Raw genomic sequence first — 470,498 nt, 5'->3', positions numbered from 1 at the left:
GCTAAATATGTGTGGTTCATTATGTTTTACACTCAAACATAAATACCCATACTACAGCAGTAGCGTTTTCTCATACACCCATGTTTGTGTTTTTTATCTGCCTGTTTGCTGAGTCATGTTCAGTGTTGACTTCAGGTACTTTAAATTTGTGGTTAAACCTGTTGCTTCTAGCACCTCAGGCAGAATTTCAGCTACTGTAATACTATGAGAGTGTCTTACCATATATTTAAACTCACAGTGCTTAAAGAAGTCTCTCAATGTGACGCTTTCCTTGAGCATTGTTCCTCCTTAGAGATATTAGCATGAAGCAGCAGATTTACAGTCCACTCATTTATTTGTTTTATTGAAAATGACACTTTGTTAAAAATAATGGTTATTTGTGCAATTCCTTTTTTTTTGGAAGCACCTCCTGAAGGGTTAAAGACGACAAGGATAATGAGGGAAGTAAAGAGAAGGAATAGTGAAAAAAGGTGTGAGGAAGAGAGGGAGGAGTGGTTGTCTTTTTTGCAAACGGAGGCTGGGGAGGGGCTGAGAGCGAAGATCACAGAAAACAGAAGGAACGAACGAGGGAGGGGAGGAAGGAAGGAGGGACGGGCTTACTCATATTTCAGCACCGTGGCCACTAAGGTTGGGTGTAATCCTAACTCTGAACTCACAACACACAAAGTCAAATCTTACACACACACTTGCACGCTCGAGGAGTTCAGGGAATCCTCGCCTGCACGTATATTTCTTATCAGCCTGTCTGTGCGTCACGTGTGAAGTAGGTGTGGGCTCGCCTTCCTGGATTTTTCTGCATGCAAATCAGCTGAGCTGAATGAAGATATAGATCCAGACAGAAGTTTTTTTCTGACTGGATCTGAACAGTCTTTGTGCACTTTTTCATCATGCACAAGTGGCGACGATGAAACACCTGTGGAGGCGTGAAATTTGAACACTGAGGGGAAACGAAGGTATTGACAAGAAGAAGTTGGTTGAAATTCTTTGGGAGCCCTGAGAAGCAGTGTCATCTTTCTCCTCTGGCATTTCTGCACTCACACAAACATAATAGAGGATCTCTATTTGGAACTTCTGGCGGGAGGATTTACACATGTGAGTGTGTTTGAGTAACTTCATCAGGCTGGGAATAGACCCAGTGAGCGCTGGATCCTGCTGCTCTGGCTTGGCGCTAAGAAGGTGTGTGTCAGCTGGTGTGTGCTAACAACTGGAGATAACGGCACTCAAGGGCATGCCTGTGCCGTAAACAACAACCGATGACTTGCTGTCATTCAAAAGTATCTAAGTGAGATTTGGAAACCTCTGTAATGCCTCACCAAGGAACATCACAGCCAGCAGTTGAGTGTGTGCCACAGCAGATGGCTGGTTTCAAGATTGCTTGATTGCATAATTAACTCTTTTTGGTTTGGGAATCATGCCCAGAGTCTTTAAACACAGAGGAAAAGAAAGGAAAAAAGAAACGTTATTTCAATCTGGATTCTGACACTGAGATAACTGACGGAGAACGAGGTTTGTTGCAGACTCCAACATCATGACTCTTACCTGGAAAGACTCCTCTTCCAATGTGAAGGAAAACTGGGCTTTGGCAGAACTTCTGAATTCTGAATAGTAATGAGCATTTTAGCATGTGTGCAGCTGGAGTTGGATTCTTCAATCAGATATCTTGGGAATTTGATCATCTGAACATAAGGTTTGTATCATCCATCCATCCGAAGAATCTACATCTGATCATTATATTTCCAGGTCAGAACCTGGGGTTTTTAAAGACATTTCAATCAAACATCTTCACGTGTTGGACCTTAATCTCCCTTGAATGAGGATGAGAGGAGACAGGAGGTCTGCTTCCTTTCGTAAGGAGAAACCTGCAGGTCTTTCCCGAGCTCTCAGCTGGCTAAGCGTGTCCAATCTCTCGCGCCAAAACAGTCGAATCTTCCACAGTCAAAGTGAGCTCCACACCGTCCACAATCGCCACACGTACTCACACACTCACCTTCATACCGCAGAAGGACACAAGGATGATGACGACGACTGGGTGTACAAGCCTCAACACAAAATAGGTGAGAGTCAGCAGAAGAATTGCATTTAAGCTGTTATAACATTTGCTCCCTGAACATTTTTAGAAAATTAAAGATAGCTTGCATCTGAAATCTCATTTCATTTCATTAAACAGAGTGTAAAACCAAATTTCCCCTCGCGGGATTAATAAAGTATGAATTATTGGTAATGTAAGTAGAATACATGTCATCACGCCTGCCCGCTCAAGATGAATTTTCCGGAATAATTTCTACTGTGTTCAAACATCAGGAAAAAGTCTGGGCAACGTAGGGATTACAGATTGAGTTGTTTCCTTTACATAATTATGCAGCTAAACCAAATATTTTGCAACATTTCTAGAAGTTTTGTGCAAAATTACTCTTAAATTATGTTGTATGTTTGGTTTGGCTGCATCCCAACTCGTCACAATGCTCTTGAATTGGATTTTTGTTCTCGCACTCAGTCAGGAAACCAGTGAATGACTTGTTCACATGCACAAGCAAAGCAAGAAGTGGGTCACTGTCTTTTTATGGCCCCTTGTTCTCTGGCTCCACGTCCCTGGCACTTCCTGGTTGCTATAGAGAGCGAGCGCGAGTTGTCCAGAATCAGTGGACAGCAAGACGTTCAAATAGCACTTTGTGTGTGCGATAGGTAAACAGAGATGCTTCAGGCCGGATGTTAGTGATGTCATGGGCTTGGTGATGTCACAGGCTGGTGGCGATGTCAGCTAAATGGTTTGGTGTGAGGGAAAGGGGTGGGGTGGGTGGGGGGGGGAGCTTGCATTTCTCAGTCAGACCAACCTTTTCTTTAATTAGACTTTTACTTTATGTTTGGACGTCATCTTGGCTGAGGTAGGAATGCCATTTATAGTTCTATCTGTGCATCAAGAGTATTGTGTTTCTAGATTAGGCTCATCATTTATTGAACATGTCATCAGTTGCGTGTGTGTGTGTTTGTGCGCATGCATGTGTGTGTAACTGGTCACTGATGTCAATAGGACTCTGGGGACAATGGTTGGAACTGTAGCCTGACCTTTACCTGAAATGGAAAAGACACGGCTGCTGCTTACTGTAGTCATGTCATTATCTTCATTAATGCTCACCCTTACCAGTAGTTGTTTCCAACTGCAGGTCTGTTTCAGTAGTAAGGACAGCAAGAGCGTATTTAAAAACAAAAATCATCATTCACTTTAAGCTGACTTATCAAAATGACTGTCAATACTCGTATATTGTTAGGGAGATGTCAGCTTATGAATACTTTTAGTTTTTTCTTATTGACAGTAGTGCAGTGCAAATGGATGCCACTGATGATGAGCTTTCTGATTCCACAAATGTTTCTGTGTTGAACGACTTCACAGTAGTTTGTGTTGTGTACAAATGGTAGTGTGGGCTACAGAGTAGAGTAGAAATTCAAAGCCTGAGCCTAGCAACCTACAGTTTTTTACTTCTCAGATTTGGTTGTAGTATCCAGAAGTATTTTGGTCTGCACTTGTTGATAAAGTTTCTTAGAAATCAAAAATAAGCCGAGAGGATTCAGACTTATTCACATTTGAAAGATTGGTCAAGTAATGCCAGCGTAATGATTGATTTGCAAAGGTAGACCTGAGTTCTCTTTCGTCCGTTTGAATCAAACTTGTTTGCTCTTTTTGTTATGTTTTTTGGATAAATAAACCAAATTGTACTTGTGTGTTAACCAATAGGCCATTTAGAGTCAAAGCCCATATTCACAATCAAATAATTACATTTTCAAGCATGTTCTATTGTGGGTGTTTTAGTTTAGGACATGACTGAAACACATTTTTAAATGCATCTTGAAGATGTTTTTAAAAGACATGTGGTTCTACCTCAGTGTCCATTTTCTCGCTCCTCTGGAATGCGGAGCTTGTTTCTGTTGTCATTTATGTCTCTGTCCGTCTCAGTCAGGCTGTCACCTCTGAACCTGCCCCCTTCCGAAAACAGCTCAGAGCTGCACATCGCTCGAATGTTTGACAGTCCTCACATGTTTCACAAAGTCGAAGGGTAGACGCTGCGCTCACCATTTTAGAAATGTCGTCATTAATACCGATAGACTTTAGATATTCATTTTTACAGCTATTTTATTTATCTCAAAACATGTGATGTAGAAGATATTTTTGAATACGCTTATACAACCATCATGAAGATTTAAAAATATAAGCACCAAATTACTAATGATTATGTTTCTTTGAATATTTTGTCTGCTAAATGCATCAGAATAGATATTATATAACAAGGAAACTAAAAAAAAAACAAGTCTTATTTCTTCAACTTGTGATTTTTACTATAATGACGTTGATACTTAAATGTGTATCTGTATGTTCAAGGAGGATTTCCATACGTTTCATAGGTAAATACAGTATGTATAATGCCACATCTCAATCAGAATGTGACTTTATTGATGTTGTTTCTATGTTTAGTTCTTGGTTCAACTTTTCTATCCAATGTGACTGAATAGCACATCTTCTCGATTATTGTTGACAAAGACGTTAATTTAATCTGATGAGTATGATTTTCTCCATTGATTATCTGTTAGGTAGAGTCAGGAAGCAGATCCAAATTAGTGGATACCAATCCATTTGAATTAACCATTAACATGTTTATTCTTAAAGGAAGTAAGGGGGAGTGTTTATTGATTTTGTTATGTTAGCTAACAGCAGGGCTTTGAGATCAAGAGAACACGCCAGAGCATGAATAAATACATTAAGCAACAACAAGGCATGCCAGTGTAAAACACATGACACATTAGATTTGCTTTTACACTCATTTTTATTCCTTTCTCTGTCACGCAAACAGTCTGAATCTTTTTATAGCTAATTCTAGTCCAGAGACGGTGTCATAGACAGGGCAATATAAAACGATTCCCTCCATAGCTCAGACACAATCATACCCTCACTGTATAGAGGCACACCACACAGAGGAAGCGTCTTTGGTTTGAACCTGAAGTATTTATAACATCTGGATATGTTTCCACACGCCTGCCAGGACCCATTACAAGACACATGGGCAGCCGCACGCCATGCATGTGTATAAATATAGCCCTTAAATGAGGGCCTGTGGCTCCAAAACCTGCAATTTTAGAGCAGCTTCCAGCTTGACTAGTTGGGTGTTTGCCTCAGTTGCTAAGGCAACCGCTGCCCATGTGAGTGTTTCCTGGTGTGGTTTGTTTAGCCGTCCTATTGGGACTGCTCTAAACCAATCATGTGTAAGATGCCCGTCTGTTAGACAAGCTGTGATTGGCTGTGCTGGTGAAGCTGGGACTAACTTGAAATGACTTGAGGTTTAAAAATACGGAGTTGTGATTGATTTCATGAAAAATACAGCAATACAACACAAGTTTCATAATACATCTTCTTCTATGTCTTTTAGTAGATCGTTACATGGAAGGAAAGGCAGAGAGGGGTGTGACATGCAACTAAGGTTCTTTCACAAGCTGAAACTGGCAACCTACTCACACAAGAATAAAGAAATGCTTTTTTGTTTATTTTTACTGTTCAGTCTTGAGCTTTTGTGTTTCTTTAAAGTCGCCTCCCACAGCTTGAAGTCACGTTGAAAAGAAATGATTGATCTTTTAGCCTTTCAGATTAATGCTTCCTTTTACTGTCTCTTTTCCTTTCTCTCTTCCTTGCTCTTTTAGTCATAGACACAGACTGACCTGATCAATCCCCTCCATCGAACCTATTGATCTCTATGTCTCAATCGATCTACTTTCACACATCATGGTTGTCACGGTGAAGTAAGACTGTACAGTTGGGCCTGGGGTCCTCTTTATGTCGACCAGGGATCTTATATGATTCCTTTACTGCTTCTTACAGTATACAGTTTGTTTTTGTACAGAGAACACTCCAAATGAACTCCACGACTCTGATTGTAAGCCATTCAGATTTCCGTTGTTGGCTCATCAGAGGGTACCGTGTTAACATGTGAACAGGAAGATTGAGGGATTTTAATATTTGGCAGAATTTGTGTGGTATTTGTTTTTCTATGTTTCCAGTGCATCACAGTGGTTTTACGTATGTTTTTGACCTTCATTTACACATTCCACAAAAAGCATTGACCTATACATTTTCCATAACTCAGCAAGTCCGGGTTGTTGAAACATTATTGAGCTATCTGTGAATTTTGACTGTAAAAAATGTTCTGTTATGGCATATTTTGACTTCCTGTGAGGTTGGATGCTTGCTTGCGTGCACATATTCCTTGTGCACATACAGTGATACACACTGGTCGTCATTCTGTAGTCCATGTGTAAACCCAGATTAGCAGATGATAATTCGCCGTAGGGGGGAGATGGGATGTATAAACCAGCAAATGCTCATTAAAGGACGGACTGGCAAATCTGCTGATGTGGCCCACAGCCCAGAGCGTATACACACACAAGCACGCACACAAACTTACTGTACACCTGAATACAAGTTTACACACAACATGCATGCACAAAAAAAAGATACATTTAACTGTTTCTAACCATCTGTTTTCTCTTTCTTTTCTCTTTCTATGTGCTGACAATGATCTGACGATTTTCAGGTAAGTCATTATCTACCTCTTTGACCCACATTACATCTTTTTTATGACTGTATGAGCTGATCCCAGATCAGACTTACTGTACACTGAAAACCCTACAGAGCCTGCCAAACGTCACAGTTGCGTTTAAGCCTGCATGAAATCGCATTATCTTCTATTTTCGGCCAAAACCCCCCAGAAATCTCTGATTTTCTGACTGTTTTTCTACAATATTGTATGTATCCTATTACCTTTATATTATGAGATGTAATCCATGCATGCCTGTACTTGAAGGTGATAGATGGATTACATTTGTGATCAGGACTTTACATTGTAAGGACATGGAGGTCTACAGTTTATGTTATAGTTCACACTCTTGTTATACCAAGGCAATCCGGAGGTGAGGGTTTGTAATCTGCCTCAGCACATATGGCACGCGATGGTGTCATCATGTGTAAGGAGATGATCTATTACATTCAAACCCCACTTGTCTTTGTCCCTCTGTGTCTTCTATTTGTTATCATAATGTTATAATGTGATTTAACTGAAAGGGCTATTAGGTCACATTTTTGACACTTCAGGTTCTTTCTCGTTGCGTGTCTAACTGCTGGTGTTACGTTTGCTACAAGAATCTTACATCTTATCTGCGTGCGTTATTTAGTTTTATCTCGCAATGACGCAGAGCTCAAAGCTGACAGTAACAACATGTTGTGTTTGGGTTGCACTGTGCAGAACACAGAGCTGCTGACTGTTTTAGATAATATGTTGCCTTATACCAGGTTGTTGCCGTGATTCAGCGCCTCCAAGGAGTGTCTTATTTGTAGACAAAAACTGTGTTTTGGACGTTGACACCAGTTGTTAGTTGAAATGCCTTTGAAGGCAATGTTTGTAACCTGCAGTTGCAAAACGAGAATACCACTTTACCTGAAGACGTCTGTAACCACAAAGATAGCTGAATAGAAACAGACAAATTTCCGAACAACTGGAACAAAGGGAAGGCATTTTAAATACATTTCAGAATCTGAATCAGTTTTATTGGCCAGGTTGGCTGACATGCACTAAGAATTTGACTTTGTCGAACTGTGCTCTCTATATGTACAAAAAGTTTAACATTAAATATCAAAATGAACACAAAATAAGTAAAGACTAACATGTAGAAGGCTAAATAAGACAACAGTGCAGTCGTGAGTAATGTTAACACGCTGAGATAACGATTTAATACATTTCATCTGTATTAAAAAAACAAACCAGCATCTAAACATAGCATCAATTCGAAAAGTTAGAAAAAAATATATAACACAATCCCTCCAAAACAAATGTTATAATTGCAGATGAATGAATAAGTAAATCAAAAAATGTGTTGGTTTATGCTTGAGACACTCTTGACCTTTTAATCTTTTTCCTGACTTAGAGAATGAATGAACAGAGATGCACCAATGGTTTAACATCAGTATTGGCTGATACGTGTTCTGGTGACAGACATTGGTCAGTCAGCATACACTGATGTCAGTAGCTGATGTGTATATGTTGTGTTGAATCTTTTGAATGCTGGCAAACTAGAAGACCCAAGTGTTGAAATAAAATGATTGGTTAAAATGGGGAGAAATTCCACCTCCCTGCTTTAAACAACTTTGCCAGAGCAGTTGTTTGGTTTACCTCAAGGTTGTTTTTTTTAGATACGGGGGTTTTATTGGGAAGGTTCAAGTTTAAGGTATTGTGGCCAACTCAGCGTCCAATTAAGGTGCAGGTTTGATAAGTCTGGTTTTATTGGTGGGGCTATTTGCACATTTTTGTGTGTGTTTTATTTGGCGATTTTTTTCAGGGCTGTATTTTTGTGGCATTTAGATTTTATCCCTCTCATAAAGGCGCTCCAAGTTTCTCTCTCTCTCTCTCTCTCTCACGCACTCTGTCTCTCACACACACACACACACACACACACACACACACACACACACACACACACACACACACACACACACACACACACACACACACACACACACACACACACACACTAATCAGCCCGTAATTGGTGACATCTGGTCGAGGCAGACGTGTCATAGCCTGCCAGCAGCACTGGGGTGGGATTATCATGTTCATAGCACACACACACACACACACACACAAACACACACACACACATATATGCACACAAGCACACTCATACTTGGACTGTACATCTTTTATAAACAGCTATAGATCTGCACTTCTGTTACGTTACTTTTACATAATTATGATCTTATTTGGACTAACTTTTCTTGGGGGGGGGGGGTGAAGTTTTAGAGTAAATATGATTTTGCTCTTCTTAAAACAGCTTAAAATACCAATTAGTATATTATGTTTCAAATAGAAATATTAATGTTTTTTATCCAGCGTCAGTAAACACTTCTTATGAATGTATGAAATAGCAATGATCATAATAATTGTCAAGGTTAACTGTCAGGATTACTGTAATTACTCTCACTCATTTGCTAAAAGGTTTAAGTGTTGTTAACGTAACAGTACTAAACCATAATGGATCGAGTGATATCAACTTCACAGCTCATTGCTTCATGTACAGGAGTACGTGGGATTTTACTGTTGTTGCAAAGGTGTCAGTCTGCCTTCAGAATACAGGGTAGAAAAGCGGTCTATTTTCTGTCACTTAACATGTATGAATTTAGATCAGGAGATGTTATCAGGTGCCCTGATACAGAGTTACATGCTAACCAGGATTATCAGTGTATGTTGTGTTTGAAACATGAAAAAAGCCAACTCAGAAATGTAACTTTAGCCCCGTTATAGATGAATATTCCACAACAGCACCTTAATCATGCTCCATCGTCATTACACCACCCTTGTGGCGTAATTACCGGCGTAATATTGATGTTCCAGTTTGTGAATTCATGTTGTGTTTGTGAAAACATGATGAGTAGAGAGGGCCCCGCTTTATACCTCTGTGACATTCAAAGTGAAGGCGAGATGTCACAGGGCACTAAATATCACGCCTTTTCAACCATGCAGTCTGAATAGGGCTTCTAATAGTCTTACTTTACAGCTCACTTATTGAGGCTTGCATGGCTTCTACCGTCGAGCTCCACCAACTCTCTTAACCAGCTGTGGTTTGTAGTGTAAGAGGAAGCATTACAGAGCGTCATTGGAAATCAATGACTTTTTGTGTCCACCCTTCTAGTCCAGTAAGACAAAACCTTATGTTGACACAATCTGTATCGTCATGTTGTTTGATTTTGGAATCCCATAGTCTACGTTAAGGACACTTATGCTGTAGAGCTAATTGTGTATTGATTTCTGATTGCTTAATTTTCCAAGTATATCCCCTGCTGTCAGGGATTGAAGAAGGAAGACTTTGGAAACCTGTATTTTTCAATACCCTACCTTTTTGTTAAGCTATAAGGATCTATGTAACCTTTTACCTGAACGTCCAGCGCAACACATCTATGATTTGAGCCTTTCGACTTAGTACTTCTGTCTCCCATCTGTGTGGGATGCACCGAGCTTGTAGTTGCTTCTGATAGCAAACAGTCGATTGGGGGGATTAAAGCGATTATATTTGATCAGTGAACAATGGTTCGGCCTCAAGCCGGGGCCCCCTGCCTCACTCTGAACTGCTGACTGCTCGGATTCTCTACGATCACAATCCTCCACGGGGCTCACACTCGGTGTGTGGGTGTCATTTTATGTTGTCAAGGCTAAGCCTAGAAAGAGCGTCATTGAGATTATTTTATATGCACAGTATATATAGTTGTGTTTACATATAGTTGTGTTTTCAAGTTTGCATCTGCATTAATGACACCAACCTTGTGCTAACAGCAGCTTAAACTTCAGTTTTAGATCTACTCTTGGCTTCTGCCTCTCTCAATTTCAACACTGATGGAGCGGAAAGATGAGGAGGTGTTGTCAGCCTGGTGGAGACACATTCAGAGATGCAGGGAGAGAGAGAGAGAGAGAGAGAGAGAGAGAGAGCGAGGGGAAGCAGAGTGAGCTGGGGGGGGGGGGGGGGGGGGATTTGCAGAGCAGTTTCCTGCGGTGTAGAAGTTGGCTAGCTGCCACTCAGAGCGTGTGTGCATGTGTTGGGGAGAGGGGAGAGACAGACAGGGAGAGAGATGGCAGCAGGAGAGAGGAGTGTGTGTGTCGGGATCTGTGTGTCCGTGTGTGAACGCTCGGACAGAGTGGTGTAGAGAGAGAAGAAAGGAGAGGAAGGAAAGAAGGTGGGAAGCCAGGAAACAAGAGAAAAGGAAGAAACAGAGGACAGAGCTGGTGTTTGTTTCTTATGGATCAATGGAGGAATAACTAAAGAGCCATGTTCTGTCTGAAAGGTAAGTGTGTGTCGGAGGGAGTTTCATCACCTCATTGTGAGTTCAGGACTTTTCTCACAGACTTTTTGAGACAAAGAGAAGTTAAACTCCATCTCTGTATTCGGTGTGGAAAGTAATCTGTGTCACAGCAGCTTCCTCCACACAATATCCTTCCTCATGTGTTTTTCTTTACAGAAAATCACCCTCCCTATTTTTTTCTCTTTAATCATTTCTCCCTCTGTTCTTTTTTCCCTGTCTGACTCGTTCAGGTTCACTGACTTTATTCCTATACCTCTCTTTTTTCCCCTCCATCTGTTTGCTTTTGATCACCCTGACTCCCTGTTACTCTTGTTTTTTTTTGTTTTTTTTTGGAAAAACATACAAAGGCACTGGGATATAATTGTTTTTGTAGCTCACTTAATGAGCTTTTTAATTTGATTAATTTAACTCTATTTCAATGGAGATGAATGATGGTAATGTTTCTGTGTCTGCATGTGTGTTTCCACATTAACAGCTGGCAAAGCAGCAGTTTGCAGCGCTGCTGTCCTGCAGAGTGACGCCATGTGTTGGCGGTTACTTGACTGACCAGTGAAACTAAGATAAGGGATAAACTGGCTTCTCTTTTACTGGCAGCCTCATTTAGATTTTTTTTTCTTTCTTCTCTTATCACCCACTTTGTTCCATTACTTAGCTATATTATGATCTACTTCATGTTCAGTTTGTCACTGCATGACTCAAGCTCTTCCCTCATTGTTTTACACATTAATCCTGACCTCACCATGAGCCGTGTATTAATGATGAAGGCATGAAGCTGCCCAGTGGGTTGTTAGATGTTGTTTAAACAAAGAAAAACAGCTGTACTGGTGTTTGAATCAAGGGTTCTGTGTCCAAAACTTTTGGTCTTGGTTCATAAATCAATTATTTTTAATTGATTCACAGATGTAAGAACATTATGTTTGCAGCTTTACCCATCATCTGACTGAAAAGCTAAGTCAAGCTTACAAACTTACCGGTGTGTGATTTTGAAAATTATCAAATGTAAAGCGGTTTGATTGAAAGTTTGAAAGTTACACTTTTTTTTTATTAAATACTTGAAAAAAGCAATGATGTCCCCTTTAATAAGTATAAACCTGTTCTTCATATGATTTGGCCTTGTTTTACACTTGTATATCCAAGCAAAAGTCTACTTACTTTTTATTGTACAGAAAGAACTTTGATTTGGAAAACATGTTCAGGTTGTAAAATATGTGGTCCAACAGATGCAGTAAAAGGAGAAACAAGATGGTGCTCAGCTCAGCCGTGTCTTACTGTATGGTCTGAACTGCTCTCATATCAAACAATGAGGAAATCTTCCCTTTCTTATGAAGACATTTCTGTTGGCTGGAGATTTCTGTCTTCCAGAAATGAGGTAATATGAATTGAACACTGCAGCCAGATGTAGCAATGTCCCAGTGCATCAGCTGTACACAGTAATTTATGTTGTTACACTTCATGACCCTGATCGGATCAGAAATATGGGGAGAACCAGATGTGGGAGTTTTGTTGGAGGAAGAAATTCAGTTTTGTGAGACAAAGTAAATGACCAATGACCACCCTAACCCTACCATTAAATGACCTAGTTCTACTTTTTTTAAAACTCTTTTTGGGGACTGTTGGAAGATCTTTTTCCAACATACATGTTATTTGTCATTAAAAATTGAAGCCTCAACATGTTTGAGGTTTACAAGTACACAAGCTGCAGTTAAAGTAAAAGCACCACAGCCATCTGACCCAAATAATGTGCATTACATGACATTAAATGCTGTGATCCCACCAGTAGATTACTCCGCATTGGTTGCCAGTTACTGAATGTCTGCTTATGTTATGATTTAAACAAGTCCTCGCCGTTGGAGTTGCCAGCTTCGGGGCAGACGTGACACATATTCAGCCCACGTTCCTCCACATCCAGCTGTGGCCACACTGGATTCTCATCTGTTCTGACAACACCCCCCCCCCCCCCCCCCCCCCCCCACCCCCACATGGCAGCTGTAAAGCCGTGCATTTCAGTGTAAGCCCTGTGCTCGCCAGTCAGACCACTTGGTGTGGCTTTTGGTAAGTTCGCGTAAGTTATTTCAGCTTTGGAGCTCCACTCCAGCAGAATATGTTAGCCCAGAAAGTAGACATTAGACGGGACTGAGATCGGATTAGCTGTCGTGATTTTGGAAAACTTGTTCTCTCTCAAATTGGAGGTTTCCTGCTGTGCGCTGCATGTAAAAATGCAGCAAACATTTTGTCGAGAATTCATTTGACCTCCTCATATGAGGTCAGTGAAGGGCTCTCAAACCATATCCAATCTGAAAAAAAAAACACGTCTTTGGCTGAGTTAAACTTGGTCAAGAGTTGTTGGTATTTATTCAACTCCTCTGATTGCAGTTTACTCGGATGTGTGAGCATTATAGCAGCTTCGGATGTTTGGATTGTGGACAGCACATCAGGGGAAATTGCTGATATTCAAGTCCAACCATACACAGATTTTTGTGGATGAAATGTGTACTTTGACTGTGTAAAGAAGTCTAAAAATTCATCCAACCATTATCTAAATAAGCTTACACGAGAAGTACACAAGAGTAATGTAAAACTGGAGTTAAATTCCTTGTGTGCTCAAAAAACTTGGCCAATAAAACTGATTCTGAATGTTAAACTGTGTTTGTCAGATATTGGCTGTGCTGCATATTCTTATATTTAACAAGTCAGTTTCAATCGATTTTATTTTTTTTTACATTTTAAGTGTAAATAGTTTCATAAACTGTGGCTAATAATGAAGGTTTACTACCTGAACGTCCAGCACAACACATCTATGATTTGAGCCTTAAGCATGTGCAAATGTGCGTGTTTGAGCTTTTAGATTTAGATGTTAATTTAACTGAAACAGGGAGATGATGTTTGTAGCATTCATTCAAACAAACAACCTGAAATGTGAATTGTATTCTTGGCCGAAGCAGGACTGTGTGTGGCAGCCAGGTTCAAAATGACCCGAAGGGCAGTGACCCACATATCTGATTCTATATTTAACCTCATTCATTGAAGTTCTCTATTATATTCTCACCAGGTTACATTTATTGTTTCCATGGGAGTGTATGTGCAGCCACATTAGTCTTGGCACTATCAATGAATTTATTGTTTATGTGTTTGCATTTTTAGTAGGGAATAAGTGATCCTATGAAACTCGATATGTTCAATACATTTCACCAAGTTGAAGTTACAAATCTAAAAATACTTTATTTTTAGGAATTCCAAGCTTATGTTGTGACAAACTTTTTTTTAGAGACCTCATTAAAATCCTCCCCCCCCTTGTTAACCTGAACTGTCCATCAATAAACAAAGCACCTGTGCTGTGTGTCTGGAGAGACTGTGACCCCTGTTAGCCCAGGCTGACCCTCTACCTTCCCTCTGACCTTGTGGGTAATGGTGTGGAGGGATGTTCTCACACTCGATGTGGAAAACTGCCTATCTTCAGTGGAGCGGAGAGGACTGGACAGGAGAGAGGTATTGAAGAGATTTCAGGATGGTGTTGCTACCACGTAAAGCCATTTCAAATGATGTCAGAAGCCTTGATGAAACTCTACAATAACAGACCTAAACAGGTGTGAAATACTACAATAAGGATAGACATGAGATATCTAGCTTTGATTTATAGATCATTGGACATGGACTTTATAAAACATGTTTTCAATGTATTTATATGGATATTCAACTATCTTTTGTACGTTCATATGTGTTTAAAATAGCCAAATAATACCGGTACTACTATTGTATTTTTAGACTACCTCAGATTCCAGCTCTAGAGTGGTAGATTTTAAACTATTCTTCTAAGACTCTTGCACGTTTACCTCTGTAAACAAGTCAGTTTCTTCCAAAACAAGATTCTAGTCTTGATAGTTAAACAATAGCGGTAAAGTTCCAATGGCCTGTGAATGCACTCAGTCAGGACTCCAGTGAATGTTTTGTCTCTTGAAAAGAGTTTAAGAAAACAATGGCCTTTTAGACAGTGTGAAAGTATAGGAACATGTTGAAGTCAAAAGGGAGCTTACTGTATTTTTAGCACAAAACAAAGTCTCTCAGGAGGAAAGTGTGAAGCTGTGGTGCTTCCAGAGACCACGCTGGAAAACTATTGTTGCAGGGCGAAGTTTGAAAAGACAATAGCTGACTCCCTGTGGATGACTTCCCCAGACACAGGACTAACCCAGCTTGCAGGTGCTCCTCTCACTCCATTCAGACCTATGGGTATCCATGGTTACCTTTGTCCATACCCCAAAGCCCTTCCGTTTGGCTTCCCCCCCCCACACACACACACACACACACACACACACACTCACACACTATGTGCATGTTTGAGTATTAGCAGGTACAAGAATTTATTTGCACACAAGGTTGCAAAAACATTTGCATTTATAAGTATACAAACACCAACCGAGCCTGTTGTCACACTGTCAAATAATCGGATGCACACAAGTCACACTCAAACACACACTTCTTAAATATCCTGACTGGTAATAATCCCCATTCATGGGCAGTGGGCTGTGTGAATCTGAGCGCCATGCATGCTGGGTCTGGAGAAGACCTCAACATTCACAGCCAACTAACACACATACCATTCATTCAGTGTGTGTGTAATAACTACTACAAACACACATACCTGCTTGTTTGATATTTGTTTATGCATCACAGTTGGAACACAACAACCTCTGTTGTGTTGTCACAATGCTGTTATGTGTGCAGGTCTGAATGACTGCACACCCCTGATTTTGTGTTGTGAGCTGTATGACCTAACGTGTCTACGTGTTTATGGATCTAGGGCAACGACAGTGTTAGGTGCAATTTAGGCCACAGTCAGAATCCTTTGGCTTGCCCTTTGGGCTACGTGTCCACCATTTCTTTTTATGTGTGTGTGTATTCAGTGGTTTGTCCATTATGTTCTCTATGTGTGTGCAGTGGTTTTTGGTTTTGTAATCAGCTTGTGTTTTGGCCGGCACACTATGCTGTGGAAACGATAACTATCGGTAATGGCTGTTTTAGCCTGTGGCTATCTGCTGAGGTTTTGGCATGACAACAAATACACACACACACACACACACACACACACACACACACACACACACACACACACACACACACACACACACACACACACACACACACACACACACACACACACACACACACACACACACACACACAAACACACAAACTGCTTGCCCTTTTTCACAAAATATGCACAGTGTGGGTTTATCAGTCTACTTGGGAAACAGCTACCTTTTTGTTTTGTATTCATGTTTTAGTTGATTACATATCAAACACATTGTGAACATTTTGTATTTATAGTTTCCTAGACTTCAGGTGACATCTTGAAACCTTTGAATTTAAGTTGTTGTGCGTGTATAAAGTTTCAAATGACAAACATCAAAGAAAGGCTGCAAATCTTCACATTGGAGAAGCTAAAACCAGACAGTTCTTGCCTTTACCCTTCACTTTATACTTGAAAAAGTACCAAAACTATTATGTAATTACCAAAAAAGTTGCTTATTATGTTTCTATGTATTGGCTTATTGATTTATAATATACTGATGGTTTCAGCTGTTGTGTACTTTTAAACTATCTGTGTCTGAGTTTTATGGCAACAGTTTTAGTCACCACTAGAGGGAGACAGTTGCCCTTCTATTCTGATGGTATTATTACCCCATGAGAAAATGTCCCTTTGTTTTCATTCATTTAAATATATTTGTTAACAGGTCCTCTCTCTAGCCTCTTTTTTCAGTTTTGTTGTGGATCATATCTGCTGGTCTTCATCCTGTAAATCTGGATATATCAGAATACTTAACCTGCCTCACAGCCAAGCTGATTAAGGATCCATACACACACATACACACCATCACCTGGCAGTTTAGGTTTAGTCTTTATCACTGCCCCTGTTTTTCAGTCTGATTTTCTTCTCTTCATTTGCAGTTTAATTTATTCATTTGTTTAAATGTTACCCCCTTGCCTCTCTCTGTTAGTTTATACTCACCAAACTTTTGACCTGCTGTCTGACATTTGGTCAGGTGAGGTTAAACCAGAGGCAGTATGTCGATATTTGCCCCACATTCTGCTTTCTTCTAATTTACTTAGCGTCATCTGAGTTAACCAGCTGACACTTAAACACGCCAAGTCTGCTTGGAACGCCGCGCGTTTGTGAACTGAAGGTGATGTAGTTAATTATCTACAGCCTGGTGTCCATCTGTGTTGTATGTGTTCCCTGACACAACCAGAGGCTAGGGCTGGAGGCTGGATAATCTGGGTTTACAGATTAGAACAGCAGCGTAGAGGAGAGAGAGAGAGAGAGAGAGAGAGAGAGAAGAGAGAGAGAGAGAGAGAGAGAGAGAGAGAGAGAGAGAGAGAGAGAGAGAGAGAGAGAGAGAGAGAGAGAGAGAGAGAAGAGAGAGAGAGAGAGAGAGAGAGAGATGAGAGAGAGAGAGAGAGAGAGAGAGAGGAGGCGGAGCTGAGAGAAAAGACCATGTGGATGCAACTGAACAATTCTGATGCTCTGTCCCAGACAGGAGGAAACAGAGAAAGGAAGATGCTCTAACACACTTGAAACTTTTCTGAACATTAATTTTTTTCATATCTACTTTGGCCATGAACTTTTTTCTTAACTTTTTTTTTTTTGGAGGAGGGGGGATTGTCTTTTGCTCATTTTGATGTAATGCTTCTGCGTCATAGCAAAGGATAGCACAGACTTTTAGAGGACAAACATGCTTTAAGCATAAGTTTTTCCAATAAGAAAGTTTGAAATGTCTATTCTGCTTCTGTGGGACTATTCTGGAAAGTTGTCATTTTAAGGGGGTCAGAATCCTGTTTTTGCAATCTACCAGGGTGTCTGCCAAACGTTTGATGGACAGTCATGCAGGATTTGTTAAAGCTTTACACTGCAATAGTTTTGTGAAATATTTGTTTTGGAGTTAAATCTTGTAATCTAACACTGCACAGCCTTCCTTTGTCAGGCAAATCAATGTTAGTCAATAGAAACCCCTGAGAGAGGGAGAGGGAGGACAAAAAACAATAGGAGGAGAGAGAGGAGGAGACAGAGGGGGGGATTTGGTCCCCTGTGGGTTGCAAAAACCTCCAAACCTTCATTCCATCTTCCCAGCAAGAGAAGGGGGGAGACCTTTTGAGGGTTTGGGAGCGAGGGGGGAGGTCTTGCACACAAAACCTTTGCAGGCACCCCTCCATCCCACCACCTCAAGCACTCGTCCTAAGACCGAGAGAGAGAGAGAGAGGGTCGTGCAAGAAAGAAGGAGGAGTTGGAGGGTTTGGTCCTAGAGAGAGCAAGGGAGGGTGGGTGTTGGGGGTGGGGGGGGGGGTTTAGCTGGGGATGATCACATACGTGCACTGCCTGTCCTCGGAGCGGGAGGTCAGCTGCTGGCACAGGGCCTGCTATGAGGACCCCACCAGCAAGAAGGGAATTCCAAGCTCTGTCCAGCCCGCCAACAAGATGGGGAACAGCTTCCAGCCTCCAGAGGCCTTTTCAAACCCCAGGCATGCCAGGCCAGAGGGCTGCCTGCGCAAACGCCTGCTTTCAATGTCAAAGGTCCATCAGAAGCCTGACTCTCTCTGGACCCCCAAACCACTGCTTGGACCAGTTGTAAAAGGCTCCCCCGGGGAAACACTTACCTTCCAGGATGGCAAAGGTACAGAACAGAGAGAAAGACGTATTTCCTGTCATGCTGTTTGTTGGGTTTGAACCAACAACTTCTAAGTGTTTTATTTTGAAAGTTTCTTTGTGTACGTATAGTCCAGACTGTTGACCACACTTAGCTGCAGCTCCATCCTCTCTCATTTGAACTGAAAAACAACATAGTTATAGGGGTTCTTGCCTTCAACTTTGAACCTGCACTGCCCAGATCTCAGCCTCTGCGAGCCTCTTAGTAAGACTTAGCTGACTTAACTTGACACTACATCGCTGTTTTTGCTGTAGTAATGATTTTGGTATTTGTTTTGCCTGAGAAACAAAGTCCTAATTCAAAGTGAACTTAATTAACCTGAACTGTTAGTGGGCCATGTTTACCCGGCTGTTTGTCACAGTGCTGGAAAGTCATGGCACACGATTTGGGTGCTTTTGCCAAGACAGGCTTTGTCTCTTCTAATCAGGTGACTTCCATCCTCTTTTAATGATCTGTGCCGTCTGTCCGCAACCTTATATGTGTGTGTTTGGCATGTCGTGAGGAATCAATGCAGATTGTGGCTTTGTGACCTTTGGCCTTTGGTGTGGTAGTGCAGGGGTCCTCCAGGCAAGAACTGGACACGCTTTGGAGAAAGCTTTCATTAATGATGTCACAAATGCAAAAAGCCATGTAGAATATCAGTTTTTGGTTGGGAAATCCGTTTAACATGATATTGATTTAGGATTATTATCATCATTATATAAATATTAAGTAACTTCCCTTCTTTGCTTTGAGACATGTTTCATTTTGTGTTTGCCTTATCGGGTCAAAGCCCATGTGCCGGTTTTTACCCAGAGCATGCTTCACTCTCATTTGGGACAGTAGGAAATCATATCACCCCTGGGTGTCCACCCCTGGGAAGAAGACACAATAGCTAGCAGCTGGAGGTGACGGGTTAGGCCTGCAGGGAACTGCAACAGAGCTGACAGTGCAGGGGTGATGGAGCTGAAGGGGTTATGGAGGTGACCCACTTTCACCTTAGCTACTACATAAAGAAGTCATCAGTGGGATAAGAGAGTGCTGAATGTGATATGGTCTGTTACATGATCGTGTTTAGTTGCAATGATACTCCAGGATATTTTATTATTTAAAAAGTGCTTATCATGCCAATGAGCAACCTAAAGTCTTGTGATCAGTTGGGAAAAAAAATAAAACAAGTTAGTTGCAAAAGTAGGGGAGAGAAAGACAGATTCTTTATTTTCCAAACTGCTTTTGAAAAGGGGGATCTTTTCTGTCCATTAACATTAATTACTACTCACCTTGAGTTTTTGCGTGTATTTAAACCAAATCTGTTGTTCCTGTGTGTTTAGTGTGACAATATGCAGCCGGACGAGTGCAGCCCATACTCACGTCTGCTCTGGCTAACTAGCCGTGACAGCTCAAGATGTCGCCACCATGGGTACAGTATTGTCTGGGCTCTTTAGGTTGAATCAACCTCCCAGTCACTCTGTATTCATGCTCTGCCGAACAGACCGTCCTTAAACACAAAAACACGCTCAAATTGGAGTTGTGCTATTTCTTTTGTTTTCCTTTTCCTGTATGCCTGCGTTTGTTCTTGTCTTTCTGCCTTGCATGCTGTGTATACTAGTTCCTATCTAACTTACTCTTCAATTTCTTCTTCAATTTCTTTATTCCACAATGCCTAACTCCCTCATCCGCCTATTTATTTAATACCATTTTAGCCGAGGAGCAGGTGTTGGTTTTACCAGATCCCCCATAATCCCTCAGTGGGACAGCAGGTTCAGCTATCGACCAATCAGTGCCAACAGCCCCTAAGGGACAACTACCTGAGGGAGTCCCGGCTTGTAGAGTATAAAGATGAGGCCAAATGAAATGGATTGGTTCCATTTATAAGGGGAAGCACTGCTGAAATTCAGTTAGGGTAATATGATTGTGGCAGTGGGATTTGGTCTCTGCCTCAGTGCTTTGTCATCGTGCTGCCCTCAGTGTTTTGTTCACAAACAAAACCACATCTCCAAGCTTTTCAAACTGGCAAAAAAACCTTGGCAGTTAACTCAGGATTGTGCATAGATTGCAGGTTCAACGCTCATCAGAGCCACCCTGAATTAAGACATATTTTAGTTATATCACTGCTGGTTGTATTATTGATTAAAGTTAGATTAAAGAAAACTGTATCAGATCTGTTGCAAAAGAGTAGAAACATAGCCTTCTTCAGTCTCCTTTCCATACACATTTTGAAGAATGTGTAAGAACTAGATAAAAGAAACAAACTCAAAGTTGAGCTTCTTTCTCGTCTCTTATTCTATCCTGCTCTTCTCTTAAACCAGTCCACTTATTTCTAAACAAGCTTCCTCAACCCTGGCTTAAGGTGACAAACTGGGCAGTTAGCATTTCTTGCTTAATGGCTCATCATGTTTCTCAGTATGTGCAGAAAACAAGCTAGTCAAAGCAGCTCTTATGCTGAGATTTAAGGGTTTGAGGTGAAACACATAAAAGTACAATGAGGTTTGTTGGGTGCTCTTCACCTACACTCAAACACACTCAAACATAGAGTAAAGACAAGTATACACTCAGTCCTGAATGTGCATGAAAACCCCCCCAATAGCAGGTTGGAGGTGGCAGAACAATGGAGCAGAGAGCATGACACACAGCTTAATGAGATGAAGAAAAGAAGGGGGTTCACACACCAAACACACACACACACACACACACACACACACACACACACACACACACACACAAACACACACAGTCGGGAATTGGGGGTCAGGGGTCGCACTGGGTCATTCAACTGTAAAATGGGTTAAGGCTCTGTTTTCCCTCAAAGCAACTCTGTCTCCTTCAATCTTTCTCTCTCTCTGGCATCTTTCTCTTTCACTGATCAAGTCTTTAAGGCTGTGTGTGTCAGTGTGAATGAGTGCATGTCGGCTTGTTTCTTTTTTTTTTTTTGCCCTGCGACAGTTATCCTCTCTGAATATAACCGCCATGCTCTTCCCTGCACACATCTTTTTAGTCAGTAGATAAAGGAGGTAAAGTGTGATTACTGGGTAATAGCTCGCCGTGTCTAACAGATGGAGACATCAACTTGTTAGTGGCTTAATAGGTAAAGGCTGGTTGCTGATTGGCTGAACAGTTGCTCCTCCATCATGTGTGACAAAGGACTAATGAAGTCATCACTGACAAATATTGGGAGGTAATCGAGTTTGTGGAGTTCTGTCTGTCTTTGTGTTTATCAGTAGGTCGGAGGTGTCCTTCATTTTTTCATCTTTGTCGCTCTGCTGTTGTCGCTGATTTTCCTTTCACAAACACCAACTCCGTTTGTGTGTTTTGGTGTTTTTCTTTCCTTTGTCTAGTGTTCTATATTTAGTTAATCATTTTCTCTAAAATCTGTCACTAAATTGTGTTGAATGCTTGTTATTAAAGTTCACACCCCAAAGTAAAGATGGTTGTTTTTGCGAGAGCTTAAACCACGATATGTTTGGAAATTGATGGAGAATGACGACCAAATAAGTTCTTGGTTCACTGGATGTAGATGAGATTATCTGACCATCAAACAATTATATCATCTCTACTAGTGACCGATTTCTTCTTCTTCTGTTTCACTTGTGAAATAAACCACATCACTCATGGTACATTGAGACATTTTCATAAGAAAATACTCTTCTGACTGCTCAGACTTAGAACAGACTTCTCCAATATGTCTTATTCAAAAGCTCTTTTGGGAGCTTCATTATACTTTAAGGCATGATAAATGATCTTTTCCAAGTATTTAATATCATGTTACTAGACTAATAGAGTATGAGATTTATCACAAAAAGATTCTGATCTGAAAGCAGAATAACAGGTTTTGTCATTGGATTCTAATCTCACAGGAAGCTAGCGTTTTTTTTTGGGTTGTCCTTCTTGTCTGATGTTGTGCATGAGTCATTTGCATGAAATGTAGTTGTCACAGATAATCTGGTTAGATAAATAGTATGGACTGGGATCAGCTGGCTTTCTTATTTGGGAGACTGGGAGCAGTGGAAGAGGATTGAAGGAGGGAGATCAGTGTTTGATTAAGGAGGGATCAGGTGTGAGGAAGCCGCAGAGCCCCATATGTTTAGAATAGAGTTTTATTTAACAACTTAATTATCACATCAGGAACATAAAAGCCATATAATCACTTGAATCTAAGAAGACATTTATCTGCTCATTGACCTAATGGATCAGAGGATGGATACACTGGGAGCTTTCAAAGAGCAGAGAGGATCTTATGACTATTAAGAGAATCGAAGAATTCTTCATTATCATACAGGGAATTAATATATAATATATATATAATATAATTTATTTTTCTTGTTTCTTTTTGTGTGGCTTAATTTCTGTCTTGCTTCGGTCCCTACGATAAACCTCCATTTACTTCAGTCTACTCAGTGCCTTGTTTTCCACTTTGACAAAGGGAGCCTCCTGGAGGTGTGTTTGATGTATTACACAATAAGGCAGCAAGAACCTGGAAGATCAGGATGACAAAGTGGAACGACAATATAACATATGCAGATCTTTACCTAGCTTCTCTTGTCTCCTTGCAGTTATCACAATGAAGTCAGTTTAAATAAGTATAGAGTCTCATGTGTTGCAAACACACAATGAGTGATGGGTTTGTGTGATGTCATGTTCTCTTTGGAGGACATGTGCAGTCAGTCGAGTCACAAACACCTGTCCCCCATTGAAAATATAAAGTTGATGTTTTCAGACAGAAATCATCTTATTCATCAATTGCATGAGAAAATTAGTCATGATTATTTAAAATTAGAAAAACAAAGTGTGTCATAATTGTAAGAGTTAGTCTTAACATTTGAATTACTACAACAGGCTTTGAATACAAATGCGATTTCAAGACGTAATCTGGCCAGCTTTTGCCTTCCTCTGTCGCCCCCGGTAAATTTAACAGTGGTCTTGGTGTTAGTAATTGAAAAATCTAATTGTGCCGTAGTGCAGGATAAGTACGTTTAAGCACTCCACTGGCCGCCCAGGCCTCACAGCTCATTTCTTTAATGAGAGCTGCAATAAGAGGGAGCTTTTTTTCCACCTCATGCTGCTCTCAGTCTGGTGCTTTGATGATTCTGGCCCTGTTTGGCCCGCTGACCTGTCTGCTCTCTTTAAGCACACAAAGTTACATTCCTGACTTTTGCTGTAATGTTCAGAAAAAGTACAAATCTTACTTCAGACTACAGAATGTCACACAAATGTATTTGTTTAGGTCATAAATATGACATTTATTTATATATATATATATATATATATATATATATATATATCCTCACAGGAGCTTTTATCTCATTAATTACATTACATTGAAATACTAATAACCACACCAAAATAATCTGATAGCCTCATTGAACCAGCCTCATGTTTTATCACTATAACTCTCATCAACCACAGCCCCCCTCACTTTACTTCAACGTGTGTACCCTTGCCCCTATGTCCATCTACTTGCCTCCTTCTCAGCCTGAGGCCCCTTTATGTCCCGATCAGCTGGATGTTTCCATTAAGCTTCAGAAAGCAAAGCCAAGCCGCTGAAAAGCTCATGTCCCCCCATAGAGCCTGATTATGAAAGGAGACAGAGAAGCTAGGCAGGGGAGAGAAAGTGATTTTAAGAGCCTCTTTAAATCTGTCTCGTTAATGAGTTGTTCTCACCATGGCAACGTCTCTTTCTGGAGGGTTTCCCTCTCCTCATGTGTATGTGGATTTGGGTTAAAGACAAAAATCAGAGGGGAAATGTAACAGTAAAAGCTACAGCCTTTTTTTTCATTTGCTTGTAAACCCATTGGGTAGAACAATTTTGCCCTAATTGTGTTTGTTTAAAGCAGCATACATTCCTCGACTGCTGTTAACTTTTGAAAGATATCTAGCAAAGATGACATTTGAAAACCAAATATATCTGGGTCAGTTGTTGCTACTTTTCACCACAAGGTGGCGTAATAACACTGACAAGGAGGCGGGCTCATTCAACAGACAAATGGTGCAGTCAGCCTTGAGTTCAATATTGATCACTCGTGATTTTTTTATTTATTTCAACGGCTATAGTAATGACTTAAAGCCACACAGAAAAACACTTTAAATGGTGAGACTATAGCAATGGGATTATGGGTAATTACCAAATGTAATTACCTTACTTTGGATTAATTGCTGATCACATTTAATTACCCAATTATCCCCACACGAAAGAGGCACATGAGGCGTTACCAGGAATTTAATTTGGTGTGATGGCGGTTCTAAATTTTGGTTGTATTTGATCAGGGAGCTGGTCTCGTTTCCTCCTGGGGCCCATTAGGAGGACGCACACATTGCATCCCAAGAGAGGTCTGCTCTCTCTAGTAATGCCTCCATCCCTCCATTATGTCTCAGATGGGACAGAAAGGGGAGGAACGGAGAGAGACTCAGGGAGGGAGTGGGGGTAGCAAAGGGGTAGTTAGAGGAGGGAGGGTTTAAGTGGATTTGGGGTTCAGTTTTTTCTTTTTTCCCCCAGACGAGATCTCAACACGAGATTATCAGTCCAGGAACCTAGATGCATGTGCACACACATACACATCTCTGCAAAGTGCATCCATGAGTCTATTTGATAAGAGAGATACAAACACCCATCACAGTGTCTCAGTGTTTGTGTGTGTACTGAATGAGCACAAAGCCTTGTTCTGAGACATATTTAACCCTATCTGCCTATACCCTGGATTACAACACACACTTCTAATTCTTTAGCATTAATGTATAGAACTTCTGATGATTATAATGAAACCACATCGAGAGCAATTGTACACACGTAGATATTAGCTGTGGTCTGACTGAGCATCTTTTGAGCTCGATTGTTGGCGAGCACCACCATCACTGTGACCTTTCATCTCCCTCAGTCTTTGAGGGTATCAATAAAATGTTCCATAACGATGATGGCAACTGATTGTTATTACTGTTCTTTGAATGAGGCTTTTGAAAAGTGGGTCAGTAGCATCTAGATGTTCTGTTGCAGTTGCCATTGTGTACATGAGGGCCCGCACTGCTGTCTGGTCAAACTGCTTGTGGGACTGTTGAAAAGCAGATTCAGCAAATGTCATGTTAACTGCAAAATTGTGTTGCAAAATGCTTTGAATACTTGATTATAAGGATTCATGAGAAGATTCAGGTTTTTAGATCACGAGTATTATTGATGTTATCGTGCCATAATTGTCCCATAAAAGGCTACCCTTTTATTTCCATTTCATCAAATGTGTTTACACAGAGTGTTCCCAAAGGGCTTCAACATTTGTAATTTAAGATTGCCACCGTTGGTAGTAGGGGAAGTTTTGTGCACACTTGTGAAAGCAATGTGAAATCACCTTAAACAGACAAATTGTCAGAGAGGAGATATAAATTGGATCAATGTTAGAGGCCTGTTGAACAGAGTCAAACTCAGTCATGCAGTTTGAATGTGTTGGTTACTAAGAGTAATCAATTCAAGCCACCAGAACTGACATCCAACTTCCAAATCTAACCTCCTGATTGAGCCTGCACCTCCAGGCTTATTGTCCTGCTCATTTCCTAAATTTGTGGTCATTGGTCAATTGCTGCATTTCTGACTGTCCATTGGATTGTTCTTGTTTCACCCACACCCTCCCCTCCCCTCCCCAAATGACCTACTGTTGCTGCTGATGAGAAGTGGGGTGCAATGTGGGAAGTGGGTCAACTCCGCATGCTGTCTATTTTGCTCCAGTGGTGGAAGAACTGTTGATAAACACAAATGCACACGTTTTAGATGATATGTCTCTTACCTGACTCCAATTGGTATCTCTGTGTCTACACACACACACACACACACACACACCGTCACACACTTATTATCCGGCTTTCCTCAGTGTGATGCGGGCTAGCCTCAGGTGGCTTGTTGCTTTGTGCCCTTGAGCTACTGGAGGCACTTAACCTAAATTAGCTCAGTCTGCCTCTGTGCCTCTGAGCTTAAATCAGACAAGACCTTCTCGACATCAAACCTGAGCTGGTAAGGGGTCATTGCAACAACAGCAGCGACGCACAGCTGTATACTCGAACCACATTGTGTGAGAGTATAAAAAAAAAGCAACATTTATCACATCTGTTTTCTTTTTTTTTCACCAGCGCTCATTCAGGGTGTCGTGGTTTTAAGTTGATTGGAAATCAAATTAACGCAAACCGTGTCATAAAAGCCGTCAGTGTAAAAATGTTCAGTGAAATATTAATGCTAATTAATTCATATTGTTAAAACAAATGTTATATTCCATCTGCTACCTACTGATAACTATCATTACACCAGATTGGACATTATTCACATTGCACTTTTAATTAAGCCCTTTAAAGTCTGGTACTGTAGAAACACACAAACTGTGTAGAGTAATTGGACAACTAATCTAGAAACACTCCACAGTGTATCATATCTATGTTTGTGTGTCAGATTTATGGCATTTTGTGTGTGAAGGTAATTATAAAATTGGATTAATGAATGTGTTTGGCTGTGGTGTACGTAGGAGGAAAGGACACACACAGACAAAAAGAGACACACACACACACACACACACACACACACACACACACACTCACAGGCCCTTAGGAGAGAAAAGTAGACAGCCCTGGTGTTGAAATGTAGGTCATATAACCAGCCGGGCAGCCCACATAATGTTGTGAGCACTGCTACATGGATGTATAATAAGTATACAAACTTGTGTGTGTGTTTATGTATTATAGTGTTTTTATGTATAGTATGTGACTACAGGCACATCCAGGTGTATTGTCTTATAACCTAAATGTGCATGTATGTGTCAGTAACACAAACAAAGACACAATCAAGATAAAAGGTTCAGAGATGCAGCGCAGTGATGTCGTTTTCCTTAAAGGTACTGGACGTGTGATTAGGTTTGTTGTTTAAATGCAATAGATCGTATATAAAAAACTGCTGCAGGCACACATATACGATAACATGTGCACACTTACATACAAAAGCATGCAGAATGATGTCAGCCTGCTTAATGTGATTATTACACACTGGACCAGTTAGACCCACAGCCACACTTAGGCACTGTAGATTATTGATGCTGCTGGTCCTCAGAGGGTCCACTGAAAAGTGAGAATGGCCAGGAGTCAATAAAAGAGGAGACCGTTTGACTGGATGGTAATGGCTCTTAATGTAGTCTCGGGGTTGCCAGGGTCTGTCTTTATGTTTCACTATCATTGACAGGATGGGGATTTCCACTGGATAATTATTTTATTATAGCATGTTAAACATGTGTTACTGCAGCATAAAGTCGAGTGGTTTGATTGAATAACTGAATGCTACAGAAAACTGCTGAATTGATTTTAAGCCAAGGTCAACTCTGAATGACTTACAAATCTTCTGTCATGCTACAATGCTGCTCAGTCAGCAAAAACTATAAACATAGGTGCAACTCTTGTAGACGTGGGATCTTTGACTGGATTAATCAAACAAAGTCAAATAATTCAAGAAAATAAAAATAAAATGTGAAGATCATTTAAACTAGTAAAAACCTTAAATAGCTTCTATGACTTGGATTGTTTTCAGGTAAATGTTTATGAAGTGTTTTTTTTTTTTGTTGAATTACACAAACATAAGTGTCTGCCTCATCAAAACAAACAGACCCGTTAATTAAACTGTCTAAAGAAAATGGCAGTCCAATCAGTAGTTGCGAGAAATTCCAGAGCAAAGTGATGTCATCATTATCTGTAATACCATGTTGAAGGTGTAGTTTAATACGTGCTGGACTTCTAATTTGAAAAAAAAAAAAGCCCCTTTAAACACCAAAAACACATCATGCATGAATTTATCTTAACAAGTAAAAAAAAAACAAAAAAAAAACTCCAGTTTCCAACCACCTCCTGTCTTCATGTTATGGTCCTGCTAACTTCAGAATGGTTGACAGGCTAGAGTTGGGTTAGATTTAAACCCCTGTTGCCGGGGGGTGAAAACGGACGTTTAGCCACAAATCCATCTTGACGGGGGACATAAAACGCTTCAGGTTAGCAACAAAACTGCCACCCTCCGTGAAGGCTCCAAAAAAACTCAGGCGTACAAATCAGCCTGCTCGTAAAGAAACAATGTTTTTACTCCCTGCTCAACAGGCGTGTTCGTCTTCAGAGTGATACGCCTCTTACTGTGCTGGAGCTAAACATTGGGCTATAAAGTTTGCTCGTTAAATGAATGTATAGAAAGGAGTTATTTAATGGTTGCATGCCTCCTTGTCAGTTTGTGCAGTTCTAGCCGTTAACGCTATTAGACGGCCTTTTTATGGGCCTTCTTCTTCGCTCTGCTTCCAGAAATCATGCACAATTTCTTTTTTTTTATTCTTCAGTAGACAAGTAGTCTTGTCTTCCCACATGTTCAGACAGAGGTACGTATATCCTCTATCTGATCTCTCCGTCATTCTATCTCTTTTATCCTGGATTGAATTTCAAAGGGGATCGGAAAGTAGCGCCCGGGTCAGACGCCAAGGGGGGAGAAAATTAGGCATGACCGCCAAGCCTGCTGGGCCTTTGTGTGTGTTTGTGTGTGTAATATCTGTTCTCCAACTGTGGATGTTTTCCGTTCACACTTCCTCTATCTCTCGCGAGTAGCTTCTTGCTTCATCTGCTTCCATGTCCTCCACCCCAAACTTTCCGTGCTCCCTGCAGCCTTTATCCTCCTCTCTTTTGTTTCCTCTGTCGCTCTAAATGCTGCCTTGTCTTTTCTATCCTGTCTCACATCGCTACTCGGCAAAATGAAAAATCCGCTTCTACCACATCAAGGAGTCTTTTCAAAACATTTTGTCAATGCAAACTCTGCTTCCCCATCTCTTTCTTCTTGCCCTTCTTTTTGTCAGTCTTTGTGCAAAGTTTTTGCTTTTGATACCATCTCCCACATTAGTATTGTGCTTCCCTTTTTTCAAAGATTGCGCTCTCTCACTCACACACTGTGTGAGGAAAGCTTGACGGTGTTTGAACAGAAAGAAAAAAACAAATACACGTGTGTCTGTGCATCAAAGCTTTAACATGCACATACGTATGCTTGTGAAACACAAAAGAGTCTGGTTATGTTAGTGATGGTGTGTTCATGCTCAGGGCGTAGTTTTGCAGGCTGCCACACAGACTCTGAGGTTTTTCTCATGGATCACAAAGGAGCAGCAGCCTATAGGAGGCCCCACTGCCTTTCATTGAAGAGAATAAGACAGCGTTCACACAAAATGCAGCGGTTATCATGTTAAACCTGAATCCACTTATAATCCCAACATTTTACCCTGTAGGTAGCTGGTGACAATTTTTGGCTTTTGTGTTAAAAAAAATGCACTCAGTCTCAGACACATTCAGTGGATTTTTTTTTTCTGAATTAAAATCCCCCTCTCCTATTTGCTCAAGTGGCAGGTGAAGTACGGTAGCTTGCTTATTCCGCACCGCACACATACACTAAATCTTTCCACTTAAATGATGTCACTCAGAGCCACTTCAGTTGCTTGAAGTACATCTGTCTCCATCAGTCAAGACTCTTCAAGCCTCGCGGTATCTGAATGTAATCATGCAAATTCACTGATGAAGGGACATCGACTTTCTGATGGTGAACAGAGGGACATCGCATCGACAGAAACTGCAGTGATTCAAAATGAGGCATAGAATCAACAAGAGTTTTCAGTATTTACATTTGTAAGGGTTATAGGATGGTGACATGTCTGCATTGATGGAAAGGTGTGTGTGTGTGTGTGTGTGTGTGTGTGTGTGTGTGTGTGTGTGTGTGTGTGTGTGTGTGAAGGAATGCCAGCTGCTTCAATGGAGTAGGTCAGACGGAAAACACCAGAAGAGAGGTGGGGGAGGAAGGAGGATTGGTGTTACCCAGTAACCTCTGTCTGCTGAACAGACAAGTGCAACTCAAGAAAGACAGAAGAGAGAGAGAGAGAGAGAGAGAGAGAGAGAGAGAGAGAGAGAGAGAGAGAGAGAGAGAGAGAGAGAGAGAGAGAGACACACATCAGGGTGAGAGAGAGAGAGAGAGGAAGACAGGAGGGGTGAGAGAGACAGCAGGAGGGTGGCGTCAGAGAAAGGTCATTCAGCAGTACAGTTTGTTGAACTACATGTTTATGTGTGCATGTGTCAGTGATGCGCGGGAACTTCACCCCATGCTAAAATCATTAGTGTGTGTGTGTGTGTGTGTGTGTGTGTGTGTGTGTGTGTGTGTGCGCACATCTGTTATTGTTGTGAGAGAGTTGTGTTTGTTCAGGAGTGAGTGAAGTTTTAACTTAAACACTTAAAAGTGTGTTTTTATGAGCACTGAAGAGAGTCTGTTTTCTTCTGTCTTTCTTTCTGTGTTTTCATTTTCCTGACTGGTTCTTCAGCATCAGCATCTACAAACTTTGTATTTGCTGCTTAATGTCAAAGCTGAAGACTCCAGATTTTTCAGTCTCTTTTTTTAGTTACACTAGTCAAGCACATCAACCAATTGCAGAGGTTTAATGTCCTGCCGCTTCAATATGGCAGCAGCAGCATATATTTGTGCAAACAGCTATTAAATGCTGAGAATTTAAACCGTTTGTTGACAAGGTATTGCATGTAATTAGAAGGTGGGATCCCCAACTTTGCTTCCTCTATCATGTGGTTTTACCTCCTCCCCTCTCTTTGCTGATAGATTATTCATGCCTCCCATCCTGTACATCTCCGAGAAGACCAAAGCCCTCGGGTTCCCATTCACCACCTCGGTGCCACGCTTTCATTCACAGAGATATGAAGGGATGAAGCGAGTGTGTTACTCTGCATGCTATAAATTATAGATTTTCATTCACAGAAAAAGAGAGGAGGAGGGGGATTAAGAGGATGCGGAGTGTAGTGTAATTATTTATGAAATTCTCATGGCTTTTTGATCCAGTTCCTGTTTGAGGTGTTTTTTATAATTGATACATTTTTGTAGACACGACGTGAAGTAGAAATATAAAACATTTCTTGCTAACGGGTTCGCAACCTCTTCCTTTCACTTTAATACATCAGTATGAATTAAATAATCAGGTTTTTAGTCATTTTATATTCTTCAGTTGGTCTGATGTTGTAATTTATATGCTGTATTTCCAACTGGGACATTGGCTTCAGGAGCTTATTTTCTTACAAGTTACCTCACAGGAACAATCCTTCCTTTGTTTCTATCCATTCACATGTTCGCTTTAGTGACTCAGTAACTACTTGTTTTGCCCCCTGTACGTTTCACCGCACCGCACACATACATGTGCAAAGTGGTTGCGTACGCCCACGTGTGAAACAAACACTCACATTTTCCTGCTTATCTCTACCTCGCAGGTTTCTCACCTACTAACGGGAACTCGTTTCATTCAAGGTCAGAGACCGAACAAGACTACACAAAACAAGAGGAAAGAGAGATGGGAGTCAAAACAACACAGGCTAGATTACATCCACCGCCATGAAAGAGTTATTGTCTCAAATAAAGACGGGGGAATAAGAGAAAGGAAGGAGTTTTGACTTTAGGGGATCAGGTAGATTTGAGGGGGTTTAAGGGGGTCAGCTTAGCTCTCCCTTCTGAAGTCCAATTAGAGAAATAAACTCTGAGACCTGTCAGATGAAGGGGGAATCTGTGTGTGTTTGTGTTGAGGCACTTTGGGATTTGAACGGATGTTTGACAGACTACAATATTGAACCAAAGAGGGAGGATGGGTGCATTTTGGGAATTGATTAAAAAAAAAAACAGAGCAAGTGCTGGAAAGATTTGAAGTTAAATTCAGCCATCAGGGCGATTTTTTTTTTTTAAACATATATAAAAGCCAGGGTTAGAGATTTTAAAGCTCTTGGTTGATTGGCTCCAAACTCTCCCACCCTGGCTTATATTTTTGAGGAGATCCAAACAAGGTGTTAAAAACGAGACAGGGCACACAAAGAAAGGAGGAGAGCAGCGACAGGAGGAAGAGTGGGAGCACCTCATCCATCTCTCTCCTTCATTATCTCTCTGCCAACTTCACCCTTGAGTCTTAATCACGTCTGGTGCAACAAGACTTGTTAATTATTCACACAGCCCCTCCTCCTAATTTCTCCTTCGTTTTCTGAGGGTCACCACCTTTTTTTCACGTGCTGCTGGTTGTACTACGAGAACAGATAATCATTGTCTTGCCGTGGGCCTTAAGATAACAAGGATGTGTCGAGATTTTGTGTTTGCATGCTAATAATTGCCTGATAGTGTCATTAGTGTGATCAATTATTTAAATAATGAATTGGCTGAAGGACTTAATAATGTGCGCTGTACGCTGGCTTCATGCTATTTTTTTAGGCACGGCTGAATCCCCACAGACCGATGTTTGAACTTGTGATTTTATTTGGTTTTAGCTTGTGTTGGACTTGCTTTATTTTCCTGCAAAGAAGCTCAAAGCCTAAAGATATATTTTTTTTGATCTGTTTATCGTTATTTTTTTTCACCTCTATCTCCGGATTTGGAGCTTCACTTCTGATACATTTAATCCACAAAGTATCTTAAATTGTGTTGTTTACAGGGCCAATTTAGAAGTTGTTGCTCATGATTTTTTTTTGTTTTTGATTTGATTGTGGAGTTAAATTAGATCTTCCTCAGAGCTCCAAAGTCTCATCCACTCAGTCTACACGCTCCCTACATATGCTGCTGAGTGTAAACAGATGAAAGATTGATATTGTTTGGGCTCAGGTCAGTGTGCTGGGGCTTCCCTCCGCGCTTGGAATGAGTGGACGGATGTACGGACGTATGGCTGGATGGATAGATAGCTTTAATCCTGGAGGTGGCCTAGATTACAAGCGGATAGAGCTGTTGAGCTGTCTGTCACTCTGTGTGTGCATGTGTGCGTGTACATGCATGTGTGCGTGTGTTGACGCTGTCCTGAGAACAATAGGCTCTTTAATGAGCGTTGCTGCTCGGGCTCATGTCTGCATAAATGATCCTAATACTGTACGCGTGCCAGACAGTGTGAGACACAAGCCAAACAGAGGCTGCTGACAGAACACGAGGACTCAGTAAAGAACTCTAATGAGACAAGTTTGACACATGGAGAGAGACTTTTATGAAACCTTTTCAGACTGACACCTGAGATAAATCTGTTCTTACTGTTGGTTCTATTCCTTCTAAGTTTTCTGAATCTGAATATTTGCTTGATAAATTACATATTGTTTTAATAGTTGTAGATTCATTCTTGACATATACAGTTAGGCTACTTGTTAATTGGCTGACAAAACTCCTTTTCAATATAAAGGTTTAAATGTGGTGGTTAATTTGATTACTCTACAGTTTTGGTTGTGTACAGTTTACTTTTAGGTTTTTAGCATTGACTCTGGAGGACACTTGTAGCCTTCAACTAAACATTTTAATTTAAAGACATACTTGTTGTTTATTGTTTATTGTAAGTGGGCTTTTAATAGAGTGACAAAAAAACTACATGAACAAGACATGAACAGATTTCTGGTTCAAACATTTCAATAGCCCATTTCAATATAATGTAAACATTGTCTAATGTAACTTTACTGTTTACCTTGTACTTATGTGTGGACCTGAGCTAGTGTGGCAGCTGTTTTATACACAAGTGGACATTTTTTTTTGCCAAAGGTAGAGCTTCATAACTCAAGAACAAGAAAAACAATTAATCCATCAAAAGATTCCCATTATAATCAACACAATGGTTCACATAGTAAAATACAAACTGTTGTGTACAACACTTCAGAGTTAGACTGAAAGGATCAGATGACCATGGTCTAGTGGGAGAGAAGGGGGGGGGGGGGGGGGGGGTAAACCCTTTTACCCACAAATTCAAGGATCATTTGCAGCCCAAATCAAGCTCTTGTTGCAGCCCCCTGCCTGCCTCCCCTCCCCTCCCCTCCCCTCCCCTCGCCCCTTCAACCAAGTGGGCTGAAAAGAAATACGCTTGCAGAAGGAGGGGCGGCCCTAGCCCTGAGGACTCTGTGTGTGTGTGTGTGTGTGTGTGTGTGTGTGTGTGTGTGTGTGTGTGTTGTGTGTGTTGTGTGTGTGTGTGTGTGTGTGTGTGTGTGTGTGTGTGTGTGTGTGTGTGTGTGTGTGTGTGTGTGTGTGTGTGTGTGTGTGTGTGATAGATTTGTGTGGGGATCGGACAATAGGAGGATTGTATGTGATCTATATTCATGTGGCACAGATTCAGTGGCAATGTGCACACACAGCAGGGTGGTAAGAAGCTGACAGAGGAAGAGGAGTTGATAGAACAACATCCAGCGAGATGACAGGAAGAGTTCATACTGAGAAAATTAGCACATTACTACTAAGGTCTTTTTTTTCCTGATTTGAGACACCTTAGAAAGCTGTATAGACATGATCTTTTGAGTCCTTTTCAACGTGACAGTCATTGTTTTACTAACCATAAGATGCTTCAGAAGAGATCAATGGGATAAATGTCAGTGCTTTAGTGTTTTGTTTTGATGTTTCCCGCTGGCATCGCATTTTGCATGCAGGTGGAAGCTTAATCCTCCTGAGAAAAAGAAGCTGAACATGTTATTTTAGGGATGTACAAGCCTCTCCTGTTGGGGTGACTTATAGTTTAATTAGATGCATGAATATTCCCATGATGGGTCTGTCATGGTGTTGAAGAGCTGCAACACACTGATTACTTTTGCAAGAGCAGGGCAGTGAGGAGAGGAAAATACATGGAAGAGTGATGGAATGAAATGAGAGCAAAATAGTACAAGCGTGCCTGTTCTTTCTAATAAAGTATGTTTAACTTTCGGCTATATTCTGAGTCCCGCTGAGAGAGAGAAGAAAGAGAGTGTGGAGGGGGAAAGACAGCGCGAGAGAACAACTGATGATGAGAAATAAAGGGAGAGGCAGCCAGAACTCCTTGGTAACCAAAGCACAGAGGAGCAGAGGGGCCGGTCCTTCACCCCTCCCGCTGTGTGTGTGTTTCTGCGAGTGTGTGTCTCGGAGGACTGGGCAGCCTGAGGGAGGAGTGTCAGGCTGTGTGTGTGTTTAGAGAGAGAGAGAGAGAGAGAGATAGGGGTAGAAGCTTATTGTCAGCGCAGTAGACGCTCACACACACTCTTAAACCAAGCCAAAGAGAAGTGAGAATGTGAGCAGAGGAGAGCTGACGGCAGCACTCCCTCGACCTGTCTTCTTCCTCCTTCATTCCTTGGATTTTATTTTGTAATTTGTGGTGCCTTTATAAGAGCACTTTCTTTTTGAAGAATACTCTCAAGCGGAATAATGGTGTTTATCGGGACCTCGTTAAAATCTGTGATTAAATACTTCAAAAGGAAGGGTAAGATATGTTTGTTTGTTTTATATTGAGTAAACACTGAATAAAATATCCACCAGTCTAAGGAATCTCCACTATTTTGCATCCTTTTTATTAGAATTTCATTTCCATGTAAGTTTCTGATTTTCCCAAATGTGTTCCAAGTGTTTCCACCGTTTTTAACGTCAATTGCTTAATTTAAGGTTTTTAAAAGTGGGCACATGCCGGCTTTAAAGAGTTTCCTATCATTCTATTAGAACGACTTCCTGTGGGCATATTTCTTATACTGTTGCCCCTGCTGAGCCCAGAGACAACCCTCTGTTGCACCCTGTTACCAGGTAACCACAGGAACAAGACTTCACAAGAGCCGACAACTAGTCGCACTAAATAACCTAACAGAGTTTCTCAGTGTGGCAGCTGGGAGCACTGAGAGCTCAGAAATAAATTCCCTTTTTTAAGCTCTTGAACAAACAATTTAGAGGTATTTTTGTGTTTATATGGATTTAAATGTGTCAGCTTATTTGAGCTTGATATGAAATCAGTCTGTACAGGTGTGTGTGCTATGCATGAACTGATTGGAGTATGATGAGAAAATGCTTCAAGGCTGTTCAGTCCAATGGTTATTAAGCATGTGGGGATATTTAACAAAGAGCTACTTGATGCAGAGCAAGCTGATAATCTCAGGTGTATTAATAGCTTGTATTAGTGTGTGAATGTGTGCATTGCAGTGAAGGTTGATGTGATATTATTAATCAATAGCCAGCAGTTGTATTACTCAGCTCATCTACACATATACCTGCATTTGGCTCCTCATCTGAGACATTCATACTAATTGTGGCTAATAAGCTGATATTTTGCATCGTAACTTTTTTTTCCCAGAAGAAGTTTTTATGGTTTAAAAATGATCAAATAGGGCAGGAGGGTACCCTAAAATAATTATTCCAAAAGTATGATTAAATGAAACAAAAAAAGTAAATACATTTTAAAAAATAAACTCTTTTTTTTTGCGTTTGTTACCCCTGGATGACCTAACTGTTTGCTATATCTCACTTGACCTGACCCAAGCCTAAAACTGACCCTTACTAAACAGGAAGTTGTATCAAGCGTGAAAGTCAATCGTGTATGTGCTGGTGGTCGATCAGGGACCCAGTTCAGGATTTACATTGTCAATACATCTTGATCACAGTTATTGATCATAGCAGCGTATCTTTGCTGTGTGTGCGTTTGTGCTTACGGTTACATTAAACAGGGATATCTGTGGGGAACTTTTGTGTTTTTCATCTCTGATGCTGTTTGTAGCCTGTTTGCTCTCAGTCTGCGTTTGTTATTGGGTGTAGGGGGGCCGGAATGTCAATGGACACAGGGATTAGCAGACTTCTGAAAGACTTTCGCGCCACAATCCAGTGTGTGTGAGCCTGTGTGTGAGGGGCTAGCGGTTATTGTGGCTCTGAAAGGCCTGATGTGGAGACTGATGCTGAGGGACAATACAGGCTTTTGTGCCCCACGTCCTTGGTCTCCTATAGCCTGACTGAGGTCTATTCAGACCCCAGGGTCAGAGAGGAGGGTGGGGGAGGGCTACCTGTGCTGTGTGTGTGGGTGAGAAAGAAATCTAAAGAACTGGATCAGATAAAACAATTATTCAGCCCCAGCTGTTTAAAAACAATAAAATATGAATACATATCTGGGGCCTTTCTCAGTTTGAGAAAGTTTTTGTAACTTTTGGAACCAAACAAAAAAGAAGCATGATTTTCTTAGCTTCACATTTCAAATAGTACCTTTTATTGACCTGTGTGTGTGCGTGTTTCAGTCTAGTGCAATGGTCCGGTCCAAACTTGTGGTCAGAGGAGTTTTGCCTCGTGATGCATTTGATCGATTATTCTGAACAGCGCAGGCACGCTGGAAGAGAACATGTGTGACAACACGGGCGGACAAACATAACTGATGATAACCAACTGTCCAGGTGTTTGGGACCAACAAATAATTGTAGACATTTTGCATCAAGAATAAGCCAATCTGGGGTTTGTTTTGGATGAAATTGCTATGGTCAAAGTGAACTCTGAACTTGGATTTTCCATGTGATTCCTTATTTCTTCACCTCCATGCATTGTCCTTTGTGTAAAATCTTTGATGATATTTTTTTAAGCTCAGTGATAACTAATTTCAAACCATGGCTTTCTGTCTATTCAAGACCTTTTAAAGAAAAGTCCTGCATTAAATCTGTAAAGGAGGCCCAACATTATGCTGTGTGATTTAAAAATACTTTTTAGTGTTGAAAGGTTAATTTCATCTGCGTTCTTACACATGCTTTTTTTTTTTTTTATCCTTTGTACAACTTGAAACAGTGCCTGGTTCATTTAAGTACACATCGTGTTGACTCATAAGACTCAAAACCAAGCCAAAGTCATAACACTCAAACAGTTGAGTGTGGACAACTTGGACACTTCTTAGTCTCAATGGATACCAGATAAGCTATATGACGGAAGGGGAAGATATGGCAAAAAACCAAATCTAATCGCTAACTTGCATGAAACTGTCCGTCTGGTTTCAATTGGCAAATACTGCAAAGGTCATGCATTATACAATGTACTTTATGGAGTGCACAAATAGGAGTATCTGAATCAAGATAAGGCTAATGTGTGATAGTTTTACTGTTCTATAAAACAAATCTGTAGGTTTAAAGGTAGCAGCAAAAAAAGGTTTTGTCACAGAGAAAGTGGGGACATGAATAAATAGAATGAGCCCTTAACTGTAGAAGTAGTCACTCCTGAATCAAACTAAACTATATTCAAGGTTCAGTTATAAACATTTTCTAGTCACTGGTCACAGAAGAGCTTTTGCCATGTAGTAGCATATCAGCAGATATGTGTGTATCAAAGTGGTTACACACTGTCTCACACTTTCTCTAACGACCTATTTGTAGTGATAGACCCCAGCCCTACCTCCACCTCAGAGGCCTTCTGTCCTCCCCCTGCTCGCTCATACATACACACTCACTTTGCATTCTACTACGGCTCATTAGCAGCTGTGAAAAAGCACTCAAACAAAAACAATCAACACTCCCAGCCTTTTTTTTTTTTTTTTTTTTTTTTTCACCCTTCCCCTTCCTCCCATTCCTCCAAACCCTCAGTCCCAGTCAGATGGACACGGTGTGCTGGTCAGGACAGGGGCACACTTAAAGCAGTCTTAACTAACATCTGGCTAAATGGAGATAGTCCTACATCCACGATCACCAACTTTAGCTTGGATACGCTCACTTGGTAAGCCTAACTTTTGAAAAGTGTGAATGTTGTTGATTAAGAGTCGCTAACGAATGCTGCTTAGGATTGAGCTTCAATTCCTGGATCATGCACATTTAAAGGAACTACCAGTTACTACGGAAACAAGGAAAAGCTTAACAGTGTTTTGTTGATATTTTGGATGTCTGGCTGAGAGAAGTGCTTTAAAAACAACAAAGGAAACGGTTTCATTATCTGTCTTGCAAACAGAAAAAATACTGAAATAGACATTCTCACCAAGCTTCACATGTTGATCGATTTTTTTTTTTAAATCTAGCTGATGTCAAACCCCCTGAATGAGAGCTTGTGTTGTTGTATTGTCTTATTGTTACTCAGACTGAAGGACAAGTATGCTAGCTAAAAATTGAGCTTTTAAAACTTTCTGTAGTCGTCTTGACTCCCTTACCTTAATATAATGTGGTTTGTTTTTCCCTCCGTCTGACTCCGACTCCTCCCCATGACTTGTGTGGCCCGCTCGTGTGATGTTGCAGATACGTGCCATGTTGTCGGTGTGTAGAGTGACACCTTCATGCAAAGCACCCAAAGCTACTTCCCCTTCCTTCCTCAATTAAATACAAACAAATTTCTCCAGTGGCCAATGCTGCTCACACAGGACTTTTTTTTTTTTTTTCTGCTCTTGAAATCAAAGCAAAGAAGAGAATCAGACCGATGTTGCTGTGAATTCTCTTTCAAGACATGTAGAATTTTCTAACTCACAAACTGAACCCTACAACTTGATCTTTGTTTCTGCAGCGGTGTCTAACCTCGATGAGGAGAGCAAGTGGACGGTTCATTACACGGCTCCGTGGCATCAGCAGGAGAACGTCTTTCTACCGGGCAGCAGGCCGCCCTGCGTAGAGGATCTGCACCGGCAGGCCAAAGTCAACCTCAAGACCGCCCTGCGAGGTAAGGATCTAAACCAACAAGATGTGTTTATTAGATATGATGTGGCTAATGAAACATTTTCAATAATTAGGACGCAGTTAGACGCATTTTGCCTTTTTGAATCTTCGAAAACCCAGAAAGATTGAATACAGGATGATATGATTATCTATGAGATCTTTGTATTGATCTTTCAAATCCATGTCAGCTGCAATATCAAAAGGATAAACACAGCCTTAGTGGGAAAATTTTCCTTTTAACTCACACATGTTGTAGCCTCATTGTAAAGATCAGCTGTGTTTGATGACAACACTGTAAAAATGTACAAAGCCGTCATTTGTGTTGAGTCGAAAGTTTAGCCAACAGCACAACAGTGTGTGATCCCCTTTCATCCTGTTTGTCCAGTACGAGTGGAGAAAAAAACGGACACGGCCGTTGTTGTCAAACAAACACAGAAGTCAAGTTACAACAGAGTGACAACTTTTTAATGCTCGTAGCAACTTTCCCAGAACAGGAAGTGTGAATACAAGTAAACAGTGTCACCAGTTTCTGTGAGAATCTCTGGGAAAGTTGTGTTTTTCACCCTGTTCTCAGATAACACTTTGACAGACAGGTGAGAGAGAGAGAGAGAGAGAGAGGGTTGTAAAGTGTGTAAATGTGTGTTTAAGCGTGTGTGCATGTTGGTGGATGTGTTATAGGAAAGGATAGTTTATACACTGAGCTGTCCTTGTGTCAGCAGATAAAAGACAGACTGATAAACAGGGAGAGGCCGGTTGTAATCTGATGCTTTCGGTGTAAAGCGTTAGTCACCTGATATAAAACACACCCACTTACACATACACACACACACACACACACACACCTTTATCTTCCCTATAGTTCGACCCCTGTACTGTTTATGCAACATACTACTTCCTGCAATATTCATGTATCTAGGTACACAAACAAGCAGACAACACCTGGGACGTTGTATTATTCAGTCCCCCACCTTTCATCCTGTCACCATCCTATCATCCTGTCACCACCACCCTGCCCCAGGGGTCCTAACTGAAAGGCGACAGGTGTCCAGTGAGAACACCTGTTCTGCCAGAGCCTTATGTGTGCTTAAGTTCTTATAAACCCCCAGGATACTGAATGGTTACGAGTTTAAAACATCTCAGTAAACCCCAGGCTAGAAGTTAAAAAACTATATATATATTTTTTTTTAACGTGATGAAAAATAACTGTTCTCACTATAACACCTTGGTATTATTTAAGTTTCCATAAGTCACATACTGTATATGTAATAGGGTGAAATTGTGAAGGCATCAAAATAAGAACACATTTGTTTGTTATTGGTATTCCATGTTTTGCAAAACAATCAAAAACCTGTTGCCTCTTCTTCAGGATTTGAAATACTTTTATTTTGTTTTATTTTAAAAACGCTTAATCTGTGTTTTAATTTTACTGTCATAATATTTATATTAGAGGACCGACATGGAGCTTGTCTATGACGCATTATTTCCTGAAAAAAATATCATGATAATATACCAAATCTCGCTCTCATACCCTGATGTGATATAGAAATAATCACATTTTTGCTCGGTTCTTAGAAGTTATTTCAGGAGGTTAAAACAGACTCATCTGCAGCTCCCATGCACATGTAAACAAGTTCCACCATCACAAGCATAGCAAGGTGTTTTGGCCCTGCAAAACCACATAATCAATAACCAATCAGATGGCAATGTGCATCCAGTCTGTGTTGCCTCACATACTCACATGGGTTTCAGCGCGTGTTGAGCATCGAGGCTTTGGCAGGCGGCTGGCGAGTTTTAGAAAACGTGCCGACAGGTCGAAACACATCAGAGAAGTTACATAAGAGTCATCTGATTATTGTCAATACCATCCTTAAAGATTATTAAAGAGTTAAGTCATGGCTGGCATTCAATGATTCCTTTGGTCACTATTAAGTTTGTAGGCTAAAGATGAAATAGGCTGGAATAAAATAAATGACTGTCAGGCTCCTGCTGGAGAGTGAAACAGCAAATCAGACAGTTTGTCCTCATCATTATATAATCATTATCCAATCTTATCCCCTTTAGCTTATCAATAACAATTAAGTTGACTGACTTTAAAATGTATGACACAGTTTTTTAACTACTGCTTATCTTAGTCATACAGCCCTTAATCTTGACTCTCCTTAAGTTTGACATTCACTTCTTTCTGCTTCCAAAAGTGGCCAAGGTCATCCCTTTTTTCATGTTCAGTGAAATGCTAGACACAAAATAGTTATATATGACGGTTTCTATACCAAGGAAGGGAGACACAGTGGAGGTCATTTGGTCACCACACAGTGGTAATGACATAACCAGGAGCAAATTATACAAGAACATGTATTTTTTTTATCTTTCCACATTGTATTATTCTGCCACTCAAGTAGGGATCTTATCTGTAGCATTAAAGAAACTTTAATTTGCACAAACCCAATTTGCTAATTGAATTATTATACCTCTTTAGAATATAAATTGATGCACCCTGTTAATATCATAATAGTATTTTGGTCCTTGATGTAATTCATTGTCTTTACTTTTCCTCTCTCGTGCCACTTACCGGTCCTCTTACCTTGATTTCTGCCTGGCAACAAGCAGCCCTGAGCTCATCAATGCTTATTTATCAACCCTAACCAATCACGCCGCACCAATCATCTCATCAGCTCAGCTCCCCGTCGTGATCCTCATTACCATCACACTTTCTGAATCCCTTCTTCCACACCGCTGCCACATCAGCCTGTTGTTACAGTAGCTGCCTCTGCCAACCCCATTAGGATCTCATTAACTGACAGTATTATACATGCACCAGTGTCTCACCACAGAGATGGGCTGTAATTAGCTACACAGATACATGGCACATTAAAGGATCAAAAGCAGCATCTCAGAGGTGCCTGACCGGGGGGGGGATGTACATGTGTGTGCTGGGATTTACATGTCGTTCACAAAATCACAACCTGAAAAAGCACTTAAAGGTGGAAGATAAAAGACCAGGGAGGTTTTTACATTAAAATAAATGAGGAATAAAACACAAAGACAAAAATGGTTTGATTAGTTCAAATTCAAGTCTAACAGAAATATCTCTATCGGTGAGGTTGCCTACACGAGCAAGCCACTCTACTATGTGCTTTAGTTTAAGCTGTAAAACTACAGGAATATAATTAGCTATCAAAGGATTAGACAAAGGATGCATCAGTAGATATCTGAAGAGTGAAAAACACAGAAACGATGTGCTGAATGCTCCCTGTGAGAGAGGCGGGGGGGGGGGGGACTGTCCTGCCATCTGTGTGTGACAGAATGAAACTGATACCCCCCTCCTTTTTAGACACACAAACACTCAGTTTTGTGTATACTCACATGGGCATACACACGTACATCACAGCCCCTTCACAGCAGGTGGTGGCGAGGGGAGGTGTGAGCAACGCTTGGCAGCATCCAACAGGGATGACAGTCACGTGAATGGCACACTGACAAGGATCAGAGCAATCCAAATCTTTCTTATGTGTGTTATTTTTGTCTGTATTTATCGTTTTTTCTTTTATCTCCTGCAGAATGTGACAAGCTGAGGAAAGATGGTTTCCGGAGCTCGCAGTACTACTCTCAGGGTCCCATCTTCAATGACCCCGCGGAGTCCACCATCAGCATGCAGGACGAGGAAGATGATGAAAATGATAAAAAGGTAAATGAACACAAACACTCCAAAGTAACTGGTTAAACAGTCACACAAAATGTTGTGTACAAACACAATCAGGAACTGTATGAAGAACAAATCTGGTGCTGATTCAGCTTCATGGCAGCTTGAACTGTGTCACACTGCCCTCTAGTGGTCAAATATAAAAATACACCCATTCCTTAGTTTAATCAGGTCTTTGTAAATGACTACAACATGTTTATTTTGTCAACATATAACACAAGAGTGCCTGGAAATAAGATTGTCCTCTCTGGTTTCATTGTGCTCACTGATATCATCAGATAATCAAATGCTGATAGTACAAGTACATAGAGCACCAGAGCGCTAAGCTAACACTTTACATTTTGAGACTCAGTATCAATTAGAAGAAAAACAAACAAGTTAGATTGAGAGTTCAAGTCAGTCTGTTTATATTTCGTATCTATCTCTTACCTTTCATGCATTTTCAGGCAGCGTTAAGTGTAAAGCGTGAATAAACACATGCTGGCTCTTGTTGGTTCTGCATTACACTTGTTTTTCCTCTACACTTGGTGGGGCTGTTGTTCCACCACTTCCACCGAAGTGTAATTTCATAGTAGGGTGACAAGAGGAGAGAAAGTCAAACAGCGAGAGAGAGAGAGAGAGAGAGAGAGGGAGTGAGGCAGAGATGAAGAAAACAAACACAGACTACATAGCTATCATTTGTTGCTCTTTTAGCTGGCAGACCATTAGTGTGAAGTGAAGCGTAAATGACAGCCAGATAGCCTCCTGTTTTCTCATTCTTTATAGTTTTCACACAAAATGTGATGTGAAGGGGTCCTGAAAGACTCTCTATAATTATCCAGGTCTCTTTCCCCCCCTTAAGCCCATTGATGCCAGCCTGGCTTGAGCCTTGAAGTATATTACGTGCTATTGTCTTTCTTAACTGTGCGCTCCTACATGTCCTCGGCTGTCTTTTAAAATTCTGCACACTCACCACTACTCCCTTCAACACCAGCCAATACCACCCGCCTTTGTTCCTTTCTGCCTTCCCTCCCCTTTCCTCTGTTAGTCCCCCATTCTCCTCTCTTCCCCATCAGCTCCTGTTGTCCAGAGACCAGTGAGTCTAACTTTACCTGACAGCAGCCTCAAAAGGAGAAACAAAGCTCCTTGTGGAGCCACAATGATGCAAAATATAAGGCCATGCTTGCCAACAAACTACTGCATAGATTCTGTCTTTGAATCCTCTTCTGTTGTCCCCCATATTCATCCATCTATCCATGGTTTGTGTCAAAGCACTTGTTATCACTTTTACCAGCCAGAGTGAAGTTTAAGAACTTTTAAATAGACAGTGGTGGACATGATGAGGAACTATTGCTGTATTGTTTTCTTTGGGCAGCTTTATTCTAGCAACTTTCAGTCTCTTCAAAATGATTAAACTGAGGATTTTCAGAAGGAGTTTTCCCATTTTGCAATGTTTCCTACCTGTTCTAGATCGAAGCATTCAAAGTGAAATCTGATGTCTATGCTCTTGGGATTTATTTGGGATTAGTTATGTCCACTCTGCTTTAAATCCCACTTGTGTTTACTCAGATGGGCATGGACATCAAATTTCAGATGGAAATTGAGAAAACTGGATTTTTCTTTTCTCTTGTACTGATGGCTAACAGCTGATTTTCAAACCTGAATGCGGCAGTAAAACCTTGTTTTCTGTTGTCTCTCTGCAGTAAATTCTCCTTCAGGATGAGAAACTGTTAGTGTGTGAATACAGTTTTAATGCATGAGTGATTCTCTCTCTCTTACCGCTGTTGCTGTCTTGCGTTTATCCTGCCATCTCCGAGCGGTCTGCCAGTGCACTCTGATAGCTGTTTGTGTGCGAGCCAGTGTTTCCATTTGGGTTTGATTGATCGTGAAACATGTTTATAGCACCACGAGCCTCTAAAGGTCACAGCAGTCTCATATATTGAAGTCTGTTTGTGCGTGTCAGTATAGCAAATGCAATCTGCCAGTTACAGTTTTGGACAATTAAGTTTTACTCGACTTAATCCCCCCTTATATTTACTTCTTTTGTGTTGACATTTTACCTAAACTTTTATATGCATGAGTTCTCTGCTCTGATTCAATTTGACTTCACGTTTGTTTTCCATTACCTTTCATCAACTCACATTGTGTTTCATCTATCTCACTGCTGTCATTCTCTTTCCCCTCCTGTGTCCTTTCTTGTCACTCTCATTTTCTTCCTTCTCTCCTTTTTTTCCTGTTACCTTTCTTATTCACTTCAGTCCTTTGTCCTCTTCTTTCATTTTGAACAAAGAGCTGGTGTGCTCAAATCAAAAAAAACTCTCCAATCACTGTCAACCAGTGTCAACCCAAAGTGATTACTGTATGCATGAAAATGTCAGCACCCGTTATGAAACATGAAACCTTTAATGAGGAAAATTGAAAGCATTTGAAAAAAGATGGATTTGGCTGAGTTCAACGCTTCAGTCAGCGTTTTACAGAAGAATGTGAGTGTGACGCCTCTGGAAAAGTCGCACCAGGTGACTTACCGGTGACAATTAAACAAAAATGGGAGAAGAAAATACCATTGAGATGAAAATTACGAAAGAATAATATCTCAAAGGAAACGAGAAATGTGGATTGAAAGGTAAAACAAGCTGCAAAACAAGTTATGTTCCTCTCTGTTGTCACTGTAGATATTTTTCATGTCAACCACTTAGATGAGCAGCACAAATGTGTATTTACACCAGAAAAACATATTCATCATAAAACACATCTAATATTGCAGGGAAAATCCAGCTCCTCATTCAAGCTCCTTGGAATCTCCAATTGAAGTTAATAAATCCAGTAGGCCTCTAAACAAGAGTCCTCACATAGTCACAAACCATATTACCACTTTTTTTTTTTTTACCATATGTCTTGTTACAGCACTCATCATGTTTTATTTTGTATTCAGTCCACAGCTTCATCAGCAGAAGACAACAAATCCCAGCTTTCCATGAGACCCCATACCCCGCTGGGAAGTAGTGAAGGAGGGGAGGGGTCAGAGGTTGACGGACAGGTGGGATGGAACAAGTCTGCGCCCCTCCCCACCCCAGAGGAGAAGATGAGGCAGACCGCCAAGGCCGTGCCCACAGACATAGTTGCCATCAACGTCACAGGTATGACCTCTTAGTAATCCATTTCTCCATCTCTCAATCATTAGTGTGTCAATCTGTCCCCATCAGTGTTAGTAGTGGAAAACAGATTTCCTGATCATCTAGATCCGTAGATACAACTCTAGTTAGAAGTACTTTGATTCTGCTCTGACTCGTCTCTGGTCATAATCTGAAAAACAAACCAACATTCACACATTTGTTTTGTTTGTCTAGTTTGTTGTTTATTTGTCTGGATTTTTCTGACATTTTTGGACCTTTTTTCTGGATTTATTTTTGCAATGTCGTAGCTTCATGTCCTGCTTAACCCTAGTTTAGGAAAGTGTTTAGCTTAGCATGTAAGCATGCTGTTATTTGCTAAGTCCGGCTAAACACAACGCACATCTGAAGCTGATGAGAATGTTGTTAATTGTTCAAGTCTAAGTGACGGGACAAATTGACATTTTGGCCTAATGGTGGCGCTATATTCACACTAAAGGGAACATGAATTTGTGTGACAAATTTCATGACAGTCCAACCTTTACTTCAGATATTTCAGTTGGGTGTACAATCCTGGTCGTGACTAGAGCCACGGGGTTAATTTGCTGATAAAAAAAAACAAAAACAAAACTACCGTCTTAACTTTTGAACATCTTGTGATTTTATTGGTCCTCTCATTCAATGCTCAACAACGCAGAGAAATGGGAAGTGACCCAACAAGCAAAATGTCAGACTGGTCCTTTAATCAACCCTCTGTGGCTGAGTGGGTATAGACTAATCAATTACTGTATCCACTCATCCACTGAGAAAAAAACTGCATGTGTCAGTCATGGATGTCTGACTCTCCTCCTCCACCACTGTGTGTATTCCCCCCCCCCTCCCTCCATGCTGCTCAGAGACTGACCTTCACCTTCCTTTCTGCGTGTGTGAGCGGCTGTTTGTGTGTGAAAACGGTTTGACAGCTTATCCAAGGGTCAAGGCTTTTTTCACTCACTTTATGTCAGATCACAGGGTGTATGACAGACGAACACAGCAAGACGTGTTCATGCAATTCCCTTGTTAGCATGTCACATTCTGCAGTGCTTTCTGCCACACAGAAGCCACACACATATATTAGGATTGAGCATCTTATTCTGAGAGTTCAGATCATTTATAGTTGACTATGCAGCTTGTCTGACTTCTCACTCATATGACTTTATATATACTCAAGCCAGATGTCCTATATAAGGTGTAAATAACAAATGAGCAACAGCACCAGACTAAAAAAAATCATAGTTCAGAAACTATATCTGAGTTTTACAGTTTTCAAATCCAATATAACTCCAGTCCCATCATCCTTTGGCACTAATGAGAGCTTAATGTGGTCCCACTCCACACAAATCACTGTAGACTTCATCTCCTGTCACTTTAGATTACTCAGCGAGACAGAGTTAAAAAAAAAGAAAAACACACACACACACACACACACACACACACACACACACACACACACACACACACACACACACACACACACACTCAGAAGGTCCCTGGTCTCCCCCTGTGTCTGTCACTGTAAGGGCAATGTGATAGACAATATCTGCTCCCATATCAATTTCTATTTCCCTAACGGCTGCAGGCTTTCACCAGCTAGCCAAACAGCGGAAAGAGGAGGGGATACGTGTATATCGTTATACCCTCAGGAAAACTGGACAGAGAGAGAGAGAGAGAGAGAGAGAGAGAGAGATACTGAGGAGACTTAAAGATAAGATGCAGTCGTCTTTGTGGGACACACTATTTATCGCTGGTGTGGGTGTTTTCTTTTTATAGCTGCAGAGAGCGACATTGCAGTTACAGTTTTCAAAACATTCTACGCAAGGGTTCAGTGAGATAAAGAGTATTCATTAATCTATCTTTTCTCACTAAATATTAGCCTAAGCTATTTTTAGATCTGCATAAACTTCTGGTTATGAACTTATTTTGTTATCAAATTTGAAGCACATAGTAGTGTGTGTGTGTGTGTGTGTGTGTGTGTGCGCGCGCACTTGCATGCTTCAACTCCTGTCTATTGCACGTGTGTATTTCTTTGATAAGAGCATGAAGCATGAACCATACATCTCACATGTATCATGTATGTTTACACCTGAGCTACCTGAGGGTTGAAAAAGTAACATTAACCATCAGCCAAAAAAAAAAGGTTTTCTTTGCCAAGCTCTTTTTAAAAAAATAATATTTTGAGTTGTAAGGCTAAAAACAGATGAATAGATATTTGTAGCTGGTGGATGAAGAGGTTAAAGGGTCACGTCCATCAAGTAGCAGTTTAACATTTGCTCTATTTCCTCCAATGTTCTAATGCAATGCAGTTGTTGTTGTTAAAGTATACGAGAGGAAATATTTTCCTCCACCCAATGAAATGGAGATGATTGGAAAGTTATCAAAGGCATTCTAAGCAGTAATCACTTACATAAAGATTCCACAGTAAGGTCTTAAATAATTTTAGGATCCACTTATAGATATTAATAGAGATTTGTTATGTTAAGAGTTCATGTTTAAAAAAATGTATCGGCTGATTTTGTATTTTCTTTAACTCTCAAAAATCCACATGGCTAACAACCTTAAAAATATCAGTAAGGGTTGAGCTGCAGTTTTTTTTTTTTTTAAACTACTGTTTTAGTTGCTATGAAAACTGCGGACGGTGTGTCCTATGTGAGGCCTCATGGAGACAGCTGCACTGTGTTTGGGTAGCACCTATAAAGATAAAAGATGATATTTTAAAACTGAAAAATTAAACTATAACTATAAGTAAACTATCTGCATATCTATAACTATCTCCATGGTTGTATGCCATTTGGGGGAAATTAGAAGATGTTTTGATAAAATTAGGTTGGACTGACCCGATATGTTTCTCTCCCTGGTTTTGCATGTTAAAAAAAAACAAAAAAAACTATTCTGCATGTTATTGAGTTTGTTCCTTCTGACTAACCCACTGCTGTTTGCCTGTGTGTCCGCCTGCCTTGCTCTCGCCCTCCCGGCTAACAGGGGCAGTGTTTGACCGACAGGCGAGCATCCGGCGCTCCCTCATTAACACTGACACCGTGTCCCGCCGGCCCAAGAAGGTCAAACGCAGAAAGACTGTATCAGGGCTGCCTGACAACTTCAACCTGGAGCTAGGTATGGATTGCTGCGGGGCAATATGTTGCCCTCTACTGTCCACAGACCTGTACCAACACTCTGGACAAGCATCCCTCCTTCTTTCCTTACACTGACTAATTCAGTTATTTAAACCTGTTTTAATACTGAGCAGAGAATCTACTCGCTCCAGCAGTATTGTTCCAAGTTAGTCATATTTAGGGGGGAGGAAACCACATATGCAGGTCCACAGTGTGGGATCAAGGCCAAGCAGCTGTTCAGTCTCTCCCTCTTTCAGCTCTACATACCAAGTGTCCTCATTTGCTCTCCTCCATCCTGTTTTACTGCTTCCACAGCAGTTATGGAATTCTTTTCACTAGTTTTTTTTTTAATATGCATAGTTTCTTCTTTTCTAGAAACGTTTGCCTTCAAAGAATCTCATATAAGACTTTGTTGGAAAATAAGGAAATGTAGAAGTAAAGAACAAGGGTTAGCCGCTCTTTATTACGGATGGTAACATAATCCTTCAGGGGTCAACTTTCTTTAGCCCTTTTCAGTAAACTGTGTGTGTTAATTGTGTCTGTGCTTTAATCCTGGAGCCATATTGATAATCTAAGCTTGTATCCCATGTGTGTCTTGCTTACCAATAGGCCCCCTGATCAAGGGAACCTAAATCATCCAATAACCCTCTTTTCTGCCTCCGAGTGGGGGAAAAATAACATACATGAAGGTTTAGACATCGCCTTCTCTGAGTTACTAAGCTGAGTTGGTGTTTAGTGAGCTCTAAGATCAGTAAGCTGACACTGTGTTGTGCTGACGGCACCGCATGGCTGCTGTTTATTTACACGCCTCTGAACTGAAGGATGGCAGACGTGTTTAAAGAGAATGTCGTATATATTTCTGTGCGGCAAGATCACATTCCTGATAGGAGAAGAGCTTAAAAGTCCAGTTAGTGCCCAGCTGACGACAGCCTCTGAATGTCATGATTACTGGGTCGGGGTAATTGTCCCAGTGCTTCATCCCTCCCTCTCCTCGCACTGCGAAGTAGACCTGCAGCTTAATCTATCGCAGCAGCAGCAGCAGCCAAGCTGTCACTCCAGCTTTTAGCAAAAGGAGGAAGAGAGTGTATGTGTGGTTAAGAGAGAGACGAGAAGGGAGAGAGAAGAAAGGACGCAAGTGTTAAGTGTTCCTTATTTGGGATACGAGCATCAACAGGGGAGCCACCACAGATGGGAGACAAACTAGACAGCCTCTCGTGTTTTACAATTCATTCTTCAAATTGTTTGTTTACGAGCCGGTATGTTCAGTGCTTTTTTGTCTTTGTGGTATCTGCATTTCTAAATGTCCTTGTCTCTCTCTCTCTCTCTATGCATTTCTCTGTATGTTCTGTCCTGCATGTCCTGTGCATGACTTTGTCAACCTTGTATACGTGTTCACCTATGTCTCTGTGTATGTTTCTGTCATGTATGTGTTGGTGTTTCTGGCTGCTTCATTTCTTACCAGCTGTCTGTCCTGGACCCGGCGATTAGCTTTTTTTTTTTATCAGACTGAGCCAAAGCTAGAAAAGAATGAGAAGCAGACCAGAGAGTCTCTGTCTGTCTTCGCATCCTTTCCTTCTTAATGAAAACCAGAAGTTATTAGCGTATATAACAGGGTTAAAGCAAATCTAATTAATTAGCTACCCTGTGACCACAGTTTGTTTAACAGTCCAGATTTGTGGCTGATGTAGCCTGACAGAGGAATGAGAAGGAAGCAGAGAAAATAACATATTTTGATCAATCCTAGGTTTATCTTATTTTCTTTATTTCTTCGACAGCTGCAAAGGGACATGGTGGAGAGCTCCGGCCGCATTCCATGTTCATCCCGGGTCAGTACTCCACCTTGGGCAGAGCTGTGAGCGTCAGCTCAACACTTCGACGTTCACAGACTAAAGACACCAGCTGCCAGACAGAAGAAATTAAGATCGTTCCCCCATCAATGAGGAGAATCCGGGCTCAGAGAGGCCAGGGAATCGCTGCTCAGATGGCTGGAATCTCTACTTCCTCTTCAACTGGAAGTATTTCGATCTCAAGCAGCGACAGCTCTGGAATCTTGATGCTGCAGAACCAGTTTAATGGAGACCCTTCCCGCTTTCACAGTCTGCCGCGCCAGGGCGCCAGGGTGTCCCTCAGCGCTGATCCCATCTACAGCAGCACCCCCATCAAGTCGGTGGAGCAACTGACTACCCAGAGGCAGATTGGGAAGCTTCAGGTTGATGAAACCGCTGTCCACATGAGACACGCCCCAAGGTCAGGCACCCTGCCCAGGCCGAAGTCTCAGGAGGTGAGGGGGACCCAAGCAAGTGATTGGGGTGGAGGTCCAGCTTGTGTAGTCTCCCCACATGCTGCTTACTCCACCTCGCTCATTCCAAATGCCACCATGTCTGGCTCCTCCGAGGTTATCACCCTGAACACATCTGCTCAGCTCCCCCACTCCCCTGCCTCGGCTTACCCCACAGCTCGGCCGCTCAGCTTGGCCTACTCCACCAACACGGACCACCTGGTCTCCAGTCCAGGAGCCTTCACTCACAGCTCTACCTGCCCAGCCCTTGCCACTTCGACACCCACTCACGCAGCCAACGATGGCCGCCTGATCGTCGCAGCCCCCGCTAGCGAGTCTGGGCAATCAGACAGCAGCATTCACAGCCACAGCACCCTGGCCCCAACGCCACCATCCTGCCTGCAGGAGGAGCATTGGATCTACGACACGCCAGAGAATGTGGTGGTTCAACACCGTACTCTCACCTCCAGCTGCTCCACTCCCATCAACCAGCTGTACAGCAGCCTGGACCATTCCTCCAGGACCACCACTGACTCCAGCTCCCTCTATTCCCAAGATAATGACGGGTACTACACCTCCATGCACATGGACTCAGGCCTGCGCTCTCGTAGCCATGGCAGCGGGCCCAGTGCAGCAGCCGGACGAGCCACGAGGCACAGCATGTACGAGTGCCGTGAGCTGGCAAATCAGGAGGACTCCGGGAGCTTGTACAGCGATCGCTCTCTTTCCCGAAGCATTTCCCTGCGCAAGTCCAAGAAGCCCCCACTGCCACCAGCTCGCACAGACTCTCTGAGACGCAAGCCTGGAGGGAAAAAGCCGCTCGGAGGTGTGAGCGCCATCAGCGGTACCAACGAGCCAGACGGAGCCATGCTGAACGAGACTCTGATCGCCAGCTTGCAGCAGAGCCTTCAACTTGGCCTGAGAGGAGGGAAAGGAAAAGGGGCTTCACCTTCGTCACCCTCTCACAGCCCCAGCAGCGACTACGACGACCCCTGGGTGCTGCGGCCGCGCAGTCAAAGTAGCATCAGCGCAGGGAGCTCTGCAGCATCATTTAGGGCTAACGCGAACGGTGGAGGCGTCTCAAACGTGTACTCATTGTGCCACATGACGCCTGCTCAGAGTGAGACCAGCAGCTTACGCTCGGACTACGCTGACTCCTGGGGCTACTACATGGACTACCCTCGTAACCATGGAGACCAGAGGGAACAGACTCCTCCAGAACACAACACTAATAACCTTTCCAATGGGGCTCAAATGGGAGACTTACAGAACGGAGGGGAGATTCACAAAAACAACCAGGCTGCAGGAGCTCCAGGACAGGAGGGGAGAGTAGCAGTAAAGCCCAAAATGTCCACCTCCTCCCCGGACAGAGTTCACAGACTGACCTCACCATCCAGCGGCTATTCCAGCCAGTCCAACACCCCCACAGCCGGAACCCCAGTGCCCTCGGTGGTCAGGTCCATGTCCCCCTCGGGAAGCCGACCAAGGCCCAAAGTCCCAGAGAGAAAGTCATCCCTTCTCTCCTCTGTGTCTATGTCCTCCTCTTCAACCTCCCTGTCCTCTAACACCTCTGACTCACTGAAAAGCTTTGGCCCCGCTCCTCCCCCTCCACCACCCCTTCCGCTTTCCTCCTCCTCCACTCCAAACACCCCTATGAGCCCACCTCCTCCTTTCCCTCCCCCTCTGCCACCAAGTTCCTGCGAAGGTACTCCTCCGTCATCTACTCAACAGGGTCCAACTCTGAGGCTGACCCCTGCCTGCTCCACCTCCCCAGAGTTCCCTCCTCCTCCAACCCCTGAAATGCTAATCTCCCCAAGTTCGTCCTTTAACGGGAGCTTTAGTCCTCCCCCTCCACCTCCCCCTCCAGTCCCCTCCATGGGTCCACCTCCACCTCCTCCACTGCCTGCTTTTGTCCCATCCTCCTCCCCATCTTTTGTGAAGGCAGCGAAGGATTCTCCTAAACCAGAACATTCAAGCAGCCCGAAAAAGTCACCTAAGCCCCTCATCACTCCGTTTGCGCTGCAGAGCGTTCAGCTTCGCTCTGTAAAATGCCCAGAGGAGAAGATTAATGGCAAATCAGAGCACACCAGAGCTCAGGAAACAGGCATGGACCTCCTTCAGGGTCTCAAACCCCAGAACCAAGAGAAGTCTTCTCCCCTGGAGCATCCCAACATATTATGCCTGTCAAACTGCTCCCAGGAGGTAGATTCACGTAACTCCTCACCATCGCCTGTCTCAAAGCTCTTAGAAGATTTCTCTTTTGACTGCAGTATCACAGACTACACACCAGAGAGTGCTCTCATAAATGGAAAAGGCGAGGATCAGAGTTACATTTTCTTAAATGGAAAGGAGCCGTGTCCCCAAGAGAGCTCCAAAAGCTCTCCTGCCAAACAGAAACCTCCGGCAGTCTCCAAGAAACCCAAAATCTCTTTTTTACCACCGTTTAACGCCCAAACGTTCAATGAACAGGCTCCATCTTCACAGGAAGACATACCCATCCTGTCACACACAGAAGACCAAGTAGATGGACCGAAAAGAGACACAAAGGAAGAGGAGAAAGAAATAAAAGTTGAGCAACGGGAGGTAGACGAGGAGGACATTTCCGAGAGTTCAGAGCTTCTTGTGGAGAGCAGCGAAACGTCCACAGTTAGCCCGGACGAGCTCCAACTCTCTGCTCCTTACGGCCAGGAGACAAGGTTTGAATATGAACTGTGCACTAATGGGGAGGCTCATGAAGAGGAAGAGGAGGAAGGAGATGGAACAAGTAGCACGACTGGATCCGTTAGCTCCAAGGACGACGACAATGGTGAGTTGATGTGTCCTTTTTTTTTCTTTTTTTTTTTATCCAAACGCAAGTTAGAAATTCTCAGAAACAGATGTAGGAAAAGTGTGGATAGTTTCAGTAAATACTCAAATGTGATGTTTAAACTCATTACCATAATCCTCTATGGTTAGTAGTGGTGCGGATGCCTGTTGGGTGTGCGGCCAGCTCCTCAAGCAGCTGTGAAATTGATTTTTGCCCTCCAAAAGAAAAGCATCCAAACTTCAAACCACAGGCTTTTAAAGGTTGAAAACTGTGAAAACAGCGCAAGATAGACGGCTTATCACAGAGAAAGCACTGCTGCAGCCGCTTGTATTCATCCTCTCTCACTCTCTTTTCTACCCATCCTTCTATATTTCATATGCAGAGATCTCATGTGTACTGTCCTTTCCCTTTTCCCGCATTGCTCTTTCTCTTTCCCCCTACCTCCTCCTTCTTTCACACACCTCAGCCTCTACTGTCTTTTCGCCTCCACTCCACCATCCATCTTTATTTCCAAATATCAATTTTTGCTTCTCTGCTTTTCCCTTTTCCTCACTGCTAATCTCTCGTTTTCAGTCAGCCCCCCCCCCCCTCTCTCTCTCTGTCCCACTCCCAATCTTTCCCCTCTTCCTTCTCTCTGAGGTAAGGGAGGGGGCAAGCGTCCCAGGGGTGATGCTTTTTTTTTTTTTTTTTTCTTCGTGGTTAGCGGAAGGGGGGGAGGGGCTGCATCGTATCAGAGGGGAGGGGAGGGGAATAGATCTGATGAAGGGGATGAAGGGGAGGATGGGGAGAGCGTAAAGTGAGACTGCCTGCAGCGGCTCAGGCAGTCGGAGCGCAGACGTGAGTGCAGAGGATGAGAGGAGGAGGAGAAGGGGGAGGACAAGAAAAGAGACTAAACTAGAGAAGAAGAAAAGAGAGGAGGGGAAATCCACAGACGATAAGAAAATGTAAGAAGACAGTCGGTTACATCCTCCGTACAACTTCAGCTTTTATAGGCAGACAGGTTAATGCGACAGGATGAGTGTGTAACACTGAAGCGTGCTCTTGTCCTCTCTTCTAACTGTGTGTGTGTGTGTGTGTAACTTGTTTGTTTCCTAGGTGAAGTGTTTGACTCCAGCACGGCTGAATCGTCTCCAGCCCCGTCGGCCAACGGCACCCCTGAGGGTAAAATGGTGACCCCTACTCCCTCAAGGACCCGAACCACGGAGGACCTCTTCGCTGCCATTCACAGGTACCAGGATGCATTTCTCTCTCTTTTTTTTTATACTCGTGTCAGTCCGTCATCGACTATTACTCCAACTTCTTTGCTCCAACTCCCCATGTATAATTTATCCCACTTTCTTTTCCTAGTTGTTTTTTCTCTCGTAAACCACAACATATCACTCTAGACTTCCTATCCATCATTTCTCCTGTTCTCCTGGTCTCATTTCCATTACCCCTTCTCTCCTCCTGCTCTTTCTGCCCTCTCAGTCGTAACTTTACCTCAGCATTGTCCCGTCTAGAGCGTACTTCTGATGACACATCTTTGGAGTCAGCTCCTCAGAAGAAGCAGCTTTTTCCATCCCTTGTCCGTTCGGGGATTACTTGGGACGGCAGAGTGACTCCGTCGTCACATGTTTATCGAGTCATCTGCGTTAGTGGAGTCACATTAACGTTGTTCGTTCTCAGCTGGAGAAGAAAGGCGGCTGCTTCATCCATTATTAAGCAACTGAACACCCTTCGGTCCAAATCTAGGTTAGAGGCCACCTTAGAGATTCCTCTGCAGTCTCTGACATATATTGCATACGTGATCCTGTGCTTCAAAGGCAGCTACACACATAAATTTCTCATGCAGCCCGCCAGTTTGTGTTTCATGGTTGTGCGGTGGCAGTTGGGAGTCCTCTTGTGCATCACAGGATTTCATTTCATGGGGTTTTAGTCCTGCTGCAGACAGATTGTAGATATCTTCATGGTGGGCATCACGTGTGCTAAGTGCGATTTATGGTGCCTTTTAATTAGACATGAGGATCGTGTGTGGAAAACCTCACAGCGGAATTGTGTTTGTTTTCCTCGCTTAACTGCACTCCTCCTCCTCTACACCTCCTGAGTCTGAACCGTACTGTATAGAATAACTTTACAGATTTTTACATGTGGGGGAAGTGTTAACACACTCCTGGTGTTGCTGTCACAGAGAGACACCAACAAGAACAGAATCACACTCAGAAACACTTGCACAATTGAAAGATGGATTTCAAGTAACAAACATTAACAACAAAAAAATAAATTCTATTTCACTTTTACATACAAGCCTACAAATGTATATTTTACCTCGCACTGGCGCTGTCTACACAACCTCTGCAACATTTCTTCTCCCCTTCTCACCTCTCCAACACCTTTTTGTTTTTGTTTTCTCTTTTCATTTCCCTTCTACTCTTTTCTGTAGATCTCTAGGGGAAAACAGAGAATGAGGAAAATCTTAAATGAAATGCCTTTACAGCTGCAGCAGAAACGTAAAGCCTGTCTGGTGGTACAGCCATTTAATAGGACAAAAAAATCGATCAAGTCTTTGGAGATATTTCCATAATTGCTGCCTTGTTTACCCCTGAGAGTTGGTTTCACTGCCTTTTCAATGCAGTCATTTGTTGTTTGGGAAATCCACGACCTCAGAGTTCGGTATGGAGCCGTCTTGGTTGTGTCTGAATTCAGGTGTGTGAGTGTCTGCACGTGGGAACATGTGTGAGAAAAGTCTTACATAATGCTGTTGTGCTAATGTGGCGAGGGAGCTCACAGGAGACGCTGGATAATGTGGTTGAATTTAGGGCACACACATTCTTTCCCTAAAACAGAAAGAAAATGTATACCTACCCACGCACAAGCCATCGTTTGACCTTCACGTTCTCTACGGGGTTTTTTTTTTGTCCCTTATGGAAGAATTTGTTTCTGTAGATCTAATCTGAGGATTAAGGATATTTTCTTACACGTCCATCTCTTCTCTCTTTACCTTCAGCATCATCTCCCTCATCAAAGATTCTGCATTTTTTTCATGTCTTTAATCATCTCTGTCTCCCATTCTGCTCCTCTCTCCCTCCACATCTAGTGGGGGCGTGCAGTTGGGGGGTGCATCCTTTCTAGACAGGTGCGGACTCGGAGCAGCAAGTAGCCCCTTCCCTTTAAATAGCAAGCCTTGTTTCAGCCACAACAGCAATGCTACCTTTGGATTAGTAACTCTAATCCCTCATTGCAACCCCCTGTACATCGGATTAATAAGGCTGTTTCCCTGCTAGCCCTAATTCCCTGTTTTCTGCCAGTCCCAGCCTTATGGCTCTGCTTTGGAGCAGGAGTTATCGACGGTGTAGGCTGACTGTAGATCAACCACTCTCATGCTCCCGCTGAGAGGAGGTTGAATCGTCGTTGTGTGATTAAAAACTGCTTTGGGCACTTTTCCCAGTTTGTGTTTTTGATTAATTTTCATTGTGCCGCGTCTGCGCTTTTCTGCTGAGTTGCAGCATTTGCAGCTTTTCCTGATAAAAACGAATGTCTTTAACACAAATGTATAACACTCTACTCATTGCTCTCCTTTGTTGTTTTTTTTTTTTTGCCACTCGGCGCTGCGTATTGTTTTACTTCTTTTAGAATCATGCTGTGACGCACGATTGCTGGGGGCAGTGCTGACATATGGCAAATTTGGGACAAGGATTTGAGGCGTGTGGGCCGAGTATTTTAAGTGCAGTCATTTTTTTTCTCTGTTTCTTTGTTGTCATTGACTAAAGACAAAAATCAAAAGGCCTGGTTGAGCATCTACCTCAGGCTTCGTTCTGTTCTTTTATATGAATTCCCATATGCTGCATCCTAATTTTAATTAGGGTATTTGGATTTGTTGCCAATCCATTGTTTGCTGACAAAACTGCCCCCAACTCCTGCAGTATTTATTCTTTCTCTTCCATCTGTTACGGTAAAATGCACTTCAGTTATTTTATTTGTGCACATTTAACCCGGCTTGCACTCACTCATTCTGCACAATTCACACAAACTATCACATCATTAATCTGATTTGAATGTCTTTCTTCAGGTCAAAGCGGAAGGTCCTGGGTCGAAGGGAATCTGACGAGGAAAAGTCTCGCACTGGGAGCCAACCCCAGTCTCCACCTGTCACCCCTACAATCACGCCCCCTGCATCCATATCCCCGTCTTCCCGACAGACCAGCTCCATCCAGCGAAACCTCCGCAAGTCCTCCACCAGCAGTGACACCTTCAAGGCCCTCCTCCTGAAAAAAGGCAGCCGCACAGAGACCAGCTTCAGGATGTCTGCCGCCGAGATGCTTCGCACGACCGACCCTCGCTCGCAGCGAACGCGCTCAGAGTCGGCATTAGACTCCCCCGCAGCTTCACCCTCCTCCCCTACACACAGCCCCCTTACCTCCCCTGGGCGTGGTAAACGGGCAACAGAGGAGTGGAGCCGCTACGAGGCCTTGTCTCTGTCTTCACCGACTTCGCCCTATTCGATTGGCGGGTTCAAGTACGGACGCTCACGCACGCCACCCTCTGCTGCCAGCAGCAAGTACAACGCACGCAACCGGATCCTCAGCAGCCCGATGACTGTAATCTGTGAGCGAGAGGGCGAGCTGGCTGAGAGCGAGTACGGAGACACTGCAGAAAGTCTGTCAGGTCCCAAGAATCAGACTCTCCCTGTGCTCCAAGACTCTAATGGCACTTTATCTGAAGAGAGCAGAAGTTAGAACGCAACAAAGTCCCTGAAACGCAGGGAGCTGAACATTCATCATATGCAGGTAGTGGGCAGGAAGAGGAGCCAATAAGAGGCCCTCTAGAGACACCTTCCTGAGCCCCACCCCTTCAGTGCTGCCCATGAGGGAGCGGACGTGTCGGGACCTGATGTGAGGTCAGAGATCACCCAAACATGGACCGGGTTGCACTGAGTCTGAAGTGGAGGACTGGTTCTGCTGCAGCTTTTTTGTTAATCCAATGATTCTCTCTCCCTCTTCTTTGTTTGCTGACTTTTATGTTGAGGATAGTGTTTCCTTCCTTTAAACCTGGTGTTCTAAGTTTGTTTTCCATTTGTTTTGCTGTTTTTTTTTTTTTTACATAATTGTCCTTAACATGCAGGAACATTTGGGGGTTTTTTGAACGACAAGTTTACGAGGGCAAACAAAGGTGAACTGAAGGACTTGAAAAGTCACAGGTTTTGTGATGAACTTTGCTACTGCAGTGCTCTGTAGCTAGGCAATGAGAAAGAGTGAACAGTAATGGTTTAGATGCTTCTTAGCTTCTGCATCTCTCTTGGTTCTGAAAGTGTTGGAGAGCACTTGGTTTGCAGGTGTTGGCCTAATGCAGCCCATCGAATGTTCTATAAAGAATAGGAAGTAGTGGGAAGCCACCGCTTTATGCTCGAACTTTGCTGCAGTTATCACCAAGTTTTGTTTTCTGCTTTTAGGTCAGCCTTTCAAGTTTGCAGAGCTGGTGTGTTCAGTGTTCCAGAGGAAGTGCAGAGGGCTCAGTGCTGCCACCTAGTGATGGACAATTGGGTGTACAACGTCTCACCCAGAAGAGCAGATTTTAACTAAAAAAAAAAAAGGCTCATAAAACCTCTATTAATGGAATTTTAGTTTTGAGATTTTTGCACCGTGCATAGGTCTTTTTTCTTTGTGAGTTAGAAACCTACGTTTTAAAGATTGTTTTAACAAACAAATGATGTCATGAGTTGTGATTTTAAGAATCTATAAATGTCAAGCCAGAAATGAGGATAGGAATAAAGCTTATTCTACCGTCGGGGGGGGGGGGGGTCTTTTAGCGATCATGTTTGTTACCAAAGAGCTGAAAAATGAAATGCTGGCTATAAAACTGGAAGTGAACACAATCTGAGAGTGTGACTGCTTAACTCGAGCATTAGGTTCAGCGTTTGTTTGCTTGGACCTGTTAGTAGCTTTTAGGCTTGAAATGATTCCTAAAATGCTGTTGACCTTTCATTTGCAGTTCTTTATTGTTTGGTATGTAAATAGATAGAGAAATGAGTTTTAAGTAACAATCTGGACTTATTTTCAAAGACTTTGTACATTTTTAGAGCCCTGTGTTTGTGGAGGGAGGTGGTTTCTTTTTGTAGATTATTTATTTTCTTTAGCAGGCCTGTGGTGCGCTGTCATCATCAACCAGCAAGCTGACAAGCAGGCACCAGGAGGTCAAGGGGCTACATTTACTCTGCTGATCCCATCAGGCCATTTCATCCATTTAAAGGTGCTTCAAAGCAACAACGAAAATGCAATAATGTCAATATTTATGCTTAAGCCTCCTACTGCCCTTACTCTTGAGTCATGCAAAGCCTCCATTGGTGCTCACAACCGAGTAAATGTGGCCTCTTTAGAGTCATAAACTGACCCTGTGGTTTAATCACCTGTGACCAAACTGTGTCTCCCAGCACCCGCCCGGCTGCGATGGAGCGCTTGAGAGGATCTCTGGTGACAGGAAACATCTCGATCTTAAAACAAGAGATCGTGAAAAGACCTGAGGATGGAGGTAGTGGTGCTGAAGGCAGGCTGCTAACGCTCTGTGTATGTCTGTGAAATAAAAAAAAAAAACAAGGTGATATTTAAAGAGTGGGTATCTGTGTCTTTATTTTATCAGTACTGTGCGACGGGAATACAAGGCCATCTGCCCAAATCGGCGCCTCATTAGCACTGTCACCATGGCACCCCAAACCCGTCCGTCACCGGGTGAGCTCCAGAGGCCGTTAATCACTCCCCCTTCCTCCCTGTGGGGTCGTCAGTTATGTCTCCTTCTCAGCCCATAATCAACCTTTACACTGACTTCAGATCAGAGTTGAACCAGTCTGTGTGCTGCCACCGCTAAACATTAACTACAAGTCTCCTCAACCTTTTAATCGCCTCAGCACGTCCAAGGGTTTGTTTGATCCCAAGGGCACCAAAACACGAACTACCCCTCTGTTTCTACAATGAAGCCCCTCCACCTCCCGTTCAGCAGAGTCACCTGCTGCCGGAGAGCTGCTTCCATCTGGCTGTCAGACACAGATCAATACAAACTCCTCCAGCCATAATCACACTATTGACACTTCACTTCTCTCCCTCTGCTCTTATATTTAGGACCCGCGGTTTAGTAAGACACCAATGTAGGAAGTGACAAATGGAACAAATCAACTGTATTGACTCGAGCACAGTGGAGGTGAATAGTTATCACCTGTGTTTATAGTGCGTCAGGAGGCTTTATGAATCACTGAGTCAACTGATGCTGCTTTACCTATTCACAAGTTAGAAAAGGACTGTTTGTTGATGTGCACGTTTCAGTCGCCTTACCAAGATAAACAAATATTTAACATAGCTCACGACACATTTCCAAAAATATTTTTATGAACATATGAGGTCAGGAGGACATTTGTTGTGACACTTAATTCATCTTGGTGTGACAAAGCATTTTAAAACATGTAAATGGTAAATTCTGCCTCGGAAAACATTAATGTAAATTACGTTCACATGCACAGAAAAGAAGCACTAACGCTCCGACAGTTTTGGCAAATATGGCTACCTAATTAGGATTATATGATGAAGGATCGTGAATATAATCGAATTTAAAAAAAACGTTATTACACTATGTCCTGTTCATCAATAACTGCTGACTCAAGGTCTCTCCTCTGAGAATCTGTTTTACATTCACTTACTCAACTTAGAATTAAACAGCGAGCCTCATTGTAAATGTCCCGTCCCCAGCAGCGTATCACCTCTCTGAGCACAGCCAATGAGATCCATCGACCTGTGTACACCAGACAAAGTGTTATTCTACGTGTGTGTGCCATTTATGCTGAGCGTCTGAACACGATATCGGGAACATTTCTGCCACAAATAAAAAAAAAAGAGTGACTCAGCAGACGTGAACCTGACGGCAGGAGGATGAAGGTGAGCGAGGATGAAGGGCGGCTGGAGCTGTGGCGAGGAATTCGTCCAACTGATAAAAGGTCATGACCGTCAAGAGTGTGGGGGACACTTTCAACTGTGTCCACTTCAGATCAGATAAAGAAAACAGTGAAGCTCCACTCGATTTGAACATTATACTCCAGTTAGTTCCATCCAAGTGATCTGATTGGATATGAGTGCTGAGAGTACAACAGCGCCGTGATTTAACTACAGGCATTAGTGAGGAAGGTGGTTCATATCACTGACTGGTTACACACCAAATTTAATTATATACAGATAAAGTATGTAACAAGTAGCTGGACTGTGGTAACATTTAGACACAAAGTTGCAAAAGTGCAGAGAAAAAGTTTGGGTTGCTTGGCAACAGTCCAGATCTGGTGAAGTCCTGAACCTAGCTGTTTAGGCAGAGCTAATGAAAAACAGATTACACAACAAGTAATCCGTTATTGCTGTTACAGATCATTCCTGAAAGCTGCTTGTGAAGCTGTTGTATGAAAACACTATCACTGTTCAGCTGTGAGTGTCTTCCTATCACAGAATCACTTCCATCCTGATAACGAGTACAATAGCACTCCCTCTCATATGACATTCCTTTATCTTAAAATCCCAACATGAAAAATGTATCACAAGAATACAATGATATGGTAAAGAAAGAGGCAAAAAAAAACATCACAGTGATCATCATTTAATGCAGAGTTATTTATTTTTGATAAAGACATCATTTAGATGTAAGTAATATCTCCCATGATTCATAGTGTAGTGTTATCATTCCCTCATGAAGTTCCTTGTAGTATCCCCTTATCCATGGTTTCAAAACATTTTTAAGAGCATTATGAGCTATACAGAAGTTGATTAAGATGAGTCAATGTATAAAAAGGAAGTAAACATTAAAATCACTAATGTTTGATATCTTCTGTCGCTCTATACCATCTCTCACCCACCAAGCACCAAAAAGATCGGTAAATCTGAGCTTAAAGCACCCAGCCAGGAGACTCTGTATTTATTAATTCAGCTGGGAATGTTTTTTTTATGCAGACATTTGAGTGATGCTGACTTTTCAGCTCTGGATTTACTATGACTCAGCTTTCATCGTAACGTGTGACAGTAAGTGAGGACTGAGATCAGACAAACTGAGGTTCACAAACATTTTGTCTGTCAGGCAGGCAGAGTCACCTTCACAGAGAGACTGCTGAGTGACAGGAGGGGGGGGGGAAAGCTGCTGTCAGATTCTGCAGGTGACCTACACAGGTAAAGGATTAGTTCACAATATACTGAATTCATTTTAGGAAGAAAAAAACCTCAAATATTTTTTATTTGAAAATTTTAAGTGATATTTGTCGTTCCTCCTGTGAATACTGGCTGCAAAGATACGCCTTCCTCAGGTGTTTCAAACATTTAAAGTGAATATAAACAGTCCTCATTCTGTGTGAAATTAATCAAAAAGTTTCTGGAGCCAATAAGAAGCTTGAGATGTGTTAGGTAAACATCATTATCTTCAAGAATTAATATTGAAAAGCTGTTTATGTACTTAAATAACACCTATTTTTTTAGCGTTGGATAAACTTTATAATCCTTTTTTTTTACAGGATGAGGAGTGCAAATGGACTTGATTTGGCTCCCTAAAGCAGGCGCCCCTTGACCTCGACACACTGGTTCCAGGACGCGGCCGTTTGCTGCATGTCATCCCCAACTCTTTCCCCCACATTTCCTGACTTTTTCTATCAATTAAAGGCCAAAAATGGCCAAAAAGAGTGAGGAGTGCAAATATTGTTCTTCATCAATTTAGATGGAACTAGATCAGGAATTCCTCACTCTGCTGCCAGCATAGACAGGAGAACCATGTACAGTCACTGATCATGCATGAATAGTTTAGTCATGTTTAACGTGTTTTTAACAGACCTGTAAATATGTGAAATAATCCTTTATTTCTTCATCCTGCGCTTAGTCTTATTATTGTGTGCCAACTGATAAAAAAAATTACTTATTTATCAAGAATCACTGAATAAATAATAATTAGCAATATATACACAAAAGCAGAACATCTGTGTATTTTCAAAAAGTCATTCCTAAAACAAAATGAAGAGGCACTTGTGGTTTTTGTCATTACAAATTGCATCAAATGAGAAATGTATTTCCTGGCTACTCAGCTCCACCTGCTGGACATATTGTGTCACTGCACCTTTATTTCTGAGAGCTTGTTCTCCATATAAAGACTTTCAGTCAGTCTATAATTCAGTAACTTGTAGTCAAAGGCAGTAAAGTAATCAGACAGGAGAAAGACTTTTTTTTAAATCCTGGTTGTTAGTATTACATTCAAAACTACTTCTTCGAGTAGTATTATTATATTTGATTTATTTGTAGTCCCTTTGTTTCATTATGAGCGCTGCAGCTGTCCAAATGTTACCAATCAATGTTATTAATTATTATGTAATATAAAAAAGGACTATGTTCGGGTTAGATTTGACCTTTAAACGTAGCCTATTCCGGCTCCTTCTTGAACACCCACACCTCGTTCCTGCGGTTGGTCAGTTTGAAGGGACTGTCGTACCCACATGCGTAGAACGGCTTGTCCACGTACGGCACTCCATCTCTCTGCAGGCTCTCCAGAAGTTTCAGGAGCTCTTGGCGCTTCAAGGTCTCGTTTGAGAAACCACCGTATGTCCTTGAAGAAAAGATCCAGAGATGTTTTATTTCTGCAAACTCAGAATTCTTGATTATATCTGATCAGCATTTTCAATCCAGCACCTGAAATCACTTGGGAACGTTTATCCCCAGGAATAGGGAATACAGTTTAAAATGAGTTGGTGTCTGTGATGCACTCTACCTGACGTAAGCCGTGAACTCCTTCCTGTGCTCAACAAACACCTCTGCGTCGCTGGGCTCTGGTGGATTTTCCTGATGCTCTTCTGGGATGTAGAAAGAGACAGTGAACTGAGATTCACATGCAGGGCCGGCTCCGGGGTCCACACGACACGAAACAGGAGCAGTCATCTCCACTTTCGCCTCTGAGGAACAAATCATTCAGACAAATGTAAAAAAAAAAAAACAAGGACAAAACACTTCAAACTGGCAAAAACCGTAAGAGCTTTTATGAGGTGCACAGATTTCAAATTTCCATGACAAACCCTCACTGCTGAGGTTTAATATAATGATACTGTGACAGATGGTGAACATATAAGCATAATTTGTATCAGATGAAGAGCATTTAAAAACCAGGTTTGCACATCACACTCTTACACTGCAGCAAAAACAATACATGCCCTCATAAATAATGCTGCTGTTAACTGCTGAGTAAGACAAAAACAGTGTCGCTGTTCCAAACTGCTGAGCAAGAACTGTAAGTGTTCTCCACTCTTGCATTTATTCATCAACTTTCTTTTCCACAAAATGTATCAATAATATCATCCTTTTACATTTGCACAATACAAACTTGTGTTTCCTTTTTTTTTTTTTTTTTAGGAGGTTTTTTATTTCAATGCCACAAAATAAAAGCATCAAAACCATGAAACCTAAGATGTATCAGACTTCACAGCCTTTCATTTCTCCCCTTTCACCTGAAAATAACAAGAATATGATGAAACTCACTGTTTTTGTTGTTGCCTTGAATGTAACTGAAAAGCCTGCGGAAACCAGTATTCATGGCTGGGTCCCACTGCATCCCACTCAGAGTGGTGCTCACCCACTTAGTGGCATGGTAGGTTCGGATCTCATAGTCCTCTCCCTACAGAATATAAGGAGATATAATCATCCTAGAGGCATCTCGAGAAAACACTTAAGAGTTGACGGTATACAAATAAAGATTGATTGACTGATCTCAGTTACTGGTTTAATCTGTGTAATTTAAGATGCTCAGCACACTGTTATAAAGACACATTTTTAGTAATGTATTTTAAAAGCTTTTACAAAAAATAGCACTACCACAGCATTAAAATGACAGAAGTCATGCATGTTTGTCTCAAACTCAAATAGTTTTCATCTGTTTTTAAGGTCTTATTATCAGTTTACTGTTTAACCCTAACAGCATACTGAGCTGCATTTACCTGTGTACAATGTCCTTTACTAATAAAGTTGTTATCAATGTATACGTAAAGCTTTTGAAGTAACAGTCATCACATTTTTTTCCAGGATACATTTTCAAATGTTGATTTTTGTCTAACCATCAGTCCAAAACAAAAAAAAAGGCATCACAAATGAATAATTCTCCCAGTGGAGCTTTAAACAAACAAACAACCAAAAAGAAAAAGAAAAAAAAGAATTGTGTTTAAGAACAATTCCATTTAGGCTATTATGAATTACATTCAAAACCCCCACAGAATATTCAACTTACAAACATTTTAAGAAGGAGGAATCACTGAATGTTTGCATTTCTGCCTTAATTAAAAATAAATACAGCATAATTAAAAATGACAGCTTATATGGCAGTGTGGAAAAACAACCAACATCAGAGCAAAGGCCGAACACTTAATTTTTTTTACGAGGTGGAAACATTTACCTGTTTCTCGGCTGCGGTGAATGGAGGGTTCTGTAGTCCGGAAGAAAACAGAACTTGTCCCATAGCTTTAAACATGATGACTGATATGAAGAAGATCCAGAGGGTATCTTTAAAGTAACATATGAACAAATACAGACGTTTCTGAAAAGTCCATATGCTACTATACAACATGTTACATCAGGTCACGTGAGCAGTCAAACGCATCTTAAAAATATTATCCCGTCAAAATGACTATTCGGCTGAATACAACATTACCGCATATCTTAAAATTTTTTAAAAACGATATTACCACCTTTAGAGTTATAGATATATAAATAAAGGTTAAAAAAAATAGACATTTTTACCTTTAAATTCACTTGTCGGCTCCTCACTGTCAGAGTGCAGCGCGTTTGTTTTTATAACATCGCTTCCTGTTACATAAAAATGAAATGTGATTGGGTAAGGGCGTGTACCTTCAAAATAAGAGTACTATTCAAAAACATGCACTGTTGGTTTTAGTTTTGCTGTATCAATGTCGTACTCTTTGTCCTCAAGGGCCATTTTAAGATTATATTCAACTACGTATGCTGCTGAATGTGGATGTGCTGGCAATAAACTTTTTAAAAGTATACAGTGTAGGCTTATTGTGAAATGCTGTCACCACACAAGCAGTGGAGGAAAGCTGCACCAGCCTATAGTTACTTTACCTCACCCTATGATCTAAACACAACCTTTTGTTGTATGTATATATAATTATGTATGTGTGTGTGTGTTACATCAGCAATATTTTATATATATATGCATGGTCAATAATTATGATAGCGGTAAGAGGGTGGCGTATGATGCTCTGATTGTAAACAGTGCAGTTCTCTGATTTGAGCAAGAGGTTTTTGAGAGTATTTCAAATCTCATGTTACTGTTAGGTGATCAGGTTTGTTTTTCTCAAATAGTCTTGACTGCTGTTAAACAGCTGAAGAAGGTACTAATCCATGTGGCCTCTACATACAATAAAATAAAGTTGCTAACCTTTTTGTGTTGTGTACTTGGCTGGTGAGAACAAGCTTTACCTGGCTTTAACATCACTCTGACCACAGTTTAAATCAAACTTTACAACTGTAAAAAACTTCTTTTTTTTCATTTATTTACTACATTATTAATATTTACATCAAAAGGGATCAAAACCTAACTTTACAAGAAAAAATAACTTGTATGCAATATTTAAGAAACACAGCCCAGGCAACATGAGGCACAAACAGAGTGGTGTTGGAGTAGGAACAATCAAAACCCAACAGGAAACATTTCAAATCTTTAACACACACACACAAACTCACATGATGTGAAGGACTGTTTATGAATGACAAAAGCGGCTGCTACATCTGTTACTGACTAAAATGTTGATGTGATGGTGAGGATCATTTCTACAGTTGATTAACATGTTTGTCTTATTTAAGTTGTAGATTTGAACACAGGCAGCCTGTTTTGTAAAGAGCCTGCAAACAGATCCTGGTTTCTTTGACGATGAAGCGAGGAGCAGTCATTCTTCTGGCAGGTGTAGAGCAAGGCAAGCAAGAGTGTTAAATGATGTGGATGCATAGTTCAACATTTGTAACTATCGGCTGTAGCATGACTCAAACCTCAGGAGCACCTTTTCTCTTTTCCTAGCCAACATTCACACAGTCACACACACACACACACACACACACAGGCATCGGATGGATGAGGGACCGTAAAAAAAATTAATCTACAGGGACATGCAATCCAAAGCAGAGACGGCAGCAGCTCTTCGTTTCATCACTGTCCTGTGAAGAGAATCTTCTTCATTACAGTGCTTCTAGCAAAGAGCAGTGGAAAAGGCAGAAAGTCAGAGTGGTTTGTCAAAAGTCTGTTGGATACATAGTCCAATTATCAGCGCTACAAACGGCAGCGAACACGTCATCCCCTGAGCACCAGAACTCCACTTCAAACCTGAATTTAATTTCTCTCTTCGGCGTAATTTGGAGGAAAAGTGTGCCTTTAAACTGACCATAAAGTAGTTTAATCATTGATATTTAACTGGACATTTTAAAAGGATTCACTGAGACATGTCTCCAGTTTGATTTATGTGATTTTATCTGGCTATACCGTCTTTATTAATCCCTCTTTCAAAATAAATATAAATTTAGACATGTTTTTTGATCATCCTTTCTAAGATTCTTTATCTTCCATATGTTAGTGCATTCTGTGATCAGGTTGAATCTGGTGAAGCTCTGAGGCTCTGTGAGTGTTTTAGGGCTGGTAGTTCTGGTGGACGAAGGACAGAACATCATCTTTGGAGAGTTTCTCAGGGTCCATTCGAGTCTGAGAATCGTGGACTATGACCCCGTCCACCCAGGCCCAGAAGAGCCGCTCCGAGTGACAAACTCTGAGGAGGGAAAAAAACAAAACAGATGGTTAGGCTTTTTTGCACTGAACTTCTTCCCCTCCAGCACAGAAGTTAGAATTTCTCAAACAAGTTTGTCAAATTAAGATTAATGAACTTAATATAGACAGAGGAGACGGATCATACTGGAACGGGGCGGCAGAGTTTGGTGGCATTTCATAGGTCGACTCCTTAGTGGTCTTATTGTAGAAAAACTTCATCTTGGAGTTTTTACTGTACGCCATCGTCCACGGCTCTGAAGGATGGAGCAGGAGGAGACACATTTATGCACATTCTTATAAGAACTATACAAAGAGCCACTCTACACACGCTGAACATGAGTTTCCCACAGGTTTGTTGTGTTTTTTTTGTGAGTGCAAACAAAACAAAGTTGCAAAAGTGTCATTTGTTTTGAACGCTGTACATACCATTGACAGTTTTAACGATGTAAAGTCCAGTGGGGAGGAAGTGTCGGTCATCTCTCCCGGTGTAGGACAGACGTGGGACTCCTCCTGAACTCTTTGTCACCTTCATCTCTAGTCTGGATGAAGAAGACAAAAGAGAAAGAATAAAATCCTGTAATTGTACATGAAAGATATTTTCATAGATCATGATGTGTACTGATATCATTAGTCCTGTCATACCTGACAAAGATCTTCTCCATTTCCTCCAGCCTGTAGACCTCTTTCACCCTGTTAGGAAAAAGACAGATCACTCATTTAATAGATGTCCTTGAGGATACAGAAAAATACTCTGACAATATCCCATAGAGAGCAGTATTTTTGGATTACTAACTAGTTGTGGTTTCATTAAACTGTTTTGGTATGTGGACTCAGATTCTCTTAGCCAGTATTTGTCCCCATTTTAAGTGTTGAAGTAAGTCCCAGATACTTAAAGTTCCAAAACATTACTTCTTGGTATGTGGGAGTTTCCACTTTGCAGAGTTTTCAGTAAAATCAGATCCCTGCAGACAAATTACAAAGCATCCTTCAAACGGTTTAATTCATCTGAAATAAAGACCTGATAGGGTTCATGTCTGGTCTGCTGGGTTTGGACACAGCCTTCACAAACTTCTCAGCCATCTGGATCCTGAACACAAAACAGAAATCATTTATTAAAGAATGAAAAACTTGTATAAAAAGAACATAATACGGCAACAGAGGAGAAAACTTGTTCATGCTTGATAAAGACTTGGTGCAAACTAAAAGAAAGAATGATGAAGGTGACACTGTCCTACCTTTGGTTGAAGTGTTTGTCTCTTACGTCGGTGCCGTTCAGAATCAGCGCATCCATCACGTGAACTGCGTTGATTCTTCGCTGAGCTTTGCCCTTCAGACAAAACAAAGTGCGTTTACACATCAACAACCATGAGCAGCAATGAACAGGCTAGTAAAGTTGTGTTTCTCTTTTTTTTGGCAAGGGATTAAAAAGACACAAACAATCTATGAATAAAAGTTTTATGACTGTTGGAACCAGAACCCTGTTTTATCATTAAAGCAGGACAGAAAGTCATAATTCTTCCAGCATTGACAGAAATGGGAGCCAAACCTAAACAGATTGGGAAACTGTGTCTCTTTATGAGTTTGGCCTCTTCTCTCACCTCGCCCTTCAGCTCTTGGACGATCTCCACACTCAGGAGTGTATCTCTTGGCAGCTCCAGCTTGAAGTTTTCCAGTTTCTTCCAGCGCAAAGGCATCTTCCCATCCCACGTGTAGATCTGAGACTTCTAAACAAGCCAAATGAAAATGAAGAGAAAACAAATTAGAAGAGTTTAATCACAGTAAACTCTATAAAAAAACTCTACAGCATAAGCAGCACAATTCATTGACACTGTCCTGAGTTTACACCTACTGGGTGTAATAATGCAAAGATTGAGCTGTTGTCTGATATCAAATTTACAAAATGTTGAGAAAGACTGATGATTCCTTCTTGATAGCAGAAGAGCATCATGCACGTGTGTTAAAACAACTACAGAGAAATATAAAAAAAAACACAAGTTCAAGACCTTCATGTTTGTGTTGTCTCTTAAGACCTACCCCAAGCGAAAGTAGGTAAATCTGCTCTCCTCCTCCCACAATGCACCTGTGGTCCAGTATATGACGCAGCTTCTCGAGCGTGGTGGAGTTCAGAGGAGTGACTTTACACTGGAACGACTCCACATCTGGATTCTGAGGTGCAGAGATGTAGACAAGTTTAATACAGTAAAAGCTTCAGCAGACATGAATGTATTCAATCCCCAAACTAAATACATTATTTTAGGTCTACAAAAATCTTTAGGTCAAATTTACAACATGTATATCAACTTCTATAAATCATGCTTAGAATTAACCGAGGTGAAAAGATGCTTTAATTGTTTTACTTTCCCTCATAAACAACACGAGTAAGAAGAACTGACCTTAAGCAGTTCGTAGAATTTAGACTTTGGGTCTGAGGAGGCCGGAGTGACTCTGGCCTTGTCTGGAACCTGACAATGAACAAAAGTAAAGTATTAACAGGTGGTATAACAGAGAGTTTAAACGCACTCTTCAGCATACTCTAATATTTTCTTCAGTTCATCTTCGTACATGTATCACAGTCCACTCACCCCCCAAAGTTTCAGACACTCTTTTCTTATGTCTGCTTGCCTCGTCTCTGAAAGGGTCCTAGAGAAACAAAATCAGAGTCACACACTCATTCCTGTATAAAAATAACTAAACACATAGCTTCTCCTGCAACAGAGTGAAAACATATGGTCAAAAATAAGACCGTTTACTCACGGGTCTACGACAAAGGCGTGGATCTTAGCCAGGGCTTTGATCTGGACCACACAGAGGCTGCGTAGAAAACGTCTTTTGTCAGAGTTTCAGTTTGAAATGAAAAGATGAAGACTCTTTTTGAGTAGAGTGTGTCTCTACCTCTCATTGGAGTTGATCATAAACTGGAAGAAGTCAGAGTCCTCTTTGATGATGCTGAGGGGGACCACGTCTGTGACGTCGCTCTCTGTGTTCTTCAGCTGGTTCAGTTTCAGGTTGATTCTGAACATGTACTCTCTGACGGCGTCTGACCCGGGCTTCAGATTGCGGCACACTATGTACCTGCAGGAAGAGATTCTCAGATATTCAGGGATATGTCACACTCTCAAATATTCTGCCCAAAGTCTCTCTTTCAGTCCAAAATTAGAATCAGATTCATAGCAAAGACACTGTTCAGAATCTTCACATTGTGATCCCGGAAGTCAAAAATTCCAGTCAGAGAGCAAATAGGAAGAATTCTTTCAGGCAGATGATTGTCGGAACTCACTGATGATTTGTAAACCTACATCTGGGACTTACATGTGGCCGACTACAGACTATTTTTCTGTATTTGATTTATTATTTTTTTGTCCGTACATTCATTTTGTGTGAGACATTACACTCCCACTGAGACTAAATGAACATTGGGTGGGCTCAGAGGAAAGTAAAATGGGATAAGGTGATGTGTAATTACCCCCTTACGTATCAGAGTGGAACTAATTGCTTATTTCTAGTGTTTTGTATCAACTAATCCAATGCGTAACCATGTTTAATTGGCTACATGGTTTAGAACAAATATAACAACAGAATACATTTGCACGCACGCACGCACGCACGCACGCACGCACACACACACACACACACACAAAGATAGAAAGAGAGACCCACCTCTCAGAGTTGGCTGGCCTGCTGGTGACAGGTTTGAAGAGACAGATCCTCTCAAAGGAAAGGTAGAGCAGGTACACCAACCCCACACTGAAGCGAGTGAAGAGGTCAAACGTCTTGCAGACAAAATGACCGCCTGGAGGAGACAAAAAAAAAAAAGTCACAATTATAAAGCCTGAACCCTGGCATGGAGATCATGTATTCACTGTGTTGAATAAAACTACCATCACTTTCCATAAGATGAAGGAAAATCAAGAATTTTGAGAATTGTTTTCACTGGTTTGACGAGACTTTTAAGGACATTTAAAAACAAACAAACATCAACTTTTACAGAGTTTAAAACAGGAGCTCTCAGTGTAAATGCAGGGGACTCATCGGATAAAGCACATGTGAACACAAACCTGTCCTTAGTGTGGAGAGGGCAGTGAGGAACTGACAGAGCAGCAGCTGTTTGCTCAGGATCTCCTGGATGTTTTCCTGTCCTTCCACAGAGAACCCCTGCAGGAAAGAGACCGGACCAATCACGAAGATGAAAATCTCACTTCAACCATAAACAGCTGGGATATGGGACCTTTTCTGTGATATGTAGATTTAAGAGTTTTAAACCAGCAGTTGCTCAAATATGTCTAAAGTAAAAAAACAACAACAACAACAACATTGGAAAAAGTCTCACCCCATCTGCCATGAGGAAGTGCAGCCCTCTTTTCTCTGTACTCTCCATGATAAAGTTTCTGAAGGCAGTCATGTTTTCTGGCCGAGTGATGTCTCCATCTCCGTCCACACCTCCCTCCCCTGGGTCACACAGAGGTCAAGCTTTCAATGAATCATTCATCACCTGAGACACAACCTGAGCTCCTCTCCTCCCCCTGAAGCGTAATATGCAGGCTTGCTGAGCGTACCGTAATAAGGCTCAAACAGCTCGCTCGGAGCTGCAAAAAAATCTTCCAGTTTGAAGTCACAGGGTCCTTTCAGCGTCATGCCGAACCCCTTAGCGTGCCAACGTCTCTTCCACAGGATGTACTCCGAAAAGCCTCCAGGCCCCGCGCAGACATCGCCGAAGTACAGAAGCTCGCCCTCGCGGTCCTTTGTCAGTGATTTCTGCACAAGAGAGAAAAAATGCTTCACCGTGTTCGCACTGGCCTGTGTGTCCTGATGTAGCAAACGTTCAGTGCAAAACATATCTGCACTTCCTTTAACTAAATATTCCATTTCTACTTTATCACACTCACCCCTTGTGAATCCTTTGGGTTGGTGAACATGTAGTCAAAGCAGTGGTCGATGTTTGCCATTTTCATAGCCGCTCTGAACAGTAAAAGCAAGTGATACAACTGGTCAACGTCTTAAAAGTCGTCTCAATACAGAGCACTCACTCAAACATTTGAAAATGAGTATTGCATATATCAATAGACGCATAATAACCTGAATGATATGCAATGTAATTAAAAATAATGCACTTTTATTTTCCTCATCTAGTTATCTGAAGTCTGACCTGTTGAGGAAGATCCCTCCTCTGATCGTCTCGTAGGGATTGGAGCGTGTCCGTGATCTCCTCATCTCCTCGCCCTCCAGGTTGTCAAACACTGACTGAACATTAAAGAAACGAAAAATGATTGAGTTGTCTTTCTAATGTCAAATATATCACTAATTGTGAATCTTAGCTGCAGAATATATTTTAAGAATAGTTCTTCTGGTTTGTCTCGTATGTCAACGGTTACAAATTCATCACAAGCTTAACTAAGAAAGTTACTTAGAAAGCAAAACACCAGGCTAATACCTTCTAGCTGGCTAACACCTCTGTTGTCTGGACAATGCATGTACATTATAAAAAAGTGGCACAACTTATTACTCACTTTGCACCTTAGAAGAGTGTGCAGGAGGTCTTCAGTGCAAAACTCGGTCTCATCCTCGATCTTAAGTTTTCTCTGCAAGCATACAAAAGTGAAACTATCTGAATAAAACGCAACAGACGATGCCAGCGTGATTACTCTAAGTCTAAAGTCTACTTACCCGTCCAATATTCATCCAATCTCTCAGCTCGTCTGCATCTGGATTCTCTGTGGTGCATTCTGGGAACCAGTCTACCTTCTCTACGGCACTCGGCTGGACAAGCAAACAAAAAATAATAATAGACAAAAAAAGAGGAAACAGATCACATCAACAGGTGATTAAGATGGAGACAATAAAATGACTTCTCAAGGGTGAACATTTCAGGACAACACAATTAATGGTAAAATAATAGAGAGAACAACAAACACTGGAAACATAGAAATGATTTACTGTTATATGTACCTCTGGTTCATCCCGCCAGTCAACATTAAGCTCCCCTTGAAATCCCTGCAGTGTGAGACCGAGACCCCTTCTCCCTCGCTGAGTGGAGGCCTCCACAATTTCCTTGCGTCCTTGGCCAAACTTTCCCAGACCTTCACCTTCTCGGAAGCCCATCTTAGCCTAAAGGTAAAACAAATCAAAAAGAATGATGGAGTTAGGGAAAGCTGATGGAGTACTCTGTCGCTTCTAAGTACAATGCAAATCAACTTCCATCCTCTAAGACAAACTCAACTGTTATTATCTACTGAGAGTACAGTTTCCAATACAGTACCATGAGTTTCTGGGACACACTGTTGTACATGGAGAAATCCGAGGAGGCCAGTGTGCCATCAGCGTCTTGTTCATCAAAGGACGATATGGAGGGCATGGAGAATCCCGGCCTGTGATCATCCTGGTCACTGAGGGAATCATTTTGGCTAGAATCTAGACAGGACAACACCAAAGATTTAGAGGTACAAACCATTCATGCCGAAGACGGAGACACCCAAGTAACACTTAACAGGCTTGCTCTAGAAATTCATTATACACACGTAATCTGAATGTAGTTATTTAAGATGATATATCCACAGCCTTAGGTTTTCTTGGATAAACCACGCTTGAAGAGGACCCCAAATAGAGGCAAAAATATATGGCAAATCGTATCTCTACTGATGACTTGAAAGATAATAAAAGTATTTAAAATCAACCATAATCCCATCTAGAGGAGCAAATTAAAAGATTTCCTGTGTCACATTAGTAAGATCACAACAACATAGTATACACTCTGTTTACAACAAGTGGCTTTTCAATTTAAAAAATCATCTAAACTCGTAGCAGACAAAGTTTCTTGGGGAAATAATCTATCTACCTTGTCTGGATAATTGTGACTCTTCATCTGAGCTGCTGTCCTCACGAGGCCTCTTTGCTTCGAGCTGTGGTGCCAGCACTTCGTTTCTTCTCTTCATTGTGGCTGAAACAGAAATAAGAACAATAAGAATACAATTCTGTCTTATGGGTAAAATGCAAAGCACACAGACAATAAATAAAAAAAACCCATTAGAACAGAAATAACCTACAAGGTAAGATAATTTAAACTTGATCAAATGGAAGAGAGTCAACGTTATTGTACAAGTCAGAAACAAAAGGAGCAGACTGAACTATACGGTCTGAAAGAATGACAAACGTTTGAGGAGAGGCCAAAGCATTATGATTTCTATTGCTGATTCATGTTATTTTCTTAACGCCACAGAGAAAGATGCACGCATGCTGTGCTGCTCATTTATTAAGAAACGTGAAACACTTTCTGACAATAACACCTTAGTTCTTTACATTTTCTAGACACATATTTCACATAAGGTTTGACCACTACTTAATAAACTTTATTTTTTTAGATAGCTGTGAAATAAAAACTAATAAAGTAGTTATTAGTTACATCTCTAATGGCTAACATGCACAAGGATATAAACAATATTTCAGTACTGCTCAACACATAAATGATATGTATGAAGACAAGAAAGAAAGCAGAGATCCAGGTTTCAACAGCCTTAACAACAAAGAATACTTCTGCTCTAAACTCACAAACTATACTAATGCACCCACTTTTAATTAATATCTTCAAACTTTATTTTAAACTGGTTTACAACATTTGTATTGTTGTACATGTATTTTAATGAATGTTGTAGATTTTAATCTGTGTGTTTACACAAAAGCCCAACTGAGGACACAAGTTGGAAATAAGCAATAGCTATAAATATTTATATTTATGCAGAACATCAGTTTAATGCTTTGTATTGAAATCATGTCAAATTGCATTATCCCTATTAAAATAAATAAGTTCAAAGTATTAACCTAAAGTGAGCAAAGTAGATTTAGTGTAATTATTGTTGTTGTTTTCTGTGGTCTAAAAAAGAAAGATGTAACAGGAAAACTAAATAAAAAGTGTGTTTAGGTGTTGGAAACTGTTTTAATGTTTGTGGGGGGAAAAGCAGTCCAGACATCGAAAAATGCAAATTATCAACAAGTCTTCACATAAACTAAAATATAAACAACAAACTCGATTATTTGACTTAAATCAGCGTCTGTGTGTGTTTACGTCTCATTCAAAACTGGGTGTGTATCTAGTCAACACCACTTGTCCATATCATGTCTTAAACCTTCGACGTTGTAAGATTGTGATGATTATATAATGAAAAAGAGACATAAATATAAACTTTAAAGTGTTTACCTCTATTGTTGTTGTTAGCACAAATCAGACATCAAAGTGAGGCCATGCCACTGTCTGAAACCCCCTTCACTAGCTAAAGTTAACAGGCTCGGCTGGTTGATGTCAGTGTGCGTGTTTTCTGTGTTTCTTGTGTTTTCTGTGAAACGAAACTGCGCAGCTGTAGCAGCTTTCAGAGGTTAGCTCGCTAAGTTAGCCAGCTAGTTTGTTGTTGTTGTTTTTTTTTACCAGCTCGGATGAAAAACCTTCACTCTTCAGTGACGAGACAGCCGCGACAGAAAGTTAATTCCGCATGTGTTACGAGTTGATTCAGTTTTTTTTATTAACGTGGAAACTTTCGTGATAAATACACAATTCTTTTTTTTTTTTTTGAAGTTTACATTAGCCCGCGTCCCGTTTCGACCGATGTTAGAGGTCCTTCTGTTTCTGACGGCGCGTCGTGATGATGACACACGTGACGTATGGCGTGTCTAAACATGTGCCTGTGTGATTTTGTTGTTGTTTTTATTTTAGTAAATTGTGTTACTCAGTGTATTAATTTTATTCATGATCATTTGTTAGACATTTGTATATACTATTTTTTCACGTTGCATAATAACCTTGTGACTCTAAAAAGCTTAACAGGCTGATTAGGAGGGCTGGCTCTGTGCTGGGGACTGCTGTGGAGCCCCTGGAGGTGGTGATGGGGAGAAGGGTGATACAGAAACTGGTGAACATTATGGACAATAACATGCATGCCTTACACAATCTCGTGTGTGAACAAAAGAGTGTTTTTAGTGGGAGGCTACGGCAGCTAAGCTGCAAAAAGGACAGATTTAAAAATACTTTTTTACCTACTGCAATTGCACTTTATAACGACTCCCCTTTAAGTAAGGACAGAAGACAAGAGAAGTTGTGTTGTGTGCTTGTATGTATGCTGGCTGCTGGAACACCTAAATTTCCCTGCTGGGATGAATAAAGTATATTTTATCTTAAGTTCAGGGATAGATGAAATGTTAAAACCATGGTTGCAGTTACTGAAGGCAAAAGTGGAAATAGCAGAAACTTTAAGGTCTACCTTTATTATCTGATATCAACAAATTAGTTTATGTTTACTACAATAATTTTGTAATTACTCAGTAACAACTCAGCTTCTCACACTGCATCTCGAAAAAGCATCAGCTGGAGCTAAATATATTTTAATTGCATTGTATTGTCTGGACCTGATTACATGATTAGATTGTCTTTTAATCAGTCGTGCAAGTCTGTTACATTGGGCTAATCTGTTCTTGGCATGTGAGTTAATTGATCCTGAGCTGTTTGTCAAAACAATCATTGAACTTTTGCCAATCATGCCTTCTAATAGTCTGTAAAGACAGGCTTCAATGCTTTTCCTTAGTGTATCCAAACTGTCTGAACACTAACCTCTAGAGTCTGCATGAATCATTTCTTAATGTATTTTCAAAATGTAAAATTTGAGCAAGATGTAGTACATTCTCTATAGAGACATAGTTTAAAGTCAATGCTCTGCTGTTCGTGATTCAGTTTAAACAAAGCTGACAGTGCATCGCATGCCTTCATAGATGAGTCTGTAAGATCCTTCTTAGAAACAGTGTTAATACTCTGTTTTCGTGACTCAGGAGAAACACAAGGGAGGAGGTGAGCTCTGCTTACTGACAGTAATTCTCCAATAGATTTCACATTACAAGCAAACATTTGGTTAACTTAATGAAATAGCTTCATTGACACATTGTTTTTATGCCTTCTTAATTGCAATAGTCTACAAATTGTACTGAAGCATAACTATTCATTATTAAACACTTTGGAAAGGGAATTTTAGTTTGCACAATTATTTCATGTTTATTTGATATTATTTGTTAAAGACTTTACTCCTACTTTTGTCTGAATTGTTAAATAATTGTACTTTGTCGTTTTGATCCATGTTTAAAATAATAGTTACTTGAACGGGTAAGGGATACTTAAATCTAATAAAGTCATCTGGTGATTAAAATAAACTACATAAAGTAGCTAATAAAAAATTAAAAAAAATAGCAGGATTTAGTACTTAAAAGCTGATTAAGTGCAATCCTGATTTGAATATTTGTATTTTTCTGCGTGTGCACTTCAGTGCTAGAACCTTACGTTGAATTTGATTTGGCATGTCAGTGTACCTAATTGTTAAAGTGGCTCTTAGTGAGCTCTGCAGACGTCATTATAGATTTTGTTATCCGTTGTTTGGCGTGTGTGTCTTCCCTTTCCAATTGGTGGCCAGTGAACTTGGATCATCTCCCTGCAGGTACATAACAGTCCACCATAACTCCAGTTGCTCTGCTAATCCTCCACTGACACAAATGCAGATACACACGTAAAGACACAAACACAGACCAGAACCATGTGACCAGCTGACGCAATGAAGCATGAGCTTTATAAATCACCTCTAGGGACTGCTCTCCCTGAAGGGGGATCATCATAGACCAGGTGTGTGTCTATGTCAGTGTAAAGAGGGGTGTGTTTGGACACAGGGGAGAGCTACTGCTGCTGCCTCAATCAGCCTGGTGGAGAAGACAGAGGCCAGAGAGACAGAGAGAGCGAGGGGGAAAGGGATTTAGAGTCTAAAGTTGCCTAGCAAACACGGCTGAGGGCTTTTTTTTATTTTGGTCTCAGCTGAGGAGCACTTGAAAAAACAACAACTATGTTTTTCCGCATCCCAAGACTGACCCCTGGATATATTAGATACCTCCAGGTGAGTAAAACACTTTGGTACAGTTTTCTACTTTACATCCTTGGTTTGGTGCTAATTCCATTAAAGCATTTAATAACTCTAACTGTTAAGTTGTTGATGCAGATTTCCTTCTCTTCATTGATTCTGGAAAAAGTTTGTTTTGTAAAAAGCAGAGTAGAAGAGTTGTAACCATGAGAGTCAGATTTGTGGTTGATTGCCAAACAGGTCCCGCATCAGGAAATATGTTTTGCCTTTATGGTGCAAAACAATGAACATAGTGACAGAAAAATAAATCGAAAAAACAGCATTGTACTGAATTGTCATTTCATTGCTCCGAAAGCTTGTTTTAACCCAATAAGTTCACACTGACTCGTCACTGCACACAAAGTGCCCATTTGTGTGTGTCATGGCAGGATTTAGAGCAGAGGATTACAGCCGACTGACTTTGAATGGATTTGAATCAGAGATGTACTTAGTTAACCAGGGTCAGGTAAATGCCCTCTAATTGGATCTTCAGAGGAAAGGCATGAGATCCATGTTCCAAATCACCCTGCTGGATTTTTCATAGACCTGCAGCTGGATTTAAGAGTCCACAGTTTGGATGAGCGTGTGCTTTAAAAATGGCCCAACTATCTTGGTCCCAGCTCATCAGATTTGGTGTTAAGATAATTCTCACGGGCAGGTTAATAACACACAGGTCAGGGTTATACAAATTACCTTTCCTTTAATGTCTTTGAAGGTCTTGTAACAACACAATGTCAACTTTTTCATTAGCTTTTCAGCTTTCTTAAAATGATCTCTGGGATCATCCAAAGGGATATCAAATCTAGAAAAGTATGACTTTTCGCAGTCTGTTTTCTTAATCTGCATGTTTATCTCAAAAACTCACCAAAATATTCACCAAATTTGCTGACACATGGTTTTCTTTTCAGCAGCTACTCATAGAGCTAGAATTCTTTTTGAAACTGATAGGCTATACTGCTTTTCTGTGTTTAACTTAACTATCTAAATGTTGTAGGTTATCAGATATCAGTGAGAATGCCAGTCAAAGCGCCAATCAACAAATTGTGTTACTTGTAGGTATAGACACATCTTTTAAGGCAATATGTTTTTAACTGGTACTGGAGGGGAGGTCAGTATCTGTCTATATCAATGTCTATGTATCAGTTTGGGCAGGGAGAAAATACTATCTTCACATCTTCAAGTATCAGAGTGATGAGCTAAGAAAATGATTGAATTTATAAGATAATGTAGCTTTAGTAATTTGCTTAAATTTCTGAGATGTCTCCAAATCTGCACAGGACTTTAACCCATTATGTCAGAGTAGGCTAGGCTATGTGTTTATCCCATTTGTATTGAAACTTCACAAAACAGAGATTCTAGTGTGGCTCTTCCCTTTGTGTTAAGACAAAGTTGGGATGAGACATGTGATGGTGGTCCACGCAGAGCAGCCGGAATCAGGACCAGAATCTATTTGGTCACGTTCATGGATCACATGTAGTGGTGGTGGAGGTCGTGCTTACGTGGGCAGTGACCACTCTTCTTTCTTTCAGACCCAGGCGGCCCAGACCGTGCTGCAAAACCGCGAAGCCCCTGTGATGCAGCGCATGGCCATGATGCTGGGGTTGATGGGGATTGGATTGTCGGGCTACAGCTCTCGCCAGCTCACACTGCACTGCAAGCCTGCGAGCAACCTCTTCAGATGAAATGAAAAAGGAAACACGTACTAACACGCAGACGCACACCCAGGAACACACCAACATACACGAGCCTCTTTCACTTGTAAAGCTGAAGTTTTTGGGAAGTGTGTTTAATCTTATTGTCCCCTGCCTCCAAGTGGTTGCCTGGCAACCCGGGGAGACTCCAGGAAGTTAGTATTTGCAGAGTCACAGAATTGCTCATAAAACAGAAAATGTGTCAATTTAAGCAAATGTTTGAAAAAGATAAACACACAAGATTTGGTGTGTTAAATATTGAGCTTTAGAGGGTTTTTTTTTTTTTTTTTTTCATTTGACAAAGCTGGTGTTTTCAGTGGTTATGCTAAGCTAAGGCCTACCAGCTCTCTAGCCAATTCGGTGAGAGTGCAAATAAACACATTTCCCAAAATGTCTATTTAAAATCAACAAGAAAAAGTTCAGTAAACTGAGCGATGTAATTATACCTAAGATAGAACACAGAAAATGTTCTGTGTTTTCTTTTTTTTAGCTGTGCATATTTGATAATAATCCCCTCCCTGTGGTTTAAGTTTAATGTCAACCTTGTTCTCGACTTAAGACGATTCAATTGTGTTCAACATGAAAAGAATCTTCAGAATGTACAAACCTACCTCTTCGTTAAGCACAGTGGAGTATTATTTCTTGTGACAGATATGCAGTGAAACAGAAAGGCAGCTATTGATTTTTTTGTTCAACTTGGTTGACATTAAACTTTCACCCTAATTCCTCCCTATGTCCCGTGCCTTACCATGGGAGACAAAATTGACCGTTTAGTTTTTCAAGCATACCAACGGTCTTTAATGACGCTTTTTTTTTTTTTTTTTAAATGCAGCTTGAGCTGAGCCCCAAGAAATCTCCTCCTTAAATCCCCAGAATTAATCATCAGCACTTGTCCTCTGGCATTTTGGCAATTTCCATGATGTAACTCAGACCGCACAGCCAAGTTTGTGACGTCTTGGCCTGTTTGCTCTTTATAGATGTGGAGGGATAGTGCGTGAGAAACTGCTTAAACTGAGAGAATCAAGGCATATTTATTTCAATCTCTCTTGATTCTGGTGTTGTACAGTGTTAGTTATGACATTTTTGACACCTCCTGAAAATGTTGAGAGAAAATGTTCTATCAACAGAAACATAAAAAAAAGTCTGACTTTTGATGCGTGAACAATGCTACTTTGCACTTTTATGCACATATCTTGTATATGTTCATGTATACATCACTTTTGATGCTGAATGAGATTAGTAGAACACAACACTGGGTGCTACCAGCTTTTGTTGTGAGCTGGACCGGGCGAGATCTAGCTGGATTGACACACGGCGTTGCTGTGTTTTTGTCAGGCAGAGGAACCAGGTCAGCCACCCTGGAAACCACCTGAACACCAACATGTGAATCCACCCGGATCTCTCCTGGTTGCACACCCGTGTCAGACATGACGTATGAATGACCTCAGTGGTCTCTTAACTTAGCTTCAATTTGTTTTCACATTGAATTTGAAAGAAAACAATACAACTTTTACAGCATATATCACCGACGAAGAATGAAAATGAGCAGTTATACTCTGTCCTGCTGTGGTTAAAAAAAGGCAGGTTAGTTGAATAATAGGAAGAGATCGGTGTGTAAGCAGGTCACCAGGTGTGTGCAGTGATACAGTGATCCTCTTAAAGAAACACATCTTTTTTAGACCAGCTTATTCTAATGTATAAGGAGGGTCAACGACCCTGAAACAGAGACACGTAATATCGTTACAGAAACAACTGTGTTTATTTATGTTCTTTGAAGCTGACTGGGACTCTTCTTGAACAAGGGATTTCACATAGGTGGACATAGTTGATGATGGATGGGGGATTTTGAAAATGATGGGGTCATTTATCATTTATTTTTGCTGTATGTTTATGTATGTTTTGCTTCTTTGTTCAGTTTATATTCTTTGACTAATAGTCTTCCTTATGGTATAAAAGCATGAGATGTCTTGAACGCCACCCATAAAACCAGCTCATTTGGATAAAATCTACATCTAATTGTCTATTTTTGCCCCAATATATGTATAAAATAAAACAGACTTGTCAGGGAGTGTGCTGGGAATTAATCAAACATAATCCCTCTTGTTTGGTTTTTATACACATTTCAAGGGTGCAGTATTTTTCAAATGGGTTAAATTGTGGGTTTAATGCACTTGTTGGGGTATTATAATCTTGTGTCAATCAGATCCACTGATACATTTTAAGTGTGTTTTGTTTTTAATAATGGACCTCGTGTTACAGATTTTGTCTGAAAATTTACTGCAACATTTTTTGGGGGAATTGTAATGAAGAGTATGACCCATAGTGATGTAAAGCATTATAAATGCAAAAGAAGCACCTTTGAGCATGCACTATTTTGTATGATTAAATCACCCTGTGGGCAAGAATGAATAAATACGGTTTTGAACAACTGCTCAGGTGTGGCATGTGTCTCGTTTGACTTTCTGAAGAGAATAGTGACATTGGAGAAGAAATACAATGATCATGCACTAGATGTCAGCATAGATTTCTGATCTCTGTTATTCATCAGTGTTAAAAAAAAGGATTAAGTGCAGTATGTGATCATTGGAAATGAACCACCTGACCCTTGACAAGTTCACCTGATTCGTGAACAAAGTATTTACTCCAAGATTGTCTGCCAACCATCGATTCCAATAAAAACAAATTAAAAATATGAGGAATGTTGCAAAAGGAAACTCATGTATTTCATACTGCAAATAGTTAATTTCACAATTTCATGATCTCACTTTTCTACAACCTCTTATCTTTAACAAATTAGTCTCTTGTTTTGGTAATCAAACAATTAAATTGCCGGGCGTGCATGTGCGGGTACTCCAGCTGCCTCCCACAGTCCAAAGACATGCTCTATAGGTCAATTGATGACTCTAAATTTGCTCGTAGATGGGAATGTGAGTGTGGCTGGTTGTCTGTCTATATGTCAGCTCTGTGATTGAGTAGTTAACAGTCACCCAATGACAGCTGGGATTGGCTCCAGCCTCCCATGACCCCAAATGGGAAAAGCAGGATAGATAATGGATGAATTGATGCAGCCAATAGCATCACATTATTGCCATGTTAATATTATTGCAATGATCTTAAGAAATAAAATCAGTTCAGTTTTGTTTTGTTCATTTCATTAAATTTGCTTATCTTGAATTAATCTATTAATGATTCCGGCACAAGAAAAGCTAAGAAAAGATGAGATGAACCTAAATGGTCCCACAATGAGGACATTCTCAGTTTGCCCAATCATATGAAAAATGTATCGTGAATAACACTATAATTTATGTCAATAAGAGGCATTACTTCTCATGCTATTGACGCAGCTTTACAGAGCTTATTTCAGTCTTTTTGTTGGCACATAGTTGATTATCAGAACGTCATTATTTTGTGTATAGGCTATTTAGCTTCATTATTACTTTTAAACTGCTGTTACTAAGTACAATACTGCATAGCAATTGAGATTAAGGAAGGTAAAAATAATAAGAATGGGTTAAAATCAACATTGTGTTGATTGACACAACAACCAACCAGGGATGTCTTTTAGTATAAACAAATTACACATTTATATTCATTAAGCTTTACAGGTCAAATGTAAATGTTTGAACTCTTGCTACGCCACTTATTTTCAAATGTCGCCGCTCTAAAAAGTAATTGAGAGAAAATCAAAAAAGCCTCTAGGAGATGCTCAAGTTTCTGGGGAACATTAACTTTTAATAGTCACTTGTGAGGTTTGTGGTTTGTTACTCTACACCTTGAAATCAATCTTGTTTTCCAAACAGCAGTTTCTTGCTGATTCACCAATCGCTCAACTCGGCCAAGTAGATCTGCCTGTCAGACAGTCACCTCCGGTGTTGTTAGTTAGTTCTGACCCAGTTATAGATCTAAGCTGCTTTGGAAACAAACCCAAATCTATCCCAGTAAGAGCCAGCCGGGGTTACAGTTGTGCTACTCTGGATTTAATGAGGGCTTTAAGAGTTGAGCTTTACAGAGAAAATGTGTGGAAATATACTGGGAGCTTCCAACACCTACAGGGAATTTACACAGGTTTGACCACTAGTTGGAAGAATTACAAACATCAGTATGGCTGTCAGAAGCCTTTTGTGCAAGAAAACCTGTCCGTTCATGTGGGGGGTTTATCATTTTCAGGAGTCAGACGGACACAATTTCTTACTCCCCCTGATTCTCTCTCTTCACACATACACACATAGACACAGACACACACACACACACACACACACACACACACACACACACACACTCACACACACACACACACACACACACACAAACAGAGGTCCTTTGTGTGTCTGTTTCAGTGGCTTCTCCTCAGGAGGCTCTTGTTACCGTCACTTACAGCCTGCAACAAAGAGCTGAATGTCTTTTCCACCCAAAAAATGGATAAGAGAGATGGAGGAGGGACATGTCCTCCATGTCTTTAAAAACTCCCAATATAATGTGTACGTCTATATGTGTGTGTGACCCTAAAGGAGTTTTGAGTGTAAAATATCTTAGTGTTATGTAACATATCAAATTAGTGCAAATACCAAGTTATGATGAATTAGGTCTTGCTTCACGCTCTCTAATGGCTGCCTCAGGTAATTTAGTTTGACAATGACTCATAAATATCAGCTAAAGGCAACTAAAGCGAGGGCAACAGGTCAGATAGCAATGTAGGCGAAGCATCTTTACAAAAAAATTATAATCCAATATACTCACACTCCTAAACAGATAGTCGGGTTGTCCTGTTTAACTTTAAATAAAACGATGTACATAACAAATAGCTACAGGAAGTTTACTGGTAACCAAGGTCATATGCGGAGACACTGTCAAGCAGTGTTCCCATGAGTTACAAGTTACACGCTCTGAGTTCTAGTCCTAAAAAGACTCAGATTAACTCCTCAGTAAAATGAATTTGAGCAAGAATCCCTATCCGCTTCGAGGGGGTTCCTCCGTGGCACATCTTCACCTTTGACCTCTTGAAAGAAGAACTTTCAAAAGCAGAAAGTTTACAGGGTGTGTTTTGTTCTGAAAGAGGTGGAAGAGAACCTCAACTGTTCAGCCCCAAAGTGTCATCAGACACAGTTTATAAGAGATGATAGAGTACACTACCAAAGTGCAAGATACCATCCCTCAGGAGTTGGTGGAAACAAAAGACAGAGCTCAAAGACAAGGCTTGTATTCGTTAGGTGATTCCAGTGATGCTCCATAAAAGTGTAAATGACCAGTTGTTTGCTTTTAGAATGATTTTTCAATTTAACTTAAAAAGATAAGAATGTAAGTACACTGATTAGTAGAACTCAGATTGAATTATCCTACTTATAAAGCAGTTATTTTAATTCCTTTAAAATGTCATTTTAATTTCACAAAAAATCAAAAAAAAAATTATTTAAAGATTTGGTTTCATTCCAAACAGTCTGAATATTGTCTGCAGTAATTCATGGTATAAAAAAAACACACTGCTACACTCAACGTCTGGCTGGCATGATAAAGCAAAAATCCTTTTTTAGCCTGTCGGATTACCTGTCGGTTGTGTGTACGTGTATGTGTGTGTGTGTGTGTGTGTGTGTGTGTGGGGGGGGGGGGGGGGGGGGGGGGGGTGTACTCAGTGACACAGCACATATATCCTCATTTTAATGGCTCTTCTTTAGCGGAAGAGCTTAGTCTAATTTAAATGTGTTCTCTTCCTTGAGCTCATTAAAACACCTCTTGTGTGCAGGAGCTTGTTATTTTTTTTCTGTCCCCAAACATGCAAACACAAGCACATGTCAAGCACGCAAACATATAAAACACACATGTAAGCAAATAAATGCATATAACCCTGAATGCATATAACTTAAAATGTAAAATAGCAACCAATGATGAGTGCTAATGTTTGTATTTAAACACATGAATATTGTGTTTTTGGCTAATTGACAGACTGATTGGGGCTGCGTGAATGCGTGATGCTACCTGGCGCCTTGTTACCAAACACAGGATGTGTGTTTGCCAGGACACATTCGATCTATTTCAGGTCTACTGTCAGAGTTGATGAGGTGTGAAAATTAACATGTTGTGACTGGACTTAAGTAGCTGATTATGAGTCTTTTATAATGCTGTTTGAAAAAGGATCTCTTACTGGTATAAAACTGAAATACAATAATGGAAAATTTGTCCCCAGATATGTTTATAAAAAAAACCATCCAAACTCAAATATGTTGAGAAATCAATGGAAGGAAAAGTCATACTTTAAAGCATGGCAGCATGAGTAAAAGAGCACGTACTTTCCTCTGCTTCCTGCACTAAAGCTGCTCTAATGACTCTGCACTTTACATGCACAGGTGCCTGACACCCAAACTACCTGCTCTGAAGCTTCAAGACCCCCCAAGATGTTTTTCACTTTTCCACCTCCTCTCCCCCAGCGTCTCTGTCTCCAACCTTTGACATCTTCTGGGAAAGTTTTTGAGTCTAGCACATTGTTTCTCTCAGTCCCTTTTCCTGACCGAAAGCTGCAAATAATGAATCAATCAAAGAGAGCTTTGATATTCTGACCTGTCGTGTCTGATCTTAAAGAAGATTTGCTAAATGTTCTTCAGTGGTCACAAATGAAACGCTTTAAGAAAATGAGCTCACACACTCCAGATTTGAGCAGTGATTTACACTCTTTTTTCCCCCCCAGTTTTATGTAATTCTTAAGGTAGCCAATGTTCATTAAAGCTGCACTCAGCAGAGAGTCTCTGAGGAACATCTTTGAGAGTTGGCCTGTGAACATAATTAAAGCTTTAATCTCTGTTCTTGGCAAACAAGTTGTGATGTGGTCCCGTGGGTTTTTACAGGACAACCCTATGACCTTTGAATCTCATCAGATAGATGTTGAGTCATGTTTAATCTCAACTGACTCCATCCAGCGTGACCATTTACAGACTGAATGGTTTGATGACAAAACGTTTATCTTTACATGGAGAATTCAAAATATTTCCTGAATGTATGACGTATTGTGTACATACTTATAGGACATGATAAGTCCTCATTGTTGCTTTCAGCTTGGATACAGCTACAGCTCTGCCTTATTATCGCCATAGGCTGATATGGTGATGCTGAGTAAACACTGGTTTGCATGTCCAGAAGAGCAACATTTTCTTTTCTTTTTTCCAACATATTTTTATGAAAGCAAGTTCAAAACATATAGTGCAATTGGGATGCAGTCAACATTTTTCTTTTTTCCTCAGAAACATTTAAAAACCCAATATCCCTTCGCCCTGTAAACAACCCTCCCAGACCAACAAATGGACCTCTAAATACAAGATAGGAAAACTTCACAGAAAAAATAAATAAAGAATAAATAAAATACAATAACCAAACAAATAAATAATAATAATGAAAATTGAAGAGACAAAGATAACAAATGGGCATACCACATAGGTAAATAGGAAAAACAGCATAACCTGTAAAAGAGACAGAATCACTCATGCACACTGCTCAACTTGATCAATAAAAGGGACGACAACAACAGCTGCTCACATCCAGGCTACCACCTAAGCGGCTGAAGAACCCGCGCACAGAAAGAAGTAAGGTCAGAACATAAAATTTGGTATTTAATTACGCAGGGGGGGGGGGGGGGGGGGGGGGGGGGGGGTTGCGGCTGGACAGGCACGAGAGGACAAGGTCAGTATCGGCAGGTGAAGGTGTACTACTACAATACCTCGTCAGGTGAGAGTTTCTCAAAATATTGAAGCAGAGGTCTAGAAGAGCAACATTTTCATCTATTTAAAGTCACTTTGACCTTTGACCTCTGTTTTTGGCACCACAAGCTTGGACATTTGGTGCTGTACACAAGGCTTTGAGATTATTTATTTTACAGCAAAAAGCAGCAGCTGTAAACTTTTAAGATGAAAGTGGTTAGAGAGAACCTAAATAGTAAAGTAGTTGTCCATAAAATCATAACAACGAGCTGAAAAGCCCTGTAACGCTCTGTAGACAGGGACGTTAACGAGTGTTGTTCATTTTCTGTGTGATTCCACTGAATACAAAATACTCATTATGGGTCTTACAAAATATTTAAAAGCTGTCATACTAAAGAAACAGTCAAACCACTAGTCTTAGTAGTTAATTTATCAAGAAGTTAAGCACACTGTCGTGGACATTCCTCAGGTCTGGGTCAGCAGAACAAGCTGTACAGTACATTAAATGTTCCCATGTAAGGTTAACAGGCTGGATTATCCCACCTGTGTCCCCACCATGACTGTGTGACCCTATCAGACCTGACCCCTTACACGACAGCTGACGCAAGAGTCACCTATAGACGTTCTTAAAAGTATACATAGTACATAACAACACACAGTACAGCATGGCGAGCTGTGATGATCCAAGTAATGGGGCCTCAGGGTAAAAATGACCCTAAAGGTAGTAATGCAAACACTTTATGGTATTAAAACACATACAGACTATAACTTTACAAAGTGATATATAACGTTAAAATATGGTTTGTGACACGTGCACATTGCAGCTGACAGCAGATATAAGTGTTTCTTTCTCCTGCTGTGAGCATACAAGAGCAAAAGCTGGTGAAAGGCTAAATAAAAGTGAGAATTACCCTTGTCATACATAAAAATATGCTCATAAAGGAATGTATAAATGTTGACAATACTGTTAAACACAATGATAGTATAATGTTTTGACTTTTGCTTAGGGATTTTTTGGACCACAAACTGTTCATTTTAAAGCAAAGGCAATCAAAAGGGTTAACAGGGGGACACACATCAGCAGCCTTCATCTGTAAATAACTACTGCAGAGATACTGTGGGAATACACCTCCTAGAGAAGAGTCTCTAATGGACATTTGACCCACTGATGAGCTCCAGGGTCAAAGGTCACTGGCCTTCCTCTTGAAAGGCGACGGACACGTCCTAACAGCCAGTCATGGCTCGTGTCAGCTGGCACTAATGAATTGCTGACACCGAATACATCGACATCCAGTCAAATCAAAACTGTTATGACACTGCCAGATCAGGATTTCACACTTTTCTTAACACCTTGACTGATGAAAGAAAACAGGTGTCTCCAGACTTTTCCAGGCAGAGCTCAAACTTTTTTTTACAGAGTCACAGTGTTTCTGTCATACTTTTCCCATAAGTTTGTACATGTCTGACAATCCACATTCCCGGCTGAACTTACTTGGACATGGAAACAGGAATATAAGGATCTTTGAATCAGGTGAGTGGTCTTAACCGCAGCTAAACTGTAGCTATTTTAAGGTCAGCCCAGAAGCATAATGTGTTATTTGTTTCCCTGGGCGTCAGAGGTCCGAGAGAGAGAGAGAGAGAGAGAGAGAGAGAGAGAGAGAGAGAGAGAGAGAGAGAGAGCGAGAGAGAGAGTGAGAGAGGAGGAGAGAGAGAGGTTTAATTTGAAGTTCAATCCATGACTTCTTGTATAACACATTGGAAACACATTACTGTAATTCATTCATTCTCCAAACAGGAAAGACTTGGTGGGAACTCACAGACATTACAATAACACAGGTCTTTGGATTTTAATTGATACAACAAACATCCTTTGTCTACAATAAACAACAGATCATCATCGAGATAAAAATCAAAACAAAACAATGATCCATTTGTTTGGATGTCACAGCTTTCTTAATACTGTTTTGACAAGTTTACCTGAAGAATGACCGAAAGACGAAAGACATAATGCAAGGTATCAAAGGAACCCAAATCCTCCCAGAAAACACAACAAGACAACTGAATAAAACAATTAATAAACTCAACCTAAGTTTGGATTGTTTTCCTGTCTTTTTTTTCTTCAAACAATATGTTTCAGAAAGAATGAAAATGATCGGTATGACAATCCATGATATACACCATACCCCCTAAAAGGTTTACAAGGTTTACTCTGTTCAGGAATACACTAAGGAGTAAAACTTTATGACATTCGTGAGAAAGTCGTTTATTTACTAAGGTATCCTATTTTTACACATGTGGTTTACGCTTTCCATTTTCTAAACATTACACCTCTCATAAAACTGGTGAAATTGTGAACTTTTGATGTTGCTCCATTTGCCTATTGATACTTTTTGTAAACTGAAATTATTACAGATTATATGAATGCTTTTAAAAAATAACATGATGAGCTGTTCAATGACATTTTGGTGGTTAAAATAAGACCAACCTTGAGCAGCAGCAATACTAACACTTGATTTACACTTTTCTTTTTTCCATTGGTAAGACATAATAATGCAACATAAAAGGCAACATTATTCAAACTCAGTCGAGGGAGATAACATAACGTTACATTATTTTGCATAAGTGTTCAGAGCTTTTATTGGCTGGAGGTGAGACGTATGACCCCTTCCTCCGTCTACCATGGCAACTTCAAGGACCCGGAGCTGAGGAGGGGTGTGTGGGCGGAGCTACTATTTGAGGTCCAGGTGGTCGAATCTGCGTTAAAAAAAAAAAAAAACGCACCAAACATTAGGAAGAAGTGAGCGACATTATTGAAACAGCTCGACCCTGAAGCTCCTGGTAAGCAACCTGTGTAAGTGAGAAATCTGTTTTCAAAGAAAGCAAGCCTCCGGGATCTGCAGCTTCGGTGGTGCGTCGGAGGAAAAACGGACCGAACAGGAGCGAGTATTTTTCCAGGGTTCACTTGTAGATTTATTTATTTTTTTAACCAAAGAAGCCAACTTTTTCCGAACAAGTGCAAGGCGGCTTGTTCCAGCGTCAAGTGGAGCTATGTTCAAGAAAAGCAAGAGTAAAGTGCTGGTGGATTATGCGTCAGAGGAAGACGACATGTCCTGGCACTATCATCACTCCTACAAGGTAAGAAGACGGATGGAGAGGAAACTCCAACAAGTCACTGATAATAATGAAAATCAAATCATGTCTGGTGTCTTTCCATAGACAGACGGATTTAAAAAAGGGCTAACGTGTAGTAAGGTTTCATGTGTAATATCCAACCAGCAGGTTTCACTTGTTTTCAAAAGTGTCAGAATAAAAGGCTAAAAAGCTCACAGCAAAATGAGACAATTTCCCCAACTATTTGAAGAAAAAACAATTAAAATAACTTGTTTTGGAATTTTCAAAAGTCCTAAAGTGTATAGGCAAAAATTTTAGACCGTTGATTAAATAAAAATAAACACTATATCCTATTAAATGATCATTTCTGCGAACTGTAAAACACACAATGTGAAACTAATCCAACTGTTTAAAAAAAAGAAATGTCTCTTGTGAAAACTGATAAACTTCCTGAAGGTGTCTCACACTGTCAAAACGAGATTGTGATGCAGAGGGAGGAGGAGGAGGAGGAGGAGGAGGAGGACAAGTGCTCAAACTCAAAATGTTATGTCAGCTGAGGAGGAGACTAAGGTCAAAGAAGAGACAGCCCGTTATCTCCCCAAAAGAAGCAAACACAACACATTGCAAAACAATACTTTGAAACTGATATCAAATATGCTTCTAAAATGGAAAAGGCTGTTTATTTTTTCGTGTAAAATTTAGGAATTTGGCTGTTTTACAATAAAGAAATGAATTTTTAAATTTGCAAAAGTCAAATGTCATTGAGCACTTTGCAAACAAAACCAATTTAAATCAATTTGTAGAAATAGATTACAACATGTAACCTAATCGTGTCCTGAAGTTTGGATAAACAGCACCTGGAGTTTTCTTTATTGGTGATACTGAGTATCATCTTCAGGGTTATTGGAAAATGATAGATTGGAAAACACTCATGACACAAACACACTCCCAAATGCACGAACGCTTACTCAGGTGAGCCGCGGTGTGTGAGGTCTATCTCTGTATTCTCCATAACAGCTTTTGCGAACAGCTGGACTCTGTCAAGATGTGAGAATCCAAGATAAGACATTCAACACACATACACAGGGTAAAGACATCCAGCAGTCCTGTCTCTGATGAAATAGGGAGCTGACATGTTTATTACTCCAGCTTCTTAATTCTCTTCAATGTGCTCTGATGTAACTTGTGAAGAGCAAAAAGAAACAACATCTGGCAACTGCAGTTTCTTAATTTTGCTTTGATTGACAGTAAAACCTGGCCATGTGATCTACTTCATGTTGGAGGCATCATGCTTTTGGCTTATGAAATGCTTCTTTAAAAAGTTTTAATAGAGTGTACAAAAACATGAATGCATTTAGAGGTTTACGAAATAAACTTAAATACTCCACAAAAAATGTTCATTTGTTTGATTTTAGGGCTTTTTATGTCTTTGTTAGAGAGACAGGACAGTGGACAGAGTCAGAAATTGTAAAGAGAGAGCGAGAGAGAGAGAGAGAGAGAGAGTGGGGAATGACATGCTGTAAGGTGCCATAGGTCGGATTCAAACCCAGCCCCCCCCCCTCCCCACCCCCTTTGAGGAGAACAGCCACTGTACATTTGGATGGGGGGTACAATACAGTGATACATAAAAAAGTTAATGTTTTTGTTTATAATACAATCTATATAGAAGTTACATTTTAAAAATCAGCATATATGTGTCAGAGAAGATCAACCAACAGCATTTCCCATCATTTTTCATCTGTTGTTGTTATAATGTTTTGATCTGTGACCTTTAGCTGGGATTTATTATCCTGTCTTCACATGCACCCTGGGAAGCAACGCATGTGGCCCTATCCCCTGAAGAGCTGCACAGAGTTGAGTTTTTTTTACTTCGGTTTTACTAGCCAGCAGAATTGCTTTGGCACTAAGAGCTGATCTGAGATCAGACTAGAAGGGTCTCCCCGGAATTCCTGGGAGAGTCATCAGGGAGGTCTCCTCCTGTTGCCGTGGCAATGAAGTACATCCAGGGGTCAGAGGTCGGATCATAAAATGTTAAACACAGAGGAGAGAGAGTCAGAGACGTACTTGCAGTGATACAGGATGAAACAAGGATCACAAAATCATGATTACACAGTCTGGACATGCAGGCTTTTCCTTCCCTCCAAATATTCTTATACTATCTACCCTGATCTACCTCTCACAGTGAGAGGAGAAGAGATAGATTATCAAAGACATCTTTTTTTGTGGTCATATTGCATGAACACCTCTTAGCCTTTTTTGTAGACTTTTGGAGGGGTCAAAACTAATAATAATAAAATCTGACTGAATGAGAAAACTGAGTAATGAACTTAAAAGCATCATTCATTTAGTTTAAGTTGAAAGATGTTAGGGTGAAGAATACAGATGACTTTAAATGTTCACTACTCTGCCAATTAATTTGCTGAGTAACCAATGAATAGTCCAATCCAGGTTGACATATTAAATCTTCTGTCTAACCAGCAATCAAACATTAAAATATATAGGCTACAATTTATTTTCTGAAATACAAATAAAAGCTGCAAATCTTTACAGTTTCGGAGCTGATAACAGTTTCTGTCCTCTTTGCTGAAAGACTGACTAATGCTATTAACCTGTCATCAAAAATAAGTGTCAGTTATGTTTCTTTATATTATTTGTAAATAAAAATAATCAAATGAATGTTTTTATGAGGGGGAAAGTATAGCACAGGAACACTGTGTAGGTAGTCAACTCACCGTAAGTAGAGATGTGCTGATACCATATTTCCGTCTGGATTCCAATTCCCTTACCTAAACTTGAGTATTGGCCAATAGTTTGATTTTCTTTTAATGTACATCATTTTGTGGAATCTGTTGAAATTTGCTAGCCTTGAACTACAATACACTTTTTTGCTCGGACCACACTGTTACTGTTACTGTTACTGTACTGTTGTGAAAATTGTACCTTAAGCCAGTTGATTTTTTTAGGGACTATGTGATTATAGTATCAGATGGTCAACCTTGACTTTCATACTTTTCAGGCAGTATTGGAGGCAGATGCAGATAATGATTTTGATATTTGGACAACTTGAACCAGGGCAAGGAAAAAGCAGAGACACATATAGCACATACAGAATATGTATATGTATAAATATTAGTTTTTACTTTTTTTGTCAGAAAGTGTTAATGTGACTCAGTGTGTTTCCTTTGTGGTGTTGATGCTTTACACTAAAATACTTATTTACCAAATCCTGTTTTCCTCCCTTTTTTTTAATTTTTTTTATCCGGGAGAGTTTTTGTGGTTTTCCTTAAAAAAACAGCTTCCTCACAAATTCATACCATACCTACACTCAGAACAAACACGTCTAGTGTTTTTACTGCTGGGCATGGGTACATGAGCAGTGAGGGTGGGGGCCTTGCTCATGGGTACTAATGTAACGTGAGGGTCCGATGTGTGCTGGATGGATCACTCTAGTTAAGAGAAACAGAAGGATGGAGACGGATAACTTTCTCAGCAGCACTTTACTGTCATCCACATTGTTTCCGCAACACAACACCAACACTTCCTTGTTCCTCATCACATGTCCCTTCATTAGCCAATCTTTTTTTTTGCATACAAATACAAAGTATGTTTTCTTGATGAAAATGTTATTTTTATAGTCTTTAAAAAACACTCAGTCCCTTTCTTTTCCACTTCCTGTTATCTCTGTTAATGTTTTATGGCAGAATAAACGATTTACATGTCGTGCCAGGCAAATTAATTCAAACTTTACCACTGGGTTACCCATAAAGACAGACTCAGACAAAGACCAGCAGGCAGACAGACAGAGACAGGACAGTTTAAAGGGATAAAACATTCATACGCACAAAGGGGGGGAAAGAGAGAGAGCATGAAATGCAGGATTTGATGTTAATATCTGCACCCCCTCGACAGTGCTTAGGGGCGACTACAGTGCAGGCCCTGTGCCGCAGCTTTCTCTCCCACCACTCTCTCTAAGTTCAACAGGCTGTAAAAGGCAGCTGTGAGCTAGCAGGAGGTTGCGTGTGTCTGTTTGTCTATGGTTTAAAGGGCTAACACACCTGAATACTTCAATAACAACATGGTAATCCTGCTGCCAGGACGCTCTTTCTGAAGTTGGATCACAAGAGTACAGATCAGGTCTGAGCACAACCTTCAGACGACCTCTCATCTAAATCATTAGTGGTGAGGAGAGGAAAGGTAAAGCTGAGCGGATCATCTGTTCAAGTGGGAAAGGGTAACATTTGGGAGCTTTGTCTTAAAAGTTCAAACCACATCATCATATTATCATATTTTTTTTATTTATTGTTGATTACTAATTATACGACTGTTTTTGAGCTGTTGTAACAAATACATTTCCCCCAATATGGGATCAATAAAGTTTATCTTTCTCTTTCTCTTTATTAGGCTGATAGTACTCATGTTTATTCATTTGAAACTGCAGCTATAGGAACAGTTAGCATAGCATAGCATAGCTTAGCATAAAGACAGACACAAACTATACTAGCATGACTTGGTCCAACTCATTGCAACTCAATGCTACTCTTGTAAAACCCTATTGGAATAAAATAAGTCAATGTAGGTAGTAAGTCAATCATCTGCTTACAAATGCTATGCTGCATGTCGACCATGACTGGCAAATGTTTCCTGTCTTTATACTAAACTCATGTAGCTAACGCCTAGCTCTGTAGCTTCATGTTTACTTTAGCAAAGAGATAAAAGAGCGCTTTCAATCTTATCATCTAACTTTCCACAAAAAGTCATGTTTCACAAAATGCCGAACTATTTAGAAAAAAAAAGAACGATCTAGGACTCATTTTTAGTAAAAAGTAAGGCAGCACTGCTGGGAAAAAATAGTTCCTGAGTCCTCTGGGCTTTTTGTTTTTGTTGGTGCGTTGGCTTTTGGAAACTACAACTGGTAATGTGGTGTTGAAATTCACGCTGCGTCTTTATTGCCTAGTAATCTGGCCTTTTTAAAGACAGCACTTAGCTACTAAAATTTACACACTAGCGCACAGGCTCAGCCAGAGAGAGAAAGAAAGACAGAGGAAAAAAAAAACCCACCCCCCGAGGTGTGAAAGCTCTACAGTACAGTCTCTTTCCCTGATTCCTCCCTCTCCTCTCCTCTCCTCTCCTCTCCTCTCCTCTCTCTTTCTTTGTTCCGAATGCTTTTACGTTCACACAGTAGTCAGCAAACTTGTGTGAGAGTGTGTTTGAGTGTGTCTTTGATCAGCTCAGGTGGCGGAGACTCAGCAGACTTTGCTCAGACATGTCCGACCACCTCCTCTCTCCCTCTCCCTCTCCCTCTCTCTCTCTCTCTCTCTCTCTCTCTCTCTCTCTCTCTCTCTCTCATGGAGTCGTTAGATGTGAGAAGTTCTTACAGCTTTGATAACTTTACAGTAAATCTGGCTCCACTTCTGTAGTCTCAGGTTCAGCTGAACATCTGATGGTTTCTCTCTCCCTTCTTCTTATGATTAAATGTTTTTAAGTCTTTTGGAGCTAGTCTAAAGCCAGCCATAAATCTTTATAGGTTAAGTGCATGTTACGAAAATGAATCCAGTCAATATTGTCAATACATTACTAATAAATGAGAATTCTCCTAACTAATTTCTTGCCAAAATATGTTCAATTTTAGGAGCATATAGCCTCAAGGATCTGTAATACTATAAGCTATGTGTATAAATATAGACAACCTCATATTGGGGTTCCAGTCTGTGAATTTCACATCAAGTTTCGGGGTTGCTGAAGCAAGGCACAGCAGGAGCTCCACATACAAACACAGTCAGACATGCACACACACACACACACACTCCCGCGCTCCCGCCAGCCCCGCTGGCTCTGCTGCTTACAGTTTCTACGCTGTAGACAGTACAGAGGGGGGGATCATTTTCGTCCCCCGACCCATTGCGCATTTTATTTGTAATGATGTCAATATACATTCTTCCGGGGCTATAAATAAAAGTTTAAAAAAGTCGTCAAAGTTTCTCAACTCTGTGTCTGTCTCTGACTATTAATTTCACAAAGAGAGAGACAAACTCCTCAAATTCAAGGTGTGTTGCTTTGAATGGCTTTACTTCTCGTCTTTGTTCAGGGATTTTATCAGGACAAGACTTGACACGATACTACTGCTTCAACTCTTGAGGCGAGTGCTTAGCAGAGTCAAATGATTGTAATTAAATTAGATTCAACTTTATTGTCATTACACTGTATACACTGTGTACAATAAAACAAAGGTGGTTTTAAAGAACAACGGGGCAGCTGCAATGTAGCGAATGTATGTGATGTGAGACGATGACAGTGTAGACTTGTGTGTCAGTGTATCATTGCAGGTGGGAATTTTTACCCAGCTGAGAAAAAAAGACTAAAATTAATACTGATACCTCTGTGTCACCTAAAACCAAACAAGATCATCAGCGACAAGGTTGATCATTTGTAGATGATTCATTTCAATGGCTCCGGCCCCTACCTCCGGGTTGGTGTCAAATGAAGTATCAGCACACTGCAGAAAAGCCTTTCTTTACATTTCCACAGCAAAGATTAACAGTGACTGGCATGATTGATTGTTAAAAGACAGCAGGATGAGCTTCTCATCAGGAAACACTACTTTCACATGAACAGGACAGGATCAGCAAGGAGTTAGGAGGTATCACTTTGTCCACAGGGGTCACCAAACTCAATGCAAACCAGAAGTTCCTCATGGTAGCTTTACGTCCAGTTAAAACCTATTCTTTAAGGGTGTTGATGATGGTCTAGCCATCGCGGCCCATGAACGGAGGCTATAAGCCTCCAATCAGGCAGCCCAGGTTCAAGTCTGACCTGCATCTCCCCTCCTGCATGTCATTCCCTACTCTCTCTCTCTAGATTTCCTATGTTATCAACCCTCCTATCTGTAATAAATACAATCAAAAGCCAAAAAAATAAATCTTTAAAAAATAAAATGTATTTGACCTTGGTCCAAAACTCAGACCTACATGTCTTGGTATTCATGAATCATTATGACTTTTATTATAAGAATTAGAGCACTTAAGAACAGCAACAAAGAGCTTTACATAAAATAATAGAAACAATGAATATAAAGTCATTTTTATACATGCTGAACGGAAGACAAAGCTTGAAAACGGACGCTTAGCAAAACAAAAATATTTCCTCTTGTATATACACATGGAGTCATGCTGTGTAATTGCAGCACTCCATCCACCCATCCGTCCATCCATCCTGCTGCAAGCTTACTCGACAGCAAGCTAACCTCTCTTCTACAGGAAGACCAGCACATACTCCTTACATACACATGCCTGCTGCAAAGTGTGGACGCTCTGTGTTTTGTTTGGGAGTTGCTATTTGTGTTAACTCACTGCTGCTCTGTGTGTCTGTGTGTGCGTTTCTGTGTCTCAGGATAAAGACATAGAAGGAGAGGAAGAGGAGGAGGAAGCTGGGAATGCAGTATCCAAGGTAAACAACACAACTTCAGAGCTAGTTGGACCCAACACAAACACACTATTTGTGAAGTTATGAGTCGCCTCTTGTGCCCTTATCTTCTCACACATCGACTGTATTCATTTCATACGCTCACAAAAACATGTTGTGTAAACCTAAACAAATCAATCCTGTTTCTCCAGAACTTTCTTCATCCTTTAACCAATGTTCCTGATAAACAAACATATAAAGTCTTTCATGGTCGGGCTGAGGTAAAGCAGGACGGTCAGACGACTGCAGTGTTTATCTGTAAACACAAGGCCCTCAACGGTCACCCCCTCAGTTATCTTTAACCTTATCACTGGATGACTGTCTTGTTTGCTGTTATGGGTGTTCTCATACTTTCACCCTTATCCCACAATGCACATTTTCAGGCTGTGTTGAAATTCACTAAAATCTATAGGTTAAATACTTAAAGGGTAATTTTGGTTTACTAACTGGTTTCAAACTGCTTTTGGCATTCATGTTAAAGCTTTGTATTCTACTTTCTGTCAACTCAGTTGATTGCTCATGACTGGCTTCATGTATACTGGCAACCAATTTTAACATGACACTCTTTACAATCTGAGAGATGATATAGTTTTAAAGTGTAACCTGGTTCAGATATTGTCTGATAATGATGTAACAATAGTAAATATCAAGCATTAAGTAGAAGAATTCAGACGGTGAACTGATACTAAATGATGGATTTACTGACGGGTTCTCCTAATCCAGCTTTTGGTAAACAACCTATAACTGACCTTTGATTGTTTCAGACTCAGTAAAAGCGAGTGATCCAAGGAGTTAAAGTACACTTTTTTTTTTTACGTTAAAGTTTTGCATAACAAAGGTTAAATTTGGCTGAAAGTCATATCGATTCTGGTTGTGAAAGATTCTTGTGGCCTTTGTGTTTGCAGCAGCTTTATCTGCTATTGTGCTCATTCCAAGCAACTTGTGTTTGAGATAAAGTGCTTTGTGTAATATGTAAAATCTCCCAATCTGTACCGACAACAAGTCTTTACTCAGAGGTCTGGTTGTGCCTGAACTCTTCTGACCATCTAAAGCTCGAGTATAACCTCAAACACTGTATTTGTCTCTGAACTGTGGCTGCTTTCCTCCTGTATGTAAAGCCCATGTAGGTGACTCAGTTCATAGGACGTATTTCACAACCTGTCCTGTTTGTGAGGATAAGAGTGGCTGGGCCTGAGAGAGGAAGGAAACGCAGCATTCTTTCGAGGAGCCGGCCTTTTGGATGGGAACAATCATCGTGAAAGAAAAACAAGGCTGAAAATAGCCACAGAACGCTCTGACACTGTGGAAGTCTACAATTCTTCCACTGTCGTCGTTATATGCTCATATTAGGACACACTAAGTACAGAGTCCTGGACATGGAGGTTACCTTTCAATGTAAAAGGCCAACTCCATTTCTAGATAGAATGAGATTTATTTTATGGTGCTGTAAAAAACTTATTTTAATATATAACTCAAAAAAACAGGCTTACTGAAACATGCCTGATATTTAATTTTAGTATTGAATAATAAGTCGGTAAGTAGTTGGACCCGTAAGCAGTCAGTTAGTGGCCGGATTGTGTCCGGGCCTAAGTGTATGAGAAGCATGTCTCTCAATAACTGAGTGTAATAACCGAATTTTCCCTCGGGGATTAATGAAGTAAGTAAAATAAAAAAGCTTGGCTTAGCCTAAAGACTGGGAATAGAGGCAAACAGCCTGCCCCGCTACTAGCAAATGCTCTGTGTAACCGAAAGATTTTTTTTGTAGTTTTCTTGGTACAAGCTGTTTTTTTATTGAACTGATTGATAGCTAACTCATGGCATAAAAGAAAAAACATTTTATTTAACTAGTTCCAGTCATTTATTAAGATGATTGTGATAACTGACAAGTTTCAAATTCTCAGGTTTGAAGTTGCTGTTTGTCTCTCTGGAAGTTCCTCTGGGAAAAAGATTAGATTTCTTTTGACTGGGGTAGCCCCAACGCGGGGAAGAATGGCACAATGTTTTTGTGCATACATATAGCAACCCCTTTGATCTACACTAGCATGTAATGGCACCATATAAATCATCTTAACTTAATTCTCTAAGGACTGAAAAAGATGATGTTTGGTCAATGTCAAAACTTCAAGTACTAACAAACGGGAATTTGCTGCAATGAAACGCAAAGAAAGCTATAGCATTCGGTTGCAACACAGTCAGAATAATAATCATTTTATCAGAGCTACATAGAGTTCGACATATTAATGATATCACGAAAAGAGCAGAGAAAAACACACTGCTAAACAGAAAAAATAATGAAGCAGTTTCATTACAACATGGAACACAAATCGTACACACAAATACAGTCTGTGGTTGTGTGCTGGTAGCAGGATATAAATGTCCTTATTCTCTGTCACTCACTCGCAGCGTTTGCGTTCACACATACAGCTCAGCCAGAAAATTTCTGGACGTTGTTGTGCATTTGTGAAAGCACCAAAAGGGGGGTGGCCATCTGGATTTCAAAGATTGTGAAGGCAACCCCTGGAATCTGCCCCTAGTCCTTCAAACACTTTCATGTTTGTTGTTTCTTGACTTGAACCAATCAACCAATGAAATTGCTCTTGCATTCTTTTGTTATGCTTTGCTGAGATTCAGGAGTTTGGACTGTCGGCATCTATACAACTGATGGCTACCCATACCAGCCCTCTCTTCAGCTAGTCCACAGAGATGGTTAAAGATTGTTCAAAGACTAAATGATCAACTTATTTATAAAAAAGAATGACATAATAAAGAGGAAGAAGCGAAAAGTCATGAAATGAGTAACTCCGCCCATTAAAGTACCGATATCCGAAGTTTGACCAGGTTTCTGTCTCAAAAAAAAACTGTCTATAACAAGTTATATTTCCAAACTCAAATGCCTCTTTAATCTCCCAGTTTCCATCAATGGGGCACAAATGGAAGAATTTGGTCCAATAATAGCTGTATTGTTCGGCCAGGCGTGGAGCTTCAGGTAAAGCTCCCCCACACAGCGGGCCTCTGTGAGCTGCTAGGTTTACCTACTTTTTGGCGGGAGAGATTAGCTGCCTCTGAGCTGCTTTGGATCTAGAGGCCCCCGAGGTTAAAGCTGAGGAGAATGGTGAATAGGCTGGCCTCTGTATGTGCAAACACGCATGCAGAGATACAGCTGGAATTTAGTAAACACATATATGCACTCAATCTGTTTTGGCATCTCTGGTTTCAAACTGCAGCAAATCTGATCCACGGTTTACACTTCACGGCACACAGGAAATAAGAAGCAGAGAGAGGAGGGAGAAAGAAACGGTAGAGACAGGGGGGTGAACTAGCATAGACTAACGTAAATGGAAATATTTTGGTGATAATAAACTCCATGAAACTGCCAGTGTTTTACCCTCGGGCATGTCCATGATGAGAGGCAAGGGGAGGATTGCATTTTTCCTTTATCAGCAGCACTGCCTGTCTCCTTTTGAGATACTGAAAATTGGCCGAGTTAACCAATCCATCAAATGTCACATAGTGTTAATGTGACAAGAGATCATGTGTGTTTATGAGTGTTGCATAAAGCATTTGTTCCCAACCTGGGGTCCGGGCTGCGCAAGGCTCTGTCTGCTTGGGAACCACTGGCATGAAGGACAAACCCTTTTGTTTGAGTTCATTTTATCTCAACTTGGCTTGTGAAGTGTAATCTCAGAACCGATGACATATCTTATTATACATGTTCCTGTTTAGTTTGAGAGATGACAGCTTTCATGTCAAGCTTTTTGTTCGCTTGTTTTAGCTGTTTTCACATTCTCTGATCTTGAACTCAGAGAAAACAACAGGGGAGATAAAGCACATGTGTTTGTGTTCTACATGCATGCTGTGCTTTGAATTGAACACATCCGCAATAGGTTAAATACATAAACAAAAGAGGCAGTGTACATGGGTTCACAAGGTCAGCTGCAGTCATCAAAAAATGGTCTGAGAATTTTTTGATACTGGTTCGGCCAAATCAGGCACGGGTGTGTAACAGTAAGCGGTATGACCTTGACAATTGACATTGAAATTCTTCCAAGGCATGGAGAGAAATGGAGCCAAAAGTTTGTTCCTCCATGTGGAGGGCGGTATCAAGCTGTGCGAGGGCAGGGAAGAATTCTGGTGTGACGGGGGAGACTGAGGGAGTTTCAGAGGGAGGATATGGGCTTTTGCTGGAATGTGCTTAATGTTTGTATCTATCTGTCTAATCTTTGGTTTTAAGGTGTTTTTTTTTGTAAGTAGCAAGACAAGCTGTTCATATAATTCCTTGCATTTATTTATCTGTAAGGAAAAATTTAAAATGTAATGACAATACACCTATAATTTTACTTGCCAAGAAATCGATGCACAGTTTTACCCAACTTTTCTTCTACAGTGTAGAAACTAAGCTAAAGCTAGTCGATGGTTATCATGAAATAAAACGTGCTTGCTTGTGAGCTGTGGTCTAAGCAGATGTGGTTACCTAGTAGACTAGCTGTCCTTTGTGTTTCGCTAAACTTCCCAGTATGCATGGTGATTAGGCAGCTAGAACCAAATGGTGCTTCATGTTTATGTGGTTAGGCTGGCAGGTTCCCCCTGTATTCACTCAGCTAAGCTAACCAGCTGCTAAGCTAACCGTACAGTCATAACAGTGGTGTCAAACTTATTTTTTAACTTTCCACAAACGTTTCATGTATACTTTAAACTATTCCTTTAAGGTTGATTGGGCTGCTGAAAACCCTCTTTCTACTGTACCTACCAATGAGATTCATATTTATTTTTGTTAACTTGAAAAGAGGGGTTTGGAACAGAACGTTTCATGCATAAGAATTAAAACGTAAGCTGTGCATGTTTCATTAGTTCAAAGCTACTGAAGCCCAAGATAGAATTAAAATAATGCACATTCATGAATATCAACCTGTGTTGATTTCAGGCTAATGTTTTTCTAAGTTCCAGTGAAGTTGATTTAATTAAACCAGATTTAACAAAGTTTTAAATCACTCACAAAATATGCACCAGATATGATAAGCCAACATGCAACAGATGAAGAGATTAGCTATGAGATAAAAAAAAAAAAAAAGCCATTCTGTCTTTTTTCTGTCAGGAAGCAAAGGTGAAGAAGATCATGTTGAAAAAAGAGAGGAGGGAGAAGAAGATGTTCTCCTCTAAAGATGATGAGCACTTCTTGTTGACTGGAATGAAGCTGCCTGACCGCAGAGGGTAAGATTACACAAGAACATGTTTGACCTTACATGTACAGTATACTCCTTGTTTTACATCCCAAGCATGTGAGGAAGATTATCTTAATCATATGTAGAAGGTATTATACTTTGAACCTTCTTTGAGTGTATAGTACGAACACTCAATGGGCCTCATTCACTAATATATGCGTATGAATGTTCTTACTCTGCGCATAAAAAGTGCATATGCAAAATCACTGTCTGATTCATGACACGTGCGTACTGGCCAATTTTGTTTTCACCACCATGCGTATGTTAGTGAATCAGAATCATCCCAAATCGCAAGACGTGTGCCCGCAACCTGCAGTCAGCATACTACCACGTCCCCATCTCCCCATGTAAGGACATCTGATTGGTGAATCAGGACATGAGCGGTGAGGTGGAGACATGTAGAGATGCAGAGTTGCAAGAGATGGCCCCCAAAAGGCAAAAAAGAGCGGTGTGTTCCCATTACAGGGAATTAGTTGCAGAAATTCCCTGCAGAATGCGTTTGCTGTCGGAATTAGCTGTGATAGGTCATTTGTCACACTCTTCAAACATGTTTTGATGGTCTGATGCGCTTAAAATGAATGAAAAGGCCAGTATACACACAATTAAAGTAATATGACCAAATATTAAACATCAATCAAAAAACAGCTGAGGTTCTCTGCTGTTAAAGCTTACCAAAAGATGAACTGCCAATGAACAGGTCACCATGGTAACCCAATTGAATTTGTCTGTGTGTATGAAATTAAATTCAAATACACTCAGTGGCTACTTCATTAGAAACACCTATCAAATGCTATCCAATTTAGTAGACCAACCATTAATTTAAACTTCTTAATTAACAATGTTCAGTTTTTTATTGACACTTCTGTAATTTGAGGTTGTAGTAAGTAGTTTTGAACTGGACTGTCTTTGTTAAGGAGGGGTTTCTAATGATTTGCAATCAGTTCTACAAACATACAGTAAGGTGGTCTATTATAATACATTTTAACATTATGCCGTGCAACAAAACCCAATCTGACCACAACCTCGGTCATAAGTGAAAAGTTGACATAACATCTTTAAGAAAGTTTTAGTACAAAATGGCCACTTCAGGCTTTGGGAAGTAATAAAATGTGGCAGTGCTGTTTATTGGATTGCATGAGGTTTTACAGATTTACCTTTAACTTCACTTTACTTAAAAGTATGTATCAGAGCATTCTCAGTTTCCCCTCGCCCTAAAAATAATAAAAGTGAAAATTGATCACAACTTTTCCACTAACTGAATTTAGATGTGTCAGATCTGCCCCGATCGTTTCTGTTTTACGTCGTGAATGGGAATATTGGCTAGTAATTGTCAAGTGTGAGAAGAAAAATGTGAATGAACTAGACTATTACTTAGTGGAGTCACGTACAACCACTGGTGGTTCTACTTCCTTGAGGAACATGTATGAAGAGGAAAACCTAAATGAATTTCCCCTCTGAAAAATGAGGGGGAATGCCTATAAAATGTCTTTTAGCTTGGGGAATGTTCTAATCTCTATAGTAAGTAAATGGCAAACAAACCCAGTGTTTTAGATGTGATCAGTTAACCCTTTCTCCTTTTCTACTCTTTTTCTTCTGAAGGTCCCACAAGAAAATGAAGGACGATGAGAAAGAGAAAGAAAAGAAGGACAAACAAGAGAAGGGCCATTGTTTCTGGGAGAGCGTTACAATGACCATGAGGCAGATCTCACCTGCAAAAAAACTGGAGAAGATGGAGGGCTGGGAGCCGCCACAACTGGCTAACCCAACTGAGACTGTGACCGACGAAGCCCAGAATGACAATAGCAAGAAGGTGGACTTGCCAGTGTCTTTCTCAGACTCTCTAAACCTCCCGTTAGAAATAGCTTCCTGGGGAGGGCAGGGTCTTGAGGAGGATTCATCCCGCTATGCTAACCTGACAGACTCCAAGGATTCAGCTGCTGCCATAACGTGGACATCCCGTGCCAAAGTCAAGCTGGCTGGCATCAGCAGGATGAGCAGAGGGATTGTGTCAGAGGGGGCGTGGGAGGGGTTCAAATAGTAGAGATGTTAACCTTAGAGACCCGTCCCTTTGTACCTGATAAACATCAGGAAAGAGGATGAAGACATGAACAAAATATCTGCTTGTGTCTGGACTGAACCGCTGTTGAAGTTGACTGGTTTTAGGATGCTCTGGTAAAAGCCTAAAAATGACACAAAGAGTTTGTCATTCTATTAGCTTTCAATTCCTTGAAGGCAACATTTGTCTGTTTTTCAATGGGCTTTATGCCAAATTCACAACACCGACATGAACTGTAAAGGACAACAAATGAAAGCCATAAACTACTGTACCCTTTAAACTGTGATATCCACTGGCCTGGCATTGAAATATGGTATATTTCCAATGAATGAGAAGCCTGATTTTCATTTTATCGCCTCATTATTCTAGAAAATAATTATGCAAATGTGCTACTGAAGACCTTTATGGTAGTTTTTCACTTACTGTCTGTCTATGCGGTCACATCTGGCCTGACGCCTTGATTTATACATCAGTAATGGACTTAAAATCTGTACAGTCATGAAACAAACAAACGCACCCTTTTGGATTCAAGCATATGTTTGTGATGAAAAGGAGGAACTGAAAAGAAAGTGAGTTCGTGTAGGACATGCACAATCCACATTTGGCTTTGCAAAGGGGATACAAAGTTCTGTTGTGCTTGGATTATGTGAGGGTAATAAAAAAAAAATCCAAGCCTTCCCTCAGTGTCATAGATTTGCCATTTGTAAATCTGATGCAGGACATTTATAAAATTTGTAGTAAAGAAAAGATAGAGGATGAACTCTTTTTTACTCCCACCCCACAAAGAAGCTGCTGAGTCCATGCTTGTACCTAAGAAGTGCCTTATATCAATAGAAACTTCATGTGTTTGTTGTATATTTCAATCAGACCAAATCATCCTGACTGCACACCTGCTGTTCTTATTACACTCTGTGAAGCTGCAGGCAGGTCAACCCAGCATGCATCTGTGCTGCATTCACTTCCTGGGTGAGGCAGTTCTTTGATGCTGTTTGCATATCTTTATATTGTATTAACTGAGACTACGTAGTCATTTCATTTCCACAATGATTAGATTTTTCCTTTAGGTGAATAGGAAAATGATAGTGTCTGCTTCCTTTTCTTTGTTTTAGATTCAAACTTTTTACTACATTATTTTTCCTATGGTTGCTTCACTACAAACAGAAGTGTACAGAGATGTACTGCAAAGCCAACTTCCTGGGACACATTTCTTAAAGTAGAATAAAGATTTAGTCTCAAAGTCTGACTCTTTTATTTCAACACTTTGCAGCCAGGAATGATTGTATGCCTACTGGGATTCTCTATCACCTACCTTCAGCATTTATAAATAAAAGTTATTTGTATTATTATTGTTATCTGTAGGGATTTACTACTGCTGAAAGTAAAGCTCAGGAAAGAACACTTTGCCTTACACTTCTATAACCTTCCTTTTATTTTTACACGTTTTTCCAAAAATGTAGACCTGTGAACATCATTTTACTTTCTTATTTAACTACATTTATAAAACATGAGACTGCTACATCAGAGCTGGAATATCTTGTGATATTAATCACATACCTTTGCTCCAATTTTCAAAGACAAACAAAAACATATCCTTGCTGTTTTTGGTGGACAGACATTTGTAGCCAAATCCAAGGAGTAGAAACTTCTGTATACGAAGGATAAGACTTCTCCCAAGATGCAACATGAAATGAAGACGAGACACAGGTTTATAGAAAGATTTAATTTTTGTATAAGTAGGTCACGTCCCGGTAAAGTCATTATAGTACCATCAAGAGTATCGGGACAGCATAAGAATATTACAAAAGTTGAAGGAAGGGTACAAAACTTTTTTTTCCCATCCCAAAGTTTACATTTCCCCTTTCTTTTTTTCTGTTATTTGACAGGTTGGACACCAGATGGCTGATAAAACTTGTACAGTTAAGGGAGTTCTACATTATTTTCTTGATGTCCATACTTCCATTGTATACAGAGCACAACAAGAGTACACAAAGGACAACATAAATCATGTAAACAGGGACTCAACAAAAACAGGACATGCATTCAGTTATTGCAGGAAATAAACACCGAAACAAAAAGAGCAGAATAGTTTTAACGCTATAAATAAACCTTCAACATAATTTTATAACTCCAAACTGTAATTTTTGACCTTATCTGTAAAAAACAACAACAACCCCTCTTACACCTTATGTAACATCACTTTCCTATCATAAACACTCTACAACATCTTTTACATTGAAATCCTTTCATATATTCATATAACATTAACATATTTTTTTCTGTCCCGTCAGAAATGAACTTTTTTTTTTTACTGCAAGAGGAAAAGCAGGAAAACAACGAAGTTCCTTTTACATTTCACCCATTAATAACATTCATAAAAGCAACAAACATGTACGGTAAATCTTGGAAACATTTGTGCGTAAGGAAATTAAAACATAGAAAAGTTATCTCTTTCATTTCAAGCCCTTTGTATTTGGGTAAAGGTGACATCAAGGTCTCGTACGCACTCTCGGACTCAAGAGCGGAGGTAAACGGCCACTTAGCTTGAAGAAAAAAATGACGAAGGTTTAGAACTTGAAGAGGTCGATAAAGTGCTGTGGAGAGATGGGCATGAGGCAGCTGTCGGGGTCGTTGGCTGTGCAGGGATGGCCACAGTCCTGAAACACAGCAAACAAATACATTGTTAAAAAGAGGTCGGGTCAGGAAACAGGTGGAGCAGTGACACATACAGTTCATAGACAGCTACTTGATGAAGGACACTGGAGCTGGTTGCATCAGCTGTTAGTCTGAACTTGAAGATGTTATGACGCAAAACATGATTTACGCAGAGTGAAATCAGATTGCTGAATTCAAAATCTTGCTTTGATGCAGATACTTTTTTCCCCTTTCCTCCCATCTGGAAAATAACCCCTTGATTTCTGTCACTTGTTTTCACCTTCACTCAACTTCAGCCAGCACCTACAAAAACTGCATGTGTAAAACATTATACCTTTTGTTATGTCATCACTTTATTACTGCTAAGTTGCTATCTCTGTATCCCAGCTGACTTTGGTATTCCAGGTTAAAAGAAGACAAAATAAAAACTGTGTATATACATGTGTTAAAAACAAGCTCTAACAATAATCTAGGTTCCCAGAGTTAGAACACATCCAGGAAAAAGAATGCAGGACACATACAGAAGGACCTCTAATCATCCAAGGTGAGTAAAATGGGGGAATTTGTGTTTATCTCAAAAGGATTGAGAAAATAGTACCCTTGTTTTTCTTTTCTTTTTTTCAGCTTTTGGATTTCTGTCCTATACCTAATACTGCATTTGAACAGGATACTGGGTTCACTATGATGTAATATTGACAGATGTATTTGTTTGAATTGGTTAGGTTTGTGATGTAAGAATTTTGATGCTACTCTCTGGCCTGGTCACGTTGAAACAGACATGGTAATCTTTAACCTTTAAAGAGGCTTTAACCTTATTAAATAAAAGGGCATATATGCCTTTAAACATTACAGCAGACCACTGCTGATTGTAAGCTCTTGAAACAAACAAGAGCACTAGAAACTTGAAGGATGTGTCAGAGGTCCTTTAAATTGCATCTTAAACTGACACATTGTACTTTTAAACGAAGAATCCGACTTACAATGTTTGACTAAAAAGAACCCAAGAACCCCGAGTGAAGGGCGGCTGTGGCTCAGTTGGTAGAGTCGTCGCCTCTAAGTAGGTCGAGGGTTCGATCCCCAGCTGAGCAACATGTCTGACGTGTCCTTGGGCAAGACACTTAACCCTGCATTGCTCCCGCCGCTTCGGTGTCGGTGTATGAATGGATTAGTGTTGTATTTACTCTCTGATTGATGTCTTTTTGGCTAAAAGCGTCTGCTAAGTGAATTGTAACATTGTAACATAATTGTAACAATATTACTACTCCACAATAAGGATGGTGTTGGTGGGTTGTCTATATATCCCTCTCAATTTTTGTTTTTTTGAAATACTACTTCCTCTACATATTTGAATGATTACATTTTACACAGAAATGTAATAAGCATCTATCTATCTATTTACTTATTTGGTAGAGAAAAATAAACATATTGACAGAGTGGTGGTCGAGAATTATTCTTTTATTGGCTTTCTTAAATTTTAAATTATTAATAGCCAAATTCAAAGTAAAAGCATGACTTACAGTAGATCTTTGCTTGCTAAGATGTAACATTGCCTCTAGCAAACCCTAATTTGGTACTGAAGAACTGAAGGACTTTGTACACATTACAGATGCACTTCAAAACAGCTGTTGCAACCTGGTTGTATAGATATACAGAGACAAAGATTTGTGTTAACCTAAATGACTTTAAAGACATGAATTAATCATTCAGTGGAATGTGTGAGCAGACAATAACCTTTTCTAAGAATGAGGTTAAACACCATTAAAAAGTCCGCAGAGCGTTTCACTGTTTCCTAAACACACTTCGAGCAACACATAGTGATCAGGTGAAACAGAGAACATTGAAAGGAAAGGCTTATCACAAGGAAAAAGACGAGTTATAGATCAGATAATCTGAGTAAATGGAGACGGACTGGCCACTGTAGTAACACAAAGGAATGGTGGGACAGAAAGTACCTTGAATAACAAAGCCAGGTGGCGATCCTTAAGGAATCAGGGAGGAACAGAACCAGGAGAGGAGGCAGGAAGAGGGGAGACAAGCGAAAGGAGGGATGCAGAGAGGGCAGAGGTTACAGAAGAATAGGGACCAAGAGCATGAGGATAACAAGATTGTGGGTGGTAAAGGATCGCAAGGAGCGGGATACTGTAGAAGCCGTGTGATTTATCAGCCTAGTGTAGTTAGTTTTTATAAATACAAGTGTTACCTGGAAGTTATAAACTCACACCCTTTAGAATTACATCTTACACATGGCGTAAGATCAGATTTAAGGTTCATTATTTGACCACTGATCCCTACATGTAAGAGAGTTTAAGTTAAAATCATGAATATATTCGGAATCAAAAGGATTAAGCACGTAATACCATCAGTGGTTATGGGCGTTGACAACTTTTACAGTGGATTGAAGTTTAAACAGGTATTTTATCTAATGTTACTGAGTTGGAAAAGTGAATTTGAGGCTTTTTTCTTTTTCAGCAGCCTCAATGTATTCATTTCAATTTTTTGGATTAGATCCTGATGACGCTATTTAACGCAGTGTTAACACAGAGAGTGTGAGAAAGAATGTGTGACTGAACAAGAGTGTCACTGAGACTTTTCTCATGTCTAACTAAAGATAACGGATGTTTTGTCTCGTTGGCCAAGGATACACAGCGTGTCCTTTTGCAAACTTGATACTTGATCTGATTTTCATTTCTGATCTCTGGACAGTTATCAGGACTGTTAAAAAAAAAAACATCTATTTCAAAGGCACAGGTTAATTTGACTTTGCACAAACGTTCTCCAAAAGGCTGAAGCATGTTGTTAGATGTGGGTTTTTTTTTTACCTTCCAGAAGAGGATGCTACAGTGTTTGCAAAAGTGCAAGGTGTCGCCGTACTGCTCCTTCATTGGATAATGTTTCTGCAGAGTGAAGTACATCAGCTTCCAGTCCACCACACCGCTCTTTGTAAGGACCAGATTCCTACAGTACTGCCAACAGATGGAAGGAAAAATAAGAGTTAAAACACAATTCAAACACAGGGGACATGAATGTAATTATAACTGGCACAAAGTGGTATTAGCTATAATTAAGGGCAATTACTCATTAACACCAATTCTGTGTGTGAATGTGTGTATGTTTGCCTGTGTGTGTGTGTGTGCGCATGTCTGCGTTTGAGAGAGAGCGAAGGAAATGGTGATTACTGTGAAAGATGATCAACTCGGGACGATGCTGCCATCTAGTGGTCAAAAGGTAAACTACTTAGCAGCCTGGTGGAACAGCAATCTCCTTAAATGCTTAACTAAAAATCAAGTTTTAAATACACTTGAAACATACATTTTAAAATAATTATTAAACCAAGACTTTGTCCTAATTTATGCCTAACATACTAAATCTGCTCTCTCTTACCTGTTTGTCTGAGAAGTGGAAGTGGCAGAGTTTCTTCCACAGCACCCTGTTCTCACTGAGGCAATGCAGAGTGGGCGTGGCCTGTCCGAGGTTAATGATGTCATAGGCATCAGATAACTTGCAGAGGATCTGGTTCTGCATGTATAGCGGTAAGTCATTGAATGACATGCCATCACAGATTTGCTGGGAAGAAAACAAAGAGACAATATTTTAAATGAAGCGCTTGTTAGTGAAAAATATATCTAATGGTAACAAAAGGTGAAATGTTGCAGTTTTCCACTGGGGATGTGGTTGTGATTCAAACACAGTAGATCATTAAATGATCAGTTTAAACTAAAAAAGGAATTTTTCCCCTTCCTTGTTTCATGTTTCTCTTATGAAAATTGGCTTACAAGCATGAGCAGTAAATGCATATCTACTGCACTTTTACACACATCAAACTGAACATGGACTGCAGGTGTTTTTAGGCTTGCACAAGCTGTAATAAGTTTTGGCTTAAGTTACATGCAATGAAAAATCACACAAACAAACACCCAGTCCAATAAAACTACACAAGCAAACAGCAGAACACGGTCTACCTTTGGGATCTGCAGGTTGTTGAGCTGTTGCTGCCACTTGAGAATGGTCTCCAGTCGACACAGCCAGATGTTGACGTTGCCCACGAGGACACACCTGCCTACATGGATGGTCAGACTGTGCAGGGTGGAGCTCAGGTCCTGCAGCAGCTGCTTGACAAGGCGTGGGTTGTACTGGTCCTCTAGAACTAGAAGTGACATTTAAAAAACAAACAGTTAATAATAACTTTATTTGTGTGTCACTTTAAAAAACAAGGGTTTACAAAGTGCTTTGACACGTTGGCAAGCAACAGTTAACGAACCCAAACACAACCCAGCCAACATCAGTAACCCAAACACTTTAAGAACCCAGGTAACATAATAATAACCCAGGTACCACAGGAACCCAGCTATATAAATTGTAAGACGATAAATAAGCAGTTCAAAGAAATACAACAATAGGAAATAAAGAGATGGAAACAATAAGGGGGGGATACAAACTATAAAATAAAATAAGAGAATTGTATAAAGATAGAAAAAATAAGAAATAAAAACAATTAGAAATAGAAACAATATGGTGGGGTAGAAGTTATAAAATGAGAAACAAAAAAAGCTAAAGCCTTAAATGGACACAAAGCAGTAAAATAAATTCAAACAATAGAAGCAGTAAAAGATTTAGATACAAATTCTGATGATAAAAAGAAAAAAAACATATGCTGCAATAAAACAAAACCAACATAATACAAACACATCTAACCACTTCCAAAATACCTGCTTATAGACTAATGAACCCCCTAACAGACCGGTTATGTTTCAGACCCAAAGATCACAAAAGGGAAAAATGATAGAAATTTAGAATAGATACAGTTGATGATTTAGAGGGAGTTTCACCTCATAAATGTGGCAGACTAGTTCTGCACCAGGCAAAACAACCCCATAATGACCGAACACACTGGTCCTACAGGTTTTGCGGTTGGACATTCATTGCAGTAACACTTATGTTTCTAAATAGTCTATAAACAAATTATCTGATTGCTCAGAATCTCCCAATCTAGCAATGAAACGTTCCTTCTGTTGAAAATTTGAACTTACACAACATGAGGCTTTATTAGAGTCCGAGTTAAAATGACAAGCTCAAAAATGTACACCTGGTCTATCTTTGTATTCTTACCCTTTCGTACAATCTTCTCCAGTATGTTGAAATAGTTTTTCTGGGCAGCTCCACTCAAAGAAGTCAGCTGGGACCTGGCTATTAGCTGAAAGAGCTTTTGGAAAGCAAGAGAGTAAGACATGTTAGAGGAGTCGTCGCTCAATAGTTTCAAAAGGATCCTCATTTGAAAAGTTATTGCTCACCTTTGCAACATAATTGAATCTTCTCAAGTCCTGAATGGCACTGGAAAAGTCTAAACGGTTGAGGGCTTCACCGAGCGTGCAGTATCCATGTCGCTGTGTTAACATTAAAAATAACAGAAAACAATTACATTAAAAAAAAAGGCCTCGTTTCATCAACTGCAATAACGTAAATCGTAATCTCCTGGAATACATCTAGTAACAGCTGCAGCACTCACCTCTTTTGTGCTTCCTTTCTGCACATAGATCCATTTATCCCTGAAAACAACTGAAGGAGAAAACAAACACATCGAAGAAGAAGTGTTAGGGGTGTTTGTGACCACAAGCAGGGTACAGCTCCATTCAAATTGTACTGAAGTGCTAAAATACAGATAATGTATTCACTTATATCGCACCAAAGAGTTCACTGCTTAGAGCCTATCTGTGGAGACGCAGAGCACTACTAAGCATTACATCCTGAACTGCTGAAATTGACCCTAAGTTTTCAATATGTGGCGGCCCCCGTCGGAAATTATGACTTTTTGCTACAAGTGTTTCTGCTTAGTTCATTTTTGAACAAAGCGCCTTTAATTTTTGAACCATAAGCTCTTCACAAAGCCAGAACAGGGATCATGTGTTAATGAAACTCACACTGAGATTTGGTGTTGTTGTTGTAGAAGTCCTTTTTCCTCTTTGTGGTGGCGAGCTCACACACATCCCCAACAAACAGATTCTCTTTGTTGTCACTGCAGAGCCTGTTTAGAGAGAAGAAGAAGAAGCATAGGTGGAATATGCTAATAACATTTCATGAAAGTGTTACTAATGCATCTGTGATACGTTTCATAACACACCACAGATTAAGCTCTGCTGAAGCGTCCTGTGACTTTATCTATATGTCCTGTATATATCACTTTGTAGAGGTACCTGCTGGGGTCTCAGCAGTTAATGTGGTGCAGTGTGTTTGGCTTTACAGGACCAGCAAATGTTTCACTTGAACATTAGAAGCATCTCTTAACGGCACAGAGAGTCAATAAGAAGATACATAATGTATTCCAGTTCATAAACTAGCTGCTGTATTTCTGGACCAATCAGGATCATAAGCAGGCAAAGAGAGATGTTATATTCAGAACAGACAACATTTTAACTGAAAATTATTTCAAGTGGCTTTATAATGTAAGAATGACCACAGATGGAACTAATACGATACTAGAGACAAAATAACTGACACTGTTTTCTCAGTAAACTTGCAAAACATTAACAGATTTAATCTGATCTCTGTTATTTCTGGCAGCATTTCTCTGGCCTGCATGTTTGACAAGTGATCTCCTCATAACTGATAAGATAGATCTTTATTTATGTAGATCTTTTTTGGCCTCGAGTTGACATATCTTGACATGGGAGGCTTAAATTGGCTCAACTGCAACAGAAACACAACTGAAAGCATTACATTTGTGAGCACATGTTAATATAATGGATAAATGTTAACTCCAGAATGTGTTTATGAGGGTCTGTGAATGTATGTTTTTTTTTCTCCCAAATAAACAAGCCAGTAAAATGATATTCCATGACAAGCTTCACTTGTTTCTCTACAGCTATCCATTCTCTTCTGACCTTTAACTGGCAGATCGAAGCGGTGGATGGCTGGTTATTGATTCTCCATGCATTCATAATCTCTTGGCTGACGTTCAGCAGCAGACTGGCAGAACTACCAACTCCAGGGGCAAAATATTTTGGTCAGATGATTATAGTGAAAAAGAATACCTTCAAAATATGTAACAAGCAGTGGGACTGATACCAAACTACTTCTATTAACACTATTCAATCTAATATTTGAGATGTGAAATATTATAAATATTTGTAAACATGCATTTGACTAATAGTTTTTTTAATGCAGATTATTTGTCAATATTTGCGGTTGTTGTGCTAAAGCTTAACAAGGAGTTTCACTGAGAGCACAGTTGTTTAATGCTTAAACAATCAGTCTATTTAACAGTAAACTGGGAACCATTGGGGTAATGTTTTTTTTTTATTTGAGTCAAAATGATCCAACATCTGAAGGATCCTGAATTCACAAGTGATGAAATGATGCTATTCTTTGCGTACATGGCAATACTTTAATACCTCAAGGCAAGGCAAGGCAAGTTTATTTATATAGCACATTTCAACAACAAGGCAATTCAAAGTGCTTCACCCAAGACATCAAAAGCATCATGACAGAGTGTTTTAATATGGGTCAGATAAAACAACACATTTCAGTTCCTTTCTTTTGACTCAAAGCCATTACAATGGGCATATTGGACTGATTTCTGACCTTTATATTAAAAAGACTTATCAGGAAAATGATCAGCACAGTAAATGATAATGATATTTTTTGTTGTTGATGATGAGGTAATAAAGCTATCAGCACATGGTGCCCAAACTATTTGCAGACTTCACTAGAAGGGCAACAATCCCTCAACAGCTTCCCACCTTCAAATGTGAGATTTAATCAGATAAAGAAAAGGTAGATACGGAAATCTGCTTTATGAGTATGCATACAACACAAAATGTATCCTAATGAAGAAGGGCTGTGTTTGTTTTATGAGCTTTCTGTGGCCAGATGAAGTATTTACATCAGCAAATGAATGTTACTCCAGCATAAGTGAATGCGCGTCTTTTCTTGTCTGACTGCGACGTCAACAGGGTGAATGTGCTAAACAGTAATCCCTGGTCTCTATCCGTTTATCCAATTGTTCGGGCATACACACAAACACACATGCAAGCCCAGCAATCTGCCACAGTGAATTACAAGGAGGAAGAGCAGTAGCCTGGCTCTTTTACACCCAGTGCATGTGTAGCATCAACCTCCACAGAGCCAATAAAAGACATCAAACAACAGCAGGGATGTTCACAGGGATTTGTGCATGTTTAAATCCTGAAATACATGAGCCAAAGAAGTTGTGTAGAAAGCTATGAACAAGGGAGAAAACAAATGTACCTGCCTGAAATGTAGCTATTTCACATCTCTTAATTATTGCGGGAAATTAATTGAAGTTCCATTCCTTACATACTTTTCAAGTGCAAGTCAGATGAACAATTTAGTCCCTTTTCGGACATTAAGAGATGAATCTAAACTTCTTTTGTTACACACTGTGTACTATGCCACTGGTACACTGACCATCATAAAGCTCTCCTTTCTTTCTGCCAAGTGTACCTCCATGGAATGATGTCACGGGCCTTTCTGAGTGAGCTTTGTTTGGAGAGCGGCCAATCCGAACAGATGATGTCACAAGTTATTGTCTGATGCCGTGTCCCGTACTTTTTAGAGAAAAAACTGCTGACAAGCTAATGTGGGGCTGTGAGTAATGTTTGCTGGCTGATCAATAGAAAGGGGGACTCAGTGACGTGAGGGAGATATCGCACGCTGGTGCAGAGATTCTACTGTTAACCCCGTGATGACCAGTGCAGGACACCAGCATGTCACTCACAGTGAAAGTCAGGCCTGCTCATCAACAGATGGCTATATCAGACAAACACTGCTGAGCACTTGTGCTTACACAAAGGTGTTGCTGCTTTCACTGGACACACACTCACAAGTTGACCTACTTCAATTACAAATCCTTTACTTACTGATATTTCTATTTCCAATTACAATTAGCCAGGAATGATCATTTTTGATTACTATAATTTGTATTTTATTTTTATAATGTCTGATGTACTCCAATGCTCTAGTCATTACAAACTAAATGAGCCACCCTGTTTTGCTGTTATTTCTGCTTACACTTTATTTCATGGTATAGCATCATGGGCACATTAACACTGATTGGATAGCTGCCTGCTTTTTCTTTTACGAGTCTTCTATCCTAATTTTTCATATTAAAAGGGTGACCCTTGAACCCTATGAAGTTAGAGAGGTTAGGCACATGGTTCAACTTGAGAATCTAAGTAAAAAGGACTCTGGCTGAATGTAGGTTGTAGCCCTTTAAAATATACCTTTGTCTATTAAATATATTTGTAATGATGCACTGTTAAGCTCTTGGTTACTAGCAGTAACACCAGATAACGTCATCTGTAAAGAACTGTCATATTTGATGTATTCAGAGACAAAATATCTAAAAAAAAAAATCTTTAGTCTAGCCCTGATTTCATGGAAAAGGGAAATTAGATTTTTAATCCAAACTTTGAAAGGTAGGAGGATAAATGCAAAGAGGACAGAATATGCTAAGAGAAGATATTCTTTCAGTGTACATAATAAACAAACAAACACAGTAAATGACACAAACCCCCAAAAAGCTACTACATAAAGTAAAAATAGAATGAGAGGGTCAATAAGAACGGGAACCTCCTTTTCTTTTGTGAGACTTCTAGATGGCATACTTCAAACAGGACATGTTTCCTGCTGATAACAGAGAGCTCTCCAGCTGGGAGGTACCCAGACTGCCCACAGTGGCATGTAATACAAAGCAGACAGACTGAAATAGCAGAACTTGTTTTTAGTTTGACTCTTTCAACAAACATAGGCCATTTAAGTCTCTAAAACAGCTAGACGCCTTTCAGAGGGACAGATGAACTGATGTTAACATTCAATTCACAACTTTAAGCAACAATACCCGTGATAGAGTCACATGTTTCATGTGTTGCAATCATCCAAGAGTAACTCCAGGAGATATATACTGTCCATGAACATCTAAATACTGAACAAAAGGTGTTTATTTATACAGAAACGAATACATGGAATTGCAGCTGTTGTATGTTGTGTTGTTATTTGTTTTCATGGAGTATGTTTGTTTTTTATTCACTGGGTTAAAATCTAATTTCCCTATAGAGACATTTGAGTCCTTAATGATGCTTTTTTTACATCAAAACTATGAATAGGCAAACTACTGTGTTTTTAAATTTTAGAGTTTGTGCCCTAATGCGCTCTTGTTTCCCCCCGACTCTCCTGTCGTGGGGAAATGGAACTATGGAGTGGAGCTTTGTTCATTAGAGACATCAGGTATAATTCTGTTTATCAAGGCTTTACCAAAACTTCTTTTTTACACTTTGTGTTAAAAACATATTAACGCCTTATCTGATATTGCCTCGAGGTAATGATTTGCAGAAGACGTTCACCTCAGTTCCCTCAAACAATACCTGACCTCAATACTTCAGACTCTTGTCTAGATCGGGTAAAACGTTAGACATTTCGAATCAAACACGTCTTTCACTGTGATACTGTTGACATGCTGAACAGGTTACACTGACAAGTAGGTCTCATGTAAAAATACCTTCTTAAAGTCTAAAACGGACCCTATACTCTGGCTGTCTGTTGCCACAACGCCCCTTTGGCAACAGCAGGCTGCAATTGTGGGATGCAAATCACCGCATCAAAGACTCTCTGCCTTGGTGGTGATAAGAGTCAGCTGAATAATTTTTCATTTGATGCTGAGACACAACGGCTTATTCATGCAATTTGGTTTAAGAAGTTTAAGATTGTTATTGTCACTGTCACTTGTTTGCCTGGATCTGTTAAGCATAGCAAAGGTCAGCCCTCAGATTCTGATGGTCTATTAGAATGGGTGTAGGGGTATCAGTAAGTGTGTTTGGTTTGCACCCAGGTATTAACACACATTCTAGCTCACCATATCCATTGTCAAAACATCTAACTTCTAGTCATCACTAGTCAGTGCTCACACACCAGGAGTTGTGATGTCCTGGTTGTGTTTGTTAACTATGGTAAGATCCTTAACAACCTCCAGCTGATTAGCTCAGATACCCATACAAAATATTGTTTTTAAGTTCCTTGAGAATATTATATGCACATTTTTTGTCTTTTTAGAGTAAGGAAAAATACTATGGGAGGGAAGTATAGATGTGCACAATGTTGTGACGCCACAATATTTTGGATTTTTAAGTCAAAAAATACAAGTGAGATTAAATGTAATTTAAAAAAAGTCTTAATCAGAATTAAAGTCAAAAGAATGCTGCATTGAATTGTTGTCCAGCCCTGGAATATATTTGACAAAGCATCTGATTAAGCTCCAGATAGAAACACAACTTAAGGGGGAAAAAAATGGTCTTGTACTTTTAGTACACTGAACTATGTAATTAAAATGATGCACGTATGGCCAAGTAAAACCAAATATTACTTGGAAAAGCACTGACTCATTACATTTATAGAGTTTGGCATGGGCAGTAACAGTGAAAAGAGCGATTAAAAAGGAAGCTAAACATGATAATGGGTGAAAAATGTTTCTTACTCTGTCAACTCTATTTCTCTGTTGTCATCATCCAACTCGTGTCCATAGAAGACAATCCTCTTCCAGCCATGTTCGGTCTTTGTCCAGCTCAATCCTGGTGACCTCCAGTCTTGGCCTAAGAAAGGCATTTTACCTGAGGAAGGGGACAAGATGCATGTTTTTATCTTTGAGCTGCTTGGAGAGGAAATTAGACAATTATGACATGCTGTATATTGTAGTGAGAGATGTAGCCATCAATTAATACTGAAACAGCGTATTTAGTTCAAACATGAACTAAAGGGTTACAAATTCAAATTAATATTCAAATTTTCAAAAACTAGATTCGACATGCTTGAATTAATTATCCCATCTTAAAAATGGGTTAAAGCTTCATCCAAGACACCACTTGAGTCCTGTGTCAGTTTGAGTGAACACTTTTATAGGCCTAAGTGAACAGGTTTTATGAAATTGCACCAGATGAAACATCGGTGCATTTAAATAACACGGGTTCAACAAAATATACTGACATTTTCTAAATACTACAATGCTTTAAATACAGTAAAATATCAAATTAAAACACAAGTGTTCATTCCTGTTTTACTTAAGACAAAAAAAAAACAACCTATGGTCTATGCTATGGCCTTAAGCAGTCAAGGACAAAACTACACAGGCTATAACATAACAGGTTATTGTCTGACAACAACTGCTCTTTACTCCTATTGTTGACATTGAGAAGTTAAAATAACATAGGAGGCCAAATTGCTCAAATAACACAACTGACATGATGACTAGGACGCATTTACATGATAAAAACAACAGCGTTAGAAAAAATAGTTGTTGTTTTTTTAGGTCCAAAATGGGAAACAGAAAAGATGTCACTTGGATCTACGAACAAAAATCACCATATGAAGAAAATAAACGACCGCATCTTAACATTAAACGAGTGCTAAATGTCTACAGCCTACCAAAAGCGACTCCCTTGTTGTATCCTCCGTCTTCGCTTCTTTTTCTTGTCTCTCCTGCCTGCTTTGATGGAAATATTGACGGAAGTAAACACACAGTGCGGACCCAAGCTTTCGCCCACGCCCCTGCTGTTTCTGATTGGACAAATCGCCAGTATTTATCTTGTTGCTACCCAGTGTTGCGTCGCTGATTGGCTGGCCGTGGCCGTCACTCATGTTCTTTTTTTCATCCCTTCTGTTTTGTTGGGGCTTTCTTGTACACGTGACAGTAGCCTGCGCACATGTACTTCTGTTTTGCTTTTGTGATGGAGGATGGGAACAAAACCACAGGACATCTGTGTGTGACTGATGATGATGCTGTGGCCGAAACGAACACAGATGTGATGATAGAGTTTAAGTGCTTTATAAGGATAATACATGAATGACATCTCTGTCATATTGTTTCTTAGTTCAATAGTCACATAAGCATTTTTGCCTTTCATGAATTCTCTGCCCATGTCAAAACATGAGCAAGTTCAAGCCAGGCTGAAATGTCTGAAGTGTTAACAGTATGTTTCACAAAGCTGAGAAGTAGGCTACCTCCAATGCTTATGGAGTTTGACATTATTTTGAAATCTTAAACTAGCCTATTTAAATTCTTTTTTTTTTACTACATATAGCCTATAAAAGATTGGCACTTTTAGTTCAGGACAATACATCCGTATTCCAGTATTTAACATTTACTTTAAAATGTATTTTCAGGGGTGCTGGTGGCGCAGTGGTTAGTGTGCGCCCCCCATGTATGGAGGCTTTGCTCCTCCAAGCGGGCGACCCAGGCTCGAATCCCACCTGTGGCTCCTTTCCTGCATGTCATACCCTACTGTCTCCCTGATTTCTCACTCTATCCACTGTCCTATCTCTCCATTAAAAGGCACAAAAAAAAGCATTTTCATATCATTACAATATATTTTTACATTATCAAGAAAATAGTAAAAGGAAATGTTCACAAGTTTAAAATTAGGCAATTTTATTTCACTTAAAACATACGGCCTATCGTGTGCATCTTCATAAAAGGTTCAGCATTACACTGCCAGAGTCTCTATACTCCATCTCAAGTGTGAATGTATGTACATCCTTGACAAAGTGGACAACAGCTGAGTAATATATTTAATAGGCAAAAACAATTGCATAATATTTATAATAAAGTATTTTAAAGCTTTAGGTGTCCTCAACAGTTATAGTATTCCCATGCCACTGGCCTCTTATTATGGGAACTTGATTTGTCAGCTTTCTGTGAAACTGACTAATCTGTGACTCATGTTTTATTTGCTCTGGCTTGGCTTGATGTGTGTACAGTATCACTTGAAACCTTTTGGGGGGGGGGTTGGCATTGTAAATAACTACAATACTATTAGTGTATGTGATTGCAGTCAGAGGATTAGTAGTGTTGGCCTGATAACAGATTCAAACTCAGTAGGTACATTATCATTGTTAGATACTGCCCCCTTTAGGCCCCATACTGTTGAATAAGAACATTTTTAAATCACTAACCTTGTAATACACTGTGCTTCTCTTGACATCTACTTAGGTGTTATTTATGGGCATATATAAATACTATTCATAATAGGTCCTGTTATATATCATGGCTGAATTATCTCTGATTTTAGCTCTCCTCTCATTTTAAAATAAAAAAAAATGATTTCATTTTTGAACATTGTTGATAATCAGAAGAGTATCTGCGTTCTGGAATCAGGAAACCAAAACTTTTATTCAACAACAAATTCTTTCAATCGTTGAGTCATCATAGGCTGTCTCTATTTTTTTTTTTGGACCTGCCTTAAATATATAACGAGATGTGCAACAGCTTTTCACCATGAGAACACTTAATAAACAATACTCTAAGAACAATTATCAACCACTTTATTTGTGTAGCATTTTTCGCAAATACTCCAGTATAAGATGATGCACATGTCAGCACCAAACCCATAGAACAGTGTTTCATTTACATCTGCCAAAGCTTTTACAGTAAAATCTGAGCGCACATCTTCCTACCAGATCCACAGGTTTATATGTTCAAAGTACAATAACGAAGGCACTTAAAAGCCTTCAGAATTGTAAGTTTCTGAAATTTTTAGCCAGTATTCACATGTCATGCAATTTCGATACATATCTGTAGATTGAAACGCATAGCCTACTATTATTCTACTGAAGAAAAGTGCAATTTAGATCCTTACTGAAACACAACCTGATAGCAACATCTGAGCAAGTTCTGGCAGCACATGTAGAGAAGGCAGGACATGACTTGCTTGGAATTGAATTAGGCAGTCAGGCCTCAGGAGAAATGGAATGTGTGTCTTCCACAGTGCTGCTGAGCGGTACAACTGCTCATATATATATATTGTTTATTGCTGCATGTGTGTGAGAGAAACAGAATGGGTTATAATTGGATCAGTCTGTCATTTGATTTTTCCCTCGCTCATGTTACAGCCTCACAGCTTTGATCTGTAAAGAAAGTTTGGCTAAAAGACAAAAGGGAGAGAGTGGAGAGGAGAAAACACAGACACAGATTGGGAGGGAAGTGGAGATACAGTTACACAGGTCACTGGATTTAAGCCTATCAGATTATTAAGTACATTCCTCTCACACAAAACTGTGCGAACATGATTCTTTGGCTGGAAAATAACCACAACTTATAAGTGTTTGTGTCTGGCTGTAGTTAAATCTGATTGCTTTAGAAATATTTTCTTTTACTCTTAATGCAAATCTTGGAACCACAATTTGGGAGGGCCAGATTCTTCTCACTTACACTTTTTCAGTAACAGTTAAAGTAACTGTGAATATTTGTTTGTGTGTGTGTGTGTCTATGATGGAATGTTTACCTTTCACGTGAAGAGAACTACACTCATTGGATTAAAAAGACAGGTCGCATATTTCATGTTTTTACTGGCCCCATTTCCTGCTGAATTTATTTTTCAGAATTAATTTTTATGTTATCGCACGTGCTGTAGACCTTCATCTAGAATTGCACTCTCTATTAATACTACCTTTTATGACTGTTTCATACATAGCAAGTCGTTTTTAAAGTGATGACAGATTATGTATACATGTTTCATAGGTCTGTTGTAAGACTAATTAACAACAAATCTTTTGGTTGCCAGTTTAAAAAAATATTTTTCACTAACTACCATGCAGGATCTGGACCAAAAAAACAAAACAGAAAAAATAATAATAAATGTACCATAAATTGAAAATGAATGTGTTTTTTTTATTTTTATTAGTTATCATTGTGGCTGTATTTTTTTGCCACTAACTCATGTTAGCTTAATATCACTCCTGCTATTGAAATGTATCCAAGTGTGCAAATACGCACATAGTTTTGACCTTCGACCTGCAGCTGTGTGACAAATCTGTGTGTCATTGCACGTGACAAGATAACACTATGAGAATAAAATGAAATTAATGTTTTTTTTTTTGCTGTATGTTTGACAGCTATTGAAGTTTGAACAAAAGCAAAGATGCTAAATCTGACTTTCTTCTAACAGGTGTGTGCTGATATTGGCGCTCACATACAAATAAAACAATGATATATGCCCATAGACACACAGACACATGCAACATTTTAAGCGTAAAATTGCATTAGCTTTTGTCATTCAGAAACAATAGTTTTTGCTTATGTGGCCTCTGTAGAAAAAAGATTGATAATCTCAATCCAGATCTCTTAACTTTTTCCCAGTCTCACTGGCATTTTTGCAGCTGTATAGCCACTTGATAATCCGTGCATTGCGCTCAATAACCGACGTCCCCTGATGTATCTTTTCTTGTAACTCATCCTTCTGCAGCCCGTCGCTGCCACCGCTGTGCCTGGAGAAAGTCCCGTCGTCCGTAGAGACACTGGCACTACGGATGGTTGTAGATATTTCGTCGGAGTGACAGGAGAAGTTCTTCTTACCCAAAGACTCGATGACCTCACCGTCCAGCCCGCAGTACTTGAAAAAAGCATCAAAGTCTGCAAAGTTTTTGGAGTACCTGGAGCTGATGTCGGAGTGTGATCGACTGACCCCTTTTCCAGGCCTCCTTTCAACCTCAGGAACCGCAAGCAGAACAGCAGATTTGTTCCCACCAGTCACCTTTGTCCAAGAATCACTGTTTCCTGAACATTGTTGTTCTCCTTCTCCGTTTCTCCTCCTCACATCTGTATGAGAGCTGCATTCCTTTGCTGTTCCCTCAGGTGTGGTGATTTTCACTGTGACCCCACCTTCAGTCTCTTTATCTGATGCCTCTGGTAAAGGAACATTTTTCTGCTGCAGCTTGAATGTTCTACGGTGTTTTCTATTGTTTGCTGACCCTCTCAGTAACTCACATTTCTGTCTGTAAATTAGAAGTGAGTCTGGTCGATTTTTGGAGCTCGACCGACGTACCTGCACCGGTGAGGAGTTAAGTGAACCACAAGTAGCTGCAATTGAGGCATTTGAGGTGTTAAAATTCCCGCTACGGTTGGAGCTCCGATTAGAAGACCCAGTGCTGCTCACAGAACCGGATCCAATGCTGATCACAGGCTCCTGAGTGGAGTTGACCACCTGTAGGCTTTTGACGTATTTCAGTTTGCTGGCAGCGAGCCTCTCCACAGCACTCATGTGTCCTTTCGTCTCACTCTCCAGCTCCATTTGCTTTCTTAGGTACTCAGGACCCTTCTCCAGGATTTTTGTTGTATCACTGGCTGTATCCATTGTGGTTTAATCAATTATATCCAAGAAGAGGATAATCCTTTGGCTTGTGTTGACTTCTTCGTTCGAAGAAAATATTCCATTCAAGCCTGTCCTTTGCCTGAGCATGTAACACTAATAGAAGACTTCACCTTGTCTCTTCAAGCACACATCACATTACCCCACCCATTTCTGCGTGAGGCTAGTTTTAACCAAACACAAGCCTGTTCAAAGTACACCTGATACTATCACAAGTGAGAACAGAGAAAGCTGACACTGCTGCACAGTTTTCCTCCTCGCCTACAGGTAGAAACTTAGGCCTTTATCCTTGTTGCCCAATACAGGAAAAAATCTTGCTTTAGCTCCCACAGAGGAAACTAGTTTCTGTCATTCCAAAGACTTCTCCAGTGTCTTTTATAGACTCATTCACCAGACTGACTCATCATCAAATGGGCTTGGTGCTTGTTGCAGTGTGAATGTTGTGAAAAAAGGTGTTTAAACAATGATATTCATCCTTGAATCATGGAATAGGATATCTCTTGCAGGGATTGTTTAAGTCAGGTAGATTGTAGTTATGAGTCAAAGCCATCAACAAAGCAGTGTTGTGCAATTCCAAAAGTCGACTGTCAAACTGTCAGTTGAGTACAGTTACTCAGTAACTGTACTCAACTGAATAACACACAGCAGTGTTTTTTTAGAATAAATGGTAACACAAGATCCCCACTTGTGGCCCCATTAATGCTCCTGAAACCAAACCGAAAAAATGTGTCTACAATGATTTAAAACAAACAGCTCAATCAGAGGACCTGTCCTACACAGAGCAAATCTTATGGGATGTGTTGGTGCAAAAGCTTAATGTTATTGAGTGCTTGAATGAGAGCGACAGAAACAAGCACAATCATGAATTTATGCAACTTATTATTTACCCTAATATTCACTTAACACACAAGTTTCAAGCCCAGCTCTGGCACCTTTTTAACATGTGTGTTGAAACCTTGTATGCTTACAGGCATCAAGATAAAGGTTTGATTGAAGTGTTTGGAAAGCAATAAGAGAGAAAATAATTCTTATCTAAGAATTATGGATATAACAACTGATTCCCCGTTTTCAAATTCCATGTATACTTGGATAGTCTCTTAACTAGAATCTGAAACATCTGTGTAGAAAGCGAACCATTAAGATACCAGATCCCCAGGTTTATATGTTCAAAAGGCAGAGGGCAGCACTAGAATGTATGAACGTCATTACACAAAGGCTTTCACTGACTTAATTACCCCACAATAGCTTCGACAGTCCAAGATGTAAGACTCTGTTTGTGATTGTTTGTTCACTTAGCGACCCTTTTTTTATTGATTTCTCTCAAATCATCTAAGCCTACTAACATTTTTGAGTGTGTTCGAACAGAAATGTTCATAACACATCTGTTTGTATGGGTTGATTGCATTTATTCAGCCATGTGATTTCTTTTGATTGACTTCCTTTAAAACAAAATGAACAGTTCACTTGGGATTCTGCAGTGTTTATTTCTACTTTATCCTCATTTGACCTTAACTTCAAACTAATGGTGACCTGCTTGATATTTATCCTCACATTTTAGTGCTGGTTCTAAAAAAAAGGTATGCAAGAGGCATCTGTGTGATTAATGACTCCTCAGGGGGAAAACAAAGTTAAAAGACTTATTATTTAATGTGTCAGGTGGGCATTGCACGTTCACAAATAAACATTTCTCAGGATATTTGGACAAGTTATCAATACTGTTCCATGAAGTACTGAAAGTCATTCTTATACAACAATGTTGAGTCTGGCGTTCATGAACAAGTCTGAACAAGATTACTTTTTAAAGGGCTACGTTCTCATGATAATAGATATTAAGCATACTAACATCCTGACACCTACAATGCTAACGTGCTTAAGTTTAGCAGTCATACAGAGGCCATATGAAGCTACCCTTAATGCTAAATGCTAACATCAGAATGCTTAATGTACTGTTCAATGCTAACTTGCCGATGTTTAGCATATACACACAAGTTGGATTATTGTGTTCCCTAAGTTGGGGATTCATTCAGTTCAAATTCTTCCAGCGAGCTCTGGGTTCTACCCCAAGTTCTCCTCACAGCTGGTCGTGCCCGGAAGACCTCCAAATGTCTAGTTAATTTAACTGACTACAGCTAAAGGTTAAACAAAATTGTGTTAATAGCTCTGCTCAGTTTTTGTAATTTTTTGATACTCTGATTTTGTCCAAGACTTCTTGCTTTAGCAGTGCATCCCATAAAAAACTAACTACTAAAACTGCTTGAATAGGCTCTTATTGCATGAATATATTTTTGAACCAAACTAGATCAATCTATGCGGAAAGCAACTTATAAAGCCTAAATGTCTATACATTACATGTGAGCAAATAATTGGTATAACAACGTTTTCGACCAAATTCTGAAGATGTTTCTGCAGGATATGATGTCAGTTTTGCAAGTTGTTTAGCAAGATTCTTGCAGACTTTCCAAATTGTTGTTCTGACTAGAGGCTGTGATACCAAAAATTGTTGCAGACTGGAACTAATTTTGTGTAACAACACAAGATGTAAGGGTTATATTCACTATGTTTATTATATTAATTTCGTATATCAGCAATCTTGGCTTTGGCTTTCCTAATAAACAAACACAAAGTACAGTTTGATTGGAATCTTATTCCAATTCAAATAAGATAAGACAGTATGTACCAAATTCCACAAAAATTACACCAATAGCTGTTGAAACATTTCACTCACATCCACAAATGAAAACATCATAGGAGAGGTTAAAGTCATGGGATCATCCGTGTGAGTCGGAATTATCCTCCAGGGACCGTGAACATCTGTGCATCTGTCCAACCTGTAGTTGTTGAATGAATTTCAAATAATAATTATGAGATACTATTTCTTCAGCCAAGCTTGCACAGCTGATGAAAACAGGCTATAGCAAGTAAGCATCAAGAGAATGGCATAACTAAACGTCTCCCTGTTTCACAATAATGACTTGTTGGTCTTGGCATTGAGTTCATCTGCAAAACAAATTGTTACATGCTGTAGTTTTGTGTGTGTTTTCTCTCTGCTGTGTGTGCTCCTCAGGTGTTGCTTCTCAGCCTCAGAGTGCCCAGCCACACCTGTGGCTAATTACTAATCAGGGGTAAACTATAAAGAGCAGGAAAGAGGAGGGTGCCAGTGCCAGTAGGTCGTTGGACTGCGTGTGTCTTTGACAAGAGATTTAGTGTGAGCCTTCTGTGGAAGGACTTTGTTCCGATTAAGGCCTTATTGTTTATCCTTTAAATTCACCACAAGCCCGACAGGTCCCAGGAGACAGTTTGGTGAGTTTGTGTTAGGCAGGTTCTGAGGAAGTTGTGTTTGTGTGTTGGCTAGTTGTGTTCTGTGATTTAGTTTGGCATCCTGCATCATCTTTACCTGGTTCATTAGAGAGGTGAGTGGACCGCAGCCGGTTCTCTTTGATTCGATTTGGTACATTTAGCTGTGGCTTAGTGATAAGGCATTGTTCGCTCCCAGTGTCTTGTAATTTCCGATAGTGTAGGAACGATGTATTCAGTTTTTTCTGGTTGTCCGTGCTCCTCTTTGGATTCTGAAATTCATTTTTATATAACAGAACATACTTCTCTTGTTCCTGTTTTTGAAGAGGCTGAAGTTGTGTTTGAGCGCATTGCCACATTTAAGAGAAAACTCTTGGATAAATGGTGCCGAGCTAGCAAAGCTACTCACTTGTGTGTGAACTTATGTTGTTGGAAGACTTTAAAAATTGTGTTTCAGAGCAAACTGTGTTGTACCTGGAATGACAAAAGGTAACGTCCTTACAGGAAGCTGCATTTCTGGCAGAGGAGATTGCCTTAACCAACAAGGTAGTCTTTGTGAGTGTAAATTGCCTTAACTTACACCTCAAAGCCTTAAGTCAGATAAGAAAAGTTTCTATGTCATAAAGTTGGTCACCTGATCGCTGATTGTTTTGCTCTGAAACGTAAACGTCAGTTTCGGAAATTAAAGTCCAAGGGTGTGAACAGGACCAAAAATGTTTCTCCTTGTGTTGAGTCCATGGCTCCTAATGTGTGCAAAATATGTTGTCTTAACCTGTGAAGTCTTTCCTACGGGAAATGAAGAGAGGTCATCACCTGCTGGTGACCTTGAGAACTGTGCTTCAGGTGAGCCTGAAGGTGTGTTGGAGCAGCCGATATCTGCTCCTAAAGTGCCACTGAATCAGGAGGATCTCGGTGGACAGGAAAGTGTTTCTCCTCCAACTGTGTGTTCAGGTCCAGCCACACCAAACCTGAAGAGGCGAAGGAGGAGAAACTCCCCAGGTGTTGCTCCTCAGCTTCAGAGTGCCCAGCCACACCTGTGGTAATTACTTTATCAGGAGCAAACTATGAAGAGCAGGAGAGAGGAGGCTGCCAGTTGCCAGTGGGTCGTTGGACTGCGTGTGTCTTTGACGTCGACAAATTCAGTGTGATCCTTCTGTGGAAGGATTGTGTTCTGATTAAGGCCTTATTGTTTATATCTGGATTGTTAGTTTTTGTGTTTGAGATAGCCTGGCTTCTCTCTTGTGTGGCACATTTTGTATTAGGTTTTTTTTTTTTAAGTCCATTCTAACTTTGCTTAGTTCCTATTTCTTTTCCTTGGATTATAATTTATTGTTACTCTCCTCATCCCCTAGCCATCTTGGGGAATGTAACACGAATGTATGAATGAGCAGTAACTCGCATACACACCAAGACTATACTGCTCTCCCCTGTGGATTCAAGGGCCGAGAGGGGGTGAATTGTTCATAATAAAAAAAAAAAACCCTCAAATGTCAAATCTTTTCAAGGCTAAAGTTTAAAATTAAGGGCACTGGAAGTATTTCTATCATTTCAATTTCCCTGTCTGACTGATTGATTAAACCTGTATCTGCTTAATTAGTAAAAACAAGCAGGGAGCAGACTCAAAGGGATGGAGGGGAAGTGAGTAAACAGAGCAAAGTAACCATTAGTCACTTTTCCCCTGAGCCCATTCATTGTTGTATAATGCTTAACTTAGCTGCCTGTTGGACAAACATTCAACACTCTAATGTGACACTGCATCATCTGCTACTTGTGTTTTAATTGAGTCATTCATAATAATTATAATCCATCCTTTAGACGTGTATGAGACTGAGATACTCAATTAAAAATGGCTTGCAAATTATGAGACATAATTGCTGCGGAGATCTTTTGCTTGCAATTATTGTCTTAGTGTTATGTAAAGTGACTAATAATTGGAAATTATGTATGCAGTGCAAATAACCAGGAATATAAGGTCACCTCACAGTTCATTAGTCAGTGTCTATTTATCACAAGCTCTTCTTACTGTATTTCAGGAAGTGCTGTGGTGTGTTCTCAACACAGGATTTAGTTTACTTTTACTTTATTTATTTTTTGTCGGCAGGAAGTCAGTAACAGTCTCCTTTTCTTTGAAACATTTGAATCATTATCAAGAGTTTTAAATTGTAAAGCCACTCTTATTAATGTTTTCACATAAATTCCAATCAATGGAAAGGCTCATTGAATTCCAGAGCCACAAAGAACCATAACTCAACTCTGCATTTACCCTCTGCTCTGTCGAGCTTTTCAGCTTTCTGAGCTCATAGGTTTTGTTTTATGGCCTAGAAGTTGTTTTGGTTGACTCTCTCTTTCCTCGTCACTTTTGTTTACAGCAGCTTACAGCTTTGTGAAAATGGTCTGATGAAATCCATGTACACTAACTTCCCATTGGTTATTGTAACTGAGCCTTTAGCAGCTAAATTGATAGGAATTTCCCTTGTGAGCATGGAGACAAAAAGAGAGCTTACCGGTAAGTGAAAGTTGATTCACAAGCATCCCATGGCTGGAGAAATTCTGTATAATGCAATCACACAAGCGTTTCCTCTTTTCTGTTTCAAATGCCCCTGATGCCTTTTTATTACATTTCTTAAAAAAATAAATAAAATTAAACCTGCTGATTTATGGACATCTCTATCATGATTCAGGCTCTATCTAATGTATTTCACAGAGACAGATTGCTTATGTAATGCTGACTGAAGGGAGTTATTTATCAGCTTAAAGAAGCTTGCATTACCTTTGGAATGTAACGTGCTAGCTGCGTGCTTGTCTAGATCTCCAGTTGGAGTGTGTAGCTGGGAAAGAACCCTCAAAATGAACAGGCTAACTAAAAGAACCAGTCTTCTAAACGTTGAAGCCCACAGTCCTTCCTGCAGGAAAAAGCCAACAACAAACATGAGAAAACCAAACAATTTTCAACCCATAGTACAGTCAGGAAATTACTTCTTGTCAATCAATCAATCTTTATTTGTATCGCACCAATTCACAACAAAAGAGTCAAAGAGAGATAATAGTTAATATTCATTCATTAAAATTAGGGCATAGACTTCTTTGGAAAAAAAGCCATAGTGTTTTGTTGTGTCCAATAGCTACAATTGAAATACTAGTGGTTAAGTTCAGTGACTTGAAAATGCCAAGGCAACCCTAACAGTATCACCTGCCACTCAAAGTGACCTGCCCCTAATAATGTATAACTTCAAGCTTATAAATATTTGGAATAGAAGAGTTGTATAAATAAATTGACCTGCATAATTTTTTTTATGAAATATAGAGATACTTGGCTATAGAAACAAAACCTTCAAACAAGTGTATTCTGGTGGAAAGTGAAGTATTTTAAAAAGTGGGTCTACTGGGGATTGACTTGGGTTTTAGAGCCGACCCCTAGTGGCCAGTAGAGGGACTGCAGTTTTTGACATTTTTGCTTGACCTAATTTTTAACTACAATGGGATACTACAATGTGTCATTTTTGTTCAAATCAGGAACACAACTTTGTGCTCACTTTGATGTTTCAGACTTGAGTGTTTAATGTGTTTGTGTGTGGCTGTGTCTGTTGTTGATGCACATACCAAACAAAGGGCATTCACCCTGGAGTTGAATGTAGTCTCATAGTCTGATGTAGTCAGCTCCGAATAATCCTTTTTTTAAACAAAAACAGGTCCAAACATCAATTAAATATCAAATCTGTAATCCCTCTTTAATTCAAATATTCAGGATAATGAACATAAACACAAGGTGGAGTCTCTGTGAAATACAGCCAAGCAAGTTCTGCTTGCCATGTCCATACTGAAGTGATTAAAATCTGTAAATTGTATTTATGACACACCAGGGATATAAACCGGTGATACGATGAGAAACAAACTTTAAAAGTAATGATTGCCAGACATGAACAAATAAATGTTTTGCAAATCTATTTTTTCTGACAAAATCTCTAGAGTTTGAACTTGATTCAGATTTTCTTGGATCAGCTGCACAAAGTATAGACTTGTAGTTCATAACTTCAAGCTGTTTTTTAAACCCCTCTATACGCTTCTGAAAAAAACACACTATTTATATTTAAACCTTATTAATAGCCATTCAGAAATAGGTGCTGCTAACTTTCCTGATCAGTCCTCCATATCTGCAAAACAAAGTAGACCCAAATGATCCTATTCTATTTCTTAGGAGCTGCAGTTTATTACCAGGAAACCAAAAGTCACACTTTTTCTGGACTTTTTTAGACTTCAGGAAAATAAGAAAGTATTATTACCATACAGACATATGTCCCATAGCCAGTTGGATGATTGCTATATAATTAATGGCGTGCATCCCTTAAACCCATCATAATGTGGAGCAGATGAATAGCAAACTGCAGGATTTCAGGTCCCATTAATAAATCCTGTAACATGGCTGTTTCACTTCCAAGAAGAGGACAAGAGTAAAATGAATCAGACAAGGATTTATAGAAGCCATATGAAGCCAAGGGTATTCTGACAGATACACTCCCTGCAGGGATTGTTGCTTCAACTTCACGATCGTTATGAAGGAACTACAATTTGTCCAAAGCAATGTACACATGTAAGTAAGAACAACAAAGGCAAGGATCTAAAGAGGAGGAAGAAACATCAGTAAGTGCTCACAAACAGCAGCGTCTGATCACAGGGGCTGACGGGCAGTGCACAGAGAGAGAGAGAGAGATGAACAGTAGAGTGACATGTGCTGTTTGGGGTAGGTTAAACATGACATGTGCTGTTTGGGGTAGGTAAAGCTGCGCTGCTGCATTTTGAGTCATATGCAGAGGTTTGATCGTGCATGCATGAAAGACCTGCCTGTGTACCTTAAATGTTATTTCTCATGATCCTTATGTTCCGGGCCGACTATGGCATGAGTCTGCCCGGAACCCCGGCATGAGTTTGGTTGGTCCAAGCTTAATATTGGTCTGTGGTTTAATTGAGGGACTGGCTGGAATGACAAGGGGCTCAGTCTTTGATAGGTTGAGTCGAAGGTAGCGTCCATTCACCCACTTAGAGATATCAGCAAGGCATGAAGTAATAAATAAAATGAATAAAAAGGTAAATGCGCTAACATATGTTCACTAGCTTTTAGTTCTGAGTTGCAGACACAAAGTCAGCATGGGCCCAACAGAAAGTTGACTGTTGTAAATTGCTGTATGCTTTTGCCAGCAGTATTTAAAAGCACTGAATGGGCTAAAAAGGGTGGAAAATATCTTGTTCTGACATTTGTAGAATTCAAGTTTATTGTGAAATGCTTCAGACAGCAGCTCAACACTAAAGCTGACAGGGAGATTCGCAGAAATGCCCGGCCCTCTACCACTGAGTTAAGATGAGTCATCAAATAGCATATAGCAAAAGAATGAAAAATTTAAATATTACATGCACAACGACTACAGTAATGAACTTGTTTTTTCTTCTTCCCATTAAGTAAGGAAAATTGAAATGTCTGTTCCACTGAAATTGACTAAGTGTGTACATATGTGAGGTTTTGATCATAATTTTAACAGCTTGGAAAATGGCATGCAGAGGTTTTTAGTGTGCTGTAGCTATTCACAATGAGCTGATAGATTCCAGTTGCTTTCATTAAAAGAAACAGATTGGCCCACATAGATTTGTTGTGCTAAATGCTCAAGAGGTTTTTAGGATTTGAACTCGGGTAATGAGAGTAAGTTGTGGCCAATAAAGAAAAGCGGCCATTTTCTGGTTTGATCAGAGAACATTCTTCCAAGATTATGTTAATGCAACGGGAACAGTAAAGACGTCCATAAAAAAAAGAGAAATTGAAACATGCTTATAACAAGACATCACAGCTTCTTTTTTATGATTTTGCTTTATTTTGAAATTCCATGTTTATAGAACTCAATTGTTGCTGTATTCACAGTCATTTCACAGCACTTTTCAATTTAATGGACTTTCCTTTCATCTATTTTCTATTCATTTTATACTATCTATCAACTGACATCACGTTCCGACATTCACAGAAAAATCCACAAATTGTTCAAAGAAAACAGAGAAAACGAAAAGCTTGTTTTTAAAGTTGCCTCATGAAAACAGAACTGCTCATTGATGACTTTTGAAGTCCATTTGACTTATCCATTAAAATATGATAGCATCCCACCCATGCCCATCAGACACAAACACGTCTGGCTTTACTGTTGGGCTCGTTGTGGTTCAGCCAATAGAATCACTCATCCAGAACCTTTCAAAGTTACTCGTTTAAAATGTAATTACATATTTCCTTTCACATGCATGGGTAGGTTTTGCTTGAGATAAGAGGATCTCATCAATGAATTTGATTTAAAAAAAAAAAAACATATTTAAATTCATCTGCTTTTTTCAGCAGCCGTTCAGAAAACAAACAAGCCCTGTTCACTTAGCACACATGACCGAGAGGGTTTCCTTTCATATCTCCCAGGCTCTTTGACATCTATTTAAGGACTCTAATGACTTATAGTCCCATTTACTTATTTAGAAAAGACAAAGGCTTAATACACCAGGGATAATGAGTAAAGTAGTAACAGGAATAAAACAAATACAAAAGATGTATAGCTGGTTACACAATCATTTCAACTTTGTAAGATCTTGGTCCGTCTATAAAACTGGGAATACATGCTATGTTTTTGGGAAAGTTGAGGCTTTTCTCTTGTACAGAACCCCTTAAGGGATGTGTATGGAAATGTGTTTATGTCAATCCCAAGAAACTTTTATAAGATCTTGCAATACTTTTGTGAGATTCCCAATACTTTTTGGGGACCTTACATAAAGTTTTAAATTGACATAGAGTAAGTCATCAGAGAGGAAAGTTGTAATATTATTAGATTAAAGCCATGATTTTACAAGATTAAAGTTGTAAAAACTGCTCAGTTATAATCCAAGCGTTCACTGCACGGGTGAAGACGGCCATTAATTGCCACCCATTTTCAGCATTTGAAAATGGCAATGGTTTTCATTGTTAATTTGCAAATTTCTTCATATAGCTTTATATACAACCTTTCCTGACCCTTATCACAACCTGTTGCTGATGTGTCAAAATATTAAGTAGTGCATGTCCTTATTTGTGAAATCTAGCCTAACATCCTCGGATTAGGCAGTAAAAAAAGCTTGTATCTTTCTCAAACTTGGCAAACTCATATACTTTGCCTGCTGTTTTCTCATGAGACAAGAGACAAGACAGTCTCCCATGACATTATAATTAGTAGAACATGTTCCACTGTTTAGCTGATTGGTAATGTGAACATTGTCCTGTCTGGTAGTTGTGGTGTTGAGTTAAGACTTTGGAGTTAAGGCCTGTATGGTCTATTCTCATCCAAGTGATGATATTTTCTTCTTTACGTTTACATCCCACCATTGTTCTGGCACCAACATGTTTTTGTATGTTATAAAAGTGTCTTCCGATTTGATTATTATTCCAGTACTCCTGCCATACTGACTGTGCATGTGTTCTAAAGAATGTTTTTGCTTCAGCTTTGCTTAACATAACTTGGAGATATGTATGCTTAATCCTTAGTGCTTGCTTAGCCAGAATGTCAGCATGTTCATTACCCTCCACCCAAACATGAGCAGGAACCCAGAGGAAGTGTGTTATGAATTTCTGAATTTCCTTTTTTGTACACGACATGAAATATTTCACTGATAATATCTTCTCTGAATGCTGACCTTCCAGATTCAATACTTGTTAGGGCTGAGAGGCTGTCAGATGCTACAACTTTGTTTTCATCAATCCATTGCAGGACCAATAATATTGCAATCAGTTCATGCTGTATCCTGATAAGTGCTCTGATAACATTATTTAAATATCTCACTCTCTGGAATGAATACAGCTGCACCTGTACATCCTATATTGGAATCTTTGGAGCCAGCTGTAAATACTGAGTTTGAAAATTGCTGATTAAAATATTTCTGTACAATGTGCCACAATGGAAGTTACTTTAACGGATGCTTAAATTTCTGCTAAAAATTCTATGGGGAAATAACTAGGGGGTAAGAATACATTGTAACTGAGGGGCTATAATGTAATTGAGAAAATCGGCTTCTTGCCTTTAAACTCCCAACCAGTCCAAAACGTAAACAAGTTATCTTGTTTTGCTGCCAGTTTTGCCAAACTTGTTGAGGGGTGTTAACTAACACATTTAACCATATATTATAAATACAACTTTATTCTTGTAAATTTACAATCTTGTAAAATTATTACTTTGATCCGTAAATCTTGTGGCCCTAATACACTGTTTTAGAATTGCAACAGAGAAGACAATGAAAAGTAAAAGATGAAGGGAAGATCAAATCATATTTCAAGGTGAAATAAAACATTATATAACCCATTAGCTGCCCTAAGTGGTTCCCAACCTTTTTTCCTTGGAGCCCCCCTACTTGTATCTAAGAAAAGCTGTGCCCTCCCACTCATTTTGACAGCCTCAGAGCAGACAAAGATTTATCTGACTTGAAAACCTTAAACAAAGCAGTACCAAATTGTAAGAGCATTTGAGCTTCCCAATGACTATTGTGTGAATTTGGTTGTGACTGTAGTACATTAAGTATGTTGTACAACACCCTGTAATCTGTTCTTATAAATGTCAGACTCTGTCTAGGGTGAGGATTTTCTCATGACCTGCATGTACTATAACACGGTAAAGCAGTACTTAGATTATGGAAACGCTCTAGCAGTCTATAAATAGGGAAATTGTTACTTCTTAAGGGGCCCTTAAGACTCATGCTGATTATTTAAAAGGATAAACATTGTTGATAATTTGATACTTTATTATGTAGGACATGTCAATCAGTTGATGATGGTCTGTTTTTTAAAAAAACTACCTCTGCCACTTTATACCTGTTTTAGTCACTTTATCTAATCAATTTAAATTGTTGTTTCTGGGTTAACTATTGTGTTGCATGTTATATTTCAAGAAATAATTTTAGTAGTCTCCTACTTAACAACACTAAAATCAGAAGCATCTTTCACCACCAATCTCGTGCGTAGCTATGGAAGCCAATTTCCACCAGTTAAAAAAATAAAAATGAAAATAATAAAGTCATAATAATGAGATAAAAAGTAATAATAATGAGATATAAAGTCATAATAATGAGATAAGTCAAAATTATGAGATAAAAAGTTGAAATTGAGATATAAAGTCGTAATAATGAGATAAGTCAAGATTATGAGATAAAAAGTCAAAATTATGAGATAAAAAGTTGAAATTATGAGATATAAAGTCATAATAATGAAAAAAAAGTCATAATAATGATATATAAAGTCATAATAATGAGATAAAAAGTAATAATAATGAGATATAAAGTCATAATAATGAGATAAGTCAAAATTATGAGATAAAAAGTCAAAATTATGAGATATAAAGTCATAATAATGAAAAAAAAGTCCTAATAATGAGATATAAAGTCATAATAATGAGATAAAAAGTCAAAATAATGAGATAAGTCATAATAATGAGATAAAAAGTTATAATAATGAGATATAAAGTCATAATAATGAGATATAAAGTCATAATAATGAGATATACAGTCATAATAATGAGATAAGTCAAAATTATGAGATAAAAAGTCCTAATAATGAGATATAAAGTCATAATAATGAGATATACAGTCATAATAATGAGATAAGTCAAAATTATGAGATAAAAAAATTGAAATTATGAGACTTTATTATTATTATTATTATTTTTTTACTGGCGGAAATGGGCTTCCATACATATCTGTAGTCCGAAAAGTAAAAAAAAAAAAAAAAAATGTGCGCAACAAAATATTAATTTGAGTTATTTAAGGTTATTTCTTGTTTGTTCACATTTTTTTTTCGGGACTTGTGGCTCCGCACATCTGCATGAATTTTACAAAAATGTAAAAAAAATAAAAATAAATAACGTTTAAAAGTTTGTTCAGGCACGTCATAGCCACCCACCTCTCACAGGACCCATCACAACAACATGGCGGAATCCGGGTCGAAGTCGGTTTTGTTCGTTTGCTTGGGTAAGAGACGTCTGTGAATCCTAAATAAACTCATACAAGCATCAGAAATAGTGACTGTGTGACAGAAATACCACGTACAAACAGTTTGTTGTTTATTTACATGTTGTATGATTCTCATAAGACAGCCGGCTAAAACAGTCTTTCTGTAAAATGTTGTATACCGGCATAAAGCCTTTATTTACCTCAACCCATCTTTACTATATTATGATTAGTTAGTGTGCAGTGACAACACTGAACATTTAAGTGTGGATACTAACTTCCGGGTTTTATGCAGTATGGATCTGATGCGTGCTTACAGGAAATGAATTGTTTACCACCCACAATCACTTCACGTCCGCCTCCAAATCAAAACAACGATTAATTTAATCAATTTTTAATCTAGAGTTAAAGTCCCGACTGAAATTGCTACTTTTAATTAACAACAGAAAATAAAACAAATATCTGCATTATTATAAAACCTTTCCCCCCGTCTATTTAAATAATGATTAACTATTTAAAAGCGTCTTTACTGGTTTATTTTATATTCTGTATATAACTGTCTTTCATTTGTACTTTTCTTTATGTACTGTATGTTATTTAGTTATTTAATCTGTCTTTTACTTGATTTACATTGTGATATTGTTTTTTTGTTTACCTGACTGTATATGAGCATTACTCTTTTTGAATAAAGCTAAAAAAAACAACAACAAAAAAAAAAACGGGTGGATGCGGCCGGTTCGGGGAAACGTAAATGACGTCACTTCCTTACTGAATGACTCAGAAGAAGTAGGAACAAATATCTGCCGACTGTGTGTGCATACTGAATAGTAGGTACTAACAGTATACAGCACGGATAGTAGGTACTGCCTCCTGCCTACTGACAGATTGAGTAGGTACTTGACAATTCGGATATGGCCCAGCTGCGTGTTATGGATTAAACTATGTAAATGTAAAATCTGATAATTAATAACAAATTAATGAATTAAGCTTGACAAGTTTTTCTGTCAAACACATCATAGTATAAGTTGGTCCACTTTGCTGATACCTTTGTACCTTTGTTTTTTTTTCTACCAGTTAACTTTGTAATTATGCTGTTCATCTTTTCCTAATAAAATTCAATTTATATTGAGTTTTGTACATTTAAACCTTGTTCTTCAGCCTTAGTTAAATACCTCAGGTGGTACAGTTGACGTTTAAACTGTTCACACTTCTAAATTTAAAGAAGATATTGCAATACCATTAATTATTGTGTTTGTTTTATTGAACAGGGAATATCTGCAGATCCCCCATAGCTGAAGCAGTCTTCAGGAAGATGGCAACCGATGCTGGCGTTGTTGATAAGGTAATATCATCATTAATTCATTGTAACATCGATCCAATATTATAGTACAATTTTGCATCTTTTCACCTCTTTCCTCTGCTGTTATCCTCTCTCAATTTCCCACAGTAAACGGAGTGACACTGATTTAACCAGACTTCTTTCTGTTGATTGATATGGTTCAAGTTAGTCTTCAAGGTCATGAAATTAGAGCTGCATCCTTAGCAACCATCTGATTTTCTTAGTAACGGTTTGCTCTTCTAGACGACGATGATCTGTCGAGGGATAGTAGACTGTTGCTATGCGTAATTGGCTAAACAGATTCACAGTATTTAAAACATCTGTGTAATATTTTTTGTTAAAAATGTCCTCTTTCTTACTGGATTTTTCATGTGATTCAAATCCCCTTTCTAGAAAGACCAGCCAAAAAATATGTGTGTTTTAACTGTACATGACATAATTTTATTAACTGTGTACAGAAATGTTTGCTCCATCAGTTTAATGTGTGAAGATGATTGACAAAAAAGACTAAATATATTTAAAGTAGGCCAAACTTGTTTTATTGCCTTTTAGTTTCTTAGGTTTTTAATGCCTCTTAGTGTTAACTTTATTGACCCTTCTGCGGCCTCAAAGTCTTTTTGTAATCCTTCATTAAGAGCACATCATCCCTCTAAAGATGCTAAACTACCTACTGCATTGATTGAATCTGTTTTGCTGTCTTGTTGTTCCCCGTGCTCTGCTTTGCCCAGTGGAGGATAGACAGTGCTGCCACCTCCACCTATGAGATAGGAAGCGCTCCCGACGACCGTGGCCAAGCCTGCATGAAGAAGCATGATGTGCCAATGGCGCATGTGGCCAGACGGGTACGACCATCTACACCTTAGTGATAGTTAGTGTTCCCTTTTTTGTTCTCTGTTGTTGCAGTGGGTGATAGACAGTGGTGCCACATCCGACTGGAATATAGGCAGCTCACCAGACGCCCGCGGTTTGGCCTGTCTAAGGAAGAATGGAATTGAGACGAGCCACAGGGCCCGGCAGGTATTACCAGCTGTCCCGTGGCCCCTCTCAGCTCACCGTTGTTTGTGTGTACCAGTGTGATATATATAACACAGGGTATTTACCATTACAAAAAGCATTGAAAATACAGACCTTTGTTTATTGGGGAAAATAAAATAACCTCTGGGTCTGCCACTGGATAATTATTTGATTAAGGGGATTTTCACACATGAACTGAATAAGCCTTTGTTTACATTTTCCCTGCCTTAGCTTAACAGAGTTGTACAGTTAAAAGAAGCAGGATGAGATATATTGCTAGAAAATACTACACACACATGCACAAGATGGGATCAGCAGAAAGGTACGATGTATCTCTTTGCCCACAGATGCGAAAATATCCATTCATATTACAATATAGTATTAGGCAGCTGCATATTACAATTTTTTGTGTATTTAGTTATTATTTTGTTTGTAAGTTTAGGACCCCAGGTTTAGTTGTAAGTTTGCTCCAATTTTCTGCAAGGTTTATTTTGATACATGAATTGATGTTACTCAGATAATTAATGTTGAACACTACAATGTATGACCCGATTGCTGTGCAAAACCTTGAGAGCTCACACTGTAGGATTGTAATCGGGATGGAGCATTCGCAACGGTCAATATAAAACTCCCTAAGACGGAGGTAGAAGTCAGATCTTTGTGTATTTCAGTTGTCTCATATGCACGGCTCGGAAACAACTGCTCAGGCCTCGATCTGCCGTCTTGCCTCAGTGTACACCTCAAGACTGACGACTTGTGTTCGGGCGGGAAATTCGGCCCGATTGGCCCGATTTTGAGTCTTACGACTTGTACGACTCGAATGGTGTTTAAATTGGGCTGAAATCTTACAGTGTACGTCCGGCTTAAATTTATTCTTAGCTCACCACCAATTTGTTTTTTCCTGAATATCAACATAGTTGTCATTTGTTTTTCCATTTAAGCAGTCAGGAAAAATGGCACTGACAGTTTTTTCATTCACTTGTAAAATACACCATTAGTGGCTTTATGTAACAATGGCATTCAAGGGTAAATAACTCTAAAATATGAACAGACATTTCCTTTTTCTCAGTTATTCAATATGCAGCATTTTTAGCCAGACATCAGTTAGCAGTTAGCTGTATTCTGCAGGACACAGTAGCTGGTTCAGCTTCTGATGACTGAGCAACATGCTATGTTTTAAAGGTCCCATATTATGCTTTTTCTGGTTTTATATGCTCTTTAGTGTGTTTTCCAAGTGTCCTGTACATGTTTAGGCACATCTATATGCAAAAATTCAAAGTCCGTGGAAATGCAGCCCCTCCTACGTCCTAACGCTCGGTTCTAGCCCCCCTCGAAAAACATTTGCCAGTGTGACGTCATTGTCAGTGTGAGATCACTGATCTAAGCCCATTGGCTCGTTGTGGCAAGCCCAGCAGCTCATGTTGCACGCCCGTTAACTTCTGAGGCACGCCCACGATATGCCGTAGCCTGCGGTAGCACAGTAGTGCTAAGGTGCTAATGTTTATGCTGTCCTCGGACGGAGATAGTGGCTGCATTCCCAATATGGTAAAAGGGGCGTGACATTTCCGAGAACCGTGCTGAGCGACTGACCAATTACGGCAGAGCGGACAGGCCGACCAATCAGATCAGACTTGGCACACGTAGGGACTCTGAACGTGGGCACTTCAGACCCTTAGAGAGAGAGTCAGAAGCGAGCCGGTGCACGGAGCGGTACATGAAAACGGACACTTTTTTCTAAGTTTAGCTATTGTGAACATACTTTAGTAGGTACATAGATTAAATATACAAACCCCAAAAAAGGCATAATATGACCTCTTTAAAATATAATCTGCAGCTGATCAATTCACAAAGAACCATCCCTAGGTGCTTTAGATTTACTTTATTTCTTTATTCCATTTTCTTTTAATATTTTTTCTTGTATCAAACCAAATAATTCCTAAATATTGGATTTCCTGTTACTGTAGCGTGTGTGAAATATTGTACAACCATTGAATAACTGATTCAATTACCTCCCAGCATGTGTTTCAAATAGTGAAACAGGCCTGAAATCATCCCAAGATGTTTGTCCATGTAGGGCTTTGAGGGCTGATGCTGTTCTGGCCCTATCCTCAGTGCAACTCCCACTCCCCTGTGCCCTTCACACACTTCATGTTTCCCTGAAAACACTCAGGGGGGTTTCACCTCATGCTACAGATCTGCTGTCTTGTTAGTTTGTCTCTCTGCAAACTATTCAGTCAGACCCTTTTCTAATCTCCTCAAAGCAGGGATGTGGAGGTAAAAAGACTTTGGCTTTAACCCAGCAAATTCATGCACTTTTCCTTTTTCACCCTTTCCATTGCTATCACTCCCACCCTCTTTTTTTTTTCCTTTATTTCCACCCCTTCCCAAGGTATTTATTTCTTTTTACTCCGTGAACTTTGCTGAACTGCTGCCGCTGCCAGTATTAAGGCAAGCTGGCCAAGTGGGAGACCACTGTATCTCCAGATAAACAAACGTGTTTGTTTAACTAAACAAACATGCTCTAGAGTGATCCGCTATAAATGAATGTGGAGTGTTTGATGCCTTATCGGAAAATGCCAGACATTAGATTTACTAGAGCTCACGTTTTGATTTCATCTTTATCAATCATTGAGTCAACATTAAGATAAAGGGTTGCTAACACTTAAACTATGACATAAAGCAGAGGCAGACTGAGGTTGTTTTGTGATAGTCATTCAAAAGGGCCATCAGATGCCAGGCAGGTTGTCATGACACACAGTAGAATGTGAAAGTCTGTATTTAAATATTTTTCAATTGCAACATGAAACACTTAATAATGTATTAGCTGTATATTTACTTTACAAGAATGGTTTTTAAAACACTGATAAATATAAAGGAACATTTTTAGTTTTGATTATTACATCATTAATATCATCACTCCTGAGTTTTCTTTTTAACAGCTACTTAAGTACCAGCCTTCATCTACTAATGGCTACAGGAGGATTTCTATTGGTTGACAAAAACAATAACAAACACTTATTTATACTCTTATTGGGAATAAATGGGTAAATACAAAATATTCCTAGTAATAGGCCATTTTTACATAGACATTCACACATTACAAAAACCCTGAAACAGAAGCACCTTGGTGTAGTTTACCTTTTGCCATTTGCTATTCATTTATTTAATTAAACTGCTGCTCTTCCAACTGTTACATGTCAAATGACTGATTACAAAAACAACTCCCTTTTTTTTTTGGAGGGGACTTTTAAAAAAGATTTATTTTGGGGCTTTTTGTGCCTTTAATGTAGAGATAGGACAGTGGATAGAGCTGGAAATCAGGGAGAGAGAGAGAGAGAGAGTGGGGAATGACATGCAGGAAAGAAGTCACAGGTTGGACTCGAACCTGGGCCGCCCGCTTGGAGGACCATAGCCTCCATACATGGCGCACTAACCACTGCGCCACCAGCGCCCCACAACAACTCCCTTTTTTAATGTTTTTTTTTCCCCAAACAATCGTAGAATCTTTCCTCATGTCTACTCAGGGTTTTTGCATCTTCTGAACTTGCCAAACTTGAAGGAAGATATGTGTCTCCCCACTCCTTCCTCATGTACAGTGAAAGCCTCCCAGTTCACTCTCCAGCCAGATGTTTGAGAAATTCAAACATGCCAAGTCTTGGCATCGCATGGAGAAGGCTCACATGAACTCTTTCGGGGGATTAGCAAAGATTCCGTTAAAGTGTGAGACTGTAAGGTCGACAGGAGCAGCGAGAGCGGCAGCCACTGTGATCAGCGCCTACTGTAACCATCCTGTGTGAATGAAAGGGCGTGAGAGTGTTCAAATGGAAAATAAAGACATTAGGTCCTGGTGGCTGCAACCAAACGGTCTTCCATTGAAAACTCAATGGAAGACCGCTCAATGCTGTCAATGCTTTTCTGCTGTTCCATGAATAACCGCAGCTGCCTCTGTGATTGAGTGTTTGTATCGTAACATCTGGAGCATGGCTGGAGATTTATTCACGCCTTGTTCGTTTGTTTCTTTCCTCTTATAATTGTCTCCTGCTGTCCTCGCCGCCTCTCTGGCATTCCTGAACTTTGACTCTCAAAACTCTTCAAATTCACTTTAGATACTGTTTTTTTTTAATTGATGCTGCTTGTTCCATTAAATCATCACCAAGCTCAGTAAGCATTTAGCACAACACCCCTCCATTTGGTTACAGATTCGAAACCCAGTTTTCTAACAGTTTAGTATGATTTGATATTGTAACACCAGGGGTAACAGCAAATGCAGTTCAATACCACACCAGTGACTTAAAGAGTAGTTACTTTATATGGTTGTGTATTTTGTTTTTAGTGCAGACATGACAAGTTTTAGGAGTCAGTCAGTCAAACATTATGCTTCCAGAGACTGCTTCACAATAAAAGCATCCGTGTGTTTTAAATTAAATAGCTATTCATTTAAAGCAACAGCAGTGATGCATTGCTTCACTGTTAAGATTTTATTATAAGAGGACCCCTGTTGTCTGGTCGACAAATTAAAGTTGTTTACAAGAACGAACCCATAGTGTTTATCTTTGAAGTCTGACAAACGAGTTGAATCAATTTCCATCCTCAAGTTTGCGAAGCCGTTTTTTCAAGTTTTAAATTTTTATTATTATTTTTTTTTTTAAATCCTCCATTGTTTACAGTCTCCCTAGCAGGACTGTCTTGACCACATTTAAGTGTTGAATCCAGGAGACAAACATAACAATGACCCACTAATGAACAGACTAGAACACACTGTTACAAGGGATCATACCCTTGCCAGGGAACCTAATAACAGCTTTGAGTGAAGTGTTAAGAGAGTGAGCAATAAACAGAGACTGCTGTCAATGAGATGCAGTTAAAAATATTAACTCTGGGTTACCTGTGGGCATCATATTCTGTTATTCCCTCATGCGTGTGAAGGGAAAAGGAGTCTAGCATGGGAATGGCCGACCCGGCTACAAACAACAGAAACTTTGTAGTTAGTAATTACAGCATGTGAAAATATGTTATAAAACATGCAGGCCATTAAAGCTATAAAAAAGAGGGATTTGGTTCTTCAAAAATACCGTCATAATTTTAGCTTCAGGTGTGTAGTTCTAAGAGCAGACTGTGTTAACTGTTGTACACTGATTAAGTTTGTAGGGACACTCTGCAGGCCACACTGTGTATCGACACGGAGCCAAAAGTAATGTTTGCTTTTTTCTCACTCCCAGGTGACGAACGACGACTTCATGGGCTTTGAGTACATTCTCTGCATGGACAACAGCAATATGACGTAAATTCATTTTTATTCAATGGCCGTTTTTGTTATTTCTGTACATGTGGATCACAGCAGTTGGACAGGCAGTCCCTAAAAACAAAGGTGTGCTAAGTGTTCCTTCTGTCGTGTTAATGGTTGCATTGGATCAAAAAGAAAAAAACTGTTTCCCTTGAAGAGGGTCAAACTAGGTAGTCCTGCTAGCTGTCTGGATACTGATCTGTGCTACGCCTTCACATACACATGAACATGGTGGTAACATTGAGCTAAGACTAATGTGTAGATGAAGGCCTCCCCTTAATGAGCAATATCCTTCCTTAAGCTCCTTCCAAAGGTCAGGGGGAGGGATATTTTTTGATACTTTGAACGTTTAGGGATCATTTTGAGATCACATGCCTGTGGCAGATCTGCTCTGTAAGCTGCTTACTGAGTTCTTTGGATGCCTTGTCTTTGCTCTTTGGGCAGTTTTTCTCCCCTTTCTCTCCCACTATTTTTTTTTCTCCGCTAATGTTAAGCTGATGAGACTGAGAAAATGAGGCCCTGTCCTAGACAAAAGGTACTCAGTCAATGTTTGGTTTTCTTTTTACAAAATCTGTCTAACTCTCGTTCGGTTTTTAGTGTAAATGTTAATGTTTTTTTCTTTAAAAGATATGCTTTAACACATTATTTTAATGTTCTGTACTTTAAAGCACACACATTTGCGTACTTCAATTTCATGCTATTGTTTGTTGTTATTTGGGAGGAAATTAATTTCATAGATGTTAGTATTATAGGCTCTTAAAATAGATCCTTTTTAAGTGGTCTTTTTAATGTGATAACATTAACGTTTTGATATGGTAAGTTAAATTTTCCCCCTCATACCTTAAATTCAGACAAAACATGCTGACTGAAATTTCAACCTGAGGAGAGTATGTTTTTCCTGTGTTAAACCTTTGAAGTGTTTCCACTTTTTCCCCTGGAGTTACACGGCTTCTCTATTCTTCACAGTGAGTTGGAGAGGAGGGCTAAACAGGTGAAAAACTACCAAGCAAAGATTGAGCTTCTTGGTTCATATGACCCTGAGAAGCAGAGGATCATCAAAGACCCGTATTATGTAAGTATTAAAGTAAATGTGAAGTATCTTCAAGCATAATTAAGATGATTCCTTAGTGTTTGATCTCAGTTTATCTCCATATTTGGTTAATATATGGAATGTTACTTGTAAAGCTGCGAGTTCTTAAAAAATGGCATCACATTAAAGAGGTTATTAACACCTTGATTAATTTTAATGTCTAAAAGTGAAGTGACTTTTGCAAAAGTATTATTATGTTAATCTTGTCGATAAGTTAGGGTTTCAAACATCTGTTATTTTGCATATTTTAAGCTGTGCTTAAAAAAATCTGTGCTGTAAATGTTCACAAAACCTCCAAATACATCATCTTGTACTGTCAGTTCTGGAGATAATATACTCTCCACAGGTTGTGATTGGATCATGCCCCGGTACGTTTCATGAAATAAACAGCACCAAACAAAACAGACTGCAATATATTAGTAACACAGCAGCACAGTATGCAGCAATACAACTCTATGCAACCTTTCAAGCCCAGTAAGAACCACAATAAATAACTTGATTCTTGATTACTTGGACATCACTTTAAAAGAAACCTTTTCACACTCCCCAACTCACCCATCCGTTTCATTCCCTACGTGCTCTCTCTGCAGTTGAAAGTTGCCAAATTATTTGGACATGTGTTGCCTTTGCCTCCTTTTTTGACTTGATGGTTATGAGAGAGAAAGGCAGGAGTGGGGAACTTGAGGGAGTAAAGGTTGGGAAAGGTTTGAGTAGTGATGACAGGTTGTCAGTATTTCTTTCAAAAAATCTTGAGAACATCAAACTTAAATAAGTCAGTTTTAAATAAATTAGTACCTGCTGTGGTGTTGTAGCTGAAACTCTGTCAACCTTATAATAAAGCATCTGTGCATTACTACAGTGCTGTTTACAATAAACTATCATTTAAATAGTCAGTGGTGATGAGACTGAAAAAAGGGCTGTGGATGACAAAAGCTGATGTGGCCTCAGTCAGTTATATTAAATTAATCTAAATTCTATTTTATTCAATATATTCAGAGTAGAAATAAGATATTTATTTTTTCATCTATGCTTACAAAAAGAAAGTTCCTCCTAAAATATACATCTGGTATCCATCCGGCTTACAGGTGTGGCATATCATGACACTGATTTTAGAGCATTACTACAACACAGGTGGATATTGGGCTTTCAAAATAAATTGGCAGTCATATTTGCAGACCATCCACAAGAGCCATGAATTGAAGTTGATACCACTACCACAATCTGTCTTCCATTTTGTTTAGGAGAATTCAGTCACAAACTCAGAGCATGTGCAACCATGCAACTAGCTCAATATTTGTATTTAACCTTTATTTAGCCAGTTTAACCCCATTGAGATCAGAGATCTCTTTTCAAGGGCGACCTGGCCAAGTATAAGGCAATTCATATATATATATATATATATATATATATATATATATATATATATATATATATAGTAAATAACAGTGGGCCCAGAACTGAACCGTGAGGTACTACCTTGTGGATTTGTAGTACATCAAAGGTAACACCTGCTAACTGAACAGCCTGGCTTCTACCAATCAGGTAGTTGGCAAACCCCCCCAACAGTATGGTCTAAAATCACATTAGCTTAGCTAAGACGATGTTAGAAGATGCTGTGATCAACAGTATAAAATGCCTTGTAAAAGTTTTTAAAAAGAGAAAGAAAACATTGCTTACTGTCCAAGGCTTCAAGAACATAATTTTTTACTTTCATGGTGGCAGTGGTAGTGCTATGTTTTTGGGGTTCTTTTCGGAATCCTAACTAGCAGCGTTATTCTTTTACTTGTTCACAGACCAAAGTTTCAAGCACTCCAGTTTTGAGATCAGTCTGTAATTGTTTAAGACCGTGGAATCCCCTCCTTTGAACAGAGGAATTACAAAGGCAGATTTCTAGTCCACAAGGACTTTACTTCACTCACGGTAAGATTAAAAATGTGACACAGTGGATCAGCTACAAAATCTGATGCAAGTTGGAAATAGAAAGGCTCTAAAGTGTCTAGATGAGCTGGTTTTCGAGGCTTGAGATTTTTTAGGACCATAGAGACATCAGACGTGGTAAAGGGACTGAAGTTAAAAGCTTATATGTCATTTTCAATAACTGGAGACACCACAGGGAATGTCTTTCCCTTAAATAAAAAGCCTGAGGATATAAACTGATTATTAAAATAGTTCAATTTATCTGTATTGTTTGTTACCCTATGACCATCAATGGGTACGCTAAATGGAAGATTATACAGCTGTTAGATAACGATTTGATTGTTCGCCAAAATGTATTTCGATTTTTTTGATTTTCTGTTTTAAAAGTCACATAAAATTGAGCTAATTTAGCTCCAATACAAGCTTATTAGTAACATCTGACAAGCATTATTTGATGGGCTTACAAAACCAGTTATTTACTTACAGACTCAGTAAGCTCTTGAACCCCAAAGTTGTACTTGACATAAATACCCCCCCACCACCTTTTCTTTGTCCTGTTTCTTTACCCAAAAGATTGTTTTAAAGGGTGCTGTGGTTGGTTTGTTTGTCTTCACTGGCTGTGCAAATGTTTTGGATTTTGGCAGTTATCAAAACATGCTGTAGTAACCACTTAAAATATTAAAATTAATAAAATGTATTGCATGTATAGCAATATAAAAGCCTTACTTGAATTAATTGGTGAATTATTATGCTTCAACATGAGATGATGGAGCTGGATTAATGGCAAAGTAATGGTTCATCTTTCAATTAAAATGTCTCCATGGGACTCGGTTCATAGTGTTGACATTAGCAAACCACCCAGACATCACACCAGATGTGGAGGTCCTTGGCCAACATTGCTACATTTGATTTGATTAGATTAATTTATTTTTGTGTCATGCACACAAAGTGCCCAACCCTCATGGGCTTATAAGACACCAAAGAATTCAGTTGCAGTGGTTCACATTTACAAATCATAACATGACAAAGTTGCCAGCTCCTGTCACAGTTCAGTCTTAAACAACGTGTTCTGTTTTTTTTCCCAGGCTTTACAAACAAAATCTGCTATAACAAAAGTTCCTTTTTCAAAACACAACTCAAGTTTTTCATAATCGTCTAGCCAAAAGAAATCAACATAATTTGAAGACATTCTTTTAAAAAGAACATCCCTGATGTCAGCATACATCAGGCAGTAAAACAAAAAGTGAATCTCGTTTTCAATTTCTCATAACTCACACAGCAAACAAACTCGGTCTTCCTCTGGAATGGAATTAAACCTGCCGGTCTCTAAAGCTAAAGGCATTGTTCCTGAACGAAGTTGAGCGCAGAGGGATCTTTGTCTTTTGGTTAAATTAAATTTAGCATAGGCTTTTACGCTGTAGCAATCCTTTATGAGACAATATGTTCTTAGTTTTGGTTTGCACCATATATCCACAGACCATTTCTCTTTGTACATTAGAAACATATAATTTTTTATCTCCTGAATATCACAAGTTAAGTTATTTAGAAAAATAAAGGACATATTATTCTAATGGAATACAGATTTTATCTCCTTGGCCCATGGGTGACAATGGCAGGTCCCAAATAAAAATCTTTTTTGTGAGTCTCTGATCCGACATCTTTACAAGTCTGTTCCAAAGCCGAAGCATTTCACATTTATGTCTGATGTTTGGAGGTTCCCATCCCATATCTCCATTCACAGCGAGGACTGGCGTTAATTTATGGACCCCCAAGAAGGACCTCAGAGCTCTCTGATGTACATAATTGCAAATTAGATGTTCCGGGAGCCCCCAGACACCAGCGGCATAACAAGACACTGGACACACACATGAATGATAGAGTTGTGTGTAAGACTGAAATCCCACAGTGTTTAACTTTGTTCAGTACAGCTCCCAGTGGTTAACCAGCTGACCGAGTCAAAACACTCACAGCTTCTTTAAAAGTCATGTGTTCATCCAATATGACGAGCAAAGATATTTATATTGATCAGCATATGATCGCACTGTTGTACGTCAATTAAAACTAACTGGACTTCTTACTAATGATTTTTGCCTGAAATGTACTACCTGTGTTTTGTCTTCATTTGCCATTGTGTCATTTGCTACACATGTTTTACAGTTGTGAGTTAAGTATGATTCACTGCCAAATTCCAGAAAGTGATGCAGAGATTCCTTATGGTAGTACAATTATTTTTTCTACAGTCAACATCCCAACGGCAAATTCCCTCATAACTTGCAGTCTGTTAAAACTGCACATTCAAGGGTTTTCCAGCCCTGAGCACACCTGTGTTATAATCATGCAGTTACATTTGGATCTTAATTTGCCACACCTGTCAGGTGGAATATATTGGCAAAGAAGAAGCGTTCTCTTAAACAGATTTAAATGAACATCTTAAAGATATTTAAGGTCAATGTGTGGTCAAATTCTTTGATATTATTTTCATCTCATGGAGAAATTATGTGGTAATGTTTTTGTTCAGTTTAGAACGTCTCAGATTTTGGCTTTGAACACTGCTTTTTTTGTGTGGGGATCAGCACAAGTGTCTTTCTAGTTGCTTTTTTTGTTTTGCCAAAAGTAAGGCTTAATGAATACTTCTTACAGTAAGTGGGGTTTGGACACATTACAGTATTTGATGGTGGTCCCCCTGCCAGCAACCGCATAGCATGCCGGAAAACAGAGCTGTTAGGAGCCAGACAGTAACTGTCAAAGTGTCTGAAGGAATGGAGACACAAGTTTTCTGGTCTGTTTGGATTGATTAAAATTACCAGCTCTCAGCACAACTGATACAACAAAAAACCTTCCTTTATTGAGACGTTTTACTATTACTGTGAAATTGCAGAATAAAGAAATGTATCTCTGAACTCAACAATTGTTTACTCAAAAGGAGATGTGAAAATATTTTATCGGTTGAGTAAAAAAACAGATATTTTCTCATCTATTTTTATAACCAAATCAGAATTTTGTCATGAGCTCATTTTAATTCTTTTTTTTTTTTTTTTTAGGGGAGTGACGAAGACTTTGAGAAGGTGTACCAACAATGTCTGCGTTGCTGCAAAGCATTCCTGGAAAATAACTCCTAACTTGATCCTAACATGATCTTTCCTTAAACTGTCATATAAACCAGAAAAATCAACAATATATTCTTCGGCTGTATCACACAACATCGTATCTGCATAATTGTCTTGTGGATGTTGGTAAAAGAACCAGAATACTTTGTTTCAATGTTTGTTATTTGGTACAAAGTACACAATGTGCACTTTTTGCAAGATGCTGCGTGGACATGTTCGTCAACTGTAAAATTCAGGAGATCAATAAAATAGAAAAGAAATGAGACAATCAGAGATTTACTTTTACACACCAATCATTCAACTAAACAAGCTGAATACATAGTTTTTTTAAATGAATAAAGGTATCCTGTAGTATGTATTGCATGACTGACTAGTCAAAATTAATGCTTGCTTAATTGCTTATTTTCTTGTATATTTTGAGGGACACTAGGTTATTTTCTTGGCAAGTTTTATTTTGCATTCAACTGTTAATGTCAAGGGTCAGTGCTTGGTCCCCTTCTCTTCTCCATATACACAAGCTCTCATGGCTTCTCATACCACTGCTATGCTGACGATACCCAGCTTTTCCTGTCATTCCCGCCAGACGATGTTACAGTCTCTGCAAGAATCTCATCATGCCTTGCTGATATCTCTAAATGGATGAATGAACGGCACCTTCAACTCAATCTTTCAAAGACTGAGTCCCTTCTCATCCCAGCCAGTCCCTCTATGCAACCACAGATCAAGATCCAGCTTGGAACAACCAAACTCATGCCCACAAAGTCTGCCTGGAACCTGGGTGTCATGATTGATGACCAGCTAACTTTTAAGTTTCAAGTAGCTTCAATTGCTCGGTCATGTCGATTTGCCCTGTACAACATCAGGAAGATCAGACCTTACCTGTCAGAACATGCTACACAGCTCCTGGTACAGGCTCTTCACTCATTGATTATTGCAACTCTCTACTGGCAGGTCTTCCTACATGCACTATCAAACCTCTGCAAATAATACAAAATGCAGCAGCACGACTGGTCTTCAACCTTCCTAAAAGAGCACATGTCACTCCGCTGTTCATCTCCTTACACTGGCTCCCAGTTACTGCTTGCATCAAATTTAAAACTCTGCTGCTCGCTTACAAAGCAGCGACGAAAACGGCTCCTCCTTACTTTAACTCTCTCATCCAGGTCTACACTCCCTCCCGCCCACTACGCTCTGCCAATGAAAGGCGTCTGATCCAACCTTCACAACAGGATCCTAAGTCTCTGACTAGACTCTTCTTCTCTGTCGCCCCCCGCTGGTGGAATGAACTTCCAAACTCCATTCGATCTGCAGAGTCCCTCTGCACCTTTAAGAAAAAGCTGAAGACCCAGCTCTTTCATGAATACCTACTAACTTAATGATGATGGTCTTGATATTATTGATGATGATGATGGTTGTGACGATTGTTTTTGTTTGATAAGATGGTTTCTATACTGATTAGAGCTCTCAAGAACTGCCGTCAATGTTGTGCTTTGCCTCTGTGCAATGCCTGTCAGCACCTGTGTGTCCAATCGGACTCAAAGCTGATCGTTTGCTCTTACTGACATTGTTCCCTTTTTTCTAGATCCTTGCTTGTGTTGTACTTACGCTCTGAAGTACGTCGCTTTGGATAAAAGCGTCTGCTAAGTGAATTGTAGAATTGTAGAATTAATGACACAAATAACACAAGATATTAAGTTATTCTTAGATGTTGAAAAAAACACATCTGTTTCATCCATTTCTCCTAGTTGTTTTATTTTATAATGTACCAATCACCACTAACTGCTTGAATGATATGAATCTCGTAAAGTTTAACATTCAAAGTGAATAATTTCCACTTGAAAGAGCTGAAATTGAGAACTTTGAAGGCATTTGGATGGGAGCTTACAGTACAGCTTAAGAAAAAGTTGGACTTTTTGTGAAAGGTGCTCAATAGGTTTGCTAAGTGTTAGATGAGAAGATAGATGCCACTCTCACATCTCAACACAAAAGATGAGGCTGTATTCCAGACAAGTTGGATTCATTTTGCCCTATGTAACTACTCAACCTCAAATTCAAATCATCAAATTCATTTAGATGGTAAATTGACTTGTAAGAATGTTAGCCCTAAACACTTGTTTTTCACCATGTATTTTGGGTTTAATGGTCTTAGCTTGGTATTCTCAGTATGAACAACATGGCAGATGAAAAGATGCTATGAATGGAAAAGAAGAAATTAGGGAGTTAATGAAATAAAAATGAAATAAAATCTCAGACTTGCTTTCAAGTTCTTGGCGAGAGTGTGAATTAGAACGAGCAAAACCTGATGGTAGCCAAATTGTTTAAAAATCCTACTCCTGCATTATGTTGTTTTAAAGACTAAAAGCAGGGTGAAAACCATTGGTCTCGCTTTGTCTGAGGTAACCAAATCTGTCTAAAACTCTGAGCATGTTAGACTAAAGCTATTACAAAGTTATATCTCCCTTGTTAATCCGATTAAACCCAGTTCTTGTTATTTAACCAAAACAGTTTTTGTTTCCAAACAAATACTTTCTTCTAAAAAAAGAACATTACTCAGCAGTTACATCAAGAGTAGTCAGGGTCAGCTGGCATACATAGGAGAATCCATTTCTGAGATTTCTGCCTTTCCCACAATATAGAGATGATTAATGATGGCACTTGCAGCCTAAAAGAATGGGGCAAACCATAACCAACAGAAATGCCAACACAGATACAAAATGGGCTCCTCCAATAAGTAAGAGTATGAACTGATCTCTTCAATCAAATTTAAAAAATAAGTACAGAGTAGTTCCAGTGAATTTTTATATAAGGAGAAATCTGGTCACTTGTTTCAGGAAAAGTTTATTAACTTTTGTTTTATTGGAGAAAAACCCCTATATTTTTGGCATTTTCACCCTAATTGATGCTATGATGGTAAGAAAACATATAAGAGATTAATACCTTGCAACAAATGTTCCCTTTCATAGTCAAACTGATGAGATATAATGTTACTGGCCAAGTATAAGGCAATTCATATATATATATATATATATATATATATATATATATATAGTAAATAACAGTGGGCCCAGAACTGAACCGTGAGGTACTACCTTGTGGATTTGTAGTACATCAGAGGTAACACCTGCTAACTGAACAGCCTGGCTTCTACCAATCAGGTAGTTGGCAAACCCCCCAACAGTATGGTCTAAAAACACATTAGCTTAGCTAAGACGATGTTAGAAGATGCTGTGATCAACAGTATAAAATGCCTTGTAAAAGTTTTTAAAAAGAGAAAGAAAACATTGCTTACTGTCCAAGGCTTCAAGAACATAATTTTTTACTTTCACGGTGGCAGTGGTAGTGCTATGTTTTTGGGGTTCTTTTCGGAATCCTAACTAGCAGCGTTATTCTTTTACTTGTTCACAGACCAAAGTTTCAAGCACTCCAGTTTTGAGATCAGTCTGTAATTGTTTAAGACCGTGGAATCCCCTCCTTTGAACAGAGGAATTACAAAGGCAGATTTCTAGTCCACAAGGACTTTACTTCACTCACGGTAAGATTAAAAATGTGACACAGTGGATCAGCTACAAAATCTGATGCAAGTTTGAAATAGAAAGGCTCTAAAGTGTCTAGATGAGCTGGTTTTTGATTTTTTAGGACCATAGAGACATCAGACGTGGTAAAGGGACTGAAGTTAAAAGCTTGTATGTCATTTTCAATAACTGGAGACACCACAGGGAATGTCTTTCCCTTAAATAGAAAGCCTGAGGATATAAACTGATTATTAAAATAGTTCAATTTATCTGTATTGTTTGTTACCCTATGACCATCAATGAGTACGCTAAATGGAAGATAAAAAGTTATACAGCTGTTAGATAACGATTTGATTGTTCGCCAAAATGTATTTTGATTTTTTTGATTTTTAGTAACATCTGACAAGCATTATTTGATGGGCTTACAAAACCAGTTATTTACTTAAAGACTCAGTAAGCACTTGAACCCCAAAGTTGCACTTGACATAAATACCCCCACCCCCCCACCTTTTCTTTGTCCTGTTTCTTTACCCAAAAGATTGTTTTAAAGGGTGCTGTGGTTGGTTTGTTTGTCTTCACTGGCTGTGCAAATGTTTTGGATTTTGGCAGTTATCAAAACATGCTGTAGTAACCACTTAAAATATTAAAATTAATAAAATGTATTGCATGTATAGCAATATAAAAGCCTTACTTGAATTAATTGGTGAATTATTATGCTTCAACATGAGATGATGGAGCTGGATTAATGGCAAAGTAATGGTTCATCTTTCAATTAAAATGTCTCCATGGGACTCGGTTCATAGTGTTGACATTAGCAAACCACCCAGACATCACACCAGATGTGGAGGTCCTTGGCCAACATTGCTACATTTGATTTGATTTGATAAGATTAATTTATTTTTGTGTCATGCACACAAAGTGCCCAACCCTCATGGTCTTATAAGACACCAAAGAATTCAGTTGCAGTGGTTCACATTTACAAATCATAACATTACAAAGTTGCCAGCTCCTGTCACAGTTCAGTCTTAAACAACGTGTTCTGTTTTTTTTCCCAGGCTTTACAAACAAAATCTGCTATAACAAAAGTTCCTTTTTCAAAACACAACTCAAGTTTTTCATAATCGTCTAGCCAAAAGAAATCAACATAATTTGAAGACATTCTTTTAAAAAGAACATCCCTGATGTCAGCATACATCAGGCAGTAAAACAAAAAGTGAATCTCGTTTTCAATTTCTCATAACTCACACAGCAAACAAACTCGGTCTTCCTCTGGAATGGAATTAAACCTGCCGGTCTCTAAAGCTAAAGGCATTGTTCCTGAACGAAGTTGAGCACAGAGGGATCTTTGTCTTTTGGTTAAATTAAATTTAGCATAGGCTTTTACGCTGTAGCAATCCTTTATGAGACAATATGTTCTTAGTTTTGGTTTGCACCATATATCCACAGACCATTTCTCTTTGTACATTAGAAACATATAATTTTTTATCTCCTGAATATCACAAGTTAAGTTATTTAGAAAAATAAAGGACATATTATTCTAATGGAATACAGATTTTATCTCCTTGGCCCATGGGTGACAATGGCAGGTCCTAAATATAAATCTTTTTTGTGAGTCTCTGATCCGACATCTTTACAAGTCTATTCCAAAGCCGAAGCATTTCACATTTATGGATAGGATAGTACTTTATTGATCCCCAGAGGGGAAAATCGGGAAAGAGTCTGATGTCTGATATTTTATGTCTGATGTTTGGAGGTTCCCATCCCATATCTCCATTCACAGCGAGGACTGGCGTTAATTTATGGACTCCCAAGAAGGACCTCTGAGCTCTCTGATGTACATAATTGCAAATTAGATGTTCCGGGAGCCCCCAGACACCAGCGGCATAATCAGACACTGGACACACACATGAATGATAGAGTTGTGTGTAAGACTGAAATCCCACAGTGTTTAACTTTGTTCAGTACAGCTCCCAGTGGTCAACCAGCTGACCGAGTCAAAACACTCACAGCTTCTTTAAAAGTCATGTGTTCATCCAATATGACGAGCAAAGATATTTATATTGATCAGCATATGATCGCACTGTTGTACGTCAATTAAAACTAACTGGACTTCTTACTAATGATTTTTGCCTGAAATGTACTACCTGTGTTTTGTCTTCATTTGCCATTGTGTCATTTGCTACACATGTTTTACAGTTGTGTGTAAAGTATGATTCACTGCCAAATTCCAGAAAGTGATGCAGAGATTGATTATGGTAGTACAATTATTTTTTCTACAGTCAACATCCCAACGGCAAATTCCCTCATAACTTGCAGTCCGTTAAAACTGCACATTCAAGGGTTTTCCAGCCCTGAGCACACCTGTGTTATAATCATGCAGTTACATTTGGATCTTAATTTGCCACACCTGTCAGGTGGAATATATTGGATTTAAATGAACATCTTAAAGATATTTAAGGTCAATGTGTGGTCAAATTCTTTGATATTATAAAAACCCCTATATTTTTGGCATTTTCACCCCAATTGATGCTATGATGGTAAGAAAACATATAAGAGATGAATACCTTGCAACAAATGTTCCCTTTCATAGTCAAACTGATGAGATATATGTTATTGTGATTTTCCAATATATATCCTAAAAAAAGCTAACCACTATATTGGACGTGAATACATGTTTTAATTTCTGTCAGCACTAGAAATGTTTCCAAAACGGCAGTGTAGGGGTGCCTTCAAACCGCCTACCTTCTCTGGTCAAAACAAAAACATTTCCGCAGCGGAATTGAAACTTAGAAGGAGGACATACTGGCTGCTGGATTGTTGTCAGAGTAGCCAGCACTTCAAAATAGTATGTCTCATTTATGTCTGATGATATGGTAAGGTCATTTTACGCTATACAAAAATAAACTGAATTGAATTGAATTGAATTTTATGTTTGAATCAGTAGATATCTTCACACACTTACGAAAAAACTCAAAAAAAAAATTTTGCACTCAACGTGCATTAACGCATCATCAAATTAATCACAGTGAGCGAAAACAATTGCTGTTAACAAATATTCGGCAACGCAGCTCTCCCTCTCTCTTCCACTATGGACACAAACAGGTGAACAGGTGAACCATGTGAACTATTATCCCCCTCTCGATATGGTCAAAGAATAAATTATATGATAATCAATAACCCAAAACACCAAAATATAACCCAACACATACCTTGACCTGAAAAATTACACTTTAGAGATACACTTGAATTCTTTCATGGCTCCTACACATCAGCCCATAATTATAAGGTTATTGCACATAATAATAACACATGATAACATTAATGGGAGACATGGAACAATTAAAGAATACATTTTCAGAGTTAATAACACATACGATGTCTTTCTTCTTTAGCCAAAGGTCAGTAAAGTCAAAAGTCACAAGATCCAGTTTCAGTCCAATGAAACTTGTCCATATCTTTCTATATCTTTCTCAAGTGAACGTCTTTGCTGTTCCACTTCCAAGTCGGACCTCGCAAGAGTCATGCTCAACTGTCCTCTCAAGGCAAGAGCCATTTCTTAGACCTCAGCATCCAAGCAGCAGATTCCCTGAGACCATTCCAAGATGAGAAATGACTTAACAGGCAAGTCACAGCAAAACATCTTGTCCAGCTTTACTCTCGGGTTGAAGAAGATAAGGCAGACCTAACAACCATGTTGCATCTTAGAGAAATGCATTCACTTTCAAACCCCTAGAAGCCATATCAGCCGGGTTACCTGGATTCTCTCAATTGATACCTCCATTGGGAGGATAATGTAGCAGTAAGGATTTCTGAGACTCTGCTGGCAACAAAGTCTTTGAGACTTAAAGTTTGAATCGTGATGTATTTCAGTACAGATGCACTGTCTGTCCAGACAACACAATCTTGAAAACCATGGTGCAACTCACTCCTCCCCAAGTGTGACTCACCAGGTTGACATCAATCTGTGCATTGGTGCCTCCTTACCAAATACAGCTGTACTTCCTTGGTTGAAGAAGGCATATGTTGTGATAATTTTGCTTCCCTTCAGTGACTTTACTTTTACAGTAACTATTGGAAGTATACAATCATTGCCAGCCACCCCAGTTATGCAAAGTGTATTTGGATGTTGGGGACCACATTTTGAACAGGAGATCTGTATCCTACAATCTTTGCTGATGTGACCAATACACAAAAAGCCAAAAGCAAAACTATTTTCCCATAAGAAGGCTTCTCCTTGTGTGTTCTCCTCTCCAACTGGGGTCACAAATTCATCATGTATCCTCCTCCACAGCAAAGACACATTCTCCTTGCAGTTAGAGTTTGTTCCTTACCTTTGCTTCCATGTTGAGTTTTGTTCTCAACAGGAGTCACATTGGTAGCAAACCTGGTTCCTTTCATTCCAGGAAGAGGCTCTGGTTTAATGTGTGTGATCTCCAATCACAGGATCAGTTCATATTTTTACTTGTCTTTCCATAAAGTTTGGGCTCTCACTGAATCTTCCTTTGTGATTGTGTCTCTCTTGCAGCTCAAAGGCTACAGTTATTCACTTATCTCTGTCTTTATAAGGCAGCTTCTTTAAAATGGTGAGCATATTTGCTGGTATGTCTACTGTAGCTCAAGCAAATACATGACCCCTTCCATAGCAGTAGAACAGGCTCTGAGGAAAAGGCTGTAGCCCTGGAGAGCTTTGACATCTTCTGTTTTGATTGGAGGCCATGAAAGAGCCTTTTCCATATATTCAGCAGCAAATTTCAGTTCATTTCAGATGTGTTCCTTTTATAAAGCTTTAGCCTTAATGTGTTCTAACCAGCCCCTTAGGGCGGCCCCTAGTGTACTGCTCCGAGAAATAGCCTGTCACTGTGGCTCTCAGTGTTTCTCCCCACACCATTTTCGAAAGCCTTCATAAATGTATGGTCATTTAATGGATCGCCCTCAAAGGTTGGGATCTCTCAGTGATGAGAAGCATTGCTGTTGTATTAAGAGCGTAGTTATTTCATTTTGCTGTGTCATAATTCCCAACATATTGTGTTGATTCTCCTTTTCTGACCCAAAACCTGCATTAACTGTATCCTTTTGGAGCCTGTGTTTTATCTGTAGCACTGAGACTTGCATGATAATAAGCTTTATTAATTGATACAGCCACTGAATGAATGAATTTAGGTGCAGTTTTCTTCTTGGGCCTTGATCATTGAAACAAGTAGTCATATTTGATTTCCTTTTGATTTTCTGATTTTAGTGGAATAAATGAACTTGCACCAGCATTGAGAGCTCTCAGTTGTTATTTTTGTTTTTAAACTTTTTCACATAGGAATCCATCCTACCAGAATGTTTTGAGAATTATTTTTTCTCACTTGAGATGCTTCGAGATTGCAGTTTAATGTGTGCTGCAATGTCCTCTTCAAATGTAAGCTGCTCCTTCTTTCTCCTCAGCCTCTCCTCCTGCTCTTCCAATTTATGCATCCTTTAATAATTTTTTGTTTTGCCATTAAAGCTGCCAAGTCAGCCTCTGCTCTAAGATGTACTGAAGAAGCTGTAGAAACAGCAGACCTTCCTCCTGTAGCAGGAGGGTTTGCTTCCCACATGTGACACACTGTCACTCGCGTTTATGTCATCTTGCAAATCCTTTGTAATGACCATTGATGCATCCTGATTTAATACCCGAGATCCAGCTCCTGTTAGACATTGAAGCACTCTTTCATTGGTTGCAGCAGGATCCAATTGCTTAAAATGTTATTTTACTGAGATTCCTCAGAGTCAACTCTTTAAATGTGTTGTTATGTGTAATGATGCTTGCAAACCATGTGTCGTGGTAGCCTCAGCACACAGTTGACCGACACAGCTCAGATGAGGTATTTTCTTTTTTTTTCACAAGTGCTATTATTTCAGGTATGAACCCTTCAATTGTTTTCACAGGGATTTATTCATGTTGAAGCTTTTTGATTTAATTTGCCAAACCCTTGGCTGAAAGTTTAGTTTCCCATTTACCACAATCCATTTCACCGCCAGCATTTATTTAACTCATTTCCTCCTTTAATCTCTCCTTTGATTTTATTCCAGTGTATTTAAAACACTTCCTTTTCAAAATTTGTGCCACATTTTCCACAGAATAAGATAACAAATTCATCCAGCAAACACAACTGATCATTCCACATTGCAGCAGAGAGACAAAGCGTATATTCAGAAAGGAGATTCAGGCTTTTTAATGCATGGTGATCAATTTGGCACCAAGACGATTTGCAGCACTGTTAAAACCGATGCATAGAGTGATACAAACCTCAGTCAACCATCTGTTACCATTGTACAAACAGCGGTCAATATGCCAGCTGATTCCTTCCATTAATATACAGCTTATTTCTGCACATCCACAGGTGGGCTTAGCAGGCTGCACTTCGCTCCGACAGCGTCTCCTTAAAAGTTGAACAGCCAGCACCTACCTCCATGATTGATCCAGTGACGGATTTGTCTGCTTCCTTTTTTTGTCCTCTTGATCTGTTCGATGTATAATGATGTTTACCTCATGCCGTTTTGGTTGACAAAGTGACTAGCCTGAACAATGAAGCCGCTGAGAGGCTGAGGTTGGGCATATAGAAATAAGTTACACTTTTTATTTGTGAAAAAAAATCTAGTCATGATAACGTGCATTAACTCATAATCAAAGTAACTACAGTGAGCAAAAGAAAAAAATTGCCACCAAAAAATCGTCGAACCAGAACAAAGAGTGAGCAGGTGAGTTAACATCCCTACCCATACCCATATGACCTACTATCCCCCTATCCAATGTAATCAAACAATAAATGATATCAAACAATAACGCAAAACACCAAATTATTACCCATATACAAAACACATTAAAGATACACTTAAATATGTTGAAAATCCACTCCTGTACTTTATCATGCCTATAAAAATCCTCTATTTTAGCCCTGCTCAGAACAGGCTGTTTTTGAGTCTATAGCTTTAAATGCACGTGACCTGTGTTTGATCAATTTCCTCTCGAAGGGTTTGTGAGGCTTGGGCTTTCTCGCTGCATGCCCGATTTTTTACTATGAGAAGGCGCAACAAACACCAAGCTGTGGTTGTGTCACCCACATGGGGGAGGGGTTACTGCCCTTTGTGATGTCACAATTGGGAAAATCCCTAAACGGCCTGTTTGTGCACAAATTTTCTTAGCAAAGTATAGCAGGCAAAAGACATAGAGGATGGACTTCTCTCATAACTGAGTGGTTTGAAGACAGGCTATAGGGACACATATTAGAATTCGAAAAATATGGTGAAGTGTATTTTTCATAATGTGACCTTTAATTTATGCTGACCCACAATTTGTTAATTGTTTACATAAATTAGATTTTACCCTCAAGTTTATTTCCAAAAAAACCCCACTTCACTCTGTCACTGCTGCTCCCATTCAACACTTTGAAAGCTGTTGCTCAAGAGCTCTGTCATTCATGTGCTTAGTCATGGAGGACTCCACATTTGAATCCAGGAATGTAAGAGGAAATTCAGCACGAGACAAAAAAGACCACTCATATTTGTACCAATCTTATAATTTATTTAAATATATTTCATTTTCATATATTTATATATATATATGTATTTACCAGCCATTTGATACATGTCGGTTGCTTTAATTTAAGGTAGACAGCTAGATTCCTCTTAAGCTTTGCTTTACAGTACACATGTACATATTTCTCTTGTTTAATGTGGTCATGGCATTTATTATGTACAGTAACAGTGGAACGTTTGTGACAACTCAAATATATAAATATAGACTGTACCACGCACTTCATCTACAGGAGGGCTGTGACTCGCAACCACTACTTCTTTTTGAACATGTCTCTGCAAAGGCACAGAGATATGTTCATGTTATCAATAATGGAAACACAGTTCTTTTTCAGTGTGAGCACTAGTGAATAAAACTACGCTGTGACTGCCAGCCAGGGGGGTCTGTGACAGCTTTTTGTCTGCGTTATGAGTAGTGCAGAAGAAGGGTTGGGCCTCCTTGTCATGCTAAAAACAGTAGCTACATTTGGATTTTGCTATTTTCTTAAAGAAATGAACAAAATGAAAATATGCAATCCCTTTTCTTTTACTTTTTGGATAGCAGCAGGGGAAATGCCTCCTTGTGTGTCGCTGTCAGTCAGTTAGTTCTTCTCCACTCTTAATTTCTGCCGTCTTTTTCTTGATCTGGTTCTTCTTTCTTGTGAAAGCTGACCATCAGGAACCAGCCAGAACAGGGGGATGGCAGTAATCCATGCCTCAGCAGAACAGACCTTACTGAAGGGCAAAATTGTGCCTGTCCTCGGTTGGGGCCACTCAGTGTGTCCCAGAGTCTCCCTCTTACTGTCAAAGGCATTTTTTTACCCAAGTTATTTTCTTCTAGAGAACTTGTGTTAGGCTTCAACCTGCATTGAAAAAAAGGAGAAAGAGAAACTTGGTACAGACTTCAAATTGGCATCACCAGACAAATTATTTCATTTACAAACATAATGACGCAAAGTAAGAATCAAGACACTTGATTTGCTATGGATCTGGTGCTCGTGGTGAGCCACTGCTAGGGGCCAGGGTGTTTCTGCACAGCATATCACCACTGTGAAAATGTGTCTCAGTGTCTTGAAAACATGAACTTTACACTGTGAATACCTCGATCCTGGTTTAAGCTTTCACTCTCTGTATGCTTTGCACTTAGAAACAAACACACAAATGTACTGAAGATGTGGAGTGGCCACTTCCTGGTAATTTTATTGTGGATAATATCACTAAAATATTATTTGTATAGACAGCATGTTACTGTATGATTTAGCCTTAATGTAGCTGATCAAGGTAATTCTATACTTCTGGGTGGTTTATTGTATCAAGAGAAAAAAGCATAATTGTCATATATTAATGTTTACTGTGGGAAATTGTAAACTGGAAGCAGAAATTGCAATACTTCCCTCTGAACTTCTGAATTGTGGAAGTATAATATGTGACATGTGCCATCTCACGGAGAACTACTGTAACAAGTTATATATTTGAGGTACTTGTTCTTAACTTGATTATTACACTTCTATGCTAATTTATATCGACACCATTCTATTTATGTTTGACCAACACTATGATCACATGTTGCTTTACCAGTTGAATTTTAATTCAGAGATCAATGATGAATCTATAAACCACAACACACACAAGACTGTAGATTAAATATCTCCAAATCAATCAGCTTTCAGATTTAATTTTAACAAATTAAGTTATGTAATATATTGATAGAAACATTTAGTAGCATCACCATGAAAGTGTCCATTTTTCTAAAATACTTTGACTTCAGTTAATATTAATATTTGGAAGTATACTGCCTTGGACAGTGACACCTTGTTAAAAAAAAATCATTACATTTAAATAATTTCCTGTGAAAATCTGTTTTTGAAATATTCTTTCCTTTTAAGATTCTATGACCATTATTTTACAAAAGTGCAAAACACCAGCACTTTAACCCTATATCCTGTGTACGCACATTTTCTCTAAGACCTTCATATTGCATGTGTGTTTCAATAAGAGTTGAATATATTAAGTACCTTGTGTGAGCAGCCCCTCAGTGCACTGCGGGCTCCCGGCAAGTCTTGTGAGGAGCCGTGCACATCTTCTGAAGTCTGAAAATAAGAAGATGGAACTAATGAGTTGAGAGTAGTTGACATTGGATTGACAAAAAGAGGAGTCCTTACAAATAGAGGAATTGCTTACATGCAGGTATGGTGCAGTCTCTGGTGTGGTGGTAGAGCCGGTACACGTGCTTCCTGCACTTTGGACTGAAATAAAGCGGACCTGAGGGACAAGAAAGGATGCTGTGAGAATATTTCATGCACTGCATGTAGGCAAGTGCACTTCTTTAATCTGTTTTTCTGTGCAAGGATATCGTTCAAATTGAATTTGTTCTTTGTTTGAACTATTGACAGACGTCTGCATTGAAACATACCTGTCATATGTTTTATCATACTCTCCTTTTTCCTGAGATCTCTGGGGTAAACAACTGAGGAGAGAAAGAAGGATGTCAGGTTAACCTTTTGAAATAATAACCTAAAGCCTCCATTTAAAAACTCTGGTATTAGCAGTTTCATTAAAGTCGCATATTCTTAGGAAAAAACTTGAGGGTTTGTACACCTAAACAGTAGCAAAAATAAAAACTAAGACAAACATATTTCTTATTTGCCCATGCGTATCCTGCCATACAGAGACGTTTGAATGAGTTATGACAGATTTTTAAACATAAAAAAATCAGATGTTGTTACCTTCAAACAAGTCTGTGCATGGCTAAGACACCTACACTATCAGGAAATGTTTTAGGGTACATTTTGAACGCAGCGACCCTTTAATTTCATCCGACGCTCGATCCATCGCTCCACAATCACTTTGAACTTTGAATGGATATCCCAGAAGACAACAGTATTCTCTTGAGGTGCAACATAAGGGTCACGCCCAGCACCAGGCGATAGGCCATCCATCACTCACCGACAACCTGATCCGCTCTGTGAGTTTTCAAGCTATGTAAATCCTTTGACTCCGTGGAATTCCTCGCACTTGATGTTAACGCTGCTTCCGTTTTGCCAAGTCGACCACGGCTCTCCTCCACGTGTTTCACGATCTCCACTATCCGCCTCGTATCCCGCCGTGTGTCCTTGCCGGCTGCCGTCGACACCGACGGGGCCACCGAGGGCGCGCTCTCGCTGCAGTGTTCGCTCAGCGTGCACATCAGTAGCACTAGTCCCATGCTGAAGTGCCTGCGCAGGCCGCTCATAGCTCCCACACAGTGTGAAAATAAGGGAAGTCTTTCTCCAACAACCGGTCACCTGCAAGAGAAGTCGAAAATAGAAGTCATATGTGTTCCTTTAATTTTTTAATGTTTATCAGTCAGCCATAACATGTTAAAAAACAAACAAACATTTATTTTACTTGGTGACAGAAATGTTGGCCACAAGGCTGTTCAATATCAATCATCTTATTTAAAAAAAAAAACTAGTGTAGTCTAAATATGCACATGGATCCAGAAATTTCGCCCTTTTGTGCAACAACTTTGAAGTTGTTCATTCTCTGAACTCACTTTTCCTGTCACACATCCCGCATTATAGCCTAGATAATCCATATTATAATTTAGCCAGATTCCCACACATTCTTTAAATGAAAGGGTCAGGTTTATCCCTGTTTAAGCCATTTTTTAAATTATAAGTACGTTACAACTGCAGCCCATAGGCCAGGGGTCTCCAACCTTTTTTTTTTTTCATCTGAGAGCTACTTTCAAAAAAATTTAAGTGGCCGAGGGCATCAAATCGCTTGCATTTATTGACATAACTCAGCTGAATTAAGCCACTGTTTGTAGACGTGTGAAATTGCAATAAGCCAATGCTTATCAATAATCGTAATTTCACATCAATGTCCAAGAAAACATTAGTACGTCATACTTGTTTTGATGGGCCAAATATATGAATAGTGGGGAAGAGGTGCATTTACCATCGTCAATTTTTTTATTTTTTTTAAATTGTATTTTTAACACAGTCAGTCAACCTATAGGCGAGCTACTGGTAGCTCCTGAGCTACCTGTTGGACACCCCTGCAATAGGCAGTATGACCAGTTACTTTTGTGACTTTAGCCTTGTATGCAAGACATGGCAGAGGGGGGGAAAAAAGACAGTTGAGAGTGAATCACATAATAGCCTATCACCAGAGCAAGGATGCTAGACATTAGTAGTGGGGGGGGGGGGGGGGGGGGGGGGAGGGGGGAGTTTTTCACACGGAAGAATGAGTAACGGGGGGGGATGAATAATTACCTGTAGGTCCGTGTAGCTTTCCCCCCCACCCCCAATGGGCTGCTGTATGATCAGGTCCCGTTCCCGTGCGTCCAACAATGATGAAAATGAAAGCAGAAGAAAAAAAAAAAAGAACCGTGTGAACTTTTTGTCCCTTAAAATGTAGGAACCATCAAAGCTTCAGAAGAAAGGATGGTGTTTTCTGAGCGTCATCCTCCGAACACCGACCGAAAGTAGTCAGAGTGTGTGCCTCAGGTCCCGTGTGCGTCCTCGCTGAAGTCTCAGATAAGTCGCCTTGAAGTGAAGCTCACTTTTTATTCTGTCTGGCGGACGCGGTCATCTGTCCCTCGTGGGTTACTCCGCCGTGCCTGGGATGATAATAGAACACACTATTAGCACCCCTGAGGCGGAAAGTCCACTGAACTTAACTGACCATCACTTGAACGCCGTTTTAAGTTGTCTGCGCCCCCTCCTTTCCGTTACTCCATGTATCTATGTACGCAGTTACAGGAAGCGTTTCCCCCACTAGCACTTCCACTGAAATTCCCAATAAGCCCGGTAAAGAGCGCAGATACCGGCATCCTAGTACAAATACTCCAGTATCCTTCTTAAGATTCTCAAGAGGTCATTCAGAGCCACTGCGCATTTTACATCCATCATGGGAGTCGAAATACGATCGCACCGTTTGGGGTCGACTGTTAATTAATGACTCACAGTTTGTAAAGTTAATGCACTTTAGTTTGTGGTCAAATAACAGACTACAGACAGCACAGTCGAGGCTACAGAAGGTTTTGTCGTCACTAGAGATTAGTTTTTCTAGCCTACTGTTGCTGCTACAGCATTCTTAAAGTCAGAGTGTGTAATTGGCTCCCATGCTCCCCCCCCCCCTCAAATCTGACTGATCAGTGAGGCTGGAGCAGTTTACTGTGAAAAACACAGAGGGGAAAAAAAGAACATCATGCTGCAGAACTATGAAAGAAAAAAAGACTGCAGCGCCACAAGTTTAGAAAAATAGTCTCATTAAAGTTGCAACTCAAAATACGACTTCAAACTTTGTTAAAACAACACATTAGCGGGTGAAGCGCTCTTATGTCTCACCTAAATGTCCTTACCACTTTATATCCCCTTTCTATGTTTTCGTGTTTTCATTGCAAAGGCAGCGCGGTGACTGTGCGTAAACGTTGGTGCTGAAAGGACAGCGCGCACTGTCAGAGCTCAACTCCAAACCTCTTCTTTGAAAAGGCAATGCTGCGTATTACCCCCAGAGGTAATTTGCTCTTAATGCATTCCAGTATACGCGCAAACAGGTTTTCTCTTTCTGAAAACTGTTGTATTAAAGGACTGACACTGATGCCAACATGCGATAGTTTCGTTTTATTGTTCATTCGTGTTACTTTATTTTTTTATAGATTTGAAAGTATTCATCTATCTTATTTTTTCCTAGTGATTTCAGATTTTGTGCTGATTTCTGACAAGTGGAAAGCAGGGCAGTGGTTATAAGCATTGTATATTATAGTTTGGGGAGGCAAAAGGCATGTGAGAATATGTCCCATAAATGGTCCCGGCTCTGCAGTGTGCTACAGAGAGAAAGACAGTCTTGAGAAGACTCCTGACATCTAACTTGCACAAGGATGTGAACACATTATTCTAAAACAAGACAGTAAATTTGATCTTAATTGCAAATGCTTGAGCTTGATTGCAACAATTAAACCAATAATAATAATGATACAACTTGTAGTCTATTATTCTTTTAATTAAATGCAGTTATTTGACCATTCAAGATGTTTGTATAAGATTTTCCCCTAAAAATGCAAACTTAGCTGAATCTAACATTTGTCAATAAAGTCCCATAGAGAATATTTATTATTCTTGGTTTCACTGCAGTATTTTGTCATGAGGAGTAGCACAGTCAGCAGGGGGTGCCATTCTGCAATAACTGCACATTCAAAGCCTCCAAATGTTGTTCATGTACAGCAACAATAACACTTAGCCAGAAATTTTCTGGATTAGAGGCTTGAAATCCTTCCATATGGACGGAAATAGAAAAAGCCTTCACTGTGCTACATTAACCAACATGCTCGATTTACACCACAAAATGCAGTTAAAGGGCCAGAAATGCATAAAAGATCATCCACATCAGATGTTGTAAGTATTGCAGCCATGCAATTATATGACACAACTGCTACAAATTCAGTTCAGAAAACACAGACAAGCAATAATTTAAGAATAGATTTAATTGATTAGTATAGATAATAAATGGTTGATGCTTCCACAATTGACTGTATTCTTTGAAAGTTCTCCAAAAGGGTTAGTAAAGACAGATCAATAGAAATTGAATTTTTGCACTTTTCTTAACCCTGTTGGCTTTCTTCCTGTGACCGCTGCTGCTGGAGAATTCTGCTGAACAACATGTTGTGTACACTCTAAAATGTAACTAAATTAAGTCAACCATAAACGTTATATTGCTTTGTAAAATCAATGTCTTGATATCCATATGACCTTGTTTAACCTTGTTTTTCACCCCCAGCATTTGTATGACCTCTCTAAAGTTGGATACAGTCACATGTGAAACTATGTTGTCCAGTGTAAGACTATGAGTAATGTTCATATGCTTTTTTAATAAACCACATGTGGTAAACCTCACAAGTGCCGTTGGTTTCAACACACGGTTTGTCTCATTCCCCTTTCCCTCCTGAACTCTTTGAGATGTTCTTTTTAAAGAAGTTTTAATTAGTTTTGAAGTTGAGAATGTGGTCACTTTTCCATGAACGTTCCTCTTTCTTCCTGGAATGCTTGTTTCACTTCCTCAAAGGCATTTTCTTAATTATGTCAAAGAGCAAATCCTTCTCAAATGTTGGCCACAGCAAAACAACTGTCAGCAATCAAAAAATGTTGTAGTTATTACTTGGTTAGGGTCATTAATACCTACACAGCCGGTGGCTGTATCTTTTAAACTGACTGAGAAAATTCCTGGCTACAAATCCAATACCCTATAATTTGTGTTAAAAAAGTAAACTTTTACTTGGATTGTCTGAAAGGACTTGGTGTTTCACATAAAATGAGCAGGATTAACATCTGCAGACAAGGCATAGTTTATAAACTGGTGCTATTGATTTTTAGTTTCCCACCCAACAGTCATGAAATGGAGTCTTTGTCAACCTTATTTTCCACCACAAAATATTTGTGTCCTGAAACTGGTACATGGAAGACCTTCTCTTCATGTGTTTCCATTTTTATCTTTCACTACTTCTTAATCTTTCCAGTCATTCTTTTCTTCAGATGGTTGGCTTTTAATTTGCAATGACTACTTAATTCTACTACTCTAAAACTACTCTATTCCCGTTTTGTGCCACATCCTCACTTTCCATGGCCCTTTTGGTGCTATTCCTTACCTGTCCACCAGATGCTCTCAGACTTTTCTGATGACATCTAGATCCTGCCAATCCCATCTGCCCTGTAAGAGCCTTATTATCTCCACTTAAACTTTCCCCCTATCCCAACAATTGTGCCTCACTGCCTCATTAACCACTCTCTATACACCAATCCATTTATTTTTTTTCTTTAATGAGTTTATACTTGTTACCTTGCTGTTTCACAGTGTTTTCCTTCCTTTACCCATAGTATTGCTTGTTTCTTTATGTTTTTCTTCCACAATTGGGCCACCTTCCTTCACTATGTACCTACCAGTAGGTTATTTGTTTACAATACATCAATGAACTGCACCAATCCACGTGTTCTCTGCATTAGAGTCGTTCTGGCTGCCAGAACTAAAAGCAATGAAAGAAGAGCTGGCCGGCAATGGACAAAGCAGATGTATTTGACTACTGGAGATGTTTCATAACCATTTGTGCCCTTGCAATGACTCCAGCATTGATGAGCAATAGGCACCTTTTTCACTGGCACCCTGAGAGAAAGATGAAAGCCTTGGTTGAAAAATGGTTTGACATCAGTATAGGAATTTGTAAATGATTGAAGGCCTCCATGCCTTCATACATCCCAATACAACACAACCACCAACATTTCTTCGGAGTTTCCTCATTTTTTGTTAATGACTGATGCAGAGAGATGAGGAGCATGCTTCAGAGCTCTACTGATCTTATTTTCTTCCAGCTCCACATTCACAGATTTTTGTCATCACTGAACTAAGTAACATCACCGCATAAACCTCCATCTGGATACAGAAAAAGGGTTTTTACAATTCCCCCCTCACATCTGCAGTAGCTCTCCCTTAGAATTAAGAACAGACTTTAATGGGCAAATTGTTGAAGGTCCTGCTGAACATAAAAACAAAGAGCAAATTTACTGAAACCAAACATTTTAATGAGACTTGATCCATGAAAAGCAGCGAGAATTTAATGGAGGGGGGTAACGTCCCGGATCAGCTTGACTTTTGGAGTAAGCAGACCAAAATAGCGCCTAGATGAATGATGGAAGAATTAAAAATCATGGCCATGAATGGTTCAAATTTAACTATGCATAAAAACTACTTCTGAGCATGCCCGGACTTCAAACAAAGCTCGTTTTTGATTCCATTGAACTTGAAGTCAGTCATCTGCTGAAAAGCAATGTAGGCTTTTCATTGTGAGCACAGGAAAAATAAGGTACGTATTTACAGTTACATGTTCATGATGTATGTACTTGGGGATCTGTTTTACTGAAATGAATGGGCCAACATGTATGTAGTGTATGCTTCATTTTGTACATCCATGGGGGTGAACAATACAGGGGTATTTAAAAAATGTAAGTTGATTTTTGACCAAGGAGCTACTGATATTGAGTTAAAATGCTATATATCAGGTTATTAAAATGTCTGTATACTGTATATAAAATAGTTTAGCAAAATTAACTTCCACACTGTCAGTACGAATTTTCATGAAATTCATTAATCTTGGTAACTTCGTGAAATGTATTATTCAAGTCTGTCTACCACGTGTTAACACTCCTACCTTTAGGTGTCTGAAGCTGTAACCTTATATGAGCGAAGCACCTCAGTAGTAGCAGATCTATATATGCAGAGGAGCCAACTATATGTTGTCAGCAACTGTTTGTTAGACAGAGAGTCTACATCTGATACGTATACAAATCAGTGTCATGTCATCTTTATTGTTTTATGGTGATGCACCCAAATAGAAAGGAATTTGTGGGTTGCACCTTTTTGACAGAATATAAGCAGCACTGTTACTTTGTCAGCACTTTGTCAGTCAAGTGATTTGGAAGCGTGCTTGTTTGATGAAGTTGTCTGACCTCGGCCGATTAAATGGTGTTATAATCTCCAGTCTGTTTCACGATTTCTTCATTGGATTTATACAAACAGAAACAACCCCCACCAAAACACACGAATGTTGCAATTATCTTTTGCTTTTTGACCTCTGCTCTACTCATGTGCAGTCATGAAAAGACCATGCTCGATTTTTGTTGATATTAATTGAATATGGAGTTAAATTTGGTTTTTGGATGATGCGTCAAATGTATCAATCTTTTTATATTGTCTTTATTTGAATACTGTAAATAGAGCTGCTCTTAGTCCAGTCATATTGCAATCATTTAATCAATAAAACAATTCACATAATTCTTTGCTTTCTGTGTACTGATACATCTGTGATTTTAATCTTAAAATCAACATACTTAAATACAACTGTGTTAATGAATGGGTACCACAATGACCTTTGTTTTTAGTTTGATAAAGCTGGTTTATAATGTCTGGTGATACTTAAAGTATCTTAAAGGAACTGAAACAACCAGCTTTAAAACCCCCGTCGTTCAAGTAAATCATTAAGATTTAAAATATTGTACTTGTGTATTGGTGATATATTGGCCAACGTTTTAACCTAGTTCCAAAATGAAGATGTGTCGAAAATTAATTACAAAATGCAGGTGTCATAGGGCACAACAATAATCATAAACCTCCACAAAAAAACTTTGGCTAACAGGAAACATGAAGGCAAATGGTTGCTCTTTTCTGAGTTGATACACATTAGGATTCATTAAGGCTCATGTTTCAGACCACCTGACATTTGTAAATTCAATGCTAGCTCTGTTTAAGATCTGTTTCTGCTATAACAATACTCCTGAGAAATATATCCAGCTACTTGGCCGCTAAATGCTCTGTATGTTCATCTGCTTGTGGCTCACAGCGTATGTCTGCTGTTTGGTGCTGAGGTTAATGGTAAGAGGGCTTTTGAAGCTTGTTGTCTGTTGAAACAAAAACTACATTATTGATAAGAGAAAAGTTAACCCCAAAAAAAGAGAAAGTTATGGGTAACTGCAGCTACAAACTAAATGTGGCTAAATGGTACTGTGGAGATGAAGGGAATCCTGCAAGTGTTGATCCCCTCTGGATTGGTAAAAAGTAAGCCCTCTTATATTAAACCTAGTTATTTGATCCATTATTATCAGATAAATATTATGCATGCTTTGACACAATCTCACCTTTAGAAAAGTTGTAGGATTTCAAGACAAGTGGCCTTTTTCTTTTAGAACGACTGTGAGCAGAGTACTATAATAAAACGTCTAGTTAAACGTTATATTGAACAGAGAGCAGAGCGGTAGGAGAGCTTCTTCTGCTTGTGGACACATTGAAATGACCCCATTAAACACTTTTGTGTCACAGGTTATTTGAGTTCCTGTCTGTTAGGGTAAGCTTGTAAAATCATTAAAAACAAACTGTTGTAAGTAGATTCAAACATACAGCTGCAAGAAAAGCACGTGCAAACTGTTGTTCACATGTTGCACAATAAAATATTTTTTGTGATTGGTCACCACCACCAAGACATACTGTAAATGTCATGCAGGGAACTAAAAAAAACACATACAAATTAATTACACTCAAATTAACTGCACATGCTCAAGCACTTATTAGCGGCAATAACTTTTATATTTTTTCTCCCCCCAATTGAGATTTATTATATAATTGCTTTCTAATAGGAAATCAAAACCACACCAACCTCCCCCCCTACTGATTGGAGGGAATCCATAAATGCAAAACATTTGCTCTGTGTAGGATACAGATGTTCTTTATTACATGTTGGGGCCAAGGAAAGTAAAGAGAGAGCGAAAATATTCTTCTATAACATTTGGAGTCTTCAGACAAACCCGTGTCCTCTGTTGCGTTATGGTTGAAGAAGTGTATAGAGTTTACAGGGCTGTGGTCAGCACAACTTATGCAATCTCTATCTTTCTACCAACCTTGTACCCCCTTACAAGCTGCAGCCTTTGCTCTGTGCTGTTTGAAGGACTTTTCAGGTCAAGTCTTGTAATCAGAACTGTCTCGTTTCAGTGTGTCCCACATCATCAGGGTCGAAAACGTACAAATCATGTTAGATAAGACAAACAACATTTGAATCCAGACACTTGACTCCAACATTGAACTAGCATGATGGATGAAATTTTCTGTTGCAACGCGGGAAGTATTATTTCCTTTGCATCATAGCAGATTAGCTCACCGCTCAGGAATGGAGTTGTAACTATCAGAGTTGCAAAAAATGTGTGCAGTTTTTGCAAAGGGAGACCTTCAGCAACCACTTACTGGGGACAACCCTGCTGCTCGATTTGACATTTTTACTGTTGACAAGGAGAAAGGGGTTTAGGTTGGCTCAGTCAACTAGTATGTTAGGCTCTTGCTGGAAATTTAAGAAGAGGCGGTTTTCTTTCTGCAAACTTGAGAAAGAAAACCGTGAAACAGTCCTCCTTGAAACATCTGCACAACAGGAGGATGTAGTTTGTCATCAGGGTCACACATGAACTGAAGGAAAAACCTGAACAAGGGAGTGAGAACCATAACAGACACAAAAGATTCCACATGTGATACTGACATGATTTATATTCAAGTAATCCTGGTGATATGTACAAATAAAATATTTTAAAGATAAGAGCACCTCTAGGAGGCTTTAAGGATCACTTTGAAAATGTTTGGCAACCTTTCATGACAAATCTGCTTGAGCAGCAGATTAGAGTGTTGCTGACATCTGCAACATCTGCAATGGAAATTGTTAACTGTAAATTGCACGCGCACATTTAGTTTAGTCGTCTGTCTGTACATTTTTTGTTTCTTTTCCAAAATATGCTGAGCCTTTTTTGTTGTGTGATTGTAAATGTCCTTTGCATTCATTCACTTCATAACATATTGGAAACCCTTTTTAAGTGTATCAGGGATGGACCTGATACCACTATTGAAACATGTAAATGGATCCAAGAAGCACTTAGGTGAAAAAAGCCAATCGTTCAAATAGCTTCAGGAGGTGAGCTGCATTCTCGCCAGTTGTTATATTTAAAAAGTGTAAATGCATCCATCAATTCTTCCACTAATAGGAAATGTTAATCTCCCACAGACTGTGGAAAAAGCCTTTACGAGACCTGTCCTCTGGGATAATGGCAGCTGAAGGTGAAATTACACTGAAATTAGCCATCGTTTGCCCTGTCTCGGTAAAGCCACAATTTCAGCCTTTTCAGCACACACTGTGCGATTTAGTTCAGTCTGTACGTGAGAGGGAGAGGCTTGAATGAGACGCTGAAACTTTGGTTCTCTCTTGGCGCTGCATGACTCATCCATGTGTTTATGTGTTTTCTTTATGAGAAGTGTAAACGGCGGCCTGTGAGTTCAGCAGTGCAAAAAACATATTTCTCTAAAGGGCTGTGGGAGAAACGTATTTGGTCAGATGAGTCATCCTAAAGCATACGCTAAACCATTAGTTGATACAAAGGTTCTCCTATTTCAAAGCGTATGAGCACTTTCACTTTGTACACATCTAGCACATCAATTCCTTTGTGGCTTTTGAGGAGTTTTTTTGTTCAAGTTTTGCGACCATAGTTGATCCTATTTTGTCCCAATCCAAATCCTGCTCTGTTACCACCCCTTTAAATCTTCAGTGAGTAACTTTTTTTGTCTATTATGTTGACCCCTGTGGATAAAACTTAACCTCCTTTCTCTTTTGTTAATCTTGTTCTTTATGTACTGTATGAGAAAAAAAAATCAAGCCCAATTAAGCCCCTAAACGTTAATCATAACAGCAATTATTTAAAAGGAAAGTGCCCATAGGTAAACAAAGACTGCAGAATTTAGAAGCAAAAAAGGCTTTTAAAAAAGGTCACAAAGGTCAGAGTAATAGATAAAAACCCACTCTAAACCTATGAAACATAGACAAATCTTTGGTCCTTGACAAGCCATTAAACTGGAAAAGAAAAGGAGGGTCTTAGGAGTGTTTCATTTTCAGATTGATTTAACTCTGATTGATGATGAGACACCAGTTTGGAATAAATCTTTTTAGGATGTTTCCAAACAGGGAATTGTCTCTCCCTCACTCTCTCATCTGTTTGTGTGATGTTTGAAGTGACTTTCATGTTTTGATATGTCACACCTCATAATTTACTCTGCCTTAGACATGGGCTGTTTTGATGTTCAAAAGGTTTGCTTGTTCAGAGCAGATATGAATTGCTTTCTCCTTAGCCAGATCGGCTCCATCATTTTATGGGTTCCTCTTTGGCCCAGCTTCACCCTGCCATAATGTTTTGTTAAACTCTGGCTAGAAGTTTATCCATAAAGCTGCAGACACGAAAAAATTGCACAGAAAGCATTTCATCCTTGCCAGAGGGCTTTATTGGGGTGAATGTGAAGGCTATTTACATTATCAGTGATAATTGAATATTAATCTTATAGAGCCAAGGGTGCTAAACTGCTTGGTTTCCTCACACAGTGCTTAACTGACCATTCTAATTTCAGACAAACAATCTACCACTATGCAAATAAAGATTGATTGATTGATTGATTGATTGATTGATTGATTGATTGATTGATTGATTGATTGATTGATTGATTGATTGATTGATACCAGCTCCACAACATCACTCAAACATAAGTTTGTTCTGAAGTAGTAAATTATATATTTTGGTATTAGTTCCCGAACTATTTTATATGTAAGGATCGTATCTGATATGATATGATCCAAGCTTAATTGCTTGGTCAAAATAGGTCAAATGGAAAAAAAATTGCGTCGCTTGATATTTTCTTTGGTGGCAGTCAAATGCCAAACCCAAGGCTTTGTGACACAGCTGAGAAACCAAAAGGTGAAATCATGGTGACTACGTCTACAATGGTCTTTGTCTGATCAATAATCAATACCTTTAATGTTCTTAAGGGTTAAGCTTGTACATTGCTAGCTCATTCAACAGAGAGCTACGTTTCTACTAGCTGTGTCCAGTGTACAAATAGTTCCTTGGAGCTTCCTTGGAAAAGATGCAACACCTGATAGCTACACAGGCCAACAACTCAAGCTGCACTGACTTCACACTTGACATGCATCATTATCAATCACGTGACAACACTACCTTCCAATTTGCCTTCTATTTAAGCTGCAAGATTTCCGGTCTCTCACTCTGCTCTCTCATTTCCAGCTCTAACCTGAATCAGTACTGTGCTCCTGCTTTCAGCCCCACCACCAGCATCCACCCATAGTTTTCAGACTGGGGGGGTTTAATATACGAACAGAGTTCGACAGGGGATTCTTGTAGTTAAAAGTCAGATCATCAGCTAAATACCTTGACCCAGGTGTAACCAGTGGGACCCATCCACAGATCTTGGTGGTCAAGTGGGTAATTACTAGCTCAATTAATCAGATATGTATTAAAATGCCAAGGCCATTCAAGGATTAAAAGCCAGCAATAAATGTTCAAGTTTAGAAATGGAAAAGAGATGGCTTGCTTTTAGACACCACTGTTCAGGTCAAGCTTGAGCTTCAAAACTATCCATAAAAATAAGTCAATTTGGAAGAAAAGATTCCCTGTGTTTAGGGCTGAGTGTGGCAAGGACTTAATGTTAAACAAAGTAGCAAATGCCTCAAATGATCATGGTCATGTTTATTGTTAGAAGAAGTAGAAATCCAGAACAATTTATCCTTGACTTATTTCTGTATACTCATGAGCTGGTTTGATGACAGAAAATCTCACTAAACAGTGTTCAAGGAAAGTGAAAATGTATAGTTTTTTGTGTCTAAAATGAACATTTGTTTTTGAGGTAAGTGGTGCATTTCATGAACTGTTTAATATTAAGTAAATAAGTTGATTCGAGCAGTCAATAGTCCAACATTAATAAATTTACCAGTCATTTTTTTGTTTTGTTTTACTTCTATTCTATTGATTTGAATTGTGTCAAGGTCTGGACCTCATGTTCTCCCAGGCATGCAGCTCAAAAACAAAATCATTAAGAACAAGGAATAATCTTTTCCTAAACGAGATCCTTGTGTTCCTAGACTTTTGGCTGACTCTGACTCTTTTGATCATCTGTTAATTACTCCTAGCCTCTTTATGCATGATAAATCTTTATGTGTATTTGCTTTTATCAGATTATTTACCTGCTGGGCGCACGTATGCGACCCCTGTGCCGGAACATCAGGTGTTGGAACTCTTCCTCGAGCCTGCAGAGATGATTGGGATCTTGTCTTTGGCTGACAGTGAGCACATGTTTGCTGCATGCTATTAATTGAAATGGCTGGATTCTTTTATGCCCAACCAACTTTGAAGTTTATCCCAAAGCTGAATAAAAAGGCAAAGAAGCAAGACAGTGAGGGTGTGATGACTTAGAGCTGCAATGAAGGTTTTGTTGGTTTAGTCTCGCTGACAAATGAGACAACACTGTGGAATTTGTTTGTTTGGCCAAGATGCTGCAGTGTCTCCCATTTTCCAATTTCCGCGACTGAAGATTTGCCTTGTTTACTTATTCAAGGAAGTAGAAGAGATGACAGAGGGACAAGAACACTTTGCTGAGGTAATTCCCCACACTAAAAGTGAAAATGGGAGCATCTGGATGGTATTTCTGATCTCATAGGTCTCGCTTTTCTTTGGGTATCCACACAGGATTAGTCATGCCACATCATCTGATCCATCATCTCCAGAAGGTAAGATAACTAGGTGGTCTTTGTACTCTGCAAAAAACTTAAAGGAAAAGTTCCGTATTGAAGTGGGGTAGTAAAAGTCAGTATGTTTAAAGTTTGATACAAAAGCACTTGTATGGGGGTATTACCTAACGTAGTGTATGTGGTCTAACAAAACGCCAACATCTCTTAAGCTTGTGTTAACCACAGACCTTATTTCAGGAGTCTAACCACAAACCCATTCAAAATCCGTTAGACCCCATGGCGCTCAAATGCTAACTTACTTCCGGGTTTTAGGACTCATTCCTGTGGCGTGGTATAGGGAGGTTGGATTTTCCCTGCACAGTTGTGTCTCCGGAGTAAACACCATTAGTTGGCTTTCTGTGTTTTGTTAATTAATGAAAAACTCAGTTGTGTGTGTGTTTTGAAAATTTATTTTGTGACTCCTTCTATTACCCCTCTGTTCATTGATTCCCACTTCTCGTTTGTTTTGGGCTCCAATTTATGTTTTGTCTATCACTTTGATAGAATCAGTGGGTGGTTTTGGGGGGGCTGTGTTCTGCCACTTTTAGGAAACCAAAGGCCCACTTATTTGGTACTATTTTACAACAAGTTGAGTGTTTTGTCAGTTCCCTGACACTCAACCCCAGTCATTCATATTTTTTTACTGGGGGAAAACATATATATATCACTGAGACAACTCCACGTCTGCACACATCATTGTCCTAGAGGAGATTCTGCAAAACCCTGCAAAATTATCCCAACACTATATTCTTGCTAAAGGGGAATACTTCACCCTTCTATCAGGAAAGCTAGCGCTAAATAAAATATAAATGGGTTAACCCTAACTAAACTTGCTAAGAGGTTTTATGTCTCCCTGTTGTCTGTCTCATCTGTTTGTCTTCTGTGTTCTCTTTTTCATAAAAGTATCCTCCTTGTTTTCACATTTGATTTTATGTGGTGTCTCTTCTTAAAACGGCTGACCTCACAAGCTGATCTTCTACCAAAGTAATGTTTTCAAAACATTTGGGACTAATGTGATGTTAAAACATTGTGCCAAAGGCTGGCTGAGGTTGTCAGTGTACTGTCAGAAGTTTGTGTCTGTATTTGGCATCTGTTTCCCCCTGCTGCTTATTCAAGAGTAGGCTATTTTATTTTTTAAGATTTATCTTTTTGTGCCTTTATTAGAGAGACAGGACTGTAGGTAGAGTCTGAAATCTTGGAGTTAGAAAAGGGAATAACATGTGGCAAATGAACCACAGTTCAGATTTGAATGATAGGATGCCTGCCAAGAGGACAGCAGCCTCCATACATGGGACACGCAAACTAACCTGGGCCACTGGCACCCAAGACTAGGCTATTTCAATGTTTTATTTGATTGTTGTTATGGTTTCTCATTAATCAGTATGTCATGTGACAAAGCCAAATACTTTAATCTGATAATTGCCTTTGTTATTGCCATGTGGTTAGCCTGCAACTCCAGCTACTTTTTTCTTTTCCTCCTTCATTGGTGCCTCTGAAAGCTTTGCTTGTACGTTTAGTTTCATTTGCAGCTCAGATAGGAGCATACATGTTATTTATTGTAATATGTTTGTTACGTTAAAATACAGACTTTATTTACTATCTGATATAAAAGTCAAAGTCATATTTGAGTCAGAGAATCACAGACACAAAACATTTCTCAGATCGTCATAGTATTGACTTATGCAACATAACCACAGTCAGATGAATACAAGCTCATAGACATCATGCATACAAACTCAGAGGAGTAGTTATCCCACAGTTTACTTTTACTTACTCTTAAATATAGCTCCACCACATCTACACATAACCAAGGATTGACTGCGCAGTTAGCAATGCTAATTGAAGCTGCATGATGCCAGTTTAACTCTCGGTCATGTCTTTAATTTCACAACCTCACAGAACCTAAACATTCTGTGATACAAAGAACTTCTGGTGAGTGAATACATTATCATCATACACCCAGGACAAGCACACAACATTAATGAGGAGCTTTGTGGCTGCCTTTACGTTGCTTACTTGCTCACACAACAGGCTAAAGTATGTTTTTTTTTCAGCCCTGTGTGACGCACGACAGAGTGTCCATGTAGGTACTCAGGTACTCACTATGTAATACGTTCACTGTTTATAGCTACCCCATACAGCCGCAGTTAAAAAAATCTGGAATATCCTTTTAAAAGCTGTGCTGCATTCTGTTTTATATCTCGGATACAGGGGAAGCTCAGTGTTTGAAAATGTTTAAGAAAGTGAGAGTTTTGTAAATGGATTCCTCCTGGGAGATTAGATGTTATTGTTTTTATTGGATTACATCAGAACGTGTGCTCCAGCATGAATCCATATGCTGAGCCTGGAAGAAGACAGTCAAATGTTCGAAAAAAAAACTTACAGTAACTATTCCTATAGAGAAATACAACTGAGTGAGATAATAGTTAAATTCTTTGAAAATTCTTGCTTGTCAAGAGTGTGTTCTCAAGAAATGACCTCGCCATTGCTGTACGGAAAAGGCACTTAGACATGGATCAGTTACTGCAGCTGGAGCCATCGAGAGGGAGACAATTCTTTGGAATAATGGTAGTGCATATGCCATTATCTATTACTGCATCATGAAATAATTTCTATATATGATCATAACATTTACTTTATCCTTTCCTTCATGCACTGGAGGGGCCAGACGTTATCCTCACCTGAACTATGGACTAATTACTGAAAAAATACAAAAGTATGCCAGAAATATTTGCCAGATCAGTGTGATGTAATAATCCTCTGACAGTCTATAGCTACAGTATGTTTCATGTGACCCTGTTGGAGGGATTATAGATAGCAGCAAAGCACGTTATTTCTAGCTGGCCCCTTCAGTTAAGGGATTTTTATTTTCTGAAACTCTCCTGGTCAGCCCATTGATCTTTGACCGATTTTCCAACTTTTTGTAGTCTTTTTGCATCTGTCTGCATGGTGTTTTATATGATTAATGGTCCAGTGGAGGTATTATTTACATGTGTTAAAAATAGTGCTTTAAAAAAAAACCTTGAAAATGATAACCCACCTAAATCCAAAAAAGGTATTTCGCCTCATAGCTTAAACATTGTTTTTGACAAATCTCATGAAAAGCCACAAATTAACAATGTCAGTCTAATTGTAATGTGTTACAACCCTTTCCAGAATTTTTCATAGATTATAGGATGGCAGAAATTATTTTTGACACAAAAGTGCAATTGGCAACAACATGAAGGATTAGAAAGGTTTAAAGCCAGTTAACCCAGTTTTATAAATTCATAGAAGGAATAAGACGCTGGACACACTTGACATTTCCAACATCGTTTTTTAAACAATGTAGTTTCAAGCAGGAAGATTGTTCAACTCGTTTCTTTCACGCAACCTTCTTCACCCTCTGACTAGCTCTCTTCCTTCTTCTCCAAGTACTAAACCAACCAGTTTTCGCCACAACATCTGTTGACCAATCATCTGTAATTCCTTTAAGGTTCTTTTCTCTTCCGCTGTCAGTTTGTCATTTCAGCTTGAGTGTTACGACCCTCCTACCCGCCAGTCACCTCCATTCATGTCCTTAGTGTTCACATCCAGCTCCTCAGCTCTTCCTGCATCATTTAGGGTTTGAGGCCCTAACACACAAGTCTAATTGTTGTTGCCTTATGATTATAATTTCTAGGGGTTAGAAATTGACCTTAGGAGTAGAGTTAGGCCTAAATCGAATGTTTGCATTCAGCAGTTTAAATGGTTGTTGGTGCTTTATAAACAAACTTGCCTTGCTGTAAAAATAATTGATTACAAATATGAACATAAATGAAATTTAAAGGTTAAGTGATAAACTTTGCTTGTTTAGCTATACTATTTTGACCATACCCGTAGTGATGTTTTATGAGTTTCATTAATATGCTTGTCATGTTAAGAAAATGGTCAGTCTGGCAGCAATGACAGGATTCTATCAAATGAAATGGCACTTTAATCAAAAAGGTGTATATTCATATGTTCCATCCTGTATTTATCTCTTAGCTGTGTAGCTCTTCTTCACAATAAACTGTCCTGTAAATAGCCAGACTACAAGTGATCCTCATTCTTTATTTCCAAAAGCCATCAAGAGTCCTCAGTCAAGACATTTCCCTTCAACCCTTTCCTGTCATGGATACCATTCTCCATAGTCACATGACCAGTGTCTGCAGTATTCCTGTTACATCTGCTCATCCTGATGACAAAGTGGGAAAACCTGATCTCGAGCCTGAAACATGATATTTTTTTGTGGCGGGATGCATCCACAGCAATGATATGCGCCCACAAGTACAGAAAACAAACACATTTATCTGGTTTGACAAATAAATGCAACATAAAATTGTTCCAATGGTATTTCTGTGTTTTTCCAACACGTTGCTCTGCTATCTATCAGCTCAGTTGGCCAAATCAAAACTGACTACTTAACATATTTGAAAAGAAAAATAAATACAGAAATAGCCAAGTGAAGCGAACAAAAATCTGAAGAGAGACGCTAAAAAAACAAATGGGAGAAGGAAAAAATGTTGAGAGGGAAGGCACAAAATAAGGAGCAGTGATAGAAAACAAGATAAGGGAAGAGGGGAATGAGGACAGACGGTTAAAGGGCATTATTGTGTTTAATCGAGGCATAACTCCATGTTTCAATGTAAAACACAAGCTATTGTAAAGATGGTTGGAAGTCATGAATCCTGACAGCTTGAAACTGATGTGTTTAGTGCAGTTAAAGTGCCTTTAAATAGGGCTTCACCAGTCATAAAACATAGGAAACTGACAGGAACAATATGATTAGGATTCACAAAGACAAAATACACACACGATTTGTTAATATTTTTCTGTGTATACTTATTTTAACCATCTCCTGTCAATGCAGTAATAGCTTCTCTTTTAGCAGGCCGCACATCCATCTAAAAACTCCCTATCTACCTATCTATATATGATATAATCCAGCACATTTTCAAGCCGTACATTTAGTTATCATAGTTTAATAAGATTGGAGAAGATTTAGTACCCGTATTTCAAAGACTACAACTTTCCTTTCCCTTCCAGTGGCCTCACCCTATTTGAACTTTGAAAGAGTTTCAAAAGAAATAATTGTCCTGTGGCATCTCTCAAGAAAATAAGTTAAAATCATTTTTAAAAAGGACAATAAATAAACAGCCCATAATGTGAACTTTCATTCAACTCACATAACTTAAGGAATATCACCAGTCCGCTTCCAGCCCCCAGCACCGCTGAGAAAACACTAATCAAATGAACAATTACTTTTTAAAGAAAGGTCTGTCCGTTTTTATTAATTGTTGTTTTTTTTTCCAGAAGATATACACTTTTATTATTCTATTCTTTACATACTACTTAAGACCTTTTTATGGAGATTTTTATCCATGCCTTGTGGTTGATGTTTTGGGATATTGTCATTGAGGGAAAACTGATCAAATATAATTTCAGGTTTACATGAAAAATAAAAACTTTGTGGCCCCTAACAACTCTAGAGTATTTTGGCATCCCTCAACGGTCTATTCTAAGTCCTCTTTTATTTTCGTTTTAATCTTTTTTTCTCAGTATGCAACCATGGTCCACTAGAATATAAAGAATTTAGATCGTGAAATAATGCAAAAATGCAAACTTAAAATATTGAACCGTGCAATGCTTTAAAATGTTTGCCTTATACTTTCATTTTATGCAAGATACAAGTTTTGTTATATGTTTCCATACAGGTAAATACATTCTGTTTAATTTTTTTCCCGCACTGCAGATTATCTATTTCAAAATGTTAGACTTTGAGCTTGACATAGAGGTCTATGTCAAGCTCAAAGTCTAAAATTTTGAAATTTGGCTTATTTTTTGTTTGCCACCTGTTGGTGAACATATTGCCTTACATAGAAGCGTCTTAAAGGACCACTACAGAGTGCAGAGATTTGGCGCTTTCTTCCCTCTCTTTAAAGAAAAATGAATGAGATGCAAGTCAACTTGTAAATTTCCCTCCTTGTGTCACAACCTTATCCACTCCTCAGTATCAAAGGATATCACTTTGGTGTATGTGTACCACTTTAAACTACAAAGGCTGAATTGAAACATAGGACACAATAATACAAGGGAGTAAACTTAAGACACTGAATCACATACAAGAATTTCAGGGAGTAACTTGTCATTATTTACTTTAGTTGGGTTATGTATTATCCATTGGAACAAAGGCGTATCGACCATGTGCAGCTAAGGTAACGATTTATCTGTACTAGTTTCACCTAATGATGTGCTTGTTTTGGATCGTAAATGCTACTTAAATGATTTGGGAAAGTTTGAGCAGAAGCTTGGTTATGCTCTGCCAGTTTTATTGATTTTTTTTGCTGCCATCAAAAGCATTCAATGATAATTGAAAATGACACACTATGTCTAGACTTTTTAAACCTCTGGCCACACAGTTATATCAGATGATGATTTTTGAAAAGCCATTGAGTTTAAATTCATTAAAGTGCTTTCCAGCCTGTCACCAAGACTGATTCAAGTTTAACAAGTGTCAGATTACACTTACACACATTTGTTATCTAAGATTTTATTTAAAATGAGTGCACTCAAAGAAAACGTGACCAGTTTAAGCGAAACATTAATGCAAGAGTATAAGTACATTTTAATATAAAATCAAAACAATTTTTATTTTTTTAAAATATTTTTTGGGGGGCTTTTTGTGCCTTTATTGGAGAGATAGAACAGTGGATAGAGTTAGAAATCAGGGAGAGAGAGGGGGGAATTACATGTGGGAAAAGAGCCACAGGTGGGATTTGAACCTGGGCCGCCCACTTGGAGGACTACAGCCTCCATACATGGAGCACGCATTAACTACTGTGCCACCAGCGCCTCCACATAAACAACCTTTCACTAAAAAACATCCAGAATGTTTTGTCTGAGTGATCAATGACGGTCCAAATTACTGATTCACCACCTCAGAGTCTCTAATGAGATCTTGTTTTGTTGTCACAATCATTGTGTGGGATGGTTTAGTTTTTATTATTTCATCTCATTCATTAACATCAATCCATTCACTGGTCCTCCGAGGTAATGGCTATCATTGCTGGTAGAAATATTTTGCATGTGTGAATGGCTTTGAATCTCTGAAAATGATCATGAATCATCCAGGCCTTAATTATCTACGCCTGTCTCTTAGAAGTACCCTTTTTATACTCCCAGTTTTCAACAGCTAATAAGGTATGAGAAAAATGTAGGTGGCTCCTATTCTTGTTAGAGGAATATGACTAATACTTACTCTCGCTGAAACCACTACTTTCTTTTATTCTTCCATAATTAATGCAGCACTAGATAAGAAACTAAAAGATGGTGTGGACACATCAGAGGTCGGACCTCTTCCGATGGGTTTTTTGTGTTGGACAGCCCTCAGTAACAATAAGTGATACTTTTCCCACAAGTTAATAGCCGAACTATATTCTGGCTTCTCTGTGTTTGCTCTTATTGTCTATTTTAATTTATTTGTCGAGAAGATATAAAAAACCTCCACAATGTGCACTGGAATCCCCACCAGTGCAAACCCAACTAAAACATCTTTATTTATTGATAAACAGGTCGAAAAAGGGAAGTACACAAACATTAAACTTCAGGAAGCTAGGTAAATACCAACTGTTATGAGAGGATGAATAATGCAATGCAACAAGAAAGAAATAAAAAATGTATTACCTCAGGCACAGATATATATCTGGTGTTATCTATACTGTTGCTTTTAGACTGATGGCTCATAAAGCCTGAATGGCGGGTAAATGATAGTTATTCTGTTTATTTCCTCTACCAACTCAGCGCCACTTTCAGTGTTTTGAAGATAATCTTTATTTTTAATTAACAAGGGGTTAGACATAAATATAAAACAACAGAGCATCTAAAATATGAAATAGTCCAGTTGTTAAAATGATTGTATGAAGGTATTTTTGATATACATTAACTCTTAATCCTCTGAGCAGCCGAGACAGATAAAGTTTGTCTCGACTGTTGGGGCAGCTGAGACCTCCACAGGTCCTCCCAGTTAGATGTTCTTAAATCGTTGCCAAAAGTAAAGACAGTCACATAGACAGTAATGTTAAAAGCAGAACATTGTTCACTTAGCTTGCATTTAAACTCACAGATGATGTGGGAAGATGCCACCACAGTTTTGGCGTCTCGTCAACTTCTAGTAATTTGTCAGACTAGCCAGTTTTCCACTGATTTAATCAAATAGGAAACTTTAGAGTTTCCTCCCTAATACATTTACATTTAATTTGGAAGGGGATGATTATGTTCTTTGGAGTTAAGGCTATCTTCACATATATTCACCTTTTTTTAAATCCCAAAGCTGAACCACTTACAGAAGTTTGTTGACCTGTTCATTTTAGTACTTAATGAATTAGCATCTTTCCTTTTTCTCAAAATGTCTTTTTCCAGTAGTCCATCCCTCATTTCTGTTTCCTCCCCTCCTGTTGTAGATATGTGGAGTCACTCTGTGCCCATAGATCAGGGGCCCACAAAGAGGAGACTTTTGTCTGGGAGGATTAAAGAAAGTGTCACGTCACACAGACAAACTGTCTATCCAACCGGGTCTGACAGTGTCTAAAAGTCAGAGAAATAAACATGTGAAGATTTAAAAGATGTATGCCCACCGTTTTTCAGGCATGGAAAGATAAAGGAAAGATATATGAAGTGAGAAGAGAGGTATTAAAGGACAGGAGCCGACGTCCAATGATGGAAGATTTACCTTACATGATTTATCACAAGAAAGTTCCTTAAAATCACATCCGTAATGTACATCTCTGTCATTTCGGTGATTTATATGGCACATTTATTCTAATGATCAATAAATAAGTCCGTTAAATAAGCTCATTAATGAAAGAGGCCTTTTGTTATTATCACTGCTTATGGTTGCTACACTATGGCAAAACTCATTCCATGTAGTTTTTGGAGCAAATAGCAATCAAATTCAGTGTTTTCAATATTTCATCATCATAATGATTCAAATTAAGATGTTGCCATTTTCTGAGCACTGAAAGTTCTTTACTCCATGTCACTATAAAAAAGGAACACACAACTTAGCAGGCTCCACTGAGGAAGATCATGTGATTTGTATTAAAAGGGTTTTTGCAGTGAAGAGGTGAAATGTTGCGCTGTTTCCAATGTCAAGGCCTGCTCAAAATAGCCCCATGTACAATTATTTTCATTTTTTAAAATACTTTTTCCTTTGTGGATGAAGGAAAACTAACACAACTCATGAAGTGACATCGCAATGGTGTCTTGTGATAGGATGATGGACTCATGGACTAATTTCTTTGTTTTTCATTTCAGATACACTCCAGTGCTTTGTTTCCACCAAACTGATCCAAACTTCTTGCCTGTCCCTGTCAGAAGCTACAATTCTTCTATGTCATTTAACAGCATCTCAGTTAGGTAGAGAGCAGTAGACAAGATGCTCTATGTTTTGTTTAACGGAACATTTTGTCATATGGACTGAGACCACATTATGTAAAGTCCTTTGCTGTTTGAACTCATAACACCAAAGTAAATAGTCCCTTTAGGTATCAATAATAGATACAGGTTAAAGCACAGGTTAACACAATGCATGCAGACAGAAATGCATACTGTAAAGGCTGTGGTATGGAGAATCATTAACTGAAATGCATCAATAATTCATGACTAGGGGTGATGTACGCCTTGGTTGTTGCGTGTCTGTCTCTACAATAATGTCTTTGTGTTTCATCTGAGTCATCACACGTCGTCACAGGCCTCATAGTATCAAGACAATGGCTTTGTTTTATCTAATTAGCGATGACATCATTCCTGCTGCCTTCATTCATCTACATTTTGATAGAAAGTTACGGTGACCGCTTTGCCACAAATTCTATTATCTTTGAAATTCTATTACAGCATCTGCGGGGGTAAAGCACACAACCAATATTTTTCTGACCAAGAACATTAGGTGCGATGTTGGATGTAAGAGCTTCAGGCAAGGACTCGTGCAATTTGTCAGCCTGCACTCTTTTTCTGTTTCTGTGTGCATAGAATGATGAATGTGTGAATATATTGTTTGAGGAAGGAGACAGTGTCTCGTCTTCTTTTTTAAGTTGTGACTATTTTTTCTTCTGTAGAAAAAAAGAAGAAAAGTGCATTTTCTATCCAGCCTTTAGAGTCCCAGCATCCCTTTCTCATCTCTCCTTTCATCTCCGCCTCAAGCAGAACAGCCTTTGTACTGTCGGGAGGTGTTGCAGGTTATGCAAACACCTATAAACTACAACACTCTGTCATGTAGATGGAAATTACCCCAGTGACAGAAATGTCCATGCAGGGGCAACATCAGGAAGAGACGGTCTCCTCATCTCAGACGGAAACCTCTGCAAACATGGTTGCTGACGCAAAACATGAGTCAGTGGTGGGGAAGACAGGTCTTCACAGTCATTTTCTGACCAAAGTTAAAATAGTTCAAAAATAATTGTTTGACAAAACTATTGCTGTGTAATAATTTCATACCAGAAATGTAAACAGAGCAGATTAGAACATTATGATTCACTGAAACAATGGAGGAGAAGAACTAAGGAAACATGGTGTCTCAGATATTACCATCACATCTCAGAGGCCTGAATTCAAGCTCTTCATGGCGATCCTCTCCGTGCCCAGACATTTCTCAGACCTGTGGGTGTAATCTTCGCCACAAGTGAGACATTTCTGTAATTTTCTTGGTAATGGGTTGGCAAACTTGACACAATCTAAGCCTGATGTGTTGTTGAATCTGGTATTGTCCTGCAAAGATAATAAACAGACACTGATTGTGAAAGACGGATTGAGATCAATTATGGGATAAAGTTTAGCCGATCTCCAGATGGATTTCAAATGTCTGTTTGTGTGAATTTAAGTCATGCCAATTGAAATTGTTTTCCAAAATTTTTTTACAACTTCTGAAATGAATAGTGACACGTTCAGAAAATAATCTGGATATAATTTAATTTTGACAAAACCAAACAAGGCCATTAGTGACAGATGATGTGCACGTTGTTGCCCTTATTTTAGTACATTTTTCACAGCAAAGATTTTCAGTGGGTGATACACTTACATATGTCCTGGACGAATTCAGCGAAGACATAATAATACATTTGATATTTTATCTAAAAAGTGCTTTTCAGGTACTCAAAGACACTGTACACAGTTGAAAGTTAAAAGATCAAAACAGCATAGTTTATGAACAAACAAACAGACAAACAGCACATTACACACAGGTCAAATAAAAAAAAAACGCAGCACAATCACAAGGTGAATCTTGAGTAGTGATTTGAATGTGGACGGGTCAGTGCAGAAATTATTATGTTTGGGGAGTGAGTTCCAGAGGAAGGGGGGCTCTGGCAAAAAGACACTTAAGAAGTTATGCTTCCTCCTCCACACAGTTGCTTAAACATGGTTCTAATAATTGATTTCTCTGTCTTTTAAACTCAGACATAAGACTTTAAAAAAGAAAACACCTACTGACAGAAATAGACAAAGCCAACAACAGTATTAACAAATGTATAGAAACAGACATGAACAACAACACTGACTTATACACACATATCATGATCTTGAATAATGTTTTACCATAAGGGGGGAGAAAGGGGAAAGCTTTCTGGGGCCCAGTTGCACGGGCAGTTAAATGTAGCCTTTTTCAAAATATAAACCCACTCTTCTTAAAATGATATGAACCTTTTTTTGTGTAATGTTTCCGACGTTAGCGGGCCGAGGGAACTGAACTGTTATGCCAGTTATGTCAGAATCAGTGCAGCCATTCCAGGTCCTGCACAGAGTTACAGTAGGATGCCAAAAGAGAAAGAAGAAGAAAATGAGGGAGCTTGCTCGGACAACAAACTTATTTCAGTCAAAGGCTGATGGGAACCTTTATATTTATATTGTGCAAAATGCTTTTTAGTGTTAAGTGGTTGTTTTGATTATGAATACAATTTTACATGTTTAAATCTGGATTAAACTATTGGCTTTAAATAGCGAACTCATCAAATGCAGGCTAAACTGACACAGTCTTTATAACTACTCCCAGTACCGTCACTGTAGTGTCTTTTCTGAGCAGTTTGCCCCCATACGCATGTGAGGGTCAAACATGGTGACAAGTTCCTGTGGGCCATGCCTGGTGGTCGGCGGGGGGCTTTCAGCTCTAATTCAGCAGATTTAGACCAACACTGACAGGAGGCTGGTTGAAAAATAGACTGTGCATTATTCTTTTATGTGCAGAAGAAGAGCAGGCATCCAGCAGTGCCTGCCTGCGGAGCGGAAGAGAAGTCCTCTTGAGGAGTAGCATCCTGCTTTGATCTTGTTTTCTGCAAACAGCCAATCATGGCGGGAGAACATGTTCTAAGATGGAGAAGAAAAAAGCAAAGTGACAACATGATGGAGAAAGAGAACAGGACAGAAGTTGTAGGAAACTGTTTTACGTCTAAATGTTTGTAAAATAAGTGCAACACATATTTCCATGCTGAAGAAATCAAGCTTTAAGTAAGATGTATTCGATTTATAAGAGTGGGGTCAACACAATAACTTTTTTTATATCCATGTTTAAATTCTTAAATCTTTGTGTTTATTAAATTGCGATTGAAACTTGGAATTTAAGTGTCATTGGTCCACTTTCAAAATGTGTAATACATTTATGTATCACTCCTTTATGAGTCCTTTCATGTAGACACAGAAGGTAGGTTTTCACAGTTTAAGTGTTCAGGATTAACTTTTTGAGGTTGAAAGCCTTCCCACCAGGGTCAGAATTAAAAACAAAATTCATCCCCTGCAAAGTTCGTCTGCACTGTCCCTTTCAATGACCAGTTCACAGGACAGGTCACCGTATGCACCTGAACCTTGGCTGACGACATTTAAATGGAAGCATATTTGAGCATTCTCCAGTGTCTTAACAACACAGGACTTATAGTGTGGCACTTAATAAAAGCTGACAACTTCTGTGAACACAACATTGTCAATTGCTGGTTTCCAGGTATTGACCAGAATTGTCCTAATGAGCCTGTGGATAGGGAGTATCTTCTTGTGTATTAATTAATAGAAAGGTAATATAATATAATAATATAATAAACTATGTGAACACTGGCCCTGGTCTTACAAATAAATGTTTCTGAACTAATTCTCAAATTTTCTCTGTTTTTAAAAATCAAGTATTAGAAAAAAATATAATTCTGTTAACTTAAGTGCACATGTATTGATAGCATCTAACAACTTTGATGATGGCCAGATCACTTTAAAACTTCCAATACGAACCCTGCTCATGATTCACAATCGTAGATTGGTGATTTATTTACAATTTGCAAGTTTAGACACCGTTTTTTAAAAGTGTATCTTCTGAAAAGAAAGAAGTACTTAACATAACTTTGCATGAAATGATAAGCCACAGAGTTAATTTTCTGGTGTGACACACGTGATTCCTGCTGTGTTATAGATGAGGATGATGACTCATTAGTCTAGACAGATTCAGGACACATTTCTTAGCGACAAAGTCATAGAACAAAGAAAATTCTATATTTTTAAAGAAAACCAGACACATTTTGACTCAAAAGCTTGAGCATTTCCAATCGTCCTCCGCTCCACCCCTCCCTTTCTTCATCCTAGACCCAGATCATCCTCAGCCAGATGCTATCTTAGTGAGAACTTTGTGTTTTCTTTGGCTTGACTTGGCGATAATTGTAATTTAATGTATTTGCGCAATGAAGGAACAACATTCACAAACAAAAACATAGACACATCCCTGTCAAATATTGGCTTTTCTTGCATAAAAACAATGAAAATTGTAGATTATTATATAAGTTGGAAGTAGAACCATCACTAGGATCTCCCAGTCCAGATTTTTTGGGCAAGAGTCTATTATAAAGCTATTCAAGTGTAAGAACACATTTCTAAGTCTAAGAGCAAATGTGTTTCAAAACATTTTGCATGCTGTTTTTATTTGTATTCATTGTGAGAATAATGTTGTTAATACAAACATTTCAGTGTGTGATAATAAAGGTTTGTCTTCAGCAGACATTCAGTGTAATTATGTTGAAACAGTTCAAATATGCTTCAAACTTGAATGTGAAATGCAACAAGGGAAGCATAACTTTTAGAGCTATGGATACCTAAATAGGTTTAAAATGAAAGCCTTCTGAAAACATTCTGAAGATATTATTAAAGAGACGAGAACTTGTTGCTCTTTATTTAATTGAGAGATGACTTTTTTTAATTCATAGAAATATCCAAGTTGTCATGAACTTGTAACAACGCCTAAGGAGCCTACGGTAGTAAGGCCAAAAAGAAGGTCAAATGTGGAGTGTGGAGCAATCCTGGTTCAATCCTGTCCATACTGGGACAGTCCATGAGACACATTCACTAATATGTGCTACAGAGGGCTGAACTAGTCTATGCTATGGTGAAATTCTTTAAGTTTTTTCACCATGTAAATATACCTTTGACATTGATTTCACATGGCTTTGGTTGCGTTTTGAGTTTTGTTGTAGTTGTGTTTTGATCTTTGTTTTTACTCTGGTGTCTGGCAAGCCCATTGTTTAGTGAATTCTGCTTCTGGCTTATTTCTTGAAGTGGTTCTGGTTTTTGCCCATTTGTTGCTATTTATTTCTTATGTGTTCTTGGTTGACATGTTCCTCAAGTGATTATGTTTTGATGCATGGTACAGACCTGAATTGATTTCCTGTGCCACGTCAAATGATTGTCCTGGATGGTAACTAGTGCAGGGTGTGTTTGCTGTAATGGTACACTTCGACTTTGTTGCTATGATTTTGGGCGAAAACTTGGCTGGTGTGTGGGCCAATATATCGTTTGTGGGACCAGGCATGCCATCTGACAGAGTCAGAGATGGTAGCCTAGGATGACTTCATCCAAAGAGACTTGCTGAAGTGTAAGATGGTGCCCACTTTTAGAGTCTGTTTGTGACATGGAGTTTTTCAAGTGGTTGTGTCATGTAACTTCTGCAGTGTTGTGTTGCAAAATGTTCATGACAGGTGAGGTTCTCTTTCTCATTTGGAGAGAGAGAGAACCTTTGCCCTGTCCCATTTCCTTCAACCTTGGATTTTATTGTTTTTTTCCAACTGTGTTAAATCCCGCCACATATGCCATGTCACTCCAAAACTAAGTCAGCTCGTTGGGCTTGCTTTGTTTTGTCTTAGTCAAGTCATTCGGCAGCCATGTGATGGTAAAGCAGCGCCAAAATTTGGAATTTGAAAAAGCAAATTAAAAAAACATGTGACAACAGCACTGAGCTCTGCTTGTTTAGAACCATTGGCCAAGTACTGGATCTAACTTGAAGTGCAAATCCTCATAAGATCGGGAATTGTGTGTTACTCTAGTGTTTTCTGCTGTTTCATGTTCCAACTGTGTATTTAAGTATTGTAAGGACCTTAAAGTTCCTGACCCTGGGTTTTCTGATAAATAGGGTATGAGTAGAAGACATAGAACTTTGTAGAGCCTCACACCCTTCAGGTATGGCTAAATCCATTTGAACCTGATACTGTGAGTTAATGAGCCTTCCCTATAGTGCTCTATCCAGAATCAAATAGTGCTCTGTTATCCATTTTATCTGAGCAATAGAGCAGACCTTGTGGTAACAAGCACTAGCCAAGTAAAAATAAACCTAAGGCAGGGTAATACATAGCTCGATTGAAGAGAGAAAAATTGTTCAAAAGAGTGGGCATGTAAATGGATGTAAATTATGCAATAATAGAATAACAAACCTGCTGTGTGTCTGTTAGCACTGCTAATTTAAATGTATTAAAGAAGGCATGAAGTCACTGTATGAACGTGTACATACAACCTAAGGGTCTTTTACATGACGCGCCACCTACAGTGCTACCAAAACCTCCCACGGGACTCCCAGTGACGTCCTGCATCAACCTCAAACATATCTCCTCTCTCGCCATAAGGAGAAATGAATCATAGCACAAACTGGGAGATGGTCATTAAGTCAAACTATGTATTCTGTACAAGCAAGGCATCAAGAATGTGTCTCTTCTTTCATAAATATATAAGCAAGTTTAAGGTTGGCTGCGTGGTTTGTAGAATGATGGATTCAAGCCGTGCTTTTATCTTTTTGTGGGTCTACTTGCGCACAAAGAAAATGATGCATCACACTCCGAGTGAGGAACTTCTAAAATTCATCACAATAATGGGCTATGATTCATGCATTTCAGATAGGAGCTCCAAATTGGCATAAGTGACAATAGAGACACAGTCCCTAGAGTGTACACGTTGTCCAGACAGACAGACATGTGTGAGAATGGACATTAATAAGCTTATTTTATTCAGAAGATTCTCCATCCATGGCTCCATCTTTATTCATTCAGCTATTCAGCCTCTCCTTGAGGACTGGGCAGGACTACGTGTAAAGTTGAATGTCTTCAGATATTTGACGCGTTTATGTAAGGATGTTTGTATATGTCAATCAATAGATTTATGACTTCATGATGGGAGTCTAACATACTTGGCAGAATCTCTTTGGCTAAGTATTGAACTACTGTTATCTTAAGTCAAATGGTCCAGTGTAGGTGTTCTGTGTATTTCAACATTTCACTCTTAAAAACATATTTTCTTCCATTTCCTCTACACCTCTGGTTCTTTTCTTTTGGCTGGCTCAAGTTTTCTACCTCGGCAACCGATAGGGTTTGGAGTTCAGCGTGTCCATCTGGGAGACTAAACCCCTTGTTCCAAATGGACTATTAAATCAAGTCTTCAAGTTGAAAAAAGAAAGCTTGGGTTCGGGATCTTTGGGAGTACAAAGGTCAAAAATCAGGTATGCAGAAGTTCATACAAAAATATTGGCCTGTACAGTAACTAGAAATTATCAGGAATGTCAAAAGATGTCTTTTGAGCAAAGTATGTTATATGGTGCCAAATATAACAATGAACAGACAACAATTATGTATTTCCCAAGTATGCCTCTGACTTGGGTAGTTTTCTTGCCTCAACTGGCGTACACAAATTAAGAGAACTTAAATGCATGACTCTGAAAAAAGGCTTGATGCAACATACTAGTTTTAATATACAGGTGAAAGGGAGGAATAAAGGCAAACAGTATTGACGTAGAGAAGGTTAATGTCCCAACTAATCTTACAACGCCATAGCTTTTGTTAAGATCAGGGCTTCTAAAAAGCCTTCCCTTTTCTGCGTTGTCAGTGTGTACAGTCCAAATAGCAACTTCTAAATCGAGATGGGTTTGACTTCATCTAGTAGCAGAATGGTAGCTACATTTGCCCCTACAGATGTCTATTTACAAAGAATAATCAAAGCTTAGTCGTTGTCATATGACCGCTGATGGGAGTTGGAATTGCATTACAACAGATTGCGCTCTAGGAAGAGACAATAGTGAGATCAAACAGGAAGAAATCAGGAATCAGGAATGAAAAGTGACACAAGGAAAAAAAGTGAAATGCTTTGACATAAACGCAAATATGATCTGGTACAGATGAACACTCTGCATTGTGTGTTTGGGAAAACATGGAACAATTAGATCCCAACTGGGAAAATTCACATGAAGGCCCCCATAGAAAGTCTGAAAATGTTTTTGGTATATGACTTGATTATTTGACAGATGTCTCAATCACATCTTCCAAGTCACCTGCTCTGTCTTCACCTTCTCTCCCTGAATCCTCAGGAGCCAATATGAAGTTGTCAGTTACTGTGTGTTTAGTCTTTTACTCTATTGTAATCTATCACTGTCTCCCATAGATCACGATATTTCAAACAGCCTCTTCCAAATGTGCCTGCTCTTTCTCCTCCTCCTCTACTCCCTCTGTCTCCCTCTTTGTCCAGAGCCCACCAGTTAAAGTAAGGATAGACAGGATACTTGTTTTATGGAGGCTGCCTTTTCTCACGGAAGATTCAGAGACAGCTGGAAGCTTGCAAGAGTTTGCTGACCGCTTTAAATACTAAAATGTGTTTTTAAAGATTGAGAAATCTATGCTTTGTTGTCTCAACAAAACTAGTATTCAGTCTCAGCTAGATCTCTACAAGTAATGATTACCTCTTGTTTGAAACTAGAAATGGAAAGTCAGTTTGTTCTCACTGGATACATTCAAGTTTCACACCACTGAAAGTCACAGCAACAATATGTGGGCCAGCAGGCCGAGGTCACCTAGCGAGAAGTGCATACAGCTTTACAACACTGGTTCACACAGCAGCCTTCCGATTTTTAAAAGAAGCAAGTTAGCACGTCTCTGTAAAGCTAGATACATTGGCTAAGACTCAAAGACAGAAGAACAGTGATGGTTGAAGCTTAATAGAGAAAAACAAGCGTGACCAGATCTTGACTGATGATATAGCTTTACTATACTATGCAAACAAAGAGCATTGCACAGAAGAGGAAGTCTTATTGGCTTGAATAACAATTGGCTGCACAAAAGCACTGAAATATCAGCTGTTGTCCCCTTAGGGTTAATACTCTTCAGACTCTGGCAAACTGGTTCTAGGGTTGAGGTTTGAATGATTTGGTGTCGGGGAAGGCAACCTTGGAACCAACAGAAAGAGCTGCCTGGACTTTGAAATATCCCACTATAGCTCTGCCAAAACTACTCTCCCAAACACACAAACATTCACCTAACACATGAATATTTGGTGGGTCTGAAGTAATGGATTGGACAGATTTATTCAAGACCTGCCCTGTCAGATCCACATACACTGGATTAAAAAAAATATGCAATCACATTTATTTTTTAGCATTTGGTTCATGGATTGACATTAAAATAACAATGCATTAACAAATATCACAAAAAGAATCCATGGAGAGTTGTCTACACTATCTTTAAATCATGTACCTTTATCACTCATGGGTTACTTGGAGTTTAGCAGTCTCAGAATATAAAATAAAAACAAACATGTTTCAGTGGGGTGGCTCAACCAGAGAGGGGATTCAGGGTTGTGCGGGTCCTTTCAGTGCACAGCATGTCAACATGCAAAAACATTAAATTTGTCAACAGGCAGACATTCAACAGAAATGGAGAGTAAAGTTTCCAATAATGAATGAATAATGAACTGCTATTCACTTGGGTGACAGAGCTTTTCATTCAAATAAATGACTATACTCTTCCAATTATGTGGTACTAACTTAAATTGGTAATTCCAGGAAACTTACTGGTAAATATGTTTGAAATCCCATGCACCCATCTGGCTGAAACAAACCCTAAGCTACATTTGCAGATGCTATCCATCCGTATTGTTACTGTATACATAAGGATGGCTGAAGGTCGACAGAGTAATGACACGGCTTGTTGTGATCTCATTGTTTTTACTGTCTGTAGTTTCACAGGAGCTCCCTGTATCGGAAAGGCTGCATGTCCTGGTGTTGTCCAAAGACCAAAGTGAAAGACCTGAGAAAGAGTTCCCGATATATGATCTGCAGCTTCCCGCAATCCCATTGGATATGGGTGACAGCAAGAAACTCATCACTGTGGGAATGCCAGTATGTGTACGAACGGGGAATGGTGAGTAAGTCCTGAAGAAACCCAGAGCATTTTGGGTGTTGGTAATGATCTCACCTGGCTCCCGAATCTGACAACATAAATGGATAGTTGATGACTGTTGTACTTTTTCTCTATCTGGACTTCTTGGGCAAAAAAAGACAGAACTGCAGCAAATGGGTGGTGTCCCAAACAAGTACACACATCTGTTTTGAGGACTATTAGTTGATTAAAGTTGCAAAACAGAAATTCTTGGAAAGACAAACTGACATTGACACTAGAAACATTTTATAATGTTGACTCTTAGACTGACAAGGAATAATTCTATATATCTCCTCATAAAATACTTTCCATTGAAAGTTTTACATCAAAGAGCTCAAAAGTTTGAAATACAGTAAGCACTTTGTTGTACCTCTACAAAATAAGGACACTGAATTTGCTGTTTCCCCATTGACAAATGTGCTTCTGCTTCCTTCAATCACACCTTTCTGTATTATTAATTCATTGTTTTTTTCTTTTTTAAACTGTTTTACTTCTTGTTGTTGAATACTGTATAACCTGTTAACCTATCACATGTTAAAGAAATCTTGCTTGAAAACCTAATTTATATCACACAATTAGCACTGTATCAAATATCTTACAAAAGGAAATTCAAAAAGTAAAACAGTGTGAATTTGTTTATTTATTGTTCATTTGTTTATTTGTTCGGATCCCCATTAGCTGTACCCAAGAGCTCAGCTATTCTTCCTGGGGTCCACATTTAAAAAAACATTAACATGAATATAAAATGTACATTTGAAAAACATAATTAAATAGTCCACACAAACCATCATATTTATTAGAGAGCATTACAAAATAGTTCACACATATCAATACATTTTAGAGAATACATTAAACTTTTCAATCAATCCTGTCGACCATAATAATGTCAAACACACCTCTGTGCATGTCTTTTGTGGTAACTGATGTATAATCCTTGTTGCCATGTTGCAATAAAAATGTTGAAATGTTTCAGTGGCTTCTGCAAAAGCAGAAAATAATGTAAGATTGGGATCATCGTCTATCTGGAGCATCCTGCAGTAATTGATACAGGTTGATCGATGACTCACTGAGTGAGACTGAGGGTGAGTCACTGAGTTCAGCCCTCTGTATCCTGGAGACATGCTGTATTTGATTAAGCATTCAATACATTGATGAATATCAAATTAATGTTGTGCAGTCACATTTTCTTCTTTATAAATAAAAAATGTATTCAACTGTAGTGATAGATTGTTTAACGCTAATCCATATCAGACATTGCGAGACTTAAACCTCTGTAGATTGCAGAATGTGTCTTATTAAATATATCTATGTAATCATGTATATCACAGTGAGTCATTCACAAGCACACACTGAGTGAGTCATCTGTCACTCTCACTTACTCCACTTTTCCATCTCCCCCCTCCCGTGTCTCTTATTGCATTACAGAGCATGCCCAGTCACACTGTGACTCAACAAGCTGAGACATGCCGCCATAAGAAACCACCACCAGGTGAATGTATGCTGTGTTTGATACTCACAGTGACAATGTGATAGTGTATTGGAAATTCCTTCCCTTCATTTAACATTCAGAAGTGCCAAAATCAAATACAATTATTAAATACCATATGTGGAAGATGGAGGGGGATGTCTTTAATCAGCTTTAAATCAAGTTAATCTCCTGTAATAAATATTTAGTTAATAGGGAAACAATTCCAATTTATGTCAAAACAATGTAACAAATGTTCAAGTAAAGTTTGCTTTTCAAAAACAGCTGCCTGGTGAGGCAAAAGGCTACGAGAGGAAACATTTTGGTAGATTTATTAAAAAAAAAAAAAAAAAAAATTGTAAGCATATATGATTCAAGCTGTTGTAGTCAATTATCAGTCATTTAATTTCATATTTGCATATGAGGAGTTGTTAAATGAAACCACTAAAATAGTATTCATGTTACTTTAAAAATATATCAAACTTTTTGGTCCAGCTCACAAAACCACTCATGTTGTTTTAAGTACCATTCATGACTGTAAAAATGAAACGCTACCAGATCCAGTACAGAATAAAGTGTAGTTAAGGGAAAAAAAAAAAAAAAAAAGCTTTAGGTTAATCTGTATTTAAACTCTGCTGCCATTAAGGAATGTAAACTCAGCTGCAGTACAAGATTAATGGAAGAGTGGTTAAAACTGCTCTTAATGAGCATAACATTGTAATAAACACAAGAGTCCCAGTCAAACGTCTTAACCAGTCAATTATACAACTGCAGATGTTGAAGCACGGCTGGAGCCAACATAAACTGTACAGTAACGGTGAGAGAGAACACGGTGACAGACGGCACAAACACTGTCATCATTTGAGCTCATTTCCTTTCTTTGCTCGAGATGTAAAATTCAATCACCCGTGGTTGAGTCTGGACCTGACCACAACATCTGCTTTTTCATATGATACCATAGGCATTAAAGATTACTTTTCAGGATTAGCCTGTTAGCCGGACTTTTAACACGATCAAAAACATCCTCTTAAAGTCCGTTAAAAGCCTGATGTCTTAACTATGTGGGCATTATCTGCATTTGAACCTGATGGAGAAGCTTCACTCCCGGTTGTTTGTGGAGCTATGGACACAAGCCAGACATTTATAAGCTGTGAGGGTGGACACAGGTGTTGGCCTGCAAAAACTTGAACAGCCTGTTTGAGTTGTAATGTTTGCATTAAAAAGTTTACAGTCTATGTAATGAGTGATGGAAAAAAAAACTTTGTATATACCTATACAGCACACATATTTATGAAAATATCCCCTGTCATCTCTTATAAAACTCATTTCAAAACCATAAAGAGATGCCTGAAATGTAAAATCTGATACAACATTAAAGTAGAAATGCCGGTTTAGTTATATAAGAAGCTAAGCTAGCAGGGAGGTTATATGAGCACAGACATAACACATGAAAATTAGCTGGAATAAAAAAAATAATACTAAAAAAATGTAACAGCACAGCTAGTCAAATATTTAAAAAATTAGAATCTGAAATGAAGCCTAGCACACAGCTAGCAGCACCCACCTGTCACTCAAAGTAGCCACACATTTAGACATGCATGACATAATTTAGGCTTCATCCCCTGTTAAGTTTCAGTGAATAAGCAATTTTCCAAAAACACCAAAATGTGTTGCACCAGGCTATTTATTTCTGCTGTATAAAGTGGGACATTTTAGTATGGGCCACTATGGGATTGACTCACTTTTGGAGCCAGCCCCAAGAGGCCTCTGTGGGAACTACAAATTTAGGATTCATCAGATGGTTTCCATTGCTTTTTTTGACATACTTAATGTGGAACCAAGTTTTACTCTCAAACACATGTTTACAGACTTCTGCAAAATGTTGCAACATCAATTAGTTATTTAGCAACACACTTGGCTGTCAAGGCACGGTTAAACTCTATTGAACATTATTTTAGGTTGAGTTCTTGACAGTTAGGCAATTGTATAAACTAAGTGTCTGAAAGTATAACTCCAATGCTTTGGTAATAACATCTGAGAGGTACTTATATGGAAATAAAAGGGGAGAATTAGTTGTGATGGGTTAGCTTTGTGCTTTATTGTTGTGCTATTATTAAAACATGCTACCATGATTGTTGTAGTATTTCTAACAATGTAGACACTTTACTTTACAAAACGACAATCATTTGGCATGCCTAAGTCCCTCAATGGTATATTTTTCTGCAAGAATCCTATGTGTTACATGTGTTGAGATGATTATCATTCTTTATAAACCTGTTTGTTAGTTTCTGTGCATACATTTCATATTATTTCACAACTCTCAATGGCATGAGTTGCCCTTTACAACAGTGTCTGATGATTTTAGTCCCATAAACTGTTTCCCTTTTTTTTTTTTAACCAAAGTGTTCCTACTCACAGGACTGCAGTTGGCTGGATGTTGTGCAACATATTGTTGTGTATGAGGAAAGCAGAAGTATCTGGGATAAATGAACTGGTGAATTTGGCTTCAATTCTCACACCAATCAGACCAGAAGATTTAAACAGATGATAGTGTCCAGACTGCAAACTTTGCACACTAAGCTTCTCTTATCTTACCATTAAATCTTTCATCTGGACATCACTGTGACCTGGAGAGGTTGCGATCTACCGAATGAATGTGTGTGCAACACCAATGCCTTGTTCACCAAAAAGAGGTCAGTTTCGCCTCTAATACTTCATCTCCCTCTGAGAACGCTTCACAGCTGTTTCCTTTCAGATAACTTGTGCTTATGTCTGCAATCCAGTCACTCATCATGCCAACACGTAATAGATCCTGACAGATGAATGCAGGCGAAGCTTACCCACATACATCACATGCATTTGGGAAAACAAATAAGGAGTGATATAAATACGGTCAACACAACAGATAGGACGAGCTAAGACATCCTGTCAGCTCTGCAGAGACATAAAGTGAGAAATGGAGTGTGAGCTGAGGAAAAGTCTGCAAAAGAATCTTCTGGACAGCAGGATTTATTTTATGTTGTTTAATCCAGACTGCCCTCTAGTGGGACAACAACATCCCGAGGACCTCATAGCTCTCATATAAAGTCAAGACTTTACAGCATTGACAGCTACATTTGATGTTGTGTTTCCACATGAAACTACATTTAAAAATAACTTGACTAAAAATATTGACTTTTAGTGTATATTGTCTAAAAGCAGATTTTGTTTCCGAGTGATTGTTTTGGTACCTCTTATCATTCTTTTTAACCATTATTTTACTTTGCGTCAATGTGTGTTTATGACATTTTCTACATCTATTTATGAAGAATAACAATTCAAATCAATTCAAGTTACAAAAGCAGCTAGTACTGTCAGGATTCTCACAGTGAAGTGTGCAAGACGTTTTAACAACAACAAAAAAAATCAATTGTTTTGTTGGGTGTATGTGTAATGTCCAAAATTAGCAAAAAAGTGTTGCTCAGTGTGTCGCAAAGCCCAAGAGAACTTAACATTAACCTTTTCCTGATACCAGAAGATTTTAAGTTTAATGTCCGAAGCCAGGAAGTATTCACATAATTGAAACAGGAATCAGAGAACTCTTGCTCTTTCTCCTTCTCCATTACATTGACAATTTAAGGCCAATCTAAAAGTAAATCAGTAATGGCTGAATCCCTGCAGCTCTAGTTGTAAGTTTAGAGGAGTACGTGGCTGAAAGCTGGATTGAAGGATGTGTTCTTTAATCTTAACTAAAAAGATACAACTTTCCTTCCTGAGCATTTACCTTGTATGGGATAAGTGTGAGTGCAACACTGTGGCTGAGAAGAGCCCTATAGAGACATTTCACTGTAGAAAAGTATAGGTGTGACTGACAATAATGGTGGTGGAATTCGGTTAAGCTGCTTCAGTTTGAGGGTTTTGGTAATGCTACTTCAATGTAGCAGTGCTGGGCTTACTGAGCAAACCTGCCACTTAGAGCCATTAAAAACAAACACTAAAAAAAAAAAAGTTAAAAGGTTGAGTGAAAAGGGCCTTCTCTTGAAGAGCGCAGTGGAATATCATGAATTAACCACCCCCGCCCCTCGTGCAGTCACACTGACAGGTCACAAGACCTTACACTCCCCCTGCAACCCCCCCACCCCCCAATCCAGTGTGGGGGAGCTGTCAGACAAGTTTGACTGATTCTATGATTCAAAGCCACCTCGGCTGGTATAGAAACCACTTCATTTGATGTGAGTCCGGCCCGCAGTAGCCTGTTGAATAGAGCTAATGCCTTGTGACTTTCCCCTACTTTACATCAACATTATTTATGTGAGCATGTCCTCCCATAGTCTGAGGGAATGGATTAATGAACAGGAAGAGAATTATGCTTAACCCAGAGTGGCCTTCCCTACATAAATAAGGAGAGAGACATAAAAACCGCCTGCGGTATAAAGGTTGTTTAAAATCAATTACACTTAACCCTTTAAAAAAGGTCAAACGAGTGCTCTTTAAACTCGTACATCTTACCAATGCAAAGAACCCTGAAATTAGCAGTCAAACACAGGTCGGTCAAAAACATTTTAATTTTTGTTGTGTCATTTCAAACACTTCAAAACATTATATACAAAACAGTAACTGTCCTTTGGTCCTTGTAAATCTCATAATGTACAGATTATTCAGCAGCCTCTTTCTTAACCAGTCCTGACCAACATCAATGATAAATCCTGTTACAGTCACAAGAAGGAATCTGTCTTCCTATTCCAAAATTCAGGATTAGCATGGCAGAGACGCTTCTTTTTCTTAATTCCTCCAAATGAGGCCCATGTTTGGATACAAGTCGGGAGATCAGTCAGTCTTCTCTCTCTTCTCTCTGCGGGCCTTTCGCTTGAGCTGGAGTGTTTTAAGTTCAGTCATAGTTGAAAAGGTCCTGTACACCCACACCATCTGTCAAAGTGCAACACAAGCATTCATGAGAACCGGTGTCTGGTGGTGATTCTAACACTGGATTTGCTTTGGCAATGATGAGGATTATCTTACCACAATAATGACTGTGTTTAGCAGAAGAGGAATAGAGTAGACCAAAGATATGAACATTCCCTTGGAATCAAAGTACTGGAAATTAGAAAAGGACCTGCAAAAAAAAAAAAAAAAAAAAAGTCTTGACAAGTTTCTGAACTACTGTATGTGTACTTTAAAAAACAAAGCCCCAACACACACACAAACACAATTTCAGACATAGAAGAAACAAAACAAAAACCTTCTGAGTATCGGTCTTACCTCCAGTTCATGGCAGCAAACTCATTTAGATATTCAGCACTATACACAAGGCCAGCTGTGAAAGAGGAAAAGCAGACTCATGATATGTATTCACATAAGAACCAAGTTTATATCCCCACTTTACTAACTTCACAACTTACTTTCAACATGTCATCATCAGGTTATTTGATCTGAATATCACTTAACATATCCGTGGAAGAGATATGAGATTTACTGACACTGTTGATGGTTATGAAGTAAGTATCTCTCAAAAGTCCGTTTTTACTGCCAACACAAAGGTAGGTGTGTTTACGTGAATTACAATAGAATAAAACTATTGAACCCAGGAGGATTTTATATATTATGGGAGAACTTTTGGATTATAAAACGGACACAAACGATAAAAAAGGAAAGTAAAAGTTGGGGAAAAAAATCAACTGAGTATGTTGGATTAATTTTGAATAAAAAAACCAATGTAGTGGCTTTTTGATTACCCAGATCAAAGCAACACATAGCAGATTATATAGAGAGTAGATAAATGTGTTTCATAGTATTAACTTAGCAACAAGTGACGCTTCTTCAGACACCTACTACGAGTCTGAGGAAGAGCACGTCAGCTCAAAACGTCACTTGTTTCTAAATAAATCCTTTAACGGGAGCTCCTTCTTTGTGCTTCTTTACAACATTTCTGGATCCAGCACCCACTAAAGGGACGTTTCTGTCTATATTAGGATTAACTTAAAACCACATGTACACCGCGTTTTAGCTCAATTGTGATAGTATATGCTTATCTAGTATATGAATATTCTAGGCCAGGGATGGGCAACTTTGGTCACGGCAAGGGCCACGTTCAATTAATTCTCCCTGCCAAAGGGCCAAATTGTAGTATACAAAAACGATCAATTATGAATCAATTCTAAAAAAAATAAAAACAATTATGTCTCAAATTTAACTCAACATATACCAGTGATCAAATATTATTATGGATGTGTTTCTGGTTTTCGTGATTTCATGGCAGATTTTGTCACGTTTTCAATTCATGGATATGAAAAAAATTGACCTGAGGGCCACATTGAGGGTTGATTGGGGGGGGGGGGGGGGGGTGCATGTGGCCCCTGGGCCGCCAGTTGCCCACCCCTGTTCTAGGCCCTGTTGTCATTAAATTCAGGGTAAAATTACAGAAATGCCTAAAAACACAGCAGTTCAAAGAGTTTTGACACAGTGCTGTACATCATTTATTTCAAAATGTGTGTTTAAGTATGACATGCTATTAAATCATTAGTTCTCCTTAAGGGACATAATAATAATAATAATAACAATAACAATAATAATAATAGTAGTTTTTCTGTCTTTAACTTACCCATGAGCATGAAGAGACATATCTGAGCTTTGTAATACCTGCAGGTCAACACAGTCAGGAACAAACACACAACATGAAACACCAACATCCCGATGAGCCAAGGCTCCGACCACTGCACCTGAGGACACACACACACACACACACACACACACACACACACACACACACACACACACACACACACACACACACACACACACACACACACACACACACACACACACACACACACACACACACACACACACACACACACACACACACACACACACACACACACACACACACACACACACACACACACACACAGTCTTTAAATAATGGTTCATTAAAGACAACGTGGGTCTATTATTCCGTGATAGCAACTGTTAGCTCACAGCTAGCACTTTGAGTCAGGAAGTACAATTGAACTTACAGACATGAGGAAAGTCCATATCGACGTAATTCTTAAATTGCTGAACTCATCGATGGGGATAGAGGTGATATTATCAGCTTTCTGGTCCGTCATATTCACAAAGCTCGTTTCGTCTAATGTTGTACTGTAAACAAGTCTACCCGGAAGAAACACAGAAAAACGTCACAGAGGCAACTTGTTATTCTTCTTCTCTTGACTTTTAAGGCGATTGATATCCAGAGTGGTTACATTGCCGCCACCCACTGGATTGTATCAGTTTTACACATAGAATACTTTTTTTTTTTTTGTACAGTCTATGGCAGGGGTGGGCAATTGGCGGCCCGGGGGCCACATGCGGCCCTCTCAACCCTCAATGTGGCCCTCAGATCAATTTTTATATATCAAAACATGAAGAAAACATGACAAAATCTGCCATGAAATCAGAAATATGTCCATAATGTGGCCGGCCGTAGCTCAGTCTGTAGGGACATGGGTTGGGAACCGGAGGGTTCCATCACCGGAGGGACATCCTGAGCACTGCCAAGGTGCCCTTGAGCAAGGCACCAAACCCCCTGCCGCCCACCAGCTCAGGAGCACCCACTGTGGGCCGCTCTGTCACTCTGTCCATAGGATCCTGTTTCTGCATGTGTGTATATTTCAGCCTAAGTGTGTGTTGCATGATAAAACAGAGTGTAAAAACTGAAATTTCCCCTTGCAGGGATCAATAAAAGTTAATCTTAATCTTAATAATATTTGATCACTGGTATACAATATATGTTGAGTTAAATTTCAGACATAATTGACTGTAGTCGTTTTTTGTATACTACAATTTGGCCCTCTGGCAGTGAGAATTAAATGAATGTGGCCCGTGCTGTGACCAAAGTTGCCCGTCCCTGGTCTATGGTTTGACAAAACAACAAGAACAATAACACCCTCTCAAAAAGATGATCTCAATAGTAAACAAAAATAGATTGAATATAGACCCTTCACTTATTGTACAGACTTTTTATCTGCTCTTATTAAGTTTTAATGAATTGGCAATGAATACGTGCTTTTATAAGCCTATGTGTCTTTATTGTATTCAAAATCATGTGTCATTATATTATTGCTTTCTTTGAAATTTTCCTGAAAACAATGTCCTATTATGACTACTTACACAAGAGCAGCAATAGCTCCTGATTATGTGCAACTCCTAAAAAAATCCAACGATTCCTCCATCATTCATGCATATCAAAACATTGAATCATCTTAATATTCAGTTCTTTATTTATCTTTTATAAATTGTTTACTATTTTGATATTACAATAACTTGTATCATTTGTTTATTTTAATTCAACACACATCCTTTACCACAGACTCTACATTTTAGCCTGTTGTATTATACCCTCAAACATTTCTTGCACTAATATCAGAATAAAGTTTAACAGAGTGTGGGCTTAAGCCAAGTATATCATACATAGGTAATATGTTATTGTGTCAGATTTCCTTGTGTTGATAGCTATTTCATATCTTTAGCAGTTATAACATTTAAGAATGGATGACATTTAAAGCACTTGGATCATTTACAAATCACTAAACTTCTTTCTCATTCAAGGTTTATCTCCATTCCTTTATTTAGGTATCATGTTATATTCTTTCTTACAACGGTCCTTTGAACAAACCCAGTCATATTTGTACTACTCGGCAATTTACACAGGATCCATTATTGTAGGAAATACATCAAACAAAAGAAATGACTAAGTTTTGGTGCAAAATTTATTCACAAATATCAAAATTTAACCTTCAAAACAAACTCTCTCTCACACACACACACACACACACACACAGGTTTTGGACTACCTTAACGTCACAGCATCATGTTCCAATCTGAGAGGCTCGGTTCCTTCTTCACTGTGAACGTGTTATTAATAACACCCATTGACCCATTAATCACTTATCTGTTCTGTCTCTTCATTAAAGAAGTACATCCTCTATAGGTTCACTTTGTAATTATCCCGTCCTTCTCCAGCTTCCACACTATCCCTCTGAACACATACAAACACCAGCTATACATTATTACCATTCAATGCATTATGTGACTAGAAAAGTAATTATAGTCATTCGTTTTGTGATCTTAACTGAGCATATCATGTAACATAAATTGGGATACAAAGCATACACTATGTCCAATCCATGGAAAATGAATTAATGAATAATCAGCAGAACATCAAAGTAAGAAAAGCGCACGTGTCAAAACGACTGTAGTGAAAAGGGTCTGATATAAAAAGGGATAAATTCAACACTTTGAATTTTTTTTTAAACACTTTTTTTTACAAGATAACAAAGATATTTTGACTTTTTGTGCAAAGTTTGTGTAAAAAAAAAAAAGTATTTCAAACATACTAACATTATAAACATATTAAAAACCTTTGGTCTGTGTCTGTGGGTTTAATGAAATGTCCAGTTCAGTTTGCAAAGAGATGAGAGGAGTTGCACGTGCCTCGGCTCAGTTTGTGCTCCTGCCCGGGTGAAAATCGGGGACAAACGTAGCAGCCACTGTGATTGGCGTGGAGTAGCCGAGGGCAAAATTGTACAGGCCGAGCATCAGACACTTCCAAGTGGCTCGCATTGCCTTGCCAACATTCTGGAAAAGAAATAAACAGCCCAAAGTTTGATCACTCATCCTGTAAATTAGAACAGAAACGGCAATCATGGTCAATTCATGTGAATCATATTATAGATTCAGACCTTAGAAGTCTTATTATAGAGTGTGTTTTGCCAAAAATGTGATTGTTGCTCTTCCACTCCCTCATGTCATAATCATTTTTTTGATGCCCACTTTATTCAGAGTGTAGGTTGTGCAAGAAAGTGATCTCTGTGATTTTGACATAATTAGGTTATACAAATGCAGGGATGAATCCTGGATATGAAATCAGCTAGAATCAATCAAAAGAAAAGCCTTCATGTGGAGTTTAAGAACAATAGCACCCCAGGAAGAGAGGTACAGTTTGTATTTAACCCTCAAACATAAACAAAAAGCCTCCTGAACACTATTGTCTGCCTTCCTCTTGGAACAGGAAAGGGCTGACCTGCTGAAGCGGATGCAGGGAGTTAGATGATGTGGAAAAATATAACAAAAACAATCCAACTTTCTGAAAGCGATGCAAAAAGAAAAAAAAAGGTTCTGCTGACTTATTACCAACCTTTAAATTTGTGAATAATTACTGAGCCATCCTCTTCATAAATGTTCCTTGTAGATTATAAATCATAATTATAGCTCAAGACTTAAAAATAGGTGTCGGTGATATTCCTCAGCGTGTTTTAAAAGATTTATGTTGGCCATAAAATACTGATAAGAGTCTCTACTGTACTGCTCAGAATAAACAGAGTAATAATAAGTCACCGATAAACTTGAATTATAATATCTGATGGGATCAGGTTCCGTAAAAACCAACTCCTTGTATCTCACACATAAAAAGCACTCAAACAGTTCAAGTCTCTCCAGTCTGTCTTTTCCTTCTCGTTGAAAAGACTGACTGTTGTGAAAGTGCTGTTGGCATGATTTAGAAGGTAAACATGATCACTCTCTAAACATTTCGACTTTAGTTTATACAAAGCTACAATTTCCACTAGTTGAAATGATTTACGTTAACTCATTTGTTAAAGATTAAGTAGCTTACTGGCTTTGATTTTTAAATGATCACAGATGAATTCAAATAATTTGTGTCAGGCTGATTGAGGACGATGAGTGAGTGAGGATCATCCAGTTAAGCCACCACTGATGCTGTCAAAGTAGATGACCTGGTCATGTTATCTCCACACAGACAAGTGTATTCCTCCATTAATAAAAGAATTGCAAAAGCTATATAGTCACTCACTGTGGAGGATAAGACCTCTAAACAACAAGTCCTGACCTCAGTTTGTCTTCTCACCCAGCATCAGAAGTAAGGACACATAAGTGACATATATGAAGCTTCAAAGCTCTTTAGTACGAGTAATCTCTGGCATAATCCTCAGTGGGTTCATTATATGGGCCAAGTCGTCCAGCTGTGATACTTTGTGATCTCTTCTGCATTTTGGGGTCTGAACTGTTATTGAATATTTGATTTCAGCTTATCAAATTGCAGTGATTTATGAATATTAAAGCTTTGCACAGTTCAGTTTGAAGTATTATTATTTTTTCACTTTTTTTCTCTCCATAATCACAAATCTTAGCCTTGATTTAAAGGGTCAAAGTGATTAGTAATGAATTAATGTAAAACTCTGCATTAACTTCTTTTATAGGTTGGATAATTTAGATCATTGAAGTGACATTTTTATTTGTCTGGATAAATACTGCTTACTATAGCACCAGTCAGACACTGCATCTGCAAAATCACTGGAGAAAATTACGAACACCAACCTTCTTCACTTTCTTGTACTTTTCTTTCTTCCTCTTCTTCTTCTCTTCTTTTGCCTTGGCGTGCGCGTCGTCGTCTATCAGTGCCTCATATCGCTCCGGCAGAAATGCAAAATGAATATCTCTGCGGCACTTCTCATTTTGTGTATGGTCATCTTCCACTGGCTGGCTGTCCCAGTGATCCACACAGTCCACATGTCGCTCATATTTTGCTGTTCGTATGTGTAGAGTCTCCACCGTTGCTGAATTCAAGCTGAACAACGTTGATGGAAGAGATTTGGGCTTCATGTTTTCAGCTTGTTGAGACGCTCTCGGGGATGTAAGAAAAAAAAAAAAAAAAAAAAAAACACAAAAAGTACCACTTTCCTAAGGAGGTCAGGTATGTTGTCAGCAGACGTTATGTGCATGAGTGGAAGTGCATTCCAGTGGTCCGCCTTGTGTGCAGGATTTGGCTTGGAGCCCTTAAAGGTGCAAATCCCTTCCTCCTCACAAGACTGACCTCAACACGTCTCAGGGATTCAGGTTGAATGTTTGAAAAGCAGCTTGTAGACTTTTATCTAATAAATAACAGATTTAAATGAGAACATAAAGGTTACATGTTTACTGTGTTCTTCACATTAAACCTGAAAAGATCCCAAGCATAAAAAAAACCCTGAAGCACTTTACTTTCACTTTTTAGTTTAATGAACAAGACATTTTACAAACATTTTAAACATGAATTGCTTGTATGTTCAAACCATTTAACATGTTTTTGCAGTGGATATAAAATCTCCCTAATATAACAGTGCCTGTAACTTTGTATTTGTACTTTTTTTCCCTGCTTTAAAAAAACGGAATCCTTCTCAAAGCAGAAAACCTTGATGAGTTAAGAACAATATGGCTGAACTTCCATGACATTCACAAGTGTTCCCCAAAGGACGAGGGTCTTGTTCTCATGCAGGCCGTCCTGGTGCCCGTCAAGAGTCGTGTTAGCTCACGTGATGTTAAATGAACCTGAAGCAACACTACTGGTCCTCCTCTTGCCCGTTTTGTGCGTCGTTATTGCCCCGATCAGGATCTTTGAGACGGAGGATGCGGATGATTTTACTCACAGGAAGAGAACTGGGGGGAAAAAAAGAGGCAACAAACATGAAAACAGGACTGTGCCTTTGAGGTTATGTGGCTAGAGCTCTTTCTCAGGAAAATAAGCAGCGTGCTAAAATCACAAACACTTTACTCCCAAACAGATTTCTTCATTACAGCTCATTTACTGAGATAATATACAGCAACTAAATCAATAAATCACATCTGGGTGGTCTCACTGCTCTGTAGAATAAACACACAAACAATGACAGATTGTACTGTGATTACCCCATGCTCTGCGGTGTGAGGAAAATGAACTGTCTGTAACGCTGACCAGCAGCAACCTTCAGCAGCATGTCCATCGATATCCTCCTGTTCACCATGTCCTGATAAAAGAAACAAAACATTCATATAAACTCTAGAAATAATAATTAAAAAAAAGGTTCAAACAGAGTGAGACAGTTTCCTTTTGACTTGTCATTTCAGCAACCTTGCATAACTTTCCCACTGCCTGTCAATGCCTGTTTTACGCTACAAAAAACAGGAGATCTCAGATTTGGACCTGCATGGGAGCATGAAACTAAACCGGGGGGAGAGGCCAAAAAAAAAAGGCGCCTGCATGTACAGAATAAACAGCGAGCGGACAAAGTTGATATCTGCTCGCACAAGTTGACCTGACATTTGAAATATTTTGGGTCGGGAAACCTTTGATGCAAATGACTGGTCACTTTCAAAGCCACATAACCGACCTCCTTCAACAAGAGTAATGTGTGAGAGTGGTAGTTAAAATGTGCATGCATGAAAAAATACAATACACTCGCGTGCTTGGTTTACTTCGCTCGGTCACTAATTACATAAATCTTAAGCAATAATCTGTGTTTAAAAGCAAGGTAGCATACACATCAAAAGAAGCATGTTCTTATTACCATGTAAACATCAAACTCGTCAAGGCAGCGGAAAGGCGCCTCTGTGATAGCCCACAGAGAGAGGACGAAGCAGACTGTGGAGAAGGAGCGCTCGCCTCCGGACAGCGTGCGCATGTCGCTCAAGTCAGCCTTGTTTCCCTGACCAGGCTGCACCTGCAGAGGAGGGGAAACAAGTCTGTTTAGTACAAGTTTCCTTTGAAGTCGGCGTATATCTTTATATCACCTGTATAAAAAGCTGTACCAGTCATGCACTAGAAAATTCCATGAAAGACCGACTTACCGAGATGGAGAGGGTTTCATTCTTGTGGTCAAAGGTCATACTTCCAGTGAAGCCTCTCTGGAGCAGTGTGCTGTTAAAGTAGTATTTACAGCGGGCAGAGAGGAATCTAAAATACAGAGAGACGCACAGAAGGATCAAGAGGGTGTGGAATACAGGATGAAAGAGCCGCAATACATGGAGCAATACAGAAAGAGCCACTAGGTGTCACCTTTTCTTATTTGTTGTAGCTTTGGGAGAAATAGTTCTGAGTTAAGAATTCCTTTACAACAAACTGCACTATAAAAGCCATTTATTCCAAAACTAACCTTCTGAGCTCAGAGTAAACCTGGAGTCTGTGGTTCATGACATTGTCCAGACATTTGATGAAGCTGTTCAGGTGTTTCATTTGCTGAGCCATCTTGTTGTAGTTATCCAAAGCCTCTTTATACTGCCTGGGTGTGGGAAAGATAGACCATTGGAATAAGGTAAAACAGAGAAAGATGCACATTTAATTAACTGTTAGCTTGTTTGCTGTACTTACTTTAATACTAAAAAATATGTATACAGGGACTTAAACCGGTGAAGAAAATGTTTGTGCCTACAGTATATGAAGTTGACAACCCATTCTAATGATTCCATTCTTGTCTGATTCAAGGGTCCTCGTACCTTATAACCTCCTCTCGGTCCCCCTGCTGCTCCTGCTGTGTTGCTATCTTAGCTTTGAGGCGGCTGATCTCACTGTCCAGACTCCTGGGTACCCGTCGTACTTCCAGACGCTCTGGAGAGATTTCGGTTGCCTTGGCAACAGATGTCTGAACAGCATGTAAAACAAAACAAAAAAGCAAACAACATATCAATTTCTGAGACACAATGCAGAAACACTACAACCCAAACAGTCTATAACCTTTAACATTTCATGGTAACTGAAACTTTCAAAATACCTGCACCTTGTTTTTGTTTGACTCACCTGAAGTTCCTGCTCCTTGCTCTCCAGGGTGGCCTCGAGGGCCTGGATGCTACGGAGATGGTCACTGCGTTTTTCATCATAATGTTTTTTGTGATGCTTGCACTTCATCACCGCCTGATCTGTTTTATTCAGCTCCTCCTGTAATGAAACAAAAAGACAAACACCACGAACTTCAGGGGAGGGTAGGCAACCTTTGAGGTAGATAGAGCTACTTAGGCCGTGTGCACACTTGACTTCTTTTTTCAACTGCAAGCGCCTTTTTTTTTTACATACAAGCCTATGGAAAATGGAAAAAATATGACGCCTTTTTCAGCTGAATTATTTCAACTTTTCAGAAAAGCGCTGAGTGACGTCAAGCGCCTTTCTGACAGCTGACCAATCAGGACGAGTAGTGACCTACGTCCATAGTTACCTGTGCCCAAAAACGGCTAACTTCCACCAGATATATGTGCATTGCGTGTCCACTCCGGTCTGTTACAGGTCCGTGCGTCCTCATCCGTCAACACCCACCGGCTGTGTTCTCAGTCTGCAGCACGGAGAGCACAGCCGGACAGCTGGAGTACGGAGACAAAGGAATTTCCGTGGTAATTTAACAGATTCACTCACGAGATAACACGATGTTTGTGGTATAAAACTCAATAAAAACCTTATAAACACATAAACAAACACACAAACGGTCGTTTTTCTGAACCATCAAAACGGAGGGTGTTAGTCTGAAAATAAACCGGATGTTTTAATGTTGTATCAGTGTCTGACTTCCCGTCCCGCTTATTCTTTTCTGTGCTAAATTGATGCGTTGTGCTCCGGCGCGGTTGCACCGCAGACTAGATCCCGTTGTTAAAGTTACAGAACACTCGCGCATAAGCGCTCAAAAGGCGTGGAAAGCAGCACTTTTTTCTGAAAAAAGAAGTCAAGTGTAAACACGGCCTAAGGGTTCATCATTTCAGTACCAGGAATCCAAATCTAAACAGAAACGGTGTATGGAACAAACACAGTGACGAATAAAAGACTCCTGGCCTGAAATCAGCAAGTATTTTAAATGTGAGCCGAACTAAAGCAGCAGATTGTGTTTCTAGATCAGAAAGACATTATTTATTTTTTTTAAATCATTTTAAAGTGCACCGATGTGAAATAATTTAGAATTCTTTCGTCCCCTATTAGCTGCAATAGGAGCCAAAAGGGTTGTTATGACACCAGGCATTTAAACTTGAATGCAATACCAGTAAAAAAAAAAAAAATCAAACATTATGGATACCGTTTTTTAAACCATGGCAACAAAAAAAGAAATCATTGGCAAAAATTGCCAACATTGGGCTATTTTTTGAAGGAACTTAAAAACAACTTAATGTGATGCTGGATCATAACAATATGTTGTTGTTTTCCAACCTGCAACAGAGAATTTGTCTTGTAGTTGTAAAAGTTCTGCAGGTGAAGGACGCAGAGCAGAGACACACACAGCAGATAAGATCAACTGTGACTTAGGCTGCTTAGACACACAATCCAGCTGCTTCCTGGATGTTTTTGTGGAGCTGTGGACACGTTTAAAAGTTCTGTAGAGTGTAACCTTCACAAAACATATTTAAAAAATAAAGTCAAATTTTTCTGTTTCACATCTTTGTTTTCTCTTCACTTCCTCTCTTTGTTACTCAACCATCTCTACACTTAGGGCTGCTTCGAGTTGAAAACATGACCTTAGATTTGTTGTTGTTGTTTTTAAAATGCTGGTAATTTTCATTATTCCTGAATGTAAAATCAAGAGCATTTAGAGGATATACAGCTATATTTAATACACTTTCATTCAAGTTCAAAGCCATGAGTATTAATTTAATGAATGAATACCAGGGGTGCCTATCAAAAACCTTGATTAAAGGGGGTTATATTACAGTTATTACCTTTATCGAGTCGGCCTCCTCAGCGACTGTGTTGATCTGTTCTTTGTGCTGCTTGTACTCCTGCTCTGCCTTCTCATAGGAGGCCTTGAACTCTGCCATCTGAGCCCGAGCTTCATCGTACTCCACACGCTTTGATGAGATCTTGGAAACAATCTCCTGAAGTTCTTCCTCCTGTAGCAGAGTGGTGACGGCAGCAAATCACACGGAGCACAAAGACTGAAAACATTATACTGACATCAACGTGAAATCGGTGAAGATTTCGCATTTATCCTAAGACATTTCTTCAGGCAATGCTCAAAAGTTTCTCTTAAACTTGTATCCACTGATTTTGAAAAAACGTCTCGCTGCTGTAATGCATTTGTGTTTTATACAAACCAAAGGCTTGAGGTCCTCTGACTGCGGCTCTTCCACATTTTCCAGGTCTGTCAGCTCCAGCTGTAGCTTTGTGGCCTTGTCCTAGAGGAATACACACATTCTCCATGGGCCAGTCTTTCACAGAATCAGGGTAAAACACTAGAAATCTGATATATATATATATATATATATATATATATATAAAAATATCAATCCAGCGGCATTATGTTCATCTCCTTTCCAACATTAAAAGTCATCATTCTATTGTATATTTCTGCATGTTTAAAATAACTGTTTTTTTTATGTTGAGGCAAACAGTAGAAACTTTAAACTGAAAGTTGAGAGGAAGCTACATCAGAGTTTATTTTATTGTTTTACTTTCCACTTTGAAGGCCTCATTATTATATCTGTGAGAATAAAAGTCAGAAGTCTTACTTTGGTTGACTTCTGCTCCAAGTGGGTCCTTTTCAGCAGCCCGTCGTTCTGTTTGATGTCCTCATCTAATCTTCTCATCTGCTGCTGGAAGCGGTTAGCCTGACCCATCTGGTTCTCTATCTCCCGCTGCAAGTGCCTGCAAGAGGGGACGAGAGACACGAGGGGGGAACTGAACAGGACAGTAGAACAGCCTACAACCACACCCTGTTACATTTACCCTGTATGTCTTCAAACATGTAAACATAATGTGATTTCTTTGACAACTTTCTCCATTTTCACAAGCTAAAACACACCAAAAAGTCTACTTTCTCACCCCGACTGGTTTGTCACCACACACCTGCACACTCATTGACAAACTCACCTGATCTCCTCCTCCACATCTCCAGACAGGTAGTTTGCTCTGGTTTGCTCAGCAGTGTAAGTGCGGTTAGTAAAGATCTGGTCTCCATCCTTAGAGAAGGCCTGGGAGCAGTTTTGAGGGGGGTTTCTGCCCTGCATCACTTTACGAGCTTCAGTACGATTCTACACAACCCCACATGCACACACAAACAAACACACAATAAAAATATAAAATTAAAAGTCACGTCAAATGCACCAATTTCTATTGAAGACAAGTTGGTACACAATTTGCAAAAAGTGCTAAATATGAACCGAAAATACAAGCAATTTGGTTGTCTTTATTTGATTATATGTTCAGTATAGAGCTGTCAATGTTAACACATTGTATTAGTTTATACATTGATTGGGACATTACTTAAAAACTGTCACTTGAAAAGGAAGTGAACACCTATGCTAGTATGAAAAAGAGGCACCTGTTGTTGCACTAGGTAAGCCATTTGTTGTCTTTTATATCTCATGTAGTGAACTTGGGGTAAAGATACTCAAGTTGGCATGTGTGGCAAAATCTGGCTTAAATTGTGCAAAGTATGAACATATTTGTCTGAATGATCCTGTGTTTGCATCAACTCACAATGTGATGTGCCACCTCAAATCCTAAATCAACTCTTTGGGATGTGTTGCAACATGTTACTAGCTGCTTTCTTTATGTTTCAATGTGGCACATTTTAAACATCTTACAAAGTCAATATGAACATTTTCAATTTGTGATTAATCATGATTAAGTTCATTGACACTCTTACAGTTCATTTCATTATTATAGGATGCTGCACAGTGTCATGTACAAAAGATCTACATATCTACAGAGGCTTTTGGATACTGAGCATCAGGTTCAAATACATGGTTACATGGCTTGTGTTACTGTTTTTGTACCTTAATGAGTAGAATACTCTCTATATTTCGCTGATCAATCAGGCAGTTGGCCACCACAGGGTCTTCCATTTCTAGAGCTTGAAGCACGGAGGGGTAGTCAGGGTGATTCACAGCCCTGACACAAAGACAAAATAGAACCATAGGAATAGAAGACCATTGTTGATCAAATTCAAACAGGTACCATTGATTGAAAAATGTCAGGCTTTTTAATACTGAGATGCAATACTAGTAAAATACATAATATATTTTTACTGAAACGTGTCCTTTCAGATTTAAATCATAGACTCCACTGTTTTTTTACTTTGATACATGTATTATAACATCAAGCTGTCACAACAGAATAAAGGAGAAAAGTAACCAAAACATTCTCACACCACTCTTGCAGCTTAATGAATTTCTGCACGCTGATGTGTGTTCCACAAACATGGCTGAAAACTATTTGTTGCTTTAATGGATCTATCGTCCTGATAAAGCAAGTAGCAGTGTTAGTTTAACCTTAGTGAAACATTTGATCGTTTCACTTGTAACTAAGTTAAGTATACATTTTTCAGCTATGCTTCAATCATATTTCCTTTTTCAAATCTAAAATTGACTATGAGACTGTAATGCATGTTTCTGTGTATGTTTTGCATGTCCTCACCTTCTTCTTGTATCGTGGAAGTTTTTGAGAAAGGTGCTGGTGATGATGGCAGGTCTACGGCCAGGTGGGAACACTTTGCTCATCAGGCCCTGCAGCACCTTCTCATCCTCGTGGTTGTCACAAGTGAAGGCCAACAGCTGGCTTTTAAGACAGACCTCTACAGCCAGAGCCAGCTCAGGGTCCTTCAGGCTGATAAGGAAACCTGCGAGGGGGGAGTAAGAAAAGCCTTTTGGTCACAGATGTCACTCTAGCTGGTAGGACATAAAAGATGCACAACTAGACATCAAGTCTTACCCAGAGGTCCCCGGGGCCTCTGCTTGAACTTGCCCCTTTTGTGAGCTTCCTCGATGGCGTTTAAGAGTGCAGGCACGTGCTCTCCAAAACGCCTCAGGCGATTAGATCGGCTGCTCTCCATAGTCTGCAGGTTCCTTTTGTTGACCTCGATGGACCTCTGGAGCACATCAAGCTCTCTCCTGAAAACAGAAGGAGGTCGATGTTTTATTATGTTAGAGGCTGTTTCACTTTTTCCACTGTAATTCCACTTTTATCCTAAAGCCCCATCAATGGTCTTTAGTGAGGTCGATTATTTTATTGAAGAATTGTCCACCTACAACTGGAGGACATCAAAAAAAGGTTTACACTAGTCTGAACTTAAAGTCGAGGGAATCCTGTGTTCTTTAATTTATTGAACAATGTGTTCACACGTTGTACCGTTACAAATGATTTCCTCTTCTTGTCCACTAACCCTCAAAATGTGTCGGCTTGTCTTCTGAACTTACTGCGAGGCACAGCAACACCTTGAACCAATTTGTGGATATGCATGTGTGATTGATATTGATTGTCATTGCCCAGTCTCTTTTGTTCTTACCTCATCTTTCCTTGTTCTTCCTTGGCACGGCTGCTGGCGTGACTGTATTGGTCAATCTGCTGGCCCAGTGTGGAGATGTGGTGTGTCAGGTTCTCCAGCTCAGCCTGGATCTTCTGCACACGCTCAGTCCTGGCCTGGCTCTCTGCTCCTGTCGTCTGACTGATACTATAGGTATGTAAAAAAGAATGACTGTACTACAAATATTTGAAGAAGTACTAAAAGCACAGGAGAGTCAAGAAAAAAAACGAATGGAGCTCATTAGATGTTATAATAAGATGACGACGCACCTTAGCTTTAGATCATTTAACCTTGAGGACAGTTGGACCTTGTCCTTTTCCAGGTCCCTCAGGTTAGCCTTACATCTGTGGACAGTGACCTAGCTCAGAGGAATTCAACATGAGAAACACGTGTTAGCATCATTTTAGAGAACAAGCATCCTAAAAAAGATCATCTTCAATTAAAAATACATAAAAGGTGAGTTGAGATGTATTCAATATATAATTAATTAATACAAATTATTGTCATTGTGTTAAATGATTATTATTTATGTATTGTAAACCCTCTTAAATGTTCAGAACCACAAATTTGTCCAATACATCTGATAACCCTTGTAGCTGTTGACACCATTCAGTAGTGTAAACAAAGCCTCATATGCCACTGGACATTGTATCAGAGTTAACTTATCTAAAAATGTCACATCTCTCCACTGAGTTCCCTTGGCCAACATTACTTAACTTAAAATCCCTTTTATGAAAGTTACAGTTAAAGTTTATGTCATTAATCACAGCCTGAGTAATGCATTGTCAGAAGTCTGACCTCGCTGCCGTTCAGGCGGGTGTTTTGTCGCTGGACCTCGGCCTTGAGCTCAGAACTTTTCGGCTGTAGCTCTTGGACTTGCTGAGTGATTCCCTCCAACTGTTCCTGGATCTGCTTGTGCTTCTCCTCAGCCTCCTTGACCTTTTTCTGCATTATAACATTCAAACAGAGCAGAGGAGTGCAGAGGTTTAAGGGAAGGGGCACAAAAGAGAGCTAATCATAGACAAATGCGAAGAGGTGGTGTGAGCAAACACTTGAATGCATTATTGAGTTTTATACTTTTGATTTCATGGTTAATATGCCACAGGTATCTTACCTTCCATTCATCCACCTTCTGGTCATATTTCTCTGTATCACGCCGGTCTGACTGCAGCTTCTCCTTCATGGGTTTTGTATCCTTCTCCAACTCAGCAACCTGCAATTTGTAAGAGCCACGGTTGATATCTGGAGTACTGATCTTCTAAGTAAGTGCGGCACAGCTCCAGTTAAATTGGGACATGAGGACATGGGTGAAAAAGGTTGGGACAAAACAAAGGCAGAACAAAAAGGGGGAAAGAAAGGTCCTTACCAAAGCCCACGCCATTTGCTTCTGCAGCTCCTCCAGCTTGGTTTGCATTTCATCTAGTGAAGCCAGGCTATTATAACGTTCCTCCTTCTCCAGGTACTTCCTCTTCAAGTCTTTCAAGCACTGAAACAGTCATACATTCAACACATTTGGTAGGATATATTCAGGTGATGATATTTATGTCACGCAACTCATGCCAACTGATGAGATTGATATTCATGTCATAATGCATCATGCGCTTCTCTGCTTCGCTACTCATTGGTTGATACCTTTAAAAAGTCTAATTACACAGAGCATTGACATATAGGCAAAAAACTGTCATTATCGTGTCAGACTCTGTCGCTTTGCCGGCTATTTTCGCATTCGCAAGACACCCTTACACACTGTAAGTGACATATGTGAACAAGCAACTCGGTTACATTTCAGGGCCAGGCTGTCCTGATTCTTATTTGTTACATTTCCAGTAGAGCATGTCAGAAAACGACATATGACACTGGTTTACACTGGTTCTCTAGATCCTTGCGTATGTTGTACTTAGTCCCAGGTGTGCGTGGCTTTAGAAGAAAGCGTCTGCTTATTGAGTTGTAGGTTTAAGTGAATCAAAACAGAAAATGTATGACCTGGAAGAAAATGAGTAAGAAAAAAACTGAATTTTGAGTCATGTAGAGGCGAGCAGAGATGTAAACTTCTCTTAATACTGAATTGATGAGCTCATTTAGCTCACACAATACTTTGCTGAACTACAGATGACGTTTATATTTCTAGCAAACCGATTCTTACTTCACTATGTTGCTGAACTTTTTCCTCTGTGACATGCTTGGTGGCTTTGATGTAGACATAGTCCTCTCGCATCTGCTCAAGTTGGGTAGCCTTCATAAAAAACTGCATGAGGAATGGAACAAAAAATCAGAGTGTGTAAGAAGAAGATCGGTTGTAATTCAAAATACACAAAGCAACATACAAATGTGAAAAAATATGAAGTCACATTTAATGACCTTATATTTATCGCCCTCTCCTTTGGAGTGCAGGAAGTATTTGCTCATCTCTTGTGTGAGAACAGACACAGGATTGTTGACCTTTAAGAGAAAACAGTGAAACAAACGTATCACACAGGATTACATTTTGTTACAGCACGGTTCAACCTTTGCTGTTGTTTGCAAGACTTGCATAGCCCATACCTGTATATTAAAATTGTCCAGGATGGACAGGAGCTCCTCCTTTTTGTTTGAGACAAGTTGACCTGAGTGAAAAAGAAACATGTTTATCAATCCTTTGCGTTTTTGTCCCGCTCGTCGGTTTCTATTTACTTCACAGTCTTTACCTGATTTGGCTCTGAGTTTATAAGTTCTCAATCCTTCTCGTGTTATCCTCAGGTCCAAAATGATGGCTGGACCGTACACTTCAGGTTTGTACGCATCCCTTCCTTTATTACGCAGGGTGATTGACACATCCGCCGAGCTGAGAAAACAGAGTAATATTTTGAACTTTTACCTTCTCGTGAGATACCTAAAAAGATCACAGCTTTGATTTCTTTAGAAGTAAAAAGACAAAAAAGATAAGAAGTAACCAAAAATATTAAATGAGTTATACCTAACTGACAGGCAATGGAAACCTATCCTGTATCAGAATGAGTATAAAACACAAGAACCTGCCATGATACGGTGCAGTGCTAACCTTTCTCCTTGCTTCACAAAACCCTTGAGGGATAATCCTCTGTTTGTGGCCTGTGCATTCCCGCCGAGGGCAACTATGAGAGCCGTCAGAACAGCACTCTTTCCACCTATCATAGAAGCACATAGCACAGGAAGGACGATCAAAATAAGCTAAACAAAAAAGATTACAGAGATCGGGTTACTCCATTCATGACGTAAACATATAGTAAAGACCCATCTTAGATTAACATCATCACATGGTAGAGGTCAAAGCCATTACAAATGATCATCTCAGAGTTTTAAAGGACTAGTTCTGCTAAATGTAAATGCAAAACTTAAAGCTAGTTTCTATCACTGATCGGTTTATTTTATTGCCATCCCCTTGACCTGTTTTCATTCAGTTTTGGATCCGTCACAAGTTCCTTTTTCTGTGTTTAAGTAAATGTTGTAACCCTTGATCAATCCGAAGGCCCTTACTTTTTCAAAATAAAAGCAGGGTTAAATTCAAACAAGTTGAGTACTCTCAGTTTAAGACAGACTTTACAAGCCTAACAATTTTTATTTTTAGATGCGAAATAATGGAATTTCAAACAAGCGATTAAAAACGTGATTAATCGTAATCAACTATTGAAAATTTAGTGATTAATCACAACAATTTACGTGATGTCACCGTTTGTAGTTAGGCTGTTGCATGAATGCTATTGATCAAAAATACTGCTGATCTTTGTGTTGACAAAGGCCATGTGACCTGTCTATTCTGCAGTGTTGCTACCTTTTAGTCTGGCCATTAGATTGTTACAGAGTTATTGGGGGCTCAAGATAGAAATAATTGTAAAAGTATCAGTTATAATAATAAGCACAAACTTTCAGTTCACCTAGTTTCTAAAGTAAGAAACATGTTTAAAAAGAGATACTTCAGTAATGCTCCAATCTCTCTCACACAGATGGTGAAGTAGCATTACTAACTTCCATTATTGCCCACAACAAAGTTGACATTGGGACCAAAGGTGAATGGTCCGAGGTTAGAGTGGCACATGAAGTTCTTCAGAGTGATGCTCTCCACGATCCCTGCATCGCTCACCACCTCACCAGCTTTTGGCATCTAAAGATAAGTTATATATAAGAATCAGGTGTTATTAATTGGGTCTTAAGAATAGGCTGTATTTAATTTTTTTTTTACATCGTACAAACCTGTTCGCTCAGTAGATCATCTTCCTCATCACTGTGATTTACATTACCATCTCCCTTCTCTTCTTCTTCTCCTTCTTCTTCTTCTTCATCTTCGTCCTTCTCCTTTTCCTCAGGTCTTAACCTTTTGTGGGGTTTGTCACTGGCGGAGCTACTTTTCCTTTTGGACATCTTTGCACCCAAACGACTTCTTGAACGAGGAAAATGAAACTGAAAGGAAATGCCGCGTAGCTTAAAAGCCTCAAACATGAGCTGACACCAGGTTTGTTTTTTTTTAGCAGACAAAATGACAGTCACAACTGGGTTTCGTTAAGTGTGTAAGTGCCATGGCTTTAGTGGAATAGTTTGCCGAGAAGAAACCAAAAGAAGTGGCAAAAGTTACGTTAGCTAGTTACGTCAAAACTTAGCCATATCCGGCTAACTAACGCTACATGCTAATCCTTAAAACAACAATTTAGCTGGACGTTTAGCTGCGTTCTGATTCACTTCGGCACCACATATTGCAAGAATTGGCATGTAAAGCTTGTGTGGTGTGACTGCTTACCTTCAGGAGTAAGCGGTAAACACTCACAGGGCTGCAGAACAGCAGTATGGGGAGGACAACAGGACCTCTTCTCGAATTCGCGCCCTGTTTCCTCCTGAAGTCTCGCGTGGATATGCGAGACTGTCATTCCACCGATGAGGGAATTTTAATAAGCTTTTTTAGGCGTTTTTTTTCTCAGTGCCAGCGTCTTTTTTTTCCAGATGTTTTCAACATGGATCGTGTCTTGTACCCACATCCTCTTTGCTCCGTGTCTATTGGGGTAAACAAACTATCTCAAATATAAAACATGCAGTAAAAAAGTAACGGAGCAGTGTCGGTCATATTGTCAACACACTGTTGTCATAGCAACAGGACGGACGTGCAGTGCTTTTATTCTGAGTGCACAAAATGTAGTATCCAACATAAATAAATAAGACATCCAAAAAGTAAGTAATAACCCAAAAAACCTGAAAAATATTTTATTACATGTAACTCTTGAAATAATAAACTCACACCATTTTCAAATTCTTTTTTTTGTTACACAATTCTCCACACAAAATAGTGAAAGTCAAAGTTTCAACACAACTACAGAACACTGTTGGCACCTGACATGTTTCCCAAGGCCAAAAAACGGTTAAGTTTGAACTCAAAGTCAATAGGATGTTCACGTAGGGGCTTGTAGTTCCTCCTCATTGTTGAGCTTAGGTAGGGAATAAGCTCGCAGTTCTCCTCAAACAAGGCCAGCTTCTTTTTGTACTTCTGGCGGGTGTAGGCTGTGCTCTTGTGATTGAAAGCTGTTAAAATATGAGAAACTACTGATAAGTGGGATAATATTTTATTTAAGTAAACATAAATAAAGCACTAAACATCCTAATAATCATCCTTATTAAGTTTTTCCAATTCAACATAATAGTTCTGTTTGATAATGACATCTTCCCTACCTTTCAGATAGAAGGCCACATATTGGAGGGCTGATCTTTGGATACTTAGGAAAGGATACTTTGGTTTTAGACACCCAACAGCTGTCATAGCCTTGATGACTGCAACCCCAAGACCCTGAAAAATACAAAAGCCTTACAGACCTGAAAAACCTATACGTGAATGATGATATTATGAAATATGCACACACAAGATTATCACTGACTACCATGATGTTCTCAGGTGTGTTTTAGTGTCTGACCTGCTCCAGGTAGCCCAGTGTGGGCAGGGAGGTGAGGGGTACAGGCTCACAAAGAGGAGGGACTTTACTTGGCAGCTTTTGGTCGCAGAAGGTTTCAGGAGTCCTTGAAAACAAACCACCTTTACACATTAGACTAGAACATATCATGGCAATATAATGCTGCTATCTTTAATTAAAAGCAGTGGATGTTTAAATACTTTTTATTTGCACAACTGAATACACTTTGCAGGAAAGCATAACTAAACATTACACATTTCTGAAGAATGAATTAAATAGCTCTTCACCTTACGAACTTTTCCTGTTTCTGCTTTGTTTCAAAAATGTAGATCCGTTCTTTGTATTCCACAGCAAACTCCATCTTACCACGAACCAGGGCTTCATACCTACAGAAAAAGAAATGAATATCTAATATGTTTGTTCTATTTGAGCTGGCAAGTAGTGTGTAATTCTTTGGATTCAGTACTGGAGTCGATGATGCCACTTTTTTCTCAGTCTTTGCTTTGAATTCTTAATTTCCTTCATTATTTTCTTGATGTTACCTAAGTGCTTTTAAATTGAGCTTTTAAAGGGCTCTATAATCTAGTGAAAAGGGCATGGTTGAGTGACCGAAATAGTTTTTCCCCCCATAAATGAAAAATAAATTAATATAGAACTAAAGTGAATGTATGCCAAACATGTATCCAAACCACACTGCCCCAGTAAAACACATTAGTTATAAAATGTGATTTGGTTTCTTTAAAATGATCAGATCATTTGAATAGTTCCCAGTCCTCATCATCTTATCTTAATAATATTATTATAAATACATATATATTTATAATAATATTATATATATATTTTAATCCCTTTGTTTTGGATCTTTATGGCTTAGAAAATGTAGTCCTAAGATTTGACTCCAAAAGTCCCCATCCCATCCCATCCCATTTTCTTCCGCTTATCCGAGGTCGGGTCGCGGTGGCAGCAGGCGCGATAAGTCAACCCAGACTTTCCTCTCCCCAGCAACGTTTTCCAGCTCCTCCTGGGGGATTCTGAGGCGTTCCCAGGCTAGACGGGATATTTAATCCCTCCAGCGCATTCTGGGTCTGCCCCGGGGTCTCCTCCCAGTTGGCCGTACCTGGAAAACCTCTAAAGGGAGGCGTCCAGGAGGCATCCTTAGCAGATGCTAGAACCACCTCAACTGGCTCCTTTCGGTGCGGAGGAGCAGCGGCTCTACTCCGAGCTCACCCCGAATGCCCAAGCTCCTCACCCTATCTCTAAGGCTGAGCCCAGCCACCCTCCGGAGGAAGCTCATTTCGGCTGCTTGATCGGCTGCGATCTTATTCTTTCGGTCACTACCCATAGCTCATGACCATAGGTGAGGGTTGAAACGTAGATCGACCAGTAAATCGAGAGCTTTGCCGACCCTAACCAAGCCTGAAAGGCCTCCTTTTTCAGCCTGACGGCTTCCTTCACCGCTGGTGTCCACCAGTGGGTTCTAAGGTTGCCGCCACGACAGGCACCGACGGTCTTCTGGCCGCAACTCCTAGCCGCAGCTTCAACAATGGAGGCTTTGAACATGGACCACTCGGACCCCATGTCCCCAACCTCCACCAGGATGAGGGAGAAGTTCTTCTGGAGGTGGGAGTTGAAGACCCCACGGACAGGGGCCTTTGCCAGATGTTCCCAGTTCACCCGCACTACACGTTTGGGTTTGCCAGGTCTGTCCGGCAGCCTTCCCCGCCATCTGGTCCAACTCACCACCAGTTCAAATCAGAATTCACTTTGGAAATTCAGGAGAACATCTAGTGGGATATAGCTATAGCTCTTTTTGAACTTTTACAGAGATTAATATTTACCTTTGCTTTCCTTCCAGATAAGTGACCGGACAGAAGCCCTTCATTTCAACTTGCTGTGGAAACCTGTTCTTCACCTGAGTCTCTGTTAGCTTTTGTGGCAGCAGGTGGGGTTGTGGGAGAGTGTGTGGGCAGCCAGGAGTCACAAATTGATCCGGACTGGTCAGGAATCTCTATCGAATTAGCACATTATAACATCATTTATATGATACATCCAAGTCAAAAATCGGGTTACCTCTGACCATCAATATATAATGTCTCCTCTAAAGTGCAGATGCAGTACACTGACCTGTAAATGGTCTTCGCCACACATTTTGTAATAGTGTTCCCTGTACTGCACCGCATGAGTTAAAGCTGCAATTTCTGAGCAGTCCACTAGGTGGAGATGTAGAGCCAGGCAGACAGGGCAGTACTGGCCAAACTCTCCAAGTCGATTCTGCAGCTCCGTGGGTGTGACACATAGTCTGTTGATACAAGCTGATTGTCCTGCAAAATTAAGAAAATAAGGGGTAGATATAGACTCTTTCATATCATCCTTTGCATGTTTCACAATTATTTGATTTATTACTCAAATTACCTGTTTTTAACAATACATTTATTTATTAATTATTTTTTTCCCTTTAAAAAAACATTATTTCTCTTCCATTTTTTTGTTTTGGTCATTGTCTTTCATTTCTGTGGATGCTTTTGTAATTTTGCATACTGATATTTAGGGATGGGATTTAATGCACTATAAAGATAAGATGCATCCTTTTAGATGACAGTCTTCAATGGATACAGGGCTTGAAATGTTATTTTTGCTGTGCTGAATACGGATTAAGCGTTCAGTACTTACCTCTTTGTATCCTCTCCAAGAAGTTGTGGATACATTTCATGTTGATGCTAGTCTCCTTTAAAATGTTGTTCCAGATCCACCATTGGCTCTTTGAACCATCCAGCAGGATCAGGTTCTGATATTGTTGCTGGAAGTGTTGCCTCACATGCTCCATCTCCTCCTTGTAACAGGAGTTACGAATGTGGAGGATCTCAGAGCTGTCATGCATAACATGAGGCCTTCATTTGGAGGAGAGAGGATACATTTTATTATAATTTCCTAAAGAAAACAGCTCTTTGACTTATCATTCCTGGAAAACTAAACAGAAGTTCATTTTGACGTTCTCTGACTTGTTAGGCTTCATCTTGTCCAAGAGGCCTCTCTTTAGCACCTCCACTGTGTCCAGCTCCAGCTCAACTGCTGTCATGGGAATGATGCTCTTTGACCTCATCAGCTCTGCCTGCTTTAATGTCTTTGGAAAGCCATCCAACACATACCTGGAATCACAACATAGAGACTATTGTCTTCAGAAGCGAGATAAAAGATCATAGTACTGTATGTACAGATTTCTTGGTAGTCATATATAAGAATGTTATCTTTGTTTTTAGACACAAAAATCACATGGAAGTTACTTACATTTTTTTGAATTATAAATGTATATCAAATACCACCAGCTTACCCTCTGGTGCTGCAGACTGAGCTCATGAGTGCCACCTCCAGACACTGAATGGCAAGTTCATCAGGCACAACAAGTCCCTGGGACAGATATCTTTTCATCTGGACAGCCAGATCAGTGTTCTCCTGTGTATTAAGCACCTCACGCATAACCCCACCAATGGACAGTCGGGCCAAACCATATTTCTTAGCAAACATCTGTGCCACTAGAGAGATAAAGCATGGTGAGAGAACGGAACGCCTCTGAGAAAATGTGAAAGAAAAAAATAAACTTTGTCTTACCAGTGGTTTTCCCAGATTTGGGTGGTCCAAGAATAGCTATTTTAACAGGGAGCAATGCGAAGGGCTTTGGCTGCCCGATATATTTCAAAGGGTTCAGCATAAAAATGCTGCGGTTTTCCTTCGTCGCAAAGAAGTAGATAAACTGATGGAAGATTAGAGGAAATGTCGTATTGAGAGGCCACTGCAGAGGCTGGATCAAGTCAGGCTCTTTAAATAGCTGTGAAAAGGGCAGATGAATGAATTGAAGAATATGTGACAACAACTATGTACAGCGAATCTGAGTTTTGATAAAATAACTAACTTCTTTTGACAAACTTCTTTTGACAAAAGAAGAATTAGAATAAGAGATGGAGTACTAGTATTTAAAATAACTTCCAAAATGTTATTACTGAAAAAGTTCCTATAAATTATTCCTACCTTGATGGGGTCCAAGCAGCCAAAGGCACTGTGGAGCTTGTAGGAAGTGAGCAGCAGCTTATGTGCCAGGCTATATGGGATGGGTTGGCATTTTTGGAAAAGAGACTCTCTATTGGTCAGCAGGGGCTGGATTTTCTTGAGCAGCTGATGCTGCACTATCCAGATTTTGCGGGTTGCACCTACAGACACTTTGGGTATGTTTTGTTCACTCAGGAGCTCCTGATGATGAAAAAGCACAAATCACAACATGATAGTTTAAGATAAGTAAAATATGTAAAGCATGATGGATTATCCACGATGTAATGTTATCTTACATTGTTAATATTATTATTATAATTATGTAAATTTCCCCGTTGTGGGATAAATAAAAGATTATCTTATCTCTTATTCAAGTAAAAATGTTATTTATGCAGCTTTTCAAACTTTCCAAACGTCCCATAAAGCTCCTGTGAGGAATTTTTTGTTTGCATTGATTTAGGCACCCACTTTTCGACAAAGTGGAACATCTTACCCCTCTGCTAATCTTGTCCTCTATGAGGGTATGTTGTGTTATTTTAAAAGTAACTTTTCTTCCTTCCTTTTTGCAGCACATCACTTTTAATCTTTGCTGTGGAATCTTTTTTTTTAAAGGGCTGTGCCTGCAGCATGCTGTTAATCCCTTCATCACACCTTCCCAGCAGCACGAACAGACATTAAAGGTAACTTTACATTTATGTATAATTTTAGTTTGTTTCATAACCTGACAAAAACTCCTCACAGGGGCTTTAAGTACATATCAAATAATAACAGAAGGGATGAAGGTAAAACAACCAAATATGCATGTTTGTTGAGGTTATTGCCTCCATGATGTTTGTGTCTTTGTACCGTCACAGTAATGAAGCCATTTTCATCTGTCAAAAAACGCTCTTCTATCTCAATTTCCAGCCTCTCGGATGCTGCCTCTTCAGTCTCCTCATTCTCTGTGTCTTCATTATCTTCTTCTAAAGGAAACTCTTCTTCCAGCATGGCCTTTATCTCGTCCTCTATGTTACCCCCAGCTTCATCCTCCCCATCATCTTCCTCATCGCTGGGATGTCTGGACTAGTGGGTTTGAGGATAAGAGATAGGATGGATGGTAGGTTAAGCAGTGATAAAAATGGTATGACTTAAAAGCTTTTTTTTTACCTTTGTTATTTCTGCATTGCCGCCTAACTCTTCCATGAGTTCAGCTCTTCTTTGGGCAATTTTTTCTGCCTGTAACAGCGATAACAATATATGTCCACTTACTCACACAGTCTGCAAGACACATAGCTGGAAAAATACTGAAAAATAACATTAGCAAAAAAAAAAATTCTACCAAGTTTAATATACTTACCCGATTCTTTGCACGTAGATCACGAAGGAGGACAAGCTGTGCTTCATTCCTGCGGCAGCGATCACGCCATTTATTTAGGTATGTCGGCAAGAGACGCTTCTGAACATCAGAGACATCCACCGCCATGACCACAACAACATCAGGGAAAAGCTGTTGCTGTACCATGTACTGAACCTCCTCAGGATTACGAGGGAAGCCCTCCAAAATAAAACCTGTTGACCTACAAGGATTAAGTTAGGTCGACAATTATGAGTTTAATGACTTTGAATCACACATGTGAGCAATTTTTATTAAAAAAAGATGACTATATAACAAACATATAATTAAGAACAGTGAAATCTATGTGTAAATAAGTCTAAACATGTTTGTATGTGAGCCTGGCATTTAAGAGGTGAAAGGGCAAAAAACCTGAGAGATTAAATATACTTGTTGGCTTTCTTACTGAGAGTAATACGAGAGGTTTGACACATGTCATGAGTCTGTAGGGCAAATGTAAAGTCATCACCGACAGCAGCTAACTTTAGTGTTGATTAAGTAAAAACATTCAACTTGTTCAGATTTGGAGCAGCTGTTATGCCCTTAAAACAGAGAAAGGCGAGTCAAGTCTTTATGCTAAGCTATCAAAGCTTAGCATAAAATACGTAGCTTCATGTACAGATATTAGAGTCACATTAGTCTTCTCATCTAAGTCTCAGCAAGACTGCATATCAGGATGGCTATCCAACATGATAGTCTTTAAAAGAGTAAAAAGAGGTGACAGACGTGTGCATTTTTTCTTGTGTGTTAAACTACCTGTATGGCTCATTTTTCCAAAACGGCTCTAAAACATTATCAAGGATCTCTGGAGGCAGAGGATGTCCATCAGACAGGTAAGCTTTGATGGCATGTTCCTCATCAGTCAGCTCTCCTTCTTGCTGTAGACAAACAAAAGAAAATTCACAATAATGCAGCACTAAAATGTAACAAGTCACCACATTTGAGGTGCTATAATAAATAAAATCCTGCTCCAAAAAGAACATTTACTGAGGCTGACCTCCATGTCATTGATGCTGGCAGAGGGATCCTCACTCTCTGTCTCCTCCTGCCCCGTCTCTTCCCTTATCAGAGCCTCCAAATCCTCAGAAGACCCGTCCATAGTGTCCACTTCATCAGCATAAGGTACTCTTGTCTTTGTCTTGGTCAAGATGAGCATTTGGAGTAGCTCCCTGAACTGAACGTGGAAGAGGCCAAGCTGCTTGGCCAGCCACTCACCCTGAGTGGTCTTACCTGACCCTCTGGCGCCAAGCAAAAATATCCGAAGGGCAGGAGGCTTGAGAAGAAGAAAATCATCAGGGACTTGTTAGGGATGTGTACTTTTCTCACTGTAAATTTGATTTTTTTCATGTCTGCTTGTACCTCAAGAGGCTCATTCTGTGCAACAAATTGTGCAGGGTTCTGCAGGAAAGACTCCCTCGCTTCTGGGCTGGAGAAGTAGAAGGTTTTCTCACGGTACTTGGCTGCAGTTTCTTCCGTACAGGGCCACAGGACATTTTGGTTTTTCAAAGCCACAGGGCAGAAATGATCAGTATCGCCTAATAATCTCTTGGCTGGTGAGTGTCCCTGAATTCCAAGTGAGGAAGGAGATGCCGTTTAACATTCGTTTGTATGATAATTATAAGCGAACAAAGCTGTTAAATGACCCTTCTCTTTAATGTCACATTTATAGTCAATATTTATATTATAAATAGTATTGTAACCTTGTAGTTTAGTCAAGATAAAAAAAACATACTGGGGCCTTAAAGTTAAGAGACACCCTTGTTTACTGACTTCGTCCTCGTCCTCTCCTTCAAAATTATCCATGCTGCCTTCCTCGGTTCTCTCTAGCTCTGCTAAGGCCTCGAAATCCTCAGCTTCTTCATCCACGTCCATCTCTGACAGCTCCCAGGACATGTACTGAAAGGGTTCTGAAGATTGGACATGTAAACAACAATGGATTGAGAGAATTTTTCTTGCCAAGCACAGAGACGTATTTAATGTCACATCATATCAGAAATAATTGAAATTGGACATTATATTATAATGTAGTGGTAAATCACTTTGATGTAGCTTCTCGTTATGAAGGATTTTCTAGTATCTTTGTTGAAGCTTAAAAAAGTGAATTTGCTATACAAATAGAAATATGGATACCTTTCCTTTGAATGAAATAATTAAAAAGATGTTGCCTAACTTTTCATCTTAAACAAAACAGAGCTTTGAGATTTGTGGTGTTGCAAAAATGTCTCGACCATGTTTTACACTCACTCTCGATCTGAAGGACCACCTCCTGAAGCAGGTCCTCAGGGCTTTTGTCACCAATCTCCAGTACTGAGTAGGACACATCTAAATTGGACTTCATTTTCTCCCATTCGGACACAAACTGTTTCAGCTGCAGTTTATAGTCATTCATCTCAGGGCCGTCTGGATAACCCAACTCCCAATGATCAGGTAATGCAACAGCTTGAGCAGAACAGAGGGGAGAGGAGAATATTGAGAGCATTGAAGGTGGAGAGAAAACACTTTCTTCTAGATAATGATGATTTGTTTAAAACAGGTACCAGTTGTAGCTTCAGTTTCCAAGTTCATAAAAATCAAGACTGACGTCAAACTCCGAGATGACTTAGAGAATAATCCAATCGTATCCTTCTCATCTCTAACCATTCATAGAATTGAGACAGAAATTTTGCATTTTTGATCAGGGAAACAAGAATATGCACTGAAATGTCTCACCTTCTTTTTCGTTTATGTCAGGATGTTCAGGATTGGTAGTTTCAGATTGTTCAGGGTTTTCTAAAGGAAAATGTTCATGATTTAAAACTATAACGGTGAAATACTACAGGATCAGTAAATATAGCGTTTTAAAAAATAAAGACTGATTGTACCTTCCATTTCTTCCACAACTGTCTCTAGATTTGTTTGCAGTTCTGCAGCTGTGGCCTTCCCCTCTGGTTCTTGCTCCTTCTGCTTTCTAAAATAAAGATGAATAACTCAAACAAATAAAAAATATATATTTTTAAAAAGTACAATCCATGCACTCTAATTGCATATACTTACAAATCCTGTTTTTGTTTCTGAGATTGTTTGTCCTGCAACCTCTTCCTTACAGCTTCATCCACGCTCTCCTTGTTCTTCTCATAGAATCTCCTCAAAACTGACCAACACATTGAAGTTCAGTGATACAAGATACAAAGACGTTCTAAAAGCAACTTGTGTGTGATGAATTGTTTCTGAGTGTCATACCCTGATTTCCATCACTGTCGCTCAGACAGATAAGGGTGTCAGGCAGGATTTCTGCTTTCTGTAAATCGTTGATTTGTGAATAGTTCTTGGGAAAGTTGTCCAGCACCCATCCAGTCCTGACATCTGAATCAGAGTCAGCCTCCTCAATCTGTAACATCAACAGCACTGCCTTGATGATTTAAAGAAGTTTAAAGTGAACTTAAAGTCAAAAAGTTTATTGTTCGGTTTAAACATAAAAATCTTACAGCAGTCACAATAATATGGATAAAAATGTATTAGGGACTGCATATTAGTTACATATTTATGTATAGTTTATGCAAATATGCTGATAGTTTGTAGGATGAATGAGGTTGGATAAATTCCACTGCAGTTTTCACATTTTGACATACCTCTTTAAAACGCTTCTCCAGTACCTCGGTATACAGGCTCATGGGACTTGTACTCATTTGTTTGGCTTCTTCCAACGCAGTCAGAACCATTGCTTGTACCTCTGGATGATCCTCTGTAACTGAGAACACATTTCATCACAGAGAAAAACATTCACATATACCTGCATATACACACCACATAAACTCTAACACTGATCTCTCAAACAGTTTGACAAAACATGAAAGAGAAAACCATTTGGGATTTGTGCAGTACAGGTAAAGTTTCTGATTTAAATGTTTATCTATCCATGTCAGTTTGTCTCAACGTAGGTTTGGTTCAGGGAGACATCAAGAGAGTAAAGAAAATATTTGAATATTAATGTCTGAAAGTCCTACCGTTGCAAGAACTGGTGTCATCTGATGAAATAAAAAAAATAAAAATATTATAAAAATTAATTCTGAGCATGCCATCTGAAGTTAGAATTTAAAAAAAGTACAAAAACATCCAGAAAGCTTAACTTTCCTGAATTATCTCTCTCCTGCTGCATCTTCTTCTTGATTTGCTCAATAGCGACCTGTGTTGTCTCGTCCTTGATTTGGTCAAGCCTGTCCTGCTCAACCTTTTCCAAAACCGGCAGAACCAGTTTCTCCAAATCAAGCACCAGTGCGTTGTAGTGCTGAGCCAGAAGCTGACATAGTGTGCTCTTCCCTGCCTGTGGAGGTCCAATGATGGCAACTCTGCAAGGAGGCCTGGGCATTGGAGGAAGAAGGTACTGCCGGGGGTTTGCGACAAACTTCTGGTAGGCCTCCTGAGATGACAGGATGTACAGTTTGTCCTGGAAGCTGCAAAGGAATTGAAATCAGTTGGTTGACATTATTTTTTTTACCAGTTTCTATTACTGTTACATAGATACCTACACTTGCTCATGGCCTTCAAAAGATGACTCACCCTACACATAATTCAGGTCGACCAGGAATTACTTTTCCTTCCTTTAGAGCAACAGGGCAAGTTTGGCCCCAGCGGCTTCTTCTCCATCTAAAACCAGGGGCCACTGTCCTGGATGAGGACATGAGTCTTAGCAGATCCTCCTGGAGAAGAGATGGATTCAGAATTTAATAACTTCAATTTTAAATGAGAAGTGGATTCATTGAAGAGGGTATTGCATTAGCATCAATTGTATATACAGCTGTTTGAAATACTGGTTTATATAGAAGTTAATATTGTCATTAAAGGCACACTGTGTCAATATGCTCTGGAAGTTCCTCTTCATCAGTCTGGTGCAGGGGGACTGGAACTGAGACGCACTTCAGCGTCATGGATCCAAGACGAGACATCACAGTCTAGAGTCAAAAGATTCAACAGACCAATAATCATCCTTCAGAACTCAAAACCGCTCATTTATGCTCAAACTAATTATTTCTCGCATTTAAGCAAGCAAAGGACTACTGCTGTTGAAAAATAAAAAGCATACTAAGGTAACAAAATCTTGCTGTGTGTTATATTGAGATTGTTTATAACTTCTGAGTGTTTTTACCGAGTGCAGCTCTCCAGGTGACATGTTTCCATCCAGCTCCAACAAGTAGAGGGGGTTGTGGTTTATCATGTAGTCCTTAAAAAACATGAATTAACTTACAAACAGCTGGCTTACAAAAAAAATAATATATATATATATATATATATATATATATTTACTTGATGGGAAAATGTTTTCAACCCTTAATATTTGAGTAACAGAAGTGAGTTGTCCAGATCAGGCTTTGTTTGTCTGTCTGATCATCTGTTGAAATGTGAACAATAATCTACTTCAGTGTCTCAGAAACACTGGCTGCTTTTTCGAGAAGTCAAAAGCTGGAAGTAAACATTTTTTGGAAAGAATAGCACAGCATTTGTTAAATACCCTTTCAATGTAAACATGCCAGTGGTTTTCTAGGTAAAGATCACGCTTAAACATAAGAGCAAAACCCCTGGCAACACTGATCCAAACAATGATGAAATTTAGCTATGCACTCTGGTTTGTAGTTATTTCAATCCCTCAGGAGAAGAATTTGACAAACTAATAGCACTATTTTACAATCTCAAAAAAAAAAAGAACTTCTAATTCACTGGAGCTCTTGGTAACTGACCTCAAGTGGTCTGAGCATTGTGTCTCTGTACATCTTAATTCTGGGAAAAGCATTTCTCGGCAGGTTCTCAGGTGTCCACACCATCTGGTCAATAATATCCTTTTGGATTTCCTCTTCCCCATTCTGCAAGCAATACAAGGTTTTGATAAGAATGAATCATTGAAAAACAAATGCTAGCTAGAAATAGAAATACATATTAAAAATAAAATACAACCAATCAGAAAGAGCAACTACTCACTGTGTCTTAATAAAACGATGTATCACATGGGTTTGCAGAAAATAACAATAGAAATCTTAAAAAATCCATAATAAAATTACTCGAGCCAAACCTGCTCCTCCTCCTCCTCCTCTTCTTCATCCTTGTTCTCTTTCTTCTTGTTAAAGACCTCCTTCTGCGTCCACTGATCCCTGTTGTACACTTGTCCTGTTTCTGGGTGCTGCTTCAGACCGGACAATCTATTGACCAGATCCTTATCTGGACACTAATAGAAGAATGAGGTGTTCAATTTCAATATAAAACTAATCTCAGACTTCTAAATTGTTTTTAGAAAATAATGTTGACTAATGAAAAATCTACATTAAAAGTAAAAGATAAAAAATATATATATTCTTATATATGTACAACTCTAGAGGTAAATAGAAGTGACCTTGATGTTGATGATGAAATCAGGTGATAGTTTGAGGTTTTTGATCAGCTCAATCTGCTCAGGAATCTTCAAAGATTCATCTGACATGAACGGTAGGCAGCTCAGAACATAACCTGTATCATAACACGTGTCATTATGTAGCCATATAGCCGAGTTATGAATGATAGAATTTTTTGCATACACGATCACCGTGCTGCAGTTGAATTACCATAATGCTCCACATCTGGTGAGTTAAGCCTGGCAAGAATCAGCTGGAGAATTAGGTCTTCTGGTATACTTCTACCCGCAAATAGGATATTTAAGAGCTAGAGAAAGAAAGAGAAAGAATGAAATGCATATTCTTGTAAAACACTTCATATAAAAATGGAAGGTTTAACTTCTTGGCTAAAAACTGAAATTTACCTCCAGGCCTTGCTCTGTTTTATTTTTGATGTGCGTGTTGAGCAGATCTGTATCTGAAATATTATAAATCAAATAGATTTAATAAATGACTCAAGACTCCAAAGTCGGTAACACAGGTGTTGTGCTTACCATCAATTAAAATACACTTCCAGGACTCTGCAAGTTTTTTGGCCAAGGTGGATTTTCCAACACCCTGCAAAAAAAATGATGATGGAAACTTAATATTTAGTAGGCCTACTTTTGTTCAAAATTAAAAAACGTTTGTATTTTTGATACTAATTGTATTCACAATTTTTTTAACAAAATAATGTCATGCTTATTTGCCACACAAACTCCAAGTCAACCCATCACTATGGCAACAGTTTTGGGCATACTGAAGGGAAATTGTAGAGCGAAGACTAAACAGCTGTGGTGCACCTACTCTGCATTGTTTATGGACGTATCTAAAGCTAAGCCCTTGGGAACCATTTCTGATGCTGTGTTTTGTTGTGTTGTGTAATTTACGTGTGTAAATGACAGAGGGGGGAATTACCGGTCTTCCAATGATGATGAAGCAGGTGGGTTTCTCAACAAGACTCTGTTTCTCAGCTTCATCTTCAATGACGTTATCAACTAAACGGTCTGTTGATTAGTAACGCAAAGAAAAGGAGTTAAACACGAACAAAATCAGAGAGCCATAATCCTACATACATTTTAATAGCTAACTTACCGTGGTTTGTCATCCTTATTTTGTCCCTTTTAAATTTTTAACACGGTGTGTTTACGCTACCTTGCCTCACGTATCGCAATCCTACGTTGGGTATGGTTACCATAGCAACTGAAAACTTTAGAAGGGACTTAGTAAAAACTACATTTTTACTTGACATAAACTGTCATGGCAGAACTGCTGTATTTTCTAAATTACAGACAACTTCAAGTACTTATTGAATTTCTTCGAGTGAAAGAGACACGGGTTATAAACGAGCACTGAAATAATATAATATCGCCTTTTCAAGTCAAGGGTTTTGTTTTGACTCTGTGAGCCACCGTATCAGATGACACAAGATCGCGGAAGACTTTCGTGACTGTCACATGACTAAAACAAATTCATGTTGCAGTCACTTTATGCTAGCTGTAATTATAAGGACGTATTGCAATTATATGTAATGTATTTATACGTTTGAAAAGGTTATTTTAACTGGCAAAGGAGATGCATATTATTAGCCTTGGTGGTGATTAGTGTCTGACGAGGATAGCAGGCTAACTCCATGGTGAGTAACATTCATTAGATCTGCTATTGGCCAAAACATGAAGCTTTTGTTGGTAGTATCAATGTGTTCTGTTATGTGTTTTAAGATGTGACGTAGTAAATTTGCTCTTTTCCTCGCAGCTCTCCTGTTATATCTTCTGGACTATTACAGGATTAGAGGGATAAACATGCCTCAAGCAGCTGATCTCATCAGTGGGATGCAGAAGATGGTTCTGTATGAAACCAGAGCCGTAAGTCTATCTGTTGTGTCACTGTGTCACCTTTGACCTTAAATGCGACTGTTCATTACCTCTAGCATCTGCAAGAAGGTGCATATATTTCTACATAACATCACATCTCCATCATGTTAAAGACTCCCATTTGACCCCCTGCTGCATAAACTAAGCCTATTTTTTTTTTTTGGTATCCTTTTTGGTTTCAGAAACAGCTATTTTTTCACACAGGATGGGAGTAGTCATCAGAAAACTATCCATCCTCTGTTGTTCATGCTTACCATTTCTTGTTTAATTTCAGCTGATATACAAAGAGGTGTACTTGCCAACTGCTCTGATAATAAAATAACAAGAAAGGAACAATGTTGAAGCTATTATTTAATTGTTTTGCCGTCCACAGACTTTAAAACAAAATGAGGAAGAGTAGAGAACTTGTGTAGGATGTGGATTTACTTCTGAGTTAACACTAGATGGCAGCAAAATACTACTTGTGATGATATTCTACTTAAGGTATATCCTAGTCTATTTATTTACCTAATTACTTCCATAATGCCAATTATAGGGATTTAAGTCATAAGAAAAGCTTCATTTCGTTGACAAAATAAGCTGTTAGTCTCTAGTTGTGTCTTGTTTATGTTTGGTTTGGTTTAGGTATCAATGTCTGCTCTGGACTGACACGTTCTTGTGCATCATGTTTTGAGTAGCCATAGTTTTTCATAGGTTTTCAATTACTAAGATCATGTGAATCTGTCACCTGTTGTCCAAGATCAATAGGGTAAGGAAGGAAATGTTGTGTCACATGTATTTATCATTATTTCTTATTGAACCTCTGTCTACCCATTTCACTGAGCAGCAGATAAACTGAAAATCTTCCTATTGTGGACAAAGCTAGCTTCCTATATACTTAGAAGTGTGGAACAGGACAAACTTTCTCTAATAGTTGCAGACTGTACTGATACTCAATGTTCCAGTTGTATGTTCCTTAGTGGACAGGAAATCTTTAGCCATTTCACACACCTAGTGTGAGAAAAATAATGACTTTGAAAGAAAGTCTTTTAAGGCTTGTTAAAGCTTAACAAGACACATAATTGAATGTTGCATTTCGATCAGATAAGTACTGGAGCCACATGTAATCTGGGCTGTAGTTACTTCAATTCCAGTGTATGTTCCTAATCAGTTGTATGAAACACACCTTCCTTTAGTTCCTTTTGTGTATAAATTGGCTTCTCTTCCTAATGTCTTCTTTGATGGCTCATTGTGGAGAGAAGAAGTTGCACATTATAGGAAATTTTTTTTCACTTGTAGCGTTCATGCTTTTTCTCTTTCCAGAGATATTTTCTGGTGGGGACCAATCAGGCACAGACCAAACACCGAGTCCTGAAAATTGACCGCACAGAACCCAAGGACCTGGTGATAATCGACGATAAGGCAAGTGCTAAGTTCTGACCAGAGTTAGTACAGTGCTAATGTAGTGTATGCTTATGTAATACAATACAGTACAGTACGCTTGGGGGGAAATTGTACAATCACTCAGCCTGTCCCGAGTGTATTGTGGATGACAGCTTAGCTGATGAGTGCTGCGGTGTGCACCCTCCTTTTCTTCCCCACTGCTCATTACCAGGATCTATGAGCAGGGAGTTGATTTGTTTGTTCATGTTGTGGATGATTATGATGTGTTTGTTATTATGAAGCACCCATGACTAAATATCCATCACCCCACGCTCTCGTTTGAGCAGATATTATACCGACCCTGGGATACCGTGTTGTTTTCTATCTGATTGGCATAGTAGAGTATTTTAAAAACAGGGCGACGAATGCTTGAAAATGGTGTGAAGAAGTGGAGGTGGGCAGATTGAAAGCTGGAAATGCAGCCTCATCTTTCATTGTCTCTCAGTTCATATAGAGAGAAACCTTGCCCACATAATGTTAATATAGGCTGCTATGAACCTCCTCATGTTTCTGGGATTAATAAAGATCGTTCCAGTGAGATGAAGGAGCCACATAATTGGCTATTTTATTCTCCCTCTCTCACTTATTGGATTTTGCAGGATAATGCGTTTCATCCAACAAAAGGGGAATTTCACACATTAAAACCACGGCATATTTAACACATAGTTATCTAATTTTATGTTGCCTCTGATGGGTCGATTTATAAACGCTATGAGAGGGAAGAAGAAGCTTCCCCCTCAGCATGCTAAGGTTGTTGATGTCTTAGCATTTTTTTCTTTTTTTAAATGCATAATACAAATAAAAAAAATCATTCATCTGACATGAACGGCAGTCAGCTCAGAACGTAACCTGAATCATTACGCAATTTGAATAACAATTTGACATTATTGCCTCACTGAGGATCAATGAATACTCTTCTGTTGGAAAATTAGGAAGCATTGATTGGACCTTATTATTAATGCAGAGAAAGGAATTGAGATTGTACAAGTTTTACCCGTTCTGAATTAAGTTTTTAATTAAATAAATCCCCCATTACCAGTAGCTTTTATGTAAGATGTTATTCATGTTGCTGCAAGGTAAAAAGAACCAGATGGGGACTATGCTCACAAATAAATAAACTGAAGCTTGTCACAGCTATATGTGTATGTGCTCTTCATGTGTGTTTGAATTTTTGTCTTTAGCATGTGTACAACCAGCAAGAGGTACGGGATTTACTTGGCCGTCTGGACCTGGGTAACCGCACCAAGATTGGCCAAAAGGGTTCATCAGGCCTGTCCAGAGCTGTGTCAGCGTTTGGCATCGTTGGTGAGTAAAGTTTCTTCACTGTCTTCCTCACTGCCATAGCAAACAACATAGCACATAGTGTTCAAGATATTTTGCCAATCTAATCTCTTCTTCAAAAATAAATCTGAAGATTTATTTGATACTATTAAATACATGGTGTTGAAGAGTGGTTAGATACTCTGTCAAACATGGGTAAAAACATCAGAGAGGGCAGGGGGAAACTTGTTCAATATCTAATATTACACAGATATATCACTGGGCGCCCTCTAGATTACACAGGATGGGTACTGCTGATAGCAATCAGTGTTGAAAGTGTAAGATCGACTTAGGCACATATTTTCATGTGATCTGCTCCCATACCAAGTTATCAAACTTCAGCACCTACAGACCTACATTCAACTAAAGGCATTCGTAGTGTTCGGTCTTCTGGCCTTTAGGATTCTTTAACATCCTCCACCTTAGTAAGCACTCAAGGAAAGTAATTGATGTGGCTGCAAGTCCTTACCTACATTTCTGCTATGCTCATTCTTTTACACAAAAAGAATATGCCCCAGTAACCTGTCTGAGTGATGCATGCAGTTATTGAACACAAATATTATCACACACTGTGCTTGCATCATGTGAGAGTAACCCTAACTACTACTACGTCGTCAACTATCTATCATAAACGATTCAATGGTAATGTGAGATATTCTCATTCTAATTCCCTCTCCTATATTAGATTTGGTCAAAGCACTGAATAACATTCTATCCTATTTGTTGATGTCGGAATTGGTCTCTTATCACACTGTATTTCGTGGGGGGGGAAAGTTGCTCTGTGAGAAAGAAAGTGTACATTTAATTTTAAAGTTAAATGCATTCATCTTGTGAACTTTGAGAGCAAAATATAGAGGCTGTATCTATGAAAACCTTTGGGGGCAACTGTAACCATTCAAGATCCCACCCTGATTTCTAATCTAATATATAGTTAACTATACTGTCAGAGCAACTGTTAATAGTGTTAACGTTAGCTATCTAAGTGGAGTCGGGCAATATTGTCTTAAGTCGGGATCATCGTTACATATAACGTTGGATATTTCATTTTATGTTAACAAACCAACTAAAGTTGCTGCTGTCCTTCAATGTTAATGATACAATTGTTTTTGACTTGTTGACAACCCTGGTGCATTCTGTATAAATCCCTCCGAGGTCTCTGGCCTTTTACCCTAATTTTTACACCTGGTCTCCTGAAAAATGCTTTCAGTAACTTATCAAAATGTTATGTAAGTTGGGCAAATTAGACTATAGCAGGCTGCCACTGTCTATGTAATTAATGGGAAACACTGAGTGTGTATGTTCAGGAAACAGCCAAAGATGTCTCCTCCAGTCACTTTCATCAGGATTGATCTTGAGCTATGAGAAAATATGTGCCACGCCCACTTTCATCAATCAATATAACACTTGAGATTTTGATTAATATTCACCCCCCGAGCATGCTCACCAAATTTTGGTGAAAATATGCCTGCCAATTTTGGGTTACACATGTTTTAGATTATTGGTGCCCCCTATGGGTCAGAGTCAAAATGCTTTGTTATCCCCTTTTCTAGACATGCCATGAACACCTGTACCAAAATCTATGAGGATTGGACGAATCTTGAATGAGTTTTGGCCATTTCTCTCACAAGCTCCGCCTCTGTCGAAGTTTATTGGTCATTATCTTGAAAACTAAATAAGATATCAACAATATTTTACAAAAAGCTTCATCCAATGAGCATCCATAGCATAATGGTACAAATTGGACCCACGGTTTATGAGGAGATGTCAAAAAATGTGATTTTCATAAAATTCGAAACGGCAGAAGATCCAACAATGGCAGACTTTGATGGTCCAAGAGGCCTTTTTTTTTGCAGGACACCATAAGGTGGACCTGTTTGTCAAATTTTAAGTTGATCTGATTCACGGTATGAGGGGCGTGGCCTTTCAATACTAAGGTTTTGTTAATATTTCTATGAAGCTTATACACATCATTTACAGCTATTGTGCCAAGTTTTGTGTATGTACCTTGTTCCATCTCATGGAAATTTGAGTAGCGGCACAAATAATATATGACTAATAATAATACTAATAATGACTTAGATTTATATAGCCTTGAAACCCAAGAAAGCTTTACAAAGTAGGGGGGGGGCGTAATGGGAGACAACAAGAGTCAAACAAATGAAGGAGAAAGGAAGTGGGTGATCAGCTGGGGTGAGTGTTAGATGAGGCTGAATGCTTTGGTGAACAGGTGGTGTTTGAGGAGGTTTTTAAAAATGACCAGAAATGCAGCAGTGCGGATTTTGGCGGGGAGAGAGCTCTGTCACCAAAAGATCGCAGTTTGGTGTTGGGGTGGAGAGCAGGCCTGTGGCTGAGGAGCGCAGCTGTCGGGGCGGGGTGTAGGGATGGAGGAGGTCGGTGAGGTACGGTGGTGCTAGACCATGGAGAGATTTGTAGGTGAGTAGGAGGAGTTTATATTGAATGCGAGACTTGATTGGGAGCCAGTGGAGGTGAATGAGGGTGGGGGTGATGTGCTGCCAGGGCAGCGGAGTTCTGGACATATTGGAGTCTGTTCAGGGCGGTGTTTGATTGCCCGAACAGAACCCCATTGCAGTAGTCCAGACGTGAAGTGATGAAGGCGTGAATGAGTGTCTCTGCGATGGGGTCGGGGAGTGAGGGCCGGAGTCGGGAGATGTTTTTGAGGTGGAAGAAGGCGGATTTGGTGATGGACTTGATGTGGGATTTAAAAGAGAGGGTGGAGTCCATGATGACGCCTAGGTTGCGGACCTCGGGTGAAGGGTGGATGGAGGAGTTGTCCACAGTGAGGAGGAGCTCTCCAACCTTCCTGAGCAGTGCCTTGGGGGCCACAACCATGAGCTCAGTCTTGCTGCTGTTAAGTTTGAGGAGGTTGGAAGACATCCAGGTTTTGATGTCCAAAGGCAGTTGACTAGCGACTGGGGGGGAGCTTAGTGGAAGGAAGGGTGCTAAGGTAGAGTTGTGTGTCATCGGCGTAGGAGTGGAAATTGAGACCATGCTGGCGGATTATCAGACCGAGGGGGAGCGTGTAGATAGTGAAGAGGGCCAAGCACATAACCTTGCGTTACTCCTTGGTTAACTGGGTCTAGGGAATAATACATTAACACACAAAAACAATAGTGTTCTACCCCTTGAGGGCTGGAACTCTAACGATTAAACGTGGAGAGCCATGCTAGCAGGACTGTAGGTATACACTTAAGCAAAGTAGTATTTTGTAGGGGTGAGAATCCCCACGAAACGATATTATTGCAATACTCGAGACACGATACGATTCTATTGCGATTTTGACAATCTTTGTGATATGCTGAGAATTGCGATACAATGTATTGTGCTTTTTAACTGCATATTATGTCCACTACACTAAACTAAATCAAAAACTGGTTTGTCAAATAAGAAAAAAATGTCAGTCTGTTCATCTCACTTCAGTCTTTTTATTTGTATTTCAGTCTAATTGAACTTTTACATGAATTCTTAACAATGCAACTTGTTTAAAATTAATTTTGCAACCCCTTCAGAAGTTAAAAGTAAAAAAAACATAAATATCCATGAGACGATATAACATTGCCACACAAAATATCAGTGATATGCAAATAAGAATTTGTAATGTTGGCTGTATTAGTTGGATTACTTGTAGTGGCTTTTTTGTCAGCTTATCTGGATCAGCTCAAAATGTTATTCCTTCTGCCTTGACCCATGCTTCACTCTTTCATCAAAGTTCATGAAGTTCATCTGGCAAGTAGATCTTTGGTAATATTGGTTTAACATCACTAAAGTCTTATGGATAATAATGATAATAATACATTTTATTTAAAGGCGCCTTTCAAAGCACTCAAGGTCACCTTTCAAATTATAGACAATAACTGCCAATAGAAAATGTAGTATCAAATCATTCCACTTGTTCTTGACATACTTCTTTCTGCTCCTAGGTTTCTGACTGACTGACTGACTGACTGACTGAGTTAGTAACAATGACATCTTTTAGGCCAAGCTGCCCATGTGGACAGTTGTTCTGGTGATTTGATCTACTTTCCCTTTCGTCCTGTTTGTGCCATTGTATTAATGTTCATCTCTTAAGAATAAGACATGTTAGCATTTGTTAACTTAAATTGCCTAGGCCCCTCTCAGGACGTAATATTAACTCAGCTAGGGTAATTCCCCTTTATTGTTGAGGCTGTAGCTGGGTCGGTCACACTGACACCAACAGGTTTTCCACTGATGGCGAGTGCCTGCTTTATTTACAAGCCGCTATTTGCCAAATTCACAATGTCATAAGGAATAAAGAGCGAGGCAGACGTGGGGTACAGTGTATCCTGAACGCCTCTTGCACATGAGAATGTAATTATTCCTCAGTAGATTTACTGATAGTTCAGAGGGCTTCCGAGATAGTGTAATTTTCTTGTCCCACTCTCTGAATTCAGATTGCGTATTGGTGTTGCTGAAGTATGGCACAGCGGGAGCTTCACATAGACACTCTGTTAGACATGCACAAACACACACTGCTGTAAGGGGGGGAGACTTCGTCCAACATTAGGATTAAAGGCAAAACATTACAGGGGTGTAAATATTGCGCCTTGAAACAACAGTTGGAATAGGGTTTAAGATTAAGATTGAGCTAGGGCTGGGAAATTAATCGAGTTTCAATCTCTAGCGTGATTTTGGCTTCCAACGATCATGAAATTGATCACATCTTCACTCTCCAGAGGCTGCTAACAGCGCACAGGTAGCAGGGCATCTGATTCTTAATGTTTGAATGTACAAAGACTTCTTATTTAGTAGGGAAATGCATCCCTGACTGGGGCTGGGCGATTAATCGAAAATTAATCGAAACCGATATTTGGAACCTCTAACCGACTTAATCTTGCCCATGTCGATTATTTTCCGGTTAGAGTCACGTAACGATACGTCCAATCTGCGACATGGAAGCAATGTCCGTCGTTTGGACACATTTTGTCTTGACCATGGAAAATGGTCAAGACACCACAAAAATGACACAGAACAAAAAGAGGTCAAATGTAAACACTGCGGAAAAACTGTTTGCAAGGAAAGTTATTTATTTTCTACTTTTTTAGAGAAGGGAATTTCTACTTTAAAACTGAAAGCTGCTGTATTACTTTCAAGAGATGCTTTGATTTCAGTTCAAAATATTCAATACATAACCACAAAATAGTTAATCAGATATGCACTCTTCCATTAGAAAACATATCCCAGCATTAATAGGTGAGCATATTTACAGTAGAGACCATGTCGGTGAACTATGAGGAAACAAAGGAAATAATCGTTCATTAATCGTCATCAAGGTAAAATGTTGGATTAATTGTGATATTGATTTGAGGTCATATTGCCCGGCCATATCCCTGACACGTTTTTGCCAACAGAATAGTTCAGTAAATATTGTATAGAAGATATATGTCACTATCAAGTACACTTACATAGGCCTCTGGAGCTACTGGCCTTGATCAGGCAGATATTTCTATCAGTATTCTGACCATTAAAAAAAAAAAAACCCATGCAGTCATACAAGAGTCTATTATATACTGAATGTCGCAGATGTGATCGTGTCTCACCAAGAGCTCAAATCATTTGATATGCTGCATGATGTTTTCTGGGTCAGACTGTGAAATTGTGAGCCTAAATAGAAGGGAATGTGTAGGTGATATAGTGAGTGACACACTAACACTAATGTTCCATCTCCACAATGAGCTGTTTAGACCATTGTGTCATCGTCATGGAGCTGATTTGCACAAACCATAAAGATTGACCTACTTATTAAAATCCTCAAGAGGCTCTATCAGCATTATTTGAATTACTCAGGTTATGCGAGACATAATTGGGGATATAACAAACCTGAATAACATGACATCTCGCTTTGGATAAAAGCGTCTGCTAAGGAAATTGTAGAATTAATAAGAAGCTAAACTGTATATGTTCACTCTGAAAAGTTTTTAAAAAATGTGTGTTTTTTACTTGATAGGGTTTGTACGTTTCCTGGAGGGGTACTACATTGTGTTGATCACCAAGCGTAGAAAGATGGCTGACATCGGAGGACACTCCATCTACAAAATAGAGGACACAAGCATGATCTACATCCCCAATGACTCGGTCAGGGTTACACACCCTGATGAAGCAAGGTACTGTTTTGTTTTCGTTCAAGAACTCTGCGGATCATTCGAAAAAATATTTTGAGACAAACAAGAAGAGGGGTATAGGGTCAGAACATAATGTAGGCTTATTGGACAAGAGACAAGGATATATTGGAGAGGAGTTAAAAAAATATCCATAGTTGTTAGTCTAATGGCAGTTTATCATGCCTAAAAAAACAGCAGAGAATAGTCAGAACTTTAATGACAGCAACAGCCAGTGACAATACAAACATTGAACAAAATGACAAAGTCTATTTTAAGTTGTTGAAGAGTTGTTGGTTTAAATGAGAAAAGCCATTACTTACAAAACTCCATGGGAAGTAATTAAGAAATAGAACTTGTAAGGTTACTTAAAATATGAAGTTTGAACTGTTTAGAAAACAAAGCAAACATGAAGTAAAGATGCATGAATAAATACACTTACAGATTGGTTTATAGGGGTTTATAACATTATTGCTAATCAAACAAGCACAATTTTTTCATCACTGACTCTATGTAGTCTACAGTAGAGACAAAGACTGACATATCTAACGGTTAATAATTAATGAATACTTTCCCTTCATAGATTACTTTTTTTTTTCCTGAGTGTTGGACTTATTAATTTTCTGCTCTTTTAGATATGTTCGCATCTTTCAGAATGTGGACCTGTCCAGCAACTTCTACTTCAGGTAAGATGAAGTCCATATTCTGTCACAAAATATAAATATAAAAAAATGTTTTTTTGGAAATGAAAAATATGCATTAGATTTATCTATATGAGCTGTGAAGATGTTTGCCCTCCAGTACTCTGGTATTGTGTAACTTAGAGTATATAAGTATATATATACTATTATTCTTTTCAACCAGTTTAAATAAATCTCAGAACCCCCAAAAACATGTCTTTGAAGTTTCTTGATCAAAATCCGCAATGATCCTCTATTTGATCATACTTATAAACCCCTCTATTTCAGCCTGGCTCAGAACAGGCTGTTTCTGTGTCTGTACCTTTAAATGCAAATGAGCTGTGTCTGACCATGCCCCTCTCTGGAAGGGCTTGGGTTGCTTGAGCTTTCTCGCTCCATGCCCTATTGTTTACGGTGAGAAGGCAGACTCAGAGGGCAGAACAAACACCTAGCTGTGGAAGTGTCATCCCCTGGTGGAGGGGTTACTTCCCTTTGTGATGTCATGAAGGGACAATCTCCAAACGGCCTGTTTGAGCACACATTTTCTGAAGAGTGAAGCAGACAAAAGACAGAGAGGATGGATTTATAATTGGGGGGGTTTGTAGACAGACTAGGGACACATATTAGTATTGAAAAAAAAAAGGTAAAGTGTATTTTGCATAATATGTGACCTTTAACTGTGGATATAATAAAATATCTCCTGTGCCCATGGCTGTTTTTCTATGGGTACAGTTAAATGCTCAGTGTTAGGCTGATGCAAATTAAGAAAAGAGGGGACTTTTTTTTTGAACAGTCATGTCAACAACATTTTAAATAGTTTGCATAAAGCGCTGCACTTTTTTGGTCACAACTCCAAGTCATGTCTGTATGATAAACACTTGAAACTTTCAATTTCACGTATATGCTGAAAGTGCTTATAATTCTATTGCTGCAGTTGTAGCCAAATTTGAAATGCATTATGGGAGAGTACGGGCTGTTCTCCTTTCAAATTTGACTTCTTGTGTGCCCTGCAGCTACAGCTATGACCTGAGCCATTCGCTGCAATACAACCTGACTCTGCTTCAGAGGCCTTATGAACTGTGGTCATCACCAGCGTCCTCTGCTGAGGAGGAGGAGGAGCAGGAGGAGGAGGTGCACAAGCAGAGCAAGCAGGACAGCTTTGACATCTTTGAAGAGGAGGGTTTGCCAACACAAGGTGAGCGCAGGTGAAAGGGAAGGGGCGGAGCATTGGTTAGGGTTGCTTCCTCCAAGAATAGCTAGAATGTAGCAATGAGCTTGAGTTGATCTTTAGGTGAATATTGCACAAACAGTGCAGTTTTATTTATAGCCCTAAGAAAATTAAAACCAGTTGACGAGATATCCAAAAGAGTTCCCTCATGATTTAACACTGGCTGTGGAACTACTTCAAATGAAGGTTGAAGTTCCTAAACTTCCATGTCTTTGTAAACTGATTATATTACTCTCAAATAATTGCCATAGAACCAATACAGTGTTAAAACACAGAAAAACAGAAACATTTCAACAGCCATTGGTGTGTTGTAATATCCTAGCAAATGCTTATTTCAAATGTTTCCAAGAATGCCTCTGTTCCACTTAGCCTACGTCACCTCAGCCCTTTTTTTTTTTTTTTTCCATTTCTTGTTAACCAACTGACAATTGGACCTGACACTGTGAAATAATCCAGAGGTTTAACGTGTTCCTTCCTCTCTGCCACAGTGGTTTATGGCCTCCAGAACGAGCCGTACTACAAGTACGTGTGGAACGGTAAGCTGCTGGAACGAGTCAAGGACACGGTGCATCACGACTGGCTTATGTATATCATCCATGGCTTTTGTGGCCAGTCCAGTATCCTTTGAGCATTGTCACATCAGTTATGTTTGTCTTGTTCTACAGAAATGTGTGGCTGTTCTGTTGTTTTAGTTTATGTTACTATTTGTGTTATTTCTAAAGCATTTTGTTTTTTTTGTTTTTCTTAAAGGGAAATAAAGGGCCATAAAATTTATAGACTTTCTTCAGTGGTGCCTTAAGAAGTGGAGTGGTCTTTTTTTATGTGGCAGAGGATATTCTTCCTCTGTTATAAACAGTGACATGTAAGACTCCTTTTGAATATTTAAGTGCGTAGGAGCCAATTGGAGACAAAGTAGGGACGAGGGAGCGTCCTCCCTTCACCATCCTTGGAAAAAAAGCTTACCAGCTGACCACAGATATTGTCATTCAATCATTGGTGTGAATCAGAGGGGATTTAGAAGTGGTTAGTCCCTATGGAGACTGAAAAACGAATGGATATACTCCGTATACCTGCGTATATCCTGCACTACACCACTTACTCTCTTGCCAGGAGGTAATGTGTGTCAACAACAATTGAATTGAATGTGCCAGTAAAAGACACCTTTTTTCTCTCTCACAATGACCTGCTGTTGGCACACCCCCTCATCTCTCAGCCTCAGCACCACTTGTTGAACTGTGCGCCGCCTCTAGCAAAGCACGTGGATTACACTGTGAGCCAGATTGTGTGATTAACCACCAAAGTACCGAAGCAATTTGTGTTTGTTGTTAGGGCTCTAGCGAAACAAGTATTACGGAAATGAAGCAGTGGTTATCAGGTATGTAAACACTGCCACTTCCATAATCTCTCCATCTGTTATCTGTAGAGAAAGGAAAAAAAAAAACTGTGCGCACATGGAATCAGATGAAGTACACGTTTTATTTTCTTTTGGGAATAAATACTGATACCTTGTTTGAATATGCACACACATTTTTTCGTTTGGTTTAATTTTTGTTTTGTTGTAACTTTGACTAGACACATACTGCATACCAGGGATTAGTTTTAGGCTCTACATGAATAATTCTCTTAGAAGACTTTGTAGTAATGATGCATGGGCTACCGCTGCAGAGGGACTCGACTAGCACTGAGTAAATAGTCTGATTAATAATGGGGAGAGTCTGCCTCAGGCTCATGTTTCAGATTTCAGTCTAGCTAGTCTCCTTTTCATACATAACATGAAGCCCTGTTCCTCCCTTTATTTTAAATCAGTATTCTTTTCATCAGCTGCAGGCTGTTTTAACTGAGGTGGACTTTACAGTCAGTGTTGCTATTAAGACTGGTGTCTCCCGTCAGCTGGCATGCTGCCACTGTGATATTGTTCGGTGCTTTGAGTTGGCCTTCTGTTTGGTTTTTCTGAGCACATGTTTGTCAAGTAGACAAATGGGTTCAATAAGAGGAGCATCAGGGAAGCGAGTAGATGAAGAGAGAAATGCTAAAGTGGACAAATTAAACACAGGGAATACACTTTGTAAGATTATTTGTTTTTTATTGGAACATTTATAATATTATATGACAACATTTAGATGTCATTTTACCATGTTTTAAACTGATGCTCACAAATCTCTTTATGGTCATTGGTGATGACATAAAATGTCAAGGAAAATACTACAATTCTAATACTTACTTTTTTTTTAAGTTTCCATAGTATTTGTCTGCCTAAACGGAGCATAATGTAGGGGTGTGCCTTACGTCTCATAGCTTCAGGCTCATATATAAAAGAATCAATCAATACATTCAATTTTATTTGTGTTGCATCAAATCAGAGCAAAAGCTACCTCATCTCATTTAACATACAGAGCAGGTCTAGACCATCCTTTTTGTTATATTATTGACAGAGACAAAACTCTAGTCTACTAATGAGCAACAGTGCAGACTTCCTTTTTAGAGGCAAAATCCTCCAGCTGAACCAGAGTCATGGTGAAAGCCTTCTGCCACTATCAGACGGATTGTCACTGAAGGAGAGAGGAAGAGAAAGTAAGAGAGAGGTGGATGAAAACAAACCGACAAAAAGGGCATACAAACAGGATCATAGAGCATTAGTAATGTAGCTTAAGTTTCAGGAAATCACAGATAACACTCAATTTGTAACATGAGTTACACCTCGGACTGCTTCACCTCTAATTTCCTGTAGTTTTAAATCAAATATACAACGTTTTTTTTTTTTACAGATATATACTTTCAAGTTGATTTTATTTTTATTTTTTATTGAACCTTTATTTAACCAGGTTGGTTCCATTTAGATTAAAAACCTTCTTTTTGAAGGGAGACATTGCCAAGACGGGCTGCAGCAAAAACACAAAGTTACAGATGGAAATACAAAGAGAGACACAGTCCAATTTACAAAACACTACATTTTGGATTAAAATAGAACCATCTATGAGTCAAATTTGGGAGTCAGTTGTTCAAACAGTCGAGCTAAAACATCGAAATCCTATAGAATTTGCTTCCATGTCTTTCATTTTAGATTTAAAAACATTTAAGGACACCAGCTTCTTGAGCTTTAAGTCATTCTGCAACAGATTCCAGGCTGAGGGTGCAGAATACCCAAAAGCCCTTTTCCCAATTACTGTTTGAGTGTTAGGGACAGAGAGCATAAAGAGTTCCTGAGGACGCAAAGAATACTGTCCGGTATGAAAACACATAGATAGAGAGGAAGCAGACCAAGAATTGCCAAGAATTAGAATAGTACAGTAATCATTGTGTTTTTCACATGCCGCATACTCCATTTAGTTTGAGAGCTACGTTACAGATCCTTATCTTAAAGGGGCTATATGTAACTTTTTACATGTATAATCGTTTTTTATCGGCCATTAATAAGCAAACGGTTAACTGATGTGAAAAAGTAGATGTTCACTGTCTATCTGTGTTGCGTGCATAAAAAGTTTCCCCGGGTCATATTTTCCGCGAAAGCTCCAGGAAGTGACATTTTATGCACGTTCTCACCGTCCTCCTCACTCCGCTCCGCTTACAGAGATCAACAGTACAAACTCATCACACACTCCCAGTCTTCACCTGCACAGCCAGAGGCCGCCTTCCACACACTTCTATCCACCCTAAGAGCTCTCAAAGGCGGACAAACTCATCACACACTCCTGCTCTCAGCCAGTGTCTGCCGAGACTGTCGTTTGTAGGATGGAGAATGAATACAGACACACAGACTCCTTCACAGACTTTCACATGTGTATGACCACTTACCTCCTCTGTAAACATTATGCCGGTAAATATCCAGTGTTTCGAGGCTGATTATGATGCTCGTTTGTGTACGTACGAGCACGTATGACGAGCACGCGTGGGAGAGCGAGCAACAGGTTACTGGTGCGGTTCACCTAACGGCCATGTGGTATCACTACAAACGCAGTATTTCTGAAAGTTACATATAGCTCCTTTAAATTCATGCCGGATACTCACTAAAATCTTGATTCTGCCGAGCTTTCTACTCAGATCCCCTGTTAGTTAATATCATTCAAGGGATTGGGTGAGGGCTTCACAGCAACATAACCTATGCGTGACCCGGAAGCCGACCAACCTAATTGTCATATCATTAAAATGAAAATGTGTTTATTAATAGTTCTTGATTATTTTCCACTAACTTAAAATGTCAAACAGTTTATGTTTTAAGAATGATGTCCTGTACAAGAGCATGGTTAGGGTTTAAAGTGACAGGGTACAAAATATTTATTACAAGTTAAGAACTCTGAGTGTCTGTGTTGACAAACAGTTGGGTGTGTCATATGTTTTATAGTTGTGATTATTCCTTCTTAACCCACCTTCTACAGAGCTTCTGATCTACGGCCGACCGGTTTACATGACCCTCATTGCCAGACGCTCCAGCAAATTTGCCGGGACCCGCTTCCTCAAAAGAGGAGCCAACTGTGAGGTAGCCTACAGGGGGTTGCCTGGGCAACAGTGAAGAATAGATAGTGGAGGCCAGGCTGAGGGCCAACGGGATGATTGAGATGACTCAGGTTGATCACAGGGGGTTAATTTGACCCGCTGCCTCCTCCATGAGTATGCATGAGTGGTCTGTGTGGGAGTGTGGTGGGTGGAGGTACAAACATGGATTTCTTCTTTCTTCTTGGACTGCTGTCCTGAGATTAGGCTGAAACACACATTTAATAGTTTCCTGCTATTTCGTTCAGTGTTCACAAGTAGAGCAGTCTTTGTTTTACAAATGGTTAAAGATATTTTTTCTTGTCAGCTTTTATCACATCAGTCAGGTTTGACTTTTCATAGCAGGACAATTAAATTATGAACATTTATAATGGCTGTGTATGAGCCTGCATGACAAATCTTCCTTCATAAAACAAGCTAAAAATGAATGCTAAACATTGGAGACTTCAGAAAACAATCATTTATTTATTTCCTTTGGAACTTTTTTGTTCAAATCAGATGATCCTTAACAGCAACTTGAATTTGCCCTGTTGTACAGAACCAGCAGGTCTTTCATTTTTTTCTGATTGCTTTCAGAATTTCTTGTGTTGGTTTATTTTGATCAAGTCAATCCGCTGAAAAATAGTGTGTTTTATGAAATTAGCTATAGAACAGGCCCTCTGTTTTTCTGAGTACTTACAGAGCATCAGCTCCTTATCCTTGCAATGAAACTGACTTCAAAGTTTGCTTTTACTTATGTATATTAGTAGTAGCTGTTGGGAAGTTTTTGATCGTATCAGTAGCACCTTATCTACATATGAGGTGCTGGGCGGATCTTAGGAAGCTACAGGCCAAAAGCTTAGTCCACTCACAATAATTCAAGGTAAAGTTATTTTCAGTATGCCACAGATTTTTTTTAATGTATTTTAGATGGTATGTTCCTGCAGCCATGTGCACATGAAACCATATAGGCTGTGAACAGGGTACCCTGTTGGCCATTTAGATGCACCTCTTCTACATATTGACATGAAACAGGTTCAGGTTTTACTAATATGAAGTCTTTGAGTGCCTTAATTTTTTTTTTTTAATTTTAACATCTAAAGTTTTATCCATCCATCGACTGATGACGATCATGTCAGCCAGTTAACTGATAACTCTAACCCTTATTTGTGCTTTTCTCTTTGTTTACCAGGGGGACGTGGCTAATGAGGTCGAGACAGAGCAAATCGTCCATGACGCCTCCGTCATGTCTTTCACCGCGGGAAGTTACTCGTCATACGTCCAGGTGCGAGGTTCTGTCCCACTCTACTGGTCCCAGGACATTTCAACTATGATGCCTAAACCCCCGATACGACGTAAGTTTTCTACTTTGTTGCAAGAATATTTACTTCAAACATACTGTTTTATATTGTAAACATTCAATCATAGAAACAAGGTACCTTAGCTTAGGTAAGTGATGGGCTAGTTCCTGCTTAAGGTACCCAACGCCTGCTGTTTATAATGAAAATCATACAGAGTTAGTAACACTGCTCAAGCTTTGATTGAATATCTTTGTCACATGCTTGCAGTCTCCATACATAGACAGAGTGCAGATGGAAGATACTCTTATATCCTCATTGAATGGTTAGCCAAGCAGTGCCCCAGTGGGGGGGTTTTCTATTTATGTGAATTCATTTGAGCCGCTGTGGGCAACCAGAATCCACCTTATAGGGACAGAAAATAATGTCATTGGAACACTGAATTATAATATAAGATTAGTATTATGTTAGGACATTTCTTCCCATTCACTACTACAGATAGAAAAAAACAAACATGATACAAAATAGGTGAATGCAGGACGACCCCCGTCTTGGTTCTGCGTTCTGTTTCCATTCTCCTGACTCGTTACGAGCTGGACAAAAGAACAAACCCTGAGCCAGAGGGATGTTGATGACGTCTCTTAAACTGATGACATTGGAGACTTCTGGTGTGTGTACACGCAGGATGACACTGTTGCTTTCATTCGTACAATGCCCGTATTCAATCCAAATCCTTTTTCACCCCAGTTTGCCCCTTCATTTATCCTCACATGACATGCCTTGTGTGAGAAAGACACACTGAGCATGTTCTGAAGATCCCTCCCTTGATCCACTCACCTCATCATCCTGCACTCACTTTGATCCTCATAGTCCTTATCTGACATTTAGCTAAATGTTGCCTGATTTGAGCTCCGTCGCTTTAACAACTGTGTGTTTACATGTGACTTGAAACAAATTTGCCGTTGGTATTGGCAAACTTTGTTCACGCTCCCTTTTTATTTACTTAAATTCTCAACTACTAATCTGAGCAGAGAAAACCAAAAAAAGGAACCAAGAAATGATTCATGTTTGGTTGGGAATAAAGTCTGTAATGTCTCTCATGTGCAGCGATTGATACTCCTCATATGTCTATACTGGAGGGCTGTCAAATGATAACAATAATAATTTTTTAATTGTGATTAGTCACTGAATTTCAATAGTGAACCTCGATTAATCACATTTTTAATAGCAAGTTTGTGGTTCCATAATTTAGCATTTAAAACAATTGTTGTGATGCTTTTATTTAGAATTATTGTACTGTCTTAAAGATGGAGGGTACTTTACTTCCTGTTTGAATAGAAACATTTTGAAATAACATAAGGAACTTCCGGTAGACCGAAGGTTAAGAAGTTAAATTAACGACAGAAAAGGGAACTTGTTACGGATCTATAACGGCTAAATAGAACGGTAAATAAAAGCGAAATATTCGATGTCATGAGGTTGATATTAATTTGACTCGTCATCTGAGCTGTCCAGGAGTTTTTTAAACTGAATTGAGACATTCAATGATGCAGCAAGGTCGATCTTTTCCATCACTGTGACTACAGGGAGACGTTATGAAGGCTCACCTACAGTGTGCCTAAAGGGACAAAATAGCATGCTATAAAGAAATAAAAAATAAAATAAGGCATTTATTTGGTACCTTAATTAATCGCTCTGAACTAGTTGATGCTGACATCCTGACAGTACTTAACTGATATCTAGTTTCTTATGTATAGATCTGCAAGAGAGCTAAAATATTTCTCAGAATGTAAAAATATTCTTTGAGATTAAAAGATATTTTTATCTTTTACTTAATATATTTTTTGCTACATAATATAACTAATCTGCTCTGTAAATCTAAACAGTGATTGTTTTTTTTGTAAAGACAGAATCTAAAGGCAGGAAATGAATGTTTAGATGAGTTGATTTTGTTTACATGTCTGTTGGTTTTCCATCGATGCTGATGGAGACCTTGTTTTCACACAGCTAGTTGAATCATTACTTTTTAAACTCTTTGCAACTTCTGGAAAAAACATCCTTGCAAATGTAATTTCTGCCATTTCTAATTTGGTTAGGTCATCACCTTTTTTTTTAAAAGGGTAATGCATACAAAACACCTGCCTGCCCCTTCAGTATTTAATACGTAACCTAATTTGTTTGTGTGCTTTTGCCCTCATCTGTGCTCTGCTGCCAACCAAACATGTACAGTGACACACTTACCCAGAAGTGAGTAAACATAGAAACTATTAAGAATTTCCCCAAAGACTATTTTCCCATCTGCCTAATAACGGAAAACCAATTTAAAAAACACATTAAAAAATGAATGTCGTGTTTACTTTTTGTCTACAACCATCTGGAGTATTGTGAATCTGACATAAAACCCTACTTCCGGTAAAGTTGTAATATTTATCTGATTGTTATTCGAGCTGCATGAATGACACCTATTATACAAATCTAGGTCAGCGACTCTAGGTCAGAGTCAGTTTGAGCTCAGTGTCTGAGTGTAGTGCACCAATTCAAACCATTAGCTCATCTCTACCGCTGCCATCCAGACTGGTTATTACATAAGTGATTACATGTCAGTTTATGACTGCCCTCAAGTGCTCAAATGTCTTTGTTGTGAAGGAAATGACCTTAATGGCTTATCCTACTTCTTTATCATCATCGTCATTATCAGCATCCCCTTCTTTGTGGTACAATGACAATGTTATTGCTCTTTAAGTTGATATAAACTCATACCTGTCCTGAAGCCTGCGGACAAAGTGATGCTGAAATGGTTGTAGAGAGAACGTGCATGAGCTCGTGTCACGTTTGTGTCGTTTTAAAGTGTGACCTGACCCGTTTCCTTTCATCTTTCTTCTGGACGCTTCACTGGGTCGATTTGCCAGCAGGCTGCAGGTGTTTGGCTCCACAGGAGAGGCAAATGGAGGCACTAAATATGATTTTGAGATAAAGAATGACTAGAAGAAAGAAAGAAAATTGGGCGTGAATGCAGGAAATGGGGGATCAATGAGCAGGGGGTCTTTGTTTGCTCAGTGTGTGGCTCAGAGAAGCAAACTGTTCCCATTAAGATAAGTTACCTCATCAACCTACTTTCATACTTTTTTATCTTAGGGAATAAACCAGAGTTTGGGAAAGGAGTTTTTAAGGATTTATTTTCGTTATTAAGAAATCGGTTACATATGTCAGCCTCCATGGGTTATAACGGGGCGCCAGTAGTTCAGTCTGTAGGGACTTGGGTTGGGAATCGTAGGGCCGCCGGTTCCGGCACGGACCAAGTCCGGAAATTGGTCTGGTAGCTGGAGAGGTGCCAGTCCACTTCCTGAGCACTGCAGAGGTGCCCTTGAGCAAGGCACCGAACCCCAAAACTGCTCTGGAGCGCTCACTGTGGGCAGCCCCCTCACTCTGAAACCTCTCCATTAGTGCATGTCCATAGGATCCTGTTTGTGCATGTGTGTGTATTTCGGCTTATGTTTGTGTAGCATGTTCATTAAACACAGAGTAAAACTGAATTTCCCCTCGCGGGATCAATAAAGGATGAATTATTAATTATAAATTAACCCTAATAGTCAGGTGGCTTAGGACCAGATTTGAGAAGAATGGATTAATTCATGTCCAACCGCCTAGGAACCACGGAAAATTATGTAATACATTGCCAAAATTAACATATGTATTTGATCTTGGCACAGATAATCATCTAGTGGTATTCTAATGCATTCCTTGACCCAGAAAATGTATATATTTACACCAAGATTGACTTTCTAAGTGGCTTGGAAGACATATACATATAAGACATATTGGCACTTTACATGGCCGCCATCTTGATGAAGCCATCTTGATGACAAAATCGAAAGCTATGGTGATGGAGAGTATGTGGAAAAAAATGTGGTGCTTTTGTCTGGCGTGTCCCCATAATTTTGCTACAGCTAAATTCTCTTTTCATGGAAGCGGGTACCAGGGATTGATTTTTTTAAACTTAACTTTTGAAATGATTTACCGTCTTTGCGGTTAACTGACAAATGAATCACTTTGAGAACACGTTCATATGGAATGCAATGATGAAATGTATTGGTTTTTACTACTTAAATGACATGTAAACAACCACTGGAACTTCTCTTTCAGTGGACCAAGCTGACCCATATGCTCATGTAGCTGCCCTTCATTTTGACCAGATGCTGCAGCGCTTTGGCTCTCCAATCATCATCCTCAACCTGGTCAAGGTAACACACACACACACACACAAAATAATAATAATTATTATTTTGCCTGTGGAAGCTGATCTATTTGTGTGACTTTTCTTTAAAAGTTCAGCAGCAAAGTAGAGTGACTCGATATGATATATTCGAAACTGAGTAACAGAGAACTTATCTTTATCATACAGCTGTTACACGAGTCATCCATATTCAAAACATGATTCACATTGAAGTTTTAAATCATAAGTTCACGTAAATATTCAGAGTCTGAAGATGAGGAGTGTTGGAGTATTGGACTCTTTAAGCAACACTTAAACCCAGAGTGAATTTATGGATGATTTAGGCTATAGACACACAGTAAGAGCCTTTTAAAGAATACATACATGACATATGGAGCTACAGTAGTGCTTAGATTTTGTTTTCCTGTAAATAGGTCAAAAATAACTACAGTCATTTAGGGTCCTGCTCTTGAAACTTCCATCAAGTTCTTAGAATTAGACGGGGACTGTTGCTGATAGCCTGCGCTATTTTTGGTCCGATTTTTCTTGGATTTGAGCGGTTTTATTTTTCACCTTTCTCGCCATGTCAAAACATTTGATTCAATATTCCGTTGGTTTTTGTTTTAAGTTCTATTTACAATAGATAACAACAAAAAATAAATGATGCAAAAACAGAAGAAATAAGCCGAAATGAATAAAATGTTTATTTTTATTTCTGGCAAATGTTATGATCAAGAAATGGACATAAGCACTGGACATAAGCACTGGAGAGGGTGGTAGCAAGAGATTGATACTGGAAAACTGCCTACCTTTATTTATATATCCTGTATAGAGAGAGGGGGGCGGAGTTGTATTGCCTTATGTACCATATAAAGAGGACGGGCCTCTTTGGGAAAGGGTTACGTAAGCCTCAGATGTGGATGGGTTTTTTTTGGACTGCTCAAGAAAAATAGTCTGTTTGAAGAGTCATTCAACAAGTTGTTATTTAATAGTGCGAGCAGTGGTTACGTAATTTGCGAAGGACTGGATAGATTTGGGAGGTTAGTTGTTTTGTGAAGACTTTTAAAATCACAGGAGACTTTCTCATTCACCGGTGATTACAATCAGTTGAAGTGCTAAATGGCTTATTGATCGTTCTATACATCGCTCTGAAAATACACACTCACACACACTCTCACACACATACACACACATACACACAAACAGAGCAATGATGAACAGGCACACACACTTATGGTTGCTTTTTTGACCTTTTATCCTTCACGTATTGTTGCTGTAAATTCAATACAAATTCAAGTATAAGAAATGGTGAAGATTACATTTTAAAAAGTAATAGAGGTGCTCCGTTCACTTATAAATAAATACACAAAGTGGTCAACAAAAGGTTGCGTGACTTCCTTTGAACATATATTTTTCCTCTTCATCCCTGTGTGCAACACTTTGTACATATTCTTATTAAAGCCAGAGCTTTGCTTTTGCCTTTTCGCTCACACACACACAGACACACTTGGGCACTCAGCCATATACTCTGTAGCTTCAGCTTCCAAGCTCACGTTGTCATTCCCATGGGGAGCCGTGAGGCGAGGGACCAATCGCAGACCTCGGAGGTCCGCACAAGCCGCGGCCATGTGATATGTTCAGACTGCGGGGAGTAAGGGAGGGGGCGCCCTGCTTATACGCTACACCCTCTCACTTATACCAGAAAGAGGAAGGAACTGGTAATTAAGCATGAAATCGTGACAGTCAGTCTCTGCATGGTGGTGCTGGGGTCTGCTTGGTGTTGTAACCCCCAGGACGGGTGTGTGGTTTTGTCATGGGTTGCCTCATTTTTCTTAGTGTTTATCGAAAAGGAAAAAGTAAGAGCGCACATGGCAAAGCATGTGAATCAATTTCTCATGCCAGCAAATAAGGGTACTCCCTAAATACTGTAGCTACTTTTTAATATATAGAATATGATTCATTTCTTTTTTTTTTAGGACAGGATTCACTCATGAAGAAAATCATGTCTTTAATATCAGTAACTAAAAAGCAAAACAAACAAAAGAAAGAGGTGTAAGGATGGAAAGAAAAGCTGAAAAGAATTAATTAAACACACCCATTTACTGTGCAAAATCACCCATCTGAATAATTGGAGCTCATTCCCTCCATTTAAACGTTCACGGCCAGCCCCCTCGTGTTTGTACATGTGCATGTGTGGCTGTTTGATTTCATGTTATAAATTGTGATCTGCAACAGCACCTTTGTACATTAGCAGTGATTATCACTCTGGGCATTGAACCTGTGAACAGAACATGTGCACTTCTCTGAATAAATGTGTTTCTAGTCTTTTATATATGTGCTTAGACAGTGTGAGTGTGTGCACTGTGTGAAAATGTGTTGATAATTTGATGCTGTGTTGCTCTGCTGAATGTTTGTATGGAGACGTGCAGTATCTGCTCAATGATGCATCCAAGCCGATTATCACTGTGGTTGATCAGTCCAAAAAAAAAAAGAAGAAGGCATAATTAGTGGCTGGCTGAATATGCGCATTGAGACATAACATGATGGAGTACAGGTCCAAGAGGCAGACAAAGAGTATGTAAATATGTTTTATTAATTTTCCTTGCAATGAATAATTTGACTCTATGGATTAGGTTTTGATAGCATGTGACAATTTAAGTTACATATTGCCTCTTTAACATTTTGCAAAAATTTACCCAATATCTCCAATGCCCTTCCCAAAGCATTCATTATTCCTAACATGTGCTCATACATTATGATGAAATATTAAACCTTTCCTCAGACAAGAGCATGAATGTATGGGCAGATTGGAACCAAGCCAAACTTCCCAATATCTCCTGAAATCTTACATGGAATGGATGCACCATGGTGCACTCCCAGAACATTTGTAAATCAAGTGACAACCTCTAGAGTTGAAAAATGAAACCAAGGCAGAAGTGCAAAAAATATCCAGCTTCTCTTGTGTCCATATGAGGCTGGCTGCAAAAGCCCCGGAAGTCACAAATAACACCCATATCAAAACTGCTCATTTTTACAGATGAAAGAAATGTGTTTACAGCCTGTTTCAAAAAATAAAATTTTCCTAAATAGTTCACACACTGTACAGGGGATGATTTAAAAAAAAAAAAAGGCTAAGAGTTATGCATAATTAGGGCAGTGGTTGATCTGACTGACAGGTAGTGTTGTAGCTGTTTACCAGGAGGTTTAAAGCCCACCTCAGCTCCATCTCTTTGCCTGTTGCTAGGTTGACTGAAACTTAATGTGGGATAGCATTTCCAAAATGGCGGCCGCCACCGTTGGGCTTCAAAGCTACCCTTCAGCCAATGGGTGTCATCACTGAGTCTACGTCCATGCTTTTTTTTTTTTTTAAATGGTTAATTAGTTTAGTTTGATCTAATTAACAGTCTCATTTTGTGTTCTCTCCTTTAAAAACACAAATCTTTTTTTTGATCGATGGAAAGATGCTTTATAATAATGAAAATAAGAACTTTTCTTGCTTGCTAACTTGCCAGTTTTACTTCAGCAGGGTAATGCTTTAATTTAGCAGTTAAACAATACAACAGTGACTTTGTGTGACATACAGTATGTAGAAAAATTGAAAAAGATTTCCCTCAACCATGCAGCAGTAAGGTCTGTCAGACTTTTTGACTGCAATAGGATTCTTAATGCAAAAGCTATTTTGTGCCTTAGTCCACCTCTTTGCACCTTACAATCTACACATTCCCTGCAGAGCTTCATCTCTTATTATATTTCCCCCATCTATTTCATGTACCCATTCTTATTCATGTTCTAATGCATATGGATCCACTTAATTGTCTCTTGAAGCTTTTATTCTTCTCTGAGGGCACTGTGGATAATACCTGAATGGATCATTGCAAATACATCAAAGAAAACTGCATGTGTCTCATGTATAACTACACAGTATGTGTTTGGATGTCTGTTATAACAGCACACAGAGGCATTAGAATAAGGTTTTGTTAGTTCATGGTCATGCGTTTGATATGCGTGTGTCTCTTCTTCAGAAACGAGAAAAGAGGAAACACGAGAAGATTCTTAGTGAAGAGCTTTACCCGGCTGTGACCAACCTGAATCAGTTCCTCCCTCCAGAAAACTGGATCGACTACATCGCCTGGGACATGGCACGCTACACTAAGAGGTTTGCCTGTGTAGTTAGCTCAGATTCAAAATGGGACATAATGCAGCATGTGCGGCACAAACAGCAGATTACCGTATATGTTAAGCGGTCAAACCACAGAACACTGACTAATGACACAAAAATTTTCTCTACAATAAATTGTAAATTCTATGTGCCACCCAGAAGACCAAAGCTGCTCTCTCTATTGGAAATAATGAGTTGGCTGTGTGAAATGTCTTATTGTACTTTGGCTTTTTGTGTGAAAGCTCTATAAGGTAACCCCAGAACTTGTCCTTAATATGTTTGTGTATGTGACACATTACAAAAGCCAAATATTGTATGTATTGTCAACAATTTAAACTCAGCTACAGATGCAAAAAACACAACATACTACTGCGTCTATTTCTTGAGCAAATACTTCTTTAATCCATTCTCTTTTCTGTATTTTAGTAAGCTGTGCAATGTTCTGGACCGTCTGAGCATGATAGCAGAAAACGTAGTGAAGCGGACAGGTTTCTTCATTAATCGGCCCGACTTCTACTGTCACACCCTCAGACCAGATGACAGGTGAGACACACTTTTAGCTATTGGAAGTGTTGAAATAAGAAGTTAATAAGAGAATGTGCAGCAGTGACGGAAGGAAAAGTGGGGGAAACCATGCAAACCATGCAAACCATGCGCTCGGCCACACCACCATCATCCCTGCATTTGCATATCAGACTTTTTGTCTACTTATGGAAGGCTACATTATAATTTTTTCTGATCATACATATTCAGAATCATACATTTATCGACACTGCCTAATTTCGAAAACCCTCCCGATATAAATTCTTAATGGAAATTATGCCCAATGGCTGCTGCCTCTGTGAGAGTTTCCTGCTAATGAGCTGAGTAGATTGCCGTCCATGCACTTAACGCTTGGCTCTTCCATTGTCGGCGTGTCTTAATCTCTTTCACCCAACATTATGTTTCTGTTACATAACCCAACGACCACACCATAGCCAGTATTCATCACCCTCCATTAGTTAGAACCAATGCATTCTTTGTTCTACACTCCTGCTTCTCACTCAGGCACATGTGCAGTGAAATGCACACAAAACAAAAGTCTCAATCAGCCTTCATGTTCAATAGATGTACTTCAGTGTATATAGTATCTCATATACCAGTCTCTTCTCTCCTAGGACATTTTCATGCTTTGATTATGATCACAGAGGTGTTTTAGTACAAACACCAATGAGATCCAGTTGTTTAAAATCAGCTTTTCCACAACTAGTGTGTTTTTCCTTCGAACCTTTACTCTTATGTTGCAGCTGCTTTTTTTTCAGATGCACTTTAAAATCAAAGTGAGTGATAAGTGAAAGTATCGGACTGAAATGGGAGTAAAGAACTAAAAAGAACAGAAGCTAAAGACAGACATGGACCATGCTCTGTATCTGATAGTTTGACCCGTCCACAAACATCAGAAACCTGAAACCAATGCCATGAAATGATTAGTTCAACATTTTGGCAAAAAAACACTGATTCCCCATTTTTTGCTTTGAGGTGGATGAGAATACCACGCGGTGCCAGTCTTTGACCTGTATGCTTTGTTAAAAACGTTAACCAACTGCCACTTAGCGTAGCATAGCTTTAATAAGAATGAGGTAAATAGCTAGCAGTGATCTGTTAAAAGATTACAAAATGTTGCCTTATCGGCAGCAATAACGCTTCGTCATGAAGGGGGTTTTGTGCAAGACCTAGTGTTGTAGTCAAGACCACACTAACCGAGACAGAGACATACCAGCTCCAAGACTGAGACAAGACCAAGACATTTCGGGATCGAGACCAAGACAAGACCAAGACATTTAGGGATCAAGACAAGACCAAGACATTTAGGGATCAAGACCAAGACATTTAGGGATCAAGACAAGACCAAGACATTTAGGGATCAAGACCAAGACATTTAGGGATCAAGACCAAGACATTTAGGGATCAAGACCAAGACAAGACCAAGACCAAGACCAAGACAAGACAAGACCAAGACATTTAGGAATCGAGACCAAGACAAGACCAAGACATTTAGGAATCGAGACCAAGACAAGACCAAGACATTTAGGGATCAAGACCAAGACATTTAGGGATCAAGACCAAGACATTTAGGGATCAAGACCAAGACATTTAGGGATCAAGACAAGACCAAGACATTTAGGAATCGAGACCAAGACAAGACCAAGACATTTAGGAATCGAGACCAAGACAAGACCAAGACATTTAGGAATCGAGACCAAGACAAGACCAACACATTTAGGGATCGAGACAGACTCAAGACCAAGGCAGGGCGAGACCAAGACAAGAGCAAGACCATAAATATAACTGAAAAATCCTTAACTTGCGTGCAAGGGGGGCGTGTCATTCACTTAGACCATGACACCAGGAAGTTTGCGGCCGTAACCAGGGGATAAAAAGCGAAATGCTAATGAATTTGAATGATTTGTTCTTTTATAAAGGGGCGTTTGCCTTCTCTGATGTACACCATATAAATCAGGATGGGAAATGTGATCTGTTTGGAAATTGTGAGCCGATGTATTTCACTGTACTTGTGGCTCTAATAGGCCTCACTATGTTTGACTGTCGGCACTATATATGGTACTATATATAAACAGCTCATATCACACCACATGATGCAGGAAAAAGTGAGAAAAAAAGGCCTGAACATTAGCAGGGTTTGCCATGTGCCACTTTAATGCTTTAGTCCGTTTAATGTGTGTTTTTCTCTCAGTTGAATTAAATGATTCATTTTTCTTTTCAGGTGGGGAGATTTAGGTGGACATGTCATAGCCAGTGGACACGTGCAGGTAAGCCTCAAGGCACACAGGTTTAGCTAACCTCTCGTTGTTATTTAGTTTTTTGGAAGGTATCAAATATTAATCTCAAATTAGAGACTCAATTGGAGGTTTTAACATAGGAAAAGGCAAAAAATATGAGTGACGTCTGTCATAAAGGGTACTTAAACCCAATCATTTCCGTTTGATAGGAAACGCCTTTTGTCCATAACGTTTATTGATAAGGAGCTCAGCATTCATAGCATTCTGAAACAACTAGGCATTCGGGTGATAATGAGAGGTTTTTCAGTGTTGTCATGAAAACCCTGAACATGTATACGATGATCTGTTTAGAGTTATCTAAGCTGTTTGCCCTCATTTAATTGCCACCACCTACAGAAGGTATATATACATGTTGTGATGCCACCAATTGCCTCTCAATGTAGGTTTTTTTCTCACTCTGGGAAACAAGTGGTTTCAGTGAGCTTATTGTGTCTTTTGTTGTTGTAGACCGGTGTGTTGCGGACAAACTGCGTGGACTGTCTCGATCGGACCAACACCGCCCAGTTCATGGTGGGAAAGTGTGCCCTGGCCTATCAGCTTTACGCACTGGGAATGATTGACAAGCCCAAACTCCAGTTTGACACTGATTGTGTGAGGTAAAGCAAAAATAAAAACAAAAAAACAAAAAAGGCAAAATTGACACTTTAGGGACATAATTCAACTGTGTGTGTGTGACAGGCTGTTTGAGGAGCTTTATGAGGACCATGGAGACACACTGTCGCTGCAGTACGGCGGCTCCCAGCTGGTCCACAGGGTCAAAACCTACCGCAAGATCGCTCCCTGGACACAACACTCCAAGGACATCATGCAGACACTGTCGCGATACTACAGCAATGCTTTCTCTGGTGAGTTACACAGACACTGACTGCAGAAATGCAGGACAGTATGTGTCGTTTATATCTTATCTTTCAAAACCTGCTTTCCTTTTTCAGTTTATGTCAATGCGGATAGAAAAAACTGTAACAATAGCAACCACGAAAAAGTCATGTAAACAAACAGATGACACACACATCAGCAACTATAACAAGTACTTGATCAAATTTTGCAACCTTAACAACCCATCCCATCCCCATTCCTGTATCCATGTTATAAACAAGTGCGTGCGTGCGTGCGTGCGTGCGTGCGTGCGTGCGTGCGTGCGTGCGTGCGTGCGTGTGTGTGGGGTCCAGTTTGTTATCCGGAAATAAATCTGATCTTTCCAGGTTTTATTCTTAAAATCCTAATTGTTGAAATGTTTTCAATTCCTGTCCTTTCAAAACCTGGTGGACAGAACTGAGGCTTAGATTTCTTCATCTTTTATATCCCATTGCATATATAACATTTTTTAGTTAAAGGGATTTCCATTTGCATTAATCTTTGTATCATTAGAAACCTGGTAGTATTTTTGAATGGTCGTGCATCTCGCCCTCATTCTCCCCCCAAGGCCAGCATGTCGGCGTCAGTGAGGACAAGGAGCCGGGGCGGACTGGTAGTGTCGGTGCTCTCACTGTTTGCCTATGAACACAGACATAGAGTCTGTTTTCTGCCAGGAATTTCCAAGATACCAATTCGCTCTGGAAGAGTTCTCAGAATCAGTTGAGGAAACGGCCTTATGTGTTGAAGTTGTAATATTTACAGTCTATGGTTGAAGTAAATATGTCTGTAAAACTGACCTTAGTGGGAGTGGCCTGCGGTTCTGTGCATTCTGGGATTTGGTGTCTTTCATCCACAAAGGCCAAAAAGACACTTTCTGCCTTTTCTCAGCCAAGAAGGCACCAGCATTTCTACTACATATATGACCCAATGTCAATACAGATTCATGTTTCAATGGCAAAGTATCCCTTTAAGCAATACTTGATCTTGTTGATATGTTACTAAGGAAAGAGTGTGTTTGGACCACCTAACAAGGGTCTCTTCCATGGTTTTATCCTCAGTAAAATGAATGTTTCCTCAGAGGAATTGACAACAGGTGAACTTCTCAATCTGAAGTCACCTTGTATCCACCCTGTCTGAAATCCTGATGGTCAGAGCCCTTCACTGAAAGGCTAACCATACAGTAAGTGCCTCAGAGTAGGGAGTTCCCACCATCCCAGTTGTTTAGACATCTGTAAAACTTTAATATCTGAAACATGGACATCTCCAAATGCTTTAGATAAGAGGATCTTAAATTGTAATACTATTTGTTGGTGGTATAAAAGGAAGAGTTTAAAAATAAAATAGGAGGATGGGGATCACAGTCCATCTTTTAAGATCAGCAGAAATTTTAAACATTATACTGTCATATTTTACCTCATAAGTAATCCAAAATATGTGATACAAAGGTGCCTGGAATAGGCTATTTTTTTTTAAAGATCCTAATAAGATATTGTTGTTAGAAGGAGCTTCAGCTGAGGTCTCATTTCTCAATGCTTGAAAAAGTTGCTGTCGTTTGAACTTCGTTTTGAATGACACCCTTGTAGGTATCTTAATAGGTGTACACAAGTTTTCAGAACACACAAGTACATGTGCCCCATCAAAGGGTAGCATTTGTAGAGCCAGAGATAAAGTAAATCTGGTGTAATAGTGCAGTTCTCTTTGACCTACTTTGTGTGCCTTAATCCCGTATAGTCCGTATATTGTAATGTAGGGCACACACACACAGATCAAATGGCCACAAGTACTAGATACCCCTCCAACTTCAATCTTGGTACCGCAATGACTCAACCCTGTTTCACGATCCGGAATGGTTGAGGAAGAAGTTGGTTCCCCAGTTGCTCACCTGTGCTCCTGTACTCTTACAAAGACATCAAGAGAATATATGAGGGCAAAGAAAAGTAAAAAGCTACAAGAAACTAGTGCCTGATGTCAGCCTGGTACACACAACCATTTTCATCTTCTTATCCATGACTGTATTTCCATGAAATATCTGAGACACAAGCTATTCATGAGCCTTCAGTCACATCTCTCTTGTCACATTGAAATTTATGTTTGGTGGTTTAAGATAAGATAAGATATACTTTATTCATCCCAGCAGGGAAATTTAGGTGTTCCAGCAGCCAGCATACATACAAACACACAACACAACACGTATATACATACATATCCCACCCATACAAAAAAACATGAGCCCACAATATAGTTTGATATATGATATATGCAACTCAGGCTTAAGTTTAAAAGTTTAAATGTCTTCTGTCCTTTCTTAAAGGGGAGTCGTTATAAAGTGCAATTGCAGTAGGTAAAAAAGTATTTATGTTAAAATTAATACGATTATTGCAATTTTAATTTGGCCGAAAACTTTGAATCGTGCCCAAACTATCTTAATCAACATGATCAGATTCAGCAGTACTTTATATTTAGCACTAATATAAAAACACATAGATGTGTAATATTGTTGTTATTTATATTAGATAGTTATTACAGTAAACTTAAACGTGAATGTTGGCATTTTATAATGATCTTGTTAGCATTAGCATTAGCTCAGAGCCTCACTGCCTTTAAGTACACTGTCTTTTTTTTTTAACCAGTGAAGTAATTCAACTAAATCAACATTCTACTAGCGATAGTGGAAAACAATACGTGACTTGAAAAAACGGTCTTTAAAAGTATCAGTTTTTATCTTCTGTATCAGATTTGATACCAATTCTTTTTTTAAACATTCCTAAACTCGTACATGCACCATGTAAGCCTTGCTTCTGTGGTTTTTCACCACCAAGGACTATCTGAAGAAAACACCAAGTCTGTTAAGTTTGTTTTCTTGATCTGAAAAAAATAACCTGGTTTTGCAAATGTCATTCAAGAAGTGTGATAGGCATTTGTTGTTTTCATTTAAACTCATAATCAACATTTTCAGTTTAATTTCTCTACTTAATCCATAGATACAATCCAATCATCCTTCCACAGGGAATTGTGTTAACTTTTGAATCTCTGACAGCTTCTCTCTGACTTACAAACATGAGACCATTGAAAGGAGGGCAAGTGGGATCAAACAAAACATACCTGTTGACAATTCTTCACTGCATGCATTTTATTTAAAAATCATAATAATGTTCACATAATATCCATAACTCTTCTCTCATCATGTATTGAATGAATCTCTGGCTGAAAATGACCAAAATAAAAGTCTTGGTTGCAGACTCTAATAGGAGCCTATTTAGTTTGTAATTATCCAACGTGACTATTGGAGCTGTACACACGGGGCCTCACAGTTGGGGGAAGGATTAAATGGCACCGAACTGGGCATCATGCAAAACACGTGCCACATGCTGAACACACAAACACTCACAGAGATTATCTGAGCATGCTCCCAAAGACAAACACGTTCCAGTGAGGTAGTTCAGAGAGTTGTTACTGGTCAGGTAAAGTGTTTCATGGACTTTCAAATGTAGGTTATAATCAAGAGGGGATTTGAGGGGAGTTTACTTCACTGGTTTTCAGTGGCAGGGACTCCAAGCTGATGAACTTGTAAGCTCACTTAGCCGGACAAAACACTTCCATTTTTCAAATTATATTCAACAGTTAAAATGACAGAGCACAATTTAAAGCACCTGCACATTGAGACACACCCACGTAATGTAGATAGAAATCAACCACAACACAAATAATAAATATTAAAGGCAAAAAATGTATATAACAATAAATACATATTAATCAGGGAAATGCGATGATTCCATGAGGGATTTTCAGATGCTGCAGGAAAACAAAGGGAGATTGGTGACAACAGGACGCATACAAATTTGGTTGATCAAGTGTATTAACATGTATGTATGGAATCTAGGGCTGTCAGCATTATTTAGTTAATCACAATTAATGAAGGTCATAAATGATTGAATCATTTTTTTTTGTGGCGATTAATCGCATGCCCTTTTTGTCCCTTTAGGCGCACCATAGATAAGCCTCCGCAGTGTCTCCCTGTAGTCACAGTGATGGAGTAGAATGTCTCATTTCACTTTAAAAACTTCTTGGCGGCTTATTCGACAAGTCAAAAGTGACATCCTCATGACATCAAACATTTCACACTTTTACCGTTCATTTTAGCTTTTCCTGTGGTTAAGTTAATGTCGTAACCTTCAATATACCAGAAGGGTCTTACTTTATTTCAAAATAAAAGCAGAATTCAAACAGCAAGTAAAGTGCTCTCAGCTCAAGACAGTACAAACATTCAAAATAAAAGCATTACAATTTCTATTTTTAAATACAAAATAATGGAATTTCAAACATGCGATTAATCTGGATTAAACATTTCAATTGTTTGACAGCCCTAATGGGAACATATGTGAACATCAGGAATCTGACTAAAGTCAAGAATTGTTTATCCATGCAGCTGAAGATGAATCATCTGTTGAGAGAGTAGAGGATTTATTGAATCATTGTTTCAACTTAAAGTATTTTTGTATTCTTTCTTGATGCAAAAATTACTCAGATAGACCCTTATGTGTTAAAGAAATCTAAAATGGACAAACCCCTCAACAAATTACTCCCCTCAACCTGCCCTTGGAGCCTAAGTTATGCCTTTAGAATTTCACTTTTTTTTTTTTAAATCTGTGTCCATCTTGCTCCTTTAGATGCTGACAGACAGGACGCCATCAACCTGTTTCTTCAGGTCTACCAGCCGTCTGAGTCCAAGCCGCACCTTTGGGAGCTGCCCACTGACTTCTATCTGCACCAGAGAAACTCCATGGCGCTCCCCCAAGACAGACGCAGGTAAACACACACACACACACAAACACACAAACACACAAACACACAAACACACAAACACACAAACACACAAACACACAAACACACAAACACACACACAAACACACACACAAACACACCGGCACCAAGAAATTGATGTGACTTTAAAACACACACACACACATTCAATACCTCTGTCAGTTGCTCTTGATGATTTGAATGTGTGTTGTGTGTTCGTTTTTGTGTTGATCGAATAGCTCCGTTGGAAGTCGCTCTCACCGATCAGCACTTGTTCTGCTGCCTATAAAGAGTTTCTTTTTTATCAGCTCAGGATGTACACGTCTCCAACTGGTGCTGAGGCTGTTCACGTGTGTATGGATGAACGCTTTCTCTAAATGCTTTTGTGTTCAAATGGCTGCTATTAAACCTCCTTTTTACCTGGGGAAGGGTCACAGATATGTGACCTTGAGGTGTAATTATGTGTTTGGCACTGCTCAGGTTTGTTTGCCACTTCCTGCCCAATACGAGGGCCACATTTCTGCAGCCACTTTTCTGTAAACAGTGGTTTTACGGGGGCATCCTTCGTGGTCCAACATGTCCTGCTATTCATTGCCTACCAATTCAAAGGAGATGGCCGATTTCCAAGCAGACGAGTTATAGTCTTTTAAATGTATGTTATTAAGACTCAGTCGAAAAAATAGAAATGTTTAAAAAAATAAATAAATGCTGTCAAAGATGTTTGGCACCCGGAACTGCCCTACGGTATGTAACAGAGATGTGAGGTCGGATAGAGCTAGTGATACAAACAGGAAATCCTCTGTAGACCAGACAATCTCACTTCAGTTAGGCCTGAGCAGTGTACTCAGAGTCTGGGTCCTTCGATGGATGATACCGCTGGATTGGAACATATTTTACGTGTATCACTCCACCTAAACCAGATTTTCTGAATACAGTCAATGAACCGTACAGCTGACAGTAAATGTCTCACCTAATTAAAGCTGGTACCTCTGAATTATATAACAGACTCTTACTATTTCTGGTTGCATAATGCATTCAAACATACAAATGCATGTCAAGTTGTGGAACTGTTTAAGTTGGAAGAGCATAGACAATAATCTGTTGTAGTTTACTACTTTCACTATTGTATGCTTTTTGTAGAACAGTTTAATATCACAGGCATGCTGATTATCAGTACATCACTCCTCCTGTGTGATATTGTGTAATTTACCTTAGACATGAATATGACATGCTGCTGACAATGGGTTATACAAATATAAGTCTAATTCACTCAACAACATTGTTCAATTTACTGTCAATGTATCATGCATATATGGGGACCAATGGATTGGATTGTTTGTCACATATGTGTGTCATAACGTATCTATCAGGATATCTATCTTTTCTCATTATTCTGACTTTTGTGTTCCATTCTTACTTTTCTCCGCTGTACTGTGTTTCTGCCCATTTGGGTACAAACGCGTGGGAGTTTACGTCTTTGCAAGTTGTTCACTCTTTTTTGTCCTCATGCTTACATAAAAAGTTGACCCAGTTATCTGCTACATGCCACTAGTTTATGTAGCCACAATGGGCAAAGGTAGGTCATCCATTATTCCAAAGAAATTAGCATGAAGTAAACTGAATTCAATTGAGAAAGCCACACACTGGGCTTTTTTTTCTAAAAGTCACCTTAGTAGTGCACCACATGCTGAGTAATTATCAGTGCCTTCACTCAAATGAGTTATATTGAATAAAAGGCTGATGTGTTCAGGAGGCTTACAGTAGGTGGTCCAAACAATCCATTTTCATATCTAGGTTATGTGAAATGATGAGAAATATGATGAAATATGAGAAAGTGTCGACTGCAGAACGTTGAAACAGTCAGTGAAAAGTTTCTGCAAGGTTTTAAAGGTCACATATTCTCCTCCTTTTTCACCCAGTTTAAATAGGTCTCTAAGGTCCCCAAAACATGTGTGACGTTTATCTTTATAAATCCACTCTGATCCTGTATTTTATAAAGCCTATAAACCCCAATATTTAAGCCCTGCTCAGAACAGGCTGTTTCTGTGTGTATAGCTTTAAATGCAAATGAGCTGTGTCTGACCACGCCCCTCTCTTGAAGGGTTTGGTTGGCTCGGGCTTTCTCGCTCCATGTCCTATTGTTTACAGTCAGAAGGCCGACACAGAGGACAGAACAAACACCTAGATGTGAGCGTGCCACCCACCTGGGGGAGGGGATACTGCCCTTTGTGATGTCGTGAAGGGGAAATCTCCAAACAGCCTGTTTGAGCACACATTTTCTGAAAAGTGGAGCAGACAAAAGATGGAGAGGATGGACTTTTAACATAATTGGCGGGTTTCTCGACAGGCTAGAGACACATGTTAGTGTTAGAAAAACATTGTAACGTGTATTTTTCATAATATGTGACAAATACGTTTGTGTCTCTCTGTTTCCAGCTACACTTTATGGTGGTCAAAAGGAATCCTGTCATACCTTCCTGTGCCCTATGATGAAGGTACCCACTCAATATATTCTTTAAAAAAAAAATGTCCTCAACTTGTAACAGGGACATAGAAAAGTGAACAGTGTATGCCTGTTTCTCAGAGATTTATAACTTCCATAACTTTGGTCTGTGGAGTCGTAGGTTTTATGTCAATGCTTAAGACAGTGATTCCAGCTAACTGCTAACATGTAGCATGTTTAGCAGGTATACTGTTGATCACATCATCATTATAGCCTTGCATATAAACAAACTATAATTTCTTGAGAAGAAAAAAAATACAGTTGGAGCTAATAGTAATGTCAGTAGTTTGCATGGATTTAGTCATTTCAAATTACATTTTGACATGGTGGTACAAATGTACTCGGTGGTTATGAAAAGGGACAACAGTTTAACTTTTGTTTACTTGAAAAAAGCCTAAACAGCTTGGCATTGTATTATTCAAACACAAGCAAATTGAACAGTCCTTTCAGCTGCAAACGATTAATTTGAGGCTTTCAGAATATTCCACAGTGGTCATTTTTTTGAATAGTGAAAAAGCATGGAACCCAATGTAAGGTTGTGGCTTATTGCTGTGATTTTAACTGTCTATGTACATTAATTTGAGCTTTATGACTTGGAGGACTATGCTTTATCAGGCAGTGGGTGCGAAGGGAATGCTTGATATCTTTAACCCTTACAGTTGGTCTTTTTTTTTAATGCGCTGACAACATGCGTCTTGTCTTATACTTGTTAAACGTGTAATAATGTCTTGTTAATATTTGGTTTTGCTCGTGACTTCTGTTCTCTTGTGTGGCTGCAGTCCCCTGTGAGGACACCATGAAGAAGGTCAAAGTGAAGAGGGTGAACCGCTTCGATGAGAGCATTGACATCTACACTGAATTCTTCAAACCATATGAACTCACCTCCTTTGATGACACATTCTGCATCGCCATGACTAACTCTGCAAGGTGAACACACAAACATATAAATCCCTGAAGACAATTGGATTCACAATCAAAGATTTTGTTCAAGTTCACTTTTTCTGCAGTGTTGACGTTGCTGAGTTGCCCCAGATTATGACGATTTGAAACACAATATACTGTACCAAAGTTTTTATTATGATGTTGTTATTGGGATGGTGCTGAAGGATCACAGCTAATGGATGTCCTTCTCTTTTTGTGGTCATGAAGGGAATTTATGCCCAAGACGGTCGGAGTGGATCCGAGCCCATTCACGGTCCGCAAACCGGAGGAAACGGGAAAATCAGTGCTTGGGTGAGATCATGTTAGCCTTTGTACATGTGCTTAATAGTGTTTTTTTTATTATCCTCTAATTAAACCAATGTCAGCATGCCCTTGTGCACATCTTTTTACAATATGTTCTCAGTTAACCAAAAACAAGCTTCTGTTCCTGTCTCTCTTGTCTCTGTTGTGTGTGTGTGTGTGTGTGTGTGTGTGTGTGTGTGTGTGTTCATATAATCCGTCGTAAGTGCATATTATTGCAGCACAGCATGACCTCTAATGCACCTCACACGGCCACTCTAATGTTCTGTTTGTATGTTTCAACGTTTTCCTTCAAAGATTGTTCTTTCCTTATGTGGGTCCACATTAACTTTCATGAACCGGTCCTTAGTTTTCTTTGGGTCCACTTCACCCTAATCAATCGACCATTGAGGGTTCATACAGTGTCAGTGCAACTAAAAAGGCGACAGCACACTATGAACATGAGACTGAAGTAGCTCCATTTACGATCTAAATTTACGATCATTTACGATTTAAAATCTAATCAATCCAAAAACCTTTTCCACAGGCATCGTTCTGTATCTATGAACTGCATCTTCATTATTATCCATGAACATCTGTAACATCAATTCTAACTATTACTTTTAGAGATTGCATAAACAACCATTACAAATAACTTGACTACTACCAAAGTACTTTTTGATGATTCTCTTATCAGCTCTTGAAATGGGTCTCCAGATGCTTAAGGCCATCTCTGGGTGAAGTGCAGTGTTCCAGTTGACATTTTGAATGAATCACACAACACAAGGTTTTAATTTAGCCTCCACAGAAAAAAACGTGATAATGGTTTGTGCACCTCCCAGTCACACACATTAGCCCTGAAAAAAACAAAAACATAAAGAGATAATCTGGCTGCCTTTTTTTGTGTGTTTAATTTGAGGTTATTTTTTTTCTTCTTGTTTCCCAGTAGCACTTTGCTAAATGACTGCACGCTGCTCCAGGTGTGATAGAACGACAGTCCAAAATAAATATATAAAAAAAAACCAGCACGTGGACACAAATGTGAACACACAGCACATCTCTACATTCAGTCATTCAAGTTCAATCATTCATCCTTCCTCTGAGTCACCTGCCATTGCCAGCTCACAATAGCAACATGGTGAGCAGAGAAATGCACACAGTCCTCTCTCTTCAGACGTCTTGAAGCTGGAGAATCGGCTGGTTCTCCCTGGTTTTTGTAAATTGTAGTTCTTTCAGATCTCCTTAATCATCTTGTCATGCTTGGTATCAACCCAAGAACAACAAGCCAGGTGTCTGTGATCTCATCAGCTCATAAAATCACTAGTGTCTCTTCACAGACAAAGAAATAAGATATTACTGTATATGTTATGGAACGTTCGGTAACACAGAACTTTAATATTCCAAAGAAAAAGTTTTGTTGCAAGATTGTTCTGACATTACAAAATAAGAGCACCATAAAAGCAACGAGCTGTGATTTGACTGAGAATACCCAGATTATTAGAAAAAGCCTTTTTTTCTTGCTTATAGTAGTTCCTCTTCTAGTATAACCCAGAACTATCATAAAATTACTATTAGGCATTACTTTGAGGTTCGGCTCTCCTCAATATTTCCTCATATAAAACATAATCTTATGGAATTATATCCATCAATCTTTGTTTGTATAGCGCCGCCGCCAATCCATAACTAATGTTATCTCAAAACACTTTACAAAAAGCAGGTAAATTACCTTATTCATTGTTATGTTAAAAAAAGACCCAACGTTAATCCATCAGGAGCACAAAGCTACATTTAGCAAAGTCAAATTGGCAAGAAAAAACTTCCTTATTACAGGTTAAAATGTTGGGCAAAAACAAGGTCCATAATGAACAACCATTTGCAGAAACTGTGCTCAGCTTGAAAATGGGATAGAGGGAGATTTAGAAGAAGGATAAGGACAAACAGAGGGAGCCCAAGAGAGCTCAGGAGCTCCATGGAAAATTGTTCCTGATTACATGAAAGGGAACCTGAGATCTCTGTAGGGACTGGACCCTGGGATTTTAAAGTGGATCTTAATCATGTCTGTGTGATTTAACTTGGTATTGACCTCCACTACAGTCTAAATTGTGGTATCATGTATCTAAGTACGCAACTCTCAGATCCAGTACTGTAATTTATTAGCCCCCAAATAATCACTTGGTTTTCGATTAATCATCATGTGACAAATAACAACATTCTGGTGCTAGTAGAGAATAATTGTTTTCCACCATTATGTGTATTTTTCAAATCAGTATCGAAGGGGTTCTAGGTTTTTGGACAACACTGAAGTCTAGATCCAGAACAAGTATTTGGGATGGAAAAACTTGTATCAGAGCATTTACAACTCTAACACCCTCAAATGAAAAGTAAGACAGCATCTAGCTTTCACAACAGCATTGGTAAGTGGGCACTTACTAGAGCTGTCTATTAAAAACCAAGCTGCAGGGACAATGAGGCACATTCTGGCTCCACTTGCAGAAGCCATCACATGGACTAGGGAGAAGTATGGACTGATGGAGAATATCATTTTATCTCCGGAACGTTCTCAACAGGCAGTGACTCAGCCAGCCTTTTCTTTGCCAGTGTACACTTGAGGAATAAAAAGAGGCACTTCAGTGTGTCCTACAGTTATCAGTCAGGTTTCTTAAGGGAGTAGCAGCCGAAGCATAAAAAGCGCTTTCCTTATCATGTGCTATCTAGTCTTTAAAACACTCTCAATCCCAATCTTATAATAAAAAAAAAAAATCTTATTAAAAATAATGCATGGTGGATGTGTTTGTGTTTTTCTATAGTTTTTTATTTATTGATTCTAGTGGCAGCACTTTTGAGTCCAAGACTAAATTCTCCAAGGGAACAATAAAGTGTATCGTGTTTTATCATGTCATATCGTACCATATTGTATCATGTTATATAGTATCATATCATATCGTATCATATTGCATCGTGTCGTATCGTATCCTATTGTATCGTATTGTGTTGTATCGTATCGCATCATATTGTACCGTATCATATTGTATCGTGTCATATTGCATCATATTGTGTCGTATTGTATCCTATCATCGTACTATATTGTATCGTGTTATATAGTATCATATCGTATCGTGTCGTATGGGATCATATTGTATTGTATCGTATTGCATCATATCGTGTCGTATCATATTGTGTCCTACTGTATCGTATCGCATCATATCGTGTCGTATCATATCGTAATCTTCAATCTACCTGAAGGTCTATACTTTAGTCAAAATAAAAGCAGACTTGAATTCAAACGGCAAGTAAAGTACTCTCATCTTAAGACAGTAAAATGGTAAATCGAACTTGAATAGCGCTTTTCCATCGTTCTGACTACTTAAAGCCCTTGTGCACCGCTGGTCACACCTACCCATGCACACACTGATGGTAGAGGCTGTTATGTAAAGTGTCCATCAGTATTAAATAATCCATTCATAGGCCGCCTAACTATTCTGATTTTTAGATGCGAAATAATGGAATTTCAAGCATGCGATTAAAAATGTGATTATTTGCGATTATCAATTTGATCATGTGACAGGCTTTTTAACTGATTGCATGCTAAGCTATCTGTCAGTGTTCATGTGTTAATTAGTACGTTTTATCATTTCTTTTGGAAGCAACAAGAGCAATAAGGAGGAGACGTTGCTGCAGAGGAAGACAGCAGCCAGCGCACCTCCTCCCCCGAGTGAGGAGGCCATCAGCAGCTCCTCAGAGGACGACTCCGAGGAGGACCGCGACGATGACGGCTCCGTGTCCCAGCGCTCCACCCCAATCAAACTGCTAACAGAGTCCGGGGACAGCAATCGCACACAAGAGGTATGGAAACACTCATGATGAATCCACATGTTAAAAGACAAATATTCAAACCAGGGAAACATGACAAAACTATAAAAAATGAGATTAGATTTGAAATACAAATACAATGTGTGAAGATTAAAATTAAAAACAAAATCTAAATTTGTCTTACTTCATAGCCCTGTTGTTTATTAATATGACACAAAACTGTCTAGATGAGCTCCTCTGAGTCAAGCTTGTGTAATCCCCTTAAGGTACTCTGGAAAATATCATTAAAGTGAATTGTGTCTTGATGTCACTGGCTTGTATTTTTAGGTAACAAAGTATTTCCCATTCCAATTTGAGTGTGTCATACTGATCTTCTGAGTCCCCAAGAAGGAAACAATGGTTTTTCTTGTACGTCAGAAAGAGGAGTCACTGTTTACTTATTTAGACTCACTGGCCCTCACTTATCAATCTGGTGTAGAAACCAGAGCAGATTTGGGTGTAGAAATCATCGTACGACAGAGTCCACGTGGGACCTATGGAACTTGCGTATCTGGCTGATCACGGCGTACGCAAGACCGGGTGTTGATAAGTGTGGCGGCTGGAAACGATCGTCATTTAAATACCACGCCCCTATATATACAGATATAGCCGTCCTCGCTCCCAGAGTTTATGGCATAGAGATACTTAATACGGCAAAGAAGAGAAACGAGATATGACCTGAGTGACACCATAACAGAGAAAAGTAAAGAGGAATAACATTATGTTGTTTGGCAGCCTGAAATGTAGGATTGAAGAGCTTCAGAAGAAATGCGCCTGCATGGAAATCTCAACAGCGTTGTTTTTAAATATAAAAAATATATAACATCCGTGATATGTAACGTACATAATATAGGCTATAATCTAATTTTTTAAAAATACTTTTAGTTTAAAAAACCTGGTCAGACCATACGATTTCTACAATGTAGCCTAGTGTTGTGTCTCCCGGAGCGGACCGGAGGACGCCAGTCGTACCCCACCTGAAATTATCCCAGATCGTGGAGCGAGTGGCTTCCTTCATCAGTCAGCCTCAATATCAGGCACAAGTGGTGCAGGCGAACCTGCATCTGTGTCGGATAACGTCGGCTGCACTAGCAGCTCACCATTTATGAGACTTTAAAAGAGAAGAGAAACCTGAAACGTCCTGCATCACATGAATAAAGTGTTTGATCAAATGCTGTGCAATGTGCACTTCTCATCCGATTAGCCTACTTTCCAAACATAAGAATTTAACACTTACATAAAAGAAGGTCCTTACTCCGTCTTACAGCCCCCTGATTTTTTTATTCGTTATTATGTCACATGTAGTATCTGGCCTCAGGGCGTCTGCTGTGCGCAATTACGCATGTGGCACATCAGCGTATTTATTATTTTAATCTCCGGACATACCGATTAGTTATGATAATGTTGATGTTCTGTATTCTTAAATATTTCATATTTCAGAGGCTAAAAGTTGTATTTAGTATCTCTGGAAGTTTGTCTGTCCTGCTAAAGTAACTGTTTTTAGTTTTTCTGTTTTAATTTGTCTCGGTATTTTCTGCAGTGATATTCCTGTGCGCATGAACGTTTAACATGTATTTACTGAAAGTAGCCTCTCTAATCTTTAATCTTAAAAGTAAATCGATTAAACAAACAAAAAATAATCAAATAAAACACACAACTAAAGAAATCACCTGACAGCTCGCGCTGCTCCACATTATTTAAAAAGCAAAGTAGCCTACAGAGATCGTTTGAGGTGGAGCGTAATATAAAATACATTTGAGATATCTTATCTAACAGTAAATCTGGGAACCTCTATCTGTCCGTCTTAACAAGCACTGTTATAGTATGATCTAATTATTCTCCGACACAGACAGATTCGCTGCAGCGCAAGTCCACACTGAGTTGAAAACGTGCGTACACGAACTGAGACCTGCTGTTGGATTTGAGCGTACCCTCCGCTCACGTCCAAATTGATAAGTGCCGAACTTTGCGTGGAAATGACCGTACACCCATTTTTCTGCCGTACGTACATTTAATAAGTGAGGGCCAGTGAGAGAGATTTCTTTGGCAAAGGTTCAAAATGGTAAGGAGATTGTGGCTGAAATATGACATTTAAGTCATTATTCCAAATGGTTTCTCAGTCTTGCTTTTGAGATAACGAACACTTCCTCTGAGAACTATCATCTCTTATGAAAACATTTGTGTCAGAGAAAGACATGCGGTTTCTTTTCATGCTGTTTGAACTGATCAACACTGACTGAATTCAAACTGTACACACTTAAAGTTTTATTCACATACAATATAGTGCATTTCTATTCTGCATGTATCCATTCATGACTTTCTTGCTCCATGCTGCCAACACAACAAAGACATACAGTTGCAATCAAAATTATTCAACCCCATTGCAAATTAGGTTTATTGGCTAAATTTACAAACTTTCAGCTGCTTGTAATGAACAAATCAAAAAAGCACAATTTACATAGCTCAACACAACTAATAATATCAGTGGTTTCTCTAAGTTCAACACAAAATGCCACTTTTAGTGCCTGCTGCAGTCTCAAAATTATTCAACCCCTTTATGACAAGCATCTTTAGTACTTCGTAGAGCACCCTTTTGCTGTTATGACCTGCTGCAAACGTGATGCGTAGCCAGACACCAGCCTTTTGGTCGCCGGTTGAAATCCCAGTGCGGACCAAAATATGGCAGTTGGTCTTGTAGGTGGAGAGGTGCCATATTCTACATTCAAAGGTACTGAAATGGGTCTCCTCGGTCCCAAAAACACTTATGATGTTCAAAAAGTGATGCAACAGAGGGGTAAATATGACCTTACCCAACTTTATTTTAAGTGTTGCTGGTGTTTTTTGAAGGGTTGAACATTTAGAATATTCGACCTTGATATGTTGTTTCTACTATTCCCAATACACTATTGGGTTGCAGTGTTTTGCAAATCATCCCTTTCTGTTTTTATTCACTGCTGGGGTTGTACTTAAAAATTAGACTTTGGACATCTTTTTTTAAGTCTTTAAAAGGGGAAATATATGCTTTTTATTTGTGCATTTGTGTTTGCACATACACCTCATCCCACCCTGCATATCTGCCCTTTGATTGCTAGCCGCATGCAGATGCTTGTTTGTAGACATTAATGAAAGCTTAATCTTGATCAGAATACTGCTGATGGGTTCAAGGATTGCATTATGTTGGCTTTGGTTTGTTCTGCCCCATTAGCTCTCCACCTAAACTGTTTTGCTGCCTACAGCAGATGCCCGCGGAAAAATACTACAAGACAATTATATACAGACTGCAAAGGGTAACCAATAAGCTCCCTTTACAAAAATTTGGTCCATCGGCCAATTTACAGATTTAAAAATGGATAGAAATTCAGAATCTGTAAATTGCGATTGTCTCCAAAAACCCCTAATTGAGAAATCTGTCTCCACGGCAGCCAAATGCTCCACTACATTCATCAACTAGTCATTAACGGGCGCTTACTGTGGCTAGACACAAGGTTGATGAGGACACTGTGAGAAAACAAACCAAGAGTATTTCTGTCTGCCAGAAAACCTAAAAAATATGCTTGTGTAAATCATTATGAGCAACACCTTCTACTTTACACTTTTTGCAGAGTTTAAGTTTGATCGCCCAACGGAACGAGGGAAACAAATCTAGACTAAATATCTTCTTTTTTTTTTGTTTGGCTATCCGACCTTTACCTTATACTATATAGTCTTAAAAACTATTGTATATAAAAAGAGAGTGTACAGCACAGGTTTAACAGATTCCCAGACTCTTATCATCCTCGATCTATTCCAAGCCCACGGTGTCACATGTTTACTGCTCTATTGACCCAGATTTTGCCAACAGCTTTGAATAAGAGCTCATTTAGCAGCACAGGTAGGTTAGTGTGTCAAAATGGAGAAACAAGTGCAGGAAATGACATCCAGTTAGGAATGCCTTTCATAATGCATTAAGAGGTACCGATGACGTTTTGACTGTTTCGATTACTACAACTACAACAACAACAAGGATTGTTTCAAGCTATCATGAGATCTTAAGTAGTGGGGTGACTTTATCTGCTTGTGCTTTTATTTTCTCTAGTAACACATGAATAATACTTATTGACTGATTCAATATCAAGTAGACGTACAAAAATAGTTCCAAGTAAGATTCTGGTCACAGTCAAAAGTCGTTTTTTTGGCTGGTTATTTCTCCAGTCAAGCTGCTCTATCACAGGAGTTTTATGTATTTCATTGTCAGATATCATGGTAAATGGACTAGAGCTTGTATTGCTCTTTTCTTTGTCTTCTGACTACTCAAAGCACTTTTACACCGCAGGTCACACCTTCCCATTCTCACACTGATGGCAGAGGTTGCTATGTAAAGTGACCATCAGAAGTACTCATACACTAACTTAGGGTTAAGTGTCTTGCCAGTGACACATCAGACATGTGGCTGCAGGAGCTAGGGATTGAACCCCTGACCATGAGAAATTAACGAATCTACTAACTGAGCCACAGCTGCCTCCTTTGGAATTTTTTTCCACTTCAGTCTCAAGTGTTTGCTTGACAATATTTGAAGGCTTAAGAAAGTCAGGCCACTTTATTAAGACACACCCCTCCATTGTTCAAATGAATTGTCCTTGTTCCCTTTAATGACGGCACTGTTGTAAGATGTCACACAAAACTAGGCAGAATTTAAAAGGAGTTGCAGCAAACATGGGAATCCAATCTTTTCAATTCATCTTTACAAGCAACATTGCTCTATGGATTGCAATGTTGATCCTGCTGCGTCAGACATTTGTGCGTCACCACTGTAGGCCTGATTAAAATGATCAGAAAATGAATCATTTTGGATGACTACATGAAATTTAATGTCATTCTTATTTAGCCTGTGAAATATCTGCATATCATACATGTATTCAGTACTACTGAAAGCTTGATTCCAATATCACAACAATGGATGTATGGATTGTCTCAAATTTCAATATGGCCCGAGACTGTCCATAATGTTCATTATCATTTTGTTTATTGGATCACACTTCATGCAGTTCATTACTTCCTGCCCTGTGGTGTTAGGGCAAACATGTGACATTTGAGGAACTTAAGATGAATAAAAATCATATTTTTGTGCATGAAGTACGACAATTGATTCGGGAGGGGCTTTTTTGGGGGTGAATTTTTGGTTTTACAGGTTGGTTAGTAGGACTTGGTGTTACAAACCCCCACGTTTCTACACAGCAACTGACAGATAACCATTATGTGACTTTGTTGACAGTGAGACACATACTCAGTTGTGTACCTGTGCTTCTCTGTATGTCTTCGGCCTTTTTTCACGGACACCCTCAGCGGAGGCAGCTTCACTGTAGGCTAATCAGACCTGGATGTGTGTCAGCTTTATATCTGATAAGCTATTACCTACCTAAGTAAATTTGTGAAAATGTGAAGCTACTCCTTTAAATGGAAACCATTACAAAACCTGTTTATGTATCTTAAAATAATTCATTTAAGAAAATACAATTTGGATTTCTCTTCTGCAAAACAAATTCAGTTTCAACCACAGATTTTTAAATTCATTTTCAATTTCTTATCCTATGATAACTGGCAGTTTTATCAGTCAAGACTGGCTCTTGAAGTGCAGCTCAGCACATGAAAGGACAATAAGGATGCTGCAAAATTAACTGAACAGAGACTCTGTAAAGAGAAATGTCAATGCCAGCACTATTGATCTTCAGAGTTGAGGCAAAGGCTTTTCCTTTTGTTCAGTCCATCACTCTCCACTTGTGATTTATGATGTATTTTGTACGTTTTCTCTGATATATCTTCTCAATGGCCTTGAGCAATGAGTCCTTCGTGAATATTTCTGGCTGGACAGCTCGCTCACGTGTTGGGCACACACACTCTCGCTCTCATGCGTCTCATGTGGCTCCCTCTTGAGCCTGTCTCTGAGGATGGATTGCCAGAGTGGCGGAACAACACAAAACTGATAAAATATTCAAGCATCAGATCATTACTACGTTTGCCATGTTATTACACATGCTCATTTTATGTTCCCCATCAAAATCAGCATGCATGTTCACGCATGAACATGGATGGCTTTGCTTTGTTTGTGGGTGTACACATAAACAAATATTTAAGTTGTGCTCTCACGCCACGTTTAAATGTGTAAATGTAGCAGCTGGTGTATTTTCACATGCACTTTCTCTGTGTTTTGGGAATTTGTGTGTGTGTGTGTGTGTGTGTGTGTGTGTGTGTGTGTGTGTGTGTGTGTGTGTGTGTGTGTGTTCACAGCTGCACTTTCTTGGCTCTGGTCCTGGAACTCCCTCATTTGTTCTCCCTTCTGTTCAGCACAGATCAATACAAATACAGTGAAATTGAATACATTATTTTCAGCATATTTCAATGTCAAAAACTGTCAAAGAGAAAATTGCTTTTCTGCCGATCCTGTGTGTAGTGTTACATAACAGGCTTCAACCGCTCAGTTAATTAAGAGGGTAAAACTCACACCTCAAGGATTCATAATTTGTTCAAGTAATAATCCTCTTAAGATCTCTGCAAGATGTCTTTGCATAATTAGGAGCGAATATAGTTGGTGTTTTTTTAAACTCTATTTCAAATACTGATTGTGGATTGGCTGTTAAGGTCTGCACCAAGAGAATAATATCCGATGTGCGAAAACAGTGTTTAATAAACAAAATTGTAAAAGTGCATATTAGCTGTATCTCATGTGTCCACCGTCTGTTGCAATATGTTTCTACTAAATCAAAACACTTAATTTTTTTACCACTAAATTGGCACCAACTAATCTGAGGGAAGCTAATAGCTAGCTTAAAGGTCCTATATTACGCAAAATACACTTTACCATGGTTTTCTAACACTAACGTGTGTCCCTAGCCTGTCTACAAACCCCCCCCAGTTATCCTCTCCGTCTTTTGCCTGCTCCACCTTTCCGAAAAATGTGTGCTCAAACAGGCTGTTTGGAGATTTTTCCTTTGTGACATCACAAAGGAGAGTAACCCCTCCCCCAGGTGAGTGACACTCCCACAGCTAGGTGTTTGTTCTGCTCTCTGAATCGGCCTTTCCACTGTAGACAATACGCCATAGTACAAGAAAGCCAGAGCCGCCCAAACCCCTCAAGAGAGGGGCGTGGTCAGACACACCTCACTTGCATTTAAAGCTATAGACACAAAAACAGCCTGTTCTGAGCAGGGCTGAAATACAGGAGTTGTTGAAAAGAAGTATAATATGTGACCTTTAAACTTGATTTAACGGCATCAAAATAGTGTGAAAGCATGGCCGTTATAGCCTTACCTCTATCTGATAGGTAACATTCAAGCATGCAGAGTGAGGCTAATTTTTCACATTTATTGCAAAAATTATTTATGTATTGTGAGACAAAAAAAGGATCCTACACCAAAGAAGAGTTTCTTTAACACTATAGCATTACTGTAACAGAAAAGATGCCGTACAACTCCTCACCAGCAAATTCTTATTCAACCGTAGCCTGGCACATTATCACACATACAAAGTATACAAAAAAAATGTTATCGCTAAATTAATTTAAAAAAGTTGCTAATTAAACAGATTAACCAAAAATGGGCATTCAAATGTAGTGTAATTTAACTGTTCTACCATATACAATCACATCAACCATCCTGTAGAATATACATGTTCTGTTCTTAAGAATATAATTTTTGTCTGTGTGTGTTCTGCCGCATTAAGATCATGCTCAGTTGCCAAGATATCTGCGATGAAAATACCCCAAACAGCAATCTAACACCGTCCCCACGATCTCACACTGTGACACAAGGCAAGATGGATTCATGCTGTTCACATGAAATTCATAGACACGCAGATTACTCAGACCAGAATTGTTTTCCCCCCGCTCCTTATTCGTCTTCTTTTGTAGAGCACGTGTACTTGGTCCATCTGTGAAGATAACTCACAGAGATGTACCCTTTTATATGATTGGACACGAGGGTTCAAGAAAAGATGTATTCATTACTAAAGGCCTTGAAGGTGCTCATGGATTAATGTGTGTGTATATCATCAAGAAAAGAATCCTGGGCTGTGTTCAAACAGTCCTTATGCCTTAGGAATGTGTCCGTACTGAGTGAAACTACCTGTAAGTGTTAAAGAATCAGCCACGGTGATGTTAAAACTCCAGTGAGGAGATCTTAGCTGGTTATGAAAAAATGATACTGATGCATCCAAATGACCGACAAAGGCAAGCCAGACTATCAGAGAACATTATACGCCTGTTACTCCCTTCTGCAGGGTAACTGTCAGAAGAGGCAACAGCTCCCTGCCAAACATCCCTTTTTGACATTTATTCTTTAGGATTTTTTGCCTTCATATGACAGGGCAGCTATAGAGAGATTGGGCATGTGGAGAGAAAGAGTGTGGGATGACATGCATCAAATAGCATCAGGACCTGCAGTCAATCCTTCGACCAAGTTGCATCTTATAGGCTTCTAAAAGAAAGCAGGATGAGGGGCGCTGGTGGCGCAGTGGTTAGTGCGCACGCCCCATGTATGGAGGCTGTGGTCCTCAAAGCCGGCGGCCCAGGTTCAAATCCGACCTCTGGCTCCTTTCCCGCATGTCATTCCCCACTCTCTCTCCCTGATTTCAGACTCTGTCCACTGTCCTATCTCTCGAATAAAGGCACAAAAAGCCAAAAAAAACTTATGCATGAATTACATAAGATCAGCTAAGAGACAGATCAACCCTCTATGTTTACAGAAGTCACAAAAATCTGCATTTAACAGGAGCTTTATGGAAAACCGCTTCAGTGCCTACTTTGTTGTCTCTTTAATACGGGACAATCCTTTGTGTACGGTGAGAGTAAAATAAAGACCCTCGATCCCTTGTGGCAGCAACGCACATATTATCGCACCTTTCCTCGGCCGGCTCAAGATTATGAAGGCTCATGTCGCTTACAATTGAGGTCTACAATTCTCCAATTCACTTAGCAGACGCTTTTATCCAAAGCGACGTACATCAGAGAGTAAGTACAACACAAGCAAGGATCTAGAAAAAAGGGAACCATGTCAGTAAAAGAAAACGATCAGCTTTGAGTCCGATTGGACACACAGGTGCTGACAGGAAGTGACCAGAGGCAAAGCACAACATTGACGGCAGTTCTTGAGAGCTCTAATCAGTAAAGAAACCATCTTATAAGTCATCGTTATCAAACAAAAACCATCGTCACAACCATCATCATCATCAATAATATCAAGACCATCATCATTAAGTTAGTAGGTATTCATGAAAGAGCTGGGTCTTTAGCTTTTTCTAAAAGGTGCAGAGGGACTCTGCAGATCGAATGGAGTTTGGAAGTTCATTCCACCAGCGGGGGGGAACCGAGGAGAAGAGTCTAGTCAGAGACTTAGGATCCTGTTGTGAAGGTTGGATCAGACGCCTTTCATTGGCGTAGTGGGCGGGAGGGAGTGTAGACCTGGATGAGAGAGTTAAAGTAAGGAGGAGCCGTTTTTGTCGCTGCTTTGTAAGCGAGCAGCAGAGTTTTAAATTTGATGCGAGCAGTAACTGGGAGCCAGTGTAAGGAGATGAACAGCGGAGTGACATGTGCTCTTTTAGGAAGGTTGAAGACCAGTCGTGCTGCTGCATTTTGTATCATCTGCAGATCAAAGTGATTAAGAAAGATATGGGTGGTAAATTTTGGGACTTTTTCCAAAGTACCTGTTTACCTTGATGTCTTTTCTGAACACCTACTTTACCCTGAGCTGTTATTGACTCATAACCCACCTTTAATACAAAGGCTTTATTTCATAACAGTGGTACTAAATATCATGCTGGTTCCATAATCTTGGTGAACCCTTATAAAAGGATCATTTATTTAGTAAATGGAGCCATTTGTGATTAAATAATCAGTTTTGTAAGAAACGCAGCTTGTCCTGAAGAAAGAGAGCCTTTGGATATTAAGATTTTATTGTTTTTCCTTTATATCACTGCTCTCATATCGCTGTGTAACCCTGAGTAATCCTCTTTTATAATTGTATTTCCTTTTGTGTAAAATAAGTCAAGTACTCTGGTCCTTTTGGTTAATCTCCTTTTGGACTGAAGTTCTTATGTCATGATGTTTATTACCTAAACTAAGCACAAACCTATGGTCAATGAACTTTGGTTATAAATTTGTGATCTTCAAACCTGATGATTTTCTTTTCTTGAACCGGTTTGACCTTTTTTAAAATTATCTCTTGTTTATTCCGATGATTATGTCTCTACAAACCCAAAGGACACTGAGTGCAAGAACCCCAGGAGGGCACTTTCCCCTGAACATGAAACCACCTCATTAGACACCGACAATCAAATTACATTCATACATTGCCTGGATTACAACTCTGTGGGTTATCCTAATCAATGAGTCATTAGTAGAGAGAAGCCGCTAAACCTGATGACCTTGTCTGTTTGATTGGATAATTTTAGTCGCACCTGCTTTAGAAGCTAGCTGTTAGCATGCAGCTTTATCTGCTCACATGCACCTTTCTGTTATAGCCTTTAAAAAAACTTTTAAATTCATGGTTGAACTTTTGTTTAAACTTTTTTCTCTCCCTGTCACATGCATCTGTCTGTTCTTACCTTTCCCTTCCCACCTCTTCAGGAGATCCAGCACCAGCAGCAGGCAGTGAAGGAGCCATACGGACTCAATCTGGCTGAGTCTCCGGCTGCGGAAGATCTGCACATTTATCAAAGGTGATAGACCCAAAGCTGAATCATATATTTTACATGGTTTGCCATACGGTATAGTTTTTTAAAATGTCATTTAAGTTATGACTTTCAAGTAACTTCAGCAAATGATGTGTTAGTAATAGACTTACTAAGGTGAAGCTAAACTATCTAGGGAAGGCAGTTCTTCTAGATATACTGTGATGCCATTTAATAAGTAATGAAAATCTGATGCAATCTAAATCAAAGCTTAACCTCACAAAGATGATTATCTTGGGTTTTGATTGACATGGTCAAAGACAACAACGTGTTTTGAATGTGTCGTCACAAAAACATGTTGTCCATATTCTTAATAATGACAATAGAGCTACTGTAATAAAGTACACTAAACAACATTTTGCCATTAAGTAAGGCACAAAGCCATGCTGACATGCCTCACACTGAAAATGCGAAGAGTTGTTAAACATGTATTATGTTTACTATTTAAATGTAACATTCAAGCCTTCTGTGTATCCAAATAATGCTAAATACAAATTAAACAGGTATCTATATCTATAGGCTAAAGGCAAATATTCTTCAAACTGGTGAGGTATAAATCTCCACCACTTCACTATGTTGAAATAGTCTAAAAAGAAGAACCCTTTGCAGCAGGCTGTTAACGTGTGTATTTCTGCAGTAAAACTAGGCTTTTCATACATGGTGCAAATGAAGATTGCCTCGTCTCCATTGGCTTTTAAAGGACTACCCGGGGCGCTAGTGGCCTAGTGGTTAGTTTGTGCTCAACCGGTGGCTTCTTTTCCCCATGTCATTCCCCACTCTCTCTCTCTCCCTCTCCTCGATTGCAGACTCTGTCCATTATCCTGTCTCTCCAATAAAGACATAAAAAGCCCAAAAATACAACTTAAAAAGAAAAAGAAGGGGAAAAAAAAGCACTTTGCCTGCTGGCAGCAATTTAAAGACCCTATGATTGCTGCTTTGCTGTCTGTATTGTAACTGAGGGAAAGTAACTCACACACACACACACATAATAATTCTGGATATGTTTTTGTCGTCATTCATTCATAACATCTTGAGCTGGCCTTTGTTTGTTTAACCTTTTAGAGCTCTGGTTTTTTTTTTTCTTGTGCAATGAAGAATCAGAAGTCCTGAAGTGAAAGAGCAGAAGCCTTTTCTTCGGACTGTCTCTTCCCATTAAGCTGCTCCTGAAGAAGATGATGTCTTATTATTGTTGTGCACCCAATGCCCTGGACAGAAAGTTGTGGAACAAGCAGTCAGTGTCATCAGCACCCTCAGGCTGATATGGATCATTTTACAAAAAGGACATTGTAAACTCTGCCCTGCTGTGTGCATCACGCCTCTGACCGCACTGATCCGCGTCCACCTCTCCCTTCCTTCACCAGATACTTTAATTTTGTCTCTGTCCTTTTCCCTTTCATTGTGTCCTTTCTCCCCGTTTGCTCTCAACCATACTGATGAGTGAAGAGAACTCGTCCATCGCTGAAACTGAACACAACTCTCTGTTCTTTGGATGAGAACAGCACATTTGATAGAGTGTGATTCATTTAATGAAGCATTAATCGCTTTTTTCTCACCCTCAGCTGCGCTACACACTCTGAGGATTACTGCTCCAGTGTATCTTTTGGTAGCCAGTCCATGTCATGCCTCATACTAAATGTACTTTACAGAATGGACTATCAGTTTGAAATAGCACTAAATGATCCTAAAAGAAAGTCAGGTTAGACATTTAATAAACTTGTATGCTATATGCAACAAACTTCCCACGTCTACCTCGGCGGTGGTTACACATTAATTTACATTGAGAGGCACCGTGTGTAAATAGCAGGAGCTTCACATACACACACACACACACACACACACACACACACACACACACACACACACACACACACACAGCACTGATCCACCCTGTTGTAGTGTTTAAGTACTCAAAATTTGTCTTGGTCTCAAGACCACTTTTTGAATGTCTCTGTCTCTTCTCGGATTCGAGAGCATTTTTACTCTGTCTTGTCTCGGTCTAAGTCTCGGACTGGGCGGACTCCGGATTTTAAACCAAGACCGGTCAAGACCACCACTGATAAGCTAGAAAACACCCCTTTCTAAAAGAAGGAATAACTTAAAGTTAAAGTAAACCTAGTTTGATTTTTATCCCCCGGTTACGGCTGCAACTTTCCTGATGATAAGGTCTAAGTGAGTGACACGCCAGCTGCACACAAGATGAGGATTTTTCAGTGATATTTATGGTCTTGTCTTGGTATCGCCCTGCCTTGGTCTGGGTCTTGACTCTGTCTCGATCCCGAAATGTCTCGGTCTTGTCTTGGTCTCGGTCTTGACTACGACACTACCCTGCAGTCATGATGTTACACATTTCCTCTGTCTCCCTCCTGTTACGCCTCTGTTATTTGAGTTTGAGACTTAACCACATCATTGTGCCTCTGTGCGTTACACAGTGTAGAAAAGGCGTAACAGGGGCATTAATATCCCGCCTTGAACTGGCCGTGTGTAAGCAACATGAGACACTCACGTCTTGACAGAGATTTTGATGAGGAATAGAGAAGAAATGCCTGGGAAAGTGTTGAAAGATAAAAAGATAAATTCTTTCTTTTAATCACACTTTTTTTTTTTTTCTTTGATTAGTATTCTCTGGCCCGGGCTCTTCAGGTGCAATTTAAGCAAGATAATCAACTTTACTCAATCCAAATTGTATTGAACAATACTGCTAATATCCTCCTGCTGTAGCTGCAAATAAAGGGGAATGAAAGTGTTTATTATCGAGGCTGGAAGTTGGAACGGCTCCAAAGACATTGGCTGCAACAGGAGCTCCACTAATGGAGGCATTAATATTAAAAACTCAGAAGCAAGAGCCAGAGGGGAGCTCTCAACTGTTGCATATTATCGTGTCTTTGCGAGTGGAAAAATAATCCACTGAGAAATTTGAGATTTGATGATTATATTCTGTGAATATTAGCAATCTCAACCAACATGGTTGTATCATTTGTGTTTAGTGGTTTAAAAAAAAAAGGAGACATCGAGACATGTGATAGCATCCTGGGGAATAATTACACAGATAGTGTTTAACCTGTTGCTAATGACGCTTCCCATTGTGAATTGACATGTAACAGAGACAAACATGAGCAAAGCATGTGCATACAAAGTAGATTTTTGGCTTTATGGTGGAATGTTTTTCATTTTGTGTTTGTTTCTTTTCTGCAGGTTTGCACATCTGGGCCAGAGCCAGCACAGAGTGGAAAGAACTGACCACATAATCTCTGCAAACATCATCTGCTTGTGAGTAAAACATGACACATTAACCCTAAGATCACACACTGAGACAGAAAAAAAGGAAAGAGCCTCACCCCCAAGGAAAGTTAATTTTGTAGTATTTAATCCAAGCGTTTTAATAACCTCTCAACATTTCCAGTAGCCTAGTGATACATGAACACAGTTGCTCGGACTAAGTGGTCCACAAAGGATGCTCTAGCTGTGCTTTGTTTAATCTTCATCTTTTATTACCAAACACTCTTTCTTCACTTCTCGTTCCTCCCTGCTATTTCCCAGTCAGTGCAGCCCTCCCCTGACCCAGCGGGTCAGAGATGGAGTGTTGTTGTCCGCAGCCAGATTCAAAATTCAAACCACACGTGGGTTGGCAATGTGCAGCTGTACAGACGCACAAGCAATTTTTTTCCTCTTTGTATTTCTCTCTGTCTCTCTGTCTTTCTAGTTCAAACTCCCTCATACACAGACTCAAAAAGAGCATCTGGGTGATGAAATGCATTTAGCATCAAATTGAAAGAAAGCCCAATGTTAGACATTTTCAACATTTTAAAAGCTAGATTCTGCAGTGAAGATTTTTCAACAAAATTAAGCATTTTTTTTTTAATTTAAACTTTATTTATATAGATTTTCTTAAAAATGGTAATTAAGTTTTATTCTGTTAAATTTGGACAGAACCGGATGAACTGTTTTTGGTCTTTGTGCTAAGATAAGCTAACCGGTTGCTAGATGTCAAATCGAGTAGACAGATGTTGGCGCAGCATCAGTCTAACATTTTCATACAGACTCAGACTTGACCTTTTGTCTTTTTATTCTGTTCAGATTTAATCAACACTGAAACCTGCTATACCTTCAAGATGTGTAACACATTTATGGAAATAGAAGAATTATTTATAATATTTAATGTATTTTTTGTAGCAGCCAAAAGAATCCTTAGTTGTCTAATCTGGGTCCAAAAAGGAAGAAAGGCAAACAACTATCATGTTCCACTGTTCACAGGTTTACATTAAAATGATAGACCCCTTGCTCAAGAAGAAAAATTAATATTTATTTAAAACCCTGTTAGCACTATACATGCAAAGATAAAAGATTTTTAAGAGGAGGAAACAAAAGGCAGTCAAGGCTTTATTTTTAGCTTTAAAAACATATTCAGGTAGGGGTATGGACTCTGAGGTTAGAGAGAGAAGAGAGTGGGCTGGTGGAGAGGAGAGATCTGTTTGCACAAGATGTTACCGTTAAGCAGCTCTGTGAGAGGACCGTGAGCTAGAAGGTTGATGATGGCCAAACATTTCCGAGGTATATATTCAGAGGATATTTGAAGGTCACTTGAAATCTAAGAAGAGCAACGTGGCAGGCAAAGAGGATATATAAGGCAGATAAAGAGAAGCATACATAACACAGTTAATACTGATGGAGACTTTACAAAGCAGCCTCTGCCATCAGTGTTTGAATGGGTAGGTGTGACATGCGGTTTAAAAACCCTTTTTAGTAGCCAGTGGACTAGAAAGGCGCCTTAGGAGCTCAAGTCCATTTACCATTTGGATTGTACAAGAAGGCAAACAAGGGGCAGCTTTCTGCATCCTGGCCTCAGCACAAGCTAAGACTATTGTGATGGGTTTAAAATAAAAACAGAGCTAATATATAAATATATAACTGTGAGGGGTTCTCCAGGCCTGGGACAGCACTAGTGTTCCTTAGGTCAGGCTAAGCAAGACTATCTTTTATTTGCATCAATGCTGCTATGCTGTGCAGGCCCTTCCAGTCTTTCTGGGGCCTGTGCTTCTGCCTAGTGATAGTAAAGAGTGGGATGCTGCCTAGGCCTGACAGTTGCATTAATTACTCAATGCTGTATTAAAATGATAAGATGCTAATACTTGACTTGAAGGAAGGTCGGGGAAGAGGTTGTTTTTGTAAATGTCTTGGATGTTTTTACGACATATCCTTTTAGTTTTATCTATCTCTCTTTAGAGTGAACACATGGCTCTTCATGGTCCTCCTGAAACATGTTTTGAAAGAAAAAAAAAACCCACCATTTCTGATTTAATACAGGTGAAAAGTAAATACATGTCAGGAAAAGGTGGCAGACAGACATTAGCTTTTGTCGAAGTGAGAAAACCTCTGCCTCCAGCCTTACATCCTCTCGTCCATATTCAGTTTGCATATCCGCTCCACTGCTTATATTTAGTGGCACCCTGGCCACTCATTAATACATCCATCTATTGTTGTTGTCCTCATGGCAGGTCTACACGCTCCGACAGGTGTGTCTGATGTTGTGCAACAGGGCTATTCTAAGATGCTGTTACAGCATCAGAAACGTGTTTCCACTGTTAGTAGTCTGCCGCCCCCCTCTGTGCAGTTCCTCTTTTCACCCACCAGGCATAGGCAAAGCTTGGCGATTTCAGCTATATGTGAAGAGTCGCCAGGAGTCAACAGACCAAACACAAATCATTTCTGAACCCTTAGTTAACCCCCTCTATTATGATTAACTGAAATATATATCCTGCTGTGCCTTTTTTCAGTGTATTCAGTATCAATAAATGGAATTAAGGTATACCGTTTTTTTAAGGCTTTAGGGATTTAATTTCAACTCAGGTGCATTTCCCCCAAAATCCATTATCACAAAACATATTATTCTGATATGTGTAGAGCGTGTAATCCCCCGATTAGACAAAAGTGCATCAACATTAGTTCCACCTCACTGTGTATTATGTAAGCTTCAAATACAGTAAGAATAGACTCCATGCTTACAATTCACCTGTTTTTGATTTTAAACTATTGTAAGTCTTTTCTTTAAACCTCACAGAGCCAAAAGAAAAGCTTTGAATATCATGCCATGTCTCAGACGTTGATAACTCGGAAATGGTCTTGGAGGTTATGCACTAATTAATTAGTTGATACAGAATTCTGTTGAATTTTATCTGGTTATGACACAGACTGCGAGAACATTGATTGTATCTCTATTTATTGTTGATGCCTGTTACAGCTGCCACCAGGTCAGTGTCAGATGAGGCGATTATCAACATGATTCTTAACAGAGACTTTTAGGGCTTCCACACTTGCAGAAATCTTGTGGAAAAAAATGTATATGTGAGCTGTATATGTGAACGCAAATTTTTCGCTATGAGTTTCTCCGGCCAGACCCCGAGTATTTTTCCACAGCAAGTCCGAGTGGGCTGATGTGAGAACGCAGCAGGATATTCTCCGGAGGATTCCCCCCTCGAGCCGATGGGAGGAGGAGTGACGATTCAATACTGTTACTGCCGCATGGTGCATAGAGTTTCTGCACGCTTTGTCGACTGGGGTCACCAAGATCAACACAATCTAAAAGTTCCTCAGATTAGCTTTAACGTTTTTCTGCCTATACCTCTCACTGCGTCACATTGACTGTTATTTCTTGAAGTAATGAGGGATTACCTTGTAATGCCTGTGTATTAGAACTGAATAGTTCCTGCGAAAAGAATGCATCTCGGGCCAATTGACATCTTTTCTATCACAGGTGAACAGGCTAAAGGAGAAGTAGCCAGCATGCCAAGGCTCTGAATATTAACTAAATAATGATAAAAGGTACTGTACTACCAAGGCGATGATGAGAGAAGAAAAAGTAGTTGATCATGAAGCCTGATGTAAATCTGTGTATTACTATGTCACAGAGATTCCTATGGTGGAGTCGTTCACTCATTGTCAGCGCATGTGTAGAGCTGTGTATTATTTTTTTATTTTAAAATACAATTTTAACCTGATTCAGATGATTGATACACACCTATACAAATAGCACAACAAGGGTTAAGAGTTATTTCTCTAGTAAAGGTGTCAGCATCTGAGTGTGCTTTGGTTTAAAGTTGGGTCCTTGGATCCCAGTATACATGCAAGATGTTTTCATTATAGCATCAGTTAAATTACCATTAAACTCTCGGTTGAAGACTCCCTGATGACATGTACTGAGATTCTAATGAATCCTTTGTGTCTATGATCCAACCAGTAATCAAGGAGGTGTGTTTCCACTTCTGCCATGTGTCTGAGCAGCCTCTCACTGGGGCCTCAGCTGCTGTTGAACCAGCTGTCTAAGTAGATGACCTGACGAGCATGTGGATGATAATCCACTCTTAAAATGATGACACATGCAGAAGAGTCTAGTTTCCTTGAAAAATATGAGTAATTCTGCTTTAAAAAGGCCTATCTCTGCCATCCTCGTGTTGCTTCCATTAGCGGGGCCCTTAATCATCGGCCTCTCAGGCGGATTTTCACAAGTGCTCTTGATTGGATTAAAACATTTATCTGGTTAAGGGTTTTTTTTTCATCATCTTGGGCCCACTGAATATAGTAACAACGTGACTCGTCTAAAATACGGTTTCAATACATCCATTCTTTGAACGTTCTTCTGTCTGTTTTCTTTTTTTTTTTCTTCCCTCTCAGAGAGCCGGTGTCCTGCTTCCCCGGGGACAGCATCTACGCCGTTTCCCTTCCACAGGTGGACCGAGACAGCCGCAACGAGTTCGAGAGCAATGTGATGACAGGCCAGGGCCAAGTGAGGGTGCTATGCAGGGAGGACATGTTGATGTACAGGGAGTACGTCAAGAACAGATACATGTGACACTCCCACAGAAAAGCAAGAACTGGATCTCTGTTACTAAATCGAGATGATATGCTGCACATTATTACATCTTTATGACTTCATTTGACTTTTAGCATTTTGTTTGTAGCTACAACATGAAGCAAGCTGATCCAAAATGAGAATAAACGACCTTTATATTCTTTTTTTTGTAAACTATGCAGATGGACTTTTTTCTGTTTCAGTTGCTCCGAATGTTGTCTTTAGTCTATTTAGTCAAATAAGCTAACTCCATTTTTTTTCTCCTTGGATTAAATTTTAATCACAACACTTTTAAGAAAGTAAATTAAACCTTTTGTTCATTTTGAACATGTGAACTGATGTCAATCTTTTTGACTCTGAAATATTAGGAATCTTAAATGTTCAATCATATATTTTTTTTTTATTAACCATTTTTTGTTTTAAAAGCTGTGACAGGAGTATGCATGTCTTTTTAAATGTACAAACCCGTTAAGAGCAACAGTTTTTCTACTCTTACTTTTCTTTTTTAAGCTTAGTCATTTCATTTTTAAAATTGTCTTATTATTCTTTAGATAAAAATCAAAGCGGAATTCTCTGTCCAGACTAAACACGTCACTGATGCCCTGATATTGAGGATTTGATCAAACTGCAATCCTTGTTTATACACATGCAGATTTATTTTCTTTTTTTTTTTTAAATGCATATCTGATATGTCGGCTGATCATTTTGTGAAGCAGTTGTAAATTAAACTTTAATTTATTAAAAATGATTGCGTTTGCTTAAACTGAATGCACCTCATCTTCATGCCCTTTTCTACACTGTGAGGAGAGACTCTTTTTATTCTGCTCTCATGTCCGTGCTCTTTTCTTCTTTTATGTATTTTGTTCATGCATAAAGAGAAAATGAACATTGCTCTTTTCACTCAGCCTCTGCAATTGTTCTTTGTCCCTCCCACTCTCCTCTGCTGTCTTGTTTCTTGTTCCCTTGTCACCCATTGTGCACCCTGTCTATCACGCTCACTATTTTCTCCCTCCTCTCACTCGCCCTTTTTGTGCTCGGCACTCAGCTACAGGTGTTAAAAATGCAAAAATGTGATAAAGACTGCGTGACTTGTTAAACACGCACACAAACCCACCCACACACACGGACACAAACACACTTTCTGTCAGCATTCTGATTGACCAGTGGCATCTGCGTCTTTGCCTCGTGAGCCTGTGAACGGGCGGGGGCATAAAAGGGGAGGTGAGGTTGGGAAGAGGAGGTGGTTGCTCCAGCATGTGATGAGAAATACGCAGTGGAATTAAAAACACTTCAAGATGTATACCCAATTTGATGAAACAGGAGTTGGGGGGGGGGGGGGACGGACTGACGGACGGACGGACGATGAAACGTGTGTCATCCATGAATATGTGTTGGGTTTTCTTTTCAAACCCTGAAGCACAATCATGATAATTGGAGTGCTGTGGGGATGTTCAGAGTGCACAGCAGATATCTAGAACTCCATCTTGTAATAACACATCACACCTATCGCCATCCCCTCTCCGTGATCCTTAGTTTCCCTCCCCATTCAAAGCCTCTCATTCGACTCGGAAAGGCTTCTTGAACAATTGATAACAACTCTAGTGAAGAGTATGGTTCAAATCAGGCTGCTTTTCATCTTACACAGGATGCTTTCATTTGGTGCTCAAGGTTCCTCACAAGGTCAAATATTTGAAAGTATGCTTTCCAGCTAACCATATCTTTAAATTATGCGTCTTCATTTCTTCACTCTGAGTTAGTAGGTTGCTATGGTTAGTATTATGCTCACACTTGCATTGCATGCTTACACTTTTTTTGATGCTTCAGTAAGGATGTTTTCTCGACAATGAATACAATCGTGACAGCACAGTTGTGACCATTATACACATTTTCATGATTCAGCTTTGTTCTCTGTAAAGTGCACATTGCACCTAATTTTCATGGGTTCAAGCAGGTAGTATATTTTATATATTTTATGTATATTTAGTTGGACTGTCAAACGCTGGGACACAGATCCATCATTGTCGCTGACTTCCTCTGCGGAAACGTCTCCTCCTTATTGCTCTTGTTGCTGCCAAAGCAAACAGCCAAAATGTTAATATGTACTAATATTAACACTGGAAGATAGGTTAGCATGCATTTAGTTATCATTAGAGCTGTCAAACAGTTTTATTTTACCAGGAGCGGTGAAACAGTCAAATGTTTGATGTCATTAGGTGACTATTACATTTGACTCGTCTACTGAGCTGTTCAGGAGTTTTTTTAAAGTGAAATGAGACTTTTTAAGATGCAGCAATGTCATTCTTTTCCACCACTGTGACTACAGGGAGACACTATGGAGGCTTATCCACGATGCGCCTAAAGGGACAAAATAGCATGCGATTAATAGCAATTAAAAAAAAAAAAAAATGCATTAATTTCAGGACTAGATGTCTGTAAAATTAGGTAGGACCAGCAGAGAACACTGGCAATAGAAGCGGAAGAAGGCGAAGTTCTCCAAGGTGAAAGAATACATTTATTCGAAGATTTTGAATCAAATGTTTATCAGATTCTCACATAAGGAGATGAAAAGTGTTATCTGGACAAGGACAAACAAAACATTTTCCCGACAATTTCCTTGGCAAGCCTTTGGACTGCACCAGAACTCCAAAAGTTTCCCATTTCTGACATCAAGAGATTTTCAGGGAATTCTTAATTCTTCTGTAAGGAAGGTAAAACTTCCATGGATCTAATTGTTATGCAAATCAAACAAAAATGTTGAATTGCATTGAAATAAGTGAAATATGGAGACCTAGCCAACACCTTTTAATCTTTGTCATGTTCTCCAAACCATTCTTGAGTATTAATTACAGACTGGAAGGTCACATTATCATGTTGAAAGAGGCCACTACCATCTGGGACTACCGTTTCCATGAAGGTGATAAACTTTGTGTGCAACAATATGAGGTAGGTGTCAAATCTTAAAATACCATCCGCATGATGGCCCAAAACCTTGATTTCCTTGTTGGAAAATGCCCCAGAGAATCACATTGCATGCAACAACTTGTTTTCTTACCATTGTGCATTCTTGTGCCACCTCTTGGCCAGCTAAACAATATGCAGCAACATGAAAACAAACACACTGATTCTTCAGACCAGGCCTTCCATTGGTTCATTATCCAGCTCTGAAACTTGTATGTCTGTTGTTGGCTCTATTGGTACCGCTCGCATTGGCTCTAACCTCATCTCTATGCGCAGATTGTGCATTTCAGTCCAGAGTCCTTAAGTGAGGGACACAGCTTTTGGTCTCTGAAGCATTATTGTTTCCATGTGTTGTCAGATAAGCCAAATCTTCGCCTCAAATTCCTTGTACTTCATTTATGTGAACAACCATCAGCTGCACTAAAAGCCCTGGAAACTGTACATCGCTCCGAGAGGCTCTATCATTGTCAGACAATAGCCACTGGTGTAGAGATTGGATTGGACTAAAGAGGGTAGCCTTTGGGGTTGAGGACCCTGTCACAGGTTGTCCTTCCTTCAACTGGGTTTGGTAGTGACTCAACTGAACTGCCAAACAGGAGGACTCGAAAAGATCTGCAGATTTAGAGATTCCCTACTGGACCTCAGCTTTTGTCAAAGTAGCTCTGATCTTTATGCCTGCAAAAGCGTGCAACACATCTACCATTGTAAGTACCATACAATAATGATTTATTTCTTAACCGAATGTAAAAAAAAAAAAAGGTCAGCTGTTAAAGGTCAGCACGTTTTAGGCAGATATAATTACCATAAAATCAAGGTTAGGCTGACTTTTGAAGCTGGGAAGGTACATCACAGGTCGGACAGATTAACCTGATTATGTAACTCTTTTGTGAGTCCTGTGTTTTATGATGGGAGCGATAGCACATGCGCAAAATTGTGTAAGGGTCCCTGAATAACTACTTTGTGTCAAACGAATAACAAGGTGAACTAGACATTTGTTAGTGAATTAAGATGTTACATGTCAACTGGGAATTTGTTCTTGCAATGTGTCCTTTCAGCTGACTCATTTTTTAGCTCCATTTACCACCAACGCCTCCTCTCCTAGTGTGCCTCTACTTAATGTTTGCCTGTTTTACCTTTAAAATCTACGTCCATGTCTTTCACTTCACCATGCTCCTTAATTGAAAAAGTCTTTGTCTCTGCTGCTTCATTATTAAGTTTTTACTCATTCTAATTAGAGACTGTGTCATCTGTGTTTACAGGCAAAGGGGATGCTGTTAGGGGTTTGTCTCCTGATAGGGTCTATTTTGTAGAGAAATGAGGTCCTTTATGCACAGTCCTGTTTTTCTCATGTTTTTGTGTTCCCAATGGCAGGTGTCTCATTACACTGAAACTTCTCAGCCCACATGGGTATGGATGAATAAATGCATGTAATCGCTGGTATTTTCGGACAGCTTGCTCTTGGTAGTCCTCACAAAAATAATGTAACGATCTTATGTTTGGGTATGGCGCCCTTACGCTTCTATTTTAGGGAAAAGGCACTTTGTTTTTTGTTCAGTCTATGATCATAGAAAACAGTCGGAAATTTTTAGATGTATTTTGGTGCTGTGTGTGGTTGGGTATCTGCCTTTGACATGAGTCACTCTGCACTTCATATGACCGCTTAGCTTATGAATGAGAGCGACAACCCCCTCTCCAACCCCCGGTCCCCTGACAAAAGATGGGCAAACAGCTGTTGCCTGGAAACCAAAACTGGTTACCATACTGCTACTGCTTTGAATCTCCCTCTTCTTTCCTGCTTCTTCTCAAAATGTTCTGTATTGTAGGCATATTGTTTGTCTATACGACATCGAATAGTAGAAATATAATACATATTTACATAAATACATAACTTTGAGGTAAAATACTATACAGTATTTTGATGACCATACATTTTACCGACTATTAATTATTGAGACTTTTAAAACCTTTTTGCAATTAAATTATCACATTTAGTGCCTAAAATTAACAAGTTGCATTCTTCAGATTTGTTAAAACTTCATTTTCAGATGAATCACATCTTTCCTCAACCACAAATAAAAGTGCTCTGAGAGAAAAATAGATAATTCAGTTCAAAAGAAGAAAGACTTTCACACACACATACAGTAACTTATCAGTTGAACGTGACTCCTTGTTTGAAAAAAAGCAAAACTCTTTGCTTCACAAGTCACATTGTATCTGTTTTTCATGTCTGAAACATTAATGATAAGAATAACAATGTTGTTTTAGTGATCACAGGTAAATAACATTTTCAAAAATAAAGATAAGGCATGACTTAATCAATCAAAAAGGATGACTCAAGAGATGTGAACATACAATGGGTTTCCAAAGATTTGATTTATAACAGGAGCACTAAGAGTGTCAATCAGGTAAACATTATGTTTGTTCCTACATGAACACAGAGAAGAACATGTGTTGGGCTACTCTGTACTGCACTGCAGTGTGTTTCCAAGATAACTGATTTCATTGAGATTACGGAGCAAGATCTTTGTCTGCACGCTGGGAGACAACTTGTCCTTTACAACACTTCCACACGCACTGTACGCACTGTACATGGATCTGAGGTTGTAATAATATCATCCTCAAAGTAAGATCATGTTTTTGAATAGTGTGAAGGCAGAGCTGTTAACCCTTTCCTGTAGCACATTAGTCAGCCAGTGAGTGAATAGTAAATGGATTTAAGCTTATATAGCGCTTTTCTAGTCTTCTGACTACTCAAAGTGTTTTTACACCACATGTCCAGTCACCCAATCACACACTGATGGCAGAGGTTGCTAGACCCTCAGAAGTAACTCATCCCATTCATACGCATTCATACTCCGCCTATGAAGCAGCGGGATTTGGCGATCAAACCCTCGACCTTTCGGCTGAGAGACGACTGCCGACTGAGCCACAGCCGCCCCTCATGTACTGCGCAGACAGTTTGTACTTTTGTCTGACTTGAATTCTTGCTCCTAGTTGGGCTTTAGCATAAACAGTGTTATTAAAACACAGCTTCCATTATCAATACACCAATGAGTGGTTGAATGTTGAAAATGGAATCACAATATAACACACCATTCAATAATAGTCCATATAAAAAGTTACTCCATAAAACGGTGCAACTTGGTCATTTTTTTGTTTCAGACCATTTGTTAAAGGTAGCTGACTATAACTGTGGTTCTCACCTGGTTTAGCCACACGACCCACCCACTAACAACTCCTGTTGAAAAATCGGGACCCTAATTTCGGATATTTCTTACTCTTTCTATAGTAAGAAAATAGATAATTTTAGGGCTTTTTGTCCAATCAAATTGGGATGGGATGTGGGATAGGCCTACATGATACTTTATGCTACCTTTACTTTATTATGCCGTCTCATTTATAGTTTTGATGCTAGAAATCAATGAATAGAGTATTTGGCACTAATTGAGACATCAACTTTTAATTTAATTGTGTTAGTTTTTGAAGATGATGAACAGCCCTTCCCACTGATACTCGACAGTAACTCGATATTCGAGCAAAATCAGCAGCCTATAGGCCAAAGTGTATAGGTATAGGGTCTTAAGGTGTAACCTTTGCTCCCAATATAAACAATGTTCGAATAAGGTATAAGCTACCTTTGACATCATGTATTAACTTCTGCATAGGTTTCTCAACAGGTTGAGATCATCATTTATTATGATAACTTATGAGGAGACGGTGCTGGAGAGATTAGCGTGCAAGAAGCTGTAGTTTCATTTTTTCGGTGAAGCGCCGAAAAGGGCAGGTGGAACCATCCCTCTCTCTCTCTCTCTCTCTCTCTCTCTCTCTCTCTCCCCGTGACGTCAGGCGCATTTAAAGCTCTCCTCGCTTGTCTTCAATCGGCCTCTCTCCTCCTCCTGCACCTTCCTCACATGCACCTTCCTCACCGAGCTGAACACCGGCCAATGCTTCACACCATCCCTGCCCTGAGCGTGTGTCCCATGCGTGGGAAGCACAACAAAATCAAGGGCTTTACTTGAGAGGGTCAACAGGAGTGAGAAAAAGGGGGTATACCTACATCCTTTTTACTTTGACTTCGACTTCTTCCCTTCAGTCGAGGGGCTGATTTCTGCGCACATCTGAGCTGAGCACGTTTCGTCACCGAGGTATGTATCATCAACTTTTCGTGTCTGAAAAGAACAGCCGAAAAAAAACATTTATTTATGTTTTTAACAAATTTCCCCGTGGGATTAATTAAGTTATTTTGATTCTGATGTCTGTTCCAAATAATTTAAAACTTAAAAAAAGTTGTCTGTCAAATTGATAGTTAGGCTATAAGGTTTAACTTAGTGTCAATTATGTATTCATAGTTGGTTAGAAACAGTTATTGCTTGAATAGTTGTTACACACAACGATCAAACCTAAAGACTTTATAAAATTATTTCAAATCACTTGTCAATGATGGTCATCTATTAAAGTCTTAATACTCGATTTTATTTTGTGTTTTTAAGTACCTGGTTTTCTATACATAGGGTTGCTCTGTTTTCAGCACCATGGACAGCAACTGTAACTAAATGCTGTTGTTGATGCTGCATCTAATGTACTTCAACTCGATAACTTTTTATTTAAAGAATAGGGCAAGCTAAATATCTCATTGAAATCTGCCATGGTGATGGTGTTGGACAGTAAAGTTGACGTCTAACAGACAGCTGTGGTTATGGTTAAAACGTTTTCATTCAAAGTTGAATGGATCATGTGTGTCCGATGACAATAAGACTTTTGTTTGAGATATTCTATGTAAATTAATTTTAGATCAATTTAGGGCTTCCTTGCATGAAACTCAAATATTTATTTCCCTTTTTATTAAGCATGGAGCAGCCCCAAATCTATGAATAAATCCATCATCCATCAGACTGTATCTCTGCTGTGCACCTCAAATTCTCAAATTAACAGTGAGCTATGCAGACGATTCATCCAACAGACTTTATGAAAATCTGCATTTTTAGGACTTTCAATTTATTTTGATGTTCTACAAAAGATTTTCTGCCTCATTATGATTTAATTTGACTTTAAGTTTTTGGCCTTTAATATATATATATATATATATTGCATATTATTTTGAAAGCAAACACAGTGCAGAGTGACATTAAGCAAGACAACCAAACATTACCAACTCATTAGGAATCGTTGAAGATAGAGTTTGCCTTCACACATCATTAACAACGCAATCTTCTGTTGTTGGCCACAGGACAAAAGTACCGAGTGGAGCTATGAACGAGTCGCTGGTGGTGAACGACTCCTCTGCAACTCCTTCGCCAGGAGAAGCTCTCTCATGGATGGAGGCAGAGTTTCCAGACCAGAACAGCAGCCTGGAGTTCTCCACCGCTCCATTAGATTTCACCATCAACCCTTGGGACATCATGCTCTGTATGTCCGGCACCGTCATTGCCTGTGAAAACGCCATAGTGGTAGCAATCATCTTCTACACTCCCACACTAAGGACTCCCATGTTTGTGCTGATTGGGAGTCTTGCCACAGCGGACCTGCTGGCCGGCATGGGATTAATCCTGAACTTTGTGTTCCAGTATGTGATCTCCTCTGAGACTATCAGCCTTATCACTGTGGGCTTCTTGGTGGCCTCCTTTACAGCGTCCATCAGCAGCCTTTTAGCCATCACAGTGGACCGTTACTTCTCCCTCTACAATGCCCTGACTTACTTCTCAGAGAAGACGCTGCAGTACGTACACCTGATGTTGCTAGGGACCTGGGGGGTGTCTTTGTTCCTGGGTTTGCTGCCGGTGCTTGGCTGGAACTGCTTGGATGAGCCTTCATCCTGTAGCATTGTCCGACCCTTAACCCGGAGCAATCTCACGCTACTCGCCACCTCCTTCTTTGCTATCTTCATTCTAATGCTAACCCTCTACTTCAAGATTTGTAAGATTGTGTGCCACCACGCCCACCAGATCGCTCTCCAACAGCACTTTTTTGCTACATCCCATTACGTAGCAACTAAAAAAGGGGTTTCCACCTTGGCTATCATCTTGGGAACATTTGGTGCCAGCTGGCTGCCATTTGCCATCTACTGCCTGGTCGGCGAGAAGGAGTATCCATCGGTGTACACTTATGCTACTCTCCTGCCAGCCACCTACAACTCTATGATCAACCCTATCATTTACGCCTACAGAAACGCAGAGATCCAGCGCTCCCTCTACATGCTTTTATGTGGCTGCTTTCAGTCTAATAAGGCCTACAGGTCCAGGTCGCCTAGTGAGGTCTAAATGAGATGTGAATGTGTGCTAGTTTGTGAGAAAAGAAAGAGCAAAAAAGACAATTCATCCAGTGACCATTGACAATCTGCTTTCAACTGATGGTGTGATGCTACAAATGTGTCTCTCATGCATACTGTATCTGCACTTTACTAATGTCTCAACACAAGCTAGGAGGAGATTATTTGGGAAAAAATGCTGTGAACAACAAACTTCTGTGAAAAAGACAAAACAAAACCTGTGAATGTACTTTAAATGAGAAAAAAAGGAATGGAAAATACTTGCACTTTAGTCTGTGTTTTTTTGAAATGCCAAAGCAGTATTGTAAAGCTCTCATAGTGTTTAAAAAAGAATTTCTGAACTTGTGAGTCACCATTTGCCATTTTTTTCTATTTTGTATGGTATTGTCTTTGATGTACAATTTATACAAGAAGAATAAAAGATTGAAATCTATCAGTGGCTGCGCCGTGTTTCTTATAGTTACATGTTTCTCTCAAAGGAATTCTTATATCACCTCATTTCCAATTCCACCTCCACAGCGCCGGTTGATCTATTTCAGGAGACTAATGGCATATGGAGAGTGAAAGTGCGACAGGGGTCCTTCTCCAGGAAAAAAAGCTTAAAATTACACCTAGACACATTTGAATGTTGTTTGCACAATATGTTGGTAATGTTTCAGAGAGAGAGAGAGAGAGAGAGAGAGAGAGAGAGAGAGAGAGAGAGAGAGAGAGAGAGAGAGAGAGAGCACAAACGTGTGAAGCCATGTGATCAAGTTGTGTGCCCTTACGGTTTTTATTACCAACCCCCACAGGTGTAAAATAACCTAATATACACCCAACTACTAAATCAAGCAAGCATTTCTGTTTTGCAATTTATTATATTGATCAATTATTGATATTGGCATGTGGTTGCATTGATAAGATTAAAATTCTCTATTGCTTAAGCAGAGAAAGAAAAAAAAGTTTGCCTTATCTCTCTTTGTCTCTTCAGCATCAACAATTATGATTAAAGGGTGAAGTGGCCACAGGCACGTGTATGTTTGTGTGACACGAGAGACGACAATAATAAGTCTGTCTGCTCTGTCAAGACTGAACGCATGAGCCTGGCAGCCTCAGCGGCAACAAACACAGCAGTTTATCTACCAGGCTGTTTAAACAGATCGTAACGGAGGTAATCAGAGTATTACACTGGAACAAGAGAACTGTTGTCAACCGAGAAACATAGAGAGGTACTGAGATACACAGACAGGTATTTTCTTCTTGTAAAAGTTATCAGACCCCAGCCTGTTATTGCTTTTAGAAGACATCAGCACACCATCGAAAATATAATATCTTCTATCTTGTGATAGTTCTATCCCGTTTCAGTAGGAAATACCTCACAACATGGCAGTTAGTAACTCTTGAAGTTACATTTCATGAAGACTTTAAGCATCATTTTAAATCTGTTTCCATATAGAAATAAGTTTACTTGAGCTTTTGTCTCTTGTTGTAATAACTTTTCTACTCCCTTGCAAACTGCCTTCTAATTGTGTTCCCACACACAACCTCATATTACCTGTGATTCATATTTGACATATTTGCAACACCCAGCTTGAAGTATGAAACATTTTATCAACTGGGTTAATCCTTATTTTTCAAACTGCCTAAATAATCCCTCATTGTTTCATTAGCATGGTCATATAATAACTGAAAAATGAAATCAAATATTGAATTGAGTTCTCAGGTCAAACTCACATGGCAGTCAAATGTATTGTTAATGGAGATTCTACAAGCTGTAAAGAATAAAGGTTTGTTTGGAAACAAGACACGATACGATATAATATGATATGGTACATCTCAGAAGGATATGATAAGGTAGAATGGTACAATATGATATGTTAAGGTACGTCATGATGTGATACAGTACAATATAGTTTGATACAGTAAGATAAGTTTTGATACAGTGCGTTATGGTTTGATAATGTTTAATATGATAAGATACGAATGCAAAGGAGTTTATTTGTCTTCAAAATCAGTACTTAAATGACCAAAGTACACTAAATCAGCTTAAAATGCTTGTGCATGTTATTTTCTATGACCAGTAATACGTGTGAGTTTCAGGAGGGCTCTCTTCACAATGACTTCAAACTGGATTTTTTTTTTATAACTCCTGATTTTTCTACGTTGGGCAGCTCATTCCCATTCACGTCTCAATAAACAGCTCTCTCACAGCAGCCATACAGGGCTCACTGCACTTGCTCCTCATGTGGACTATCACCATAATAATCTCCAATTTGAAAGCTGCGAACCCCACAATTTGGTTTAGAGCCGTTACAAATTGGGGGAAAGGTGAGGGAGGCAGGAGGCCACTAATGGACTGCACACGGAGGCCGGTGAAAGCAAAAGATGTTTGTTCAAGGTGTTTTTTTCTTCACCTCAACAGATGTTGCTTTTGGTCACTCCGGAAAGCAGACAACCACCACCTGTTAGTGCACAGGGCTCTCAGAGTCAGCCTGTGGCAAGAGGTTACAAAATAAAGTCACACTTTTGATGAGGGCTGGAGTTAACTTCTTGTAGGTATAAATGTACAATTAAATGATAAATATGTCTCTTTAAGTTGAGATCAATCAAGGTTGGTAAAAAATAGTTTATTTTTCCTTTTTGAGAGTTTTACTTGATAAAAATTGGTTAAATCACAGCGTAACATTTCATTTTCTTTGTTGTTGAAGCCAATTATTTGACTCAATCAAGCAATGCCCTTCAGATTTTTACACTCAGTGATCAGAAACAAAGGAAACCCAGCCTCTATAATAAAAGAACACATCTCATCAAAGTGTTACTTCACCACTGTGAAGTACAGAACAAAACAAAAAAACGTGACTGAAAGATTTTGAGTTTGGTTGCATACACTAAAGGTACACTGTTAATTCTCCTTTTATGCAAAAGTAGGCCTTGGAGCACACAGCTTATCAAATATTCACTGTCTATATGTCTCACTAAATAGGCACAGTGTTTTCAACAAAAATAATCTCACTTTGTAAAGGTCAGTTCTTGACCTCATTGGCAGAAGTTGGCAGACAACAATAATCCCTAGGTAGAATCCAGCTCTTGATCATGTTACATACTGTCATGGAGGTATAGCTGTTCAAATTTAAATTCTTTTCAATGTACTTTTAAAGTCTTCTTCTATACTTGCAGTATTCAAAGATGGTCTCCACATTTTTTTTTCTTCAACTTGGAAGCTAAAATTGAGAAATATCCTTATATCACCTGCAGTATTGTTTATGGGCAACAAGAACAAGCTGTGAAAAGAAGGCTGACCAACTGTCTTGTTTAACGAGGATATGGCCAAACCTTTGAGAAAACAACTGCCAAATTAAATCTAAAGGAGATACAGAGTAACATTCACGTTCATCTGGAATTGAGTTTCTGGCAATCGGAGGAATGTAAATGCTAATTTCACTCTCCTTTTGACTCTGCTTTTGGTCTCCACCAGTGACATATTGTACTCTTTAGCTGCAACATGCTCCATGATGTCACCAGCTGGCATTTTAGCTGATGACTGCCTTCTTTCGCTCAAAACAATGCAACATTAGCTCTGAGATCGACCCAAAGTAATGAGTTGAAAGATTCTAAAACACTTTAGAAGCTCACATTTTGTTTATCTGCCGGATTTGCAATACAACAGAAACACGTTTCTTGGGTCACTTGATCCATTTTTAATCCAGTGTTACTTTAAATACTTTCCCTCATTTTGCACTTTAAAGGTTTCTTTAGCTAGTTTATGTATTATTGTATAAAGACTCTAAAATGATTCCATTGCAGAAATTGTGGTAGTGTTGTTTGGTGACCTATACCCTGGACTAAGAAGCTGAATCTGTATACCTGGGCTATTGCAGAGGTTAATGTAACAACAGTTGCAAACAACATTTGCCAGGTATGCCTTCACTTTGATATTACATCCACTAGACTGGACAGGGGCTGGTAGCACTGCTTGAATTATGTAATGCTTGATCAGGGCAGACCTGGGCAGCTCTCCAGGCAATTACCAAAGTACACAGTCGAATGATTTCCTCATTAATACCATTAATTACAGTGGTGTAGCAAATGCTTTCGATAGAAACATTACTATTACTCAGTTAGCCATTAGTTCGATGGAAAAGACTTTCATGTTATTGATTGCATAATCACACAAATTGCTGGTTGTTGCTTCCCTCCTGGGTTGGTTTCATATTCACGGGAAGGCCGGGGTCGCAGGAATGTTTGAATGATATGAGACAAAAAAGGCTTTCAAAAAAATCAATACCAGCGTTCATTTTTGATTGTGCCCCCCATGGAGAAAGCAGACGTTTCCACACACAAACTTTCAACATAGAATGACACACAAACAAAGACAAAGACACACAGGTTTTTATCTCTTGGATAAGCAGAGACCAGCAAGCATTGGCAACATAAAATCTGCTTTGCAATAAAAAGCTGTACAGCCTTGTTCCCTCTGCATGTGGCCTGTTCAAACACTGAGTGTGGGTGGGTGTGTGTGTGAGTGTGTGAGTGTATGTCTGTCTGTGTGCACGTGTTGGCACAGGACTGTACTGTATGAGTGTGCTTGTTAGTAGTCTGGTACCTACCAGGATTTGTCATGGGTAATTTACCAGATTGTGACAGGGTGTGGAGTGCATGTACTGACCTTATACTGTCTGTATTGTGTACTGTACAGTATATGCTGCCTGCATGCTTTGTGAAGTTGTATGAGTTGTGTGTGTGTGTGTGTGTGTGTGTGTGTGTGTGTGTGTGTGTGTGTGTGTGTGGGTGTGTGTGGGTGTGTGTGTGTGTGTGTGGGTGTGTGTGTGTGTGTGTGTGTGTATAAGTAAGAGAGAGCCAGAACAACCCCTTAAGCAGGACCAAGGACATTGACTTCTCTCCTCCTGGTTTCTCAGAAAAACATTGCATGAACATACATAGTGTGGCTGAGGGTACATTTTTAAGGTACAATGAGCTTAAGCTTTGAAGTTTAAACTTAGCTCCTCCACAAATGATATTTACTTCTTGAGTTACACAACACATGAAAAGGGAGTAATGACCCATCCCAAGAACACGTGTTAAGGGATGATAAATATGAAGTAACTCTTGGGTCATGATCAAATCGCTTGTGCATGGGATGCTATCCATAGACACTGTATGGTGTGTTTCAGTGCATAGTCCTAAATGAATATGCATTACATGGATGCATCAGTAAATAAGGCACCACATCTTTGCAGTTTCAAATGATCACCCACCAGGAACATTTTTTTGTATTCCAAATAAGGCTGAAGAGATTTCCGTGCTTCCGTTCTCCGCTGCTCTGTAGATCAAAGGCATTATGTCTCAAAAGCTGCAGTTGTTGTTTATAATGATAATTAACTGCATAATCGTACAGCTGTCTCTGGCTTAACATAATCATTTGTACAGCAGCTAGCTTGGACTAATTCAGCTGTTTACTCCACAAAACATTTTTTTTAAATGTGAACCAAAAAACATGCCATGGGAATAATGTTGCCTGTTTTGTTAGAATGAACACTTTATGTAACAGTTTCACTTTGATGTCATCCGTGCTTTTATTGCTGTTTTAAATAAACTGAGGTCTGCAGATTGTATATTCTTTATTTGTGCACGCCTGATGACACAGATGATTGAAACCAAGTCAAATAGGTAAAAACCCAATAATAAAGCTTTGCACAGTCAGAACTTGAACTGGTTTAATTGCAGGATAGATTTCAAAGTCTCAGTATTACTGTAAGTACAAGCGCATGTATCGGATAAATGCAGCTAGCACAATTCCTTCCATGATGCACGATAAGACATAGCTGGAAATATTTACAGTCATTTAAGATTGACGCATACACTGGATTTGGATGATGTGAGGCTTTATGATAAACTTTGAAATAATAAACAATAATCCCATTTTAACAACAATACTTGACCTATCAGCCCTGGAGAGCATTATGATTCAGAGTATTTTATCTTTAAATTTGTTATTAATGTGCAAAAGGGGGAAAGAATGAAAGTCTTTTGCCATACTGTAGGTTTTTGTAATTGGCTGTGTTACTTACACATAAAAAATGAAAAGAGGCCTTGGGATTCCACTCTATAAGAAAGAATGTCAGGTACCAAGCAAAATGGATTTTTGGAGCAATCTCTTATTAAGCCTGATTTTTCACAATGAGGTCAAATTGACCACAATATTATATCAGTAATTCAATCATGCCGTGGGAGAAGATGGGTTAAGAATGATTTTTGAACAAGTTATTTATTACACCTAAGGCAAGGAGGTAAAAATACCAAAATGACATTTATTATTACTTAACCAAAACAAGTCACAGTGACCTGAAGAGCGTTATACAGTGAGATAAAGTTAAATGGATCTGTAGTTCAGTTCAGTAGCATAGCTTAATGTGACTGCAGCTGGTTCACATATAGTCTATTAATTCCATTACTCCCACACTCATTCAGCATAATTACCTGCAATCAGCTCACACAGTTGTACTCTCCATGCCCTCACACTCAACGCACCTTCCTGCCCCAGTCTGCATGTTAAGAGTGAGGTGTAAACTTCCCGACCTGACAGTTTAACCTTTAAGAGGCTCTTCTGCTTCAAATCATCTCTCTGACACCCATCACATCACCCCTCCATGTTCCCATCTACTTGACTCTGCTCTCATGTTCCTTTCAAAAGTAACCTCCTATTTAGTTATAAAGAGATGTGTCCCCACTTTGACTACTATCACGATGACTAATACAGAAATGAGGTGTGTAGAGGGTGAAGTCAGCCATGTCAAGTCTGAGGACTCAGGAATATAACTTGCGTTTTTTATCTGTGCATGATGACTGAAGTCCTGACTTTAAAGGTGCACTATGTAGATTTGGTAGTGAAATTTAAAGTTGGAGAAGTGAAACAATTCGCTATATTGAACTGAACTGAATACACAAACTTTATTCAAAGCATAAGTTGGGGACACTGGAACACTGTTTGGTGCGAAAAAAAAAAAAAGCTACAGTGTTACGTGGGACCACATTTTCCTCTGAGGACAGTTTCTGTATAGAGTTATGAACATAAACCACAGGATATGTACACTTCTCCAACTTTCAAATTTCTCAACCAAAACTCCATAGTGCACCTTTAAGCACAGTTTCAAGAAACTTTGACACGTCATTCAGGAAGAGGTTGATGCATTAAATGTAATTACAAACATTTATTAAGGGACTACATCTTTCTGAAAATGTGCTAAAATTTCTGTTCTCATACTTAGGATTAGTTTTAATTGAAGAGCCTGTAGTATTATTTTAGTATTTAGTATACTGGTGATAATGCTACACTTAGTTAGATATGACTATAACTTTCATTAAAATAACAGATGACATCACAATACTTGTACATTATGCATTGGCATGTCATATGCATGGACAGTAATATGTAAGAATGGAGAAAAATCCAGACACAAATATTAAACTCAGGCGACATATGACTGAACATTTGGTTTATGATGTCATATTGCTTCAGTAAACTGGTCAAAAAGGTCACAAAAGAAGGTTCTTTAACTGAAGAAATGTTGCACAACTTACATAATAACACCTGACCTGAGAGCAGACACTGAACCGCCACCTGCAGCGGGTGAGCTCAAACATCTTTCTTCTTGAGAAACAAAGCAACTCAAAGTGACATCTGGCATTTTGGTGCTCAGGCAGACCTTAAATAGTCTCTTTTTTTTGTAAGTCGGGTACTTTCATAACTTGAGGTCACTTAAAAGGCGGTGTCATGTAAAGCAAAACTGCACAAAAGTTCAGCGACTGACTAAGCAGGAGTGCACACTCTAAAACAAAAATGCAGTTGTAGAGCTGTTAACGAGAAATGAAAGTAACTCAGGGAGAGGTCCCACATTCAGTGATTTCTTTTGTTTCAGTGTTAATTTGGGGATTCAACCATAGGATCATGAGGATCATTATAAATGAGAGGATGAAAACAATTATGTGATTATATTCAGAGGCCATAATCATCACTTAAATCCCACAGATGTGTTACATAATGGGGTTGTTTACATTAGGGTATCTGCGGATGGGAGATTGAGAGTGTGTAGGTGTGCTGTGGACTGTGTTTGAGATAATAGAGTGTGTAGGAGGGACAACAAACAAACAATTATTTGCTTGGCTGTCCTGTTTTTAAATGTACTGCCACAACAGCAAAATATCTCCCTCTTTTATATCCAAAATTAAGATATCTGAAATCGTTTTAAATCAACACAAAGTGTGGCTTTATACTGTGTTTCATTGTCAACACAACCCAAAAGCCAAAAATATATTTGAATTGACCTTGCATAAATGTACAAGCATAGAAAAAGCTCTAACCTACTTACACTAGCCTGTTCCTTTGTGCCATTGACCACATTTATTTTGTTCTTCAAATAAAAACATACTTAGAAAAGCAGTGAATCATTATGATGAATTGAATGAAATGGGACTTTATCATAAGGGACAAAGACTATTTGAGTCAGTGAACCTAGAACCTAGTTGGAAAGACACATTTGTATAAACATGGACCAAAATATTCTCAATAAAATCCACTATTTTATCTCATTCACTTTTGCTAAAATAGCAGCTACCGAGTGGATTTTTTTTCAGTGACATTTTTATTTTAACTGTTTGAAAGAAGTTATGTTCTAAGACTGTTTCCATTTTGGGAAACTCAAATTCTGTTTCAATGCTGTGCAGCAGTTTTCCCAGACTGCGAACAAAACCTTGCTTGATAAGCAACTTACAAGACAGTGGATTGTTAAAATCACATATCTGATAGCTCATTATATGACAGCTAAGTCACTACAGCTGAGCTGCCCACGGATGCCTCGTAAATATTCCTTTAAGCTAGTTAACATTATTGTTTTCTAGAAATGTAGGACTTTACTAACTTATGCATCATATCCAACAGTCATTTTAGCTAGGAAGTGGTTGAAAGCTACTCAAGCTGTAGTCACCCATGATAAAGTTTACCAAGGTATACCATTGTACATACCAGCTACTGTGTTATGTACCATGGTAATATGTGAGGTACCATACAACATACCACCAGGTTCGAATCCCACCTGTGGCTCCTTTCCCGCATGTCATTCCCTTCTCTCTATCTCCCTGATTTCCGACTCTATCTTCTGTCTTATCTCTCCATTAAAGGCACAAAAATCTTTAGACAGCCTTACTCTGAATATCACCAAATGTTTAAGAAAATGGATAACAGAAAAGTAGAAAATGTGTTCTACCTCAATATTAAAAGAAACGGGTGTGGAATAACAGCAATATTTTACATAAAGACAGCTATTGAATTCTAGTAGCATTCACCTGGAACCTGGACCATGTAGTCAGGAAAGTGTATTCAGGCCCTAATACTTGATAATGGTATATCATTCATTCTTTATATTTCTGTAATTACATGGCACAGTTAGACTAGGCAAAACTAGGTGAAGGCAACATTATTTTTTCTCATTCTAAATCTGACCTGAATAGGAACATGGCTAAACAAGAGAAAAATAGAGAAAAATAATGACTCTCTTAAAGAGAGTCATTACTGACAAAGTTATCAAAATAAATATCAAGATTATTTTGTACCCATTCAGAATGGTTACAAGGCCATAGGACTACTGCTTTTCCCCTTGAACTTAATACCACAGTGTCACACATTTCACACTGGAACTGTGTCACTGGGTGAAAAAGAACTCCTGTTATTATTATTATATGACACTTAAAGGAGTCATTTTTCACCCAGTGATAGTGTCACATAACAATCCTCCTGACCAGAACCACTGAGTAGTGTCATCCCTTCACAAGTTTGTATGGAAAATCAAAATTAATTTAAATATGACATCAAATCTGGGCCTCTGTTTAAGCTACAAGTAATGATGATTTTTCAATACAAATATTTCTACGCTACTGCACCCAAATATCATCCCAAATAAATTGTGAATACGCATCAAAAAAAGAAAACATACGATAACATCAGACAGATTAAAGATAAAAACCCCACTGTCATTCCTTTATTTATTGTATGCACATTTTCAATGAATGTTTGGCATCTTGGAGCTTTTATTAGCAGATGGATACATGACCAGCATCAGTATCAAAAACAAAAAAAATACATTCTTCAAGTTCACATTTTCACAAATGTTTCTATAACCGCTGTATCTGTATGTAACTGCACACTGTGGTTCACTGTATGAAACATGCTTTTATTCATATATCACTGGAAAGGCTAAAGCTGACTTGATTGGCAACATTTCAGAGCACCTTTTGTAATATAAGGTATAAAACACACATATTAAATGGGTTTGTTTGTGGCAGACTCTTAAAGCTACTGGTATTTTTTATTGGTTATTAAGTTAGAAAACTCTCTAATCGCTTCTTGTTCACTGTCATAATATAGATCTTCATACAGAAATAAAAAGATAGACTGTGACAGTAAACAGGCCCTTTATAGTTTAGTTTCATGAAAGATTATTAAAATTCAGGGCTGTTAAAACAAACTTAAACATGCTTACATAAACATGTGTTGGCACAAAGTGTTCCCACAGTATCCTGCTTGAATTGGCAAGTAGTAGAGGAAAAAAAACATTTGACTTAGAGAGTTAAAGCTGAAAAGTAAGGTTTAAACATGCTTAAAACACAACATTTGCAGTTCAGGCAGTTCAGATGGGGTTCTGACTGTGCAGGATCAACCCAGCATGATGAACAGAGTGAGTTAGGAAAATGACAATGCTGCCCCCTAGAGGCAGTACAATCATGGATTTAATCACTGTGCATGCACAGCCCTTTGGCCTCACATATTTCCTCACAACAACATTGTCCTGACGTTGCTCTTCTAGGTCCCTTTCAGATATTGGCTTATTTTATGAATCTTCTTCATTGTAAAAAAAGGCATAATAGAACACTGCGCTGATAACCAACAGAGCGACTGAAAGCAGCATGTTCTTCCGATTCTCTCCCCGTAATGTCTCCAGCTCCTTGTCTAGAGGTAGAGAACAAACGCACATATTGATTCTCATTACATTAGAATTCTCATTAAGGGGCGTAAACCAGCGATGGCTCCTCTGGTGTTCTATATCATAAGGACGAGGTCAATTTAAGGTGACATTACATATTATACATATTTACATGGTTGACCGAATAAAAACTTTCAGAATAAGAAACACTTTATTAATCGGAAGGGGGGACAGTCGCTCTAAAAATAGCATTAGGGAGAGAAATATATAATAGAAATAGGAATAACATAACACATCTAAATAAGCAGTAAATAATGTAGGCAGATAAACAGCTTTAAAAAAAAAAAAAAAAAAAAAAGCTACATTAACTGTGTGCACCCTGTTTTAACCTGAGCTGGACATGGTGCTTTATGCATTTGCACAATGCCAAACACAAACTAAGTTGGCATGCCAAAGAAAGGTTTTGATTTATCACTTAGACGACTACAATGATGTCTTTATTGTAAATCAGGGACGGGCAACTTTGGTCACGGCAAGGGCCACATTCAATTAATTCTCCCTGCCAAAGGGCCAAATTGTAGTATACAACAAAAACGATCAATTATGAATCAATTATATATATATTTAAAAAAAATCAATTATGTCTCAGATTTAACTCAACATATGCCAGTGATCAAATATTATTATGGACGTATTTCTGGTTTTCATGATTTCACGGCAGATTTTGTCACATTTTCAATTCATTGATATGTAAAAATTGACCTGAGGGCCACATTGAGGGTTGATGGGGGGGGGGGGGGTGCATGTGGCCCCCGGGCCGCCAGTTGCCCACCCCTGTTGTAAATTGCAAATGTTGTGTATATACTTGCAGTGATTTGTGAAGTACTGATAAGCAGCTGGTTTAATTGAACGTACCTAATTTTTGCACCCTCTCATTCATAATGGCCATTTCATCTTCCAGTTCCTCCCTGTGGAGTAATGAGCATGAGAGACAGAAAGAAGAAGAACAAAAAAAAACCACACAATTAGAGGAGTTTTAACTTCCTGACCAAGCAGCCAAAGGACAGAGACAAGAAGAGGTGTTTAAGAAGTCTGTATACAATCTTCATCCTCACCTTTCCTTCTCAGAGAGCTTCTCTTTCCTGCTTTTGAACTCTGCCCTCTCCAGGTTGTCTTGGCAACGCGCCTTCCGCTCCTCTAAGCGGTCAATCTATGAAATCAGATTTAAAAAAGGAGCAAACTAAGCAAGGATGGAAAACAACAACCCAGACTCACCATGCAGGACATTTAGATGCAGTAGCTGACGCATGCTAACGAGTTATCATCCTGACATGCTGTGTGGCTGGCTGGGGGGGGGAGTCCAAGCGTCTTACCTCAGTGGCGACGCTGGTTTTCTCTCGTCTTTTGTCTTTTAATTTAGGCATTTCAGGACAACTATCCGACACCTTACCGAGAAGGATAAACTCTGACTTATGCGGAAGTATTTTCTTCTTCTTCATAAGGTTGAATTTCTTCCTCGGACAACGTCACTCCTGCAGAGGCTTTGCTGCCCCCTGTCTGTGTCAAAATGAATTACCCACACCTGTGCGCTGGGGTCGTGTAAGAGTCAAATTAAAAGACGGTGATAAATTACATTAAAAACCTCAATAATAATGTCATCAAATGAAGCAGGGTTATCGCCACAAAAAAAAAAAAAAAGCAAGGTTGTATGAAAACGGGCTGTGTTCAGAGGCTCACAGGTGAGCAGAGGGGAAAGGGTTGTTGTTGACCTGCTGTTAATCGGATTATTTGACTCTGGAGGACACAGTCTTGATCAGCTGTGTTGTAAAGGACGAGGCTGTTCTATCTTCTTTAGCTGCTAGAGTCATTTCTGTTCGGGGAAAAAAAAAAAATGCCTCTCTTTATAAACAGAGACCAGATGTTTGCTCATCAGGTACACCTGCTGGAGCACAAACTGAGGGTGAGTTAGAAGTCACTTTGACATATTTGTTTTTATATTGTTTTCCCACTAATCTTTACATTCACATATCATTTACCAATACTTCTTGTTTTGTCCCTTTGGAACATAATCTAATTTTGTTTCAGAGTAAAGAGGAGCGAATACTGGAACTGGAGACAGAGAATGCTATTCTCCATTTAAGACTTGCTGAGGTAAGGACATTTGTGCCATTCTTCAGGCTAACCTACCTGACTGGCATGAACCCCCCTCTTCTTGTATTAATCTGTTTTAATCCAGATTTGTCTTGCTCTCTGTTATATTTATTTATTTCTCCAGTCGTTACTTGTGTAAATATCTGATTTCTGAATGACTTTTTGTCCTTCTTGTGCTACATAGGCTACCTGTGTGAGGTAGTAGGCCTATCGTGTGATTTTATGTCACTTGAATGTGTATTCATGTGTCCCACACATTTTTGATAAGAGGCCTATATAGCTTCATCTGGATCCACAGTTTTGCTGGAACATAAGAGATCAACTAAAATGTGTTTTTTTCCCCTTCACCTGTCATTCAAATCATTTGTCACCTCAGCACAGCTTGCATTAAACAGCTGTCACTCAAATGGATGCACATTTTATTTTTAAATCTATGAAACCAACATCCTTTACTTCCCACATTTCCTTTGTGGCCTGAAATTCCTGTACATTTGATAGATTTATGACTTGCTTTTACGCAATATTATCAGTTGTGGAGAAACAGCACAGGTGCATTTAATAAAACGTATTAACAGAGTGACAGGCTGTGATGCTGGGCAGCTACCTCGAAACACTGTCTGTGCTTGAGTTTACCTCTATGTTCTGACCTGATCAGTTTGAAAAACAAACAAGCCCAAAATGATTTGTCCATTGTATTAAAAAAAAAAAAATCAGATTTCTAATTTAGCATCACATTCGTGGGGCAAGGGGCCGTAATTCAATTTCTACGGCGTCCTGTGGCGTAGCAGAAAGAAGAACAGTATAGTTCACAATAACGATGTTGATGGTCTCACTTTTTCAGTGTCTGGGGAAACTCCGTCGAGAATCTGAAGAAGAGAGCAAGGCCCTGACCCAACTTCAGCACCAGAGGAATGCACAGAAGATAACCCGGTCAGCCCTAGCAAAACTCCTCTCTGGTGTCCAGGTACGAGTGCGTCATCTATAAGTAGCACAAACCACTCATGAAGACAAATACGCAGCTACATGATTAATGTGTCTCTTACATGTGTGTTATTGCAGGCAGTGAAGCAGGAATTGAGCGAAATTTTTGCAGTGTATTTGAGTTTTGCCACTGAGCTGGAGGAGAAGAGCAAGCAGCTGCTGGAAAAGGTTGGCCAGGCCAGCTGTCCTCTAAACGGTCACCGTGGAGACAATGGTCAGAGTAAGTGTCAGAGAGACAGGCATCACTTAGATAAGGGTTAAGACTCGGACACCTCCCTTTTGATATCATATTTCTTCACCTCTCAAGTCTTTTGGCTTTTCTTTTCTGTTCGCCCACGGCTCGGCTCTCTCATTCTCCCTTTCAGTTTCCGCTTGCCAAAGTGGTTTACATGTGACGTGCTGACTGAACCTTGATTAGGTGTGTTTGCCTGTAATCCTCTCATACTCTTTCCCTCCCCTCTCTCACCCCCGCCCTCAGAGTTGTTCCAGGTTTAATGTCCTTTTTCTCCGTAGTCTCCCGAGTCAGCCTGTCAGTATAGCTCTGACGATTGCTGAAAGTTTTAAGCCTAAAGAAGCCAAAACACGTTCTGTACACAAAGCTTGATGTTAATTGAGAATAATACAAAATCTACAAAAGTACTTATCCCTTTTGGGTTTTAATGTGAGTTTAATATGGCTGTTAAAGATGTTATGGATTTGTTTTTCTACTGTATATAATCAAGTCAGGAGTATCTTGTGGTGAGAATAATGGTGTCAAACCCAGGAGCTGTTTTCATAGTTTTGATAAAATGGTTTGAGATTTTAAAATCATATGCCTATGTAATTAATTAAGCTAAGTTTGTTTGGCACATAAATAAATACAGTAAATAACAAGTTTACAAAGATATACACCAGACAGAAATATTTTACAATAAAACATTTTTTTTCAAATGTTTTTTTTTTTTTAGGATCTTTTGGAATATTTTGAGTTCATACTGAAGACAGAGTAAAATCCTTCTAATTTTTCACTCGTTTGTTCTATTTATGTTCAACCCAGCCAATTCTTGCACAACACCAGCGAGTGGATGTTTGGTTACGATTGCTCCAGAGACAGTATTTATTTATTTCACAGTCTAAAGATGGGTCGAGCTACAGCTTTTGAACTGCACCACGCCATTTGCCGCAAGACATGACCCAGTGGAAACAATAATCAGGGCAATGTAGAAGCAAACGGAAAGAAAACGATCTCCTTACATGCCGGACTAAACCACAGTAGGAAAGAGTTGATCTTAAAATGTTCCTATCACTCTCTTTCCATATCTCTGCCCAGACTTGCAAGCTCATGTTGCAGCCCTGGAGCGCTCTCTGGAGGAGGAGAGGGAGAAGTGCAGGGCAGAGAGGCAGCGGAGGAAAGACCTACACAACACACTGGTGGTGAGGACAGATATTTCACGTCAACACAGTGCAAACACATTTCATCTGATCTGATTTGAAGCTTCATTCTTTGATGTGCTGCAGGAGTTGAGAGGAAACATCCGGGTTCACTGCAGGGTGCGACCGGTTCTTCCCTTTGACCACGTTGAGTCCTCCACCTCTGCGTCAGGGTGAGTCAACACAACATTGAACCCCGACAACATAAAATACTGAATGACTCTAAATGTTCTGCTTTTATCGTCAGGCCACCAGAAGAAGTGGTCTCTGCGATGAGTGATGTGAGTTTGCAAGACTCTTAAAACAGACTTTATGGCTGCAAACTGCTTCAGTGTTCGTGCATGATTGTCTTACTTCTGCTCTTTTTGTGTATTAGGACACAGTGATGGTGAACTGCATAAAAACAGGGATGCCAGTACACAACAAGATCTTTGAATTTGAGAGGTAAAATCAAATCCTTTCATGATGCAAAAATAATTTATAAGTGAGGGAAATGACTTGTGGTGTCTTTTGTGATTTTCCAGAGTTCATGGACCAGAGGATTCCCAGGATGCCGTCTTTCAGGAGGTCAGACCTCTAATGACATCACTGCTGGACGGGTGAGTGTTTAACGCCAAAAGCATGACTCTAAAGTAATAAGTCAAATATTATTGATTCACGTTCATTACCCTGAATGATAATGAAATACATGAAGACAGCATACTGTGACTCCGTGGCTTCAGCATGAGTTGAATGTCCTCTCTCTACCTGCACTGCAGCTACAATGTGTGCATCATGGCGTACGGGCAGACGGGCAGCGGGAAGACCCACACCATGATGGGATCCCGGCCGCTGGAGGAGAACTCAGGGACGCAGAAGGACACACAGCAGGGGATCATCCCCAAGGCGGCTGCAGAGCTCTTTAGGTGAGGCGGAAACAAATATTGTTTTTGTGAAATTTTCCCTCAACTGTAACGACTGAATTCGTCAAGTGATGTGTTTTATGCCATTCTTCAGATTATAGCAAACCAAGTTAAATTGTGTATGTCTTAATTCAGTTCTTTAGTCCGTCAGAAATGGGAAAAAAATCCATACATTCATAATGTGCTCAGAGAGTTAAAATAAAGTATAATTGGTCTGAGCTTTGACTTTTTCTTTATTTTATATATCATCTCCTGTGTGTGTGTGTGTGTGTGTGTGTGTGTGTGTGTGTGTGTGTGTGTGTGTGTGTGTGTGTGTGTGTGTGTGTGTGTGAGCCAGGCTGATCTCTGAGAAGCCCGCAGAGAGCCACACGGTGGAGTTGTCCGTGATGGAGGTGTACAACAATGAGGTGTTTGACCTCCTGGCCAGAGACGAGCTCAGCAGTGCCGCTGGCCAGCGCCGGGACGTCATCACCACCTCCTCCGGCACCATCCAGGTCACCTCCCTCACGCACCAGTGAGTACAGCAGAGCTGGGCTGATAGTGTGCAGGAGGTGTTTGTGCTCTGTGATGAAAGATCTAGCACAGAGAAATAAGTGATTTCTCTTTTAGAGAAGCTGTCGTTTTATTGCAAAACCCATTCATGTTTTTCCAAATGATTTTTTTGAATTGGAAAGGAGATGCTTTCAGTGATGGACCCACACAGAATTATCTGTAGCATCCTTAGATGTATGAGGACCCGTATAATGTTTTATATCAGTTTGAAGCATAGCCACTTTGACCTGTAAAAACAAACCAGCGCCCTGCACCAAACTGCATAAGGAGACAGTTAAAGGAAGAAAGTGGTGTTGTGTTGCAGGTCACCTGTCTGGCTTTAAAACTGTTATATGCGCCCCTTAGTTCAGCAGCCTGTCACTTACTGTGCCTGTTTGTTGTTTAGTGATACGCAGATGAATGTGCTTTTAGAGAGTCACATTCATTGAATAAGAGCAGAGCGAGTGAACCAAACAGTAAGTTTACCAAAAATGTGATTTAAAAGAACCTACAGCCCATATAGCTGAGAGGAATCGCAAAGTTTGGATAGAAGTTGTTGTGTTTTGTCACAAAATGTCATCGATGGATCTATACTGCTAAAAACATGAATGACTTCTCATCTCTATGAAATGCGTGAAATGTGTGTTTCACATGTGTTACAGGCCTGTGTGTAACGCCTCTGAGGTGATGCAGATTATCAGCAGTGTTTTGAAGTTCAGAGCTCACTGCCCCACCCTCATACACCCCGACTCCTCGCGCTCACACCTCGTCGTCAACCTCACCGTTTCCTCCAAAAGCCCCAACGCACTGGCCCTCGGTGAGATGAATTCACTCACTCACACGCACACACAAAGTCAGAATACATGGCACCTGTTATTCAAACCTCCCTGCATCTAACTCAGACTCTCTCATTCAGCCCGCAGGTTACAGAGAGCGAAGAGGGACATGCAGCAGTCCACCCAGAAGGAGTGGTGGAGTCCACGCTGCCACCGTGCTAACCCCTCTGCCCAGCACTCATCCGATGAGCTCTTTGCAAGCTCCTCCTCCTCTCCCTGCCCCTCCCCTTCCCTCTCTCCATGCCCCTCCCCGAGGCCCAGCATGTCACAGGCTCCGTTCAAGACCAAGCTGCAGCTGGTGGACCTGGCGGGGAGCGAGTGTGTCGGTAACGATGGGCAATATTTACCTCTGTGTCAAATAGATCCATTTAGTATGACACATTACCCCAGTACAACCAACGAGTGCTCACTGAGCAGATCATTGAGCTTTGGAGCATTAAAAAAAATTAAAAAAATAACACTTGTTTGTGTACCAGGCATGTCTGGAGTATCAGGTGCAGCTCTGTGGGAGGTGTCCTGTATAAACCGCAGTCTCTCTGCACTGGCTGATGTCCTGGGAGCTCTGGCAGAGCACAGACCACACGTCCCATACAGGAACAGCAAACTCACTCATTTACTACAGGATGCCATAGGTGAGACACACACACACACACACACAACTTAACACATTCACGGTCTCTTTTGTTTCATGTGACTGGTGCTTCCAATGGGATAGACTCATTTGCTTTTATCAAGCTAAAACATCATACATTCTGTACAAAGTGAAGATTAAAAGGACAAGAAAATAATAGATTCATGAAATTAAATCTACTTTGTCATTTCTTTTGAACTTCACAGTCTTGAATCCCATCGTTTTCTTTGTCATTGTCTCCACCAGGGGGCGACGCAAAGCTGCTGCTGATGCTGTGCGTCTCCCCGACGCAGCACTTCATCACTGAGTCTCTGCAGTCTCTGGGTTTAGGCACACGGGCCCGCCAGGTCCAGAAAGAGCCGCCCCGAAGAAAGAATAACACCCTCAAAGTTAAGTGAAGAAACAGGGAAGAGATTTCATCCTTTTTTCAACGGGTGCATCATTTATTAGCCATGTGACCCACAATATGAGGACACTCATGTATTTATGAATGATAGCGTTAGTGAGCCCTTTAAAAAAGACTTGACGACTTAAAGTTAACAGCCTTAAAAAACAAATCAATATCTTACAGTGGTTGATAGAGAAGTCTTTTAAACAGTGGGATACGAGATGCTGTGCGTTACATTTTGAAGTAACTATTCAAGAGCGCCTCGATGTCCTGTCTCTTAGTGTTTTATGTTCTGAGTTTGATGTCCTAGCTCTCATTGTGATAATAAGTACACTGGATAACAGTTTTTCAAACAATGTTCTATTTGTTTCAAAAATATTTTGGTTTGTATAAATCGTTTTTTGGGCCGTGCAGAAGTGTATGCTGATTAAAGGTAGAACACAAACCTGTGTTAATAACCAAGTAGTTCTGAACACACTGTGTAGTGAACATGTAGTCATACATTAGAGTGAAGTTACAGATTGTCCAATCAGAGCTTCATGTACAACTAACTCACAGTACTTAGTGTGTTTTTGATCATGTTTCTAATTTACTCTCATTGTCAGCGTTAGGTTATGTCAGCAGTGTGTGGAAAGACTTTTCCTGCTCAAATATTTTTCCAGTTATTCTGCTGTAAATACTTGTCAGTACCCGCTGCTTACACCATGCCTTCTCCTTTTTAAGTGCTTTGGACGCAGCTTCTTTAAAGGTCCCATATTATGCTTTTTCTGGTTTTATATGCCCTTTAGTGTGTTTTCCAAGTGTCCTGTGCATGTTTAGGCACATCTATGTGCAAAAATTCAAAGTCCGCGGAAACGCGGCTTCTCCTACTTCCTCCTGTTAGCTGTAGCATTAGCAGCATGTAACACTCGGTTCTAGCCCCCCTCGAAAAAAAATTTGTCAGTGCGCCGTCATTGTCAGTGTGAGATCACTGATCTAAGCCCATTGGCTCGTTGTGGCAAGCCCTGCAGCTCATGTTGAAATTTCCGAGAAGCGTGCTGAGCAACTGACCAATAACGACAGAGCGGCTCAGCAGACCAATCAGAGCAGACTTGGCCCACGTGGGGTCTAACAGTGTGGGCTCAACAGAGTGCAGCTGACGGACTCAGAGCGTAGAGGGAGCAAGGAGGAGCAGTACATGAAAACAGACACTTTTTTCAGACTTTAGCTATTGTGAACGTACAAAAGTAGGTACATAGATTAAATATATGAACCCCAAAAAGGGCAGAATATGGGCTCTTTAAATCCGTATTTATACACATTTTTGTAGAACAAAGTGTCAACATGACTTTTGTCTGTACATTGTCTCTCTAAAAATAAACTCTTCACATTCAGTTCTTTTTTTTTTCGGTTCATTTTTTCAACTTCTGTGACTTTGGGGGGAATTGTTCGAATTCAGCTGCTGTGCTGATTACAACAAAGTGGAACACACACAAACGTTAAAGTGTTAGGACAGCATGTTCTTATTTCTAGCTGTTTTTTGGAGTAAATTATTTGGAGCAGCAGGCGAAAATTGACTGACCGACCGACCAACTGATTGTCCGACAGCCATCTACTAAAAGAATGCACCAGCTGATTGTTTTCACATCTGTTGACTTCAGTTTTATGTTGAATGAAAACACATCAGGCAGAATTCCCTTAGGCACACCAGTTGGACATCTTCCAAGCATGACTATTATAACACAGTGTATCTGGTAATTAAATCTTTTTTTCATGGGCACACACCGCATTTCTAACGCGCCGACTCCTACCAGTGTGCTAAACAACGTTGGCATTATAATCAACGCAGCCCCGATGTGTCTGACATGCACGTGCCATGTGCAACCCTGACATGAAAGCTGAAATTCCCAAAGCAGTGCGGGCTTAGAGGATGAAGTGTGACAGGACGAGAAATATGATTATGACGAGAGTGACAAGATAATAAAACATGAAGACTCCTGAGCATTTCCTCTGTTAAGAGAGACGACAGGAGGAAGTAAGAGAGGTGGGAGTGTGAGGACAGAAGAAAAGGTGATGAGTAGAAGTGAGAATTAGACAAGAGAGAAAGAAGGCGGTGAGAGTGTCTGCACATGAAACTGTGAATTTTTCATGTAACAGGAGTTCTTTAATAACATCTGAAAAATCAAATGTGAGCTGAGGTTTGTGCGCTTACACTTGACTGGAGCTGTTCAGTTTGGTTGATCGTGGCCAAAGAATTAGAAGATGGACGTGTACAGTGTGAACTTATTCTGACTATGTCTTTAGATGATACAGATATAGCCTTTTCCAACCATTCAAATCATTTGGTTTCAACTTTAATTAACATCAAAGCTCTCTACATAATAGAGTACATAATAAAAGAAACAGTAAAAATTCATATTTAAACATATTTCAGGAGTAGACTCCGGTTGAGAAGCGGAGGGTCCCCAGTTAAAGTCCCAGTCTGGATCATAGTATTGTATCTGTGACTGGTTGCTGTTAAGTCAGCAGTTCACTTCTGTCTTTCATGTGCAGCCCCTCACTCTGACTTCTCTCTTCATTAGTGCATGAGGATGCTGTTGGTGCATGTGTGTATTACTGACACACCGTATGTGTATGTAGCATGTTCAAAAAATGATTTCATATCTGCTGTCTTAAAGTCATACAGAAGAGATTGAAGACCCGGCATGAGACAAAAGTAATGAGAGAGGGAAGATTTTATAATTTTGCACTTCGAGAGTAGAGCTGACATTTGGACTTTATTCTCAAAATTGTATTTCAACGTTTTTCTACATTTCGATTTTTTTCTCGACATTCCGACTTTCATTTCAGCTTTATTCTCAAAACTGTAGTTGAACTTTTTCTTGACATTTAGTCTTTTTTCGACTTCTTTCCCCATCAACTTTCAACTTTTTTTTTTTGACATCAAGTCTTTTTTTTAAGATTTAAACTTTTTCTCAAAGTGCATAATGCAAAATAATCTTCCCCTCATTATTTATTTCTCATGTCTTATCCTCTTCTTTAAGTTTTTAATAAACATTTGTGAAGTTTTCATTTTCTTTGTCAGATCTTTGTGACCTGTTAGTTAACCACGCACAGTATGAACACAAACATATCAGAGACATGTTACTCAGCTGAGGCAACAGGACGAACAACACACGTGTAACATGTAGGGCTGAAACATAACGTTAGATTTTTATTAATTCAAGCAAACTGTTACGTCAACAGTTACATAAGTTACATGGTTTACAGTTTTCATTTAATCTTTTTTTTTTTTTTTTAAACCAGCCCCCCCCCCCCAAACATAGAAACAGCAAATCCATACAAGCGCAGGCAAGTAAGTAGTAACAGCACAATACATTCATCAACTCAACAATACGTTTTTGTAGGAACAATAAGGCAAGTAGAAGAAAGAACAAACAGAAAAGGATGGCAGACATTTTCTTAGAAATGAGCCAAAAACAAGGCATAATGTATCCTTCTCTTTGGAAGGCAGCAACACACAGAATGGTTTCTCTTGAATCAAAGCTGCTGCTGGAGACCGAACGAGTTAAGGCTTCTCGTTAGCTGCGGGTACAAAGTAAAAACACATCAGAAGGAAGAGCTGCCTTCAGTGGTGGTAAGTGGTTCGTACCTGGTGTTTCTCAGACTCTCATTATCACAGGTACCTTTTCAATTTTCAACTTTTTTTTTTTTCTTCTTCCACACACTGAATATTCATCAGGGACAAAAAGAGAGGCAGGAAATCTGATGTACAGCTTCAGAATTAAATCACTTCCAGAGTCCGTATCTGTGGCCCAAAAATTAGAAATTATAATAACTCAGTGTTCTAAAAAAAAAAACTATGGCTCCTGAGAACCTACACAGACTGAAAAGCCCAATCTCTCAGAATACACTTCCCTGGGGTTAATTTAGACGTAAGTGGATGGATATGTACGCATGGCTTAAGCAGCCATATTCTTCCCCGTCGTCATTTTCAACCATTCAGCAATCCGTCACAATCTTTTGCTTGTTCTAAGTGGTAAAATAAGTCCTGCTAAGAGAGGAAACTAAAAGACAACCCAGCTGGAGTGAGTGTGGTCATGTGGTGGTCAGTATCAGAAACTACTGGCCTGTTAAACCCCCAAATATCTCTGCAGAAAAAAAGGTAAATAAAAAAAGACTAAATAAAAACAGGGTTCATTCAATGCCAAGGTTCAGCCACCAGATGGCGAAACAGCGCTGCAAAAATAGGGATAAATGCAACATGCCTTCATTGTTTTCCTTTCCTTTTGTGTTTTTTTTTTTTTTTTTTACACATTAGACTCACAGATAAGAAACAAAAACAAGTGGTTCTTCAAAAAAGTTATCTTCATGTATAACAACAGTAAACATGGAGGACTTCACAAGAAATCCAGCGAAAAAACTAAAAAGTCATGTGTGAGTGCAGAAAAGAACGGGGCGAAAACTTTGCATTGAACAACTAGGGAGACGGACGAGGGGGCGACGTGGAGATTCTCCTCCCATCACGAACCACAACGAGACAGAGATAAAAAAAAAAGAAGCTCGACAGAGGGAGGGGGGGGGGGGGGGGGGGTGAAGTCGGGCAAAGACATCGTGTCGCCTCCTTTCCAGAGAACAGAGGAGTCTTTGATGGCGAGGTGTGGAGGAGTGAAGGTTCGAGGGGGCTGGGCACCTGAACGAGTTTGTCCTCTCGTCTCCAACACCGTTTTCTTTGAAATCCTTATCTGTCTGTTACAGCCATCACTCCATCCAGTCTCCCTCGTCAAACTCGGACTCATCCTCAGAGTCAGAGTACTCCACAGCGATGCGGCGTGACAGGATGGTGGCCACGTCGTTGCCCACGCGCTCATGCTTAGCCTCCTGCTCTCGCTGCTCCTCCACTTTCCGCAGCTGTATGCCTGGAGGCAGAGAAAGGAGTTAATGATGATGTCATGTGATGTCTTTTAATTGCTTATTATGTTGGAGCAGCATCATTAACGCTTGTATATTTATTTTATATAATAGAAAATATAAAAGATTTTGCATAGCTTCAAGAAATTGGAGCAATCACAGTTTTGCAAAAACATATCAGAATTGGTAATAGGAAGGTAATAGTGGTATAATATTGACATTTTTCATTTATTTCTGGTATTCTGGTAAAGCTCAACCCACCTTTTCTGATAGCCTCCAGCAGGACACTGCGTGCGTCGCTGATTGGTGGCAGATTGGCTGGGTGATGCCTCTTGCTCCCCATATCGTGCATGGTGTGGGGTAGAGGGGAGGCCATGGCTCCTGCTGAGGGGAAGGCGGGCACAGGTGGAGGGCCTGACGGACAGGGCTCGGAGCCCCGTGCTCCTGGGAGAGGAAGAGGAGGAGGCGGCGGCGGAGGGGGCAGGGAGGTGCCGTCCGACTGGGTCCCCGAGCCCGTAGGATGCCCCCTGTCCAGGACCTGTTGGAGACGAGCGGGGGAAGAGGAGTGGAGGGGAGGTGCCACGGGTGGAGGGGCTGGATGGAGCACGCCCGGGGCGATCTGGAGAGGGGCGGGGGGAGGCGGGATGGCTGGAGGTTGCTGCTGGACTGGTAGAGGGGGTATGGGAGGAGGAGGGGTGCCCCGCAGGCCTGAGGAGGGTAACGGGGGAGGCGGAGGGGGGAGAGGGGGTGGAGGTGGAGGGGGAGTGTTGGAGTTGAAGCCTGCTGTCCGGGCTGGAGACTGAGGTCTGCTGTCGGAAAAACCTGAACCAGAACTGGAGAGAAAGAGACAAAGTTCAATTAATATGAAAATGAAATGAAAGAAGATTTCATATAATTCATTATAGAGTATGTTGTATCTATATGTCTTTCTCCATGGGTCATCACTGATGTAGATATCAAAGGCATATTTAAGGACCCTTTTATAACATCATTATCTAAAAAAGGAGTTAGACTGAAACACTGCAGTCACGAACAGACGACTTCTTCAACCTACTTCGAGGAAATGTTCCCTTAATTAGCAACCTAGCGACAGCAGCTAGAATCTGACTGTTACTATTCAATTGTTATTAAATTGTCCATTCCCTGATGTCACTGATGTAAAGGGATATGGTTTGTTTTGCCCCATTTTGGCTCACAAATATAAAAATAAATGCATGTCCTACTTTAGTTAACAAATTAAAAAAAGGGGTTTAGGTGTTTGGATGGTGGACCTGCAGGGGTCTTTAACTCTCCAAGTCGGTCACCCAAATCAAACCGGGGAGGACTTGTACGTGTCAGAGAGGAGAACTGACAGCACCGAGCGTTGAGATCTTACTGTCACTCATACAAGAACAGATGATGGAAGCTGAAGCGATGTGGGTGGATCGAGCTGCTAACGGGACATTGCGACACAAAGACAGACATGCTCACAATCAATTTGCTTCCCACAGAGAAAATTGCTGCAGACAAAAAGCACAGCAAGAGAGAGAGAGAGAGAGAGAGAGAGAGAGAGAAGAGGGAGAGGGAAATAACATGCTGAGTGTTTCCTCTAAGCACACTTGAGGCTGTATCTGAACTAATATCTACTTAATGCGTAAAATCGGGAGGAGGTAAAATCACATACATGATGATAGAAGCTTGTAAAAGGAAGGAACAGCAAAACACGACAACGAAAGGTCAGAAAAAGTCAACAAAAAAAATCGCAGACAGGGATGGAAAGAGTAAAAAGAGGAGATAGCTGATAGGACTTTGGCAAAAATCAATGTGATATTTCTCTGGTGCAGCCACAGCCTTAATCATTCCCTTTGATCTCTCCATCCCTTCAAACTGTGACATATGCAGCAGAAGGGCGCAGCTGAAAAACAACCTTTAATGCGCTCAGTGGCCCGAACACTTTATTGATCCCGCCCTCCCTTTCAGCCAATTTTCTTTTTTTTTTTCTCCTCACTTTTTCTTTGGTCAACAAAAAAAAACCTCCATCTTTCCCTCCATCTGTCCCTCCAGCCATCCCTTCTCTGTGTTTTTTTTGTTCCTGCTGAGCTCTAACAGAGTGAATAATCCTCATCCTCTCAACTGGAATTAACGTGAAAAAAACGAGGAAAAGTAATAGATTGCCACTCAGCGAAATATACGATTTTAAATGAAAATGCAGAACCCAGAAGAAAAGGAAAACTGAAGGTTATAAAAGGGGAACTGGGTGTCGTCTCCCACCTGATCACAGAGGGTGGCTTGATCTCTCCCAGTGAGTGCATGAGAGGTGGAGGCGGTGGAGGGCCGTCGGGCCTTGAATACATTCTGTCTCCGGTTCGGTTCAGCAGCTCGTTCATCTGGGTGTAGGGCAGCGCAGCCAGAGAGAAAGGCCCGTCCAAATGCTCCATGTACAGAGGAGCCCTGAAGAGAGACACAGTCCGTTTTTTTCACCTGTTCAGGTCCCATATCAAATATCCCTGTCTGATTTCTGTGTTAATCTGTTTATTGTTACCAGAACTTTAAAGTAGGGAGCTTGACACTTGAACAATATGAGAAGAGCTTTAAAGGCCATCATTCCAAAACGTGGTGCAACAGATTCTAGCTGTGACAAATGCACATGCTTAAAAAAACAGTAGACTTAACATTTTCTGTGAAAGGTCAAAATAAATCATCATGGCTTCTATGTGATGAAGGTCTGAATGACTGCCAGCTTGCAGGATTGTTCTGCAGTATTTTACAGTATGGGACTTTCTCAGGTCGGGGCCACAGAGTGTAGAACTCTAGAGTAATTAGTGCCCCGTAGACCCTGACAATGAAGCGATGTCTTCTTGTAATCCCTTGTTGCAATGTCTCATACTCATGTCAGTTTGTAGGTGGACTTTCCTCCTCATAAACCTCCTAGAATCACTTGGTTGAAAAAGGGAGAACTTCAGTTTTCACAAAAGCAAGATGGAAAGATGCGGAAAAAAACCAAAACATCATAAACAAATTAAGAAGAGTGAGCGAAAGAGTTTGCAGGAGTTTTGTTATTTCTCTTAACATGTAACAGAATTACAAAGATGAAAAGGTTTTTCTGCTTTATTAGTAAGTAATAATGAATAGTGAGCAGGTTGTTATCCCCGACAGGGTTGGTAAGACCCTGATGCAGACTGCCCCCCTTGAAGGGGGATTGATATGATTACGGTTTGTTCTCCTTAACAACCGTGTGCTATTAATGTGGAAGACAGTTGCTCTGCGTTATCGGCCAATCAGAATCAAGTATTTTACAGAGCTGTGAAAAAACAAACAATAACTGATAACGTATCACCTAGATTAAGGATGACGTTTTTCCTGGACAATAAAAAAAAAAGATAATGTAGTTCACATATAGTACAACTGTCACCTGCCTATTTTAATTGGATGAATTGAAACAATGTAAAGTATAAAGACTATATGGTTCATCATGCAGACTAATCATCTGTCTTTATGCAGCAGTAATGAATCCTTTGTGCCAAAAGGTAGAGTTAAAACACAACCTCTTATTTCACTTTGAACGAAGTCAACATTTTAAAAGCACTTTGAACTGCTTTATAAAAAGGTGTGATGTTTTGTCTCAGCGATTCTGCATCATTCAATCTAATCCAGAAGGTTTAGAGACAGGACCCTTAATCTGCTAACAGACATCAAACAGTATACACTCACATCCTTTCCATTTACTTTTAAGTCTTTAATTGTCTTTACAGAGAACAGATTTCATGCTGGTTATTAATGGCACTGACATATTCCAACAAAACCTTGCATTTGCATAAAATCTGTTCTTATTAATCACACTGACTGGCAGGAAAATGACTGGATATATACGGTAAGTGGCACTGGAGCTCTGAGGAGAAATAAAAGCAATCATGACTACGGGGAACGTTAATCATCGCTGTTGCAGCTAAATTAGCAAGAGCTCATTTTCTCCAGGATTCTTAACTTTTGAAAAAAATAATGAATTCTGGCAGTTTTCCACTGATATTTTTTAAGTCGACTTTATACATGTTGTTTTTTAAGGTAACAAGGATGTATGTGACATCCTGTGACAGGCTGAGAAGCACTCTTACACCATGCTTACTTTCTTCACAATAGGCTTTCACATACCTGTTGTCGTGGTAACCAGCAGATCCGTTGGCCTCCCTGTGCTTGTCTTCAGGTATGTCTTGGGCTAGCTCAGCACCCAGAGCCAGTTTCTGCCACTCCTTCTTGCGGTCGTGAGGCACCCGTGGGACCTTCTCCAGCTCCTGTGGACGGTCTATGGCCTTCATCTTTCAGAAGGAGGAAGAGGAGGGGGCGACGGTGAAGGGAGGGAACGGTAAGAGGGACGAGGTTGGAGATGGTGGGAATTAAAATGGAGGAAAAACACACATGAGGGGGGGATGGGTATAAGAGATATGGTTCTGTTACTTTTTTTTTCTTCACTTTTAATGGACAAAACAAACAGTGATTGCCTGTTTCACATGCTACCAACAGAGGTCTTAACTTCTCTCTCTCTCACACACACACACACACACACACACACACACACACACACACACACACACACACATTCAGAATTAGTTCCACGCTGAACACATGGATCTAAGTTTTCATCGTAGCAGCTACGGTAAAAAGGTGTGATTTCATTTCATCTCACACAAATGGATAAGCACTTTTTAAATCGACAGAGAACTGAAATGTCTTCCTGGAGAGAAAAATCACACCAGTAGAAAAGGAGAAAAAAAGCAGTTTAAAGACATATAAAAATCATGTTTTTGTTTGGAAAGAGGGAGTGCTTATTGACTAAATCAAATTATCATGAAAGTTTATACATTTCTACTGAACCTGGTGGCTCAGAAAGCAGTAAAAAAGGCTCTTTGTTATTTATTTAGGTACGCTGTCAATCAGCACTCCCTGCCTCCCAGACTTCCACATGACTGATTTCCAAGACATACACGGTTGTAAAGAAACATAACAGCCAGCTGCTGTAGCAGAAATCACACAAATTCAAATAAGTGACTGTATTTTCACATACCTGTCCTGGAAGGTCTAAGTACCTATAGACCTGATCATACATGCGGGGGTCCTGCAGCTAGTAGAACAAAAACAAAAACCACAGGAGAAGCACCAGAGGTGAGGGCAAAAAAAAAAAAAAAAAATTCAAGATTCAACACGGCTCAGGATACAGTGCAAACATCGCTGCACACTGACACACAGGGACAACAACACGAGTGGGCAGTGAGAGAAAGGTGAACAAAGGGGGGAAAAGGGGAAAAGAAAAGTGCTGTTAAACAGAAAATGACAACGTGCGTGACCCCAAGGGGGGTGGGGGGTGGGGGGTGGGACGTCACAATGCAGGTAGGACGCAGCAGCACAGCTAGTCCAGGGTAAACACGCATACAGACACACAAACACTACAACAACAGCAAACAGAGCGAAGGCTGAGGTGGAAAGAGAGAGAGCTCACTGGAACGGGAGGACAGACTACAAAAGGTGTCATTCTACATGTGGGGGGAAAAATACATGTAAGCCACCACCAACAATAACCACGGCAACAACAACAGCACCTTCATAGACTTAAGAATGACATGCAAAACAAACACACACACACACACACACACACACACACACACACACATGCATGAGTCAATTCAAAATTAAGATTAAAGCACAAAAACATAGACATGAAAAAGGGAGCATTTCACAATTCATCTTCATACTTATAAATATGATTAAAAAAAATACTTCTCTATCAGGTCAGTTATCCTGATCAACTTTACACATTCATAGCAGAAGATTTAACAATCCTGGCACAAACAACTCACTCAAAAGTACATTTATATTTAAAAAAGCAGTAGGCTGGAAGTAATATTAAAAAAAATAAACAAGAAAAACCTTAGCAACATCTCTGTCTGTGACAGTGCACTGAGAGCTCTCTGGTTTCACAGTGAATGTGCTGAATTCAGCAAATGTTACTGAAGTAAAAGAAAGTAGTGCTAGTTGTGTGATGACGGGGGTTCATGATGTTTGTTACTGGTGTGTGTTCAATAGTTTGTTTTTGTTACCTCCATGGCAAAGAGACTTAAGATGTATTTGGATACTAAGACAAAACTTCTCAGTAGGATCAGTTTATTGTTGGTTCAGACTTTTGAATGGATGAGCTCACAGTGGAATATCCACAGCCTTATACTGCAAGTGTTAGGATATCAAATATCAAGTACACATTCTACAGGCGGCCAACACAATTTAGAGGAATCAAACAAGTATAGCACTCCACACAGTCTGTGAGTGTGTGCATGCATGTAAGTGTGGTGGTCTCTTTCTGTCAGCGTTATTAGTCTGCAGGTGAAGAAAAGGCCTCTGAAGCATTAACTTTCAGCCAGCGACACTGTGACTCTACATTAAAACCAATACTCATTGATTTACTCTTGGAGTTGGCCTGTCTTGGGTATTCAATAACTGTGTGTGTGTGTGTGTGTGTGGGTGTGTGTGTATGTGTGTGACAGGCGTCTGATTCAACGCAGCGTGGGTTGTGGACAGCATCTTCTCTGATTTGACTAAACGGTGTTGATTCTGCCCGGCCACTGCTGCGTCCGGGCCGCTGTGAGCAAGCGTGGGAATAAATCCTAATGCTAATGCACATTGATTAGCTTCTGATTCATCATGGCCCATTACCCCTGATGAGGCACTGGCCGAGTGCTAGCCTCCAACACACACACACACACACACACACACCCTCTCCTACGCTGCCCCTGCACATTTACATATCTGGAATGACACAGTGAATATAATTTATTCCCCACACGGGACAGATATGCATCTTGACAACACTGTCTGCTGAGGCTGGAGGAGCTGCAGCAGAAGGTCAAATATTTTAACTTATCCTCTGCTGCCTTTTTCTGAACCGTGCTGAACCTCCAAGCTTCAGCTGCGCTTCCTCTCAGATCATTTGGAGGAGTCGTTTTAGTCAGACTATCCGCTGACTTCTTGGAAGGTCTGCTGTCATAGTCTCTCTTCAGAATGTGAAATAAAAACAGCATAAAGCAAAAAAAACCAAAAAAAAAAAAAAACCTGCAAAACTCAAGTGTTTATGGACTATTTTGGCTGGGTTTTGGATTGTTCATACAACAACAACAGGCAGAAAGGAGATAGCTAAAAGGGCAAGAAACACAGGGAATGTGAAGGTTTAAATACAAGCACTGAATGTGAAAGCAGTCGGAAAAAAATGCAGATTACACGAGGGTGGGAGGTTCACTGTGTGTGTATGTGAGAGAAAATGAGAAACAGTGCGACTGTGTGTGTGTGTGTGTGTGTGTGTGGGTGGGTGTGTGTTTATGTGCGCGTCCACATGCACGTGTTTGTCGCAGACGCTGTAACAAATGTAGCTAATTTCAGAGGGCTGTGTGCCTCTGCTAGCACCACATTTTTCATCTGAACGGCCCGGCGCTGGCAGAAGGACTCTCACTGTGTTTGAGTGTGTGTAATACAGCTGCTGTAAATTTATGCTACGTACAGAATGTGTGTGTAACATTCATACTCTTGTCACGTGTGTGTGCAGTTGTTGTTTGTGTGTGTGTGTGTGTGTGTGTGTGTGTGCGTGCGTGTGTGTGTGTGCCTGTGTGAATGTTGAATGTGACAGACTCAGCAGAACTGCAGCTATGTTCCTGGGTAAATAACCCCCACAGGGAGGCCCGCTGCTCGACCACCCTGCTGCTGACAATAACACACACCCCGCCACACTATACACACACACACACACACACACACACACACACACACACACTACTGCTGCTGCTGCTGATAATGACATATTGACTTTTCGGCAATTGTGCTGTAATTATCTGCAGCTACTGATTTTACTGATGAATGTAATAAAAGTAGTCATTCTATGATTAAGAAACATTAAATACATTTAGAAATAACCAGCAGCATCTACATGAGTGCGTCCAGATGCTGATATCTTACTACCTGAAAAACAAACGTGTATCGGTAGGTAATGTGATTTATATCCGTAACAATGAGGGGGGAAAGCTCAAAACTCAGACGCACAAGGCAATCAAGTCATCAAAAGAAGAATCCCATTCCAGAGAAATGTGCAGTTAGCTTAAAACCACAACCACCTTCAAAAGCACACGACTGCTCTCAATTGTCTTTTTGTTAGTTTCTACATAGCTGTGTCCCAAATTACTCCATAAATGTGTCCCCTTATACTCCACAGCTGTGTCCCATATGTCTCTTTAAAACGGATCCTTTCCATATTCCTGAGAGCATTTCATATTTCTGCAATATCTATTTATATTCTGTTATGCTACTACCTGTAAATAACTCCTACCATACATTGCCCATCTTATCTGAATGAGAGTTCCTTTTTTTATTTCTTCTTTTCTTGTTTGTAGCTGTCGATGCTTGTATGTGTGTGCACTTTAAGGTGAAGCCAAATAATTTTGTTGTACAATTGTATAATGACAATAAAGACATTCTATTCTGTTCTATTCTATTCCTATTTCTAAGGTTTAAGCACACATGCAATAATCATAATTTCACGTTTGGCCGAGACTAATGAAGAAATAAACAAACTAAACAGTCGTCTGTAGCCATTACCAGTGATATGATTTAAAGGAGTTGAGCTTCATTATTGTATTTATGTATTTTTCTTAAACTCCATTTACATTTGATGCATCTTGGAGATGTCTGCAGCTTACATAAGCCCTAACTGTCTGCATTTGAGTTTCTCTTTTCCATTCCAAAAGAATAAAGATACTCCTAATGAGAAAATGAGTGCCAACTCGTTCAGCTGTCTGATTAGAGTCTGTAGTGTATTTGGACTTGGAGAATGTAGCAATGTATCCGACTTACCCTTCTCTCTAAAATAGACTGAAGTGGCATGTAGTCTGGACTCTGAGGCTAGGATTAAAACTACTACATTAAGAATGGGGTTGACTTTAGTCCAACAGTTTTCCTCTTGTTTTGTTTTTCCAGGATGGCTGAAAAACACATTTTCAGTGTAGAGTCCCTGGAGAATATCTGGGATGCAGTCGGGGCAGGTAAACACTGCAGGCTTGTTAGTAATGGGGCTCAGTTGTCCAGAGCAAAACCAGAGGGGGAGTGAGTAGAGATAAGGGGCGTGTGAGTGAGGGAGGGCTGCAGGCTACCACCACATGGGGAGCAGATGCTCTAGTGCAGGGGAGGGGGGGGAGAGAAGGGAGAAAGTCTTACCTCTGAGGGAATGAGGAAAGGAGGAGGGGTTTCAGAGCGGACTCTTATGAGGCCATTGGGACACACAAGATAAGGCATTTCCAGCTGCACAGAGTTAGACAGAGTTAGAGCAGGATTCAGAAAGATAATTTACAGCTTGAGACCAGGACAGAGGAAAAAATAAAATAACCTGGAGCAGATGTGGGCTAACACAATCCTATTTACCATAAAACACTTACTAGCACATGTGAAGTTATTTTCCTTCTTAAGTTGTTTCCTTTCAACGCAAGCAACCTGAGGTCACACATATTAAAAGCACAGAAATTCTGCTAAAGCACATTCCGCAATGGCATACTTGAGCCAAAGCAGCCTAAAAAAAGAATACCCTGGTCATTTGTCACTTTTATCAGCTGCTCTTGCACCTGCAAAGAAAAGCTAAATAAAGCTAAATAAAGCCAACTAAAGCGAAGACAAACATTACCCTAGTAGGACACAATTAGCACACTGACTGCAAAATTCTCAATCCCTCAGGGTGCAAACACAGCATCCTGTCCAATGTCTTAGTTCATTAGGAAGCATCTGGCATGTTGCACTGTCTGAATCTAGTCTGACAACAATCCAGTTTGAATTTGTTCTTGCACATGTGAGCAACTAAAATCTGCACATTCAGCACTTATTCTCTGAATGTCAGCCTGACTAAATGGAAAGTCATTTCACTTTTTGTGCTGGATTTCACAGGAAACTTTGAGTAAAAACTTCTTCTTATCCAAATATCTTCGAAAAAAAAAAAAAAAAAAAAAAACTGGAGGTGAACTGTGCCTCATGACAGGGATGTGTGCAGCTGCTGTGGCCTTTAGCAAGGCACCAATCAGAGTGTCAGTCTCGGTCCATCCATGCGTCTCACTGCTCCGAGCAAACTGTCTCAGTCTCCTGAATGGACTGGAGAAGTTGCCATAGCAACCTTAGCAAGGGGAGGGCGGGGGGAATGTGGAAATGATTTTATGATACTTCAGGAGGGGGGGGGGGGGTCTTCCTTAAGCTTCCTGCTTATGTATGTATCTTTAGAATATGGATGAATGTAGGCAAACTGTTTTGTTGTGGCTTTTCATGTTGTCTACTGTAGATTTGGCTTAAGCAAGAAAAGGCCGATCTACAGACTCCCTGAAGCTTTGAATGAGCACATTTTAAAGTGAAGGTGTGGATTCATCTCAGGTGAAAACTCAGACTGCTGAGTGTTTTCTGAAGAGCTGAATTAGCACTGCACTGGCACGGCTTTGTGTGTCTTTGGTGAACTGAATTGATATTCTGATGAAATGTCATATGCAGGTAGACAACTTTTGATTAGAAATATTAGGTTTTTTTTTGTTATTTCTGGTGCTCTTGCTGCATTATTCTGACACACCAGCATACTTTAAAGATTGCCCTAAATCTTAGACATTCCTCATCTCAGATTGAAACTTTTTTTGTCAAAGAAATGTTGCAATTGGCCAGCAGCCATTGTGTATCATGCTCTATAAATCATTTAGTCTGACAGGAACTTTTCTGATGCATATTTTTTTATAAATAACTTGAAGATACTGTGGATAACTCAACAGTTGTGACCATCAAATGTACTTAAATTAATCAGTCTGAATGAGGCCCTGTTAACACTCATCTTCACTGATGGGGCTTAAAGGGGCTCCAAGCCCAAAAAAGTTATTTGTCATTTGATTATTTAGATTATCATGCTTAGAGGAGACGTACAACAAAACGATAGCTTGACTGTCTTCATATAAGGAACAAATCTGCACACACTAATACAAAAGACAAATAGTGTGGGTGTCCCACGAGCCAAGATAACAAGAAAAGCAACAACGTTTTTTTTCTTTCTTGGAGTGTGAACCTTAATTATCTCCTTAGAAACATTAAATCTGGTTTTATTGGCCAAAGCAAACCTGGTCTGTTCTTAAACAGCTCCCTACTGATATTCATATTCATAAAGTATCTATGGTAACGATTGCACACACACTGCTATTAATGAGGACTGTCAGCAGTCTTTTTTTTAAAGACTTGAATAAATCCAGAGGATATTTCTGTACTTCTGGGGAGATATGAAGGAAATAAAAAAAATGGTCTGAAATGTAAATGTCAATATATTCCATTATGATGATAAGGCTCTGCCTGTGCCAGTGGGTGCTATAATGAGACAGGGCTGGAAGAGGCAGAAGCAAAGGGGCGTCTCTGCGGGGCATCCAGACTCTGGAGACAAACATCAATGTAGTAAAAAACTGATCTCAATACTATCTTTCTCCTCTCTTGCATACTCAGTCTCTCCCTGGCTCTTTGCGTTTTCTTCTTCCTCAAGAGTCCTTGAGCTTCTCTCGCCATCTCTCTCTGACTGCTTCAGCACATAGTCTGCTGCTAATCCACTGAGGGTGCGGCTAACACGGGAGCTAATGAGATTAGGACACTGAAGGCTTCTCTTCCCTTCTCTTTGCCCTGTGATGCTCTTCATTTATCACTGGCTGCTAATCTCTGTGTGTGTGTGTGTGTGTGTGTGTGTGTGTGTGTGTGTGTTTGTGTGTGTGCGCGTGTAACAGAGTGTGTGTAGATCTGTTTTTTTGACTTTAACTTTCTGAATATGACTTTAAGTTAAGGAGGATTTCTAGATGTTACGTCTATTTAAGGAAAATGTAATTACAATGTAGATATCCTGGTTTTAAACATTCAGCTGTTACCTTTTTACTGTTTTTTTGATTTTCCATCACCAAATTCACATTTTGACTCTGCCATGAATTAATGAAATGTTACATGATGTTTCGCACTGTGCGGAACATTTTTTACTTTTCCCTTTTATTGAGTTTCTCTGATTCCCTAAAACTCCACGGGGGAAAAGACATTCAGAATTTCAAACTCAAAAAGAGAGTTCAGGTAAAATTAAAGTCTATACCACTAAAAGCAAAATACAGTGGTCTAAAAAAGAGATATTACAAGTTATTTGACTTGTAATGGAACAACCGTCTGAAGGATTTCTGTTTAACATGGCAGCCTCCCTCGTTACAGCTCCTGTCGAGCCATTCATTATGGTCCATCAACCCCTGGGCTTCAATATTTGATTTGCTGTCTTTCCTCTCTGGCGTGGGAGAAACTTTGAACTGAACCATGAACTGTGTCTCTCTGCTCTCTAGCTAAAGTCGATTTGTGTTGCTGCTCACTGGAAGCCATCCAAACCTTGTTTTCATGCCACAGAGCATTCAAGGAATGGGGAATTTAGAAAACATAAAAAAGTGGGCCACAAAAAGCTATAAGACCTGATCTCTATTTATCAAACAAGTAACACTACTTTGATATGACTTGTCCTTCGATTAAAAGTCTTCAACAATAAATCTTCTTGTTTTCATTCTGTCTCCCCTTCTACAGTTTGTTGTATTGAAATGTGATCTCTCATCTAATTTGACCATCATACAGAATAAAAAAAATATATTAAAAAAGTAGAGAAATCAACAGGAATACTTAATGTTTTCAGAATTGTTGTGATTATCATTTTGTTTTCACATGAATTATTCAGGCGAAGCATGCTTATAAACTCAACTTTTGATGAACCTTCATCTGCTAGCTTGTGTCTGTAATGCTTCCATTGCAATCAATGTTTATTCAATTATTGTCAATGTAATTTAAAAAAAATGTGCGCCACATCTAATAAAGAATCAGATATCTTCAAATGTTCTTATTAGTATCGACATTTCAAAAGAATCAACCAATCCTCGATCAACATTTAAGAGGAAAGATAACGTCACTGACTGACAGGTGGCTCGGCCTGTCAGGTCCTGGTCACCAAAGCTGCATGGTGAATCATGATTGATTACAAAAAAAAATTTGGGTGGCCCCCCCCATTGTAATGTATTTTGGTAGTTACTGATAGTTGTCAGAAATAACCACCATTGGAGTAGACTTAGCTCAATATGTTTATTAACCTTTCATTTTTCTATCTTTTCTATTTTTTACATGTTTTTTTCCTTATGAAGAAATCACCTTCTGTGTGTTTTTGTGGAATGTTTTAATTGTTTGTGAGTTTATATATGAACTCGTGCTGTGACAGCAAAATAAGAAAGATGTGTGTTTAATTTGACTACACATGTATGCTGATCGTGTTATGAGCTGAACAAAACAAAAAAGACTATAACTGTTATTGATATCAACAAACAAACACACACTCACACACTTTATGAACACCATGACAGAGAGACACCTTAACATGATGTGGCAGAATCACTCAATAAGCTAAGTGTTAAATCCATCAACAATTGACACGCTAAATTGACCTCTTCTGAGGTCATACACACGTACGCTCGTGTGTATTTGTGTTCATAACTCATTTTCCATCCCTCAATCTCCTAACAGCAGATTCTCCACGCTCACACAGACACACACACACACACACACTGTATTTACTCTGATCCTCATTCAGACCGTTTATTCACCGGGATGGTTACACAGACCAACAACTATGTGTCAGTAATTCCTCTAATCCATCCTGCGCCCCCTGTGAACGTCCTGTAGGCCTTTGCATGGGGTCTGCGGAGCTGCTAGTGGTGAGGAGGGAAATGAACACGGCTTTACAAGCTGAGGCCACCCGGGGCTTTAATTAGATGAAATCATAGGAATGGGCTCGTGCTACGAGTGGTCATCAGCGTAACCCTCCGAGAAGCAATACAGACTGTGTACTTATGCAAACGAGCTATGTGTTTCATCTGACACACATATATCAATGTAAAGTATGTTCATTAACACTACTTTAAACTAGATGCATTTTTGCTTCAGAAAATGTATCAGATATCTTTTTTTTTTTTTTTTAACTTTCTCTGCTCTGCTTCTTGTCTGAACTCAAACTCTGTCCTCTCATGCATCATTCCCACAATCATTACAAACCTCATAACCAACAAATTATATCCTCTTCCTCTCTCACATGAGCCCTCGGCCGAAAATCACTCTCATTATTCCTCAATGACGAGGCTTTAATAAGCTTTGATTGACTGTGAGGAGGCAAACAGAGGAAACTGTGTCACTTCCCACGCATGGAAATGCAAGCTGGTGCTGATTAGAGCTCCTGGAGGGGAGGGTGGGGAAACCCCTCGATCCTGAGCAAAAGATAGTGGAAAGGGTCTTTCTTTGGTGGTAAAGAGCTCTTATTTAATTTGCGTCTTAGTTTTTGTCTTAGTGCCTAAAAAATTCAACTTCAGAGTGTGAGTGAGTGAACAGAGCTTTCTCGTGAGGTTATTTTTGTGTTTGTATGTGACGCTGCGTGTGGGGGGGCAAGTGAAAAGCAGATGCTCCCATTAATTAACAGACGTAATGATGACACAAGAAAGGGGCTGACTGGAGGAAGGGCTGATTAATCTCGGAGTGGTGGCTAATTAATGCATTAGACCACATGGTATGAAGCCAGGCTGGTGAATCAGCTTGTCAGTCTACTCAAGCAGCACACATCAATATGGATCTGTGCAACAATACAGGAAGAGTCTCCCTCGAAGTCTTCCTACTCACTGACCTCAGTGTCATTCTGTTGTACAAACTAAAGAATCAGCGCTTTCCTCGATTTCGGGATGAAAAGGAGGTGAAATGTCCTTTGCACTCTCAGTGTCCTGTCCTTGTGCTGTAATTGTTCAGACATACCTTCTGTTTCCGCCTCTCCTTCCTTTTGTCCTCTGTGTCCTGCAGCATCTTCTCTCTCCACAGGTCGAAGAAGTAGGACGGATTGGTGTAGAACTTCAGACCCTCCTTCCCATCGTCCCTGCAAGTTAAAAAAAAAGAAGCAAAAAAATATACATTGTTACATTTCGGCTGATATGCAGGAGAATAACAGCAGTCTAAAGAAAAAAAAACATGTTAGGAATATTCTGATTTGCTTGTAAAGCCGCCTTGCTGTATTTTGTCTTTTTTCAAGGCCATTTCTAAATGACTTTCTTTTTAGTTATTTTCTTATGACTGATCAGTTTGTGCCAAATGTAGAGAGGCTCTCAGATGCTCACCTCCAATTAAATTCTCGTTTCCCAAATAATTGAAGACATATTTACAGCTTCAAAATTCAAAATTTGAATTAAAATTCATTGAGGGTGTGAGAACTGTCATAGGTGAACTTGTTGTAGTTCCTGGTTCCTTGGTTAAAAAATGGAGAGAAAGCTTCTCAAACGGTTCCCTCAAAAGTGTTTATTGGGCCTCAGGAACACATCCAACAGAGTTATGAAGTATAAAAACTGATTGTGAGGCCCCCTTTCCCCTTAGTCTGTAACTTCTCAGTAACTTCTTTGGTTTTACCCAATGGCAAGGCAATGCCATTGGCAGTCTGGTAACTAACAATCAGAGAAATTGTGTTTTGGATTGACGTGAAATTCCCCTAAGTCAATCTTCAGTCCAAATGTTATATTTCGTTTTTTTTCTTTAAATGCAAGCTGTGCATATAAAGACATTGATTTAAACTACAGCTCTAAAGATGCAGTCAATGCGTTTAAAACAGTTTTACATGGTGCACTGCCTGTAACAAAGTCAGGACTAGAGAAACTTGCATCCGTTCAATATTACATTTGGATAAATACATTTTGGATGAATGGAACAACTACAGTGTCATTAGTTTTTCTCAGCAGCCACAACAAAGCTTAATGAATTTACTAGTCTGACATGCGCCTTGGACTGGCTTTTCTCCATGGCGAGAGAAGCCGTACCTCGTGGGTTTTGTAGTATGCTGTCTGCCAGACTGACAGACTGACAGACTTAACGTAATCATTCAAAAACAAAGTTATAAGAAGTATGTACACGTATTCTAATATGCAATTACTGCAGCCCACATGTGTACAACATCGACTCCAGCAGTTACTCTTCAAAAATGCATGTAAAAGAATATTGATACACAATCAAACAACCCTTGTCTTTAAACATTCTGCATACTAAGAAAGGCTGCTCAAATCAACACAGTGAGGTTTTTGGACTGTCAGTCCGTTACAGAATAATCCTGAGCAGGTGCTTCAGCTAAACAGGAATACATATAAATATTTAGTGTATCACAATCATTCAGTGGTCTTAATCTGAACTTGTGTAGCTGCCTTTACCCAGCTGTGATGAAGCTCGGGGAGGCAATGATTAGATGATGGTACGAAGAAAAAAACAAATAGTGAACATGAAGGAGAAAAGCTTCAAAAGCCAAGAGAGGAATATTTAATGGTATACAACACAACATAGGAAAGAAAATAGAAACAGGGTAAGGCAAGACTGGAGAGAGTTACTGTTTGTTAGTGTGTTTGTGAGTTTGTGTGTGTGTGTGTGTGTGTGTGTGTGTGTGTGTGTGTGTGTGTGTGTGTGTGTGTGTGTGTGTGTTTTAACGGAGGGTTTGAGTGAATCATTATGCATGCTATTCCCTCTGTGTAACTATCCAATCCATGTGTTTGTGGGTGTGTGTGTGTGTGTGCGTGCTTGCGTGTGTGTGTGTGAGAGAGAGAGGGAGGGAGACAGGAGGAGAGCGAGCAGAGCAGCTGTGCTCAGGGAGGATCTGAGCAATAACAGCCTGGGGAGGTGTCCCAGGGAGCCTCCTGGTGTGATGTGTGAAGAGTATAGGAGGGCAGAAAATGACAAGATCGGGGCAGAGGAGAAAAACAAACTGGGGAGATGAGGGGAAAGAAAAGGAGACAGGAAATTAAATGAAATTAGAAAAGCTGATGAAAGGAAAGGAACAACGTTTAAACAGAGGAGAGGGAGGAGAGGAGAGGAGAGGGTGAAAAGAAAAGACAAGAAAAGGAGACATGAAAAGGAAAGGGGACCCGGACTAGGTCCATGTCTTTAGATACATTTCAAGTCTCTTGTTTCCTCAGTCCTCTGTCGTACTGGAAGTAGTTCTTGACCCGTAATCTTAAGGATAGAGAGTCTAAGGAGCGATGAGCAAAGATTCATGAGTGAAGTCTTTTTACTGACAGTCACGCCCCTTACTTGGATATTGCTCATTGACTGACCTTTACACGGACACTAAGTTAACTTCACTCACGTATAACTGACTCTGTCATCACACACTGACGTCGTTCATTGCATCTCTCCATGCATCTCTTGCAGGAGGGACTAAAACACAACAAAGAGACGCAGGTGTGTGATGCATGGATGCAACTCGCTAGACATGGTATGCAACCGACGTGTTTCCATCATGGTCACACTAGCAGAGCAGCTGTCCGCTATAACATATCCCTACTCTACTCCTCTGGATGGCACACTCAAGGTTGATCTTTCAGTTTGAGATTTAAGGAGGTGTGAGAGCAATTCTAGCCAGCCACGGAAGTGACCTTTACACTCATGATGAACATGTTATATTCAACTAAACTTCCTTTTCTGAATAACAAAACTGACGGGAAGCTGTTGGACTACGCATTTAGGGAAAGACTGGGGGAAAAAAATATCTGCGGTTCGACACCCACAGCTGCCTCTTACTTGGTCTGTGCCATGTCGAGCCCCAGAGGTTAAAAAACACTGAGGTGACAGATTTAAATACCACAGTCTACCTCTGCACCTGTCCCCCCCCCCCCCCAGACAGTGTGTCTACGCGTCTATACACAAAATTCAAAGGTTGTTTGCGAGCTGTAACCTTCTCTAACTGGCTTGGTCAGCATAGCAGCATCAGAGAAGGAGGTCAGTACAGATGCTGCAGAAGAAGAAAAAAAAAAATCGAGTGAGACGAGAGATGAAAAAAAAAAAAAAGAGGTGTGAGGAAGATACGAGGTGAGGGGGCTGAGCTGTAAAGAGGAGAGAGAGAGAGAGAGAGAGAGAGAGAGTGCTGGCCAGCTGAGCTTTTTTATGGATTATTTATCTTCAGATAGCGAGCTTTTCTCACCACTCAACCTTTAGAGCCAGGAGTGGTTGCCTGGTGTGAACGGGTCACGGAGCAGCCAATGATAAAAATACACCAACCAACAAAAGGTAGTACAATGTGTTTCAAAAATCCCGAGAATCACTGCTGTGCTCAGTTCTAGCTATGACAGCAGCAGTCAAAAGGATAATTCAAAAGAAGAGCTGCCAAATATCAGCCAAAATGTGACACCATTTAGGTCCTGTTGTGGTAACACAGCAGGATGCAGAGCTGCCCCCTTTTAAGACCCAATGTCCGCAGATAAAAAGAGTCATTATTCACCAGGATTTCATTGGTTGTTTAGTTGCAAAAAAAACAAAAAACAAAAGGATCCCTCTAACTCAATGTGGGAGTTGCATCTTGTCCACTGTGTGTAGGTCTATCAGTTGCTTTTCCAACGTATCCTGGGTTTATTGGTGAAGTATGGGAAGTGATTTCATGTTAATTAAATAGGATTAAACTATTATATTGATAGAAAAAAACAATGCTTGAGTTTTACCAGCAACTAGAATCATCATCATTAGTCAGGGGCACCTCTTGGAACTCCTTTATTCTCCATGGTGGTGAGCATCATTTGAATGGCAAAATGTAATTTCAAAATGAACATTGTCAAAGATCTTCCGTATACAATTAGCTTTTGACCCCAGGGCACCTTTTGCAAAGTCAGCAAAAATAGTCAAGATCCAGACCTGTATGGCGAGAGGATATTTAGGGGCGGTGGCTGCTCGCATGTCTGGAAGGTCTCCTGCAGTGGGACGGGCAGCGACGTGCGGTCGAACAGCTGCTGGTCCTGAATAGTGGAACTCCTGAAAGCCTTCCTCATGGTGATGTCCTGCAGAGACACTGAGGATGGAGTGGGAGGGGTCGGAAAAGAAAGAAAAGACAAAAGAGAAGGTTATTCAGTTTATATGTTTCTGTTTGTAAAGCATGCGACTGAGAGAACGCTAAATAGAGAGAAAATAAGAAATCAGTGCAAGTCTAATACTTGTTTCTCTTCAGCTGTACTTTCCAAATAAACTCTGTCACTCTCGTGTCTCTGGTGTACACCAGGATTATAATTTGGTTACATCTCCTCATTATCATCATTAGAAATGACATTCATTTCATCACTCAAAAACTTTAATCAGTTTTAGGAGTGATCAAACCTGTAAGGAACGTTCTTCCTCGACTGACACTGCATTGTTGTCCTAATTGGCTTAAATCAACCCCCCCTCCAGCAACATGCTGGCAAAGCTAGGCTAGGATGGCTAGGCCAAGGTCATCTGTCAGGCAGCCGCTTTTATAAGAGACAGCCAACATATTCAGAGGGCAAAAAAAAAAAAAAGAACAGAGAAACCAAGCCTGCACAGCTGACGCTTTAAAAACAACAACAGGTTAGAGAAATAGCTGAGGGTAAGTAAGAAACACAAACACACTCAGGATAATCCTCAATCTGATCAAGCTGAGGAGAAACGTCTTGGACAGGAATCCAGAGTGTTGTAACCAGATCTGAATTACTCATGAAGGAGTTACAAATGGAAATACTTTACTGCTGCCCAAAGGGGAAGACTGAAAACAGAGTATTCTAACAGTTCTCCATTATTTGTCACTTTACCGCACAAAGACATGAAAAACAGCCCAAACGTACCAAACTATTGGCTAGAAAGAAGCAACAATCCAAATCTGACTTTCAACACTGCAGCCTGCCGTACAGCTTCCACACAATCTCACTGAAATAAAAAAGCAAGCCACCCGAGGCCATGCTATCGGGCCATGCCATTGCTAATAAAATACCATCAGCGAGAAAAAGTTGAGTAACACTCTGAGAGACAAAAAGGAGGCCAGAGAATTCAAGAGGGAGACAAAAAAAAAAAAACTGCAACAGAGTCGGGGTTAGGAGAAAAGGATAGAGAGAGGAGAGGGCAGACATGAGGAAGGTTTTAAAAGTTAAATGCAGAGCAAGAGATAACACAAAGAAAACTCTCAAGGAATACCAACAAGTCAAAGGTAGAGAGTTGGTAGGAAATGATAACCACGGGCTGTTGCAGGTTAAAGAAAAGATCACCGAGCCAGGGGAGGGGTTATATTCTGAGATGAATATAGAATTGGGGAGATAAAAGTAGTACATGATTTAAGTTGTACATTTACCAGAAATAAATGGGATATTCACTGAGATAAAGAGGTGAATTTGAAAGAAAAAGCACCACATATATGAAAATAAAACCTGGATGTTCTTTAAGATGACGGAGTAGTAAAAAATAAAAAAATGAAAGGAGGGACTCATGTTTTTTTTAAAATGTTTTTTCGCACTCATTAAGGACAAAGAAGAAACTTGTATCTCTTTGCTGATCTTGCCCTGTACATGTTTAGGTTCTTTTTTTATTTCCCGACAATATCACTCTTGTTTTTTTGTTGAACAGTCAAACGTCGCAGGCACAGAGAATAGTTACCCTGGGGAACGCCAAAAAGGCTGTTTGTGCAGCATGTTGTCACTTTGTGTGACACAAACCCGTATGCAGTGGTTTCAAGCATTAAAAATGTACAATCAAGAGTTACTCAGTCTTTATGCTGATGTCTGGTTTGCTTTTGCGGCTCATAAAGACAAATATTAATTCAATTATTTTTCTGTCTCACTGGAGTTTTAAAGTCATAAATTCAAGAGTAAACAAACCTGGAAAATGTGTGTTTTCTTATCAAACATGAACTTTATTATGTTCAATATGATTTCCTTGTAATAAAGTTATGCTCAAGATGATTGGAAGCCTGATCTCACACTTTTCATATCTCATATTCCATCACATCCTGGGACTGCTTGTTTAAGAATTAAGTTATTTTTGACTTACTAAAAAGGGAGTTTTAGAGTTTAAAACAAAGTACAGATAGGTGAAAATACAAAACGTTAAGCTTTGATTCATTAAATAAACTGAAAAAGGGTTGGTAACGGCAAAAGAGAACTGCATGCTCAACAGTTTTATGTTTGTGAAGTCAAATGTGGAAGATGGAGTTAGCGTGTATTAAACTGTTGGGAGATTTCACATCGGACATTAGGGCTGTTATAAAACTGTTTGTTTAAACTTGGACAGGGGTTCCCAAACATTTAAGCTCAGGGCCCCAAAAATAACTGTGCTACATACTGGGGACCCCCACTGTCTGTATGTGAGTAACGTATTGTAAGAAGCAGAAAACATGTAATCTCCATGTATAAACTGTAGGACTGAGTGGACATACAAAATGTAACAAACAGATTTTTCTTTGTAGGGAGCAACACACACCTACATTGTTGCAGTCATGCACATACTTACATTTTTTTACAGATTAAACTTAATTTCAGCATTACTCTTACTTAACAACTCTAGTTGTAAAAAATGAATAAAATATGCAACTTCTAAATTATTTATTATTGGAAGGCATTTCGCAACCACGCTCTCAGTGTCTCACAACCCCCAGGGGGTCCCAACCCCCACTTTGGGAACCACTTAACTAGGACACCTGCCAACTTAATCGATCCCCCGTTGGAGGAAATGTGTTTGCTACTGCAGCTCAAATATAGAGGGCAAAGATATAATCAGTAATAGATAATAAATGTGATAGACAAGAAGTGTTCACAGTGGACATAAGTAAACTTAAAAAGAAAGATAGAAACCACAGCAACAATTATAATAGAAATATACACTATATACACCTTAACCTCAGTTTTTAAAATACACACAGTAGTTTGTGTAGCTTATTGATCGTGATAAACAACTCTATCTGGAAATTAACTTGTCACCTACAATTTTTTTTTAAATGAAAAAGACTTAAGTTGTTATTCAACCAAATTGATCTTCTTAGAATTTCACGCATGTGTTGAGATCAAAGTAGACGTGGAGGTTGAGGAGATTATAGGTAGTTGGGGATAAAGATGTGGTAGAAGAGATATAAACTTTAAAGGGATGCTTTTTGGATGCTTTTGCCTGCAGGACATTTCACTTTTTGCCTCGCTGCCTGCTCATAGGAAGGTCAGCGTGAAGGTTAGAGAAGCTGACACCAACACTCTCCTTCAATATGCTTATATATATATTTTTGAATAAATGAACTTGACTATTTTATTCATTTAATATCCTGTCAGGGGTTAAAAAAACAAAACAAAAAAAAAACACCACTGCCCTACCCAACCTCGATTTGGTGCTGAATGTAGGCAAGAGCCCTGTGCCCTGCTGCCCCTAGTGCATTCTGGGAGAGCAGAGGAGCTGTCATATGATGTGACAAGTACGCGCAAAAGCGACAGACAAGAGAGGCAGTGCATAAGTGTGTGTCAGGATGCATCTGATGCAGTCTGAGGTGGCTGTAAACCTCTGCCAGGCATCACTGAGCAGCGAGAGAGGCACTATGCACTAATCAATGTGGGCAGACACACACACAAACACACACACATACACACTGGAGATCACTCAAACACACACACACACACAGATGGATATCTTTACATGATGTTCTACAGCCTAATTACAAAATGTCACTTATTCAGCCGAACTACCAATTACATCCATTTAGTGAAGACATTTAGCTAATGAGAGCAATGTGAGAGTACGCATTTGTGAATGAATGAGTGAGCATGTGAGAGGCTGTGGTGTGTGTGTGTGTGTGTGTGTGTGTGTGTGTGTGTGTGTGTGTGTGTGTGTGTGTGTGTATGTGTTTTATTTGAGTGTCGGGTGCAGCAGCAGCAGCAGCCTCTGATCTCAGCCTGAGAAGCTCCTTATCAGTCAGCGAGTGGCGGATAGTTTATCTCTCTCTCTCTCTCTCTCTCATATCTTTCCCTCAGACAGATAGCATCTCGCTAAAAAACACTCAGCCAAAGAGAGGTGAGGAAGTTGTTGTCACACACACACCCATGCACATACACACACACTTCCCTAAAGTTTCAGCGAAATGAAATTTTTCCCCCCTCTCCCCTGGCTCATAGAGATGCAGTCCTACACTCCTAAGATAAGAAAGGCACAGGGTCGAGCCGTCTCTTAGCATGCCGACACGGCGCTCTCTCTCTCCTGTTGTACTTTCATGCAAATGTTGCCCTATATTTCCCCTCCTGCATGCTTCCTTCTGCAGTCCTGAATCAACTGTTTGCCTCTGCTCTCTGAGAGCCTCCATTTTCTACATGTAAGCTTGATTAGTATTTGTCCCCTTTCTTTGATTTTTTTTTGTCCTTTTTCTCTCCTTCTAGAGTCTGACTGTTTTCCCTGTCGCACTGACAAACTCTGTTGAATCACCATTGTTGTGTACAGGCAATAAACACTGCAATGATGTGTTGGGTTATGTGAAAACTCAAAAAGAATACATAAAGTTAATGCTCTGCAACTAATATGGGAACATTCATCAGTGTTTACACTTGTCCTGTGAGTGCCTGTGTGCTTAAAGTGAAGAGACAAGACTGTTTACATCCCTGTTTCATTTTCAGTTCTTCTTTGACTCATGTTTCCTTCCATCCCTGCGTGGTGTCACAAATGCATGCTGGTCATCGCCCTCAATGCTTCAGGATGAACTGTCATAACCACAAATTATAGCTTCCGCATAACTGCCGGAGCCTTTATGAAGTCAAGTTTGTCACACACCCAGTGCTCCTTTGGTTTCAGAAAGCGAGTCCATAATACATGTGAGAGACATGAACAAAATCTCCCGTCGTTGCTTCAATGCAATTTCATGTAATGACATTTATAATTCAAGTGATATGGCCCATTTGTTATGGCAGTAAGGCAAATAAAAAATGCCTGATGGACAGATGTTCTGTGTATCTCTCTTTGTGTTTCCTTGACGCTGATACAAAAAAAAGGCGTACAATTCTGAGTAGGACTTTTGACTAAAACATAATAACCACATGAAACAAGGTCAGATGCCAACGGTCATTCATGCTTTTGTCTTTTTTCTGTCCTTATTTCCTATTCAACTCAAGTCAATCCAAATCTATGTCTGATGAAACATTAGCTCCTGGATGAGACATGTTCACTTCTCATTCATTGTTTCGTGTACCTGAAGGAACACAATTTCATTCTCCTTTAAACCGAGCATTGTGTTTGGAAAGAATGACAACTATTCCATGTCGGCTCTGACCTTGACTGAGGATTTGACTACTGCTGTGGGAGTAGGAGAAAAGACAGCACAACAATTACCCAATGTGAACACAGTTTCCTGATGTGTCCGGGAGTAGTTTTTTTCACACATAGATTTGATCATGTGAAAATCCTGACTATCTTCACCAAATTAAACATCAAACTAAACCAGAATATCATATTATTATATTCATTTTGTTCAGGCACGCCTTCATATTTCTTAATGTGTAACAACATTATCCTTTCAAAATAATAAACACAGTATTTCACAGAATAAGTCCTTTTGTCTCCTATCGCCACGTCATGGTGTCAGATCACACTGGTGTAGCATTGCAGCACTTTTATACAAACCTCAAGATCATAAAGTTCCTATCTTTGCTTTAATTTGATCATCATGTCAAGACACAGGTAAGGATTACTTCACATTGTTAGTATGGACTTAAAACTGCTTTGCAAAGCAAACTGGAGAAATTTCAAACATGCGATTTAAAACGCAATTATCAAGATTGACTATTGAAATTCAGCAGTTCATTAATATTCAAAAAATGTAATCATTTGACAGTTCTTTATTTAGTTTAACAAAAGGCTAATATAAACAGTCTGTAAGGAGACCAACCAACAGTCTGCAAAGAAAAACAGACAGAGATGAGGGAGGTAATAAAAGCGGAGGAAAGAGGAGTCAAAGAGGGTTAACAAGCAGCAGGGGGAAAAAAAACTAAAGAAAACAGAGAAATATAATTACTGCAAGATCAAGATGTCATGTGAAAGAGACAGAACGAGACTCGGTAAGAGAAGAGAAATGAGAAACCGGGGGGGGGGGAATATCAAACAGAGACAAAACAAGGGACAAACAGGAAAAAGAGAGAAGCAATGAGAGACTATAAGGAGTATATAAAGAAACTGTTCGAGCCCAGAGGGACCGGCGGTGGCTTTGTGGCCTTCCATAATGGCCTGCAGCCAGTGCAGTGATATAACGGTGCCATTAAATAGGGGATACAGGCCATTAGTTTGGCCGGCTCCGAGTGATAGTGGGGGGAGAGGGCCTGACAGCACACAAATAGCAACCATGCAAAAAGATGGAGCAGAGATCAGCCAGAGAGAGCGAGGGGAGTGGGCTGAGGAGGACAACAAAGACAGGGAAGGTGGAGGAAGAAGCAGCAGGGGAGGTGGAGGCCTAAAGGGCAACGCGATACCCTTTAGAGGCTAAGGTACAAAGGATGTGGACAAGATGTGTGTGTGTGCAGATAGAAAATGTATAAATTCATGTGATGAAACACGTTTGACCTCAGCCCCCTGCAGCACCAGTGACACTGCATACATCACTGCGGCCATCTCTTCATCTCTTCACGACCTTCAGCTACACATCTGTCAGAGTGTCTATCATCCTATAACTGCGTCCCGTGTCCCTGGACGGATGAACCATAATCCAGTGTCTCTCTCTACACTAGTTTAAATCCTGTAAGTCTAAAACTGTGACGTAATATCTGTAGTCAAACATAGCTAAGCTGCATTGTGCTTGTCTGATCTTGTGTGACTGATCTTTATTACCCGATCCTGGAGTCGCATCTCTCATTCATTAACTTAAAGCATTTCTGAACTGTGAAAAGAAGTTCACATTGAGTTCTTGTAATAAAAAATAAAAAAATCAAACATCTTCGCAAGCCTTTCTCTCTCTGTGCATTGGCACTTTGAATAGAAACAGTGAAGTTACATAATCCAGCGCCTAGCTGGTTCATCATCTCAATGTATAACATTAAAAAGACAGAATATTCTAGGGTTGGAGCTGCGGGTTTGTTGGAAAGGCAGGTTGTGAGTTTAGACTTCTTAGTTGGTCCATTAGCTTATGTTTTTGTCAATTTGTATTAAGGCTACGGTTACAAGCTGCCATAAAGGTTTTTAAAGAAAGTGGCTGTCAGGGCTGCATTGGTGATTTTTGTGTTGAGACTGACTCACTCTGAAGAGCCAGTAAAAACTGTTTTAGTTTGTATACCATGAGAGGTTCTTACATTTAATTGGATTTTTTTACAAACGAGAATGGGACTAAAAATATTGACTTTCCAGTGTTGTTAATCTCAGTAAAGGTTTTCTGTTATTTTACACACGCTGAAAAACTCTGCTGTATATGGAAGTGATGCTGAGCAGTGAAAGTTACACCTGTCTGTCCACTTAAGCTCCGTAGGATGACGTACGTTTCACTGAACAGTTACTGTTAAACCCCATACTCAAGTTGCCATACACCGCTATCTGCAATAAGCTTGACTCATCTCTGCAGCTGAATCATCATCGAGACTAGCGTTATAATATAATGCATGAACAAAGTGTTTGAGTTAACTTGAGAAAGCGTCTTTAAACATCACTGAGATCAGCAAACACATCAGAACTGCACTGATAAAGAAAATGTGATAACAGGTAGACTCTTACCCAAAACAAGTGGATCTCATGGTCTCAGCTGAATTTCATCAAAATACTGCAGTGTTTTAAGAGATTGTTTCTCTCTTGAGTGAGCTTTTTGTTCCCTTATCACAGTGCTTCACTATTCTCAGCAGCCCTGTTATGTTTGATGATAATAAACTCACTCAATCATACAGACACAGCAGCTCGGGCTGTACAGAAATGTTTGCTGTCAGTATTTGTGGTTATTCTACGACTGATCCAACTGTAACTTTCTCTACATTATAAAAATGGGCTGGGTGATGTTTTACATTTTCTTCTTGTTGCTACGTGAACTGTTCTGAGACTAAATCTGGTCATTTTGTCTGCAATGTCAAAGCCAGTTGTGTGTGTAAGAATTCTGCTCCACCACATCACAACACAGCCCATTTCTTAGAATATTTATCAACCTTACAAAGGCCAGCTTTGAACATATTCAGAAATAGTTTTAAATACAGCCGGCGCTGTGTAAATTACTGCTATATCCCTTTAGTGTTCATATCAAATACGAGCCAGAACTTATCTGAGTCACAAACCAAATCTGCAGCAGTTAGCTTTCAACACATTCTAATTACTCTGACATACAAAGAAAGTTAGACGGAGTGTAATTTGTCACCAGTTTTTTCCAGGTCATTGAGGCTTTTCAAGAACTTCAAAGACGTCTGTGAACAATATGGGAAACAAAGTCAATGTGTGCTGCACTAACTCTCCTCCATCCTTTGCGACCCCCATCTTTCTAACTCAAACCCTCCATGCGCCTGATTTATGGCCTCGTCCCCGCCTGCACTCATTCCCCTCTCCTTCACTCCTCCTCATTGGCCGACCACAGACCCACACACACTAGCGTAATGAGTCGTATGCTCGTGCTAAAAGCAGACACTTTAAACTGAGAACAGTTGAGTGTGTTTAGAAGTGTGAGGGTAAAAAAAAGGGGTGGCATTCAATAATAATAAAACCCTTTATTTATAAAGCACTTTGTAGATACTTAAAAACACTGTTCATTAATTCACAGGAAACAAATCTCTCCAACAACTATCCACCTTTTTATTGCAGTTATCCAACTTCTCTCCTGGCAAGTTTGGCAACACGCACCATTACACCACCCCCGCTATCGTCTGATTTTACATATTTTCAATGAACAAACGAAAATGGAAGTGGAGTGCAGGTTTTCCATTTAAAAAGGCAACTTCATTTGGCGGGAAATGAGTGCGGAGGAGTTGAACTGAGTAGGAAATCTGTGTAACCTGCAGAGGAGGCTATCTCAACCTGGCCCAGGAAATTCTGCGGTACAATCCTTTTACACTCCGCTGCTTTTTTTTGCTGCAGTGCCCTGTTTTATGCTGCCATCCCTCTTTCCTTCAATCTTTCTTACTCTCCTCCTCCTTTACATCCCCCCCCCTTCCCCCCCTCCCGCACCACCACACACTTAAACTGCAACTGAGCTGATCCTTATCCACCATCTCCCAAGCCACTACCTCAGGCTAAAAAGGAGGGGGGGGGGGACAGTTGGGGTTTATTTATAAAGGGAGATAAAATGCAAAGACCACATGAATAGATGCAGCAGATGCACGCATGACTAAACACACACAATCCCCTCTAAATCTGTGTCCAAACAGAAACAGAAACGTCACATGAATATGAAGAAGAAGCCGTTTGCTGAAATGACACGAAGATCTACTTTGTTGTAACTCCAGTATTTCAAAGAGATGTGTATCTAAAAAGATAAATATTAATGTCTCATTGTGCCACAGATAGTGGACTGTGTGTGTGTGTGTGTGTGTGTGTGTGTGTGTGTGTGTGAGAGAGAGAGAGAGGGAGAATGTGTCAATGTGTTCAACCTTCAACCTCAAAAGGAAATTATGGACTTACTAGCTGAGGCGCCCTGCAAAAACAGACTTCCATAATTAGCTCTAACACTATTTTATTCAATTAGCACTGCTGGAGAATGTTGGCAGGGTGAGGATGATGGGCGGTGAGATGTTAGAAGCAAGAAGACGAGAATAGGAGGTAAAAGGCATGTGAAGGAACAAAATTAAACAAAAGTGAAAAGAAGCTGCAAAGCAATTCACAGGAGGAAAAGCCTGTCGAGGGAAAAAAAAAAAAAAATGGAGGATGGAACGGAAAGGAAAATTAGGATGGGCAATCTGTGAGTAATCTGGACCAGGAGGGCTACGTTCCTGAACACAACACACAACCATGATTCTGCAACAACAACAAAAAAAAATCAAAAACAACCATTTCATCGCCTTGAAGAAGAAGCCTGTGCTTGCGTTCACATGAAAAGCCATAAGTGGCAAGTACGACCCAGCGAGCATTTCACCGTCTGCATGTCAGTGACAAGGAAGCAGTTAGAGTAGCATTGTGCAAAGCCGTAAACACACCGTCGGCCCATGGGAAATCGATACAGTGCCTTGGAGCATGGTATTACACTGCTGTGACTCTCGCTCTTTTTACTTTGCAACCCCTGCATCCACCTCTTACTACACTTTCCTGTCAAACCCCCCCCCCCCCCCACTCTGGATAACCAGGCCTACCTGACAGCCCTGCAGATTCTCAATGCAGCCTGACTACCGTTTCAATTTCCTATGGTGAGGGGAAGAGATACATGACACCGTCTCATTGCTGTCTATTCCTTTAATAACACCCTTTAACACTGGAGAGACTCCATCACAAAACATGAACAAACACACACATTTAGAGGTACACACACACACAGACACACACACACACACACACACACACACACACACACACACACACACACACACACTCAGAGGCATATCAAGAATGATTTGGTGCAGTAACTGTCAGAAAGAGCTAAAGGGCTGACTGAAGGAAAACACAGAAAAGAAAATGAAAGAGCAGGTCTGCAGAGTGAGGTCTGGTTGTGTGTTTGTGTCACAGTACTCACATTCCTCTTCTTTGGGGTCCAGCTGTGTGACACTGATGGAGAGGCGGTCCACGCGCTCCTGCAGGGAGTTGACCCGGAAAGAAAAGGTGTGGGCCTCGTTGAAGAGCTCTCCAAACAGGTCCTCTGCATATTTACCTGCACCAAACACACACACAGTGTTGGTCATGTCTGAATATTTTTAGAGTACAACAGCTATGTTTAAACTCACAAAAGGTAGTCAAACTGACCTACAGCATGTGTGAAATACATTCACAGCAAACAAGAGGTACTTTTTTTCTTCTGTGTCAAGTCTCAGAGTTTTAGCGATGTTCAATTACTGACATTAAAAAGCGGCGAAACGCTGTGTCAGCGCAGCGGGGAGTGGAAATCCCAAGAGAACCCAGGCTGAGTGCTGATACAGATGTAAGAGCTAGAGATGTTAGAACAGAGAGCTGTGTGACACCAGAGATAGAAAAAAAACAAAAACAATGAAGATTCAATTAAAGAGGAGAAATAGTTTGCTTCGTGTTTCTTAAATGGTAAGACATCAATGAAAGGTTCTGACATGCTTTGGTGTGTACCACAGCCTCCGTCAGTCAACATTTTAGCCATGATTTGAGTTTAATATCAGCCACCATCTCTCAGTGAACTGACGTATAGATCTGATCCCTTCTATGAATCCGACTGGATACATTTCAAACCACATAAGTCATCGACATAAGGCGCAACATGCACAGTTTTTTTTTCTCACGCCTTCTGGCACAACGCCTCACACTGGAAGTAAACCAAATAACACATATTACAAATTGAAGTGACGGAGAGGGCAACATGTTTATAGATTTGTTTTTAAATGCTTCATATACATGCTTCTTATTGCAGAATGGATTTTTAGACATATGTCTCCAATTTGAATCAGTCATTGGTTATGTCAGAATCTACCTCTGATTTTAAGATTTTCTTTTGTGATTTATTTGGATACTGTTATTTATTTGATTGATCCATAGGGAAATTACAACCCCTCACTCTGTTACTGGGAGAGTGAGGGGGCTGCACAGGGGACTGGTGTCCGGAGCTGCTGGGGATTCGATGCCTTGTTAAGGGCAGTACTTTGGAAGTGAACTGGCACCTCTCCAACAACCACTCCCAGTTCCATAATGGACTTGAACCGGCAACCCTTTGGTTCCCTGCCCAAGTCCCTACAGACTTAGGAACTGCCGCCCGTAGTGGGTAGTGCATAGAGTAGGAAATCAGGGAGAGAAGCTGGGGAATGATATGCGGGAAAAGAGCTAAAGAGGTCAGACTTGAATCTGCGCCGGCCCCCCGCTCTGAGAACTATAACCTCCTTACATGGCGTGCAAACTAACGGCTGGGCCATCAGCGCCCCTTAGAATCTACTTCAAAAAAAATAAGATATTAGACCATTTGATGTTCAAATGACAGTGGTGTTGAGCACTGCCTACATTTGATCCAATCCTCCACATCTGTTCAACAGTATTGCGATCTAGTGAATGCAAAGGCTGTACAGTAAGTGAATATTTTCCTTTTCATCAAACCACTCAGCGAACCCTTGGGCCCTGTGAATCAATGATGTGGGTGATCATTTAGAACAATGATTTATTGATTTGTAGTGACCATATCTACTAAGGATGCAAGTGGACCCGAACCATGCCAGCAAAAGTTTCCACCATAACAGAGCCTCCCCGTCCCCTCACAGTAGGGGTCAAGCGTCGGGGGCCTGCATCGCCCCCTTGGCAGGAATATGATTTTGTATGATGCATAGAACCGTAACTATTATTCAACATCTCTGTAGGCCATTGCCTGTGGTTTTTGGTACCACTGAAATCTGTTATGTGCATTCATCTTTGTAATAAGGGGTTTATGCACTGCAAACAGACTGTAATTTCCACATCCATGTAATTTTTTTTCAGCTGACTGATCCGGGTAACAGTGTCTGATAACATCCTTCATTCACAGTCTTAATCACCTGCTCCTCTGTTTGAACAATGACCCCTCCTGCAAAGCCACTCCTATCTTTAACAACAATCTTAGTAACAAATAAGAATCAACCTGGCCGGATCAGCATTTTAACCCTCCACAGAGTATGCTAAAGGAAGAATGTTCCACCTCTGGAACTCCCTCCCACCACAAATCCGTAATATCGACACTCTCTCCATTTTCAAATCTCATCTCAAAACACATCTTTTTAAACTGGCATATTCAGTCTGATCATTCTCCACCCGTTCTCATAACTCCTTTACATCCTGTACATTTGTGGTTTTTTTTATGTTAAATTGTGTTGTTACTTTGTTGTTTTTTATCTCTGCTCTGTAAGGTGACCTTGAGAGTTTTGAAAGGCGCCTTTAAATAAAATGTATTATTATTAATGTGTGACTTTTTGATCCAGTAGATGTCGCCCTTGAGCACCAGCATTAAACCAAAAAACTGCTGTTTGGCGATACCGCTGCTATTCTGAAGCCTCCGCTCTCCTCAAAAAAGTGTTCAGCTTGGGCACTTGTTGGCAAATTTGCACGCCCCCTGTTCAGAGGCTGTTGTACTCGAGTCCAACTCTGCTCCTTTTCAGCATTATTCCCCACTCACTTTCCTACTCTATCCACTGTCCTATCTAAATAAAGGCCCAAAAATAAAACTACAAAAAAAAGAATTCAAAAAAGCTTAATTTTATCTCCATACAGGTATATTAAATTCGACTAAATGAGCTTCTACAGCTTTCTGACCCCCAAAAAAGTATCCTGCTTTATTCTTACAGTTAAACGTAGTTCTCACTCTTTGCTTTGTAAATTATTTTTTAAAAGGCTGTTCAGCCAGAATGCTGTAAATCATCTCACCTGACGTACTCGGTAGCCGCGGTTTCAGACATTTAACATAACTATAAAGAAATAGTCATTCTTGTAGCTGAAGGTCTTGTTTGCTTTTGTAGGCCACAGAGAGGGATCCGTTTTAATTTGAGTCTATTTCATAACCAGTTAAAATTCCTCAGAGGAGCTTTAAATACAAAATTCATGAACCAATGAACCCACAGTGCAGGACAAATTAATGTAGTCATTTGTGTGCATCTAGGTGCTGGTGTGTATGTGTGTGTTTTATGTGTGTGTGTGTGTGTGTGTGTGTGCTACTCACTGAGGCTGCTGAGCTGGCGAATGACGTTGGCCAAGGAAATGTTAGTCACACACTCCAGCTCATTCTTGATGTTCCTTGGCAGCACCGTGTGGCACAGGTGCCTGGGCTCGATGGTGCGCTTCACTAGCGGCATCCTTCTGCTGCGACACCTCTACCTACAGGACGGAGGGAGAGGCAAGAAGAAACAAATCAGAAACATGTCATTCATGGAAAAACTTGCTGTTGTTGCCATTGTTGTTTTGCTGCTTTCTACACTGAAGTCAAAAGAAGGGAGAGACAACGCTTCCGCTTCACTGATTGCTTTGCTAACACTAGATTTATCACAACAGAGCAAAGCAGAGGCAAACATTAGCACGGGAGAGATGTAGATGACATAACGCATAACGCAGAGTGAATTCAGTAGTAAAAAGGACACGCGCAGAGGGAATATAAAGCGAGAGGTGCATTTAAACAGGATCCTGGAGAAATATAATATGCAAAGACAATAGCAGGGAAGTCATGTTTTGACATTGCTAACAGCCATGTTGCCTTTTCATCATGCACATGCGGGCTAACAAACCTCAGCACTTTGTCTGCCCACTCAGCCATGCTAATGGCATTAAGGCTGCATGCAGTCATGGGCTCCAAAAGCCTGGTTCTCCTGCATGCACACCGACAGCAAAAGCAAGGATGACTGCTGAGACCTCACGTAAGGTTTTCTGCAATGATGCAGGATCATAATGTGTTGGTGAGAAATCTTAGAAAGCATTGGAAAATCTAAAATGGACAAAAATACCTGCGCAAGATTTCATGGTTGTATATTGGAGCTTATCGCTGCCATGCTGCCGTTTTTTTTCCCCGGCCTGATATCTGGATTTGTAATACAGGATTGGTTATCTACATCCAATTCAAATGTAATAGTCTGCCACTATATCCTGTCCTTTACAAACAGCAGCATCCACAGCTACTTAATCAGTAATACCACCTGAGACTGTCCAGATCTCTGCTGCCACCATGGTAGTATTATGGCTGCTTGCAAATACTTTTTTAAAGTAAGAGAATGATTTCATATACTGATCACCTGACTATAGGAAACAAAAGCAGTGTGGTGCCAGCGAGGAGTTTTCACATAGAAAATCTGCATATCTCTGATTATGCAAAGCCTGTCCAGAGGGGCTGGGAGCTGAACTGCTGCCAAATTTTAGCCTAGCTTCTTCAGGTGTTCAGTTTGCTTTGAAGGTCAGGATTCATCAGTGTTCATTATCTCGATTAATGAGGTCTCCTCCTTCCAAAAACAAATGGGCTCAGAAATTATAACTGGTATAAACACTAAATCAAAGCAGTTTTGTTCTTCTCCACAAAAACTGTTTCTCTCGCCGTTTTCACATATGCACTCCGGATAATATCTAGATATTTACAGGAGGACCGCTCCGGAGATTCTCCCGACCTAGCCGTTCACATATGCTCCTCACAGCGGGGGACTTTCCCGATGTAAGACGTGACGTAAATAAACAAGGCGGAAGTAGCGGCCGAAGCAACAGAGTCCGCTACACGACGTTATAACGAGAATATTTGCCTTTATATCAATGCTATGTGTAGTCCAATGGAATGACAACATCCACAAAAGAGAGAACAACATACTGACGCACAGAAAACATAATGCAGATGTTTAATTACGTGCACGGAGATTGTAGTGGTTGCCTGAAGACACTTCAGGCAGTCACTGTATATAAACGTCACTCTCTTTCTATTGGCTTGAGTTGAGAGAGAGAGAGAGAGAGAGAGAGAGAGAGAGAGGTAATACAAAACTATCTCTGTATCTTTACAGAAAAGTTATGTTTTCCAATATTGTGTTTATGTATTAACTTAAAAGTCATGCTTGATTATACAAGTTTTCTGCATTCATTCTAAGTATATGTTAACAAATGAACCCAGGCCATACCGTAATGATAGCACTCATCTCCATACAGGTTTAGTTAACAAGCTCTTCTTGGTATAACATCATCATTCAAATAAGAAGACAGAGTGAGTGCAGGGCAGAGGGCTAAAAAAAAAAAAGCCCACCACCTCTTTTCCCACTTCCCTCTGTGACAACATCACTTAATCATGCTAACAACACCTCGTCTCTACCTTGTTTTTTTTAATTAGAGCGATGATGAGCAATGATGTGGACATCAGATGGACCCCGCTGATGGACTGGGTCTGACAGTGAGAAGCACTCGTTACAGCACTGATTAAACTGTAATTGACGTCTGGTTCTTTTTTAATACCCTGCTGTATTCATAGCTGTGATGCCGTCACTGAGGAATAAACATGATTATTGACCGTATCCATAAAAAAATGTAGGGCAAGGAGGGCTATTCTCGGCAGTGGACCAGCTAAGGGTGGTCAGAGGGAAGAGAGAGAGAGAGAGAGAGAGAGAGAGGAGGGCCAGTAAATAAAGCTTTGGTGAGGTGAGTCATCTTTGAAGGGTTAAAAATGTAGTAAAAAAAACAAAAATCGAAAGGAAAGAAAGAGAACTCACACCTCTGTGAGCCGTTGTTAAATGTGGTTTGAATGAAATGTGCAGGCGAGGTTAGTACGACAAAAAAACAGCGCTAAAGCTCTGCCCACCTCTTTAATAACAAGACATCCTCTTTTCTCTGAGGGTTTTCATTTCATCCCACAACCTCTTCATTGCCCACACACAAAAGTACACACATCAACACATCCTCCTGATTGGGAGAACCTCTTGACCCATTGTGCGCTGACATTTTGCGCAGTCTTTGAAAGTCTCAGTAATGGAGCACTGACCCTGAGCTACCACTCGCCAAGGTGGGGGTGTAAGCTCAATTGTTACCGTGGTGACCTTTTAACTTAGAGGCACAACACCACTTGAAGGAACACCTACTGTACTGTATATACAGGAAAAACTGCAAACATTAAAAAGGTGCAGCACTGAAGGAAAAATGCTTATTTGGAGTCCCAATCAAGAAAGAACGTAGCGGATAACTTCTCATTTCATCACAATTTTCCTTGTTGTTCTTCAATATTTGTATGGATTAAACAACGAGATATTACATTATCAAACAGTGAACTCTGTTACCTTTCAGACCAAGCAAGGTAAGCCACTTCCTTCATTTTTCCAGTCTTTATGCCAAACTAGATTAGCCAGCTGCTAGGTTAAAGAATCAGAACATAAATTATCAAAAGAACTACTTTAGTTATAGTTTCTTTCTCTCTTAGATTAGACTTCTCTACTTCCTCAGAGAATAAACGTTTAGCTCCTCTCACTCATCCTCTCCTTAAGGGTTTAATGCCTTATAAATGAAATCAATAAGGTGTCTTTGACGCTTTCTTTAACGCCAGAGGTTGACTTTATTACAACAGCGCATGTTCCTATAGCTCCTGATGCATGCACACTATCGCTTATCCAACAACAATATATAAAAACACACAGATGATGGCATGTTCATGCTGTTTTTGTCCTCCCCATTGTGAACTCCTCTCCCTCTTTAAGGATTCTCTCCTCTGTCCCAGTAAAGGAATGAGTTGTCCTCTTAACAACCTTCCTCCTACCTGCTGCTGGGTCAGTTATTTCTGACAATAACAGGGAACAGGTTTGTCTACAGGGGAAAAATTAAAAAACAATGATGGGGAAATGGGGTTGCTTTCACATTGCAGTAAAAAAAAAAAGAAAAGATGACGCAGACAGAGAAATTATCATTTTAGTCAACGATGAGGAACAAACAGGCTGCACATTTAGAAGATTCACACTTTTGTTTTTTTACGTGATTTCAAGAAAAACAAATACTTCATGAAACTGGAAACAGTTATTGCATCAAAATCACGGCAGCATTAGATGAAAGAGATCCATCGCTCCCTCCAAGCGTCTAATCCCCCGTCACATAAAAGCACAGAGAAATAGGTGTTAAGAGATGATACTGATTCTGCCAGCCTGAGCTCCTTAGGGTGGGAGGAGCTTTTGGTGGAAAACAAACAAACAGATGCTGCCAGTTTGCTTTGGTTTTCAATAGAGATTTAGAGGCCTGAACTTCCCAGCTGAGAGCAATGTAAGCAGCCAAGAGGCTTAAAGTGTCAATGCAAACCACAGAATTATAAAAACACACATGAAATGAGACAGAACCTGTTTACCAAAGCAAATGTGCTATCATAGATACATCGAGTTGTTGCTCTGCTTCCAGCCCTGTTGAGACTCCACTGAGCGCCAGGAAGTTTGTGTCACTGCATAAAGCATGTCAACTTGGCTTAATTCCATTTTCTTTATATTGTCGGCACATCGGTAACACGGCTACACTTGCATCGAGTTTAGAGAAAAGAACTGCGCCTGCCTCTTCACTGTGCATGTGTCGTGTGTGTATGTGTGATTAATGACTGCAGCACACGTTTGCTGCTGCGCTGATTGGACACGAGTTTACTCCAGACTGCTGTCCACAGGAGGGAAGGTTGTTTTTTTTTCTGCTACACACACACACACACACACACACACACACACACACACGCACAAATACATGCTGCGTTTCTCCACTGAGGCTTCGATACCATACTATGACATGATAACATATGACAGCAGCGCTCCCATGAGAATAGAGCCGTCACTTCTCACAGGCTCCCATGAGAAACCGCTAACACATCATCTTGCTTCTGACAAAGAGGGGAAAGAAAATGAAAGAGACAGCCAGAGAAAAAGGAGAGAAACCAAAGGACACTAAAGCACAAACGCCCCCTGTGTCCTTAAAACAGCAATTAACAAGGAAAACACGAGCAAGCGGCTAAATAAGCAACACACTCTTTCTCAGGAACTCATAGAACCTAATTTGAAATCACTTCACGAAAGATTTATGCACACAGACTGCTCCTACCACCGGATAAATACAGGATGTTCATCATGACTAGTTAATGTCAAGGCTCCCCCCCCCATTTGAAGATCCACAGGAATAATTGTCCTATTATTTAGGAAAATAAATATTAGCACAACTAGCAAGCTGTGCCTCATTAAAGCCATTAAATATGAGCTCTGGCGAGATGTTTAATTTGAAAGTTAATGAGATTTAGGAGACGAGTGCAGCAGAATCAAAGGTGAAGCAGGTGTAGAGTAACAAGATAGTAAAGAACAATACGGGTTTTGATCAGTCAGAGCTTTTCTCAGACCGTAGTAATGAAAGTGTTGCGGAGGAAGAATAACTAAACAGCTGACCAAATAGAAAGATCAAATGCAAGCGCTGTTTGTTGTCGACACGGCTGAGATACTAAAGTGAGGTTAACACATGCGTAACTATCTTCTTACTGCTAATAAAAATAACCATCTAGCAAAGCTGATACCCTTGGACTCGAGCAAATGGGAATGATCTAGTGGACAAGTTTTACATATCTGTGAAACCAAAGGCCCTTTTAGATGATTGAGGATAATGAGACAGACAGAGTTTGCATACAAAGAGGATCAGAATTGAAACTCTGTGCACACAACAAGTGAAAAAGAAAATACTGACTGCCTCTGAGGATGAAAATCCAGACCGTCAGGAGTCTCCCACTGGAAACAAAACTGTCTGTGATTGAGTTGAGAAAGATGTAAGGGAGAAAATAAATGTTTCATCGTTATACCATTTTGTATATACTTAGTGTAAAACGCTTAAATGTTTACTGATATCACAGTCTGCCACAAGAATTATGAACCCAAAGTTTTATCTACATAGTGTCCCTCCACTATGTCAAGTGTCCTTGGGTCCCCTGAAAGGTGCTGTATAAATTCAATGTGTTATTATTATTATTATTATTATTATCAATAACATTTTTATTCTGAATAAAATACCTTTAGATCTACATCCTACAATCTAGCAAATTAGGTTTAAAATATAAGTCTAACAATGATTTAAATTAAAATGTTAAATGTGTTAAATAATGTTTGAAGCTATTCCCTACAAAGTTTAAGTTTATTTAAAGGTTTAATTTGGCCCATTTTTGCCTTTATTTAGATCTGACAGTGGTGAAAGACATGTTGGGAGGCCTGAAGGGGGGATGAGGGTCAGACTCAAACACAGGACAGTAGCAACTATGCCAAAGTGTAAAATGTTTTCCTTTGAATTTAAACAAAAGTACCATCACATCATCTTCAATTCAAATTTGCTTTTATGTAGTTAGTTTTGCTTGATCAACCGTTTTCACAAATAGTCCATGCTTAGGGTTCTGTGACCAAGCTCATTCTTCTTCTTCTGCTGAAGGCATAAGAGATCTTATTGACTGTCCTGTGAATACTATGAGACAGATTTTTGACTGGCACAGTAGAATGGATTCATTCATTTTGATGACAGAATTGAATCAAAGAAAATGTCACATTTTCAGTTCTGTTCTGCTTGAATGAAAAGCAGGCCAAAGATCTTTGTGAAAGAACTTGAGGAGTGGGATAACTGCAGTCCATAAAAGCATCAAATGATCAGGTATCATCACTGTATCAACAAATATTTCATCTACCTGCTGTTGCCCTTATTTTCCCTTCTTGTGTTTTCCATCCAGAAGAGCTGGCCCCATCTCTCTATGCACACTCACTCACCACCGTCCTCCTTCTTTTACGGTCCATACATCTTGGGTGGTTGCTTCCCACTGTCACATGTCACCATGGCAACGGCTGCAGTGGGATGTCATTGGTCACTATACAATATCCCAAGAGAGCCAAAGGCAGAGGTGGTGGACACAAACAGGGGAGTGGTTTAGGGGAGTAAAAAATGGGGAAGATGTGTCAAATCAGTGATAGCAGCTGATGAATGAATGCAATATGAGAGAAGAAGAGGAAGAAGAAGAAGAAGAAGAAAAAGAAGAAGAAGAGGGGCAATGAGGGATTGCTAATCCATTGTGTCCGCGCACAAAGCAGGGTGATGGAGGACACGTGCCGGGGGGGAGCAGGGGGCCTCTGCTGGTGCGGCTCATTGCACTCAGGACAATATGTCCAGCAAGAGGCTATAATGAATCCTAATGGAGCATTTACTCACTCACTGCCACACAATAAAGCCCAGGACCCCTCAATATGTAGCAGGTCAAGAGCCTTTTATACAGAGGGCTTGGTAAAGAAGCCAAACTCTTGATACACACTTAAGGTCAACACAGTCATGCAGCAATACCAGAGGAACCAATATGCAGGGTTTTTTGTTGCACATTATATTGTGGATATACGCGTGTAGGTGCAGGACAATACAAAAAAAGTTCAGAGAGAAGATATGCCCGCACTCTTGCTAGAATGCCACACAAGGTTTTCATTTAATCACAACTGACCTTTCTTCAGGTGATGACCTGTAGCTAAGTGTTTGCTGTAAGGCTGAGGCTGCATACTAAAGCATACAGAAAAGGTTTTAACATTCTTCATGCCAACTCTTTAGTCACAAGAATCCCATTTTATAGCAGATATTACAGAGGGCAAGACAGGAATGACTTTTGAATGCCATTCAAAGATTGTAAAGGTCACTGAACTCAGGGATTGAAAGATACTTTTTAAGACCTAAAGAAACCCTGTGAGAATTCACTCAGATCAGTGTTTCGCCTAGGTTTACATGTTGAGGGGGGGAGGGGGGAGGGGGGGTGCGGGCAGATGGACGCCAACACTTTTAATGACAGCTGTCCTGTTCTATCGGAAAGGTATTCTTAAATGACTTCTTTCCCTGATTTCCGACTCTATCCAACTATCCTATCTCTACAATAAAGGCACAAAAAGCCCCAAAATACAACTTAAAAAAAAAAAAAAAAAATTAGGTCAAGAATTTAGTTGTTGCAAAAGACCAACCTATGCATTATGAAACTAACTCAGTCAAAGGATGTTACTCTAAGATGTGAAATGCAGCCTGAAAACAAAATACAAAATAGAACTTTCTGCCTTTTTCCAATGACTCTGGGAATTTGTCCACAACATCTATGGACTTAGTCGCTTCCTGCTTCATGAACAGCTGCAGACATAAAAACACAGACATCTAATCAGGGAAAACTGGCAGAGTCACAGCAGCCAATGGCAGAGGGAGCACAGATCAAACTCGCAAAGCTTCCCAGCAGCTGGTTGGAATAAGTGATGCAGATATTCAGCGCAGAGGTAGCTAACACCGCTCATAACTAACACCGCACAATTTCCAAAGAAAACATGACAGGAGATTTAAAAAAATAGAAAATAAATGTACGTTGTCAATCTGCAAACTTATCGAACAGACTGGTGTTTCCTTAAGCAGCAACACTGTCGCTTTGAAGCTGCCCTGACTCAGGAAAAAGAAGGTGGCTATACATTACATACTTTCAAATGCTGTCTGTTCTTTCATCTCGCTCATTAGTACATTTCGCTTGAATTTATCTTTATTACTTCGGAAAACATCTGAAGTTGAAAGCCATTTTTGATTCATTTTTACTCTGAGATAATAAAAAGCAAAATGTACTGCCTCAGGCTACAACTGAATTATATGTCCTTAGGATGTTAGAGAAGAACAGATATTTTGGATTCATTTATGAATTATTGAAATGCTAAAGTCTTAAACTTAATATCACTCAGGATGTATCAGATGCTCCACCATACTCGGGGAAACTTCTTCTTCGGCTGGCTCCTCCAACAACAGCATCTTAAACATCCTCCCCTGATTTGTTTGTTATGGACACTGGGCAATATTAAGAAAGTATGCATATGTTTCTACTAAAGAACCTGTCTTTGTTTAAACATATGAAATAAAAGAAAATAGTTATAAAAACCATGAAATCAATCACTCAAGAATAAATCACAACAAAGTGTGCTACTATCCACATCACAGATAAACACTTCTGCCTTAAAGCTCCAGTGAGGAGATGTTGTATTTAAAATGAAACAGGCTGAAATGAATACTGATGCCTCTAAATGACCTCCAAAGAACATAAGCAACAAGATGAATTAATTCATTTTTAATGTATGAAACTGCAGCTGTTGGCTGTAGGTGTCAGATTTAGTGATAAACAGCATGCTGCAGAAACAGCCTTTTCTACATTTCGCACAGATTCACCATGAGTGATGATGATTGATTCAAAGAATAAAGAATGAAATGTTTGTCTCTAAGACTATACCTCCATATGTACAGGACAAAATCAGCAACGACCACTTCGCAAACATAAAACATGTATTGAGAGCAAGTTGTCCAGATTCTTAATGCTGTTCAGCTGTTGGTGGTGACAGACTGTCAAATGTGACAGGAAAGGAGAGCGGCGTCTCCTCAATGTGAAGGGTCCCTGGTGGACAGGAAAAGATATAACATGCGCAAACAGGTTGCACATTTCTGACAGTAACATATCTGGTTGGGAGTCGCTCCTTTCAGAAGTCTATGCAAATAGCACGGCAATATTCCTAAAATAACTGTACACACACACACATTCTGTGTTTTGATTTGAGACTACATCATCCCCGTCCCCTCGTTCTCCCCACCCATCACAGCTGATCACGTTGGCAGAATTAATCATGGCATGTGCCAGCATGTCTCTCTGCGTATTTAAATTCTGTACCAGCCGGCACCCCATCAGCGGTGTGATGACACCTTGCAGGCCTTCACCGGTTATAAACACACACAGACACACACAACTGTTGTTGTCTGGACAGAAAATATACACCTGCAGCTCTGGTCCTGTCAGGTTAGGCTCAGGCAGCTATGCTAACTAGGTTAGCTGGTAGGAGAAAACTTTACAGAGAGAGCTTGTGGCGAGGGATCCATGTACATTGTAAACTTATTTCTTGCCTCAGTAACTCTGAATTTTTCACTGCACTGCACTCCTCATGTTGTGTTTTTGACACCCTGTCTAACATGTGCATAAACAAAAGCTGCTCTGTGCAGCTGTTATAAAGTTTTTTCATTTCCATTTTTGCAACCCTACACACCTGACTAGAGCTCTGTAGCTTAGGCCATCACTCCGTCCACATCTATTTCTCATGTTCATGTTAAACAGTTAAGAAGTCCTGCATCTACCAAGAGTGTGAAGCAAGCATGCTCTGCCTCTTCTCCAGACAAAGCCAGCCCTGATCAAAGTGAGGATCCTGGCACGTTGGCGTTCAGATGGTGCTCAGGTACTCAAATGGCACAGGTCCATGGGCTGGCAGGCTTTCTGGACGGTTGCCAGGCAGCTGCAAACAAGTTTCCGGAGTTCTTTAGACAGAATAAAAAAAAAACTGAAACACTGGCGACTTAACAGTCTTTGGCTTTCTTCTGCAAGATATTTTCTATTTTTCACGCTCTTCCTTTAACAATGAGCACAGTTGTATCAGGAGAAATACTTTTAATGGCTGAGTAGCTACATAAATGTTGTCTTTGTGCATCCATAAAACACGCTGTTGTTGTTGTTTTCTCTTTACAGCTCTTCAGAGCAGCAAGCAGAGCTTTCCATTCATCCCACAAGAAGTAAGTGTGATTCAACAGTGCCGGTCTATCCACTATACTTTACATTCATAGCATGATCAATGACGATCCCTATACTGAGTGAGCAGTTGGACACAGCCTGCCTTGTATTTTGTCACCAAGAGCTTAGATTGCTTCAGACGCTCATTTAGCAAACAAGCTTTATCCCACCGTAGACGAGCACATCTGAATATTCATAGACGTCTGTGTGCCAACAACGATGAGTAGAGCGTCTGATGAACAAACAGACTCAAAAGAAGTTTATCTGCTGAGTGCATGGAAAGCCACTGGTATGAATAATGAAAGCCTGCTGCTCAATAATAAATGTCTGCACGCTCACTCTGTGCAGCAGCGCTTGTTTGGCCTGTGAGGGAAATTTCATTATACCAACTCTCGTGCTGTTCATGCAGACGTGAAGGACATGCACACAAACTAACCTTTGCTGCAACTCCTGTCAGCTTGGTCCACAGACAACACTGTCAGGTGCAGAAATTGACCAAAAGGCAAGCAAACAACAGCAAAAAAAAGCACAAGCTCAAGGTTGGAGAGAGGTACTCAAACCAGCCCACAACCCTCCAAGGAGGGCAAAACACTAAAATAAAGAGGACATGCATGGCAAATAAAACCCAAGCTTCTCAATTCATTGAATGTACCCCAAATCTGTGTGTGCAACGTTAGATGCATTTTCTCTGCATGTAAGCAAAGACAGTTAGAAGTCCCAAGAAGACCATCTGCTTCTTTGCGCGCTAAAATAAGGTTCATAGCTCCTGTGCAGAGAGAGGGGTTCTCCAGAGATTCAGGGGAAAAGTACACAAGAGAGAGAGAGAGAGAGACAGAGAGCTTGAGGCATGTAAAAAGGCGGGAGAAAAAAAGCAGCGTGGGTGGCATCAGGGGGAAACAGAGAGCAAGATGATCTTCTCTCATTGAGATCAATGCCTGAGTCCACACCAGGGGCTCTGTGTTTGAGGGCAGAGAGGCTGAAAAAAGCATTTGAGAGGCTTTTCAGAATGTAATATTTTAGCATACTGCAATGCATGGGTTTCAAAATGCTTTACAATATGAAATACTGATTCACAACCATCTGAAAGCTGTAAGTTTCCTAAAGCGGGAGCATGTCAAAAGCAATTACGCTTTGAGTGCAATGAGACATGAATCACAAGATATGTCACCCAGCTTTTCCACATCTGAAGTGCCCTTTAAAGCTGTCACCTTTTCATTTTTGTCGTTTCATTACTCCCCAATCAACTTTCCTCGTTCAGTGGAGAAAATTCAGCATACTGTGGAGGATTATTCTTCCATCAACTTCCTTTGATCTTCATCTTTAAAATACGTCATGGTCAGAGGATGAAAAGAAGAGTGGCTTCTCAATCTGGTGACATAGCTTTGAGGCAGAGTGTATTTCAGTCTCTCATGCACCACTGCCTCTTGTAAAGAAGATAATGTGTAAACATAGGGGGCAGAAAGGCTGTTAAATCTTTTAGGTGCTGACCATATCCTGGGAACTTTTAATGGTTTACTAGCCGTTATCCGCTTACTTCTTTAATTTCCACTGGACACTGTCACTTGTAATTCACTATTCACATTATAAAAGTGGAATTTTATATTCTTTAACTTTAAACAATCCAAGTCTCGAGCAACAGAAATGTTAAGAGCAGTGGTGAAGCCCATCGATGGTGGTCGGGTGGCCATATTGGAAATGCTTACCTAAATTTTGATCAATCAAGAAACAGGAAAAAAGGTGGAGTTGAAGCAGGCCTTCAGCCTCCTGGCAAACAGCTACAGCGTGCCCACCTGTCGGTCAACTCAGCCATGACCACAAGTACACATATGCACAGTGCTTAGCCTTAGCATATTTATAAAGAAAATCATCCCACACAGATTTTAGCCTCAAGTGGACACTCAAGGAACTGCATTTTATGCACTTATTGGCTTAATTCTTCAACACCGGAGTTTACTGCTTTGTTAGCACAACATTTCCAAGAAAAAGATTCCAAAAGCTGAAATCTTATTTTGTAATTCCTTAAAATTTGAGACACCATGTCCAGCTAGCACCACAAAGTATCATAAAACACTGCTGATGGAGCAGTAGGAACACCTGCACCCCATATATAGATTAAACAGCCATCTCAGGGCTATTCAATGATCTGAGTGGAACTTGGCAGCAGCTGAGGGTTGAATATGTGAGGAAGACAGACAATAGGGGAAAGCCAGGAGGATTTGTAGGATAAATTAGACCGATCAGACAGCGCCCAGGGCACCTGTGCAAACCTCTCATAGGCTGTCCCTGGAGGTCTTTTGCCATGTCATAGTTTGTGTCAGTGCACGAGAGACGGTTCTGGGAACATAGTGCTTGCAGACTGGCATGACGATGGCAAGCGAAGGTTCCCTTACTGTGGGAGGCCTGAGGCAGTGCCAGCGGGTGCCAGAACAGCAACACTGACTGCTGGGACACCAACAACTTTTGGTCTGATGAAGCTTAAGAGATACGGTGTTGCTAAACTAGCTAACGGCAAGTTAAGTTTAATACACATGCAAGTCCACCACAAGCTGTAAATACTTTTTAATAAGATTTTTCGGCCAATTTAAGTCCAATATCTGACAGGAGTTGTTGTAAAAATGTATAGAAGGATTTTTTACATATGGTTGTTTTAGTCATGTGCCTATAAATATATTTGGCAACAAATTTTAAAATCACATGAACTGATCTAATCAAACACAAAATGAACTATATCATGGAGGCAATGTTTCTAAAGTGGCAACAAAAAAGTGGGCTTTTTGTGAAACTTTTTCGATCATAAGACTCAATAACCATTAATAGAAAATATCTGCAATAAACAAACGCAACACATTCACTTGGCCACCATAATCTGCTGATGGCTGCAAATTGTTAAAACAAGAAAACAAGGACAATCTGACAAATTGCTATTTCACTGCCTTTGAACTTGCAAATAAATACTAATATTGCAGAGGGACACTGGACCATAATTCAAGGTAAAAGCCCATTTATCATATTTTGTATTTCCTATATATAGGAAATACAAAATATGATAAATATATATATGTATATCTATATATATATATATATATATATATATATATATATACAAATGTATTTCATGAGTGTGTTAGGTGGTGCCACAATAGCAAGCACGCTGCGGTTGGTCACTGTCCTTAGGGCCCCTTTCCCCCTTATAGAAATAGCATGCTCACCGGGGGTTCAAAAGGTCAGCTGCAGGCATCATATGTCCTATGTCCAATGACATCTCAGCAACCCCACACTGCACCCACGCATAGGCCTTACAGCTATGCCACTGCCAGGCAAATGGTGGGGGAACATTTCCTGCACAGAGAGCTTTGGTAGAAGGAGAGAATGAATAGCTGCAGAGCAGAGTTGGGGCTAAAGAAGAAAAATGTGGTCTAACACGTATTAACAGCACTGAAGAAGATTGACTCAATTAAGGCCTCCACCATCCACTTACTCTGCCATTATATTGAACAATGATAAAGACACTGATTCACAGCGCCTGCCAGGAACGTTTTCCTCGGAGTGAGACTTTTAGAATGAGGAGGACTGTTACCTAAAAGTGCATGATTCAATTTGTTATATTACGATGGGGAAATACATCGGGTGCAAGTCTAGACAATTGAGATAATTCATCCACATGGCTGCCACACACACATGCTCATATTCAACCAGGCTGTATAGATTTGATCAAACCCTATGCAGTTCCCTCTCTCTGTTGAAGGTGATAGGGATGACAATGGCACACAGAGGATTAGGACAAAAGCACCTTTCAGTCCCCTTTCTCCGCCTTGTGTTTGGCTGTCAGCAGGCATTGTACGTCTCTCTGCTGGTCTCCAATCGACACGTCTTAAAAAGGAAGCTAATCCAATTCTTCCTGCAGGTACAAAGCCTTGCTCTTCCCTATTCTCTCTCCTTGTTTGCCTCTACTTTTTCCTCTTATCAGTGGGCATATTTCAAGCCCCTGGGCCTTCTCTTCAGTATTAAGTGGCGTGTGAGCATAAGAGAGAGGCAGAATCCGCTGCACTTGTTATCACTTCTCCCACACCATTCCTTGTTATCTATCCTGGTCAGTCAAACTTTGGCAGAGCTGTCGCCCCCCCCCCCCCCTTTCATCACTGCAGCCCTGAGCACTGGTGTGTATTTTGCGTGTGTGAGGCTATCTGAGTCACCATACCCTTGTCAGTCGCAGTCACCGTTGCGCCGCTCTGCAACCGAGAGCCCTCTCACTCCTGCTGCAATTAGATAAACACCTACTCGTAGTCCACCTCTTCCTGTTTCCCACACAGGAGAGCCCTTCATCTCTCAAGTACTGAAGTAGCTCCAGATACAAATCAGATTTAGACACTGAACAGTTTGCTTTTTTTTTTTTTTTTTTTCTCTGACTGAGCTGCTACACTTCACATGACTCTGAACTCTCTAACTTTGGCCTCATTTTAACTAAAAGTTCTTCCAACTCTGGAAAACTGTTGAGCAACTTCTGACCCCAATGAAGGACTGGAAATGTGCTGTCCTATTATCATAACTCTTCAGGATATGTGCAGTTTAAAGGAAATGCATGTAATAAATATCTAGATGGCAATAACTGACAGGGCACATGACCTTTTATTCCCTAGCTTAGGACAATAATTGTGCTTTATTCTCTAACTTATTTAACTTTGTGAACAAACAACTGAATCTGCTCATCTTACTTCCCCTCACACACACCGACACACACCTGTATCTTTCCTTTCTTACACACAGCGGCTTGTCTCGCCCTGCCTCTAGTTTCATTGTGGTACACACACAGCCAGTGCCTCGCCAAAAATAAGAAAACTGGCTGTAATTCAATGGCAAATATGTAAACATATCTTTAATCCGTCCTGTAATAGTTCTATCAGTCAACCTGGATGAAAAGAAAAGGCAAAGGAATTAAACTGCAAAGATTTACTGTAAGTCGGTTTGATCCATGCTGCATTTGGAAAATGTAATTTGAAGCTTGAGGCAACATCTGGCCCTGTGAATAACTGCCCCACTCCTTCTGCCTTCTCTACTCCATCGCAACGTTACCTTTGTTTGAACTCGCTGCAGTCAAAAAAAAAAATATATATATATATGGTCAAGCCCAAGCCGACACTGCTGATGCCAAGCCAAGACATGATGTTGACCACAGACCTGGCAGTCATCATTAGCCTCATTGGAGGACATCAGCACTGAGTGTGCAGCTTATGTAAAGAAGGACTTTTGAGAGAGAGGAGCATGGACATGTAAGAAACCGACAGTGGAGTGGAGAGGGATGGAGAGAAAAAGACAGAGACAGAGAGAAACACACAGGGAGCTAGAAGAGAGGATAACGGAGAGGGAGAGTGATAGGGAAAGAAGAGGCTCTGCAGCAGCAGCAGAGCGGCCTGTCTGTCAGCACCTATCTGTCCTCCTAGGGCTCAGCTTTGCAGAACAGGCTGTTGCCTCAAGTGGCCACTAACATTTATATAACCACACACAATAGTGAAACCACCTTTGACCTTATCCAACACTACAGGATGGACCCATGGGGGCTGTAGCTTTACTGTTTAGCTGTCCTGCAGGCGGCTCACGCCAAGCTTGTGCTCAATGAGCAACAAACACACATTTTCAAGAAAGGGTTTGGTGCATGCATAGTACTGTAAAAACTTTTTGCTTTGTACTGTATATCTTAAGTCAAATGACAGCCTCTTTGGTATTGGAGTTCATCTGCTGCTGTTCACAGGATTTAGGCTGCATCACTTCAAAGTGAAATGCTTTCTTATTTTTCTTCAGAGGCCCCTGTGGGGGGCTGGAGTTATGATGGGGCTGGGGTGTGTGGCAAGGCTAAATAAAAAAAAAAAATGCACACAGCTTTTCACTGCCAGCAAGGCATGGCAAATTTTGTTAGAGGATTTCCATGAAAACATAAGGCTGGCACTGAATCTACACAATATGTCACGACCAAGACAAGAAAATGTGACAAGTCATATCTCGCTCTCGGCTTCACCTTCACAGCCGCGGGTAATAATGAGAGCCACACTCCTTCCTTTTGCCACATTCTACCTGTGAGAGATTTTTCTGCATGTTGCAGTCTAACATCTGCACCCCAGACTTGAGAACATCTGTAGCTCAAAACAAATCCACACACAAGTCAATGAAATCATGCCGGACAGGACGTATAAATCTTAAAAGAAGATTTTTATAACTTTTTTTTTTATTTTTAGAGAGTTGATCACCTTCAGAGTCAGGTTAAAAAAAAAAAATCAGTTTAAAGCAATGACTGTTGTTACATCTTAAAATTGGAAGTTTCATGTTGAGGAATCACTTTTAATTGCTTCCACTGTGAAAGTCACTTGCTTGTTTTTTTTTTCAGGTTTTTGTCACACCGAAATTTCTATTCTGTACTTTTTGAGATCAGTTCTAAAAATACAGCAGTTTGTTAGCAAAGAGTGTGACTGACAGAGTGCTTAGTGTATATCGATATATGTTTATGTGTTGAGGTGTATGGTTAGAGGGGGTTTGGGCAGGGGGGCTCGAACACATTTTCATCTCACAAAGGGGGGGCAGAAACAGTTTGGGAACCGCCGCTTTAGTCTGAACTTACAACATTTCAGCAAATTGGAAATATTTTTACACTGTAAAAATCTCACCATTAAATCAACAATATCTAAAGCACGCAAGGCTTCAGGTTTGAGGGGTGGCACTAGTGTTGCCATACAGGGTTAATGGTACGAGGCTTTGAAATTATAATAGTAATGGTAAACTAAAATGTTCCTAGTGTCAGAATGACTATGCAAGTTCCGGGAAGGATAAAAAGGTATCTGAACATCTCTGATCTGAACAAGACATTCAACTGATTTTACCCTACCAGCTTTCTTGTACAGAGTCCTTGTAAAGTCCTCTGGGCCTGATGTGTGATTAAAATAGATCCAGAGCATTCAGGGTTAGTGAGTGGGTGTGTTGATGACATCAATAAAGGTGCAAGGAATGTAGCTTTTTCTTACTCTTTTCCACTTGACTGTATCAAGCTTTCCACTCTTTCTTGAATTGCAAACACGTTCAAACTAAAGCAAGAGACCATTTGTTTTAGCGCAGAATTTTTTTTCAACTCACCACTGATGTTATGAAAGTGCTACCGACAGTCAGATATGATGCAAATGCACAAACAGTGAGGCCATATAGTCAACCAACTGGGGGAAAAAAAATCACACATTTTAGAATAAAGGCACTTGACCTAAGCTAATAAAAGACGGTAACAGGTATCAGCTACAAGTTCATTCTCAAATCATTGTCAGCATTACATGCTTTCTTCAGCAGCACTGGGGTCAAGGTATTGTTCTTTTTCCTTTTAGTGGTCTTTGTTGGGGCGAGTCTATAACCAATGGTTCATAAAAACAGGGCGGCTGGTATTTTCTGTGTCAAGGAGAAGACGGTCCACAGTTACATATCGCTAGCTGGCTCCACAGTGAACAGCAGCACTATGCTAAGAAGATGCAGAGGGATTCACATGTGATCTCATGCATACACACATGAGCACAGACATACTCTGACACACTGCGCCACACACACACACACAGGCACACAAACATGCACCACTGCTCCAGCTCAAGGACAAAGAGATGATGCGGCCTGAAGACACTGCCAGGGATAAGAAAGATGGCTGTTTTCTATAGACTGATCTCTGTACAAATGTGTCTAAGTATACACATTAGATCTGGACACAGTGAATTCCTGTTCTTATGTAATAGTAGCCCTGACACACTCAAGCTGTGGGCATGTGTCTATAAATGAAAGACAGTTATGTAAGGGACTGCTGTATCTCAGACTATTATCACAATGTTTGACGTCAGAGATTGGCTTTGATTTCATCATCATCATCATCATCATCATCTCACTACATCATACGCAGTTTGAATTTTAAACCTAGTTTGAATAAGCCTGAGTATAGATAACCATGAAACAGCTACAGCCCACGTAGTAGTATTTCTTATGAAGGAGGAAGGCTACACTTTAACACAACCTCCCTTCACTGTCTTTAACAGATTATTTTCTCCCCTGGAAGAATTTCATGACCTCTATCTGACCCCTCCTCTGCAGCAAAGATTTGTCTATGTGAACTGCCTGGGTTACCGTTTAAAAAAGGAAATGCTAAGGCCGTTACACTGATTTGCTCGGAAGGTTTTTCTTTCCCGAGGATTTATGTGAACTTGGCATTTCTTGTAAACCGTTAAAGATAGAAGAAAGAAGAAGGGCAAGATAGTCTCCTCTTCCGATCGCCTCATCTGAGAGAGAAGCGACGTGCTCTCAGCCTCTGCTGGGCTTTTATCCAGCACAAATCAGACAAGCCTCATGCAAATCTGAAGCAGAGCTGGATCCTCGCTGTGAGCTGTAAATGAACGGCCAAATATTGGCTCCTAATTGAAGGCAGCAGTTGTCTGTGTGCACAGGCACCCCCGCTGTGAAAATGTGGATGAACACACTTGGACGCTAAGAGGCTACTTCCCCTCTTGCTCTCTTTTTGCAGAACTTTCTTCTAATCGCTTCAGCATCCGTTCAGAGGCTGTGCCCTTGCTCTTTTCTTCATTTTTGTTTTTTTTAACATTATTTGTACAGCATTTCTACTTTATTAAACAAACAAACATGACAAACAAAAGGGGATTGATGCTCGTTGCTGCAAAACAGTCTGGAGCTTGATACAAACCAAAATAATTGTTTGGTACATTCCGTGCCTAAAACAAAGGTCTACTGCGTCTGTTATTTTCTACTCCATTCTCATCTTTAATCCTTCACTGTCTTTTCCTCTCTCTTTCTTTCTCTCTCTTACTTGTGCTGCTACCCGGTGCACTTGGAGGAACTGGGAAGAAAAATTGGTGCTTATGAAAATCCTAATGAAAACTCAGCTTGTACGTAATTGAATACGGACTTTGCAGTCCTGACACAGGGGGATTCTAGCTGCAAATGGGAGAAATGTGGCTTGTCTCCCATTTATTTGCCAGCACTTCATCAATCATCACACGTCACCACAACAGCGACAACCGGGGCATCTACCGGCCGTTCCGGCTCAATGAGAAGCCATCAGTAAAACAGAAGAAAAAAAAAAGAGGGGGCTGAGTGAGTGCATTAGAAATTCAACGAGAGGAAGTAACAGCAAAAGGAGGAACATACTGTAGGTTGCGTTGGCCATCATCATGGAGTTTTGTTCAAATTTGCATATTCAAATCGAGTCAAACAAGCGCTCTGAGTGCAGCTGCAGAGATCATTTTAAAGTCAGATGGCAGCATTTAAAGCTATATTACACAAGGTACAGAGAGCATAGTGACCTAAAAAGGCCTGGTACGTTACATTTGTTATTGCTTCACTAATATTAAAACCAAAGAATTCCCTAAGCGTGGACATTGTTTGCACACAAACAAACAGTGGCACACAGTCAATGAGGAGATCCCTGTATCCAATTCACTCACACTGGAGCAGACTAAGGCTTTCATTGTGCTGAGGAAGCTATCAGACTACATTTACCATCCAAACGTACACATGACACCAGGGGAGAGGCCTGGACATCCCATAGTTTACACCATTGTGCGGCTCATTTTGGCTTTCGGCGAACAAAGAGCTGGGTCAGTCACAGGACACCACCGAGCTCAATTTCCAAAATACCTGCCTATTACCGAGAGGAGAGTCGGTTAAGGAGTCTTTATTTGGTTTGCAAGAAACAGCCTCAAGCCACTGAGAAGAAGGCTGGAGAATTTTAACATGTATCCAGCCAATATGGCCTCCTTTTCCCTTCTTTTTGTCTGTTTAAGCAGTCTGCTGAACCACTTTTAAAAGTGAAAAGACTTGAGCCTCAACAAATACTAAAGCATGAGAATGTCCCCTATTTGCAACTCTGCATCTAACAAATAGAAAATATTGTAACTCTGAACATAAAAGTAAAAAAATAATCATTTCCCAGAACTTGTCAGAGCCGTAATTGATGTGGTGAGCGACACAGTGCTTGTGGTTGCAGTCGTTGGCAGCAGAAGTGTTGTATCACAGTCTGTATGGACCGGCAGTATAAATATGGTAAACCTAGCGAAATAACATCAAGCAAGTGACAGAGAGGAAGACAGAGTCTGGCAGCTTGGTTCTTCCAGTTTGAGTACAGAAGGTTCTGAAGGGACTTTTTCCCCCCGTTTTTGCCCTGTTGTCAGCAGCAAATACACGATCAGACAGGTGTGTTTCAGAGATATCCTGTCAACGCCCTCTTCTCCCCTGGGTGACAGTGACAGTATGAAACAGAGAAGGTGAAAGAGCAGGAAAGGCAACTATAAGATGGGCAAGTACATATATTAGGTGGATAAAAGGTGGTTACAAGAGGAGAGGAGAAGTAAAAAGAGTTTGGCATGATTTTGAAGAGATTTAACTAAGGTTGAAAATATTGATTTTTCAGGGCAAGAGATTAAAATATGGTGCTCTGTGATTACCGCAGGACTGAAACAATTTATGGGGCTTTCAAAAGTGTAAAATCTCAAGCTATTGATGATGTTTCCCACAGTATACTTCACTTAAATATATTTCACAGTAATATTGGTATTGGACTCTTTGAACTGAACCCCTTTGTTGCTCCTCCTTCTTGCCCTGTGTTTTTTTGTGCATTCAGGTTTGGTCTACTTATTATTATCTTGTGGTTTATGTTGTGATTTATTTTTCTAGTTCTAACATTTTACGCACACGTTTGTGAAGCACTTTGAAAATGTGTGTGTTGTACAGTGCTATGCAAAAAAAAAAAAAAAAAGCTTAATAGCTATACTTATTTTGTTAAGACTGAAAGTTTTAGCGAACAGTATGTGTGATGGAGTTAGGGTTGTCTGAAGAGGAGAGAAACAGGACATGCAAGAAAGAAAAACTAGATAGAATTGAGAAAGTGGATTAAATAAGAACAGGGGAAAGAGACAGTCGGTGTAAACTCTGTCAGAAAGAGCAACAAGTCAATACTGAGGATGGACAAAGCGGAGCAAGGGCTGGTGGAGGCAGTGGCAGCAAAACACAAGGAGCGCTAGTCAGGCTGGCTAACTGGGTCCACTGTCAGACCAGTTCAGATCGTGGACAGAAGCAGCATTATAGAGCTGTTGGCCTCGCCAAGAGGAAGAACAATAGCTGCTGTGTGCGAGAGCCTCTGGAGCATCCTAACAGCTGGGAGATAGGAGGTCTGTCTGTGGAGCCACTAAATGGCACATACACATATCATTTATCTGCCTTTCCCGGAATCCTTGGCCCACCTTCTTCCCACCTCCTCCTCCTCCTCCTCCTCCTCTTCCTCTTCCTCCTCCTCCTCCTCATGCCAGGCAGCCATCACTCATATTCCCCTCATCTCTTCTACCTCTCTCTCTCCATACACGCCCTTTCATTACGCCCTGTGTGATTCTGTGTGTCCCCCTGTCACCCCTTTGCCACCTCTGTGGAGACACACAAAAGAGAGCTAGAGGGGGAGAAAAAAGAGATATTCTTCTTTCTAGTATGAGAAAACCAGAGACTGGCAGAGGATCAGAGCCGTGTCAACAAATAAAAGAGAGGTCCAAAAGCCCCCGCAGGAGGCATGCCAAAGCTCTCCTATCATGAGGACCTCTGAGACGAAGAGGAAAACACGAGAAGTGCAAACTGTGCAGGAATGTCATCCCTCACAGCAAAAGAGTTCACAAACAACAACAACAGATAAAAACCCAGCAATATGTTTTGTTCTATTCTGGGATTACACCTGTAGGTTAGGCCATCTGTTGGGTAAACCAAGTACTGTTATTAAAATTCACATATCAAAAAGGGCAGATTACACAGATACAGCTGCCTACTTCTTTTTCCCTGTTTGTTTAATGCTTTCCTGCAAGCTCAAAAATACCACATAAGCACCAGGAGGAAAATAACTTACCGCAATCAAAACTCTAGCAGTGGCGATGGACCAAAGAAAACATACAATCAGAACGGAGCAAAGGTGAATTTGCTCACCGGATCTGCAAATGTCATTTTTTCAGGAAAAGACCCTGGATTCATGTCTTTAAGGCAACATTATACCCAAATAACATTATAGACATGTACACATATGAAATATAAGACTGAGCAGTCGTGAAACTCAGCCTATAGCCTCCACTCAGTCATGTGATAATTTGGATGCCACTGTTGCAGGCTGATGAATTTAACAGCTGCACAGGGTCTCAGATGGTTTGGTGCATGGAGTCATAGCTGCGCCCTCATACAGAAACCAATATTTTCTAAAAAGAAAAAGAAACGTGCAAACGTATTGGGAAAATGTACACATTTTGCGTCCACATTTTCTTGATTGAAATTAAGAAAATAGAACGGCTTATAATCCAATCAAGGAATGTTCTTTCATGGCGACACAGCATCCGTTATTGTATATGGCTGTGTTGCTAAAAAAAAAAGAAAAAAAGAAATGTATACATGAGTCCTTTGTGTTTCTTTATGGTGACATGAAGTCTACACCAGAATAATACAGATCTGACCTGAACCAGTCTGGAGAGAGTAATTCTAACCTCATTATAAAGTAAACCCATGAGTCAAATCCTTCTGATCAGACGCATCACATGCAGCCACGACATCTTCAACACACTCGATCCCTCTTTGTGACCACTGTTTCACTATCTCAAGTTAGATTGTTATTTGAATGAAAGCTACATGCTGCTGTCTTCAGTAATCTGATGTGAGCAGCGGCAGCAAACACAGACTTCTATCCCTGTCATTCATCACCATAGCTCTTCATGCAAATTTCCACTACAGGCTGCTCTTACTTTCCAACTTTTATTGAAAAGGGGAGTTATGAAACATGTTGCTTGCTCTACTGTAAACAAAGGGGGATTCCTGCAGCTTCCTAAGACTGTACCCTATGAAAACATGTGGTCAGTTTAATGTGAACCACATACTGTACAGCAATCGGCAAGCTGGCACCTTTGCAATGCAACAAACGTCTTCAAGCTGTCACTACATGTAAAAGCTACAGCAATAAAAAACGACACTGTCGCTTATCATGCCCACTTTTCTTGATGTACTTGAAGTAGTACAAAGAAGGTTTCGAATTTCACAAAGCATGATTTTCACTGGGCTGAAGGCTACCATCCCCCATGACTGCAAACCGAGCTGGCTGGAATAGACCTCAGCCCCTTATATCCCCTCTCTCTCTCTCTCTCGCTCTCTCTCTCTCTCTCTCTCTCTCTCTCTCCGTGAGACGAGTCGATGCATTCAGAGGGAGAATTAAATCACGTCGCGCTGATGTTTGCGGTTTTCTCTAATCACACTGTAGAAACTCAAAACTCTACAGCTACATTACGACTGTGACGAAAACTTAAAGGCTGAGATGTTTTTTGTTTTTTTTGTTTTTTTTGTTCAATTGTGTCGTTTTGCAAATATTAGCTCCCCGGTTTCTCACCGGCATGATATCCCTTGGACTGAAAAATGTCAAGACGCTGCTGTGGGAGCTTGTGTGCAGATGTGAGGCTTTGCAATTTAACACCCAGCAAGCAGTCCCGTTACAAATCTGTAACGTTGCCAAGCGAACTAGTCGTGCTTATACCCACTTTTTAAATTCATAATACTGTCATTATTATGACCACGTCTTGTCACCTGTGTGCAGGTTAATGTGGAAGTCAGTGATGGTCAGACAGTGTTACATTACCAAGACCGTTATGAGTCGTGCAGCTCCTGTTAATGTTACAACATAACAACAACCGGAGACTTCATATAAAACATGATGACACCGTTTCATGCTGTGCTTTCAAGATGAAATGACGTTCCCGTAACGTTTTCAAAGTCTTAATTTTAAAGTTTTAAAAAACGTGACATTAGCACAGTGTTTAGAAATTACCTGATACGTTTGATTAAAAAAAAAAAAAAAATCCTCTTATTTTCGTGCCATCCTTACTGAACAGCACAGCTTGCCACCGTGTCCAAGTATTTAAATCCCCGGGTCGGATCCATGATTGTCCTGTCTCTGATATCAAATGTACTGCTGGAAGAGGCGGCGGCGGAGAAGGATCCCCGCACCTTTTTCCAAAGGTAATCTCAGGGTGGATAGAGGTGTATCAGGCTTTTAACCTGGTCCGGCGATGCAAACAACGGGTCAAATAACAAAAAAAATACATCCGTTAGTTTGCCCCGTCAGCGAGAAAGAAGAGCTTTCTTAAAGAACGACAGTCACTGAAGGTTATTCGCCAAGAAACTGCCCCTATTATCAGCGATAATGGTACTTACCACTCTATTGTTGGGGCGCGAGAAAGCGGTCCACGCACTGCTACTGCTGTGCTCGTGGGAGGCTCGCGGAGAACGTGCGCGCACACGGCAGCGGTAATTGGCTCGATGTCTCTGACCGTCACTTTGGGCTGTCCAATCATTTTATATTATATGTGTCCAATCGACTCAGGTGAGGACTTGGATTTGTTTAATTCTCATTTAATATTTTTACTCAATAAGACCGCATGCGCAAGGAATTTATCATTCCATAACTATTTACAAGAAACTGATGCACCAAAAGTGCAAAATGGTGTTAACATTAAAAAAAAAAGTCTACCCTTTTACATGAATGACATTGTTTCAATTATATATTTTTTTCATGATTTTGTGCTAAAATATTATTTTTTTATGTTTTCGAAAGGTCACTTTGATGAAAAAAAATACTGCAACTGTTACAAAGTCAACAAAGTCTAGTTTGTCCAAAAAAACCCTTTCCATTTCAAAGACATTCCACTTGATGAATGATAAAGAATAGAACAGCAACATGATGTTTCACATTTATTGTTAAAAGATCGAAAACAATCGATTATCTCGCCAACATTTTTGAAGATCGCATGTTACATGTTAAGAATTACAGAATTTGTATTTTATTTATTTTTTTACTAAATCCTAAGTGGATTGTGTACAACATCTTTCTGTACATCAATTAATTCCAGTCATTTTATGAAGTTAATTAATTATCAGGTCGATGTCTTAAATTAGTTTCTTGTTTTGTCTTTCTTTTCCGTCACATCGGAAGTACCGCCCTCCTGCTTCCGGTGAATTCACAACATCCAAGATGTCTGCCGCCATATCTTCCCTCGCTTCGTACGGTAGTGACTCCGATCCAGAAAACGACTCGGAATCTAAAACGAGTTCAGAGAAAGTGGACCCAACCAATCCCGATGCGACGGCTCATCTTAAACCCTTAAAGTCTGGACCGACGATGACTTTGGCTCTTCTCAATTCAGCCCCCGAGGTTGCCGTTAAGGTAAGCTAACGGAGCTAACTCACGCTAGCTCAACGTTATAATTGAATGTAAGTTAGAAACTCTTTTCCGACACATTTATTGTACGGAGGCTCCTTTCTAATGCAGAATGGCACATGCGGATTAAGTAATCATTTAATGTAGAGCGCTAAGAAACGTTTTAGCAGAAGTAAACTTGTGTCAGTGTAAGCGGGAAACACTGAGTGTAACATTGAGTCATCTATAATAACACTATCTATAATAACACTATCTATAATAAACCTATCTATAATAACACTATCTATAATAAACCTATCTATAATAACACTATCTATGGTGCCTTAGCTTAGGTTAACAGACCCCGGTGTTGAGTATTTGTAATGTTTTGCGTTGTACTTGTCTTTGTCTTTGTAGTATAATTAAAATGTAAAAGACAGACCTTTAATCCATTCATCATTTGTATGTATAATATGTCTACACTCATGCACTTTAACTTGTGTCAGTACTGTCCATTTACTACTCTGTTTTTGCACATTTACATTCAATCTTCCATATTTAATCTTCCTATTTAAGACTAGTAATGCTTCGTGAAATCCTGGTTGTATATATTCACATTCTTATTTTTTATATCTTTTAGTACTTATTTACTTTGTATTTAATATTATATTGTGTTTAGGTTTGCTAACATTGTGGTTTTTTTTTACTCATATTGTGTGTTTGGATAACCTGCTGCTGTCACGCCACAATTTCCCAGTTTGGGATCAGTGAAGTAATTATACTCTATGTCTTCATGTTAGGAGTCTGTTGAGACTGGCATACACCTGGACCCCTTATTGAAGGAGGTCACTTATAATCCCACGTATGAAACCATGTTTGCACCAGAGGTAAGTTTCTGAAGTACTGTTTGTAGCCTTGAGCTAAATGTATGTTTCAACAAAGAGATGTTTTTGCTGTGTTATATTTATATTTACTTCATGCTCTCTGTCCTCATTAAGGATCATATAATTGTTCTGCCAGAGCCAAGAAGACTGCTGAAGCTTAACTGCTTGGCCACAGCCTTACACATGACTAGTTATATCTACTCCATCTGTCCACACGTTATTCTGTGTGTTAATAAAACACAGTCTCTATTTTATGTGATATTTTCCAAGTAGTTTATCAACTAGCATCTTGAGTGAAGACGACATCATGATTTGAAAAAATTGATTTGATTTCCAAGTGACCTGTTTAGTCTGCCGGCCTCTCAACCGGAAGGTTTACGGTTCGATCCCCAGCTGAGCAACATCTCCGATGTGTCCTTGGGCAAGACACTTAACCCCGCGTTGCTCCCGCTGCTTCGGTGGCGGTGTATGAATGGATTAGTGTTGTACTTACACTCTGATGTACGTCGCTTTGGATAAAAGCGTCTGCTAAGTGAATTGTAACTTGTAACTATTGCTTTCTTATAGTTTGGGCCGGTTAACCCGTACAAATCGCAGCAGATGGCGGCTCCCAGGAACATGCTATCTGGCTATGCCGAACCTGCTCATCTCAACGACTTCATGTTTGAACAGCAAAGAAGAACCTTCTCCACCTTTGGTAAGCTAATGAAAAAAAACGCCTCCTGTGTTTTCAACCATGTGGTAGATATATTAAACCTGTCTGAATTATGACAACCTTTCTGTAACACTCTCCTTACAGGTTATGCTTTGGATCCTTCTGTTGACACACACCAGGTAACAACTAATAGCTACATTGGTGCAGTAGATGAAGCAGAGAAAAATAAAGGTAATCATCTAAGAGATCTTAATTTAATTTGTTGTTCTGTAAAGCGGGCGTCATTTATTTATTTACATGTACATTATAAAATATTTCAATTAGATTCAGAATGTTCACGTCTAGCGGATCTTCCTCCAGGGTTAACTGTGTTTGAGAGCGGAGCTAAAAAGGGAGAGAAAAGGAAAAAGGTCAAAGGCGGAGATGCAGAAGAGATTGACAACTTCCTGGGACCATGGGCCAAATATGCAGACGAGAAAGATGTGGCCAAACCATCAGAGGTAAAGCTTTAGGGCTTTTTTTTTTTTCATTAATCAAACTATTGCACAAGTGATAATCCAAAAAAAAAAAACTGCGGCTAAGGATGGTAAGGAAAACTCCTGTGCAGTGTGACAGTTACAAAGCCCAAAGCATTACATACACGATTGTTTCCAACTGTGTGTTTTAGAAACTGTAATATGGAATATACCACATATATTCTGCATAAATGCTTTATAATCCAGTGGTCTACTGCACTCTTCTTAGATCAGGAACAAACATCATGCCTGAGTTATCCTTCTTTACAATATGCATGGAATTGAAAGAAAGCAGTTAATATGTTTGCTCATTTGTTCAACAATTTATCAGAGGACAAATCTCTTAGGTTATTTATGAGCAGTTTGTGATTTATTTCAATCTCAGGATGAGCAGAAAGAGCTGGATGAGATCACAGCCAAGAGGCAGAAGAAAGGGAAGAACGAGGAGGAGGCTCCTGGAGAGGAGAAGACCATCCTGCACGGTACAGTGAAGACTTTATTTATTTTTTAAACTTAAGTGGGTGTTCAGTGTTTGAGGATAAATTTGCCTTTTGAAAATGAAAACAAAAACATACAGGCTTCCTCAGCTGATAAAGTTAGTAATGGATTGATATATGACCCGAAACCTTAATTAAAAAATATTTTTAGTATTCTGAGGACTTTTTGTCCAAGGTACGACACTGTGCTTGGACTCCTGTTTCAGTTCCCCTGACTGGTTCAGGATGAAATCCCACAACAAACTCGTTTTGAGGGAAACTGTGCTGGATACGTCCTACAATCCAGTGTACTGTATTCAAATACTGCAAGAAGTTCATTTTAATGATGTATTTCTCTTTTTATTTTTCTCCCCTCAGTTAAAGACATGTATGATTACCAGGGCAGGTCCTACCTCCACGTCCCACAAGACGTGGGCATTAACCTGCGTTCCTCTGACGCTCCAGATAAATGTTACCTGCCTAAAAAACAGATTCACGTCTGGTCTGGACACACCAAGGTGAGTGACATTTCTTTGCTGTTCTACTTGAATCCTCCCTTTTGTGTATCAGTTAAGAAAGTACAAATTGACAGTTTAAAATGACTCTTAAAAGCATCATGTAGAGTAAATTTGAGTATGCCGTCCTTGTTAGAATTTTCTGCAGCAGACCGTGAAAAAAAACCTCCAGGGCACTTTCAGCATTAAATGATAACAATGACAAAAAGAGCCACTTGTCACAGACATATCCACGATTATTCCATCTCCTTCAAAACACTGTCTTTATAATTCAAATATAATGGCACACTCTGGGTTATTCTAAGAAAGATCAGATCCGAGCTTTAGATCTGCCAGTGTGCTTCAGGGAGGGAGGAATCACTCAGGTTTTAAATTGGCTCTATCCGCTTTGTGCAGGAAGTCACAGCCTCGGGAGTCTCATTTGAAATACAAAGAGGTATGAAGAGATAATAAGCATGTGGAAGTGCTGATGTCGAGATAATAGATAGACGATGGCTCTTCCTGTGTCACCAACGTTTGAGAGTTTTTATTGAGAAAGTTTGAAGCAATCATAGCTTTTGTAGCTGTTAGAGTCCCAGCATGATTAGCACATACTCTCTATCTGTCCTGTTTACATTATTGTTCAAAGGGGCGGGAATAGCAGGGTAACGTACGATACAATACGATAAGATCATGAACATACACAGTTTCTTTGAGTAAAATGTACATACCTTTACATTTAGCAGCACCTTTTACTTTCCTCCTGTGCCTCCTGTCCTGCATGTTGTTCCCCACTCTCTCTCTCTCCCTGACTCTGTCCACTGTCCTATCGCTACAATAAAGACACAAAAATCCCAAAAATAAATCTTAAAGAAAAAAGAAAATGTCTCAACAATAAAAAAAAATTAAAAAAACATGGAAGTAAACCTTAAGAAAAAATTACTTCTATTGCCATCAATCAATTGGTATTTTTCCAGGACACTAATTGATGTCTTTGATGTCTGTATTTGTGGAACAGTAATGTTATGCAATAGGGACACATTTGATCTTAACCTGAAACAAATGTGTGCAAGATTTAATATAAAGTATGGATAGGTGCTTCGTCTTGCAATAATGGTTTAAATAGTAATGTTAAAGCGCCTATGAGAAAGTGGCAGTCTGTTGGTGTTGATTTTGGCTCCCTCTCTGGACAGAGTGGGACATTTGCTCTCTTTGCTGATATTGTCTTGTACATGTGCAAGTTGTGTTTTTTCCTCATGCTCCCGTTTTCTTTAACACTCAAATGTATAGCTCACTCTGAATCTTTGCTTTGGAAGATATTACCAAGCCGTTCATTTACTGTGACTCACCGGGTCTGACACTTACCCTATGACAGTAGTTACAAGCATTACAAAAAATAGATTTGTATTAGTATTCATTTCAGTCTGTTTAATAACCAGCTAAGAAATCCTCACAGGAGCTTTAGAGAGAAATGTCTGTGTGTATGTTCTCAGTCATCCAGGTCATGGTGAATCAAAGCTCGATCTAAAGTTCTTCAACTAAGTCCAGTTGCCTTTGGATCAATCTTGGATTTAAAAAGAAATATTTTGAGATGAATATCAGTTTCTCCCCTCTGTGTATTTCTCAGGGTGTCAGTGCCATACGACTGTTTCCCAAATCTGCTCATCTTCTGCTCTCCAGCTCCATGGACTGCAAGATCAAGGTAAAAAAATAAACAAAGTGCTACTGTCTGTATAAACCAAACACCAATGATTATACAGAAACATGTTCAATAGACTGTTTTTTTTTAATGATGAATTTTGAATTTAAATTGTGAAGTGCTAATTTTAAGAACATTCCAAGCCAACCTTTACAATGACTCTACCTCTACAAAGAATAGAGGGAAATCTCTTCATGCCAGTAGGGCCGTGAACCAATCGGTTATGTAGGGTTTGACTGCTGTGATCAAGACCGCACTGCAAAGAGCTTCGTCTTTGGGATTAATCTGCCATTTGGCTCTCGGTATCATACAGACCCTGATTTTAATAATTAGTTTCTGGTTGTGTAATCACTTGTGGTTTTAGAATTCAGCGTGGTCAAAAAGCTGTGTTCACTTAAAGTGTAACGTCATTCTCTCCACAGCTGTGGGAGGTATACAGCGAGAGGAGATGCATACGGACATTCATCGGTAAGTTATTCTAAAATTTGGATATGGTTAATGTTGACACTAATTTATTATATTGAATAGAAACATGATTTTATGATCCTCACCACCGACGTATGACACTAACAAACCACAACAGATCATCAGCAAACATGCTGATGTGAAATATGCTCGAGGTCAAAAATGCACAAAGCCTTGTGGGAAATACAGGACGGTGACAGACTGTGAGCTCAGCATTACTGCACTAATGACACGTCTGCTGACCGCGGACAGTACGTGTGTTGTTTGTGGATTATTTATTTTTTTGGTAAATAGATTGGGTCTGGGGTGGTTTAGGCTAATAAGTGCAGGTCAGTCGTCCCAGAGGAAGCACACTGTCTGAATAGAGATTGTTTGCAGCTGCGGTTCTGCTTGTCAGCTCCTTCAGAGAATATGCATTATTCAGCAGCTGAGGGGTTTGAGAGGCAGAAAAGGAGGGGGGGGGGGTACAGGCACAGACAGGGGTTGACATGCAGGAATAGAGAACACCATTAAGGAGTGAAGAAAATGACACAGTGTGAGTGGTCGAGTGAGTTTGAGAAAAAGCAGAGCTGCAGATGATGTAATTACTTTGTTGTTGTTAGATGTATACAGCATCTTAGGTTTTCACTTTGTTGCTGCTGCTTTGCTATCAGTTCCATCATCTGCTGTCCTTTACCTCATTCTTTTTCATCAACATCCTATACTTTGATCCAAGTGTTAAAAAAAAGTGCATCTTAATGTTTTCAAATGTTAACAGTTCTGTAAAAATGTAATGAGTAACTCAGACATCAATTTAATTTTATCTATGAATTTATTTATCAGCCTGTTGTTACACACATACAGTATACTGCTAAAATGTAGATATTATTTCTTTAATCATTTTTTTCACCCTTTATTTACATCTATGAAAGCAGCACAAGCAGCCAAGTCCTTTCCGTCACTCAGCCTTCATCCTGATCATTTACCGGAAACTGTAATGTTGCCATTCTGTGCATTCAGCCGCAAACTTGTTCAACTCTACTTGACCGTTTACCTTTTTCCTCACCCCACTATGCAGTCTTTATTTCTCCAGAAGTTCAGCTCTTTTTTTCCCCCCACTCTCATGAGTGAGAATGGTGCTGCTACTTCTTCTCCTGGTTTGAATTCAAACTGCAAACTCAACAACTGACAGCATTCAAGTCCCACCGTATTCTCCAAGCTAGCAGGGCAATCACAAAATCTGCCAATGTGTCCTATAAGTGACGTAAACGTGCTTCACTGCACAAACAACAAGATAAAGTTTAAAATGTACCCTTCTAGGGCTGCGCAATTAATCACATTTGAATTGTTATGGCATTGCAGTAAACACTTTTCAAAGTCTTAAATGTTCACAGCAAACAAGCAATGATTTGACATTCATCATGAGTACATTTAACCTTGGAGGTATGGGTATAATAGGCGTGATTTCACACCATGTTGTTGGATAAACTGGCTAGCATGCTATCAGATACCCACAGATTAATGTGGATTCATAATTTAGTTAAGATAAAAACCTGTTTGTTTGTTTTGTCATTTTCAGGAGGGGTATGTGGCAAACACATTGATATGTTACACATGTCAATAAACAGCAGATGCACATAGAAACTGTGACTTACAGCTAACATGCACTGCTTCATTTTTATTCATTTGTCGCACTTCATATCATGATCTGAGTTCAATTCTATTGCACATATTTTCATATCGTGTCGGCCTTCTGTCTCCTCAGCGAGGCCAGCGTTTTCGTTTAAGTTTTACGCTTCATGTATCTCACCATCGTTGTATGTCCATGTAGCCTTTTTTGAATTACTAATCAAGCAGAGCTTTGAAGAATGTTTAATGATCAGAATTGTACCCTAATTAGAATTCGTCTCTGTCCATGTGTAGATGCGTCTTTGTATGATATATTTAATGTACACATACAAGCACTATCACAGCTTTCTCCAGTGGCCTTGGCTTGACAGCAAGTCTGGTTAGAGCAAGCGAGCAGGCAGGCACTTAGCCTCAATGGACTCTGTTATCACCGTGGAAACGGTGTAGCCCTGATAAAAAAAAAATTGTTCTAACAAGGGAAGTGCTTGCGTTCGCCAAGACCCGCGGGGAGCTCGCATCACCGGCATCGAACAAGGGAAAAAGCCAAAGGGCTGCTGCACAGATAGGGATTAAGGAGGGGAAAAAAGCAGAAGGTGGAGAATAGTTTAATGGACAGATGGAGCGTTTACATTTTTTTTCTCCTTTTTTCCACTCCAAACTCATTTTAAATATTCAGTTTCCCTTTTCTCCCTCTGCCCAATTCATTGTTCCTGCACAGTCCTGATTTCACTTCACCAGATTCCTTGCTCATCTAATGAATTGTCTTGTCAGAGTTAAGCAGCAGGGGGTTGACACGGTAACAAGACATGCTTACTTCCTGTATATATTTATGTGTATCTGTCTGAATTTGTCCTCTTCTTACTTTAGGCCACAGCAAAGCAGTGCGAGACATTTGCTTCAACAACACCGGGACGCAGTTCCTCAGCGCTGCCTACGATCGCTACCTCAAACTGTGGGACACTGAGACAGGTACGCTCCACCGCTCTGATGTCTCTTTTCTCTTCACAGCCTCTCGCTGTGCCTCTTCAAAGTGACTGAATCAAGTGAGATGTACTCCACAAGAAAATGTCACTTATAGAACATCTCTATTCATGTCTCGGTGAGAGTGTATTCAATAAGAAGAAAATACTCCGAGATATTCTCTTTCTTAACTCTTAACTTATGTAACTTATAACTCTTCTTTGCAGCACCTTAAGGAAGAACTTGTGTGGGGAAATGATATCATAGTGATCCTTCTGTTTCATGTAACCTTGATCCTGTGTGACATCAGATAGTCATGAGTGAAAGCAGCAGAACTCGACTTTCTATCAAAACATTTCTCCGCTGAGCATTCAAGCAAACGTCTGGAAGGTCAGAAATCAGTGAAATCGTGACTTCATTGCCTCTGTTAGGGCAATGAGGTTACAAAAATAACGTCTATGTGATGTTATACGGTGGCAAGGCTGCAGAGTCCAACATGTCACAGAACTAGTATGTTGTCTGTCGTATCTTTAGAAAGTGAATACGGCTGTGTGACAGAAGTCTGTGATTCGACCAGATGTGGTCCGTGATCTCACTATCCATTTCCCCATCTCCATTTCTACCCCTCTTACCTAAGAACTGCCTATCCAGCAGAGGGCAGAAAAGAGTTATTCCCCCCCCCCCCTCCCCACTTGTTCACAGGATCCTTTTTAGATCCACGTCACCCAAATACCCATATAAGAGAGTAAATTGACAACATAGTGACAACTTGTTAAATGAAATGAGTAACTTCTTTAAGTTGTCATGGTTTCACTAGTAGATATTTCAACAGGTGTTTCTTTTCCTGCAGTTGTGAGTAAGGGATCATTATCACACTTTGTGCATTATTTGTTGCAGATAGGCACTGGATGTAATAAAGAAATAACTTCATTGAAAAAAAAACTTTAATTCTTATCTAATAAGCCTCTTGGTGTCACTGTGAGTTTAATTTCCTGCTCTCAGCTGGTGCCGTAGCATCGTCTCTGTCGTCTGAACTAACACAAAGAAGCGTTGAACTTTGTGTTACAGCCGAGTTACCTGTAGAGACGGCGAACAAACAGCACTGAAAGCTGCCGTCTGTGTCCTTTTGAGTTTTCAAAACCCCCTCATTGTGCCTTCATTAAAAGCCTCTGAGGACTATCCTGCAGCTCTGACTTTTTCTCTTTCCGCCCTCCTCTTCACAGGCAAATGTATCACCCCATTCACCAACAGGAAGGTGCCATACTGTGTCAAGTTCAACCCAGACGAGGACAAACAGAACCTATTTGTGGCTGGCATGTCTGATAAGAAGATTGTTCAGGTAAAGCCGGCACTGCGAACAATCCAATCTCACCTCGTGTGTATTTCCCAATTGAGCAAGTACACGCACAAAGGAGTTTCTGTGTATACAAACGGCGCCCACAAGAGCATGAAATTCTCTCCCTTCTCATCTTCCAGGACTAGTGCATGTATTTTTTTTTTTTTCTTCTCCGAGGTTCAGCAGCTGATAGGAGCAGAGCAAGGCATTACTCTTGGGTAGCTTGGATATGGAAGAGGGGTGGAGGGAAGAGATGAATCTGTGATTTAAAAAAAAAAAAAAAAAGCAGAATAAATCTACAACAATGATATCCCACAATCATGTAAACTGTTTTTAGATCTTCTACACACAAACCTCCAAGGATGAAATTGTGTTCTTTTGCAGCAGCTACATGCTGAGGGGTTTTATTTGGGGCAGAACGATTTTCCTTTACACAATTCATAATCATGAACTAACTGCTTTAAACTAGCTGTTATTACATTTCCCTTCTCAGTGGCGTCTTTAATAAAAGCGGGAACAACATTTGTCCCCTAATAGTCCAGATGAACAGCAGTCATGATCACAGTATCTGGCACATAATCAGGGTTAGTTTTAAATCATGCAGTCCTCATCTGTTTTTTTTTTTTTTTTTTTTTTTTAGAACAGATGGCTCCTCTTGTGAGCGGCCCAAGGCTAAGATTATAAATTAAAAAAAGCAGAGGGCATAAATAGAATTGGATGTAGAGTCTGGACAGAGATGCATCCTCTTCTGTTGTTGCCTTGAGTCGGTTCTATGCCCTTTTTTCTTTGCTTACATTTGAATGTGCAAATTCTCTTTCCATGAGTCAGCTCATTTCTGTAATGTCAAAAGGGCATATATTACTTCTGCTTTAGCTTCATATAAACACATTTCTCAGTGAGTTTACAACCACTGACACCTTAGTTACAGTAACAGAAGTTATGTTTCTTTCAGGCCATTCTCATTCACAGAATGTCCAATGTGGCGTTTGAAAGTTGGTGCACAGAGTTCAGGTCCATCTGGAAACCTTAAGTCAGTCTTAAGTTCATTTTCAAAGTGATGCTGGGAAGTTTTTGTTTTATTGGCTTAACATTAGAATGTAGTTACTGTAAATTAATCTAACCAAACAGAAACTTTTCTCATTATCAAAGTATGTCCGAACGAAAATGATCAACATCATGGCAAAGCGCTGGTATTAAATACCCTGGGATGAGAACATATTGGGGTCATTTTGTACTCAAAAGAGCATGAAAATTGAATGAAACCTTTATTGCCCCTAGAGGAATTTGCCTTGCACAGAGATCATAACACTCTATAAAAACAAACATTTACAGGACAGCACATTGAAAACACAATAAGCATCACATGATTAAATGAGGGGTTTCAGTAGCAAGTGAAATAAAGTGCAGAGTGCCGATTTCATACCGTGTAATCAGAGCTTATTAAGCAGCTGAATACTGCATGGTGCAACGGATGTAATGCCTCTCTTAGTCCTCATCCTGGGCATTCTGTACCTGCGCCCTGAAGTCCAGAGGTCATACTCATACCTAAGGGGGTGCGAAGGGTCAGCTGTAATCTTAATGGCTAAAATGTGCTATGAAACAAGTTTGGTGGGGTATGTTTTGACTCCATCTTAATAAACCTTTACTAAATAATGTTTCTACTAGCCACAGATAAATGTGTTAATCTCCTTTTTGTGTGTGTTTTTTCTTTTTCTCTTGTCAGTGGGACATCAGGACAAGTGAGGTGGTTCAGGAGTACGACCGCCACCTGGGAGCCGTCAACACCATCACCTTTGTGGATGAGAACCGTCGCTTTGTCAGCACATCAGACGACAAGAGTCTGCGAGTTTGGGAGTGGTAAGTACAGACTGACATTTACACACAGGGTTTAGGATATAATGTGTTGAAGTAATGGAAAAGTGTTTTTTTTTTTTTTTGGTCAACTAGCTTGTCATGAATAAAAGGCTACAGATTAATGATAATGAAAAAGCTTCATGTGTTACAGAGTAGAGGAGGTTAAGTTCTATTTTACGCTCGGTTGCACTTTAACATCTACTGACAACAGAGCCATCACTGAATCCATCATGTTTTTATAAGATGGGTCCCTTGAAGAAAAAACAAACACTATACCATGTCTTTATTAAATGCTCTCTTCTGATTACGTACTCTGTCACTGCTCAGGGCCGGCTGTTGCTCAGTGGTAGAGTCGGTCGTCACTCAGGCAAAAGGTCAGGGGGTTCAGTCCCAAGCTCCTGTGATCACATGACGATGTGTCCTTGGGCAAGACACTTAACCCCAAGTTGCTCCAGCTGCTTTGTTGGTGGTGTGTGAATGTGTACTAAGGGATTAATCCTGAAGGACACTTTGCATAGCAGCCTCTGCCATCAGTGTGTGAATGGGTAGGAGTGGCCTGCGGTGTAAAAGCGTTGTGATTAGTCAGAAGAGAAAAGTGCTATACAAGCTCAAGTCCATTTACCATCCTGACTGAGCGGACATAAACAAACCTCCAGATATCATAGATGATGTCTATCATAGACATAGACAATCATAGACAGTGCTCGCCGCTATCATACACAAAGCTCGCCCAGCTGTGCTGCTAATCTACTGTGAGCCCCCCCGCCTGCTTTCCATGCATCTGTTATGGTACGAGTGTTTTTTCTTCCCATGGAGCTTACATTGTACATTCACAAAGCTCCAGCAGTAAACCCTTTTGAACCGCGTCCCCTGTTGCTTATAGTCTGTTTTAATAAATGTGCATTCTGAAATGATTCCACGAATGAAATAATGGACAGCAGCTGTGATGAAGAAAAAAAAAATCTTATCATGTGCTAATGTGGGAGTCTTTTTCTGACCATCAACAGAGACCTCCAAGAGAGGCCTGCAGATCCACCAAGGGTCCTGTGGTGACAAACAGATATTTGTGGTTCCGGCACTAATGAAGTTAGAGTATAAGGATGTAATGGAGTATAGCGGGGCAAAGGAACATTTCCCATGGGTCTACTTGCTAAACTCAATTGGGAGGGGTCCCCTGTAGCTTTTTTTTAGGGCAGCGTGGGAGCGAACGGTCAAACTGAACGTCGGGCCAAAGAGTGGCTTTACTGTCCCCGTTTCTCCCACGGATACCACCTGGCACCCGGCTCTAGCTAAACCCCCCCCACCCACCCACCCACCCCCCTTGTGAGAGCAGCTTCATAGCTGCATTAGCCGGAATCTACCAGAACAGCCTTGCATCTCCGGAATAGCTGCAGAGGAGGGAGGCGTAATTAAAATTCTATCCTCATTTTCAAACACATTCAAGCATTTCTGGGGAGACCACTTTCTCTGTAGCAAGAGGTTCATCATGAGGGAGCAGAGAGTCGGTGTGAGCACCAGGAGGAGGATTGCAATCGATACGAAATGTGCTGCAGTGTGTCAACTAGGAGAATTAGCTCTTGATCTTCCAGGCAGTGTTCAGAGAGGGATGAAAACTGTAGGCTGGGCGGGACTTTTGGGACGATGATGGGAAGAGAAAGATGAAAAAATGTCGGAGACAGCGTGAAGGACAATGTCGGAATTCAGTGTCATCCAAAGTCCTCAAAGTCCTGTGTTTATGTTCAGTTCTGATTTAGCTTCTTTAGTACCGAGGGGTTCTCTAGGCTGACTTTCATCGCGGCTCCTGACCTTTTCAAAAAATCCCTCGGCTGCCAACCCAAATTCTTAAGTTATGTAAATATTTTCCCATCAGAAAAACTATACCAAGTCAGAATTAATTAACCAAAGTTCATTTACTCGTCTGTCGGTGGTAATTGTGTTTTGAAAATCCTCTTTTCACATCAACTCCAAATAACAAACAAAGCCGCTCTGTCTCATTTCCTCCTCAGTAAGAGACGATCAGTGTTTGCCTTGTTCCTTCTGTCATGCAGGCTTATTACTAAATTTAACCCCTCTGGTGATTATATGTCAGAAAAACTAGAGATCATAAAATATGTGATGACGAGTATCACAAAAGCAGCATTTTTGTATATTTGATATATTACATAAAATATACAGAATGCTGCTTTTGTGTCTTCTTCACACGGCCTTAACTGCTGTGACACATGCCAAACAACAACAATCACGCATGTTATATTCATGGACGTTTCTCTGCTGTTAAGATTATCACAGGCTTCTCCTTCCTTTATCTCCAGTCACTCTTCAGGCAGCAAAACATTCTCACTGTCATCTTTCTGGAGCTCAGAAGAACTTATCAGATGGTTTCGTTGTGTGTTTAGAGTTTAGCTTGGTTTGTCATCAGATATATAATATAAACCTCTAATATCTGACTGTGTGTGAAAGCAGTAGCTCTTTAGCGCTACCTCCTACATTCCTACATTGTCGAGTTTGGATGAGTGCTATATACATCAACATCATTTTCATTTTTGGTGAGAGTAAGGTACACAGAAAAAAGAAGCTCAACTAATCCACACATTTAATTGATCTGCTGAAATTCTTCCAAGTTGGACACTTGCCGAGAAAAAAGGGGAACATCCTTGCAGCTGCGCACACAGTGATGCAGATTTGAAAGATCTAATGTGGCTCAGAGGATGACCACCAATCAGAACGCCTGTGGTTCGATCCCAGACCCCTACAGTGCACATTTTTTAAAAACAAAATGGACCTCTAGTGTCTCCTGATGCCATAGACTTTGGTGTAAGAATGCGTAAGATACCTTTTTAGCATGTGACCTCCAGCAGTGTATGAATGTATGTGTAAAAGATGGGAATGTGACATGTTACGTAAAGCGCCTTGAGAGGTCGAAAGAGGAGCATAAAAAAGCTATTGAAGAGCACTCCATTTACCATCATGCAGCACTCTTGAAATAAAATACTGATCTCGTCCCAAACAGAAAGAAATAGCAGAGCATGAACGAACAGAGAGGCAGGGCGAAAGAGCCAAGAAGTGATGAATAAATAATTGGATGTCGGTAAAGTTGATGGTGCAGCATCAAAAGTGCCTTTTTTAGACTGCGTGGAGTTATTTACACACCGCAGCCGTAATGATGACTGTTTGGTTTTTTAATCATTGCTGTTTTCTCCTTCATGTCAAGCATTTGTTAGATGGTTAAAAATAATAACCACACCACAGCTTTGTGAATGTTTGTATTTGGAGCTCTTCTTGCTTCTCTGTGTTTCACCCCTCCTCTCAACTGTACTCATGATGCTTTGCACTTTTTTTTTTCAGGGACATCCCTGTGGACTTTAAGTACATCGCTGAGCCCAGTATGCACTCCATGCCAGCTGTGACGCTCTCTCCCAACGGTAAGCGGAAAAAAAAAAAAAGACACTCAGCCACCATGCATGGGAGCGTAAATCCAGACTGATGTCGGTTCTTAACTTCAGGGTTGGTCACTGCACTGAATAGAATCAAAGAACAAGGCAGACTCAGTTTATCCTCGTAAATGGCCAGAGACTTTCAGCAGGCTCTGATGTATTACCTGTGCGCGCTGATGTATACATCACTCCTTTGATTGGAGCTCTTGGTGTGCCAACAGTCACATACGGACGGTTGAGTTCTGTTAAAACACTTCTATGCGAAGTGTTGTGAGGAGCCGTAGAGAGCACAGCAGCCAGCAGTTTCAATTAATGACATGTCAGAAAGGGACGAGAGAGAAGATGCATCGAGGGGAAATAACAGCCGGTTTGCATTTGTCGTGGTGATATTTCTCTGTTGAATTTAACGATTGAGCCTGTGATGAAAAGATGCACTCTCTCAAAGAGAGAATATATTGAATGAGTAGAATATTTGATGACATATTATATTAATACTTGTATCCATCCTCTATGAATAATATGATTGATTGATACCAAACTCATATTTGTATATTAGATATAAACTACTGTGAGGAGACAATTAGCTTAGCATAGCAAGAAGACTAAAAGTCTGAAGGGGGATTAAGATGCAGAAAGGTCACTAGATCACTGCCTCTTACTTTTGGTGTTTAAACACTGTTGTTTGTACTGATTAAAAACAACAAGAGATGATCTTTTTATAAATGTCATTGCACACCGTCCTGTGATAAATAAAATAAGTGGGTGAAGAGGTGATAGGTGTAAGTTTCCTTCCTGTTACTTGTCTCCCCGTTTCCAGTCTTCATGGGGAGCAGACTGAGGAATACCAGCTATTCTTTAAAAGATCCCTGCTAAGTCGTATTATTTAAGCTGTCTGTTGGCATTGCACAGAAGCACTCTGAAAGAATTATAGATTTCAAATGCTAACGATAATGAAGGAAATTGAAGCGGGCGTACATGCATACATTATCTTTACCTTATTTTCCTGTGATGACAAGAACATGTCTGTTTTCTTGAGACCTTGACTTATTTATCATGTTTCCTTGGGATAAGAATTCATACATCTCATTGTGTTGAGATAAATAACGCATTAGGTGGGACAACACGCTAAGCCTATTTCCTGTTTGTTTTTTTGCTTTTAACCACTTTGCTTGAGATCTTGTTATATATTATTTTCCCCAAACAACCCGAAATCACAGGGAAACGGATTAAATACAATGCATGGATGCTTCTATAGATTATCACTGCTGCATTACGTAAGAGTTCTCAATAAACATTGGTGAGCTGTAAGTACCTTAACAGTCCGTGACACATAAGCGAAGATTTGTGATCGTCTGAGACCTAAACTCATCCAAGACTGAACAGGTGGTCTTCCTCTTCAAATGCTGCATTCTGTTTTAATCAGAAATTCCCTGTCACACTCCATCAGCTTCAACTACTATGAGCCTCCGCGCCTCTCTTCCCTTTATCTGTGCCTTCTTTGATTCCTCGCCTTGAAGTACTCTCCCCACGTCTCTGTTCTCTCTTTTGGCCAGCGTTCTTATTTGTCTAAACACGGTTTGTGTTTCCTTAGTGTGTGAATAATGAATGGGGGCTGAGTTGGACACCATGCAGTTTCTCTCTCTCCCGCTTAAATGGCATCTACCTCCCCCCTACACACACACACACACACACACACACACACACACACACACACACACACACACACACACACACACCTTGGCACACTCCATCCGCACTCACACTCTCTGTCGCTTGCCATCTTCATGAAACAGAAAGAGCCTGAAAGCACTGAAAAAATTGAACGGGTTGTTTCCATACCCTTGCATCTATTGCATTATAGTCGTTTTCATTGTTTTTTTAGCATGTTTTTTTAAAGGAGGATGTATGAAGACGACACACACACACGCACACACACACAGATACTGGATCTCTTTCCTCATACCACATTCATAAAATCCATCATGTTTCCTTTCAAGATGTGCACTGAGTCGTGTAATGCTTTGACGCTGAAGTGCAGCCTCTTATCGCTGTGGAGTGACTTTGAGGCTGAAGCCTTGTCAGAGGCTAGAAGTATTCTCTAACATCTGATGAAAACACTCTTTGAACTCTGCGCAGAAATTCAAATGTCCACATTTCAGTTTTTTTGTTCAATCTCCGTCTTTGAAGCATTTCTCTCAAACTACCATGTACCTCTTGTTAAAGATATTTGACTCTGCTTGATACCAACTAGATCTGGCTTGTTACTAAGCCAGCTCTAGCCCAGAGGAACTTTATTGGCAGGCGCTGTGAGACTGTATCATATCCAAGACACAAGCGGCTGCATGTTTGACATTTAGCTGCTCGGAATCATGCTAATGAGACAAACTAGCAGGCTAATTGGCACTTCTGAACTTGTTGTGGCAACCTTTAAAGCGGAGACATACTTGTTTTTTCAATTATTAATGCAAACACAAACTGTTGCCTGTCCCCCTTCATGTGTTAATAGTGTATATTTATAGGCATGGGACAGGATTTTATCATTGAAAGCCTAGTTTCCTTTTGAAGTTAATTTGTAATTGTGACAAATCACAGTTCAGAGGGTTTTGGTTGCATGTAAGAACAGTAGCAGAACTTGCTGGCAAAAATGCAATGCATATAATCAGATACCTGTATATGGAGAAGCTAGCTGCTACTGCGAACAAAAGTAAGAAGAGCATATTTTTCACTAAATCAGCTAGCTTCACAGGAAGCTTAGAAATAGTTTCCGGAAGCCTCGGATTCAAAGATTGCTGCAGCAGTACTGTGTAAATGCTCTACCACTTGTGATTAGCTGTTAGCTTATTTCTGTTTGCCTGTTTCTGACCCAAGGTAAATGGCTAGCGTGCCAGTCCATGGACAACCAGATCCTGATCTTTGGAGCCCAAAACCGCTTCAGACTGAACAAGAAGAAAGTCTTCAAAGGACACATGGTCGCTGGCTACGCCTGCCAAGTGGATTTCTCTCCTGACATGAGGTAAGCCTTTTTATTTTTATTTTTATGCAAGACATATTTTTCTTGCTTTCTATTTCTTTTATTGAGACATTGAGACAGGACGGTGGATAGAGTCGGAATTTAGGGAGGGAGAGAGAGTGGGGAATGACATGCAGGGAAAGAAGCCACATGTCTAATTCTAACCCAGGCCGTCAGCTTCGAGGACTACAGCCTCTGTTCATGGGGTGCACAGACTAACTGCTAGGCCCTTGCCTTTACTTTTTTTAATCCATTTCTCTGATGAAGGACAACTGAGAGTCTCACAGCTGATCAGTAGTTTCAGTTTTACTGAACAAGAAATCATTTTATTTCAGTAAATGAAAAGTAAAGTGATTAAAAAAAGGTTCACAGTGAGGAAGTAGAACTTAACATCTTTAGAATGACATTATGCAGATAGCTCTGTTCACCTCCTGTCCTCTAAAACACCTCCTGCTACTGAAGAGCTGCAGACAGCGGCCTCTTCATATTAACTCATGTATAAGCTCAGCGTGGAGCTCTAACTAGGACAGTCCAGCATGCTAATTTTAGCTATAACACTCATTCAGACCTGCTCTCTTCCCTCTTCTCACTCACCACCTCCCACGTCTGTGAGCAGGTGCCCTAACTTCCTCCTTTCACCATAGCAACCCACAACTCCTGGCTTGACTAAAATATCCAAAATTTCTAACTCCCACCTTTTGGCAGGTGAAGCGGAGACTGTAGAATTTTTTTTAGCCAAGTGTTAATCTCTCCATCCTCTCGCCCTCTCTCTCTGTTTTTCTCTTGGCTCTCTTCCGTTTTTCCAGCTACGTGGTTTCAGGAGATGCAGATGGGAAGCTGAACATTTGGGATTGGAAGACCACCAAGCTTTACCACAGGATCAAGGCTCACGATAAGGTGTGCATCAGCGCCCTGTGGCATCCGCACGAAACCTCCAAGGTCATTACATGCGGTTGGGACGGACAAATCAAACTGTGGGACTAGATGTTTATCCTTGATGTGTTTGTGTCCGTGTGCTGAACTGGTCTACCTAATACAGACAGAAAGAGACTGGTTGTCTCACTGACTTAGTGAAAAACTTTGAGTGAAAGCCACAGGACTGGTATCCAGTCTTATTGTAGCAGTGTATTTTCATATCCCGTTGCAAGATTTCATAATGTGTCCCATGTATCATGTGTACAAAGATGAACACAAACATACTTTTAGAAACTGTTTATATCCCAGGAGGCAAATGAGAGGAGTACCTTGGTGTTATTTTACATGTTTTTTTTTTTAATGTCCTGTGTTGTATGCCTTTGTAGAAACGATTCATTTTCGATTTTATGACCATCCCTTTGTGGAAATAAAAATTCTGTACATTTGACCTGTTAGAAAATTAAGCATTGTTTCCTTGGAAACGGGTTTCTTCATCCTTGAATCAAAACAGAAACATGATTAGAAATCTGACACAATTTATCTTTTTTCCTGAAGGTTTCCTCTTTTTATTAAACTGCGTCAAACGATTTGGCAAATTACATGAAGTGGAGCCTGATTTAATTTGTTATCTTTATTGTTTCGGTTGTCAGCCGTGTATTCATCTGAAGTCTTTAGTTTAGGTTTGTTGATGAAGTTCTGTTTCAGCAGCATACAAACGAGTAGAGTCTGTTAAACACCAGCAGAACATTGACAGCTACTTCTTTGTGTGGATCTCAAATTTTTATTTTATTTCCCTGCAGTATTGAAGAATAACAATTGAACTTCATTTTTCTTTTTTCTTTCATACACTTGCCCACACATCCTTTATTCAAAGCAATGCACTGAGCATTTCTATAACTGACATCACAGTTGAGTTTTTTGGACTAAAAGTTGGCATTTTTTGTCTTTAAATACAATCACATCAGACTTGGACTTGCAGGAAAGCACAGTCTTCCTATTTTTCTGGAGCCAATCACATCTCTATTTCTTTATTACCCATCTTCCCCTGCTCATTCTCTTTGTCTTTCTGTGCAGGCCTCCCACAAATATATTCTAACTGGATCTTTTACACCCCCTTTGATTACATTGTGTATCCAGTTCCTTCAATGTGTGTTCCTTTTGAGCACGCTGCCGTCTCTGAGCCTCTGCAGACTATTGTTATTTGTAAAGGTTGTCTAATGATTGGCTCTGAGTTGAGCTCAGATAGGAGCGTGATGACAGGGGGGCTTACTGTGACTCAGAGGCTGACCTGCAGCTAATAACTCCGTCGCAATGAGGTAGAACACAGAAAGAGTCCCTGGAGGCAATTACTCCGCCTGTCTGCGTCTCTGAGGTCATTACAGGCCAGAGGAGGATAAGTAGAAGCCAGGATTTCAGTTTTGCAGGAAGGTCAGGTAAGATAAGAGCAGCCCCTTGAGAAATTTGTGCCAGACTTAAACCTCCTGTGTTACACAAACTTGTATAATCCCAGCCAACTTAAGTTCCTTTTTTTAGTTCCAGAATTTTTTACCAATCTGGCATCCTTCAAGGCTTCAACTCTGCGTTCACCCAGCTCAGTGTGTAAGCGCTGCTGGCGTTCAAGACGTTTTTATGCAGAAAGAGGTGAGGTTTGGCAGGATCGCTGTTCACATGGAAGAGGCGGAAGCTGGCGCGCTCCAGCTCCTTCAGTAGGCTGAACCAGTATCGCACCACGGATGGGTCATCACCGCCCACCTCGAAACCTGCCCAGTGCAGGTGAAGCTCCAACAACAGCTGACCCACCGAGTCCAGAACTCCTTCCAGGACCAGATTCTCCAAAATTTTCCACTCGGCGCTCTCCATGTCGGCCTTCAGTACATCCACCTGGAAAAAGAAAAGGACAATCGTTGGAGGTTTTTCTTCAGGTTACAGAATATTTCATTTAAAATGTTCAAATGACACTAAACTAAAAATTACTATTGAAAAGCTATTCAAAGATAACACCTGTGGTACTTGAGGATGGATTAAGCGCGGGAACTCCCTGACACCACTAACAGTGCTGGAGAGGAGAGGCTAGTCACCATATCATAAATGTTAATTGCACCCTTAGGTTATGTTCATGTAAGGATACAAATGTAGTTAAAAATTAAAAAAAAATCCTCAGGACTTTGGGATTCCCCTTAGGAATAGGCGTAAGATACTCATTGTCTGACCTTTTATGTATTTAAAGTCTCATTTAGGACACTGCTTTTATTCTCTTTACGCTAACACAAGTCTAAGTGAGCATGTTCCTTGCATGAACATCATGCTGCTGCTACATCAGTAGCGATGAAACCTGAGGATTTACCAGAAAAAGGTCCATGCTGTTGTTTTAACATGCATAATTATAATAAAGACAACGCACAATAACTAGCTAAAGGAAATTGAAAGTTCCCCTTTTACTTAAAGAGGACATATTATACACCTTTTCCACCTTTTCAAACAGTCCCCCTGTGGTATAAATGAAACAATTGTGCTGTGCTTTGGTCAAAATATAACATGAATCAAGCACCAGAGGAGGTTTGTGACCCTGTATAAACCTGCTCTCTCAGAATGCTCCGTTTTGGTGTGTGTGTCTCTTTAAATGCAATGAGCTCTCCCTGAGTTGGTGGACCTGCGCAAAATTTTTGTTCTAGGCTGGGGGTGGAGTCCATGGGTGGAGATACCAGGGGATGGGAGGGTTTATTTTTTATCAGAATCCCACTGTGACGTCACAAGGAGAGCAAATTTCAAACGGAGCATTTTTCTCTGTGTTGTAAGACTTATGCAGACTACAAACCAAGGACTTGATATTTCACATTTTGTGGGTCAGTAGAGACTCAGGTTACCCAAATATGTATTCAAAAACACTGTCTAAGTGAATTTTTCATAATATGTCCCCTTTAAGAAACCCCCTGAATAAAACCCAGAACATCATTTGGCAACATTTCAGCACAGATACAACAGTGGCTGTGAAATTCCTCTCAGATTGATGCCTTTGTTGTGGCTACTGAATTCCCAGTCCTCATTAGTGGAACTGAACAAGACTCAGGAACTCTCAGAGAAGGAGACTTAATGTTGTCCTCTGTTCTCCCCATGGGCTCAAAGACTCCCAACGTAGATCTGTTCATAAATTGGAAAGGAAATATGTGATGGAAAATGATGTGGCATCATCAAGAGGTGATTTATTCACTTGGTATCTTTTGATAAGTGTGTGTCTGTCACACTGTGTTTATGTGCATCTGACAAGAGTGGGTGTTATCTGGAGCTGTTAGTACAGCTTCATTCTATCTGACGGATGTAAAGTCTTTTTCTTTCTCCCTGAGCTTCACATGCATTGCTTCCCTGCCACAGTCGTCTCTGATCCAGAACCGCAAATATCAGCTCACTATGTGCTGCAAAAATCTGCTGATATAAAAACCTGTATGTTGTTGAAGCTGAAGGGCTTTTGCTACACTGCTGTGCGGTGTTAGCCATGCAAAATGGTTGCTTTAACTCAAGAAAAAACAAAGGGATAATTATGCTGACAGGTGTCTGATTTTTAGAGAAAAAAAATGTGTTTTTTACAAAAACTGGAGACATTTGGCTGAAATAAGGATTAAAATTCAGCAAAACGTGCCCACAAAGTCTGCCTGGAATAAGGGTGTCATGATTGATGACCAGCTAACCTTTAAGTTTCACATGGCCTTAACTTCTGGGTTGTGTCGATATGCCCTGTACCCTATCAGAAAGATCAGACCCTACACCTGTCAGAGCATGCTTCTCCAGGAGAAGCAGCATACCAGGACTACATGGCCTCTGTGCATGCTCACTCAACCTCTGCAGATAAATCCACAAGGTAGTTTATTTGTATGTCATTTTTTCATGTTCATGTTGGATTTTTAAGTGTTTCTGTGAAAAGTAGCATTTGATCCATGTGGATTTGGATTAGAACTGACCTTTTGTTATTTCTTCAAAACAAAGATATACATTTTAAATTACTATTCGGGTAAAAATGTCAAGATCTGATTTGTTGGTCCAGATTTCCCAGCCCTACCTCCTGCTATACCAATTAAAGGTGTCTGACACTACCTTCAGAACAGGGCCCTAAGCTACAAGCTAGAAGCTTCTCTCCTGTATTGCTGTTTGTGGAACCTCCATTTAATCTGTGGAGTCCCTTTCTACCTTTAAGAAAACACCCAGCTCTATAATGAACACCCACATACCTAACCATATTGATGCACCTCAAGAAGCTACTGGTGATGGTATTGAGGATGTTGTTGAATGTTCATGACGGTGATGATGATGATATCCAGTGGCAGCTGTTGTTGTTAATGATGATGACAAAAAATAGTGTACTTCTCTGCACCCTGTGCATTGCCTCCATAAGATGCCTGTCAGCACCTGTTTCCTATCGTACTTAAAGCTGTTTGTTGGAACGTTGTTTCCTCCTGTCTAGATCCTTGCTCGTGATGTTCTGACATTGTTGGAAGTCTCTTTGGATGAAAGCGTCAACGAAATGAAATTGGAACATTGTAACATTAGGAGGATTATTTTTGATGAATGCACAGGGGTTACTAATACAAGCTTGTCTATCAATAGAAACTAAATTGTTGGTTTATGTTTACTTTGAAATGTAATTTCACTCCCTTTAAATCTATCTTCCCTGGAGAATTCTCAGCATCTTTGCTACTGCATCAACACTGAAAAGAAAAATGTGACTTCAATTGTGTAAGCTCTCATGATTAACCCAAACCAATAACACTTGGAACAGTAATACAACTGATCAGATGCCTACGTAGAGTATTTTCCATGTCATGTTTCTGCATTCCACACACATCCCTCACACACCACCACCACTACTGAGAACAGAATGTCAGATTGCTGCAGACAGTCTTTATTCCCAATGGGTAGATATTTCCTCTCCTCCCAGTGTCTCACACAGTATGTGATCCAAATACCCCTGGTAATTATTTCTGCAAAGCATCCTTAGGATTAGGCAGCACGCTGGGACACATTTTAATTTCCAGGAGCTTTTGATGAAAGTTCTCTGAGTCTTTGTAAACAAATAAGTTTGTTGATTGGAAAAAAAACAACCTTAAATGGAAGTTTACACTTTTGCTCGTTAAGTGGCCTGAAATGTGTTTACTTACACATGATGGACAAATCCTGGATATTAACTCGCCTTTTATTTACTGTTTTTTCTTTTGTACTGGCTTTTTTTGTTCCAAATGATTGACCTTGTTCGAGTCATTCAACAGTTTTTTCCTCAATGGCAGGGAGTAAAATCACCACTGCTTCTTTGACCTTCATCATATTATGTTTTATGTGCTTTAATTAGTACACCGGCCACCAGAGAGCTGATAGCCATCATAGATATTTAATTACACATCAGAGAGGTTTGCCAACACTGGGCTAATGGAAGCAGTTCAACAACTGCCTCGACATCAGACAGATTGTGTGTCAGATGTTTTATCTTCCAGTGCTGCTCTCACTTGGAAAAGCTTTGTTGCATATTGATCTTTTCAAAACTTAAAGTTAGTTAAATAAAAGGAAAGACCTAAAAAAAAAACAGAGCATCATACCGTTTTTTAGACAGGCTGGAAATGTACTTTGATATAGAGTGAATTTTAGTAACTTTCACATTTTCACATCATGTGTATTTTATTCATGGTCCCTTGAGAAAGACCACTACTAGCTTTGTTTGTCATTTGATCTAGCTCCATCACAGAGTCAGTTACTGTTCACCGATCCGTAAAAATATCTCGTCATCTGTGAACTTGATTGGCACATATTTTGGCCCAGGCCTTCATGGCTCCCAGAGGATGTATCCTAGTGACTTTGGTGACTCACTGTCCTTTTCTTGAGCTCTACCTGCAGGGTGATACTTTCTGTTTTCAGTCTTAGCCATACAAAGTCCAAAATTGTCTTAAAATTGCCTCACTTCCCCGTCCTTATCAATCAGACTCAGCTGTGCTTGCAGACATTAGCTTATGCTGCTAAATTTAGATTATGAAATTGGTAAACACGATCTACATACTAAACATTTACGTTTTGTACTTGTGTTGTTAGCATGAAAGCCTGTTAATGTTAGCAGCAAATTAAATACACTGCTGTGTCTAAGTAAAAGGGCACAAAGGCATTTGTATGGATTGCAGGCTGGATTCCAACAAAGACACCTTTGGATGCAGGATTGGACACTTAGATCCACAAATAAAATTGTTGTTTAATGGAAGAGCTGCAGACAATTTTGTGCTTCTCTAATGTCTTGCATTGTGTAATGCAGACAGGTTAATTAGCCTAATAATATGCAGTTTCTTTAAATACATGAGACATGGCTTCCTGCCACTGACATTTGTCCATGTATCGACAGTGCCTGCAGCTCGCCTGGTCATCAGAGCTCCATGGATGAGTCATCAGTTTACTTTCTAACCTAAACAGACGAGAAACGCAGCACAAATGCATATTTCGACCTTTGCAAGTGACTCTGTTTCTTCTTAGGTGCTTTATCTGTCACAGAGGCTGGACAGGAGATGAAGAGAGGAAGCTGTTCAGCTGCTGCTTGCTCCTCCGGCACACTATGTACTCACATTAAAACCTCATTACAAGAAGGCATGCGTCGCTCTGCATTCAAAATAGGCTAATACTGTCATCAATGGAGCAATATGGTATGCAAAGCCACCCACACCAATGTTCATTTCTCGTCACACACTGAGAAGATATCAGTCTCTAGTATTAGCATGTCTGCTCTGCTTTAGGCTCCAGAGAGTGACTCATTATCTAGCCAAGGCGACACACCATTGACCAACATATGGGCATTTTTGGTCCTCAAGCTAACTTCAACTTTCTTTGAATTAACAGCTTATGGGCAAGTAGAAAAAAAGGTTATTCATTGGTTGTAGCTTTTTTGTCTGCAGCATATTGAAAAAAAAAAAGGGAAATGTCTATTACCTTCCCCTTAGTAGCAGAAATATAGCAATGCCAGACAAAACGAACACATTAACAAAATTGTATTCCTAGAGGCTTATAGCAGTGGTCATATTATTAGTTTTTTCTTTAAAGAAGCATTAGACAAAGAAAATGGAAATATTTCGTTCTCAGGGATATGGTCCACTTATTTCTTTACAAACTGTCTTTTAAGTTAAGATGTTTCAATTCTTAAAGTAAAGTAAGTTTTCCAGACAGTGGCACCCAACAAAGAATAGCCTACACACAAAAGTAAATCAAAATAGTACTTCTGAGAGATGAATGTGACAAATTCATGACAGTCTGCTTATTAGATTTTGACGTTTTTGTATACATGTAGGACTTTTGACCTGTGGTATTCCTCAATGAAAGTCAGTGGTTCACCAACAACGTGAGGGTCCCACCTCTGGGGACAATAATCCACGATTAATTAGATTTCGTTGTGTGTTTGTTTTGGAAAAATTCTGTCTGTTTAAACTTCAAGTTTGGGAATTTCAAATTGACTTGTTTCTTTAAAACATTTTTAAAGCCATATTTTACAAGCTGCTAGAACCATTTAAAAATGGGTTTTAATGGAATCCAGTAATTAATGTTGCAGGCTAAATGCACCGTCTGTCATCAGTCAATAAGAATGTGATAATACGCCATGAGTGGAGAAAAGAGACTGTCATTTATTCGTGATTTTAGTCTATCTAAGAAAAGCTTTGCTACCTTGACCTTGAAAAGTCATTCATTCTGTTCCTAAGCAAGAATTTTCTGGATCTATAACTGTGTGCTGTATTAGTATGCATGCTATCCCTGAGCATGGTGTGTGTGTGTGTGTGTGTGTGTGTGTGTGTGTGTGTGTGATCTTGTATGCAGATCCATATCTGATGAGGTGGAACACAATCCCTGGGGGGCTTTGAAGAGGTAACATTCAGCATGATAATATTCAAACGAAGAAAACAAAATAATCAATGGGAGTTTATCCACCTGGAACTTCAGACAGACAACAGAGGAATGAATCATGTAAAGCTGTATTACATTTGGAGGCACAGGAAGGAGCCTGTGTTTGCATGCATGCAGTCAAATACTCCAATAAGAAAATTCACTTTCATACATTTTCAGGCGATTTTATGATGACAGAATCCATAACAAAAATCATATTATAACCCTAGAAAATTGCATAGAATTCCATTTATACGCTCTACCTCTTACCTGTCTGTGTCCAAAGTCATTCAGGATGGTGGCGAGTTTCTTTGTGGTGGCGTGCTGTCGCTGGGCGACAATGGCCGGGTTAGGATCTCTCCAGTCTACAGAGAGCCGATGGAGCCACATTTCATCCTGCTGGAGGTGAGGCTGCTTCAGACTGGGATCAAAGCAGTGGACTTCACATCCTGCACCTGCCAGAGAACGCTCCAGGGAGCGATCATCCACGCCCAACCTGTAGCCCAAACAACACAAGACAATCAGGGTGAGTGTGTCATTGATAAGACTACGTGTTGAACACGCTATGAAAAATGATGGTGGACGCCATTTTGGAAACGCTGACTCGTGCTAACTTTTGACTATGCATGAAACTGGTAATGAGGGGGAGTGAGGCCACAGGCTTGCCATCTGGCTACCTGCCCACCTGTCCATTAAATCAGCCACGCCTCAAATTATACATAGCTCTTTCCCCTGATTTAATCAAATCAGATGAGTTGTGAAAAAAATCACCCCCTCTACAGCTTTTAATGGTAAAGGCATGAGCTGTAGAGAAAAACAGGTTCCGTAGCAGGCTGTTAACATGTTTGTTTCTGCTGTAAATATGGGCATTTTATATGGGACCAAATGGGGATTGCTTTGCTTTTCGAGCAAGCCTCAAGGAAGGACCTGCCGTTTTTTGCTCTTCTGCATTGGCTTCATTTTCACCATCCTGGTTTGCTGCAGAGGTTAAGTCCTCCAAGCGGGCGGGCCTGGCTTTGGCTCCTTTCCCGCATGTTGTTCCCTACTCTCTCTTTCTCCCTGATTTCTGACTCTATCCACTGTCCTATCTCTCGAATAAAGACACAAATAAAACAAATGTAAAAATATTTCATGGTGATCCATCGGCTTATTTTTGTTTGTTAGGTTTTTCAGTCCATCTCAAAGTGATTGACCAACGAGCTTGAGCTTGTAAAGTGCTTTTCTAGTCTTCTGACTACTCAAAGCACTTTTACAACGCAGGTCAGCCCTTCCCATTCTCACCCATTCATTCACTGATGGTAGAGGCTGCTATGTAAAGGTACCATTATCATCATGAAGTAACTAATCCATTCATACACATGTATGTATATGCGTATAAGCAGCTGAAGCAACATGGGGTTAAATGTCTTGCACAAGGACACACCTGATGTGGTTGCAGGAGCTGGAGATCGAACCCCCCCCCCGACCTTCCGGTTGAGAGACGACTGACTCTACTGACTGAGCCCCAGCTGCTCAGTGGAGGAGCTCAGTTACTAGAGCAGGCGCCTCATGAACAGTGGCTATAGTTATTGTCGCATGGGTTGCAAGCTTGACTCCTGATCCTGACGCTATTTGGTGCATGTCATCCCCCACTCTCTCCCCACATTCTCTGTAATTATTTCAGCTGTCCTTTCCAAATAAAGGCAAAAGCCCCAAACAATAATCTTAAAAAAGGAAGAGAATGGAAGGATTTTTTTTCAGGAGGTACTTGTTATCTCTCTGATTCTGTATTAGTCTTCTTCAGAGTTCTACCTCCCTAGAATGACATTTGTCGTGTAAATCTGTGTTCAGACACATTTCCCGCTCTTTCATGCTCACTTCCTCATCCTCACTCTCTCTCCCCCCCCTCTAATTCTGCAATTTTCTCCCTTTTCTACCCTTCTCAGCCGCTGTCTCCGCATTCCCCCGTGTCTAGTTTGTGCTGCGGCTGTATTCTGTAATTGCGGCAGAGGGAGAGCATTTCACAGTACACATATTTTACAGATGAGGCACCAGGGTCCCTGAGTGCATCTCTTGCTAGCAGGGAGATGAAAAATGAGTCTACGGGAGAGATTGGGATGCAACAAGACGTCTCATTTCAGCGCACTTTGTATTTTAAATATTTCATAAAGAGTTTCCCACTGTCATATGCTGTTTCTTAAGCCAGGAATCAGTACAGTGACAGGGAGCAAGGAATACTCCCAGTGCATCAGAAGCTCTTGTGGACGACGGGGATGATAAAAGGTTTTTTTTTTCTTTTTAGAGGCTAAAATATCCTCTCACTCAGGAACACAGAGTGCAGAAGACAGGTTTTGGACCACAAATCTGCCTGTCCTCGCGGTGAACTATTATGTCAACAGCCTGTCTGGATGTTGTGACTGAGAGTTGAGGCAAACAAACCCTTGGTGGGCTTGGAAATATCTTCTGTCTGGCGCTCTCTCTCCTTCTTATCCGCCTGCCTATGCCTTTAAATCTTCCATTTTCTATTTTATTCATTTCAAGCCAAATGTTCTCAAAATATACCTAATCCCCGTGTCTATCTCCGTCTCCACCTCCATCCTTACTCTGCTGCGCACCTATTCCCCCTCCCTCCTCGCACATTGCAGCACATTAATATGCATGATCACCTAGAGATGAAGTGAAGGTATTTTTTAATTCCCTTGCTGTTCTTTAGACTACATATGTAGGTGCTCTAAATGTGAACCACTGACACATGGCCTGCAGTTTGCAAGGAAAGTTTGTCATGAGTTGGAAAGTTTAGGAAGGCTGAATGGCGGTTCAGCAGGAGATGACGCATGTGAAGGACATGGATGAAATACATTTTTTTAGAGTGTTGTCAGCTACCATGTTCCTTGTGAGGAAAACTTTGATGTGATTAGTGTATGAAGTCGAGATAGTTGATAAAGGTAGTTGAGAGTGAAACTAAAATAAAGGTAACAATTGGGCCCTAAAGGAATCTTCCTTGATGAAGAGGAGAAAATAAATTTTTCAAAATCAGAACCTGAGTCCGGATTATTGTCACATGGGCTTAAACATACAGGGAATTTTTCTTGTTAAAAAAGAATAGAATCTAAATGTTAAATAGGTGTAATGGAAGAGCTTTAATGTTGTGCAAAAATGTGTAAGATGATGGCTTGGGGCAAAAGAATTTAACGGTAAGCCATCGCAAGAGAGGCAGCATAGTTAAAGTTAATGGGGCACCGGTAGCCTATAGTGGTTATGGGGAGTGGGCAGCTTTGAATACCAACTCTTGCTCCTTTCCTGCATGTCATTCCCTACTCTCTCCCTCCCTGATTACTGATGCTATCCACTGTCCTGTCTCTACAATAAAGGCATAAAAAGCCCAAAAATATACCCTAAAAAATGTTGTTTTTTTTATGTGAAGATGGTACAAACTCCCTCACTGAAAAGAATCTTAAAGGTTTTTGGATTGCATAAAAAACTCTTATTCTAGTAATTATTATTTGCATTTTACATTATCAGTGCCTATTATATTACTTCTGTCGATGCTGTACAAGAAGCATCAAATATACCAATGTCTACTGTTCAATTGGAGCATGCGCTATAATAATTCATGATTCATTCTCTGATTCATTCTTCTTATTCCAGCAAGCATCTGCACTGTACGAGCATCAGGAGAATAAAAGCACGTCTGGTCAACAGCAAAGAGTCAGAGATTGAAATGAGTTCCAGAGGAGTCAGACAGAGAAGAAATGAGAGAGGTAAGCTCGAGTACGAGGTGAAAGGTAGGGTAAGTAGCCTTTTATGTGGAAAAATACACCCCCCAACTACACACACACACACACACACACACACACACACACACACACACACACACATGCACAAGCACACAGACCATCCACTACCATGTAAGAGACCAATCAGAGAACAGCTGCTCATCCTGCCCAGGCACAGCCGTCCATGGCTCGTTGCACAGCATACAAATGAGACGTATCGACGTTACACACTTAGAAAAACACAGAAAAATGTGCTCACAAAAAAACTCAGAATGGCGCTAAATTTAACAGTGTACACCAACTGCACACTCAACACGATTTGACATTTCTATTAAAGCCATTGTAATATGCAGCAGTGGACTGTAGCCCAGAGTTGGTACCTCTTCTGCACAGAAATCTCCTGAGTGTGGGAAACTCTGCATACCAGGAATAGATTCACAAGTATGGCCAAGGTGTGTCTGTGTGTGTGTGTCTGTGTGTGTGTGTGTGTGTGTGTGTGTGTGTGTGTGTGTGTGTGTGTGTGTGTGTGTTTTAATGTAGGTCAGATAGGGGACATAGGGAGGAGAACATCGCTTAGCATATCTAGTAAAGAGAAACTTCCGAATGCAGTCTAACTAGTTGTAGTGGGAATTAAGGACCTTTCTTTTTGTTCGTAATTTAGTTTTTTAAAAGACTATTATTATACTATAGTTTGACTGTTATCGCATTAGCCATAGCTTAAGGGAAACTTAGCGTAAATTGAATTCAGTTCAGAAGTCTTTCGTATCAGTTAGATAACAGAAAAAAAAAATACAACAGCTTTCTTTGACTTGAAGATCAGATCTATGAGTTACATTTCCCCTCGTGCTGATATTCAGGTTCAGATGTTACAGTGTTTGCATTAACCATTGAGAGGAAGCATTTAAATATTCCTTTCGTTGTTGGTGCATGACCATGTAGCTCGTCTGCATGAGTGACTTCTCATCACTCAGCCAGAAGATATCAGATATGTTTTCCTCAAATTTCTCTCTTTAACCCTTGACTCCTCCACACCGGAGAGGCAGGATGCCAGAAACAGCAGTATGCCTGTCCTCCCTATACTCCTCTTCCTTTCAGCTTGAGTATCTGTGCCCCCGGCTGGACTCGATGCCAGCGCACCTGTGCTGTCTCTCAACAGTCAAATTAATAAGCTTCCCGCTCTCCTGCAGAGAAATCCCTTCAGACCTCTGCGCAGTGGAGGCCCAGCAGGAGCAGAAACCGGGCTAAGCTGATCCAGGGCAGAGCCAACTGGGAAATGATTGACTCTCCAATTTTAAGGAGGTTAAACACCTCAGTGGCCTGGCCGACTCCATGCAAGATTACTTGCCACTCAAGGTGAGGAAGCAGAGGTGGAGTGGATGTGGCATTCAAGGTGGGTGTGTGAGGTAAAGTTAAGGCAGAGGTGGACAATTCTTTATCTTTTTACAGTGTTAGTCAACAAATTAAAGCAGCTGTCCTGAAAAAAAAACACTTCAAGAAAAAGGAACCCCTACTGCTACCTGGCCCCAAAAAGTTTAGCCGAATAATATTATTTTTGTCGGAGAAAGACAGTTCCTGAACACATTTAGGCTCAGTGACCAATTAGTCATCAGTCATAAAAGACTGGGCTTTTGAAATAGCGTTACTGTTTTCCTCAATTTTGTGGATAGCTTTTGTTCTTGGAGGAAGAAGTGGGACAAAAACCCTGAATGTCTCCTCTTAGAAAGAAATAAAATGTTCACCCCTGACACACAACAGAGGCAGTTATACCTCGTTGCATCACAGCCTGTCACTGCAGCAGATTCTCTTTTAAAAAAATAAATAAAAAAAACCTTCAAAAAGAAACTCACTGACTGTCTGAAATCAATGTTGTGAACAATTCTTTCACCCAACAGATGCTCTACATGACAGCTTGTCTCCAATCTAATGTACAGCCTCTCAAGTCTTTTGTTACACTGATTACAATAAGGATTAGATTCTGCTAGTGAGTCTTTTTCTGTACTCACCCAAAGGAGTAAACCCTGCAGTGTTTGCTGTGTATCCTTTTGGTCAGGCTGTATTTGGGGTCCAGACACGCAGTCCAGGATCCTTGGGTTCCCTCCTGAGTAGCTTCCCCTTTGAACAGCGATGCACAAGAAACCTGGACATACAAAAACATATATATTTTATCTAAAACTGTTCACAAGAAGACAGCTTCCTTTTTTCATTTTTAGGTTTGACTGGTGTAAGAAAAGAGCGCTTCTATCTAACTCTTTTAAAACGTGAAAGCCTGTATCCTGGGGTGTATACAGATGTAAAAATCAATAGAAGAACACAGATCTAAAAAAAACAACAAAAGAGGAATCTGTCTACTCTCCCCCTAAAGGTGTAAGTCAGCAGAGGAAATACATTCTTATTTTGTCTTTTTTCATACAAATATGTGGCATTCCAGGATATCAAATAGTTCATCATGACATCCAAGTACTTTCAAGAAGACACCGGCAATCTTCTCTGTTTTCTTAGTTTTTATCCAAAGAGGATGTATTATTATAGTCCAATTAACCCCTCTATCTCGCTCTATTAGTGCTATTTTGTGTGTGTTCCTGTTCCTTCTCAATAGTAACAGTTCCTCTTCCAAATGTCCTTTGTCATTCCCCACCTCCTCACCACCATTGGCCTTGCCTCCTTTCCCCATCTACAGACCTGTTCTCGCTGCTAATCTACCCATCAGTTTCCTCATGTTCTGCCCGTTTCTGTTTTCTTCATGATGCTTCTAAACCTGTCCACATACCTGCTATTACTTGGTTCCTGTTTGCCTGTCTGTCTAGATACAGTTACAGTATAAGTACTGCTCAAGACTGCCTGAAACCATCTGCACTTGGGTCCTACTCTCTTGCCTACACTTTGCACCATGACACATTTTCACCAGAGGATTTCTTTTACTTCCTATTTAAACAAGATAGTAATTTTCTCAAAATTTAGAGACCATCTTAAATCTTGCATTGACCCAAAAAGACAGAGCTAAAAAAAATGCACACAATGTAAATATTACTTAGTCAATGTTTGTATCTGAAAACCTTCAAATACAGCAAATCATCAAGGCTACACAAACAGAATCTAAAAGTGATTTAATGTATGTTTATATGATTTATAACTCCAGACACTGTTTTTTCAACATGTTTGAAGTCAAAGCAGGAATGCACAGAACATCAGAGCTTGGTTGCTTAATATTCAGACAGCTCTGGGTAGTTGGGAATTAAGAATGTGAGAGGGGAAGACAGCATCGACAGCATCTGTCTCACCAAGTTTACAATGGTGAGCTCTAGTCACATAGGACAATACATCACATGACAGGAAGTTTGTAGAATAACACCCGCATTTAGAATTGGAGACTGGCAGCTCGGCTCAACCTTTGTGAGTTGTCCTGATTTGAGGGACATCTTCTTCTTTTTTTTAAATAAATATTTCAACACAAACACTATAAATCAATGTAAGGCTGCAGTAGAAATGGACCCTGGTCTGGTGTGTGTTCGGTGTTAAACAAGATTCATCATGATGTGAAGCTGCAGCACAGCCAAGTCTCTGAAGAGTAAGAGAAGAGGGGGGAAAAAAGGGAGATGATGAAAACAAGTAGGGGATACAAGTTTACTCTATGCTCAATAATCCATACAGTCCGTCTGGTTTTGCAGAGTTTCTTCCCCACCAATTCAGTTTCCAAACTTTGTGAGATCTTATGTAATATTCAACCACAAGCAAGCAGGGTGAAATTGCTGAGGTTACATAAACAGTTGTTCTGTTTGTAGTGCAATATAAAATTGAAACTTTACTCCCTATAATTTTAAACACAAACCGATCATATTTTTTGTTTCATTGGTAAAAAACAAGTGGTTTTATTTCCCCCACAAAGCCCTGTCATAAGGCTTGTGCTAAAATGTGAGGATGTCCCTTAATGTCTGCAAAATCCTTCTGAAATGCTGTAAAGAAAAATGTTTCCATCAAACTCAACTCAGCTCCTTCTCACCAAGAACCGGCAAACTGTGTTTATGAAATTTTGTGTGTTTAGAATAAGAACGTGTCTGTGTACAAACACACAGTAAATGCATGTTTACATGTCAGCGTATTCTGATGTTTTCTGTTGTTTACTGCAGTTTTATTTTTGACTAAGCTTTGGCTCCGAAGCTGCTGATGAATGTTTTCTGTCTAGTGTTTTTAAGCTCCACCAGCTGCAGACATTTCGCAGAAAGGATGAAATATGGTGCCAGGCTTGATGGCAATTATTATGGCTCTACTTTACACAATTCAAGTGTAAACAAAGTAGCAGTAAACGGAGTATTATCTAAAATGAAAGCTCACAGTGTTTGTGTAGATTAATAAATAATGAAGCTAACTCCTCCTGGGGGCCCTTCCCAGGACATTTGGTCAAGTCCATTTTATTTATGTAACCTAATAATACAAACAACATATTTGCTTCGAGGCCCTTTACAAACTCTACAGTTCACAACATCCTCTATTTCCTGACCTTCAATCATCAAATCTTTTGAAGACCTTCTTGGTCCTTCCAAGGGTCTTCAACCAGTTGGACTTCCATTTAAAACCTCTAAAGGAAGGCGACCTGATGACAACTTTATTAGACGTTAAAACCACTACATTTTTTTATTCCTGGCTTAAAGGTTCAGCATGATCTTTTAGTGATGTTTCTGAGCTTCTTACCATGGTACAGTTTAAGATCAATGTATAAAGTCCAATGTCAAAGCAACACATGGAGTTCCAATTGGGCAGGTCATTCTTCCCAATCACACCCTCCAGATAACCTGCTGGTTGCCCATATGAGTGCTGAAGTCCACCAGAACATTCTCCAGTTGGTATTCTTTCAAGGACCCCACCCAGTGATTTATACTCCAGACTAGGGGTGTGCGCTTCTAGCTGACTAATCAATGAAATATTGTTACCCTTGGCTAGTTGCCTCCAGAGTTATTAGTGGATTAAACAAATTATTTGTTATTTTGTATATGTTGACCCTCAATTCTGGTCAAATGCTGTGCCAATGCCACTAGCAGGGCGGTGTAGTCATACATTGGCTGTAGCCCTGGATAATGGGCCTCCTCTCTATAGCCGAATGTAAACAAGTGAACAGGTAGAATCTTGTAGGAACAGTTTGGTTTGGCAGTATTTGGACCTAGAACGTTGAGATAAAGTTGTTTAAAAGCTGTATCAGGTTAAATTGGCATATCAACTGAAGCAATGCATATTCACATTTAGCACAGACATGTGGACGTTAAACCTCACATTGCTAATTAGCAACACTATGCAATGCAAACCATACTGACCTTGTTAAACCGCAGACGCTGTGATCCCGTTCTGAAACTTGATATAGTTCATCATGACAATAACTGCAGAAGACGTTCTTCACATCAACTAAAAAAGTTGTCCTCAATTCAGAATTTTTTCTGACTGTTTTCTTACCTTCAAGCTAGTGGGCTTGTCTAAATTTAAATTTCTGTTTAACCGACTAGGACTCGGAACGTCCCCAGTTCAAACTGCTGGTTCCTCCATTAAGTTCTTTAGGGCTTTGCAAGTGGTCAGGCCCTGTTGGTCTTGCTCTGGAAAGGGGCCCTAGTTTCCCTGGACCATGAAAAGTGCTGCGGCTACTTAAATCCATATGATTTCCATATGAATCCCCTCCTCTGGGACAGATATGTCTTTGGTAACCGTACTATGAGTCCCAACAGCACTGCTCACTGTGATGCCCAAACCCCTCTACCACAATAAGGTGGCAATTCTCTCTGAGCAACTTTTCAATGAACCCTATCCTCTGACCAGGCTGTCCACTGCAATGACACCAGAGGAAAGTTAAATATAAAAAGTCACTCAAAGTGGCTTTTTTCAAGATCATGCGAAATTACACAGTACATGTGGTCGGCGCATTCTCTACTTAAATGGATTTAGAATAAGATCCATTTTGCTGTTTATTGTTAATGGTTTCAGGTTGATAGTGTTTATCAGCACACCATGAACAGTGTGTAATAAAATGCTAAATGGTTCTTGATTAATATTATTGATTATTATTATTATTATTATTATCATGCTCCTTCACATCTGCAGACTTATTAATGGCATTGACGAACACTGTTTCACTGTGAAAACTGACGTGAATGAATGCTTTCATTAAGCACTTAATATAAGGAATGAACAGTAACTACTTATTGCAGTAAGGCTAATCAGAAAAAAAAATCATCATTTTATGTGCTTTAGCTTGAGAAACATTCCCTTCTATGTGTGTGTGCTGGTCGAGGATGCATGCGCAAGATATACTGACTGCTATTGATTGGACAGTTGTGTCATGGGCTATCTCTCTGAGTAACAGCTCTACCAGGCACCGTGTCAGTCAGCATTACAGCTGAAGATACTGCTACGCGCCCTCCAACTCCCTCCACCCTCTGCTGTCACTGTGTATGACAGACAGTTCCCTTCTACATCTTCCCACAAACATACACACACACTCATACACTCCCTTTTCTCTCTGTTCTTGTCCTTGCCTCTTACTGTCACACACACAAGCTGCTGTACACAAACACGCACACACGCACGCACACGCAAACACACATCCCTGGGCTAATTCAGTATGAGCTGAATGTCTGCTTTGTGAAAGATATAGAACAAGTGCTTAGTCATTTGTAGTGAGGTACTCTGTGTCCTCACTGTATTGTGTGAGGGGAAAACACAAGTTGCTGATTTATCCAAAAGCCAATTCATTATAATAAAAACTGCAGCACATGTAATCGAAAGAAACATTCAGAACGGTCTTCTGTGTATTTGGACTGTAAAAATGAAGCTGTGTCTCTGTACATGCTTCAAAATAAAAGGTTTCAAGGGTGCATCATTTAAGCTTTCTCAATCCCTCAATTTTCATACATTTTGATTCCGAACATCAAAATCCATTTGTAGTAATTTGATTCAGACATAAAGCAACAAACACCCCACAACATCTCATTGATTAAATGTGAATAGAAGGTGCTGAGAGTTCAATCTGTATGGTAATCAATAGAGTAATGAATTATGTGTGCGCTTTCGAGCGAGACAAGAGCTCTCTGGCTGAGCTGAATGTGAAAGGGGAGCAAGTGTAACTCAGTCTTGGTCTGACAGAGGCAGGCTTGTCTCACTTTTATATACATAGCAATGACATTTCAAGATAATGCCTGAAAAAAACTGTAATTGTCTCCGCAGTACAGACTCAATGCTCAACGTGTGCATCTGGTCCCAAGGTTTAGTTAAGCTTAAGTTAAAACACAATAAACAAGTTAAAGATGTTGTGTTTGCAAGAAGCTGGTGGCAACGCTAGAAGCTAACTTTGTCAACTTTGCATCTGCTCTGCAAATCTGTGATTTCAGATTGTATTGTACTTTGGCTGTCAGTATTCTTAGTTTAAAACGTGAAGCTTATCTTCTTGCAGAAGTTAGATGTATAGATGGGTGTTTGCCTCACTCTAAAGAATGGAGCTTTAGAGAGAGCGACTTAAATAGTAAACTAGCTAACATCTTTCTTTACACCTTCCCTTTATATTTAATGTTGCCAATACACTCCTCAGTGCGGTGCATATTAGGCACATTTTACATGCGAGTGATGTGCTGTACTGTACATAATTGTATGCCTGTCATTGGAGTCAAATCAGATAACACTACTGTAATAAATGCTGTAAAGCTATCAACCTCATGTCAATTAGCCCATCTGTTACATGATCACACAATTTATTATCATGTTTATTTCAGCATCTTTGGCACTAATCACCACTGCACGAGTGTCTCATTGTACAAATTTGTTTTTTATTTGTTTGTTTATAGTTAAATATTTAATGTTGTACTTAAGTTATAGAGCGCACATAATTAAGTCAAATTCCTTGTATGTGAAGGACTGCCCAATAAAAGCTGACTCTGATTAAAATTCTGATAACAAAGATCTCCGGGGGTTTGCAAGGTTTTATCTGCTCAGCAATTGTCGAATTAAAGGGGGGGGGGGGTTGGTAATTTCGTCCAGACACACTTTTTAAGATTTTGGTTGAAAATTTCTTTAGCTCCTGACAGACATTAATAACTCAAGTGCTCTGAAAAAGGAACGAAGAAAATCTGTCATCTGTAGCAGTTGTAAGCCTGTAAAAACTTTGACCAATGTCTGCCACGAGGTGCCAATCTGATGAACCAATCAGACGCCTCCCTGTCTCTCTGCTCGTTCTCTACCCCATGCATGCACGAGCCCACACTCAAAGCATGAGCTGAGCTCCACTTCTGGACCAATGGCGCTTGTGCATGTAAGAGAGGGGCGTGGCTTTTGAGGGAGCACAGAGGGGAGGGGGTGGGTGCAGACGTGGCACTGAGGGAATGCTACTTTCAAAATCATGCTGGTTTTCGAAAATGACCAACCCCGCCTTTAAGTTTTGGCACAAATAGAAATTTAAAACATTCAGCTTTATACAACAGGTAGTAGTTTCAAAGACCAATAAGAAGTCAAAGAAGGATTGCTCACTTGTGGTGTTGTGATGTAGTCGAGGAACCTTTTAGCTTCATCCTCCAGAGAATGACTCTCACTGGCCCAGGGCTCCAGGTCTATATGCCAGCGAGGAGCCTGGAGTGGAACACACACACACACACACAAATACACAAAAGTGGTCATTAATGATGAAAAGAACAAGAACATTGACAATTAACTAACATCAAAGTAGGCCACTCAGAAGAAGAAGTACAAGGACAACAACAATGGGAGCTTTATTCTTGCAGGTATTCTAACCCACTTGTGCACAGCTACTGATGGAATCAAACTAGGTCACGATGTACTCAGTGGAGGATTTTTTTTTCTCACCTGTGTGTTAGTGACAAACTGCTAAAGTTCAGTTCCAGTGTTATTTTAGTGAAACGAGGGATGCTATTCGTTCTTGGGCATTCTGCAGTGCTCAGTACAGATAATTTAATTTACTGTATAAAGTCCAGCTGTGTGTAACTGCGGAAAAATAAGAGCTCAGACTTCACCGTCAGCCGACTGTAGCAGCTCAGTGCTGCTGTGTGACCACATTCCTAAAACCTGGCAGAGCTTTGCTTTACAGCTGCTTCATTTCTACAGGAATGTGTCTGTTTATGATTAGAGAAGAGGCAAAGGGATAGAGAATGAAGAGAGGAGGGGAAAAAAAAGACAGACAGAGCTTCCATAATGCATTTCAATGGTTGTACAATCATTTCTTGGGGCGAATACCACATCCAAATGTTCATTAGCAGCCGTGGTATAAATATCCTTGTTGATTTCACGAGACATCGCTTCCCCTTTAAAGTGTTAAAAAAAGTGCTGCAGCCTATTTTCACATATTCCATGATTATGCACCGATAATTTCTGGCTTGTCTCACAAGATCTTGTTTGCATTTGTTCCATGCTCTGGGCACAGCTGGTGAACAGTCTGTAAAGAGGCACAGATCTGTTTAGGAAAATAACCAAGTGTTTAAATTCTTTCTCATGTTCTCGTTCCTTTCGCTCCCTACACTTGTGCACTCAACTTTAGCTAGATCAATAAAGAAACAACACAATTTGCCTCAGACATAACGCTGCTTTTAAGTGATGTTCCATTAATCTGAAAGCTCTGGTCAATGACAGTTGTGTTAGTGAATTGATTAACTCTCTCATATTTTAATGATATATATTAAATATTCTTCCATGCTGTACAAATTCATTCACCTTATTTCAGGCACTTTATCTACAGCACATAAAAACAGAGACAAAAATGCTGTCTAAAAGTTTTATATACTTGCATAACAGTTCGTTTGTACATTAATTTAATTGGACAAGATGACTTGCATGGGTGCTGAAATGCTGATATAGAGTATAACAGCACTGGAACCTATAATTAAATGTACTACTCTCCAAAGTGATCAGAATGCTGTTAATTAATGTTGCAGCAAACGACCATATGCTAGTGTTGGTATTGGTTATTTGACCTCTTGGAGTGTTATTATTTGGGGGATTGTTCATGCTAATAGTGCTTTTTTAATGTTGTCTAAATGACATGCTGGAACATTTGGTTGATTTTCAGATAATGTGTCTGAATAATTCCATGTAGGATGGGCCATGTACATGACCAGACACAAAAATAAAATATTAATTCATTCATTGTATAAAAAGACATCACACTTGAGGCTGGGATGTTGTACTGACCATAAGCACGGCCATAATTATCTCCTTACATGTTCACATAGATTATCTACTTATGCATTTCCTATGACGCTGCTGTCTTCTTCTTTTTAATGAACATATAGAAAACACACACTTGTGCTCTCACATGCACATAAAGACCCATGGCCATGCTGCCCTCTGCTTGTACATTATCTATGGCAGCATCATGTGTGCCATTTCCCCCTCCAGTGATGCTGATCCTGAGACCTGACAGCGCAGAGAATCAGCAGTCCCTGTTAAAGCTGCAGAGCTGGATCCACGCAACACTGTTCAGTGTTTGGCATTCAGCCTCTAATCGATTTGTGGCGTGTCGAAACATCTGAATGCTCGTTGTGCCTCAGCTCTCCTCCACCTCGCTCTCTTTCATTCATCACTCCTTTCTCTCTATTTCCAGTTCTCGCTTTCCTCTGGCTCACACATTCTGCTCTCTCTCCCTCTCTCTCTCTGTTTCTTCAGTGTCTCAGTTTGAAATAATTGCACCAGTGATGCGTGATCAACACAATTACCCTGCAGGACAAATAGGGTGATGGATGTGTACATGTGGGTTTCACTCGTGCTGTTTTTTTTCAAAGGTTTGATTTTCCTGATTTGCCTCTCACAGGCCTCAGACAGAAGATGGAAGACTGATTAGTAAAGAAAGAAGGTATAAATTAAGTAATCAGTAGAAAGTAAACATAGAGGCAAACAGATGGCGAGGACTGGGGGAAATAAACAAGTTGAATGCCTAGAGTTTACAAATCTCATAACTTAGAAAAATAGCATTTACATCTTTCCACATTTCTGACACAATAAGATAATATTATTTTGCATAATATTTAGATAATTTTGCATAATGTGCATTGTTAAGAAAGAAAAAGCCTTTAATTTCTGTCAAAGATTAGAAAAATAGACTGCACAAGAAAACTTTTTTCATTGGCTTGATCCAAAATTTACAGAAACTTACAATGAACTTTTAGTCATCTGAAAAAAGAGCCACATTTTACCATACCAATTTATCTACTGGTTTAGCATGTTGGCAAAATAGCCTATGTCACTGTTACAACTGTCTAATTCATACTTTGGACAAAATTCAACAGTTACACTTGTGATGCTGATATTTAACCCATAAATTAAACTTTGAATGATGAGGTTTCATTCCATGCGATTATTACAATATGAAAATGACCGTTGGAAAAAACAACCCTTGCTTCTTACTCAAAGAAACACATTGAAATGTATATTAGCATCATCATTATAATCCATTATTATCATCAGTGATTTGCTTTAAGTGTAAAAAGATTTCCTTTACTTGAAATGTGCAATAAAAAAGAGCTGGATCAATAAGATATTAAGTGTGATGTCTCTGTTCAGATTTTTGAACTCTGGCTAAATCTCCAGGCGGAGACTTTGTAGTTCAATTCCTTCATACAATTTTAATTCCGATCTTGTAGCTGAAAATTCCCTTGCAACGGCCAAAGAGAACCGAAAAATATCAATCTCAATCAACTTTCCTCCTCTGATGCAATATAGTGTGGAAAGTTTTTCAGAGACATTAAAGCTGTACCTCAACTCAGCTTGTTGTTCACATGTTAAAAAATATCACCTATCCTTCCTGAGTCCCAGAGACTCTGAAACTTCCCACAGCTCTCTGTCCCTTTTCTCTTTATCTCCCTGCAAAGCTGAGAGAGCAGGCCCCATACATCAGCCTGCATGGTACAGGTTGGGACAGGACTCCTGAGCGGGGGGGGGATTTCTGAGACAATGCACTTACATCGCAGTTTATGCGGTTGGTTGTACTAGGAACAGAGAGGGAAAAAGTGGAGAAGGGAACATGCGAGGGACGCAATCATTAAGGTATTATTAATATATTTTGATGACAAATAAATAAGTCAGATATTTTTAATCTATCAGCGTTTTTTAAACAGAGCTTAAACTGACATTTTAAATAGAGACTGTATGTATGTGTTCGTGCAAACATTTCACTTGCCTATAGGAGCTTTTACTTACTGCTGAGTCATCACTTTGTGCTGATGAGATTTGTGTTAAGCTCCATGTTCAGTCAAGCAACTACACAAGTCATCAGCACCTCAGGGACAGCGGAGGTAAGCAGTGTTAATAACAAACACGCAGATCATCACCCAGAGCTGTTGAGCCTCAGCTGTGCACACCTTCATCCCATGGCATTAGCTATAATTACACCCACAGCAAGAGCAGCTCAGGTATTTGCCTTGACATGAGTGGTAGGATGGAAGATTGGAAATTGTGAGTCAATACGATGACACTGAGAGATAGAAGAGGCAACACCTTATGAAAGTTTTCCTGATGATTAAAATGTGCAATTGAAACATTTGAAAAGGTATGAGTGATGAAAGTTGGTCGCCCATCTCTCTCAACGGGAGAGATAGTAGCTTGTGATTAATGAAATAGGATGAAATGGCAGAAAGTGGATTTAAGTGAGGAAAGGTTTAGTAGTCTTAAAGAGACAGCAGCTGAAATGAACCGTTGCAGACAATGGCTGAAATAAGGGATTTTATTAACGCCAGTATAAGATAAATAATCCGTTTTTTTGAGCTACACATCTTGCAGCGCTACTCAATAGCTGTCCCAGACTGACATAATTAATTGTGAAAGTGAGTATAATAGATCTCCTTTAAATTACTGAGAGAAGTTTAAGAGAGATTTTTTAAAGGATACATAAAGTGGAGGTCAATTTAATTGCATACTTTTTAAATTGGTGGTAATAGCTGAAACTTTATTGCTAAATTGTACAAAGAAAATGTGTGTGTGCTCACTTCTGAAAACTTGCCCTTTGGTTATTTTACAAAGTAGAAAGTTGTTGAAGTGGCAGTCAAACACATCCACTTACAGCTAACTGGCAGGTTGAAGTAGCATAGCAAGAACAATTGACTAAAAAGGTGAAAGATTCAGCAACGACAAGGTTGCTTCACTCCAAGCATGGAACACAATTGAAGAGTATAACGCTGAAACAGATGATTGTTGTTTCAAGTGAAAGCATTGGAATTTGTCGCTGCAATGACATCTGGGAGAAAATGTGTGCTTAGTGCTGAGAATTTGCTCTGGGAGAGCTAGATGAAATGTTTAAAGCAAAAGTGGAAGTGTCAAAAGGAGTTGAATCTTCAGTTGAAGTAGATCTATAAGTGATAAATTGGGCTGCAAGGATTCATTATGGTGGTCCTGAGAGTAAAAAGTGCCACTTCATGTCAGTTAAAGTTTTGGCTGCAAGTTCTGAAAACAGCTTGAGTTAACAGTGGAGGCTTTAGTGGTTTATAGTTTCAGTCTTATTTTGAAAGTAAACATTTACTATAAGTGCAAACAAACTAGCTTCCAATTAGATAAACAACGGAGATTAATTAAATTAATCTGATCACAAATTGTAACTGAATTGTCTGCCATTCGTCTTTTCTGGTTCGACCTCTACTTTTATTTCCCAGGATACAGAGAGGACTTGTTTTTAACATCTCCACCCCTTTTTTTTTGATTGCTCTGTTGTGGGGATGTTTCTGCATGGCCTGCATGTCTTGGTGGAGCTCAGTGTGCCTCTCAGCTTTGTGTGAGAGAGGTGTGAGCAGCCAGGTCAAGCATGAATAAACCCCTAGGGAGAAGAGGATGGATGGATGAACAAGAGATGAGTGGATAAAACACAGGAGGACTGTCTGCCAGAACACGTTAGGTGGAATAGAAGAAGACAAAAGTGTAAGGTAACAGGTGTCATGGACTTGAAGATGAGGAGTTGTTCACCTCTGTATTTAAATCTCAATATTAATCTGTTGTTGGTGTTTCTTTAAAATTTTCATTTTCTGAAAGCTCTGTGAATATTTCCTGTTACTTACATTTTAAACACAGGTGCTCTTATTTTGAAAGAAAATGCCACTAGGTAAAAGCAGATGCAGTAAAAGTATGTGTCAGTTTTTGGAAATGATAATATAATACTAGAGATGATTTCTTATATTCTGAGATTTTAAATAGATTCATATCTCCCAAAAAAAAAAAAATCAGTCACTCCCTGCTAAGTGCTTAAGCTAGCTCTTTCCCTCAGTAGAAGGCCAAAAGGAGCAGCAAGAAATTCAGCCACTCTCACAGATAACTGGAGTAGATCCTGAAGTATGTACTAATTCAAAAATAAACTTTGAATCATGAATCCAGATTCGTTTTGAATAGAAAATAGATTGTGAAACGAATCGTCACCCCAAGAATCTAAATCTAATCGAATTGGAGACACCCAAAGATTCCCAGCCCTATATAATACAACTTTTTGTTATTTAAGCATCCAGCTGATAAGGGAACAAGGTTGATATATAGTTCATGTCTTACTTAAAATAATATGGAGTGTTTATTAAACATTTTATTTGACCCCCCCACCCCCTTGATAGACATTGGCCAGAAGTGATGTCAGAGGACCAACAGCTTGTAAAGCTTTATTGGAGGGCTCTTCTATGTCACTCGCAATTGATGTGTAATATGTTACACAGAAGCAAAGCCTAAAAACTTTGCTGCTTGGACAGCAGCGTTCTAAAAAAATTCAACTAAATCAGACATTTTAGGCTGCAATATTCACAGGAAAGTGCTTCAAAATCCTGTGTTCACTCTGTTCCCAGCATGTTTAAGGAGCTACAGTCAATACAACTTCTCCAATGAACTGTCAGTTGGAGAGTGAGACCATCACCCAGCAGTGGCGGATTTAAAATATGTATTCTCTGTCAAGAATCAACAAATTAAATACAAAGTGATGGTTCTACTGTAAGTGTGGTCAGATCACCTGATTGTCACAGATAGTCAGTATAATGCATCACATTAATAGACAAGCCAGCCACAGGTGAGCTGTGTCTGTAAATGTGAAAACCATGAGGAGGCAAAAGAAGAGCTGCCATCTGAGCCCAGTCTGTTGGTAAAGAGCCACTTACATGGCCGAGTGTCAAACCTTCAGCTAACTTTTTTCAATCACTCGCACCAGGCTGGAGATGCTTCAGAAAAATACCACCAAGCTGTAGATGGAACAGAAGTCAAAGATGTGTGTTCAACAGCATAGGAATGATTTCTTTAACACTGTGAAACATCTAGAAGTTAGGAAATGTTCTTTGACAGGCTACATTTTCAGCTTGGCTAAAAACTCAGCAGTGCCAAATAAAGGTCAAGAAGACATTCAATGAACGAGTGAGCACACAGGGAAGTAGTGGTTCAATCAAACAGTCGGCGGCTGATTCACATTAGTCTCCCAGAGTTCTTATAGTTGGTGAAGCCAGGTGAAAGTCCACATGAGAGATGTATGCTCAATTAGGGAAAATTTGAGAATCTTGTGTTTTTTTTCAGTAGTGATAGCTTAAAAGACAGCTATCATTATATGAATGACAAAAGTGTTTCTCATTGCTTTAAAGTCCTTATTTTACTTCTATCAAACATATTGATTATGTTGCCTGCATGACTCCCGGTGAGATAGATGGGTAACCAAACACTTTATTTAATTAAGTGGTGTTCTTAGTAATACAGCTGGAATCCCTATAGGGAAAAGCCAACAGAAATCATGACTCATAGAACTGGCTTACCAACATATAAAAGAATGATAAAACCTGAAAAGAAAATCACATAACACAACAACATTAAGAGGTTAAATCGGTCGACTGAATTGGTCTTGTCGATGTGTTGATAGCCAGCCTCAAGTGGACACTGGCGTATTAATTGTCAGGCCAAAATAACTGTTGGTTGTTGAAGTTTTTAACTAGTGTAGGTTATGTCCTTTTCTCCTTTTATTCAATCTAGAAGGCTCAATCGTTGAAGCAAAATAGAAGAACTCATTTTGTGTTTGTTAAACAACCAGTTCTTGGTGCTGATGAAATTTCAACTTTTTCTTTTGCTTTCAGTGCATCAGAGGACATTTAAAAGTTTCAAAGACGAAAAAGAAACCCTCTGCCCTAAGGAGTTCTCGATAAGCGGTTCCATTTCTTGCAATCCATGTGCTATTACAGGATACACAGCATGTTGCTTATGAACGAATCCCATGAAAATACCAAAGCAATTATTGTGTTTTTCTAACTTCCCCCTCTCTCTCCGTGGGTTTTGCCCAAAAGTAATTTCTTCCAACTGAAGATAAAAATCTCTAAAACAGGTCACAAACTTGAAGCTTGATTTTTGGTAAATGTTAATCAAAAGAGAGGGGAAAGTGCGTTTAATGGCTTTTAAGGAAATAAACCAAACTTCCAGGAAAGCCAATGCTGAGCGGGTTTGCGCCGCACCAGACTGCACAGAGACGTGGACATGCTGAGGCACATTCTGGGCGTCCAGAAATTTGACCTGGGCATCATCTGTGTGGATAACCGAAGGAGGTTTTAAACCAAATTGAGGTTGATTGAGGTTTTTATGATACTGTACGACAATGCTTTCTTGCCAAACCGATTGCTGCAAAGCATGTTTTATATTATTTCTTCAATCAAAAACCAGGAACTTTCAACTATCATTTCATATCTTTTGCAGTTGAAAAACTGTTACACTCCCCACTCTCAGCAGCCTCCCCAGCTGTCATTGTTCTCTTGAAATTACCCAAACGGTAGGTGGCTCTGATCCAAAGCACGATCACCCAAAATCAAAACCAAAATGAGCACAATTACATTACAATAATGTAAACAAATAATTATCTTATGTTTATGTCTTATTATTATTTCTTCATGTTTGGCTCTGTTGTGATCTTTCACCATAAATGAATCATATTTCCATATGGCCCCAACAGTGCGGGTTGATACACATTTGGAACACTAGCTGTTGAATGGCATATACTCTATAACAATAATAATAATGGTAAATGGACTTGAGCTTGTATAGCACCTTCTAGTCTTCTGACCACTCAAAGCGCTTTTACACTGCAGGTCACACCTACCCATTCACACACTGATGGCAGAGCTGCTATGGAATGTGACCATCAGTATAATCCCATTTATACATAATCATACGCCGCCGACGAAGCAGCGGGAGCACTCTACCTGAGCTGAGCTACAGCCGCCCTTAAGAATGGAAAGATGAAGAAGGAAATTGTTAAGTAGTGCAACATCATGGCTATATTTGAGTGTTTTATTTAAAGCTTTTGGACTGCAATGTTTTGGGTTCAGGTTTGTTTTAGTCCTTTCACGGTTTTTGTTGAAACAGGAAAAATACAGAATCATTTCAAGATGCTGTTTACAAGTTTTAACTGCAAACATGTGCCAGAAAAAATAAAATAAAAACCTTCAGTTAATGAGTAAGTCAGACTTTTTAATCCCGACAATATTCGTTCTCCACACTTATTATTTAGAACCAGCAAAATAAAAGGTTTTATAGGTTCTTTTTGCTATTCCAGCTATTGATAGTCTAAACATTAAGATCTTTTACTGAGCTCTATCGCTCTGACCAATCAGTGATATGGAGACTATTTAATTCAGACCAGACCCAGTTGTCTCCACTTCCTGTGGTGTCATCGCTATTCTTCTGACAGGCCCAGCTCACGGGCCAATCCCAGCTCACAGCCGGAGTACAGAGAGAAGACAGAGAGGGTATAACAGAATTAAAGAGGAGGATTACGCTGATCTTTTTTAATAAAGGCGGTAATCTCAGAGGAGTTTAGGCTCAGTCTCAAAGGCAGAGTGATGCTGTGAAGAAAAAGAAGCCTGCAGAGGAGAGGAGAGACACACGAGCAGGGTGTGGAAGTGAAGTGTTTGTGTGTGTGCGTGTGCATGTGTATGTGTGCATGCATATATGAGTATGTGTGAGAGGAGTGGAAAGGGAAATTGGAGGTTGAGGCACAGATGGTGTAGATGGAAGATGAAGAGCTTTTTCTCTTCTCGGCCCTGCTTTTCTATCGTAGGAGAAGTCTAACAAACCCACATCTGGTTTGCATCAACTGTTAGAGAGAGACTATCTTGTGTGTGTAACTGAAACATTCTTGTATGTTTATAGTACAGTGGTTGAGACTGAATTAACCTCTGAGTATCATTCAAAATTGAGGCCATGCGTTGCACTTCAGCACACACATGCTATTATTCTTGGAATGCTTCATCCTTCTGTTAATCTGGAGTCACATCATTTGCCAAAGTACTTAAAAAAATTCAAGCTGATTGAAGACCAACTCGCACCAATTTTCATTCAGCAACATGTGCCATCACACACAAGACAGCCTCAGTTTGCTCTCTATTACCAGATCCTGCACATACATGCAGAATCTGCAGGCAAGCGACCATGCTTTTTTTTTTTAAGTATTCTGGTTTCTGTGATAGTTGTAAAGCTTTGTCCATCAGTGTTTCACTTGGCATTCTTTGTAGAAGAAATAAGTCAGTGTGGATAACACATCTATCTCTAACTACTGGCTGATACACTGAAAGGCCTTTAATAGTATCTAGCACTCCCGGAGGCTGTACTGTCACAAAATAGTCTTAGGTTAACCAATAGGTTCAGAGATTGGTGTCTATCTGTCTTAAAGCAAATCTTATCTGTTAGCTGTGCTTAAAAGCTTTACAAAGCTGCTGTGTTGAACGTTGCATTTCCCCCCCCAAGATGCTTTGCTAAAACATCCCAAACAATCTGTGTTGCACCCAGACTTCCAACTCATTTTTGCAGCCTTTAATTATATAGGAAGTAGTATGCCATGAGACTGTATTACAGATATGCTGAGCCACTTTATGAGTAGAATTGGAGCTGAACTCATCAGAAAATATGTTAGCAGTAAAGGGACATAATTGGTTTAATTGGGACATAAAAGGACATACCTTTCATAAAACTGGCTTACAAATTGAGAAAAAATGAAGGCAATCAGTGGCAAGTAATTAAGTAATCAGTGCTGTTCCATTCGATGGCGTAAATGTAGCTTGCTGTTGTGATTGCTGCTCATTTCCAGCGCTTTCTTTACATTGCCTGGTAAAGGTAAACTAGGGCAGTCATTTGTGCATCAGTATAAATGATGAAAAGGTAATCAGTACAGAGACTGAACACACAGAATATGTATTAAACAAGTCATTACAAGTACATGGTATGCATGTAGCTGACAACAACATGGATATTAGCAAGTGTAGTTGATCTAGTACAAAGCCACAGTGGTAAATTACAGATGTTAACACCAAACACTGCTAGCTGCTATGTGTGGTTTAAAGGGGAAAGGGGAGCCGTGTTTGTATTGTTTTCATAGCTGGCTCTTTTCACTAAATATATAATCTTTTTTCTTTTTCACACATATATTAACAAGCATACCCATGTTCTCTGGAGTCCTTTGACTTGTCATGGCATGTACAATCAACTTCAATCTCTATAGAACTGGCTGTTGCCTTGGAAACACAGTCCCCTTTCTATTCACTTTATAGCACCTTCACTCATACTTGTTCACACATACATACATAAATGTTTCTATTCATCACCAGATGGACTGAGGTGGATGTATATGAGGTGAGCCATAGATATAAAGTGATTGACACCACTGTTGTTGTCTGATATTGTCACATTTTGATTGAACAAGGCCAACTTCTTGGCCCGGGCGTCTCAAGAGACAGAAGGGTTTGTATTGTTTCGCAGTCTCGCTGTTTAAACCTGCTCGTGTGTCGGAGTGTGTGAGTCTGTCGTTGCAAGTGTGCGCCTGTCTTCTTGGACATTATCCCAGAACTGAGATCTGTTTTTCTCATGTCTAGTTGGGAAGAGCAGAGGGAGCACGCTGGGTACCATATGACATTTACTGCCTTAAATGGTGATGGAAAAACAGAGAAAATGACAGCAAGGTGCTTAAAGATAGTCGGTAATTTTCTCTTATGACTCATTATGTTGCTTTGTTTTGCCATTGTGTGGGTTAGATTCTTACATTTAAATGAAAACTGAATGTGAAAATGCAAAGAAATGAAAAGGAGTGGTGAGATATTTTTTGCCCTTTCATAATGTAATTGACAGTGCTCTTGGTTGTTTTATAAGATTGGAGTACTGCCCACATTATGACCAAACAGCAGTGTCTCCACAAGCCCTCAGTCTGTGATTGTCTTTCTAATTTAATCCTCCAATTCTGTGCCTTAATCTCTGTATGATTTCCATTCTCATGTTCAGCTATTGAATACATACAGCAGAAACCATTTTTAGACAGAAAAGCAGCAATATTCATACAAAAACAAGTAAAGGCTCAAAGCAGCACCATGCTCTTATGTGATCGTTCTTGAGGCTCACTGGCTGTCTGTGTGGCTTTTGTTGTCTTTGTAACCAGACACGAGTAGCTAAAGTGCAACAGAATTGGGCTACACAAACAAAACTGTAGGCTTTTTGGTGGAAACATGGCTAGCCCAGTGTAGGTGAGTAGCAAAGATGAGAGTGAGGAGGTCCCATTTCAGAGGTCAATGCACTCATTCATATCAGCTGGGAAGGAGGCTGTGGAATGTTCCAGACAAGGCGTCCATGTCTGAGGGGAGTATTGTGTGATGGAGACTCTGGACTTGACAGTCTGACACTGACTTTTCCCCCTCCAGTGGGAGTCTTTGTGTGATACTAGTTAGTGCACACAAGAGACCCACTGTTTGTTCAGTCAATGACATGAAGTGCATTGAACAGCATCTGTTTCCCCATCTTGAACATGTGGTTTTTGATCATCTTGTTTGAGGCTTGATATGTATGAATCTACATTTAAAGTAAGAATTACAGGCATTTAGCGCTCAACTCTGCAAGCAATACGCTTTTATAAAAAAGGGTTTGGTTTGGCATCCTTAATCATTTTACTGAAGAGACAATTAAAGCAGTGGTAATATCATGTTGGCTCAGCAAATACTTTCAGCTGTTTCTCATATTCAAAAAAGCTGTAAACCCTCACTGGTGCAAATTAAATACTTAGAAACATTGCAGGGAGGGGATGATTGATTACCTGAGAGGATTCTTTGTTCTTCTTCCGTCTAAGATTCAACGCTGGCTGGTTTTTCTTACACTAAGACATGAGTCTTATTTGGGGTTAGTAAGGATGTAGGCCCATGTATAGGTGTTCACTTCTCCTGGGTGGTTGGGGTGTGTAAAGGGGGTGAGGCAATGCCATTGGGGTTAAACGATCCAGTAATACAGGAAATGAAAATGCTTAGATGTCCCATCTACTGTAACGGTGCTGGTAATTATAAAGTATGATTATTTTGTTCTTTTTTTTGCCTCCAAATTAATTCTAAAAATAATTAAGCATATGTTGCGCTCTATGGGAAATTGCTAACAACCTTAAAGTTGTGGTGTGATTATTTTTTTATTGTTGATTAAAGAGAATAAGTGGACAAAAACTATATAGCTTTGGACCGTTAGCTATAGCTTAGCATAAGGACTGAAAGTAAGCGGGGGCTTGTTTGCAGAATCAGTCGATAAAAAGTATATAAAGTAGTCCAAGTTTGGAGGGCAACCACACGAGAGAATCAGTTTACTCCATGAATTTAAGCTAAAAATACCATCTATAAAGTGCTACCCAGGTGATACGTCAGCTTCCCAGCCATTTATTCCTTGTGACTTCCTGGTTCCCCAGACGCCCCAGCTGGAGGTTAGAGATCTTTGAGAACTGACTCCAGTCACACCTTTGGGATTACAGAAGTCAGCCCCTCTCGTTCCTTAGTAAAAGCCTCTCTCTCTCTCTCTCTCTTTATTTCTCTGTTAAGTTGAGGTCTTTCAGCTTTCCAAGACGAGACCAAGGTCAGCGAGTTTCTGCCTTACAAATTCCACTGGGGGCCTAAAAGTGGCTGGCAGTGGTTGGCACAGACTGCACAAAGTGGCCTTTTCTGTTCTGTCTTTATCCCTGAAACTGGACTAATGAACGTTCAGGATCGAAGCATTAATTTGGAATCACACTTAAGCTCATTTGGACTAAAGTAATTAATGCTTGCCTCGTGGCTAAAAGAACTTGTGTCGGGTCAAATTAAAAGAAATCTTTTGACTTAAAGTGTAGGCTACTATTGGCTCTTTGGTTGAACCAAAAGTATTCTCCTTCAGCCAAACACAGTCAATTACACACAGAGTGCTTAGTTAATTCCCTTACCCTTGATTCCTGATTTTATTATTTATTATTTATTTTTCTATGCCATTGGAAACAAATAGAAACATCTAGTTGTCTTACTGTTACCAACATCAACAGGATAATAAAGAGTGTAAAACAAGATCCCAGAGGAGATAGTGTCATATTGATATCAGTGGATGACTGTTTCAGTAGTCTGTCTTATTGTTTCAGGTTATACAATCTTGTTAAACTGGGATAACTTTCTGGAAGCATGGTTTAAGCTTGTGAGATTTGAGATTGAGTGTGTCTGACATGTGAATGACAGCTGGCCTATGAGTGAGAAACCTCTGAGTGACTCTTGCACAGAATTCTTCTGGCTATGAAGCTCTCAAACGCTCACAGTACCTACATTCCCTAATGGGATGAACAGGCAAGGAGAATTGATTAGATGGATAAGGGAAAAAAACGGGCTCTATTTAAATCAGTTAAACATGAATAATTAATCCGTAAATCAATTTGGCGATGTTTGTACTTGACTTATATCAGTAGTTTGCATTGGGATGAGTGAGTTAAGAAAATAATATTTCACATCAGAGCTGTAAAAAAAAAAAGATATACTTGCAAAAGTTGGACTCGGGGTACTATAGGCTCAATTTGCCTGTTCCAAAATGTTTCTCTCAGCGCACAGAAAAGTTTTACACTTTGAAGATGTTTGACTTTATGAGCAGTAATGAGACACTTGTTGTAGTTCACTGCAAGTTCAAGACGGATCCTGTTGGTGCTGTATTTGCCTTCACATGATGTACTTTCTTATCTTATTCAACAAGTCAAAAGCAGCATTTTCTCTCCCAACAATGGCAGTAGGAGAGTATCAAATGCATTGGCATGTAAATCTGCATATTCGTCATCTGATGACTTCTGCTGAGATTCTCGAGCCGCCTGCAGCTTCTTGTATTTTTCAAGCTCTTTAAAGTTTTCAGCTTGAAATATAGAAATGCGTTGGAGTATGAATGATTTGTGTGTACATGCGTCACAGTGACATAAGGCAGTATTAAATGTTAAAGTCAGGAGGCTGAGTGACGATGCACTGAGTCATCGGTGCATGCTGTGTCCTCTCCCTTCAGTCTTTTTCATGTACCGTTTGGTGTGGTGTCTACCTTCATACCTGCTGCTGTTGTTTATCTTAACACATTTTCTGTCTGTCTATTATTTACCAACTCATCCCCTCCTCTACTTTACCCAGCAGGGAAGAAAGCCTGCAAGAGGTAAATGATTAAAGAGGACTGTGTGTGAGGGTGTTTATGTGGATGCCTGACAGCTAAGAGATAAGATTTCCTTTAGATTGGTTATTACAAAAAACAGACCCTTAGGCTCTCTCTCTCTCTCTCTTACACTATGGAGGGCGAGAGAATCTGTCAGCAGCAGTCGGTCCTGTCACCTGTCAACTTCTTGAATTATTTCTGAGAAGAGCTTTGCCTTTCTGAATGATTTTTTGATTCATTTTGCTCAAACAGAGCCTCAAAGCTAAAAATTCTTAACTTTTGACATTTTCCATCTGCAGTAAAGATACAGGAGCAGCTGGTGTTGTGCTGTGAAGCAGTGTCACCTTGGACTCATTGATAAACTTGAAAAATGTCATCAATCAACTAAATCATTTATAGGGGAATCTGAAGCGATGACGTAAGATGACATGGTGCTCTCAACAAGACAGGTGTAAGGTTATATTTATCTGAACCAGGATCAAATAAAATGTAACACAGCTACATCTGACGCCGTAAACAGCTGACAAACACATTCAACATTTCTTAGACGTGTCTGTTTGTTTCAGTTAACCAAACTGATGGACTGAATAATGATACAAAATACTTTATTTCAACACTTTGGTAAAAATAAGGCAAATCAATGCGCATCAGGGGATGTATATGAAAACTCAACATTTGTCCATTACACACCCAAACATTTCAGGGTCTTGATTATTGGTGGTTTTTATCCTCACTACAAATCACAACACTGTAAGAATTTAATCTACAGCCGCTGTATGGTTTGTGATTTGCAGATTTACATGCAGAATTAACCAATATAACAATATAGAAACATCCGGTGGCACAGTGGTTAGTGCACGCGCCCAATGTATGGAGGCTGTAGTCCTCCAAGTGGGCGGCCCAGGTTTGAATCCCACCTGTGGCTCCTTTTCCACATGTCACTCCCCACTCTCTCTCTCCCTGATTTCCAACTCTACCCACTGTCCTTTGACATTTGCTGTAGAGATTTGTTTTTCAACCAGTATTTCCTATATTAATTGAAACTTTGATACACAGTGCTTTAAATATGTTTTTGTACATGTAGGGAAATTAGCTATAGAATTGCATATATTACCCAGAGACAACATTTCCATACTTATTATCAGTGTTCCAGTAGATGTAAACGTTGTGACAGCAACAGCAGCTCATGAATAGATGATTTTGAGGTGCAGCTAATATTTATTTTGATGCTTTGCAGGATCAAAATTTGATTTTTTTCACAAACTGTTGAAAGGTAGAAACACTTGAACCAAAGATGCACAACACCATGGCAGGATAAGAGACATACAAAAATAAAACTTTCAAACTGTATGAAGACTTCTGGGACAAAGTAATGCAATCTCATGCCAAATACATTGTCTAGGAGGCTGAAAAAAACAAGTAACCTTAAAACAATTCTTAAATATTTTTCGAATGCGGATTGGCAGGGTGCAGGAGACTATTTCTCAAACCTGAACTTTAACCGGAATGGCAGGTTAAAGTCCAATACCTTCAATTCATTATGTTCACTGAAAGCCTCCTCCTCACCTTCCTTGCAAAGCAACAGCCCTTCTATCATGTGAGAGAAAAGCTAGCAAGGGAGAGGAAAAAAAGTTAAAGAAAGTGCTAAAAAAAAAAAAAAACAGGAGCAATATGGGTTAGAAGTGGGAGGCGAGACCGAAGTTTTAAATTGAGACAGACAGGAGAGATGAAAAAGAACGAGTGAGGATGAGAGCACAGAGAACGAGGTAACATGACAGAAGGAAAGAGCAACAGTGATCTGCTCAGATGAAAGCCTAAAGCGTAAAAAAAAAAAAAAAAAAAAAAAAACCAGAAGAGGTGTAAAGATGAGGAGTTAAATGGCAGCAGCATATGACACAGATATTTCATCAGGGCCCCTCCAGGGCATCTTATGTGACAAATCTTTGGTTACGAAGCAGGCAGAGTGAGCATATGGTGGTATGTAATATTGATTGCACATGAGTGCCCGTTTCTTGGCGTGGCATAACAGCCCTGCAGTGATTTCATGGCATTTTAAAAACCAGTGTGCTCGCTCCTCAGTCTCTAGTTGGTTTAGCTCATTAAAGATTTAAAAAACAAAAGTGAAACAAGCATCACTTACCCCAAAGTGAGAGAAGAAAATCAAGAGACAATGGGGGATTGAGTGAGGGAAGAAAGCAAGATCAAGGAAAGAGAGAGTGTGTGTGTGTGTTAGTGTGTGTGTGTGTGTGTGTGTGTGTGTGTGTGTGTGTGTGTGTGTGTGTGTGTGTGTGTGTGTGTGTGTGTGTGTGTGTGTGAGTGAGGGGTGAATATTAGTGAAGGAAACATAACGGAAATGATTGATGGAGGGATCAGATGACAAAATAAAAATGTGAGAAAATAGCTCAGAGGAAACTCGGAGGGAAAAAGTAAAAGGCATAAAGGGGCACCCAAAGAAGGAAGTGGGAGAGCTTGCACTTTAACACACCCTTCATAGGTCAAAGATCAAGCTCTTTGAGTGTGTGTGAATAGTTGTGTTTGTGCTGCTAGACATTGCATCTGAATGGGTCTTTGTTAGAGTTGAGTATGTATAGATTTTCAAATCATGCACAAACAGCCAGAGGGGAAGTATTTACCCAGTTTTCCTTTCTCCTGTGAAGCCTATATACCTCTTAGAGTTATCAAGAAATTGAACATAAATTCAGCTGTGCTCTGCCAGAATCTCTGGTGACAGATTTTGTTTTTTTAAACCTCAGCGCATTTCAGAGGCGCTTATTGAACGCGCATCGATTCTGCTGCCTGTTCTCCCTTCATCACCCTCCTGGGATTACTGAGCTTTAAGCCAGTATAGCTCACAGAGAAGCAGTCAACGCTCCTTATTGAGCCGCTCTGTCTCCTACTACACTGATCCAGGATCAGATACCCTTACAAGAATCTTAAGTGCAGCAATTAAACTCTTTTTAAACATACCTTTCTGTGTGGGCGGGGAGGTTGGCAGCATGGGGGTGAGGGGTCTTCTTTGTCCTCGTCTCTCTTCCTGTCCTTCTTGAGTGTCCGGACGTATGAGATTCTCCTTTTAATGCTTCTGTCCTGCTTGCCTGCCTCTGCAGGGACCTGTTTGGTTCTGCTTTGTTGGCCCCGGTTCTGGCTAGACAGGATGAGATGTTCCAGTGCAAGGGGTGCAGGTGTTCCACGCCAACCTGTCTCCAAGTAAACATGAATGCACACACACACAGCTGTGAGCAGCACACATAAACGCAGCAGCAAACCCCAGGTGAGTCTCTCTCTGCCCATGTCCAACCACTATTTTTTAAGTTCCTTTTTGCTTTTTGCTATCCCATTCTCCTTCTTGTCACAGATGTTTCTCTTCTTCTGCCCTCGTCCTCTCTCGTCTTGTCTTCTCTTCTCGTCCAGCCTCTCATTCCCTTCAGGTTCAAAGTCCACCACTACACATAGTGTTGTAAGTTAATGAGCATGTCAAGAACACATTCGCTCATAATATCCAACACATGTGTGCCTGCTGCATCGTGAACGAATGGTTATGTGCTTGCTAGTGTGTGTGTGTGTGTGTGAGTGTGTGTGTGTGTGTGTAAGAGTGTATGTGTGGGTCATGAGACTCTGCACACAGAACCAGAAGTACAATGTGTGCTGCACTCTTTGAAAACTTTTGGGAACTCCCTCCTCACACGCTAATGTTCCCCCCCTTTCCCCAAACACACACGCCCCTTTAATTTGCTTTCTTTTCTTTCTATGAGGATCACATCACACACTCACTCACACACACACCCCTCTGTGGCTCTGCCCCCTCCCTGGGGTTGCCCGTCCCGTCCCGCCTTGCAGACTCTCGGGTTACTTTGTAACTCTAGACATGGGCAGGGCCAGCTGCACGGGTCCATGCAGGTCCTTCTCAGCATCTGCGAACAGGCTGCCTCTCCCATCATGGCAGAGTTTATCCTGGATTAGCAGCATGGATGATATTGCTCATATTTCTTTTTTATTGTTGCAAAATGTATGAAATCTGCAGTTTAAGAGGTACAACTTGGTGTGCATTTGTGTTTGGTTTAGCAAAGCTGTTTTGTCACACAAACATTTCATTATCGCATTTCATAACGCTTGTTGAACATTAGTCTTGCATGAATTGCACAATTTAATCATACAATTAAGAGCACATGTTTTTTTTTTTTTTTTAAATCTTCTTCTGTTTGCATTCCTACACAGATTCTGCTGTTAATGCGACTCCTACGTTTCTCTGGAAACTACACTTTCTCCTGTGTTTTATTTTCCTCGGCATTAATTCTCAAATAATTGATTTGTAAGCCAACACTTGCCTCATTGTGTTCTCAAATTACTTCATTATCTTTGTCATTGATTTCCCTCCAGAGACTGCTAAATCTGCTGTTGTGTTTGAACAAACTGATAATCAGAGCCCCGTCTTGTGTGTCTGCTTAATAAATGTGTTATTGATATTTTACACTAAGACAACACACATCATTTATGGGGAATGCTGAAGCAGATTATATTTGGAAGGAGAAAAGCAGTGTTCACAGATTCACTTTGAGGGGGAGTAAGCTTCACAGATCACCCTGACACAGCTTCATCTTACAGAGGAAATGAGTGATAATGATAAGGCTGTGTCATTCCTGCTCTGTTAGAATCACTGGCGGTCTTTTGTGTTTCGTGGATATAAGCTTTAATTGAGCTCTCTACTGCCCCCTTATGAGGACATAAAATACCTATCTGCTCTCTATATAAATTCATTTATATTAGCATGGGAATTTGAAGCAAAATTGCACCATACTTTGGTGTCTTAGGATACAAAATGTGCTTTTAAACATACAAAGATGTGTAAAGTATTGACAGGGAAGAAGAATATCATAAAGGTATCATAATAGACTAAAATATCACTAAAAGGTTGAAAGGCACTAATTAAGCAATGATTGGTAAATGACAACAATGATGTTAAATAACTCAATAAGACTGGTGCTGATGGCCGGGTTTAGGTACTTTCTAAATCCATCTATATCTGAACTATTTATACGTCTATATATAACAGGTATGAAAACCCTTGTACATCCATTGATCTATTTAATGTAACCCATGCTAGACTTGTGGAGTTTTCCTTGTAGAGGTCAATTTAATTTACTGGGACTGAATATAGTTCTGACCATTTAAAATGATCCTTGATTTAGTTTAAGCATGGACAAGTACCTCCAAGTGAGAATGAAACAGGTTGATGACAGATACCAAGACCAATCTCTACTGCCCTCCAGTGGTAAGTCATGAACACTTCACACTTCCATATAGAACGGGTTATGGCCCAATCTGAACTCTTCAAGTGATGTAGGTCACCGTGTAATGTACCTGCTGTTCGGAGCAACGAGAGGATCAAGAAAGAATGCGCATGTGTTAGTCTGACTGTGACCCGTTCAAGTAGAAATGAGGCAAAGCAAGGACACCTTTGGTTTGTGAACAAACCTCTTTGTGTATTTTTTTTTACACAAGTCTGACTGTAAGGTACAGTGTGTGCTGAAAGGTAGGTACATATATCGTTTAAACTACAAGAATGACCAAAAGGCTGAGAAATAAGCCTGTTAGACAGATGCTGTGTAAATTGAAACCCTCGTTCTGTTGTGGCTTTTTTCAAATTGAACACAGATTTTCCCCTTAGACAGAATTTCACATATTGCAATGATTTGGCTGAAATCCACTGCCACATGGAATGCAAACGTGTCTGTCCTCTTTTTGCCTTTCTTTCCCTTTCTCTCTTTATTTATTTGTTGCCTTCATTTCTTAAACTCTACCCTCCTCTCTTTTCCTATTGTCCAGTGCACACATATATAGGCTCCTCCTTTTTTTGCAGAATGCAAAAGTCAGCGCATTGGTCAAACAGAAGTCAGGCAGAGGCCCACTTTTAACTCGAGAGATAAACCAAAGACAATTGAAGGCACTGCAAGAAGGTAAGCCACTGTCAAAAGAAAGTGTTTATTTTGATGGCAGAAAATCTAAAACATGATAATCTGGCTGTTATCAGTCTGAAAATTTCACAACACAAACTGCACTGAAGATGTCACACATAACAATATCAGCAGCACAATAACACATAATGCTTCCGAGAAGCATTTGTTCCCAGCAGATTTAAAACAGAAAATGTTGACAGAATGAACTCAGCTCACACAATGAGTGTTCCCATGTGTGCTTAAAGGCTAAAAAAAAGGTGAGCTTTACAAACATCAAACTTACCCTCTAGCTCAAAGAATCTAAGATAAAGGCTTGAAGTTGCCCGCAGGTAGGATTAACTGAACGCTATCTTGTAAACAAACAACAGGTCTTCTGATAGTGATGTGGTGTATTCAGGTTTCACAACACTCAGAGTAAACTAGATTTAACTGGCCTGAAATAGATCCATTTGCTCAGCGAAATCAAGGCCTGCTGTTTGCTGGAGACCTGGACACACTTATTTATTGCTCAGTGGGAAGCAGCCATTTGTGACAGGAGCAGGTGAATGTTATGTATATATTATTTTTTAAGTTGAATGCACACTGGCCCTTGCTCAGCCAGAGTAATGCCAACTTAACACCTTGTGCACTGTCATAGTGAACTTATTGCAACCTAGGAAAAAAACATAAGAAACACTTACAACCTGTTTCTCAACCTACTGAATACATTCAGACTGAATAAGAGTATTAACCTCAGCCGGTGACAAAAAATCGGTTTAAGTTTTTCACATTTAGCCAACAATATAGCAGGAGGACAAGGACAATTCTTATCCTAAGTGACACATGATGCTACGTTTTATTAGCTTCCCCCCTAATACCTTAGAAAGCAAAAAGAGGTTGGACCCTAGTAGCGCTATTCACAAAGCCTACTAAGTAAAAGGGTTGCTCTTACTGATGTAATTCTATGAAAATAATATGAATCATGACATCATGAAGAGCATCTTAGTCCTTAAGAGAGCTTCTAATGGGAAAAACTGTCAGGAGTAGTGAAGAGGATTGTTAAAAAGTTTAAGAATTTCTAAAGATGAGGTTAAAACAGTGGAAAGGCGCAGAGATAGGTTTTCACACAAACAATCACAGCACTATTCCAGCCACCTAATATCAATAAGAGTGAAATGACTTATTATTACTTTTGTTGCTAATAAACATGAGAAAACAGATATAAAGGTACAGTATGGAAGGACTCACACACAGAGGTCTGAAGCAAGACAGGAGTCTTAATTGAAAAAATCTTAATGAATTATAGCAAGGCTGAACAGTCAACAAAAATGTATTAAGACCATGTTAAATTTTCTTCAGTGCAAAGTGAGGCATGCATGGTGAGTCCCTCTTAATGTGGTCTACTCCACTGTTCACTGATTCAAGGTTAGAGATTTAGTCCATAACTTGATTTTCATAAAATAGTGTTCATGGTTAATCAAAGTCTAACTAGATTCTCTGACTAGACTAAATGATTTCACTGTCCTATGCCCGTTATCACTAAGAGAAAAATGTGTATTACTTTTTTTTTCATCAACCAATCATAGCTTTTGAAATAATGTGTCATACTTTCCCATAGCAACAGTGTCGACCACGCCTCCTCTAAGAGGTCAAAGTCAGTAGAAGGTTGTGTCAACAGCACATGATTTAGCTCCAATTTTATGAACACCTGTCTGTGGCCTTAATCTACTACTATTGTAAAAATATGTTGTCTATGCAGAATGAGTCTCGTTCATTTTGTGTAAATTATGTATTTGTTTTTTAAATGTTACATCTAACACATTAAAATGACATTTCAAGCTTGCTGCCTTTGTATTCTCTGTTTTTCTCTTTTAGAATACCTTCTTCAGTCATATCTCATTGGTCAGTATCCTATCGGACAGAGCGGGGTTGATGACATGTTAGTGCGATGGCTAAAGCAAACACGTTCATGGTTTGAAATCACATCTACTGCACAAATCAATAATTAATCGAAGTCACCAGTAGGGGCTCTGGCAGAAACAGAGACAGTGAGGTTGACTTGGGGTTTGAGAAACTTATTCACACTTACCCTGGGATTTTTGTGATATTGAGTTAAGTAAAATGGCATACCAAAGTAAAAAATCTGGTGGTTTGGACTACAAGTTGGGTACAATAAGTTATGAGAATCAGAGCAGTTTTTTTCTCATGTGAATGCAATATGCTTCTGTGGTAATAAAATAGGCCATTTGAACTTGAAATATAGAATGGATTTCTCTTTTCAGATGGTGATCAGTCCAGAAGCATTGTAATGATAAATTATTCCCTTCACATATACAACTTAAGAACCTAGAATACTGTATGTCAGTCCCGCTTTATAACAGCATTTAAGCTATCTACATTTAGTATATACTGTATACTGTGACGTCCTGCCTTCTCTGCCTGCATGTGTTTGGTTTGGTTGGGTTTAACTTCCTGGCTCAGCAGCCAATAGATGGTAAATGGTAAATGGACTTGAGCTTGTAGACCGCATGTCACACCTACCCATTCCCACACTGATGGCAGAGGTTGCTATGTAGTGAGACCATCAGAAGTAACTAATCCCATACATACACTTTAATACACCAACGACGAAGCAGCTGGAGCAATTTGGAGTTAAGTGTCTTGCCAAGGACACATCGGACATGTTGCTGCAGGAGCTGGGGATCGAACCCTCGACCTTCTGGTTTAAAGAGTTGAGAGACTCTACCAACTGAGCCACAGCCTTCCAGAGTCGGGAAGGACTTCAGGAAACTGAGTTAATCAGGCCTCAGCTTTTTTTAAGTGGCGTCCACTCTGACATCTCTCTCTCTCCTCTCTTCCTCCACCAGCTGGTTTGGTTTTATTTGCACTTCACTTGACCTACAATTCTACAATTCACTTAGCAGACGCTTTTATCCAAAGCGACGTACATCAGAGAGTAAGTACAACACAAGCAAGGATCTAGAAAAAAGGGAACAATGTCAGTAAGAGGAAACGATCAGCTTTGAGTCCGATTGGACACACAGGTGCTGACAGGAAGTGACCAGAGGCAAAGCACAACATTGAGGGCAGTTCTTAAGAGCTCTAATCAGTATAGAAACCATCTTATAAGTCGTCATTATCAAACAAAAAACCATCGTCACAACCATCATCATCATCAATAATATCAAGACTATCATCATTAAGTTAGTAGGTATTCATGAAAGAGCTGGGTCTTTAGCTTTTTCTAAAAGGTGCAGAGGGACTCTGCAGATCGAATGGAGTTTGGAAGTTCATTCCACCACCGGGGGGCGACAGAGGAGAAGAGTCTAGTCAGAGACTTAGGATCCTGTTGTGAAGGTTGGATCAGACGCCTTTCATTGGCAGAGCGTAGTGGGCGGGAGGGAGTGTAGACCTGGATGAGAGAGTTAAAGTAAGGAAGAGCCGTTTTGTAAGCGAGCAGCAGAGTTTTAAATTTGATGCGAGCAGTAACTGGGAGCCAGTGTAAGGAGATGAACAGCGGAGTGACGTGCTCTTTTAGGAAGGTTGAAGACCAGTCGTGCTGCTGCATTTTGTATCATCTGCAGAGGTTTGATAGTGCATGTAGGAAGACCTGCCAGTAAAGAGTTGCAATAATCAATGAGTGAAGAGCCTGTACCAGGAGCTGTGTAGCATGTTCTGACAGGTAAGGTCTGATCTTCCTGATGTTGTACAGGGCAAATCGACATGACCGGGCAATCGAAGCTACTTGAACCTTAAATGTTAGCTGGTCATCAATCATGACACCCAGGTTCCAGGCAGACTTTCTGAGCATGAGTTTGGTTGTTCCAAGCTGGATCTTGATCTGTGGTTGCATAGAGGGACTGGCTGGGATGAGAAGGGACTCAGTCTTTGAAAGATTAAGTTGAAGGTGGCGTTCATTCATCTTTGAAATTTAAGTGCTCAGCCCAAACAAAGCCTGACAACGACCCACTATCAATATCTACTCAAAGCAATTCTCGATTCACCCACCTAGCCGACAAGACCTTCCTAGTTTTCAGATCAGAGCTTGTTCTGATCTCTTTTGGGTCAGAGATTTACTGGTAAAGATAAAAAACCCATCTTGGAGAGGAAGTGTGGTCAGTTGCGACTCTGGTTGACAGCGAGTAAAAAATAGGGACGACGGTAGGGATGCAGCATGTTGCCCAATTGGAGCATAACTGTGACCTTGTGATGATTATAAACTCAGCTGCTCATTACTACTGTGCTCATGTTGTAAACACCAGGCATATTTACAGCAGCTGTTGGTTTAATTGGCTTTTCAAAAGGTTAATTCTTACAGGGTAACACCTCGGAAGAAATATGGCTCCATGATGTCAGAGACGCAGTGTTAGGCTGTTGATGTTGTGCCAGGCAAGTCAACAACAGAATAAACAGCTATTCTTACATACCAAAGACTAGATGAACATATGAACAATGGACATAGCCATCACAAAGTCTCTGATTGGTTTATTGACCGTTATATGGGAGTTTCTAGTTTGGCATTTTGGTCCTTACTATGCAGCTGTTTTTGGAAGCCAATTTTAGCTTTATATGGTTTGATTCACATTTCCTGAATAGGTTTCAAGCGGACTCTCCAGGAACTAGAGTTTTTGGCAGATTAGCATTTGGCCTCATCCTTATGCTACTCTTGTTACAAACTAACTGTTTACATCACAATGTTAGAGCTCTGCCATCGGTGAGTTCATTCAGGGAAAGACATTGTGTTATTGCTTGTATATTACAGACTTCTTTTTCAATAGATATGTTTGGCAATGTTTTGCCTTTTAAAAAAAAAACGCAAAGCTGCAGACATTTTCCCCTGGAGTTTTGCCTTTGAGGCCACAGCTTCACCCTCTCAGACACTACTGAGGGCATAGCAACACAACACAAACATGGCAAACTAATGCGAGTTTTCACAGTTATTATGTCATTATTATTCCATTGTACTCTAATAAAAGACGTTTTTCTACACCAGCCAAATAAAAAGATAGGCCTAAAAAAAACAAAACACTTGGACAACATTTTTCATTTTTTCATTTCATTTTCTTTCATATTCTCGCCAGTGCATCATAGTAGAACTGCTCAGTGCCTCTTTACTCTTAAACAACACAATATAACAACTGTTGGGGTTAAATGTGAGACTTGTTAAAACAACCAGAGAAAAATAACCAGGTAGGCTAATCCCACTGTGAATTTTACATTTCAGTCTTCTGTCGCAATTAAAACTGATGGTACTTGAGAAAACACTTTAGGATGGCTACATTATATGAAAATAAATGATGTAATTCGGGACGCGCTATAAACCACTAGAAAGGCAAATGAGTGATTTCAAAGAGATGAATAAGAAAGTGGGCTGAGTGAGTGTGCGCGCCCCTCCTACCCCTCACTCCTCTCCGTGAAAGCCACACTCGAACATGATCTGGCATTAAGGCTCGGGATCCCTTTGGCAGCTGTAGGAGAGAGACGCAACCGGGAGCCTCGAGGCACAAACTCGTCAGAAAATGACCGTGGAGAGAATATTCGACGAGCTTGGACATTTCAAAAGGTAGGCTCTCAGATGCATCTGTACTCTTTGTCAAGTCTTTACTAAGTTGGTGTATTTATTATGGCACCAAGCTGTGAAGATTTGGAGTAGTTGTTAACATCTAAAGTTATTTTTATTCCATCGTACAAAATCGTTTTTGAAAACAAACAATCCAAACAACATTGGAGGTCATTTCCTTTACATGCCACTTTACTTTGATTTTGAACAGTTATAGCCCAACTTCTTGTTCTACCATATGGCTATGATTAATGAAGGCTCAGTCTTCACTTTTGTGTACTGTGTGGCGATTTTTGGAATATAATGATGTAGCATTTCAATTGTTATTAGAACTGCTTCTCCATTTGAAGTGATGATGAAACACGTCTTAACTGTAGTGTACTAAAAATCAAAGCTGCCAGAGTGTAACTATTTCAGGGAAAATAAAGGCAACACTTTAAAGGCTGTTAAAGGCTTTATATGCGATTTTTCACACTTAAATATAATAGAAATCAAGTATATCCTCTGAAAATAACTCTGTGAGTAATGACTGTCTACAATGGGTGAAACACCCGAGTCCCACTGTCTGTGATGTTTTCCGAGTTCTATCTTCAGTTTGTTGACATTGCCAGGACGGCCGGCTGACTCCTCCCCCAAATAAAAGTTGCTTAATTGAGGGACTAGAGAAAAGAAGAGTAACATAGGCTACTGTACTCACTGCTGAACTGTGTTTCTAGATCACGCTCATTTCGGGTAAATTTACATGCAGTGTGAAGATAGGAGCATAATAAAGATTGCTAGCATTTGGCATAGCAAGTTGTTTTGGTTTCATGCTGGTGCTCATCTGCTGGATCAAAAAATCACATATAAAACCTTTAATAAAGAAGCATAGCTTCTCTTATAGCAGCCATTCAAATTGCCGCTGTTTGTGATTCTCTTAAATTTTTATTTTTTAGCTGAGCCAAATCGGCTAGCCTATATGTATTTATTATGGGACGCAGTGTAAAGATGACCATTGTTTGCTCAGCTGCCATATCACTCGTCATCACTTCTTCACCTCTGGTTTAAACAGATGTTTAATACATTTTCTCTCCCTCTAGGTTTCAGGCATGTCTGTACTTTGCTGCAGTCTTTCAGGCCGTAGCCTGCGGGATCCACTACCTGGCCTCCGTCTTCTTAGTGGAGACCCCAAACTTTGTGTGCGGCGTGCCCAGCAACATCACAGACGTGCTGTACGGTAACCTGACAGGATCTAGTCTGACGGACCTCCTGCCAGCCTTCAAGGAGGCGATGGGGCCTCTGGTGGTGAGGACGGCCGAAGGAGAGCAGTGGGAGCTCAGCCAGTGCCACTGCGCCCTACGCACCAACCCAACACACTTCACGTATGACTTTGACGGCAACAAAACGGTGGAAGCCTGCAATGGAAACTTTGTTTACGACCGCACTGAGGTTTACCAGAGCATCGTGACGGACTGGGACTTGGTGTGTGAGAATGGGTGGCTGGCCAAACTGTGCCAGCCCACCTTCATGCTCGGGGTGCTGGTTGGAGCGCTCGTGTTCGGGGACATCGCTGACAGGTGGGCAGAGTTGTGAGAAGGAGTTGGTGGGTACAATGGCAGAGAGAAATAACACTTGAAGGTAAATTATAGCACATAAGGCACATGGAGTAAAGGTTCACCTTATTAGGAAGTTGTTCACCCTTGTGCCAAGACCGGATACTCTTTATATAGCCTTAGGAGACACTTATTCCTCAACATGATGACAACATTATCTCTCGTGTCAAGTGGCACAAGAATACTAATATAGTTAACTCATAGGCAGTACACGTATGAAAGAAGTGATGAGTGTGATAAACTGGTAAGAAAAGTGGATGATGGGACTGGAGGAATATCTTGGGACACTTTGGAGGGATCAGGTGACTTGGCCTAGATTTATACGAGTTATGCATAGTTTGGCTCGTGGCTGACCTGATTGACAGGCGGGCACGATGTAAAAGCTTGTCAAGAGGCTTAAAACTAGCCTCAGGTCCAGCTCTCTGTCGATAGGTTGACTGAACGTTAGGGTGAGACAGCATTTCCAGCCATCGACAGGCTTCCAAAGCTGTCGCAGTAACAGATGACTGACGTCACTCTGGCTTTGTCCACTGTGATGCCCAATCATCTTCAAGAGTTAAAATAGAAGACGCTGAAGATAAAGTGCTGATGACTGTATGTTTTTTTTGTACGAGTTGACCATCATCACAGCCCCCACACATTGTTACATCCTTTAACATGTTTGAAAAAAACTCTTGAAAACCCGCTGGTTCTCTCAGTTTATGGACTTGGTTAACTGTGTAGTCTTTATTTGTGTGTTCTGATGTAAAGTGTCCTCAGGTCCCTTGAAAGGCATATTTAAGCTATTATTATTATTTTTTTTTTTTTTGGGGGGGGGGGGGGGGGGGCTTTTTGTGCCTTTAATGGACTGATAGGACAGTGGATAGAGGTGGAAATCAGGGAGAGAGAGAGGGGATTAACATGCCGGAAAGGAGCCACAGGCTGGATTCAAACCCGGGCCGCCCGCGTTGAGGACTACAGCCACCATACATGGGACGCGCGAGCTAACCACTGCACCACCAGCGCCCCATTCGAGCTATTATTAACATTATCATTTAAGAATATTGGTGTTAGACTTCATCTCTGCCTGATCTACACAAAAATATCTACATTTCCAACCAAAAGTTGATCGCATCACAGCTAACATTATAAGGAGTAGCTCAGTGGCCTTAAAATGTCCTTTTTGTACCTGAAACTTTATTTAATCAGTGATATTTAACATGCAATGCCTCGGTTATAATATTCATCTAGTGACACCTTGCTTACAGCATTATACTAGAGTGCTGCACCTGAAAGGCCTAACACATCTTTGACAAAGAAATGACAATATTTAATACATAAACTCTCTTTCTCACTGTCTATCACCCTCTGTCTCTCTTCCTCTCTCTTCCTTGGGTGCCTCCCTCCTCCAGAGTCGGTCGCGTGAGGATTCTGATGTTGACCAGCCTCTGTCAGTTTGGGCTCGGGGTGGCTGTGGCGTTCTCTGGAAACTATTATTTCTTTATGGTGCTGCGCTTCCTCCTCGCCATGGTGAGTACAGAGTGTATTTATGCCTACATACTGTATGTATCATATGTGCTCTTGTTTTTGGATGCCAATTTCGGTGCACTGAAGGAATCTCACAGTAGTTGCGGTGAAATGTGTTTTGAGTAAGAGAACCTAGAAAATGCACTCTCTGTGTAATTAAGTGTCCAATTTCCTCTCTTATTCAATCTCCAAAGTTTTCTTTAGTACATTTAGAGCCGCCTCCTTTTAGTCATCCTGCAGTCCCGCCAACATGCAAACCATCAACAGATGTCTGCTCCAGTTGTAAAATACAAGGCTATATCTAGAACTGTGTAACTATAGGTTTACGTACAAAGTATTTTGCCAAAATCTGTATAGTATTTTTTTTACTATGACTTACATAAGGAAGAATAGCTAATTATGTAGTAAAAGCATTCAAAAAGGATTTCAATTCAGGGAATGAAATAAATTAGAACATAACATTTGTCATATTTATGTTATGCGTTAAATATCTAAAATATAAACATCAAAACAAAAACAGATCCCAAACTGGTGAGGGTCAGTTGGTGCAGCATTAAATAAAATACATTCACAGACCCCATGTTCACAGAACACAGTGATAAGATGTTAAAACAATAGTCGAGTTCTGTTTACATGTATTCACGTTCATTTTTTCTGTGTGTATGGTAATGCATTAAAAGCATGTTTACTAGGCAAAGGAAGGAAGTCATTACTCCTTCAAGTCCACATGGTAGTAAAGTTGTTCTGAAAGAGCCACTACAGTCGCCCCACTGTTTGACTCCTTCTGGCCTTCTACCCCCCCACTCCCCCCCCACTCCCCCCTCTGTCCTCCACAGCTACAGCTGTTGCTTTCACATAGAATCAAACTTCAGATAGTGTACACTCTTACTGCCCAGCTACATTTCACACAGCAAAGAATCAGTCTGCTATTAACTCTGACAAAGAAAACTACATGTGCGTGTCACAGATATATCAACTCATACTGTAACTGTAAATTATAAGCAGTCCGGTGATTCTTTCCACAGATATTGTAGAATCATGCAAATGGTCAGAAGTGATCCCTATGTAGTTTAATGATAGTGTCAGTTTTCTACTTTATAGCAAGCATGTAACGTTTAAGAGAAATCTGACATTGAGATGATTGCATTTGATTGTTTCAGTAGGTCATCTGATTCTGTATCAACAATAACTTCATTTATTTCAAGCAGGAGAGACTCAAGTAAGAGTGTACATTTTTTTATACAGTTTGAGAAAAGATATGCAATTTCTTTGGCGACTAGACTCCGTCATGATGACGACATGCACTCAGAGGTGTAGGGAGGCTGACAGCAGGATAGGATGACCCCCCCCCCCCCCCCCCCCCCTTATGTACTGTAGATACTTGTGTGTGTGGTGATAGAAGAATGCAGGATTTGATGAGGAGTGGGTTTCTGAGGCTGGATCTAAACTCTGCTTAGCTGGAATGGAGGTGACTGGGGCGGAGGAGGGTCGCAGCGACAGCAAGGAGATGGTGGAAGTGGTAGAGAGGGAGTGGCTAAGTTGATTGAAGAAGAAGTTAAATGAATGTGTGAGAGAATATAACCAGTCTTGTTTGAACTTAAGCTGAGCGCCAATAACAAAAGGGCAGCTAATTCTTCTTCCTGCTCCTGTTTGTTCGTGGACAGTTTGATGTATGTTGTGTCACTGTGTTGGAAATCATACACTGAAACGAGCAAAACCAGTAAACCAAATATAAATGAATGAATACATTAATTAAAGGAAAAAGTGATAATAATCTATAATATACTCTGGCAAAATCTGTAAGCAAACTTTAAATACATTTCGCTCCCGTACTGTAATTTTATGATTCTCTGATTTCAGTATGTGAGTTAAAGGAATTCCAAGGGCCTTTTACAAGTCTAAAATATTTAACATCCAAACACTGTGTCAGAATCACCTCAACAAAAAAGCACAAAGACCTCTTAAATGCAGTTCAATAAAGACCCCTAAATTACCAATACATTATTCAAGCTGCTTCATTAACGGAACATTTTTCTTCATTCCCTGTCTTTCTTGCCTCTTTGCATCTTTCAATCGTCTTTCATAACTTTTCCTTTTCTCCTTCCATCTCTGCTTTCTTCAGGTGTCCAGTGGCTACCTCGTGGTGGTGTTTGTCTATGTCACAGAGTTCACTGGCACCAAGGTGCGAACATGGACCTCCATGCATGTGCACGCTGCCTTTGCCGTCGGCATCATGGTGGTGGCTCTGACCGGCTACCTGGTGCGGGTCTGGTGGATCTACCAGATCATCCTCTCCACCTGTACCTCCCCTTTTCTCTTCTTCTGCTGGAAGCTCCCCGAGACGCCTTTTTACCTGATGGCAAAGGGCCGTTATAAGGACGCTCAGTTCCTGCTGGACACGATGGCCCGTGTGAACGGCATTCAAAGCAGGGTGAAGGTGGAGGAGCTGCTGGAGCCGGAGGAAAAGGAGAATGGCAGACCTCTGCTGGAGGAGTCGGAGGGGAAGGCGACACAGTCTGAAAAGAAGCTGTCTATCCTGGATCTGTTCGGCACCTGGAGGATGGCGGGCCGGACGTGCACGGTGTGGGCCATCTGGTTCATTGGAAGCTTGGGCTACTACGTGTTCTCTTTGGGCTCTGTCAACCTCGGAGGAAACCAGTATGTTAACCTCTTCCTTGCTGGTAAGTGCACTCTGCATTAAGAAAGCATGAAACAGGTTGTTTTGAAACAGCTAAATCATACAATGTCATTTTGGGTAATCCATTTGTGTGTTTATTTGTGTTTTGATTTGGATCAACTCTTTGCAAATGCTATTCTTATTTCAAAACGTTTGCTTTTAAAGGCAAAGTGGGTTTGTGTTTCTGTGTGTTTCAGTGTGTGAGCAGGTAGCCTGTTTAATCGAATAACAAAGCCACCTCTTCCCTTGCAAACAAACAGGCCTCTTAGCAATGTTCATTCCTGTTTACCAAGCTGAAAAGGGTCCTACTGGAGAATCTCCACTGTAATGCTATTTACTGTTTTTGTAATGTATTATAAAATATCATGTTCACCATTGGCTGAACTTTGCTGAAGTATTGTTGTTATTTACGACCTCTGGTTTGTCTTTGTTTACTGTTTTGTTTCTTGTAACTGAGCATTAAAATAAGCCTGAGAACAATTAAGTAAAGCTACAGCTCTTCATCTGAAAGATGAATACTTCCCCTGAAGTTTTTATCTAATAAAGAAAATTAGATTTGTACTGTAATACATATTTTGGTAAACATCTCAAGAACTGATGCACTGCTTATTTAATGTTGTGTTGAAAGCAGACTTTGTTCCCAGGCCATTTCCCAGTATCAACTTTAGACTGAACATGATAAATACTGTGCTTGAAACTAGACATGCTTGGGAACTAATTTGTGCCAAAGCAGATGATGATAGCATTAATAACAAAAAATAAACATACTAAATAGGTACTTTCTCTTGATGACTCTTGCGTAATGCTGTAATGTAATTTATGTCTTCTGGTTTCCAGCAGGAACAAATATTATCTCCAACTATGTATTCAGAGACTTAGAGTAAAGTACACTTTTGGAGGCTGAGCTTGACCAACATTTCAGCCAGTTATTGGCGACCCCTCATACAGAATGTGATCTATGTGTGTATAGGCTACGATAACCTCTGACTGAGAGCTGTTGTCGCTGGCTGATTCCAGGTGCTGTAGAGATTCCCTCTTATCTGGTTGGCTGTTTTGCAATGGACCGGATTGGCAGGAAGAATACTTGTGTCCCAGCTCTGCTCCTGGCCGGGATCGCCTGTATGCTCATCATTGTGGTTCCTTCTGTAAGTACTCGCAGTGTATTTTCTTGATGCTAACCACCTTTGTGGGGTCCCCTGAAGACATCATCAAAACAGCTGTTTCTGTGGGAGTGTAAACCAACTACAGACCTAAATATTGCAGTGAATATTTAGCTCTTCAAATCATAGTTTGTAACAAGGCTTCTATTAAAAATTGTTTAACGCAGCTAGATTATTAAAAATCGTGCCTAATATGAAAACACCCTGAGGGGTGGCAACCCCCCCCCCCATTGTAATTAGCCAATTGGCCACCCTTGGTGATACCCAATGTTCCCAATGCTATTATTGGCTCTTTGCTCAGACAGAGTTGGGACTTAAGTCAAAAAAAAGTCTGGACACAACCCTGCTTCTTTTGTTCTCACAGTCTTCTTTGTTTTTACTGAACTGTGTAGATCCTCCTATCATATCAAGTTGTGACTGTTATTTAATGGGAACCATGTGTAAGGATATTGGAATAAGCTAACTGTAATATGGGGCTATTTCTGAACTGGCACAAATTGTCTGAACGTCGAGCTCTTGAGTTTGTTGTCATGACATTGTCCACAGTAATAAAACTCTTGTTACTTTATTTGATATACAACACATACAGTTCCAACTTTTTATGTTCTGATCCCTGACCCAATTTGCATTGCTTATGGTTGGCCTGGCAAACAGCTGCTTCGTAATTTCCAAGTAAATATAACCTTTGACATGGAAAGCCATTCTAAACCGAGTGGTCTACAAACAGAGTTGACACAGGGAGCTGAAAAATAGCAGCTTGGAGACAGAGGAGACAGCAATGACAGAGAGTCATCTATGTAGCTCTTACTCATATACTCATATACAGATTTACTCTCACATACCTGTGTGTAACTTTAAAAAAACAAAAAAACTACATGGACAAATGTGTGTGCAAACGTGCCATGTGTCAGACAAAAATAAATATGAAAGAAGAGATTCATTGTGGAATAAGTATTAAGAAGAATGATTAAGTAGAATAGTTGTTTAAGGGACAGTTGCTTAGAAACAGGACTTAGATACAGTGGACATTATTATGTTACCCGATGAGACCTTTCACCAATAGCTAAGTCCAGCTAGCTTGGCAGTGTTATGAGAAGGATAGCTTATCTTCACAGCTCTTCCTTCCTAGTTGCTTCACTCTGCTGTTACATTGTTTATGCAGTCCATTTTTTTAAACTTCCTCTGCCATCTGTGTCTTAATAATGTCTCAATTTATCAGTATCTTTTTAGACTCAGCACATATTTTATGTGTGTTGAGGGTGAATCATACTCTGATGTCATCATTATTTCATTAGGATCATTTTACATTTGAAGAAATATTCTTTAAACTGTCAACAGAAGAGACAATAGTACCCAGTCTAATGTTGTTTCTATTGCTGACTGGCTACAGTCAGAAGACTGTTAGCTTAGCTTACCATAAAAAACTGAAAATGGGGGAAACAGCTAGCTTGACACCATCTAAACAGAATGAACCTACTAGCACAAGCTCACTAAATAAAACGTTAAATCTAAATCTAAATCTGCTCCCTAACTGCTAAGCTAAGCTAACAGGCTGCTGACTATGCGGTTTGTTTAAATCTATCCCCCATCCTCCATTCTTACACTAGTGCTCACACACAAAATACTAACATGAAAATCATGCACGTACAAATATTAAAAACAACCATTCCATAAAACATGTAACTTTTAAATACATCAGTATAGAATTTGTATATGCAGTTTTTTTTAAATCTACAAACACACACGTTCACGTACAGTTTAAACACATGCTAAACACTCTTTTATTAGATCAGACAAGGATGGTGCTCTTTGCTGCTGTTTTAAACTTGATTATAATTGGAGAATTATAAAAAGTCTGAAGGTCAAAGGTCAGTTGTGTACGCTTTAGTGTATCAATCATTTTTGCAGCAATGCAGAAATGTATGTCCTTAAGAATTATGTTTTCTTTTAAATTTAAACATACTGAAGTTATAGTTTAAGCCAGTAAACACTGACCAATTAACTTTGTTGTCCACCACCTATTGCCCCATTTCCCACAGGACATCGAACCTCTGGCTATTGCCCTCAGCATGACAGGAAAGTTTGCAATCGCCATTGCATTTGGTCTCATCTACCTGTACACCTGTGAGCTTTACCCCACTATCATCAGGTGAGGACAAACATACTTTAATCACACAGAAACTTTAAAAACCCCATACAACATAGTTTGACTGTATGAAAGCCTGTTTAATCACAGCTGCAGATATATTGCACTTTTCCAAAACTAGAAAGTAAGTAAAGTACAGTAATCGATTCTTGTTTGTGTTGGTGGTGTTCCTCGCGTCTGTATTATCCCTCCAGGTCTCTGGCAGTGGGTAGTGGGAGTATGATGTGCCGTGTTGGCAGTGTGGTGGCACCTTTCTGTGTGTACCTGTCTGACATCTGGATCTACCTTCCTCAGGTATACTGCACAAGTTCTCTTTAAGCTCCAAAGCCAGACATTATTTAATGTAGAATTCTGGGTTTCTAACCTTTTTATCCTGTTCCTATTTGCTATAATATTTAGTTAAAAGCGTGTCCTGACTCCTGGTGAGAAAAAAAACGGACTAATTGCGTTTTGCTTTCATCATAATCTTCATGTAGCTCATCGTTGGAATCCTGGCCTTTATTATCGGAGTGCTGACATTGTTGTTGCCGGAGACCCTGGGCAAACCTCTAACCACCACCTTGGAAGAGGCGGAAGCTTTGGGACTGGAGCCCAGCAAGAAGAGCTCAGCGCAGGGCAGTAAATGTGCTGAGGAGGGGCTGGAGATGAATAAACATTAAGCTGGAGCCTGAGCTGAGAGACTCTTGTGGAGAAGATTTGCGGATACAAAACAAGGGAAAAGAGAGGAGGTGAAGCCTGCCGCAAAATAGTAATGTCATTGATTCGCTTTATATTGATGCAAAAAAATAGTAGAAAAACACACTTTCCTCAGAACTTGTTGAAATGTGTTAGTTGACAATTTATTCTGCCAAATGACCAACAGTTTGATACTTAAAGTGTCTTTACACATTACAGAATTGCTCCTGCATGCAAAACAGATTTCAGCAATGAAACAGCCAGTGACAGATGAGGTGCAATCACAACATTTAGGAACTAAATGTGCGTGAGAAAATCATGTGCCATATGTATGAGTCTCCAAGACCAAGGAAACATGAAGGATTGTAAAAGGTTATTTCACTTTATAAGAACGTCAGTCTTATTTTTTGCAGTTTCAATTGTTATATCTTTAAATATGATTACTTAATCAAGTGACATAGCAGGAACACAGTACTGATGCAGGTCAGAGCTGGAAATGAGAGAGTAGAGGGAGAGACCGGAGATCTTGCACCTTAAATAGAAGGCCAATTGGAAGGAGGTGCTGTCAGCTGATTGTGGATAGTGATGCATGTCAAGTGTGAAAACAATGCCACTTGAGTTGTATCCTTGAACTAGTTTGGGTGATAATTTTACTCTGTGCCTTTGTTGTCTCTGTAAAAACTCTTTACAAAACAACTTAAAACTGAGACCACCAACTCAGGTTTTTAAATCTGCAAAAGTGAGACCCAGGTTGTATTGACATGAAATCTTAATTCTGTTTACATGCTGAGATAACTCACTTAGTGTAAGTGCTGATCATGGCTGTGCTCCTCTTTTTTTGTATTCAAATTTTATGGATGCAATGTTTCTCAAAAACCGAATTGAATTTACAACTGACACTGCTGCCATTTTCCTCTGATCAATTCCTTTGAATTTGGTTAACTGACATATTCATTATAATTTCACCACTTCTTGATGGATCAACAAGCCATGTTTCAAGTTTAAAAAAAACATGTTTGATAACTCAGCTACAATCAGACAACAGCTTTCATTAGCATTTACCTGTGGCTTAAACCTAATATTAGTGTTTGGTAGTGCAAAACAACACAATGGAAAAGGTCTTAGCTTTAATGCTAACCTCATGAAATTATTGCTAGGAAGTGGTTAAATGCTAGCATTACCTGTCGTCTTTAAAAGCTATCAGGTAATCAAATATGGTGTTGACTAACAACCTTGAACACAGCTGCCTTATTTTTGAGACCTTTTTTGTCATTTAAAACTTTTAAAATCTCAAGGCATTCATTGTGGCTATCACTGTGAATTTATTGTAACTCAAACCTACCTTTATGTTTTCTGACATTAACCTCAATTTGTTCTCATTTATGATGCCATTGCGTAGCTTTCATCTAAGGTAAGTGTTTGTTTGTGTGAGTGTGTTAGTGTGTTTGCATGTTTTAGTAACAACAATAGTTGATGTCTTAGATTTCTACTTTCAGATTAAGATGCTGGAGACGCTGAAGGAAATATACTCAGAAAAAAAATACAACAGTACTGTATGTTCAAGAGCCTCAATGTGAGCTCCAAGAAGTTTGGACCAAAGGAAGGAATTTTACCACAGCATTGTGGTAGAGCTGTAGTCACCTACTTTGCAATACTGTATTGATTTATTGATTTGTTTATTTTTCATATTGAAGACTAGCACTAGTGGTGCTTTATTTTTGAAGGAGAACAAAAAAAATCATGACAATCAACTGGCATCATTACAGACGGTACTCAGGTTCAGTTTTCCATTCTGAACAGTTTTACTACCAACAACAATGTTTTTTATTTCCTTGTATGGTTTTGCTTTTATCATGGACAAATAAACAATTTAGCTAAAATAAAGTGTTTTGCTTCTTTCTGACCATTGAACACTTTTTAATTATTTCTTTTTCTAAAACATAAATCATAAAACTATTGAATTTGTGTGGACGAACAGATTAAATTATCCTTGATAAATGAGCACCTTATAAAGTTTCTCCCTTCCCACTCTGTAAGTCAAACTGGAGGGTTCATTCAATTTGTCGCTGGATCTATTTTTGTCATGCGGGGAACATGGAGCAGCACTGGCAACAGCCCACCAACACTAACAGCTTCCTATTCGCTGGTGGAGAGGAGGTCCCAATACCACAGGACAGCTCCCTCTACTCCGCCCAGCACATGAATAAACCCTCTGTGTTCAACTTTGCAAATGTATGAGCAGTGTCTCTGTGTGTGAAAGTTTGTGGAGGTGGAAAAGCTAATACTTGCCACTTCACTTGAACATTAGCAGGCAGGTTTGCTAATATAGTTCCGTCCTGATACTGATACCTCTTTATATATGAGATAATGAGGTCATTATTAGACACTGTGGAGAGAAGATTGTGTCAGGAGCTCCCCCTTCTGTTTGTGTGTGTGTGTGTGTGTGTGTGTGTGTGTTTGTGTGTGTTCTTGTAGTTATCTAAGTTGAGGACTAGGTTGTACTGCGTGTCAACAGGGGACTATACAAAATAACATTTCAAATAAGGTGACACACACACACACACAAAAGCACTACAGTATGTACTGCCTGTTCTGATATGTTTTTCAGTTGTCAGGTACCACCAGTTTTATCCCCTTATTCATTTATTATAAGACAATGAATGTACACGAACTACAAAGGTCTCTACACAAACAGATACTTTAAGTTAAAGCAAACAGTTTGCTGCATGAGGTTTAGCAACTTTTACTTCCTTTCTGATGCTCTGATGCATTCTTTTTTACTCAACAAGTGATAGAAATGGACAGACAATTGCTTGAAATGACAATAATTTAAATATCTTGTTTGGCAAATTACAAGTAATAATCATCAATCAGCTGCAGGACTCTCCTGTGTCAACACAGCATGTACTTTTAAATACATTTTGAGACAAAAGAAATAAGATCAAGAGCAAACCGAGAAGGAC

General features: G+C 39.8%; 20 protein-coding genes and 1 long non-coding RNA gene across 35 annotated transcripts in view; 9 read left to right on the top strand and 12 right to left on the bottom strand.

Moving 5' to 3' along the window:
* Positions 1 to 61,537, top strand: part of nhsl1b (NHS-like 1b) — a 101,443-nt gene extending 39,906 nt beyond the window's left edge. Inside the window, exons 1-8 of one of the 7 annotated variants that reach the window (XM_065964152.1) lie at positions 687 to 2,054; positions 39,788 to 39,940; positions 43,494 to 43,621; positions 46,548 to 46,752; positions 49,744 to 49,875; positions 51,650 to 54,958; positions 56,054 to 56,186; positions 59,004 to 61,537. In XM_065964152.1, the coding sequence (XP_065820224.1) occupies positions 1,811 to 2,054; positions 39,788 to 39,940; positions 43,494 to 43,621; positions 46,548 to 46,752; positions 49,744 to 49,875; positions 51,650 to 54,958; positions 56,054 to 56,186; positions 59,004 to 59,670 (4,971 nt within the window). In that variant the 5' untranslated portion in view covers positions 687 to 1,810 and the 3' untranslated portion in view covers positions 59,671 to 61,537. Of the gene's footprint in view, positions 1 to 686; positions 2,055 to 10,616; positions 10,865 to 18,215; positions 18,547 to 35,495; positions 35,784 to 39,787; positions 39,941 to 43,493; positions 43,622 to 46,547; positions 46,753 to 49,743; positions 49,876 to 51,649; positions 54,959 to 56,053; positions 56,187 to 59,003 lie in introns of those variants that run through there. The other 6 variants (XM_065964154.1, XM_065964151.1, XM_020632825.3 and 3 more) reach the window with 6 other exon arrangements.
* A 2,003-nt stretch (positions 61,538 to 63,540) lies between these two features.
* On the bottom strand, positions 63,541 to 67,853 carry hebp2 (heme binding protein 2). Its single transcript, XM_020632873.3, has 5 exons — positions 67,705 to 67,853; positions 67,361 to 67,467; positions 66,454 to 66,589; positions 65,693 to 65,873; positions 63,541 to 65,530 (listed from the first exon to the last, which is right to left on the bottom strand). Exons 2-5 carry the CDS (start codon positions 67,433 to 67,435, stop codon positions 65,347 to 65,349), a joined length of 576 nt encoding a protein of 191 aa, XP_020488529.1. The 5' UTR covers positions 67,436 to 67,467; positions 67,705 to 67,853; the 3' UTR covers positions 63,541 to 65,346.
* Positions 67,854 to 68,463: 610 nt separating this feature from the next.
* Positions 68,464 to 78,342, bottom strand: cmtr1 (cap methyltransferase 1). Of its 2 annotated transcripts, none has more exons than XM_020632923.3 (24): positions 77,925 to 78,342; positions 76,569 to 76,670; positions 75,993 to 76,144; positions 75,683 to 75,841; positions 75,401 to 75,493; positions 75,244 to 75,315; positions 74,883 to 74,977; positions 74,623 to 74,695; positions 74,293 to 74,491; positions 74,067 to 74,185; positions 73,795 to 73,891; positions 73,397 to 73,529; positions 72,632 to 72,811; positions 72,494 to 72,550; positions 72,322 to 72,379; positions 72,133 to 72,201; positions 71,774 to 71,905; positions 71,338 to 71,463; positions 70,975 to 71,066; positions 70,758 to 70,826; positions 70,382 to 70,429; positions 70,166 to 70,278; positions 69,885 to 69,993; positions 68,464 to 69,740 (listed from the first exon to the last, which is right to left on the bottom strand). In XM_020632923.3, the coding sequence occupies exons 2-24, from the start codon at positions 76,663 to 76,665 to the stop codon at positions 69,605 to 69,607; spliced, it is 2,478 nt and encodes an 825-aa protein (XP_020488579.2). In that variant the 5' UTR covers positions 76,666 to 76,670; positions 77,925 to 78,342; the 3' UTR covers positions 68,464 to 69,604. The 2 variants fall into 2 exon arrangements, with proteins under 2 accessions (XP_020488579.2, XP_065819758.1); XM_065963686.1 differs by having other exon boundaries at positions 78,150 to 78,342.
* Positions 78,343 to 80,113: 1,771 nt separating this feature from the next.
* On the top strand, positions 80,114 to 84,767 carry LOC136182760 (uncharacterized). Its single transcript, XR_010668797.1, has 2 exons — positions 80,114 to 80,643; positions 82,176 to 84,767. It is a non-coding gene; the product is annotated as an uncharacterized lncRNA (long non-coding RNA).
* A 7,170-nt stretch (positions 84,768 to 91,937) lies between these two features.
* Positions 91,938 to 109,097, top strand: si:ch211-225h24.2 (uncharacterized protein LOC564539 homolog). The gene is made up of 4 exons (XM_020632888.3): positions 91,938 to 93,151; positions 100,514 to 100,570; positions 105,678 to 105,793; positions 107,404 to 109,097. The coding sequence occupies exons 1-4, from the start codon at positions 93,065 to 93,067 to the stop codon at positions 107,840 to 107,842; spliced, it is 699 nt and encodes a 232-aa protein (XP_020488544.1). The 5' UTR covers positions 91,938 to 93,064; the 3' UTR covers positions 107,843 to 109,097.
* A 468-nt stretch (positions 109,098 to 109,565) lies between these two features.
* fbxo25 (F-box protein 25) lies at positions 109,566 to 123,076 on the bottom strand. Of its 2 annotated transcripts, XM_020632911.3 has the most exons (11): positions 122,939 to 123,076; positions 121,995 to 122,127; positions 116,428 to 116,531; positions 116,016 to 116,065; positions 115,801 to 115,893; positions 115,619 to 115,712; positions 114,472 to 114,656; positions 113,894 to 114,076; positions 113,332 to 113,475; positions 112,465 to 112,491; positions 109,566 to 110,514 (listed from the first exon to the last, which is right to left on the bottom strand). In XM_020632911.3, the coding sequence occupies exons 2-11, from the start codon at positions 122,120 to 122,122 to the stop codon at positions 110,425 to 110,427; spliced, it is 1,098 nt and encodes a 365-aa protein (XP_020488567.1). In that variant the 5' UTR covers positions 122,123 to 122,127; positions 122,939 to 123,076; the 3' UTR covers positions 109,566 to 110,424. The 2 variants fall into 2 exon arrangements, with proteins under 2 accessions (XP_020488567.1, XP_020488568.1); XM_020632912.3 differs by lacking the exon at positions 112,465 to 112,491 and having other exon boundaries at positions 122,939 to 123,075.
* A 1,741-nt stretch (positions 123,077 to 124,817) lies between these two features.
* On the bottom strand, positions 124,818 to 127,884 carry fam110c (family with sequence similarity 110 member C). Its single transcript, XM_020632831.3, has one exon. The coding sequence runs from the start codon at positions 127,639 to 127,641 to the stop codon at positions 126,619 to 126,621; it is 1,023 nt and encodes a 340-aa protein (XP_020488487.2). The 5' UTR covers positions 127,642 to 127,884; the 3' UTR covers positions 124,818 to 126,618.
* A 12,971-nt stretch (positions 127,885 to 140,855) lies between these two features.
* On the top strand, positions 140,856 to 156,929 carry acp1 (acid phosphatase 1). 2 transcript variants are annotated; one of them, XM_020632859.3, is made up of 6 exons: positions 140,856 to 140,949; positions 142,197 to 142,270; positions 143,171 to 143,284; positions 148,501 to 148,562; positions 149,532 to 149,637; positions 154,614 to 156,929. In XM_020632859.3, the coding sequence occupies exons 1-6, from the start codon at positions 140,907 to 140,909 to the stop codon at positions 154,689 to 154,691; spliced, it is 477 nt and encodes a 158-aa protein (XP_020488515.1). In that variant the 5' UTR covers positions 140,856 to 140,906; the 3' UTR covers positions 154,692 to 156,929. The 2 variants fall into 2 exon arrangements, with proteins under 2 accessions (XP_020488515.1, XP_020488514.2); XM_020632858.3 differs by lacking the exon at positions 143,171 to 143,284 and adding an exon at positions 142,996 to 143,109 and having other exon boundaries at positions 140,859 to 140,949.
* Positions 156,930 to 165,719: 8,790 nt separating this feature from the next.
* Positions 165,720 to 170,910, bottom strand: LOC109983283 (ALK and LTK ligand 2). The gene is made up of 6 exons (XM_020632913.3): positions 169,990 to 170,910; positions 168,677 to 169,014; positions 168,144 to 168,197; positions 167,912 to 167,992; positions 167,746 to 167,820; positions 165,720 to 166,593 (listed from the first exon to the last, which is right to left on the bottom strand). Exons 2-6 carry the CDS (start codon positions 168,960 to 168,962, stop codon positions 166,589 to 166,591), a joined length of 501 nt encoding a protein of 166 aa, XP_020488569.1. The 5' UTR covers positions 168,963 to 169,014; positions 169,990 to 170,910; the 3' UTR covers positions 165,720 to 166,588.
* Positions 170,911 to 207,319: 36,409 nt separating this feature from the next.
* On the bottom strand, positions 207,320 to 209,975 carry tmem18 (transmembrane protein 18). The gene is made up of 5 exons (XM_020632895.3): positions 209,786 to 209,975; positions 209,371 to 209,488; positions 208,032 to 208,086; positions 207,792 to 207,885; positions 207,320 to 207,698 (listed from the first exon to the last, which is right to left on the bottom strand). Exons 1-5 carry the CDS (start codon positions 209,876 to 209,878, stop codon positions 207,600 to 207,602), a joined length of 459 nt encoding a protein of 152 aa, XP_020488551.1. The 5' UTR covers positions 209,879 to 209,975; the 3' UTR covers positions 207,320 to 207,599.
* A 1,377-nt stretch (positions 209,976 to 211,352) lies between these two features.
* si:dkey-126g1.9 (required for drug-induced death protein 1) lies at positions 211,353 to 214,562 on the bottom strand. The gene is made up of 2 exons (XM_065964142.1): positions 214,146 to 214,562; positions 211,353 to 212,387 (listed from the first exon to the last, which is right to left on the bottom strand). The coding sequence occupies exons 1-2, from the start codon at positions 214,428 to 214,430 to the stop codon at positions 212,250 to 212,252; spliced, it is 423 nt and encodes a 140-aa protein (XP_065820214.1). The 5' UTR covers positions 214,431 to 214,562; the 3' UTR covers positions 211,353 to 212,249.
* Positions 214,563 to 214,803: 241 nt separating this feature from the next.
* On the bottom strand, positions 214,804 to 227,721 carry si:dkey-119f1.1 (Structural maintenance of chromosomes protein 6-like). Of its 3 annotated transcripts, none has more exons than XM_020632902.3 (27): positions 227,580 to 227,721; positions 227,039 to 227,245; positions 226,814 to 226,949; positions 225,870 to 225,975; positions 225,517 to 225,653; positions 225,374 to 225,435; positions 225,191 to 225,271; positions 224,976 to 225,077; positions 224,199 to 224,318; positions 223,947 to 224,045; positions 223,631 to 223,777; positions 223,102 to 223,190; positions 222,815 to 222,979; positions 222,241 to 222,419; positions 221,947 to 222,148; positions 221,307 to 221,421; positions 220,399 to 220,559; positions 220,038 to 220,173; positions 219,624 to 219,704; positions 219,249 to 219,419; positions 217,357 to 217,494; positions 217,056 to 217,201; positions 216,716 to 216,841; positions 216,411 to 216,516; positions 216,131 to 216,283; positions 215,493 to 215,590; positions 214,804 to 215,243 (listed from the first exon to the last, which is right to left on the bottom strand). In XM_020632902.3, exons 2-27 carry the CDS (start codon positions 227,204 to 227,206, stop codon positions 215,147 to 215,149), a joined length of 3,321 nt encoding a protein of 1,106 aa, XP_020488558.3. In that variant the 5' UTR covers positions 227,207 to 227,245; positions 227,580 to 227,721; the 3' UTR covers positions 214,804 to 215,146. The 3 variants fall into 3 exon arrangements, with proteins under 3 accessions (XP_020488558.3, XP_065820005.1, XP_065820004.1); XM_065963933.1 differs by having other exon boundaries at positions 227,039 to 227,222; positions 227,580 to 227,712; XM_065963932.1 differs by having other exon boundaries at positions 227,039 to 227,225; positions 227,580 to 227,668.
* A 307-nt stretch (positions 227,722 to 228,028) lies between these two features.
* ak9 (adenylate kinase 9) lies at positions 228,029 to 241,796 on the bottom strand. Its single transcript, XM_065964158.1, has 36 exons — positions 241,618 to 241,796; positions 241,441 to 241,529; positions 241,038 to 241,101; positions 240,909 to 240,961; positions 240,715 to 240,811; positions 240,507 to 240,619; positions 240,189 to 240,341; positions 239,860 to 239,970; positions 239,271 to 239,345; positions 238,975 to 239,076; positions 238,685 to 238,824; positions 238,250 to 238,578; positions 237,757 to 237,875; positions 237,368 to 237,515; positions 237,182 to 237,278; positions 237,010 to 237,095; positions 236,858 to 236,917; positions 236,393 to 236,587; positions 235,919 to 236,055; positions 235,508 to 235,711; positions 235,146 to 235,421; positions 234,905 to 235,026; positions 234,113 to 234,332; positions 233,923 to 233,991; positions 233,623 to 233,838; positions 232,759 to 232,977; positions 232,342 to 232,558; positions 232,064 to 232,265; positions 231,735 to 231,881; positions 231,406 to 231,623; positions 230,860 to 231,056; positions 230,574 to 230,743; positions 229,023 to 229,121; positions 228,739 to 228,841; positions 228,500 to 228,614; positions 228,029 to 228,352 (listed from the first exon to the last, which is right to left on the bottom strand). Exons 1-36 carry the CDS (start codon positions 241,628 to 241,630, stop codon positions 228,144 to 228,146), a joined length of 5,184 nt encoding a protein of 1,727 aa, XP_065820230.1. The 5' UTR covers positions 241,631 to 241,796; the 3' UTR covers positions 228,029 to 228,143.
* Positions 241,797 to 241,957: 161 nt separating this feature from the next.
* On the top strand, positions 241,958 to 302,694 carry fig4a (FIG4 phosphoinositide 5-phosphatase a). Its single transcript, XM_020632878.3, has 24 exons — positions 241,958 to 242,158; positions 242,278 to 242,387; positions 243,699 to 243,797; positions 245,000 to 245,123; positions 251,122 to 251,278; positions 251,908 to 251,958; positions 252,966 to 253,147; positions 253,669 to 253,797; positions 257,554 to 257,654; positions 258,840 to 259,002; positions 263,089 to 263,186; positions 267,181 to 267,314; positions 267,744 to 267,860; positions 270,082 to 270,127; positions 270,605 to 270,753; positions 270,836 to 271,002; positions 275,680 to 275,818; positions 278,249 to 278,307; positions 279,095 to 279,242; positions 279,465 to 279,548; positions 283,181 to 283,379; positions 293,980 to 294,071; positions 297,276 to 297,350; positions 301,749 to 302,694. Exons 2-24 carry the CDS (start codon positions 242,325 to 242,327, stop codon positions 301,924 to 301,926), a joined length of 2,754 nt encoding a protein of 917 aa, XP_020488534.1. The 5' UTR covers positions 241,958 to 242,158; positions 242,278 to 242,324; the 3' UTR covers positions 301,927 to 302,694.
* A 6,078-nt stretch (positions 302,695 to 308,772) lies between these two features.
* Positions 308,773 to 311,582, top strand: LOC109983272 (G-protein coupled receptor 6). Its single transcript, XM_020632896.2, has 2 exons — positions 308,773 to 309,029; positions 310,112 to 311,582. Exon 2 carries the CDS (start codon positions 310,134 to 310,136, stop codon positions 311,139 to 311,141), a length of 1,008 nt encoding a protein of 335 aa, XP_020488552.1. The 5' UTR covers positions 308,773 to 309,029; positions 310,112 to 310,133; the 3' UTR covers positions 311,142 to 311,582.
* A 9,548-nt stretch (positions 311,583 to 321,130) lies between these two features.
* On the bottom strand, positions 321,131 to 323,635 carry ccdc167 (coiled-coil domain containing 167). The gene is made up of 4 exons (XM_020632885.3): positions 323,475 to 323,635; positions 323,217 to 323,311; positions 323,017 to 323,069; positions 321,131 to 322,127 (listed from the first exon to the last, which is right to left on the bottom strand). The coding sequence occupies exons 1-4, from the start codon at positions 323,598 to 323,600 to the stop codon at positions 322,009 to 322,011; spliced, it is 393 nt and encodes a 130-aa protein (XP_020488541.1). The 5' UTR covers positions 323,601 to 323,635; the 3' UTR covers positions 321,131 to 322,008.
* A 255-nt stretch (positions 323,636 to 323,890) lies between these two features.
* kif25 (kinesin family member 25) lies at positions 323,891 to 331,937 on the top strand. The gene is made up of 15 exons (XM_020632844.3): positions 323,891 to 324,061; positions 324,187 to 324,252; positions 325,094 to 325,216; positions 325,312 to 325,453; positions 326,543 to 326,646; positions 326,731 to 326,816; positions 326,891 to 326,924; positions 327,020 to 327,087; positions 327,168 to 327,242; positions 327,402 to 327,548; positions 327,883 to 328,059; positions 328,739 to 328,893; positions 328,993 to 329,238; positions 329,389 to 329,544; positions 329,790 to 331,937. Exons 1-15 carry the CDS (start codon positions 323,993 to 323,995, stop codon positions 329,939 to 329,941), a joined length of 1,800 nt encoding a protein of 599 aa, XP_020488500.2. The 5' UTR covers positions 323,891 to 323,992; the 3' UTR covers positions 329,942 to 331,937.
* Positions 331,938 to 334,197: 2,260 nt separating this feature from the next.
* Positions 334,198 to 392,112, bottom strand: wasf1 (WASP family member 1). 4 transcript variants are annotated; one of them, XM_065964001.1, is made up of 12 exons: positions 391,982 to 392,016; positions 391,596 to 391,825; positions 367,397 to 367,551; positions 364,280 to 364,414; positions 353,566 to 353,719; positions 349,672 to 349,789; positions 344,041 to 344,124; positions 339,860 to 339,916; positions 338,950 to 339,113; positions 337,072 to 337,251; positions 335,083 to 335,654; positions 334,198 to 334,829 (listed from the first exon to the last, which is right to left on the bottom strand). In XM_065964001.1, exons 3-12 carry the CDS (start codon positions 367,527 to 367,529, stop codon positions 334,672 to 334,674), a joined length of 1,755 nt encoding a protein of 584 aa, XP_065820073.1. In that variant the 5' UTR covers positions 367,530 to 367,551; positions 391,596 to 391,825; positions 391,982 to 392,016; the 3' UTR covers positions 334,198 to 334,671. The 4 variants fall into 4 exon arrangements, with proteins under 4 accessions (XP_065820073.1, XP_065820074.1, XP_065820075.1 ...); XM_065964002.1 differs by lacking the exon at positions 391,596 to 391,825 and having other exon boundaries at positions 391,982 to 392,112; XM_065964003.1 differs by lacking the exons at positions 337,072 to 337,251; positions 391,982 to 392,016 and having other exon boundaries at positions 391,596 to 391,975.
* Positions 392,113 to 392,776: 664 nt separating this feature from the next.
* On the top strand, positions 392,777 to 411,867 carry cdc40 (cell division cycle 40 homolog (S. cerevisiae)). The gene is made up of 15 exons (XM_020632822.3): positions 392,777 to 392,990; positions 393,764 to 393,850; positions 394,415 to 394,544; positions 394,647 to 394,733; positions 394,863 to 395,002; positions 395,403 to 395,499; positions 395,872 to 396,011; positions 397,615 to 397,689; positions 398,109 to 398,154; positions 400,627 to 400,728; positions 401,943 to 402,058; positions 403,779 to 403,912; positions 407,255 to 407,331; positions 410,212 to 410,356; positions 411,160 to 411,867. Exons 1-15 carry the CDS (start codon positions 392,799 to 392,801, stop codon positions 411,335 to 411,337), a joined length of 1,746 nt encoding a protein of 581 aa, XP_020488478.2. The 5' UTR covers positions 392,777 to 392,798; the 3' UTR covers positions 411,338 to 411,867.
* On the bottom strand, positions 411,579 to 449,950 carry mettl24 (methyltransferase like 24). The gene is made up of 5 exons (XM_029277147.2): positions 449,254 to 449,950; positions 431,404 to 431,502; positions 424,914 to 425,047; positions 419,426 to 419,651; positions 411,579 to 413,149 (listed from the first exon to the last, which is right to left on the bottom strand). The coding sequence occupies exons 1-5, from the start codon at positions 449,575 to 449,577 to the stop codon at positions 412,832 to 412,834; spliced, it is 1,101 nt and encodes a 366-aa protein (XP_029132980.2). The 5' UTR covers positions 449,578 to 449,950; the 3' UTR covers positions 411,579 to 412,831.
* Positions 449,951 to 457,638: 7,688 nt separating this feature from the next.
* slc22a16 (solute carrier family 22 member 16) lies at positions 457,639 to 469,419 on the top strand. Its single transcript, XM_020632899.3, has 8 exons — positions 457,639 to 457,782; positions 458,859 to 459,335; positions 460,763 to 460,880; positions 463,000 to 463,558; positions 464,572 to 464,699; positions 466,754 to 466,863; positions 467,055 to 467,154; positions 467,337 to 469,419. The coding sequence occupies exons 1-8, from the start codon at positions 457,739 to 457,741 to the stop codon at positions 467,517 to 467,519; spliced, it is 1,719 nt and encodes a 572-aa protein (XP_020488555.1). The 5' UTR covers positions 457,639 to 457,738; the 3' UTR covers positions 467,520 to 469,419.
* The last annotated feature ends 1,079 nt before the right edge of the window (positions 469,420 to 470,498 follow it).

Source organism: Labrus bergylta, chromosome 15 (assembly GCF_963930695.1).
Source record: "Labrus bergylta chromosome 15, fLabBer1.1, whole genome shotgun sequence".
NCBI classification, from domain to species: Eukaryota; Metazoa; Chordata; class Actinopteri; order Labriformes; family Labridae; genus Labrus; species Labrus bergylta.
Note: the sequence above shows the minus strand (reverse complement) of the source record. Positions and strands in the feature narration are given on the sequence as shown.

What these genes read in the sequence shown, in the direction of transcription:
- LOC109983272 (XM_020632896.2), top strand. Translation starts at nt 310,134, where the DNA reads ATGAACGAGTCGCTGGTGGTGAACGACTCCTCTGCAACTCCTTCGCCA.
- si:ch211-225h24.2 (XM_020632888.3), top strand. Translation starts at nt 93,065, where the DNA reads ATGTTCAAGAAAAGCAAGAGTAAAGTGCTGGTGGATTATGCGTCAGAG. An exon ending in ACTATCATCACTCCTACAAG is followed by an intron (nt 93,152 to 100,513) that starts GTAAGAAGACGG and finishes TCTGTGTCTCAG; the next exon opens with GATAAAGACATAGAAGGAGA. An exon ending in AAGCTGCCTGACCGCAGAGG is followed by an intron (nt 105,794 to 107,403) that starts GTAAGATTACAC and finishes TTTCTTCTGAAG; the next exon opens with GTCCCACAAGAAAATGAAGG.
- acp1 (XM_020632859.3), top strand. Translation starts at nt 140,907, where the DNA reads ATGGCGGAATCCGGGTCGAAGTCGGTTTTGTTCGTTTGCTTGG. An exon ending in ATGGACAACAGCAATATGAC is followed by an intron (nt 148,563 to 149,531) that starts GTAAATTCATTT and finishes TATTCTTCACAG; the next exon opens with TGAGTTGGAGAGGAGGGCTA. An exon ending in TCATCAAAGACCCGTATTAT is followed by an intron (nt 149,638 to 154,613) that starts GTAAGTATTAAA and finishes TTTTTTTTTTAG; the next exon opens with GGGAGTGACGAAGACTTTGA.
- slc22a16 (XM_020632899.3), top strand. Translation starts at nt 457,739, where the DNA reads ATGACCGTGGAGAGAATATTCGACGAGCTTGGACATTTCAAAAG. An exon ending in TTCGGGGACATCGCTGACAG is followed by an intron (nt 459,336 to 460,762) that starts GTGGGCAGAGTT and finishes TCCCTCCTCCAG; the next exon opens with AGTCGGTCGCGTGAGGATTC. An exon ending in TGTTAACCTCTTCCTTGCTG is followed by an intron (nt 463,559 to 464,571) that starts GTAAGTGCACTC and finishes GGCTGATTCCAG; the next exon opens with GTGCTGTAGAGATTCCCTCT.
- si:dkey-126g1.9 (XM_065964142.1), bottom strand. Translation starts at nt 214,430, where the DNA reads ATGAAGCCCAAATCTCTTCCATCAACGTTGTTCAGCTTGAATTCAGCA. An exon ending in AGTACAAGAAAGTGAAGAAG is followed by an intron (nt 212,388 to 214,145) that starts GTTGGTGTTCGT and finishes TTTCTTTTCCAG; the next exon opens with AATGTTGGCAAGGCAATGCG.
- si:dkey-119f1.1 (XM_020632902.3), bottom strand. Translation starts at nt 227,206, where the DNA reads ATGTCCAAAAGGAAAAGTAGCTCCGCCAGTGACAAACCCCACAAAAGG. An exon ending in GAGAGGGCGATAAATATAAG is followed by an intron (nt 225,078 to 225,190) that starts GTCATTAAATGT and finishes TTCCTCATGCAG; the next exon opens with TTTTTTATGAAGGCTACCCA. An exon ending in GAAGAACAAGGAAAGATGAG is followed by an intron (nt 222,420 to 222,814) that starts GTAAGAACAAAA and finishes TTCTGTTTTCAG; the next exon opens with GAGAGAGCTTGATGTGCTCC.
- mettl24 (XM_029277147.2), bottom strand. Translation starts at nt 449,577, where the DNA reads ATGGGCAGAGAGAGACTCACCTGGGGTTTGCTGCTGCGTTTATGTGTG. An exon ending in CTCCCCGCCCACACAGAAAG is followed by an intron (nt 431,503 to 449,253) that starts GTATGTTTAAAA and finishes GTTCCACTCCAG; the next exon opens with GCTCCTCGCTGGCATATAGA. An exon ending in ACTACATCACAACACCACAA is followed by an intron (nt 425,048 to 431,403) that starts GTGAGCAATCCT and finishes TTGTATGTCCAG; the next exon opens with GTTTCTTGTGCATCGCTGTT.
- cmtr1 (XM_020632923.3), bottom strand. Translation starts at nt 76,665, where the DNA reads ATGAAGAGAAGAAACGAAGTGCTGGCACCACAGCTCGAAGCAAAGAGG. An exon ending in ACACTCTTCTAAGGTGCAAA is followed by an intron (nt 74,978 to 75,243) that starts GTGAGTAATAAG and finishes TTTAATGTTCAG; the next exon opens with TCAGTGTTTGACAACCTGGA. An exon ending in GCTGTTTGAGCCTTATTACG is followed by an intron (nt 74,186 to 74,292) that starts GTACGCTCAGCA and finishes TGTGTGACCCAG; the next exon opens with GGGAGGGAGGTGTGGACGGA.
- ccdc167 (XM_020632885.3), bottom strand. Translation starts at nt 323,600, where the DNA reads ATGAAGAAGAAGAAAATACTTCCGCATAAGTCAGAGTTTATCCTTCTC. An exon ending in AAACCAGCGTCGCCACTGAG is followed by an intron (nt 323,312 to 323,474) that starts GTAAGACGCTTG and finishes CTGATTTCATAG; the next exon opens with ATTGACCGCTTAGAGGAGCG. An exon ending in TGAGAGGGTGCAAAAATTAG is followed by an intron (nt 322,128 to 323,016) that starts GTACGTTCAATT and finishes CTCTACCTCTAG; the next exon opens with ACAAGGAGCTGGAGACATTA.
- LOC109983283 (XM_020632913.3), bottom strand. Translation starts at nt 168,962, where the DNA reads ATGAGCGGCCTGCGCAGGCACTTCAGCATGGGACTAGTGCTACTGATG. An exon ending in CAGAGCGGATCAGGTTGTCG is followed by an intron (nt 168,198 to 168,676) that starts GTGAGTGATGGA and finishes TTCTCTCCTCAG; the next exon opens with TTGTTTACCCCAGAGATCTC. An exon ending in AGACTGCACCATACCTGCAT is followed by an intron (nt 167,821 to 167,911) that starts GTAAGCAATTCC and finishes TCTTATTTTCAG; the next exon opens with ACTTCAGAAGATGTGCACGG.
- cdc40 (XM_020632822.3), top strand. Translation starts at nt 392,799, where the DNA reads ATGTCTGCCGCCATATCTTCCCTCGCTTCGTACGGTAGTGACTCCGAT. An exon ending in AAGAACCTTCTCCACCTTTG is followed by an intron (nt 394,545 to 394,646) that starts GTAAGCTAATGA and finishes CTCTCCTTACAG; the next exon opens with GTTATGCTTTGGATCCTTCT. An exon ending in CCATGGACTGCAAGATCAAG is followed by an intron (nt 397,690 to 398,108) that starts GTAAAAAAATAA and finishes TTCTCTCCACAG; the next exon opens with CTGTGGGAGGTATACAGCGA.
- hebp2 (XM_020632873.3), bottom strand. Translation starts at nt 67,435, where the DNA reads ATGTTTAAAGCTATGGGACAAGTTCTGTTTTCTTCCGGACTACAGAAC. An exon ending in TCACCGCAGCCGAGAAACAG is followed by an intron (nt 66,590 to 67,360) that starts GTAAATGTTTCC and finishes TATATTCTGTAG; the next exon opens with GGAGAGGACTATGAGATCCG. An exon ending in TCAAGGCAACAACAAAAACA is followed by an intron (nt 65,874 to 66,453) that starts GTGAGTTTCATC and finishes TTTGTTCCTCAG; the next exon opens with AGGCGAAAGTGGAGATGACT.
- wasf1 (XM_065964002.1), bottom strand. Translation starts at nt 367,529, where the DNA reads ATGCCGCTAGTGAAGCGCACCATCGAGCCCAGGCACCTGTGCCACACG. An exon ending in GGACCCCAAAGAAGAGGAAT is followed by an intron (nt 353,720 to 364,279) that starts GTGAGTACTGTG and finishes CTCCATCCTCAG; the next exon opens with TGTCTCTGCAGGACATCACC. An exon ending in CTTTCCTCATTCCCTCAGAG is followed by an intron (nt 339,917 to 344,040) that starts GTAAGACTTTCT and finishes TTGTTCTACTAG; the next exon opens with CTGCAGGACCCCCGCATGTA.
- fig4a (XM_020632878.3), top strand. Translation starts at nt 242,325, where the DNA reads ATGCCTCAAGCAGCTGATCTCATCAGTGGGATGCAGAAGATGGTTCTG. An exon ending in TCCAGCAACTTCTACTTCAG is followed by an intron (nt 251,959 to 252,965) that starts GTAAGATGAAGT and finishes TGTGCCCTGCAG; the next exon opens with CTACAGCTATGACCTGAGCC. An exon ending in ACAGCAATCGCACACAAGAG is followed by an intron (nt 283,380 to 293,979) that starts GTATGGAAACAC and finishes CCACCTCTTCAG; the next exon opens with GAGATCCAGCACCAGCAGCA.
- ak9 (XM_065964158.1), bottom strand. An exon ending in GGTGGTCCTTCAGATCGAGA is followed by an intron (nt 236,056 to 236,392) that starts GTGAGTGTAAAA and finishes TCCAATCTTCAG; the next exon opens with AACCCTTTCAGTACATGTCC. An exon ending in ATGGCTTCATTACTGTGACG is followed by an intron (nt 232,978 to 233,622) that starts GTACAAAGACAC and finishes TTTCATCATCAG; the next exon opens with GAGCTCCTGAGTGAACAAAA.
- kif25 (XM_020632844.3), top strand. Translation starts at nt 323,993, where the DNA reads ATGCCTCTCTTTATAAACAGAGACCAGATGTTTGCTCATCAGGTACAC. An exon ending in CCCCAACGCACTGGCCCTCG is followed by an intron (nt 328,894 to 328,992) that starts GTGAGATGAATT and finishes TCTCTCATTCAG; the next exon opens with CCCGCAGGTTACAGAGAGCG. An exon ending in TTTACTACAGGATGCCATAG is followed by an intron (nt 329,545 to 329,789) that starts GTGAGACACACA and finishes TGTCTCCACCAG; the next exon opens with GGGGCGACGCAAAGCTGCTG.
- fam110c (XM_020632831.3), bottom strand. Translation starts at nt 127,641, where the DNA reads ATGGATACAGCCAGTGATACAACAAAAATCCTGGAGAAGGGTCCTGAG.
- tmem18 (XM_020632895.3), bottom strand. Translation starts at nt 209,878, where the DNA reads ATGACGGACCAGAAAGCTGATAATATCACCTCTATCCCCATCGATGAG. An exon ending in ATGTCTCTTCATGCTCATGG is followed by an intron (nt 208,087 to 209,370) that starts GTAAGTTAAAGA and finishes CCTCTTTCACAG; the next exon opens with CTGGCCTTGTGTATAGTGCT. An exon ending in TAAACACAGTCATTATTGTG is followed by an intron (nt 207,699 to 207,791) that starts GTAAGATAATCC and finishes GCACTTTGACAG; the next exon opens with ATGGTGTGGGTGTACAGGAC.
- fbxo25 (XM_020632911.3), bottom strand. Translation starts at nt 122,122, where the DNA reads ATGCCTTTCTTAGGCCAAGACTGGAGGTCACCAGGATTGAGCTGGACA. An exon ending in AGAGAAATAGAGTTGACAGA is followed by an intron (nt 116,532 to 121,994) that starts GTAAGAAACATT and finishes CTCTCTAAACAG; the next exon opens with GCTCTGCAGTGACAACAAAG. An exon ending in ACAACCTGCAGATCCCAAAG is followed by an intron (nt 114,077 to 114,471) that starts GTAGACCGTGTT and finishes TTTTCTTCCCAG; the next exon opens with CAAATCTGTGATGGCATGTC.